Here is a 576,716-nt window from a genome sequence, read left to right as displayed (position 1 = left end):
TTGCAGAAAAAGTCCACAGACGTCTCAAAGCAGGACTCCTGTAGCCTTGCCAGACATGCAAGAAGTAAACAGACTCATTACCATAAATTTAAAAATGTACTATAAGTAAAAAATATCAAAGCATCCGATAGTCTGAAAATTAAATACCTTACTCAGTCTTCTACCATCTGGACACCTGTGGCTTGAATTAAGCTTTTAATTCTAAATGAATAGTTGTCAAAGAGATGAATGTTTCTAGGGCCTGCACCGCGTGCCCCGACTCCCTGCCGTGAGGACCGGGCTCGCGTGCTCTGGGCCCGGCCCTGCTGGATGTCTGTGTTCCGGGGTTTACAGCGTCCCAGGGCTGGAGGACGACTCGTGGCCTGGGTCGTGCCTCGCTCCCTCTTGGACACTCACCTGGAGACGCCCTGGCCTGACCTGGCCACGACGGGGCCTGAAACGGAAGGCGTCTGCGCAGGAGAATCCTGTCTGCCCTGCACAAAATTATGAGAAAGAAGAAAGTCAGCTCTATTTCTTGTCTTATTATTTTGTTGAGCCCTTCCCCGTTTTACCATTTGCCTAGGGGGGCAGAGCCACCACCTGGGAACTTGGAAAAAGACCGGAGTCTTTTCCTGGGTGCATTAGTTTGCTGTGACTTCCTAACAGATCCCTCCAAACTTGGTGGCTTACAAAACATTCCTTCACGGTTCTGGAGGCCCCAAGCCCCCAGCCGTGGTGCTGGCAGGACCCTGCTGCGGCCACGCTCTCGGGAGCCCTCCCGCGCCGCTTCCAGCTCTGCTGCAGGCCGCGCTCCTCGGCTTGCGGCTGCTTCGCCCGCCGTCTCCTCCATCTTCAGGCGGCTGCCCTTGCTCTCTGTGCCCCTTTGTGTCACTTAGAAGACACTGCTTGTTGGGTTTAGGGCCCATGGAATGATACAAGGTGACCTCACCTGGAGATTCTCATCACTTCCGGGAAGACCCCTTTTCCACATGGTTCCAGGGCTTAGGCTGTGGATGCATCTTTGTTGGGGGGCGGGGCTACCATTCAACCCACCACATGGGAATTTGAGGAATTTTTCCTCAGCTTTCACTCTCCTGTAGGAGACAGGAGGCCCCGAAGGCAAAGTCAACTGGATTCTCCCTTACCCAAAAATGAACAAACGGAAACAAAAGCTAAGTGAATCTGTTTTCTTTCACGACGCTGTCAGTTTTCAAAGAAATATCAAAAACTAGAGTAACGGGAAGTGGAGGTGGCTCAAGCGATTGGGCTCCCACCTACCACACAGGAGGCTTGGCTCCTGGTGCCTCCTGAAGAAGACGGCAAGCTGGAGCGATGGGCAGGCATGGCAAGCTGACGCAATGAGATAATGCAAGAAGAAAAATAGAATGAGAGACACAACAAAGCAGGGAACAGAGGTTCCCATTGCCTCCTAAAGAAGACAAAGAGCTGGCATGAGGGGCAGGCACAGCAAGCTGATGCAACAAAATGATGCAAAAAGAGACACAAGAAGAAAAATACGAGAGATACAACAAAGCAGGGAACGGAGAGTCCCAGTGCCTGCCGCCTCCTAAAGAAGATGAGCAAGATAGCGAGCTGATTGATGGGCAGGTGCAGCGAGCTGATGCAACAGTATGATGCAATGAGAGACTCAAGAAGAAAAACATAATGAGGGACTGGAGGTGGCTCAAGCAATTAGGGTGCCTCCCTTCCACGTTGGAGGTCCGGGGTTTGGTTCCTGGTGCTTCCTAAAGAAGCAAGGAAGAGGAACAGACACAGCAATTGCAAACAACTAGGGGGTGGGGAGAAATAATTAAAATAAATCTTTTTTAAAAAGCTAGAGTAAAGAAGAAAAGTGCATCCATGGCTCAGAAGCATTTGAACTAGCTTTGACTATTTCCCTGGAAGGAAACCCTGCCCCAGGGCTCTGGCAGGCTCTGGCAGGCTCTGGCAGGCTCTGGCAGTCCCTGCTTATCACCTGGCTACTGGGGCCAGGCTGCTGCTTGAACTCAAGAGAAGGAGTGACAACTCGAAGCCACTCTTGGGTTGTGAGGAGGTCAGAGAATTGAGATGCCAGGACTTTGTGTGTTGAAAGCTCCTGGGGTTATTCCAATTCTCAGGGTGGAGAGGAAAAGTGAGGTATGTATGGCCAAGCCTTGAATGAATCAAGGTGCACGACCAGGCAGTTAAACATTTAGGAAAGGTGGGCCTGGGAGGTAGTTGCAAGGGTTGGTACCGTCTCGCTGAATGTGGACTTGACCTCACACTTGTAGACCGCTGTTTCTTTGTGCAGAAAATAATCTGAAAGCTAACGGCATCATCTTAGAGCTCACGGCATCATCTTAGAGCTCATTTGTCCAGCTCCCAAATAAAAGTACGTTGTTTTTGGCTTAGCTTTCAGGCAAATGCAAACTGAAAGAGATAAGATAATTGCCCTACCTTCTCAACGTCCATACTTCAGAGAATAATGTCAGAGTCTAAGGACACTTAAATGCGATCATTAGCTTGACTAGGCCACCTTCTATTCTGAGTTAGCTGGTTGTTTTGCCTATGCACTGCTTGGTCTCAGAATTGAGCTCATGTACAGGAAAGCAGGTAGCCTGGGATTGGGGAAGAAAATATATTGTTCTAAGATTCTCAAGCATTTTCGTTAGAAGATAACCCTTATGGCAGATGCTGGAGAAGTTGACATCTCCCTGCCAATATCTTCATCCTTTTTCTTGCTGGGAACTTGGGCCCAGAAAGCTACTAGACTCTCTCATGTGAATGCACCCATATTGGTCATGCTCGTACTTGACCTATAATCATATTGCCCCAGACAGGCTTGGAGCCAGAAGTGAGAATTGTTCAAATCAGTGGTTGGTGAACTATGGCCCACAGGTCAAATGTGGCCCACCATCTGTTTCTGTAAATGAAGTTTTTTTGGAACACAACTTTGGCAGTTTTATTCATATTATTTATGAGTTCCAAAAAGAGAGATTGATTATGTTTGTAAACTGGTCTGTTCTTCTGGACATGACACCCCTTTGATTATATTAAATTCAGAGGTTTCACCTTTACTTTATTAAATCAAGATTAGGGCTTTGATTTGACCACAACATTAGGGCATGCAGGGTTGAATCCTTGCCCCCTTGGTGGCTGTGTAAATGGACCCTCAACCGAGAACACAGAAGTAGATACATGGAGAACAAAGAGGAAGAGAGACAGCTCCATAGACACGGCAGAGGCCCTGGGAAGAGAGATGAGCCTGATAGTCTACAGCTGACCTAGTGGAGAGACCAGAGCAGCTGAGCCTGGGAAGAAATCAACCCTCCAGCGTACAGCTGAGGTTGGAAGAAGCTGGGTCCATGGAACCTTAAGAGGAAGAGGAAGGCTGAACCCTCACAGACATCGCCCGCCATCTTGCTTCAGCACGTAACATCAGGGTTTGGTGAGAAATGACCTCTTGTGGTACCTTGAGTTGGACTCTTCAGGGCCTGGTAACTGTAAGCTTCTACCCCAAATAAATACTCTTTATAAAAGCCATACGATTTCTGGTACTTTGCCTCAGCAGCCCTCTGGCTGACGAATACAGCAGCTGTACTCCTTTGTTACCTGTTGTCTATGCGGCTATCATGCTGCATTGACAGAATTGAGTAGTTACAACCAAGATCGTGTGGCCTGCGAAGCTGAAACTATTTACTATCTTGTCCTTTACATAAAAAGCTTGCCCACTCCTGGATTAGATTCAAGATGTGGCATTGTAGGAGGATCTGTCAGAGAGTGAGCTCACTGGGCAGAGCAGAAACCAGGTAATCTGTGGCTCATTCAAGGGGGCGTGGATGACCAGGTGTCTAACTTCTGGTCATGTATTTCCAATCCCCTTGATCAAGGTCTCAGACCTGAGAAAAGCCCTGCTGCTCCCACACTTCATCCACGAAGAGGAGAGCTGATGGGCGTTCTTTAGGAGTTCCTGTTAGCAGGGCAGCTGGCGCAAAGCTCCTCCCCTGTGGGGGTCACCGTCCTACAACTTTCCCATTCCACACACACCCAGAAGGACTGAGCGCAGCCCTGTTAGAGACCCTGTGCTTGTCTCCTCCACCTCTTTCTCTATACTAGGGCATTCAGGCCGCATTTATCTGGAGGAGAAGAATGTCCATCTCCTAGAGAGGGAGGCACGCCTGATGGGGAACACAGAGCTAAGCCACAGGGTCTCGGCACTAAAATCAGGACCTGATTGTACTAAAGGGACTTCTCAGATGTACTCAAGGGACCAGATCCTGGGTCTTACTCCACACCAAGGCTCTTCTGACTCGATCCCTTGCTTCATCAGTAGGGACGAGGAGGCCCATCTGTTCCCTGAAGAATAGACCATCCTATCCTCAGCTCCCTCCTGCAAACAGCAGATACTCAAGGCTGTTTCCAGAGATCAAGGTCTGGAAACAGTTACTATAAAGTCACACCAGTTTTATCTTGGGCAAGATTTGTCCCCTATTAAGATGCAGTGGGTCCTTCCAGGGAGTTTTCTTGGGTGATGTTATATATACCTGACTCTCTCCAAGCTCCAGTAGATTTGACCTGAAATTCTTGGGTCTTTTTTTAAAGATTTATTTTATTTATTTCTATTCCCCCACTCACCCGCCATTGTCTTCTCTCTCTTGTGTCCATTCATCTTGTGTTTTTCTGTGTCCACTTGCATTCTTGGCGGCACCAGGAATCTGTGTCTCTTTTTGTGGTGTCATCTTGCTGGGCCAGCTCTCCGTGTGTGTGGCGCCACTCCTGGGAAGGTTGCGATTTTTCTGTGTGGGGCAGCTCTCTTTGCAGGGTGCACTCCTTGCGTGTGGGGCTCCCCTACACGGGGGACACCTCTGCATGGCATGGCACTCCTTGCGCGTGGCAGCACTGCACGTGGGTCAGCTCACCACATGGGCCAGGAGGCCCTGGGTTCAAACCCTGAACCTCCTATATGGTAGGTGGAAGCTCTATCAGTTGAGCCACATCTGCTTCCTGGGTCTTTTTTCACAAAGCAAAACATACCCATTTCTTTTCAGATGTGCTTTCCTCAGGTATGTAGTCTATCTTGCCCCTTCTATGCACAAATAAGGGTGAGCTTCTTTGAACTTTATTGAGCACTTATGCTTGACTATGTCCTGCTCAGGACCTGAGCTGCTCAGGCTGGTAGGAGGTAGAGAAGCTAGGTAGTGTGATGCTACAGTTCTGAACTTGTGCTGACGGCTCACGGAATTCTGCTTAGAGTGAATGCTTCAGTCTTGACTTCTCCAGGACCAGGACCTTCCCTGTCTTGTTCATGCCTTCAGGTAGGACTTTTACCTCTAAGAGTAAAGGTTGCTCCATTTGGTTCTTTCTTCTTTATATCCATTCTTGAGTAACTTCATGTGAGAAGGCTCCTGGAACTCCTGAGCTTCAGCTAAAAAGGCTCACAGCTGTCTGGGTGTTACTCATAAACAGTTCATAACTGATGATCCTCCTCGATGGGTCCCTGTGTGGTTGTTCATCTCAGGTCTTCTCCTTCCACAAAGGACAGTATCTACCACTCATGCCAACCAGATGTGTCCTAGATGGAAAAAGTCTGGGAATGATCGCCAACCACTATTCTTTCTAGAAAAACCAGCCTTGCTGTTTGTGGGTGACAAACACCTTCATTCTCTGTTCTATCCTTGATCCTTCTCTCCCCAGACAGGATAGCAAGGCTCCTTCGAGACCTGGTGAGCAGTGAGGTGCAGTGCCTGGACTCATGGGCAGGCAAAGCTGGAAATATGGATGAGAACAGAGTGATCCTGGGGGATGGTGGAGTGGTGGTGCTCATCGCTCGGCCTGTTACATGGATTTTAGTTGCTTTATGCAGACCTGCTCTGTGTCCCCATGTTCTTATTTCTAGGTTTTCCCTGAAGGTTCTTTGCAGCAGAGCAACCCAGCCTCATGCTGCGTGGAACGGAACGTGATTGATAAAGACTGTATGGAAAAGTCCTTCTGTTCTAGTATTGGCTCTTCTCAGGCAGCTACTGTTAGGGACTCTTTTTCTGTGCCAGCGATACTTGGGGTGGAGAGGTACAAAACAGTGGGTCCCCTCTTCTCAGCCCACTGAACTCATTGTGCTGCCCTACTGCTTCTCTGATGGGTTATCTGTCAGCCAACCTCAACCCTTGATGGAACCATTGCATCAGCCTTGGAGCACTTACCCTCCCAGGTCTAAGATGGGGGCGTCTGCCTGCCTTCCCGGACTCCCCACATCACGGAGCTGTTGTTTGTAGCTGGCATCTTTGCCTAAGCCAGTGGAGAGACTGGGTCTTGGCTGCTGGGTTGTAGACTGGCTCGTGGAAAACCTCTCCTGGCTGTCAAGAATCTTTGGCTAACAAGCCCCGGTTCAGCTCCTGAATGCTAGGTGGCCTCTTCGGGTGCTGGGGGAGGCCTCAGAGTCGGACGCCACCGTCCTTGCCTCTCGCCTTCTGCTCTGAAGCTGTGTGGATGTGCTGGGCAGTTCAGCCTCAGGACCGAGACCACACACGGCCTTCCCGCACAAGTTCCTAGTCTCTCTCTTTTTTCGGACAGACGCCCCTGGGGAAGAGGCTTTTCACGCTAGGAGACTCTGAGTCTGGCCGAATAAAGACAGTCTGTGAGTGGAATCTCCACTGGTGGTTCCACAGGGAACCACCAGATAGCTCAAGTGATGAAAGGTTTTCTTCAGAGGTGGCTTTGAAGGAGCTCCAGCCCTGCCTTGCCCACCCCAGGGCCTGCCAGGATGCCGGTTTTCACTTTCATTGTGGGCTGTGGGTTTTCAACCTGGGAGAGGGACCTGGGAGAGGGCATGGGGCTAGGGAGGCTGGGTCCCCACACAACTCGCTCTTCTTACAGGGCTTCGACTGTCTTTCTTGAGTAAATGCTCCCTACATTGCTGGTTAATTTCCTGTTCTGAAAATACTAATTCTACCCTTTTTGCCAATGTTCCCATTCCTTTCGTGGAGGAGAGAATTTTCCTACGTCCTGACTCTGCCATTTCGCTGATGTCACTCCTACCCCTGAAATTTGAGCTTTACGAAAAGTGCAAATAGATTGATTCAATGTAACAATTAATTATTAACAAACTGTAGTTTCTCCTCTGGCCAATAAGATTCCAATGGAAGAACATCCTGTGGGTATTTTAGGTCAATTGCCCAGTACATTTTATCACTGATACTAGTATTATCATAGATGTTTATGAAAAATCAAATTTGTTTTAGTAATTATACCAAATAGCAGTTACATTATGCATTTGACTAAGATCTTTACAAAATAAATCAGTCTGAATTACAATAGTTCATGTAACGAATATTATCATCGATGGGGGATATATAAATGGGTAAGTCTCATTTAATTCTGGATTGCAAGTGTCATATGTCAGTCTTCATTTAAAGATTTTGCTGACACAGGGTCCCAATGTGCTTTATCTTTAAATAATGCTCATCTTTCCCCAAATAGTAAAATCCAAGTCAAGTTTAATAGGTTTCTAATTCTAAGTGCACTCGGTACATGGGCCATTTGATTATGCTTGATGTCTTGGCATTGGGGAAGGACCCCCACAAATTCCCATAGGTTAGGGGCACAACAATCCCATAAATTCATTCCCTGCCAGGATCCCAGACCATTTACCTTGTGCTGTTTTGGCTTCACGTACGCAATATGCGTGTCAGCCTATCTCGGGTCAGGGTACAGGCTCTTCACTGTCTTCGCGCCTAGCCTGTTAAGTGTCCCCTGATGCTCTTTCTTTAACTTCTCCAAGGCTTTAGTGTCTGTCCAGATTGTTTGCCTCCCTTTATCTTCTTCCTGAGATAACATCCCACCTAGGGTCTGATAGTCAATAAGGTTTCTCCTCAATATGTATCTCTTCTTTAAAGGCAAGTTTGGCTTGTTCTAGGATTCTTATGACTGTGCCAATCTCCCCCACGACTTTTAAAGAACATTTTGGACTATGTTGGTTTATCCATCAAATGTGTTGTTGCCATAACTTATTTCCTGGGTATAGTTTGAATATATATTTTGGCCCCCAAAATGTTGAGTTTCTCAGAATAATGTGATATGGGTCGTAGTCGGCACAAAATACAAATTTTAAGTATGTAAGAAACTCCCATAGATGCCCTTGGCTATCAGCAGTAGTTCTATGAGGCAACGAAGTCATCTGCACTGAAATTGGTTTCTTTCTGGGAATCTTTATCTTGATTATTGCCCTCCATTCACAAAACATGGGTAATAGGCTGTAAGGCACAAAATACTATGACGAATTGGTCACAAAGTAGATACCTCATATCTGGATATTTTTCTCAATCATCAACAGGTAAATAATTATACAGTGATTCATGCTCCTGTTATTGAGCAAAGTCTTTACGCATTTGGGAGACAACGGTTCACCTCTGTCACCTACTAAAGGGGGCCCTCTCTAATAGATTCTCTGGAGGTAAAACTTAGGAAAGCTGGAGTGGGAGTAGAGCGGGAATGGGAACGAAAGCCTTTAGGCTGTTACACAGGACGGACACCTGTGAAAGGAGAAAGCGTGAGTCTTAGATGGCCCAGCCTGCTGTGCGGATCTGAGGAGTAATTTGCTGCCTCACCAGGGAGCTCCAGAGCAAAGATCCTGCCTTAGATGCTGGGTTGAAATGGCCAGGTCCCAGCACCCCTATCGTGATCAGTGCCTGCCTGGAGCCGCCCAGGAAGAATGTGGCTTCAGTTTAAATGCTGTGGGGGACCCTGAAGGCATTGCAAGCAGAGGCTGTTACTGATGGTACTTCCTGCAGTGGCTTCTCTCTGTACCTATAAGTATGTTATTTACATATGTAAACAGTTTAATTCAAGTATTAATATAATGGATGTAAAATAAACTGTACCTATTTAAGGTATACCTTTGATGATATTTTAAATATATATACATACATCCAAGGAATCACAATCAAGATAATGAACATTTCCATCATTCCCAAATGTTCTCTCATGTCCCTTGGTAATCTCTCCTTCCCACCCCTCCCACCCCCAGCAGGACACCAATGATCAACTTTATGTCACTATAACTTAGTTTGCATTGTTTTGCATTTTATATAAATGGAATCATATGGTATGTATTCTTTTTTGGTCTGTCTTCGTCCACTACATAATTATTTTGAGATTTATCTACTCTATGTTGTTTATATCGATTTATCATGTATCCCAGTAATGTCCTTTCAGAGCTTTTCTCCTCCATTATTAGATCCTGTCCAGGATTGTGTATTGCATTTAATTGCCACTGTCTCTTTAGCTGCTCTTTTATTAGAAAATGGTGGAAATATATATACAGCACAAGTTTTCACAACTCATCCCTTCCAAAGCTTACCAGGCAGTAGGATCAATCACATTCTCTAAGTGCTATCCTCACCACCATCCATTAACTGAACTTTCCTATCACTCAAACAGAAACCCTATACTCATTTTGCATTAACTCCCCATTGTCCCTCTCCACACTACCTGTGCCACCTCCCCCTGGCCCTGGTAACCTCTGCTCTACTTTCTGTCTTTACGTTTTTCCATATTCTAGCTACTTAATATAAGTGGAATCATACAATACCTGTCCCTTGGTGTCTGACTTACTTCACTCAATATGATGTCTTTAAGGTTCATCCATGTAGTGACAAATATCAGAGTTTAATTCTTTTTTTAAGGCTAAGTAATATTCCCTTATGTGTATATACCCTATTTTGTTTATACAATCATCTGCTGATGGACATTTGAGTTGCTTTCACCTTTTGGCAATTGTGGATAATGCTGATGTGAACATTGGTGTATAATTATATGTCTGAGTCCCTGCTTTCAATTCATTAGAAGTGGAGTTGCCTGGTCATATGGGAGTTCTATATTTAACTTTTTGAGGAATCACCAGTTTTCCATAACAGCAGCACTGCTGTGTGTATGAGAGTTTCCATTTCTCCACATCCTCTCCAACATTTGTTATTTTCCATTTTTAAAAAAATAGTAGACAGTCTCCTCTCTGTAAGCCAAACTCAGCATAAAATCACAATATCTCTCCCCTGGTGTGGGACATGACTCCAGGGACTAGCCTCCCTGGCACTGATGGATTACTAAGCACCAGCTAGTAATGCATCTGGAAATAGACCTCGACCAAAAGAGGAAAATGGTAAATACAAGTGATTTTTTATGGTTAAGTGATTTCAAAGTGAGTTGGGAGGTCATTCCAGAGGTTATGCTTATGCAAGTCTTATCAGGATCTCTTTGATTGCCACAGTAAACAGTACTTCCAATAGCAGGGTTCCTGAGGGCTCTAGAGCCATCTAGAAACTGTAAGTAGGGCAGACAACTCAGGAATTCAGGTCCCTGTCAGTGGGCCTTACTTTGGAATTTATGCCTCCCAGTGTAACAGAATTAGACTCATTAACAGGTTTTCTACACATGGCTCCTCTGACCCTTTTATTTGAACATATAATTAGCAATATACTTGATAAATATATGTCCCAGAGACTTAAATCTTTGGTCTGTCCATGTGCCAGTTGAGCCCTGAATTTCAGCAGAGTTGCAAAGCCTGCTTTCCCATTCATTGGTCTCACCCAGGACAACTAACAAGGAGATAACAATGGGCAATGCCCATCTCAAGGAACAGAGAGTGTCTGCAACTATAAGCAAGATAGTTCCAACCATCTGCCCCAAGAGATATAAGCTCCCTCTCAATTAGAAGCAGACTGGACATCACCATCTCCAAATCCTCAAGACTGGGAAGTGAACAATGGGCTACAATAGACTTATTATTCTACTATAGACTTATTATTCTAGTAATGGAAGAACTCTTATCATTGATGTAAAGGAAGTGGTGACTAGAAGTTCTGGGGGATGGGAAAGGGAAGAATAGGTGCAACATGGGGGCATTTTCAGGACATTGGTTTGTTCTTCATGACATTGCAGTGATGGATACAGGCCATTGTATATTTTGTATAAAGTTGTGTGGGACAGAGTGTAAACTGTAATGTAAACTGTGTCCATGGTTAGTAGCAATGCTTCAATATGGGTTCATTAATCGTAAGGAATGTACCACACTAATGAAGGATGTTAATGTGGGAAAGTGTGGGAGGGTGAGGAAGTGGGGCATATGGGAACCCCTTATATTTTTGATGTAACATTTATGTAATCCAAAACATCTCTAAAAATAAAAAAATTAATTAAAAACATAAAATATAAAAATAAAATAAAATAGTAGCCACTCTACTGGGTATGAAATGGTATCTCATTGTGATTTTGACTTGGATTTCTCTAATCACTAACGATTTTGAGCATCGTTTCATATACTTATGGCCATTGGTATATTGTCTTTGGAGAAATGTCTGTTCAAGTCCTTTGTCATTTTTAAATTGAGTTGTTTGTCTTTTTGTTATTGAGTTTTAGGAGTTCTTTATATAGTCTGGATATTAAACCCTCTTCAGACATGGTTTTCAAACATTTTCTCTGAATTTTTTGGTTGTCTTTCTACTTTCTTAATAATGACCTTAGCCACACAAAAGTTTTTAATTTCGATGATGTCTGGCATATCTATTTTTTCTTTTGTTGCTTGTGCTTTTGGTATAAAGTCTAAGAATCCGTTATATAATACAATGTCCTGCAGATATTTCCCCATGTTTTCTTCTAAGAGTTTTAGTTTTAGCTGCTATATTTAGGTAGTTGATCCATTTTGTGCTAATTTTTGTATACGGTGTGAGTAGAGGTCCAGTTTCATACTTTTGCATGTGGATTTCCAGGTTTTGTGCACTAATTATTGAAGAGACTATTTTCTCCCCATTGAGTAGACTTGGCACCTTTTTCAAAAAATCAGTTGTCCATATTCTATTTCTATTTCTGTGCTCTGATTTCTATTCCATTGTTCTATATGTCTATACTTGTACCAGTATGACACTATTTTTAGTACTGTAGTTTTGCAGTAAGTTTTGAAAATGGCAAGTGTGAGTCCACCAACTTTGTTCTTTTTTTTTTTTTTAAGACTTATTTATTTATTTCTCTCCCCTTCCCCTCCGACCCCGGTTGTCTGTTTTCTGTGTCTATTTGCTGCGTTTTCTTTGTCAGCGGCACAGGAATCTGTGTTTCTTTTTGTTGTGACATCTTGTGTCAGCTCTCCGTGTGTGCGGCACCATTCCTGGGCAGGTTGTACTTTCTTTGGCGCCGGGCGGCTCTCCTTATGGGGTGCACTCCCTTCACGTGGGGCTCCGCTACGTGGGGGACACCCCTGCGTGGCACTGCACTCCTTGCGCGCATCAGCACTGCACATGGGACAGCTGCACATGGGTCAAGGAGGCTTGGGGTTTGAACCGCGGACCTCCCATGTGGTAGATGGACGCCCTAACCACTGGGCCAAGTCTGCTGCCAACTTTATTCTTTTTAAAGATGATTTTGGTTATACAGTGTCCTTGCCCTTCCATCTGAATATGATGATTAGCTTTTCCATTTTTGTGAAGAAGCCTACTAAAGTTTTCATTGTGATTGAGTTACAGCTGTAAATCGCTTTGGGTAGTATTGACATGTTAATGATATTGTCTTCTGACCCATGAGCACTGAATATCTTTACATTCATTTAGATCTTCTTTAATTTCTTTCAGTAATGATTTGTAGTTTTTGGCAGACAAGTTTTTTATGTTATTTGTTAAATTTATTCCTAGATGTTTTATTCTTTTAGCTGCTATTGTAAATAGAATTGTTTTACTGATTTAATTTTTAGATTGCTCACAGTTGTTGTATAGAAACACCAATGATTTTTTTGGGTTAAATTTAATTAGAGAAGTTGTGGGTTTACAGAAAAATCATGATAAAATATAGGATTCCCGTATAGTACCCCACCACCAATACCTTGCATTGGTTTGGAAAATTTGTTACAATTGATTACAGCACTTTTTTGTAATTGTACTTTTTTTTTTTAAACAGTAGCTACCTTTGTTACAATTGATGAAAGATTATTAAAAATAGTACTATTAACTATCATCCATATTTTATATTAGGGTTATTTTATCTCCATACCCCCTTATTATTAAAACCTTGTATCAGCTCATACATGCATTTGTTATAATTCATGTAAGGGCATTCTTATACTTGTACTAGTAACTGTATTCTGTCATCTACACTAGGGTTCACTGTGTCATACGGCCCTAGGTTTTATCTTTAATTTTCGTTCTAGTAACACATGCGACCTAAAGTTTCCCCTTTTAACCACATTTACCTATATAATTCAGTGCTGTTAATTACACTTACAATAACAAGCTACCATCACCACCATCCATTTCCAAACCTTTAGAATCAACCTGAATAGAATTCTGTATAAATTAAGCATCAGGTCCCCATTCTCTAAGCCCAATCTATCCCCTGGTAGCATATAGTATAGATTCTAACTCTGTGTTTTCTTATTATAATTTGTTCATATCAGTGAGAGCATACAATATTTCCCCTTCTGTGTCTGGCATATTTCACTCAGCATAACGTCCTCAAGTTTCATCCATGTTGTTGTATGAATGAGGACTTTATTCCTTTTGACAGCTGAGTAATATTCCATCATATGCATGCATCACATTTTATTTATCCATTCGTTGGTTTATGGATACTTGGGTTGCTTCCATCTTTTGGCTATTGTGAATAATGCTGCTGTGAACATTGGAGTGCAAATATCTGTTTGAGTCCCTGCTTTTAATTGTCTTTGGTATATACCTTGTAGCAGGATTGCCAGGTCATATGGTAATTCTATACTTAGTTTCTTGAGGAACTGCCACAGTGCCTTCCACTGCAGCTTTCCACATTCCCACCAGCAATGAATGAGTGTTCCTATTTCTCCACATCCTCTCCAACACTTGTACTTTTCTGTTTTTTAAATAATTGCTATTCTGGTGCTGTGAAATGATATCTCATTATGGTTTTGATTTGTATTTCCCTAATAGTTATGTTGAGCATCTTTTCACGTGCATTTTTGTCATTTGTATATATCCACTTTGGTGAAATGTCTATTCAAGACTTTTGACCATTAAAAAAAAATTTTTTTTTGGTTTGTCTTTTGATTGTTGAGTTGTAGGATATCTTTATATATTCTGGCTATTAAATCCTTATTGAATATGTGGTTTCCAAATATTTTCTCCCTTCGAGGAGGTTGTCTTTTTACTTTAGTGACAAAATCCTTAGATGCGCAAACATTTTTAATTTTGAGGAGATCCCAACTATCAAATTTTTCTTCCATTGCTTGAGCTCTGGTTGTAAAGTGTGTTAAGTTCAAGAGACCATTCCCTAACCCAAGAACCTGAATATGCTTGCCTACATTTTCTCCTAGGAATTTTATAGTCCTGCTTCTTATATTTAAGTCTTTGATACTATTCGAGTTAATTTTTGTATGAAAGTGTGAGATAAGGGTCCTCTTTCATTCTTTTTCATATGAATATTCAGTTCTCCCAGCACCATTTGTTGAAGAGGCTATTCTTTCCTTCATTGAGTGGACTTGGCAGCCTTGTCAAAAATTAATTGGCCAAAACTGTGTGGGTCTATTTCTGAACTCTCAATTCAATTCCACTGGGCAATATATCTATCCTGTGCCAATACCAGGCTGTTTGACCATTGTAGCTATGTAATATGCTTTAAAATCTGGAAATGTGTTTTCTCCAGATTAGTTCTTCTTTTTCAAAATGTTTTTGGTTATGTAGAGCTCCATAAATTTCCAAATAAATTTGATACTTGGCTTTTCCATTTCTGCAAAGTAGGCTATTGGAATTTTGATTGGGATTTCATTAAATCTTTCATTTTGTATATTGACACCTTAATGATATTTAATCTTCCAATCCATGAACACAGGAATATCCTTCCATTTATTTAGGTCTACTTTGACTTCTTTTAGCAATGTTTTGTAGTTTTCTGTGTACCTGTCTTTTACATCCTTGGTTAAGTTCATTCCTAGATATTTGATTCTTTTGGTTGCTATTATAAATGGAATTTCTTCTTTATTTCCCCCTTAGCTTGCTCATTACTAGTGTATAGAAACACTAATGACTTTTACATGTTGATCTTATACCTTGCCACCTTGCTGAATTCATTTATTAGATCTAGCAGCTTTGTTGTGGATTTTTCAGATATATCTATAAATAGGATCATGTCATATGCAAATAGAGAAAGTTTTACTTCTTCTTTTCCAATTTGGATGCCTTTTATTTCTTGTTCTTGCCTGATTGCTTCGGCTAGAACTTTCAGTACAATGTTGAGTAACAGTGGTGACAGTGGGCATCCCTGTCCTTCTCTAGATTTAGAGGGAAACCTTTCAGTCTTTCATCATTGAGTATGATGTTAGCTGTGGGTTTTTTCATATATGGCCTGTATCATGTTGAGGAAGTTTCCTTATAATCCTATTTTTCTAAGTGTTTTTATTAAGAAAGGATGCTGGACTTTATCAAAGGCCTTTTCTGTATCAGTAGAGAAGATCATGTGTTTGACCCCTTCACTTTGTTAATGTGGTGTATTACATTAATTGATGTTCTTGTGGTAGATCACCCTTGCATCTCTGGGATAAAACCCATTATATCATGGTATATAATTCTTTCAATGTACTGTTGGATTTGATTTGCAAGTATTTTAATGAGGATATTTGCATCTACATTCATAAGGGAAATTAGTCTATAATTTTATTTTCTTGTAGTATCTTTATCTGCCTTTGCTATTAGGGTGATATTGACATCACAGAATAATTTAGGTAGTGCCCCCTCCTCTTCAATTTTTTTGATAGAGTTTGAGCAGGATTGGTATTAATTCTTCTTGGAATGATTTGTAGAATCATCTGGTCCTGGGCTTTTCTTTGTTAGGAGGTTTTTGACGACTGATTCTGTGTCTTTACTTGTAATTGGTCTTTTGATGTCTTCTATTTCTTTTAGAGTCAGTATAGGTTGTTTGTATATTTCTAGGAATTTGTCCATTTCATCTATATTTTCTGATTTGTTGGCATAGAATTGTTCATAGCATCCTCTTATGATCCTTTTTATTTCTGATTTTATTTGTGTCTTCTTTTCTTTGTCAGTCTAGCTGTTTGTCAATGTATTTGATCCTTTCAAAGAGCAAACTTTTGCTTTTGTTAATTCTTTCTATTGTTTTTTTTCTCAATTTAATTTATTTATACTCTAATCTTTGTTATTTCCTTCTGCTTGCTTTGGGATTAGTTGCTGTTCTTTTTATACTGCATCCAGGTGTGCACATAGGTCTTTGATTTTTCCTCTTAGAAACACCAGTGATTTTTGTATGTTAATTTTGTACACTGCCACTTTGATGAATTTGTTTATCATCCCTAGTACCTTTCTGTATATTATTCTGGATTTTCTATATATAATATTATGTCATCATCACTTGGGTGATTATCAGATGATCATATGTTTTTTCTCTTCATTCTATTATTGTGGTATATTACATTGACTGATTTTCTTATGTTGAACCACCCTTGCATTCCTGGGATAAATCCCACTTGATCATAATATATAATCCTTTTTAAAAAAATTAATTAATTTATTTCTCTCCCCTTCCCGCCCCCACCCCGGTTGTCTGTTGTCTGTGTCTATTTGCTGTGTCCTTCTTTGTCCACTTCTGCTGTTGTCAGCAGCACAGGAATCTGTGTTTCTTTTTGTTGCGTTATCTTGCTGTGTCAGCTCTCTGTGTGGGTGGTGCCATTCTTAGGCAGGCTATACTTTCTTTCGCGCTGGGCGGCTCTCCTTATGGGGCATACTCCTTGCACGTGGGGCTCCCCTATGCAGGCGAACCTGTGTGGCACGGCACTTCTTGGGCACGGCAGCACTGTGCATGGGCCAGCTGCACACGGGTCAAGGAGGCCTGGGGTTTGAACTGCGGACCTCCCATGTGGTAGATGGACGCCCTAACCACTGGGCCAAGTCCGCTTCCCTATGTAATCCTTTTGATGTGCTGATGGATTTGGCTTGCTCACATTTTGTTGAGGATTTTTGCATCTTTATTCAAAGGAATATTGATTATAGACACTTTAGTTGTATTTTCTGATTTGTCCTTTTCTATATTGACTTTTGAATACAATCTTTAATTTTGATACAATTCAATCAATGAACTTTTCTTTTTATGATTTGTGCTATTTGTGCCTTGGTTAGAAAATTCATTTTTAGGATTTCTAACTTTAATTTTTACTGACTTTTTGTTTTCTTATTATTAATTTCTATTATTTATATGTTATTTCCATTACACCAAATACCCTAAATACTGAAAGTCATTTTTCAGGTTATTCTAATTTTAATTCATCTGGATTATATTTATTTGATTATTGACTGGGTTAACCTTTAGAGGGACGTTTTCCCTTGTCTCTTTATTCTGCCATCTCTGCCTAGGAGTTGACAAGTAACTAACCTATGACTCCAGTCCAGAATCAGGTCTTATAGCTTAACATAGAAATTACCAATCCATGCCAATTATTGGGGAAATTGAGGCTTCAGTCAGTAAATGACTAAGTTTAGCTTCTAGATGCTGGACTGAGTGTGACTTCTTTCCTTCCTAGGCATATATTTTTATGCAGTATCTTTTTATATGACTTAAGGGAGCTCTGCTTCAGCTCCTGGGACATAGTGTACCTTGTTTTGTCCCCCCTATCTCATGTGGAAAACCTTGATTTCTCAGCTTGGCCAGTGTTACACATCTGTGAATTTATGGGCTTTGAAAATCACAAAATCCCTATATCCAAATGGCTAAAAGAAATTAAATTGGCCATTGGCTTAATGTCCCCAACAATTAATGTGACCATAAGGAGGCAGCAACCTTTAAGAACAGCGAAGTTCTTTTCATTTCTTTTCTGGCATGGTATAACACACTACATTTACCAACACCTAATGTAGGCTGTCCATTTTACTCACTTCTATGTTGCTTGAGTTCTCTGATTTTGTCTTCCCAAATACTGCCACTTTGCTTTGACCATTTCCCTTGAGATGGCCAGAATATAGTCTCATCTCCTTGTGGTCTTCTCTTCACTTTGACCTAAAATCTTTGTGGACATGTGTTCAAATCTTTCAATGCATACTCTAGTCTGAGGAACTAGTGACTCTAAGACAAAATAAATTCTGCTTTCATGGAACTCTGACTAATGGGGAAGCAGAAGACCTTGAACAAACACAATTCTTTTTTTTTTTTTTTTGGTAACACTATTCATTGCTTTATTTCATCACTAGGAAATTACCATGCTTAGTTATTTTGCAACCCCAAAAAACAGCCCCATAACAAATTTATTTCACAGTAATAGTAGCCTATTTTCTTTTCTTTTTAATTTATTTTTTTTCAAATTCTACTCAATTTATTCATTTTTTAAAAAGATATTACATTAAAAAAATATGAGGTCCCCATTCGCCCCCACCGCCCCCACCCCACCACTCCCCCCCCCAATAACACTCTCCCCCATCATCACGTCACATCCATTACATCTGGTGAGCACATCTCCAGGCATCGCTGCACCCCATGTCCCGTGTTCCACACCATAGCCCACACTTTCCCACGTTCCATCCAGTGGGCTATGGGAAGACATACAACAACCGGTAATTGTCCCTGGGGCACCACCTAGGACAACTCCAAGTCTCGAGAATGCCTCCACATCTCTTCTCTTCCTCCCCTTCCCCGCACCCAGCAGCCACCATGTCCACTTTTTCCATGCCAATGCCACATTTTCTCGATTATTAACCACAATAGTTCATGAATAGAATATCATTAAGTCCACTCTGATCCTTACTGTATTCCTCCTTCCTGTGGACCTTGGCTTGGTTGTGTCCATTCCACATCTATGTCAAGAGGGGGTTTAGATTCCATATGGATATTGGATGCAATCCTCCTGCTTTCAGTTGTAGGCACTCTTGGCTCCATGGTGTGGTGGTTGACATTCTTCTACTCCATGTTAGCTGAGTGGAGTAAGTCCAATAAATCAGAGTGTAGGAGCTGAAGTCTGTTGAGGTCAGGGCCTGGCTATCATATTGTCAGTCCAGAGATTCAAATCCCCTAGATATATCTTAAGCCCCAGACTAACTACAATTCCAGTAAAGTAGCATGAAAGTCTTGTGAAAAGAGATCCCATCTGAGTCCAGCTCCATCACGCAGAAACACCAGCTCCAAAGAAGGGCCAACTGACATGGCAGTGAACCCCATCTGCCATGACCATAGAACCTGTGGGTCTCTTTAGCCCTCAAAAGGACCAATACCTGGGGTTGTATCTACTTTATCTGTCTCTGAGACTCTGCTCTGGTGCAAACACAATTCTTAGTGAGTAGTGAGAGCAGGATGTGTAGAGAACACCTGGAAGGATTGTATTGTCTTACCTTGGAGTGATGGCAGGAAAACTGTAGGCATCCAGGAAAGAATTTCCAAAAGGAAACACTTGCTTATTCAAAGGCAAAAGCTAAATGATGAATAAGAGTTAGCTTTGGGCATTGGTGGTAAAGTAAAATGTTATTTGAAGGGCAGAATCAGAACTTCAGCATCCACAGTCAGCATTGGAAATACAACAAATACTGCATACATGTCATATTCAGCTTCTACTGAGCTAGCTGCTTCAACAGAGATGATATCAAGCTTTGTGATGATCAGTGACAGGTAACTTCATACAGACTTCTACATTTCAAGTCACTACCTCTTGGTGGGAATGGGAAATTGTTTTTGGAAGAGAGGGGAAAAAGGTTGTGGACACCATACATAGATCAGAACCACCAAGTTCATTTTTGGATAAACAGCCCTTTCAGGTAACCTTTCCAAGCTTTTTAAGCAAATTCTAGTGAGAGACAAGGGAAATGAGCTGGGTTTGGATTGAATGTGTTTGGGGCAGGGGACTCTTATGAGAGTAAGCTAAAGATTTTTGAGACACACTTGGTATTGGAGTAAGAAACTCACCTTTACCTTGCTGAGAATGTTCTTGAGCTGCACAAGGTCCTCTTTCGCAGATATAACCCTTCAAAATTTACATGCAATTGTATCAATTTTGGTGACCTGGATTGGACTCCATCAGATATGGTGATGCAGAATGCTCTTTCCTCAGGGTTTGTCTTCTCTCTTTTAAGTCACTTGTTGGGTAGCTTGGGTCTGTCTTAAGGTAGGTAGGGGCTATCCCTGTGTTTATCTAGTCACTAGATTTTGAGGACCTTACTGGAGTAAACGTCCTGAACCTTAAGCCAAGACATTTAAAAAATAAATGCACTCCCCTGAGGGATAGCAGCACAAAGCCCACTCTGTCTTTGCTCATCTGGTGGAACAGACATAGAATGTGGACCCCAGGTATCATCTTCTCGTGTCCAGCAGGCTGAGAATTAGGCATTCCTCAGGGCCTCCAGCCTGCCTCCTTCCTACCTCCAGTTCAGTAACTTGTCCCCTCCTGGAATATGCAGATGGCAATCCCCAAGGGGAGTTGTAAGCAGCTGGTAATGCTTATTATTATTATTTTTTAAAGATTTATTTATTTTTCTCTCCTTCCCTCCCACCCCGGTTGTCTGTTCTCTGTGTCTCTTTGCTGTGTCTTCTTTGTCCGCTTCTGTTGTTGTCAGCGGCACCGGGAATCTGTGTCTCTTTTTGTTGCATCATCTTGTTGTGTCAGCTCTCCGTGTATGTGGCACCATTCCTGGGCAGGCTGCACTTTCTTTTCGCGCTGGGCGGCTCTCCTTACGGGGTGCACTCCTTGCTCGTGGGGCTCCCCTACGCGGGGGACACCCCTGCATGACACGGCACTCCTTGCGTGCATCAGCACTGCGCGTGGGCCAGCTGCACATGGGTCAAGGAGGCCCGGGGTTTGAACCATGGACCTCCCATGTGGTAGACGGACGCCCTAACCGCTGGGCCAAGTCCGCCGCTGATAATGCATATTAACTAGGACGAGGCAACCTTCAGTTTTCGGTTGAATCTACCCTTTAAACTCAAAACAGCTATGGAATGAATCCTTTGTGAATCTACCCGCTGCTCTGGTTAGCCTTACATAATCTATTTTTCCATTTACTAGGCATGTTGAATGTGCAGAAACAAGTAGTTGTAACAAGGAGGTAGGATAACGGGGAGAGGAGAGGCTCCCTATTGTGGAACTAGATCAAGGGTGCTTGCATTCCTGGACTGTGTGTATAGCGCCCAGGTTCCATTTTGATTTCCTCTGAAGACGTCTCTCTGGTCACGGGCTCTGAAAGCGGCTTTTGATAAGCTGCTGTGTGGTGCTGGAGGGAAGTGGATCCTGGAGATCAAGGCTTGTCTATCACTGAAGTCACATGATGTCACTGGTGAGGCTACGGGGCCCAGAATCTATGGACGGCTGAATGACAGCATCTTGCTTATATCTCAAGCTCATACAATGTTGCCTTTCATGGTCTGTCCTCCATATATGAGGGCAAGCCTGAGGTTAGGGATTGACACCCCCGCCTCCCTTTGTCTGGGAGTAAGCTGCAGCCTCCACTGTGCACTTGTGATGCTGGAAATGAGATCACGTACAAGGTACATGAGCACAAAGTCTGTGACTAGGGTGTAAACTTGCTTTACAAGTCTCGAATATCTGCCAAACTGAGCCTTCTGACAACTTACTGTCAGTATTTCCCATACCCTCTGGCTTGGGTGCTTTTTCTGACTGGACAGCTGGTAGACCTTTCAGCGGCTAAAATCAGGGTGCAGATGGTTTATGCCCAAGGAGAACATCTCTTGGTGACTGGGCTCTCTGGACTGCACAGCAAGACTGGAGGACAACACCCACTGGGACTGGAGATGCCCAGCTCCTGAGAGAGGGTCTCAGACATCAGACCTGGGAAAAGGGTGTCAGAAACCATGGTTCTGCATCCCTTTTCCCTTCTCCATCCCATCGCTCCGCATCCCAGGATATGCCTCTGACCTTTGAGGAGACATTGAATGAGTCACTTCACGGGAGAGCTGTGAACTTGTTAGCACAGCAGTTGGGGGCTCTGCTCACCTCCCACCCAAGAAACACCTGTCCTTCTCGGCTTCTCATCACTCACTTTCCTATTTCCCACAGACTGGATGCAGCCCCCTTCAGGTTCCAGGGCCCCTCAGCTTTTTATCCCCTTTGGTTTCATGTGGGGCTGTCAGGTCCTTGTCTCCTGAAGGGGAGGAACCCCCATGTAATGAAGAAGTGCTGCCTGACAGCCAGCAGGAGTGGCGGCCACACTGTCCATCGAGTCATGGCCGAGGCCAAGCTTCTGATGTTTCCTCGCTGTACCGAGTTATTCTGGAGGTCTCAGGCTGGGTTGGGGCAGAAGTTTTGGCTCTTGTTCCACTCCAGGGCTCGCTGTTCCTTTGCCTTGACTTCTGCCACAGGCACTGGGATAGGCCTATCCTTGAGGAACAGGCCCCCTTGTCCTCAGCTATCCCAAGGCTAACGGCAGGCATCCTGTTCGAGGGGCCGGGGCCTGGTCACATCAGCCGCTGTCTTCGCCCTGATTGTGGGCCCCATCTGTCTCCTGATTCTGAGTGTGTTATAGACCAGCGATGTCGACCAGACTCAGACTCTGAATAAAGTTCCAATTGAGAGCTTTATTAGCCGCGCGGTGACTGCCTCCTCCTACGCAGAGGGGAGAGCAGCCCCGAGTCGCGGGGGGAGTTTGCTTATATAGGCCTTTAGGTTCAGGGCGGGGGGCAATGCTCAGCAAGCAAGCACGTGCAGAAGCAGGTGTTTGCGGTGAATCAAGCGCTGGGAATTCTATCAGGGGAGACAAGCGGTCGGGGAGTTCTTGTTATTTACAAGGGTCTGGGTCAGGTTGGTCTTTTGGCAGGGGCTGACGACACTTTCTACAGGAGGAGGCCTTGAGATAAGGTTTTACAGTCGAGCAAGCTTGTTACAGAAGCGAGATGTAGGGGGTTAGGGGGCTGTGGAATTTTCCTCTTGGGTAGGGGTGGCCACAGGCTCCTACTTCTCCACAAGTGAACGCGTCATTACCAGGGCATCTTCCTGAGCTGCCCACCTTGGAGACAGGCAACCACATTTGCGCTTCTGTGTGTTTCTGACCTCCTCAGATGCCCATGGATTTGGTCTGAAGAATTCTGGAACCGTGTTTTCAAGACGCATCGCACGCAGTGGCGATTAGCGGGATTGCCCAGGTAAAGGGTCGGTTATAACCCACACACAGTGAGGGATCCCCGGCCTTTGTGGGTGGGTGTGTGGAGCACTTGCCCTGTGCCAGGTTTCTTTCTAGACCTGAGGACCGAGCGACTAGAGTGAAATTTCTGTGGAGGAGTCGCAGAACGCTGCCTCGTGTGCGGCACTCCCACACCTCTTCTGGGACCACTCCCTTCCCAGCTTGTTAAAATCACCCCCTCAGCTTGCATTCATGCCCTGGAGAGTGGGGTCAGCTGCTCAGGCAGCTTTATTCTGTGAATTGAACCCTGAGCAGCCTCGTGTGAGGAGATTCTGAGTGACTTTCCTGTCAGGATGGTTCTCTGGCATACATCTGCCTTTAGCCTGACAAGACTCAGCTCCCGGAGCTCACAGCCACCTGGTCTTCCCCATAAATAGATTGTTGTGACTGGCTCAAGCTTTATGCTTGGCCTCACAAGCCAGGGAAATGGCGTCCCGGCCTCCCGGCCTGGGCCTCTGCTGAGTCCCTTTGTGGCGTTCCCCTGTAGGTTTCCCCCCACAGTTTGTCTCTCAGGTCTTATTTTCTGCGGGGGGAAATGCTAGCAATGGTTGACCCTGTGGCTCTCTCTGACAAAAAACCGGCCTTGGCATTTGGGGGCGATGCTGCTCAGCCATGTTGGCCCCTCTGTTTGGAAAGCACAACGAGGAACCTGACTGGAGGCTCAACCTCCAGCACCAGCCTCCGAGGCAGTGGCCACGAGGGGGCTGGGAGCAGAGGATGCAGGGCAGGCGCTTGTCCAGGGAAGTGCTGAGGTGCTGCGGCACCCACTTTCCAGGAAGTTGGCTTTGGAATGATTTAGGCACAGTTATTCCTATTATGTAGGTGAGGATGAGGCTGAAGGGTAAATAATCCCTCCCAATTGTACAACTAGTACATAACTCAGCGAATATTAATTTTCACGTATAAATGCCTACTAGAGGCGTTTAGATCGTCTCATCACGTCCCAAATGAATCCTCTAGAGTCCTGGGTCCTGACCCCACTGAAACTCCAGGAGAGCCTGGATAGGGGGTAAGTGTGCCTCAGCTCACGTTAGCTCCGGGCACGAGGTGGCGCGCCCTGGACAGGCGTGATGCAGGCTGGCCCCAGGGAGTGGCCTGGGCTTCTTCTCCTGGTTGGAAAACAGCCCACACTCTCTGCGAATAAAACCTTTCAAGGTCATCTCAGGATCAGGGTCTCTAATGACTAAGGCCTGAGGAGCGGGCTGTGATCTCCCTGTCCCCTGAGGGCTTGTTCTGGAGACTCTAAGTGAGAGCAGCCTGGCCCACTCTCCCCGTGTGGGGTTCTCGGGTGGAGGCGCCCGGGGCAGCCAGGCACTGCTTCCATCCCACCCCACCTGCTCCCCGGAGCGGCTGCTGTTAAACTCAAGAGGCACTGCCCAGGGATTTTTTTTTTTTTAAGATTTATTTATTTATTTTTAATGCCCCCCCCCCCGCCCCGTTGTCTGTTCTCTGTGTCTATTTGCTGCGTCTTGTTTCTTTGTCCGCTTCTGTTGTCGTCAGCGGCACGGGAAGTGTGGGCGGCGCCATTCCTGGGCAGGCTGCACTTTCTTTCGCGCTGGGCGGCTCTCCTTATGGGCGCACTCCTTGCGCGTGGGGCTCCCCTATGCGGGGGACACCCCTGAGTGGCATGGCGCTCCTTGCCCGCATCAGCACTGTGCATGGGCCAGCTGCACACGGGTCAAGGAGGCCCGGGGTTTGAACCGTGGACCTCCCATGTGGTAGACGGATGCCCTAACCACTGGGCCAAGTCCGTTTCCCATGCTCATGGATTCTTGACTCCAAAACCTGTCCCAGGACTTCTAAGCCTTGCTTGTTGAACAACAGCATCCCCCATCCTCCCTGGTGGAGGGCAGGGCTATTGTCCCATCAAGCCCATCATTTTAAAGAAAAGGCACTCAGGGGTGGTGAGCTCTGGGACCTGCCTCATGGCGTGGAACACTTTCTGCTGCTGATCGGGGGTGTGGGGGAGAGAGCTCTGATCTGGCTATTCTGAGGCCCCCTCCTGTTCTGCCTTTCTGCCCCCCACCCCCTTCTTTCTCCTGGAACACTCTCCTCCTGAATGCCTAAGATCCCTTGGCCTCAGCTGCCTTCAGCCTGGCAGGAGAGACTCGCCTTGTGACCCTGGGCCACACCTGCCCCTTGTTCTAAGGGAACGGTTTATCCTGGGTGGGGCGGTGAGTGGTTAATTATGGCTTTCCATATAAAACATGAATTTTGGTTATAATGTATATATAAAACTGTTTTTACAAAATATAAATATACTAGAGAGAAGGAAAAAGAATAGCAGCTATGTACATCAGGTGAGGTATAGAGAGATTGAGAGGTGATAAGTTTTGTTGTTTTTGTCTAGTATTATTATTGGAATAATGAAAATGCTCTGGGAGTGATTAGGGTGATGAATTCACGTTGGAGATTTGGACCCGAAGGGTATTGGGAATGAAAGAAAGAGAAAAAGGGGGAAGGAATGAGCGAGAGAGCTGGGATAGGGGGTCTGTGAATAATAACTCCTCAGACAACTTTATTGTCACGGGGCTCTCTATAAACCCCAGTCTACGTGAAAACAAGCAGCAACACACAGCCTATGTGACAACAAGCAACAGCACACAGCCTACGTGACAACAAGCAGCAACACACAGCCTACGTGACAACAAGCAGCAACATGCAGTTAACTATCAGCATTACCCATAGTCTAAGGAATTTAAAAAAATCTTATCTCAAGGTACAAAGTCTAAGTGTTCTATTCACTACAAAAGGTATGTGCTCATCTTTTCTTTCAGCCTTTAACAGCTTCATCCCATTTGCTGGGAATTCTTAATTACCGCATTCCTTAGGGTGCAAGCATAGTGTGTTAGTTTTTAGCTTTCCTTCTAGTAACATGCATGACTTTAGACTTTCCTTTTCAACCATTGTCATACCCATCCAATAGCACTGTTAGTTACAAATGCAATACTATGCCTTAACAATTTCTTCTTTGGACAGGATTTTTTAAAACAATGCTTCCAAAATTTGTTACACTGCCTTTTATCTGTTATTTTATTTTTTGAAGTTGAGATAGTTCATTTAAAAAATTACACAAAATTGAAATTAAAAAATTCAAAAAATTTGAATTTCAAAATTAAATTGAAACATGATCAGATCTTAAGAATTCTATTTCCAAGAATATTCAATGACATGTGAAATACATAATATAGCAAGTGGAAAGAGATAACATTGTGAATGCAATGTGATATTTTAACTTATATGGTAATAATATGTATTTGTATATTCATGATATATGTTGTGTATCTATATATTCAATTCTTTAAATTATTTCTCTTTCCAGGGGAAAAAAAAATTATGGCTTTCCAGAGTCGGCGGGGTTTGAGGATACTTTGTTGCTCTAGCCCTCTCCAGACCTGAAGCCCTACAGAGAGCAGTTTCTCCAGCTACAGGGGACAGAGGGGCCTGTGTGTTTCCCCCACTCCAATGTGGCATCTGGAGACTCTTCTCTCAGCTGGGTTGATCCATCTCGTGTGCCAGGAGCCACGCTGGGGCTGAGGGTTCTGCCAGAGGGAGAGAATCGCCGGCACAGGGGCTGTGGCTGAGGGACGCAGTGGCAGCTGAGGGAGCAGAGGTGTCTCTTGGGTAGAACTTACTCAGGTTGGACCTCTCTGTGGTCCTAGCCCTCCCCTGCCTGGTTCACATTATCCCAAAGGCAGAACTTCCCCTGTGCCCTCCTGACAGGGAGCGTTATGGTGGGAAATGGGGAAGGGTCTCGTGGGGTGGGGAGAGACGATTCAGGGTTTGGGTGGGTGGTACTCAGATGAGTCCACAGGGGCTGAGAAGAGCATGGGCTCCTATCCCAAGAGAGCTTGGGAATTAGGAATTTTCAGACAAGGGTTTTTCTGTGACTGGCATTAGAAATGATTACTCTCTATGAGTGGAAAACTATTTTGGTTTGAAATGTCAAGAGTCATCCTTATTTATTACTTGGGAAGGACCTCAAATATAGGAAAAGGGACTCTCTGTACTCTTCAACACATCCCTCTTCTGCTTGGACTGTTGATGGAGGATTCCCCTTGGAATATCCTGGAGCAGAGGGGTGCTGGTGAGAGATGTAGAACCTGAGGGCTTACAAATGGCCTTTTCCTTCTGAAGTCAGGGAGAAGTTTGGGGATAAACCCAGTGGTGCACCCAGCTAAGCCATCTCCATGGGCACAGGTAGAAACTGGGGATTATCAACAGGGACCCTGACAACTGATTATGGTTGGAGGAACTGTGAGCACAGGCGAGGGGGACAACTACTTCTCCACACCTGACTAGGAATGATCTAGTGACCACATCTTCAAAACTTCTAATTAGAGAGCAGAGTATGAGATGTCAAGGTCCATGGCATATACTCAGAAGTTACATCAAGTCACTAGCAAAGGGAAGCGGACTTGGCCCAGTGGTTAGGGCGTCCGTCTACCATATGGGAGGTCCGCGGTTCAAACCCCGGGCCTCCTTGACCCGTGTGGAGCTGGCCCATGCACAGTGCTGATGCGATCAAGGAGTGCTGTGCCACACAGGGGTGTCCCCTGCGCGTAGGGGACCCCCACGCGCAAGGAGTGCGCCCCGTAAGGAGAGCTGCCCAGCGCGAAAGAAAGTGCAGCCTGTCCAGGAATGGCACCGCACACACAGAGAGCTGACACGGCAAGATGACGCAAGAAAAAGAAACACAGATTCCCATGCCGCTGACAACAACAGAAGCGGACAAAAGAACAACACGCAGCGAATGGACACAGAAAACAGACAACTGGGGTGGGGAGGGGGGAAGGGGAGAGAAATAAATAAAAAAAATAAATCTTAAAAAAAAAAATCACTAGCAAAGTCAACCGCCACCTGGAAGGAACTGGACTACCAGCCCCAGTAAAAGTAGCGTCGTACTTCATGACTTTGAGGACATACCTTGAGAGAAATTTAGGGAGGTGGGACCTTAGAAAGGTATGTATTGAACCATAGGGAATTGTCAGTATTTAGCCGTTTTGATCTATGAAAATGACAATTTCCCAGAGTTTGGTCAAATATATTCCTTTTGAACATCCAGAATCTATGCTTGTACACATAGAGCCCTTGACTGGTAAGCCGGGAAGCTTGGGTAAGCATCAGACAACTCGTACAGGCCTTATATTCTTTTCTGGGAACTGGTGACCACGACCTTTAAGGCTGATTCTGTTTGCCACCTGAGAAAGGAAGGAGGAGCTACCCTAGGTCTCCCTAATTCCTGAAACATCTGGCCCCACACTCTGCATGGATTTTCTTTTGCAAGGCCACAGCCGACCGGAAGTCTGATTGCTTATGGGATTCCCCTGCTGCTCGTGGACCGCCCCGTCTTGTGCAGGAACGATGCTGCCGTGTGTCTCTGCGATGCTCTCATACTGCCACTCCCACTCCCCTGCGCAGCCTGCATACCTATTAGTTTCCTGGTTTTATCCAATCCTTTTATTCCCATAATCTCAGAACATATTTAGCACAAACACCTTCTCCAGACTTCAGCCACAACTTGGCTCTTGCTAGCGGGCTCGCGGTGTCACGGTGCCCCTGGAAGCCACAGAGCCTTGGAGCCTGGAGGGGGATTCCAGTCCAAGGGTGGTTTGGCCTGGGATTGCATCACAGGTGGGAGAATACTTGTTTTTTTCCTTTGCAGCCCCTAGCTTGTCTTGTGTCCTTCCTGATTCCTGTGTTCTCCTTAGGAGCTTGTTTTGGTAATAGAAAGGCAGCCTGAGTGTGCAGTTTTACAACGGGTTGGAACCAAGGTAGGAGCTCCCCTCGTTCCTGCAGGGTGGTCTCTGACGCGTATCTAGACTCAGTACCCCTTCACTCTTCACCAATGAGGCTGGGGGCTTGATGACACATATGCAAACATTAAAGAATGATCCTGTGATCAGAGTCCATACCAGCAGGCCATTAGAGGCCAGGAACAGGCTGGGGGCATCTCCGTGCAATGCGTCCATTCTCTGTGACAGGACGCCGCTGCTAGAGCCTGGTACTTAGGAACACACAAACGCACACGCTGTAGGGGCTTGGCTTTCTGCTTGAAGGTCGGCAGTGGGAATTCCACCTCCATGAGGTCTCTCTCTTCAGGGCTCAGCAGAGGCTGCTCTTTGCTTTCCAGTTGAGCCCTGTGGGGCAGTCTCTTGGCCTTCCAGGGGCTGAGGCTTGACAAGGTTTGGTTCTCTCCCATAGGGTCCTTTGCCGTGAGTGCCTCGAGCTGTAAATCTGATTCCTGAGAGATGGTCCAGCAGAGATATTTAACCTGAGCTTTGGGTTTGGTTGAATAACACGCACTATATCAAAACCTAGACTCGTTGAAAAGGCCTAGAGTCTCATACCATGTGGTTACATTCAATAGTTTTCTGAGAATGTGTGTTGGGAGATGAGGCAACATTAACTTGCTATCAAATATCCCTTCAGTAGTCAGAGAACCTGGATTTTATTTAGGGCAACAATACGTTGTCGCATAATAACAAATCCAGTCTTAGGTAAGGAGAGACATGTTTGAAAGGATTATTACAAGGCAGGGGTGTGGCGTAAGGGCCAATTGCCATAGGTGAAGGGGGACTACTGCAGTAGAGAGAATATTCTGACCATGAGATCTGCAAGCATTTCCAGAGTGAGGAAGAAAGTGAAGCAGGCTAGTAAGATAGGGAATCAATAGATGGATCTGGAACCTGGTAGGGAGTCCACGTGGACATCAGTAACCCCAAGATGGCTGCTGGAGGACCCCCACCCCCAGGATTCTGCTATTCAGAACAAAGACTTCTTCTGGAAGCCAGGTGGAGCCCCGATATTCCCTAGGGACTTTTATCATTGGCCCTCATGGGGGATTGATGGGTGGGGTAATCAATCAAAACAGCAAACAGCTGGCACCCTCCCCTGCCAGTAGCAAAGGGGTGGAATAATTAACAGTTCAAAAAGCCAAGGGAAGCAGACTTGGCCCAGTGGTTAGGGCGTCCGCCTACCACATGGGAGGTCCGCGGTTCAAACCCCGGGCCTCCTTGACCCATGTGGAGCTGGCCCATGCGCAGTGCTGATGCGCACAAGGAGTGCCGTGCCACGCAGGGGTGCCCCCTGTGTAGGGGAGCCCCATGCGCAAGGAGTGCGCCCCGTAAGGAGAGCCGCCCAGTGCAAAAGAAAGTGCAGCCTGCCCAGGAATGTTGCCGCACACACGGAGAGCTGACACAACAAGATGACGCAACAAAAAGAGACACAGATTCCTGTTCTGCTGACAACAGAAGCTGACAAAGACGATGCAGCAAATAGACACAGAGAACAGACAACTGGGGCTGGGGGTGGGGGGGGGGGTGAGAAATTAAATAAATCTTAAAAAAAAAAAAAAGCCAAGTGCAGCCTGAACGAGCACTCTCGCTCTCTTGCCTCTGGACCCGTCCTGCCCTCTGTGTGCCGCTGTCACCATTTTTCCTCTGCCAATGTGGCCACACAAGTAAACCTGGGGATTTATAACCTATAAAGAGGAACTGTAGCCTGTAAATCAGTCCTCTTTATCCCTTTTCAGCCCCTTCCTCTCTACCTGGGACCCCTGATCTGTTATTTTCTCCCATTTCTCGTCCTTTCCTGCCTGAATAAATTACTGGCCTAGCTTTCCCAGCATTCTCTTGAACTTCATTTCTGCAGCACAGCCAAGAACCTCAATAGAATCGGGTAACAAAAGGGCTTTTCTTTCATAGGGAGGTATAAGCAAGGCTAGAAAGCTCCAGGTGTGGGCAAGTGATGTGAGGGTGAGTGACCAGACAGCAGGTCAGAGACCCTTCCAGCCTGAGCTCAGTCTACCCTCCAGAGTGGCCCTCAAGCGGAAGTTGCATGCTGGCTTGGGCCGAGGCTGGATCACAGCTCAGGAGTTGGGGGAAGAAAAGAAGCATTACTACCGTTTGGTTAACAAGCATATTGTTCCGATTGATCAACTGATCATTTATGAGGCAAAGCACAGGAGTCGGGAGGGCCTGACTGTGCGCCTGCCTTGTTCTCGGTAAACAGGGCCGTGCTCTCTGCAGGGGCTGCTGCAAGGAACAAAGCGTGGGGGCCTCTTGAACCTGGAGGTCACAGGACCCATTGACGACACCCACAAAGCCTGGACTTCCCGTTCTTGCTGCTGGACGTGGACCTGTGACGAGGTCCTCCCCAAGGAGAAGGCACCTGGCGGTCTGTTTATGAATCTCTTCGCGGGAGCTGACACAGAGGGGGGGAGTGTGTTTCTCCTCCTTCCTTCTACCTGCCTGGGCGCTGCCATGGTGACGCTCTGTAACCACCTTGGGCCGAGCCACTTCGGGACTGGAGGCCGCAGGCTGAGAAGGTGTGCAGAGCAGGAAAACAGAAGCAGCCTTGGTCCCTGAGGAGCCATCCAGTCCTCCTTACCTCACTTCTTCTTTTGCATGAGAGAATAAACCCTTATTTTACACAATTGTCATTTTTAGATTTTTCATTATGCAAATAATTGGAAGCATTGTTGGTGCATAAGGTATTGGTCTACTATCCAAGAGCATGAGTCCAGGGACCGGATGAGAAACTCCCTGGGTGCCAGCTGGGTCTGAATCCACCACCCACCCCTCTGCCCGTCGTCTCTGTAACGCAGCAACAGGTTTTCCAAGGCCCCAGGAATCCACGTTCATGAGCTGTCTCCCTCTTATCTCTGCATTTTCCCTACTTTTACCAATATATCTCAAAGAATTATTTAACATTCACCAACAATTGTACATACCTTATGCCTAATGGAAAAGCAGGAGATATCATCCAGATCATCACCACCTGGCTTTACTGCCTCTACAGGTAGGTCACACAGTGACACAGGTAAACAAAGGCTGCACACCTGGATGTGTCTGCTCCCAGTGCACCTGCAGGGGGTGTGACCTGGCTGCTCAGTCTTAAGTATTGTATCACCCACCTCTCCTGGGCTCCAGCCTTACTCATTTTACTTCTATTGTCCCCCCCTTTTTTTTTCTCTCTTACACAAACCACTAATCCATTAACTGGCTTTCCAGTCCTGGCATCCCAGTGAATGACGGTGAATCACCATGAACACATTTATTTTGTAGATGACAGTTATCTATTACAGGAGAGCATTTCAAGGGCCAGAGAATAAATGAATCACTCAGCTACTTTAGTGTATGTCCTGGCTCCCGCAGTTTCGCTGGGAATACCTTACATCCTTATGGTAGAAATGGTTCTTCTGATCAAGGCTGCCAGGGCTGGTCTACGTAGGTCAGAAGAGCTTGTCTGTGGCAACACTGCATCTGGGAGGATCTTTCTCAGAAGCTGCATAGAACACACTTCCCCCAAGACTGATCAGAGCAGGGACTTGCAGCTCTGTGACAAGCCCCAGTGGAGACTGGTTTGAGCATAGGGCCCACTGGTGAAGTTGGGGTAACTTGATTTTGACATTCCTACTGTTGGAAGTGGGGAGCCCATTTAATGATCAGAATCTTCCGCCAGCATCTCTGATCTACAGAGAACAACCACTACAATACCTCAGAGGTGCTGGCGAGCTCCTTCTCTACGTCTTGATGGAGCGATGCCTCCTTTATAGGGTGGAGTTGAGGGTAGGTGGGGATGGACTGGTTCCTACACGACGAACCTACTCCAGGATTGCTATCGTGTGAAGTCCTTAGCTGACAAATTATTCGCTTATAATATAGAGGCCAGTATCTAACTTTTTATTTAGTTCAGGCACCTTCACATTTCCATTTCCATCAATTAGCTGAGAAGCCAGAAAGCAACTCCCAGTTGCATCAGCTTTTAGAGTTGAATCCATAATTTGATAATTATACCTAGATCACTAAATAAATCTTGAGCTAAAGCTTAGTACTTGGCTTGGTCTAGCAGTCTCACATTTTCCAATCCAGTTCCACTCATCTTTCCCATATTTTGCCAACTTCAAGTAGCAATATTTTGCAATTGTTTTGGCAGATGGGTTTTCCTTTATGACCTTCTCAGACCAGCTGAAGCTTCCTCCACTGCCACCATGTGGTAGATGTAGAGATGTCTCAGGTCATGCTGCTTGTATGAATACACTGCCCTGGTGGGGAAGTGCAGGACGCAGCCTTCAGGTGCCAGGGAAGAAAGCAGCCTCACCTAAGGTCCTGCCCTTGCTGGAGAAGCCCCCACCCAGGGACCTCACGGGGCGGGGTCAAAAGGCCTGGTGGCCTGAAGCAGGACGACTCTGGGGCGCAATCTCACTCTTGAGCTCTCCTGTTTGTCTTGAAGATTTGTCGGGCTTGCATCACAGTTTGACTTCTCTTCCTTCCTGATCCTTCTTCCACCCCCTTCCCTTCATGTATGTATTGATTCCTTAAAAATATCTTGACTCCCAAACTTGGTCTCAGAGTTAGCTTGTAGAGAAGCCAACACACAACACTTGGTACCAGAAGTGGCATGGAGTGAGAAAGTAGGTGACGGGTTTGGGAGCTGGGTCACTCACTGCCCAGCTGGTGGTGAGGATCCCATTGCTGCTAGGAGGAGCAGCACCTCTGACCGTTGCTGGTGGTGTGCTGTGATGGCTTACCAGAGGAAGGGAGAGCAGCACTGCGTGCAGTGCTCAGGTGATTTGAAACATGTAATAGAGAATGTATAAGAATGCTGAGCTCTATGGCTTCTGCTGAGTCGTTAAGTTAGGAAAAGATAATGAAAGGGCAGTTGGCACTCAGGTGTGAAAGCAAAGGGCTTCTTTAAATGTGCTTAAAGAACTTTTACCTCTTGAGGAGAAGGCAGACCAAGCCAAGGATCCAATAGTCCTGCTGACAGGTCAAAGATGATTAAATGCCTGTGCTGGTTTGGAATGTGTATACCCCAGTTCTCGGAGAGGGTGGGGCCTGTGCCTCAGCATTCACGGAGAGTCCGGCCACCACCCCAATGATCAGAGAGGGTGGAGCCTTCACCCCAATGTTCAGCCTCTGCACAAGCACTTGGAAAGGATGGAACCGTGGCTCCATCAGGCCCACGGGACAAAGCATCGCTCTAGAGATGACTCTTGGACCTTGAAATCTAACGGAGTTTGCCAGGCTGGGTTTCAGAATTGTTCATCCCCATTTTCCTTCCAATTTATCCCTTTTGGAATGGAAATGTTCTTCCTTTGTATATTGGCAGCAGGTAACAGTTCTCTAGGTGTCACAGGTCCACAGACAGAGGGGAATTATGCCCCAGGACAAACCATATCCATAACCCATTTTGATGTGGCTTTGTACTTAGCATTGTTTCTGAACATATAATGAATATATTTGCAGGTAGAAAGATCATGGCTAGAGAGTGGAGTGTGGTGGTCTGAAGCTGGATACCCCAGAAAAGCATGGTCTTAAACTTAATCCATTCCTGTGAGTGTGAACCCGTTGGAAGTGGGACCTTTCTATGAGGTCGTTTCAGTTGAGGTGTGGCCCAGTCAGGATGGGTCTTAATCCTATTACTCGAGTCCGTTATAAGACAATGGAATTTAGACAGAGAAAAAGCCACCAAGGGAGGAGCTAGAAGCTGAACATCAACAGAACCTGGAAGAGAAATGAGAGACCAGCGGATGCTGTCATGTACCTTGCCATGTGGCAGACTAAGGACCAAGGATGTCCAGCAGCCAGCCCAGAACACACCAGTCTTCAGGGAGAAAGTGTCGCCTTGAGGATGCCTTAGACTTCTCCTTACCTTCAAAACCATGGCCAAATAAATTCCTGTTTATGCCAGACCATTGCATGGCATTTGCTTGAGCAGGCAAGGAAGCTAAAACAACACCAATAAATGCAGATGTTATAACCAGTTCAGGGCCCTGGTTGAAAGAATCTGGGATGAGGGCATCTGGGTGGATACGCCCTGAATTATGGCTCCCCAGACTTCTCTAAAACGTCTGCACCTGGTCACCTTCCTAGTAAGAGCCAGTACTTACTTGTGCTGAAAGACAATGCACTGGCATTTCTCCTGCAAAGTAACTTGTGCCCCTTCAGGACCTGCTCCCCACCTCTCCTCCTGGCCAGGAGATCTAGAATTTTGATTAAGTTAAACAGCATAATACAGCTTGAGAGGTGCTGAAAACCATAGGAATAGAACTCTATACCAAAAAGCTGCAGGAGTATCCCAGAGGAGTTGGGGGAGTGGGCCTGGAACTGGATTCCAAGGGGACTTGACAATGGGGCCAGCATGTATAATTACGAAAAAGTTTACTCACTTGGTACTGCTATTCTTAGATAAAGGAGTCAAGACCCTGGCAAGGACAGCAGGAGGGCAAACTTGTTATTAGGATGGGTTTTAGAAGCATGGTAAACAAAATGGCTCAAGTCAAGTGAAGCTGAAATGCTATGATTTTGTGGTAGGCAGTAGAGGGAGGGACTTAAAGGCTCTGGGAACTAGGTATGACATAATATGTATGACTGGAAAACCCATTTGATGACTATGTTCTTTGGGAAGGCCCAGAGGACAGATTTACAAAGGCCTTATGAAAGAGAAAACACATTTGTGAGAAAGGCACCAACATTAGTACATTTCGATAGCGGCTTTCTTTGTAGGAGAGGCAATTATAGAACTTGGCTCCCTAATAGCAATAGAGATGATAGGACTTTAAAAAAAGAGGCCAGGTGGTGGCACTTACCCACCAGAGCCAGAGAGTTGCAATTATAGCAGGCAAGGATGGCATGGCAGGCAAGAAGCTTGGCTGGCAGAAAATTATGAAGATGATCAATAAAACATGGCAGCCAATGAGGAAACTACTCAATTTTTACCAGAAAAATAAATGAAGGAAGGATGACTTGGAAGCTGAGAAAAGTTGCCCCAATTAAAAAATAAACCACAATCGCTTGTCCAATATCCAGACCTGAGCAGTTTTCAGACTCAGAACACATTGAAGAGGTGGCTGGGTCCCCAGGAAGGGACTTTGCAGCACCATGAGGTGCCAAAGGGGGCCTACGGCCATTTCAGGAAATGAACACTGGGGAAAGTAGAATACCCAAAAAATCTGAGGACTATAGAACAGAGCTTCATGGAAGAGGGATGTCAGGGAATAAATGGGATCCTGGCCAAATTACAGCTTAAAATGGATCCAGTGGATCCATGCACAAACCCAGTGGTCGTTTCCCCAGTTTCAAATGTATAAGTGGTACTGCTATACTTGGCAGTTGATAGAAACCCACACTGGCATATTTATTGGTCTGTTGGGTAAGAGTTATCCTTACCGGAAAGTTTTTGAAACTGTCCTGCCCAATATCAGCCAAGGTAGTAAATAAAAAAAATCACCTTCTGGTGGCAAGAGGCAGGAAATTAGTACCTCTAAACGATGCAGCAGTGGTTCAACTATCATATCTCCATTTAATTTACCACTCTGGCCCCTACAGAAAAAAAATGGATCCTGGAGAATAATTGTAGATTACTGCAAGTTTACCTAGTTACTAGCCCCATGTCCGCTGCCATGTCAGATATAGAAGCATAGTAATATGGCTTCTATCCCAATCAGAAAGGAAGATCAGAAACACTTCACATGGAATGGGCAAAAATATACGTGAATGGGATTGCTACAGGGCGATTTTAACTTGCCCTCTCATAGTCATACAATAGCTCCAAGAGATCTGGAGCATCTTGGCTACCTGCACAACATACTGATATGTTACATTGATGACAACATTGATAACAGGGGATGATAAATAAAATATAGTAGGCCCACCTGGAGGTGCCTTGTGCTAAGCCTCACGCCAGCACAGCCAAAATTCTAAGTTTCTCTTCCCTGTAAATGCCCAGCTCACCCAGAAAACAGAGTTTAAACCAGTCAATCAGCTATCGTCAACTCCCTATTCTTATTCCAGCTAACCTCATTACTAAGCAACGTTTGAGCTAATATTAGGAAATGTAGTCTGCCTTAACCAACAAAGATTTCCTCCCAATATACTCCCTTGTTCTGTCTAAAAATCCCACTGCTCTCTTTGTTCAGAGGAATTCCTTTCTTTGTTGTAGTTATTGGAATTTCTCCAATTGTATTGAAAATTCATATATATATATTTTTTACTGAATTTCAATAAAACTCTCTGAGCTCTAACCAAATTTTGTTCAAATTTTTAGTTAACTTATTTTGGTAACCACGAAGGACCTCAAGGGAAACTGCTGATGACTTTGAAAACGAACTCAAAGACAGGTGCAGCATCCGCTAGAACCCACTGCATTTCCTGTCCTCACGTTTTGGCAGTCATCAGGGGGTTACCTGTGGGTTCCCAGCTCCCTCACCTTGCATTTGAGCTCTCCCGCATCACTGAGGTCCTGCCCAGGGGCTACCAGCTGGTTATTTTCCCGGGTGTGTCCCTTATAAGGTCCCTGAGCCCTTACCCTTTGGTGTTGCCCACAGCATTTGCTGCTGGTTATGGGATCCCTAAATTCTAAGGGCTCTCCAGCTGGCAGCCTGGCATCTTCTATGCCTAAGAATTATGGGCATGGAGTTGTGCCTATTGATCTAAAGGGCAGAAGATCACTAAGGCCTTTATGATTTTAGGATTAGAATTACAGTGGCCTTTATGGGGATCTTCTCAGCTAAATAAGATTATTCATCTTCGAAGTGCACTTGAAAACTCTGGCTTACTTCAATTGGTATGCTGAGTCATCAAACAAAACAAAACAAAACCCAACAACAAACAAACAACCTTCCAGACTCTACAATAGCTTCCTTCAAGGAAGCCTCGAAAAAAAGTGAATGAGAAATGAGAGACTCAAATCCGTAATGCCGACAAACATTCCCTCGCACCTCTCCTACGCAGCTGCTCCTTCTCTTTGCCCCCCTTTGCTGACCACCCCCTCTGTATGAACACGCTAACAAGCACCCTACCTTCTGGATGAGGAAGTTAAACAGCTGCCTTTTAAAGTTAGACTCCTTGAGGTCACGTGAGAACCATCACGAATAACTTTCTCTCCATGGGTAAAGACTGAATTACCATTACCAAGGAATTGCCCAAGCCACCGAAGGTCCTCAAACATTCTATGAGGAATTTAAAACAAGTGCAGGAGTCTATGACCCAGGCTGCCAGATCTTTTTCAATTACTTCACTTGATAGTTGGCCCAAGGGAAGCTAAAAAACGGATGCAGGAGGCAGGCTGGCTACAGTCTGGAGAAGATATTCAAACACCCAAATCGCCACAGCACTGTCTGCCCCGGGGGCATGAAAAAGTTCTAAAACTTGGAGCTGATTCCCTAAAAGCCATTCCTAAACTTTTCCCAGCAGGCGCTGATTGATGGATCAATCATTCAAACCTGCAAACAAAGCAAATGCTGACTTGGTGGTAGATTTTAAAACTCGATTTAAGCTCCCTTTCCTAAAACACTCAGGGTTTAAAGAAAGAACTGCCAATACCCAGCCTGCACTGGGGGCTCTATTTGTAAATGGCCTATCCCTGAAATAGAGGGATTTATAAAAGAGCAATGAACAGGGTGGGAGGCAACAGATTCAGCGGAACTTAACATGAGGCCTGAACGTTTTGAGAGAACTTTAGAAATAGATAAAAACTAGAAAACTGCCACACTTACATCTTTTCAATTTAAACAATGACAACGACCCAGGCCTAGACAGACTAACTGAGGATTTCAAACAAACTGCAATTTTAAGTCCGGAAATAGAATGCCCAAACAATGGTCTAGAAATAGGTACCTAATTTGCAACTAACCAGGCCTTGGAAAAATGAAAAAACTTTCTACTGGGGCAGAAAGGAAACCCTCTTCCACGTTGTTGCGGTTCCAGGGACCTCGGTGGCCTGTTCCCCATCAGCCCTTTAAATCAGGGGCTCTTCACCTTTTTCGTTCCACGGACCCCTCTGCCAGTCAGGTAAAATCCACAGACCCCTTACGAAGTCCATACTTGACTGTGCATTATTAAATAAGTATATCCCACCTGTACCAACACGTCCCCACAAGAATGTTCTTTTGAATTCCATCCAAGCTCACCGGCCCCCTGGTGTAGAACCCCTGCTTTAAATGCACAAGGTGAAACGGAGCTAAAAATTAACGGGGAAACATGTCGGGTTCCTGCTGATACTTGAGCCTCTCTTTCAACTCTGCAACCTCAAACTGTTAAAACCACAGATCTTTTGGCATCAAAAGCAAATTACGATAGTGGGAGTTAGCAATACAGCTCAGCGGGAGGATTTACCCCAACCGCCCCCCATGTCCTTCGGCCTTTTTACTGAAAACATTCCTTTCTGCTTGCTGACACTGACCCATAAATCTTCTGGGAAGAGACCTGCTGTCAAAACGAGAGGTGCAATCTGCCCCTCCCAGAGGCAGAACTGTCTAGGATTTCCTGAAGACACTGAGGCGACCTTAACTGCCTTTTGCCTGTGTTATTAGATGTTGGGATGAGACAACTGCTCGCAACACCCCTGGCCTATCTGCTGTACCAGCACCTCCATGGGCCACACCCTGCACCGACTTGGGGAGAACACCAAGCGCCCAATCTTCAATCTTCAAGCTCTGGTGGACACACCCCAGCCCAGCCCAAACTTCAACATCCACCTAAACTGGAGGCCACTGCTGGCCCAAGGCCAGTCGTTAAAGACTTCATACCTGAAGGGCTAACTATCCCCCGTACTAGTCCTTGTAACACTCCTACTTTACCTGTGAAGAAACCTAATGGTCACGGGTGGCACTTATGTCAAGATAGAAGAGCTTAACAGATTAGTCATTCCCCCGCTTTCCTACAGGTCCAAACCCAAATACCCAGTTAGCCCTGGCTCTAAATGGTTTACAGCTGTGGATCTACACTCTGCTTTCTCCAGCATTCCAGGAGATGCAGATAGTCAGTATCCACCTGCTGCCATGTGGCATCATCCGCGATACACCTGACAGTCACGCCTCAAGTGCCACGTCAGGACCTGAGCGCCAGCAATTCTCCAATGTGGGGGCTCTTCACCCTTTTGTTCCACGGACCCCTTGGCCAATCAGGTGAAAATCGCAGACCCCATATTAAGTCCACACTATACTATGTATTTAATAAATACATCACACCCGCACCAACATGTCCCCACAAGAATAATGAGTTTTTGAATTTTCAATTCAAGCTCATGGACACCCTGAAAATTTTCCATGGGTCCCTTGGGTGTTCATGGACCCTGGTTTAAGAACCCCTGCTCGAATGGCTCCATCTACCACAACACGTGGACGGTTCATTGCTCTGCTCCTCCACTGAAAAGAATGCCTTAAGAGGTACTATTTACTCCAACAGCTGGCTCCAAGGAGACTTAAGGTCTCTAAGGAAAATCTACAGCTTACTCAAGAGATAGTCCACCACTTGGGTCCTGATTTAAATGGTGAGGAAATTCATCTGTCACCCAAAAGAATAAGACTGAACCATGTATTCCCTAAGCCCACAACAAAAAGACAATTAAGGGGATTTTGGGGCTGGCAGATTATTATTGACTCTGGGTTCCAATTTTTTTTTTTTATTGGCATCACTTCTTTATGAACTAACTAGAGCCAGTACACCTGAACCTTTACTTTGAACTGATGCTCATGAGCAGGCCGTTAAACAACTTAAGAAGGCCTTTGATTAGCTGATTGACTTTCTATGCAATCCTTTGACTCTCACCTGCTCATTTAAGTCTAAAAGAGAGGCAATACCCTTAACCCTGCCACCATACTGCCTTGGCCAGATGAAGGGGATGCTCATAGCTCAGAGCTGTGATAATTACCTCACAGTTAGTGACTCCCTGTCCTGATTTACAAGAAATACCACTTCATAACCTTGACCTTATTCTCTTTATTGATGGATCCTGTATCTGAGGAAGTAAAGGAAAATTTCATGCTGGATATGCAGTCACAACCCAATGTGAACTAACTGAATGAGGTAACTTACCTTACTTTACCTTGGCCCAACAAGCAGAGCCATACACTCTTACTAGAGCTTGTATATTGTCTTCTCAAAAAAGAGTTAACATTTATACTGATAGCCGATATGCTTCGAGTTGTTCATGATCTTGGAATGGTATGGAAATGGAGGAGTTTCCTTACTTCAACTAGATCCCCTATAAAGAGTGGATAACTAGTCAGACTTACTGCCTTCTGACTTTCTCAACCTATCACTCTTATTGAAACTGAGACTCATACTAAAATCTGAACCAGAATACCAAGAAAATGCTAGTCTAGCAGATTTCCATGCAGACACAGTGGCAACAAACCACCTTCAGATGTCTTCACTAGATGGTCTCTTAAACACATCAATTCCTAATTTTAATCAAATGTGCTTAGAGCACCTGAGGGTAAAACAAGCCTAGGCCCAATGGCCAAAGAACCAACTTGGCCAGATGAAGAATGGATTTTCAATTCCAGTAAACTTTTTGGGGAGAGTAAGAATGGTGGTTTAGTACTTTCTGAATCTTTAAAGAGTAAGTCCTTAAAACTCTACATTCCTTCTCTCACCATAAATGCCAACAGAATTATTCAAATACATAAATAGTGGTGGGAAAATTTTCATAAGACTGCTACCCACGTTTACAATAAATACATAGTTTGTCAACAGCACAATTTGGGAACAGCCATCCCAGTTACTAGGACTATCCACTGCCACCCTCTGGCGCTTTGTGCATTTGCAACTAGACTTCATTCAACTCCGTCAGCATGAGCTATGGCTATGTCTAGGTCTTTATCTGTTTGTTCCCAGGATGGACAGAGGCCTGTCCTCATTGTAAGGCAGGTAGATGTTGTAACCGTCACTACAGAAACTTTTAGAAAGTACATTCCCTGCCTGAAGAATGCCTTCAACTATTTCTAGTGATCAAGGAATCATTTTACTGGGTAGGTCGTTCAAGTTTTACATAAGATTCTCCAAACAAGTTGACATTTCCTTGTCCTTACCTCTCAATCCTCTGGAAGGTGGAGAGAACAAATGGCATGCTAAAATTTAAACTGGATTACCTTGGCCTAAAATTCTTCCACTGGCCATAAGGTGTGGCCATTCGAAGCACACCTTTTGGGAAACAAACTTTCTCCCTATGCAATCATCACTACAAGCCTTATGTCAATTAGCCTCCATCTTGATAACCCAGCAGGATTTAGCCCCAGCAAGAGATAACTCAATATTGCAAATCTCTAATGACTTATGCAAAAGATTATCTCCATCAGATGAGGGGCATGTTTCCAGATCCTTATCTCCCCCAGACTCCTCCTACCCTAACTTCTGGCCTGGAAGTGTCATCAGTGCAAATCAGTCCTTGCACCATGCTGGAAGGGCCTTACCAGCTGCTCTTAATTTCTGATGCTGCAGTCAGACTAGAAGGGATTGAACCTTGGTTAACATCTCACAACTTAAAAGGGCTCCACCTTTCAACAATTGGACCTGTGACCAACCAGAGACTTACAAATGAAATTTACTAGGACTAGAAGTAGGTGGCTTCACGTGGTACACAGCTTTTACCCAATATCGTGGACTAAGATCCCACAAATTCTACATCGCTGTCCTATTTCTTATCATTTAAATCTTTACAGTTATTGTTGCATTTCTATTGTTTCCACACCCCTTTTGCACACTTTTCCATCTTGTTTAGAAAATTCTACCATGAAAAATGTTTAAACTCTTCGTGCTTGTCTCTTTTTTTCTTCTTGCCATGGCCTAGAAAAATACTGCTATCATTTGTTTTTCCCAGGCCATTGCAAAAAGGAGGACTCTAACTAATTGTTGGTTCTTTTATCACAAACCACAATTTGTACATGATGCCAGAGACCCAATTGTTTTGCTCTTGACCAATTATTCTCAGGTCCCAAGTGCCACCTTTAAAAATTTTAATGTGAACCATACATTAATGAAAATCGAGGAGCAGATGTAGCTCAAGTGGTTGAGCATCTGCTTCCCATGTATGAGGTCCTGGGTTCAATCTTTGGTACCTCCTAAAAAAAAAAGTCCCAAAATCAATAGCAAAGAATTTAATTTCAAACAAACTAAGCATTACACCAGTATGTGATAGTCTTAAAATTTCTACCAGTAGGTGGCAACAAAATCTTAAATATTACTGGTAATAGGAGATTAAATAATTCACAGAAGATAAATAACATATTTAACCCATAGATTAAATTCAGGCTCACCCATATGATTTTCCTGCACCAAGACTTTTCCTTTTATGTCCACTTAAAAACCACAGAAGTCATTAATTTTATGATTTTAAAATATATAGACTCTTTAGAATACACCTTTAATAATAAAATCAAGCTAAGTTATAGATACTATTTCTGAATTTATGACAATTCATACATGGCCTATATGCCAGTGTTATTGATTCCTAAGATTTAATATACCGTCTTTGAATGATTAGGCCCTTACTCTGATGGGACAACATCTAAAAGCAGGTGCTTTACCCAACCAATTAAAAACATCTTAGTAACTTTTGTAACCCCTGCTAATTTTTGTAGCTGGACACCTATATAACTTGAGAAGCTTACATATATGATACAGTTGTTAAATTCTATTGCTTCCTGCTATAACGTATAGTATGAATTAAGCATGTGTACATGTATGCAAAAAGGAAGCTAATGAAAAGATTAGTTTCTTCAAACAGTCTACAATTTAACATAATTCTTTGGTTAGATTTGTTTTAAATAATGAGGCTAATAAAAGCTATCAAGGAGCTCATCATACTTTGATACACTTAATAAAAACCAGGAAGACCTGGAAATTGCTTTGCCCAGAGATTCTCAGACATTACTGTCTATTAGAATTGCCTGGAAGCTTTTAAAACTCCCACTGTCCAGGCCACACCTGTACCAATTCAATGAGAAGCTGAGTGTGAGAGCCAGGCCTTAGTAATTTTTAAAGCTCCTCAGGTGATTCTAATGTGATGCTAGCGATGAGGCCAGTGAAACAGATCAGTGCTTCTTCAAGTTGAATGTTCTAGGGGAACTTGTTACTGTACTGGTTTTCATTCAGTAGATTTGGGGTGGAGTTTGCGATCCTGCATTTCTAACATGCTGCCTACCGGGTGATGGCGCTGCTGGTTGGGGGGCACTCATCGAAAAGCAGGAGCTCTTTCCGGCTGCAGTTCTCAAAATTTTGTCTGCATCAGAATCACTTGGGAAAATTGGGTGAAAGATAGATTAAGCCTCTAGTCTACCTCAATGAGCCTGAACCATAGTATTCCTTATTAGTTTTCCATGTGATGCTGATTCGCTGCAAAGTTTGAGAATCACTGCTTGAATATATAACCAGAATTCCTGTATCTGAGCATCCTAAAGATTACTACTTGTAAAATTAGTTTCTCTGGTAGTAACTTCAAACTTGGCTGGCAAGAGGATGAGCCTGGTTTGATGCTCTTTGCACCGGTTGCAATGCTTTTCAGCCATCTCCAGCTGTAGAAACTCTATCCAGCACTAATGACAATTTCCTTAGGAATCTCTCTGATAATTGTCTTAAATGGATTTGATCTCTCCTCCAGCTTTACACGATGCCCTTGGCGCCAGTAGGATCCTCCCAACACCCCAGTGTCAAAAATTAAAGCCAGAGGTTAAATTTTTCATTTTTATGTGTATCTTCCTTTACTCTGAAAGTTTCATGAATAAGATTTGATTCCTGTCCGCATCTTTGTCTTTGATACTTGAATGTATAATTACCCGCAGAAGAAATGGGGTAAATAAGCATTCTGCCCAGGAAAGTGGTAATCCTTGACCTTGGCTGCAGCCTGTTCCTGTGCCCCTTGAACCTGGGTGATGCGGGTCTTTCTTATCACCATATCCACTATGCCTGGCTTATAGTAGATGTTCACACATTGCCCTTGGCCCAGTGAATGATATGAGTAGAAAGAAAGATGAAGACGCTATATGCTGTGATAAGGATTTGAGGGTTGATCTTGTCAGCATTAGGTGATACAATTTTTCTATAGGGAAATGGTGTGATTTTAAAAAAAAAGAGCAGGGAGGATGGACTGGAGTGGGAAGAGACAGAAGTCAGAGAGTCCCATTAGGAGGATGCCATAAGAGTCAAGTTTAGACATCAGGATATGAAACACAATTTAGTTACCACATTATTGAGTACTTTCTACCTACCAAGAACAATGCTAACTACTTTACATGAATTACCTCTTATCTTCATAAATATGCTACAATGTAGATAGTCCTCTTTTATAAATGATGACATCTAAACTCCAAGAGGTTAGGTAACTTGCCAAAAATCATACAGGAAAACTAGAAGTTGAACCCAAGACTGTCCAACTCCTAAATCTTCCACTGCAATAATAGATGAGGATGAAGACAAGAGGGCAGGTTCTGGAGACACTTTATTTTGGACAGGGTGGCCTCAGTGGGATTACTGATTCAGGCTTTTGAAAACCAGGACAAGACAGGAAGAAATAATATGATGTCATCACCACCATGACTATTTGCTTTTTGGTTTTACCACTTTGATTACAAATGCAATTATATGGTGAAGGCTGATGGGATTTAACTGCTCAAGATCTACAAACTGCTAGAAGGAAAGACCCAAGAGAAACACAGAAAATCAGCAGTTGTACATGTTTCTAGCTTGTCTCTCTCCTCCCGCCCCCATCTTTTTCTGGCTCCCTTACTGTGTTTTTCTGGTGCTTTGTGCACATTAAAGAATGAAGGAGAGTAGCTGGAAAAAGAGCTTCTGCTAATATTGGTGTGGGAGGTGGGTGTAGAGATCATCTTTTGTGACTCCTCCAATTACCTTTACCTATCAAATGTAGTGTTTTTATAAAAATTTAATCAATAATTATATGGAACAGCATGTTTTCAAATCAAGTTAGAGCTGCAATTTGAAAGATCAATAATAGGACTTTTGTTCATATTGCATAAAATTGTAAAAGCTCTCCACCTCCACTCTACTTGCACAGTCCAACTCAATTTAGTCCTATTAAAATGGGAGAAGGCATGATATAATTCTAGATAAGAATACAATCTGATTTCTAAGACTACAGTCTGGCTCTCACTTAAAAGCACTACTGCACTTGGGTGGTTTCTTTGTGCTCCTGTACAATGGAGCCACAAATGATTTCCTAGGTTTTCTTGACATTGTATTGTACTTATGCACATCAAATTGCTTCAGTCTGTATAGTACCAGAAACTCAGCAAAGCCACTGAAACTAACAATAGGAAGAAATGGTTTGTGCTACTCAATCCTTTCCAATGTGCTTAATTTTTCATTACTTTAATTTTAAAAAGTATTTTTTTTATTCTGATCGATCTTAGGAAATATGTAAAAGCATGGAGGAAAAAGTCCTCTATAATCTTGTCACTCAGTGCCAACCACTGGTAACATTTTCTAGGTCACTTTGGAGCACAAATACATATGCATGTCCTCACCCCAATTTTGTAATACAATATGTATTTCTTGATTTTGTAATTGACACCATGTATGAAGGGATTAAAAGAAGCTGGAAAGAAGGTATGCTGAACAATCCCCCAAGTACAGGGGCAATGACCAGTGAAGAAGGATAGTCCATTGACGGGCCCTTGAAACTGACGACTATGCTTATGAGCCTTTTGTTCTTGAAATTTCAACTTAGCCTGGTGTGGCAGGGTGCCTAAGAGTTACCTCCTGAGAGCCTCTGTGTTGTTCAAATGTGACCACTCTCTAAGTCAACTCAGCATGTAATGCATTACCCTCCCCACAGCATGGGGCATGATGCCCAGAGATGAACCTCCCTGGCACCAAGGGATTACTACCAAGCACAAATTGGTGATGCAACTGGAAAAAAACCCTGAATAAAAAGGAGAAATGGTAAAACAAATGAGTTTATATGGCTAGGAAACTTCAAAACGAGTCAGGAGGTCATCAGAGAGGTAATGCTTATGCACATCTCAGCAGGATCTCATAGACGGCCAAAGGAGATGTTACCTCAAATAGTGGGGTTCCTGAGAGCTATGGAGACATGCAGGTCTTATGGTCATGGCAAGTAGCTCTGGAGTTTGGTGCCTTGCCAGTGGGCACTACTTTGGAGTTTGTATTTCTGTGTGTGACAGAGTTGGACTCAGATGAGACTTCTCTGCACATGCCTCTTCTGTCTCTTTTATTGAACCTATAATTGGTGCTGGAGTTGGTAGGTGTATGTCCATGAGACTTGAATTTCTGAGCTTTCCATGTGTCAGCTGGGCCCTGAGCCTCAGTGGAATTGCAACACCTACTCTCCAGTTCATTGGACTCACCCAGGACAGCTAACAAGGAGGTGAGGATGGACAACCACCACACCAAGGAACTGAGAAAGTCTACAACTACAGCAGGAGAGTCCCATCTATTAGCCTATGGGACTGAATCCCCCTCTCAACTAGACATGGCGAGTGCATCACCATCCCAGAATCCTCAGGATTGGGAAATAAAATATGGACTGGAGTGGATTTACTGGTATTCTACTATAGACTTATTGTGATTCTAGTGATGGAAGAAATTATATCATTGATGTGGAGACAGGGGCCACTGGAGATGCTGAAGGCAGGGAGAGGGAAAAAGAGGTGTAATATGGGGACATTTTCAGGACCATTGGAATTGTCCTGAATGACACTGCAAAGACAGGACATTATATATCCTGCCACAACCTACAGAATGGAGTGGGAGAGAATGTAAACTATAATGTAGACTATAATCCATGCTTAGAGGCAATGCTCCAAATTGGGTTCATCCATTGCAATGAATGTACCACGCTAATGAAAGAAGTTGTTAATGTGGGAAAAGTGGGAGGTGCGGGGAGTGGGGTATATGGGAATCCTCTACATTTATTTTAATGTAACATTTTATTTAATCTATGTGTCTTTTAAAAATAAATAAAAAATACATTAAAAAAAGAAAGAAGGTATGCTGAGATGGATTTGCTGTGTGAGGGAGGTCAGAAGATCCATGAGAGGGCTGCATTCCAGAGGAGCTCCCGGGACACGCCATTCACCAAGTCCTTGATGATGCACTGGTCATCACTAAAAAGTGACGTGCGGCTCCACTCTGCAGGTTGGGACTGATGGTAGGAAACGTGGCCACAGAGTTAGGCAGTTCAGTAACCACCGCGGTGGGGAGCTGGCCCGTTGTGGGGAGGCCGAAGGGAACCTCTGAAACTGCATATTCTCCCTCTACCCCCCACTTTCTACCAAGATAGTGAATAAAAAGAAAGTTACAGCTCACGTTTTAAAGGAAATGGTGAGAATTAGCACCACCCAGAAGGATCAAGAAAGCAGGGGTGGTGGGCCCCTCCAGAGCTGTTTGCTTCACCAGTAGCTCTCCTGCCGAAGCCAGGTGGACCTACGAGAAGGATGCAGATGACTCCAACAAGCTCAGCTAAGCACAGCCCTGGCTGCGGCTGCTGGGCTGCGTGTGGGATCCTGGCTAGAAGAGGTTTGTAAGGCCTCAGGTACATAGTATGCAGCCATGGATTGTGGAACATGTGCTTTTTCTGTCCTTATCAGAAAAGAAGACCAGAAACTGCCTTCGTGTGGAAAGGGCAAAAACACGAGTTCGCCCCAGAGCTCGCTGTCATATCATGCAGTCAGAAGAGCTCTGGGCCGTCCAAACATCCCACAGAACAGCACACTGGTGACACCGTGTCCATAAAGTCCGTCGGGCAACGTGTGCTTAGCACGCCACGGTCAGAAACTTGCATTCCGGAGCATGGGAGGTAAGGCGTTAAAGAGGCAGTCAGCTGCCACGTAGAGGGTTTCGTGCCAGGGCTCAGGATCACTGGGGGCGTCTGCTCCAAGGTGAAGGGTAACTTGCTACCTCCTGCATCCCTAGCAGGCCGGGGGACGCACACCAGCTGTCAGGCTTCTCAGGGCTCTGGAAGCAACGCAGTCCCCATCGAGGGAGCGTGCTCTGGACCATCTGCCCGGTGACACGGAAAGCTGTCGGCCATGAAGGCTGTGGAAGGACATGTCTGCGCTCCGCCCTCCTTCCTAGGCCACAGAACCCGGCTGACCCTGTGCTGCCGGAGGCGTCAGGCGTGGGAAAAGATGTGCCTAGGGGTCACGGCCAGCCCCCGTGGGAGAGCCGCGATGCAGACCCCTGGGCGGACGGAGCAGGGCCAGGCCATCTGCCGCAGACCCTGAGGGCATGGAGACACAGCTCCTGCTGTGAACTGCGCCCTGGCCAAGAAGGGACCCTTGCCCATTAGGCACCAAGGGCACAAAGAGTTTGAGAGGGGTGCCATCCCCAGGGTGAGTGAGATGGTGGAAGACGGAAAAAATAACTAGGGGATAGTTAACTCCCCAAATTCCTCATTTTTCTAGCAAAGGAAACCAAGGCCTCAGGAGAGGGGAAATCGCTTGCTTAAAGAAGACAGGGTGTCTCTTGATCCCATCCCTCATGACTGGTGTCATCCCTCCACTGAACTTCTATTGACAATCCAACTGTTTACGTTGTTTCTTAATTTGGGGATGACGATGAAACAGCTCGAGACGTCCGTGATTGTAAAGTGTATTTTACTTGGATGAAAAGGGATGATGTGGCCTTCCTGGAGGAAAGCACAGCTGCAATTTGTGCTGCGTTGCCCTTTGTTATGATATAAAGTTCATTTGTTCTCTGAGTTCCAAAGGGCAGTGACCCAAGGCCAGAAAAGATGAACATATTTAGCATTGTCCTAAAAATAGAAAGAAATCTCATTCGTATTTTGAAGATCAAAATAATATCTATTGCGTTTCAGTCCATGCTAATGATTAAATAGTTGACCACAAAAATCTAGCTCTTTATAATGAACAGATTTAATGGTAGAGTCATAGAATTTTAGATTGATTCTTTTACAGGGTTTTTATTATTTATATCAGTGATTCTCCTTTTTAGGGTTTAGATACACGGTGTATATCTTAAAATTTTGGGCCCTCTTCTCCTGAGATATGCAGATGTTCACACTTTTACTATGCGTGTGTGCATGCATTTTTAAAAACCACCTCACAGACAGATGAAATTCATTCATACATTCTCCATTTCGGCTTCCAAAAATACCTGATGCATTTTTTATTTTGTAAAAAAATCAGTGGAAAATACTTGAGAGGCTTTTAAGAAGCAATAATTAACATATAAGCACTCTTTAACTTAAACCATGAAATAACATTTATGCTTCTTTACCAATCTGGTATAGAAGAAAATATATGGGAATAAAAGCCAGAATCAGTGGGTCCTGCAAATAATTAACTTTTGGGTCTTGATCTTATCACTTAATCCCTTTGGGTCCTGGTTTCTTGTCAGTAAATTGAAAAGATAGATTTGTGGAGCTAAAGGGCATGTTGGGAATCGAGATGAAATACCTAGAACAGGAGACTTCTCATTATTATTTTAGAATACCTCCAAAATGTCAACTCTCAATTTACAATAGCATTTGACAACATTCACCAACGTTTCTAACCCAGAAATTCTGCTGGACATAGAAATTATCCTTTAGCCAAGGGGACAAAGCGAATACATAAAATATTGGAGGACCCAAGCAGTTGGGCTCCCGTCTACCATATAGGAGGGCCAGGGTTTGATGCCCCAGCCCTCCTGGTGAAGGCAAGCTGGCCCCCACAGCGAGCTGGCCCACCCGGCGGGCCAGCCCACCCGGGAATGCCACCCTGTGCCGGAGTGCCCCTCCTGCGCAGTAGTGCCGCCCTGTGCAGGAGTGCAGGCTGATGCTGAGAGCTGGTGCAGCAAGATGACGCAACAAGAGACACAGAGGAGAGACAATAAGAGACGCAGCAGGACAGGGAGCTGAGGTGGCGAGAGAGAAGGATTGCCTCTCTCCCATTCTGGAAGGTCCCGGGATCACTCAGAGCCACCTAATGAGAATAGAAGCAGACACAGGAAGAACGCACAGTGAATGGACACAGAGAGCAGACAATGGGAGGGGGCTGGTGGTGGTGGTGGAGAGAAATAAATAAATCTTTAAATTAAAAAGGAAAAGACTGGAGAGTGATGGTTTGCTAGACTGTGCGTGCACTCGGTTCCCTCCTAAGGGCAGGTGGAGTCCCAGGCGCTTTCCTAAGCTCCAGCCGCCCATGGGGCAGCTCCGGATGAGGCCAGGTGCTGGTCCCCGAGTCTGCCCCTCCGCGCAGCTGACCCACCTCTTCCGGGGCGAGGTGGGCGCGTGTGCGCAGGTGTGGCTTTGATGGTGCTGATCCTTGAGGCCCCTTGAAGAGGACCAGGCTTTGAGGAGGCTGCGGGAGGCCCTGGACTTCCTGGGACTGGAAGAGCTCCGCGGATTTCTGCAGGCACTTGGGCAGCGTCATCCGGGACCCGGGGCTTCCGCCCGCGCTCCTGGGAGGTGCGTTCACCGCCTCCCGCTGCCTCTGGTCGCCAAGCAGTGCCTGCACCCGGGCTCTTGCTGAAGGCCCTGTCACCTGCGTGAGGACGCGGCTGGCCCTCTGCAGAGCACCGTCCCTGGGCTGCGTGGCGAGCTGGGGCCCCTGCTGCACCTGCTGCACCTGCTGCACCTGCTCCCCTGTAGAAGGCGGGGACTTCCTGCCGAGCCAGCGGGGAGGGCGCGGCTGCCCAGGCCCTGCTGCTCGGACGTGCTCCAAGTGCATTAAACAGAGAGTAGCAGCAACAAGACGTCTTTCTTTTCTCTTTATGGCGGTCCTTATCAGAGTCACAAAAATAAAGGGACAACCTCTTTCATCAGTGTGGCACGTTCATTGCATTTGATGAGTACATTTTGGAGCACTGCTGCACAGCATGGATTATAATATATGTTGTAGTTTACACTCTCTCCCAGTCCATTCAGTGGTTATGGCAGGATATGTAATGTCCAGCATCTGTCCCTGGAGGGGTGGGGGGTGGGGAGTGGGGTAAATGGGAGACTCTCATTTTTTTTTTTTTTTAAAGATTTATTTATTTATTTATTTAATTTCCCCCCCTCCCCTGGTTGTCTGTTCTTGGTGTCTATTTGCTGCGTCGTTTCTTTTTCCGCTTCTGTTGTCATCAGCGGCAGTGGAAGTGTGGGCGGCGCCATTCCTGGGCAGGCTGCACTTTCTTTTCACGCTGGGCGGCTCTCCTCACGGGCGCACTCCTTGCGCGTGGGGCTCCCGCACGCGGGGGACACCCTTGCGTGGCACGGCACTCCTTGCGCGCATCAGCACTGCGCATGGCCAGCTCCACACGGGTCAAGGAGGCCCGGGGTTTGAACCGCGGACCTCCCACATGGTAGACTGATGCCCTAACCACTGGGCCAAAGTCCGTTTCCTCTCATATTTTTAATGTAACATTTTGTGTGATCCATGTATTTAAAAAAAAAAAAAAGAAAAATAAGTTAAAAAAAAAATAGGCCAGAAAGCAAGAGACTCCTGCCTGGATTTCACATTAAAAAAAAATGTATATATATGTATATGATATTGAAATCTTAATATGAAAATAATATAAAATATATCATTAATAATTTTCATTAACATATTAATTAAATGTTGAAATGGCAAAAAAAAATAAAGGGAGTACATTTTTGACATTATATTTTCGTATCCTGATCCTATCATTGTTTTTTGAAAAATTGTTTCACAGGGGATTCGTATTAGTGTAATTTTGTATTTGTACATTGATTTTTAACTATATATCCTATTTCTTTTTTCTAGCTCCATATGGAACATTTTTATGAAATTACCTAAAGTATACTTATGGGAAATACTGATAGTCACTGCTTTAACTAAAATTCACAATGGGAATATTAATGCTCTTGTCAGGAGTTTTAAACACCATTATTTCAAATATCAAATAAAAAAATGGCAAGGGCTTGGCAAAGGTACATTAAAAATATAAAGACATTTTTAAGCTCTTCTTTCTGTAGGCCCTCAGCTCTTTGTTCACATTCTGTAATACCATTTAAAAAATTATGTTAGTTTTCTCTGAGTCTCCTCCACTAGAATGCAAGCCCCAAGGGGGCAGGGGGTGACCTGTGTTCTCAGCCCTTGGCACAGTCACTGCCTGTGTAGGGATGGATGGATGGATGGATGGATGGATGGATGGATGGATTAAAATGAAGGATATGGAAGGTAAGTGGATTACAGAAAACAAGAACAATAAGAGAATTCATATGCTTAACAATAGTAACTGTTAGAGAAACTTATTAAGATGTACGCAAATATATGCTGCCTTGCCTACTGCATATTTTTACAGCAAATAAATGAATATTTCAATAAATGATTGATTTAAGACCACTTAGTTTGCAAGATACAAAGATCCACTTGAATCATGTTCAGGATAAGAATGTTTATTGTCAGAATACCTAGTTGTAAACTTCCAAATATCTAAAAGGAGGAGTTATATATCTTTCAACTTGAAATTTAGAAATGACCAAGAAAATGAAGTCACAAGCTGTAGATGTTATAATGTATTTGACCAACTATTACTCCAAACCCACCATTATTTATTGTTCATTCTTGAACAACTAATTAAAATTCTTGAGCTTCTCTTTTCTCACCTAGAGAATATTTGTATCTTCCAGTAACTGTAAAGTTGAAATGAGAACTTTCATTAATTAAAAAAAAAAAACCCAAAAACTCAGTGACTTGCTATTGTAGGAGCTCCACTATAAAATTAATTTCCATTTTAATTCCTCTACTTGAGAAATGAGAATAATTTTAATTTGTTTGTGCAACATTATCTGATTTGATGCTCATGATAATAAATTATATGAATGGATTGTTGAAACTTCATAGGGCTTTTCAAGTACTTGTTTGGTACTGATATTAAGCACTCAAGGTGCTAAGCAAAAAGATACTTTCAGAAGTATTCTTTTTTAAAATTTTTAAATCATGACAAGTCAAGGATATAAATTCACTTGTGCACTCAAAAGTGATGATTAAATTAGATTACATGCAAACACAAAAATAAAACACAATATATAGTCAAATATTTAAGACAAATCATTAATGGACTTTAATTTAAAAATAGATGAGATATGGCCATTTAATTTTGTAGGCATTTCCGTAACAGCTTCACTTAGTTTTTGATTTCTCAATAGGAAGTTGTCTTTCATCACTTACTTCAAAACAAACTGAAAATTCCATTTCCAATAGTTTTTATAAATAGCTTTATAATTGTTTCCAGCCTATATTTCTAAAAAGGGCCCAGTAAAATTATGTGTATAATTTCCCATGCCTTTCGAGTTTGTACAAAATGTACAATGTTTAATGAGAAGGAGAGTGCCTAGAATGAAAACGTTAACCCCGGAAAGAATCTCATCCTTTAGAGGTCTTTTTCCAACTTCTCACCATTATAGCCAAGGAATCTGAGGCTCCAGCATGGTTTGAGTAATTTAACCCACACTACACAGCAGTTAGTGGAAAATGTGGAACTAGAGCAAGCTGGTAGGATCCAGTTCTGAGGCCGACTTTACACAGAGGAGAAACACCGTCGTTGTAGCCCTGGAGCTGTCAGAAGCGGGCCTGGACTGTACCCCACATGAAGCGCCAGCACCTGCGCACCTGCCCTGAGCCTTGCGGTTTCCATGCCGTGAACACCTGCACTAGCCAGCCTTGATGCAGAACATGGACGGGCACCCCAACCAAAGAACATTCCTTACTGGGCGGAGTCTAGGAGCATTGTGATACTTGTCCTCTCAGGAACTATTGTCTACTGGACATAGAGTAAAAACAAAATCCCACACATGTATTTGGTCATCCGTTCTCCCTAAGGAAGTATTGTGTCTAGTAGCACCCTAACAGTCAAGGAGTTTCTTTCAATAAAATGATGTGACTTTAAAAATTAATCAGTTTCTACCCACCCTAGGATATTTTCATGGAAAAAGTGATTTTGTTTGTGAAATACAGTTATCAGTGTTTTGTGGGCTATTTTCCATGAATAAACTCAGGTGGTTTTTCTTACTGTTTGTGGACTATGTGGGAGCTTACCATCTTGAGGTTATTCATCCAAACAATTTATCTGTATGTGGAAATAAAATTAACTTTTATAAAGTTCTCAAAAGTCTTTGGTATATTTTATGGACAATAAAAATAATCCTTATAACTATTTTAAAATATTGAAGAAATTTAAACTCAAACTTTGCTTTTCTTATCACAAAATCTATATATGTTTATTATAAAAACGTGGACAAGTAAAAATGTTAAATAATTATTAGCTTCTAGATAGTAGGATTACAGATCATTAGTATGGTGTTTACTTATGATATTTCATACGTTCATAAATATTCACTTTCTTCAAAAGAATAATTTAGAACATATTGTTCTGAACATGTTTTTTAAATGTAATGCTATATCTTGACTATCTTTCTATGCCAATTAAAAATTCTTCTACAATCTTTAAATGTTAACACTGGTGTACCACAGGTTTAAAAAGATTATTAGACATTTAGATTGTTTTCAGTGTTTTAAAAATAAATCCTGCCCTGATGAATATCCATGTTGCTAAATGTTTGAAGATACATTCATGTTGATTTCCCTTAGGATAAATTCCAAGAAATGGATTTTCTGGGTCAACGAGAATATACTTCTTAGAAGCTTTTGATTTATACAGCCAAATTGCCCTCCAGAAATGTTATAATGTGAACTTTCTTTAAACAAAACCATATGAAATATGTCCTTTTATGTGGCCTGGATGGTGGTTTTGTTTAATAAAAAACACCAACAGGAACTTTCCATATGAAAGTGGAAAGAAAGGAAGAAAAAAGACGATGGTCACAGAGCAAGGCCTGGAAAGATTTTTTTTTCAGTATCAAGCCAAGATCTACTCTTACAGTTTGGAGTAGATCTTCTTTAGCAGACTAGGTAAACTGTCATGACAGTTGAGAGTTGGCTTGCCTGTCCCAAGCCTCATTATCTCATGGCCCTCATTCTTTCTACTTTTATTTGTACTCCCAATCTCTCCATTTAGATATTCTTTCATCTGTAGGTGACACCAGTGACATTTGGCTGGTTGTCCTCTGAAGGTTTCTTTCCAATGAGAAGTTCATGATCTAGTTCAGGATATAGATCAGTGGCAGTAAAAGCTCACCTGGTACCTTGGCACAGACTGTGGATTTCACCCACGTCCTACAGCTGAACAGTTCATCTTCCTGTGCCTGAGGTGGGGTGCCTCTGGGTCCTGATACCACCTGTATTTTGAAAGAGTTATTTTTTGAATCCTGTAAAACAGATTTTTAAAAAATTATACATATATAAATATTTTATATATATATTACTGTATCAGAACATGGGAGGCATCTCTCTTCTCCATCACAAAAAAGCATTCATTTTAGAGCGATATCATAAAATAGTCACTTTTTATTCTTGAAGCCTCCTGTTAGTTCTCTGAATAAGGCCCCCAGCACGATCAGCTCTCACTTAGCAGCGTGATTACAGTGTAAAGTCTCAGGCCCCATCCCATGCCCAGAGAATCAGAAGCTCTGGGGTTGAACGGGTCTAGCATACTGAGGCTTAACAAGCCCTCCGGGTGATTCTGATGTAAGGTGAAGTTGGAAAACTACGGACCTAAGATGATATTCTGCTGTTCTTAAGAGCTTTCTTGGTTAAGTCAGGATTATTTTGGAAAAATGTAATTTAATAGTAGGAAGGGCTCCTCCTTCATCTGTCCATATAGTTGAATTAGTTTTTGTTGTACACACAGTCTCAAAGATAACTTTAAAATATGTGTTGGATCAACAACTCCCTGGAAAATAATAGGAAAATCGTCTCTTCCTCGTGTTTCTAAGGATCCGTTTGCTGTTATATTTTCCATTCAGCTGAGTACAGCTGAAAGGATGCTTCCTGTCACTCCTTTTTATTTTCCCCAGGGGTTAGATGTACCTTCCCTGCCAGATTTCTGGTTGCTGTGAGTAAAACCTTTGTCATCATCGTTCATTCAATTGCTTTCCCTTGTAAAAACATACAGACTCATGAGAAAAACTGGCCCATTACTTTGCTCAAAAGTATTATCCAATTAAGACAGGCGCATGCTTCTTGTTTTTGTTTTTGATTTGTGAGAGTATCTTTATTGGGTTAAAAAACAAGGTTAAGTATCCCTTGGAAAAGAAAATTAGCTGCTTACATTTATAGGTGCTATGTAGTTTAAAGGTTGTGAGGATAAAAAAAGTCAATGTATGTGGAGCATAAAATACACGTGGCTGCTGGTCTTCACTCGTGATAAGAAAAACCAACTGTCCAATGAGAACGAGGACTTCCTTCATCAGGCACCTTCCCTAACCAGGAGTTTTCTGGGGATGACCACAGACTCAGATACGGGAAGGTGTAGCTTTGGGCGACAGGCTGTGCAGTCCAGCTAAGTGAGTCAGACTCCAAGGGACTACTTGTTGCTTGGACTTCACCGGGTCATGGACCGCTCTGGCAGGGTAGAGCCACTCCTCCATCCTTGGGTACCATGAGGGACCACGGCTGCTTGAAGAAGGGCACGTGGGAAGAAGGAAAAGAAACCTTGAGGATTGCAGAAAGACCATTTCACTGTTCAAGCCTCCCCAGGATGTTTTGTAATAAACTCATTTCCAGTGAGTTTATTAGATCCTTGACTTTTGTATTTTTTAGCTGTGAAAAAATGCAACTAGAGCTTGTTCCTTTTAAATCATTCTGCTCTAAATAACCTGTGCCAGTTACATAAAACTCTAGGATGTGATTTGGGTAATGATCTATTGGAATTTTGCTGACCTGGAGAAAAGAGAATGACAATGAATATTAAATAAACACCTGTTAAATCTCTGGCACATTGTGTATATCATCAGGTAATCGTTAGAACTGCCCTTTGGGCTAAACAATGAAATCCCCAACCTAAAGATGAAGACATGGTATTTAAGAGACGTGTTAACTTGCCACAGTCAGGTGCTAGAAGGAGGTAGGATTAGTTATCCTCTCCGAGCCTCTATAATTGGGCAGCTGCGGGGTTGTTGTAAGAATTGAATGTGGCGATGAACGTAAAGACCTGAAGACCACGCACCACAGTCCTCTGTTGCTGTCCTTATTCTCCTCAGGGTGAGGCAGAAGCGGGACTTGCTAATTCTTGATGTGTATGCTGAGTGCACATCACTGAAATATCACAGGAAACTTGCTCAAGAACGTGGACCGCTCTAGTATTTAAGAAAGGTTTTGCTTCAGGTGTAGTGCTTTATTTTATTTTTAAAAAAGATTTATTTTACTTATTTATTTCTCCCCACCCCTTGTTGTTTTTCACTCGCTGGGTTTGTTCGTCTTCCTTGTCTCTTTAGGAGGCACCAGGAGCTGAACCTGAGACCTCTGATGTTGGAGGGAGGTGCCTAATTGCTTAAGCCACCTCCATTCCCTGCTTTGTTGTCTCCCGCTATGTTCTTTTCTTCTTGTGTCTCTTGCTGCATCATCTAGTTGCATCAGCTCGCTGTGCCTGCCCGTTGCACCAACTCGCTGTCTTCTTTAGGAGGCACCAGGATCCGAACCAGTGACCTCCCGTGTGGTAGGCAGGAGCCCACTCACCTGAGCCACATCTGTTTCCCTTTATTTTTATTTTAAGCAGAGGATGAGTCATAAATGTAAGTTGGGCTTTGATATGTAATGAGCCTAGGAGTTGTTCACAGCCTTGGAGAACATCCAATAAGGTTGCCATTGGCCAGCACTCACGTTATCGTCTTGGCTCCTCAATTTCAAACACACTTCTTCCTGGGCTTTAGTCACTCAGAACTTTCTTGGAACATCAACACATGCCAGTCTTTTCAGCCAGCCCAGTCATCTGAGTCCCACCTTCAACCTGAAGCCAGGCATTGAGGCAGTGGTTGGAGGCAAATATCTAAATATTGACAGGTGTAGGTGTGGGTTTAGGTATTGGTGATACGTGTAAATATCTTCCCAACAAGTTTTCACACCTTTATCTCTTTTTGTTTTTCTTCTTTATTTTCTTTCAAATGTTACATTAAAAAAAATGAGGTCCCCATAACCTTTGTCTCTTAAAAAATTTGTTTTCCTTTTTTATTTTCTTTTAAATGTTACATTAAAAAAATATGAGGTCCCCACATACCCCCACCCCCCTACCCCACTCCTCCCTCATCAACAACCTCTTCCATCATGGTGGCACATTCACTGCACCTGGTGAATGCATTTTGGAGCACTACTGCACCACATGGACAGTGGTCTACATTGTAGTCTACACTCTCCCCCAGTCCACCCAGTGGGCCATGGCAGGACACACAATGTCCAGCAGCTGTCCCTGCAGCACCACCCAGGACAACTACAAATCCTGAAAATGCCCCCACATCATATCTCTTCTTCCCTCTCCCTACCATCAGCAGCTACTATGGCCACTTTCTCCACATCAATGCTACAATTTCTTCTATTGCTAATCACAGTAGTTCCCCAGCAGAACACCAGTAAGTCCACTCTAATCTATACTCTATTCCTCGATCCTGTGGACCCTGGGATGGTGATGTCCACTCCACCTCTACATCAAGAGGGGGCTTAGATTCCACATGGATGATGGATGCAATTCTCCTGCTTGCAGTTGTAGGCACTCTAGGCTCCCTGGTGTGGTGGTTGATCTTCTTCACCTCCCCATTAGCTGACCAGGGTAAATCCAATAAACCAGAGGGTAGGAGTTGCAAGTCTGCTGAGGCTCAGGGCCTGGCTGTCACATGGACAGTCCAGAGATTCAGGTCTCCTGAGTATACACCAACCCAAATGCCAACCACAGGTCCGGTAAAAATAACAGAAGAGGCATGTGTAGAAAGGTCATATCTGAGTCCAACTCCATCACACTCTTAAACCTATATTATGTCACTATTTATTGTTGGTGTGAGAAGTTACCTTATAGGGTGCATTAGAAGTGTTGGAGTCTGAAAAAAAATGGACATTGTGTTTTCTTCTGAAAGGTGAGTGCCAAAATGAGCATTTTTGTTCTTATTGATTTCTAGATGCAACCCTTTCTATCGAGTAATGAATAAGTGATGAATGTATAGACTCTAACGTATTTTTGGGGCATTATGACATAGCTGCAATCTCTTAGCATTGTCCCAGGGTGGTGCCTGGCACAGAGCAGCGGCTCAGGAGCTTCTCCCTTCTGCCTCCTGTGGTTGTTCGATATTATTCATGAATTCCAAAAAGAGGTTTTGTTTCTGTTTGTAAACTGGTCTGCTCCTCTGGGTATGATATCCCTTTGATTGTATTAGGAGGTTTCACTTTTACTTTATTAAATCAAGATTAGGGCTTTGATTCAGGGTGTGCATTCCTACCCCCCTTGATGGGCTATATAAATGGACATTCACACAGCAGTTGATACACAGAAGAGCACAGAGGAAGAGAGACAGCTCCATAGATGTGACAGAGGCCCTGGGAAGAGAGATGAGCCATTCGTGGGATAGTTTACAGCTGGCCTTGTGAAGAGACCAGAGCAGCAGAGCCCAGAAAGAAATGAGCTCCGGGAAGAGAGGCTAGCCTTATGCCAGTCTACAGCTGAGATGGGAAGAAGCTGGGATCATGGAGCCTTAAGAGGAAGAGGAAGACTGAACCCTTGAAGATGTTGGCTGCCATCTTGCTTCAACACATGGTAACAGAGTTTGGTGAGGAAGTAACTTTCAGCTGAGCTCTTTCTGGCCTTGTAACTGTAAGCTTCCATCCCAAATAAATACCTTTTATAAAAGCCAACAGATTTCTGGTACTTTTTTTTTTTTTAAGATTTATTTATTTATTTAATTCCCCCCCCTCCCCTGGTTGTCTGTTCTCTGTGTCTATTTGCTGTGTCTTGTTTCTTTTGTCCACTTCTGTTGTCGTCAGCAGCACGGGAAGTGTGGGCGGCGCCATTCCTGGGCAGGCTGTACCTTTCGCACTGGGTGGCTCTCCTTACGGGGCGCACTCCTTGCGTGTGGGACTCCCCTAAGCGGGGGACACCCCTGCGTGGCAGGGCACTCCTTGCACGCATCAGCACTGCGCGTGGGCCAGCTCCACACAGGTCAAGGAGGCCCAGGGTTTGAACCGCGGACCTCCCATGTGGTAGACGGATGCCCTAATCACTGGGCCAAGTCCGTTTCCCTTAAGATTTATTTTATTTTTTTCTCTCCCCTTCCCACGCCCCTGCCCCAGTTGTTTGTTCTCTGTGTCCATTTGCTGCGTGTTCTTTTTTTTTTTTTTTGTCTGCTTCTGTTGTTGTCAGCGGCACGGGAATCTGTGTTTCTTTTTGTTGCGTCATCTTGCTGCATCAACTCTCCGTGTGTACGGTGCCATTCCTGGGCAGGCTGCACCCTCCTTCGCACTGGGCGGCTCTCCTTCCGGGTGCACTCCTTGTGCGTGGGGCTCCCCTACGCGGGGGACACCCCTGCGTGGCGTGGCACTCCTTACGCCCATCAGCACTGCGCATGGGCCAGCTCCGCACGGGTCAAGGAGGCCCGGAGTTTGAACCGCAGACCTCCCATGTGGTAGGTGGACGCCCTATCCACTGAGCCAAGTCTGCTTCCCTCTGGTACTTTTCATTGGCACCTCTTTGGCTGACTAATACACCTCCCTTCCTTTCCCAGGGGGAAGGGGCTCCCTCCTGCTCTGACTGCTCCTGCATGTGTTGGACATGCTGAAAACTTGTTGATTTATAGATTGTTGAAACTGTGAAAGAAAATATTTTTGCATTATAAATTGCTCAAATGAGAATTGGAAGAGCCTAAAGCCTTGCAGAACCTAAAGAAAAACTATTTCAAGTCTAAGTTTTGGCAACCTAGATATTTGGATAACTATTTTGCATGTGAGGTTTTGGCCAAAAACTAATCCCATAAATTCATGAGATTTCTGCAGTTATATTAGTCATTTTGGGGGCTGTGGGAATAAAATGTTTTGCCCAACTCCCATCTTTAATTCATTTTCGTGATCTTTTTATATTTTCTCCTGAGAAAACTATGCTAAAGGCATCCCATGCACAAGCATGGACATATAAACTAAATATATTTATAAATTATGGTGCATAACTTAATATATATATATTAAATATATACTAACTATGTAAAAACTAGACTTAATTGTATTATATATATATATATAAATTAAATGGGTAAAAGAGGATTTCAGTTCTCAGCTTATCTCTTTCCTCTTACATTTTATTATAAGCTGCCAGGAGAAGCCAGGCTCCACCTTCTGCAGTTAGCTTGGATATCTCTTCTGTTAAATATCCAAGTTCATGGCTTACAAATTCTACTTTCAGTCTGACATCAGAACACAAATTTTCCAAGTTCTTTGACACTTTATGACAAGGATCACCTTTCTTTCAGTTTCCAATAGTGTTTTCATCCTTTCCTTCTAAAGCCTCATTGGAGGTACCTTTATTTATTTTTAAAGATTTATTTTATTTACTTTATTTTTCCCTCCATCCCCCAGATGGGTCTCTCTTCTGTCTGCTCATTGTTTACTCACCTTCTCCAGGAGGCACTGGGAACCAAACCCAGGACCTCCCATGTGGAAGGCGGGAGCCCAAGGGGTTGAGCCACAGCCGTTTCCCTGGAGGTGCCTTTAATGACAGTATTTCTACCGACTGTCTCTTCAAAGCCATGTAGAATTTTACTATCAAGCATTTCACAATTCTTCTAGCCTCTACCTATTACCCAATTCTAAAGCCTTTTCCATATTTTTAGGTATTTGTCATAGCAGCACTCTATTTTTCAGTACCAAAAACTGTTTTAGTTTCCTGGCTGCTAAAACAAATATCATACAATGGGTTGGCTTAAACCCTGGGAATTTACTGGTTATGGTTTCAGAGGCTAGAAGGCTTACTTCCTCCCCTGGTCAGTATCTTCGCCAGCCAGCAGTCTTTGGAGTTTCTTGACTTTTTTGTCACATGGCAATATACGTGGAGGCATCTTCCTTCTCTTCTGTATTCCGTGGACTTCTGGCTTCTCCCCATGGCTTCTCTCTCCATCTTGTTTTCACTCTTCTCATAAAGGACTCCGGTAATCCAGATTAAAGCCCAAACTGATTCAGGGGGACCACACGTTACCTGAAGTAACACCTTGAAGAGATCCTCTTTACAAAGGTCCACATCCACCAGAAGGTGGGCCAAGACCAAGAAGATGTCCCATCTGGAGAACACAACTCAACCCACCCTCAGGCGTGTTTGAAGAATTAATATTGAGAGAATTGCTAAAATTTTATGATAGAAGCAGAGCCATATAATGAATGATTCAGAATAATTTTGCCTGTCCTAAAATAACAAGGTCAGGATTAATAAATTTATTTCATGAAATCCACGAAGTGTTCTGTGGGACAGGGTAATGTTTACATGTTATGCTTCTTCCAATGACAAACTGTTATAAATCTTATTTCATATCTCCAATGTTCTGCAAGTTAAGCTTTTGATATCTTTGTTAATAGAGATGTTCTCATCCTTTGAACTCCAAGTCTTCCCACGACCCGACAGGCTCGGATGCCTCTGCACCAACCACTCTTCCCTCCCCCTCCTCAACTATCAAAACAAACTAACAGTTTGGCATTCTGCATTTTATTACGCTTCTTCAGTCCCCCACTGATGAAGCAGATATCTTGAAATGGCTGGCTGGCAAAGGCAAATCTCCCACTGCCCTGTGAATTCCATCTCCCGCCCTTTCTGGAAGTTAGTATTATTGATTACCGATCCGTTTCCTGTATCTTCAATCTCTTCCTATGTAGAGGCTCTTTGCCGTCACCATTTTATACACTCAAATGTCTTCCATGGTAGAAACAATAATCTCCTAACCCATGTTCTCCTCTAGATACTGCCCTCTCTTCTCTTTAAATCATATTTAAAATTTCCTCCCTGCACCTCCCCTCCCCTCATGTTCATTCACTGCAATCTAATTTTTGTCCCCTGTCTGAAACTGCTTACTCGAAATGACTCTTGCCAAGTCACCTGTAAACTGTTAAATGGAATGAACACTTAAATCTTATTTTACCTGATGTGAGGTCCTTTTTCCTGTTTGCCTCTGAGAGTCTCCTCTTGACATCTGGGAGACCATTTTTTCCTGTTCTTCATCTGACTTTGATGGGGACTCCTTGCCAGGCCCCCTTTTTTTCTAAGATTTATTTTTTATTTATTTTTCTCCCCTTCCCCACCTTCCCCCCCCCCCCCCATGCCCCAGTTGTCTGATCTCTGTGTCCATTTACTCTGTGTTCTTCTGTGTCCACTTGTATTCTTGTCAGCGGCACCTGGAATCTGTGTCTCTTTTTGTTGTGTCATCTTGCTGGGCCAGCCCTCCAAGTGTGCAGCGCCGTTCCTGGGCAGGCTGCACTTTCTTTCACACTGGGCGGCTCTCCTTACGGAGCGCACCCCTTGCGCATGGGGCTCCCCTACATGGGGGACACCCCTGTGTGGCAGGCACTCCTTGCGCACATCGGCACTGCACGTGGGCCAGCTCACCACATGGTTCAGGAGGCCGGGGGTTTGAACCCTGGACCTCCCATGTGGTAGGCGGACACCCTATCCTTTGGGCCAAATCTGCTTTCCCCCAGGCTCTTTTATTTTCTACCCAGTCCCTAAACCTTGGTCCCCTGGGTTCCACAGAGATTTCTAAGGGTTTTATCCTTAGATTTTCCCTCTTCTGCTCTATGTGCTTTTCCTGACAGGTTTCATCCTATGTGTTCAATTAGAATCTAGAAGCAGATGGTTAAGAGCTTGAACTCTGGATTAGATAATTTGGGTCCAAATATTAACTCTATGAAATTGGGAAAGTTATTTAATGTCCTGTGCTTCAGTTCCTTTATTTGCAAGATAAAGATTGAAAGACAATATAGTGGAGAGGGTGGGGCAGTGGTGGAGCACCTGCTTTGCATGTTCACAGTCCAGGATTCCCTCCCTGGTACCTCCTAAAAAAAAAAGACAATACCCATTAAGTGCTTTGAACTGCTCCTGGCTCCGTGTGAGCACATTTGCTCGGAGCTGATCCTAATTCATCCTCTCAGGACCCATCCTGCTGTGGGAAATGCCTCCCTCCATCCTGCCACTCAGTTTTATAAGGAAGCCAAGTCTATGTGCATTTTTGGAATATTTTGAAACCACTAACCCAGGGGTTTATGGTCTGTGGAAAGATTTCAGAGGGTCTGTGAGCTTAAATAAAAAAAAAAAAATAAACCTATTATTTTTATTTCCTCTGACCTCTAACTGAAACCTAGCATTTCCTTCATTTATGAATGTATGCAATAAGTAATGTACAGTAGTATTTATTTCATGTCACATTACAGTGGTTGCAAATCTTGAAAAATCACTTACACTTATCCATACTTCAAAATTATGGTAGTTGTTGGGTCTGATGCTAGATCCCATGTGATCACAGTCCTGATGTACTATTGTGAGATACAGTTGGCCAACTATCTGACAACACAGAAGAACTAACAAACAGAAGGAGAGCTCCCAAGCGGCGTCTTCGATCTTTTGAAGTGTAGGGGTGCCATTTTACAAGGATAAATCATAGTGTTGGCCCAAGTTATAGACACTGAAATTTTCATTCCACAGTTATAATCAATGTAACTATAATGAAACATAAAAAATACAAAGCAAAAACTATAACCTCACAAAACAAAACACGCCTGAAATACATAACACATTCAACACGTGCTGCGTGACCATTAGCGATTTCGACTGAGCCACTTGTGTTGAAAATTTGTTAACTGTGACATCAGCTGCATTTTTAGATAAGTAATTATATCAAAGAAACACAGTATGATGTTATAATTAATAACCAAAACATGAAAATGACAGGTCGAAATTGTCTTCTGTAACAAACACAAAGACACCTGTACATTGTATCCAGACAACACGGCCACCTTTGTTGTGTAGAGAAAATGCGTGTACTTTTCCACCAGCTTGGGAAATCTGTCTGTGTTGGTGGGGTGTGATATATTTATTAAATAGTACACAGTAGAGTGTGGAAATAGTATGATTTTTATTTTGATGTCGCGTGTCTTGAGGACAGTGCAAAAAGTTTGGTAAGGATGGTGGAAATGGTTTTACGACTCCGTGGGAAAACTGAAATAAATATTTGCTGAAAAGGACCATTTGTGCAGATGTTGAAACGTGTTAGATTATCAGGTATTGAAATTATGGGATAGTTGTGTAAGGTAATTTTGAATAATTCTAAAATTCAATTTAAAGACATGCCAATGTTGAGCGTCATAGAGCTACCTGCTGCTCCATTCCAGAAGGGCTTGTGGTTTTCACCTGCCTGGCCAAGGGGTCGTGGAACAAAGAAGGCGAGGCAGCCCCGTGCTGCACAGAAGTGCGGGATGGTGTCAGGCCCTGGCCTGGGAGCCGGAAGGCTGAGCTCTGAGTCCTGGTTCCGCCGTCTACTAGTCATGCGACTTTAGCCAACACTCATCTCCCTGAGCCTTGGTTCCCACAACTGAAAACTGAGGCTCTCTGCCTAAGAGTGCACATGAAAATTTCAGAGTGCAAAATTATAAAGCACTCCACAATTATGGGATAGAGCTAAACTGCTTTATTTGCCATTTCCTTTACCCTCTCAATGATCTAAATTTTGGTATTGCCACAAAATGAGTTGACAGTTTTATGGCTCATTTAACTGTGCTGATGTAGCTTCCTGTCCTCATTCAATCTGGGCTCCTGTTTCCAAGCCCTTAATTGTCTACTCCAGTGGTTTTGGGGTTTTTATTCCAAAGGTCAGAACTTCTTTACCCCCTCCCCCTCCCTTCCTCCTCCCCCTCCCCTTCCCCCTCCCCTTTTCTCCCTCTCTCCCCCTCCCCCTCGCCCTGCTGTTTTTGCTGTCTGTGTCCATTCACTGTGTGATATTCTATCTCTCTTTCTCTTTTGATCTTCTCCTCTCACCTTTCTCCTCTAGGACTCACCTGGATTCGATCTTGGGGACCTCCGATAAGGAGAGAGGTTCCCTGTCGATTGCACCACCTCAGTTCCTGGTTTCTGCTGCGCTTCACCTTGATTCTCCTCTTTGTCTCTCTTTCGTTGTGTCATCATCTTGCTTTGTGACTCACTCGTGTGGGCACTGGCTCACTAGATGGGCACTCGGCTTGATGTGTGGGCACTTGGCTCACCACGCTGGCAGTGGCTTGCCATGCGGGCCTGGCTCACCATACGGGCACCTGGCTCACCATGCATGCACTTGGCTTGCCACGTGGGGCACTAGTGCGGGCACTCGGCTCACCGCTTAGGCAATGGCTTGCTGTGCGGGCAGTGGCTCACCACATGGGCACTCACATGGGCACGTGGTTCACCATGTGGGCACTTGTACAGGCAACTCAGCTCACCACACAGGCACTGGCTCACCACACGGGCACTGGCTCACCACACGGGCACTCGGCCCGCCATGCAGGCACTCGTGCAGGCACTCTGCTCACCGCATGGGTACCTGGCTAGCCACGTGGGCACCCACGTGGGCACTTGGCTCGCCGTGTGGGCACTCAGCTCACCACGTGGGCACTGCCTCACTGCACAGGCACGCTTTCTCTTCTTCTTTTTCACCAGGAGGCCCCAGGAATTGGACCCAGGTCCTCCCATATGGTAGGCGGAGGCCTTACCACTTGAGCCACATCAGAACTTCTTATAGAAATGCTTTTTCTTTCCAAATGGCACATTCAGAGAAAAATCCAAATACTAACCCTCCTTAGAGAGGAGCAAATAAAAAAAAGCAAACATCTATGAGCTGCAAGAGTTGCTTCATGGTTCCAGTATAATACTTTAAGATAAGAAGAAAAATTGACATGAAAAATAAGGCAGGCTAGCTATCGAAGCAAGCAGGTTTTTGGTGAACACATTCAGCTTTAAGAGGACAATATTGACTGATGAGTTCCCAGCTGGTGTCCAAGCCAACCGTGCTACCTGAATTGGCACTGAGGACATGCTCGGAGTCGTTACAGATTTGGATTGTACATGACTGCCAATTTTTTGTGCTATGTATAATCAGCTAAATGAGTGAAATCTGAAATGCACTTAACAAATGCAGCTTTAACCAAGAGAAAGATTTTGCCAGCACTGACTAAGATTTATCTCTGATGGTTTTCTGTCTGTTAAAGTGGGAAGTATATAATTCTCTATCAATTTAGACTCTCAATGTTCTCTAGCGGAGTGTAAATTGAGGATACAGTATTAATTTAGCATCTACAACTTGCTAGCAAGGGAAGTTTTGCGTAATGTATTTCATGTTCAAGTTTTTTTTTTTGATGCAAGAATAATGCCATGAACTTTAAGTGGGTCACAGTTTTCTTCCATCTTTTCTTTAACTTGTAATTTACCAAAATAGAGGGATATTTTGAAAAGATCACGAAATTAATTTTTTTTCCTTTTAATCACACATTTATAATGTCTTGATTGCAGGAAGTCTCTCTTGTTCTTTCCCCAGCTGGAAGTGATTTCTCCCACTCACTTTTATTTTTAGACCTCTTCTGTGGCATGGGCCACTTCCTGTTTTAGCTTACACATTAGAATACTTATATATGTTTCATTTTAGCAGCCTTGGGAAAGGTGCTTTACATACTGTATTGCCAGTGTCTTGACAAGAGTAAGTGCTCAAAAATGTAATGTATAAATAAATCAGTAAATGCCTACAACAGCAACAAGAAAACCTGGAGGTCTTGAGGGAACCGGTGGCAGGTATTCTTGATTGGGGTACAAGAGCCAGCTTTGCCCTTTTCTGACTGCCAAGGAGTTTCAGAACTGGTTTGATATTAGGCAGCACGTTTACTCTCTCTGAGCCTCAGCTTTTTCATGTGTAAAAATGATACGAAGCCCTAAGTTAGGAAATATATTTAAAGGAGTTTTGTGAACTACAAACTGCTATATAAATACAAGAAATCAAAGCATTATCTGAAGGGGCATATGGAGCTCTGGCTAATTCCCACATTTAACTGAATTGGAACCCTGCAGGAGAAACTTATGAGCCCCGTGTAAGCACATGGAAAAATGCCTGCTCTCTTACGGGTGCCTGATACATATCTGGTGCGCTTGGGAAAAATAAGAGAATTAAGGCTTATTAGATAAAAAAATAAGAAAATTTTATTTTAAAAATTTGCCTTTCAGAATGGTTGTCTGTATTTTGGAGATTTACTGTAATAATGTCAGAAAAAGGAATGGGCTTTGAGGTCAGCCTGCTGGGGTTTCAACTTTTACTGATTATCTGATCTTGGGAAATTATCCCCATTTTGCAGATAAAGAAACTGAAACCAAGAGAGATCGTTATTGGCATTTACTTTAGGGATCGTTAGGGAACCAAATGAAGTAATGTATGTAGAGCACTTCGTTCAGGGCCTACATCTTAAGAAGCACTGAACAGATGTTAGATGATGGCGACACTGCCGGCATTCCTAGTTGGTTACAGGTAAGCATGCGCTGGTTAATTTCCTGCCGGGCACTGCTTTCATTACCAGGCCATACTTTGTCTTACATACCATCTCAATTATTATGAACAGTGATATTTTAAAATCCAAATATTTTAAACTGGTTTATGGCTTATTTAAAAGGCTTCTGATTGAAAAGAACACTTTCTATGTGCTGAATATTTTTTATGTGTTGGGGACACAAAGGTGAATAATTCATGGTTTCTGTTCTCAAGGAGTTTACAGACTTTTGAAGGAAAAAGACAATAGCAGGGGGAGTGGATGTGGCTCAAGCAGTTGAGCACCTGCCTCCCACATGGGAGGCCCTGGGTTCGGTTTCTGATGACTTCTAAAGAAAAACAAACAGAAAATGAGCAAAGAAAATGAGCAGACAATGAGCAAACAGACAAGGGAGTCAACGCAGGAGAGCCAATAAGGCTCAGTGGTTAAGTGCTGGCCTCCCACATATGAGGTCCCAGGTCCAATCCCTGCTCCCAGTACCTCAACAACAACAACAAAACAACAAACCCACAAAAAGACAGCAGTTAATCTTGCAGAAACTTTTCTATTAATGTTATTCAATTATTTGCTTTGATTTTTAACCTTAACTTCCATATAACCTTGGAAAAGTAGACTCTTGTACAGGTGAACCTTTATTGTGGTGTTTGGTCCCAAACGCTATAGTAAAGTGAATATTGCAATAAAGCAAGTCACATGATTTTTTTTTTTTTGGTTTCCCAGTGCATATAAACTTTATGTTTTGCACTGCACTATAGTCTATTAAGCGTGCAATAGCATTATGTCTAAAAATCAAAGTACATTCCTTAGTAAAAAAATACTTTATTGCCAAAAAATGCTCACACTCTTCTGAGCTTCAGGGAGCCGTCATCTTTTGCTGCAGGAGGGTGCTGCCCCAACACTGCCAGCTGCGCAGGGCGGTGGTGGCTGAAGGGTGGGGGCCTGTGGCAAGTCCTTGAAATAAGACAACAATGAAATTCACCGCATTGACTGATTCTTCCTTTCCTGCAAGATGTCTCTGTAGCATGTAATGCTGTTTGACAGCATTTTACCCACAGTAGAATGTCTTTTTAAATTGGAGTTAATCCTTTCAAATGCTGGTGTGGCTATAACTGAGTTTATGTGATATTCTAAGTCTTTTGTTGTCATTTCAACAATTTCACAGCATCTTCACCAGGAGTAGATTCCATCTCAAGAAACCACTTTCATTGCTCATCTATGAGAAGCATCTCCTCGTGGTTCAAGTTTTGTCATGAGGTTGTAGCAATTCAGTCACCTCTTCAGCCTCCACTTCTAGTTCTAGTTCTCTTGCTGTTTGAACCACATTTGCAGTTACTATCACCACTTAAAGTCATCCATGAGCGCTGGAATCAGCACCTTCCAAACTCCTGTTAGTGTTGAGATTTTGACCTCTTCCCATGAATCATGTATGTTCTTAATGGCATCTAGAATGACAAGTCCTTTCTAGAAGGTTTTCAATTTACTTTGCTCAGATCCATCAGTAGAATCACTATGTATGGCAGCTATAGCCTTATGAAATATATTTCACACCTAAGAAGACTTGAAAGTGAAAATGACAGCTGGATCTAATGGACTGCAGAATGGATGTTGTGCAGCAGGCATGAAAACAACACCAATCTCATATCTACATCAGGGTTCTTGGGGGACCAGGTGGATTTTCAACGAGCAGTCATATTTTAAAAGAAATCTTTTCCCTGAGCAGTTAGTTTTCAGCAGTGGGCTTGAAATATTCAGGAACCCATGTTGTAAACAGCTGTGTGATTATCCAGGCTTGGTTTTTTCATTTAGAGAGCACAGGAAAAGTAGATTCAGCATAATTCTAGGATTTTTGGAATAGTAAATGAACACTGGCTTCAATTGGAAGTCACCAGCTGCATTAGCCCCTGGCAAGAGAGTCGGCCTGTCCTTTGAAGCTTTGAGGCCAGGCACTGACTTCTCTTCTTTAGCTGTGAAAGCCCTAGATGGCATCTTCTCCCAATGTAAGGCTGTCTTATCTGCATTTAAAATCTGTTGTTTAGTGTAACCATCTCCATCAATTATCTTAGCTAGATCTTCTGGAGAACTTGCTCCAGCTTCTGCCTCAGCACTTACTGCTCCACCTACGACCTCTATGTTATGGAGATGATTTCTCTCCTTACGCCTCATGAACCAACTTCTGCTAGCTTCAAACCTTTCTTCTGCAGCTTCCTCACCTCTCAGCCTACACAGAACTGAAGAGAATTAGGGCTCTATTCTGGATTAGGTTTTGGCTTAAGGAAAAGATGTAGCTGGTTTGATCTTCTATTCAGACCACTCAAACTTTTTCTGTATCAGCAACAAGGCTGTTTTACTTCTTCTTCTTCTTCTTTTAAAGTCATTCATGTGTTCACTGGAGTTGCACTTTTAATTTCTTCAAGAACTTGTCCTTTGCATTCACAACTTGGCTAAGTGTTTGGCACAAGAGGCCTAGCTCTCAGCCTGTCTCTGCTTCTGACATGCCTTTCTCACTAAGCTTAATCATTTCTAGCTTTTGATTTAAACTGAGGGATGTACAACTCTTCCTTTCACTTGAACTTTCAAGAGGCCATTGTAGGATTATTACGTGGCCCACTTTCAATACTGTTTTGTCTTAGGGAATAGGGAGGGCTGAGGAGAGGAGAGAGATAGGGAATGGCTGGCTGGTGGAGCAGTCAGAACTTACACAATCACAATATTTATTGATAAATTTTGCTGTCTTATACGAACATAGTTTGTGGCACCCCAAAACAGTTAAAAGAGTAATATCAAAGATTACTGGTCCCAGCTCATCATAGAAGACGTAATAATTAAATAAAAGGTCTGAAATATTGGGAGAATTACCAAAATGTGACACAGAGACTTGAAGTGAGCACATGCTGTTGGAAAAATGGTGCCGATAGACTTGCTAGAAGCAGGATCACCACAGATCTTCAACTTGTGAAAGATGCCATATCTGTGAAACACCATAAAGCAAAGAGCAATAAAACAAGGAACACCTGCATATAATATATAACAACAATCAACTTTCACTGAGTGCTCTCTGTGTGCCAAATGTGTTTACGTACCCAGAAGAGAGATACTATTAATGTAACAATGGAAAGTGAATTTGGCCCTGGTTTCAGAACGAGCTGATGAGTGCAGGATAGAGAGAAGTAGAAAGTTCTTCCTTCAATTCAACGGCACACTAAGAGCCACTTATGAGCACATCCATTCATGGGATCAGTTAGCACACTTTTATTTGAAAGTGACCCCAAACCCAGCGCTCACTGGCTTAAGCCAAAAAAACCAAAACCATAACAAAAAAGGAAATTTGTTGGCTAGCTCAAAGGAAAACTACAGGTGCAGCATAATCCAAGGGCTCACAGTATGTCATTGAGAGCTAATTTCTCTCATCTCTCATTTCTGCTTTCCAACTTACTGCCTTTCTTCTGTTTCAAAGACTACCAGGGAGGCTGCAGAAGAGCCATCAGCGGCTCTGACCCAGATGCTCGCGGGTCTAGGTTGATAGAAAAGGGAGCTCTCGTCAGGCAGGGTTGAGGTGCTGAAGAGTCAGTCCTGGGTATTTATTCTTCCCCTGGACAGGGGTCCTTCCCCTGAGCCACACGGTGGGGTGGGGCAGAGGAGGGCCCTGGAGGAAAATAATGAGCACTCTTGCCAGAAGAAGGTTCAGCAGGTGCCACAACAGACGCCCATCAGAGGGGAGGTGCTTACACTGAGGCCGAGGGAAGACTCTACGGTGTAAGTTCTGTCCCGAAGGAGAACTTCTATTAGGCGACCAGGAATGACTCCTTTAACTTTGAAGTCTGAGACTATGATTAATAGGATGGTGCTTGTAAGTGGATTTCTATAAGAACAACAGAAAAACGAAATCATTTAAAATCATAGCAAGAGTGTGGCAGACTTTAATAATCTACTCTAAAGATGATCAAATCCCACTACAAACATGATGGGGAAATTTCCTTTCCGAGACTTCTTTCATTAAAAGAAACAGCAGACACTAGTTTATCCTAAGAAATCAGTTGTGATGATCATGCTAGTTATTGTTGACTCGTAGCCTTTTGGTGATGCACGCTGTATCAGGAATGAAGCAGTATGTACTTGTTGATTGATCTCAACTAGAAGCTGTTGAAACTAGACGCAAGAAAGGTCAGGAAAATGAACATAGTCAATAACCAGTTAGCCACACTATTTGTAAGGAAAGGTGGCATGATAGTCCAAAGAGCTGAATAAACAAATAATGTGTATTGCTTTTAGAGTGTTTTTGGCATTTGTAATTAAATATGCCTCTTCACAGTAATTAATAACTTTGCTCGACTTGTTTTCCAATGCTATCCATGCTGCCATCTTCTTCTTAATACTATGTTAGGAATGAAATATAATACATTTCATACTGATGCAGGAAATCATCCTGATATCAAGTTTGAGCTCTCTAAACTTCAGGGAGACCATGATTATTATTTAAATGTCCTTTCTTCCATGTCTTGGTATATTAAAGGTGAAAACAGAAAAATCTGGGCTATGTAATGACATTCTTAGATGATCAGAACAAGTGACAATTATTAGGGGGTAAAAACAGCCCACACTCACAGAAGTAATGCTTCTTATAGTTTTTTGGAAACTCCCAAGTCACCACATGGAATCCAGAAGGACTAGATACTTGTTTAGTCAATTATGTGAAGATCTGTGGTGGTATCTTACAGGCCATGAACCAAAGGAGTAGCTGTAGAAGAAAGAACAATTCCCAGAGGTAGAACTAAAAATATCAGGCAATTACTGAATGTGGGACATGAGAGAAGGGAGAAGAATTCAGGATGATGTCAAATTTTCTGGCATAAATGATTGGGGAATGGTTGTATAATGGAAGGAGTTAAGGAATACAATAGGAGGTATAGTTTTAAGGCTCCTACACCTATTCATATAATGAAGTTCAGATATATATAATCTTTGTTTCTAGTGACTGTGGATTATCCACACAACAATATGTAGCATGCCATTTAATGTATGGTATAGATCTGAACCTCTGGAAGGAGGACTGGGCTGTAGGGGTCCCATGCTGACACATTTTTCCAGCTTGAGGATCCATCCTCCAGCGCTATAATTTTTGGCTGATAGCTCAGATCTTCTCCTTCTCCAGAGAATCGCCCTTGACTGAAAGAAATCATCTTGCCAAGGACACTATTCCACCTCCACCTGAGGCAGTTATGGCCAGTGACTACCTCATGTGAGGACACAAAATAGTGACCCTCTTGGCTCAGGTGAGACCAACTCTGTGGTGCAATTTGTGCTTCTCAACATCCCATAGCATCAGACTGAGGCTAGTCTTCTACTGAAACCATATTCTTGCTTGAATTTTTCCCCTCTTGACCTACTCTATTTACTTTATTCTCCTTTCCCTGAAACCCTCTCTCAATAAGTAATTTGGACAAAGATCTTTAATATTAAGATAGTAAGAAGTCCCTAAGTTTGGGATTCTGAAGCTGGAGCAGTTAACAGCTTGATGGCCATGAGGATACTGTCACTGGTGGTAGAGTATTGATATTTCTTGGCATGTGCTAGCTGTGCTATTGCTAATGCTTATATTACCAAACTGAGATGGATTACATGTAGAAGGGGAAGAACAAATAGTGCTGTGTTTTAGCACTGGTCAGGTATGGGGTAATAGTAACTAAAAGGAATGTGGAAATGGATGGTTGTAACTAAGCACCTGTGATTCATTGAAAAAAAGAAATGACAATCTCAGATCTATAAGTCAATAATTGAAAGCAAAGCATTAGATTCAGAAGGCCTCCAAGACAGCCTTTAAAGAGACTTTTATCTCCTGTAGTCAGAGGAGACATGCAGATGAAGATCAGGCATGGAGTGGTAGAACTTCATAGGAGGTTGAAGTCACTGCCTAGGCAAGTATCTTACACCAAGGCCAGCCTTGCTAGGGAAGAAGTGGGACCCTGTGGCTTGGAGGGGGTATCTGGGTAGATGCATTTAGACTGGGCCTTCAGAAGAGATCTACTACCCTTTATTGGAAGACAGAGGGTGTATTAGTCAAGGTTCTCTAAGGAAATAGAACTGATATTATATAATTATGAGATTTTTCTAAGAATTGTCTCATGCAACTCTGGGAATGGGTAAGTTCAAATTCTCTAGGACAAGCTACAAGCTGGGAACTCCAGTGCAGGTTTTCAATAAATCCTACAGAGAAGCTGGCTGGCTGAAGGAAATTCTCCCTTCTGACTGCTGAAATGATCACTTCTCCTTTTATGACCTTCAGCTGATTGGATGAGACTTCTCTCATTATTGAAGGCAATCTCCTCAGTTGATTGTAGATGTAATCAGCCAAGATGAATCAACTTACTGATGATTTAAATTCTTAAAAGATCCTCATAGTAACAATCAGGTCAGTGCTTACTTGACCAAACAACTGGATACCATAACCTGGCCAAGTTGACACATGGACTTAACCATCACAGAGGGTCTGTCTCCCCCTTTCTTAAAGACTATGCAGAGAACTCAAAGCTGCAGTTCTTGCTACTTATTTTGGGCTCCTTATGCCAGCTGACTAGCAAGCCAAGAAAGAAGATACCATACTGGCAGCAAAATCGACCTTGTGATCATGAGAAGGAAGATGACTGCAATATTATGTGGGCAAAGAGAAATATATTTATAATTTGGGTCATCCACTGAGGTGTCAAGGTACTTTCATGCCCACTTGTATCTGGTAATGGGCAAGTACCACAACCATAGACTGATAGGTGCATTGTAACTTTTAATTATCATTATTTTTGAAATAATAGGAAAAGATTATTAAATAAAGAATTGCTTTATTGATACAAAAATACACATAAACTACAACAGAGCACTATGGCATTTAAATATCTAAGTCACAGCAAAGAAGATGAAGTTCTAGGCAAACCTACTAAGAAGCCACCAAGTTCAGTAGAAATGCTGGACAAAGGAGAGGGAAATCTAGAATGAGAAGGAGATGATGAGTATCATTGATGGTGTTGGGACCAATTTCAGCTGCTGGGGCTGTAGTTCATGCCACTGAACTCTCTTGTAAGTTTTCCCAGAAATGTGGCAAATCAGAATCCTGGAGAGGTTGTGCCTAGACGGAGAGACCTTAGTAGGAGCAGCACTTGTTGCTAAGCATTGCAGGATTGGGGAGTAGTGGATGTGTTGGTGCCTTGTCTGGATCTCCATTACCATTTGTGATGCCGATCTCCCAGCAGCAGCTGTGAGTGTTCATTAACTCATAGCTGCCAACTTTTCTGGGGACTGATCTCTGGGCTTTCAAGATCTTACTTATCCAGGAGATTATACAGCACCCTCACCCCCTAGCAGATCAAAATCAATGTTTGAATGACCTGTGGGTACAAAGATGTCCAATCTCCTCCCTTAAGGAGAGACCAAATCTGTGGTGCAGTTTGCATTCCAGAGCTTCCCTGTAGGATCAAACTAAAGGTTGTCTCCAGATAGGACCAGGTTTGATTGGCTATGCTACCCCCTCTTCTCTTACCTCCCTTCTACTGAGAACATCCTTCAATAAATAATTTTAACAGAGATCCTCATCTTAGGCTGTTTCTAGGGAATCCAACCTAAGACAGGAGTAAAGAGCATAATGTTAGTATCTGAAATGTGTGCTAATGAGATCACCAAGTGCAGAGGGAGAACAACTCTGGAGAATAATAATAATAAAAGTGTGGGAATAGAAAGAAAAAACAAGATGCTGAGAAGCAGGAAATAAACCAAGAGAGTTTCATAGAAACAAACAAACAAAAATTGTGTTTAAAGGCAGAAAAAGCAGTTATACCATCAAGTGGGTAGGAACCTGTAGCAGATGCTGGTAGTTCCCCCACTGGATTTTCTGTGTGCCTTTTCATGCTGGAGTTTTGCCCTTGGACAACTGGAGTGGCCTTGCTACTGTTCCTGGTAGTTACCCCAATGCCTGACTGTTGGGGTGTGCTATGAAAGCCTGACCCTGTGCTTCAGGGTGGAACGTTACTGTGCAGGACCATCCATCTTCCAGAGCTTCTGGCTCTTGTGGGATCTAGCAGAAACAGGTCATCTGAAGTGACATCCTTGCTTGACTTTTTCCACTTTCCAACCCTAGTTCCCTCACTTCCTTGTGGGATCCTCCTGAGCTTGGGATCCTTAGAATCCAGCCTGAATTGGGGACCCTGGTCCTAGTGATTTGTTAAGGGATTGCTAAGAGTTCAAGTAAGATAAATATCAGTGTTAGAATTTGAAAGCTAGGAGGTAACTAGCGAATTTAGGGCAAAAGTCAGATTAGAGTAGATAGAGGAATAAATGAGAAGTGAGTTACAGAAGTCAATGGATTTAGACAAATATCTCAAGCATTTAGTTAAAACTTTGTAGGGCCATAGGAGTAGACAGATTTGGGAATAGTTTCAAAAGAGGTACATGTTTATGTGTTTCTGTGTGTGAACGAACATGCATGGAAGTGTTTAAGTGTTTTAAGATTCTTGAACATTTTATTGTTGAGAGAAAATAGCAAATGGAAAAAGAGAAGTTGAAGATCTAGGAGAAGAGGGGACCCAGGATTGCTGATTGATGAGCACCTGTGTGCATCTCATAGCATGTATGTGATTAAAAACCACAAACTTGGAATAAAGAATGAATGGAGAAATATTTTATTTTTATGTCTAGTAAAAGTGCTTGCAGTGTAGAGTCTCAAGTATTCAGACACATCCAAATCTCCTGAATAGATAATAATGATAATTTTTCTGTAAAATGGATTAATAGAAGCTTAAAGATAATAGGTTGCTGATTGCCTGACATGTGCCATGTAAAATTATATTTATCATTGCAGGGTATCAGATGTAATGCTATGGAAAGTAATATGTGTGATTTTAGGAGTTTATCAAGTTTTAAAAGGAGACTGATATGCAACCAAATTGGAACAGATAAAGGAAACAAAAATCTGGAAAGGGAAAAAAAATGACTAAATGAGAATTTTAATGTTTTAACTTCAATTAATATAAACCCTTAAAGACTAAATATGGTAGGGGCTACTAAAAAGTTTAGACAATGAGTTCTACTTCAAAAATATTAGCATTTTTAATAAAATTCTTATTGTATACTCTAAATCCTTTTCTTAAAGTCTAAAAGTTATTTATAGCAGCTCAGTTTCATCAAGTAAATATCTCTCTCATTTTTTTCATTTGTAATTACCTACTCTCCATTGATGACTATTCATTTATTTTTCATTTTTTCCTTGTTTTTAAAGGAATCCATACTCTTAGCTCTGGGAATCCGGGAACTTTCCCCTATCTGTAGTTTTTTCTGTTGGCCAGATTCAGGAACTCTGCAAATTGACCGTTCCTCTTTGTATCCAGCTTCTCCTTTTTGGTACAATCAATGCAAGTAAATATTTGGGTATAGGCTTCAAGACCAAGGGTTTAGTAACATCGTACAGTTTGTAGTGCGGCAGGAATTATTAACTTCATGAGGATCCCTTTTCTTAATCTTTATACCCCTGTTGTCGATTCATTTCATTTTCTCCTTAGTATTTCCATTATATTTTATTTACAGAAGCAAGTGTAAGGAGTTACAAGGCATCAGGTTCACAAGCTTCTGGCAACAGTTTGACCTGAAACATAAATTCTCTACTTTGCTTTGCAGGTCAGCTGATTCAGATTATTAGGCCCCAGGGGCTTAGTCATTTTAAAGATCACATGCCACCCAGTGAGAATGTCCTCTGTCCAGCAGGACTTTCTTTTTCCTTTTTCGGCTACCATCTTATAATACAGAGGTGACTCAGTGTTTGCCCAGATTGGAGATGAGCTTTCTAGGATAGGTTTGATAATCATTTTGTTAAAACCTTTAAAATAAAAATAACAATTAGTGAGTATGAACCTGTGAAAAGGTATCCCATTGTTATAGTTTTAGCCACAAAGTTTTTTTTTTGCTAAATGTATTTACTTTCTGTGTTGTTACCAGGGACAGCTAATGCACCACGACCTACTCTGTGGATCTTTTCTAAATCTCTTGATATTCGAAAATCATCATTAGTTATCTTCAAGATAACTGTAGGGGCAAAAAATTTCCATGTGCTAAAAAGAAATTCATGGGAGGCTCCAATGAGTACAAAACACAATGGCAGGAATTCTAAGTTCTCAGTTTGCAAGAAAATCAGATGTATCTCTGCTGTTATTCAAAATATTAATGAATACCAATCTGGTCAAACTCTTCCAAAAAATTGAAGTGGAGGGAACATTACCTAATTAATGCCAACATTAACCTAATACCAAAGCTACATAAAGATGCCACAAGGAAAGAAAACTATAGACAAATCTCTCTAATGAACATAGATGCAAAAATCCACAACAAAATACTTGCTAAGCATATACAACAACACATCAAATGAATTGCACACCATGATTAAGTGGGTTTTATCCTAGTATGTGTCACAGTTTGCGATTATTTTTGTGACTTCCAAAAAAGAGAAGGATTATGTTTGTAAACTGGTTGGTTCCTCTGGGTGTGATTCTCTTTGACTGTATCAAATTCACCTGAGATGTCTTTGATTAAGTTACCTGTTAAGAGTAGGGTTTTGATTTGACCATGTCAGTAGGGCGTGACTCAGAGTTGAGTCCCTACCCCCTTGGTGGGCTGGTATAAATGGACACTCCTCAAGAAGACACACAGAAGAGGAGAGAACTTGGTCATTTTGGTCCTGTCATGTAACAGAAAGGAGAGGGCTCAAACAGTTAAAGCCCCGGGAGGAGAGATGAGCCCTTTGCCTGATAGTTTGCAGCTGAAGAGAACAGAGCAGCTGAGAAGGCCAGAGAGAATAGGCAGAGATCAGCTGCCATCTTGCTTCAACATGTGGCAACTGGCTTTAGGGAGAAGAAGCCTTGAGTTGGGTTCTTCAGGGCCATAACTGTGAGCTTTTACCTTAAATAAATACCCTGTATAAAAGCCAACAGATTTTTGGTACTTTGCATCAGTACCCCTTTGGTTGTATTTGACTAATACAGTATGCAAGGATGGTTTAATATAAGAAAATCAATCAATGTAATATACCACATGAGCATATCAAAAAGAAAAAAACCACATGATCATCTCTATTGATTCAGAAAAGGCATTTGACAAAATATAGCATCCTTTCTTAATTAAAACATTTCAAAAGATAAATAGAAGGAAACTTCCTCAAAACGAGAAAGGGTTATGTGGCAGTTTGATATTATTTATGAATTCCAAAGAGAGATAGAGTCTATGTTTATAAACTGGTCTGTTCCTCTGAACATGAAAACCCTTTGATTTAATTAGATTCAGCTGAGACATCTGATTAAATTATGTTAAGAGTAGGGCTTTGATTGAACCATATCATTAGAGTATGACTCAGCATTGAGTCCCAGCCCCCTTGGTGGGCTGATAAAACAGACTCTCACATGAAAGTAGACACCACACAGAGAAGAAGAACACAGTGGAAGACAGACAGTTCATTAGACATGGCAGTGGCCGCAGGAAGAAAGATGATCCTGATAGTCTACGGGTGACCTTGTGAATAGAACAGAGAAGCTGAGCCTGGAAAGAACCAGCCCCAGAGAGAGAGAGATGAGCCTTATGCAGACTATGGCTGAGATTGGTGGAAACTGGGATCATGGAGCCTTAAGAAGAAGAAGGAAGTCTCACAGACCTCACCCACCATCTTGCTTCAACACGTGGCCAATGACTTTGGGTGAGAAAGTACCTTTTATGGTACCTTGAGTTGGATTCTTTAGGGCCTGTGACTGTAAGCTTCTACCTCAAATAAATACCCTTTATAAAAGCCAACAGAGTTCTGGTACTTTGCATCAGCACCCCTTTGACTGATTAATACAGGTATATATGAAAAACCCACAACTAACATCATACTCAATGGTGAAAGGCTAAAGGCATTCTCTCTAAGATTTGTAATAAAACAATGATGCCCACTGTCACATCTCTTATCTAACATTGTATTAGAAGTACTTGCTTGAGAACTTGGGCAAGAAAAAGAAATAAAAGGAGTCCAAATTGGAAAGGAAGAAGTAAACATTTCACTGTTTGCAGATAACATGATATGTAGAAAATCAACATGAAAAAGTTAGTACCATTTCTGTATACTAATAATCTGAGGAGAAAATAAAGAAAAAATTCCTTTTATAATAGCAACTAAAAGCATCAAGTATCTAGGAATAAACTTAGCTAAGAATATAAAGGAATTGTATACAGAAAACTATTCAACATAGCTAAAAGAAATCAAAGAAGACCTAAATAAATGGAAGAATAGTCCAGTTCATGGATTGGAAGACTAAAATCATTAAGATGTCAATTGTACCTAAATTGATTTGCATATTCAATGTAATCACAAATTTCTAGCATTTTTAATGGAAATTGAAAAGCCAATTAACAAATTCATTTGGAAGGGTAATGGTGCCTGAATAGCCAAAAACATCTTGAAAAGGAAAAATGAAGCTGGAGGAATTATGCTACCTGACTTTAAAGCATACTACAAAGCTACAGTGGTCAAAACTGCCTGGTATTGGCACAAGGAGAACCATACAGACCAATGGAACTTAATTAAGAGTTCAGATATCGCCCCATGCATATAGGCCAACTGATTTTCAACAAGGCCGCTGAGCCCACTCTACTGAGACAGAACAGTCTTTTCAACAAATGGTGCTGAAAGAACTGGATATCCACATCCAAAAGAATGAAGGAAGATCATCATTTCATGCCCTATACAAAAATTAACTGAAGATGGTTCAAAGACTTAAAAATAAGAGACATGACCATAAAGCTCCCAGAAAATAAAGTAGGGAAACATCTATGAGATCTTATAGCAGAAAATGATTTCATAAACTTTACACCCAAAGTATGAGCAATAAAAGAAAAAATAGATAAATGGGACCTTCTCAAAATTAAAAACTTTTGTGCTTCAAAGGGAGTTTATCTTGGGGAACAGGATAGCTCAGTGGTTGAGTGCCTGCTTCCCATGTATGAGGTCCTGGGTTCAATCTCTGGTGCTTCCTAAAAAACAAAACAAAAGCAAAGCAAAACAAAACAAAAAAGGAGTTTTTCAAGAAAGTGAATAAGGTAGCATACTCAATGGGAGAAAATATTTGGAAACTGCATATTGATAAGGGTCTATTATCTAGCATACAGAAAGAAATCCTACAGCTCAATAATAAAAGGGCAAGCAATCCATTTAAAAGATTTGTCTATACACTTTTCCAAAGACAAAGTACAAATGGCTAAAAAACACATGAAAAGATGCTTACCATCACTAGCTATTAAAGAACCGCAAATAAAAACTACAATGAGATATCGTTTTATACCTATTAGATTGGTTGCTATTAAAAAAACAGGGGAGCAGATGTAGCTCAAGTGGTTGAGCACCTGCTTCCCATTTAAGAGGTTCCAGGTTTGATCCATGGTATCTCCTAAAAGCAAACAAACAAATGAAAAAAGCCAACTCTCATTAGGGAGCAGACATAACAGTGATTGAGCACCTGCTTCCCAAATATGAGGTCCTGGGTTCAATCTCCAGTACCTCCTAAAAAAAACCCTCAGAACATAAAAATGTTAGAGAGAATGTGGAGGAATAGGAACACTCATGAACTGCTGGTGGGAATACAGAAGGTGCAACTACTGTGAAGAGGTTTGGTGGGAATATAGAATGGTGCAACAACTGTGAAGAGTTTTGGTGGTACCTCAGGAAATGAAGTATAGAATTGCCATACAATTCAGTAATCCCACTATTAGGAATATATCCAGAAGAACTGATATATTCTTGCAAACCAATGTTCATTGTGGCATTATTCACAATTTCCAAAAGTTGGAAAAACCCAAGTGTTCATCAATAGATGACTGGATAAACAAAATGTGGTATATATGTATGATAGAATATTACTTAGCTGTAAGAAGAAATGAAGTATTGATACATGTGACAATATGGATGAACCTCAAAGACCTTACATTGAAGTGAAGTAAGACAGTAACTAAAGGATAAATATTGCATGATCTCGCTGATATGAAGTAAGAATATTTAGCAGATACAAGGAGACAGAGTTTAGAAGATAGGTTACTAGGAGTTAGAAAGGGAGTAGAGAGTGGTAAGCATATGCTGAATCTGGGCAGAATCTATAAGGCAGATGGTGGCAGTTTGGGAATGGATGGGGGTGAGGGTTGTGCAGCAAAATGAGGGGGTTGATGGTACTGGAGTGCGGGTGGGAGTGGTAAGTGGGGTGGGTTGGGTAATCCATGGAACTCTGGGGATGGGTAGATGAAGGAACAGGTGAATGTATGGCTTGGTTAACTCTGGGCAGGCCATGTACTGTGGTTGAGAACACAATGGTGCGAATGCTCTTGTGGGACCTATGGCAGGGGAGTGTCACTGGTTCAGGGGGTTGGTGGTGGGATGTGTTTGGGAGTGCACTTGGTTATGCTGCTATGGAAAATGAATGTGTTTATGTGGTCATTGGGTGTTTTCTTAGTGAGTGGAGACCCATAAAATAACCAACAAAATATTAAACTTCCATCCTGGGGAGTCCTGCTACTTTTCTAAATAGAGTGACTAAAGTCTCTGGAGAATATAGACACTGCCTAATAAAAGAAAGCAAACCAATATGCCAACCCTTCAATAGTAATGCTTGTATTTATGAACCTTATTCTTGTAAAAGTGAAACTTAGCCTAATAACAACTAATGCCTAAGAGTTAATTCATGAAAACCCCTTGTTACTTAAATGTGGCCTCTCTCTAAGCCAAACTCAGCAGATAAACCTTCCCTATGATGTGGGACATGGCTTCCAGGAATGAGCCTCCCTGGGATTTTTTTTCTTTTTTTTCTCTCTAATGAATATATTCTTCCATTTATTTAGGTCTTTTTTGATTTCCTTGAACAGTGTTATGTAGTTTTCTGTGTATAGGTCTTTTACATCTTTAGTTAAATTTATTCCTAGGTATTTGATTTTTTAATTTACTATTGTAAATGGTATTTGTTTCTCCTTTTTAAATTTTATTTTATTTATTCACTTTTTAAAAAATATTACATTAAAAAAATATGAGGCCCCATTCACCCCCACCGCCCCCACCCCACCTCCCTGGGATTATTACCAAGAGCTAACGAGTGATGCATTTGGAAAAGACTTTGACCAAATGGGAAAACATTAAATAGAAAAGAATTTTATGGCTAAGAGATTTCAAAATGAGTCAGGAGGTCATTTCAGAGGTTACATGTATGCATATCTCAGGCAGATCTCACTTACTAACATAGTAAACAAAACTTCATATAGGGTGGTCCTGAGGGCTCTGAAGTGTCCAGACATGATAGGCAAGACACAGCCTCATAAAATTAGCACCATATAGGTGGGCCTTACTCCAGAATATTTGATAACCTGTTTTCCCAATATAACAGAGTTATAATTTCATTTATAATTTCCCTACTCATGATTCTTCTATGCCTTTTATTTGAACCTATAAATAGACTATACCTGTTAAATATATGTCCCAGAGTCTTAAATCTTTGGTCTGTTCACATGCTGATTGGGTCCTAAATCTCAGCAGAGTTGCAGCCAACACCTACTCTACAGTTCATCGGACAGCCCGGGACAACTAACAAAATGATGATGGACAACTTCCACCCTATAAAACAAAGAGTATCTACAACTGCAGATACTCTAGCTAAGATCTAAGCGCCTTCCTAATCTGAAGCAGAATGAGTAACATCATCCACAAAGTCTAAAAATTGAGAAATGAACATATAGGAATACAACCATGGACCAAAACAGAATTACTGTTGTAGTACTGGAAGAACTTGCAACATTGATATAAAGATAGTGGTTACCAGAGGTTCTGAGGGGAGGGGGAGGGAAGAATAGGTGGAACGTAGGGCATTTTTAGGGCATTGGAATTGTTCTGCATGATATTGCAATGGTGATACAAGCTATTATGCATTTTGTACAAACCTATAAAACTGTACCATGCAAAGTGTAAACCATTAGTAAACTATAGACCTTGACTAGTAGCAATGCTTCAATATTGGTTTATCAATTGTAACAAATTTACCACACTGATGTAAGATGTTATTAAAAGGGGAAATGTGGGAGGGGAAGTGGGTAGGTTATATGTGAATCCCGTATACTTTTTTAAATGAAATTTTTATTGTCTTTTTTTAAAAAGATACATATATCATGCAAAATGTTACATTAAAAAACATAAGAGGTTCCCATATACCCCACTCCCCACCCCACCCCATTCCTCCCACATTAATATCCTCTTTCATCAGCGTGGCACGTTCATTGCATTTGATGAATACATTTTGGAGCACTGCCACACTGCATGGATTATAGTTTACATTGTAGTTTATATTCTTCCCCCAGTCCATTCAGTGGGTTATGGCAGGAGAAATAATGTCCTGCATCTGTCCCTGCAATATCATTTAGGACAACTCCAAGTTCTAGAAATGTCCCAATATCATTCCACTTCTTCCCTCTCCCTGCCCTCAGCAATTCCCATGGCCACTGTCTCCACATCAGTGATACAATTTCTTCCATTGCTAGAGTCACAATAGTTCTATAGTAGAATGAAAGTGTACAGTCTAAACTATAAACCATAATGTAAACGATATGGAACCATAGTTAGTACCTATGTTTCAATATCTGTACATCAGCTGTAGCAAATAAAACATACGCATGTAAAAAGATCATTGCTGGGGAAGGGGGAAAAGGGTTTGATGTTGGATATATGGGAGTCCCCTATATTGGATATGTGACTTACTGTGATCTAAAACTTTTTTGAAGACATAAAAAAAAAGAAAAGGACGTAGACACTGAGAAAGGAAGAGATTACCTTGCCACTGTACATACAGGGCAATACCTATTACAGTGATGAAAGACAAAATGTCAAAAACAAAGTTTTAAGGTATTTTTCATTTTTTAATACCCCAACTTAAGTTTTACTTTAGTTTAGTTTTTCTAAATTATTATGTATTCTATTTCTAATCTTTAAACCTATCATAACTATTTCATTTTCCTACTAATTGAATTTGGCAATATATTTGGCTTCATGTTTGAAGAAGTTTTGGATCACAGAAGGATTCAACTATGGCAGGCTAGGAGCACTGGGGTGGGATGTCATTGATGGGGGATGCATGGGTGGGAAAGAGTTCTCCAGGGCATGCCTATAGGGTATATAAATATGTTTGGATGTTCGTTGGGTATTGTCATAGTAAGTAGAGTTAGACACAACAACTGAGGGGGTGCTGAGTTCCCACATGAGGGAGCTATGTTGCATTCCCCAGTGGAACAGCAACAATCCCCCAAGTGCAATAGTGAAGACCAGTGAAGAAGGATGGTCCAATGATGGGCCCTTGATACTAATCACTATGCTTATGAACTTGTGTGCTTGAAATTTCATCTAGGCCTAGAGCTGCAGGATACCTAAGAGTTACCTCCTGAGAGCCTCCATGTTGCTCAAATATGGCCACTCTCTAAGCCAAACTCAGCATGTGAATGCATTACCTTCCCCCCAGTGTGGGACATGACTCCTGGGGATGAACCTCTCTGGCACCAAGGGCTTATTACCTGATGCAACTAGAAAATGACCTTGAATAAAAGGGGGAAATGGTAAAGACAAATGAGTTTATGTGGCTAAGAGACTTCAAAATGAATCGGGAGGTCATCAGAGGGGTCATGCTTGCTCAGAACCCCTTGCTCAGGGGCTGGTGTATACTCAGGAGAGTTGACTCTTTGGACTGTCCATTTGCAAGCTGGGCCCTGAACCTCAGCAATGTTGCAACACCTACTCTCCAATTTGTTGGACTTACCTAGGTTGGGAAACAGAGAGGTGAGGATGGTCAATCACCACACCAGGGAACCAAAAAAGTCTACAATTGCAAGCAGGAGAATCACATCCAACAGCCATGTGGGTCTTAGCCCCCTCTCAATTTAGAGGTGGAGTGGACATTGCCATCCCAGGGTCCTCAGGATGGAGGAGTAAAGTATGGATTAGAGTGGACTACCTGGTATTCTACTATAGAACTTGTGACCCTAAACTTTTGATGTAATTTTTCTGTAATCTAAAACTTCTCCAAAAATAAAATATATTTTAAAAAGAAAAAAAAATTAATGCTAAGGTATATTAAAACTTGAATATAATTTAGGCAGATATGGTTACCAAGTAGCCAAGAAGAAGATATAATAATTTATGCTAAACCTGTTTCTCTTTTTTACCCCTTCCTCTGCCCCATCCTCACCCCACTCTTTTCCTTATCATTTGTACTCTGACTGGAACCAGCTATGAAGTCTCTGATATTAAGATGAATAAATGCTGTCCCTCATCTTTAGAGACTTAGAGTATGAGATGGGTGGAGACAAGGATTATGTAAATAACCACAGGACTTCATGTTAAATGCTTTGAAAGCAGTAAACATAAGGTGCTATAGATTGAGGAAGAAGGTATTAGAGAAGAGAAATTAAACCCAGCTGAGGTTTAGAGGCAACACTGAACTCACTTTCAGCATTATCCTTCTGAATTGACAACCGTGCCATTCACATAGTCTTCCAAACTCTAAATCTGGGATCTTTGACTCCTTCAAAACTTCCACCGTATGACCAATGAATCAACACAGCTTGCTGATCTATCTCCTTTAGGATACAGGTCTCTTCTCTCCATTGCTTCTCTCCCTACTTTTAAAAACCCAATGGGATAAACTATACAGCAAGTAACATGTGTTAATTTAGGAGTTTGCCAATTATTTAAAGGAGACTGATATATACCCAAATTGGGATGGATTTGACTTCACTCAGTGAAAATCATTCTGCACAAATCATGATGTGCCCTGGATTAGAAGGCCCTGCCTCCTTCCTCCTTCCCCTGGTTAGGCTTTCCTCCTCCCATGAGAGTATTACTTGGAGGGAGGGACCGTAATGAGTGAGTGACTGAGCTGAGCCTATAAGAACGACTGTTGAGTGAAAGTGGGTGGAAGCATGGAAGGGTATTGAGGAATTTGGCAAGTTTAGAAGTTTATTGTGGTTCAGTTGCTAAGAATCTGAAGAATAAGAGTGGCCATGTTTGGAGAATTACAAGTAGGTCAGTGTAGTAGGAGTCTAGGTTGGGGAATTGGCAGAAGTGAAATTGGAGAGATAGGTGGGAATAGAAGTTTCAATCATTTTCACCACACCAAACATTCTGACTTTCCTTTATTTAAAGTTTCCCCCATTATCTTCAATTGTGTTTTTCAAACTTGGGTAATAAAAAAATTCCTTTTCAGACAAAGTAATATTTTTATATTTCTCAAATATGTATAGCCATAAAACTAGTTATAATCCTCTCATGGTTAAGCTCCTAGAAGACTATCAAAAACAAATTTATAAATTAAATATTAATAAAAACAAAACTTGGACTTCCGGCAAGATGGTGGTGGCTGAGTGAGCTTGCCTTGCCGTCTCTCCTGGGAAGAGGCAGCTGGGCACCGCTGGAGGTTCTCCGGGACCAGGCTTTTTCAGGATTTTTTCAGGGCAGGAAGTGTCTGGACATCAATTTGGTGGGAAGGTAACGGAAAGGACTGGTCTATAAGATATAATTTGGGACTTTTCAGGAGGGGGAGGCAAGATGGCGGCTGAGTGAACTTCCCGGTTACTAGCTCCTGGGGGGAATCGGCTGGGAGGCGTCGGAGACTCTTTGGGACCGGCTGTCTCGGGATTTTTCCTGGTCCGGAGGTGTCTGGACATCGATTTGGAGGGAAGGTAACAGAGAGGATCCATCTGTGAAATATACACGGAGATCCCAGCTACGTGTGGAGGACTCCCTCCTTGGGTAGGCGGAGCCGAGGCAGCTAGCACCGCGGCGGGTGGCGGGCGGGAGAGCCGAGCCGCGCTGTGCCGCGGCGGGCGAAGGAGACAAGCCCAGACGAGCCTAGCCGTGCCGCGGCGGGCGGCGGGCGGGAGAGCCGAGCCGCGCTGCGCCGCGGCGGCGGGCGGTGGGCGGGGAAGCCGAGTCCGGCCGAGTCCGGCCGAGCCCGGCTGAGCCGCAGCGGGCGGGGGGGCCAAGCCCAGCCACGCCGCGCCGGGCGGCGGGCGGGAAAGCCGAGCTCAGCCGAGCCCAGCCGAGCCGCAGCGGGCGGCGGGCGGGGGACTGGAGCCCAGTTGAGCCCAGCCGAGCCTGGCGGCGGGGTTTCTGTTCTTTGTTTTGTTTTGTTTTTTTATTTTTTTTTATTTTTTATTTTTTTGTTGTTGTTGTTCTTGTTGTTCTTTTTTTTTTTTTTTCAATCCTCTCTTTCTTGTCCCCAATATTCTTCTTATACTATTTTACCTTAACAATACAATAGGTCCTACAGGAAATACCTCACATTTGCTGGGTTTCCTCACCCTCCACTGCCTCATTTCTCTGTGAATAGATTTAGCCTATCTACACTATCCCCTTTCCCCTACAACTTGATATCCTCCACCATCTGCTATCTCTCCTATATTCCATCTCCCTTTCTTTGATCCACAAAGTGTCTAACTCTTAATTTCTAATACCTTTGTTTAGTTTTCCATCTGGTATTCGTCCCTGAAACTATTACCTTTCTTTTCTCTTTCCCTCTCTCACGAAAACAATAGCCTCTTAGTACGTACCACATTCCTCCCATATTCAGTCGTCTACCTCATTATAGGTACTTTCCTACTACTATAACTCTACACAATTTACATGATCTAACCCCCATCCTCCCAGAACTCATATTGTTGCTTTGTAAACATATATCACCAATACTACTTCACACTTTTTCCTTCCTTACACAATTGACTTTCCCCAGCACTAATACTTTCCTTTAAAGTGAGCTTAACTAGCAATAAGAAATTGGAATAAGAAGAACAAAGTGACAAAGAGAAGATATAACACTTACGCAAAAACAACAGCTAATTACTCTCCAAGACTAGACAAAGAAGCTAAGGAACTGATTAAACCCGTCAAGAAAAAATGTTGACAAGACAGCAACAAAAATCTACAAACCAAACCAGTAATCAGGAAAACATGGCTGAATCCAATCAACAAACTGAAAATCAGGAAGGGGGGCAGGACTTCGCACAAGCAATGAAAGATCTCAGAACATTTATCACCGACAAATTTGATGAAGTAATGAAAGAGGTTAACAGTGTGAAGACAACACTTGGAGGGGAAATTGCAGACATGCGCAAAAAAATAACAGATATGATGGAAATGAACACCACAATTCAAGAAATCAAAAATACACTTGCAGCAAATATCAGCAGACTAGAAGAGGCAGAGCAGAGAATTAGTGATGTGGAAGACAGTGCATTGGAAATCAAACAGATAGTAGAAGTGGTCAATAAAAAGGTAGAAAAAATCCAGATAGGACTTAGGGACCTGAATGATAACGCAAAACGCTCAAACATACGTATTATAGGCATTCCAGAAGGAGAAGAGAAGGGAAAGGGGTCAGAAGGAGTGTTGCAGGAAATAATGAATGAAAACTTCCGAAATCTACTGAAAGAGACAGATGTACATATCCAAGAAGCACAGCACACTCCACTGGTCATAAACCCCAACAGGCCCACCCCAAGACATATACTTGTCAAATTATCCAATGCTCAAGACAAAGAAAAAATTCTAAAAGCAGCAAGAGAAAAGAAAACCATCACATACAAGGGAAACGCCATAAGATTAAGTGCTGATTTCTCATCTGAAACGATGGAGGCAAGAAGGCAGTGGTATGATATAGTCAAGGTACTAAAGGAAAAAAATCTCCAACCAAGAATACTCTATCCAGCTAAACTAGCATTCAAAAATGATGGAGAGTTCAAAATATTCACAGATAAACAGAAACTGAAAGAGTATATCAACAGGAAACCTTCCCTTCAAGAAATTCTTAAGGGAATTCTGCAGGAAGAAAGGAAAAAACAGGACAGTCAGAGATGGAGGAGAGTGTAAAAGCAACAAGAAAGACAAAAATAGAAGGGGAAAATAAAATAATACAAACAAAATATAACAAACACAAATCCAACCAAAATATGGCTACCATAAATAACTCTCTAAACGTAATAACACTGAATGTCAACGGATTAAACTCACCTATCAAAAGATTCAGACTGGGACACTGGATAAGGAAATACGACCCATCTATATGCTGCCTACAAGAGACACATCTTAGACCCAGAGACTCATGGAGGTTGAAAGTGAATGGCTGGAAAACAATCATACAAGCAAACAACAACCAAAAAAAGGCAGGAGTAGCTATATTAATATCAGACAAAATAGACTTTAAATGCGAAACAATTGTGAGAGACAAAGAAGGATACTATATTTTAGTGAAAGGGACAATTTGTCAAGAAGTTCGAACAATCATAAATATTTATGCTCCTAACAAGGGCGCCTCTAAATATGTGAGGCAAACGCTGGAAAAACTAAGTGAAAGAATAGATGCATCTACAATTATAGTGGGGGATTTTAATACACCACTATCAACTCTGGACAGAACATCTCAAAAGAGAATCACTAAAGAAACAAAACATTTGAACAGTATATTAGAAGAGCTGGATCTAATAGACATATATAGATCATTACACCCAAACACAGCAGGATATACATTTTTCTCAAGCGCACATGGAACATTCTCCAAGATTGACCATATGCTAGGCCACAAAGAAAGGCTTAATGAATTCAGAAAGATCGAAATCATACAAAACAATATCTCTGACCACAGTGGAGTCAAGCTGGAAATTTGCAAGGGACAGAGACCCAGACTTCACACGACAATTTGGAAATTAAACAGCACACTCTTAGAAAAACAGTGGGTCAAAGAGGAAATCTCAAAAGAAATCAATGACTACCTTGAAACAAATGATAATGGTAACACAACATACCAAAATTTATGGGATGCAGCAAAAGCGGTACTGAGAGGGAAATTTATAGCCATAAATTCATATATCAAAAAAGAAGAAAGAGCAGAAATTGAAGAATTAACCGCACATTTGAAGGAATTAGAAAAACAACAACAAAGTAACCCAACAGGAAGAAGAAGGAAGGAAATAACAAAGATAAGAGCAGAACTAAATGAAATAGAAAATAAGAAAGCACTTGAAAAAATAAACAAGACCAAGAGCTGGTTTTTTGAGAAGATCAACAAAATTGACAAACCTTTAGCGAGACTAACAAAGAAAAAAAGAGAAAAGATGCAAATACACAAAATAAGAAATGAGAAAGGTGATATCACCACTGACCCCACAGAAATAAAGACTATCATAAGAGGATACTTTGAAAAACTATATTCCAACAAAAATGACAATTCAGAGGAAATGGACAGATTCCTAGAAATACATAAGCAGCCCATACTGACGAAAGAAGAAATTGATGATCTTAACAAACCAATCACAAGCAAAGAGATAGAATCAGTCATTAAAAATCTCCCAACTAAGAAGAGCCCAGGGCCAGACGGCTTCACAGGTGAATTCTACAAAACATTCTGGAAAGAACTAACACCAATCCTGTTGAAATTATTCCAAAAAATCGAAACAGAAGGAACACTGCCTAATTCCTTCTATGATGCCAACATTACCCTAGTACCAAAGCCAAACAAAGACACCACAAGAAAGGAAAATTACAGACCAATTTCTCTAATGAACCTAGATGCAAAAATACTTAACAAAATACTTGCTAATCGTATTCAACAACACATTAAACGAATTATACACCATGACCAAGTGGGATTTATCCCAGGTATGCAAGGATGGTTCAACATAAGAAAATCAATCAATGTAATACACCATATAAACAGATTGAGAGAAAAAAACCACATGATTATATCTATAGATGCAGAAAAGGCATTTGACAAAATACAGCACCCCTTCCTGATAAAAACACTCCAAAAGATCGGAATACAAGGAAACTTTTTGAATATGATAAAGAGTATATATGAAAAACCTAAAGCCAACATTGTTTACAATGGCGAAGTCCTGAAATCCTTCCCTCTAAAATCAGGAACAAGACAAGGATGCCCATTGTCTCCGCTCCTATTTAACATTGTCTTGGAAGTACTGGCTCGAGCACTGAGACAAGAACCAGATATAAAAGGCATTCAAATTGGAAGGGAAGAAGTCAAAATTTCATTATTTGCAGATGACATGATCCTATATATAGAAAACCCTGAGAGATCTTCAACAAAGCTCCTAGAACTCATAAATGAGTTTAGCAAAGTCGCAGGTTATAAGATCAATGCGCAAAAATCAGTAGCATTTCTATACACCAATAATGAGCAAGATCAGGAGGAAATCAAGAAACAAATACCATTCACAATAGTAAATAAAAAAATCAAATACTTAGGAATAAATTTAACTAAAGAGGTAAAAAACTTATACATCGAGAACTATACAAGATTGTTCAAGGAAATCAAAGAAGACCTAAATAAATGGAAGACTATTCCCTGTTCATGGATAGGAAGACTGAATATTATTAAGATGTCTATCCTACCAAAACTGATCTACACGTTCAATGCAATCCCAATAAAAATCAACACAGCCTTCTTTAAGGAACTAGAAAAACTAACTATGAAATTTATTTGGAATAAAAAGAGGCCCCGAATAGCCAAAGACATATTGAAAAAGAAAAACGAAATAGGAGGAATCACACTTCCTGACTTCAAAACATACTACAAAGCTACAGTAGTGAAAACAGCATGGTACTGGCATAAGGAGAGACACACAGACCAATGGAATCGAATTGAAAGTTCAGATATAGAACCTCATGTATATAGCCATATAATATTCGATAAAGCCACCAAACCCTCTCAACTGGGAGAGAATGGCCTATTCAACAAATGGTGCCTGGAGAACTGGATAGCCATATGTAGAAGAATGAAAGAGGATTACCATCTCACACCTTATACAAAGATCAACTCTAGATGGATCAAAGACCTAAATATAAGAGTCAAGACCATAAAGACCTTAGAAAGCAGTGTAGGGAAACATCTACAGGACCTTGTAATAGGAAATGGCTTCATGAATATCACACCAAAAGCACGAGCAGCAAAAGAACAAATAGATAAATGGGACTACCTCAAAATTAAAGCCTTCTGCACCTCAAAGGAGTTTGTCAATAAAGTAAAAAGGGAACCCACACAATGGGAGAAAATATTTGGCAACCATATATCTGATAAGAGACTTATAACTTGCATATATAAAGAACTCATATATCTCGAAAACAAAAAGATAAACAACCCATTTAAAAAATGGGAAAAAGATTTAAACAGACACTTCTCCAAAGAAGAAATACAAATGGCTAAAAAGCACATGAAAAAATGCTCCAAATCCCTAGCTATCAGGGAAATGCAAATCAAAACTACAATGAGATACCATCTTACTCCCATAAGATTGGCAGCCATGAAAAAAACAGTAGAATACAAATGCTGGAGAGGATGTGAAGAAAGGGGAACACTCATCCATTGCTGGTGGCAATGCAGAAGGATCCAACCATTCTGGAGGACAGTTTGGCAGTTTCTCAAAAAATTATCCATAGATTTGCCATATGACCCAGCAATACCACTGCTGGGTATGTACCCATCAGATCTGAAAATAAGGACACAAACCGATATATGTACACCAATGTTCATAGCAGCATTGTTCACCATCGCCAAAAGTTGGAATCAATCCAAAAGTCCATCAACAGATGAGTGGATCAATAAAATGTGGTATATACACACAATGGAATACTACTCAGCTGTAAGAACCAATGCACTACAATCGCACGTGATAACATGGATGAACCTTGAGAATCTTATGTTAAGTGAAGCAACCCAGGCATTGAAGGACAAATACTATATGACCTCAATGATATGAAATAAGTTAACTGCCTCAGAGAGCTAGAGTCTGGAAAAGTGGCTTACTGGAAATCGGGGGGTGGAGGAAGGATGTGAGTTAATGTCTGTAGGGGTGGAATCTGTGATGAGCTGGGGGTAAGTATGAGCACAAAGAAGGGACAAAATGGGGGCAAGGGGTTACCTTCGGGTGGGGTTTTCTGGGCTTGAGGGGGGCTGGGGATGGGAAGATTGGTAATATGGTCCAAGAAATAGGTGGGAGGGAGGGGCAACATACAAACATGGGAGAGTGCCAGAAGTTCGTTGAGAACTAAATGTTGAGTAAAACGTATCAAAGTATAAATAGGAGGGTCACCTGGTTAGGACGCTCAGGGGGTATGGTCTGATGCGGGACGGACTCCGGAGGGAATAGCTGAAGGCTCATTTTGCCAAGGTGGGTTCTACCATTGGGTGGGGTGGACCCATATCCTGGGGAAGACTAATGCCGTCGAATAGAGAGAACTGTATCTCTCGTGAGAAAGGACGGCTCCCAGGGCATTAGATTGGCAGGCGTTGTGGGCCCTAAGGGGAGGGGAAAATGGACGTGCAATGGATAGAACAAAGGTAAATAAGGGGGCAAAAGAGGAGTTATGTGAGAGTACACGAGGATGAATATAAAACAGCTAATATTACACCAAAAACATATAGGGGACGACAGACTAATAATGAAAACCATAAGACAAAACATAGGATAACTAAAAAATTTAGAAAACTGTACAACCTAAAGTATGGACCACATAGTAAGCACAAATGTTACCTTGTTTGAAAACTATAGTTTCGGAATCTGTACATCAGTTTCAGGAAATATGATATGAATAAGTTAAAAGATTATTGCTGTGGAAGGGAAAAGGTTTTATGGTGGATCTGGGGAAATACTGTATATTGTATATATGAATTTTGGTGATCTAAGACTCTTCTGAAGCTGACATTATGTTGGGATTCACTTTACGGGAAGTTTTGGATCACAGAGTGGTTCAACAATGGCAGCGGAGGAATACTGATATGGGATGTTATTGACAGGATATATATGGTTGACAGGGAGTTATACAGGGCATATGCCCAGGGTATATGGTAATGTCTATATATACTCATAGTGGAAACAATTAAAAACAACAGCTGGGGGGGTACTGGGCTCCTGGCCGGGGAGTCACTGTTGTGGGCCCTGGGAGAGCAGCGGCAATCCTCCAGGTGCAACGGCAAGAACCAGGAAGGAAGGAGGGCCCAACAGTGGGCTCTTGATACTAATGGCTACACTTTTGAGCCTATGCACCTGCAATAAGAACAAGGCCTAGAGTAGCATTGTGCCTGGGGGTTTCCTCCTGACAGCCTTCATGTTACTCAAATGTGGCCACTCTCACAGCCAAACTCAGCGTGTAGATGTGATGCATTCCCCCCAGCGTGGGACACGACACCCGGGGATGAGCCTCCCTGGCACCGAGGGATCACTACCACATACCAGCTGAAGAAGCAACTAGAAAATGACCTTGAATTAAAGATTCAATGCGGAACAGCAGAATATACCTGTCTACATATAATAACATGACTTCGGGAAGCGGTTTGACCTAATGTAAGGGGGAAATGGAAAGGAGAAATGAGATTATAAGGCTGTGAGTCTCTAAAAAAGAGTCTGGAGGTTGTCAGAAGGAATACCCCTATGTACAACTGAACAGAGTCTAAGAGACAGATAAGGTAGATACAACCCCAGGTATTGGTTCTTTTGAGGGATAAAGAGACCCATGGGTTCTATGGTCATGGCAGAAGGGTTCACTGCCATGACAGATGGCCCTTCTTTGGAGCTGGTGTTTCTGCGTGATGGAAATGGACTCAGAGGGGATCTCTTTTCACAAGACTTGCATGCTACTTTATTGGAATTGTAGTTGGTGCTGAGTTTAAGATATATGTAGGGGATTTGAATCTCTGGACTGATAATATGACACCCAGGCCCAGAGCCTCAACAGACTTCAGCTCCTACACTTTGACTTATTGGACTTACTCCACTCAGCTAACATGGAGTTGAAGAAGGTCAACCACCACAGCATGGAGCCTAGAGTGTCTACAACTAGAAGCGGGAAGAGTGCATCCAGTACCCATGTGGAATCTAAGCCCTCACTTGACATAGGTGTGCAATGGACACAACCAATCCAATGTCCACAGAGGAAATGTGAAATGGGTGTGGGAACGGTAGCCATGGGGGCTGCTGGGTGTGGGGAACGGGAGGAAGAGATGAGATGTGGAGGCGTTTTCGGGACGTGGAGTTGTCCTGGATAGTGCTTCACGGACAATTACGGGACACTGTAGATCCCCCCAGGGCCCACTGGATGGAACGTGAGAGAGTCTGGGCTATGATGTGGACCATTGACTATGGGGTGCAGTGATGCTCAGAGATGAACTTACCAGGTGCAATGGATGTATCACGATGATGGGAGAGAGTGTTGCTGTGGGGGGAGTGGGGGGCGGGGGCGGTGGGGTTGAATGGGACCTCATATATATATTTTAATGTAATTAAAAAATAATAATAATAAATAAATATTAAAAAAATAAATAAATAAAAAAATAAAAATGATCATTTAGAATTAAAAAAAAAAACAAAACTTATAAAAATTATATTAGTAATAGGAATTTAATGCAATAGGTAGTGGTTGGTAAATTAAATTGCTAGTTTGAGTCTAATAATATAAAGACGTATCTGCTGGCATTTATATGTATACATAGGTATGTTTGTATATATGAACATACGCATGTACATATGTGTGTATACATTCTTTTCTTTTGACCCTGATGGGCCTTCTGTGGAGTCCACCATCATTATCTGTGAAATTAATATCCTCTTTAGCTAGGCTTTGACTACTGATTCATTATTTTGATGTGCCAATAAGTTTCATAGTGCCTAGCAAAAAAGCAAACAAAAATGAAAATTTAAAAAACCAGGATTTAATCTAAGTATCTTCATTTTAAAAAAAGTATTTTTAAAAAAATCAGTAATAATGGTAATTGCCATTTTTAAAAGATTTATTAATTCCCCTCCCCCACCATAGTCTGCTCTCTGTGTCCATTCACTGTGTGTTCTTCTTTGTCTGCTTATCTTCCCATTAGGCAGCACCAGGAACTTCTGGAGTAGGACTGAGGCACTCAATCTCTTGTGCCACCTCAGCTTCCTGATCTGCTGCTTCTCTTATTGTTTCTCCTCTGTGTCTCTTTTTGTTGTGTCATTTTGCTGTGCCACCTCTCCACTTCTGCGCTGGCCAGAACTCCACTTGAGCCAGCACCCCACTCAGGCCAGTTTGCTATATGGGCCAGCTCTCTATGTGGGCCAGCTCGCCTTCACCAGGAGGCCCCAGGAATGGAACCCTGGACCTCCCATATGGTGGATGGGAGCCCAGTCTCTTGAGCCACATCTGCTTCCCAGTAATTGCCATTTAAAGAACATTTCCACCTGCATATTCACTACTGTACTATCAGTTGTTTGGAATAAGACTGGATCTGCACAAGCAACTGCTCTAAATGATTATGGTATAACTTCAGTTCAGGTACCTTTGGGTTCAGAAACCTCTACTATCATGAGCCATGTGGGACCTCAATTCCTCCAAAACTTTTCTCTAACTGGATCACCGTGAAAACTTTGTCCATTTCCTGTAACATAATTTAGTCTTTACTTTGTGCCGACTCACCAATTATATATTAAGCCTGACAATGTTTTTTCATTAGACCATAACTAAATCATTACTATGATATTGAATGCTATTTTTCCATGATACTAAAGACTCAATCTATTAATAAGTTTAGCTAAAAAGTTTTTCAGTATGAAATGTCTCACAGCAACAGAATTATTTTAGAAATTAAGAAAAATATTTTGTGAAAATGATGACAGTAGAAAAATTAGTTTGTCGTTACTCTTTGTTTCTCAAACTAGGTTTTAAGCATTTTGAGATTTGAGATACTGCTTTATCCAGTTTTGATCATTCAATCATGCAACAGGTATGTATGGAATGCCAACTATTCACAGATTTGTAGTATAGCAATGTCATCCTCAAACGATGCTGACGATGGATGGTCTGGAGGTTGGGCAGCAAGACTGAGAGTTTTGAGAGTTTCTAAGACCACCAACCCAATGAGGGCAGGATGACATCTGAACTAAGGCAAGTCCGTGAGGAGAGATTGCGGGAAGCAAAATTAACAGAATTTCGCCTAAGTTTGAGGCCCCTCATTCTTCCATTCCACAGTTCACTGGAGGAGATGTCATTTAGCGAGAGTAAACCCACGAGAGAACTTGAGGGGGAGGAGTGAATTCAGTTTAGCTTCTTGGAGGGGCCAAGGGGACATTAAAGTGGAGATATTTTGCTCTAGAATCTGCTATGTATAGACCCATAAGGAGGAGGGGAGATGCCAGCTCCGTTTCCTTATTCTTAGGATGAAGTGCAGATCTGAAAAGGTATCATACTCAGTTTGTTCACAAACTTTAGCTCTTTGGAAGTGTACACCCTTAATGTACGGATGTCTTCTATTTGCCTTCCAGACATGCAACTGCCTAACACATCTTTTGGAGAGGAGACAACCTGTGGTCTCAGAATTCATTAGCACAGATTTGGCGGCTGAAACCAGAGGCGCAGTGTATACCTGGGGAGTATATAGTAAGAAGAGAGAGATTTAGAAATGAAACTCTGGGAACTCCATTTTTTAAATGAAAACTTTTTTCATCATACTTTTTTTTTTTAGTAAAAAATTGGGAAGTTAGGGAAAGGTAGAAAAATTACCTAGATGTCTGCTACTCAAGCACAACTGCTTTAAAATGCTTACGTCCAGATCCTTCTCACTTGTTTTTCACATGTAAAGTTTGTTTTTGAATTCCATTTGGAATATGGATAATAACATATAAGAGCCGGGTGCAGGAAGAGACTGCCAGAAGGAAATCGGAAGGAAGTGGAAGCAGAAGCCAAAGAGTTGGGACAGGACACGACTGTGGAGGCTGAGGAAAGAAAGCATTTTTATTGTCAATACTGTCAAAATAAGACTACGATTAAAACACTTCCATCTGATCATTAGGAGGCCTTCAGGGTTCTTAGGTAGAGCAGTTAGATGGAAAATATGACTGTAAGGTTCAGTTTAAATTTAGAGTGAGTTAAATCTGCAGGCCACTGTGATTAAACTGTGTCTTCATAAATCACAGGAAAATCAAAACCAACTAAAGCCCTACTGAAGAAGACAAATGGCAAAGAAGTAGAAAAGACAAACAAACTACAAGTTTCTGCCAAAAAAAAATCTGAACTCCCCTGCCTCAAATAATCCACAATCCAGTGAGCCATTTCATGCCTCTCTGGACCCAGCTTTTCCAGAAACTATCTTAAGTCTCTGCACACATTCTCATAGGGGTAACAGCCCAAGACTCTTACTCATTTCATTACCATAGTGATTCTGAAGGCGAGATCTGGGGCTCCTTCCGTTAATCTATAAATCACAAAAACATGAATAGTGTTTTTCATGTAAAATCAAACTCTCAGATTAAAAAAAGTAATAATGTGAAATTTTAAGATGTATGGGCACACAGGAATTTCATTACAAAAGCATCAATCTGTGGGGCTTTTGAGTCTATTCTCCAATGTGTAAATAAGATTAATTTCATAATTTAGTTATCTCTTTGAATTAAAAAGCCTTTGATAACTAGTTAAGACAAACAGCATTTCTTTACTTCCTTAACTCTCTCCTTAAGGGAGTACTAATTTCTTCTTTCCTTGTAGAAAAAAAAGTCAAGGAAACTTTTTAAAGTGAGCAAAACTTTACATATTTTAATCACATTCCCCCAAAGATGAATGAACTCCTTTAATTGCTTTTTTAATATATTCTAAATAGTTTATTTCAATAATGATATTGAAGTTAATTGAATAAAAACACTTTCCAGGCCTTCTATGTGCCCAGTATAGTGTTAAGTACCATAACAAAACATAGAAGAGTAGCATGTCATCCTTTCTGTCCTCACAGAGCTGTGTTAGGGATTTCGATAGCCCCATCTTTTGTCAAATATTTTCATTTTTTTAAATAAAGATTTATTCATTCATTCATTGATTCATTCATTTATTTCTCTCCCCTTCCCCGCCCTTCCCAGTTGTCTGTTCTCTGTGCCCATTCGCTGTGTATTCTTCTTTGTCCACTTGTATTCTTGTCAGCGGCATGGGAATCTGAGTTTCTTTTTGTTGCGTCATCTTGCTGTGTCAGCTCTCCGTATGTGTGGCGCCATTCCAGGGCAGACTGATGCTTTTTCGCGCTGGGCGGCTCTCCTTACGGGGCACACTCCTTGCGCGTGGGGCTCCCCTACATGGGGGACACCCCTGCATGGCAGGGCACTCCTCGCGCGCATCACCACTGCGCATGGGCCAGCTCCACACGGGTCAAGGAGGCCCGGGGTTTAAACCGCGGACCTCCCATGTGGTAGGCAGACGCCCTATCTGTTGGGCCAAATCTGCTTCCCTTATTTTTATTATTTACCTTTTTTCAAGTTTTAACTTTCATGCCACAAGCCAATGTATACTTTGTAACAATAATTTACTGAAACAATGAGTTGGTTTAAATATGAATAAAAAATTAAAAGGGAGCTGACTTGCTAAGGAAAAAACAGTAATCCAGTCTTAAATACCAACAAAAGGAAGGCACTAGAGGAAATATAATTCAATGACACCCCTCAGAAGAACAGAGCTTGCAAACTGTCATTTGCTTTTAACTTTATAATTGGACTTAGTTATAAGCAAACATAATTGCAAAAGAGCAGAGCAGAAGAGGCTACACCAGTTGCTAATATGTCAGTTGTTCACGGTCCCCGTCTCCTTTTCCTCCCAGCCACCTCCCCTGGACCCAAAATGATGCTCCTAACAGAATTACGTATGTACCTAAACTAAAGAAGTCGAGTTATAAATATCAGTGATTTTTAATAACTTACAAAAGTACAAATAATAAAATATTTTAAAAATTAGCTTTTGTTTATGAGCTCAGTTAAGACTGCTTATTAAACACTGATGAGAAAATTCCCACAACTATTGGTATTACATTCAGGCTCTTCCCCCCAATGTATTATGACTGGATAGAGTTTGATGCTCTGAAATGGCTGGAGCCACATAGCTGAGGACAACTTCAGCTGGCTGTGGGTCAGTTGATCATGCTGCAGATAAACATGGAGCACCTGCCATGTAAGAGGGGTGGTTACAAGTAATAATAATAACAACAGCAGCGACACTATGGAGGGCTTGCTACGTGCTGGCACTGTTCTAAGGACTTTTTGACTGTGCACATTTTAACTGGGCCACAGAGACAATAACTAAGACTTCTTTGGGGAGCAGGGGGAGGGAAGAGGTGTTCCTAGGGAGATTCTCGTCAGTGCTAGATTGGTGCCCACGGGTAGAATACCTCAGTGTTCCACATCTACCAGGAAGGGAGTGTGTTTCTGCTGTCTCCTGATCACTCTGACTGGCATGGTGTGTGTGTGTGTGTGTATGTGTGTGTGTGTGTATGTGTGTATGTGTGTGCGTTGACAGTGCGGGGAGTGGGGTAGACAGGCAGTCTCTCTGTGCCCCAGACACCACCTTGACCACCTTTCAGTAAAGAAAATACTCCTACAACCCTAAGGAAGCAGTTCTGTACTTGAGGTCTCAGGTCCTTCAGGTACAACATCAAGTGTGGGGCTGCCTTACCTCTCTACACTCAACAAGAATTCAAGGGTTTCCTATGTGAAATCTCTCTTTTTATGAATGTTATATCTCCCCTGCACTGTTTTAGTGCCAATACCGCTTTAATCCTTTACCCTGTGCCTACCCCCATATATTGGTCATGCTCCAACTCAGATATCATCAAATTCCAGATCCATTCTTTTGCCTTATAAATTGCAAAATCTCAGATACTATTAGAACGTGGAAGATAGCAGAGCAGAGAGCTTAAATACAGTCCTTTCACAAAAACAATTATTAGAAAGGCAGGAACTGTCTAAAACAAATATTTTGAAACTTCAGAGGCCAGAAGAACACTGTACAGCATTCAGGGAAGAGCAGAAGGAACAAGCTGATACATTTATGGTAAAGAACAGTAAATTACTCTCCTTGATGGTGGCTACCAGTGCCCATGCCCCACTCTTACAGGAGGCCACTGTGGGGTGCAGTCCCTGGTTGGCTGCTGGTGACAGAAAGAGACTTAAAAGTCTTCTTTCCCAAGAACAGAGATGGGCATGGCTGATCACTGATCATGATTTTGATTAGTCATTTCAGATCACTGGGTGCCTGGCTCTGAGGGCAGCTATTGCTTCAACCCATCCAGGACAAGAGTGACAGCAGCCATTTCTTTCAACCTGCCCTGGCCAGGGGCAGGGGCAGTGGAGACGTAAAGATGCTGTGCTTCCTCAGGGTTGTGAGGACAGTTAGCTGGAGGGCTGTGTTTGCTGGGCAGGCCAGGAGAGCTCAGCTTTGGGGAGCCACTGGAGAAGCCCTTGGTACCCTTCCTGATCCCCTCTCCAGGGCACTTTGGAGCCAGACTGCACCCCCTTGTGGGTCCCTGAACCCGTTACAGCTGGGAAAGACTGACTTGGGAAAGTTCTCTCTGTTGTGCCCTCCTCCTGGAATTTGCCCTCCAGGAAAAAGCTGCTTGAGGAAACAAAAGAAGTATGGAAAACTATAGAGGGCATCCAGGGAGCGGGGAAAGCGGGCGCAGCAAGATGGTACAACAAAGGGAGACAAGCAGACACAGAAGAAAGCACAGCGAATGGACACAGAGAGCAGGCAGCAAGCAAACAGCAAGGTGGGGGGGGGGGGGATAAATAAATAAAATGAATCTTAAAAAAATACAAACTATAGAGGTGGACGGGGACATTTGGGGGCAAAGGCCTGATGGCTTCAAGCAACTGGGAGAGGGAGGTCAGGCTTCTGGGAAACAGAGAGGACAAGCAAAATTCCTGTGTGTAGGGAAACTCCAAGACAACTAACAAGCAAAGTCCTAGACCAAACAGAGGCCAGGAAAGACGGGAAAGCCTGCACACTGCGCTCGCCTCGGGAAGGCCTTCCTCACAGGAGGGCGGAAACGCAAGGAAATCTCTGGCTAGTCACCAGCTGCTTACAAAACCAAGAAACATGCATCTCAGGGGGAAATTCCAGAATTAATATTAAAATTAACAGTGTGCAAAGGAAAGAGTACAAGACAAAGAAAGAAGAAATGATGGCCCATCCAATGGAATAGGATAAAAATCCAGAAAACAACAACAAAGACAATGAGAACGTGGATGTACCATGAAAAACCTTTAAAAAAAAGATCTTAAAAATGCTCAAGGAGATGAAGGAAAATACAGAGAAAGTACTAAAGGATATCAGGAAAGCAATGAACAAGTGATATGAGAATTTTAGTAAAGTCATAGAAATTTTATTTTAATTTTTTTAAAAATGTATTTTAATTTTTTTAAGACAGAAATTTTTAAAAGGAAACAAACAGAACTACTGGAGTTGAAGAGCAAAATAACTCAAATGAAAAATGCCCAGGAGGGTTTCAGGAATGGACTGGAGTTGGCAGAAGAAAAAATAGTGTACATGAAGACAAGACGCTTGAAATGAGCCAACTCAGGAGCAGAAAGATAAAAGAAATGGAAAAACCAAAAATAGTCTTATATACCTCTGGGACACCATCAAGCACACTAATATATTCATTATGGGAGTCTTAGAAGAAGAAAGTGAAAAAGGTACAGAAGGAACATTCAAAGAAATGCTGACAAAGAACTCCCCAAACTTAGCAAAAGGCAGGACTATGCCACTATTAGAGGCACTATTTACTGTGGCAGTCAATGAGATACTGCGAGATGTGCACAAGTGCAACCTTTGCAACGACCTCCCCCCACACCAACTCACCAGGAAACCTCCCAGCCGTTAAAACTCACTTGCATTTACCCTTTGACCCTTTTGGCCAAGGACACCCCCCTACAGGTGCATTGCCAGTTCGGCCAAGAATTTTATATCTGGTGAGACTTTCTTTAAAAAATGAGGGGAAGCTTAAGACATTCTCAGATGAACAAAAGCTGAGGGACTTCCTCACCACTGGATCTGCCTTATAAAGGCAATTCTACCAAACATTCCAAGAAGACTTAATTCCAGTTCTGCTCAAACTTTACAAAAAGTTGAAGAGAGGGGTACATTTCCTAATTCATTCAACGAGGTCAACATCACCCTCATACCAAAGCCAGATTAAGATACCACAGAAAAAGAAAACTACAGACAAATATTTCTGTGAATATAAATGCAAAATCCTCAACAAAATGCTAGCAAACCAAATCCAACAGTATATTAAAAGAATTACACACCATGGCCAAGTGGGATTTATCCCTATTATGATTCAACATAAGAAAATCCATTAATATACTACATTAAGAAAATGAATGAAAGAACCACCTGATCTTCTCTATTGGTGCTGAAAAGGTATTTGGCAAAGTCCATCATCTCTTGATAAAAACAGAACACTAAGAATAGAAGGAAACATCTTCACCATGATAAAGGTCATACATGAAAAGCCCACAGCTAACATCCTACTGAATGATGAAAGACTGAAAGCCTTCCCTCGAAGATCAGGAACCAGACAAGGGTGGGCACTGTCACCACTGTTTCCACATTGTACTACTTGGAAGTTCTTTCCAGACCAATTAGGCAAGAAAAAGAAATAAAAAGAAACCAAATTAGAAAGGAAGAAGCAAAACTTTCCCTATTTGCAAATATCACGATCCTATATGCAAAAAAATCCTGAAAAATCCACAAGAAAGCTTCTAGAGCTAATAAATGAATTCAGCAAAGTGGCGGGGTACAAGATCAATGCCCCAAAATCAGTAGTGTTTCTGTATATAAACAATGAGCAATTGGAAGAAAAAAATCAAGAATAGAATTCCATTCACAATAGAAAATAAAATAATCAAATATCCAACCAAGGATGTAAAGGAATGGTACCTAGAAAACTACAAAACATTCTTAAAAGAAATTTGAAAAAACCTCAGTAAATTGAAGGACATTCTGTGTTCATGGATTGGAAGACTAAATATATATAATATATATATATTTTATATATATTTTATATTTTAAAATATATATATATATTTTAAAAGATACTTAGATTACATAAATTTTACATAGAATGTTAGGGAATTCCCATATGTTCCGTTCCTCAAAGCTCCCACATTTTCCCACATTGGCAACATCTTTCATTTCTTTCATTTTCAATTGATAAACACATTTTGGAGCATTGCCACTAAACATAGATTATTTATTACATTGTAGTTTACGCTCTCTCCCACTCAACTCTGTAGGTTATGGCAGGATATATAATGGCCTGTATCTGTTGTAATGTCATGCAAGATGATTCCCAAGTCCCGAAAATGCCCCTGTATTACACATGTTTTCCCATCTCCCTACCCCGAGAACCTCCAGTGGCCACTGCCTCCACATCAGTTATATTGCTTCCATTGCTAGAATCACAATAAGCCTATAGTAAAATACTAGTAAGTCTAATATAGTCCACAGTTCGTTCTCCAGTTCTGAGGACTCTGTGATGGTGATGCCCACTCCACCTTTAATTGAGGGGGGCTTTGATCCCAGATAGCCATAAATCTTGTTAAGATGTCAAAACTACTCAAAGCAGTTTATAGCCTAGATGCAATTCCAACAAAATTCTCAAAATTCCAACTACCTTCTCTGCAAAAATGGAAAACACCAATCATTAAATCTGTGTGGAAATGTAAGAGGCTCTGAATAGATAAAACCATCTTGAAAAAGAAGAATGAAGTTAGAAGACTTACACTTCTCAATATTAAGACTTATTACAAATCCACAGTAATCAAAACAGATGGTAATGGCATAAGAACAGATATATAGGCCAATTAAATCAAACTGAGAGCTTAGTAATCGATCTTCACATTTATGGCCAGCTGATTTTTTATGAGATGGTAAGGACCACTCAATTGGGAAAGAACCGTCTCTTCATCAAATGGTGGTGGGAAAGCTTGATCTCCATATGCAGAAAAAAAAAGAGGACTCCTACCTCTCACCACACACAAAAATCAACACAAAATGGGATCAAAGGCCTAAATATAATAGCTGTAACTATCAAAATCCTAGAAGAAAACATAAACAAGCATCTTCAGGATCTTGTGTTAGGCATCGGTTTCTTAGACCCGAAGCACAAGTAACAAAAAAAAAAAAATTAGATAAATGGAACCTCATCAAAATTACTTTTTTGTATCAAAGGACTTTATCATTAAAGTAAAATGACAACTTACACAATGGGAAAAATATTTGGAAACCACATATCCAATAAAGTTTTAATATCCAGAATATAAAAAGACATCTTTTGACTTGATAACAAAAAGGCAAACAACCCAATTAAAAAATGGGCAAATGACTTTAATAGACCTCTCTCCAAAGATATACAAATGGTCAGATAGCACATGAAAAGATGCTCAACATCATTAGCCATCAATGTGAATCAAAACCAAAATGAGATACCATTTCATACCCATTAGAATGAATGCAGTTTAAAAAACAGAAAATAACAAGTATTGGAGAGGATGTGGAGAAATAGGAACACTGATTCATTGCTGGTAGAAATGAAAAATGATGCAGCCACTGTGGAAGACAGTTCAGCAGTTCCTCAGAAAACTAAGTATACAACTACCATACGAACCAGGAATCTCAGGTATATACCTAAAAGAACTGAAAGCAGGGGCTCCAACAGATATTTGCACACCAGTGTTCACAGCATTACTCACAATTGCTAAAAGACAGAAGCAAACAAAGTGTTCATCAACCAATGAATGGATAAACAAAATGTGGTATATTCATATAATAGAATATTCTTCATCTGTAAAAAGGAATGAAGTCCTGATACATGGGACAACATGGATGAACCTTGAAGAAATCATGTTGAGTGAAATAAGCCAGACACAAAAGGACAAATATTGTATGACTTCACTGAATTGAAACAATTAGAATAAGGAAACTCAAAGAGTCAGAATCTAGAATATAGGTTACCGGGGGTTGGGGTGGATAAAGGGAATAGGAAGTTAAGGCTTAAAATATATAGGGTTCCTATTTGGAATAGTAGAAATGTTTGGGTAATGGATGGTCGTGATGATAGCAATTATCAGCAGTGAAATATAAATCTGAATATGATTAAAAAGGGAAATGTTAGATTGTATATATGGTAATAAAAATAAAATTCCATGGAACTACACTACAAAAGGGATCCCTAAGTTAAACCATGGCCTTTAATTAATAGTATAATTATAAAAATGTGTTATCCTCAATCATAACAAATGTTCCACACCAAAGCAAAGTGTTAGTGGTGGGGTGGTGTATTAGTCAGCCAAAGGGGTGCTGATGCAAAGTACCAGAAGTCTGTTGGTTTTTATTAATATAAAGTATATTTATTTGGGGCAAAAGCTTACAACTGCAAGGCCCTAAAGAGTCTAACTCAAGTTTCATAAGAAGTACTTTTTCACCAAAGTCAGCTGCCATGTGCTGAAGCAAGATGGTGGGTGATCTCTTCCTGGTCTCTCCTTCCTTCTTCCTCTCAAGGTTCCATGGGCCTCACTTCTTCCAATCTCAGCTCTCAGCTGGTATAGGGCTCATCTCTCAGGGCTTCCTGTATAGTCTAGCACAGGGCTTGTTTCTTTCCAGTCTTCCACACCTGCTCAGCTGCTCAGCTGCAAACTGTCAGGCAAATTGCTCCACTCTCCAGGATCAAAACTGACAAAGTTCTCTCTTCCTCTTGAGTGAATACCTGTTTATATCCACCACCAAGTGTGTGTGTGTTGGGGGACCAAGTCATGCCCTACTGATGTGGTCGAATCAAAGGCCCTAAGCTGATCAAATCAAGTCAACGTAAAACCTTTGAATTTAATACAATCAAAGGGTATCACACCCAGAGGAACAGATCAGTTTACAAACATAATCCTTCTCTTTTTGGGGTTCATAAATGATCTCAAACTGCCACAGTTGTTGTATGAAAAATCTTGTATTTTAGGAATGAATTTTCTGTTAACCCACAAATTCTCTAATAGAAAAAGAAAAGAAAAAATAAGGCAAAATCCCAGATGTCTGTTACAGCTATTCAAAGGCATTCCTGCTAGGTAGGAGCCAGCAGGGAGCAAGGACTGCTCAAGGGCCTTCTACTGCAAGTTGCATTTTCTCCCTCCTCCACCTCCCAGTCATTCATTCATTGAACATATTTTTGAGCATCTTCCATGTGCTCGTGGAAATGTTCTAGGTTTGTGACTAGAGAAATGAACAAACTGGCACAGTCACTGTTCTCATGGAGTATGCATTCTAGTGAAGTTTAAAAACAAAATCAGATCCATCTCACAACAAAAGGCCTCAGTAGGACTGCCTAAAAGATTTGCAATCTTCCAGTTTAAATTTTACCTTCTTATGCTATGAGGATATTTGTTGCCTCCAGATCATGGGCTACATTACACAAAAGGCTTCTTCCATTTGGCAGTGTAGAGAGAGGGGGACATTCTCATTTTGTCTCCCTGGACTGGGGTATGGGTAGGGGTAGATATGGGAAGGGAACACCAGTACAAACATCTCCTTTCCCTGAGATGGCTCCCTCTTCTGTCTGTGCTCCTTGTCTTTGCTCACTGCGTTTGCTCTTTGTCTCTGCTCGTTGTGTCTGCTCCTTGTGTGTGCTCATTAATCTGCTTGTCTTCTTTAGGAAGCAGTGGAACTGAACCCGGGACCTCCATTGTGGGAGGTGGGTGCCCAACTGCTTGAATCACATCTGCTCCCAAGCACCAGGGCAGAATAATGAGACTTGTTGACCAAGACAATTGTGGCTACAGCCTGAAGGATGAATTAGAAGAGGGAGAGATACTGAGGACACTGAGGGTGGAATTAAGCCCAGGTAATCCATGACTCTAAGGGAGTTATACTGCTTTAAATGCAGCTAAGCCTGGGCCTACCTGGGTGGCCTGTCCACGTCTAGGAATCTATTGTTTCCTTCAGTGCCCACAAAAGATCAAAGGAGATGGTGATGCGACAGGAGCAACCCTCCCGGGTAAGGCACAGGCTCTGAGCAGAGGCAGCCTGTTTGGAAGCCTGACTCGGCCCTGAGAAGCTTTGTGACTTTGAGCAAGTTGTTTATCCTCTCAATGCATCACAAACGGTGACAAAAATCATAGTCATCTCCTAGGCTTGTTGTGTGGCTTAAATGAGTTAATTCATGTAAAGAGCACATAGAAAGCCTGACGTAACTGTTAGTTTTTTATTGTTATGTGTATGGAGTAGAGGAATTCCCCGGCTGGAACTTTCTGCCTCAGAGGGAGCGTTGCTGCCCCCACACACTGTTACCCTTGACACAGGGTTCATGTTGAAAGGACAGTTGTTGAGGTTATTCATTGCCCATGACTGAAGAATAAAACAAAAACAAAAGAACATTTGTGAGGCTTGATAATTTTCCCAAAATATCTTGCTCCAATATACTTTTCTTGCTCCAATATGCTTTTCTAATTGTTGTTTGTTTATTTTCTTCCAAAAATGTTTGGAAACATTTCAGTCATTTGAAGGAAAATTGGGAAGTTATTTGTTTCCTCAGATCCAGGTATGTGAGTTCAAATGCCTGGAATTTTTAATTGGCTGAATTGGTAGTATGAACTTGCCTATTTGTAATAAGCTTTGATTCAATATTCATCATTTTGCTATTTTATTTTTTAGAAGGTAGTGGAAGTTGAAAAAATATTAAAAATTGCATAGACTTCTGACCAAGGCAGTTGCGAATTGAGCGATGGCCTGAGAGCCAAGCCCTCGGCAGGCCTGTTTGCTGCGACCACACCTGTGTGTGTTTGGAATCATCTTCCGAGTCTACCATTGAGAGAGGAAAAAAGGTGAAATGTTTAAACAGTGCTTTTGCCTTCAAGGGCATTCGGCCTTTAAGGGCTACAATCACCCTATCACTTAAGAATTTTAGGTGTTTGCTACTCTCCAGTTCATTGGACTTGCCCAGGACAACTAACAAGTAGGTGAGGATTGACAACCGCCGTACCAAGGAATGGAGGGAGACTACAGCTGCAAGCAAGAGCGTCCTATCCATGGGCTGAACGGGATCTAAGCCCCCTCTCAATTAGAGGTGCAGTGGGCATCACCATCCCAGATTCCTCAGGACTGGGGAATGAACTATGGACTCAAGTGGACGTCCTGGTATTCTACTATAGACTTCCTGTGATTCTAGCAATGGAAGAAATTACAACACTAATGTGGCGGCAGTGGCCACTGGAGGCTCTGGGGGCAGGGAGAGAGAAAAACAGGTGAAATACAGGGGCTCTTTCGGGACTTGGGAATCATCCTGAATGACATTGCAACAACAGAATACAGGCCATTTTATATCTTCCCATAACATGCAGAATTGTGTAGGAGACAGTGTAAACTACAAGGTGAACTATGGCCCATGCTCAGCGGCAATGCCCCAGGATGCGTTTATCAATTGCAATGAATGCGCCACACTAACGAAGGATGCTGTGTATGTGGGAGGGTGTGGGAGGTAGTGTGGGGAGTGGGACATCTGGGAATCCCTATATTTTTTGTAACATTTATGTACTCTAAGTATCTTTTTAAAAATTAAAAACATTTTTTAAAAAAAAATTTTAGGTGTTCATGTCATTTTATTATAAACAAAAATAAATTTTGGAAATAAGTGCTCTAGAAGTTGCGACGAGAGAGGAGTGTAATTGGGAGTGTTTCCTGTACCTCATCAAGGAGGGGGATCTTGACTGGAATCTAGGTTCTAGAGTAGGGGTTCTTAACCAGGGGCCCGTGAGCTTGAGTTGAAATTCAGAACAACATTATTCTTGTGGGGATGTGTTGGTGCAGGTGTGATAGATTTATTAAATAACACACAGTGTAGTGTGGACTTAGTAAGGGGTCCATGGTTTCCACCTGATGGGCAAAGGGGTCCATGGCACAAAAAAGGTGAAGAGCCCTGATCTAGAAGGATGACTAAAAGGATTCAGTGAGAGCGAGGCAGCTCACAGCTCAGGTCCCGCTGCTTCTCCTCGTGGCTGCCAACGAGGGGCAGCGTGCAGATGTTCTGACCAAGTGCAGTGGGACAACGGGCTCTCCACCTTCCTCAGAACCTCATCGGGATTTTGTTCCAGGAAAGTGGTGCGATTTTGACCCTGGAATAGGGGCCAGCCCGCAGTGAGAGAATAGTGTAGAAGAGGTAGCAACTCTTCCGTGAAACTTGGCTCCTCGGCCGTGCACCATTTTTCATGTACATCCCTATACACATGCTTAAATCTGTTTTCTATCAGTAACGATGGGCAAGAAAGCCTCGTGTGGTCTCAGCTAGTGGGTGGTCATACTTTTCTTCTGTTCACTTCCTTTTACAAATTCCTGTGAGTTGAAAATAAAATTTTAAAAATTTATCAGTTTCTGCAAAAGGTTAGAGGTGGTTTAAACTTTGAGATGTAACCAGTAGATACTTAGGATTTAATGCATTTATCTATTTTCTGTTTATTGAATAGACAGAGTATTTACGATGTATTGGGCACAGTCCTAAGTGCTTCAAAATATTAACTCATTAATGGCTAGTTTTAAAACGCAGTGCCTGAAACAGAGCCCCCAGTTCCTGGAATAGTGCTCGGCGCTCCAGTACTAAACAGATATTTGCTTAATGATCAGATGGTAAGTTTTCCATCACTGACTTCATTTCACTGTGCAGATTTCCACTGTCTAGATTTCCCTCGATTTTACAATTTTTTAAAAAGAGAAGTTGTAGGTTTACAGAAAGACCCTGCAGAAAAGACAGATTTTCCCATTTTTAATAGTTTGCATTAGAATGGTAACTTTGTTGCAATGAATGAGAGTATTATCATTGTATATTAACTGTTGTCCACAGTTTACATGAGGGTTCACTGTGTTGCACAGTCCTAAGGTTGTTTTTAAAATTTTTGTTCTAGAAACATATATTCCACCTAAAATTTTCCCTTTTAACCACGATCGGATACACAATTCCGTGGTGTTAATGTTACGATACTTACTGCTTCGGTTTGGGTTCTCTGGAAAGCAGAGCCTGGGATTAGACTAGGGAGCAGGTAGTTTAACTGGAGGGGGCCCAGGCAGCAGGAGTGAAGGGGCAGGAGGGGTGGAGTCGGGAGGAGGAAGGCCGGGGCCCTGGGGAGCTGCTGAAGCTGTGGCCACGCCGGCAGCTCGCTCAGGACCGCTGAGAAGCATAGGCGCCTGCCAGGAGCGGGGGCGGCCGGGGCGCTCCTCCAGCTCTGGTTCCCGACTGCACCTGCTCCTGGGCCTCTAATTCCCACATGCTCCCGCCTGGGCTTGTGCACGGGCCGAGCTCGCTCCTTTGGCTTTGATAAGGCCCTGAAGGAGACATGCAAAGAGATGCAGTGCTTGAGATGGGCTGTCACCTTGCTTGGGCCAGTCCATCTCAACTGCAGCGGGAACCAGGAGGGGCTGTGGGGACCAAAGGAGGGACAGTAAAAGAATCTGCTACAGCCGATGAGTGCAATTTTAATTTAGTAAACAAAACTAGTAAATGATGATCAAAAGGACTACCATAAATTAAATGGGCAAATAGAGTTGTTACAATGGAGTCATTAAATATCTAGAAGTCAGTTCATTTTCAGGAATGATATCATTGACTCAGTGGATTGTGGAAATATTTATAATAGACACAATATGTACAAACTGTCCACCCTTAGGACATGAAACCAGCTGCCTCTTGTCATTTCCACCCAGCCCTCACGCTTGAGCTCTTCAGTTTCTGACTGACTCGTCTCAAGTGTTTGTGTTTACTGAACAGCAATTCAAACATTTCCATAAATGGTTTTTGTTCTCTAGAAAAATATTTTTCTTTCATCATCATCAGTGGTGGGTACTGTGATTGCCTAAAGTTTCATGGGAAGGGCTCTGACTGCTTTATACTCTGATCTCATCAGTGGGACCGTGACCCACCTGGTGTTTGTAATGGGGCACGTTCTTGGAAATCAGTCATTGGACATGGAGTTACAAAAAGAAAACGAACACATGTCTTCATCAAGGCGCCTATCAATGGAGAAACAAAGCTGCATTTATTTTTTTGAAGCATTAACTGCATTTCATTTATTTTTAATCACAGAGTATGCTCTCTGAAGTTAATAAATGGAAAATAACAAATTTTGCAGTAGAAAGCTCCCTGAGGGTATCTCCTACCCTTCTTAGTAATACCCTGAATTTCAGAAGCTGGGCATGATGGGAAACATGGAGGATGGTGGTACTTCATCTCAGATAACAGGAGTGGGGATAAAAGTTGGGGATACTAATCAGGGGGGACAATTGGGAATAAGGTTGCTATAAATCAGGACCTAGCATTCTTTTTTTTTTTTTTAAGATTTATTTTTATTTACTTCTCTCCCCTCCCCCTCCCCCAGTTGTCTGTTCTCTGTGTCCATTTTTGCTGTGTGTTCTTTGTCCGCTTCTGTTGTTGTCAGCGGCACGGGAATCTGTGTCTTTTTTTGTTGTGTCATCTTGCTGCGTCAGCTCTCCGTGTGGGCGGCACCATTCCTGGGCAGGCTGCTTTCGCGCTGGGCAGCTTTCCTTACGGGCGCACTCCTTGCGTGTGGGGCTCCCCTATGCGGGGGACACCCCTGCATGGCAGAGCACTCCTTGTGTGCATCAGCACTGCGCATGGGCCAGCTCCACACGGGTCAAGGAGGCCCGGGGTTTGAACTGCGGACCTCCCATGTGGTAGACGGATGCCCTAACCACTGGGCCAAAGTCCGCTTCCCTAGGACCTAGCGTTCTTGAGGGCGATTTGGGATCTGGCATGCTCCTGAAAGTGGATGTGTTATCCCACCACGTGTGAGGGCATGCAGGCCTTCTGCCATCTCCCTGTCCTGGGAATCTTTGCAGGTTTGTACCTATGGACTATAAAGACTAGAAGAGGAGCTGGAATGGACATCTTCTCTCCAAGAGCAAGACGGATCTTGGTTTGCAGTATTTCTAGTGGAGCAGACTCATCCAGAGATGTGATATTATCCTGGTAGAATTTAGAGCATTTTCTTGATCAAGAATCATGGCCTTTTAGGACCAGATAACCCAAAAGGAGAGAGAAACATCTTAGTCCACCCCTGAGGGATAAAGCCAAGAGTTAATCTTTTGCCAATGTCTACTTTCTCTCATTGAGATGCCCAGGATCGAACTGTGCTCCCCAAACTTGCAATTTTAGACCCAGCGTGTCCCAGGAGATGATGGAGGCCGCCAGTCCCAACCCTCCTTCCCTCATCTCACACAGCTGGCCCTTCCTCAACTCTCTCCTCCCCTCGCTTGCTTCTTGGCTTAAGGAAGGCTTACTGATGCTTATAGTTCCCTGCAGTAGCCTGCCTTTTCCTTGTGATCTCAGAAACCAGAGACCCCTAACTTATCAGATGTTTTGCTTGTTTTGTTCTCTAAAATAAAAACAACAGCTCTTGTTCCTTTCTAGTTGGAATTTTCTTTCCTTAACACACATATATAACTGCTTTCCTTGAACAGAAAATTTTGCATCCAAAGACTAAAGTGACCCAGGTATGAAAATGCTGCTTTTGAGAAAGGAGTGACAATATTGCCCAGGTACTTACAATCTTTGGCCCACTTCAGCCCTGTCCCTCTTTTTTTTTTTTTTTGGAGGTACCAGGGATTGAACCTGGGACCTCACACCTGGGAGGCAGGTACTCAACCACCCGCTCCCCCTGTCCCAGTCTGGGGTCATTTTTCAGAGGGCCTATCTCTGGATAAGCCTCCCTCTGAAGCTGAAACTCAGTAGCCTTTGGTGGAGGGGTTTGGCTCACCTGTAGAATGTCTCTTGCATGAATCCCGGTCCTGAGAGCCCCAATCAGGAGTACCCGTAAGGTGTTTTTAGTACACACTGATGAGAGAAACACTTGTAATTAAAACGATGAAGAAAATGTACAACATAGTTAAAATGACCAGCCTGACCCTCGGTCTCTGACGGGCACTTCTCCATATGCCTTCATCCTGCTTCATCCTATTTTTATGAAACATAAAACAAAAGCAGCAATAAGAGTATTTATAGAATGCTTATTATTTTTCAGACACTATGTTGAATGCCTTTTATATGGTATTTAATTATCAAAATAATCCTATGAATTGGACTATTTCATCCCCATCTGTAACCTAAGAGTTTTTTCTTTCCTGAAGTCACTCAGCTAGTAAGGTGGCAGAACTTGAACTTAGTTCTGACATCAAAGCCCAAGTTCTAAGACATAGAATATGTATGGTGATTAAGCCAATTCACTTGCGAAAACATTTATTGAGTGCCTGTGGTATACAATTCTTGGTGCTAGATGATAAAGAACTCAAGAAGTGGCAAAGACCCCTTCCCTCAAAGAGTTACCAGTCTATCAAGACATCTTGATGTAAAAGAAAGTGGAATTAAATAATATCTAAATACAATTAAGGACTGGTTTCAGAGCTGTGGAGTGATTACTTCTGACTGGAGTTAATTAGGAAAGCTTCATGAAGCAATTTCCTTAGAACTGGAATTCGAATTAGTAAAAATGTAAAAGCGTGAGAATGGCCTTTAAAGGACAGAGTGCTCTGATGTGGCAGAAGCAAAGGGAGTGCGTGGGAGATGATGTCATGTGCTGGTAAAGCAGTTCTCCCGGAAAAAAAAAAAGCCCTGATTTGTAGCATTTGCCAGTTTCCATGGACGCCTTCAGGAGAAAAGATTAGGTGAATGGATGTAGCATACTCATTCTAAATAAAACACCCCAAATAGTATAAACTCCACACATGCATGCATGATAGAATAATACTTATAATTAATTCATATACAGAAATAAAAATATTGTCAAAATTGTCCTTTTTTGCAGTAAATGCTTTTTATTTTATAGTTAATTATAAAATCATTTCAAACGTGTAGAGACTGTAGAACAGAAATTCATGTATCCACCACCTAGATTATAAAAATGTATCAGAGCCCTTGTTAAAATTTCATAAAATAAAATGGAAGCAGAGTTTCTCATCCCCTCAGGGTTTGTTTTCTCCCTTCCCAGACGTAACCACAACTTAAAATTAGTGTATACTTTTCCTTCCCATGTTTTTCACTTTTCAATATTATTTTTGATAAGTATGCTTTGAATCCAGCTAGTACGATGGGAATCATAGATGGATCTGGAACCTGGCACGAAGTCCACGTGGACGTCAGTAGCCCCAGATGGCTGCTGGAGGACACCCCCCGCACCCACCAAAATGCTGCCACTCAGAACAAGATTTCCTCTGGAAGCCAGGAGCCCTGGATATTCCTCAAGGGCTTTGTAATTGGGCCCTCCTGGGGAATTGATGGGGGGGGGGAGGGGCATAAACAATCAAACAGCAAACAGCTGGGACCCCTCCCCTGCCATTAGCAAAGGGGCGGAATAATTAATACTTTAAAAAGCAGGTGCAAGGCCTGAGCTCGCTCTCCCACCTTTGGACCTGGACTCTGGCCGTCCGCTCCCCTGCTTGGATCACTGCACAAGTAAAACTGGGGATTTGTAACCTATCATGGGGAATTGTAGGCTGTAAGTCAGCCCGCTTTATCACTTTTCAGCCCCTTCCTCTCTGCCTGCGACCCCTGCTCTATTTTCTCCCATTTCTCTTCCCTCTCTCCTGAATAATATATTACTGGCCTAACTCACCCAATGTGCTCTTGAAAGTCGTTTTTCCAGCACAGTCAAGAACCTAGACAAAATCCGGTAATACCTTTTTTTTTGGTCTTTTTTTTTTTTAATGTTAAATTCAAAAAATATGAGGTCCCCTTTGTAAGCAAAACGTTATATAATGTTGCTTTCTGTTTTTCGAATAGGCATGAATTGAATCATATTGAACTTGTATTTTTAACCTGCTTTGATCACCTAATATTGTCAATATTTTTACCAACATGTGTGAATCTTCTTTCTTCCTCCTTTCTCCTCCCTCCCTCCCTTCCTTCTTCCAAATACCTGGGCTTCTGTTCCCTCAAAAAGCCGTGCTTTGTCCGTTCCCCTTCTCGGCTGGGCCCTCTCGAGCCCGTCATTGTCCTTTTCTGCCCTGCTCTGCCCGGTCAGGGAGGCTGACTTCTAAGAACGTGTCACCTTGCGTCTTAGTTTACCTGAGACGTGGTGGTCACAGCACCGCAACTGGTGGGGCTTACGCAACGAGCATTGCGGGTTTCAGAGGCCAGACGTCCAAATGAAGGCGCCGGCAAGTCCACGCTCTCCCCTGCGGGTGGCGCTCTGGTGGGGTTGCTGGGAAACCCCGGGGGTCCTGGGCTTCTCTTTCTCTCCTTTCCTGGCTTACAGGAATTCCCAGTTCTCTTCGTCAAGAAGTCCTACCTACAATGGGTTCACGCCCACAGGAATGTGGGTTAGGATTAAGAAGCAGCCTCTGCTGGGACACAGAATTGAGTCCACTACACCCGGGTTCCTCTGCTCAGCAAGTGGGAGGCACCGGCTGGAGAGAAAAGTGGAGAACCAGATAGAAATTATGATATTTTCCTACTCTCTTCAATCCCCGAGAGGCCATAGATTTGTTCATTATTGACCATTGCCTGAATAACTTATTTCACTGGCGATTATAAAATGGTGATTTTTTTTTTGTTTCTAATTCTTGCATTCCTTTTACATTTATCAGTTGATTTTTTTTTTCTGTGAAGGGAAAAAAGGTTAGATTGAAAAAAACTGAAATGAATTTGATCTTTCAATTAATGTTTTATACTTTGTTAAATAACATTTTAAGTCTTTGTTCTTTAACTCATGAGGTCAAGATAAGTTAACTTTGGATGTTAAATTATTCGGATCATAACTTAAATGGGTTTAATCTTTGAACTTTAATTCTTCTCTGGTATTTTATAATGGAAGAGTTTACATTAAACTTAAATCCCTTGTTGGCATTGCAAGAATTTTGTCATTGGAGTATCTGCTTATTGTTAATGAATCTTATTCCAGAAATTTAGCAGGGAAATTTGGAATGGGAAATAAAATGACTGAATTTAAGCTATGAGAACAGTGTATAGTTAATATAAGGTTTTGATTCATTTCGGAGCGTTTGCTGGGTCTGCAGGAGGTGGTGGGCATCTAAACTACCACCAGCAGTCTTGGGTATTCTGGGGAAAACATTTCTCTAAAGATGGGAACAGGACTGCTAATCTGTGGTCCCAATTTTCCATAGATGATTTATACCCAGCATGTTAAGATACAGGTCAGCAGTGAGACTCGTTACTGCTCCTTATGATTCTTCTTTAAAAAAATTTTTTTTTCATTATTTTTAAAAGAGCTTTAGATGACATAAATGTCACATAAAAAATATAGGGGATTCCCACATACCCCACCCTCTCCCCCTCCCACACTTTCCCCCATTAACATCTTTCATTAGTGTGGTACATTTGTTATTATTGATGAACACATATTGATTGAAACATTGCTACTAAGCATGGTCTATAGTTTACATTATGGTTTACACTTTGCACCACACAAATTTATAGGTTTTGATAAAATGTATGATCATTTATATGCCATTGCAATATTATGTGGAATGATTTCAATGTCTCAAAAAGGCCCCGTGTTACACCTATTCTTCCATCTCCCTACCCTCAGAAACTCTGGTAACCACTGCCTTTGTATCAATATAACAAGTTCTTCCATTGCTAGAATAATAATGAGTCTATTTTAGTCCATAGTTGCATTCCCCCCTGAGGATTTTGGGATGGTGATGTTCATTTTGCTTCCAGTTGAGATGGAACTTAGATCCAATCGGGCATATGGGTCATGTTTGCCGTTGCAGATACTCTCTGGTTCTTGGGATGGGTGTTGTCCATTATCATCCTTTTGTTAGTCATCCTGGGTGAGTCTGATGAACTGGAGTGTGGGTATTGGCTGCAACTCTGCTTAGATTCAGGGCTCACCAGGCATATGAAGATTTAGGTCTCTTGGACATGTATTTAATGGGTATAGTGCTAATTATAAGTTCAAATAAATGAGGCAGAAGAATCATGTGTAGGAAAATTATAAATGAGTCTAACTCTGATACATTAGGGGAAATGGGTTATCATATATTCCAAGGTAAGGTCCACTGATGGAGTGCTGAATTCCTGAGATTGTTTGCTGTGCCTATAGTGTCTAAATGTCTCCAGAGCCCCAGGAGCACCCCTACTTGAAGCACTGTTTACTTTGTCAAACTGTGAGATCCTCCTGAGATGTGCATAAGTGTAATGTCTGGAATGACCTCCATACTCACTTTGAAATCTCCTAGCCACAAAAACTCATTTGCATTTAATATTTCCCCCTTTTGGTCCATGTCTTTCTCCAAATGCATCATTAGTTGGTGCTTGGTAATAATCCCTCAGTGCCAGGGAGGCTCATCCCCGGAAGTCATGTCCCACCTCAGCAGAACATAGTGAATCTATATGCTGAGTTTGGCTTAGAGAGAGGCCACATCTGACCAAGGAGGCCCTCAGGAGGCAACTCTTAGGCAACATATATTACTAGGCCAAGTTTCAATTTCGTAAGAACAAGGTTCATAAGTACAAGCATCAATATTAAGGACCTGGTACATTGGTCTGCCCTCATTCCTCGTGCTTCTTGAGGAGTGAATTCCCAAGAGTTAAACCCTAACTCTTCCAGCTGACTCATCTGAAATGAACACACAACCAGGAGAGGGCCCCAGAATATTCTCTCTCTAGAGCCAGACAGTTCCCCAAAAGGAAGGCTTTGATGAGCATTACTCATCATTCAGATTAAAATGTTTTTGTTTGTTTGCTTGCTTGCTTTTGATTTTATTTTGTTTTTTTTTTTGTTTTTTTTTTTTTTTTTGCAAGAAAAGTAAAGGACCGAGAGAGTTCAGGAGGGTATTTTGATTTCCAAAGTCAGACTCCTAAATCTCTCTCTATTAGTTCTGAACTTAGGTTTTTTAAATTGGCTTATGAAAGCCAATAAAAACAAAACAAACATGTTTTCTTTGAGGCATGATATTGTAGGTTCTCTTCTCTTTCCTTTTTATTTGTCATAAAATGTTTTAGTAATCATAAAATGGTGTCATTAAAAATGTCATAGCATATTATTGAGAAAGATGAGGAGCTCCATTTTGCACATATTAATTTGAGATGACCAGAAGCCATCTGCCTGGAAGTGGATATACAGATCTGGAGGCCATGAGACAACTGGGGAGTGGAGACATTGATTTGGAGGCCATTTACACATAGGGCAAGTTGTGGGTACAGATGAGCTTCCTAGAGCCAATGTTTTGAGTAGAAGTTTGGGATACTTACAAACACAGCACTGAAGGATTGGCAGGAGAGGAGGAACCTGAAATTTGTGTTGCCTTAATGTTTCTAAATCAGTTGCAGCAACAGATCGCCATTAACCTGCCAATCACAGGTCCTAGCTGGAACATCTGGCAGATTTTCAATATTTGATGTTTTAGGAGTCTAGGAAATCTTTTAATGAGAAAAAAAAAAGGAATTCAAAGTCAACATGGCATTAATAATAGAGAGATTGAGATTCAGCATGAAATTCAGTTGGGAGTTCTCAAAACTTTCCAGCACAAAAGGAAAACATTCCTCTGAAAACTGTAGGCTCTCTCTGCAGAATTAGTGGGCTCATCACTTTTCATGTTTTCTTCCCATATAGTACTATTCCTTTGACTTTCTTTGTAAAGTAAGATGATGTTGCATCTCAGCAGCACAGTATATAACAATCTCTATAAGATATCAGGACCTAGTTAGCAACAGAAAAGGACAAACTAGAAAAGGTCCAGGCTAGGATGGTGACTGAATGTGAAAAGGTTACTGGAATCTAGCTCACAAGGGAGAAGCAAACACAGAGTGTGCTCAAGTCCTTTATATTTCTTCCCCACTGCCTGGAGTGTGCTTTCCTCTGATCTCGTCAAGAGCGGATCTGAGGAGTGTGCACAGTAGGCTCTAGCTTACCTTGTCAGTGCTCTTATTGCCTTAGTACCTACAATTTTCTTACACAGATAACTTGTTTCTGCAAGATCCTGCAACTCTCTCCAAGCACTTTCTTTGGCTATAGAATCAGAGCAGGCAGAAAATGTTGGCAAATTAACTCCTCTGGGAGTATCTCTCAACCAATGATGGACAGGATTTGGAGGATGCATACCCATATTTCTCACTCTTGGGTAAGATATGTCTGAAGCATATTTACAAAGACCACCCAAAGTGGGATTAGGTTCACAGAGGCCACCACTCAGGACTGCAGTTGTGTGATCTCCCTTCACTTCCTGTCTCACCTCTCCACTCATTGCTAGAGCTTCCTAGGATTACTTCTCAAATAAACTTGCATTCACCTTGTTTTAGGGTCTGTTTCTGGGGGAACCTAGGACAGATTGGTTAAATTGGAGTGAAAAGATATTTCCTTAGAAGAGAGGTTGAACCCTAGTGGACAGACTCAGTGAATATAAAAGAAAAATATGAAAACTTGAAGGCCAAGGTGCTCCTTGAAGCATAAAAAGAAGTGGTGGCCCGAATTGACAAAGAAGATGGTAGAAGAAGAAAATGAAAGGCTCAGAGAGGAGGGGATGCTAGAATGGAAGTGCTATATATGTCCAGAAAACAAACCAAATGATTATGTACCATGGAAAGGTCTAGAGGATACACCAGGCATCAAGGTCTTAAGGAATGCTCTGGAAAGAGGAGCACTGTAAGGGCACACATGAAATTATATTTGGTGCCTCATCATCCTGGCTGGCTTAATGTAAGCTTCCCTTTGAGCAAGCACCTGTTAGCACTTCCCTGGGCGTAATGGCAACTAGCAGGTCCTGTACCTCCATGTGGTTCAGATGGTAAGAGCCATCCTTAACATCTCACAATGGCCCTCTCTGATCTTTGCATGGCATAATTCACTAGCAAGGCCTATGTCTCCATATGGCTTGGATGATTAGAAGCTGCCCTCATCTTCTTCAATGGCCCTTGTAGCTTCTGCTTTTCCTTTTTATAGTCTGAAACTTTCAATCCCCAAATCCATGGGAAAGCCCTACCCCTTCCCCCCGGGTCACAATAAAGGCAAGAGCCTGGACCCACATGTGCTTCTCCCCTTCTCCATGGATCCTCCCTTGCAGGAACCCCGGTCAGATAAGCTCCACCCCTCCACCACACTCATTTTCCCCTCTCCCCATCCAGGCCTTTGATCTGACAAAGCTGTCCACTCATGCATTCCTGACTCGGTGTCTGTGCTTGTGACTCATCATGCAAAGAATTTTCACGCAGCATCTAAAACAGGTGCAGCATGACAAAGAAGTTCAGAGTGGCTCTCTCCATACTCAGAGCTGATGGTGGGCGAGGCTATTGCATTCTACACTCACTGGTCCCCACAGGGATGTTAGCCCCCACTGTCATTTTGGTCACTATCTTCCTTTACATTTCTGCTTGCTTGAGTCTCTCTTGAGACCACCTCATAGCACTTTACAAAGTGCAACTGATTTTATTGGTGCTTTCAAGTAGAGCCATAAGCTCAGTAGGCATGTGGTGTGATTTCCAAGTTGTTTCAGAGGTCATTTATCAAATGTTTTGCCATTACCTAACATGGGTTTCCAGCCATCCAGCCTGCTTCTTTTCCCAGACTTACACAGCAACTATTACCCAAGTTGGGTACTGGCAAATGAAAAATTCAAAAAAAATATGACACTAGACAGTGGCTGGAGTTGTAAGAAAACCAAACGTCAATATTTCAGTGGCTTAACAGAATATGCCATAGTTGGATGAATGGCCTTCCACGTGTTTGAGGGACCTGGTTCTTCCCACTTGGTGCCTCATATGCTATCAGCTCAGAGGCCGTCCCTGGATGCTTGAATCCAGCCAGGAGATGAGGGAGAAGGAGCATGTAGACAATCACTGAGAGGTATAAATGCCAGGCTTGAAAATGATTACATTACTTTTGTCCCCTGGTCAATGGCCAGAACTTGGACATGTCTCTACCCTCAACCTTGTAACTTCAAGGGGGCTGGAAAATACAATTAGTCCTGTGTCCAGGAAGAGGGTACTGAAGAGCACTCCCATAGTTAGTATTAGACACAACGAGTGTGCACTATTTATCATTTAACCGAATTAATGTTTGTCTCACCCATTAGCAGGTAAGCACCATGAAAGCAGGGACGTGGCTGCTTCCTCAGTATCTAGAACAGTGCCTGGTACTGAGGTACTCAACCAGCATTTGCAGAATGAAAGCTCTAATGAGTGAAGGAGTGAGCGAATGAATGAGTGCATGAATGAATGAAGAATCAATCAACCAATCCATGTTAGCAAAGTAGGAAAAATCATGTCCAAGAAGGAAGCAGAAAGCACTGAAATTCACAGGGAAATTTAAGGTCAACGTTGACAAGTTTAACTAGAGACAGGCATAAATCCTAGGGCAGGTGTTTTTTTGGTTCGGTAGTGATGGAGGCAATATTTAGAAGGCCCTCTGAAATATACACTTTTCTGAGGGCAAAGTCTCAGGAAATATGCTGTGGTCATGCCTTGAATATCACGACTTATAGCCTTTCTTTTTAAAAATCTGTTTTTTTTTTTAAATATTGGAAAGGGATATTGGGAACATTTTTAGCTTAGAAAGTCATTATGTTTTATGTATATTATTTAATTTTTTTACTCTGAAACCTTAAAAGTGAATGTATTTTTAAGATCACCCTTGTGAATTTTGAAGATTTAAAGTATCGCTGTTTTGAAGTTAATGTGCTATTGAACAATATTTCTTTGAATTGATTTATACACACTTTCACATTACCTCTGACCCACTATGGACTTACCTAAGGTGCATTAGACTGCACTCAAGGCTTGAGTTTGGGAGAGAGAAAATTTTGTTCAAAATTGGTATTTTATCATGGAAGAATTTGATTGCTAAAGGAACAGTTTAGTGGAAAATGCCAGAAAGATGGAGGCTGACATTCAGGCCCTGCCACTGCTCGTTCGGGCCCTTGGCCATCGTATTTATCTTCTCCTGGCCTCTTTTCTTCTATCACTAGTAAAATGAGAAAAATAACCCTTATGCTAGCACTATTGTGAGCATTGAATGGGACTAGAGGTGCAAAAAATTGAGCAGTGTCTGACACATTTCTAGCTTTCAAAAAAGGAAAACAAAGCTGGGTTTGGCCTCTTTGTCCTCTGCATAGAGATTAGTCATTTGGGGTGGCCCAGCATTGCCTTCAGTAGAGAATGTGGCACTGTTTTGTCATGCCAGATGAAAAGAGCACATGGGCTACTGATTGTTTCCTCTGATCAATTCTTTCATAAATCCTACCCATTATGCAGCAGTTACCATTTCCTCTTTCTGCTTTCCTATAAGTGAAGCAAGAATTTAAAGACAATGCAAAACACTTTTAAGACAAAATCTTAGATTTTTATGAGTTTGTTCCCTATCTTTTGAAGTTGTCTTTCTCACAACCAATTCAACAATTTTACACTCAATTTTATTGAGTTCTACCAAAGGAGTAAGGAGGATTTTCAGAGATATAATTTTCTTTTCACACCCTTATTTCTTCAGTTTTACATAATTTTCAATTCAGACACATAGTAATTATACAATAAATACAATGGGCTAAGTATTTGGGGAAGAAATCCTCCTTTTGTTTGGGACAGAAGGGCAGGCACACAGCAGGGTTTGTCGACACACAGCTGGCATGAATAAGTTTTCAAGCAGGAGAGCAAACTTTTGATTAGTCCAGTGAGTCAGTTAAGCAGCTGCTGATTAAAAGAGTTTATGCAAACTGCATTACAGACTACTACATGGCTTTCTCGTTCAGAAAATATAAAGTGAATCTAAATATGAAACGTGGCTACTTTCGTGCAATTTTAAACATTGGGAACAAAACTGTAAATTAACATCAGTCATCCAGATGTTTCAGTTTGTAAAGACTTCATTATAAGGATTGAATATTTCAGTTTTCAACTGAATGATCTTATTTTTTGAATGTGCCATTCATTTTAGGCACTCAACATATTCTTTTTCAGTTTTTGAAGGTGATCTCAATGAAGGTTTATCATAGTTTTCTGATTTTAAACAGCTGTACGACTTTGGGATTTTATTCATAAAACGACTAGATTGCATGGTAAATAAAACACTGTGTGACGTGCATGTGGGCTGGGCAAGAGTCTCAGATGCAACATGATTAACAGTGTACAGAGCATATGAAAAAGAAGGATGCTTGATGAAAAGAGGAAAACAATGACCCACATTGCTCAAATGTATGTTCAAAAGACATGGTTGTTTCAATGAAAGAAGTTTAGTGATGGTAACCTTCATGGTATAAACAAGGCGAAAAGAAAGTAGAATGTATTTTGAAAGATATAGAAGACTTAAAATGGACCCTGATTGTATCCATGTAGAACCTTCTGGTCAACCAGAATATCTGTCAGATGGCTAAGCCAGACAGTGAGAAGCAAGGTGAAGGCAGCAAAAAGTGAGAAGTGTACACAAGTTGCTTCAGCCGGCAGCCGGCGGTTCCACTGACCTGACTGTTTCCCGATTGAAGTCTCAGGTTTGGAGAGTGGTGGGCTTAGCCGACAGAGCCTGTCCTAGGGCTATTTGCCCTCCAGACTCGGGTTTATGTTGCTGTATTTTTTCCTTCTTGCCCTTTGAGATTAGCAACATATTCAAAAGAAGGGGCAGGATCTTGTATAGCAGCAGAGTTCTGTAGGGTATAATGCCCAGAATTTTGGAGAAAGCCTGAAAAGGTCTTTGGAACATAGAAAATGGCAACAGACCAGATGTCTAATTAGAATACACACATATAGCTCAGCTTCTACTTAATGAAAACAACTGAGTCTGTTTTTTTTTTTTGTTTCAGCCTTTTTCTTCAAATGTTCTCTAGCATCTTTTTCCTCAGGGTTCCTCTATGAATGCCAATGTAATATGTTTTCCTATTTATCTTTCATTTCACATTGTCATAATTCAACTATCATCAGACAACAAAATATTCCTAGTATTAACCTTACTATAATCATTCGTTCTCACAAAATGGCAATATAGTTGGCAGGGATAAAACAAATTGAGTTCAATGTTGCTAAATTTGAAATAATGCAAACTTTCAAAAGCTCTAAGGTAACTTTACTGTGACTTTTGATATGGAATCTGATTATGTCTTTTACATGTTACTTTTATAGATTTTTGACAGTGTGTGATTAAATATTAGTGAGATTGTTTGTTTAGAAAGAGAGTGAAAAGATATATTTAAAACATTTAGGCTTTGCTTAAATATTAACTGTAGGGCCATAGTACTTTGACCTAAAAAAATCTCCTTAGGATTTCAGATGAATTAATAAGCTAAATAGTAAAGTGTCCTTAAAATAATCCAAATAATATAATAGTGTATATTCATTTGATATGAGTGGTAGAGAGGGTCTCTCTGAGACAAGAAAGAAAACAAAGAAAAAGATTGAATTAACTACATAAAATTAAATATTTCTATTCATAAAAAACATAATATTTATAAATTAGGAAAAGGACAATTTATAACAAAAACTAAGCTAAGTATTTAAGGCATTCTTACAAGGAAAGAAAAAAAATCTTTGAACACCTCACTATAAAGTGTTCAGAATTGTAATTCTACTTTACTAATAATTGAAGTAATAGAACTTTAAATAGTGTTAACATATTTAATTGAATTAGCATAACATTTAAGAAATTATAATTCTCAGTCCTGGGAATATGAAGTGAGACTTGTGCTCTTAGGAACTGCTTGGATCAGCATATATTAGTACAAACTTTCAGAAGGGCAATATACTGACATGTTTCAAAATCTTAAAGATATGTCACCAAGATAATGAAACAAATGTGACTAGATTCTTTTATGTTTCACCTGTTAAACATTTCTGTTCCACTTGGAAAGAACTATTACATTCTGTAAAGTCTGATCAGAGAAAGGAAACTGCAATTAGAAATAATGTAAGCTGAACATTTGTTGCAATGAGATTTCTCTTTTTCTTTTATTATTTTTTTTTAAAAACTGGCTACTTGTTTAAAACCTAACTTGATTTAATTTAAAAAAATGTTTTTTATTTTTTAAAAAGATATTAAGATTACATAAATGTTATTAAACATACAGGGGACTCCCATATGCCCTGCTCCCCACACTGCGCACACTTACTCACATTAACAACCTCCTTCATTAGCATGGTACATTCATTGCAATTGATGAACACATTTTGAAGCACTGCCACTAGGCATGGATTATAGTTTACATTGTAGTTTACACTCTCTCCCACACAATTCTGTAGGTTATGGCAAGAGATATAATGGCCTGCATCTGTCATTGAAATGTCATTCAGGACAATTCCCAAGTCCCAAAAATGCCCCCATATTACTCAGAACCTCCAGTGACCACTGCCTCCACATCAATGATAAAAGTACTTACATTGGTAGAATCACAGTAAGTCTATAGTAGAATACCGTAAGTCCACTCTGGTCCATAGTTCATTCCAGGATTCTGGGATGGTGATGCCCACTCCACCTCTAATTGAGAGGGGACTTTGATCCCATTCAGCTGATGGATGGATTATCTTGCTTGCAGTTGTAAACTCTTTCAGTTCCTTGGTATGGTGGTTGTCCATCATTACCTCCTTCTTAGTTGTCCTGGGTGAGTCCAATGAACTGGACAGTAGGTGTTGCAACTCTTTTGAGACTCAGGGCCCAATTGGCACATGGACAACTCAAAGATTCAGGTCTCTTGGATGTACATCTATCAACTCCAGCACCAACTATAGATTCAAATAGAAGGGACAGAAGAGCCATGCATAGGGAAACCACAACTGAGTCCAATTCTGTCACACTGGGGAGCACAAACCCCAAAGTAGGGCTCATTGTAAGGCACCAAACTCATGAATGATCTGCCCTGACCATAGCACCTGGGGTTCTTCAGAGCCCTCAGGAGCACCACTGTTTGGGGTAGTGTCTAGTTTGGCAGTCAATGAGATCCTGCTGAGACGTGCATAAGCATAACCTCTGAAGTGACCTTCTGGCTAACTTTGAAGTCTCTTAGCCATATAAACTCATTTGTCTTTACCTTTTCTCCATTTTGGTCAAGGTCTTTTTCCAGGTGCATTGCTAGTTGGTGGCAGGGAGGTTCATCTCTGGGAGTCATGTCCCATGCTGGGGGGAAGTTATTGTATTTATATATATGGTGAGTTCAGTAAAGACTAACTTTAGAATCCAAGAACAAATAGCTTCAGTCATTAAAATATTCAGAGGACTGTGACCGTACTTAATTCCCCATTTAGGAAGTTGTGCTTAAGTTTGGCTTTTACAATGGTAATTATTAACTTAGAAGCTTACAATTCTGAGGCTGAGAAAAATGCCCAGTAAGTATTGTTTTCCACCCAAAAAGCAATTGCCAGTGGTCCTGGACTCCTCTATGACATGGCAAGGCACATGATGGCATTTGCTGGTCTCGCTCTTCTCTTCTGGGTTTCATTGCTTTCAGCTTCTGGCTTCTGTGGCTGTCTCCCTCCCTTTGTCTGAATTTCATTTTCTTTAAAAAGGGCTCTAGTAAGAAGATTAAGCTCTACCCTGGGACATGCTTTACTAAGTAACCTAATCAAAAGACCCTATTTACAGTGAGTTTATAGCTTTAAGAACATGATTTTCTGGGATCCAAATAACTTCAAACCATCCCATATAGTCACATTTTTTGTACTATCAGACTGCTAATGTAATAATTTTATAAGGAATGTTTCTCAGTTGTACCAGGCAGAAGTTTAATTTTAGTTAAGAAGGAGTATATGGGGGAGGAGGGAGGAGCAGCCAGAATAGACAAGAGAGGATGCCAAGGAAATGTTTCCTTTGCTCTATAGTTTCAAAATGGCTTGCACCCTGTCTCAGTGGCAGAAGGTATGAAAAAACTCAGGAAAATAATTAAATATATGGATTTAGTGATCCACTTCAATATATTGTTGATATATGCATAATCTATTCATGGAGGGAAATCATTTATTTTAATAAAAAGGCAAATAACATTTTATTTTTATGTGTGTTTCCGCTGAAATATAATGGAGACAATATTCTATTATTAGTACATAAAGGGCCTTTGATATTTTTTATCCTGACATATTTTTACAGTCCTATACCTAAAATATTTCTTTGTGTAGACTGATAAGTTATTGATATTGATGAATTAGAATGAGCAACTAACAGCTAGCAGATGAGAAAGCAATAGGGATTAAAATGGAACTCTTCTTTGGGTGTGAGAACTCCATTTTATTTTTTATTTCAAGTAAAATAATTATATCAGCTTTGATGCCATGCAGTTACTGATTCATCTGGTTGCTGAGGATGTACCCTTTGAAATCAGTATGCTTTGAGAGTTCTTGCATTTCCAAAAATTTGGAGTGTGAGACTTTTGCTTAAAAGGACTTTTTGTTCTTATGAGCAACTCTGGTCAACAAAGAGGAAGCCGATAACTCAGAGTTTAGTCTCTTGTGGGAGGAAGGTCATGGAGACAGCACAGCACAGCATATTATCTCCTGTAGTTGTGTTACATCATTTTGTCATTAGATGTATGTGGAATAAAAGTTCTTTCTTATTTGATGGGTATGAGCAGCCAATGAACTATAGCTCTCAAATGCATTCACAATTCCCTTAATTACAATAACATTTACAAATTTCTATGAAGATATGTCATATCATTTTTGCGTTCCTGTCTCTGATGCAGTTTCAAATACACTTGGTATTCTCATTTCAGGCAATAATTAATTGCATTATCTGGACTCCTAAGGCCTTCAATTTATAATTTTTTTTAATTTGGGGAAAAATATATGTACATATTATTTTAATTAGAAAAATAGTTTACAGAAAAATCTTGTAAGAATACAGCATTCCCATATTCCTCCCTGTTTATTAACACTTTATATTAGTGTGGTTCCTTTGTTACAATTAACAAAAGACTATCAAAATTGTACTATTAACTATAGTCCATAGTTTACATTAGGGTGTATTTTTTCCCCAACTAAATATTAACTAGGTAGTTAATAAAGAAAGATGATTTTTATAATTATACTATTAACTATATCTCTTGATTTACACTAGGTTTCACTGATACATAGTTATATGTTTTAATCTTTTTTTTTGTTTCATTTATTTATTTATTTATTTATTTATTTATTTATTTATTTATTTATTTATTTATTTATTTATTTATTTCTCTCCCCTTCCCCCCACCCCCGCCCTGGTTGTCTGTTCTCTGTGTCTATTTGCTGCATGTTCTTTGTCCGCTTCTGTTGTTGTCAGCGGCACGGGAATCTGTGTTTCTTGTTGTTGCATCATCTTGTTGTGTCAGCTCTCTGTGTGTGCGATGCCATTCTTGGGCAGACTGCACTTCCTTTCACACTGGGTGGCTCCCCTTACGGGGTACACTCCTTGCACGTGGGGCTCCCCTGTGCAGGGACACTCCTGCATGGCACGGCACTCCTTGTGCGCATCAGCACTGCGCATGGGCCAGCTCCACATGGGTCAAGGAGGCCCGGGGTTTGAACCATGGACCTCCCAAGTGGTAGATGGATGCCCTAACCACTGGGTCAAGTTCACCGCCATATGTTTTGTTCTTTACTTTTATTCCAGTAAAATATATATAACCTAAAACTTCTCCTTTTTAACCACATTAACATACATAATTCAGTACTGTTAATTATACTTACGATAATGTGATGTCATCATCACCATCCATTTCCAAAACTTTACTATGAACATAGATGGAAATTCTCTACAATTTAAGCATTAACTCCTCATTATCTATTCCAAACCCAGCCCCTGGTAATCTATATTAGAGATTCCAACTCAATGAATTTGCTTATTAGTATTAGTTCATATCAGTGAGATCCCTTCTGTGACTGGCACAATGTCTTCAAGCTTTATGCATATTGTTGCTATGCATCAGGACTTATTTCCTTTTTTTACAGCTGAATAATATTCTATTGTACATACCACATTTTGTTTATCCATTCATTTGTCAATGGACTCATGGGTTGTTTCCATCTTTTGGCAATTGTGAATAAGGCTGCTATGAACATAGTGTGCAAATATCTGTTCGAATCCCTTCTTTCATTTCTTTTGGGTATATATCTAGTAGGATTGCCAGGTCATATGGTAATTCTATACTTAGCTTTCTGAAGAACTGCCGAACTTGTCTTCCATAGGTCCTGCACCATTTTATATTCCATCAGCAATGAAGGAGTGTTATATTTATCTACATCCTCTCCAACACTTGTAATTTTCTGTTTTTTTTTTTTAATAGTGGCCATTCTAGGGGGTGTTAAATGGCATCTCATCATAGTTTTGATTTGCATTTCCCTAACAGCTAGTGATGTTGATACATCTTTTCATGTGCACATTAGACATTTGTATATCTTCTTGAGAGAAATGTCTATTCAAATCTTCTGTTCATTTTAAAAAATTAGATTGTTTGTCTTTATATTGTTGAGTTGTCCAGTTTCTTTATATATTCTGGACATTAAACCCTTGTCAGATATGTAATTCCCAAATGCCTTTTCCCAGTAAATAGGATTTTCTTTTCACTTTCATGATGAAGTCTTTTGATGCACAAAAGTTTTAAATTCTTTTTGTCTTTATTTATTTTTTTAATATTACATTAAAAAAATATGAGGTCCCCATATACCCCCCACCCCCCTCACCCCACTCCTCCCCCCATAACAACAATCTCCTCCATCATCATGAGACATTCATTGCATTTGGTGACTACATCTCTGAGCACCTCATGGTCAATGATCCACATCATAGTCCACACTCTCCCACAGTCCACCCAGTGGGCCAAGGGAGGGAATACAATGTCCAGTAACTGTCCCTGCAGCACCACCCAGGACAACTCCAAGTCCCAAAATGCCCCCACATCTCATCTCTTCCTCGCGCTTCCTACCCCCAGCAGCCACCATGGCCACTTTCTCCACACCAATGTCACATTTTCTTCGATTACTAATCACAATAGTTCATGAATAGAATATCAGTAAGTCCACTCTAATCCATACTCTATTCCTCATCCTATGGACCTTGGAATGGTTGTGTCCACTCCACATCTCTGTCAAGAGGGGGCTTAGATTTCACATGAATGCTGGATGCAATTCTCCTGCTTTCAGTTGTAGGCACTCTTGGCTCCCTGGTGTGGTGGTTGACCTTCTTCACCTCCATGTTAGCTGAGTGGGGTAAGTCCAATAAACCAGAGTGTAGGAGCTGAAGTCTGTTGAGGCTCAGGGCCTGGCTATCACATGGTCAATCCAAAGATCAGGTCCCCTGGGTATACATTAAACCCCAGCACCAAATACAGTTCTGGTAAAAGTAACAGGAGAGGCTTGTGAACAAAGATCACATCTGAGTCCAGGTCCATCACACAGAAACACAAACTTCAAAGTAGGGCCAACTGACATGGCACTGAACTCCATCTGCCATGACCATAGAACCTGTGGGTCTCTGTAGCCCTCAGAAGAACCAATACCTGGGGTTGTATCTACTTTATCTGTCTCTGGGACTCTGCTGAGGTGTGCATAAGGGCAACCCCTCTTATAACCTCCCAGTTCTTTTTGGAGACTCAAAACCATATAAACTCATTTGTCCTTTCCATTTCCCCCTTTGATTCAGGTCAAAAAGCCTTTTTAACTCCTGGTATTATATGTAGATTGAGATATTCTGCTGGTTTGAGCTGACTCTTTTATTCAAGGTCATTTTCTAGTTACATCATCAGCTGGTACTTGGTAGTAATCCCTCGGCGCCAGGGAGGCTCATCCCTGGGAGTCATGTCCCACACGGGGGGGAAGGCAACACATTTACATGCTGAGTTTGACTTTGAGACTGGCCACATTTGAGCAACACGGAGGCTCTCAGGAGGTAACTCTTAGGCACCCTGAAGCTCTAGGCCTTATTCTTATTTCAGGTGCTTCAGGTGCACAGGCTCACAAGCATAGTCATTAGTATCAAGGGCTCATTGTTGGACCTTTATTCTTTTTTGGTTTTTGCCATTGCACTTGGGGGATTGTTGCTGTTCCTTTAGGGACTGTGATAGAGCTCCCCTGGCTAGGAACTCAGCAATCCCTCAGTTGTTGTTTTTAATTGTATCCACTATGAAAATATCCAAACATTTTTATGTACCCTGGATATATGCCCTGTAGAACTCCCTGCCAACCAGTGTCCCCTGTCAAGAACATCCCACACCGGTATTCCTCCCCTGCCATTGTTGAACCTCTCTGTGATCCAAAACTTCTTCAAAGTGACGTCTAAAATATTGTCAGGTTCCATTAATAGTAAAATGGAATATAGTGATGAGTTTAAAGGTTAGATATAGAATACATATTAATTTAGAAAAATTAAGGTAAAAATAAATTGGGGTATCAAAAAATTTAAAAATGCAAAAGCTTTGTTTAGATGTTTTGCCTTCCATCACTGCAATAAGTATTGCCCTGTATGCAAATTGGCAAGGCAACTCTTCCCGTCTTTTCCTCAGTATCTATGTCCTATCTTTTTCTTTTCTTTTTTCTAATTATTATGCTTATCTTCACAAAAGTTTTAGATCACAGTAATTCATATATACAGTATACAGTACTCCCACATATCCAGCATAAAACCCTTTTCCCTTCCACAATAATAATCTTTTTACATATTCATACTGTATTTACTGAAACTGATGTACAAATATTGAGACAATAGCTTTCAAACAAGGTAACATTTGTGTTTATATTGTGGTTTGTATTTTAGATGATACAATTTTCTAAATTTTTAGTTATCTTATATTTTACATTATGATTTACATTTTAGCCTATCAGCCCCTATATATTTTTGGTGTAATTTTACATGTCTTATATCCATCCTTGCATACTCTTGTGGAACACTTCTATTGCCCACACAGTTACATTGGTTCCATTTATTCAATACCTCTTTCTCCCTCCCCTTAGGGCCCACAGTGATAGTCAATCTTCATTGCTTGAAGGGCCATGTTCAGAGATACTTGCAACAGTGTTGAGGGCTTGACATGCTCAACTGCCCTAATGCACTGGGAGCCACCATTTCTCTCGAGAGATACAATTCCCTCTATTTAAGAGCATCAGTCCTCCCCAGGATGTGGGTTTACCTTCACTCTCATTATATGGGTTCCTATCCAATGATATAACCCACTATGGCAAAATGAGCATTCACATATTCCCTAGGAGCCTGTCCTGCATCAGATTATCCCCTTTAAGCATCTTAAACAGGTAAACTTCCTTATTACATTTTTGAAAAAGTTTTCTCAGCATTATACTCTCAACCAAATAACTGACAATCTCCTATGTTCATATGTTGCCCCACCCTCCCCCAATTTCTTGGGCAATATTACCCATCCTCCCATCCCTAGCCCCCCTCAAGCCCACAAAGCCCCACCCAAAGGTAACCTTATGCCCCCATTTTATCCCTTCCTTGTACAAATACTTACCTCCTGCTTCTCATAAGTTGTTTTTTTTTACTAATTCCTCCAAATGTGCAGTTAGTTCTTCAATTTTTGCTCTTTCTTCTTTTTTGATGTATTAATTTATGGCTATAAATTTCCCTCTCAGTACTGCTTTTGCTGCATCCCATAAGTTTTGGTATGTTGTGTTATTTTCATTAGTTTCAAGGTAGTTATTAATTTCTTTTGAGATTTCCTCTTTGACCCACTGTTTTTCTAAGTGTGTGCTGCTTAATTTCCTTATCTTGGTGTGAAATCTGGGCCTCTGGCCCTTGCAGATTTCCAGCTTCACTCTACTGTGGTCAGAGATATTATTTTGTATGATTTCAATCTTTCTGAATTCATTGAGCCTTTCTTTGTGGCCTAGCACATGGTTTATCTTGGAGAATGATCCATGTGCACTTGAGAAAAATGTATATCCTGCTGTATTCAGGTATAATGATCTGTATATGTCTATTAGGTCCAGCTCCTCTAATATACTCTTCCAAGTTTTTGTTTTTTTATTGATTCTCTTTTGAGATGTTCTGTCCAAAGTTGATAGTGGTGTATTAAAGTCTCCCACTATAATTGTAGAGGCATCTATTCTTTCACTTAGTTTTTCCAGTGTTTGCCTCACATATTTGGAGGTGCCCATGTTAGGAGCATAAATATTTATGATTGTTTGTTCTTCTTGAAAGATTATCCCTTTCACTAATATGTAGTATTCTTCTTTGTCTCTCACAAGTGTTTCACATTTAAAGTCTATTTTGTCTGATATTAGTATAACTACTCCTGCCTTTTTTTTTTTTTTTTTTGTTATTGTTTGCTTATGAGATTGTTTTCCAGCCATTCACTTTCAACCTCCATGAATCCCTGGGTCTAAGATGTGTTCTTGTAGACAGCATATAGATGGGTCATATTTCCTTATCCAATCTTCCAGTCTCAATCTTTTGACAGGTAAGTTTAATCCATTGACATTCAGTGTTATTACTTTCAAGGAATTATTTATGTTAGCCATATTTTGTTTGGATTTGTGTTTGTCATATTTTGTTTGTTTTTTCACTTCTCTATTTGTCTTTTTTGTCACTCTTACACTTTCCTCCAACTCTGCCTCTCGTTTTTTTCTTTCTTCCTGCAGAACTTCCTTTAGCATTTCTTGAAGGGCAGGGTTCTTGTTGGCATACTCTTTTAATTTCTGTTTATCTGTGAATATTTTGAACTATCATTTTTTAAAAAAATTTATTTATTTATTATTCTCCCCTCCCCCAGTTGTTCTCTGTGTCTATTTGCTGCATCTTCTTCTTTGTCTGCTTCTGTTGTTGTCAGCGGCAAGGGAATCTGTATTTCTTTTTGTTGCATCATCTTGTTGTGTCAGCTCTCCGTGTGGGTGGCACCATTCTTAGGCAGGCTGCACTTTCTTTCGCACTGGGCAGCTCTCCTTACAGTGCACACTCCTTGTGCATGGGGCTCCCCTATGCAGGGGACACCCCTGCGAGGCGTAGCACTCCTTGCGTGCATCAGCACTGTGCATGGGCCAGCTCCACGTGGGTCAAGGAGGTATGGGGTTTGAACTGCGGACCTCCCATGTGGTAGATGGATGCCCTAACCACTGGGCCAAGTGTGCTTCCCTCTCCATCATTTTTGAATGCTAGTTTAGCTGGGTAGAGTATTCTTGGTTGGAATTTTTTTTCTTTTAGTACCTTGACTATATCATATCACTTCCTTCTTTCTTCCATGGTTTCAGACGAGAAATCAGCACTTAATCTTATGGAGCCTCCCTTGTATGTGATGGTTCTCTTTTCTCTTGCTGCTTTTAGAATTTTCTCTTCGTCTTGAGCATTGGATAATTTGACAAGTATATGTCTTGGGGTGGGCCTGTTGGGATTGATGGTGTTTCGGGTACGTTGTGCTTCCTGGACATGTACATCCATCTCTCTCAGTAGATTTGGGAAGTTTTCAGCCATTATTTCTTCCAACACCCCTTTGGTCCCCTTTCCCTTTTCTTTTTCTGGGATGCCTATAATATGTATGTTTGTTTGTTTTGCATTGTCATTCAGGTCCCTAAGTCCTAGCTGGATTTTTTCTATCTTTTTATTGATCAGTTCTACTATCTGTTTGATTTCAGATGTACTGTCTTCCACGTCACTAATTCTCTCCTCTGCCTCTTCTAATCTGCTGCTATTTGCTGAGAGTATATTTTTGATTTCTTGAACTGTGGTGTTCATCACCATCATATCTGTTATCTTTTTGTGTATGTCTGCAATTTTCTCTCCAAGTGTTTTCTTCATATTGTTAATCTCTTCCTTTACTTCATTAAGTTGGTCTTTAATATATGTTTTGAGATCTTTAATTACTTGTCCAATGTTCTGCTCCCCTTCCTGGTTTTTAGTCTGTTCATTGGATTCAGCCATGTTTTCCTGATTATTGATTTGGTTTGTAGTTTTTTGTTGCTGTCTGGTCATCATTTTATCTTGATGGGTTTAATCTGTTCCTTAGCTTCTTTGTCTAGTCTTGGGGATTAATTAGTTGTTGTTCATGTGTAAGTGTTATGTCTTCTCTTTGTCACTTTGTTCTTCTTACTCTATTTTCTTGTTGCTGGCTAAGTTCACTTTGAAGGAAAATACTAGGGCCAGGGAAAGCAAAATTAGTAAGAAAAGAAAATGTATAAAGTAGTATTGGTAATAAATGTTAACAGAGCAACAATGTGAGATCTGGGAGAATGGATATTAGACTCATGTAAGTTGTGTAGAGTTATAGCAGTAAGTAGAGTACCTATAATGAGACAGTCAACTGAATATGGGAAGGAATATAGTATGAATTAAAAGGCCAGTGTTTTCATGAGAGAGGGAAAGAGAAAAGAAAGACAATAATATCAAGAGTGGATAAAAGATAGAAAACAGAACAAAGGTATTAGAAATAAAAAGTCAGGCAATTTGGGGGCCAAAGAAAGGGAGGTGGAATGTAAGAGAAACAGTAGTGATGGAGGATAGAAAGATGTGGGGGAAAGGGGATGGTGTAGGTGGCCAAAATCAATACACACAGAAAAGAGGAAATGGAGGATGAGGAAACACAGCAACTGTGAAGCGCTCCCTGCAGCAGCACCTATTATATAAAGAAAAGAAAAGAAAAGAAAAGAAGAAGAAAAAGCAAGAAAAGAAAGAGAGAAGAAAAAAATGGGGGGCAAAGAAAAAGGGGGGAAACAAGCAAGAAAAAGAAAAATAGAAAAAAAAAACTAAAATGAAAAAGGACCTTGGGGAATAAAATGGGAGAAAAGACCAGGAGACAATGCAATATTAGCAACCAAGACAAAATAAATAAATAAATAAAAAGAACCAATGTTTTAAGCTAGGAATCCTTTTTGCAGTAAATAATACACTTCAGGATCTGACCTTCCCCCTTTCTCCTTTCCTCACTTCTCTCTTTCCCAGGGCAGCAGGAAAACTGCCTGAGAGGTCCGGTAGGAGATTCAAGTAGGTCCTTGTTGAACCAACTCAACACAGAAGACTATGACTCTTTATTTTCAGCGTGAGATCACCTACACCTCAGCAGAAACCCCAAATATGCTACTGGAAGCTTGGATAGCACCTCCTACAGTCCCTCCCCCTTAGGTGTGCTAGGGAGGTCTAATTGATTTTCTGACTTCACCTTCTCCCAGACCAAGTTTCCTATCCCAGGACGTTTAGGTAAATTGGGCTTTCTCAGCAGATTCACCTCTCCTTTCTTCCTAGACTCTCCCCAAGTCAGCTGGTACATTCCTCCAAGTTCAAGGAGAGAGAAAAAAAAAACAAAAAGCAAAACAAACAAACAAACAAAAAAACCAACAGCACAAATGCCAAGGGCTAGGGTAATCAAAGACCTCAGATGGACCTCAGGGCGCGGTGGATTCGGGGATGGGAAGTCTGTGATATTGCAGACTCAAGGTGTGTGAGTCTCTGGAGCGTGGGCCACCAGGGTTTAGGGGACACAGACCTGGGAACCACACATCCGGTTAACACAGGGCCTGGGAGCACCGCAGCACAACACAACCTTCAGGGGTCCCTGCAGCTGGGTGCCAGCCCTAGGGGGAGGGGTCCCGCCTGCAACCTCTGACCTCTGTGTCAGAAACCCAAAATTCCACCTCTCACAAGAATCTCTTCTGCCACCGTCCCACCAAATCGACGTCTAGACACCTCTTGCCCTGCAAGCCCCCGAATCAGCCCACTCAGGGTTTGGGAACCCCCACACAACAAAGATCCCAGGGGTTGCTGCCACCCAGCTGCCAACCCCAGGGGGAGGTGCTCCACCCAGAACCTCTGACCTCCATGTCACAAACCCAAAATTCCACGTCTTGCAAGAATCTCCTCCATCACTGTCTCACCAAATCGACTTCCAGACACCTCCCACCCTGCAAGCCCCCGAAACAGCCTGCTCAGGGCTTGGGAACCCCCCACACAGCAAAGCCTCCAGGAATCACCACCACTGGGCTGCCAGCCCCAGGGGGAAGAGTCCCACCCTCAACCCCGACCTCCGTGAAAGAGACCCAAAATTCCACGTCTTGCAAGAATCTCCTCTGTCACTGTCCCACCAAATCAACGTCCAGACACCTCCTGCTCTGCAAGCACCTGAAACAGCCCAGTCCAGCAGGACTCTGACCCTACTCAGCCGCTTCTTTGCAGGAGAGATTATGAGGTGCACTCACTCAGATGCCATCTTAGCCCACCTCCAAAAGTTTTAGATTTTGATTAAGTCCCATTATCTATTTTTTTCATTTGTTGCTTGTTGTTTGGCTTCCCTACAATTTTTTTCTAGGAGTTTTAAACTCCTGGTTCTGATATTTGGGTCTTTGATCCATTTTGAGTTTATTTTCATATATGATATGAGATAGGGTTCCTCCTTTATTCTTTCACATGTGGAGATCCAGTTTCCCAGTACCAATTGTTGAAGAGACTATTCTTTCCCAATAGAGTGGACTTGGCAGCCCTGTCAAAAATTAATTGTCCATAGATGTACAAGTGTATTTCTGAACTCTTAATTCTATTCCGTTGATTGATATAGCTATCCACTGTAGATTTTTAACAAGCTCTAAAGTCAGTAAGTGTGATTTCTCCAACTAGGTCCTTTTTCAAGATATTTTTGGCTATTTGGCATCCCTTATCCTACCAAATAAATTTCATCATTAGTTTTTCCATTTCTGCAAAGTAGGCTGTTGGAATTTTTACTGGGATTGCATTGAATCTATAAATCATTTTGGGTAGAATTGACATCTTAATAATATTTAGCCTTCCAATCCATGAGCATGGAATGTCCTTCATTTTATTTAGATCTTCTTTGATTTCCTTTAGCAAAGTTTTGGAGTTTTCCATTTATAAGTACTTTACATTCTTGGTTAATTTTATTCCTAGGTAATTGATTCTTTTAGTTGCTATTGAAAATCTTCCTCAAATTGCTCATTTCTAGTGTTTAAAAGCACACTGATTTTGGGGTGTTGATCCTGAACCTTGTCACTCAGGTGAATTCATTTATTAGCTTTGGTATCTTTGTTGCAGATTTTTTGGGACTTTCTATACATATAAGATCATGCCATCCACATATAGTGAAAGTTTTATTTCTTCCTTTCCAATTTGAATGCCTTAAAAAAATCTTTTTGCTGCCTAACTTCTTTAACTAGAACTTCCAGTACAATGTTTAATAACAGTGATGACAGCAGGCATCCCTGTCTTCCAGATGTTAGAGGGAAAGTTTCCAGTCTTTAACCATTAGTGTAATGTTAGTTGTGGGTTTTTCATATCTACACTTTGTACGTGTTTTAGTCAAGAAAGGATGTTGGATTTTGTCAAATGCCCTTTCTGCATCAGTGGAGAAGATCATGTGGTTTTTGCCCTTCATTTTATTAAGGTGGTGTATTACATTACTTGATTTCCTTATGTTAAATGACCCTTGTATGCCTTGGATAAAAATCACATTTGATCATGGTGTATAATTCTCTTAATAAGCTGTTGGATTCAATTTGCTGGTATTTTGTTGAGGATATTTACATCTATATTTATTAAAGAAGTTGGTTTGTACTTTTCTTTTCTTATAGTATCTTTACCTGGCTTTGATATGAGGGTGATGGCCTCATAAGATGAATTGGGTAGAGTTCCCTTCAATTAAATTTTTTGAAAGGGTTTGAGCAGGATTGGTATTAATTCTTCTTGGGATGATTGGTAGAAATCACTTTGTAAGCTACCTGGTCCTGGGCTTTTCTTTTTGGGGAGTTTTTTTCCCCAGTACCTTTTACATGGGAAGCAGGCACTCAAACTAGTGAGCGACACCTACTTTGGGAGGTTTCTGATAAGTGATTCAGTCACTTTACTTGAAATTGATTGGTTGAAAGCCTCTATTTCAGTGCAGGTTGTTCATGTGTTTCTAGGAATTTATCCATTTCATCTATGTTGTCTGATTTGTTGGCATACAGTTGTTCATAGTACCCTTTTATGATTCTTTTTATTTATATGGGATTGGTAGTAATGCACCCCCTCTTATTTTTTATTTTATTTATTTATTTTTATTTTATTAATTTTTTCCTCTTCTTCCCTCCCTGCCTCCCTCCCTCCCTCTCTCTCTCTTTTCTTGTCAATCTAGCTAAGGGTATGTCAGTTTTATTGATCTTTTTAAAGAACAAAACTTCGGTTTTTGTTAATCTTTTCAAAGAACCAACTGTTGTTTTTAAATTCTCAATTTCATTTATTTCTGCTCTAATGTTTATTTTCTTTCCTTCTCCTTGTTTTGGGTTTAATTTGCTGTTCGTTTTTTAGTTCCTACAGGTATGCAATTAGTTCTTTGATTTTAGCCTTTTCTTCTTTTTTTCAAGTAACTGTTTAGGGCTTTAGATTTTCCTCTTTATACTGCCTTCACTGCATCCCACAAGTTTTCATTCATCTGTTTTCCCTTTTAATTTCTTCTTTGACCCACTGATTGTTTAAGTGTGTTAATTATCTTCCTCATACTTGTGGATTTTACAACTCTCTGCCCAGTATTGATTTCCAGCTTCATTCATTATTGTCAGAGAAGATGCTTTGTATAATTTCATTCTTCTTAAATTCATTGGGACCTATTTTGTGACTCAACATGTGGTCTATCCTGGTTAACATTCCATGTGCATGTCAAAATAATGTATATCCTGCTGTATTGGGGTGCAATATAACTGTTACGTCTATTTCATTCATCATATTATTCAAATTCTCTGTTTCCTTATTAATCCTCTGTCTAGATGTTCTATCTATTAATAAGAGAGTTGTATTGAAGTCTCTAACTATTATTGTGAGGTGTCTATTTCTACCTTCAATTTTGCCAGTGTTTGCCTCATATATTTTGGGGCACCATGGTTAGATGCCTAAAATTTATGAATGTCATTCCCTTTTGGTGTATTGCTCCATTATTAATATATAGTGTCCTTCTTTGTCTCTTATAACAGTTATGCATTTAAATTCTATTTCGTGTGGTATTAGTATAGCAACCTCTTTTTTGGCTACTATTTGCAGGGAATATCTTTCACCATTCTTTCACTTTCTACCTATTTGTGTCTTTGGGTCTTAGGTGAGTCTCTTGTAAACTACATATCATTGGATCATGCTTTTTTTCTCATCTGCCTCTTTGATTGTGGAGTTTAATCCATTAACATTGAGTATTATTGTTGTAAAGACAGTACTTACTTCAGCCATTTATCCCTTGGGTTTTATGTGTCATATCTTTTATTTTCTTGCCTCTCTTTTCCTTTATTTTCTGTATAGTTGATCTTTTGTGATGTATCTGACTGACCCCTTTCTCATTTCTGTTTTTACATATTTTTTTATAATACTTTCTTTGTGGTTATCCTGGAGTGTATATTACAAAACTTACATGTATAATCTATTAATTTGAAAAGATACAAGCTTAGCTTTGATAGCATACACTTTATCTACCTTCATATTCCTCTGTTTTTCCTCTTTATGCTGTTTTTGTCCCATATTACCTCTTTATATTTTTTGTGTCCATTATTAGGAAATATGCCTTTTACTTGTTCAATTGTATTCTGACTCTTATAAGAATTAAAGAGTAGAGTTATATATTGAGTACTATTGGGTTTTACATCTACCCTTTTAGTTCCCCTGAGTACCTTCATTTCTTCACACTACTTCAGGACACTCTTTTTTGTATTTTCCTTTCAACCTGTAGAACTCCCTTTTGTAATTCTTGTAGGGCATGTCTTTTGTTGATGAATTCTCCTAGTTTATGTTTATCTGTGAATATTTACTACTCTTTCATTTTTAAAGGATGGTTTGCCAGATAAAGAATTTTTGGCTGGGAATTTTCCTCTTTCAGTAACTTGAATGTATCATACCACTGCCTTCACCTCCAAAGTTTCTGATGAGAAATCAGAACTTATTCTTATTGAGGATCTCTTGTATGTGATGAATCACTTTTCTCATGCTGCTTTCAGAATTCTCTCTTTATCTTTGGCATTTAATAATCTGATTAGTTTGTGTCTCAGAGTAGGTCTACTAGGATTTATTCTGTTTTGGGTACGCTGTACTTCTTTTATATGTATATTTTATATCTTCTGTAAGAATTGGGGAATTTTTGTCATTATTTCCTCAAGTATTCTTTATGTCCCTTTTCTCTTTTCTTCTTCTGGGACACCCATGACATATATGTTTTTGTGGGCTTTGTACTGGCATTCAAATCCCTAATATACTTCTCAATTTTTTCTGTTTTCTTTATCTGTTCTTCTGACTGTATGATTTCAATTGTCCTGTCATCTAGCTTCCTGATTCTTTCTTCTCTATGTTCAAATTTGCTGTTATATGCTTCTAGTGTATATTTTAAATTCTATTATTGTGTCTTTTAACCCCATAATTTCTGTTATTCTTTTTATACTTTCAAATTCTTCTTTATGCTTGCACACAGTCTTCTTAAAATCCTTTAGCTCTATATCCATATTTTCCTTCATCTCCTTGAATCGATTTAGATTTGTTTGAACATCTTTGATTAGTTGTTCCAAAATCTATTTCTCTGAATTTTTCATTTGTTCCCTTTACTGAACCATATCTCCCTGTTTCTTAGTATGCCTTGCAATTTTTTGCTGATGTCTGACCATCTGATTATCTTGATGAGTTAAAGTCCCCTTTCTGCCTCTTGTCTAGGGTTTTATTGTTGATTGAATTTGTGTTAAGGCTTTTATTTGAAGCTTGGTCCAACTTATTCTAGATATTTAGAATAGCCCATGTTTACCTGTTCAGATTTTCTCAGATCTTCTTCATCTGATTCTTGCCCTGGATATGTGGTATAATTTTTAAGATTGCACTTTTTGTGCAATTGTTTTACCTCCAGAAGAGCGCTCCATTTCCTCGTTCCTTCTCTGGGGATCTTAATTTGTTCTGTTTGTTTTTGTGCACAATATTCTTCTCGGCTCCTATGATTTGTTTAAATACTCTCTCCTTTCCTTAGGTTTTTCAGATCTGGGACCTATCCTGTCTTATAGAAGTTCAGTTTCCCTCCCTCTCCTGCCTTTTTTTTTCCTCTGTGAGGCTTTTCTGCTTCTGGTTTCTTCCACATTTGTGTATCTTGTACTGGGGACCCAGAAAGGTGATCAATCCAGAAAAGTCCGTTTTGCATGTAGTTGGTCCATCCAAGAGGAATTTGCATGGCTCTTGCCAACAGTTCTGCCATGGTCCCCCTCTTTCTCCCTCCAACTTCTGGGGGTCCTTTTGTATGCAACATGCCTCAGCAGCTTGTATTCTACTCTGGGACTCCGAGGACTCAAGTTCCTATGCTTAGATATCTTTGGGATTCTAATTTGCTGATGTGAGTGATTCTATATTCTGTATCCATGGCAGGAGGCCCTGGGTTGTGCTGTTTCTGTGTGACTCTCAAGCTTTGTGGGACTGAGTAAGGGGGAGGGTTTTGGCCTTGGGGTTGAGGACAGAAATTTCCTACCTGATCTTGGAGATTTTTCTTCTTCTTAGGTTCAACATTTGTGGAGTCCTTCTCCAATCTCTATCATCCTTCAGTCTTCTAAGCAAGTGGGATTTGTCCTTTCAATTTTTATTGTAAGGGAAATTTTTCCAGAGGCTATCTTACATTGCTATGTTTATGAGTTCACTCTCTACTTAGTTTGTTGATGGAAAATCACTGACTTCCTCAGTTCTTTCTTGTTGTCATTGCTTCCAGACTTTTGATATTTACTGCCCCTGACCCTACTGAGATATTTCAAATCCTTATGCCTGCCCCAGGACCTTGTCATCTATTCCACTATCAGATGATTATAATACTTACTTCATGGGTCCCTTTATTTTCTTTGTCCTATCTTAATATAATTTGATTTCCTATATAAAGGGAAGGAATTGTTTAGCCATCTATGTTTTATACCTAATGTGGTAGCTTGGAGTTATGTACCCCAGAAAACATGTTCTTAATCTTAATCTATTCCTGTGGGTGTGAACTCATTGTAAACAAGCAATATGGTATCAAATAATTTATTTATAAATTTCCCTTTTGAGGAAATTTTGGGAAGATGGTGTTGGAGTAGATAGGCAGGGCCCAACTCTCTCACAAAAACAGCAGAGGAAGGGCAAACCTTTCCAAGGGACCTGGTTTGGGGATCTGCAAACCAGAGATTGCAGCTCATCCCTTAGGAGAATGAGGGGCAGAGAAAAGGAAGAAGTCAAACAAAAACCATGAGTTAATAAAACCTGAACCAGTAATGGCACCCATTCCCCATCCTCAAGGCAAACAGCCTGGATAAAACCCAAGGCTCACTGTAGCCAGCTGAGAGGGGAGCAGACGTCTCTCTCCCTGGTAAAAAGAGGGTGCATCAGAGGGTGGAGAGTGGTTTTTCTTTAGTGAATTTGGCCAGTAGAGATGCTTTGAATTTCAGCTCTCACCAGACCAGAATCACAAGCAAGCAGAGGTTGAAAGAGACACCTCTGTGGAAAGAGTCACTGATGATCACCATCTGCTGGCCAGCCAGGAAACTCCAAGGAGAAAAGCTGCTTTTAGGTATCTCTCATCCCAAGTGCTTGGGAGTGGGTCTGTGCTCTAGCCCTATTTTGATAACTTAAACTGGGCAATTTCAAAGACTTAGAATAAGTTGAACAAAAAAATCAAAGAAAACCCATGCAACAAAACCACTAGGCAAGAGAAAGAAATTGGCCACCGGAGTAAATTCATCAACATATTCAGATGACTAGACATTAGCAAAAAATTACAAGCCATACTAAATAATAGGAAGAGATGACCCAGTCAAAGGAACAAACCAAAAATCTGGATCGGACAAGGCTGTCAAGACCACTCAGCTGCCCTTATTAAGAAAACTAATAAATGATAATTACAAAAATCTAAATCAACTAATAACTGATAATCACACAAATCTTCTAAATCAACTATTAGATGATAATCACACAAATCTCCTAATTCAGTTGAAGGAAAATTGTATTAAAGTAAAGGATATTAAAAAGACACTTAGTGAGCATAAAGAGCAATTTACAAGCCTGCAAAGGAAAGAAACAGAGATTATGGGGCATGAAAGACACAATGGATCGGATTAAAAATACATTAGAGTTGGGGAGCAGCTGTAGCTCAGTGGTTGAGCGCCTGCTTCCCATGTACAAGGTCCTGGGTTCAATCTCTGGTACTTCCTAAAAAAAAATTAGAGGCATCCAATAGCAGATTTGAATTGGTGGAGGACAGAATTAGTGAAATCAAGGACAGAATATCTGAATTTGAAAAGACAGAAGAACAGAGAAAATAGATCAGTGTCTCAGGGAATTGAGTGACAACATGAAACACATGAACATATGCATTACTGGTGTCCTATAAGGGGAAGAGAACAGAAAGGGGGCAGAAATAACATTTGTGTAAATAATGACCCAAAACTTCCCAATCTTTATGAAAGACATAAGTATACATATGCAAGAAGGACAATACACTCCAAAGAGAATAAGTTGAATAGACCTACTTTGAGCCACCTCCTATTCAGAATGATAAACACCATAGATAAAGAATTCTGAAAACAGCAAGAGAAAAGCAATGCATCACATAAAAGGGGACCTCAATAAGACTAAGTGTCAATTTCTTATTAGAAACTATAGGGGTGAGAAAAAAGCAGTATGATGTATTTAAGATACTGAAAGAGAAAAACTGCCAGTCAAGAATTCTTGATATGGCAAAACAGTCCTTCAAAAATGAGGGTGAGTTTTAATTCTTGGTAAACAAACAAAAACTGAGAGAGTATGTTATATGGGCTATACTTAGTAGTAATATTTTGACAATGCTCGTTCATGGTTTGTAAAAAAAGTTTCACAATAATGTAGGGTGTTGGTGATGGATGATGTATGGGAGCCCTGGTTGTTTTGTAAGTTCACAACAGTTACTTTACACTTATTGTTTATGGATGTTCATGTCTGAATGATATACTTTAATAAAATGTTATTAAAATAAACAATTTTTCTTTTGGTGTGTAAATAACAGGTTTCTATTATTTTTTAATTGAGAACAATTCTGTGGTGAACATCCTTATCCACACATTTTTGTTAAAATTTTTGTGACTCTGGGGTAGAGAAAATATTTGAATTGTTGGATCAAAGCATTTGTATTTTGAAATTTTCATATTAATTACCTTTAATCAGTACTCCTACCATGTCCAGTAATATGGATGTATTACTTTACACTCTTACAAATCCTATTTTAGACTGTGTGTTACCCCCACATCTTTTTTTTAAAGATTTATTTATGTACTTCATTTATTTATTCATTTTTATTTATCCCCTGCCTCCCCCAGATGGTTCTCTCATCTGTCTGCTCATTGTTTGCTTGCCTTCTCCAGGAGGCACAGGAACCGAACCCAGGACCTCCACAAGGGAGGTGAGTGCCCAACGGCCTGAGCCACATCTGCTCCCCATGGGTTTCGGTGTCTGCTGGTCTATGGCATCTGCTTGTTGTGGCAGGGTGCAGCGTCTAGCTTGTAGCGGCAGGTGCAGTGTCTGGCTTGTGGCAGATGTGTCATCTAGCTCTTTGAGGTGGGTGCAGTGTGCAGCTCATCTAGCTCATCATGGCAGGTGTGGCGTCTAGTTCATCTAGCTTGGTGTGGTGGGTGCGGCGACTAGCTCATTGAGGTGGGTGCGGCATCTATCTTGTGGCGGATGTGGCATCTAGCTCGTGGTGGCAGGTGCGGTGTCTGCTCCTCCTGTTTAGGAAGTACCAGGACCTCCCATGTGGTAGGTGGACACCCAACTGGTTGAACCACATTTGCTTCCCAATCACCCCACATCTTTACCCACTCTGGTTATCATCAGATTCCTTACTTTTTACCAGTTGGATGGTGGAGAAAAATATCATTTCAAAACTACATATTTTGATTAGTACTGAAGGTAGGTATGTTTTCATCTGTTTATTGTCTATTTGGGTTGGTTTTTTTTTTTTTTTGGTGACTTTCCTGTTCCTATTTCTTGTTCATTTTAATATATTTTTATTTATTCATAAAAAGTTCCTTTTTATTGTGAAATTGACTTATTCTTTTGCTATTTTAAGCCCCTTTTTATTATGAAATGTAACATATAAACACACAGAAAAATTCTTATCAACTCACCACTGAAGTAAACAAACATCTAGCCACCCAGGTAAAAAAAAATTTTTTTGAAAATTAAAAAAGTATTTCTTCCTGCTTCTTTAGCGATTGCATTGAGCAGGTTAATTCAGATCAACTCCTTTGCTATAGCCAGCAGCAGAAGTATCACTCATTGTTTTCTGAATGGTTTTATGTATTTCCTTAGGAAGGGTGATAGTTTTAATTGTCAGAGCTACAGAACCTATGGTGAAACTTTTATCGGTTTAGCCCATTTCGTCTTTCTAAGGCACAGCTAACATTTGGTTTGCCTTCCTCCCCCCTCTCTGGAAAGGGTAAAAACCAAGCCTCTAGTCACAGAGGAGGGGTTTATATCCTGGAGGACGAGAACATCAGGTCAGTCTCTCTCTGAAAGTCTAAAAGAAACAAATATAGGAGGGCAGACGGCATACCAAGAGAAGGATAATATTTGAGGCCCCTTTTCAGTTTTATTCTGAGGCCCTTGGAGTCTATGAGAACGCAGGATTGCTATGATGATTTTCCTTTTTGTTTGAGCTAGTTCAGGTTGGGTCTCTGTGACATGGAACAGGGAGAGTCATAATGAATACAGAATCCCTCCCCAATTTTGAGAAAGACAGATTGTATTATTTTCTTCCAATAAAGAGCTTGGACTTAAATTTCTAGGGAAGGCATAAGCAGACCACTGAATAAGAAGTTGTGTGCAGACAGATGCATTGATCTCATGCTTCATACCTCTTTTTGTTTTCAGAGTCCATAGTTCAGGAGAGTTAGAAGAGGACTAGGGGATAGAATAACAGGCAGACGAAAGGATAAGAATTTGGTAAGAGTTGCCAAAAATACTGGATAGAATGCATAGAAGGATTTTAAATCTCAGCTACCATGTTTTCCTGCTCTAGATGTCCTGTTAGTTCTTTTTTAAAAAATTTCCCATCATTTTTTAGCAGGTCAGTGGTTGCTGGAGTCAGGAGTGGGAATGGGGGTTGATCACAAACAGGCACTTTTTAGGGTGGTGAAAGTATTCCAAAACTGCATTTTGGTGATGGTTCCTCAACTGGGTAAATTTATTAACAATCCTTGATGTGTATACTTAGGAGTACATTGTATGGCATGTGAGTTTCACCACCCTAAGGCTGTCTAAAGAAGGAATTCGGGTGATGGTGGCTGAAGAATGGGGTAGAGTGAGGGGAGATGAGAATGCAGAGAGCGCGTTTGCCTGCTTGGGTCTCCAAAAGGAGCCCCCTTCCCAGGAGCCCCCAGCCCACCAGCACGCAGCGACCACAGCCAAGCAGGAATGAGCTTCTGGCATTTTCGGGCAGAGCGAGCTGAGCTGGCTTCCTCCTTAAGAGCCCCTCAGCCGGGCGGCATGGACGAAGCCCCAGACTTTCCCGGGTGCTCCCTGTGGAGGACCCGGAAGGGAGCTGAGGGAGCAGCCCTGGCGTCTCTGTGGGAGCTGCCCTGGCGTCTCCGTGGGGAGCAGCCCTGGCGTCTCCGGGGAGCAGCCCTGTCGTCTCCGTGGGGAGCAGCCCTGGCGTCTCTGGGGGGAGCAGCCATGTTGTCTCTGTGGGGAGCAGCCCTGGCGTCTCCGGGGGGAGCAGCCCTGGCGTCTCTGGGGGGAGCAGCCCGGGCGTCTCCGTGGGGGCAGCCATGTTGTCTCCGTGGGGAGCAGCCCTGGCGTCTCCGTGGGGAGCAGCCCTGGTGTCTCCGTGGGGAGTAGCCATGTTGTCTCTGTGGGGAGCAGCCCTGGCGTCTCCGGGGGGGCAGCCATGTTGTCTCCGTGGGGAGCAGCCCTGGCGTCTCCGTGGGGAGTAGCCATGTTGTGGCTGTGGGGAGTAGCCATGTTGTCTCTGGGGGGAGCAGCCATGGCGTCTCTGGGGGGAGCAGCCCGGGCGTCTCCGTGGGGGCAGCCATGTTGTCTCCGTGGGGAGCAGCCCTGGCGTCTCCGTGGGGAGCAGCCCTGGTGTCTCCGTGGGGAGTAGCCATGTTGTCTCTGTGGGGAGCAGCCCTGGCGTCTCCGGGGGGAGCAGCCCTGGCGTCTCCGGGGGGAGCAGCCATGTTGTCTCTGTGGGGAGTAGCCATGTTGTCTCTGTGGGGAGCAGCCATGGCGTCTCTGTGCGGAGGGCGCGGCGACCTGAGGCAGAGGCTCCGCGTGCTCGGCCTGAGGCAGCGGCCAGATGCGGAAGCCGGGGAGATCCGGGGAGATCCGGAGGGCCCGACTCAGGAGCCGAGGTGGGTGGCGAGGACCCCCAGGCCGCCAGTGTCGCCAGCTGACCTGCCATTCTGGAAGCAGACGGAGCCACGGCGGAAGCTGCCAGCCCTGGAGCCCCCGTCGTGCCACAGCCCCTGCCCCTTCCGCCCACCTGGCCTCCGCCAGCGGGAAAGGACCCGGCCCCCGGCCTCCTGGCAGACGTGAGCTTCGCCCCCGTTTCCAAGCGCCCCTTTAGGGAGGACAACCCTGAGAGGGAGCGTGAACGCCGAATTAGCCAAATCCTTTCCTGAAAGGGGATATTGAATCTAGAAAGATCATTTTGAACCAGGAGAGAGTGATTCGCCTCTAATTGGCATTTTACAGCTCTGCCCCCAGCCGCCCCCAGCCGTATGCTGGAACGGGCGCTTGGCAGAAAGCTTCGCGCGTTTGGAGAGAAGTGGAGACATTGGCTTTTGTTGTGCAGCTGAGCAGTGGTGCGTAAAGTTCAGCACGTCGCTGCCTCCACTGCAGTCCTGTCTCCAACCCAAACCAGCCTTTCCCTCGGGGGAAGCTATCAAGTAATATGTGCGTGAACAGGAAAAAGAGAAAGATGTTCTGTTTCTTTTAAATGAGAAAGTTGCATGGCTCTGCGTGGATATTTATAGCATGCTTGTTTTGTCGATATCTCTCTATATTTCATCTCTTAAAAGAGACCATCAGAGCTGGTTAGGATGACCTGGGTTTTCTGTAGTGTGGGAAGGCTTCTGTTCCTTCCAGTTTTAGCCAAGGTGGTCAACTCTCTGTTCTGGAAATGTCATTCTCTTTCCTAAATATCTTTAAGACTTATTTTTATTGTTGTTACTGCTTTATATCCTCCTCCTCTCTACCTAGTCCAAATGCTTCTCTTTAAAAAAAATTTTTTTTTACTAGGCCCAGTTTGTACTCCCTCCCCCATGATTTCTTTTTCAGGCACTTTAAATCATATAATTTTCCTACTCCTCTGGACTCGAAAAGCACTTAAATGTGGCAGCTCATTTGGCCCCTCAGAATGATAATTTAACTGTATTTTATATGTTGATCTAAAATCTCTTTCAACTAGGTTGTAAGCCCCACAGTCTAGTTTTGAACCCATAGCCAACTGGATACATCCCCCCATGCCTGATGGATTGTTTTTTATCAGTCAAATCTGAATTTCTGCACTGCTCTTTCAGTTATTAGCTGTAGGACCTGAGAAAACAGCTCCTCTTAGCCTCAGTTTCCTCATGGAGTTATTGTGAAAACTAGGAAGATTATTCATGTACAGTGTTTAGCTTGGTGTCTATATAATTCCTACCACACAAACATTCGATAAATTGCTGTGATCTCTGGACAAAGATTCTTGAGGACAAGTGTGGGACTTTGAGGCTTTTGTGGACCCAGAAAAGATTGTGTCTTTCGAGCTCCCCCGTTCCTGTGGGTGTGACCCTATTGTAGTGGGACTTTCTTTTGATTAGGTTTCAGCAAAAAAAAAAAAAAAAAAATGAGGACCTCTTCCTGGTGTCCTTTATAAATGAGACGAATATTGAGAGATACACTGGGAGGAAAGACACAGGAGCTGAGAGGAAAACTCCCAGAAGCTGCGAGAGAAAGCCCTGAAGGCCAGAAGCTGCCATCGGCGAGAGCCCCGGGAGGGAGGGACGGCTCTGCGGCTGTGCCCTGCTGGTGACCATGTCCCGGATAGCCAGCAGCAGGTCTGCAGGGAGCGAGGCACCTGCGGCCTGGACGTGCCCGTTCCCTCAGCCTCAGGGGACACTGAGGTTAATCACTGCATTGTAAAAGCCAACCCATTTCTGGCATACTGCTAAACTCTGCTCCTTATGGGCTGTACCTTCCTGTACCTGGTCAGCTACCCCTCGCCCCCTGCGCTGCAGCCTCCGCCAGGGCCACCACCTCCCCCTGAGTGACTGCCGAGCCTCCTGGCGGCCGAGTCTCTTGTTTCCCGCCTGCGGTCTCCACGCAGAGGCCACGGTGACTGGTGAGGAGCCCCGCGGAGGCTGAAGCCCTCTTTCACTTTGGATAAAGGTCAGGGTCCTTTCAAAGGCTGCCCCCAACACTAACTCCCTGACTCCTGTCCCCCCACTTGCCCCCTGGGTCGCTCAGTTCTGACCACAACGACCTCCTGCTGCCTGTGGTGTCACCAGAACGCATCCTCCAGGGCCCACGCGCTTTCACCTCCGTGAGTAGCTGCCCCTACTTACCAGGTATCTGCTGCGAGGCCACCTGATCAGCGAGACCTTGCCTCCCTCGACGACAGAAAGCAGGCTCGCCGCCTTTCCTCGCACTCCCCTCTCCCTTATTTGCCCTTATTTTTCTCCACAACACTTGTCATTCTCTGATGTGCTTTATTTTCATCCATTAATTAGCTTTCTGCCTCCTTCCCCTGGAAGGTCAGCGCCATGGGGGAAAGGCTTGTTTTGTTCACTTCTCCATTCCCAATGCCTAAAAGAGGGCCTGGCATAGTGCATAAGACAATAATACATTAATGCACGTGTTAGTAATGGATTGTACTTAATACTATATGTTGAAAAGTCACCTGATGTACAATAGAAATGATGATGAGCTATTTCAATACACAAGTTTATGCTATAGCCTCCGAAGTTTCAGCGTATTTTTAACTTGGTTAATTCTAATATTCTGTGGATTTGGGCTATGCCATTATACCATTTTTTGGTGAATATATTGCTATTCACTGTGTGGAGATCATGGGGTTTCTGTTTTGCCCCCAATCAGATACTGCTCTGTAACTATTGGAGTTCATTTCTAGTACAGTTGCTAGTTTTTCTGGATGAAATACAGGATATTCAGTCAAATTTGAATTTCAGATAAATAAAAAATATTTGAAGATCAGCATGTCCCAAATATTGCATGGAACAGACTTATACTAAAAAAAAAAAGAGATTCAAATTTAACCGGACATCTGTATTTTATTTGTCAACCCTTATTACTAGCACAAATTTCCTGCCTGTTCGTTTTACAGTTCTGAATGTTTTTACCTTTTCCTAATCAAAAGCAGGGTTCATTAGCCAGGCCACCTCAACCTATGCTTTGCTCTTGATCTATTTAACCACTAGAGGGTTTATTTCACTTTTGTTTTTGGCTATTTGTGGAAAGTAAAGCCAAACAATATTTAAGAATGATTAAATAAGAGCCCTTCTTTTCACCTGACCTCAATAAAACAGAGTATAGAGTGCACAGAGTTCAATGAGCACGTCACTTCGTGAGGGGACTTTGAATGACTAATTGCCCTCTGCATTGGAATTAGTCACTTGTTTCCACCAGCTATTAACTCAGCCTCATGATACAGCATATCGTCTGGAGAGGAGTGTGCCACAGGGCTGCGTGTACGGGGGAAACAGATGACAAAGGCTGGGTTTGTTTGGCTCGTCTAATTACCCATTTGGTGAGGATAGTTTTGGAATTTCCAGTGGCCAGCATGACTGGGTTTAGGGTTTGATTTGAAACCTGCGTGGCTCGTGTGGGATGCCTAGCATCTTAGTTCTCGGGTATGATATAGTTTCAGGCTGTGTGTATCGTCCACTGGGACCCCAATACAACTTCTTGTGCGTGAGTGAAGGCTCCGTAGGTTACTTTTCATTTTGGCTGTACAATTATAGTGAGCATTCTGCTGAAAAAATGTGCAAAAAATGTGTAGTGTTCTTTGATAAATTTCATTTTTAAGTTTTACTATTCCTTGGCTAATCAATTTTAATCTATTTTTTAATCTGATTTTTATACCAGACTGAGGCATCACCAATTGTGCATGAGTCGCTTTATCTGACCAGGCCTTGCACTTCATCCAAAATGCCTTGAGATGTGGGCTGCTGGGTTTCAACGACCATTCGACTCCACGAGCAGAGCTTAAGTCTCTTATGTCCCGTGCTGCTTTCGTAGTTCTTCTATTTCGTACGTAAACTATTCCTAGTTTTGGCTTCCTAAAGGTAAGTTGAGTTCTGGGGAAATTGCATTCTTAGCATTATTAGCCCTAAGTGAAGGGCAAACATTTATAAAGAAGGTAAATGTTAAAAGAACAAGCAGGGTGCTTAGATTAAATAGTATTTGGTTTGCCTGTTCTCTTACCTTTCAAATTCTCCTCACTCAGAGGCGCCGTGTGAAACAGAAACATCCATTATTATGTACACATTGTGTTAGCTAGAGAGAAAATGTACCTCTTGGAGAATGTCAAGTACCCAGAGTTCATGTCCTCAAGGCTATTTTTTCCCATCTAACATAACAATAGTAAGAGTCATAATAATAAGTATAGTTACTTTTTTTAGCACTATGTGCTACACAATTGCAATTCATGGAGAATTGTAATCATGTTGTTTAAGTTTCTCCACTAGAATGTAAGCTATTCAGGAGCTAGCTCAGACAGTCTAAGCCAAGTATCTCCCTCCTATTTCCTCAGTAGTGGAGAATAAATACGGAAGACTACATCTTTACTTAAAATGTTAGAAGAAAATATTATTTATTGGAATATTCATAGTATCTAGTCAACTTTTACCATATTTTAAATTATTTTTTTCCCTTTTAAGTATATTTGTTATATGCTAAAGAATAAATATATATCTATCTCTATCTTGTAGCATAATGATACTAATAATGACCCCTATCCAAATCAGGTCTTCTCTCATTACCAATAACGTTTCCCCACCTGTGCATTCCTTACTGCACCCATTGCCCAGCCTCCTCCCCCCACAGGTACGGATGATTCTGAAATTTGTGCTTTTCATTCTATCACCTTTACTCTATATTTTATTATATATGTATGCACATCTAAATAATATACTGTTTAGTTTTGCTTGTTTTTGAGCTTTATAAAATTTATCATATTATGTGCAGTCTGCAGAAACTTGCTTTTTTCACTCACCATTTCGCTTCTAAGATCCATCTATGTTATATCCAGCTGTAATTTGTTAATACTGTATAATATTCCAACCTTCTCTTGTTGATAGCTTGCAAGGCTTGCTTTCCACCTTTTTGCCACTATAGAAAGCACTTTTAGGAACATTCTTAGACAAGGATTCTTGACCATGTGCTAGAATTTCCTTCAGCCATATACTTAAAATAAGACTTGCTGGGGTGAATTAAATGTGATTTTTCAAGTTGAAATACAATACCAAATGGTTTTAAGAAAGCAATCATCTTATTTCTTGAATGAACCAGAACCAAGAATCCAAAATTAAACGAATTCTCACTACTTGCATTGTTCAGTGTCATGTCCCAGAGAAGAATATCTTGTTAAAAAGCAGATTCTAGTTAAGAGATCATCTTACCAATCAGATCTGAGTGTTCCTGATGACAGTTTGTGGTCTACAAAGGGTACTTTTTGGGCAAGGTCTATGAATGATGTTTCTATAAACTAAAAGTCTAAACTCTGGTGATTGCACAAATACAGAAAGTTATAATTAGAATAGACCTAAGATTTCGTAATTCCCAAGAGCTGCTCTTCATATAAATCTCCTTGATAGCAGAAGCATTATTCTGAGAAAATAACATGGTAGCAGTATTTTCACTCCTTCTGCTGATGTGGAGAACAATTTGAAAAGGGATGAACTGAACGTGCCTCATTAGCTGTTCCCAGGGCTACTTATTTTTTCTTCCTGATTTTTCCTTCTCAAGATTCTAGGCTGCTCTATTCTTACATTGCAAAAAATACAAAGAAATCTCAGTTGGGTGTAATTGATTGCTAAGAGAGTATTTTATCCACATATCTCTCATAATTACCTACATATGGTCATTTCTTTTCTAGGAATCTTAATACATCTGCTACATATTGAAATATTGACTGGAGACGATTCCATGTGTTTTAAGTACACTTTCACTTGACTTAAAAAGTATTCTGATCCATTTGGCAGATTGCTTCCAAATGGTTCCAATTGTAATCCAAATTCTTAAATTGCCAATACTATTCAGATTCAGACAAAAAACTATATAAGGGTATAAAAGTTACCACAAAATAGACCTACTATGTAAGAAACTATTGGTGATGAGCTTGCTTCCTCAAGTGCTATGTGTTTATATTTCTGAATTGATCAAATTATTTGTCTTTTTTTTTTAAATTTAGGTCATTAAATTTTATACTCCCATCGCTGGAAAAGTTAGTGAGCTAAATGAATGACAATTAATCCAGTCTGCAAACTCATGCTAATTGAGCACATACTAATGTACAAAAATAATGTCCTGCAAATAGAAGAGAACACAGCTTGAGCCTGCCCTGTGTAGCAGGGGATGAAATTGATAGTGTGATAAGTAATGAACTCCATGGGGTAGAGCACTGAATGCTAAATGGAAACTAATGGTTTTTGAGGAGGGAGTGATCCCTTGAGCTACTTATTTCTGTCTGCATTAGAAATATAAATTTAAGAGTCAAAGACTTCTTTTACTCTATAGTTGTCTGTTTTGAATCACTAGTTGCTAACATTAAATCTATTCACTGAAGTCAGATGTAAATTTTTAATTAGTAGAAACATTTTATGCTTTGGGTCATACTTTTAACACTTAGTAACTGCTCAATTAACATTAATTTGATAAAATATCATAAAAATTTTAAAGTTATTATGAAAATAAATATAATATATATTAAACAATAATTGTGCATAATATCCAGTGCCAGAATAAATGGGCAAAACCCAACCAATGTGTGTAAACTTTGCTTATATAATAAGGCGTTTAGACTGTTGAGTCTAGTTTCTCCAATAAAATTTTCGCTATAGCCTTGTTCAAGATATTTTATTATAAATTAGATTCTCTAAAATAATATTGTAGATGAGAATTTAAAGTCATGCAGATTATGAGACATCAGACTGTTTCACTTGAGTAGGTATTGAATTTTCCTTAAAATAGTTTGGTGCATTTCCACTTAGCAGCAGAGCTATAATTTAACTTTGTCCTAGGCTTGAAACTCATAGCTATATACAGTCATGACTGATTTATTCTGAATTTCTTATTATATTTGTGAGCAAAATGGAAGATGATAAACTAAAAGATAAATAAGAAATACATGCCTTCCTGTTCTTACAAAGATTTGCTTCATATTTTCCCAGGGAAATCACTGAGCCAAAGAGGAAATAGTCACTCATTCATTACATATAAACACCAGTATTCATTGGAGATCATAAATCATGGTGAATCGTGATAATTACTACTTTACATTTGAAAGGTCTTTGTAGTTTGTAAAATGGGTTTCATGTCGATTATCTCACTCACCTCTCCCATAACAGGTAAGGAAACTGAGGCTCAATGGGTTACGACTTCCCCAATATTTCATGATTAATAACTTGCCGTTGTCCTCTCAGTGTTGGACTTACCTTAATATTATTTCTTCCAATCTTTTTTATAGGCGATATGTATTTTTACTTAATTGTAAACATAGTATATATGAAGGTTACATAAAAGTTTATATTTTATTTTTAAAATTTATATATTCATGTTGACATTTAGATATTTTTAGATTTTTATTGATAATATATATGTAATCTAAATTTTCCTTTTTCAACCACTTTCAGATATATAACTCAGTGGTGATAATTTCATTCGCAGTGTTGTCCTACCGTCACAGGCATCCATCACCAAAACTTTTCCATTTCCTCAAACAGAAACTCTGTACCAATCAAGCATTAACTGCCCATTCCCACACTACCCCTGTAACCTAGTGTATTAGCCAGCCAAAGGGGTACAGATGCAAAATACCAGAAATCGGTTGGTTTTTGTAAAGGGTATTTATTTGGGGCAGGAGCTTACAGATACCAGGTCATAAAGCATAAATTACTTTCCTCACCAAAGTCTATTTTCACGTGTTGGAGCAAGATGGCTGCCAATGTCTGCAACGATTCAGACTTCCTGGGTTCCTCCCTTCCAGGGTCTTGCTTCTCTCTGGGTTCAGGGTTCTTCTCTTCCCAGGGCTTGCTTCTTCCTGGGCTCAGGGTTCCTCTCTTCCTGGGGCTGGCTTCTCTTTCCTCTGTGAGCTTACTTCCCAGGGCTCCAGCTTAAGGCTTCAGCATCAAACTCCAACATCAAAACTCCAACATCAAAACCCCCCAACTCTGTCTTTTGCTATGCCTTTTATCGATGAGTCCCCATCCACCAAGGGGCAGGGACTCAATGCCCAAATGACATGGCCCAATCAAAGCCTTAATCAAAACTTAATCACACCCAGGTACAGACCAGGTTACAAACATAATCCAATATCTGTTTTTGGAATTCATAACCATATCAAACTGCTACACTTATATTCTACTTTCTGACTCTATTATGCATATTCTAATTATTTCATATAAGTGAAGCCATTTAGCTTTTACAAATATTATCCTAAATATCTGTGTACTATTTTATTGAAAAGATGTGAATATTTACTCCATTTATTCATTCAAAATATTTATTAAGGCCTTATTTAAATAATGCCAGGCACCAGGCCATAAGGGTACAGCACTGAACTGGGAAGATTTGTCACTGTCAGAACTTTATTTTTAGATACTGTTTTCTAAAATGTGATAAACATGGGAAAAAACCACATGTAGTGTTCATAATAATTTTTTAATATAAGTAATAAGAGGAGCATTGCTTTTCAAATAGGTTTTAAATATTTACATAGCCTCTGTGTGTATAATAAAGCCTAACTTTCCCAGCATTTTACACACATATGTGTTCTTGCATGTGCAGTGAGTGTTGAATTTTGCTAATTTGCTAGATGATAAGTGGTATTTTATTATTAATGCGTTTATAAGATTTTATAACTAATGAAAATATTTTATTGTAACTTATAAATATATCATTTTCTCTTGTGTGAAATATCTGTTGATGTCTTAACCCTTTGGGTTCTGAAGTTTAAAGTTCAAAAGAGAGAGACATAGCGCCGATTATAGAGAATCTGTGTTTTCCTTACTAATTTCACCACCTTTTTCATATATTAACTTACACATACACTTAGGCATGTCTTAGTTATGTGTGGTAGCATACATTTTTAAGTCACATTATATTTAAATGCAGTTAACCACTGATACAGCATATGACCCTTATTACTTTCTATTCAAAATGTTATGAGATTTGATTTACCACTTCAAATCTTCTAGTAAAGCTTTATAATTTTCTTCATAAAGGCCCTATGTGTGTCTTGCTAAAATTTATTCTAAGAATTACATTCATATGCATAGACACATGTATTGTTTATCACTGTTGTTTGATAATATTAATGGATTCAGTTCCTTTATGATACCTAAGTAATTATTGGTAATATGTCAGAAATGTACAGATTTTTGCCTTTGTTTTCTTACTGGGAAACTTACTGAAGACTCATTTTTTTTCTTTTTCTTTTTCTTTTTCTTTTTGGTTAAATCTATTTATTTTCCAAGGTAATAATACCATCAGAAATTCACAGTGTTTTCTCCTAGTCTTCAATAGTCAGAGGTCTGTTTTACTTTCTTTTCTTTCTTTGGCTAAAATTCAAGGAGAGTTTTCCCTTCCAAATAGGATGTAAGTAACTCATGGTATTCAAATATCTGTGAGAAAACAACTAGTAAAGATGAATTACAAAATAAATGAAGGCACCATGTTGATGCTGAGGCTGTGAGGACTAGAAGAGAATCCCAGAGAGTGAGGTGATGTTCGCCTGCTGGTTTATCCCGGGAGGTTTTGCCATTTTTAGGTACCGGGCAAGAGACCTGGAAGAGGGATGCTACTTGGTGTAGACAAACCATAGATATTTAGTGGTCTCGTGGGACTAGAGGCACGAAAGTGAAGACTGAGGAGCCTAAACCATAGCTAGTTTTTGCCTAAAAACTTTTGCTGAATTTTGAAACTGCATGTGGTAGGAGGAAATAGGATCTATTTTCCTCTGGAGAGTAAGAGTGTATATTGACAAATTAAAGAGAAGTTTTTCAGAATTTAAATCCATTTAACTTTGCTATCCTGGAATTTTCCAAGCTTATTTGTTTAAGGCATTCTTTATTCATAACAACAACAATCCACCATGGGGCAGCGGACTTGGCCCAGTGGTTAGGGCATCCGTCTATCACATGGGAGGTCCACAGTTCAAACCCTGGGCCTCCTTGACCCGTGTGCAGCTGGCCCATGTGCAGTGCTGATGTGCGCAAGGAGTGCCCTGCCATGCAGGGGTGTTCCCTGCGTAGGGGAGCCCCACGTGCAAGGAATACGCCCTGCAAAGAGAGCCGCCCAGCGTGAAAGGAAGTGCAGCCTGCCCAGGAATGGCGCCGCACACATGGAGAGCTGACACAGCAAGATGACGCAACAAAAAGAAACACGGATTCCCATGCTGCTGACAACAACGGAAGCGGACAAAGAAGATGCAGCAAATAGACAAAGAGAACAGACAACCGGGGTGGAGGGGAGAGGGGAGAGAAATAAATAAATAAAAATAAATCTTTAAAAAATAAATAAATAAAAAATAAAAAAAAACACAATCCACCAAACACAGTTTGGGAAATGCGGAACTAGAATATTGTTCAGAACATCATGTTAAACCCAGACAAATGCTGACTGACAACCAAATGTCTGAATATAATCTCAAAACAAAACTGATCTATTGAGTCTCATCAATTTATTTTTTAACACAGAGAGTAGAAAAACAGATAATAACGTTCTCAAAAGAAAGGTATAATTTATTAAATGAGAATCCCATATGTTTTGAAAATACAAGTACATTTATTTATGTTTTGTAATGAAGAACATTAATATCAAAGACAAGAAATAAAATTTGATGCTTTTTCTACATAATTTCAATTAATGTTCCATAGATTTGAATAAATGAATTTCTTGGAGAATAAATAGAAGGAACAAGCTAGTAAGAGTCACGTATTTGTCTCAAAATATGTTAAAATATTGTAAAATGGCATTAAGTTACATTAATTTAGTCAGTTCTAAAAAAATGCATGGGTATATGACAGATATGAAGCAAAAATCCAATGGCAACAAAATTTTATAGGAAAATGAGATAAAATTTAAAGTAAATAATTTAAATAGAACCAAGCAATGCATCAAAATAGACTTTGGAAATACAAGAACAATACCCCAAAATAAGTTGCATTTCTATATACTAGCAACAAACAATATAAAAATGGAATTAAGTGCGGCGGCTTGCTCGGTCAGTGACGGTGGGGTCTGGCTGCGGACGAGGGGTCGGTCCAGCTTTGGACGAGGGGTCGGTCCGGCTTGGGACGAGGAGTCGGTCCGGCTTGGGACGAGGGATGGGTCCGGCTTGGGACGAGGGATCGGTCTGGCAGCAGACGAAGGGTCGGTCTCACAGGGGTTGCGCGATTCGGCTGACGGGGTCGCCCGGCGAAGCCGGCGACGAAGGGGTCGCCCGGAGAAGCAGGCGATGAACTGGGGACAAGGGAGGCCAGGCCCTTGTCGGGGGCTCTCAGGACTGGAGGGCGCACTGCAGAAGAACTATCGCGGAGACGAGGTAAACACGCAGGTCCAACTTTATTGAGGAAGTGGCTACAGTTTTATAGGGGCTGGGGAAGGCTGATTGGTCGAAGTTATGCCGTGTTCTGATTGGCTGCCGCAAGCAGTTACTGGGAGAAAGGTCAGTGGGAGGTACTGGAAGGGGGTGGTTAGGGATTGACTGTTGCTGTTGCTGGGGGAAGTGGCAGGGTTTAGGGATTGGTGGCTGCTGTTGCTGGGGTGGAGGGCAGACTTGAGTTTCCCGCCTTGTGCCTGGCTGTTGCTGCTGTCGGGGGTGGGTGGGAAAAAGGCAGACTGGAATTTTCCGCCCCGCGCCTGCGCAGGGAGAAAGAAGAAGAAGGGTGTTGCCTCATAAGGCATCGTGTGGCGCTATCCGGGAGGAGGGGTGGCCGCGGAAGCATGGCTGCCGAGAAGGGGAGACCCGAGGGCACTCTGCGCCCATGCCGAGCTTCCTTCAGGGGTGGCGGTGAGTCCGACCAGCCACCCTATTATGAGGGCAGCAGCTTGGAATTAGGCCTACTGCGGCTGCTCCCCCGCCAGGCCAGCAAACCACACTTCAGCCCGAGGGGTGACTACAATAACGAAAACAATTCTATGCAAATTAGCACCAAAACAAACAAAATACTGAGAAATGTATTTCACAAAAGAAGTGGGATACCTTTATACTGAAATCTACAAAACATGCCTGAGATAGATTAAGGAAGATCTAAATAAATAGAGACAGCCACGTGTGTTTATATATTAGAAGATACAATATTGTTAGGATGGCAGTTCTCCCATATTTGATCTATAGATTTGACCTAATCCTTATCAAAATACTTTTTTGGCTCTTGTTGAAATTGACAAGCTGATCCTAAAATGTATATGGAAATTCAAAGAACTTAGATTAGCCAAAACCATAGAGAAAATGAAAAATTGAAAGACTTTATAGACACTGTGGTCTCAGGATAGGCATTTAGATCAATAGAATGGAATAGAAAATCCAGAAATGAACATTTATATTTAAATGGAGAAAGGACAGTCTTTTCAACAAAAGGTACTCAAGAATTAAATAACCATGTGTGGAAACCAATACAAAAACCAGCTTAGACCCCACATCGCATCATACACAAAAATTAACTTGTAATTGATCATAGACCTAAATATAAGAGCTAAAACTATGAAACTTGTAGAAGAAAACCTAGGAGAAAAATTTTTGTGACCTTGGGATATGCAGATTTCTTAGATATGACTACAAAAGCATCATCCATAAGAACAATTGATAAATTGGATCTCATCAAAATTAAAACTTTGCTCTTTAAAGGACAATTAAGGGAAATGGACTTGGCCCAGTGGTTAGGGCGTCCGTCTACCACATGGGAGGTCCACGGTTCAAACCCCGGGCCTCCTTGACCTGTGTGGAGCTGGCCCATGCGCAGTGCTGATGCGCGCAAGGAGTGCCGCCCCACGCAGGGGTGTCCCCTGCGTAGGGGAGCCCCACGCACAAGGAGTGCACCCATAAGGAGAGCCGCCCAGCGTGAAAGAAAGTGCAGCCTGCCCAGGAATGGCGCCGCCCACACTTCCCATGTTGCTGACGACAACAGAAGCGGACAAAGAAACAAGACACAGCAAATAGACACAGAGAACAGACAACGGGGGCAGAGGGGGGAATTAAATAAATAAATAAAATCTTTAAAAAATAAAAATAAAAAATAAAAGACAAGAAAATGAAAAGACACAGTCAACTAGAATATATTTGGAAAATATATATCTGAAAAAGGATTTATATCGAGAATATATAAAGAACTCTTGCAAATGGATAATAAGACAACCCAATTAAATCAAAATTTTTAAGTGGGCAAAAGATTTGAATGAATATTTTACCAAGGAGATAGGTGAATGACTAATAAGTTCATCATTAGTCACTAGGGAAATGCAAATTAAACCACAATGAGATACAACTTCATATCCACCAGAATGACTATATTAAAAAACTAGGAATACCAACTGGAAACCTTATATAATACTAGGGGTAATGTAAAACAGTACAGCTACTTTTGAAAACAGTTTGGCAATTTCTTTCAAAAGTTGAACAAAAGTTGACCATAGGATTTAGCAATTCTACTCCTAGGTATCGGTGCAAGAGTAATGAAAACACATGTCCCCAAAAGACTTATCTGCCAATGTTTTTAGCTCCAAGCTGGACACACACAAAACTCTATCCACTAGTGAATGGAGTGTGGTATATCCATTTAGCTGCAGGCTACTCAGCAATGAAAAGGAACAAACTACTGTTACATGCTACTGCAATGGATGGACCCTCAAAATAATTATGCTAAGTGAAGGAGTCAGATGAAAAAGACTTTATGTTGTGTGATTCCCTTTATATGACATCTCTAGAAAAGCATGTGATTGAGACAGAAAGCAAGTCAGGGGTTGCCTAGGGGTTAGAATAGGGATTGATTGCAAACAGGCCCAAGGGAACTTTTTTGGGGTGAGAAGGTTAAAAACTGCACTGTGGTGCTAATTGCACAATTCTATAAATTTGCAAAAGATCATTGAACTCTACATTTGTACCAGGCCAATTTTGTGGCATGTAAATTATTCCTGAGTAAAGATGTTAAAACAATAACAAAAAAATAAACTTTGGAAGTCAGATATATCTTTAGAGTAAAAACTATTACAAATGTAAGACATAAATCTCACTAATGGACTATTCAATATTTGCGTAACTGGGCTAATCTCTTCAATTCTTGAAGATTATTTGGATAAAAACCTGTATTTTATCAATGAAGAAACTAAATTTTATTCTTGTAGAGGTCCGATTCTGAGCTTTCTAATCTACCCTGTTCAATTTCTCTGTCCTTGTGCTGTTTCAATTACCATAGCTTCAAAATGAGTCCTAATAACTTTTAGAGCAAGACCCAGAAGATTGCACAGAGCAGGCTACACGTTAAAAAATTAAAAGCAGCTTAAACAGTATACTTCCAAAGAATATATACATGATCAAATGATATTGAGAACTAAAATAAAGACTGAGTATCAATAGTTTCAGAAAAGTTGCAAGCAGCAGAGGGATGAAATGGCATGGAGGCAAATGGAATTGTTGTTCCAGTTCTCCTATTGGATGGTGGATTCATTAACTTACTATGTTAATGAAAAATAAGCAAGCAAATGCATGAGTACAAAAATAAAAGGAAAATAATTTTCTTTTCTGAAAGATATTAACATATGTAAGATATTGTGGAAGTCATAATATTGTAAAGGAAATAGACAATATACACAAATTATACATGAATACTTACTAATATTTAAGTATAAAACAGATGAATTTAGAATTTACACAGAACTTTCACATATATTATCATTTCATATGATTACCCTAATAATGCCATAAGGTAGGCAAAATATGTACCAAAATCCTAGCTTTCTTGATAATCAGAATTTTGATGGGTTAAGTGATTTATTCAAATTAGCACAACCAGAAAATAAGGGAACTTGATTCAAACACTAAACTTTAGGTTCCCAGGTTCTTTTCACTGTAGCTGCCATCTCTAAAAATATAGATGATTAAAGAGGCACCTGTTTTATGAAAATAAAAAGGCTAAGTGTTAAAATGAAACACATATATCATTTTATACTCCCTTGCATATACTGTTTTCTTTGGTTCCTACTTTATGGATTTGGATGAGCTGAACTTACTAAAAAATGTTTGGAATTGATTTTACTTGCAATGTGTTTTTCTTTGCCTTTTAAAGTCTAAAATTTGCTCTGGATAGAGTTACTAATCAACTGATTGACGGACTTCCTTTTTTAAAAATATAAAACACGGTTTGGTTAAAGGGATATCAAGGGCAATTTTTTCCCAGGACATTTGAACTAGTTTAGGGTAGATGCTTTTTATTCGCCATCGTTGTGAATGTTCAGTTCAGAAGGATACAGAGGACTTGAAAACAAATGAAGAATTTAAACTGTAGTCCCCTGGTCCCGAGTGGTCAACGGTCTGGGAGCAGAGGGGTCACTGCAGGTATTGTGGCTTCATCACCAGGTTTATACTGACAGATTGCTAATTTATGGACAGTGCTCCTGCACTCTTCAGTTCCTTATAGCACTGCTGGATCTATTCATACTCCTAGGATAGGGCTGCGGACTGAGTCCCAGAGGAGATGGTTTCTTGGCAAGTTATGCTTGGGAGACTTTTCTGTGATACCAGAGCAATTTGGGAAGAGATCTGGGTTTGGAGAGTTCACCTGTGTTAAATTCTTTAATAATACAATAGCTTCAGGATGGATTTAACTTTAAAAAGAAGTTCAACTCCATCACACTCAGGACCACAAACTCCAAAGTAGGGCCAACTGACATGGCACTGAACTCCAGAGCCATCTGCCATGATGGTAGAACCTGTGGGTCTCTGTAGCCCACAAGAGAACCAGTACCTGGACTTCTATCTACTTTGGCTGTCCCTGGGACCCTGCTGAGGCGTACATAAGCACTACCCATCTGATGACCTCCCAACTCTTTTTTGGAGATGGATAGCCATATAAACTCATTTGTCCTTTCCATTTCCCCCTATTACCCAAAGTCATAAAGCAGTTTTTAACACCTGATATTACGTGTAGGCTGAGATATTCTGCTGGTCTGAGTTGACCCTTTTATTCAAGGTCTTTTTCTAGTTACATCATCAGTTGGTGCTTGGTAGTAATCCCTCGATGCCAGGGAGGCTCATCCCTGGGAGTTATGTCCCATGCTGGGTTGGGGAGGTAATGCATTTACATGCTGAGTTTGGCTTACAGAGTGGCCATATTTGAGCATCCCAGGGTCCACAAGCTGGAGGAATAGAGTATGGATTCTACTATGGAACTATTGTGATTAGTAATGATAGAAACTGTAGTATTGACGTGGAGAAAGTGGCCACGGTAGCTGCTGAGGGTAGGGAGAGGGAAGAAGAGATATGATGTGGGGGCATTTTCAGGACTTGGAGTTGTCCTGGGTGGTACTGCAGGGACAGATGCTGGACATTGTATGTCCTGCCATGGCCCACTGGGTGGACTGAGGGAGAGTGTAAACTTCAGTGTAAATCACTATCCATGTGGTGCAGCAGTTCCAAAATGTATTCACCAAATGCAATGAATGTGCCACGATGATGAAAGAGGTTGTTGATGGGAGGAGTGGGTTGAGAGGGGTGGGGGTATATAGGGACCTCATATTTTTTTAATGTAACATTTAAAATAAAATAAATAAGGAAAAAAATAAAAAAAAAATTTAAAAATTTAAAAAAAGAAGTTCAAATTTCCCCAAATCTTAACAACAATTTAAAATACTGCATATTTCCATTTTTCTATCTATTTATGTTTATACAAGTCATTCTCTGCTTCTTTCCTCTGGAGAGGAATTGAGATACAGCTATATATATATATATCTAACCTTTTCTATGTTCTACAAAAAAAAAAAGCCAGTTTTTTTTCAGACTAAATATATGTTCATATTTATAAACATTTTCCATATTACTCATAGAAACAAATCTTCCTAAAATTTACATACTGAATACCATAAAATTCAATTCTAACGAAGATTTCCCTGTCCTCCTAAATAAAAATGTCTGTGATTGAGGTATCACTTTAACATATGCCAATATGACACATGTGCAAAACAAGCCAGCAATCTAGCCTAAACATTCTTATCAGCACAGCACCATCTCTGTGAGACTAATAGGCTGGAGTAGACTTATCTTTATAAAAAGGGAAGATATACTTCAATTGTTAAAAAAACAAAGCAGGCAGGGGCTAGAAACTGCATTTCATAAAACAGTGAAACTGTGTTATAAATATTTTTATCATGTCCCTGCAGACACCATTCATTAAAAAGCACTAAGACCAACAAAGCAGTTTCACCTCCTATAAAATTAAAAAAAAAAAAACCACCCCTAGATTTACTAAACAAATAAAAAAGCCAACTCACGGGAGCCCAAGTGGCTCAGTGGTTGAGCACTGGCTTCCCACATTTGAGGTCCCGGGTCAATCCTTGGCCCAGGTACCTCAGAAAAAAAAAAAAAAAGTGAAGAATTTCACTCTTTATACATTATACATTAGTATATAAAGCTATTAAGTATTTCAGTGTCAAGAGCAAGGCATCATCCCTTACTTAGCTTCATCCCTTGATTAATGTGATTGGGCAGTGCCAATGAATGAACCACTAGGTGGATCACCTGCACTGACTGTAGTAAAGTCATTTTACTGTCAACTTATGACATAATAACTTAGCCAAACACACACACAAATACCAAAAATCATGTGTTTTTCATGTACAAAGATCCATAAGTGAATTATGACTGCCAAGTGATTCAATACTTCTTAGTCATATAGTGTGCTAAAAATGTATCTCCAGAGGGATAATATGAAAAAATGTCTATATGGAAAAGGCTGTGCTTTCTTGCAAAGCATAATAGCAAATTCCAAAGACAAATAATTTTTGAAAACATGTTTTTAAATGTAATGGCAAAATCTCAGTTCCTTTGGAGATTTCAGAACACTTAAGAGTAAAAGAATGCTTTTCCTTTTGTCCCTTCTTTTTTCCTTTCCGTGATGTTTACCTTTTTTTTAAAGATTTATTTATCCCCGCCCCCCCCACCCAGTTGTCTGTTCTCTGTGTCTATTCACTGCATGTTCTTCTTTGTCCGCTTCTGTTGTTGTCAGCAGCATGGTAATCTGTGTTTCTTTTTGTTACATCATCTTGTTGTGTCAGCTCTCTGTGTATGTGGTGCCATTCCTGGGCAGGCTGCACTTTCTTCGCGCTGGGCGGCTCTCCTTACAGGGCTCACTCCTTGCGCGTGGGGCTCCCCTACACGGGGACACCCCTGCGTGACACGGCACTCCTTGCGCACATCAGCACTGCGCATGGGCCAGCTCCACATGGGTCAAGGAGGCCCGGGGTTTGAACCGCGGACCTCCCATGTGGTAGACGGATGCCCTACCCACTGGGCCAAGTCTGCTTCCCATGTTTACCTTTTTTGACATGCTCTTTTTTCTTTTCTTTCTTCTGATATTTTTGTTTCTTTTGTTTTGAAATGTCCTTATCAGGGGAAATGGATAAGAACTTTTCCTTTTTTTTAAATTTGATTTTCTCTTAGTTTTTTTTTTCCTTTTTTCTTCTCCTCTTCATTTATTCTTTTTTCTTGTAATGCCTGCAATTTATTCAGTTTTTCATTTTCTTCATCACTATCTTCACTGCTTATGCTGCTAATATCCAAAACGATGTCCCTTTTGGGGTGTCCTTGGAGAAAATTGTGGCACTCAGAAGTCACGTGCCCAGGTTGCCACGTCTTTTGCCTTCTGCTCTGACACTGTCCTTGTTTAACCTTGGGCTGCCGGCGCAGGGCAAGAAGCTTCGCTGGAGTGGTAGGCTCTGGAGAGAGCGGCAGGGACAGTCCTCAGCCAGGCGGCCTCTGGAAGCTAGCTTTCATTGCACATAACATACCGGAAATCACTGAGACATTTTTGCTTTTTTACTGCTATAAGCTTAGTGGTTACTTTATAACTTGTTTTTTCCAAATAATACAACTGTTACAAAAAGTGCAAGTGCCTTTTGCGTCCATTTTCTAGTCTTACCTTATTTGAAATTAAGATTGAGAAGTTAAGATATGCTCAGAAGCACATAGCTAGCTGTGACAGTTAGGACTAGAAGTCGGATCAAGGCCCACCTTGTGCTTTCCACTCTTTCATAATTCAGATTTGACAGACCCTTTAACAACACAGGACGCTGGCGTCGTCTTCTCGTGTTCCACCATTATTGATGGTGGATGGTCATGGAAGTGGAAGAGCTGGTGAAGGGGACTCAGTAAAAACATGCATAGGTTTTCAGCATTTTATTTTAAATCAAATCTGTAAATGCTCATTTTTTGCTAATCTTTTGAGGTAGGTGCTTGGTAGTTTCTCGTGGTGTGGGCCCACAGATGGGTTACCTGTGATTTTTCTTGCCTAAGCCATACCAGTGGTACAGCGTTTACTCTTTCCAGTTCCAGATTCTTTAGGTTATGACTGTTGAATCTGAGTGCTACATCCTTCTAGATTTTTATTATCCCCTCCTTTTTCTTTAACATTGTTCTCAGCTCTCCCCGTTCAAGCAAGTTTACTTTCTCCTGCCTCCCTTCCCTCCCCTGCCCTGACCTCCCCTCCCCTCCCTCCCCCTCCCTTGACCCTCCCTCCCCTGACCTCCCCTCCCCTCCCCTGACCTCCCCTCCCCTCCCCTGACCTCCCCTCCCCTCCCCTGACTCTCCCTTCCCTCTTTCTTTCCTTCTTTCTTTTAACTGACTAGCCTTTCCGGAGCCTTTGCAAAACCTTCCATTTAGTTCATAGAAACAACAGACCTCTTGTTTTCCTGCTCCCATTTCATCTATTTACATATTAGTTAATTAAATGACAGGATAACAATAATAAATGCAACTGTCAGAGCGGGCTCGGGAAGCATGACAGACTCTTGGTAAACATGACTTGACCACTGGGAGCGGGGAAGCCGGCATCCCAGAGAGCAGCCACCTAAGGCAAGCACTCAGCGCCTGCGGGAACCAGCAGGATGTTTACAGAGGGCCAGGAGGGCCCATTTAGAGGGCTTTTACTGAACATTATCATTACCTAATCAGCAAAACACACTATTATTAGAGTAGCTTCTTTACATTTTTCAGATGATAAAAAAATCATGTTTTGGAAAAGATTAAAGAGGAAAAATAAAGCTGCCACTCCAGGATTACATCATTATTGAGACTGATGTGGTCTCTTCTAGTCTTTTTGTTTTTATTTTTATTTATAGAATTAGGATTCTATTGGACATATGTTTTATGCATTGTATTTTTATAGTCACTTAATGATTTACACAATGAGTATTTCCCTCATTAGATATTCCTTCAAAATGTACATTTTTAATGATATCACAGGATTCCCTCTTATGAATACACTAAATTTATTCAATTGATTGCATATTATTGTAAGTTTAATTATTGAAAAGTTTTTCCCTCCCCTTTGAAAGGAGAAATAGTATACTAGAATAAATAAAAACATGGTCTTTACAGTCAAGACTAATTTAGTGCATAGCATATAGCATGTGCCTGAAGTTTTAGAGTTCAGCATCTGTCAGTGCAACTCCTATTCCTCATCCTTCTTCATGTATCCTGGCTGTACTTGCCCACTTTGTTTGCTTATTTTCAAAGTGAACTTACAATAACTTTATCTAGTTTGCCCAACCATATACTTTGGGCAGTGACTGCATTTGCATTACTCTTATACAGTAAATTAATTTGACAAGCAAGAGTACATTATCAGAGGTCTTACATCAGTCTTATCATCAAGGACATGTTTTATCTTTCCATCTATTTAGGTTTTGTTTTGTGTTCCTCCATTAAGTTCTGATGTTTCCTTGATATAGGCTAAACATATTTCTTCTTTACTTAATTTCTGGGCATTTACTGTGGTTATTTTAAAGAGAACCTTTTCATTACTGTTATCTTCTGATTTGCTAGATTATAAGCAGTTGAATCCTGTTCTTAGTCTGAAGACTTTATTAGTTAATTCCTTGGGCTTTTAAGGTTTATTTAACACAATTGGTCATTTTAATTGAATGTGGCCTAATAAAAAGCCCAAGAACAGAAAAAAAAGAGTTCGAACCAAGCAAGTCTGACAAAGACACTCTTCCCTGAAATGAGTAAATTTTTCCCCAGATAATCAAAAGATGACTATATTTTCATAGTCATCTTACAGTTTCTTAGTCACATTGAACATGACTACTGAGAGATTGTAACAGTAGATCTCAACACTGTTGGACCAATGTTCTCTCTTTTATGATCAATATTTGTAAAAACCCCCTTTAGTCCAAAATATATACATACATAATTACAACTTTTTTTTACCATATAGGATTCCCATATATTATAATTATAAATTTTTAAAAAATCTGTTTAAGTTAAAAAGCATCTATTTCAATATTTAGGCAGAACTGCACAAGAGTTAATGAAGTAGGCAGATTCTTGTATCTGCTTTTAAAATTGAAGAGAATTTAAAAGAATAAAAAAATCAGAAGCCAAGCTAAAGAGAAGTTTGGAGAAATGGAAGAGCATAGATAAGGGACAAGAATAAAAATTATGGTTAATAACTGACCATAGAGACAGTTTGAAAAAATGGAAATGGGCAGAAACTAAGTACAAACATCTTGTGCACACCATTATAAACAGTCCCTTTAAATTCACCTCAACTTGCCCAATTTGCGAGTGCCATGTGTTTCTTGCTGGAACACTAATTAATACTGTAACTGGTATTCAAAGTGGCTCTATGAAACAAAACTTCCAGATGGATCCTGGGAGTGGGTTGTGCACATATTTAAGGAGAGAGGGAAAATCTTCCCGACTAGGGAAATAAGGCATGTAATGCATGCAGATAATGATATTGTGATCACTTCAGTTCTCATCAGGGTTTAGGGCTAAGTTCCATAATAATGCTCATCACTTTACTGAGATTAATTTTATTCCTTGCATCTTAAGAAGACACTCATTAGCTTTTCAAATATATATGAAAGATGCATATCATGCCATCCTATTTTCATTTTCAATATTTAATATTTCATAGTATGGATGAAAACATAAACAATAGTGTTAAACAGAAAACAAACTTTGTAAACATTTTCCTTAGAGAACTATCTTACATCCATCTGTAAGAATAAGACATTGAGACTTTTCTTCATTTTCATTGCACAAGCTAAGAGGCTACCCTTAATAAATTGTGTTAATAGCACTGAAAACAGTATTCACAGATCTGTGGAGCCTTCCACTGAGACTCTTAGCAGCCAAATGTGGTTAACGATAATGCAATGAATTTCTAAAATACCCAGTGCTGTTTTCTTAAGTTGGCTTACAAATCTGTGTAGCTAAATATTGCTGCTGCTTCATCTGCTCTAATGTATAGGCATTAGAAACATTTTTTTTTCCAGTGGAGTAATTATAAGAGTTTCATGCATCTAATTTTGACAGCTCCTTTGTATCCATCGTCAGTAATTTTGAAAATAGCATTTCCTCAACAAGTTCTTCATTCCTTAGCAAAAATAATGTGTGAGTAGTAAGCTTTCTTACTGCACAGAACATGCTAATCCTGTTGCATTTAAAATTCATTTCCTCCAGTTCCTTTTCAGTTGCTTTTCTAAAAAATATATTTTTATTAGAGAGATTGTGAACCCACAAAACAATCATGAACATGTATGGAATTCCCATATAACATTCCTCCACCAACACACTACATTGTTGTGAAACATTGGTTAAAGATTATGAGATAATATCATAAGACTATTACCACTAACTATAGTCTATAGCATACATTTGGTAAATTTTTTCCATTCCTTCCTATTAACAAAGTATATCTTCAGCATTGATACTAGAATATTACAGTAGTGGTGTTAACTTAAGTTCATAGGTTACATTATTTGTATTTTTTCCATACTTCTCCACATTTTTACCACCTTGCAATTGTGATGTACATTTGTTCTAGTTCATAGAAGGACATTCTTGTATTTGTACCATTAACCACAATCCTCATCTACCTCTGGGTTCACTGAGTTATACAGTCCCTAGATTATTCTCTAGCTTTCTTTCAGTTGACATTTACATCCCTAGACTACCCTTTGCAGCCCATTTTCAGTTGCTTTTCTGATAACTTTATATAATAATTGATTTTTCTTGAAATGTTGTCATCATTGTTCAGTGACATAGAATTTTTCTCCATCAATGTACTAATAACTCTCAAAAAAACTGGTATGGTCAATATTTTGACACCATCATGAAAGTAAAATGGCAACATTGAGTAATAGTTCAGGTGGTAAGCCATGTGATGCTGGGACCTGATTACTAAAAACCAATACTGCCATTTTATTTTCATGATAAAGTCCTTTAAGATGCAAAAGTTTGTACTTTTGATGGCGTCCCATTTATACATTTTTGTTGTTGCTTGTGCTTTGGGTGTAAAGTCTAAGAAACCATAGCCAAACACAAAGTCCTGAAGATACTTCCCTGTGTTTTCTTCTAGGAATTTGATAGTTTTGGCTCTTATTTAGGTATTTGATCCATTTCTAGTTGATTTTTGTATAAGGTGTGAGGTAGGGGTCCTCTTCTTATTAAATTTTTTTTTTTTTTTTTTGGCAAATGGAGTTCCTAGGAGTCATATAAATCTTGAGCTCACATCCCATATCCATTTAACTATTAAATCCTATCAGAAGTCTTTTGCAGGGGCAGAGGGATACTATTGGGTGGGGTTTTGCAGGCTTGAAGAGGGCTTGGGTTGGGAGGATGGGTCAGATGGTCCATGGAATTGGGGGGAGGCTTTGGGGGGAGTGGGTGTCAGGTATGTGGTTGAAACATATAATGTTGAGAAAACTCTTTAGAAAATATAGTAAGAAAGGGTTATTTGTTTAAGATGCTTGATGGGGGGCATCTGGCACAGGGTGAACCTGGGGCAGGCTTCTAGGGAGTGTGTGAGTGCTGATCTTGTCATAGTGTGTTATATCATTGGGTGGAGACCCATGCAATGAGTGGGAAGGTTTTGTACCCCCATTCTGCGGAGGCCTGATGTTCTCAAACAGAGGGAAGGATGTCTCTCGAGAGTGTTGGTGGCTCTCAACTGGGGAGGACAGTCTAGTGTATCAAGCCCTCAGCATTGTTGCAAGTATCTATGAATCTTGTCTTTCAAGCAGGGAAACTTGGTTGTCACTGTGGGCCCCAAAGGGAGGGGGAGAGAGGAATAGAATAGTTGGAAGAGGAGGTAAGTGGGGGGCAATGGAACTGTTCTGCATGATCCAGCAATGATGGATACAGGCCATGTTAACTTTCATCAAAAATTTATTAAAGTGTATAGTCTAAAATGTAAACCATAATGTAACTAAAAATTTAGAAAAGTGTACAGACTAAAATATACACCATAATGTAAAACAAAATGGAACCATGGTTAGTAGCTATGTTTCAATATCTGTATATAAGCTGTAGCAAATATAACGTACACATGTAAAAAGATCATTACTGGGGAAGCGGTAAAGGGTTTTGATGTTGGGTATATGGGAATACCCTATATGTGACTTTACTGTGATCTAAAACTTTTTCAAAGACAAAATTAAAAATAAATTAAAAAAAAGGATGTAGACACTGAGGAAGGAATGGAAGAGATTGCCTTGACACTACATACAGGGCAACACCTATTACAGTGATGAATGGCAAAACATCAAAAACAAATTTTTATGGTATTTTTCATTTTTTAATACCCCAATTTATTTTTTACTTTATTTTAGTTTTTCTAAATTAGTATGTATTCTATTTCTAATCTTTAAACCTATCATGACTATTTCATTTTCCTACTAATTGAATTTGGCCATATATTTGGCTTCATTTTTAAGAAGTTTTGGATCACAGAGGGGTTCAGTTATGGCAGGGGAGGAGCACTGGTGTGGGGTGTCATTGATGGGGGACACATGGTTGGGAGGGAGTTCTCCAGGGCATGTATATAGGGTATATAAAAATGTTTGGATATTTGTTGGGTATTGTCGTAGTAGGTAGAGTTACACACAACAACTGAGGGAGTGCTGAGTTCTTAGCCAGGGTAGCTCTGTCACATTCCCCAATAGAACAGCAAGAATCCCCCAAGTGCAAGGGCAAAGACCAGCGAAGAAGGATGGTTCATTGATGGGCCCTTGATACTGATGACTATGCTTATGAGCCAGTGTGCTTGAAATTTCAACTAGACCTAGAGCTTCAGGGTGCCTAAGAGTTATCTCCTGAGAGCCTCCATGTTGCTCAAATGTGGCCACCCTCTAAGCCAAACTCAGCATGTAAATGCATTACCTTCCCCCTAGCATGGGACATGACTCCCAGGGATGAGCCTCCCTGGTGCCAAGGGATTACTACCAATCACAAGCTGGTGATGCAACTAGAAAAAGATCTTGAATAAAAGGGGGAAGTGGTAAAGACAAATGCGTTTATTTGGATAAGAGACTTCAGAATGAGTCAGGAGGTCATCAGAGGGGTTGTGCTTATGCGTATCTCAGCAGGATCCCAGAGACAGCCAAAGTATATACAACCCCAGGTACTGGTGCTCCTGAGGGCTATGGAGGCACACAGATTCTATGGTCATGGCAGATGGCTCTGGAGTTCAGTGCCTTTCCAGTGGGCTCTACTTTGGAATTTGTGCTCCTGAGTGTGATGGAGTTGGACTCAGATATGACCTTTCTGCACATGTCTCTTCTGTCACTTTTATTGAACCTGTGGTTGGCACTGAGGTTGGTGTATACTCAGGAGACTTGAATCTTTGGACTGGCCATGTGCCTCAGCAGAGTTGCAACACCTACTCTCCAGTTCATTGAACTTACCCAGGTCAACTAACAGGGAGGTGAAGATGGCCAACCACCACACCAGGGAACTGAGAGTGTCTACAACTGCAAGCAGGAGAATCCCATCCATCAACCATGTGGGATCTAAGCCCCCTCTCAATTTACCATCCCAGGGTCCACTGGATGGAGGAATAAAATATAAATTAGTGTGGACTTACTGGTATTCTAGTACAGAACAATTGTGATTCTAGCAATGGAAGAAATTGCATCATTGATGTGGAGACAGTGGCAATGGGAGTTGCTGAGGACAGGGAGAGGGAACATGTGTGATTTGGGGGCATTTTCAGGACTTGGATTTGTCCTGAATTATATTGCAAGGACAGATGTAGGACATTATACATCCTGCCATAACCCACTGAATGGACTGGGGGAGAGTGTAAACTACAATGTAAACTATAATCCATGCAGTATAGCAGTGCTTCAAATGTATTTACCCAATGCAATGAACATGCCACAATGATGAAAGAGGTTGTTTATGTGGGAGGAGTGGGGAGTGGGGTGGGGTGTGGGGTATATTGAAACCTCTTTTATTTTTTAATGTAACATTTTTTGTGATCTATGTATCTTTAAAAAAAAGACAATTAAATAAAAATTTAAAAGTTTAAAAAAAGTCCTTCCGAGCTGTCCAGTTTTATCCAACTTTAATCTCAGTGCTTTAATAATCATGGTGCTCAGTAAATAACAGTGATTGTTTGCAGGAAATGCACTAGGTTTTTTAAAAAAATAATTCATTTTTTTTCTTCCCTTACCTTCCACTCCCCTCCCTTCCCCTCCCCTCCCCACCCCTCCCCTTCATCTTCCCCCTACTCTCTTCCCCTCCCCCCAGCCTGCTGTTTTTGCTCTCTATGTCCATTTGCTGTGTGATCTTCTGTATCTATTTCTCTTTTTTGTTTTCTCTTCTCATCATTCTCCTCTAGGATTCACTGGGATTCGATCCTTGGGACCTCTGATGTGGAGAGGGAACCTGTCAGTTGTGCCACTTCAGTTCCTGGTCTCTGTTGTGCTTCACCTTGGCTCTCCCCTTCATCTCACTTTTGTTGCATTGTCATCTTGCTATGTGATTCACTCACTTACTTACGCAGACACTCAGCTCACTACGTGGGCACTCACATGGGCACTCGGCTTGTTATACAGATACTCACACAGGTACTCAGCTCACCATGTGGGTTCTTTTCTTGCCACACAGGCACCCACATGGGCACGCAGCTCGCTGTGTGGGCACTCAGCTCACCGCATGGCCACTTGGCTCATTGCGCAGGCACTCAGCGCACCATGTGAGCACTGGCTTGCTGCATAGGCACACTTTCTCTTCTTCTTTTTCACCAGGAGACCCAGGGATCCAACCCAGTTCCTCCCATATGGTAGGCGGAGGCCTTATCACTTGAGCCACATCCGCTTCACTCTAGGCTTTTTACATACATTTTAATTTAATCCTTAAAAAGCACTGGAGGAAAGTAACATTATTCTAATCTTATCTATGAATAAACTAAGGCACAGTAAGGTAAATTAATTCCCCCAAAGCCACTTAGCTGGAGAGGGATGTTTTCAGCTTTGTCATCAATTCCAACCATGAGAATTGTCAAAGGCAATTAGTTTCCCTGACTCCTACATGTCTTTCCTCTAATCACACCTTGTAATCAATTTTTCTAAACTACAAATCTGATTGTGTGACAACCATCCTTTAAATTCTTAAGTGTCCCTGTATTGCATGATACAACCCAGACTCAGTGGCTTCAGCATGCGAGGCAATTTAAGAGGTAACCTCGGTAGCTCCATCATGTGCCACTTCACTCCAGTCATGGAAACAACCGGTAGTTCTCTAAACATCATCACACTTCATTCCTTAGTGCCTTTTAATGTGCTTTTTGTTCTATCTGGGACACCTTGTCCACCCTCTCTGCCTCACCAGTCCCTTCAGGGCTCGTTCATTTCACCTTCTGCAAGAAGCCATCCCTAATAACCTTGTCTTTTCTTTAGGTGCCTTCATTTTCCCTCATGACACCCTGAGCATGCCTCCATTTTAGAATCTACAACATTACTTGGTTTGGTTTCCCCCTAAAAGCAGACCCTGGGACAAGAGCAAATAGTTTGGGATGTGCATGGAACACTGGCAGGGGAGTGGGGAGGCGATGCAGGAAAGGGGAAGCAGACAATAAAGAGTATGGGCCAGTGGAACTTAAATCCTCCAAGGAAAGAAACTTCTGGAAAATGATGTAAAACACACATATCAGAATTAAACCACCAACACAGGTCAGTCCCTGGCTGACAGTGTCAATCTCAGATTCTTCATGCAAAGCAGACTTGTGTGGTTTTGGGCAAAGCAATCAGGCTCAGAGATGCAGGGATATGGTTAGGAGTTCAGGTCAGGCAGTTGGAAGTCATTTGGAGTAATTTGAAGGGGAACAGATTGCCTACTGACAGGTCTGCGACACTAGGCCTTTTATTCACGTGTCTGCCTCTGCACTAGTCCATAATAAGAGCAAGAACCTTATATTTACCTCTACTTTCCCAGCCCCTAGGCATTGGCTAGTGCAGGATAGATTACTCATTAAAATTTTTGGGTGAAAGAATGAATAATGTGAAGCCTGTGGGAAGAGCAAGTAGACACTAAACTGCAGGTGTAGAGAAATAAGAGACCAAACCTTTTCCTTGGAGGGTGGGGTGGTGAACATCTTTGATATTAGAAGGTGTTTTTCACTGGCTTAGCTTTTGGGTTTCCTCCTTGGTCTGGAAGACTCAATGAAAATATATCTTAAAACAGCCATCTTGTCCATTTATTCATTTCATCCACTAAATATTGATTTAGCCAATATTCTGTACCAGGAACAAAGCAAGATTTAACAGGAACCCTTTCAGAGTTGTCTGTCTACTGGGCAGAGTTCTTGTATTGTCATTCTGGGTGCAAGGAATTTGTGAATACCTGAAAGTAGGTGCTAAAGTATTTGAGTGCATATATTTGTAGTTTTAAGAGAAATAGGATCTACAGCTTAGATCAGGAAAGGTTAAGAACTACTACTATTCTTCTAAAGTGTTTTTTTTTTTTTAATTTCATGTCATGTTTCTTTCATGTATTACAATTCACCTGCTGAAGAGGTTTAAATGGAAATCTTGCTTGCATAATACTACTGAGCAGCTCTTTATTGTTTATCAGACTCTCTCAGGATCATACTGTATTTGATCATTGCAATAACCCTGCGAGATAGAAAGAGCAGGTGGTGTGAGGAAAGTGAATTTCAAGGACAGGGAACCATTTGCTCCAGGTCATTCATCTAGTAACCAGCAACCTTTGTTCTAAGTTTTCTGAGTCCAAATTCAGTGCTTTTTTCATATATTATTACACAGAAGAAGGTCTTTATTAACCAATTAACATTCAGGCATAAAGAGGTACATGTATAACTAAGAAACACTTCCTGTCCAATTAATATTGGTAACATTCTCTAGCGACTTAAGATTTATGTTTCCGCTTATATTTTAAAGACCCTACCATGACATGAGCTTTTACTGCTGTGGCACAAGAATGAGTCCAGAATCTCTTTGTATGTTTAGAAAATCTCTTTATTATCTATCTCCTGACTTATTTCTAATTACTTTCTCTCACAACACATTAAACTTTAAACACACTGGACAGTTCCCAAACAGGACGTCATTATGTTTCATCCTGCTTTAACTCCTGCTGTTCCTTCAGACTAGAATGACTTTGCTCTTCTTGGCATAATCAGTGAATCCAAGAAGAACTCCAGTGTCAGGTCTTTTCTAGTTTTCCCTCATCACCCTGGGCAGAAATAATTGCTTGCTCAGTATATCCCCAGAACACATTGTGGGAATGTGTCATCGCTCTTATCACATTGTCTTAAGTTGTTTATATACCTCATTCCTAGTTACACTCAATTCTTGGGGGCAGTGACCATGCCTGATTCATCTTCGTATTCTCAGTGCTTACCTCCATGCCTACCATGTCATAGTGATGGATGTAGGACGACCAAATTCTTGAAAGTGACTTGTTTCTCTCCCTGTTGTTAGGATACAAAGGAATGAATTGTATGTAAATTAGAAGGTAATGAGGTGAAACCCTCTCTTGGAGCCAAATTCCACTTTTGGTGGTCAAGAATATCCTGTTGAAGCAATGAAGTATGAAAACCAGCTTCAGCCGGTTGGTGGGACCTGCGCAGAAGCAGCCCCTTGCTGTCCTCACTTCATCTTGCTTAATTAACATAGTAAAATTCCCACCCAGGGGTAGAGTTATCCACCCCTTTTTTGATCATGCAATGTATGTGCAAGTGTGATTTCCTGAACATACTTATCATACAATTATATAACTAGCTATGTGTGTTCATCCATATGCATAAAAACTAATGCATAATCAAAGCAAATGCTAAGTAGTAATTTAGGTGTCTAAGCAAGAGTAAAACCACAGCACAGGGAGCCAGGTCTGCGTTGCTTTAGACTGACCTTGGCAAAGAAAATAAGTGTGTTTGCCTAACTCTCATGTTGAAGTTTTCTTCATGCCATCTCTGGTTATCCATAAAGGCCCTTCTTTGAGGCATAACAATAGGACTTCAATGATGTCTGCCAAATTAAAAGACTATTCACTGCACTTATTATAAACTGTTGTAATGTTTGACCTTTCAGTCCCTGGTAACTCTAACTTAATCTTATTTAAAGACAGATTGTATTTGCTTTGCATTTCTTCCTGAAAAAACTATCAGTTTTGAGTGTTTTTATAAATAAATAATTTGATTTATTAATTGAATTTTTCCTTTTAAGAGGAGAAAAATTTAGAACATTCATGTTTTAATTTGCCAAAGGGCTGCCAATACAAAGTACCAGAAATGTGTTGGTTTTTATAAAGGGTATTTATTTGGGGTAAAAGCTTTCAGTTCCAAGGCTGTGAAAAGTCCAACTCAAGGTACCATAAGAGGGTCTTTCTCACCCCAGTCTGCTGCCACATGGCGAAGCAAGATGGCTGCCCATCTCTGTCTGGTCTCTGCCTTCTCCTCCAGGCTGTACCATCGTCTCCCAGACCTCAGCTAAGGACAAACAGCCATAGAGCTTGTCTCTTCCTGGGCCTCTTCTCCCAGGCTTGGCTGCTCCAATTTCTTCCTGATTTTAGCTGCAAGCTATCAGGCAAATGGCTCAACTCTCTGCAGGGCCTCAGCTGCTTGAGCCTCTCTTTTCTGTCACATGGCAGGATGGAAAGTGGTAGAGCTCTCTTTTCTGGTATGTCTCCATTTTTTATTGGACCCAGCAAGAGGGCGGAGACTCAACAAGTCACGCCTCACTGACGTAGTTCAATCAAACAAAGGCCTCACACCCACAGAAGTCGACCAGCCCAGGAACACAATTGTCTTTTTTTGGGATTCTTGAAATAATTTCAAACTGCCATAATTCATTTCAACTTTTTACTCAGATTGTGCTTAAAATTTATACATTGAAAAATTGATTAGCTCACTGCGATCTTGGAAAATAAACTCCCTATCTTTAGAGTTTCCTTAACATCAATGCTTGATATTTTACAGATGTCATTATAATATTTCATAATTCCTCAAAATTTATCCCTCCCATCTGACTAAATATAGATTGGAAATCGCTTTCCTTGATATTAATTGCAGATTTTCTGAAAGTAGGTTCAAATTTTTTCTAAATCATTTTGTTTTTGTCTCATTGTTGAAATTTTACTTATGTGTCTTTTATCAGTTCTCTTTTCACATTAAGTTTAATAAACCAGGAACATCTTGAATGCCTCTACAGTGAAAATATAATTATCTCATTAAATATTTTTATTTTGAAGAATAAAAACTGTTGGACAAAGATGATCAGAGAAAAAAACTGGCCTATTAAACCATAATTTTACTCGTGAAATAGTGAACCAAGCTTTGTCAGGTACAACCGGGAAAACAAGTTATTCTTAAGCATTTAAAACAAAGGAATGGAGCAAAGTATTAGATAAACAGGTGTGTGACTGAGAAATTCTAGAAGAGATGGTGAGAAAACTATGAAATTAGTAACAGCAGGAGCTGCTCTCACTCCTGGGCTGGAGGGACAAAAGAAGGAGCCATGTTATGGAAGTCCAGAGATGTTGGCACTCTGGCAGCCTGTCTACTGGGAGCTGGAGCTACAGGGTGGACATAAACTGAGGCAGAGAGGGGAAAAAAGAAACACTCTGATTTCTCCTTTCTTCTTACCCTATGAACTCCTGACAGTGCCTCCCAGTGTCCAAATCCAGTTGGAAGCCTGGGAAATAGAGCCTGGAGGGGTGATCTCTGCAATGCAAAATAGAAAAGGGGAAGGTAGAGGAATGGATGTAACAACAACAACAAAAGCAGGAAGCTGAAATGGAACTCAGAAAAGAAGGAAGGACCAGGAGATGCCACCATGTGCCTTGCCATATGACAGAGGAGCCATGGATTGCCAGCAGCCAGCCCCAGAATGTCAGATGAAGATAGCTTTACCTTGATGATGCCTTGATTTGGACTTTTTCCCTTCCTCACACCATGTGTGGATAAATTCCCATTGTTTAAGACAACCCATTTTGTGGTATTTGCAGCAGTATCCTCAGAAATTAAAACAGATGTGTTGCTCTTTTTTTCAATTTCAATTGCATTTTACTTTTCATTCTATTATGTGAAAGTGGTGGTACTTATAGTGGTATTAACAAGGGCCTATGTGTGCATTTTTACATGTATTATTATATAATGTTCGATACTTAAAAAGGAATATGTCTAATATGCTTGTAAGTTTTGAAGAATAATAAAATGAACATTCCTGAAGCCACCACCTTATGAGGTACATTATCCCAGTCAGACTACTCATGTGCTTCCTCCAGATTCCAAACCATGGGTTTACTCCCCATATAACTACTCTCCAGAGTGTTGTGTTGAAAATATGTGCTTTAAAAAGGTATTTTACCACATATGCATGTATCCTTAACAATATATAATTCAGTTTTTAAAAAAAGTTTTATTGTGGTGACATACATATAGAACAAAATTTAATTTTCCATTTTAACCACTTAAGTGTACAATTCAGTGGTGTTAATTACATTCACAGTGTTGAGAAGCCGTGACTGCTGTGCATTACCAGAACTTTTTCATCATTGCAAACAGAAACTTCGTGCTGGTTAAGTGATAACTCCCTATATCTCCCTACTTCTGGATGCCGGTAACCTTGAATCTACTTTCTGTCTCTATAAATTTGCTTATTCTATATATTTCATATAAGTGTAATCACACAATATTTGCCTCTTGTGTCTTGCTTATTCCACTCAACATACTGTTTTCAAAGTTCATCCATGTTGTAGTATACATCAAAACTTCATTCCTTTCATGGCTGAATAATATTTCATTGTATATACATAAAACACATTTGCTTATCCATTCATCTGTTGATGGACATGGGTTTTTTTCTCTTTTTGGCTATTGTGAATAACCAATGAATATTAGTGTATAAGTATCTGTTCCAATCCTTGTTTCAATTTTTAGGGTATATACCTAGAAATGATATTGCCAGGTCACATGGTAATTCCATGTTTTAACTTTTTGAGGAAGCACCATCTATTTTCTACAGCAGGTTCAGTTTGCTTTTGAGCTTTGTAAAGTGGCATCATGTTATTCACAGTCTTCTGTGACTTTCCATTTTATATCACATTTACTTTCTCTAAGATTCATCTATATTGTGACATATAGCTATCATTTCTCTACTTTCGTTGTACAATAATCCATTGTATGAGTATACCATATTTTATTTTCCAGTCTCCTGCATTTGGACATGTAGGTAATTTTTGTGTTCACTTATGTGTTGATTTTATGATCAGAACATTCTGTACGTCTACTGCTGTACATGTGCAAGCCTTTCTCTATTAAGGGAGAGGAACTGCTGGGTATGTGCTTATTCATGTTTACATGAAAATTCCAATTTTTTCCAAAGTAGTTTAATCAAATTATTAGGGATGAAGAGGGACTTTACATGAAACCTATTATTGCTGATGATAATATTGTTACCCCAGCTTTACTTGATTCAGTTTTTGATGGTGTACATCTCCATCATTTTACATTCAATGTTTCCATGTTATGTTTTCAACACAGGTCTTGTAAAGTACATATAGCTGGATTTTAAACAATCCAATCTGATGGTCTCTACTTTTAACTGTGGTATGAGTCAGCCAAAGGGGTGCTGATGCAAAGTACCAGAAATCTGTTGGCTTTTATAAAGGGTATTTGTTTGGGGGTAGAAACTTATAGTTATAAGGCCCTAAAGAGTCCAACTCAAGGTACCATAAGAGGTACTTTCTCACCCAAAGTCATTTGCCACATTTTGAAGCAAAATGGCAGGCAATGTCTGTAAGGGCTCAGCCTTCCTTCTTTCTTTTAAGGCTCCACAGTCCCAGCTTCTTCTAATCTCAGCTGTAGGCGTAAGGCTCGTCTCTCTCCATGGGGCTCATTTCTTTCCAAGCTCAGCTGCTCTGTTCTGTTTACAAGATTACCTGTAGACTGTCAGGCTCACCTCTCTTCCGGGGGCCACTGCCATGTCTGAGGAGCTGTCTCTCTTCCTCTCTGTTCTGCTTCTCTGGGTCTGTTTCTCTGTGTGTCTATTTCTGTGTGAGAGGCTGTTTTGTCAGCCCATCAAGGGACTGGGACTCAACACTGAGTTGCACTCACATGACATGGTTGAATCAAAGTCCGAATCTTAACGTAATTTAATCAGACATCTCAGCTGAATCTAATAAAATCAAAGGGTATTACACCCAGAGAAACAAACCATTTTACAAACATAATCTCTTTTTTGGCATTCATAAATAATCTCAAACTGCCACACTGGTGAATTCAGATAATTTTCATTTATTATTTTAATTGATACATTAAAGTTATTTTCTATCATTTTATTTTGTACTCTTTACTTTTCCTCCGTTTTCTCATGATTTGTCTTTTCTTGCCTTCCCTTAAATTGGTTGAGTATATATAATACATATGATACTTTAGAATAGTTAATCCAATAATGACTCTACTGACTTAAGGGTAATTTTTGCCCAATATATTTTTTTAAGATTTCTTTTTTATTTATTTCTCTACCCTCTCACCCCCCCCAAGTTTTCTGCTTTCTGTGTCCATTTGCTGTGTTTTCTTCTGTGTCTGCTTGTATTCTTGTCAGTGGCATGGGGAATCTGTGTCTCTTTTTGTTGCATCATCTTGCTTTGTCAACTCTGTGTGTGTGGTACCACTCCTGAGCAGGCTGAGCTTTTTGTGCACTGGGTGGCTCTCCTTATGGGGCGCACTCCTTGTGGTGGGGCTCCCCTATGGGGGGGACACCCCTGTGTGGCATGGCACTCCTTGAGTGTGCATCAGCACTGTGCATGGCTCAGCTCACTGCACAGGCCAGGAGGCCCTGGGTTTGAACCCTGGACTTCCCATGTGGTAGGCAGATGCTCTATCCATTGAGCCAAATCCGCTTCCCTGCCCAATATTTTAGTACTTTCATTTTCTCTATAAATCTGCCTATTATTTTATAAAGATAATATTTATTTAGAATTATCCATATCTTCACCAATTTCTTTTAACTCAGATATTCCTTATTGTGTAATTTCCTTTCTTGGGGAATATATAGTCTAGAGTCAAATTTAGTGAAAGTCTGTTAACAAACCTGGACCTTTTTATTTTTCTTAGAGAGCCAGTTTTCCAGCATACCATGGTATGCTTGCTCTGTGTTCTCCTGCCTGCATCTGTGGCTCCCATGATTCATCCATGTCATTCTGTAAAAGTCCTAGGCACTATCTCTTTAAATATTGCTTCTACTGCCATCTCTCTATTATTTCTTTCAGGATTTTGAGGCAATTTTGCCTATCCTTCATGTCTTAAAGTCTCTTTCATGACTTCATTCTCCTGGTTTTTCTGGGTAATTTCTTTTTCCATGTATCCATTTGGATTTAAAAAATTTAGAGAAGTTGTGGGTTTACAGAAAAATCATGTAAAAAACACAGTGAACCCATACACTTCCCTATTGTTGACACTTTGCAATAGTGTGGTACCTTTGTTACAATTCATGAAAGAATATTAAAATTGTACTATTAACTACAGCTTACATTATGTGTATTTTTTTCCCATATGCCATCATATTATTAACATCTTGTATTAGTGTGGTACATTTGTTATAATCCAGGAAAGAACATTTTTGTAATTCCACTATTAATGATAGTCCATTGTCTAAAATAGAATCAACTGTGTTATACAGTCTTATGTTTTATCTTTTAATTTTTATTCTATTAACATATATATGACCTAAAATTTCCCCTTTAGAGCACATTCACAGATATAATTTAGTGCTGTTAATTACATTCCCAATAATGTGCTACCATCATCATCCATGTCTAAACCATAACAATCAACCTAAATTGAAATTCTGTACTAATTAAGCATTAACTCCCCATTACCTACCTCCGTCCCAGTCCCTGGTAACTTACATTGGAGATTCTGATTCTATGAGTTTACTTAATAGAATTAGTTTGTATCAGTGAGTTCATGTATTTGTCATTTTGTGACTGGCCTTTTTCATTCAACATGATGTCTTCAAGTTTCATCCATATTGTTGCATGTAGCATAGCAGGACTTCACTCCTTCTTACAGCTGAGTAATATTCCATTGTATGTATATTCCACACTTTGTTTATGCATCCATCATTGCTGGACATGGGTTGCTTCTATCTTTTAGTAAGTGTGAATAATGCTGCTATGAACATTGGTGTGCAAATATCTGTTTGAATCTGTGCTGCCAATTATTTTGGGTATATACCTAGTAGGGGGATTGCTAGGCCATATGGTAATTCTATACTTGGCTTTGTGAGGAACTGCCAGTCTTCCATAGCAGCTGTACCACTTTACATTCCCACTGGCAATCAGTCACCTTTCCTATTTCTCCGCATCCTTTCCAACTGTAATTTTCTGTTTTGTTTTTTTTTAAATAGTAGCTATTCTAGTGGATGTGAAATGGTATCTTGTTGTGGTTTTAGTTTGCATTTCCCTAATAGCTAGTCATGTTGAGCATCTTTTCATGTGCTTTTAAACTATTTGTATATCTTTTTGGGAGAAATTCCTATTCAAGTCTTTTGCCCGTTTTTGAAAAATGGGTTTTGTCTTTTTGTTGAGTTGTAGGATTTTTTTTTATATTCTGGATACTAAATTTATCAGATACATGATTTTCAAATATTTTCTCCCATTGAATAGGTTGTCTTTTCAATTTCTTGAGAAAGCCCTTTGATGCACCAAATTTTTTAGTTTTAATGAGGTTCTATTATCTATTTTTTCTTTTGTCATATGTGCTTTGGCTGTAAAGTCTAAGAAACCATTGTCTAACAGAAAGAGATAGGGTCCTCTTCAATTCTTTTGCATGTGGATATCCAGTTCTCCCAGCACCATTTGTTAAAGAGACTATTTTTCCCCATTGAGTATACCTGTCAAAAATCTATTGGCCATAGATGTATTGGTCTATTTCTGAACTCTCGATTTGATTCAATACTTCTATCCTTATGCTAGTAACATGCTGTTTTGACCACTGTAGCTTTGCAATAAAATGTAAAGTTAGGAAATATGAGTCCTCCAACATTTTTCAAGATGTTTTTTGGCTGTTCAGGGCCCTTTACCCTTCCTAATAAATTTGATACTAGGCTTTTCCATTTCTGCAAAGTAGGCTGTTAGAATTTTGATTGGGATTGCTTTGAATCTGTAAATCATTTTGGGTAGGATTGACATGTTAATGACATTTAGTCTCCCAAACCATGAACATGGATTGCCTTCCTTTTATTTAGATCTTCTTTGAATTCTTTTAGCAATATTTTTTAGTTTTCAGTGGACAAGACCTTTACATCCTTGGTTAAATTTATTCCTAGATATTTGATTCTTTTAGTTGCTATTGTAATGGAATTTTTTTCTTGATTTCCTCCTTAGATTGCTTATTACTACTTTATAGGAACACCGTTGATTTTTGTATGTTTATCTTGTATCCCACCACTTTGCTGAATTTATTAGCTCTAGTGGCTTTGTTGTAGTTTTGGGGACATTTTGTATACAAGGTCATGTCATCTACAAATAATGAAAGTTTTGCTTCTTCCTTTCCAATTTGGATGCCTTTTATTTCTTTTTCTTGCCAAACTGTTCTGACCAGAACTTCCAGCACAATGTTGGATAATAGTGGTGACAGTTGGCTTACTTGTCTTGTTCCAGGTCTTGGAGGGAAACATTTTGGTCTTTCACCATTGAATATGATGTTAAATATGGATTTTTCATATATACCATTTATGATGTTGAGGAAGTATCCGTCTATTTCATTTGTCTAAGAGTTTTTATCAAGAAAAGACGCTGGATTTTGTCAAATGCTTACTCCCTACCCCAACAATTGAGAGTATATGTGGTTTTATCCTTCATTTTGTTAATGTGGTATATTACATTAATTGATTTCGTTATGTTGGAGCTCCCTTGCATACCTAGCATAAAACCCACTTAATAATGGTGTGTAATTCTTTTAATGTGCTGTTGGATTAAATTTGTATTTATTTTTTGAGGAATTTTCCATCTCTATTCATAAGAGAAATTGGTCAGTAATTTTCTTTTCTTGTAATATCTATATATGCCTTTGGTATTAGGGTGATGTTGACCTCATAGAATGAGTTAAATAGTATTTCCTCCCCTGTTCAATTTTTTAGAAGAGCACAGGATTGGTATTAATTTTTCCTGGAATGTGTGATAGAAATAACCTGTTAAGCCATCTGTTCCTGAGCTTTTCTTTTTTTGGGAGGTTAATCATGAGTGATTTGATCTCTTTACTTATAATTGATTTGTTGAAATCTGTTTCTTCTAGAGTCAGTGCAGGTTATTTGTGTGTTTCTAGGACTTTGTCCATTTCATCTAGGTTGTTTAATTTGTTGGCATACAGAAATGCATAGTATCCTCTTATGATCCTTGTTATTTCTGTTGCGTCAGGGGTAATGTTCCCCTTCCATTTCTGATTTAATTTATTTGCCTCTTTGCTCTTTATTTTTGCCAGTCTACCTAAAGTTTAGTCAATTTTATTGATCTTCTCAAAGAACCAACTTTTGATTTTGTTGATTCTTTCTATTGTTTTTTAATTCCCAATTTCATTTATTTCTTCTCTTGTTTTTGCTTTTACTTTCCTTCTGCTTACTTTGGCTTTAGTATGCTCTTCATTTTCTAGTTCCCCAGGTATGCAGTTAGGTCTTTGATTTTAGCTCATTCTTCTTCTATAATATAAGCAGATTTTTTCAGCTCTTCATCTGATTCTTGCCCTGAATATGTGGCACAATTTTTAAGATTGCGCTTTTGTGCCATTGTTTCACCTCTAGGAGAAAACTTCCTTTCCTCTGCTCCTTCTCTGGTAATCTCAATCTATTTGTTTCTGTGCAGAATTTTCTCCCTAGCTCCTATGATTTGTTTAAATTCTCCCACTCACTCAGTGCCCCTCTCTCCTTAGATTTTTTTTCAGTTCTAGGACGCATCCCATCTTACAGAAGTTCAGTTCAGCCCTCCCCTGCCTTTTGTTTCTATGGAGCTCTTCTGCCTCTGGCTTCTTCCCCATTAGGGGGTGTCCCTCCCTGGGTAGCCAGGTGGGTCAATCCAGAAAGGTGGGTCATTCCAGAAAATTCTATTTTGCATGTAAGTGGCCCAGCCCCCAGGAACTGGAGTGATGTGCGCACCTCTAGCCAACAGTTCTGCTGTGGTCTCACTCTCTCCTTTCTTCCCTTTTAGGGTCCCTTTGAATGCACCGTGACTTAGTGGCTTGTGCTGGCTCTGGGTCTCTGCAGACGTGAGTTCCTGTGCATGGGCATGCTTACCCCTTGGGTACAGGAAGAAACTAATATAAATAATCCTCTTTGGAGGAAAGCACCACAATTTATACTCTCAGAATTCCATTTCCATGAATTAAGTTCACATTTTTTCAATTAAAACATCTCCATCAAAATGACTAATTATAAGAAGAAAAAGCCACGATTAGTAAGAGTTGCAAAAACAAAGAAATAATTAGGTTATCAGTGATACAGACACTGGAATTATTAGACACAGACCCCACTTGTTTAGAACTCTGGAGGATGAGGGACTGGAGAAGGACCCCACCAACGCTTAGGACACATTTCCCCTCTCCTGAAGTCTGCAGACCCCCACTTGAGGTTCAGCTCTCCAACATTGCAGAGTCCATGGCTTGGTTCTCCAGTGCCAGGGATCCTGTAAAGGCAAGGTGATTTGCTTCTAAGAGAAATCTGACCTTCAAGTCCCTAGAGCTATCTGTTCTGATTTGAGTCAACTTCTTATTATGGTATTTCTTGTTCTTATTACTAATGTTATTAACTCATGAAGCTATCCTTTACCAACTTGTTGGTATGCTATAAATTAAAGTGTTTTTTTGTTTTAAGTTACACTGAATCTAATTTTATTTGTAGCAATGAAAATAAAACCCTTTGGATGATCTAATCTGCCCTTTTGCTGGAAGAAATCTCCAGAGCATCTTTAGACAAAATAATCTTCTATTTTTTGCTTCAAAATATATCATCCCTTGCATTTTTTTTCCTCCTTTCTTTCTCTTTTCAAACCACCTTATACTTCTTCCACTGGTGATAGCAATAGAAAAGAGTTCCAGAAAATATTGACAATAGTACGCAATGTAAATCTTCTGTCATCCATTATTTGTTAGCACTTGAATATATCTGTCTTCCCACAAAATTAATAAACTGTCATTTATAACTGTTATGAATATTATAAGAAGGACTTGCTATCAAGCATCCTGCTCCCTGGTTTTCACCTATTGAGAAAATTTTACCTCGTTCTGAGTTCATAAGGCACACCTCATGCCATTAGAAGGTTTTCTATACACTGTGGTTCACTTAAGACTAGGCACTCACTAGCAGGCATTATTCACAGATTTAAAATTTACAAGCAGAATCAATAACCTGATAAAAACATTACTGCCTATATGCAGTTAATAATTTTTCAGAGTTGAAACAAATGAAAAACTTAAGTTGAATAGAGAAATTGCTTTTAAAATGGAGTTTTCAGTAGATTCCTCCAAGTCATCTCTTGACTAAAGCAAATTTAAAGCTTCATAGCCATAAACTTTCCCAGGAAGTGAGATTACTTCATTGCCTTTCATATAAATTAAGGCAGTATTTTTCTCATGGGCTTCTGATAAAAATGCTGTCACTACACACAGGCAAACAGCTCTTGAAACTCACACAGGCTAACGGACTAGGGGAATAACTACTCTTATAGCCACTCATCGTTTAATGCCCCATCCACTGCTCGGATAAGGAGGATTCAAGGATGGTGGAAGGAGAACTGTGCAAGGAGAGGGGCAACTTGAACAAAACTGTACCAAGTAGCTCTCATCATTGGAAGATTGTTTATTTAAACGTCAGGGAAACTGAGGTAGCAGGTCATCAGTGGCCAGGCCTGGATGCCTAAAGACATGCGCCACCCCCACCCTGTGTGCAACAACAGAACGCCGCCTACCAGGGACGGCAACCTGCTATCTGACCTTGCTTGTGTCATTTCCCAGAGCCCTTTGTCCCAGAGTTTATCTGCTACCAACACTAAGACCTGAAGGGTTTGAGAGAAGTAATGGTTAATCATGTTTCAATCTCCTTTTACCCTTGTAAAGACTCTGGGGAGAAAGACAAAGGTGTGAGACAGGGCGAGATTAAAGTTTTTACTTCAGTTTTGGGAAAAACAGATTTGATACTGGGTTTTAGGGGAGTCCCAATTTGCTTCCTGAAAACCTCCCTGCAGTTTGGCTGCCAACCTGATGGAGAGTTGGACAGCGGAAGGCAGACAACACTGGTCAGAAGTGGACTAGACTTTGAATCTACCTTCTAAGAGCCAGCTGGACTCTAACCTGCTGCTGACACAGAGGCAGGGCAGGCCACCACTTCCTCAAAGCAGGCAGACAACCGGGGTAGAGGAAGGCAGAGGGCTGAGGGGGCGAGAGGGAGCGCCAGAGAGGGAGGGCAGACTGAAGGGGGGGATCTGAGGACCGAGCTTTGTGCACTCACTCTTGTCTCCCAATATGACTTATTCAGTAAGTCTCTCTCTTCCTTGAGCGAAAGCTATAGAAAGCACAGGAGTTCTCCTTTAGCAGAAAGCTGCTCACAGTAATGCGAAGACAGGAGAGTAGCTGCCTCTAACTGTCCCTGCCATTCACCACATTGTATCAAAACACTGCTGTATCTTTACCCACATTGTATTTCTGCCCAGAACTGTCTTTCTCCCTTCTTTACTGCAACATCTACTTCTTTACTTTCATCACTTCCCCTGACCTCTTATCACCAACTCCTCTTATCATCAGCTTCTTGCCCCATCCAACTCGGGGTTACATATTCGCAGCACTTTTTATGCTGGATCACAGCTGCATGCCTACTGGTTTGTATTCCTCACTACTTTTCTGTGCTTTCCCCAAGATTGGGAGTTCAGTAAGGACTAAAATCAGGTTTATCTAGTTTACCGTTGTACCCATGTTACCTACCATAATGCTGGTACATGATGGGGGACCAAGAAACGTTATTGAAATGGAACCTGAAATTGGATGTCATGCTGTTTTTGTCTTCTTGGCATGACATAACTTACATTGATATTACATATGACAAATGATTTCATCTTATGCTGTTAAAGCTATGTAAGAATATCCAATACTTTCTGGTGGTATGATCTTGGAAAAGTTATTTAATCTTACTAAAACTCTGTCCCCTCTACTTGTATATAGATAAAAAACAGTATTGTTCTATATAAGAAAACTATTTTGAAGATTAAATGAAATAGGGATAAGGCTATGAAGCACAAAACCAGTTTTTGACCCATAATAAGATACAATAGAATAATTAACACTTTTTATTATAACATTGCCAGATGATCCTGAAGTAATGATTTCTCTTTATTCATGACATTATCATTTATAGAAGGAACCTATAAAATCATTAACAAAGGAGACTTTTCTAAGTTCTCTCACTGCTTCTACCATTCTGAGCTTTACATTTGAAGCACAATTCCAAGGATAACTGTATATCCTTAGTTTGGTAAATATAGCAGCACTGGTTTCTTTGATAAATTGTTGCCAGCGTATTTTATCAAAACTTGGAGAAATAACACCAAATGACCTATCATATTCTCCACCTGATCCCCCAGAAACTGTGAGCTCATGGAAAGTTTAGTTCCCTACCTCCTTCTATCATACCTGCCAGCTAAATTCAGTCCTAGGGGAAAAGTCACTGTTGACTTGTTTTTCTACTTCAAGACTGCCATTTGTCCCCAGGAATTCATAAATCCAAGCCAATTATGATCTGAACTAAATTTATACTCATTAATCTCAGTTACAAAACAACCTCATTCATTTTAATGTGGTGTCCTGTAACTTTTAGATATGCTTCCCAGGTTCTCCATTTTGTGGACAACCTCCTTTCCCACTATGCTGAGAAGATTTTGATTCCTCAATTTCCCTTCTTCTCTTACTAAAACATGTGTTCCTTTACCTATATTTTCTTACACCCTTTTACCACCTTCCCCTGTATATTTAAATATTTCAAATGCTATCAGTGCTACTTAACGATATTTTATTTGTATGGTCCCCAACCCATACCTTTTTATATATTCAGTCATTTTTCATTCATTCACTTATTTAAAAATATAGAGATCTTTAGCCAACCATTCTGCCAGTTAAGTAGAACTTCAAGGGCTTACAGACAAACTGGCCATATTCAATTCAATTATTATAAGTAATTAATTATTACAATTTAGCTTGGTAAGCACTATAATGAAGATTAATGAAGTGTTATGACAGCCCAAAGTGGAGTGAGCCCATTGAGCTTGTATAGAAATGGCCAGGAAGAAGAATTTCTGGATGAGCTGACCTTGAAAGGGAAGTTCTAAAGAATAAGTAGGCAGGAAGCAGACTTGGCCCAGTAGATAGGGCGTCCGTCTACCACATGGGAGGTCCGCGGTTCAAACCCTGGGCCTCCTTGACCCGTGTGGAGCTGGCCCGTGCACAGTGCTGATGCATGCAAGGAGAGCCCTATCACGCAGGGGTGTCCCCTGTGTAGGGGAGCCCCATGCTCAAGGAGTGTGCCCCATAAGGAGAGCTGCCCAGTGTGAAAGAAACAGATTCCTGTGCCACTGACAACAATAGAAGCCAACAAAAACAAAAACATGCAGCAAATGGACACAGAGAACAGATAACTGTGGGGGGAAGAAATAAATAAAATAAAAAAATCTTTGAAAAAAAAAAAAACAAGTAGGTGCTAACCAGGTGAAATGAGCAGGGAGAAGAAGGATATGACAGGTAGGAGAACAGAGTATGGAAAGGTAAGCAGTTGTTCAACAGTATAATGAACTATGAGATAATGAAGAGCCAATCCAAAAACCATTAACACTATTCTGGAAGCTTCTTCCTGCCTTGGTTTGCTTCCTTCCTCTCTGGCCCCTTCTCTGTTCTTTTCTGTTGTTTGTTTGTTTGTTCGTTTCCTGCTTCTCCCCTGCCTCTCAAAGTTGGCATGTCCTATGGATCAATTCTTGGTTCTCTACTCTTCTCCTTTTATACTCACTCACTTGATGATCTCATTCATTTTCACACTTTAAATATTATCTGTATAACCATAAGTCTCAAATTCATATCCTTCAGCCTGACATCTTTCTACTGAGCTCTGGATTCATGCTCAGCTGCCTACCCACCAACTGCACTTTGATGTCCAATAGGTCTGTCAAATTGTACGTGTCCAAATTGAATTGCTGCCACACACCCATGCCTATTTTATCCATAGTATTCTACATCCTAATTATGACAATTCCTTTCTTAAAGTTTTTCCAAGTCAGAAACTTGTGATCAGCCTTAATCTTTGATTACTTTTATTATCTCACATAATAAAATTTGGGAAATTTGGGAAATTCTTTTGAGCAACCTTCAAAATACCATTTTCCATCACTTCCTTAGCTTTCATGTTGTTTTGAGCCAATATAATTTCTTGCCTAATATGGTTGGCTGAATAAGGGCTCCCAACAATAGCCATGCCCTAATTTCTGGAACCTGTGAACGTTAACCCTGACAAAAGGGACTTTGCAGGTGCAATTACAAGTTAAAGCTCTTGAGATGATGAGAGTATTCTGAATTATGTATTGCCCTAAATGCAATCCCAAGTGTCTCTATAAGAGGAAGACAGGTGGAGATTTTATTACAGAAGAAGGCCATGTGACTGCTGAAGCAAGATGCTACATTCCTGGCTTTGAATGGAGGAAGAGGCCAGGAGTCGAGGACTGGAGGGGATGCAGTTCTTGAAGCTGGAAAAGGTAAGGAAACAGATTCTGCCTCGAGCTTCCACGGAGAGAAGCTGGTCCTGCCAGCACCTGGATTGTGGCCCAGTGAAACTGGCTTCCGACTTCTGACCTCCAGAATCGTTAGGAAATAAACGTGTGCTGTTTGAAGCCACCGGGTATGGGGCAACTTGTTACAGCAGCCATAGGACGCTAATATATCCACTTCACTGCAGTCACCTCCCCAGTGGCCCTTCTCTCTCCACCCAGCTCGTTACTGTCTGTTCCTTTCAAAATTGAAGTTTAGACAAATTAGCCCTCTGCAACACATTCCTGTTCTTTCAGAGCAGAAGGCAAAATCCTTGGAATACCTACAGGACTTGTGATAATCTTTCACTCTCTTACCTCGCCCAACCTTCTTATTTCCAGTCTGGTCATGCAGTTTCCCTCTACTTAGGATACTCAGGCACATTCCGCTAGGGCTTTGGCTGAGGCTGTTCCTTCAGCCTGGATAGGTTTTCCCCAGCTAGCTGCACGGCTGGCTCTTTCATGTCCTTTAAATGCTTGCTCAGGCTCACCTTCTCCATGGGCCCCCTCTGACCACTTATTTCACATAGTAACTCCCCATTCTCATCTCTAACACTTTAACTCTCATTTTTTTTGTTCTCCCCCACCCCACCCCCCGCAGCGCTTATCACCTTTGAACATACTACAGAATTTACTCATTTCTAATACTGATTATTTATCATTTGTCTGCCCCAATACAGTGGTAAGTTTCTTAAGGTCAAGAACCTTTTTTCCTGTTCTTTTCCAAGAATGTTTTCACAAGTACCTAGGGTAGTCCATGGCAAAGAATAGGTTCTGAATATTTATTGGACGGTGGTGGGAGTGTAAATTGATGCAACCACCTTGGGAAACAATCTGGCAATATTTACTAAAGTTAAAGATGGGCATACCTTATGATAAAGAATTTCGTTCCCCAAAATCTAAGAAAGAAGTAAATCTCACACATATACACCTGGACAAGGAATTATGCAAAATACTGTTTATAACAGCAAGCAAAATTTGCAAGAGCAAAAAAAAGAAAGCACCTAATATCCTTTAACAAGAGATGGATAAATGAGTATTTATCTAATATTATATTACCTTGCAGTGAAAATGTAATATATTTTCCTTTGTATCTTTTTATATATCTTGAATATTCATAATGCATTTTAAGAGTGAGAAAGACCTCCACTTCTTTAGCTAGTCAAATATCCTATATGCCCAGGCAGGATACCATATTTACACTTATTTTTTCCCCTGCAAGTTAAGAACATGGTCCCATAGAGCAAGTGTCAGGCTCCACCCCAAGGGAGAGATGTTAAGACTGCTGTGGCACCCACCGCGAGATAGAGCCAACCAGGAGGTGTGAGCTACTTTATCCACTCCACTCTCTCGTGTTGGAGCAACACATTTTGGTGGTTGTTTGGGATGTACTGGAACACCACGCCAAATTAGGAAGAAGATTCTGGAAAATCATTTTAAACTTGTTATAACAGTGAAATACAAGGTTCAAGTGAAATATGTTTATTCACATACATTTTTATATCTTTAAAAATATAATGAATCACATTTCTTAAGTCAGGGTAGAACATTCTCCCCATTTTTCTTAGGTCGACTCGAAAGCTAGTATGTTTTTGTAGTCAACATGACTAAAGAAAAACCAGAATGTGGAGGAAGGAAAGTGGTATTTTAGTGTTCACTAGTTGTTGTTTTTTAAAAGGATGTATTTGTTTATTTCTGCCTGCCCTCCACCCCTTTGTTTTGTGCTCGCTGCTTGCTCTCTGTGTCTGTTCTTTGTGTGCTGGTCTTCTTTTCCAAGAGGCACTGGGAACCAAACTGGGGCCTCCCATGTGGGAGGGAGGTGCCCAATGGCTTGAGAAATCTCCACTCCCTGCTCGTTGTTTCTCTCATTATATTTCCTTGTGTCTCTTCCTTGTGTCACTTGTTGCATCAGCTCACTGTGCCAGCCCATCATGCCAGCTCGCTGTGTTGCTCGTCTTCTTTAGGAAGCCCTGGGGACCAAACCTGGGGCCTGCCATGTGGTAGGTGGGTGCCCAACTGCTTGAGCCACATCCGTTTCCCTAGTTTTTATAATCTTATACTTAAATGGCAACTGCCCTTAGTTTTATCCAGGGAAGCTATTTCCGTACTTTTGTACATATGGTTTATTTGGAGGCATTTCATGATTTCTAACAAATAAATGCAGTGAATCATAGAATGCTGCAAATGTATTTCTCTGGAATGCATACTAAAAGAAAACAAGGACTGTGATGAATGACAAGAACTTGACCAAAGTATGGAGTTCTTAGAATTCTCTCCCTCTTGATCTCTTTCCCTCCAATAAATACAAATATTGTGTTAAGAATCTATATCACTCACTCAGACTCTTCACTGAGATATTAGAAATGTTAAAACTGCTGCTAATTCATTATGTTTGACATATTAAACATAAAACTTTTAACACATTAAATTGAAATCCTTAAGACAGTGAATTGAGAAGCTTTGTGGGAGTAGATCGAAGGCAATTATTTTTCAAAATTTTCTTTTGGATGAGAAAAATCACTGCCCAGAAGAAATTCTTAGGAGGTGAGCTTAGTTAACTTGGCTTTGCTGACAACCTCTTTCCACTTCCCTAGTAAGTGACCTCGGCTTGAGAAGACTTGACCACCTGTTCTGCATACCTGTTACAAGGCCCCACTTCACCTTATTAACGCAGCCAGCTTGCTTTGACGGGAGTCCCAGGTTTCATTGCTGCAGACGATCCTGCCTCTGTACCAGCTGGCCTGTGATTTCTAAAACACTGTGTTAGAATTCCTAGTTACAAGTCCTAGCTCCTTTGACCCCTTTGTCTGCCCTGCTTGGATTCATTTACTTCAGTTTGGGGCTTTTTGCTACACCTGCCTTGAAGACCACAAGAACTGAAGACAGTGAAATCTGCTGTGTGTAGTCTTGGCATCGAGCAATATTCCTAGGATGCTTCCAATAACAGAGACCAGAATCTCTTCTGGAGTATACAGCCATACACTATCTAGCAGAAGGGGAAATCCAAGGGTAGAGCAGGCTGATGGTTGATTCCATGAGGTCTTCAAAAACTCAACTCTTTTGTTCCTCTGCTGTGCACTTTTTGGTGATGCCTTATGATCAGGCTGGTACTGAGTTATTGGTAGCAACTCCAGACATCATTTCCAGGCATAAGCATATCCCAAAGATGAGGAGAATTATTTATTGTTTGGTTTTCTGTAGAAAGAACGGGAACTTTTTTCAAAGGACTTCCCACCTCCCCCTTCCACCAGCACATTTCCCCTCCCATGTCATTGGCCAGAACTGAGTTACATTCCTACCCTAAACCATGCGTTGCTGGCTGTTAATCCAATGAGGCACCCATTGACCAGTTAATGAGGTCCACTTCCTCTGAATCAAATGGTGATTTGGGGGAGGGCAGATACCTCGACATTTGGATTTTATTGGGAAAGAAGGAGGATACATGCTGTTGGTAGGCAGCCAGCAGCATCTGCCATGTGACTGTGCATCACTTATCACTGTGTCATGTGTAGAAAAAGCCTGTGTTATAGAATCAGGTAGATCTACATTCAAGCTCTGAATACACCTTGGACTGTCCAGGTGAGCTTGATCAAATAACTTGTCCTTGATGTTTTTTCTTCTTTAAAGTGGATAACCCTCTTTCAGGGTTATTGAAATGGAGTCATGTGAACATACTCCACCACCAACCTCCAACCATAATCTCAAAAGGTTTACAGAGTTCCTAGCCTCAGTACTTCTCAATGTATTTCCCCTCCATTTCCTTTACCCTCCAACACCCACTCCCTGGAAAAAGCACTTAAAAATCTACAAATTATATCCATTGCTTTTTTCACAACCATCTTGCTGGAGAAGCCCAATAGCAACGCTCTTTCTGTTGTGCTATAGAGCATCCCATTTCATTTCCTTTCTATTGAGTATGGAAGTGTTTATTGTGTTAGAGTGTTATAAAATTTTTATTTATGAAATGAAATATGTATGGTTACATAATCTGCCTAGCACAAAGACAGTACCATGCTATTCAGAAGAAGGAAACTGTAAATTAGACAAAAGGGTGACAGCCAGATAAACTAGACATAACATTTGTGTTGACTTGTCAGAAAATCTGACAGACAGGTACAGAACCACTTCACTGCCAGGAAATCTCATCTGACCTGGTTTCAAACAATGTTTTGAATTGAAACTGGTTTCAGGCCAATAATACCTGAATTGGAATTGAGTGGTAGCTCTTGAATCAAATCCCACTCCAATTTACCATTGCAAATGAGTTTGGTGATTCTCTTTAAAATATTGATAAGTTTGATTTCATTGGGTGAAATGATATAAAATATATGTATATGGTGAGTTATGAGGGTAGATTTCCTGAGATTAAAAGCTGTGTTACTTGTGTTGGTGAGTTCACTAACTGTTGATTCAAAAATTTCTAGGAAATACATCTTGAGAATGTTACTTCCTCTTCTCTCCCAGACTACTTTTTTTTTTTTAATTAGAGAAGTTGTGAGCTTACAAAACCATTTTGCATAACATGAAAAATCCCCATACTTCACCCCTCCATCAACACCTTGCATTGTTGTAGAACATTTGTTACAGATTATGAGAGAACATCATCAAAATACTTCTGCTAACTATGGTCCATAGCTTACATTTGGTGTATTTTTTTTTATAAAGCCTCCTATTAACACCATGAATTAATATTGTACAGTTGTTGCAGTTCATGAGAGGGTATTCTTATATTTGCACTATTAACGACAGTCCATCTTCCACCAAATGGTTCACTGTGTTATATAGTCCCATGACCCAGGCTACAATTTTTACCTCTTTACTCTAGGGCAGCCAAACATTCAGGAAAAGAAAAAGCTGACATTTCCTTCTACCTGCTGTTAGGAATATGGGGGTCTCAAGACTATGAAGAGAAGCATCTTCCCTATAGGCCTTATGTAGGGTAACCCTGGAAGAGTGGGAAGGCAGCTTATTGAGCTCTAGCTGGCTCTTAACAGCTACCACCTTTCTGGAGCCTGAAATAAAGAGCCTCATACTCTAGTCCTAAAATGTCCCCTGGGACTTCCCTTACATGCCATGGGTAGTGGGTGAATGGTGGTCCCCCAAAAGATATGTCCATGTCCTCAACTGCTGAAATCTGTGAATGTGACCTTATTTGAGAAAAAGGGTCTTTACTTATATAATTAAGAATTTCAAGGTAAATTCATCCTAGACTCTCTGAACAGAGGGCCTCTAAATCCAATGACAAATATTTGTATAAAAGACAAAAGAAGAGACACACAGGACAAGGCCAAGTGAAGGCAGAGATTCGAGTTATACAGTCACAAGTCAAGGAACATGTGGAGCCACCAAGGTGGTCATGGCAAGGAAGGATTTTCCCATTCTCCAGAGGGAGCTCTGCCCTGCTCACACCTTGATTTCAGACTCAAGTCTCCAGAACTGTGAAAGAACACATTTCTGGTTCAAGTTACCAAGGGCTCCTAGGAAACTAAGACCCCATTCTCTGAACTCCTTCTCTTATCTCATTTTCCCATCTTTTGACCTGCTGCCCCTCTTTGCTGAGCCCACTCGGATCGACAACCTGGTTGGATATTCTGCCTGGCTTTCCCTTCCAGGTTCTCTTAATGATGCTATTTCACTTCCTGATTCTCTTAATAATGCCTGCTACCTGGTGCTGCTTTCACTTTGGCTGGGCTGGAGAGTCATGCAAAGGTACCCCAAAACCAGGGTCCATCAGCTTCCCCAGAGGCCAGCCCTAAACCCAGGCCCAGCCTCTGTGTTCCTAGTTTGTCATGATGGCGGGACTGGACATCTCAATAAATCATGGATGTGGTGTTGAATATAGATTCTTATCCTAACTCTACTATTTCCTGTGTGATTTGGGTCAAGTCATACCCCTTCTATAAGCCTAGACTTCCTCATCTGTAATGATCTGATTCACCTTCCTGGGTGGGCTTTATGGATAGCGGCAAATATTGTGCTCATTTAGTCCTAAAAGTGATATGAAATTAGAAGGTATAATATTATTTGACTCTTAGAATAAGGGCAAAGTAACGCCTAAATACATTCATCAATTCCCTGTTATTATATTAAAATACAGGAGGAAAACCTTGTTATTAAAACAACTCTATTGTGAGTATAATGTCCTTACTGCTTGAACATCCATAATTTTATGTGTCAACATGTATTACATGCAGTTCTTTCTCTGTATGAATGAATAGAATGTAGAAGGGGAAAAAGTCATTTTAATGTATAGTATAGTTTGGTCATGAATCAACAATATATAAGCTGGAGCCAAAACACCTGAAGGTGACACCTTTCCATCTGTTTCCATCACAAAAGACTCCTTTGTTTCATCCATGAGAAGAATTACCCCCAGCTCAGGAGATAAAAGGCAAATGGTTCTAAGCTAGTAGGAGACTCCAGTCTATATAACAGCACTCGGACTTTGGAGGACATTTTCTCCTTGTCCTTGAGTCAGGTTCCGGTCACATGTTTATGAGCACTACAGTTTGCCTGGCACTGTGGATGTGGAGACATGGCTCCTGCCTTCGAGGCTCTGGAGTTTAGCAGAAAGTTAAATTTTATGTTCTAAAATAGAGGGATGCATGTGGGAAACAGATTTTTGGTAGGTGGCAATGACACAGAGGGATGAAAAGCTCAAAAACAGCGCAGAGGCATGAACTGACTCAGGTCTGAGGAAGAAAGAGCTGGGGGTGTTTAGACCCAGGCTTTCAGAAGGCACGTAGAAATGCCTGGGGCGAGGGGAACAGCCAGGGCCCACTGGAGAAAGAGCCGAAGTTGTGTAGGAGAGGACGGCGTCTAGAGGGACCTGTCTGTTGACTGGACAAACACAAGTGTATTGCCCAGTAATTCAAAAGTCACATTATCTCATACTGTATATGCTTAGACCTGTTTCTGGGGTCTTAGGAAGTTGACCTTCTATTGATACCTAGCATGAAGAGATAGGGTAGCCTAATGGTTAAGGATGAGGCCCATAGAGTCAGACTGCTCAGCTCTGTCTTTTGGACTTTCATGAACCGGAGCAAGTAACTCTACCTTTCTCTGCCTCAGTTTTCTCATGATCAACATGATAGACACTTCAAAAATTGGTGAACTCTAAGATATAGTGATATGAATGGTCCAAAATTCAGCACAGAAAGAGGAAGGACTGAAAAGAAATGAACAGAGAATTATTAAGCAGTGGGACAATTTTAAGCCATCTAATACGCACATAATTGGAGTCCCCCAGGAAAGGAGAGATTGGGGATGAAGGCTGAAAAAAATTGGCAGAAATAATCTCTGAAAGTTTTTCAAAACTGATGTAAACTAGAAACCATATATCCATTTTTAAAAAAATTTATTTCTTTCCCCTTTCCCTCCCCCAGTTGTGTGCTCTCTGTGTCAATTCGCTGTGTGTTCTTCTGTGACCACTTCTATCCTTATCAGCGGCACTGGGAATCTGTTTCTTTTTGTTGCATCATCTTGTTGTGTCAGCTCTCTGTGTGTGCAGTGCCATTCTTGGGCAGGCTGCACTTTCTTTCGCGCTGGGCAGCTCTCCTTACAGGGTGCACTCCTTGCGCATGGGGTTCCCCTACGCGGGGGACACCCCTGCATGGCAGGGCACTCCTCGTGTGCATCAGCACTGTGCATGGCCCAACTCCACACGGGTCAAGGAGGCCCGGAGTTTGAACTGCGGACCTCCCATGTGGTAGGCGGATGCCCTATCCATTGAGCCAAGTCCACTTCCCTAAACCCATGTATCCAAAACCTCAACAAACCCTAAGCACAAAAAATATGAAGATAACTGTACAGAGGTACATCATAATCAAATGGTGGCTTAAAATGAGTAAAAAAGAGAAAATCTTTAAAGTAGCTGGGGGGAAAAAAGACACATTATGAAAAGATGGCAAAGATAAGAATGAGAGCTGATTACTTGTCAGAAAGAATGCAAGCCAGAACACAGCAGATTAACATTTTTAAAACTCTGAGAAAAAGAAAAGCCTGTCAAGCTAGAATTCTATACCCAGCTGAAATACCTTCCAAAAATTAAGGCAAAATAAAGGCTTTTTCAGCTAGAAGATTTTAATACCAGCAGACTTGCACTACAAGAAATGCTAGAGTTAGTCCTTCAGGAAAATTAAAAATGACACTAGATGGTAATTTGGATGTATATACAAGTGTGAAAAGCACTGGGAATTAAAATGATGCCAGATGGTAATTTGGACCTATATACAGGTGTAAAGAGCACTAATACATGAGTAAATAAAAGAGACTTTTTTTTAATTAAAAAAAAATCTCTTTCAAAGATAATTGACTGTTTAAAGCAAACTAATAGCAAGGTATTGAGGGATTTATGCCATATGTAAAAGTAAAATATATGCCAACAATAGCACAAAGGCCAGGATTGGTGAAATGGAAGTAAACTGCCATAAGTTTCCTACCTTCTAGATAAAGTGGTACAATATGACTTGAAGATAGACCGTGATGAGTTAAAGGTGTATACTGTTAGCTCTAACACAACCAGTGGGGGAAATAGTTATCTAGTAAGTCATAAAGGAGATAAAATGGAATTTATTAGTTTTCTATCGCTGCATAACAAATGACCACAAATCCAGTGACAACGCACAGCTTCTGTGGATCCGGGATCTGGCCATGGCTTATCTCGATGCTTTGCTCAGGGTCTCGCATGATTGAAATCAAGGAGTGACTGTGTGGCATTCTCATCAGGAACTCAGACTAAGGAAGGATCTGCATCCAGGCTCGCCAGGGGGTTGGCAGGACTATTTCCTTGCAGTTGTCTGAGTCTGCATGACTGGCATCCTCGTTTCCTTGTTGGGGGGTGCCAGGGACCACTCTCAACACTTGAAGCCATGCTTGGGCCCTTGCCATGCGTCCTTCTTTCACCCATGGCAGCGTCCTTCTTCAAGGCCAGTAGCTCCCAGTCTCTCTCCAGGGAAGACCTGGCCCTCTTCTACAGGGCTCACCTGATTTGACCAGGCCCATTCAGGGTAAATCTCCCTTGCAACTAATTCAAAGTCAGCTGATTAGGGAGCACGGTAGTTTAATTCATGAGTAAACTTGGCTAGGTTATGATGTCTAGTTATTGGGTCAAGCAAGCATTGGCCTGAGGGTATTTTGTGGCTCTAACTCTTTAGTCAATTGATGGCATCTGTGGCTGATTAATCTACAATCAAGGAAGGAGGCTGACTTCAGTAAAGAGAGCAGTCTCCTCACCCCATCAGTTAAAGGCCTTAAAGGGAGAACTGATGAATCCAGCGGTCAAAAAGGAGAATTTCTGTCTCTACCTCAGCCAGCTTCTCCTGGGGAATTCATCATCACCATCATTGGTGTTCCCAACTTTTGGCTTCTCCACAGGAATTCACCAGGTTTCCACCTTGTGGCCTGCCCTATGAAATTCAGACTTGCACAGACAGTTGTATGTGCTAAATCCTCTAACAAAACTATTGATACACATATATGTATACACATACACACATATATATACATATACAGTTATCCCTTCCCCATCTCACGGTTAGGGGTGCAGGACCCCTGCAATACAGAAATACCGTGTAAGTTTTTAGGCCCTCCATTAGTACCTGAGAAGTCTGAGTTTTTCCTCTCCCTGCAGAGGACCAGGAACTTTGGCCAGCCCCTCCACTTCCCCAAGCTCTGAAAGTAAAGGGTTGATCTTTCTTTTTGACCACTTCTGTTACCTCCTGCCCAAGGGTGGCTGACTTCACTGATGCATCCTCCTTCCCTTCCCCCATAACTCTTCCTTCCTTTTCCCCTTACTTGGACTTTTCTTCTAATGTACCACATTTTTAAAAAAAGATTTATTTATTTATTTATTCCCCCCCCCCCAGTTGTCTGCTCTCTGTGTCCATTTGCTCTGTGTTCTTCTGTGACCATTTTTATCCTTATCAGCGGCACTGGGAATCTGTGTTTCTTTTTGTTGCGTCATCTTGCTGTGTCAGCTCTTGGTGTGTGCGGCGCCATTCCTGGGCAGGGTGCACTTTCTTTCGTGCTGGGTGGCTCTCCTTACGGGGTACACTCCTTGCATGTAGGGCTCCCCTACGTGGGGGACACCCCTGCATGGCACGGCACTCCTTGTGCGCATCAGCACTGAGCTTGGGCCAGCTCCACACGGGTCTAGGAGGCCTGGGGTTTGAACTGTGGACCTCCCATGTGGTAGGCGGACGCCCTATTCATTGGACCAAGTCTGCTTCCCTCCCACATTTTTATTTTGCACTGGGCTCCACAAATTACATTCCTGAAAGATGAGGAATTGGAGACAGTGACTATGGACATCCCTTTTAAGTAATTTTACCGTAAATGGGATAAAAAAAACGGAGCCAGGAGAAGGATGTGGGGTCAGGGAGGGTTTACAAATTTAAGATGGTTGCTTTCCAGTCTTGTGCTCGCTGCATAACAACAGAAGGTCACGGCTGACCCAGAGCCTGTTCTCCCTATGGCCGGGTGTCCCACATGTGGTTTTGGCTGGGCTGGCAGCCTGACTGCACGGGAGCCCTTTGCAGGAGACATGCCTCTGCTTCCCTGACTCACCTCTTTATTTCTCCAGTGGTCTGGGGGATGCAGGAAGGATCAAATCCTTATGAAGTCAAACTCCAGTGTATCTTCTTAATCTTCCAAGCCTCCTGGCACTCTGAACTTAAACAAAAGAGCAATTTTCCAGGCTTTGTTCTTCACGAAGCCTTGCTCTTTTAGAAGCATTTGAAAGTTGATTTTATCATATTTTGTTCTAGCATTTTCCCAGGCATACCAGTTGGGCTGACTCAGGGTCAGAGCCATTTGTTACTGTCCTCAGGAAAGGCGTGCTGCTGGCATTCTGCATGGCAGGCATTTCTCCCATCTTTCATAGTCACTGGAGATGAATTTCGCTGTGAAGGTCTCACCACACTTAACAAATGACCATCCAAAGAGCTGTGCTTGAGCAGCCAAACGTCCCAACCCACCCTTCCACCAAGGAGGCAAAACACACACACACTTGCACATACACAGGCATGCACCCGCCTTGGCCCTGTTTTGTTATCTATCTTTGACCACTAGAAGTTAGAAACTTTCAGAAATCCCTGAGTAAATGTTACTAAAACTATTAACTGGAAAGGAAAAACTTCCAATCTTTCAAACCTCTTTAATACTTATAATAATTGTTCAACGTGGAGCAGTTTACTCTTTCATGTCTCAATTTCAAATCCTCAGCGTATTTCATGTTAGCAATCTCACTAAAAGTGAGGTAAAATGCTGTCACCTAATATTTGAGAATGTCCCATTTACAGAGGACTCTCTTTCCTCTCCCTTTAATTTCCAGCTCTCATTGCCTTCTCTTTCTAGAAGGCTGGGAGGCAACAAGGGCAGAAGGATGAAGGAATGGACAGGTGGATGGAGGGGCTGGTCTCAAGAAAAATGAAATAGGCTTTTCATTGATTTGCTAATTTGTTGATTGCCTGTTATATATAGTGATGCGAGGACAGAAAATGTAATTATTGCAATCAAGGTGCTTTTGTTTAGGGAGATGGGTAAACAATTTCCTGTTCAGGAAATTGCAGTATATTGTGGGAGGTGACATGTAAGTGCAGGAAGGTCACATAAGGGGGTTAGTGGGAGGGAAGGACACAGAACTTTAAAAACACTCTGGGAGCTTCGAAATCTTCTGTAAGTGTAAGGAATTATTAAAAAGTGGGTGTGCCCCTGTGGAGCGAGGTGCTGTACAGGGCGTTGCTGGGAACACAGGCTGGGGCACAGCAGGCGCTTCCAGCAAATGGCCTCGTTTTTCCAGGGCACAGCGGGTCCAAACGAGCAGAGGAAGTGGGGCCAGTGGCGCCGGTCTCCCCGGGCCAAACGTCCAGCCAGGGTGGGCAGGCCCCAGGAAGGGGAGCGCCTGGACTGCTGGGCCTGGACCAGGGGGTCCTGCCACTGGGCCAGCGCAGGTGCCAGGCAAGCTTTGCTCCAGTCCCCGTCCAGAGAGGCAGCTGCGGCTGGGGTCCCCGGTTGGGGGTTTGCCCCTCAGGCATCCCTGTCCCCAGGCACGCACTGGAAACACACTGAAGGAGCTGCGCCCAAAGAACAGGGCGGGGAGGCGAGGGCTGGGAGCTGGGCGCTGAGCACGTGCGTCGCCCCCTGAGCCCCAGCACAGGTGTGAATTTAGGGGATGTCCAACCCGAGATGCACGTCTTCTGATGTCCCCATTCCTTGCCAGGTATCCTTAGCCTTGAATATTCTCGTGGCGCTCAGACTCTTCTCCTAGTTTAACTTCTGCACTTCTCATCTCCTTCCTTCCTACATGCCCATCAAAACCACCCTGTTTCTGTTTTATTTCTTCAGAGTCCTGCTCTTTGTTCTGAACTGAGCAAAAATGTCCTAAATGATATTGCAGGGTCAGATGCTGGACTTTGTATATCCTGCCATAACCCACTGAACGGACTGGGGGAGTGTGAACTACAGGGTAAACTATTATCCTCGTGGTGCAGCAGTGCTCCAGAATGTGTTCACCGAGTGCGATGAGTGTGCCACAGTGATGGGGAGGTTGTTGGTGTGGGGGGCTGGGGGGTATATGGGAACCTCATGTTTTTTAATGTAACTTTTTTTCTGTGATGTATTTATCTTCAAAAAAGTAAAATTTACAAAAATGATGGGGTGGGGGGTGGGGAGTAGGGTATGGGAACCTCTTAAGTTTTTTGTTTTTTAAATGTTTTTCAATGTAATGTTCTTTGTGATCTATTAACTGTAATAAAAAAAGTGTAAAAAAAAGTGTAAAAAAATACTGAATGGAAAATAAAACAACTAAAAAAACATTCCCAACACATTCGTATGTTATCCAACTCAGACAAGATAATTACAAAATCTTAACTATGAATCCTAAAAGACATTTTCTCCTCCCAGTGTTCACCAGAAATTCAACCTTAACAGAGACAATTCCAGGCATTTTGGTATGGAAATGTGGCACACTAAAAAAAAAAAAAAGAACCTGGGGCCAATTAATATACGCTGTGGAAGCATATACAATTTATAATAATTCCTTACATTTATAGATTTTGAAATTTCCAAAGTGTTCTCAGCTACATTTCATCACTTAAATCTCGCAACAGGTCAATGGGAAAAAATAACTTTTATTCCTCTCCTTTTGCAGATGAGGAAATAGATATTGGGAGCTCAATCAGTATCTACTTATGATTTTCAAACCTAGTGTTCTTCTAAGACATTTTTTTTGAGTAGGCAAGGAAATAATTAAGACACAAGAAAAACTATAATTGAACTTGGTTATGCTGCATAAAAGAATTTAAGGGCACACCATAGGGTAGGCAAGGGAGTAAAGAGTTTATTAAGAAACAAGAAAACTAGAAATGAGGTAAGGACACACCCGACCCTGGTGCAGGCATGCTGCAGGGTGAGATGCCCCTCTTCTAGATATTTTTTGCTGCCTCTCTGAACGTTTTACTCCCCAAAGACAAGGTTTTAAAAGTATTTGGACATGCATTTGATTCTTTTTAATTCCTGCCCCCCCCCACCCCTTGTGGCTTTCTGTGTGCTGTCTGCTCTCTGTGTCCATTTGCTGTGCATTCTTCTGTGTCTGTATATATTTTATTTATCCACCCCCCTCCCTTGCGGCTTGCTTGCTGTCTGCTCTCTGTGTCCATTCATTGTGCACTCTTCTGTGTTTTTGCTTGTCTCCCTTTTTGTTGCGTCACCTTCCTGAGTCTGCTCTCCGTGGTGCTTGCGGGCTGGGTGGCACTCCATGGCGCCCGGGCCGGTGGCTCTCCACAGCATGCGGGCGAGCCCGCCTTCACAAGGAGGCCCCGGGACGCGAACCCAGGGCCTCCCATATGGTAGACGGGAGCCCAACTGATTGAGCCACAGCCGCTTCCCCATGCATTTGATTTTGAAGGGAGGGAAAGGGAGGGGTTCGTCATCAAATCCTTGAAATGACTTAATTTTCAAACCTTTCGCCATTCCGGCTTGTCTTTTCTGACTAGGTTGTGCTGTGTTGGTAGCTGTTTCCTGATGGTTAGGAGGGGCCTTTGTGGCTCACATGCAGATCCTTGCCTGGATTTGGCCCCTAACAGGCTAGGAATGCCTCTGAAGCATCCTTTCTCTCACCTAGAACCATCCTGTGATCAGCTAAAACCACAAGTCACTTTCACAGAATCCTGCCGGCCAAGCCAGGTGTCCCTCATCCCATCATTTTACCAATGATGGATTGAACCTAGAAGCAGTATTTTCCATTTATCTCTGTGCTTTCTTATTATGTAAAAACCTGCAGGGAAACTTGATTTATTGGGAAATAAATCTGCATTTGTGACATCCCTAGTTCCTAATATTCCTTGAAGCAGTGTTTTGAAGGAGGGAGGGAGGGAGAGAAAGAAGGCGGGATGGGAGGGAGAGAGGAAGGAAGGAAGAAAAGGAGGAAGGAAGGAAGGAAGGTGATGTCATGTAAGAACAGCAGTTCAGGTAAAGGGGGGGCTTGGGCCAGGTGAGGGAAGATGCCCTTCTCTAAGGGTGCTGCCAGAAGGAAGCTGTTAATGTAGTCCATAGACTTCCTTTATTCACCTTCCCAGTAGCATGCCAGAGGTAAGAGACTGCAGTGGATGAAAATGGATGATGACAGAAATTCCTTTGTCATGCTGAAGCTTGACTTAATAAATTAGAAAGAAAAGCACCAGCTGGAGAGGCACCTGTAGCTTGCTAAGTCTAAGATCTATAAAGCAGTGTGGTGTTTTTATCAGACGGGTAAACTTAGTAATGCCTGTACAAAGGATTCACGCTGCTGTTCGGTGATCTTTGATCAGGATAGAATAGCTTTAGCTTTGAAAGAGAAAATTAACACAAAGTAGGGTGAATATATTATTCATATCTATAAAAAGAACAGATCAAAGTAGAAAAATTCAGCAATTTGGGTACTAATCTCTAAAGAAGCTATTTTTGATCAAACTAGCCCACTCTAATCTCTCTCTTCTTTTAACCTGCATTATAGATTTCAGCATTTTGTTTATAGTTCCTTTTGTTAATCTTATTTGCCCTTAGATATTTACTTTGAAGTGTCCAATACTTTTTATGAATACCTGATAATATCTAGCAGAGTATTACATAAAGAAGTTCAGAAGTTCTTTTAATTAAAATGGATTGAAAATTTTGTCTAAAGGACTTCCTTCAAAAAAAATCAAAATAATGTTTCATCTTCTTTCTTATACAAGGAAATGATTTCAAATAAAGCTATTTGAAGAATTGTCTTCAGTCACCTGATCTTATTTATAACATGTTACATGTAGTGAAACCTCTTTGAACTAGTATTGCTATTCCAAATAATGAATAACTAGAAAAGATGCTATTCCTATTAATTTGTCCTGTTGTTCTTTAATTAAAGTGTTTATAATTTAAATCTACTTAACTCTAAATGTGTCTTATTGTCTATTCCCCTGAATTCCCATCAGTTCATTTTGTGGAAATATCTTTTTGGGTGGTCAACGTTACTGTCAGGCCATGGGCACTTCAGTAAAACTGTCTCCTTTCCCCAAATGGAATATTGTCCTCAAGTTACAACACATGAAGAGTTATTGCATTTCATAGTGATAAAGAAATCGTGGTTTGAATGGTCATAGTTTCTCTTAAAATAAGAAAAAATTGTTTTAAAGATTTATTTATTTCTCCTCTTTCTCTCCCCCCCCCCCCCCCCCATTATCTGCTCTCTGTGTCCATTCACTGTGTGTTTGTGGGAGAAGATGGACCCAAGGGTATCGGGAATGAAAGATAAAGAAAGACTGGGTTCAGGGGATCTGCGAGCATTGAAGCCTCAAGCTCATCAGACAAGTTTATTAATCTCGGGGGCTTCTTTATATACCCCAAGCAGTTGTGAGAACCAGCGACTATTTCTACCTAACTATTCCCATTACCTCATTCTAAATAACACAGTGCGCAGTGGATAAGATAGTTACTAAAACTCATAATGTTCTATTATATTATTAAAACAAATATACTCATTAATCTTGTTGCCCAGGTTACTTGAAATATCAAGTCTGGGTTCTGCTGGAATGTTATGTTTCCCAGAGAGATTAGCCACCTGCACGTACATCTCCAGGGACAGCATGACCCAGTGGTCAGAAAGTAACTTGCTTCCATGGAAACAACATGCCTTTGTTTCCCACATGTGTTCCTCTGTGTCTGCTTGTATTCTTATTAGGTGACTCTGGGAACCAATCCTGGGACCTTCCAGAGTGGGAGAGAGGCAATCATTCTCTTGCACCACTTCAGCTTCCTGGTCTGCTGCATCTCTTATTGCCTCTCTTCTCTGTCTCTTTTTGTTGCGTCATCTTGCTGTGTCAGCTGTCCGCATGGGCCAGCTCTCTGCATGGGGCAGCACTCCATGTGGGCCAGCTTGCCACACAGGCCGGCTTGCCCTCACCAGAAGGCCCTGGGCATTGAACCCTGGACCTCCTATATGGTAGACGGGAGCCCAATTGCTTGAGCCACATCCGTTTCTCAAAATGAGAAAATTTGATCAGTTGTATTTAATCATCATACTGATACTTCAAATGTATGAGAAAAGTCCATTTTAGGAAAGTAATATTTCTGTGTTTGGACATTTACATTTTTCATATCTGTATGGAAATAGAAGTTCAAAAGGATTTAGAACTAAATCCAAGTGGATAACTATATAAATATTTTAAATGACAACTTGGAAGCATTGAAAGGAAGAGTTGGGGTATCCAAAAAATATAATGAACTCGGTCATTTATTTTTCAATATTATCTTGTTAAATAATTATCATTGCTTTGCTCTCAAAATGTTTTTCTGTCCTAAGAGAAAGAAAAATATCATCTGTACAATGTACATCATGGATTGTACCACATAGAATGTAAACATTTTAAGTGTCTCTCCATTAGGCAACATTTCTTTTTAAGACTAATTTATATTGTGAGTTGAAGCATATGTTCATTTTTGTTTTTTCCCTCCACTCCAGAACTTGTGAGCCATTCTACCTTTCCTGGAAGAATGAGCATGATCTTTTTTTTTTCTTAAAAGCCTTTATCAATTAAGATTTAACAATTAACTATTTTCATTAATATAGATAATTGCTTAATTAATAAAAAAATTAAAATACCAAAAAGTTATAATATACTCAAGCTTAGGAAATGGAAGTAATCTAGGTCAAAATATGTGCGGATTATAAGTTATACTGCATTAGAAATTCAGAAGCATGCTGAAAGGTAGTATTGGTAGTATTAATCTTATATAAAATTATGTTGATGTGAAGCAAGCAGTGCCTAATTCAGTCGGCCAAGTTCTTCTCCCTATACTTCCTACTACACCGACTTCCTCTGCAGATAGAAAATGTTAATGACTCATACCCTGACTAATAACTAAAGATGATGGTCATCCTATTGCCAGCATATGGAAGAATTTCCCACTAACCACAAAGCTTATGGAACAGAATTAAGATTTATAATTGCTGGCCGAAGTAGTTTTCCATTCAGATATTTTATTTCCAAAGAGTCTTATGGGGGAAGAGGACTTGACCCAGTGGTTAGGGCATCTGCTTACCACATGGGAGGTCCGGGTTCAAACCCCGGGCCTCCTTGACCCATGTGGAGCTGGACCACGTGCAGTGCTGATGCACGCAAGGAGTGCCGTGCCATGCAGGGGTGTCTCCACATAGGGGAGCCCCACACGCAAGGAGTGTGCCCCGTAAGGAAAGCCGCCCAGCGTGAAAGAAAGTGCAGCCTGCCCAAGAATGGCACCGCACACACGGAGAGCTGACACAACAAGATGATGCAACAACAAGAAACACAGATTCCTGTGCTGCTGACAACAACAGAAGCAGACAAAGAACATGCAGCAAATAGACACAGAGAACAGACAACTGGGGCGGCGGGGGGTGTGGGGGAGAGAAGGGGAGAGAAATAAATAAATAAATAAATCTTTAAAAAAGAAACACACACAAAAGAAAGAGTCTCATGGAATATTTAAGGATCACAATACCAGTTTTTGTAGTTAGTTGTTTTTGGCACAGGAGGGATGGAGGAAGGGGCAAAGATGGCCGTATGCTATACATTTGAGGTAAGCTGCTGGCTAATAAAAATGCCTGAATGGGGGGGAAAATTAAATATGGGTAATTAAGTTGCTTGTCAAAGATTTTAGTTGTATTAGATTGACAGCGAGTGCATCCCATATTTCATTCTAACTGAAACACAGTAGGAGTAATTGTCATACTTAGAACTTTTTCTTCTTGGAAAAAAATTAAATGCCTTAAATCAAATACATGCTGTATTAGTCAGCCAAAGGGGTACTGATGCAAAGTACCAAAAATCTATTGGCTTTTATAAAGGGTATTTATTTGGGTAGGAGCAAAGCATACGTGGCTTTGCTCTCCAAAGTCTGTTGCCACGAGTTGGTGCAAGATGGCGGGTTCAGCCGTCCTCCTCCTCCCAAGCATCCATGGTCCCAGCGTCTTCCAGTCTCAGCCACAGACTGGGACAAGTCTTGTCTCTCTTCCAGGGCAGGTTTCCCTCTGGGCTCAACTGCTCTGGTCTCTCTACAAGGTCAGTTCTATACTACCAGGCTTTCCCTTCCCAGGACCTCTGCTGTGTCTATGGAGCTGTCTCTATTCCTGTTTTCTTCTCCTGTGTGCTTACTTCCCCGGGCTCCAGCATTAAAAATTCCAACCTCTATTCTGCCCTGTGGTTTTCACGTCCTACTGACGTGACCCAATCAACGCCTTAGTCATAATTTAATCAAGTAAAAGTGAAACCTCTGAATCCAATATAATTTAATATGCCCAGAAGGACAGAACAGTTCACAAACATAATCCAATATATCTTCTTGGAATTCATAAACAATATCAAACTGCTATGCATACCCTCATCATTCTCCTCCCCTGTCTCCACCCTCTAAGAAGAATATCACTTGTGGGAAAACATTGGCTCACAGGAAGCTTTATTTTATGGGGTTTGTTCACTGTTTATTACCCAAACGGAAGTGAATGACACATTCTAATTCTTTCTATGACATTTATGTTATCCAATTATTAAGACAAGAGCAATTATGTTAGATATAATATAATGCATTGGTTTGGGGTGGTATTGTTAGAAGCTATCAGTGTTTATTAGGTCACCTGCTAATTTTCAAAACCACTGAATAATAGTTAAGGGCTTATCAGATTGGATTATTCATATTTGAGAAATCAAAGGATATGCTTGATCTTCTGTTTTCCTTGAGAGAAGTGCTTATTTAATTTGAATGTTATACACTGAATTTCATAATTGCTTTCATGATTTTTCTCTCTGAAGAATCTGAGATTTTACAACAATGTTAATTAATGACAGTACCTTGCAGTTCTGTGATACCCTTTTGTGTGGGAATCTCAATGTTTACTTAACCTCCTGGCAGAGGGATGAATCTGTGATGTTTTCTTTTCTGCTTCTACCTTTTGAAATATAAAAAGTGCATTAATTTCAAACACCTACTTTGTCCACACTTTATTTGGGTGGAACAAAAGCAGGGCCCCACTCAGCTGTGGTTCTCACGGAGACTGAATGGCCCTAAATACAGTTCTGTCTAAATGTGCAGGTGTCAGGGAAGGGTGAAAGAGAAATGGCAGTTAGTAAGCAAGCAAAAGCATTTGGCAAACTTCTTATGGGTAAAGAGGGTCTTTTTAATGTCTATCTGATGTATTTCATATAATAGGCGATTCCACGTAACTGTGAACTCCACATGTGTACAACCTGCTGGCTAGTGAAGTCATAAATTTGTAAGCTAAGATGAATAACAGTCATAGAAAATTTTGAGACCCACAGATGAATCTGTGAATCCAGATCCCTTATATTAGTTATCTGTTGCTGCATAACCAATTTCCACCAACTTAGTGGCTTAAGAGAACACATATTTAATGTTTCATGGCGTCAGAAGTCTGTGTGCACTTAGCAGGATCCTCTACTTGGGATCCCAAGGCTTAGCCCGGCTGCTTTCTCATCTGATGGAAAGAATCCCCTTCCAAGCTCACTTGGGGAGTTGGCAGATTTAATTTTCTTGTGGTGTGGGGCTGAGGACCCTGGCCTCTTGCTGACTGTTGGCTGGAGGTTGCCCTTAGCTCCTAGAGGTAACCCTTAGCTCCTGCCAGACGGGCCTTCCACCAGAGCCACGCACTTGTATCTGTCTAGCGGAATCTGCCAAGCCCTGTTTTAGTAGCACAGCATAATCACAGGAGTGCCATCACTTCACTTGTGCCATTTTCTTTTAGTTAGAAGAAAGTGACAGGTCTTGCCCACACTTGGGGGGGTGGGGGTGGGATCTTCAAGGGTGTAGGGTCCAGAAGGTGGGGATTGTCCGCCTTCCTCCTTGGCATGTCACTACCACCTGAGAGTAGGGAAAGTTGCATATAATGGAAAAGTCAAGGTAGCAGTGACTAAAGCAAAGAGAACTTTATTTTACTTTCATGTAAAAAAGGAAAAAAAGATCAGTCTAGGGGAAGGCACCTGTTCATCTGGGACACTCACTCTTTTCTGATGCCCCATGCGAGTCTTAGGGTTTTTAGTCTCATGTCACGTCGTGGTCCCCTGTGGCTGTTTGCACTTCTAGCCATCATCAGCAGAGAGAAGGAAGGGGGGATGGAGACAGAGTCATCCCAGCTGAAGGCACCCGCAGCCTGTCCGCGTATCCCGCAACACTCCTTTACATCACTGTGGCCAGATCTTAATCACAAACAGCTGAGGGTTATGGCTAGTTGCATTACACACGGCTTAGGGAGTGTGGTAGGCTGAATTATGTACCCCAGAAAAAAATCATGGCCCTTCCTGTGGGTGTGAAGCCATTGGATGAGGACCTCTGGAGGATGTTATTGTAGATGTGAAGGTGTGGCCGGCTGAGTCAGGCCGGCTCTTAATTCCACTATAAAAGGATTTGGACAGAGAAAGCTACAAGAAGGGCCAGAACCCAGAAGTCACTGAAGCCGGGAAGAGAAAGGAGAGGACCTTCCACATGATGGGTCCCGAGGATGGCTGGCCAGCCAGGACGCCACTGACTGTGGGTGGGAGCAGGCCTGCCGGCCTCTGCATTGGTGAGCCAAGAAATTCCTGTAGTTTAAGCCCAAAGCAGGTTGTGGTATTTGTCCTGACAGCCTGGAAACAGAGACAGGAAGCTGAGAAATGAGGTTTTTAACTGCGGTTACTGTTGAGCCAAGTAAAACCAGAGACGTTTTCCTAAGGAAGAGAAGAAGAAGAGCTACTGGACGGCAAATCGCTGTCTCTGCCCTGCGGGAGCTGCGAGTCCTTCCAGCCCTGCTCTGACTAAACGCGGACCCTCGCTGTCCAGTCCTGCCCTTCTTATGGAAACCGCCCCTGGGTCTGCCCCCGCCCACTCCAAAACAGAAAATACATTGAATCCTGCCTGTGCCGGCCCAGGAGTCTCTACCTTGCAGACACACGCTGATTTTTCCATTCTGGCCAGAGTTCCTGCACTGGTACCATGTCCAGGGACTCATTCAGTGGTACTTGGGCTGAGCCTTGTTTCCACTCGTTCCACCCTTCATCCCTAACCCTTCCACCCCAAACTCTTGGGTGGGCATCGTGGCCCAGCGCCTGCTTCCCTCCTGCTTGGGGATATATCACACACCCTAGAAGCCCCATCATGGAGCTCTGGCTCCATTTCAGGATATCAGATCACTCCACCTGGCATCTCCAATGGGGCAGGTCCTTTCTCTGTCCCCCTACTCCTGGTTGCCATGGTTAGCTTGGGGCACTGGCTGTTCTAGCCAGTGCCTGCCGTGTCTCATCTGTGCCCAGTGTATACTCTGTCTATGCTCAGCCTCAGTCTGCCACTTTGAACAGTTATCCAGCCCATGCTACAGGTAGAAGAGCCGGTAATACATGGGTAAGTGCAGAATAGGGATGTTGGGAATATTCGAACTGGACTTAATTAGTACTGTATTTTACAAGGAGATTCTTTGGTCTAACTGACACAGTTGCCCTTACATACCCAAGGTATGCCCAGAGAATATTCTAGTACAAGTCTCAGATCATTTAGGTCTCAGACAATGGGTCTTATGACTTAACTTTTTCAATGCCAAAGGAGTTTGGGTGGGACTGTGGTCAGTGGTGAAATATATGGGGGCCTGTTTAGGACGTTGAGCCGGGACCAGGTAAGCCAGAATTCTGCTGAGCTGCCTGGGGCTTCTGCTACTGCCTTTATATTTGTTAAAACTTCCCTTCTTTTTGCACAGCCATCACTGTTCTTGGAGATTCTAGAAATGCTTACTCTCCTGGAATTATACTTGTTTGTCAGATGACCGCCTCACCCTCCAAGCTCATCTCTCTGCCCAGGTGTCTGACCCACCTTGAACCCCAGGTTTCCAGGATGAGAATTCAAGCATAATGGTCAATATTATCACCCTCTCATCTCAAAAAGAAAAAAAACCTCTGTTTTTTCATTCATATTGCCAATATTACTTAAGACTTTGTGCAAGAACTTGTTCTTGGCATTTGGGTTATAGTGCTTGAGAGAATGTCTTTACCCTCATGTTGCTTAAAATCTAGAGGAAGGGACAGATAAAAGAACAAGTAAATTAATGGGCAAACTTACAAAAAATCAAATAATGATAAATGCCTTGTAGAAAATTAAACTCTTGCTAGAGCGAGTGACTTGATGAGTACTTAGGTTTAAATGACTCTGAAGAGATACCAAGATCTAAAAAATAAGAAAAGACCACTATGCATTGATAAATGTAGGGTTCTCAACTTCATCATTATTGACATTTGGACCAGATAATCTTCATTTTGGGGGTTTATCCTATACACTGTAAACTATATAGTAGCATTACTAGTCTCTACCTACTAGAAGCCAGTAGCACCTTCCCAGTTGTAACAATCAAAAATGTCTCCAGATATTGCCAAATATTCCTCTCCCGGTTGTCTTTTGTGGACCTCAGAAAATTATATTCTTAAGCTAACCCATTCCTGTGCCCGTAAATGCAGTGTAGATGGGAACTTCTGATTAGAATCAGTTAAGGTACATTTGGTTAGATCGCTTGATTAGATCCCTGTAGGGCCTTTGATTGAACCCAGGTTGGGTCTCTACCCTTTTTCTGGGGTCTTTCATAGACTGGGAAATGGAAGCAGAAACACAGAAAGAAAGACAGCCACCATTTTGACCCTGCTTTGAGAGAAAGATACCTGCAATCACAGAGAGACAAAGAGCCCCTGGAGGCTGAGAGAGGTCCCAGAGGCCAGAGGCTGGAATCAGCAGAGCACAGAGATGGTGGAAAGAGGGCTCCGAGAAGCTAGGCCCATGAGCAAAGCTGAAGAGACAAGCCCTGCCATGTGCTTGACCGCCCATAGCTGGGCCTTGGGAGAAAGTGGTCTGGAGGAGAACCCAGATGGAGAGTGGCCATCTTGCCTCCAAAATGGCAGGAACCCAGGATCCGGCAGTGGCCAGGCTTGGGTGAGAAAGTATCTCCAGTGATGCCTTGATTTGGACATTTTTGCAGCCTCAGAACTGTAAGCTTTTACCCTAATAAATCCCCATTATAAAAAGTCAACACATTTCTGGTAGTTTTGCATCAATAGCCTTAGCAGATTAAAACAATCCCCTTGTGGGGGTTGGCGGTGGCAGGCAAAATTCCCATTGTTTGAGAACAACCCAATTAAGGAGAAGAGAATTCCTACTAAAGAGAACAACTAGAAAAAAGGTACATCAATGTTTTTGAGGAGCAGAAAGGAGAGTGGTATGTCCATAACACAGATGTCTGGGGAAGAATGATACCCAGTACAGTTAGAGGTGTAGGCAAGGGCCGTGTCCTGAAGGGGCTGCAAGCCAAAGTAAGGATGTGGGGTTTTTAGTCTAGGTCTACTGGTAAGCCCTTGGCAATTTCAGGTAGTGATGAGATAGAATCAGATTTATATTTTTTAAAAGATTATTTTTTGCTGTTGTATAGAAATTTAATTATAGGGAGAGGAGAAGTGGCTGCTAGATTCAATGATGACTTGCGCCTAGGCAGTGGCAGTGAAGACAGAGAGAATATGGATTTGAGATTTTTTGTGGAGGTAGTGTAGTCAGGAATTACTTGTGGAGTGGATGTGGAGGGAAGAGGAAATAAGTTAGGACTCATGATAACTCTTAGAGTTTTTGTCTGATCAATTTGGGAATAGTGATATCTTTTACTGATGTGGGGAAGCCCAATGAGCAATTTCAGGAGGAAAACTTATGAATTCTCTTCTGCCCGTGTTAAGTTTGAGATGGCTATTAGACCCCAGAGTGGAGATAAGATGTTGAATGTATGAGTCTGTGGAAAGATCAGAGAGATGAAACTCATTATCTTTTAAATGCTCTTTAAAGCGATGAGACCAAAGGACACTGTATAAATAGGGAAAAGACAAAAATCCAGCATTAAACATTGAATACTGAGATGTTTAGGAATTAACTAAGGAGGAGCTGGCAAAAGAGTCGTGAAGGAACTGCCCTGAGATAGGAGGGCTACCAAGAAAGTGTGTCACAGAAGGCAGGAGGGTGGAGGGAAAGTGCTCTTACCCCAAGGCTTTAACTTAAGCTCCTCGTTGACCTGAGACAACCTGCTCTTCCCTAGACTGCTGAAATTGCAGTCTGTGGAATGAGTCTGCTTGGGATCAGATCCTGGCACTACCACTAACTAGTTGCTGAACTTGCAAAGCTTATTTAATTTCCTTGCACCTCAGATTTTCTTCTATAAAATGGGAATAATCATATCCCCTACATTATGGAGTTGTTCTAAACTTCAATGTGACCAGGCATGTAAAATGCTTACCATCAGTTCCTGGCATATAATAGGTGTTTCAAAAATGTTAGTTTTATCATCGTTATTATTGTTTGGGCTCAAATTTCTAGGCATGAAATGTATCTTAAGGATAGAGGAAACCTTCAATATCATAGTGGGAGTAAAATTGCTGTAATTTATCTGAAAGGCTTTATGTCAAAATCCTTCAAAGGCCTTAAAAATGTCTATCCTTTGACACAACAATTTCACTTCCAGGAACTGATAAAAAGAATGCAAAATACAAGAATGCTCATCTTAATATCATTCAAAGTAAACACACATAAGAGGGAATGCAACTATGACTATTCTAGCAATGGAAGAACTTGTATCATTGATATAGAGGCAGTGGCCACCAGAGGTTCTGAGGGGAGGGAGAAGGAAGAATAGGTGGAACCTGGGGTACTTTGGGGACATTGGAATTGTCCTGAATGACCATGCAATGACAGATACAGGCCATTATACATTTTGTCAAACCTATAAAAGTGGGCGTTACAAAGTAAACCATAATGTAAACTACAGTCCACAGTTAGTAGCAGTGCTTCAATATGTGTTCACCAATTGTAACAAATGTACCACACCAACGGAAGATGTTAATGGGGTATATGGGAATCCCTATATTTCTGATGTAGCATTTATGTAATCTAGATCTTCTTTAAAAATAAAAGGTTAACTCAAAAAAAACCAAACCCCCCAAAACAAATATCATTCAAAGAACCAAAAAATGTAATAAGATCGATAATCATCACTAGAGGATATTGCTAATGTAACGTTCAATCTGTCCATTCAAAAGACTGCCACTAAAAATAATGATAGCTGTGCATTTGGGTAAAGAGGAAAAATGCTGGTCCATTTTGTGTGTTTCTGTGTCTTTGTGTATATATAAGTTTATACAGCAAACTGTTTACGATGAATGTCTCAGGGTGGTGAGGAAAAGGTGATCGCTAACATTTTTCCACTTATACTTCTATGTGTTTTTGAAATTTTTTGGCACTGTATAAGAAAAGAAAAACAATGGAGGTCTTTTTAAAAATAGAGTACCCGGATTACAGTCAGACCTCCAGCAGCTCCCCTCTCCAGGCAGGTGGATCGTCCTTGGCCATGACACAGAGGCACTGCTCTTCTCGCTAACCTTTTCCTTTTTTTTGCAACAGTATTAAGTACTGCGCAAGACTAGATTTATTTTACATCCATCTGAGCAGGGATGGGGCCCTGTGTGGCTTGTAGTTGCAGGGAAAAAGAACATGAGACAGGCTAACGAGAGAAGAAAGAAACAGACCCCTAAGGGTATGTTTGCTTGTCACTGGGCTATAAATTCTTTCCCCAATTACTCCTCTTCTGCCAGCTGCGCTGGGTGACCTGGTGCAGTGCCCAGGAAACCTTCCTAGTTCAGTGAATTGTGGTGAAGCAACAATTCATCCATGCCGAAGCATTCACATGTTTCCAAAGAGTACGATGCAAGTTCAAATACAGTATGAATTCTGTATGGTGCTCATCTCTTTCTTTGTATGTACACATATTAAAAGCTGATGCAATTGAGTTAACACAGATTAATTATGAAAACATAGGGTACCATGCTGATTCTGAAAGAAGGAATCAAACATGTTATTATATGACCACATTTATCTTATTTTTCCATTTTATTATACTCCAGTTCTTGAGACGCAGTAAGTACCAAATAAATACTGTTTTTATTATAGACCTTCACTGAGGTTAATCATTTAAAAATTATATCGACTATGCTTAAAATATAAGAATTTTTTAAAAAGGTTTTCCTAATTGATAAGAAAATTGTCTATTTGTTTTTAATAAAGATATTAGTTTCCTGTTTTCTTTGTGTGAAATATGTAGTTATTACGAATAAACTATTCAATAGTTTTCATGTACATTAATTTCAAATTTAATCTTTAACCAACAGGTAAATAATATAATTAGCATATGTATAATACAATATAGTTTATAGTTTATCCATGATCTCACTTGCTTCTCATAGGAGGTTAAACAAGGATTTATTTACTCAATTTTATCGTGGTGAATATTCAGTTACAAGGAAGCTAAATATTTTGTTCTGTGTCACGTAAGCAGCTGGGAGCTGGGACTCAGCGCTATACCCTCTTAATTGAGAGCCTAGTCTCTTTTTGTAAACTAGAACATAATCTATTCCAGTTTTGAAAGAAAGGTAAACAAATTTTAATTCTTTCAATAAATGAACAGATTCGTTTCTATGCGCTTTAGAATCTCCTTACTGCTCAATGTTACATCAAAAGGCCTACGTAAGAATGGCCCTTAGAAATTATTCTGTCTAGCTCTGGTTCCAGAAGTGTCAGAGTAGCTTGTTCCAGGAATTTGAAGTGACAAAAGTAGTGAGAAATTGTAAAGGATATAACCCTTAAGAGAGGAAACCCTTACTGGGTGAGGCACTTTAACATGGATTTTTCTCTGTGAGCTAGGCACAGAACAACTGGAAACAAGCAGAAAGCTGTTGACTTACTGGCTTGATGTGTGAGAGACAGAGTGGAGGGTGCTAGGGAGATTGGAAATGGAGTGAGGAAATATCCTGGCAAGGAGAGAGCCAGAGAAAGAGGAGCCCCAAATCTGTCTATAAATCCCCTCAAATCCTTGGCCAATGCTGGAAAAGCCGACACATGGGGGGAGCTCAGGCAGAAAGCAACAAGTACATGTTGAAAGCGATTTCAATTACTGCCCTTCATAGGGGAGCTAGATTTTGGATTTTGAGTCCCGCCATGTTGGAGGGGCTTGGTAAACTGTGTATTCACAGAAACCCTGAAATTGGAGTAAAGACTGTGTCCAGAGTCTAAAGGAGTCACCCTAGAGCTAAGGATCAAACATAAGAGACTTATTCCAAAAAGTAGGAAACCAGGCTCTACAAGTTCAGTGGGATCCACCAATAATTTAACTTCTGTTACAACTAAAATCAACACCCCTCAGAGGACTGATAACAGAATCCAGAGTCTCTACAGAATATTCACATTGTCCAGGATATGTTAAAAATCAGGAGATATGCACAGAAAGAGGAACTGTGACCCATACTCAAGAGAAAATTGAGTCTGTGGAAGCCGATGCTAAGATGACTCAGATGTTGGAACTAGCAGACAAGAATTTTAAAGCAGCTATTATAACTTCTGAAATTGGCAATTACCCATTTATTGTGTCCAAGCTCCAAATCGACTCTTCTTTGTCCTGTTTTTATCTTGGAGCCAGATCCTGCGAACATTTCTCCTTTACTAGCTAGCACGGTATTAGGCTTGTTAGTAGGATGGGCTGAAGTGGCACCAAGGAGGAAGAGGCTTCTCTTCGTGGTTTTCATGTGCTTTGCACTTTTTACAACTCTGGCTTCTGCAGAGTACAAGAGCAAGTGTAATGTGTGGTACCGGGAGGGGGACTTCCCAGGAAGTTTTAGCAGCAGCTCATCAGGAGCTTCCTGTAGCTGCTATTATTATACAGCCTGAAATAATCAGGACCTTTCCTGCCATCCCGAGGGTCATTGTCACTCCCTCTCCAACAACACCTGAATCAGCCTGGGGGAGGGGGTGGTGATTATTCCATGTTTGTTCATCCTTGGTTCCTCTGCCTCACCCTAAAGGCCGTGGAAGCTCCTGTATTTGCCAATTATATATCCTTTAGCGTTCTCTTTATCTTTTAGTTAAGCCCCTGGCACAAGTTAATACTTCTTTATATTACATTTATTTCAGTTCAGATTGCCGGTGTGTTTCCTATCTTCCGACTGGAACCTGACTGACAGTTGTAAACTACGTTCATAATGGATAAATGAATAGGAAATTTCAGCAGATATATTTTAACAAGAAAACTACCTGAAATATAAAATAATATCTAAAATAAAACTCATGGCATGGGCTTAACAGCAGATTGGACATGACTAAAGAACAAATCTGAATTTGAGGATTAGGTAATACCTATGTATCTTTTTGAAGAATTGAGAGGAGAGTGATTTTAAAAATAAGTAAAGAGGTTGGGGACCTGTTGGGAAAATGTCTTAAAATCTAATATACCTGTACTTGTAGTTATCAGAAGGAGAGGAGAGAAAGAGAAGATTTGAAAGAAAAAGTATTTTTTAAAATAATGGCTAAAAATGTCCAAACTTGGGAAAAGATATAAATTTATAGATTCAAGAAGTTAACCCAATCCATAAAAGGTAAGTATAAATAATACCAGCTTTGAGCACTGTGTTAGATTACGTTATTTATTCCAGTTTAGGTATGTTCTTAGCCTCATTCCTGTGGGCGTGAGCCATTAGGAGAGGGCTCTTCCTAAAGGTGTTATTTTCGTTAAGGTGTGGCCCAGCCGAATGAGCCTTCACCCACACTACCCGAGCCCGTTAAAGCAGAAGCAATTCCAACCGAGAAAAACCCTGGGGAGGAGCTGGAAGCCTGGAGTCACCAGAGCTGGAAAGAGAAAGGAGCAAATGTCACCACGTGACATGGGCAGGGCACAAGTCGAAGAGCTCCAAGGATTGCTGGCAGCCAGAACCAGAAAGTTAGGGACTTTGGGGAGAAAGAGCACCTTATTGTCACCTCAGGTTTGGACTTCTCCAAGCTTTAAAACCATGAGCCAATAAATTCCCATTGTTTAAAATAACCCCCAAAATTAGTGGTTTGAAAAAATGGACAACTATTCCAAGGACCACAGGATGGAGGAATAGAGTATGGGTTAGAGTGGACTTACGGATATTCTATTCACGAACTATTGTGATTAGTAATCGAAGAAAATGTGGCATTGGTGTGGAGAAAGTGGCCATGGTGGCTGCTGGGGGTAGGGAGTGGGAGGAAGAGATGTGATGTGGCGGTGTTCTTGGGACTTGGAGTTGTCCTAGGTGGTGCTGCGGGGACAGTTACCGGACATTGTATGTCCTCCCATGGCCCACTGGGTGGACTGTGGGAGAGTGTGGGCTGTGGTGTAGACCATTGACCATGAGGTGCAGCGATGCTCAGAGATGTATTCACCAAATGCAATGAATATCTCTTGATGATGGATGAAGTTGTTGTTATGCGGGGAGGAGTGGGGTAAAGGGTGTGGGGGGATATATGGGAACCTCATATTTTTTGAATGTAACATTAAAAAGATAAAGACAAAAAAAACGGATATGTATTATCTAACAGTTTCTGTGGGTCAGGATTCTGGATGTGACCTTCCTGGGTGCCTCTGCCTCAGGTTTTGTCATGAGGTTACAGTCTAACAGTTGACCAGGATGGCAGTTATCTCCAAACTTGACTGAGGCCCAAGGATTCACTTCCAAGATCACACATGTGGTTGGTGGCCTCAGTTTCTCACTGGCTCCCTGCCACATGAACCTCTGCATAACATGGCAGCTAGATTCCCCCAGAGTCAATGATCCAAGAGAGAGCAAGAGAGGATGTGTGAAAGAGCTGCAAAGACGGAAGTCACAGCCTCGGAGCTCATGCCGTTGCTTCTGCCACATCCTATTCATCAGAAGCAAGTAACGAGGTCCTGCCTACACTCAAGAGGAGGGAATTACTGGGGTTGTGAATACCAGGAGGTGGGGATCATCGGAGGCCATTGCAGAGGCTGCCCACTACACCCATCCTTTCATCAGGGACAGGTACTGTTCTTTAGGGAATAGGTGGCCATGAGTATTGCTTAGTTGGGTGCGTCATGGACACACAGTTGTGCTCTAGTTAAAGGTATCAGTAATGGTGATTAAGTGCCACCTCTGAAATGAATCCTATGATATGCACCACTATAGAGTTGTCACAGTTCAAATGTTATTATACCTCTGGAAATACATTGAAATTATGGGCCTAATCAAATTTAGCCAGAAACTATCTTGTGCCATCTAAACTGTCCTACCAAAATAGATCTTCAAAAGTTTCAAAATGTATATAGAGGTTATTTTTACAAGTTGTCATTACAATAGTTTTATAAACAGAAGCTGTAAAAATACCTCTCAGAATATAAACAACTTAGAATATCTTGAATACATACACAGTTCACATGCCTTATCCTAACTGTAAATATTAATAAAGGCAATGCTAATTCTACATTTTTGGGTAACAAAATCAAAGTTCTATGCTGGTATCAGCTTAATAGGTACTATTTCAGTGTCAGCAACTTAGGTCCCAAATACGTTATCTAAAGTAAATACCTATATCCTGTTAATTTCATAGTTAATGTCTGGTAATATGTTTATCAAGAGGTTAGATTATACATGTAATGAGACATGTTGCAGTTTACAGTAAGCTGATAAAATTTGGAGTAAGTGAGGGCAAATACTAAGGATCCCTGAGAGGGGGACAACATTCAGAAATACAGCACAAGCAGGTCATCACAAATTCAGCCATGGACATCCAAGGTTGGGGTGGTAAACCTGGATGAATGAGGAATGGTTTCTGAAGTTGTGTGTGGAGTGTTGGACATGTCAGTGTCTGGTACCAACTTGGATCATTCAGTGAGAGAAAACCAGTCTGTGTCAACAGATGAGATCCAGCCCTAGTTTTCCTGCAGCCTCACTAATGATTCTTTTCAGTCTCATTTGCTGACGCCTTCTTTTGGGCCTGAACTCTTACTATTGTATGTTCCAGTGCTGAGCCCTGAGTTCAATTCCCCTCTTTACCTCTAGAGTTTATATATTATCAAATTTCATTACTTTAAATATCAGTATATTCTAATAACTTCCAAATTAAACCCCCATATCTGACAACTGTCCTAAATTTCAGGCTTGTGTGTCTAACAGCATATTCAAAATCCCTACTTGTGTGTTTAGTAGGAGTCTCAAGTGTAAATGGCCCACATGAAACTCTTAATTTTTCCTTCGCTAAAATCTATTCCTCCTCCAGGCTTCCCATCTTAGTAAATGACATCATTAATCCAATCCATCAAGCCAAAAAAAAAACAACCCAGAAAACCCTTTGGAGTTTTCCTAACTTCTCATATCTGATTTATAAGTTAGTCATATTGGTTTTATCTCAAGTATCACCCATAGACCTGGGCAAGTGGGCAACTCCTGCCCTTGGCCCATGTCTCAGAGGACCCTATTGAAAGAATTTGCCTGGAATATGTTCTAAGTCACTCTCCAGTACCTGGGAGAAGCCTGGGCTGGCAGCGCCCCCCAGACAGGGTGTTTCAAGCCTGGACTTCGCTGTCTAGGGGTGGGGTCGCAGCTTCTCTCCTTTGGGGCATTCTCCACTCCTTTTACTCTCAACACATGTGGGCTCACTGGGTTGCTCCCAGAAGCTCTGGAACTTGCCCCTGTGGAGTCATCCTGAGGCCCCATGACTTCACTCTGATTCCAGCAGGCCTCCACCAAGTCCAGCCTAGCAAGTGAAGATCACCTCTGGTCTTGAGACTGGACCACCAGAATTGTGCTGGCACACTGATTTGAGGTGATTCCCATCCAGGTTGGACACAGGACAAGTTCAGGGCTTGCTGTGGGCTTGTGCATTGGCACTCGCTGTGTGTTCTGACCAAGGTGCTTCCTCCAGGCTTTTGCACATGAGGATAACATGAGTAGCAGCAGCTCTCTTTGCCCACAGGGTCCCACTGCTGGAACCCAGAGAAATCACCCATCCTCCACACCTCTGTGTTCATGTCAGGGTCCTCCAGGGTGGCTGTGCTCATTGCTTCCTAGGGCCTTCAGGACTCTTGCTGCACAAAGCCAACAGTTGATGCCCTCTCTTGCCTCTGATTGTGCACTCCCTGATTGGATTTAAATCATGCTGGATGAGATAGAATCTTTACTTGTGCAAATAGGACCACTTTTGTATATATAGCCTGATATGTGACTTGTCTTTTCACTTTCTTTATATTTTCTTTTGATGAACTGAAGTTATTAAATTTAATGTAATAGAATATATCAAATTTTAATTTAAAGTTAATTCTTTTTCTGTCTTCTCAGAAATATTTATCTATTTTCAAAGTCATGAGGATATCCTTTTGTTTACCTCCAAAAGCCTTACAGTTTTATCTTTAACATTTAGATCTATAGTCCTTCTGGAAACATGACTTTCATGTTTTATGTGGAGAAGGAGTCCAGGAGTCAAGATTCCTATTATTTTTATATGGATATACAATTGACTCAACATTTATTGAAAAGAACATTCCCATTCCATTATTCTGCAGTGCTGTTCACGTCATAAAGCCACCACACATTTGTGTACGTCTGTGCTTCAGTGAGGGGTGATGCAGGGTGGGTCTTAGTCCTCCTGCTGGACTCCTTTATAAATGGAGGGCTGAAAGCAGAGACCTACAGAAAAAGGCGTCAGAGATGAAGAAACCCCGAGAGGCTGAGAGAGAGGTCCTAGAGGCTGGAGGCTGGAATCAGCAGAGCATAGAGGCTCAGAGGGACGAGGCTCAGAGGAGAGGGGAGAGAGCTGCCTTGTGCTTGATCGCCCACAGCTGTGCTCAAGGAGGAAGGAAGCGCGAGCCGTTTGCCTGATTGCACACAGCTGAGCTGGGGGTAATCTAAGCCTGGAGTAGAAACCTAGAGTAGAGACGCAGCCCTGAGAACCGCCATTGTGTCTTGCCAGGTGGAAGGGTCCAGGATCACATGCAGCTGACCATCAGTGAGACAGCATCTCCTGGTGATGCCTTGATTTGGACAGTGTCACAGCCTCAGACCTGTAAACTTTTCTATTTTTTTTTTTGTCTTTTTAAAAAATTGTATTGAGTTACCATATTTAAAATTAAAATCTTCCATTTTAAATATCTTTAAGTATACAATTCAGTGTTATTAATTACATTCACAGTGTTGTGCCATTGTCATAAAAAAAACTGTAAGCTGTTGACCTAATAAATTCCTATTATAAAAACCAGCCCATTTCTGATATAATGCTTCCAAAGCTTTTAGTAAAATAAAGGTCTGTTTCTGGTTTCTCCAATCCACTTCTTTGGTCTAATTCTCTATCTTAACATCAATACCATACTGCCTTAACTACAGTAGCTTTTTAATAAGTCTTGATACATGGGTGTTTAAGTTCTCTAACTTTGATATGCTGCTTCCAAGATTGTAGTTATCATTGGCATTTTTGTATAAAGTTTAGAATTAACTTGTCAATTTCTTCAAAATAACCTGCTGTGATTTTTATTGAGATTGCATCTAAGGTATAGATCAGTTTGGAGAGGATAATTCTCTCAACAATATTGGCTCTTCAAATCCATGATCATGTTCTATTTATAGATTCATCCAAGTAATTTTTAAAAAATAATGCTTTTTAGTTTTTAGTGGGGCCATCTTGCACTCTTTTGTTAGATTTATTCATAGATAATTGATATTTTAATACTCTTTTTAATGGCTCCATTTTCTTTTCTAATCATTTATTGATATTGTACAAATTATGATTTTTATGTAAACATTGCATCTAACAACCTTGCTAAAGTTACTTTTTACATTTAATAAGCTTATATTTTGGATTGTATATATATAAAATCATGTCCTATGAGAATAATCATGGATTTTTCCTATCTTCATAACTTTTATTTGTTTTAATTTTTGTAATCTTTTTGCATTTTTGCATTGGCTAGGACTTTCAGTACAATAATGAATAAAAGTGGTAATGACAAACATTCTTGTCTAATTCCTGGTATAATTTGGAAGATTTTAATGCTGCATATTAAACATGACTTTGTTACTGGTTTACATGGATTAAGAATGTTCCTTTCTGTTTCTAGTTTGCTAAGAGTTTTAAATCATGAAGAGGTGCTGAAATTTATCAATGTTGTTTTTCTTCACTTCATTTGAGATTATTATATGATTTTTCTCCCTTATTATTTTAATGTGGTGAAATGCACAGACTGGTTTCTGACCAATCGTGCACTACTAAAATAGATCTAATTTGGGCGTGTTGTTACTCTTTTGTTGAATTTAATTTGCTAATATTTATTTAGAAGTTTTGCATCCATGATTCTTTATAACAGTGGTTTATGACTTCCTTTCCTTTTCTGTTATGTTGGTATTATTTCTTCCTTAAATTTTGGGGGGTAATTAACTGTTGAAGACATCGGGGTCAAAATTTTCTTTGCAGTAAGATTTGTAGTTAATTCAACATTGTTAATAGCTATAGAATTATTTAGATTTTTCTATTTCTTCCTGAGTCAAATATTGAAAATTGTACTTTTCAGAAGATTTGTCTATTTAGTTAAACTTTTCATTTTTTGGTATTATATATTTTTAAAAATAATCTCATATTATTATTATTTTTTAGGAGGTACTGGGGATTGAACCCAGGACCTTGTGCATGGGAAGCAGGCGCTCAACCACTGAGCTACATCTGCTCCCTAGTGAAAGGTGGTTTTTTTCATTTGCTTGTTTGTTTTTAGGAGGTATGGGGGATGAACCTGAGACCTCTTACGTGGGAAGTAGGTGCTCAACCACTTGAGCTACATCTGTCCTGTATTATTTTTTCATATCTTTAGGATCTATTGGGATGGCCCCTTTTTGCAATGTTTTTTTTTTTTTTTTAAAAGATTTATTTATTTAATTTCCCCCCCTCCCCTGGTTGTCTGTTCTTGGTGTCTATTTGCTGCGTCTTGTTTCTTTGTCCGCTTCTGTTGTCGTCAGCGGCACAGGAAGTGTGGGCGGCGCCATTCCTGGGCAGGCTGCTCTTTCTTTTCACGCTGGGCGGCTTTCCTCATGGGCGCACTCCTTGCGCGTGGGGCTCCCCCACGCGGGGGACACCCTTGCGTGGCGGGGCACTCCTTGCGCGCATCAGCACTGCGCATGGCCAGCTCCACACGGGTCGAGGAGGCCTGGGGTTTGAACCACGGACCTCCCATGTGGTAGACGGACGCCCTAACCACTGGGCCAAAGTCCGTTTCCCTGCAATGTTGATATTGGTAATTTGTGTTTTGTTTTGCTTTTTTTTTTTCATGGAGGTTTATTGATTTTAGTGTTCTTTTTAAAATTTGGCTTCATTGATGTTTGTTTTCTATTTCATTAAGTTCTTATTTTATCATTTTCTCTTTTTTAAATAATTTATTTATTTGAGTTTATTTTACAGTTTTCCTTCTCTCTTCTTGAGATGAATAATTAGATCATGGATGTTTAGTCTTTCTTCTTGTCTTGAAGGCTGTAAAACTTCCTTTAAGCACAGCTTTAGCTGAATTTCATGAGTGTTTCTATTGTCTTTTTTTTATTAGTTATCAGCTCCTTCTTACTTTTTTTACATGCCTGTTTATTTTTGATTGAATAACAATCGTTGTGTACAAGAAATCTTAGCGAACACTTGAGGCTCTGCATAATGGTATGTTCATCGGGAAGGTCTCACTTTTTTTCCTAACAAGCAGACACAAGCCACTTTACTTCAGCCAGGGAAGGAGCTGATATGAGGCAGGAATTTAGATTTAGAGATGTCTTGGGTTAGTTCCACTTCACTCTTACTCCTGTGGATAGTAGTCCTTTTTGGGTCTCCACTGAAAGCCAAAGTTCTTCACCACAGTCCCCGCCACCCAGCCACCAAGCCCTGAACTCTAACGCTATTTCCCCTGCACAATGTGACTATTGAAAGCTCTGCCAGACCTGTTAGTCTCTCAGCTGCCATTTGTGAATTGTCAAAATGCTTGGAGGAAACATCAGCCCAGTATGTCTGATTTATCTCCTTGCTAACCTGGTCTTTGGTATTGTGGCCACTCAGCTTTGGTTGCTTTGTCAATACTCTTATGCTTACACAAATAAACATTTAAATTTAAAATATTTATCCATCTTTGTTAACTGTCCTTATATGTAAGGTTGGTTTTGTGTATTAGTCAGGTTTCTTTAAGGAAATAGAACTGGCAGGAGATATCTGTAAATACTATGAGATTTTTATAAAAATTATTTCACGCAGTTGTGGGGATGGGCAAGTCCAAATTCCATAGGGCAGGCCAAAACCTGGGAACTCCAAAGAAGTTTTTTTCTATTAATTCCTCAGGAGAAGGTGGCTAGCTGAAGAAATTCTCTCTTCTGACTGCGGAAATCCTTCTCTCTCCTTTTAAAGCCTTCAACTGATTGACTGAGACACTCTCATCACAGAAGGCAATTTCCTCAGCTGATTGTAGATGTAATCTGCCGAAGATACAATCAAGTTACTGATGATTTAAGTCACGAAATGCCCTCACAGTAGCAATCAGGCCAGTGCTTGCTTGACAAATCAAATAGATACCATAACCTGGCCAAGTTGACACAGGAACTTAACCATCACAGTCTGATACGAGCTTATATTCCATTATCCAAAACAGAATTCACTGCCATCCTTCTACAGAACAGCCAAAATAATGTTGACAAATCATGAATCTGATCAGATCACTTTTCTATTTAAGACCCTTTGAAGGCTTTTCAGGGCAGTTAGACTAAAAACCAAACTCCTTACCACAATTGGCAAGGCTTCACCTGATCTGACCCTGCCTACCATACAAGCTTATCTGCTGCTCTTCCTTTTTAACTACGCTCCATCCACCCTGTTCTCAAGCACTCCAAACTCCTACCTGCCTTGGGATCTTTGGTTCCTTTTGCCTTGAACACTTCTACCACAGAGAGCCACATGGATGATACCTTCGTATTACCCAGGACCCCATTCAAAAGACATGTCTTTGAGGTGTGATGTGGGGGCATTTTTGGGACTTGGAGTTGTCCTGAATAATATTGCAGGGACAGATGCTGGACATGATATATCCTGCCATAAACCACTGGGTGGACTGGGGGTGAGTGTAAACTCCAATGTAAACTAAAACCCATGTGGTGCAGCAGTGCTCCAAAATGTATTCACCAAATGCAATGAATGTACCACAATGATGAAAGAGGTTGTTGATGTGGGAGGAATGGGGTGGGGTGGGGAGTGGGGTATATGGGAACCTCTTATATTTTTTAATGTAACATTTTGTGTGATCTATGTATCTTTTTTTAAAAAAAGACAAAAAAAAAAAGCTGAAAAAAAACAAAACAAAAAAAATCTCTTCAGTAAGGCCCTTCCCTGACCAATCAAGACTGCCGGTGTAGCATAGCTCAAGGGGAAAATATTCACATTATAGTTGACATTGGTTGGGCATTGCACAGGTGGTGCAACTTTATGCTCCTCCCATTTTGTTTCCCCCATCACTCTGGAGCACAGAACCTTATCACTGTTTGCAGTGATGTGACTTTTTCATTACTTACAGAATCTGTCCTTGCACGCTGTTACTCTCCACTACAAGGCAGGAACCTCCTCTCTGTTGTTCACGGCTGTATCTGCTGTATCCACAGGTTTAGCACAGAACCTGGAGCAGTTTTGTATTTGATACATATCCGTGGAATCAGAGTGATGGTAGCAGTGTCTCCATGCAGATCAACAAATGTGTCCCCAGGTTTTGTTTACTCTGTTCCTATAAAAGGTCCAGTGTCTCACAGTGACTTCTTCTACCAGATACCAGGTGCTTAATAAATATTCATTGAATAAAATTACAGTAGAAGACACAGTCATTAAGGTGGTCTGGTGTTGGCGCAAGGATAGATAAAAGATCAGTGGGGAGAAGAGACTCCAGGGACAGAACACACAAAAGCAGACCCTTAACTTGGGAAGGATCTCAAGGTAATTAACAGCAAAGTGAAGGTTTTAGCAATAAATGGTACTGGAGAAACTGGACATTCATATGGGAAAAAGTAATCACTTACTAGCTAATTTACACCACATATAAAAATTAATTTGAGATGGGTCACAGGCCTAAATGTGAAAGCTAAAGCTATAAAGCTTCTAGAAAAAAACACATAGGAGAATAGGTTTAAGACCTGAGGTATACAAAGATTTCTTAAACAGGAAACCAAAAGCACTATCCATAAGAGAAAAAAAAGATAAATCATCTAAAGTAAAATCTGCTCATCAAAAGACGCCGTAAGAAAGAGAAAAGGCAAGCCACAAACTGGGAGAAGATATTCATAATGACGTGGGTCTTGTATCTAGAATATATAAAGAAAAAGAAATGCAACCCTATTTTTAAAAAATAATTCTACCCCTCCCCAAAATGGCTCCCTTTTCTGTCTGCTCGTGTCTGCTCATTGTGTCTGCTTGTTGTCTACTTGTCTTCTTTAGGAGGTGAACCTGGGATCTCCCATGCGGGAGGGGGGTGCCCAACTGCTTGAGCCACATCTTCTCCTCCACAACCCTATCTTTTAAATATAAGCAAAATACTTTAAAAGGCACTTTGCAAAAGAAGATATCCAAAATGCTGATAAGCAGATAGAAAGGTGTTCAAAATCATTACTCATCAGAGAAATGCAAATTAAAACCACATTACTACATTGGCACACTCCCACCTGAATGACTAAAATGTATATGACGAACGCTAAGAATACAGAGGAACAGAAACTTTAGAAAATAGCCCTGAATTGGAAACAGCTTTAGCCGTTCACCAACGGAAGAATGGATAATGGTGTGGAAGTGTACAAACAACTGATGCATGCAACACCATGGAACAATCGCAAACCAGTATGTGGAGTGAAAGAAGCCCAAGAATACATAGTATATGATTCCTTTTATAGACAAAGGTCAAGTAGACAAAACTGATCTGTTGGAGTTTTTGATTGGGAAGGGATGTAAGGGAATGATAGAAATGTTCTGTATTTTTATTGAGATCATGGTTACATGGGTAAATACATAAGAAAAATTCATTCAACTATACAATTCAAATTTGTGCATTTTACTGAATGTAAATTACAGTTCATTAACAATTAAACAAAAAAGAAATGTATGCATTAAATGAAAACCATAAGTTATTTCATTCATAGAAAGTTAAGTATTGAACAAAGGCTGTAGTAAATTTTTCCTTAAGCCCTATTCATTTCAGTTGATCTTCAGACGTGCATTTATCCTGCATATTGTTTTAGAACAGAAATTACTGAGGTTAAAGAACCAACCCCAATTTCTATTCAGTATTTTAAGCCAAGAGTTTAGATGTTTTTTAGCTGGAGAAAGAAGTAAACTATGATTTCCACCTTACACACAACAGAAATTGCCCTATTATCAGACGATTGCAAACAGACTGTATTATCCTATGGACAGCAGTTATGAATTAAAGTAAGAGCCTGATGGCCTTCCCTTCTGGTCTCATGAGATAAACAGCTTAACATCTCAAATAAGTGACACGCATGCTTATCTCTCATAGCAAAAATGGAGCGTTTTTATAAACCATTCTTTTTATATTTCACAGTCTTCTCTTTATGGTTTCCAATTCTGTCATTTCCTTTCCCACTGTGTCACTCATATTTACCGCCTACTTCTCAATTCCTAGGGCCACACCGTAATTCAAGACCTTAACATTTCTCATGGAGAGTGAAGATGGAATAATAAAGAAGCATGATGACACTCTCCCCAGATTATAATTTGATTCTACTTTGAATAAGGACACCCACAGGTCAGGAGGTTATTCAGCTTACCTAATTAAGCATATAGTATGACACATAATATTAAGATTAAATCCTTTCCTTACTTTATTCCTCATCTTCACATATATCCTTCTTTTAGCCTCTATAACGTTGTTGTCTGGCTTTTTTCTCTACCATTGTCCTCCCCTCAATATACAATCCAAGGTGATGAGGTCTGTAGCAGTTTGATATGGTTATAAATTCCAAAAATAGATATTGATTATGTTTGTAATCTGATCTGTACAGGGGCCTGATTGAGTTATGATTAGGGCCTTAAATGGGTCACGTCATTAGAGCCTTGAGTCCCTGCCCCTTGGTGGGTGGGGACTCAGAGATAAAAGGCCTGGCAAAGGACAGAGTTGGGGGTTTCTGATGTTGGAGTTTTGATGTTGGAGTTTGATGCTGAAGACTTAAGCTGGAGCTCCAGGAAGTAAGCTCACAGAGAAAAGAGAAGCCAGCCCCAGGAAGAGGAACCCTGAGCCCAGGAAGAAGCAAGACCTGGGTAGAGAGGAACCCTGAACCCAGAGAGAAGCAAGACCCTGGAAGGGAGGAACCCAGGAAGCCTGAACCCTCACAGACGTTGGCAGCCATCTTGCTCCAACAAGTGAAAATAGACTTTGGTGAGGGAAGTAACTTATGCTTTATGGCCTGGTATCTGTAAGCTTCTACCCCAAATAAATACCCTTTATAAAAACCAACCATTTTCTGGTATTTTGCATCAGCATCCCTTTGGCTGACTACTACAAGGTCATACTGCATTTTCCAGGGCTGACTTTCGTTAGACCTTCCTGCATTTGTGTGGTTTTCTCCTGACCTTGTTATGTAATAATTGCTGATCTGGCTAGTGCTGTTTGCCTCTCCATGTCTGCTCTACCACTACCATTGTGCCCCTGGAGGCCTTGGGTCCTAAGAGGTTGACATCTTGAGATTGCATCACTCATTCTCCCTCACTCCCTAGCTTCTGGTTGGATTTGCAGGTGACTCTTATTGGCCAGATTTTGGCAAGTAGAAGAGGGAGTATTTATTTCCATGGTTTTGTGGTTGCTGTGTTCCTCCATCTAAGGCCATCACTATTGTCAAGTGGCCGCTCTTCCATGCCTCTAGTTTTTGCTAAGTTCTGTTACCAGCTCTTTCCCCTTACCCTTACAGCTCAAGTAAGTGTTAAGGGCACCAACTTTCTCTTGTCCATCATAGGTTCCTGAACTGGTGCACAGCTTTTAAAATAATCTATTCATAAAACTCTCTTGCTTTCCTCTTTAGGTGGGCCATCTGTTTTCCCCCAAAACCTTGACTGCTTTGCCTGTTTAATGAAAAATAAATGAGACTTGAATATGTGACCTTCTTAGAGGACATGGATTATTTTCCTCAATTTTTAAATTAACTTATCTCTTCTGCACTTCTGGAGAGTACACCTAGAGAGTGAAGCAGCAGCCTGCCAGCCTCTTGAAACTCTGTGTAGCATCCTATTAAATTGTGATATATTCAACCTGTGACTTTGGGTTCCAGATTCCTTGGAGATTTGAATCACAGGACTATGGAGTCAGAACCAAAAGGGCCTTTAACAATTCTCTAATATAAAACTGATTTCAGCTATATTCACTGGAACTTGTAGGCTGCAGGATATATGGAGAAGCTGCATCTTATGTCATTCTTTCCCATGTCCTTTCTAGTCCATGGCACTGCTTATCCAGATCCATGTGTCTTATAATAAGTCTGTAGCAGGAGAGAGGCAAAGAGCTGTAGCTCTACAACCAAGCAATAATGAGATGAAGCTTGATTTGGAGCCGAAAGAACTCCTGAATCCTAGCTTGGCCTCTTAAGAAAGATGCAAGCTTGGGCAAGACAACCACTCGTTGGAGCACTAGCTTTCTCATCAAGAAAAGAAGGTGATAAAACCAACATTTATGTAGAGGTTGGTATGTTCCAGATACTGGTCTCCATTTTCAGACAGTAACTCGTTTAATCCTCCCTATTAGCTCCCCTGTTTTACAGGTGGACTAGTCATTGAACCGGTCTGTGCCTCAGTCTCCCAGGGCTACACAGCTAGTAAATGCTCAGGCCTGGCGTCAAGCCAGAGTCCACATGGCTAATATCCACACGTGATGATGTTTGGTCTCGGATTCAGGCAGTAATAGAAAGGGCTGGGATTATTTCTACTCTGTTGGAGAGAAGAAGTCAATACATCTCATTAGTTTTTCACTATCATGGCCCCCTCAAGTCTCCCCAGATTGGGCACATTTTCAACCCATTCAAATTACAATGATTAGCCTTGGAAGCAGAAGGACAGAAAAGAGAGGGAATAAACAGTAGCGCATGGTTGTGTAGAGTGGTTGGAATTAGGAACAAAAATATGTAATAAGGTGTGCAGAAAATTAAAAGAAATAGTGACACTGTTTTCCCCACAGAAATTACTTATACACTTGCCTAAAAATTGAGTCATACACACGATGAAAATAAGAAATTCTTACCACTATCATGGATGTTTGGAATGGCAGAGAAGACTAGAATCTCTATCTCTAAGCTCCTCTCATGGTTCTGCTTCTTAAACAAATAGCAATATATGCTAAAATAACCATCGATATAGAAGGCATGAAAGGCTGTGAAGAGATACATTCTTACTTTTCTATCTAGCCTTTAAGATTAAATTCATGAGATTATCATGCTCAAATGCATGAGCTCTCTGAATTTCTACAATTTACGAGATCCTAGGATTTCCACAAACTTGGAGTGGAGAATTTATTCTTGATGTCAGCTGGGGATCTGGGATTACCATTAGCATGAGGACCCAGTAGGACTCCTCTTGGAAGGAATGGTACGTGGACTGTGACATGTAAGGTCAAACTTCTGGACCTAAATATTATGGAAATGTAACAATAGCTCACATTTATGAAATGCTTACTAGGCACGGAGCAACTGCTTTGCATTAATTGTGTCTTTAATTATGACCAGCTAAACAAACAGATATTTCATTCCAGACTCTGGAGATTATACCACATTTGAGTATATAACTCTATTTTGTGACATTTGACCCCTTCAGTTGACAGCTGTCAAGAGGATGAGAGAACAAAATGGGAATATAAAAGACATCTCTAGAGCTTATTCACTGGGAACATTTTATTTCTCTAATTAAATCAGTCACCTGAAACAATGTCCATAAATTAAATTTATTTGTGGTGAACTGATACTATTAGGAGTTCATTTCAGTAAATATTGACTATCTGCTGTGTGTAAGGCACTGTTCTATAGGGACAGAAAGATGAACAAGACAAAGCTTGTACTCTCAAGGAACTTACAAACATGGACCTGAACAAAGTAACCACACAAACATAAGGTGTCACCTACATCTCCATACTGCAGTACCTGAAGGGCCCTTGGAAACCATCCAAGCCATCCAGTTTGCTTTATGCATGAGACCAACTCTAGCTGTACATGGAGCCCAAGTCTTGTGGCTGCATGGGGTTCCTCCTCGCTTAGGAGGAGTGAAAGTTAAATGAGGCCCCATCCCGTGTGTTAGGGGACTTGTGTATCTCGCCCAACCCCTGCAATTTGGCAGAGGTTTAAATATCCATGGCCCCTTTCCATTCCAGCTTCCTGTTTCTAAGACCTTTGGTCTTAATCAAGCCTCACCCCCTGTGACTGTCCTGTCGGCTCACCTCTGAGCTCACCAAGACGTGGAGTCCATCCCTTGCCTGTGACGTCCCCAAGGCCTCACCCCAAAGGCAGTCAGCAGTTTTGAGGGTAAGGGAAAATAAACTGTACACACAAAACCACATAAAATTTAATATTAAACGTCCTGGTTCATAAATGTCACTTGGACTTTCCCTACAGGATGAATTATATATGAGAAATAGCATAATTAGCCAAGCTTTGAAGAACACCAAATTGCTTGCCACTCCCCTTACATACACACGGCTCATCCAGCCACAGCAGGGTCCTGAGCCAGCTCAGACGATTGTGGATTTGGCTAAATTGAGGATGCAAAAATGAGTCCTGTGGATAAAACTTAGAAAGATGGTTTGGGGAAAAACAATGGAGAACTAGCCAAATTTAATTTGCATTGAATTCAGTAGCCAGAGAGGAACCTGGGAAGGTTTTAAAGCAGTTGAGTGTCATAATCAAACCTGGGCCGTAGGAAGATTAATATGGGAATAGTGGGTGTGATGGATTGCAGTAGGGAAAAGATGACCATGTCCCTCTACAAGGGGAAATGCCACTTGGACTGCTGTTCAAAGGTGACTTTCAGTTGCCAGCCTTGCAGAAGCAGCTCACATCCAATATCTGGTCTAGGCCTGGGCATCTTGGCCAGCGTGGGGCAACTCCAAGGTCAGTCTAGCTTCAGAGCTCCCACTGCAGTGAGCAGGTAGGCTGAGGCTGTAGCCAGACCTTATGGCAGTCTTACTTCACTGTCTGCCAACTAATGCTTCTTCCTCTCGCTTTCACAAGTGTTGATCCCAGGGGCACTCTTTAATATTCTTCTGCCTAAACGCCATCTCAGATTTCACTAAGGCCAAGTCCATGTGACTGCAAAAGTAACACAGCCTAGTCCATTCAAAGCATATGTGAAAACATGAATGAAAGAAAGAATGAATGGATCAATGAAGAAATCAGTGAATGAATCAACGAGTGAACAGATGTTCTAAGTCTGTTGATAGTCTCATGAATAGAGTGGGTCCAGAATACTAGCTCTTCTGTTTGTAGGGCTCTGGTAATAACCCAGAGACGCTGAAGGGTGTCTTTGTTGTCACATCCGACTGTGCTGCACTTGGATATACAAAGACTGTGATGAGGGAAGCAGTGCAGAGCATTTTTAATGGGCTATTTGCTATTCTACAATTACAAGTCCCATGAATGCTAATCAGAGATTTGAGATACCCTAAATAGGTAAAACGTACCCAACTGACTGACAGCTGGGATACATTAAATAGCCCTTTGTTTCCCATTTAAAACACTAAATTTATAAAAGGGTACGCTGAACCCTCACCTCACTAAATCCCAAATGGTTGTAACTTTGAACCAGAAAAGAATTTTTTTATAATCGACAGTTTGATTTTATGAGCTAGTAAAACTAAAGAGGATAAAAAGAACTTACAGTAAATTAGCTTGTTCTGTTGTAATTTGTTTCTTTCTACTAAAGGTTGAGAGCAAATAAAACTGGATTAATTTTGAATATTGTTAGTTGGGTATTGGATAGTTGACTTCCTTATATTTTTAAGAAAAGACAGGCTGGGGGATGGCCTAATTTCTGTGCAGTTGCAGGCAGATTCCTGAGTATGTCTGTTTTAGCTTCCTTGGCTGGCAAACAAATGCCATGCAATGGGTTGTCTTAAACGATGGGAATTTATTTGCTCATGGTTTTGAGGATAAGAAAAAGTCCAAATCAAATCAAAGCATCATCAAGGCAATGCTTTCTCCCTGAAGACTGAGATACTCTGGGGCTGGCTGCTAGCGACTCTTGGTCCTTAACTTGTCACACGGCAAGGCACATGGTGGCATCTCCTGGCCTCTCCCTTCTCTTCAGGGTTCTGCTGATGTTCGGTGTCTGGCTGCTCCTTCTGGCTCTTTGTCTCTGTCTAAATATCATTCTGCTTATAAAGGAATCCAGTAATAGCACTGAGACCCATCCACACCTTAACTGAAGCAACCTCCTCCAAAGGTCGTGCTTCCAATGGCTTCACACCCACAGGAACGGACCAGGTTTAAGACAACGGTTTTCTGGGTATTTACAGCTCCAAACCACCACCATGCCTGTGGTCCAGACATCATAGCCCTTACCCACTAAAACACATCTCCAAAGAAAATTCATTATTGCTTAACATATTATCCTTATCAAGGAAATTTTTATTGAGTACTAACCATGTATCAAATGCCATGCTAAGTAAGGGGTATTTAAGGTTGTGAAGGAATAAAGTAACCCAGGAACACACAGAGGAAGAAGGAGAAGATAAGGGAGGGAAAAATGGGAGGACTAGAAGAAAGGAATTTTTGATGGTGTCCATATTCCTGAGGCTTAAAATAACATAAGAAATGAAAAGCATCCACTGAATTTAGTATCCTGAACTTCATAAGTAACTTTTTTCAGAAAGTTTACAAACTACAGGGTAAGGTCCAGAAGGTGTTGGGTTTATATCAAGGGACAGAAGTGGACACAGCAAGTTCTGGGTATCTTTCAAGAAACTTGATGTGAAGTGAAGAAATATACAGGGTGATACCTGGGAGGGAAGAGTCAAAACCGGGGAAGAAGGTTTTTCAAATGTGAGAGAAATGATTTTATTTGCTGAGAGGAAAGAGCTACTAGAGAGTAAAATGAGGAAAGTACAGGACAGAGAAGAGAAAAGTGATGAAGTGAGGTCACCAAGGAGGCAGCTTGGGACAGAACTTTGAGGAAAGGGTTGGTACCAGGGTTGGACAACCACCATACAAATAGCAATAATGGTAACTAATAAGTATTGATCACAATGTTCCATTCGTGCCTAAGCACTGTTTATGTTATTCAATCTTTCCCCCAAAATGTTGTTAGATGTCTATACTAATTACCCAATCTTCATGGCTAGGAAATTAAGACCCAAAGAGGTATACTGTAGATACAGACGAGTTTATAGGTGGTGAAAGAAATTGAGGTCTTTACTACTTGTGAACCTCGGTTTGGCCATGTAAAATAGAAGGTGTGGAAATCTGAGGATAAAGAAGAAGCTGATAAAGTAAAGGACTGGAGTTGAATTGTGAAGGTTGGAAGTAGTTGTGGCAGGGTTGGGACTGAAATTTAACTTGAAATCACAGAAGGCTTCCTGAGCAGCTCTGAGGAAGCAGCTGAAGTTCAAAACCATGGATTTTCACTGGCTCCAACTGATTCAGCTGTGATATTTTCTCCAGCAGCACTTGGCTGTTAAGAGCAGAAGAGATGGACACTTGACAATGGCACCAGAATCACAGCCCTTCTCTGCACCTCTAAGAGCTTCCACTCTCCTAGGGATATCGGTGTCCACATAATGGCCCATAGAATAAATGCACCATCATCCAAGTACCTTGACCCTCTCAACTCCAAGGACCTCTCCCTGAACTCCATTTCATCTGCTTACTCCATGGCCAGTTCCTGAACCTTATCATGAAACTTAGTCACACAATAGATACTTTGGGACCTCATTAAGACTTCCAATAACAAGAATTCTCCATCTTTACCAAGTCTGTCAGATTCTTCACATCCACCCCTGACCCCAAGATTTATCATCTTAGTTGTTCATTGATATTGTCCAAACTGGGGCCTCCCAATGTCCTTGTACATGCTCCTTCTCTGTCCAGTATGGACTTTTCCTACTTCCTTTGCCTCGTCAAATCTGCCCCATATTCTAAGCTAAGCTTAAGGTCAGCTCCTCTAGGAAGCCCTTTCTGGTCCGCTCATCCCTAAACTTTTTAAAGCTATGTGTCCCCCATGTGTTCCCTCCCATAGAACCCCATGGATGACCACTGACATCTGGCAAAGCAATTGTTGATATTTTATGGTCTCACACACAACTGAATCATGATGCCCTTGAAGCAGGGATTGTGTTTATGTACTTGAAAATAATAAAATTCTGAATGCAGATATACATTCATTATGAAAGGATTTAATGAGACTAGGCTAATGTACTAATTTTCACTAACCTACACTAGCACTCAGAAGTCTTAATGCTGTATTTATCCTCTTATTTATGATTTCTTAGACAGTGATGCATTACATGCCGTTCCTGAGATAGGATCTCAAGCTTAACGTGAGGGATGTTAGGAATGAACTGACAATTTTACTATACTTCAAGGAAAACATTAAAGAAAGGGAATAATCCTTAGATTCCAAAGCTTCGTGCTAAATTTTACACCGAAATAGAAATGAACTATGAGACTCAGTCCCGGCCCACTTCATTCCCTGCATTCTTTCTGTCTTGGTATTGCTCACTTGATACAGAACTCTGTTTTTGTTAATTTGCTATTTTAAAATGGTGATATAGCAGTTAGTCTTTAAATGTTAAACTTTTACTGGTTGAAGAGTTACATAGCATTTTAAGACTGAAGTAACAGAATGAGAATAACAATCTAGAATAAAGTTTTAAGAAGGTTAGAATTGCATCATTTAAATCTGGATGTGCATGATGAAGCCAGCAGATATTCCTCTACTTTCCCCTCCTAATGGTTTATAAGATACAGTACCATTTTCTATTCCAAGCCACGGGCTTAGTTAACATGCTATTCTAGGCTGGGGGCTTAGTTAACATGCTCCTCCACATAGCTTAAAGCTTGCCTCCTCCAGAAAACCTTACCTGACTCCCAGTTAAATTGAATTCCCTTCTTTGGAGATCCCTTAGTTCCCCAATGCATTACTTTTATCTATTATAGCATGCAGGGCTCTGGATTTAATTTTCAGTCTGTTTAACAATCTCCTGCCTAGACTGTGAGCTCCTTTAGGCCACACACCATGTCTTATTTGGTTTTGCATCCCCAGTTTCTAACGGAGAGCGTGGCACATAGTAACTGCTGAATAAATATGGATGACTGATGGATGGATGGAATGATTGAGTACTACATACCACATCTCTGCTTTTTCCCCTCCTGTAATGCAGGGAATCTTTTGGAGCTGGAGAGGGGGAATATAGGAATTGTCTTGTTAAGAGTGTCTCCTTTTTCCCTCACCATCACTTATTTTCCATGTTTATATTTTCCATACATAGTAGAGTTCCTTAGCAATAGCCCCACCTCTCAACTCCACCTTGCAAAGGATGGTGAATCCAGCAATCTATGTACAGAGCTCGCAGAGAAATTGCCCTTTGGCCACAAGAACAATCCAGTCCTAATGTCGATGAGCTGCCGCAGATGTCACCTAGAGAGAAGGCCATTGGCTCTACACCTATCTTTCTGTCTTCTCTCTTCTCGCTGGGCCACTGCCATCCTCAAATAAAGGAGGAGGAAGAGAACTAGCATCCTGTTGTCTGTTACATTCCAGGCCTTATTCCAAGCACTTTATCTTACATTTTCTCATCTCACCATCACACAGTACTACACTGTAGGTATCTCTAAACTTTATGGACAAGGACGCTGGAGTCAGCTACAATAATTCAAAGCAGTGTGGCCTTCTGAAAGGGGCACAAATTTTTGATCAAGTATTTGCCCAACTATTTGCCAAGATAACACCTTGAGCAAATCACTTACCCTCTTGAATCCTTACTTTTTAATCTGTGAGTGAGGATAATAAATACCTCCCTTACAGAGTGGTTGTCAGTGTTAAAGGTAACATAAAGCATCTAGCACAGTGCGAGCCACGTAGTGTTGCTAAGCAGAACTACATTAGAATACAAGCTTATTGACAGTGGTATATCTTTCTAGTCAATAGTCAAGCCAATACCACTCTCCAAAATCCATGTCCCTACTCCTCTACAATTTCCACTGACCTCACCAAACACACCATGACCAATCTCCCGTTGATGGCTATGATTGGTGGGTTCCTTGTAGTGGGAAGTAGAGAGAATTTAGAATCTGAAGACATTTGAGTCTCACCTCTGGCATTTATCAACCTGGTTTTGAGCAACTAATTTATCTTCTACAAGTTTCTACTCATGTGTAAGATGGTGATAGTACAAACATTGATCTTCAATATGATAAAGATCCAATGAGATATGGGAAGCGGATTTGGCCCAGTGGTTAGGGCATCCGTCTACCACTTGGGAGGTCCGCGGTTCAAACCCTGGGCCTCCTTTACCCGAGTGGAGCTGGCCCACGCACAGTGCTGATGTGCGCAAGGAATGCTATGCCATGCAGGGGCGTCCCCGTGCAGGGGAGCCCCACGCACAAGGAGTGCGCCCCGTAAAGAGAGCCGCCCAGCGCGAAAGAAAGTGCAGCCTGCCCAGGAATGGCGCTGCACACACGGAGAGCTGACACAGCAAGATGACACAACAGAAAGAGACACAGATTCCCGTGCCGCTGACAACAGCAGAAGCGGACAAAGAACATGCAGCAAATAGACACAGAGAACAGATAACTGGGGTGGGGGGGGAGAAGGGGAGAGAAATAAATAAATAAATAAATCTTAAAAAAAAAAAGATCCAGTGAGATAATTTGTGTAAAATAATTAATGTAATAATGTTTTGAAGTCTTCCACCAACATTCTTACTACTACCACTACTAGTTCTATATCTAGTACTAGTAATTCTATAATATGCCAAGAATATTCTATATGCTTTCACTCAAATCTCATAAAACCCCTTGGTATAATTACCTTTATTTCCCATATTTTGCAGAAGAAGAAATGAAAGCTTAGGGAGTTTAAATAATACTCCCAAGTTAGCACAGCTATTAAGCAGTAGAGTTGGAATTTGAGCATAAATCTTCACACTCCACAACCTGAACGTGATACTTCATTGCTTCTATTGGTAGAGAAAGGCACTACAAATTAGTTTGCCAGAAATGAGATGCAACATGATGGCAGAGGATAATTTTATCATGTGATAGAATATTTATGATCCTAAGTAGGCATTTGGGAATTTTCTCAAGAATTCAAATGGAAATTACTTCCATCTGTGGGTAGATACAAATGAGCATCCCATCATCACTCCTCCTGGAAGGAGCAAAAATGCACTGCTGAGGGAAGCTGTCCCACAGAGTAGTAAAGGCTTGGGTGTCGACAGAGCTGGAGTTGGGTGCTGGAGAGAGTTTCCACTTTGATCAGACACAAACGATCTGGAAACCAGTGTTACCATCTTGTGGCTTTAGCAAGCCATCAATCTGTATCTCATTTCCCTCCTCTATAAAATGGGAAAGATTCTACACCAACAACTTCAGTCACCTTCTACTATAAACAGTGACTCATAAGCCAGATTTCCAACAAATTAACCAGAAAGCCAGGGCAAGTCTACAGGTCCTCACCAGATACCATCAAAATACTCACACATCAGTGTTGACCAAATATTTGATTTACTACAACATCCAAATTTGATAAAAATTTGATGCCAACATCCAAATTGACCAGGGGCTGCTTTCAAGAAAGGCTGGAAAGCCAACCCGAAGGGGAAAACACAGTCTCAAGCATGGAGAGAGCTGAGGGATCTGATTCCAGAGCATCACTGGCTTCTAAGGAAGCCCCACAAGTGTGGTATACTTGAGGAACGCCATGATTGTACTCCATCTGCTGGGATGAGGCATTGTTTGACAAGTTTCCTTGTGCTTTTGTGTGTGTGTGCTGTGTGTATCATTTTTAGCTCACCAACACTTTAGTACCTATTAACCCAAATCAGTCTATTGCATGAACTTGCTGCTAACTCTCAGAGGAAGTGGAGGAGAGCAGGCCTTTTGAGAAGGCACCTTCCGAGTACATGATGGTCAGGCTTATTCCCTCCTGAGTCACGGTTCCAGGCCACCAACAGGCCTTCCTACAGGGGAGGCGTGCTCGGCAACAAGGCCTTCAGATAGTTCTGGTCCTTGAGGCAGAGGAGTTTCATAATTTTTCAGCAGCTTCCTTGTTGCTTAAAGCTGAAGAAAATGCGCTCGTTGCTTCTTGCTGGTCAGCACTGGTCTCCTAAGTATTTCTGTCCTCAGGAGTCGGGTTCCCAGAGCCTTCAAAGTGGAGGACAAAGTCCAGCAGCATTTTCCCAGAAGGCACTGCTTCCCCCACACGTCGGCTCACTCCCACATGTAAGGCGTGCGAGTCGAGGATGGGAGCAGTACATGTACTTAGAGAACGGCTCGGATGCCATGGAAAGGAATATTGGACACTAAGGTCAGCGTGTGATTGCCCAGAAAATGACAAGGGCATCTGCGCTTAAGAGCAATCCTTTCGTGCCTGCAGCAGGCCATGGGAACCGTGCCCTGCACTAATCTCCCATCCTCCCCTTCTGTGCCTTGTTCCCACGTCCTGAGTCCTTAGAATCGTGTGAACCAGTAGAGCCCCAGTATTGCAATAAAACTCCAAACCACAAAATTCACAGCCCACCTGCATATCTGAGTCTGACCTAGCCCGCCCTCTACAACTGGCTGAACACTGAGCATGCTCAGTGAAATGCCCACATTTCAGGATGAGATTATGGTCTGGATGGATGAGTGAAGTCCTCCGGCCATGCAGAATTCCATCTCTCCAAATCCGGAAGGGCACAGAGTGGACCATACACACTCATGGAATTCAGTAAGGCACAAGTTTTCTTTTGAAAGCCGTCCCTCGTTTATTAGCTTTCTTATACTGATCTCTTGGAATTAACTTACTTGAAACACGGGCAAGAAATACACACTTTTCTGAAGACTCTGTAGGGGACAAGGAGGAGATTTACATCACAATCTCATAGTCAATGATTTGGAAGACCAGGCATAGCAATGGACTTTTTTCCAGTTCTTTCTTAGCCGGGGGCGCTGGGGCTACAGGGGAGCATTTTCTCTCATTCCTTCAGGTAGCATCCCTGACACTTCACTGAAGCTGGCTCCCTTTGCCCCAGATTTTCCCTCTGGGAATTTGAAATCCTCCAGCCCTCTTGGAGGATTCCTTTCCCATCTCAAGCAACTTATAAGCAGTTTGCCAACAGAGGCTGACCTCGTTCATGAAGAGTTCGTACAAGCGCTCCCAAGAGCCAAACAGCACTGATGTTTACTACGTAAGCTGGAGAAAATTTTTTGTTATGTGAGTGTATAGCAACATCAGACTATAGAGCAAAGAACATTTGAAATATTAAAAGATTCAAAATAAAAATAAACCACAGACTTCCAATCCTTATAGAGATTTATCTAGAAACAGCACTCTGTACTCCTCTGTGCAATGAAAGGTTAATTATATTCAATAATTGAAAAAGAATTTTATAATTTAGTTTATGGTATCAGAACAATTTATCAGTAATAGTGATTCTGAAAAGGGAAAATAATATTAGCTCGTGATTCATTTTCTGGAAGGTTTAGTTGCAGTTGAGTATGCTCTCAGAAAGAAGGCACACGATTAAGATTAGGCTGCTTTGGTCCTGGAATCACCTTACATGTGGTCATTTAAATGATTTACAAGAGATTTATACTTTATCAGTCAGAGGCCAGCTGGGAAAAGAGAAATCACTCTAGCTCTTTCAATTAGAGTGGATTTAAAGTAAGAAATTGGTTACGCGGGGATAGAAATGCTAAAAAGTTAGTAGAAGGTGGCGAGGCAACCTAAAGATAAGCAATGGCAGGAAACCAACTGGAGGGGTGATGCCAGATTCTAGAAGCCAGGAAGGCTGGGAATCGTTAGATAAGACCTGGAACACAGCTTGGTAAGATCTTGAGCCATGGCAAAGGGGTGACTGCTGCTAGAGACTCTAAGAAACAGAAAGAAAGAGGAGGGAAAGAAGTACCTGGTTTCTTCCTTCCTTCTGCCTCCTAAACCTGCACTGGAGGTGCCAATTACCCAACTTAACCACAAGGCCAGGAGGAAGAGCTTCTGGGAAATGCAGTATTCTGTGATACAGAAAAGGAAGGAAGGAAGGAAGGGAGGGAGGGAAAGAAAGAAAGAAATAGAGAAAAAGAAAGAAAGAAAGAAAGAAATAGAGAAAAAGAAAGAAAGAAAGAAGGAAAGAAAGAAAGGAAGGAAGGAAGGAGAGAAGGGAGGGAAGAAGGAAAGAAAAAGAAAGAAAAATAGAACAGAGAAAGGAAGGAAGGAAGGAAAGAAGGAAAGAAGGAAGGAAGGAATGAAGGAAGGAAGGAAGGAAGGAAGGAAGGAAGGAAGGAAGGAAGAAAGGAAGGAAGGGAGGAAGGGAGGAAGGGAGGAAGGAAGGAAGGGAGGAAAAGGGAGGAAGGAGGGAAGAGAACTGAGAGCAAACAGACCATTGGCCTGCATAGATGCTGTTTTATTAATTCATATTTGATCTAGTAAGAGGTTAATAAGACATAAATTTAGTGAAAAGCATTTAGAGGGAACCTGGTCATAAATTGTCCCCCTTACCCTTCACCACTCTATCAAACTCTTCAACATACCCATCCTCACTCTCTTACTTCTTTTCTCTGCGAAAGCCTGTCCTTTCTAAATCCCAACTCATAAATCTGTATTTGCTCAGGATATCATCCTGCCATGGTTATGCTCCATCGGCCACTCCATGTGTCTTCCTCTAACTCCCTCCCTACCTCTCCCCCTTCTCAGCCAAGATTCCCTAAAAAGAAGTGTATGCATGAGTGGATTTTTACTCATCTATTCACATTAATCTAGTTGGTGCCCTCTAGTCCTTAAATCGGAAAAGGTTTCCAATAACTCACATCTTACCAAATTGCATGGGGCTTTTTCTTACAGAACATTTCTTCTGAATGAACTCTTTTGACCTTTCTCCCTCCTTCAAATTCCTTCTTCGCTTATTTCTGTGAGATTAGTTCCTCTAAAAATTCCCCTTTCTTCTTAAATGGGACAGGGCTACAGTTATGACCTTGAGGGGAACAAGGACAAGGCCAGGTGAGAAAGAGCAGACAACTTTGTGGGAAAGGGGCAGATGGGGGGAGGCCCCAGCGTCCGCTATAACCTCCCCGGCTGATGTCCCTGTTTTATGCCAATAATTATGAGATTCCTGGTAAAATCGCCACGTGTCTCTTGAGAAGGAAAGGAAACCCAGAAGCAGTTCACTGGTCTCCAGCCCAGCCTTGGGCCCCTCCAAGCCGGCTGCCACAGGCGAGTTGTCCTTGTCATCCGATGGGGCTACGCTGGGCATGCTCTCACCCCCTCCAGGGGCTGGAAAGAGTCTTGCGGAGTTTCATGCCAAAGAGTAAACTAAGTCCTCAGTGTGAGCTCAGTGACTAATAAATAGCCCCTCCATGGAGGGCTGCTCTGCCCCGTCTTTTGGGTGCAGGATTCCTCTCCCTTTGCTCGGTCCTTGCCCTCCGCCAGGCACCTAGCGCTGTGCCCAAGCCTGCGGGCTGAGCTGGCACTCCTCTCTCATCCTGCCCAGCTCGGTTTCTTCGGGCTCGGAGCTGTGTTCAGTCTTCATGGCTCAGCTCAGAAAGCTCACCCAGGATGCGTCTTCACCGTCCGGTTGCCATCCGGTTGCCATCTTCGCTCCTGGTCAGACCTTGGTCTTGTTTGGACTTGGAGGCGTTGCCACTTGAGGGGATCCCTTCCCCAGGATCATCCGGTTCCACCGCTGGGAGCACCCCTGCTAAATCTTCCCGTGCCAGGTGGGGTGAGAGAAGTCGAATGCCAACGGGGAGGGCATGCCCATGAAGATGCCTTCCTGTGGCCTGGCACTTCTTAGACTAGTACGTGAGTCCAGCAGCCTCCCTGGGCCTCCACCTGTGCTACGGAGGAGACAGTGGAAAGGACACGCAGGGACCCTGGCTCTGAGTAGCGCGTGGCCTGATTGAATGAATAGGTGGAACACAAGGAGACCTGGCCCCAAAGCGCTGCCGCCAACCGTGTGCTTTCAGGCTAAGATTAAGCGGTTTCCTTACTTATAACAAAACACACATCCCAGCACATGCCCTGGGATTATTGTAAGGCTCAAAGGAGACAATGAATGTAAACTACTCAGCGGGTGCTGGACCCATTTTTAAGCACTGCATCAATAAGGCCTAAGCACCTTGAGCACTCAAACCAGGACATTTACTGCAGGTGAATAGTCATTCAGGTGTTAGAAACCTGCAGATACCACAGGGGAGGGGAGGGGATGCTGCCCAGGGGCCGCTACCCTGCTCGCTGGAGGCTGGGGGAGTGGGGGGCTGGAACCCGGGGGGCCCCCGAGTGACAGGCGCCTCCTGGCCTGGGGCAGGAGCCAGGGCCCCCGAGGAGCTGGTGCTGCTGCCGCAGGCGGCACCCTCAGCCCCGAGGAACGGGGAGAAGCCCCCTTGGCTTCTCCTTCCTTCCTGTCCCCCAGTTTCCCATTAGCTGGATCAGGCTGGAAGCCTGGGAAGCGGGGGGCGGCAGGGGGAAGGTCTCTCTTCCCTCCTGGCCCCCATCCCGCCATCCCCTGGCACTAAAAGCCCCTTTGGGGAAGGTGGGAGGAAGGTTCACGGCGCACGGCCCACGCGGCGCTGGCTCCACCCTGGGTGGGTGTGGGTGTACCGGGCGGGGCTGGATGGGGTCAGCAGGGAGTGCACTCAACAGAGGGTGGCCGTTGTTGGGGCGTGAGGGCCAAGGAGGGCCCCAGGGGACAGTAAGGCTAGGCTGGTGGGGAGGGGTCCCTTCATGAAACAGGCGGAAGGAACAGGCGCTGGGGAGCCCGTGTTGGTTACTGAGTGAGAGCAGCGACAGCCCGGCACAGGGTCCCAGCCAGTGCCTTAGGAGCACTGATTGTTTCCAGAGCTAAAGAAATCAGGTGTTTGAGCTTTCAATGATGGCTGTTGTTAGTGGCTCTACCTGCTGGTCCATCTGGGTGGTAAGAAGGGAAACCCCTCCTTCCCGGGGGGATGACACGTGACTGTGCAGGAGACCTTCTTTCAAGGGCTTTCGTGGTTTAGTCATAATTTTAATACCCTTGCCTTTACCCAGCAAATGTAGAACAGGATTAGTGATCCTTCCCGGTCGGAAGATGACAGAGTTTTGTATACAACTGCTTTGAAATTTTACAGTACCAAGAAGCTCACTGGACTTCTTGGTGAATTTAGATGCTTCTGTGTAGTGTAATACTGGCTATCTCACACTGCAGATCAGGACGCAGGAAAACCTGTTGGTGCTTTTTTTCCATGCAGCAGATTAGTAGTGGGTCAGGTTCAGACTCGAGTTCCCCTGGTGCCGTGAAGACTGCTTGCTGATTGTCCTGCCCGCGATGGCACACGGCACTGCAGCAAGCAGGCACTGCGGCCGGGGGGCTCGGCCAGGCCTGAGGGTCTCCCCCAGCCCCCGGGACACCAGCTGTCCTGGCGGGGCCCGCTCACCGCTGCGCAGCCCTGGGCTCCCCCGCGCTGGGTGAGTCCTGCCTTCCCCGCCAGGACTGAGCCCGGCGCCTGGCACACCGCGGAGGACGCGGGCATGCGGGCCAGCTCGCTGTCCTGACATGAACCACAGAAGATTGTGACCAACGGGGCCACACCGCCAGCCTCTTTGGGTTTCCCCGATGAATTGTCCGAAAGGGACCTGGAGAAGCGCGTGAGCCCGGGGCACCCTGCCCTACCCCTGGCCGTGGCCGCCCGCTCGAAGGGCCGCGGGCTCAGCTGCTCTGGAGATCTGCCCTCCCACTCCTAAGGTGCTGCCAGGCCTTCCAGAGCACGGGAAGGGAGCAGCCGTGGGTCTGAAGCGAGCACCAGTGGGCACGCCTGCAGGGCCCCTGTCACCCAGTCGTTCATCTGCTGGGAACCTGCTTGCCAGGCTCTGGGTGGGGCTGGGCACTGGGCTGCTTCCCTCGTGCCAATGGGGAGGCCTCGTGCCTCCATGGCTCTGGGGGTGACTGCCAGGCAGCGACTGGGGTCCTGCAGCTGCCCAGCCAGGTGGGCCAGCCCGCCAGGGGCCTTCGGCAGGGACTTTCCTTCCTGTATCCCCCCTGGCTCCAAGCGCTCCTGCGGCTTCCTCTGAAACATGCCTCACTCCCCGCCCTTCTCTGTGTGCCGCCTGGCACCCTGGGCCTGCAGGCTCTCCTGCCCCCACGCCTGCCTCCCGCAGGGGTTTCCTGATCAGCTCGTCAGTCCTGCCATCGCCGCACGGGCCTGCTCGGCTAGTTCTCCTTAGCCGCGCTCAACCTTGACACGGTTAGAACTGTGGTCACCAGCCTTAGGATTTCAAAGAGCATTTCCACCTGGCTCCAAAGATAAAACTAAACAGTAGTTTTACTTTTTTATTTAACATGCTTCATGCAATGCTTTGAAAGTAAGACGGGCATCTTTCAGAATATAGGATATTGCATACAGTTAATGCTGGAAGTTTCACATGGAGCATTAAATATTGTCCTTATTTTCTGCTTTTAGCTGGGATCGTTAAAATTTTCATTACAGATCCACATTCAGGAATGCTAAATATACATCTCCTCCAACATATTTGGAGCCACAGTTCAACGAGTACTTGAGGAAGGAGGGGGAAAGGATAGGGTAGGGGATGGAAATAAGTTCTCCCGTAAGTTCTTCTGAATTACTCTTTGCTCTCTCCCCCTACTCCCTTCTCCTCCCTAGGGAAACGCCCATAGTGCCACTCACTGCTCATGCTGCGAGACTTCCTGGGCACACATACCCTGCCCAGCTTATCAAAAAATAAGCTTACCTTATTTTTTGAGGTGAAAAACCATGGAGAGACCACGTGTGCCAGAGCATGGGCTTTGGGCCCAGGCAACTGTGCATTAGAGATCCCAGGTCTGCTGCTTAACTGTCTGACAAATTCAGGCAACTATCTTAAAGTACCGATATTAAAGTGCTTAGTACAATATCATCCCTGATATAGCAAAATTACTCAATAATTGGTACCTATCATTTCATAATTTTATTTTAGGAAATGAGAACAGGAACGAAAAAGATGAAACCGTTGTTCCAAAAGTTGTTTGTAGGTTCTTAGTCGAGAACAAAATAGAATTAAAGGTCCTAAGTCACCTTCCCTATTTCCTTTCTCTTGACCCATTGTGACGCTGCTCCTTTCACGTCTGGCGGCACAGAGCAGAAAGCAATGCCCCCTCATCCAGACGTAGAGAATGGCTTCCGGATTTTTCTTAACGTCTATGTGCTCTGACTTTTTTATGGGATATGTCATCTAAAGTCCTCCCTCAGCTATTAAGTCCATGTCTGTGAGGAGGCGAGCTGAGGACAGGAGCGGCAGGTGCAGGAGGCAGGGCTCAGAGGACGAGCGGAGAACGTCCAGTAAATCCTCCCAGGGCGCCTCAGAGGAAGCAGGTCCTGCCTCAGCGCAAGAGTAAAGGTCACCCTTGCTTGTTTTTGCTGCTTCGGGGAGAGAAGAGGCAGCTCTAAATATATTCCATGGCTTAAATCAGAATGAAGTCGAGCCTGTCTGGGCTACCTGACGGCTGCCCTTTCTCATTTCCCCTGGACTCCAAACAGGGTCCATCTGGGCGAACGTTTCACCCCGACTGAGAAAACAGGCCGTGGACGTAAGAAACTCGGCGACCCGGGGAGCAGCCTGAGTTACGAGCGCGCATCTGCAGGGCGTGTGGCCTCGCGTGGGTAAATAGCACCTGCAAATGCTCGTCAGACAAGCGCGCCCTGAGCCAGCGCTATGCAAAGTTAAAATCTGCGACTATGTGGACTTGGATACAAAATCTGAGTGAATTTCGGGACCCTGAAACATACCACCGAATTTCTATTTTAAATTCTGTTTTTTAAATATAACTTACCAAGCACTGGTTTGTCCGGGAGCTGGTTTGAGACACTTAGATGCCAGTGTATCTCTTCAAATGTGCGTGTCTCTGCAAGTGTCACGGCGCCTGCCGGGGAGCGGAGGGTGGCGGGGGCAGTGGACAACCTCAGGAGCCGAGCTGGGGTGAAGGCTGCGGGGGACGGCTGCCCAGGCCAGAGCCGGAGCCCACGCCGGTGCCTCCAGGCTTCTGGAACTCTCCAGCTGCTTTGGATGAAAAGTGGGCGCTTAGGCCTGGTTTAGGCCAGGAAGAACGCACGTAAAAGACCACGCCAAGGAGAGGAACAGAATGCTGAACGGTTTTGAACACCGCACGGAAGGGCCAGTGCTTATTTATTTATTTAAATTTTTACATTTTTTATTATCTTTTTTAAAAAGATACATGGGTCATACAAAATGTTACACTAAAAAAATATGAGATGGGAAGTGGACTTGGCCCAGTGGTTAGGGCGCCATCTACCACATGGGAGGTCCGCGGTTCAAACCCCGGGCCTCCTTGACCCGTGTGCAGCTGGCCCATGTGCAGTGCTGATGCGTGCAAGGAGTGCCCTGCCACGCAGGGGTGTCCCCCTGCGTAGGGGAGCCCCATGCGCAAGGAGTGCGCCCCGTAAGGAGAGCCGCCCAGCGCGAAAGAAAGTGCAGCCTGCCCAGGAATGGTGCTGCACACATGGAGAGCTGACACAGAAAGATGACAAAACAGAAACACAGATTCCCATGCCACTGACAAAACAGGAGCGGACAAAGAACATGCAGCAAATAGACACAGAGAACAGACAACTGGGGCGGGGAGAGAAATAAATAAATCTTCAATATATAAGAGAAAAAAATAAAAAAATAGATGCAAAAAATATATATATATAAGATACCTCACTGCCCACACCCCCCACTCCTCCCATGTCGACAACCTCTTTCATTAGTGGGGTACGTTCGTTGCAGTCGAGGAGTACATTTTGGAGCGCTGCTGCACAGCGGGGGGAGAGGAAGGTTGCGAGTCAACGTGAGCAAGTGCTTTTCAAGCCTCCAAGGACGTCGTGGGGGAAGCAGGATGGCTTTAGAGAACGTCTGTGATGGGTCTAGCGCTGCCCGGCAGGGTGCCCCCTGGTGACTTCAAGGCGTCATTGCAGCGTCCTCTCCGTCCCCACTGACCTGTCCCCGACGAGGCCGAGAGCCTCACCAGGCTTCCAGGCGCGCCTTGCAGGCGGCGCGAGCGAGCCATGCTCAGCTGGAATCGGAGCTCTCACTATTATGCTCAAATTCAGGTATGCAGAGAATGGATAAGCAAAACCTAAGATAGACTACACAATGAAAATCTGCTAGAGAGTTCCTGAGAGAGTTCTGTGCTAGCAAAATGGGAACTTAAGGCAGTTATCCAGGTAGGTTAAACCACTGAATTTCCTCTTGCAACAGGTAATGGAAAATAATATTCTAAAAAATATTTTTTGAAAGTTGATTCCATTATCTGTTTTATATTGCCCAAATAGGCTTAAGGTTAGAAATGCGCTGCAGAAAGCATTCTTAGCTCAAACCATTTTAAAGTTACAAGGGGTCTTAGAAATCAAATTATTCAACATCGTCCTTTTGCAGTGGAGGGAAAAAGGCCTAAAAGGATGAGTAAACACGAGCAGTTCGTCTGTTTTAAAGTATTTTTATGGTTTACTATGTGCCAGACCTGTGCACCAGATAGTGACACGGCCAGGAAAGAAGCGGTTATTCTCTGCCCTAACATGGTGACCTCACCATGGAGCCCTAGGTTCTGAGTAGACCGGGGAGCCCCCAAATCCTCTGGTTACCTCATCTCCGTAAGAGGAAAATGGTTCTTAGTAGTTCCGTTATGCCTAAAGAAGCAGGTAATTGAAATCAATCCTTCCGGCTATAGCCATCTGGACCAAGCTGAAGGAAACCTGCCCCAGGTGGTCACAGTCAGTAGGAAGTGCCCTGGCATGACCACATTTGACCTTTGGCAATAACAGATGCTAGGACGGAGAAAGAGAATGTGTGTTCCTTAAGCTTTCCTGCCCAGTTAGGAGAGCAGGAGGCCCACATTGACTTAATAGCAAATGAGGCGATTCCCTGAGATCCCTGCATTCCTGATCTCCCTGCAAGGAATCCACGGGTGAAGCCTACTTGGTGCAGACACTGCCCTGTGTCAGGGACTGGGGGCTGTGAGGGCTTCTTCAGTGCGGTCGGGGGGAAGGCACAGACTGAAGGGCAGGCAGAGAGCATGAGGTTGACGAAGGAAAAAGAAGGCAGATGTAACACGTTCAATTTTGAGCCTTGGTAAGGAGTTGGATTTTACCTTGTCAAAGAATGACAGATTACTGTCCAGCCCCAAAAGACCTCTCAACCAAACCTAATGCAACATACAACTTGAAATTGTCCTTGGATTTCTGTAATACATTAACTGTCACTGATTGCATACGGAAAAAGATTTCCATCAAATATAAAATTAAGACGAAAAGAAAAAGTACATTTCAAGTGGCAAAATGTTAGAGAGGTAAATAGATTTTGGTAATTCTCATGATCTCCTCAAACCCAGCAACTGCCTTTGGGATCCAGCTTCAGATTTTCATTAAGAATGCATACTAAGTTTTATCAGTGTAGCTATGAGAATTTTGGGGAAAAATTTCAGGGGAAAAACAATATAGTAGTAGGTTAAATTCAAATATTATCAAATAAGCTTAATTTATGACAAGTAAAATATCTTCTGTCTACAGCAGTCAGTGGAGCTGTACTTAGCACAGAGTCAAAGATGTGGAGTAAGGCGTCCAAACCACCGCTTGGATGATTACCTTTTAAATCCTCACTTTAATTCCCTCTGATGGAAAATGCATATATACTAACTTTTGCCATTCCCTGCCTTCTCAGAATAATGAGGAAACAGGTAGTTTAGGAGCTGGTCTTCAGAGACCTAAATTTCTCATTTGAATACTTGGGCTTCCCCTGGCTTCTTGGCTCTGCGGGCTTCCAGCTTCTGGCTGTTTCCTGGGACGTTCTCTTTCTCTGTGGCCTTCCTTGTAAGACTTCAGTAAGAGGATGAAGACGCTCCTGATTGAATCCACACCTTAACTGAAGTAAACTCATCAAAAGGTCCCATGGCATGTCAATGTTTTTTCCTGGGGCACAAAGCTCCACGCCACTAGGAGGTCATAGTAGTTTTTCAAACTGTGTGCTTCATGGGATAATCCCTATAGTCCTTGAGAAAAGTACCACAAAAGTTAAGTCCCTGTTCAAGGGTTCCCTTTTGGATACCTTCTAGAACTTAGCTGCGCTAAGTTGTGTTATTTGCTCCATATTTTTCTCCGAGAGTAAATCCTCCTTCAGATTTCCACAGCGTGAATCCCCTTCCTATAATCACAGCAGCTGCTTGGGCTTTGGAATCCACCAGCCACTCCCCATGCAGGAAACTTGCTAACTAAAGTGGAGGACACAGAACTCTTCAGGGGGGCCATCCTAGGTTAGAAAAACATTATGTGGGGAAAGTGATGAAAGGGGAAAGCAGAATAGCCCAGGTGTGCTGGTTGCTTAAGCTCAACTTCAAGCACTTTAGAAGCCTCACTGCCATATGTTCACACACAGGTTGAAATAATTTCTCCTTTCCTTCTGTTCATGAGAAGAGAAGGCAATGTGAGGATATACCGTCGTCGTGTTGACCTGACCTCCAGGAAATGAGGGGATGGGGTGATTCTACATTTTATGGAAAAACAGAAGTTTCCCTGATTTTCCTAGTTTCTGAAAGACTGTTCAGCTCAGGATACTGTTGTAGTTTGAACCATGTTCTTAAACTTACTCCATTCCTGTGGGTGTCAACCTACTGTAAGTAGGACCTTTTGATGAGGTTATTTCAGTTAAAGTGCGACCCATCCCAATCAGGGTGAGTCTCAATACTGTTCCTGAAATCCTGTATAGCCAGAGTGAAATCCAGACAGAGAAAGCAAGCCAGGTGAAGCGAGAAGTTGAAGGTCAGTGGAACCTGGAGAGAAGGGAGAAGCCAGGAGAGGCCGCCATGTCATTTCCAGGTGTCAGAGATGCCAAGCACCAAGGATCACCAGCAGCCAGCCCCAGATGCCAGTCTTTGGGAAGAAATCACTGCCTTGATGACCCCTTGAGTTAGAATTTTTTCTAGCCTCAAAACTGTGAGCTAATAAATTCTCATTGTTTAAGCCAACCCTTTGCGTGATATTTGCTTGAACAGCCAGGAAACCAAAGACACATACCGAAAGTGAAAGGCATTGTTCTTATGTAGGAGTTTTATGAGAAATAGAGATTTTCAGTTTGGACAGTACACAGGAAGAGATAGAATTTTCAGGAAAAGAAGGGAGATTCTTTTTAAGGGAAGATAGGTTTTCCTGGGAGCCAGGCAGTCTCTTTTCTCTGTACATACTGCTTCAAATTCTCTGTTCTGATAACATTGAGCCCTTGAGGTTTCCTGAAACTTCCATGCTGCCTTTTGCAGTCAGGCTGTTTTCTCCTCTTGGAACATGCCTGCCCTCTCCTCTAACTCCTAGTGATACCAGTCTTCTGATGTCAGAGGCTATGGATGTCTCCTCAGATGCTGGAGACAAATTAAGTCCCTATCCCACATGCCCCCATATCACTTTGTGTTTACCTTTCTCACAGGACATGGATCTTCCCCAAAAGACAATAAACAACCTGGAGTTTCCTAACATTGGCGCCACATAAATGGGTCACTATTATGTTCTGGTGCCTCTAATAGCTCCAGGCACCAAGTGGAACTCAATGAATTTTTTTTTTTTAATTGAAGAAGTAAGGTTGGCTGAAAACAACCTGGATTGGATTCAGAACAGTGATCAAAGATATCTAGAAAAATAAAATTAAAAAGAATTTTCTCCCAAACGGAATAAACCAGATTTTTTATCTAACTTACAGATGTTTGATTTACTCATAGAGTTGATATTCTTATCTATTTCTCCTGCTTGTAGTAAGGAGCAGAAGTTACCCTAGAGAGGATTGACTGGAAGAAATGTTGTGCTATAAAAATAAATTTTCCACCTTTCTATTTTCACTATGACTGACAGAAACTGAGTTATCTTTGGAACATAAAACCTTTTAAAATATATTTCAGGACTATCTCAGTATCATTCAGCTGGGAAAAAACAAATTTTCTCTATCCATATTTCCCTCCAATTCCCACGGGCTTACTAGGGCAGAATCACAGACTAAAATAGCTTAGTCTAATTTAGTCTCAGTTAGGCCAGCTATTTCTCCTGTTGTACATATTTGTTTTTTTACAACATCCAATCATTCCATTATTAGCTACTGTGAAAGCATCTATGTGGTATGAGCAAGAGTGATGTGCTTATTGAGTCACTTCCTTGAAAGTAATTCTCAGAATCCAACTTTTATTGAGCATCTATGCTTTGTCTCTCCAATTGCCTTTTATTACACACAATTACATTAGAGCCATAAATCCTTTGCCATCTGCATAATTATTGACAACACATTCAGCTGTGCAAGTGAGCACATTCTCAACACTTAAATATTTTGGTTGGAATGGAAGAAAATTTGGTAGTCTTATATATTTTCCTTTCTTTAAATTCTGGGTTGCGTAGGGCAGAATACATTGAGAATTAGAGTCCAGATGTCCTGGCGGCTTTACCTATGTGCATTTTGCAACAGTCGAGACACCTCACTTTCTTCGTTGCACACTGCGATCATCATTTACCAAGGCTTCGTCCATGCTTATGCTTCTTACTCAGTATATCTTAAAGTTCATCCTTCAATGTTCAAGTTCTCCAAAATATGTCTATCCTCCCTGTTTTTCCATATGACTTCTTAGGAACGCTCAGTTTGTGATGATCTCAGAGTGAGATAGCTGGAAAAAATAAAACCAAACACGGTTATAGCACATTAAGTACTCTCTTCACTAAGTTTTAAGTAACTATATTCAGTCAGCAACTTCAAACACCCACCTCCCTCCATCATCCCCACCCCCGACATGTCAGGTTTGGGTCGATTTCTATTTCGTGAAATTAATAGAATGAAGTGGTTGAATCAATAAGGCATATTTTTGGTACAGCAAATAATCCTGGAACACCAGTCTCTGCCAAGCACTGTCTATTCCAGGCTCTAGGAATGCAGTGAAGGCAAAGTCCCTACAGGCCTTGATCTTATATTCCAAGGAGGAAAGACCACGAGTGATATCTGTGTGTCAAGAGGTGATAAGTGCTATGTGGAAAATTGGGAAAACTGGGAGAGTGTGATGGCTTGCGTTTCTTTTTTTTGTGGATACCCTATTTTATCTTGGTTATTCAGGAAAGGCTTCTCTGATGAAGTAACCATCGGGCAGACACAAGAAGAAAGGGAAGGAGTCATTTGTGCACATATCCACAGAAGGATCACCCCAGATCGAGACCGATTTCCCAGGTTCTGCTTCATCTCTGAAATTATGAAATGTATTTTTATTAGTAAGATAGGATGGGTCGTACCAATGAATATCAGTGGATTAGCATGATAAAGGTTTATTTTTCACTTATGCATATGTGAAAGATCCTTTCATTTGAAAATGAAGCCAATTGTTTAACCTCCTCCTGTGAAAGAGTCTCTGTGGAAAAGAATGTCAGAGGAAGAGGAATTTATGGCCAGGCTTCTAAGTGGTAGATAGGATTCCACCTCTAACCCACTGATCCCTGTTCTTGCTGCATAAAAACCTACCTCAAAACTTGATGGCATCAAACCACCATTTTGTTACTCACAGACTCTCTGGACCAGGAATTCAGAAAGAGCACACCAGGGATAACTTATCTTTGCTTCATAGTGTCTGGAGTCATTACGTCTCACCAGCTAAGGCTGAGGGCTGAAGTCATGAGTATCTCATGCGTATGCCTGGCTTTGGGAGACGGCTTGAAGTGGGCAGCTCAGGTGGGACTTTCCATCAGAATGGCCCTTCCATATGGTTTGGGCTCTTCCCAGCATGGGGCCCTGAGGCTTTTGGGTGTCTTACACAGTAGCTCCAAAGGCAAGTGTAGCAAGAGAACCTTGCCTTGGAAGTTACATACGGCTTCTGCTGCGTTCTTTTGGTTACAAGTGAGTCTCCAAAGCTGACCCAGATTCAGAAAGAGGGGAAACAGACCCGGCCTCTCAACGGGAAGAGTGTCAGTCAATGCATGGGGATGTTTTAGGACCCCTTACACCAGATACATGGCCCCAACCTGACTACAAGAGCCCAGGGGGAAGAAAACCAAGCAGGGTTTAGTGAACATATCACAAGCAGGCGTAGCAGTACTTTTATTAGCATTCATTTTAAAAACTATGGTAATCTCTCTTACGAGTTCTTCTTTGACTAGCAGCCTATCTGGAAGCAATATTTATTAACTAAAAAAATGTCCGTATAGTAGAAGACTACTTTTTCCTTATATTAAAAAATATAATTTCTAAAATAATTGGATTGTAGTCAGAAAACAGACTTGGCATGAATTCAGTCCTTTGAAACTTGATGATTCTTACCTTAATGCTTCAAACAGGCTTTCATTTTAATATTCCAGATGTTCCTATAAAGAAGTACATTCTGAAGTTTGTCTCATGCAGAGGTTGGCAAACTTTATAAAGAGCCAAAGAGTAAATATTTTAGGCCTTGAGGCTAAATATGGTCTCTGTAGCAGATTTTCCTTCTTATTTTTTCTTTTTATGCAACTCTTTAAAGATATAAAGCCCATTCTTAGCTTATGCATTGCGTAAAAGTGGGCCACAGGCAGAATTTGTTCTGTGGGCTGCCTGGTCTACAGCATTGACTGTTAGGTCACGTTTGCCACTTGTGTTGTTCAAATGTTTTATTACTTTATTGATTTTGGCAGGATTTTCTTTACCTATCAAATATGAAAAGATTTCATTAAAACCTTTCTCTGAGGTGGTAAGTCTATTTCTCCTTGTATGCCTGTTAATTTTTGCTTTATATATATTGAATGCATATAAAGTTAGAATTGTTACATAAGAAATTTGTTTAATATCAGCTATGTGTCCATGAATATCTGATATTATATTCAAAATCACTTATGAGGGGACTATATATTATTTAAAAAAAAAAAAAAGCTACAATGCATTCCACATCAATGACAAACCCTCCTCCAAGCAATTTCCTAAAATGTTACTAAAACTCAGTACACCACTTATATGTAACTACTTACATGTTAGGATGCAAAAACACTTGAAAGATGACTTCCTAATCACCAATTAATTTGTTTTTTAACCAATACTTACTTTTTATAATGTAACATAGTCTCTGTAAGCACCAGTAATATCCCAGATAAACATTCTCTTTGTTGAACTCTGTATGTTTTTCAAAACATCCACTTTTATAGCAAAAAAAGAATGCTCCTGACCAATATCACTCATTAATGCTGGTGCAAAATCCTAAATAAAATATTAACAAGGAACTCCAGTACCACATTCAGAAATAATAATGATCAAGTGGGATTTATTCTGGGACTGCAAGGATGGTTCAATATTAAGAAATCCATTCATATAGTAGACCATAGTAAGAAACCTAAGGAAAAAAACATGTTATCTCCATAGTTGCGGGGGGAAAAAAAACAACTCAAGAACACAGGAGTTGATGGATACTCCTTTAACACATGTAACACCACACACACCTAATCTACACTACTAGTTTACATTTTTTATTGTACCAGTGTTATTAGCCAATGTAATTAGATAATACAAAACAAGTAGCGTGATAGGAATTTGGAAAAATTCAGAAAAGCTACCTCTATTTGCAAATAAGAAAACCCTAGAGAATCAATGATAAAATTAATGGAAACAATAGGAGTTCAATAAGAAAACAAGACATAAAAATAACATATGGAAATTAATAGCCTTCCTATGCAAAAAGTAAGAAAATTTTATAGAAGATAAAACTATATTTACAATAGAAAGAAAAAATTTAAACTTATGAATGTGCTTATCAAGAAAAATGCAGATCTATATAAAGAAAACTTTCTAACAATCCTGAAAAGCACAAAAATAAATTTGAGCAAATTAAAAAGGCATCCTGGGAATGGACTTGGCCCAATGGATAGGGTGACTGCCTACCACATGGGAGGTCCACGGTTCAAACCCTGGGCCTCCTTGACTGGTGTGGAGCTGGCCCACGTGCAGTGCTGATGTGTGCAAGGAGTGCCGTGCCACGCAGGGGTGTCCCCCGTGTAGGGGAGCCTCACGCGCAAGGAGTGTGCCCCATAAGGAGAGCCACCCAGCGTGAAAGAAAGTGCAGCCTGCCCAAGAGTGGTGTTGCACACACGGAGAGCTGATGCAGCGAGATGATGCAACAAAAAGAAATACAGATTCCTGGTGCCGCTGATAAGGATAGAAGCGGTCACAGAGGAACACACAGTGAATGGACACAGAAAGCAGACAACTGGGTGGGGGGCGGGGGAAAGGGGAGAGACGTAAATAAAAAAAAATAAAAATATTAAAAGGCATCCTTTGTATTTGGATGGGATGACTCAACATCACAAAGATGTCAGTTTTGCTTAAAACAATTTATAATTTTAATCTAATCCCTATGAAAACACCAACAAAGCATTTTTTTTTCTGAAGTTAGAAAAGGTGATACCAAAGTTCATAAGGAAAAATAAGTACACAAGAATAGCTGGGAAAACACAGAAAAGGGAGCAGGTTTACAATATATTAAGGTATACTATAAATTAAAACTGTGTGGAACTCACAAGTGAGTAAATGATGGAATAGAATAGTAAGTCCAGAAATAGATCCAAGTAAACATGGAAACTTAATATATGATATGGATGGCATTTCAAAACATTGGGACAAAGGTGACATTTTGAATAAATGGTGCTGGGGTAAGTGGACAGACATTTGGAAGATAAAATCAAATCCATCCTTTACAACATATACAAGAATAAACTCCAAATGGATCAGATATACAGCCATGCAAATACTAGAAGGAAACCTGGGTAAATTCCTTCATACCCTGGCTGTAGGGAAAGTAATCGAACTATGACTCAAGAATCCAGATTCCCTAAAAGAAAAGATTGCTAAATTTGACTACATTAAATCGACAAATAATATTGCATGACCAAAAAAAACACCATTGACAAATTAAAAAATATGACGAAGTGGGAGCAAATATTTCCATTATCACAAATTAGATAATATGGCCAATGTTCAATTTCCCTGTCACAACTACTTAATTTTGTAAAGGAGCTTGAGAGCAGCCATGGATAATTTGTAAAAGGATGTACATGCCTGTGTTCCAGTGGAATTTCATTATCAAATAAAGGCCAGATTTTGCCTATAGGCCATAGTTTGCCAACCCCTAGTCTACATAAGGGGGACTCTGCATCTATCAAAATGAAAAAAAAAGATTGAAGAAGATCTCTATAGTCTGACATGGAGAGATTTTTCCAAGGCCAGATCAACAGAGACAAATGCATGTCTATTTGAGTATCAAAGTAACAATGGCTATAATAGATAAAGACCATTTGAATAAAGGACACACCCTGGAGTTCATGCTGATAATAAATGAATGGAGAAGGAAAAGCTCTTTTTTACACTAGAATGCAAATTAATGGAAATAGATGGAATGAAACCTGCAGATCAGCTTGAGATCTGCAACTTGCTATCAAATGGACTAGAAAAAAATAAAATGACATCTGTGTAGAGAGATGATGATATAGCAAATGTGGCACATAAGTAAAAAATTTAACAGTTGGTGAATTTGGGTAAAGGGTATATCTGCTTTACCCAAATTCTACTTTCTTATAACTTTTCTGCAAGTTTTTCTTTGAAATAATTTCAAAATAAAAACTTGAAAAGGAAAGGTTACACACCAAACATTTCACAATCCTGTCACACCAAGAGGTTCTCAATAAACCTGCCTATATCTCAGAAAAATCTACTTGTGATTTTTCATGACCTAAAGGTATTTGAAATGCAACTCAATTAACTGCACATAATTTCATTTAAAATGTTTTCAATTTTCAGGGTTGTTTTTAATATTAATTTATCCCTTAGAAATACTGTTTAAAGAAAATGTTATAAGGAGAGCTGTATAACTTCCATAAAATTTGGGTATTTGAAAACCCAGAAAAATAAAACTGATGAATCGTTAATCTGGGGAATGAGCGCTGTGTATTATAAATATGTTTTCCTAACACATTAAATATTTTATCTCTGTCACAGAAATTAGTAACCAGAAGTGATTAGAGTGATTCTCTAACTAAAAACAACAATAACAATTCTCTAAAAAAAAAAAAAAACACCACCACCTCAAACGCATGGCATTTACTCAGCTGTCAGGTTATGACTGATGAGGAACTCCTAATCAGAGGCTAGAAAGTGGGCATCTGTGCTATGTGGTGTTACATGGTGGGAAAAAATGGCCCAAACTGTCACCTTCAATTACTTGGAAGACACTAAATGGATCTAATAAGCTTCCTTTTGTAAGGAAGGGTGGGAAAAAATGAATGTTCTTAGCAATGTTGGCCGGCTGCATTTGGCAATTTATTATAAGAACAAGTTGAGCTCTGAAGACTATCAGATGATTTGCAGGCAAAATTGAAAGAGAGTAGAGTCCCACAAGTCAGAAACCTATAAAGATTGAAGAGGTCACCACTTTTTATCCCCAAATAGAATCGTGAAATTATTTGAGCTACAGTGGCCTCTCAATCTCAGCCTTACATCATGGGTCAAATAAAAGGTGTGACCATTATGCTTATTATTTATTATTTTTAATTTATTTTTAAGGAAGTTTTAGATTACATGTATGTTACATTGAAAATATACGGGATTCTCATTTACCCCATTCTCTCCCCCTCCCACAGTTTTCCCCGCTAACAACATCTTTCATTAGTATGGTACATTTGTTATGATTGTTGAACACAAATTAAGCATTGCTATTAACCATGGTCTATAGTTTACATTATGGTTTATACTTCGGACTGCACCACTTTATGGGTTATGACAAAATGTATAATGGCCTGTATCCACTATTGCAGTGTCATGCAGGACAATTCCAATGTCCCCAAAATGCCCTGTATTACACCTATTCTTCCCTCTCCCTCCCCTCATAACCCCTGGTGGCCATTGCCTTTATGTCAGTGTTACAAGTTCTTCCATTACTAGAATAATAATATGTCTACTTTAGTGCATAGTTGCGTTCCCCCCTTATGTTTGTTCATTTTGTTTGGGGATGGTGATGCCCACTCTGCTTGCAATTGAGGGGGGGCTTAGATCCCATGGGGCAGTTAGATGGAACTGTCTTCCTTGCAGCTGAAGACACAGTCTGTTTTTTTGGGATGAGCATTGCCCATCATCATCCTTTTGCTAGTTGTCCTGGGTGTGTCCAATGAACTGGAGAGTAAGTATTTGCTACAATTCTCCTGAGATTCAGGGCTCAACCAGCATATGAACAGCTGGAAGATGTAAGTTTCTGGGAAAACTATTTGATGGGTATGGTGCTAATGATAGGTTCAAATAAAAGGAACATAAGAGCCATGTGTAGGAAAATTATAAATGAGCCTAACTCTGATACACTAGGGTGATAGGTTATCCAAGGTAATATATTCCAAGGTAAGCCCAGCTGACAGGGTACCATATTCCTGGGATTTTTTGCCCTGACTATAGTGTCTAGATGTCACTAGAGCCCTTAGGAGCACTCCTGCTTGAAGCACTGTTTACTGTGGCAGTCAGTGAGATCCTCCTTAGACGAGCATAAGTGTAACCTCTGGAATGAGCTCCTTACTCACTTTAAAATCTCCTAACATACAAACCCAAGTTTTATCTCTCGCTTTTGGTCTAGGTCTTTTTCCAAATGCATCACTAGTTTGCTGTGGCAGTTTGAGATTATTTATGAATTCCAAAGAGAGAGATTATGTTTGTAAACTGGTCTGTTCCTTTGGGCACGATACTCTTTGATTGTATTAGATTTAGCTGAGATGTCTTTGATTAAATTATTTTGAGATTAGGGCTTTGATTTGACTACATTAGTAGGCTGTAACTCAGTTTAAGTCCCTGCCCCTTTGGTGGGCTATATAAATGAAGACACACAGAAGGTGGCACAGGAAGAAAGAGAGCTCCATAGACGTGGCAGAGGAGAGAACTTTGAGCCTGTGACCCTGGGAGGAGAGATGAGCCATTTGCCTGAGAGTTTGCTGCTAAAGAGAACAAAGCAGCTGACCTGAGGAAGCCTGGAAAGAAACAAACTCTATGCCAGCCCACAGCTGAGATAAGAAGAAGCTGGGCCCATCGAGGTTTAAGAGGAAGAAGGAAGGAGAGACCAGGCCTGCCGTCTTACTTCAACATGTGGCAACTGACTTGGGTGAGAAAGTACCTCTTCTGGTACCTTGAGTTGGACTCTTTAGGGCTTTGTAACCATAAGCTTTTACCCCAAATAAATACCCTTTGTAAAAGCCAAGAGATTTCTGGTACTTTGCACCAGCACTCCTTTGGCTGACTAATTCTTTGGTGCTTGATAATAATCCCTCGGTGCCACAGAGGCTCATCCCCTGGAATCATGTCCCACACCAGCAATATATGAATGGTGTGGTGGTGCAGGGCGGGGGGGGGGGGGGGGGGGGGGGAGGGGGTTGTGAGTTTATATACTAAGTTTGGCTTAGAGAGATGCAACATTTGAGCAATGAGGAGGCTTTCAGGAGGAAACTCTTAGGCAATATATACTAGGCTAAGTTTCAACTTCATAAGAACAAGGCTCATAAGTACAAGCATCAATATCAAGGGCCTGGTGTATTGGTCTCTCTTCCTTTACTAGGCACTGCCCATGCACTCTACGGATTGGGATTCTTACTACTCTATTGGAGGACATATCAGGACTCCCCAAGAAGGGAATTTAATATTCATATGCTTACTTTTAAAATTTTGATTGGATTAAGGTGGCACCCAGTAAATCCTTTCAATGGAAGGAATTGGCTGAAGGAGTAAAGCTCTCAAGGAAGCCTGATATGCCTAATATGTCTTCATTTGTAAGAAAGAAAGAGGCATGGTAATGAGGAGGCAATGAAATATAGAAAGCCTAAGAAGTATGATTTGAAAAAAATATGTGTACAATTGTTAGCACATAAAATTGATTGGGATCACAAACAGAAATTTTCTAATTTTTGAGAAGAGTGTTCTGCCAAAGGAACCATGAGACTGGGCTAAAATATCTGATTTTTTAAAATATTAAAATGACCTTTGGACCCCCAACTTGTGTGGGTAGGAATCAGGCAGAGATAGCTGTTTAATCCAAAAAGAGGGCACATTCTCCAATGATCAATTTAGATGTGACCAAGGAGGATAATGGAAAAAGAATAAATTTCAAGACGCAGAGCCAAAGGGCACAAAGAAGAGTGGTCAACCTTACAGATAAGACTACAGCTCTTCACCATCAGAAAATGAATTTGGAGTTTAATGCTATAACTGGTTATGACTTTTTGGTTCTCTTGAGAATTAATGTGTTTTATACTTGAAAGAGAAAGTGAGTCTAATATTTGTGGGTGTCTATGATTGTAATTGATGCTGTTCAACAAATACTGAAGGGTTTTTGACTCCTGGGTACATAGTAGGACTATACTTCCTGGCCCCCTGGTGTTGGGTGGGAGTATGTACCTGGTTCAATGAAATAGATGGTGAATGGAAGTGATGACACTTTGACCTAGAGACTTTAATTACCAATTTGAAACTTCCAGAGATCATTTCCCCTTTGTCACAGTGATGGCAGTGCTCCAAACAGTGGTGATTCCATCAGTATCTGTGCTGGAGTAAATGACAGAGCCCCAATCTGAACCAGAAAAGATACATAGTCTATGCAAGAAATCCACGTTTATTGAATTAAACCACTGAAATTTTTTTTAATTTTTAAATTTTTTGAAATTTTTTTACCACAGCACAATCTTCATTTGTAAACTATTTTTCTTTTATGGTAATCTGTCCTTGTACTGTCTGCTCTTAGGATTTTTAATGGTCTGATGTACCCTTTCACTATGATAGGTCCAGGTGTAGATTTGTTCATTCTACTTCTTGGCAATCACTAGGTTTTATAATCCAGGGATTATCATCCAAATGTTTTGGAAATTCTCAGCCAATTATCTCTTCAAATATTGACTCTACTCCACTCTCTCTCTTCTTATTCTGGGATTCCACTTAAACATTTGTTAGATTGTCTCAATGTATCCTCTAGGTTTCTTATTCTCTCATCTATTTTCCCATCTCTATGAATGGAAGTGATACTTGACCTATGCCTTACTCTGGATGATATTTTTTGACCTTTGATATTAATTCTCTGTTCAATTATGTCTAATATGCTTTTAAGCTCATCTATTGAAATCTTAATTTTGGTTATTGCATTATTGAATTTTATTTTAGATATTTTTTACATTTTCAAGGTAACCGTTTATAGTTTACTATGCTGCTGCAAATTTTAAGCTTGACTTTATCTCCATGAACATAGGAAAGGTAGTTATTTTCAGGCTATCAGTGAATTCCATTATTAGGAATCCTTAAAGCTTCGTTCCTGTTATCTGGTTTTTTGTTTATTTTTTATCTTGTTTCTATTTTCTTGTTTCATGGGTTTCATCATCTGTGATTATTTGCTGAATGTTTTATTTTAAAAATTATTTGCACAGATGATTTGAAGCCCAGGATGATATTTTCTCCCTCCTGTGAGGATTTTAATGTCCTTCTTTGGAGTGACTATAGGTCAAAAGGCACCAAAGATTTTCCAGGCTACCCAAATGACCCACTTGATTACAGACAATGTCTCCATTTCAAGGTGCCTTGGGTAGGGACAGAGGTCCCGAGGGAATGGTTCCCCAGTCCCCACCCATCTGAACCTGGTACTCCGGCTTTTCCCCAACTCTGGAAAGCTCTAACTTTCCTGCCTTCTCGAATGCCCCAAAGGAATAAAGCTGCTCAGGTGGGAGGTGCTGAGTCAACCCCCTGAGCACGAGGTTCTGATTTTGACAGGTCTGTTCTCATTATCTTGCTTGGATTTTGATACTTTTAAGAGGATTTTTAAAAAATTTAGTCCAGTTTCTTTTAGTTGCCTAAGGTGGAAAAGTAGTACAAATTACCTGGCCTGCTATGTACATTTTTGAATTGCCTAATCATGTTCACTGCTCTTTTTATTGTGGTATTGGACTTTTTCTTGGTTGATTTGTAAGACCACTTCCTATATTAAAAATAAACCTTTACCTTTAAAAAACATTGCAGGTAGTCTTCCCAGGTTACAGTTTAAAACTTAAATATAATCTTTTTGACAAATGTAAGTTTTTGTTTTGATTAGTCAATTCTATATTTTTTTTTAATAGTTTCAGTTTTTGGTGAATGTTTAGAATGGGTTAATTCACCTGAAGATTATGTATATACTTATATATCATTTGTATTTATCTCTAGTAAGTTTTATAGTTTCTTGAATTACATCCAGTCTCTTAATTCATTTCATCAATTTTGGCAGAGGTATGAAGTAGAAATCTTTTACTCAATTCTTTTTATTCAATATTTCATTTCCCTCACTGAATTGAGGTGTTCTTTATTGTGTCATAAAATCTTTCTTACATATGGTTCTTTACTAACATTTTCTATTTCTTCATATGTCTATTTTGTGAGTACCAATCTATTTTATTTATTGTAGTTTTACCAAATTATTTAATATTTTCTAGAGCAAATTCATTGCTTTTCATTTTTGGAATTTTCTTGCTTTTGTCACATTTATTCTTAGGAAAAAAAAGTGAAGAAAACTTATCCCTAGATGGAAAGACAATCTAGAAAATATTAAATTCTATCTAAATTAATCTATAAATTTAATACAACTATTAATAAGATGTATTGTGGAATTTGCTATAAGTCTTTGATTCAATTTTCAATTAAGACTTAGTAAAGCTTTATAATTTTCTTTAAATAGGTCTTACAATTCTTTGTTAAATTTATTTCTTTTTATAGCTTTTATTATATTTTGACTGGCTATTGTTAGTATGTAGGAATACTATGAAATCTTCTATATTTACCTTTAGAATCTTACATCTCAATTCTAATACTTTTCCATTAAAAATTCATATTTCGAGTAGACAATTTTATCATCTGTAAACTGATAGGTTTATATTCTCCTTTCTGAGTTTTTCCTCTTATTGTTCATGTTTTTATTTAAATTATTATAGGCGTTCTTAGCTACTGAAATAATGATAGTAACTTCTATATCTTATTCCTGACAGTAATGGAAACATCCTTTGTATATGTTTCCTACAAGTGCTTGCGAGACACCCATCCGATAATGTTTTAGAACTTGGGACAACATCTGGAGAAGCTCGAATTAAAGCCAAACTTAAAATTCTTTTAATTTTTCTATTTAGTTCCGATATTTAATAACATTATACTTTCAGTTGTAGAAGAGATAGTAAATGTAATTATTCCAACCCCTTTACTTCAAAAATTAAGAAAATGAAGTTCAAAGCTCTAGTAATGCCTGCTCATTTTTCACTTCAACCGGAATTTACGGAAGTTCTTCATTCATATGGAGGATCAGCCGTTTGAAGCTTCTAAGGCGTTTTCGGTTTTTATCACTGTGGATTCTCCATGTTTGAGGAGCGAGGGCTGAGGTTTCCACATGTAACTTGTGGGGAGGAATCTGTGATTAAACTACTATTTGTAGGCACTGGTCAGCTAACACCAGTGCATCCCAGCCGTTTCCCATCAGCAGCTATGTCCACAAACTGCGCTGCCCTAATCCTGCCCGTGGCTCGCCGTGCTCCGTGGGCTCTTCTTGGGCCATCGGTCACCCTGAAACATTTCCTGTCTTGGTTCTCTGATGCCCATCTCAATTTCTTTTTCTTTCTCCTTGGACTCCTAGCTGAGGCCTTCTGAAGGGCAATCCTTTTTCTTTACTCATTTTTGCTCTTGTTGACATTTACAAAATACTGTGTTAGGATAATTATACTTTTTTTTTTGTTTTTGGTTAAAAATCAATCAGTCAGACAGATGTTTATAGTCAGGCAAATATCCTCTATTTATATATTTATTTATGTTTTTAAAAAGGTGCCAGAGATTGAACCTAGGACCTCGTACATGGGAAGCAGGTGCTCTGTAATTCTCTCCCTCGAAACACAGACACACAGCCCACCTTCATTCTAATTTCTTGGCTTAACAATGGAGTGCTCTTTTTATGTTTTAATACCATAAACGTACTGAGTATACATACATAATATAAAATTGCATAGCACTTTTTTTTTTAACTTTGTGAGAACTCCAATTTCTCTATTCACCCAACATGTTTGTAATTTGTGCACCACTGTTCGTTCTTCTTTCACTCAACATCCCTCATTACCCCAGGTCCACTTAACGCTTCTGTACTTGATTAAGAAATACATGAATTGGTTGGAGGTGGTCTCATTCTTTTCTTGTTTCGCCATGTTTCGCCAATGTAACTGAAGAGATAAAATTTTCATAGATAAGCATAGAATGCAAGAGGTTAGCCACTGAGGAGTCCTCAGTAATTATACATCAATTTACTGATGAAGAAACACAAGCAGAGAGAGATTATATGTCCTCCCTGAAATCCCACAGCTTCGTGTAGGAGATGGCTGGAAGCAGATCACAGGCTTTTAGGCTTCCAGTCTAATGCTCTTTCCACTTCACACCATAAGCTCTTTCAGAATCTTCTAGTTCTTTCTACACAACCTACCCCCTTGGAAACTCCATAAATGCCCCTGGGATTTATTGACCCAGTATTAACTATACTGCAAATAATAGAGAAAATCATGTCTTATCTTGCAGAATGATAAGTTGATGTTATAAATTTACAGTAATATTTGCAGTGTGAAGACTGTTACCTGAGAATGAAAAAGTGTTATGAAAAAAGGCCCTATGAACTCAACTCTAACAACAAAGTAAACTGTCTCAATTTTTGTTTTTTAAGTTAAAGTCTAACACTTCAACTAACACCTCAGGGCTTTCTAACTTTGCTTTGACTCATAGAATTTGGGTCTAGTAGTAAACATTTGAATATTACTTTCCCCACTAAGTTGTTTCCCATGTGTGGTAATTCTAAAGAAATTACCTTGGCACCATTTAAATTAAACACATATTTACTAATCCACTCAAGCAGCAAAGTGGTTGATTACTTACAGGTAGAAGTTACAATAATAAGCAAATTTCAAGCAGAGTATCTTATTAGTATATATGATTACTAGAAAAAAGTGAGAATATTTAATCCTGGCTCCACATGTTAAGATTCTTAAATCAGGAATAACAGACTTCAGAATGGTTGAGGTTAGTCGTTCAGGGCAAACGTTCTTTTAGTGGGCAAGAACGTGTTCTTAGTTTTTCTATACGTCACCATCAACTCATTCATTGCCCACATCTGTACCAAATACAGAAGCAGATCCTGGGGTTACAGTGGCTTCTGCTCTCTCAGAGCTTTAGTTCTTAGTGCTCCGGTGAAGGAAAGGGCTTCTACATTTGGAGACAGCAAAGGCTGTGATGGCCTTTCCTCTTTACCCAGCTGATTTGCTTTTTTTTTTCTTTTTTTCCTTCTTTATTTTTTTAAAAATGTTACATTCAAAAAATATGCGGCCCCATATACCCCACCCCCCTCACCCCACTCCTCCCACATCAACAACCTCTTTCATCATCCGGGCACATCCATTGCATTTGGTGAATACATTTTGGAGCACTGCTGCTCTCCCAACATCCATTTCAGGGCCCACCTGTTGGTGGGCAGCAACGGTGGCTGCATGGACAGAATTGCAGCCTGTCTGGCTTTCTTCAAGGCAGGTGTGATGGTTCTTTTTGGGGCCAGTTCCTTTCCATGCATCTCTCAACTAGTACGTCCTTGGAGAGGCCTCTTCTAATCCCCTCCTCTGAAGTACTCAATCCCCGTATTATCACATTTCACCTGTTTTCCTTTCAGTGCAGCCTTCCTCTCTAGCTGGCGTCTTCTGTTTCTAGTTTCAGCTGACAGTGCCTTATCTGGTTTGTTCACCTCTGAATCCTGCAACAGAGGTTGGCACACAGCTGACATTCATTGTCTATTTGTGTGAATGAATGATTTCCTAACTGGCTACTGCTTTCCATATTTACTACAGATCCTGTGTTAATCCTTGCTGAGAAATTAGTCCTTCTCTACATGCAGATTAATCCGAATTTAATTTAGGACACATCTGAGAAGTTATCCCAGCCTTCGTGTCATCAGAAGCAGGGTGATGCAAGGAAACTTTTCCTCCCAGATAAGCAGGCCCTGGGCCTCTTTCTTCGTATCACAGGAAAATGCTTGCCCTTTTTGTTGGCTCACTCTAGAACTGGAAACATCTGGACCTCTAGAGAACGCCGCGCATTTGGGCGTAGGAATAATTTTGGAGTTGGGAAAGGGGAAAGAAATGCCCTGGGAAAGTGAGGGCGAGCCTGGAGAAAGTCAGGAGAGGCACGCGTCCCCGTACCAAGCAGGTGTCCCGGTGTCAACAGTCTCGGGGCCGCTTCCTAGAAAGTCCTGCTCCTAGTGGTTTCCGAAGCAGCCGCCTCGGGAGGCAGTGGGGCCAGAAGCAGGGTCGGCTGAGCCTCGCGTCTGTCCGCCCAGGTCCCGAGCGCTGGGGCTGCAGGACAGGCGCGGGCTGCTCGGAGAGGCCCGCTCCGAGCCCCTGGGAGGTGGGGACCGTGACGGAGGCGGCGGGGGGAGCGGCGGGCGGCGCGGTTGACATGGTAACTTGCTCTGCGCCTCGCCCGCTGCGCGCCCGGCCCCGCCGCCGCCTCTGCTCGCCCCGAGCCCCGGCCGCCTGCTCGCGGGGCCCCAGGGCCCGTGCGCCCCCCGCCGCGGCGCCCTTCCCGCCATGAACCCGAGCCCGGCCCCGGGAGCCCGGCGGGGCCCCCCGCGCGCAGCGGCCGCGGCGCGGCGCAACGAGAGCCGGGACTATCTGCTCATGGACTCGGAGCTGGGCGACGAGGGCTGCGCGGCGCTGCCCGCCTACGGCTACTACCCCTGCCTGTGAGTGCCCGGGCGCGGGGGGCACGGCTGCCTCTGCCCCCGCTGACTGCCAGGCAGGGGTGCCCACGCGAGGGGTGGCGGCGCGGGGCGCCCGGCCGTCCCTTCCCCGGGCCGCGAGGGGACCCGGGCACCGTTCCGCCTTTGCGCCCCGCGACTCTTAGCCCAGGTGGAGGGAGGGGGCTAGGGCTCCGGGGGGAACCCGGCCGGCTCGGGGAGGGGGGGTCCCGGAAGCTCGGCACCCGCGGCCGCGCGCTGCCTGCCCGAGCCCTGCGGGGGTGCGCGCCGGGGGCCCCGCAAAGTTCCCAGGTGGGCGTGGGGGGCCTGGCCCGTGGTCCCCGCTAGGGGGGAGGGAGGGACACGGCCGCTCCGGGGGCGCGATGCAGCGGGACACCCGGGAACTGGGGACGGGAGTCACAGTGGCGAGGAGAGACCCCCGAGCCACCGGGAGAGGTGACCGAGAGGGCGAAGGCGCGCCGCGTCCCCGAAGGCGTTCCGGGCCCTCGGCGGCTGGCCGGGCTGGGGGTCAAGTCTCCGCCCTTGGCCGCCGCCGCGCGCGGGTTCCGGGCCGCAGGTCTCGGCTCTGGAGCAGCTGCAGGGAAGGGGCTCCCGCCCCCGGGCGCTTGGCACCCCCTGGGGAGCGAGGGGCGCGCCCGGAAGCCCTCGCCGCCGCTGCCCGCTCCGGGGCTCGCTCCGGGAAGAGCTAAGCCCCGGGAGATGGCGCATCTACTTCTTTACCCCAAGATAAGAGAAAAATAGTTGGAACTGGGTGCAGCCATGCCTGTGCCGGGGAACTTGAAAGCATTTACTCTAAGCTTAATCCCTTTCCCCACTTTCTTTTGGGTAAATTGAAATGTACTTCACATAGTCTTACCATAACTTTTTCCCTTTTAAATTGTAAAATTCCATGTTTTGGGGGTATATTCGCAGTTAGGCAACCGGCGTCACTAATTCCAAACGCTTTCGTCTCTCCCAAAAGGAATCCTGTATCTGACATAAGTTAGGAAGTATTTCTATGTCCCACGGAACGGAGCTTCTACAACTTTAGTAGGCACGTGAGCCCCCGAGGAGCTCGTGGAAGCGCAGTTGAGGAGTGCGCGCTGCCCCGCTTCTGCGTCTCCAGCCATCTGGCTGCGGAGCAGGGGACGCTCGGAGTAGCAAGGAGAGAGATGACAGGAAACAAAGAATAGAAAAATAAGGCAGCCCTGGTTGGTCTGAACTCCTGTTTTCAAATTTGCTTTGTCAGAGAGTATATGTTTAAAATGTAGGTGGGATTTTGTTGTCTACTAAGTCTGAGGGTTATATATTTGGGAAAGTTACCCGTTGGCTAAATTAAGCAACTTTTAAAAGCCATCCCATTTTGTTGTCCTTCTTGTTTTAGACTGTTCATTTCTTTTTCACTTTTATCACCCAATCACTCCAGAGTCTTACGTGGGATAAATGATTTGATTAAAAAACATGTGGTTATATATTACTTAGTGAAAGAGACTAAAAAAGTAATAATTCCAAGTTGGCCTGGGAACTTCCCCGTTGCTTTCTTCAAATGTGGCTTGTTGCTTGATTTATCTAGTTCCTTACCTTATATACTATTTAGAGCATCCCCGTGTCATGTTAGCTGGAACCTAACACATCTAAGTAAGTGTTCTATCCCAGAGTTATTGTTTACTTCTCTGAGTCTATTATCTCCAAAAGGTTCTATAGTTATATTTCATCCACTGTTTTCTCTGGCAAGGTTTTCTTTTCCAGTTTAATAATCAACTAATTAAAACATTTTAATCAGTAAATAATACTTCATACCTATGATGAGAAAGAGCTAAAGAAAATTACTTTCCTCTGGTAAAGAGTACAGATCTTTCCATATGCTTTTAACATTGTAACTTAAACAATTTCATATCTTTTTCCAGAGTGGGAGGTGTTTTATTTGTGAAAATGGCAATCACTGGTACACTTCAGGCATGTGTAGTGCCATTTTCTTAAATTATTGAGATTTTCTCTTACAAATCCCGAATTTTTGCAAATTGCCATTTCTGTGGGATAAATTATATGACTCAAAAATTCTTTTTCACAGTTCACTTATATAGAAAGTCTTTATACATATTTTGGAAGATTTTACTGTTGAAAATGTGGTAAATTATCTTGTTTGAGAGCTATGACATATTCTTAGGCTTTAGTGTAGGTAGTAACATTTCTAAATGATGTTTAAAAGAAAGTTTCAGATTTTCTCTTTTTTCCAATTCCCAATTGGAAACCAATTAATACACTTTATTATGATCAATTTACAATGGTGATTAGCAAGAAGTGATTCATATCCTGCCACAGTCCCAGGAGGTATATCAGAAAGTTCTTTTAGAACTTTGAAAATACGTTTCTCGTCCATCATTTCTAAACATGGGAAAGAATCTTGGACCTAAATAATGTCAGAGATTTCTAAATTCTCAAGATCTGAAAAACAGTTCAACTAAACTTTCTGCTTGGGAAGGACTAATTGATTAAATAATTATGAGTAATGAAATGGTAAACTACTTGTAAACTAAAGCTCTGGCACACAGTAGACTGAGATCATCTAAAAACCTTATGGCTAAAAAATCTAAGAATACTGGATAAAATATTACCTATTTTTGTTCTGGGGAGTTATGGGTCTTGGTAGCCAAGGATCTTGGAGTCAAAAGAAGTTAAAACCTTGGTCCCAGATCAAACAGAGAGTTGAAACTAAGACATCCCTGTACCCCGCATGAAACCAGGACCTTTTTCATTTTAATGAAAAGTTAGACTAGAAAAATAGGCCCACCAGCTCAGAAGGAGAAAATGAAACTTTATTAGTATGAGGAAATGCAACCTTCCCCTAAGTATTTTGTTCCTTGGGCTAGTGCGCCAGGTAACTTTAAAAAAAAAACATTTTTTTTTTTTTTAAATACCTATCTGATGTAGAAATCATTGAGCTGAAGAATACCGCTGGGGCTCCTAAAAGTGTAAACCTAAGTCCTTTCTGAAAGAATAGTACCAACCATCTAGACAGCCAAGGATTTTTGTGAAAAAACCAAGTCCTGCTAAAGATGAGTTTACTATAATAAAAGACAAAAAACACAAGGAAATAGCAAACCATGAATTAGAGCCAGCAAATGATACAAACCACGAGTAAGTCAGCATAAAACATTCTAGAAGTATTGGAATCTTAAGAACTCCAAATAGTATAGCAACATGGAGAATATAAAATACGTGTAAAATGTTGATAATATAAAAAAAGAAACCAAACCCTAAGAAAACAAGATTTATTAAAATTACTGAAAATGGAAACTACAATTATTGAAATAAAAGACTCAGCAGATTAGACATAATATACTTGAGGATAATACTTAGAATGCTGGAGTACAGAGACGTAAAAAGACGAAAAATATGAAACAATTAGGAGTCATGGAATAGTAAGGCAGGACTTCCAGAAGGAGGGAAATACAGAAAATGAGGGAGGCAATATCTGAATATATAATGGGAGATGATTTTCCAGAAATTATGAATTCTAATTTTTAAGAAATACAAGTATTAGTATAATACAGAAAAATAAACCCATTTTAAAACAGATACTGAAATTCCAGAACGCCAAAGACAAGAGGAAATACTAAAAATGAACCAAAATATAAGGAATTTGAACCAATACATTTGATATATGCTATATAATGTGTACCTTGTAAGTACTGAGGCTTTACTTTTACATAAAAAGCATTGTTTATTCTGTAGGTGTTAACACAGTGTTTTATGCAAATCAGTGCTTGATTGCTGATAAAATCTCTTTAAAAGTGGATAGGACAAAGCAAAAGGGTGTTCTTAGAATCACAATTGTAGAAAACCCCAGAGATATCCTTAATTCTTTCCCCTGTTTCACACAATAAAAACAGAAACAATAAAACTGACAAATCATTTTTTTATGGGTCATGGATTTCTTAAAAAATTGATCGACTTCAGGTGGGTTTTGGATATCCTGAAACCCATTCCTGAGCTTCGTGACCCAGACTTAGAACCTGTGATTTAAGAGAGTTAATCTAATGGTGTAGACCACAGACAAAGAAAATTAACCGAACAGTCTTTTTTCCTGAACATACTTACGTATAAATAAGGGAATGCAAAGTTCAGACTGAAGGTTAGAGTATTTTTTTTTCTGACTTCATGTGCTGACAGTATACTACTCTTTTTTAATTGAAGCTAGAGTATGGAATCAGAGCTATGAATCATATTACATTTTCATATGCTTGTTACTTCTCCCTTGTTCTTTATCTCCATATAGCTGGGATATATGTCTATTTAAGCATCCGTTACACCTCTTTACATTTATTTTCCCTACTAGATTGTAAGCCTTCAGAAAGGGGACTATCTTTTGAGGAGGGGCTATCTTAGAATACCAGAGAGAAGGTACTAATTAATGTGTTCCAACACAAGGACATGATCCTTTTTTCTTTTTTTTTAACTTTATTTTTAATTTTATTTTAACTTTATATTTTAACTTTATTTTATTTTTAGATTATAGAAAAGTTACATCAGAAATTTAGGGGAATCCTACATACCCCTCCTTCCCTCCACACTTTCTCCTGTTAATAACATCTTGCATAAGTGTGGTGCATTTGTTGTAACTGATAAAACAAATATTGAAGCACTGCTACTAACTGTGGCCTATAGTTTACATTTATGGTTTCCACTTTGTACCTCACAATTTTATGGGTTTTGACAAAATGTGTAATGGCCTAAATCCACCATGGTAATATCATGCAGAACAGTTCTAGCATCCCGAATGGCCCATGTTGCACCTATTCTTCCCTCTTCCTCTCCTCAGAACCTCAGGTGACCACTGGCTTTATATCAGTGTGACAAGTTCTTCCATTACTAGAGTAATAGTAAGTCTGCTTTGGTCCATGTGTACACTCCCAGCCTTATGTCTGTTCATTCCTTAGTCTTAAGGATTTGGGGATGGTGATGCCCACTCTGCTTCCGACTGAGAGGGGCTTAGATCCCCTGCGGCAGATGGATGGAATTGTTTGGTTGGCAATTGCAGACACTCTCTGTTCCTTGAGATGGCATTGTCCATCATCATCCCCTTGTTACTTGTCCTGGGTGAGTCTGATGAACTGGAGAGCAGATGTTGGCTGCAACTCTGCTTAGATTCAGGACTCAACATGAACAGACCAAAGATTAAAGTCCCCGGGACATCTATTTAACGGATATTGTGCTAATTATAGGTTCAAATAAAAGAGCCATGTGCAGGGAAATTATAAATGAGTCTATCTTTGTTATATTGTTAGATATATATGTTGGAGATAGGTTAACATATATTCCAAGGTGAGGCTTACCAACAGGGTGCTGATATCCTGGGGATCTTTTTTTTTTTTCTTGATATTTATGCTAATAAAGAATAAAGCAAAGTTTGATCCTTTAATAATAGCGACAGACTTTTAAAAAATAAAATTAAAATTTTATAATAAAATAGTGTCTAAGTTAGGCAGCAGAGTGAATCCCGACATAGAAGCCATCTATCTAGGTTTTATATTCCAGCTGCTTGTTTGTTGATACTCGCGTCTTCTGGGGATTCTCTCACTAGACACTGCTGCCACCACCATGCTGCTGTGCTTTTGGCTCTCTAGCCCCAGGTTCTTTTCTTACAATTCTCTAGGCACACCTGTGTCTTTATCAGAACCAGTTAAAAACCTGGAGATAGCCAGAGAAGTAACATACAGAGAGAAACTTCATGTCTGGCTGTAATTGCTCCTCCAGGCCTCCCCTTTTCCCCCTCCCTCCCAGATCGTTCCGTCCTGTTTGCGTGTTGTTTTTGCTCGTTGTTTGTTTTTTCTTTAGGAGGCACTGGGAACCGAACCTGGGACTCCCATGTGGAAAGCAGGCACTCAACTGCTTGAGACACATCTGTTCCCTGCTCGTTTGTTTTTGCTCATTGTCTGCTCATTGTTTGTTTGTCTTCTCCAGGAGGTACAGGGCCCGAACTTGGAATCTCCTGTGTGGTAGGCGGGTGCTCAACTGTGCGAGCCCCTCCCCAACTTCCAGTTCTTCTATGGCGCCTCCTAAGGTCTAAGCCCTGCCTCGCCCCAAGTCTTTCTGGAGCTGGCAGGGCGTGTTCTTCCTTCCCTCCTCACACCATCGCCTAACCCAGGCAGAGGAAGTTTGTTCCACTTTTTCTCCTAGGGTCACCCTTTCAAACGCCCTTTCTTTTCCTGGGATCTCCTCCTCCCCTGCATAATTGGTGTTAGGAGTGCCCACTCCCTTAGGGAAAGCCCCCACCCTTTATGCGGAGCTGTGGCCTCACCAGAGGCTCACGTCTGCAACAGGAGGACAGCAGCAGGGTCGGGGATTTCCAAGGAAAAGCAACAGCTCGTTTCCTTACAAAAACGTTTGATAAATGCACGTATGCATTGATAGAGAGTCCAGAGAGAATCTGAACATGAGTGTGGGCCTTATAAATAGGGTCTAAAACTATCAAAGACCCGGATCTTGGTTAAGGGTTTGCAGTTTGGGCATTGCTCCTTGGGGAAAAGCAACTGCAAAAATCACCGTGGGATCCCTCTGCCCTGCTCCATTTGGGAATCATCTCCCCCGGCCACTTCGATTACTGGTGGGTCCCTTGTAAGGGACTGTTCTGGAAGTCTGTGTTCTGCGACGTGTGAAGGAACCACATGCTTTGTTTCAAAACCTCCCCAGTCGTGCACTAATCGACATCTGGTAAAAACTTACCATGGAACCCTCTTCGAGGAGGTTGCCGTGTTAGGTTGTGGCCTTAGTTATTGCCAGATGTGCTTAAATGGCAACATTTATTCTATAACAATGTTTACCTGTAGGAATATTGCATAATTTTTTCTCTAGACAGTTATGTTCCTTGAGTTATGAGAAGTAACTGCATAAGAAAATTCATCTTTGCCTGTTAGTAAAAATCATAAAAGGAAAACATCTTCTTGATACCATTCTTGTGTTTCTCTTTTTCATACAAAATGCTAAATATAATTGGATCCAGTTGGATACAGTTACATTTCTGATTGCTCTTTGTTTAGGAATCTTATTCTGGCTTTAAACACATGGTAAAGTGCTCATCTATATGCCAAATTTCAATTAAACTTTGGCATCTAAAATTTGGTATATTGTTCAAGACTCTAAGCCATTGGGATTGATTAAATCACATTTCTTCTAGAATGCCTATTTGTTTAGAGCAGTGTATCAAAAGGAGCGTTAGAGATACCCAAATCACATATATTTTGGGGGCATATTAATTCAGGTAACTCAGACGGGACAAAGATGAGAAGTGATGTGAACTAGAATTAATTGCATTCCAGTGCACTTTGCTGGTTCTCTCATAATCCAAAATATATATGATGTGGGAAGACTAACATTTTTGAAATACCTACTCTGTAGCACATCCTTTTCCAGTTGTCTTAGAAATGTCACTTCCTCCTCAGAGCAGCCATGTCCGGTGGCTATTTTTCATGTCAATTTTATAAATGACACATGCTAAAAGTCCGAAATGTTAACCTTCGGAAGGTTACTTGGCCAGTAAGGTGTTGTCAAGTGGGCAGACATCTCAGGAAGTGCAGCCCAGAACACCCGGACAGAAGGGCAGGCTGTTGCACATTCCCTGCTCTTCAGCGTCCCTTGAAATCCTGCTGAGGTCTGGCACAGCTGCGTGCGCTGTAGGATGTGCTCTTGCATTGCTCGCTCATCGCTCCTGCCGCTCTTCTCTTTCATAGGTACGTGGACGCCACAGGCTGGCCATGACCCATTGGACCCAGGTGTCTTGTGCTGGGCTCATTTTATCTAAGTCCTGTTTTGGGTGCAGGGAGAAGCCTGGAAGGAAAGATGATGAGTAGCAGTCCTAAGTGTGTTCAACAACCCCCAGCTTCTCTTCTCTTGAATCTTAACCATCTCTGAATTCCACTTCTCCATTCACTAATTCATTCTTCTATTTAATCATTCATTTCAGTGGGCCTCGTGGGATTATGTCCAGTAATAATAAAAATAGCTAACATTTATCACGACTTCTAAGTGCTTTATAAGTATTGATTCATTTAATCCTCATGTTAAACCTACAAAGTATGTTCTGTAAAAACATCATAGGTTTATAATCCCCATTTTACTGATAACTCTTCTTTGTGGTGGTATTTATTTGTTAACTAACTGGTCAAAAGTTACACAGCTAGTAACTGGCAGAGGTGAGAGAAAAGAAAGGAAGGAGCAGAAGATTCAGTTATCTTCTCAACAGTGAAACTTTTTTTTAAACTGCCAGCCTTCATCTCCAAAGGAAGATCCATGGACTAAAGCCAAGAGGTCTGTAGATCATTTACTAATTTTATCAAACAGTCCATACACTGATCATATCTCCTTGAAGATTGCAAGAGATAAAACTTTAATTTCTCTCTATCGTATGGATAGAATGACTTCTATAAATGCAGTTTGTATCAGAGAAACTGACCTGATTCAGATGTGAAACTGGAGATTTCATTGCAGAATTTACATAATTTTTAGAGCATTTTACCTGGAAATCATCTGAAGGTACACATAGCCAGAAATCAATTGCGATATATATAGTCAGGTTAAGACTGAGTCTTCAAGACCAATCTCACATTTCATTTACAGCAGGTCTGATTTGCAGCATGGAGAGAACTTTATCCTGACACAGAACCCTCTCATAAAACTGGGAAGAGTTTTCCTCATGGGAATTACTAATAAATTGTGGCAAATTCAAATTATGTGACCCAAGAAAAAAATTTTCTTAAGTCTTAATCCTTCCATGTGAGTGTGAACCCATTATAAACAGGACCTTTGAAGATGGTACTTGTTACGGTGTGCCCAGACTAAATGAGGGTGGGCGTCAGTCCACTATGGCTGACATCCTTAAAGCAAAGGAAATTGGATTTGGAAGGGAGAAGCTACTTGGGAAGCTGGAATTTACAAGTCAACAGAACCAAAAAGAGAAAGGAGAAGATATCGCCAAGCGCTGGAAGAGCCAAGGACTGGAGGCAGCCAGTCCCAGGATGCCACGGCCTTCAGGAGATAGCATCATCTTGCTGACACCTTGATTTTGGACTTCTGGCCTCAAAACTGTGAGCCAATAAATTCCCATTGGTAAGCCAATCCATTGTATGGTATTTGTTTTAGCAGCTGAGAAAATATGATGCAAATAAGGCTAGTTTCAAAATTCTTTTAGGCATTTACACTCTTATCAATGACACTTTGTTTTTTTAAATTAATTAATTAATTTTTTCCCATATACCCCACTCCCCACCCTCACCAAATCATTTTTGTAAATTGTATTTTTTGAAGATATTTACATCACATAAAAAATGTTACATTAAAAAATATAAGAGGTTCCCGTGTACTCCCCACCCTTCCACCCCACTCCTCCCACACCAACAACCTCCCCCATCACTGTGGCACACTCATTGCCCTTGTTGAACACATTTTGGAGCATTGCTGCATTAAACGGATAATAGTTTACCCTGTAGTTCACACTCTCCCCTAGTCCATTCAATGGGTTATGGCAGGATATATAAAGTCCAGCATCTGACCCTGCAATATCATTTAGGACAACTCAGAATCCCAAAAATGCCCCCACATCACATCTCTTCTACCCTCTTCCTGCCCTCAGCAACTACTGTGGACACTTTCTCCACCTCGATGCTAAAATTTCTTCTATTACTAGTCACAATAGTTTTGTAGTAGAATATCCGTAAGTCCACTCTTGTCCTTATTTTATTCCTCCATCCTGTGGACCCTGGGATGGTGACGTCATCAGTGTTAGCCGTCTTGAGCCAGGATTTTGCACTGAGTAGCTTGAAGGATGCCAGCGGTAGCTACGAAAGGCTGATCCCTGGGCAGAGAGAATCCCTGCTACCACCCAGGGCAGTGGTTTCTCCAGGAACCCTTCTCTTGGAGCGCCATTGAAGGCTGGACACTGGTCCTTCCTGAGAGATTCATTGATTTCTTCCAACAAATAATTGTTAAGCTTCATCCATGTCCTAGGGACCGTGTTTGGGAAGAGTGAACACCACATTTCATTGAGTCTAAACTTAAATCATCTGAAACCTGCCCTATTTTATATACGTTTGACAAACAAGCATCCAGAAAAGGTAGCAATTAAACTTGATCTTTGATTTTTTTTCATATCTATTGTAATAGCACTTTTTACATATTAGATATAGATTTGCATCATGTGTCACTCCTATGCACATATAAAAGGAAAATATAAAAAAAATACATTCAAAGTATTCCTAGAGCTCCTTCCCATTCAGGGAATAGGCTGTCCTGAATCTCCTTTTAATCCACAATCTTCAGTGTTCATTCATTTTTCACACAAAAAGAACACTGGTGTCGCAGTGTTTCTTTAAAGAATCCAACGAATCCATGATAGATTGAAAAGCTTCGGGGGTAGGTGATTACACTGGATTTGCAATTATATTAAGCTGGCCTATTTTGACTGATAGTTCCAGAATGCTGCTATACAAATCTGCTTCACCGTTGCCCAAGTACTCCACACCTCCTCTCCCCGATTCAAACATAAACACACACAGAGATAGACACACACATTTATTTCTTAGGTTTGAAAGAAGTGCTTCACTACTTTCTCCAGGATTTACTTTTAAGGCACTGTCTTCAATTCTGAAACTTTGGGTGCCGTTGTTTATAATGCTTGTACATGCCCTGGCAAATGTGTCATTGTAACAGCTGGCAACTGGCAGCCATTGGGAGATCCAATTCCAGAGAAGATAAAATAGAAAAGAGAGTTTTAGATCAATGCAAAACGGTGTGCAATGTTCCAGAGTTAGAGTAATGGGAGAGAAGATGAGACATGAACGATTACAAGGTAAACAAAATTCTTTACGATCTGTCTAGAATTTAAGAGGCCCAGACTTTATTGTCTAGCTGACTTTAAAACCCTGGTAAGGCCACAACAGTCTTCTGCCTATTTACATTAGCTTATGTAATTCTCACAGCAAACCTGTGTGATAGGTGATGTTCCTGTTTGTAATTGAGGAAACCGATGTTCAGAAAGGTAAAATAGCTTGCCCAAGAACTTGTAATTCTCAAGTCTCTGAGCCAGTATTTGAGCTCAGATTTTGTTTTGTTGGTTAGTTGGTTGGTTTTTTACACTTAGTATTCTGTACTGCTTCCCCTCGAGTAGAAAGAAAACTTCATGAGGACAGGGATCTAGTCTGTAAATAGTGACGAGCATTTGGTAGGAATTCCAAACATTTGTAGGCTGAATGAATCAGTGTCTCCCTTAAAGATAGTGATTCAACAAATTGAACTTTGTCTAAAATTGGGCTTCATAAGGTATCCACACTTTGCCTTTAGGATTCTATGTTTTCATATTGGTCTTTTCAGAGATGTTGCAATGTTAGAGTCTTATATTCTTGCAGTTCAGGTTATTTGATGGCTTTTACCAGCTTTTTGGTACCAGCTTTTTGGTACTTATATGCTAAAAGACATTTGTTCAGTATTTTTTAAATCTTACAAATTATGAATATAAAAAATTTCTTTTTATGTAATATTAATAGAATACGTATGGGGATTTATCTTATTTGCTGTTTTTAAAAAACAACTCAATTTTATTGATGCATATTAATAAAGCATGCAATTCATCCAAAATGTATAATCAGTGTTGTTTGGTATAATCACGTAGTTATGCATTCATCACTTCAATCATTATTAGAGCGTTTTCATTATTTCAGTAATAATAAACAAAAAACAAAGGAACAAACAAAATTCCTCACCTCTCCATCTCTCTATGCTTCCCCCACTGTACAGAGCTGCTGTTTCTGGCAATTCTATCCAGTGTATAATCAACAGCTTTTTGTATAATCACAATGTTGTACATTCATCATCTCAAAAAGTTTAGAACAATTTCATTATTTCTAAAAGAAAGACTCTACACCCCTTAGCATTCCTTCCTTAGACCTACATAACCACTAACCTCATTTCATCTTTATAAATTGATGTATTATTCCATTTATATAGAAAATGTAAGTACTCTGTTCACTTAGTATGATTTTTTTTGGTCTGATATTAACATTTTGTAGTATTAACTCACATTTGTTCGGCTTCAAAGAAAAATGATTTTATAAATGCAATTCTACCTATATTCGTATTTCACATAATATATTTAGTTCATAATAGGGCAGTCATACAGTATTTTTCCTCTTGTGTCTGGCTTGCTTCACTCAACATAATGTCCGCCAGGTTCATCCATGTTGTTGTCCTATGTTTCATGACTTCATTTCTTCTAACTGCTGTATAATATTCCATCGTGTGTGTACTCCACAATTTGCTTATTCATCCATCAGTTGATGGACACCCAGGTGGTTTCTAACTTTTGACTATCCTGAATAGCATTGCTGTGAATTGGTGTGCAGATGTCTATTCATGTCACAGCTTTCAGTTCTGGGTATAAACCTAGCAATGGTATTGCAAGGACTCATGGTAAGTCTATATTTAACTTCTTTAGGAAATGCCAAACAGTTCTCACAGTGGCTGCATCATTCTACATTTCCCCCAACAGTGAATTTGCATTCCTCTTTCTCCACATTCTCTCTAACATATACAGTTTTTTAAAGTTTTTAATAGCAGCCAGTCTGACAGGTGTGAAATAATATCTCATTGTGGTTTTGATTTGCATTTCCCTAATTGCTAGTGATGTTGAACATTTTTTCATGTGTTTCTTTGCCATTTGTATTTCTTCTTTGGACAGTTGTCTTTTCAAGTCTTTTGCCCATTTTTTAATCATATACTTTTAACTTTTTGTTCAGTTGTATGATCTCCTTATATATCATGGATATTAAACCATTATCGAATATATGATTGCCAAATATTTCCTCCGATTGAGTTGGCTGCCTTTTCACCCTTTTGAGAAAATCCTTTGAGGTGTAAAAGTGTTGAATTTTGAGGAGGACCCATTTGTCTATTTTTTCTTTCGTTGCTTATGCTTTAGGCATAAAGTTTAAGAAACTACTGCCTACCACCATATCTTAAAGATGTTTTCCTACATTCTCTTCTAGGAGTTTTATGGTTGTTGTTTTTATGCTTAGGTCCTTGATTCATTTTGAGGTAATTTTTGTATATGGTGTGAGATAGGGATCTTTTCTCTTTCTTTTGGATATAGCTATCCAGTTCTCCCAGCAACATTTATTGAAAAGAATGCTCTGACCCAGCTGGGTGGGCTTAACAGCCTTGTCAAAAATTGCATGACAAAAAAAGAAAAATCACTTGACTGTAGATGTGAGGGTCTATTATTGAATTCTCAATTAGGTTCCATTCATCAGTCTGTCTTTATGCCAGTACCACACTGTTTTTTACCACTGTAGCTAAGTAGTATGCATTAAAATCAGGAAGTGAGACCTCCAACTTTGTCCTTCTTTTTTAGACAGTTTTGGCTATTCAGGACCCCTCTTCCAAATAAATTAAATTATTGGCTTTTCAATTTCTGCAAAAAAAAAAAAAAGGCTATTGGGATTTTATTGGGATTCCATTGACTCTATAAATCAATTTGAGTAAAATTGACATCTTAATGATATTTAGTCTTCCAATCCATGAACATGGAATATCCTTCTTGTGTTTTTATTTAAGTCGTCTTTGGTTTCTTTTAGCAGTGTTTTGTAGGTTTCTGAATATAGGTCCTTTATGTCCTTGGTTAAGTTCATTCCTAAATATTTGGTTGTTTTACTTGCTATTATAAATGGATTTTTTTTTCTGATTTCCTCCTAAGATTGCACACCAATAGTATATAGAAACACATAATTTTTGCATATTAACTTTATCCCACCACTTTTGCTGAACTCATCTATTAATTCTAGTAGCTTTTTTTTGTGGATTTTTCTGGATTTTCTATATATAGGATCATGTCATTAGCAAATAGTGAAAGTTTTACTTCTTCCTTTCCTATTTAGGTGCCCTTTATTTCTTTGTCTAGCCTAATTGTCCTAGCTATAACTTCTAGTACAATATTGAATAATAATAGTGACAGTGGGCATCCTTGTCTTATTCCTGATCTCAGTGGGAAAGCTTTCAATCTTTCACCGTTGAGTACAATGGTAGCTGTAGGTTTTTCATATATGCACTTTACCATATTGAGAAAGCATCCTTCTATTTCTATCTTTTGAAGTGTTTTTATCAAGAAAGGGTGCTGTATTTTGTCAAATGCCTTTTCTGCATCAATCGAGAGGATCATGTGATTTTTTTTCAGTGTATTGGTGTGGTTGATAACACTAATTGATTTTCTTCTGTTGAATCACCCTTGCATACCTGGAATAAAACCCACTTGATTGTGGTGTATAATTCTTTTAATGTGCTTTTGGATTCTGTTTGCAAGTATTTTGTTGAGGATTTTTGCATCTATAGTCATTAGAGATATTAGTCTATAGTTTTCTTTTTTTGTAATGTCTTTATCTGGTTTTAGTATTAGGGTAATATTGGCCTCATAGAATCAGCTTAGTAGCATTTTTTTCTGTTCACATGTTTTGAAAAGCTTGAGCAAGATTGGTATTTGTCCATTTTTGAATGATTGGTAAAATTCACTTGTGAAGCCATCTGGTTCCAGGCTGTTCATCTTTGGGAGGTTTTTGATGATGTTTCAGTCTCTTCACTTGTGATTGGTTTGTTGAGGTCCTCTATCTTCTAAGTCAGTGTAGATGGTGTATGTATTTCCAGGAATTTGTCCATCTCACATACATTTTCTAGTTTTTTGGTATACAGTCATTCATAGTATCTTTTTATGATCCCTCTTATTTCTACAGGGTCAGTGGTAATGTGTCCCCTCTTATTTCTGATTTTATTTATTTGTGTCTTCTGTCTTTTTTACTTTGCCAGTCTAGCTAAGGGTTTGTCAATTTTGTTGATCTTCTCCAAAAACCTGCTTTTGGTTTTGTTGATTTGTTGATTCTATTGTTTTTTGTTTTTTTTTTTTGTTCCTGATTTCATTTATTGCTGCTCTGATCTTTACTATTTCTTTCTTTTGCATTGGTTTGGGATTAGTTTGCTGTTTTTTTTTTTTTTCTAATTTTTCCAGATGTGCAGTTAGATTACCAATTTTAGCTCTTCTTTTTTAATGTAAGCATTGAGAGCTATAAATTTCTCTCTCAGCACTGCCTTTGTGGTGTTCCATAGGTTTGATATGGTTTCTTCTCATTTTCATTCATCTCAATATAATTGCTGAATTCTCTTGCAATTTCTTCTTTGACCCACTGATTGTTTAGGAGTATATTGTTTAATCTCCATATATTTATGAATTTACCCTTTTTCTGTCCATTATTGATTTCCAGCTTCATTCCATTATGATAAGAGAAAGTGTTTTGTATAATTTCAGTCTTTTTAAGTTTATTGAGACTTGTCTTGTGACCCAACATGTGGTCTATCTTGGAGAAGGATCCAAGAGCTCTTGAAAATAAAGTATATCCTGCTGTTTTGGGGTGCAGTGCTCTATAGATATCTGTTAGGAGTTCTTTGTTTCTTTACTCTTTGTCCCGATACTCTATCCAATACTGAGATGGTATATTGAAGTCTACAACTTTTATTGTAGAGACATCTATTTCTCCCTTCTGTTTTGCCAGTGCGTACCTCATGTATCTTGGCACTGAGATTAGGTGCATACATATTTAGAATAGTTATTTTTTCTTGTTGAATTGCCCCTTTGATTAATATATAATGATCTTTATCCCTTATAACAGTTTTGCATTTAAAATCTATTTTGTCTAATATTAGTATTGCTATTAGTATATATTAGTATAGCTCTTTTTTGGTTACTGTATGCATGGAATATCATTTTCCAGCCTTTCACTTTTAACCTAGTTGTGGCCTTACATCTGAGGAGAGTCTCTTGTAGACAATGTATAGATGGCTTATATTTTTAAATCCATTTTATCAGTCTGTGTCTTTGATTGGGGAGTTCAAGCCATTAACATTCAATGTTATAACTCTAAAGGCATTACTTTATCCACTTTGACCTTTGGCTTTCTGTTGTCATATCATACTATAGTCCATCTTTTTACCCTTTCTAATATTCTTCATTTCTACATTCTTCTCCAAGTCTCTTGCTCTTGTTTTTTCCTTTCAGGCTGCAGCACTACTTTTAGTATCTCTTGTAATTCTAGTCTTTTGGTAACATATTCTATCATATTTTGCTTGTCTGTGAAGACTTTGAAGTCCCCTTCATTTCTGAAGGACAGCTTCGCCAGATACAGAATTCTTGGCTGGCAGTTTTTCTCTTTCAATACCTCAAATACATCATACCACTTTCTTCTCTTCTCCATGGTTTCTGAGAGAGATTGGTAACTAATGTTATTGTATTGAGTTCCTTTTGTATGTGATACTTTTCTTTTGCTGCTTTCAAATCTTCTCTTTATCTCTGATATTTGCCATTCTTAATAGTAGGTGTCTTGGGGTGGGTCTATTTGTGTTTATTCTGTTTGGGATGCATTGTCCTTCTTTGATATTGATATTGATGGTTTTCATAAGGGTAGGTAAGTTTTCAGTCGTTATTTCCTCAAATATTCTTTCTGCCCCTTTTCTGTGTTCTTCTTTTTGGGACACCAATAATACGTATGTTTTTGTGGTTCATGTTGTCATTCAATTCCCTGAGACCCTGTTAAACATTTTCCATTCTCTTTCTGTTCTCCTATCTTTTATAGTTCAGATGTTCTGTCTTTGAAATCACTAATTCTGTCTTCAAGCATTTTTAATCTCTCTTATGTGCCTCTATGTGTATTCTATGTGTAATTCTGGCCACCATGGAGGAAGATGTCTGCTGCCCTCTCAGTCAGCTGCAATGAGCCAGGGGCTTCACCTCCACTGAATATCTTGGGGGTGGGGGAAGGGAGCACCTTCCTGGCAGCCGGGAGGTTTCATAACTCACAGTTTGTCATTTTGGCTTCTTTGTCCCTCTGTTTCTCACCCTCCTGGGAGTTCAGAAGCACTGTCCTGGTCTGCTGAACCCCATAGCAGGTCCCTCAGGCAGCTTTTGGCTCTTTCTCCATTGTTTTTGGGAGAGAGCTGAGTCTTATCTGCCTAATCTTATACCATGTTCTTATTAGCTATTATTAAAGTGGCAACTGGAAAGGTGCTTGAAAATTTAGTTTTAGTTGAAAGAATTTATGAAAACTTCCTGAGCCCAAAGCTCACTATATTCAAGAATATCTTAAAGGCTTAAATGAAATATCTAACTTAAAATCAAGAAAGTGAGAAGAGAATCATCTAAAAGTTTCAGATTATTTAATTATTGATAATGGAACTTTGATTTGGATCAAGATGTGCCTGGGCAAAACTTATAGTCAAAGTCATTTGGTAGATTTTTATTTTAGCCTGCCTTCTAGAAATTTGAACAATTATTTTCAAATTGGACCACTACTCTGCTTATGTCCAGAGTGGCTTAGAAATTACTCCCTATTCCCACCTCTTACCCACAAATGTCATTTATGCTCACTAGAAAATCATAGTGAGGCATTACCAAAGGAATAGTGTTGTACATTAAACATGTACTGCAGATGATGTGGATTAAAAATATCTTAATGACTTCAAAATCTGGCTATCTATCAGAATCATGTGGATGATTTTTAAAAATATAGATTAAGCTTTATCAGAGTCCAAATGAATCAGAATTTTGGGGGTAGGGCCTAGGAATCATATTTTTTAAAAAAATTCCCCAGGTGATTCTCTGTAGCTATAATAGTTTTGTAAACCTATTGTTTTAGCTGTTTTAGATTCACTGTGAAAACCATAGTTAGACCTAACTGTAATTAAGAAATTCACTATTCTGTTTTCATCTAAGAACATGAATGAGATTTAAAAATTCCTTTTTCTAACTGGGACCCAAAGGCCATATATTACCAGAGAAACTGGGAAATAGTATGCTTTATTTCAGCAAATGTTCATGAAATACGTATTATATACAAGGTGCTGTTCTTGATATATTTTAGGAGAATGAATGATGAGTTTGTTTTGTTTGACAAGAGATCAAGAGAGTAATGTATTCTATGAGAAACTATATTAAACAATTACCTTTCTACTATATTTCTTAAAATATATAGTAATTTCATATTTAAGCTAGGGGGTAAAAATATTTGTTTGAATCTCATTTTTATCTAATGTTAACCTTCTCTATTTGTAATTTTCAAATTCTCTAATTTCAGAAAATATGGAGGAAGTTTGTCTTAAGTCATCTAAGATTTTCTGGGGTAAAATTTCCAAAAGAGTGAAAATTCTGCTACTACCCAAACTTATTATAACTTCAGTGAGTTTCTTTTTTGGACTATAATTCAGTTAGGGAAGAATACCTTTTCAAAATTATGACTCCAACAATGTAGTTGACTAGATAATCTTGGAAGTCATCCTATTATGAAAAAATTAGATTCTGGATAAAATGTCATTTATATTTCTGTTCTTTAGCAGTAAGGGAAATCTCCACCCAAGCTCCAAATGTACATATGACAAATACATACAGATCATAGGCTGAGATAAGAGCAGCAGTGAGGTCTCTTCAAAGGCTAAGTTCCTTAAATTAGGTGCTTTATCAGCTCTGTTGACTCTACCTTCAACCTGGTCCCCTATATTCTCTAAAAATTGATGATCATCAGTTGTGCATATTTATTTCCTCTTAAATACACAAGGAAATAGCCATCTTGATTGAGAGTCAGTAGAAACAACAACAAAAAGATACTAAATTCCCAAGGATGTCACTATAAGGATTAAAGATAAAGAAAATAAAATAACTTTATATGAATTGTTTAAAAAATAAAAAATGAAATCCCCAAAATGAACAAGCAGAACAATAAAAAATGAGCAAGCACAATATAAAAATACAACAAATACAACTTTATGTATAAAAAATGAAATTGTTGAAATTTAAAAAATAATGTATCAGTTATTTGTAGAAGATTTAAAACTGAGAAAGAATTAGAAAACTGGAAGATAAATACCAAGAATCTTCTTAGAATACAGCACAGAGAGATAAATGTAAAATATGAGAGAAGTTAATAAATATGGAGGTTAGCATTTGATTATATGTAATCAAAACCCCATAAGCACACACACACACACACACACACACACACAAAAGAATGTAGTTGAGAATATAATTGGAAATATAATGGCTGAGTATTTTCCGGAATTGATGAAAGGCATGGAACTACAGACAGAGGAGGTACAACACATACCAAACAGGATAAATAAAGAGAAATATATATCTAGATACAAGGAACTGAAACTGCATTACTCCATATTCATTAAAAAGATTTTATAAGTACCCAGAGAGAAAAATGCAAATCATCTACCAAGGAAAGACAACTTTCTTTCAGTAAGGTTGTCAGCAGTGGAGTAAAGTCTGAGGTATGAAAGGAATGATGTACAGTGAAACTAATAAACATATAAATCTAAACCTTCTCCTATAATAATAACATCTAATTTGTGGATTAGAAAGGAAGACAGAACTAAAATAATCAATGATATCATGTAAGCTGAGAGGAAGTTATTAGATATAAAATGTTATAAAATCCTTTCTTGCTCCAGAAGTAGTAACACTTTATGCATTATAAAATTTCAAGGTAGACTATATGAGAATAGAAATAGATAAATATTCAGATCAGTGAAGAGAAAATAAAGAGAAGAAAACAAAGAACAGGAGTAGAGAAAGCAAGCAAGATAAGATAAACCTAGAAAAAAAACCAGCATAAATTCAAAACAAAAAAATAAGTCCAGAAATAAACCAGATATATCAGTTAAGACAATAAATGTAAGTGGTCCATACTCCCTCAAGAAAAAGGCAGAGATTTACAAAATGATTTTTTTCTTAATCCAACTATTTTTTATTCAAATGTGAGACATATCTAAAACACAAGGATAAGGAAAGATTGAACATAAAGAGGGGGACAAAGACATATTTGGCAAACAGGTTGATATACTAATATCAGAACAAAAAAGGCTTTAAAACCAAAATCATTAATAGAGAAGTAGAGGGTCACTACAAAATAAAGAGGTATAATTCATCTTGCAGATATATTTAGTGCCTGCCAATTTGGGGCAGTCTCTAAATTAAAAAAATTTATTATTTCTTCCTGACCTCAGTCCTAGAATGTTTCTAGGGTAAGTCCCTTTTCAAATAAAATGCTCTGAAGTTCTTTCTTTCTCTATTTCTTTTTTACCCTTCTCATTATATAAAAATATTTATTTCTGTAAAACCTGAAATTCTAGAGCGTCTTAAATTTCATCTCACAAATTCCACACATTTTTGACTTCAGAGTTCAGACATTCTGACCCATCAATCAAAACTTCACATATTTTGGTCTGCAATAGTTTATTTTTATTTAATAATTATTGGAAACTCATCTGTTTAAAGAGATGAATGGGGAGACATATCATGCATTGATTAAAAGAGGCTTTGTTTGAAATTTGGGACATTTATTTAATATCCTACCAGGGAAATGGTAGGAATGGTGAGAGTTTCTTTAGTAAAGTGAGAGAAGGGAGACTGAAATGAGATGTGGAAAAGGAGTCTAGTGTGATTACTTGGCTACATGGTCTACACAAGCATTCTGGGGGAAATCAGTTTAAGGAAAGGATACACATGAAAGTAGAGAACTTGAAAATAGATTCCAGTAAAATTATTTCTATTCTCATACCTATTTAAAACACTTCCTGTAACCAAGGGGTCTGGGTATTACATTTCTTTCCCATTAGATTCTTTTCCTGGACCAAAAAAATAGACAAGCTTATTAGAGTCTTTCAATATGTACAAGAACACTCTGCATTTCTATCGCTTCATGCTAGCAACGTAATTATATATATCATATTTACATATTTACCCTCAGGCTATCTTTTCCTGACTCTAAATGTGCAAATAGAAACTGGAACAAATGAGGAAAATGGTTATGTAGAACTCGCTGGAACATCCCTAGGCCACCCAGCCTGCCCTGCCCTTTGCTCTGCTTCCTTCCGTGTCTTCACTGCTGCCTCACACTGTGCTGTTTACCCAGTTTTGCCAGACGTCTCAGTCCCTCTTCCTATCTTGCCCTTCTATTTTCTACTCCCTCCAGCTTCATTTCCAGATTTTCTCCTCCTCATCATTTCCACCCCATTCATCCTAGACTAAAAATTCATTAATTCAACAAATATACTGCTAACACCTATTATGCAGCAAGCCCTGCATTAGGATCAGTCACTTAAAAAGGTGAGTGCCACGCTGATAGCCTTGGCTTTGGAATTTAGGTTCTAGTCAGGAAGGCAGACAACAAACAGCTCTCATGTACTATAAGGTTTTTCTACCTGACATCTACTCACCCTTCAAGTCTGCTTAAACTTCATTTTCCAAAGACAGCAGCCCTGCCTCAGCCAGGCACACATCTGAACAGCCAGATGCAGCATCTGGCCATGTCGTAGAGCTTCCGGTCCAGAGTCAACCCTCCTTCAAGGTTTAATGACCGCCTGACTCAACACGTTCTGTCCTTACTCCATTCTCTCGAGTCTGTTGTTATCAGTGGCTATTACAGCACCATCCAGTAGAACTTTCTGAAGTGGTAGAAATGTTCTGTTTCCAGTCTGTCTAACATGGCAGCCACTGTTCTGAGCACTGGAAAGGCAGCTAGAGTAACTGAATTTTTAACTCTATTTAATTTTAATTAATTTGATTTAGATTGTTACATGTGGCCAGGGGCTGCTGTATTGGACAGCACAGTTCTAATACCTTTACACAGATTAGTTTTCCAGATTCCTGGCAGAGTCAACATTAATAAAGAGCATACTATGTGCCAGGCACTGCTCTAAGCATATTATACATATTAACTCATTTAATCCTTATTACAACCCTGTGAGGTGGGTGCTATTGTTATCTTCATTTTACAGAGTAGTAAATGAAGGCCCAGCCACATGAAGTAACTTTCCCAAAGTCACATAGGTAATTGGCGGAGCTGGGATTCGAACCCAAGCAGTTTAACTTCAGGGTCTATACTCTTGCCCCCTACTCTATAATCTCTTGGATCTGGTCTTTTTAAGACCCACTTTCCAATATTACAGTTCAGAGGGGTCAGAAACAAGGACAAAGGCACTTTTCCTACAGTGCTTCAGCCTACAGCAATCCATGGCTAACCATGTATACACATAGCTCAATATTTTATTATGCAAATGAGGAATTTTTCTTTGAATATCTGTGAGGTAAAATTTAAGTCACTTGGTTCTAGAATTTGCGGCTTACAGAAAAAAACATTTTTATATAATGAGAAGAATAAAAAGGAAACAGAATAGAGAAAGAAAGAACTCTAAAGCATTTTATTTGCAAAGGGACTTACCCTGGAAATGTTCTAGACTGAGGTCAGGAAGAAATAATAAGCGTCTGGAATTTAGGGACTGCCCCAAATTGGCAGATACTAAATACACAACTGTCGTATGTGGAAGAGAAAGGGGGTGGGATTTTTGGATTAAATATAACCTGACCTCTACCTTCTATATCCAGCCAGGGTAGCTTCCCTCCCTGTAGTCTGATGTCCATCAGACCAGATGGGAGCAGAAGGATAAAAAGGATGAGAACCACTGCTCCCCAGCCTGCTCGAGACTTCATGGGACGATAAAAGAGTGGGGAGTGGGGAAGGAAGATTCTGAGTAAAAGAATGTCAGTGTAAAGCTCATGCATACAATTTCTGAGTGTGCATCCTGACTTAAATGAAAGGGTTACTTTACAAAAGTCTTATGAGCCTGTAACGTATCAGAAACAACAAATTAGAAGGGGGAGGCACTGTTTGAGACTACTTACTTTTCAGAGCTGTCAATTTGCCTAATACCTCTATACCAAAAAAAAAGAACCGCTCAAACAGAATATTATTAATATAAGGAGAAAAGTCCCATAAGCCTCAGATTTACTTACAGCTCTGATACATTATTGATAACATTGGTATAATGGTTGACATTCATAATAGTACTGAGTCATTAAAAGAGTTAAATTGGGCATTCTGAAACTAATTTAAGAAACCCAAGGTGTATGTGGTGTGTCTTAGAATGCTTTTAAATCCAAACTAGTTAGCTAAAGTGTTCAAGCTTTAAGGAAGGCTAATTAACGTGAATGAGAGGTAATGTTCTGTTGTGTGGATTAAACTGGTTTGGCAACAATCACGTATCATCTGAGGCCCTACCATGGAACAACTCAGTATACTGGCTTCTACAGTTTGATATTGTTGCCTTTTCCTGCATCATCTCCCCCCACCTTTTTCCTTGATCTTTCTGCTCTAACAGTTCATGTACTGATGCTTCTGACTGCTGAGATGCTCTGCACTCCTCCCTCTGTCTCTATTACTTTTCTTTTTAATCATGCACACCCCTTCAGAGAATCCTCTCCCTCCAAACCTCCCCCTGCATTCCAGCAGGAGATGCTTCCACTCGGGGCTGCTCTGAGCAGACCCCTGCCGTTGTCCTGACCACACTGCAGTATAAGGATTCATTCTGTGCCTGTCACGAGAGACTTTGGGGTATCTGAGGACAAGGGCGGGGGCTTAACTGACCTGTTGGTTGTAGAGCAGTGCATCAGACGGGGTATCTGAAACTGTCTGAAGAGTGGAGGGATGGCAACTCAAATGTCTAGGCAAGGAACGTAAACAGTAAAGCAAGTCCGATGAAGAATGGAGTGCTGGGGCCGCAGTGCTCTCGAGAGGATGCCCTGTGTACCAATGACACTCTCCACTTAGCGCTGGCCAGTTGTTGCCCTGAGGCACTAGAGTCTAGTGTGCCTAATTCTCTTTGATTAAAAAAAAAAAAAAAAAGGTAAAGTTTTATTTGTGAAATGTTCTAATTTTTAAAATACCAAAAAGCCCAAAAGGACTAACACTCAGTCTGCCAATTTCCAAAGATTTAAAATGAATTAAAGATCAGTTGCCATGAAACTCTTAATTAGAGATTGGACAAATTTTGCTCCCTCCCCAAGATGCCATTCTATTGATTTTAAAAAATGTAATCATCTTGGTATCACATGGGTTTTCTTCTTGATTTTCAGCTTGGGCCGAAGGATGTTACTTTTCCACAAGGTGGCCAGCCGATGCTTTAAAAAAGAACTGTAAAAATAAAAGGCAGATTGAATTGATAATAGAAGCTTTCACTTTATAGAGAAATAAATCCTGAAAAATCACTACACTGAAAATCCTTCCAGATTACCAAGAAATTCTGTTAACTCTCTGTAAAGAGATAAAAAGTTCATATACTTAGAGGTATGCACATGATACGTAATGATAATTTTAGTCTGTTAGGATCTATAGTGATAACTTCAGGGAAAACCACTCCTTAAGGAATAGCTGGGATAGTGCTCCTCAAAGTTTCATAAATAAAATTTTATTGTAGAATTTTTAACATATTCCCAAAAGCAGGAAAAAAGTGACTGGTTCTCATAGAAGTCGGGTACGGTGCCCCGTAAGCCCCAGTATTCACTGACCTCTCTTTTACGTTGAAAAGTCTCTACCTTATTCCATAAAGTGCCCATGATCATCCGGAAATACAATTGTTTTCCACTACCCCTTCTTCCACAATTAAGTAATATGTTTACCCATGACTTTGCTTGCCCTTAGCAGGGGTACCCAGACTGCATGGAAAAAGCTGATGACTCAAAGCAGTGACTGTGAGCGTGAAATAGTAGAGTGGCTCTTAAGAAAAAAAACCAAAAACATAAAAAAAACCCTGAAGGGGAAGGCAAGAAAGAAAAAAAGAGCCGTTCTCTTTTGCAAGTATCTCCTTTTTTTTGGTAGGGCTTGGTGTCTGGAAACATAACCAATATTAAGTAATTTTTGTAGAGAGAATGACATTTGGGTCCATTTATTCTTCTAGAACTAACTAGGGAGGCCAAAGGAGACATGAATAAAAGAGAGGAACTTTTTAATGCATATGTGGTAGAATATCTTCTAATACTTAGTGAACCTGACATGAAGTATACTAGGATCACACCAGGTGAGCTGCCTGGGGAGAAGGGAAGTTGGAAACTATTAGGAAAATGATCTAAGTGGATCCTGGAAGTATTGGTCAGCGGTCCAGATGATAACGTCCAAAGCCTGAGCCTGATGCTGCTTGGTTCAGGCAAACGCCCTCATCTGAGAGGGTCTATCGGGTGGTGGGCAAGGCGGCAGGGGCTGAGGGCAGCGGGGCTTTGGAGTCAGCCTGTGGTGCCTGGTGTCACGTTAACTATTTTTATCGAGTTAGGAATGGGACACACGTTAAGATGGAGAGTCAGGGAGAACGTGAAGCACACACGGGTGCCCTCCAAAGCTGGCAGCAGGCAGGCAGATGGGGATGGGCTACAGGAAGCAAGTGCGGCCCAGGGAGGCATTCGGGTCCTGCTTAGGCTGTTTCCGTTCTCAGCTTGGCCGGCGGGCACACCTGAGCGGGTCAGGCCCAGCTCAGGCTGAAGGACTGGAGCACCAGCTCCTGAGTCACGCGGGGAAGGAAGGAACTGCCGCTGCCTCTTCGCGATTACGCTTCACCACGCGGCCACTATCTACTGCCCGCTCACACCCGACTTCCTGAATTTCTGCACCCCTGGCTTTCAAGAAGCTTGTGTTTTCACATTAGCTCAGTACAGCATAGTTTCTTTTCCATTTTCAGGGAGAAGAATGGTTTCTTTTTTTCAGGTATTTTCTCTTCATTTCCACCACTTGAAACAGAACACCCACGTTTTATAAAGTCCAGCAACGTTGTAGCTGTCATTCAAATTCACGCCATATCAATAATTCACACATATGTTGTTCTAGACATGGCCCAGAACCTAGAATTAAACCTGATCCTCATCCGCTGGGGTAAGATGTGGACCCAATGCCAATAGAAAAATAATGTGAGAAATAAGCAGATTTTGAAACATTTGTAATACTAATTAAAAATTGAATGAAAAAATTTAGGTGACCTGATAGCTGTAACTAAGTTTCTTTTAGAACTTGTCAGAGCATCCACCAGTGCTCTTTCTGTGGGTACCAGAATGGACTAACTAAAGCTTTATTGTTTGGCCCAAATGTTTCCTGGACTATTTTGGTTCTTGACATATAAACTATTGAGACAGAAGGTGATGAAAAATATTTAGAGCCAAGTAATTCTGGATGATTAGGAAAATCTGCCTCATGTGGCTCGGATGTTACTATATTTTTCAAATATAGGTCATAGAATGTTTCACATATGGGTTATGCTAATTCCTCTTCACCGTCTATTTATCTTGTGTCCTTTTGCCAGGGGTGACCTACTGCATGATGGAAAATGTGCACGGAATGGGCCCTGCTTCATTAGTTAAAAGCATAACCTTCTAGGAAATAATTTCTAAGTTACAAATAAATTACATCACCTTATTGGGGTCGAGAACTGTGAAGGGTCTGAGAGTTCACCTCACCTGCCTGTCACAGGGTCATAGATGCTGCTAGAGGCACAAAGCTCCCAGTGAAGGACAGTTTATGATCACACTGTGGCAGGAGCCTTTGTTCCCAGTTCCCAGGGAAGCCTCAGTTCCCAGGAGGAGCCACAGAAGGACCAGGTAACACCTGCTCGCTCAGTGGGCTGTTACAGGGCAGCCGAGAGACCCCAAAACCTTCATTTTGGGCAGTAACCCTGACAGCCCTACGCCCTGGCAGGAGATGCTACCAGACACCCTTGAAAATACAGTTTTGAGCAAAGGGCGTCGATGTCTCGTACACAAGGCATGTAGAAACACAAGACCCAAGACAAACTGTCTTGTAGTAGCTGGGCTTGTTTGATTATTCATTAATTGGTAGAGATAATTTATTGGGAAAAAAGTTGATTTAAAAATTATTTAGAACGACAAAAAATTACAGATTTTTAACTGTATGAGGAAGCAATGAAAAGCAGTTTAACTTAGGTTTGAAACTGATATATCAGTTTTCTAACTGTTATTTTTTGTGAAAGTAATTTAAATAAAATTACTCATGTAAAGAAAAGAAATTATGCCCCAAAAAGAAAAAAAATAGTTTTAAATGGACAAATGTAGGATACTTTTGGCTTTCCTTTTGAGAGACTATTTATAAAAATATTCTTTTATTAAAATTTTTCATTCTAGATTATTCATAAATAGTTTATTCTTTAATGCTTTAAAATAGATCATGCATAATGAGTGTCAATTCATGATATTTATTCCTTCTAATTCACTTAGGAGTTTGAATGAATGTATTTACTGATTAAATGCTAAATACTCATTTCCAGGAAGTTTGAAATTGAACTATTTATTTATAGAAGTGTGGTTGACTTGAAAATATGCTCTTATATGGAAAAACTGTTTTCTGATTACTAGAGTAATGAAGCATCTTCTCAAGCCAACTAGACTGTAGACACTGACTACTTTGTGCTAAACAATTAGGTATTGGTAGTCATTTGAGGGCTCTTGTGCTCTTCCTGGAAATTGCTGTTTCAATATTGATTAATGCAGCATTAAAGTTGTTTCTTTTTAAAATGGTTCAATTTCTTTTAAATATTACAGTATGAGAAAATATGGAAACACTCATATCCCACAACAATACTAGGTGAACCCAATGAGCACATAATTAAACATATATATTATTTTTAAAATAAATTTAAATACATCAATCAATGTTGGGAATTAAGAAATGCTACATTTGATGAGACATACTTTTTTGCCATTGGAATTGAGTGTTTATTTTTGCTGTTTCAAAATACTATACTGTTTTGGGGGCTTATGAAAATTATTACTGTTAGTGACACAAATATCCTAATAATGGTAACAAAAGTCAAATTAAATAGGCAAAAAGTAACAATATACCTGACGTCTAACAAATTAAATTGCTTTTCTCTCACTTACCTTTCTGTGCACATCCATATAAAAGCATGGTTTTATATCATAGCTTGCATCTCTGTATCATTTTAATTTAATTCAATGTAACATCTGTTTTTTTTTTTCTCATGTGTGATATGCATTCTTCATAGAAATCATGTTGAAGGCCACGTAAAATCCCATGAAAAATTTGAGGAATTATTTTATGGTTACTAATTTTCTTACTGATGGAAATGTATTAGTTCTAAATTTTTGGTCTCATAATAATGCAATAAATATCCTAAATAGCTTTTTATCCTTTAGATTTTTTAAAACTAAATCTCAAGGAGGAAAATTTCTAACATGCAAAAGCTTAATATGAATATATTCATGGTTTTGGACCATATTATTAAATTTCTTTCCAAAAAAGATTTTTCTAATTTATGTGCCTTCAGCAAAAAGAAATGATATGAATTTCACTTCATTATTGTGTGCTTATGGTGATATCATTCTTTATAAAATACCTTATGTTGGTTTCGATTTGCATTTATTTGATTATTTTTAGGTGAATATTTTCCTTTTTTTTTTTTTTTAGAGAAGTTGAGGGCTTACAGAAAAATCACAGAGAAAATACAGAGATTCCATATACCAACCCATTATTAATACTTTGCATTAGTATGGTACATTTGTTACTGATAAAAGAATATTTTTATAATTATGCTATTAAATATAGTCCATGGTTTACATTAGGATTTACTGTTTGTGCTGTACAGTACTATGTTTGATTGTTTTAAAACTTTTATTTTAGTAACACATATGCAGTCTAAAATTTCCCATTTTAATGGCATTCAAATATACAATTCAGGGGTGTTAAGTACATTGGGCTACCATTACCACCATCCATTACCAAAACTTTCCCATCAACCCCAACAGAAATTCTGTGAAATTTAAGGATTAACTCCCCATCCCCTCCTCCCACCCCAGCTCCTGGTAAACTGAGTTCTAGATTCTGACTCTGAGTTTGCTTATTCTTCTTCTTTCTTATGAGTTAGAGCAAACAACGTTTGTCCTTTTGTGTCTGGCTCATTTTACTCAACATAATGTTTTCAGGGTTCATTCATGTTGTTGCATGTGCCAAAACCCCATTCCTTTTCATGGTTGAACAATATTCCCTTGTATGTATGTTTTAATTTGCTAAAGGCTGCCAAGGCAATATATGAGAAATGGGTTGGCTTTTACAATGGGAATTTATTAGCTTAAAAGCTTACTATTCTGAGGCTGAGAAAAAGGTCCAAATCAAGGCATCAGGCAAAGCTCTCCCCATGAAGACATGGGTGTGGGTGGTCTTGGACTCCTCTGTCACAGTCTACTTGCCCCTGTCTTCTCCTCTGGCTCCATTGTTTTCAGCTTCTGGCTTCCTCCTGCTTTCTTTCTGCTCCTGTGGCTTTCTCTTTCCTGGGTTCCATTGATGTAAGCTTTTGGAGGTTTCTCTCTGTCCCTGCAACTCCACCAATTCCAGTTTATAAAGTACTCCAGTAAGAGGATTAAGACTCACCCTGGGCTATGCCTTACTGGGGTAATCTAATCAAATGTCCCTTAACTGAATCTAATCTAAACAGGTGACATTATGTTCTCATCTACAGGAATGGACCAATTTAAGAATATAATTTTCTGGGGTCCACAAAAGACTCAAATTACCACAATGTACATATCACATTTGTTTATCCATTCATTGTTTGATGGACATTTGATTTGGTTCCTTGTTCTGGCAATTGTGAATAATACCACTGTGAATATCGGTACACAAATATCTGTTTGAGTCTCTGATTTCAATTCTTTTTGGTATATACCTAGAAGTGGGATTACAGGATCATATGGTAATTCTATACTTAACTTTTTGAGGAACTGCCAAACTTTATTCCACAGTGGCCTTATCATTTTACATTCCCACCAACAGTAAATGAGTGTTCCTATTTCTCCACATCCTCTCTTGTAATTTTATGGTTTTTTTCCAATAGTAGCCACTCTGGTGGGTGTGAAATTAGTAAATTTATTTTATATTGTGTGAATTATATTTCCATGAACTTGGCACATCTATTAGAATTCCAGTATTTTTCTCACAGTTTTATGTAAGCTGTTTTCAAAATATAGAGCAAAATTAATGCTTTTCAAAATTAATCCTTTGTTATTTATTCAATATCATTTTTTCTATTTGCCATTTTCTTGAAAATATTTTATTATAAACATTCAAAATTCTTATTGTGTTCTCTATCTCATCAAAGCTTATAATTACAATATAAGATATAAATATTGAATTATCTTTTTTGTTTTTTTGGAGTTTTTCATTTACTTTATTCATGTAAAATGTTTTTCTATATGGCATAATATGAGGTATGGCTCTAAGTATTTTTCTGCATAGCTGAATAATTATTTGAAAATAATTTCAGTAAAGAATTTATTTTATGAAGTGTCATTTTTTAATCAAACTATTGAATAAGTCAAATGTGTTTCTGGGCTTTGATTCAATTTACCTAATATAGCCATTTAATTCTATGTTTACTTTTTAATCACACTTTATAATCAATTCCTCCTAGTAGTAGGCCTTTGCCATGATCTGAAACACCATCTTTTTACAAAGCCTGATTGTCTCTAAAAGAAACTTGGCCATGAAAAAAAAAATCAGAATATATGGTAATGTGTAAAGGGAACATTTTAATCACTCTGCAACAGCCCCACCCTCATTATTACTCTTCCCAGAGTGGTCTACTGATATTTTCTTGCATCTCCTTTCAGAAAATGTCTAGGCATATGCAGTCCTGTATGTATGTATTCTTTTTATACAGCAGCATTATACTTTTCTGCACCATGATTATTTTCACTCAATATTATGTATATTTTGTAGAATCTTGGATTTTTAACAAGTGTGGTGGTTTGGAGCTCTGTGCCTCAGAAAAACATGTTCTTAAACTCATTCCATTCCTGTGGGTATGAATCTATTGTAAGTAGGACCCTTTGATGAGGTTACTTCAGCTGAGGTGTGGCCCAGCTTAATCAGGATGGGTCTTAATCCTATTTCTGAAGTCTCTTATGTGCAAAGTGAATTTCAGATAGAAAAAGAGAAAGCCATGGAAAGCAAGCAGCTCAAGTTCAACAGAAACTGAAGGAGAAGGAGAGGCCAGGAGAAGCAACCACATACATTGCAAGTGACAGAGGACCCAAGGACCAAGGATCACCAGCAGTCAGCCCAGAATGCAAGGCTTTGGGAGTAAGCATCACCTTGAAGATGCCTTGATTTGGACTTCTCCCAGCCTCAAAACCATGAGCTAGTAAATGCCCATTATTTAAGCCAACTCACTGCATGACATTTGCTTTGGCAGCCAGAAAACAAAACAAAGATTATAGATTTATTCCATTCTCTTTTTTTTTAATTAGAGAAGTTGTGGGTTTATAGAACAATCATGCATAAAATACAGGATTCCCATATGTTTTCTTATCACCATCACTTTGCATTGTTGTGGAATATTTGTTGCAATTGGTGACAGCATGTTTCTAACATCTTACTATTATTTTTAAATAGTAGATGCCCTTATTACAATTGATGAAAGATTATTAACTATCATCCTTAGTTTACTTTGGGTGTACTTGTCCCCATGTACCACCCTATTATTAATATAACCACCTTGTATTACTGTCATACACTAGTTATAATTATGAAAGGACATTCTTATACTTGTCCTATTAACTGTAGTCCATTGTCTATAACAGGTTTCACCATTATACAGTCCTATTCCATTCTTTTCTCCCCCAAAGAAAAACAATTTTATTAATACATATTAATAAAGCATAAATCCATCCACAGTGTACAATTAGTGGTATTTGGTATAATCACATAGTTACGCATTCATCCCTTCAATCATTTTAGAGCATTTTCATTATTTCAATAATTATAATAAAAATAAAAAACTCATTACCCCTCAGTCTCTCTGTGCTTCCCCTGCTGTACGTAGCTATTATTCTGTTTCCATATCTCTATTTTATTTGTATTTGTATTTGTATTTGTAAAAAGTCTTACATATGCAATATCATCCATATGTATAGTTTACATGAGGTTTCCCTATGTTATACAATCCCATGTTACCTTTTTTAGTTTTGCTCTGGTAATATACATGTCCTTAGACTTACCCTTTCAACCACTGTCATTCCCATGTAATAGCTCTGTTAATTATAAACACTATAATGTGCTTTCACTATTTCTATTCTTTTTAATAACTGCATTATATTCACATCTTTCACAGTATGAGAATAAGTTTTAAAATATTTTAATGGTTATTTTATCTCAGTCTTTTTATAGACTGGAATTATTGTTTCTTTTATGACTGCAACATGTTCTGCAGAGGAAAGGATATGGGCTGTCACACAGAATTGGATTATCTTGGTTAAGTGGTTTATCCTTGGTCAAGTTGCTGAACATCTTTAAACATCACCTTCATCTGTGATAAAAGTATAATGACTATTTTCTTGGACTATTGGAAAGTCGACATGAAATGGTGAGTTTTAAATGCCTAATATATAGAAAAAGAACAGAAGGAAGGAGAGAGCTAATATTCCAGTGACCCTGCTCTGAAGTGATGAAGTGCACTTGAATTATGGTTGGTTGTTATAGGAAGCCTATTTTAGCCCAGTTACTGAGAGCATAACTTCATTGTATGTGGCAAAATGTCCATGCTTTAAACATTCTTCAGGAATCTTAAAATCGTAATTAGCATTTCCTAGAGACTAGTTATAGGTGGGAAATAAATGTGAATATATTTGAATATAGCCTATCTGTTGACATAGCAGGCACATTTTGGTGTCAGGATGGGCTAGTCTCATTTTATTGACCCTCAGTTTGCTACGTGTTTCTCAGTGTGGGGAGCTAGTAACTAGGAGGAGAGAGGCAGCAGACTGGGGGCATAGTGCCTACTGGGAAGCAAAGGAGAAAAGCCCGAGTGCACCCGTTCCATTTTCCACACCTCTTTTTTAGTTCTTTTAATACCCTTGAAATTTGCAGTTGCTTTCTTGATCTCCTCCTACCTTGAGGCTGATACTAGATCCATCACTTTTCTATTTCCTTGGAACTCTCTTTATTACCCCATTCATGAAATGGAGCCAGCTGACAGTCACAGGCAAAACCAATATGGAGGCCAACGGGGCCAGCTCTATATGGCACCGGGGATGCTGCAAGGGTAAATAGGTCAGAGAAAGTTAATGTCTATGCTTAGGAGCTGATATGAAAATTAAAGTCAGTATCAGTAGAACAAGGCAAATGGAGAGACATAGCAGCTAAAGAAAGAAAAATATTAGTAAAGACCTCTACTATCGGCTTAATTTTTTAAGCAATGGGGAAAACCTTCTCCCAAGCTGTTAGCGAAACGATAAGAAATATTTGGGGGCTGAAGCTAGATGAACGCTTTATCCAACTGATTGGTTTTCCTCAGGATACTCCATGACGTGGTTGATACAGTAGTGGCTTAGCAGTGAAAAGACCAGGCTCACTGATGAAATGTTCCTCAGGCGACTTATTTTATGGATTCCAAAACAGAAGCTGAGTGTGCCATATGAACATGATTCATTTTGTTCCTTTCAAATGTGGTGGTAATAGGGATTCTTACACATGACATTTAAGTGTCTAAAGGCTAATATGGACCTATTTCTCATTCAGAACCATAACTCTTATGGGAACCACCTATTTACAGGGCTAGGTGATCTTCAGGAATCAAACCCGACAAATTCCTGAGATGCTATTTCACAAAGCAGAGTTCCACATGTAGCAGACTACTCATTCTCCCACCCCATTCTCGGAAAAGTTCAAAATCTATCAATTACTTTGAAGACCATGTTATCCTAGTGGGGCTGGGCATTGCTGTGTAGGACTCAGACAACCAATAATTTGTCTTCCCTTTAAACATTGTACTTTTAAAATCTAAATAACATGTCATTTATTGAACATAACTATATGTGGTCATTGGATACGTGGTAATTGATAGCAAGAATTTAAAAATAAAAAAATTAACTATTTTAAATATCATTTGTATTTTAAGAGTCTTAATTCTAGTAATAATTGCTATTCTGCTTAATAATATTTTTCTTGAATATTATTTACATACAGTAAAATTTGCCTGCCTTAAGCATACAGTTTTATAACTCTTAACAAATGTATGCAGTAATGAAACCACAGCCAAATTAAGACATTGAGCATTTTTATCACCCCCAAACTTCCCTTTTATTGCTAGCCTCCACCCTTCAGTACTCCTTGATCTATTTTCTGCTCCAGTAGTTTTGCTTTTCCTAGAATGGCATAGAAATGGAATCATAATTACTTATCATCTCTGGCATCTTGAGCTCCACAGAATGTTTTGAGATTTATCCCTGTCGTTGCATGTCTCAGTAGTTCTCATTCATTTTTGTTGAGAAGTATTTCATTGGATGGATATACCATCATGTGTTTATTCATTTACCAGCTAGTGGAAATTTGCATTGTTCCCTGGTTTTTGCTATTGTGAATAAAGCTGCTTTGAACATTTGCATATAGATCTTTGTGTAAACATGTTTTCATTTATCCGGGATAAATACCGAAGGATGGGATTGCTGAGTCATAGGATAAGGGTAGGGTTAATTGTACACAAAACTGTCAAAGTGATTTTCAAAGTGGCTATACCATTTTACATTCCCACCAGCAGTGCGTGATTTCTAAGTGCTCACCACATTTCCCAAATCATAGTATTCCCAGTCTTCTAAATTAGCCATTTGATGATTAAAGATTTTAAGTATCTGTTCATGTACTTATTAGTCATTTGTATGTTTACTTTGTCGAAGCATCTTTTCAAATCTTTTGCTCACTTTTGGAGTTGTCATCTTCTTATTGAGTGGTAAGAGTTCTTTGTATATTGTGGATACAAGTTCTTTAATAGATATGTGTTTTGTAAGTATTTTCTATCTATAATTTGTCTTCACATTTTCCTACATGTCTATCAAAGATTAGAAGTTTTAATTTTTGATAAAGTTGTTTTAGTTTTTCATGGTTCATGCTTTTTGTATCTTATCTAAGAAATCTTTGCCTAACCTAAAGTCACAAGGATTTTTTCATATGATTTAGCTCTTATGTTTAGGTATATAGACCATGAGTAGCATTTCAATCTATTTAGGTTTGTCTTTCATTTCCAGGTTTTATTGCTTATAATTATATGTATTTCACACTTGCTAACCATAATGGTAGCTTACTTAAATATAGCTGTAAATATGTGTTCAAAAAATTTTTAGACCCGTTATATTCCTGGCATTCACAATGGCAAAATACTTTCTGCTTTTTAGTAGACATTGTACTCTTTAGCATTCATTTGTGTTTTTCTGAATAGTGTAGCTTTTCAGAATACATAATAAAAGTTTTAAATTTGAGATAATGTATTAGTCAGCCAAAGGGGTGCTAATGCAAAATACCAGAAATCGGTTGGTTTTTATAAAGGGTATTTATTTGGGGTAGGAGCTTACAGATACCAGGCCATAAAGCATAAGTTACTTCCCTCACCAAAGTCTATTTCTATGTGTTGGAGCAAGATGGCTGCCAACATCTGCAAGGGTTCAGGCTTCCTGGGTTCCTCCCTCCCAGGGTCTGTCTTCTCTTTGGGTTCAAGTTTCCTGTCTTCCTGGGGCTACTGCTTTTTCCTCTGTGAGCTTACATTCCAGGGCTCCAGTTTAAGGCTTCAGCATCAGACTCCAACATCGAAACTCCAACATCAAAACCCCTTAGCTCTGTCCTTTACCATACCTTTTATCTGTGAGTGCCCACCCAACAAAAGGTGGGGACTCAATGCCCTACTGGTGCAAGAGGTTTACATCATTACTTAATCAAGTAAACCTATGAATCTAATACAATCTAATATGCCCAGAGGAAAAGATCAGTTTACAGACATAATCCAAAATTTCTTTTTGGAATTCATCAGTAATATATCAAACTGCTACACTGATAACAAACAACTCATTTTGTGTACAAAGCTTAATGCAGGGGCTATTTTTTTCTAAGAATCAGCTGAGTTGACAGTCACTTTTTTAGTGATTATCACCTGTTTGAAATCAGTTATCTTGACAAGACAAACTTACAAAACTACCTTAACAGAACTAGGTCTGTCCCAGGAAGAAGTGATTTTAGATTTTCATTTAAGGGCACTATCTTCATCAGTGGGGTGAGTGATCAGTTTACATTTTTCCAGTCATGAGGAGTTAATTGACACTGATTTATGACTGATTACAGAATTATTTATTACCTATTTAGATGGATGTTCCAGGAAGGTGCCCAAAAGATGCTGTACTTCTATTTGACCCTGAATCCCAGTTCATTATACCCTTGAAATTATAATCATCAACATTCTATAGATCAAGCCACAATAAATAAACTCAACACAATTGTTTCTAATTTCAAAAATTGTCTTTCAGTTCTTTTAAAGATTAAGGATCTCCCTTCTCTTTCTTTTTAAAAAATGATTTATTTTTCTTTATTTATCTCTCCCCCCACCCCTGATGGTTTTCTCATCTCTCTGATCATTGTTTGTTCGCCTTTTCCAGGAGGCACCAGGAACCGAACCTGGGGCCTCCCACATGAAAGGCAAGTGCCCAACTGTTTGAACCACATCTGCTTGCCTCTCCCTTCTCTCTTTTTTTTTTTTTTAAAGATTTTTATTTATTTCTCTCCCCTTCTCCGCCCCCCATTATCTGCTCTCTCTGTCCATTCATTGCGTGTTCTTCTGTGTCTGCTTGCATCCTTGTCAGTGACACTGGGAATCTGTGTCTCTTTTTGTTGTGTCATCTTGCTGCATCAGCTCTCCATGTGTACAGCGCCACTCCTGGGCAGGCTGTGCTTTTTTTTTCATGTGGGGCAGCTCTCCTTGCCAGGCACACTCCTTGCACATGGGGCTCCCCTATGCAGGGGACACCCCTGAGTGGCACAGCACTCCTTGCACACATCAGCACTGCACATGGGCCAGCTCACCACATGGGTCAGGAGGCCCTGGGTTTGAACCCGGGACCTCCTGTATGGTAAGTGGACGCTCTATCAAGTTGGGTCAACTCTGCTTCCCTCCCTTCTCTTTTTTAAAATTTATTTTTATTTTTATTTTTATTTTTCTCTCCCTTTCCCCGCCCTCCCCCTGCCCAGGTATCTGCTTTTTGTGTCCATTTATTGTGTGTTCTTCTGTGTCTGCTTATATTCTTGTCAGCAGCACTGTGAATCTGTGTCTTTTTGTTACATCATCTTGCTGTGTCTGCTCTCCGTGTGTACAGTGCCACTCCTGGGCAGGCTGCACTTTTTTCGTCCTGGACGGTTCTCCTTACAGGGCACGCTCGTTGTGCGTGGGGCTCCCCTACATGGGGGACACCTCTGCATGGCACAGCACTCCTTAGGCGCATCAGCACTGCTCATCACACGGGTCAGGAGGCCTTGGGTTTGAACCCTGGACCTCCCATGTGGTAGGGGGACGCTCTATCAGTTGAGCCAAATCTGCTTCCCTCCCTTCTCCTTTGATAGAGAATACACCAGTCGCCCTTCCAGTGTCGTCTGATATCTGACAACTGAGGATCCCAATCTGAATTGTCCTAGTGTTGCCTGGTATTTCCAGATACTCCTGACTTCTGGACACAACTATTTTTCAAGATAATAGAAACTGCATGGGTGGTTCCTGGTTGGAGGAACTCTGCTGGAGGTCCTCCCACTAACTGCTCGAGATCATGTTGCACTCCCCAGTGCTAAGCATGCTGCATTTTTGCACCCTCTGAGCTTTAGTTCTAGAAGGAATTATTAAGAATACTAATAAGGTAACACAGGTTTTCTCCAGAACCGAGTCACTGTTAGAAAAGGCATCCTCCGGCCCAGCAGTAGGCGTGCGTTGAGGCTGGGACCGACACTGCCCTGGAGAATTCCCTCACCGTGTCCTCTCCACGCAGCCTGCCCCCGCTCTAAGCTTTCTGTCTCATAGAAACTGTAAGAGATTATTTAGGGAGAAGCTATGCTTTGTTCAAAGCATCATGACTCCCCAACCCTCTTGGCCAAAGACCTCACGTAATTGGATGACGGAAAGCCAGCAAGCTGAGTGGTCGTGAAAAGTTCTGACGTGTTTTACCATAGAAAAAAATAAAAGGGCTGCTGCCATCAAAAGGACATGTCTCTGGAGTTAGGACAACTAAAGATTCCTTTAGCCTCCCAGAAGTTCCAGCCATATTTCCTTACTTGTGGGCATAAATATATTTTCATGTTAATTAATAAAACATATTTGTGGGGGGTCATAGTTCTCACATCCTGGGTCTGTTAGACCATGGTGATTTGTGTACCCGACTTTGTTTCCCCATCCACGAAGCAATATTCAAAAGATCGTTTTAAGGTTTGGAGAGTTACATATATAAAGGGCTTTATAGTTTAAGTTTCTTTGTGTAGGTTGTATCATGTGATCTCCCCACTTGCAGTGTTACCCAGTAGGGCACATGTCTTTATCATCAATCCACAGAAGGGGCACAAAGACTCAGAAAAGAAAATGACTCGACAGAAGTCACCGGTGTTGGTCAGACTAGGAATAGGGCTGAAATATTTTGATTCCTAGCTCCACTTTCTTTAGAGTATATACTGAAGGCAAATTCTTTAGCTATTTTAGAAAAAAAGAGAAATGATTATAGCTGGACTATTTGGACTCTTCAGATCAGATGTATTTTTGATCGTAAGTTCTGTGTATACATTTCCTCTACCATCTTTACACTGATGAACTACCTCTGGCATCTGAATTATCTCCAGTTGCCTTGGATGGGTTGTTCACTCCATCCAAGCATGCGTGATAAATATGGGCATATAAACTGCATATATGCATATGATAAAAATATTTCTTTACATATATGAAGAATAGCATGTTTTTCCTTTTCTCCATCACTTGACAAATAATAAAAATTTAAAAGACAACTGCTGTGAATACCCAGGTTTACTTAGGCCTCCAGTGGCTCCTTCTACGCTGCACCAGTTTTTGGTTCAGCATCTGCTCATGTCCTTCCCACCACAGCTGAGAGCAGAGGCCTTGGTGCATCTTCTTGAGTCTACTCCTTGGTGTTGCCTCATTCCCCCACTGCTGATAATCTTCTCAGCATTTCCTCAAGAACAGGAAGTTTTAACACGTTGCTCAGTGCTAAGAGGAGCTAAAGAAGTTTGGACAATGTTTTTATCTTCTTTATATAGCTCACTCAATTCCTTGCTGTATTTTGACACAACTGGAGGTTTTAAAAATGATTTAATATTTATAATTAATCACAAGAACAAAAAAGAAGCTATCCCATTGAGACCTCTGCAGTCGACTCCAAATGGCTGTCACCCCCATCACCCTCTAATTCCTCAGCATTACTGCACCTAGATGTAGCACAGATGTACCACACTTCCCAAACACCCAAATTCACAAACAGATGTCCTAGGGTTAAACATATTCTTACATAACTGTCTATACAGAGAAACTTATTACTATGTTTCTTTACAAGGGAAGCTGTCATTAGGAGACTGATACATGGCCTGATTTTTAAGCATAATATTTACAAGAAAATTTTTTAAAAATGCTAGATTAGGCCCAGGATTCTCAGAAGGTGGTAATAGCAGAAGAGGCATACTTTTGAAATCTCTCCAACTACACACAAATAGGGCAACTATTTAGCAAAATAGGGCAACTATTTAGCAAAATAAACTGATGGACAGCAAAGCTGGTGATAAGGTATCCCCATAACTTGCACAATATCAGGCTGATGGGCGAACCAGCAACCACCCGAGCTCTGATTGGTGTCATTGTCCGGGCTGCAGAGAGCCCAGGGACGCTCAGAGCAGCGTCTGAGAATAGGTTAGTGGCCCTCAACCCATGTGTGTTTTCTGGAAAGCACAGGCCAGTTTAGAACAACAGCTAAAAGGGAGAGGGATTGGCTCACTTTACTTGCAGAGTGCAAGGGGTTCATGGAAAATTCCAAACACAAGAGTCTAGTCCCTAGGTAGCAGCTTAGCCTCTGGAATCTCAAAATTGAGCCATTAGGGCTCCTTTCTAGCATGAGGTCTCATAATGAGGAGAAATAACTGGAAGCGTGGTCAAAATTGAACATAATAAAGGATGACAGAGCAGAAGGGAAGAGAAGGCTCACATAAAAGTGGATATAAACTTTTTTTTTTTTGCTGCTGTAATTACCACAAACTTAGTGGCTTAAAACAACACACATTTATTATCTCGCAGCCCTTGAGGTTAGACGTCTAGGTAGGCTGTGCTGGTTTCTCTGTTCTGAGTCTCATAAGGTCTAGGCTCTTATTGGGGAAACTGGGAAGAATCTACTTCCAGACTGAGTGAGGTTGTAGGAAGTAATCACCTCTTTGTGATAGTAGGATTGAGGTCCCATCTCCTTGCTGGCCGTTCCAGCTGCTGGACTCGGCCCATGTTCTCTGACTTGTGGCTCTCTTCGTCTTCTAGGTCAGCATTTTAGATTGAGCCCTTCTCACACCTCAAATCTCTCTGACCTCCCTTTCTGCCTGGAGAAAGTTCTTTGCTTTTAAGGGCTCATGTGGTTAGATTGGGTTTACCCAGATAAACCAGAATAAGCTCCCTAGATTTTATTTAAAGGTCCATAATCTTATTACATCTGCAGAGTTCTTGTTGCCATGTAACAATGAACTATTCACAGAGTTCCAGGGGTGAGGACACAAACATCTTTGGGGGACATTCAACCAATCATAGTGGGCGAGGAGCACAGAGCTGGGAAATCTCAGGAAGCAAGCTACTATACAAAAATGACAGAAGAGGGAGCTCTATGACGTTAGAAAACTTATCCTGAGCTCTGCCTCTTTATAAAAGTTCCAGGAACTTCATTTTACATAAAAAATAAAAAGGCAATGGAAAAACATAGACATTGACTTAAAAACAACAACAAGCTAACAGCAGTAATCAGAATAACAAAAATTAAGAGGTAACTTAGAAAGGAAAAGGGGGAAAAAGGAGGGAAACTCATTTAACATGAGAGAATAAACATAATGCAGAATATCTGAAGAGAGACAGAATGTGAAAAAGGACAATATTAAAAACCAGAACTAAAGAAAGAGAATTTATAAAAGGATTAGAGTAAATACTGACAATGGTCAAAGAAGATTCAACATTAAAGTAATTGGTTTTTTCTGGAAAAAGTAAAAAAGGGAACAAAACAAAATACAACTGATAGAAAACCTCACATGCGTGTATGTATATATGCATATATATACATATAGACATATAGATATAACTTGAAACTATGTAATGAAAGCTCACTGGATACCCAAGAATATCAATCCAAACTGAACGACACCAGGATATATTCTAGCAAAATTACTGTTCCTGAAAGAAAAAATAATAATTTGGCAGCTAGGAAAATCAAGCAAGTGATTTATAAGGGCAAGAAAATTATACTCTCAGGTTTTTCTTTTATTCCAGAAGTTATACAATTACAACAAAATCATGCAGAAAATATAGAGTTCACATATACCCTTCTGCACACATACAGTTTCCCTATAATTAAAACTTTGCATAGTGTAGTACCTTTGTTTAAACTGATGAAACATTATTATAATTTTACTATTAACTATAGTCCATAGTTTAAATCAGGGTTCACTGCTTGTGTCATATAGCCCTGTAATTTTTCTTTTAAAATTTATTCTAGTAACATATATAAATAACTTAAAATTTTCCCTTTTAGCCATATTCATATATTTAATTCAGTGACATTAGCCTACATGTACAGTGTTCTGCTCCCATCACTACCATCCATTACCAAGTAGAAAATCGAGGGAATGCGTTAATTCCCCACTTAATACCATCATTCTGAATCTGGTGAACTGTATTGTAGTTCCTCTCTATGAATTTGCTTATACTAATTATATCAGATCAATATTTGACTTATTTTCCTCAACATAATATCATTAAAGTTCATCCATGTTGTTACATATATCAGAACTTCATATCTTTTTGTGGCTGAATAATATTCCAATATACCACATTTTGTTTATCCATTCATCTGTTGTTGGATGCTTGGGTTGTTTCCATCCTTTGGCAACTGTTAATAATATCACTATGGACGTCAAAATGCAAATATCTGTGTTCTTGCTGCCAGTTCTTTTGAGTATGTACCTAGAAGTGGGTTGGCTGGGTTACATGGTAATTCTGGACGTAAGTTTCTAAGGAATGCATCATTTCCCAATGTAGCGGCATCATTTGCATTCCCACCAACGATGAACGAGCATTCTTATTACTCTAAAACCTCACCAACATTTGTAATTTTCTGTTTTTAAAAAAATAGTAGCCATTCCAGAGGGTACGAAATGGTTATAATGCTAATGATGCTGAGCATCTTTTCATGTCCTTTTTAGTCATTTGTATATTTTCTATGGAGAAATGTCTGTTGAAGTCTTTTGCTTATGTTTTAATTGAGTTGTCTTTATGTTGAGTTGTAGGATTACTTCACATATTGTTGTATTAACACTTGTCAGATATGTGGTCTCAAAATATTTTCTCATGTTCTATAGGTTGCCTTTTTTACTTTCATGATGAAGGTTTTTGATCCACAAAAGTTTTCAATTTTGATGAGTTCCCCTTTATCCATTATTTTTTCTTTTCTTGTGTGTGCTTTTGGTGTAAAAATCTATGAAACCATTACCTAACCCAAGGTCCTGAAGGTGTTTCCCTATTGCTGTTTTTTCCTATAAGCTTTATAGGTTTGGTTCTTATATTTACATCTTTTATCCATTTTGAGTTAATTTTTGTTTGTGGTGTAAAGTCTGGATCTGCCTTCATTCTTTTGCATATGGCAATCCAATTTTCCCAAATCCATTTGTTGAAAGAACTATTCTTTCCCCATTGAGTGGTCTTAGAAGCCTTGTCAAAAATCAATTGACCATAGATATGAGGGTTTATTTCTGAACTCAATTCCTTTTGTCTATGTAGCTATTCTTTTGCCAGTACCATGCTATTTTGATTACTGTAGCTTTGTAATAACTTGTAAAATCAGAAAGTGTGAATATTCCAATATTCTTATTTTTCAAGATATTTTTGGCTGTTCAGGGCCTCTTACCCTTCCATTTAAATTTGATGTTTTCCTTTTCCAACTCTGTAAAAAGGGCTGTTGGGAATTTTGATAGGGGTTGCCTTGATTCTGTTAACTACTTGGGTAGAATTAAGATCTTAACAATATTTAATCTTTATAAGTATATGTTAGGTCTAGTTGGTTTATAGCATCATTCAATTCTTCTATTTCTTTACTGATCTTCTGTATAGATGTTATATCCTCTATTGAAAGTGGTGTGTTGAAGTCTCCTACTGCTAATATAGGAACATCGATTTCTCTCTTCAAATCTGCCAATATTTTCTTCATATATTTTGGGGCTCTACCATTAGGTGCATATAGATTTATAGTTGTTATATCTTCTTGTTGACCCCTTTATTTTATTTAAACTTCAAGTCTGTCTTATCTGATAATAGTATAGTTACCCCATCTCTTTGTTTATTATTTGTATGGTACATTTTTTACCCATATTCAAGTTCTTTGTGTCTTTGAATCTCAGGTGGGTCTCGTATAAGCATGGATCATGTGTATTTTTGTTGTTGTTTTGTCCATTCTGCCAATCTCTGCCTTTTGACTGGAGTGTTTAATTTATTCTTATTTAACGTAGATACTGACAATGCCAGACTTCCTTCTATCATTTTGCTATTTTGCCTTTGTAAGTATTTTAGTTTCCCTGCTGCTATAATAAATACCACACAAAGGGTTGAATTAACAACAGGAATTTATTGGCTCATGGTTCAGAGTCTAGAAGGCTAGTTTCCTCCTGGGGTCAGTATCTTCTGACTTGCCAGCAATTTTGGAGCTACTTAGCTTCTCTGTCATATAGCAAAACACACGAGGTGTCTTCTTTCTCTTCTGGATTCCACTGACTTCCAGCTTCTGACTGTTTCCATGGTTTCTCTTACCATTTGACTTTCACTCTGCTTATAAAAGACTTCAGCAATCTGGATTAAAGCCCTATAGGATTCAGTGGGGCCACACCTTAACTGTAGTAACATCTTGAAGAGATATTATTTACAATGGAGCCACACTCACCAGTATACAGAACAAGACCAAGAACATGTCCAAACCGAGGTAAACAATTCAATCCACAATAATCAGTCACATACATTTTTGTACTTCATTTTTTCTGTTAATGCTTACTTTCAAATTTATTTAATTTTTATAGTGTATTATTTTGAGTTCCTTCTCATTTCTTTCTGTGTATATTTTGTTTGTGGTTACCATAGGACTTAAATTTAACTTCTTAAAAAAAAAAAGATTATTTATTTATTTCCCTCCTTCCCCTCCTTCTACCCTGCTGATTTTGCTGTGTTGTCTTCTCATTTTCTTTTCTCTAGGATCCATCGGGATTTGATCCTGGAGACCTCTGATAGGGAGAGAGTTTCTCTGTGAATCGTTTCACCTCCATTCCTGGTTTCTGCTGTGCTTCACCTTGACTATCCCCTTGTCTCTCTTTTGATGCATCATCATCTTGCTGCATGACTCACTTGCACGGGGCACTGGTTCACCATACAGGCACTCACATGGGCACAGGCTTGCTGCACGGGCATGCTTTCTCTTCTTCTTTTTCACCAGGAGGTCCCAAGGATTGAACCCAGGTCCTCCCATATGGTAGGCAGAAGCTCTATCAGTTCAGCCAAATCCACTTCCCAAATTTAACATTTCCCTAGTAGCTAATGGTGTTGAATATTATTTCATGTGTTTTTTTCATACATTTGTACTTCTTCTTTAGAAAAATGTCTATTCAGGGCCTTTGCCCATATTGTAATTTGGGTCATTGTCTTTCTGTTGTTCAGTTGAAGGATCTCTTTATATAGCACGGATATTAGACCCTGGTCAGATGTGTTATTTCCAAGTATTTTCTCCCATTGTGTAGGCTGCCTTTTTACCCTCTTCACAAAGTCCTTTGAGGTACAGAAGTGTTCAATTTTGAGGAATTCCCTTTTATCTATTTTTTCTTTCATTGCTTGTGCTTTTGGTGTAAGGTTTAAAAGACCCCCATCTACTTCAAGATCTTGAAGATATTTCCCTCATTACCTTCTTGTAGTTTTATGTTCATAGCATTTATATTTAGGTCTTTGATCCATTTTGAGTTCATTTTTGTATAGGGAGTGAGATAGGGGTCCTCCTTCATTCTTTTGGTTATGGATATCCAGTTCTCCCAGCACCATTTGTGGAAGATACTCTTCTGTCTCAGTAAAGTGGACTTGGTAGGCTTGTCAAAAATCAGTTGACCATAGAGTTGTGAGAGTCTATTTCTGAACTCTCATTCGATTCCATTGATCAATCTTTATGCCAATACCATGGTTTTTTTTGACCATTATAGCATTATAATGCATTTCAAGGTCAGGAAACATGAGCCCTCCAACTTTGCTCTTCTATTTTTAGGATGTTTTTGGCTATTCAGTATCCTTTTCCCTTTCCAGTAAATTTGGTAACTGACTTTTCTGTTGTTAGATTTTTAATAGAGATGCTTTGAATCAATAAATCAGTTTGGGTAGAATTGATAAGTTCACAATATTTAGTCTTCCAAACCAGGAACAAGGAATGCCCTTCCATTTGCTTAGGTCTTCTCTGATTTCTTTAGTAATGTATTGTAGTTTTCCAAAAACAGATGTTTTAAATTCCTGATTAAATTAATTCCTAGATATTTGACTCTTTCAATATTTTAAATTGTTGCTATTGTAATTGGACTTTTTCTTTATTTCATCCCTATCTTGCTCATTACTAGTATATAGAAACACTACTGATATTTGCCTTTTGATCTTGTATCCTGCCACTTTGGTGAACTCAGTTGGAATTTTCTAAATATAGGATCAGGTCATCTGCGAATAGTGAGAGTATGACTTCCTCTTTTCCAATTTGGTTGCCTTTTCTTTTACTTGCCTAATTGCCCTAGATAGAACTTCTAGCACAATGCTGAATAACAGTGGTGACACTGGGCATCATTATCTTGTTCTCTATCTTAAAGGAAAAGTTGTCAATTTGTCCTCAGTGAGTACTATGTGTTGCCTGTGGGATTTTCACATGTGTCTTTTATCATGTTGAGGAATTTTCCTTCTGTTCCTTTCTTTTGACCTATTTTTATCAAGAAAGGATGCTGGATTTTGTCAAATGCCTTTTCTGCACCAGTCAAGATGATGATGTGTTTTTCCCGTTTCGATTTTTAAATGTGGTGTGTTATATGAATTTATTTTCTTATTTTGAATCACTCTTACATACCAGGAATAAAACTCATGTAATCATGGGGCATACTTTTTAAAAATTATGCTGTTGAATTAGATTTACAAGTATTTTGTTGAGAATTTTTGCATCTATATTCATTGGAGAGATTAGTCTCTAATTTTCTTTTCTCTTATCTTTATCTGGCTTTGGTGTTAGGATGATATTGATTCATAAATTGTGTTGGGTAATTTTGCTTCCCTTTCAATGTTTTGGAAGAGTTTAAACAGGATTTGTATTAATTATTCTAGAAATGTTTGGTAGAATTTACCTGCAAAGCTATCTGGTGCTGGGCTTTACTTTGTTGGAAGATTTTTAATGACTCATTCAAACTCTTTATTTGTGATTGGTTTATTGACTTCCTTTATTTCTTATAGAGTCCATGTAGGTTGTTTGTGCATTTCCATGTATTGTCTGTTTCATCTAGGTTGTCTAATTTGTTGGCATACAGTTTCTCATAATATCCTCTTATGATTCTTTTTATTTCTGTGGGATCAGTTGCAATGACCCCCTTTCATGCCTGATTTCATTTATTTATATCTCATCTCTTTTTTCTTTGTTATTCTAGCTAAGGGTTGTCTCTTTTATCAATCTTCTCAAAGATCCAACTTTTGTTTTTGTTGATTTTCTCTTTTTTGTTCTGGATTTCGTTGATGTCTGCTTTAATCTTCGTTCTTTCTTCCTTTCTGTTAGCTTTGGAATTGGTTTGCTGTACTTTTTCTAGTTTCTCCCAGTGTTCAATTAGGTCTTTGATTTTAGCTCTTTATTCCTTTTTAATATAGGCATTGAGGACTATAAATTTCCCTTTCAGCACTGCCTTTGCTGTATCTTATAAGTTTTGATAAGTTGTGTTCTCATTTTCATTCATCTCAAGGTATCTACTAATTTCTCTCACAGTTTCTTCTTCGACACACTGGTTGTTTAGAAGTGTGTTGTTTAGCCTCCATATATTTGTAAGTTTCCCCCTTTCCTGCCTATTATTGATTTCCAAATTCATTTCTTTATAATCAGAGCAGGTGCTTTGTATAATTTCAATCTTCTTAAATTTATTGAGAACTCTTTTATGACCCAACATGCAGTCTATCCTGAGGAAAGATCCCTGAGCACTTGAGAAGACTGTATAACCTGCTGGTTTGGAGTACAGTGTTCTATATATGCCTGCCAGGTCCAGCTCATGTATCATATTGTTCGAGTTCTCTGCTACCTTGGTGATCTTCTTTTAGTTGTTCTATCTCTTTTTTTTTTTTTTTTTTTTACATTTTTTTAAATTGATTTTGTAATAATATTACATTAAAAATATATATGTGAGGTCCCATTCAACCCCACCCCCCCCACCCCACCTCTCCCCCCCCCCCCAGCAACACTCGTTCCCATCATCATGACACATCCATTGGATTTGGTAAGTACATCTTTGGTCACCTCTGCACCTCATAGTTGTTCTATCTCTTGATATGAGTGGCATGTTGAAGTCTCCAACTATTATTGTAGAGGCTTCTATTTCTCCTTTTAGTTTTGTCAGATTTTGTGTCACGTATTTTGGGGAACCCTGATTAAGTGCATAGATATTTATGACTTATTTCTTCCTGGTAGATTGTCCTTTTTATCAATATATAATAACCTTCTGCATCTCTTATAACTTTTTCCCATTTAAAGTCTGTCTTGTCTGACAGCAGTATAGCTAGCCTGCTCTCTTTTGGTTACTGTTTGTGTAAAATATCTTTCTCCAACTTTTCACTTTCAGTCTATTTGCATCCTCGGGTCTGAGGTCAGCCTCCTGCAGATGGCATATTGATGACTCATGTTTTTTTCATCCGTTTTGTCAACCTATGTCTTTTGATTGGGGAATTTAATACAATAACACTCAGTGTTATTACTGTAAAGACATTACATACTGCAACCATTTTATCCTTTGGATTTCATATGTCACATCTTATTTTTGTCTATCTTTTTATACTTTTGATTACCCTGTCTGAAAGTCTTTACTTCTACACTCTCTTCTAAGCCTCTCTTTCCTATCATTTCTTTTCTGGCTGCAGAACTCCTTTTAGTGTTTACTGAAGAGCCAGAGTCTTATTTCTCTTAATTTCTGTATATCTGTGAATATTTTAAATTCACTGTCATATTTGAAGGACAGTTTTGCTGGATAAAGAATTCTTGGCTGGTAATTTTTTCTTTCTGTACCTTACTTATACCACTTCCTTCTTGCCTCCATGGTTTCTGAAGAGAAATCTGCACTAAATCTTATGGGGCATAACTTGTGGGTGTTGTTTTGTTTCTCCCTTGTGACTTTCAGAATTTTCTCCTTATCTCTGGCATTTATCTTTCTAAATAGTATGTGTCTGGAATAGTTCTATTTGGATTATTCTGATTAGCCCACTGTGTTTCCTGGACACCTATATTTATGTTTTTCATGAGAGTTGGGGAATTTTTGGCCATTATTTACTTGAATAATCTTTCAGTCCCTTTTCCTTTCTCATCTCCTTCTGAAGATTCTATAACATGTATGTTGATACACTTTATAATATCATTCAACTCCCCAAGACCCTGCTGAATTTTTTCCATTATTTTCTCTGATCTTCTTTTAAAATTCAACTCTTCTATTCTGTCACTGATTCTTTCTTCTGTGATTTCAAATCTGCTATTGTACTCTTCTGTTATATTTTTACTCTCACTTGTTTCTTTCATTCCCATAAACTGTTATTTTTCTATTCAAGTTTTCAAATTCTTTGTTGTGCTCACCCACTGTCTTTTATTTCTTTAGCCATGTTGTCCTTCAACTCAATGATTTGATTTAGGCGATTTTTATGAATATCATTGATTATTATTTTTTTTTAAAGGGGAATTTTTTCTTTTTTTTTCTTAAGATTTATTTATTTCTCTCCCTTCCCCCCCTCCCCACCCCGGTTGTCTGTTCTCTGTGTCTATTTGCTGCGTCTTCTTTGTCTGCTTCTGTTGTTGTCAGCGACACGGGAATCTGTGTTTCTTTTTGTTGCGTCATCTTGCTGTGTCAGCTCTCCGTGTGTGTGGCACCATTCCTGGGCAGGCTGCACTTTCTTTCACTCTGGGCAGCTCTCCTTCTGGGGCGTGCTCCTTGCGGTGGGGCTCCCCTATGCGGGGACACCCCTGTGTGGTGTGGCACTCCTTGCACGCATCAGCATTGCGCATGGGCCAGCCCCACACGGGTCAAGGAGGCCCAGTGTTTGAACTGCGGACCTCCCATGTGGTAGGCGGATGCCCTAACCACTGGGCCAAGTCCGCCACCATCATTGATTATTAAGTCCTGTGTCTTATCTGGAGCTTTGATTCATTCCTAAACCATATCTTCCTTTTTAAAGTATGGCTTGTAATTTTTTGCTGATGTTTAGGCATCTAATTATGATTGTGTGTTTACTCTGATTGTCAGTTTCTCTCTCTTGCTCAAGGATTTACTGTTAAGTAGCTGTATGCTACCATTGATTTTTGATTCTTGGTTCAACTTGCTCTAGACCTTTAGGATTGCCCCTGTTTAATTGCTCAAACCAGGGGTAAGAACCCATTAGTGGGCTGCAGGCCAGTTTCAAAGGACCTTGGAAAGGATGTAGTAAAGGTGCCAGATTTCCTCTTTTATTATTTTTCCTTTCTTTGCATGCACTTTCCTGGTCTGCCAGCAGATGGTGCTTTTCAGCAGACCTTGCAATTCAGACTCCAGACACTAGCAGGGTATGCCTTCACTGTAACCCCACCCAGGTGGGCAGTACAGAAGCAATATCCCTGAGGGTGGGCTGAGCCTCAAAACAAACCTTCTCAGAAGCTGCTCTCCTCCCCTGGCCAGTGCACCCTCCCTCCCTTTGTACCACCAGCTACAAGTCCTAGGCAGTAGGGAGGGTGTTTTAGAAGGTAGATTATCTTAACTCCTACCAGGTCTCTGGGCAAACAATGTCATAGCCCTGCTTTGCTTGGAAATGTGCAATCCTTGGGAAGCAGCAGACCAAGTTCACTGGCCAAAATCTGAATATTTCCAGCCAGCCTTTGGCCCATCTCTCTTCTGGATGCTTTCTAGCTTCCTGTTGTCTTATGCCCTAAAACAGTTTTCTGGGCAGTTTTGTCTGCCCTCTAGCTATTTTTCTGAGAAAGAAGTGATCCCTCTGCCTCTCTGTTCCTTCATCTTCCTGGAAGTCCCACACATGGCTTTTTTTTTTTTTTTAGCAATTTTTAAAAATTGTCTTAAAAAAAAAAGATATATAGATTACAAAAAATGTTACATTAAAAAATATAAGACGTTCCCATATACCCCATACCCCCCAACCCACCCCCCCCACTCCTCCCATATCAACAACCTCTTTCATCATTGTGACACATTCATTGCATTTGGTGAATACATTTTGGAGCACTGTTACACTGCATGGATTATAGTTTATACTCTCCCCCAGTCCATTCAGTGGGTTATGGCAGGAGGTATAACATCTTGCATCTGTCCTTGCAATATCATTCAGGACAACTCCAAGTCCTGAAAATGCCCCATATTACACCTCTTCTTCCTCTCCCTGCCCACAGCAACTCCTGTGGCCACTGTCTCTACATCAGTGACACAATTTTTTCCATTTCTTAGAGTCACAATAGTTCTAGAGTAGAATACCAGTAAGTTCACTCTAATCCATATTTTATTCCTTCATCCTATGGACCCTGGCATGGTGATGTGCACTCCACCTCTAAATCAAGAGGGGGCTTAGAGCCCACATGACTGATGGATGTGATTCTCCTGTTGGCAGTTGTAGACACTCTCGGTTCCCTGGTGAGGTAGTTGACCAGCCTCGCCTCCCCATCAACTGACCTGGGTAAGTCCAATGAACCAGAGAGTAGGTGTTAAAACTCTGTTGAGGCTTAGGGCCCAGCTGACATTACCATTTCCCCCTTTTATTCAAGGTGTTTTTCTAGTTGCATCACCAGCTGGTGATTGGTAGTAATCCCTTGGCACCAAGGAGGCTCATCCCTGGGAGTCATGTCCCACACTGGGGGGAAGGTAATGCATTTACATGTGAGTTTGGCTTAGAGGGTGACCGTATTTGAGCAACACGAAGGCCCTCAAGAGGTAACTCTTAGGCATCCTGCAGCTCTAGGCCTAGTTGAAATTTCGAATGCACAGGCTCATAAGCATAGTCATCAGTAAAAGGACCCATCATTGGACCATCCTTTTTCACTGGTCTTTGTCCTTGCACTTGGGGGTTTGTTGCTATTCCATTGAGGAATGTTCCCGGATGGGAACTCAGCACTCTCAGTTGTCATGTGTAACTCTACCTACTATGACAGTTTACCTAACGAATATCTGAACATATTTATATGCCCTGTATATGTGCCCTGGAGAACTCTGTCCCACCCATGCATTCCCCATCAATGACACCCCACACCAGTGCTCCTCCCCTGCCATAGTTGAACCCCTCTGTGACCCAAAACTTCTTCAAAAATGAAGACTAATATATCGCCAAATTCAGTTAGTAGGAAAATGAAATAGTAATTATAGGTTTAAAGATTAGAAATAGAATACAAAATAATTTAGAAAAAGACCTTGAATAAAAGGGGGAAATAGTAAAGACAAATGAGTTTATATGTCTAAGAGACTTCAAAATGAGTTGGGAGGTCATCAGAGGGGTCATGCTTATGCATATCTCAGCAGGATCCCAGAGACCACCAAAGTAGATACAACTTCAGGTAGTGGTGCTCCTAAGGGCTATGGAGGCACACAGGTTCTACAGTCATGGCAGATGGCTCTGGAGTTCAGTGCCTTGCCAGTGGGCCCTACTTTGGAATTTGTGCTTCTGAGTGTAATGGAGTTGCACTCAGATGTGACCTCTCTATGTATGCCTCTTCTGTCATTTTTACTGAACCAGTGGTTGGCGCTGGGGTTGGTATATGCTCAGGAGACTGAATCTCTGAACTGTTCATGTGCCAGCTGGGCCCTGAGCCTCAGCAGCATTGCAGGACCTACTCTCTGGTTTGTTGGACTTGCTCAGGTCAGCTAACAGGGAGATGAGGTTGGTTAACCACCACACTAGGAAACCGAGAGTGTCTACAACTGTAAGCAGGAGAATTGCATCCATCAGCCATGTGGGCTCTAAGCCCCCTCTTGATTTAGATAAGGAGTGGATATCGCCATTCCAGGGTCAAGAGGATAGAGGAATAAAATATGGATTAGAGTGAACTTACTGGTATTCTACTCTAGAACTATTGTGACTCTAGAAATAGAAGAAATTGTGTCATTGATGTGGAGAAAGTGACCATGGGAGTTGCTGAGGGCAGGGATAGGAAAGAAGAGGTGTGTTATGGGGGGCATTTTCGGGACTTGGAGTTGTCCTGAATGATATTGCAGGGACAGATGCAGGATGTTCTATATCCTGCCATAACCCACTGAATGGACTGGGGGAGAGCATAAACTACAATGTAATCTGTAATCCATGTGGTGCAGCAGTGCTCCAAAATGTATTCACCAAATGCAATGAATGTGCCATAATGATGAAAAAGGTTGTTGATATGGGAGGAGTGGGGATGAGGTGGGGAGTGGGGTATATGGGAACTCCTTATATTTTTTCATGTTACTTCTTGTGTGTCATGTATCTTTAAAAAAAGGCAATAAAATTTGATAAAAAAAGATAATAGTAATGGGTAATCTGTGGAGGAAGTCAGGAAAATAATTCCATTTACAATAGCAAGTAAAAGAATCAACTATTGAGGAGTAAACTTAACCAACAATATAGAGCACTTCTATTCGGAAAACTGCAATGCATTGTTAAAACAAATTTTAAAAAGACCTAAGTAATTGGAAGAACATTCCATGCTCATGTATTGGAAGACTAAACATCAATAAGATGTCAGTTCTACTCAAATTGATATACAGATTCAATGCAGTCCTGATAAAAATTCCACAAGCATTTTTTAAATAAGTGGAAAACACTGTTATCAAATTTATTTGGAAGAGTAAGGGGTCCTGAATAGCCAGAAGCATCTTAAAAGGAAAAGCAAAGTTGGTGGGCTCTCACTTCCAGACTTTAACTCATATTACCTGGCTACACTGGTAAAAACAGCATGGTACATTGTAAAGACTGACACATAGACAAATGGAACCAAACTGATAGTTCAGAAATAGACCCTTATGTCTATGGTGACGTGAATTTTGACAAGCCTATCAAACCCACCCAGCTTGGGCAGGACAGTCCATTCAACAAATGGTGCTGAGAGAACTGGATATCCATAGCCAAAAGAAAGAGGACCTTAGTCTCACACCTTATACAAAAATTTACTCAAAGTGGATCAGAAACCTAAATATAAAATCAAGAACCATAAAACTTCTAGAAGACAATGTCAGAAAACTTCTTCAAGACCTGTTGGTAGGTGGTGGATTCTTAAAGGATATAAGAGCAGGACTAAGATGGACTACTGATGTTTAATGTATGTAGAAGTTTTAATTAACTTTACTCTAAAAGTGTGGAAATGTATAGAGTCAATAGTAACACATTATAATGAGTAACAACTGGTTTATAAATGGGAATTTGGCTGGAAAGGGTAGTCTGGGGATTAAATGTCAATTGATGGAAAGCTAGGGAATAATCTAGGGACTGAATAACACAGTGAACCCAGAGGTGGATGAGAATTTTGGTTGATGGTACAGATGCAAGAGTGTCCTTTGTGAGCTAGAGCAGATGTACATCACTATTGCAGGGTGGTGGGAACGTGGAGAAACATGGGAAAAATACAACTGGAATGACCTAGTTGTATTGTGGTTAACAGTAATAATGTAATATTCATGTATCTATGCCAAAGATGTACTGTGTTGATAATAGGGGAGTATGAAAATACTGTGCCAATGTATGCTATGGACCATGGTAACTGGTAATAGTCTGATGATGATATCTCATAATTTTAACAAATATCCCACCACGGTTTGGTGTGGTGATAGAGGGGTGTTGTATGGGAATGCTCCATGTGTGCATGCTTGTTTTATAAGTTCACAATTTATGTAATAAAAATATATTTTAAAAATAAATAATAGGGTAGTTTGGGGAAAAATACACTAAATGTAAGATACAGATTGTAGCAGTTTGATGTTATTGATGAATTTCAAAAAGAAATATTGGGTTATGTTTGTAAACTGATCCTTTCCTCTGGGCATATTAGATTATATCGCATTCATAGGTTTACTTGATTAAGTAATTATGTAAACCTCTTGTGACAGTAGGGCATTGAATCCCCACCCTTTGGTGGGTGGGACTCACAGATAAAAGGCATGGCAAAGGACAGAGTCAAGGGCTCTTAGTGTTGGAGTTTTGATGTTGGAGTTCGATGCTGGTCTTAAGCTGGAGCCCCAGGGAGAGAGAGAGAACCATTCCCCTGATAGTCTACAACTGACCTTGTGTAGAGAGGCAAAGTCTAGAGAGCCCCATAGTCTACAGCTGACCTTGTGGAGGAAACAGAGGGGCTGGGCTTAGAGGAACCCAGGAAGCTTGAACCCTGGCAGAAGTAGCAGTGATGTGGAGAGGGTGGCCATGGTGGCTGCTGATGGTCAGCAGCCATCTTGCTCCAACATGTGAAAATAGGCTTTGGTGAGGGAAGTAACTTACGCTTTATGGCCTGGTATCTGTAAGCTCCTACCACAAATAAATACCCTTTATAAAAACCAACTGATTTCTAGTATTTTGCATCAGCACCCCTTTGTCTGACTAATACACAAATTATAGTTAGTAGTAAGACTCTGATGATATTCTTTCATAATTTGTAACAAATATCTGGCAACAATGCAAGGTGTTGGTGGTGGGTTGGTGTATGGGACCCCTGTATGATGTTATGCATGTTTGCTTTGTAAGTTCACAACTTTTATGCTACGCTTACTGTTTATATATGCATATGTATAAATGATATAAAAATAATAACAACAACAGGGTTGGTTGGGGGAAATTAGAACAAGTGTAAGATACTTTGGTTAGTAGTGATATTTTGAGGATGCTCTTTTATCATTAGTTAAAAATGTTTCACAACAATGCAAGATATTGGTGGTGTGGTAAGGTGTGGGAGCCCTGTGTGATGTTTTATGTTTTGTACATTCACAGCTATTATTATACCCTTATTGTTTATATATGTTTATGCCTGAGTGATATACTTTAATGTTTTACAAATGAAAAAAATTGAAAAAAACCTCTCTCCATTACTCTAATCTTTACTTTATTAAAAACAAATGTGAAAACAAAACAAAAGAAAAAAGTGTGATATAATCTACTCTATATTTACAGGAATATCATTTATAGTATATTTTCACATTCCACAGCCATTAAGTTGGTTCTCCACTTTTTGTTATTAATTTTTTTCCAGGCAAGTCATTTCATTTATCTGCAAAATATTTCAATCTTTCCATCCTAACTTCTAAATAAAAATAAAAGCTAATTAACTAGACCCTCTAATCAGCAATGCTTTTATTCTGTGTTTTTAAGACTAGATGTGGCATTATGAAAAACCTTGCTGGTCTTTGTCCCCAGTTCTTGAATCTTTGGAGTGCTTTTTGTTACTCTTGGTGGCCCTGGGACCAGGCCTGAGGGTGTTAATGATGACAGGGTGGGGCCCAGCTGCATCTGCTTCTTAGATGGGAGGGCTGGCCACACCGTAAGGACCAGCATTGTGATTAGGGGACGGGGCTTTGAGCCATATCCTATTAGCCCCCTTTCTGACCTCTGGAAGGGGCAGGAGGCTGCAGATTGAGCTCAACCCCTTGGCTATGGATTTGATCAGGCGTGCCTATGTGATGGGGCCAGGACACTTGAAGTACCAAAAAGCTTCCACGATTGAGGAAGTACATCTCTGCTGTGCAGGGGAGTGACTTGTGACATTCTAAGTGTCTCTTCCTTTGGCTTTTTCTTATTTATATCTTTTTACTATAGTAAAAGTGTTACCGGATGGCTGTGGGTGCTGGGCTCCTAGGTTCTTGGCTTAAGTCGCATAAAATAATTTAAGGACATGCCATAGGGTAGGCAAAGGAGTAAAGAGTTTATAAGAAACAAGAAAATGAGAAAAGTACAAGGTCTGAGGCATGGACCACAGGCACACTGCAGGGTGACTGGTGCGTGTGGGCCCTGGGTGGGGCTTTTTTTTTTTTAAAGATTTATTTTATTTATTTCTCTCCCTTTGCCTCCCCACCTCTGCCATTGTCTGCTCTCTGTGTCCATTCGCTGTGTGTACTTCTGCATCAACTTGCATTATCCAGCGGAACTGGGAAACTGTGTCTCTTTTTTTGTTGCCTCATCTTGTTGTGTCAGCTCTCCATGTGTGCAGCACCACTCCTGGGTGGGCTGTGCTTTTTTCATGCAGGGCAGCTCTCCTTGCAGGATGCACTCCTTGTGCGTGGGGCTCCCCTATGTGTGGGACACCCCTGAGTGGCACAGCACTCCTTGTGCACATCAGCACTGCATGTGGGCCAGCTTACCACATGGGGATCGAACCCTGGACCCTCCATGTGGTAGGCTGATGCTCTTATCAGTTGAGCTACATCTGCTTCCATGGTCGGGGCTTTTTAAAGTCTGCTGTTCTGATTGGTTGCCCCACCTGTCATTTCTCAGGGGGCCAAAGGTGAGGCCTTTTGAGGATATCTGAGGCTTTCCCTTGACCTTGAATAGGATTCTTATTCCAAGTGGGATTCTTGTGACCACGATCTCGCTGTGTCTTTCTGGTAGCCTTCTTCTCAGGAGGTTTTCCAGGTGGGGTCTTACGGCCATGATGTCTGTTGGTCATGTGGTCTGTCGGCCATGTTGTCTGCTTGGCCGCTGCCCTCCTACTTTTCACTATACTAACCTGCCTCAAAACTGTAATTGTGAATATATCACTTCCAATGAGTTCTATGAGTTGTTCTAGTGAATTATTGAATCTGAGGGTCACCCCTGAATTTGTAGCCAGTTGGTCAGACGTGCAGATGGCCTAGGACCCTGACCTGTGACTGGTGTCTGAAGAGCATTCTTGAGAGGACAATCTGAACAGTGGAGAGTGGCTATAGCAGTTTGATATGGTTATGAATTCCAAAAATAGGTATTGGATTATGTTTGTAATCCGATCTGTACCTGGGCATGATTGAGTTATGATTAGGGTGTTGAGTCCCCACCCACCACAGATAAAAGGCATGACAAAGAACAGAGTTGGGGTTTCTGATGTTGGAGTTTTGATGTAGGAGTTTGATGCTGATGCCTTAAGCTGGAGCCGTGGGAAGTCAGCACACAGAGGAAAGAGAAGCCAGCCCCAGGAAGAGAGGAACCCAGGAAACCCTCACAGCACTTGGCAGCCATCTTGCTCCAAATAGATTTGGTGAAGGGAGTAACTTATGCTTTATGGCCTTGTATCTGTAAGCCCCTACCCCAAATAAATACCCTTTATAAAAACCAACCAATTTCTGGTAATTTGGGTCAGCACCCCTTTGGCTGACTAATACAGTGGCCGAAGTCCAGGTAGGTAGAGTCAATATTGCATTGAGTTATTGTAGTCTTTGCAATTGGTGTCAGAAGTTACTAAAGTTGCTGATTGAACTTTTGTGACCATTAAACTAGGCTAACCACAAAGCAGAAAAAGTTTATCATCAGGGCTCTTACTAACTTGTAAGCAAAATTACTAAGGAATATCCCGAAGCCTGCCAGTTTTTTACATTGTCTATATTTGAATAATAACTATTCAGAATAATGACCCTATAGTCTTCTGAAGTCCTGAGTCATAAAAATCATGGATTCAATTACCTTGGCACAAGGTAGACAAATATTGTCTACAAACACTTTCAATAACAAAGGTTAAAAAAAAAACTAAAGTGAAATAAATGATTGGCTAGAAACTAAGTTAACTGTAAAAATAAATGAGCTAGAATATGTTACACCTGAGCATTCCAGAAATTTTTGAACTCGTCTTTCATGTTGTTATGCATTTCTTAATTGCTTTGGTTTCCCAAATTATTGTTATGTGTTTATTTTCTCACATAAATCTTCCATCTATGTGTAAAGTGTGCATGGTTTCCAATGGGCATATATCTCTTAAACTTTTTTTTTTAGTTTCTGAAAAATCATATTGGGTTAAAAAGACACTTAGCTGTGACGCAGGTGTGTTAAAGAGATTTGAGTTATCTCATGCCAAATGAACCATTATTTCTAAATGTGTATCAATTGTTATTTAATCTGTCCTTCAACTAGATTAGGAATGTATAGAGCTATTGATTTTTGCCTTTAGTGTTATTTAGCTACCTGTATTTTGAACTTTTTTGACACTATCAAAATTTAACTCTAGATGAATTTGTTTATTTTAGGACCATGTGTTTTAAATAACTTTATACTAAATCCTAGAGTTATATTGTTTTTGTTTTAAGGATTTATTTTATGTATTTATCTGCCCCCTTCCCCCCCCCCCCATTGTTTACTCTCTGTGTCTGTTTGCTGTCTGCCCTCTGTGTCTGTTTGCCATGTACTCTCTGTGTCTGTTTGTCTTCTCTTTAGGAGGCACCAGGAACTGAACCCGGGACTTCCCATGTGGGAGAGAGATGCTCAATCAACTGAGCTGCCTCAGCTCCCTGGTTTGTTGTGTCTCTCATTGTCTTTCCTCTTTGTGTCTCTTTTGTTGTGTCATCTTGTTGTGTCAGCTTGTTGCACCTGCCCACCTTCTCCAGGAGGCACTGTGAACCGAACCTGTGACCTCCCATGTGATAGGTAGAAGCCCAATCACTTGAGCCACATCCACTTCTCCTGTTATATCGTATTCTGATAAACTGAGTAAGGCAGTAGTAACACAGATTACATATGTAGTCAAGGGGAGTTGGTGCCAGTGGAGGATCAAACTTTAAGGAAGGCTGGGAACCGAGGGAGCTTGCTGTCTGCTGAGCCTTATTATGGAAGAAGAAATGGAGGCTTTCAGATCAGCATGGATAGCATCAAGGAACCCAGCAAGACTGGAGGGGGTGGTGAGTGGTGACCCGCTGGAAGTCAATATGCTTTGGAGCTCTTGGTTGCCTGAGTGAGTCTGCAATACAGAGAAGTAGCTGGTCCTTGATGTTGGGCTGAAGTTTTAAGGTCTGGAAGGGAACTGAGTTCTAGTCAGAGAGGTACTTAGAATAAATGATCAGGAAGCCCATTCTTATAAACTGAGATAACATAAAGGAGCAGCAAAAACTTAAATTCAGGGTTAATGCCAAGGACTAAATATGGTGAGACTCTGTTATGACTCACTGAACTTGACACTTGTGTTCCACATGGGACTTGAGACCTATTACTCTTACTGATATCCTTCTCATCCCGATCACCTCCTAAAGAATGAGTCCCATCCAGCATTCATTTTTATTATTCTCAGGCCCATTTCTCTAAGTGCTTCTTCTACCCCAGTCTTCTTCATTGGTGGCTCTCCAAGGAACTGTTCAACTTCTAGCCATGCAGTTCAACCAGCAAAGTTAGGCTGTGGACCGGTGAAGTCAGGTGCTGTGATCACTACTTTGAGGAGAGCCTCAGAGCCGATGCTGGCTTAACAGTGAGTACTTGGGGCAACTGAGAAGAAGAATCTGAGCTTTCCGTGTAACTTAACACTGCTCTTGAAAGTCCAATGTGCTCTCCTTCCTTGCCCCAACCTGCTGAAGCCATCACCAAGTAACAGTGGTAGGAGGGTGCCTTCCTCTGTCCTCCACCTTGTCACACTGCTGGCTGCTCGTGGCTCATTCTTTAACCCCCCTAAAGCATCATTCTTGTCAGCCCAGTGATGTTGGCTGAGAGGTGGGACCACACTTCTAATTAGCGCTCCTCTTTTTCAGGGATTGATAAACTTTCTACATCACCTACTCACCTGAAACACCCCTTGGACAGTCGTGGACCGCAGAGCTTGCAGTTTGTGTTCTTAGGACACGACGCAGTGGTCCTGAAGCAAACCTGCCCTAGGTTAGGGCTTAGTAAACCCCAGCGAATCCATTTTTACCCTTGTACGCTTTTCGAGTGAGAAGATCTACTTCAGGTTTGCCTCAATAATTTATAAAGCAAAGTAAGACTTCTTCAGAGGTAGTGGGAGATTGCCTTTTGGGCATCAGAGGTGCATTTTGGTTGGTTTCCCATTTTTTTCTAACAGCCAAACCAAATTCCTCTTTTACAGTATAATTAAAATCATACATCAGGAGCAGATGTAGGCTGCATGGAGCCTAAATCTTATATAATTTTAGGGGCCTTGTTGAAAAATGAAAGAATTCAAAATGAGGAATACAGACTTGCTAGAGTTCATCTTAGGGTGTTGGAAGGGACCTGTGAGTGTGAGAGGCTCTGAAGTCTGAGCTTCCTAGCTTCAGCATGTGGGCCCCTGGGCCCAGCTCTGCTGTGTTGCTACTTGATCTTCTGGCCACTGCTTTTGCTTGAGCACCATGCAGAAATGGTCTGACTTTGGTCCTTGTCCATACAAGTAAGCGAGTCTCTATTTGAGGACATACTTTGTCTCATCTCCAACCAGCCCTGATCCGGCTGACCAGCTCATCCCTGCTGTGGCTAAAGTAGGCAGAGAGGAGCCGAGGAGAACACTTAGGACATGGGCATCAAAATTTGCCTGATATGGTCTGAACTGCAGTGGGAGCAGATAGAATGGGAAGAATCGAGTATGAACTTGATTGTTTGTAGGGTGAAAAAAAAGGAAAACATACTATATAACATCAGTACTGAATGACTGGGAGTGGGAGGGATGGATGTGGAAGAGTTGTTGATTTGGGCCTTAATGTTTTGAGATAGGTTGAAATATGGCAGGCAGTAAAATTGTGTTAAATAGAAAAAGCCTCAAATCATGGCCACTTCACTCATCATTTGCATGGAACTTGGGAACATAATTGACAATCTTCCCTAAGTACAACCAAGAAGATATTTTTAGAATCAAGATATTTCAACAAAATACTTAGAGAAAATGTTATACAAGCTATTCCTCCACACTGCCAGCCTTTCATATTTGGAAAAAGTAGCACTGATGTCTACCACGATAAGAGGCAATGCACGAATGAGGTGAAGAGTACCCACTTTGGGGCCAGACTTCCTGAGCTCAAATCCCAGCTCGGCCCCTTAGGAGCTGTGTTCCTCGGTTCTCCCATCCGACAAATGGAGATAGTAATAGTGTGTACCTCATAGGGCTCCTCTGAGGATTAATTGAGTTGACATTTATAAAATAGGGCTTAGAATTGCACTGGGCACATACATACTAAGCATTATATTAGTATTTGATAAATAAATAAATGCTTCACAGGTCCTTCCTGATTCTCAGTTCATCCAACATTGAGTGTTGTTCTATTTTGCCTTCAGATGATTCTGCATTAAGGCAAACAATTTTAAAACACCATGTATGTCAGAGGACCTAGCTAAAGGCAGAAGACTGCTCAGTGCTCACTCATGCTTTCTCCAGCCTTATTTAACTCCTTGGAACTCTGGTTCCCTCAGGAGTATGCTCCAGAGGCAGGGGCTCGCGGGCTGGGCATCGTTGAGCCTGGATTTTCCATTTCCTCCACGTCTCTCCATCCCTCCTAGTTATCAGACCATCTGTGTGTCATCCTGCTCCCATCCTCAGAAGGTATCAAGTCATAAACGCCTCTAAGACTTCCTGAGCTTTCTAGGCTTTTAGTGATGATTAAAGCTTATCCCAGCTGTTTGATCTGAAAACTTCTGTGTCACAACATGAAGTCCTGTGGACCAACAAGTCTTGTATTTAAAATACATGGGAATTCCTTAGAAAATACATTCATTATTCCTGACTTTCAGCAGAAACCCATTTCCTCATTAAAAGGAGGAAAATGGAGCTTGTCCACGGTTCATGCCTCCTGCCAGCTAATATGTCTGTTCCCTCATTAGCTGGAATTTTCCTTGGTAAATGGCTTGGAAAGAATCATTAATATGCTCATAATTTCAGATGCCAATTGGCTTTTAATATTTTTAGAAAATTATTCCCTCCTCCCTTAGTTTGCCACAGGGTTGCTGATATAATGTACCAGAAATAGGTTGGTGTTGTGGGAAACTGGCTTACCTGTTCCCTATTTGTTGTGCGTGTCCCCAATTGTTGTAAACGTTGAGGTGCTGATGAGGAACAGCTGCTTTGGAGTTCCTAATAAATATGTGGAAACTAGGTTTGAGGCTCTCAGTTCCAGAAGCTGTGAGCCCCCTGGGCCCATCTTTATCTCCTCTCTTTTGTCTCTCTCACTGTCCTTTATTTTGTAAAGTTCTGCGTTGCCTTTCCTTCCAGCCAACCCATTGTGAGCTGATTGCAGCGAGTTGGCTTTTATACTGGGGATCTTATTTAGGGTAAAAGCTTACAGTTCTGAGACTGTGAAACGTCCAAATCTAGGCACCATCAGAGAGGCTTTCTCACCACAGTCAGCTACTGTAGATCCCGGCTCCTGCCACGTGGCGCTGGCTGTGGTAGATCCATCATCTCTCTCTGGGCCTCTTGGGGCTTCTCTCCTTGAGCTCAGCTGGGGATGAGCCTGGAGTTCTTTCTCTCACAGGGCCAGATCGGAATGGTGGCACCTGCTTTTCCTTGGTCTCTGTGTCTTGATTTATATCAGACTCAGCAAGGGGGCAGAGACTCAACCTGAGTAATGCTCACTGACGTCCAATCAGAAGGGGCTCACACCCAAAGGAATGGCTAGTTCAAAAACATAGCCTTTCTCTTTTGGGGATTCCCAAAAGAACTTCAAACTATCACGCCTTCTATGTACTCTTAAATCAATTTAGCTTTCCAGAAAACATTTAAAAACCTTGCAGTCTCAACATTCTGTTTGGTGCAAAGAATTTTTATTGGCATCCTTATGTATCACCTCACACTCCTCAGCATGTTTGTTATTTTCCAATATGTATAAGCTAAGAAGGCATGGCAAATGCAATATAAGGTCCTATGTATCCCCTCTCACCCCAGATTTCTATGATAAAAGAAAACAGACTACATCAGAGAAGCAGTAACAACAACAATAATAAAAGTAGTAATAATAATGGCATTTAGTGAGTATTTAGTATGTGCCAGGTGCTGAGCTAAGGAGCCCTTTATAGTGTGCTACCTTGTTTAATATTGCCAATAATCCTCTAAGGTAATATCTGTAGCTTACAGCTAATTTTAACCAAAATATTTCATAACAAGATCATATTATTAGCACCGTATTGTATACATATTTTTTAAAATGATTTATATATTTCTCCTACCCCTCCCCCCCATTGTCTGCTCACTCTGTCCATTTGTTGTGTGTTCTTCTGTGTCTACTTGCATCCTCATTAGGAGACTCTGGGAACTGATCCTTGGACCTTCCCAAGTGGGGAAGAGAGGCAATCACTCTCTTGCGCCACCTCAGCTTCCTATTCTGCTGTGTCTTCTTATTTTCTCTCCTCTGTGTCTCTGGTTGTGTCATCTTGCTGCACCATCTTTCTGCGTCTGCTGGTACTCCTGCATGGGGTGGCATTCCCACGTGGGCTGGCACTCTGTGTGGGCCAGCTTGCCTTCACCAGGAGGCCCTGGGCATGGAACCCTGAACCTCCTATATGGTAGATGGGAGCCTAACTGCTTGAGCCACATCCGTTTCCCTACATATTGCTTTTTGTTGTTGTTGTTGTTTTTAAACATTTATTTTCTCTCCCCTTCTCCCCCACCCCTGTAGTCTGCTCTCTTGTGTCCCTTCACTGTGTGTTCTTCTGTGTCTGCTTGCGTTCTCGGCTGCACTGGGGATCTGTGTCTCTTTTTGTTGTGTCATCTTGCTGCATCAGCTCTGTGTGTGTGTGGTGCCACTCCTGGGTGGGCTGTGCTTTTTACATGCAGGGGCCTCTCCTTGTGGGGTGCACTCCTGGTGCATGGGGTTCCTCTACATAGGGGACACCCCTGCATGGCCTGGCACTCCTTGTGTACGGCAGCACTGCTTGTGGGCCAGCTCGCCACACAGGCCAGGAGGCCCTGGGTTTGAACCCTGGACCTTCAATATGGTAAGCAGATGCTCTATCAGTTGAGCCACATCTGCTTCCCTATATTGCTTTTTGGTCCACTTTTTTTTTAATAGGTCACATAGGGTAGATACCTTTCCATGTTAGTCAATATCTCAAGATCTAACAATTGAATAATACTCCATTGGTCTGAATTTTTCCTTTTCCATCATATCATGCTTTAAGATAATAAACAATATACCATTTGAATAGATAGGTATAAATATTGCTGTAGACATGGTTAGATACAGCCATGTTATACTCTATCACATTCCAGAAAAGATTTGAGGTGGCAGGAATTTAAACAAAGAACTAATAAAAATACATAAAGGGGTAGTAACTATTCAATTACTTAATTTTAAATCATGTTTTTTTGCAAATAAATAATTTCATGAAGTTGATTAATACATTTCAAAATAAGCACATTTTTCTTGTAAAACCTACAAAGAATCCATGAAACATATCAACTCATACACACACTATATCATAAATACATTTAAGTTCCTGTACTTAATTTGCAGTATGGGACTTGGTCATCAAAAAAACCATAAATTATGAGATCGACATTGAAATGCTACATCATAGCTCAAAAAGGTGTTTCATGTTGGAGCTGCTATTTTCTGCCCATCCTTATCTCTCCCTCTTCCGTTGGACTTGACCCTCAAGGGGCTAAGCCATCTTGCCTTCCAGAACGTATTATGGTCTCACCTCCTGCCCTTTGGCCATATAGTTCCTCTTTGGGGAATGTTCTCTTCACCTCATCCAATCTTTGCTTCCTGAATTCTTACCCTTCAGGCCTCAGGTGAGAGCTGATCATCCAAACCAGAATCATGGCTGTCATCCGAGTCTCTTCCCTCCACCTTCTCGTTTCCTTCCAAACCACCCCCACAGCCAGGCATCCCTGCTGTGGCTATTTTAATTTTTTTCTACTTAGTAAAACAAACCCACAAGGTTCGTCTTCTTATTTCTCTTTCACAGTTGGCAAAACGGAGGCAAAGAAAAGATTAAGTTATTTATTTAAAGTCACACAGTTAATAAGTCACAAAGCGGGGATTAAAAACAAAATTCTATCTGACTTGGGTAAAGCCATAATGTTCTACCACACTGCCTTTCCAAGGCAGGGGATATGCTCATGAACACTGCATGTTTGTTCCAAAATTATTACTTTGAGACGTTTAACCTCATTTTGCTTAATTGGTTCTTCAATGGTTATACAAAAATCAATGGTTAATATAAATGGGTTCTACACTTTTGAACATTTTCAACTCTTCAATAAATCCTTATGATTTCTACTTAAAACCAAAGCTTTTTAAGTGAGGCAGTGAAACTTGATCATTGTATATACTTCTAAAGCATAGAAAGTGGTAAATAATTGGAAAGTGAATGAAGCAGGTGTTTTCATTTTGTATTAAGGAAAACTAAATTATGTAAAGTATTGCAGGCACATTCTAGGAAATTCATAAAATAATGATCCAAAATAAGTGGAAAATAAAATCACCTATAATTATGCCACTTATAGATAACAACTGTAATATTTTGTTGTCTCCTGTTTATATATAAAGATTGTATGTACAGTATACACATGATATATATATATATACACAGAAAATTATAATCTAATTCTTTTCTAAATCTCCTTTATTTTCACTAATATACAATGAACATCTTTTCATAACATTGTGAAAAATTTAACTTTCCTTTCAAATTTCAGAATTTACCAATTTATGGAGAGAGTGGAGCTTAGGTCTTTTTACCCTTAGGTTTCAAGGTTTATTTAAGTCACAAATGTAATTCATGACCGAAAGGGTCTACAATCCCAAATTTGTAGAAGTAAGACTACAGTGAAGATAAAAACTGGTATAAATATGAAGAATTACAAATAGAGACAGAAAGTAGAGTAGACGTTATGGGTGAATGGGGTGGAAAGGGAGTGTTTGTTTATCAAAATAAAAATGAAGCTGAATGAGAGACTGCTTTTAAATTGTAGGAATGCTCACCAGCCAATTGGATGGCAGCAGCTGCCTCCCTTTGATACCCTGTGCTGGCTTTGGCAAGGACAGAGCCTATTCCTCTAAGAAAGATGTCTCCCAAATAAACAGCCATTATGATTTTAAAACCAGAAAGGAAACACAAGGGCAAGAAGAGTAAGAGAGGAAAATAGGTTTTATTGAAATGTTATGGTAGGGGGAACAGAAAGTTTCTCATGGAATCATCATATCCACTCTTAATCTTTTTCTGCAGTAATAGAAAATCTTTAAGCAACTCCATTTCTACTCACGTTCTTTGCCTTAAATGATCACTGTAAGTAGAGTAGAATATTTGAGTAAAAATTGGCTATATATTTTATCTTAAATGTAGAATCACTGAAAGGACTTAGGAGTTTTCGATTTGTTCTATTCAATTTCAGCCAACAATAAGTATCTGTTAAGCTAGAACTCTAACTTAAGGGCAAAACAAAGCATTTTTGTTTTTTTTTACTTTCCACAGTAGATTGAAATTGTTTGATCCAGAGTTACTCTCCAAAATCCAGTGGAATCGGTCTTGTTTCTGCTACTACTGACTTAAAATATTTCATAAGAAAGACAAAAGAACAGAAGATTCTATGTAGTTGGAGACCGTGGCAGCTACCCAGCTGGCTGACTTCTAATATATCTTGGAAACAATACAGAACCAGAAGGGGAAATAAAACTATGTCCACAGCATAATTGGAAGATATAGAATGGCCAAACTTCAAAGTAAATGTAAGGAGGAAGATAAAACCTCTAAATCCTGTTGCAGAATTTCTCATACTCCTGGCCCCTGCCCTCCCCAGACCTACTTTGAGGCAAGTAAAGATCCACCAAGAAAGACTGCAGTGAAGAGAAAGAAACTAGTGACAGGCCTCAGAAAGAGTAAAATCAATTCCAAGTCTGAAGAATACCTAAAAGGAACGCTGGTAGACACAGGAAGGACAACAGGGCAGGGACTTGAGGAACGCACCTGAGTTGAAAGGGCAGGCTCCGAAATGCATAATTCTGGGAGAGAGGCAAAATGAAGTGAGACATGCCCTGGTGCTAAATTAGGTGTGAAGGAGAAAAGGACCAAAGGGGGAAATTCTTTGTCCTGTAACACAAATGATAACCAAAAAATTGGAGGACACGCAAACCCATCCCCTGTTCCCAAGAATCCGCTAACAAAAGTATCTGAACTTTACAATACTGACAGAAGAGGGTGCCATTGAACTAGGAATCTTGAACAATGCGAAAAGGGACAGAAAAGTTCCAGCTGTGCCACATCCTCACCAAAGCATGGTATGATCATTCTTTCTAAGTTTAGCCATTCTAATAGGTGTGTAAAGGTAATTATTTCATGGAGGTTATAATACGTATTTATTTAACGGCTAATAATGTTGTGAATCTTTTCCTGTGTTCATTTGACATGCATGTATATTCTTTGATGACGTGTCTGTCAAATCTTTGTTCCATTTTAATTGGATTCTTTATTTTATTGAATTCTCTATTGCCATTTTTCTTGGATTCTTATTGAACTTTCATAGTTTCTTATATATTCTGGATATAAATCCTTTGTCAAGTATATGATTTGCAAACACTTTTTCCCTTCTCTGTGGTTTATCTTTTAATTTTCTTAACAGTCTTTGAAAGAAAAAGTACTTCATTTTGATGAAGTCCAATTTACCATTTTTAAAAAATTATCCTTTTGGTGTTGTTTCTAAAAACTTTTCCCTAATCCATGTTGTTAAATTTATAGGCATAAAGTAGTCCATAATATTCTCTTACTGTCTGCCTAATAACTATAGCACCTGTAGTGATGTCATCTCTCTCATTCCTGATATTGGTAATTTGTGTTTGCTGACTTTTATGGTCCTAATCAAATCTGATAAAGCTTTATCAATTTTACTGGTCTTCTCAAAGAATTCTTGCAATATTGGCATGGGAGCTATACCAGAGGTAGGCAAGCCAGGTCATAACTGCATGCTTTCATCTATTCAACAGATATTTACAAGAACCTTCCAGGTGCAGACACTGTTCTTGGCACTGGGAATACATTGAGAAAAACAATCCATGCCTTTATGGAAACTACATTCCTGTGAGACAGATAATAAACAAGATAAATAAGTAAAACATACAGATAGTAGTGATATGTGATAAGATGAAAAAAGAAAAACTGGAGATTTGAAATGTTGAAGATTGGGATTTTAATTTTGAATAGTAGTTAGGGAAGGCCTCAATGAGAAGGTGACTTTCAAGTAAAGAGCTGAAGGAGCTGGAGGATTAGGGGTGATGCACCCTCAGATTTCAGGGGAAGAGCTTCCAGGCAGAGGTCGAGCAAGCAAATGCAAAAGCATGAGCAAGCTCGTCCATGGAGAAGGAGCAGGTGGTCAGTGTGGGGGAGTCAGAGGAGATGATTCAGAGCACCAAAGCAGGATTAGGTTGTCCTGGACCTTGTAGGTCATTCTGGGACAGGAAGCCTTTGTAGGGTTTTGAGATGAGAGGTAACATGGTCTAAGTAATGTTTTAAAAGAATTGCTCCAATTACTTTGGTAAGAATAGACTTTCATGGGGGATAGGGAAGAAGAAGCAGGGTTGTAGAGAGGCAAGGAAAGCAGGATGGAGAGTCCTGCGGTAAATCTAGATGATATGGCTAGACTAGGGTGTTAGCAAGAGGTGCTCAGATTGTGGATACATTTTGAAGTACAGTTCAGGATTCTGAGGTACAGACAGGATTGCCTGAATAAATAATTTGGGGATATGAAATAAAGAAGCCAAGGACAAACCAAGCTTTTTCTCCCTGAGCATCTAGAAGCTTGGAGTATGATGAACTGAGATGGGGGACAAGATGGGAGAATCATGCCTGGATTTGGGTTATTCAGCTTAGTCTCTATCCTCAAATCTCTTGAAACTGAAGGCAAATATTCTATTTATTTAAAATAAGCAGAATCAAATATTGTAATCTATGAAAGGGTCCTTAGAGATTACTCCATAAGCAAGGAAATGGTGCCTTTGTTCAAGTTGAACTGTTATTAAGCATCTGGCTGACCCAATTGTCTAGGTGCCATGGAACATCACATGAGCAGATAGAGATATATTCTGGGCTTCAGCCAAGAGCTGAAGAATATTGACTGAACTAACCTTTTGGCCTAAGCCAATTCTTCCTGGCCACAATCTAAATTTTATCTGGCCACAATCTAAATAGGAGTAAAATCAATCCCAGCTATGGGAATAACTAGGAAACAAAATGTTTGTTAAATTTGTTCATCATAAGAAAAATCCCTCTTAGCAGGACTAGAAATTAATTTCTTTTAAACAGTGATATATTTTAAGGTAATAGCATCTTGGGGAGAAAATGAGTCAAAAGGTTGGGGTTATAAGTAACTCTTTAACATCAGACAACTTTGGGCATTAGTTTCCTTTTGTAGAAAGGAATTATATAATTTTAAAAAATAATGTTTATACATCTCCTTTTCTGGAAAGACTTAAAGCACATGCTCAAAGTGAGAAAGTTGAAAGAGGTGATTTCTGAGGGCCCTTCTGAGATGTGTCATCTGTGGTTCTACCCTAATTCCTTTGGGAGTGAAGTGTGAGTGATGCAGAGATGTATCCCATGAATTCAGACATTTAAGTAACTTTCACTCAGTGACCAATGGCGTTGGTAGGATGGCCTTAGTCTGCCGGCTGCTATGACAAAGACCACACAATGGGGTGGCTTACACACCAGGAATGTATTGCCTTGTGGTTTTGGAGCCTACGAGTCATCACCCAGGCCTGGCGGGGCTTGCTCTCTCCCGGAATCTGTAGCGCTCTGGCAACCCTCTGTCACAAGAGCTCTCTTTCCTGTGTCTGCTCTTCTGGCTTCTTCTCACTGACTAGCTGCATCCAGATTGCCCGTTGCTAATGACTCCCATCAAATGGATCAAACCCACACTGATTCCATTTGAATCTTTGAAGACCTTATTCACAGACGAGTCTACACCACAGGAACTGGGGTTAGGACTAAAACATGTCTCTTGGGGACATGATTCAATCCACATGGATGCAATCTTGGGTAGGCATTCTCAATTTGAAATTTACTAGCATAGCAATACAATGTAAATGATTTGAGTAATCTCTGTAGGGACTGAAGAAGTTCATATTTACTGTAAGAAGGGCTGAGTAAAAATAACTTTCCTGTGGAGAAGTAGAACCTTCCTTTTTTGTTCCTTCAATATCAAAGCACCCAGAAATTAGGCAGAAAAGCAGTCAACCAGATTGGCTTCCTGTTGCATAACCAAAGCAATGGATTCAGTGGTTTCATGGAGTTTTTATTTTCCTTTTCACCGTACTTTAGGGAAGTTCATGTAAATTTATAGCTCAAGTCAGCTTGACAATCCCACAGTCCAAGGCTTTTGGCATAACTCGATATAACTCACTGTGCTTTTCTTTTTCAAACCAATTTAATAAAATGGAGACAAAAGAGGAGGTGAGGCAAAAGACCATGGTGGACCATCTTCTAAAAGTAACATAGAATAGTAGGAAGAGGGTAAGTTCTCTTGGCGCTCTGCGGTGGTTTTCCTATGACCTACTTCTCAGCAGCAGAGGGTGGAGGGCAGCAGATGCCCAGCCAGGCCTCCTGCCAGACGGCCCGGCAGCCGTCGCCGCTTCCCGAGACTCGCTCGTGGTCAGATGTGACCCGCCCTTGGGACCTCGTGTGAACTCAGGGAAGCCGGCGTCGCGGGATGAGCCGCACACTCTGCTCTGTTTGTGTTAAGGAGCCTGCCTTCCGTAGTCGGACAGTGGCCATGCTGCCCTTTCATTACACTCCTGGGTCTGTGCTTAATATTCCACTAGAGAAAAAGAATGTATATTGGCTAAGACCATTTTTGGGAGAGCTGTTTTGTTTTTTGTTTTTTTTAATAGACTGATGAACAAAAAGCCAGATAATTACTTGTTGGCTTGTGGGCAGGAGTAGTAATTCAAAAGGGGAGGACAGAGGTCTTCAAATTTATCAGTGATCTAATTCTTCTAATTCTTAGACTAAAGGGTGGCTAGGTAAATGGTGTTGAGTTTATTAATCTTAAAATTACTGCCCTCTTTAGCATGCCTGTATTTCTCAATAATAAAAATTAGATTTAAAAAATGAAATATGGCATCCGAAAACCTAAGTTTGAAATCTTGCTTTACTGTTTATTTTCAGCCTAACTTAAGGATCTCTGGGCATTTTTTCATGTGTGACTTGGAAGTAATGAAACCAACCTTACCTAGCTGCTGTGAAAATTAAATAAAATAATTACTATAAAGTGATTGGCACACAGCAAACCTTTAGTAACTGTTAGTTCCTATCTTCCCAGTTCTATTTAAATTAATTTAATAAAAATATTTGTTCATAACAGTTCATCCAATAGTTTTATTTATAAAGTTAAGAAAATATGGATAAATATATGGTGAAGTTATAATTTTTGTTGTTGTTGGAGAAGTTGTGAGCTTACAAAACAATCATGCATAATGAGTAGAATTCCCTACCCCTCCATCAACACTTGTGTTGTTGTGGAACATTTGTTACAAATTATGAAAGAACATCATCAAAATATTACTGCTAACTATGATCCATAGCTTACAAGTGGTGTATTTTTTCCATGAACTACCCTATTATTAACATCATATATTAGCAGGGTACATTTATTGTAGTTCACGAGAGAACACTCCTTTTTGTGCTGTTAACCACAGTCCATCTTCCACCACATGGTTCACTGAGTCACACAGTCCCATGCCTTGGTGTACACTCAGCAGCTCCTAGTTTGGTCACAGAGCTGTGCTGTCATCAGCTCAGTCAGTTTTAGAACATTTTCCTTACTCCAATAGCAAAAATCCTATACCCCCGTTATCGAGCCTCTACATTGATATAGTACCTTTTCTGCCATTGATGCAAGAGTATACAATATTGCTATTAGCTACAGCCCATCAGTTACATTAATTGAAATTTTCCATGTATTACCATATTCTTAACACCTTGTAATAGTGACAAGAATTTGTTTTAGGTCATAGAAGAACATTCTTATATTTGTACTATTAACAATAATCCTTATCCTCCACCGAGTTCACTATGCTGGACAGACCCTAGATTATTTTCTAGCTTTCTTTCAATTGACATTTATGTCTCTAGATTGTCCCTTTCAGCCACAATCACATTTATAAGTCAGCAGTGTTAGTTATACTAACTATAATGTTATCATCAACTCTATCCAGTTCCACACATTTACAATCAACCTAATTAAAAATTGTACACACATTAAGCATTGGTATAAGAGAAGACAGTTGCCCCATGTCTTAAGGGCACAAGCCCATTTAAAAGAGGGCAGAGTGGTTTATTGAAAGACCTTAGTCTTGTCAAGCGAGTAGGTAAAAAAATGGCTGATTTTCTTGGTCCTGGGACCATTTTTACATTCAGATATACCATTCTTTTATTCCCACAGATTCTCAATCTCAAAACTGCCATACTGGTTTTTTAGATTCTGTCTTCCAGTAGACGGAATCCTGAATGAATAGACTACCATTTTGTGGGGCAGTGAGGCAAATGCAGCTTCACCCACAGTGTGGTCCCCACGCCGTCCCCTCAGCTGCCCGGGTAGTTCAGGGGCATAATTAACAGGCACACTTAGTGGATCAACACAGAACACCTGTCTTTCCACAATTTAATTCTCTGGTGGCAAAGGTGGTATAATATATATAGTATGGTTTATACACATGTTGTTATTGATGATAAATTCTAACTATATCATAAAAGAATACTCTCGACATGGAATAAGACAGTTTGGAAAACTCTTAAAAGTGTGACAGAACAAGGTGCTCTCCATTTTTCTTTCCATCCCCTTCTCTTTCTATTGTTTATTCATTTGTGGATTCAAAAAACATTTTGTGCCTGGCCCTCTGCTTGGCAATGGAATGTGAACAGCTCAGGTTTTAAGAACACATGGACGCAAGAAAGGTATATACAATCAGGGATGAAAATAGAAGAATGGATCACATTTTAAGAGCAGTGTCAACAAGGCTAAAGCACAAAATATGCTGAAGATTAAAAAATATTACTAAGGCAACGAAAATGCTCTTTTCACCATGTTGATGTTCAGAGCAAGAAGAAAAACAAGGAAGTTTGTTTTGGGCAGATGGTGCAAACTTAATCAGATGACACTAGGGAAAGAGAAGCTATTGCTGCTTAGCTTCTATCATCTTTGCTAAGCAGAACATCTTCAAACTGGGAGGCATCAAACAATTATGAGTAAGAGGGATTTGAAATTCATAATAGATGAGGTGCCAAATTACCTTGAGCTGAATTCCACAAATCACCACTTTTGCAGTAACCATGCAAAGTAATTACCACCTCTGGTTTTATAGCGAAGGAAACTGAGGCTCAGTGAGGAGAGAGTGGTGGCAGAGTCAGGCTGGCCATAAATCCCATCTCTCTCCAAAGCTATGTTCTTCCCAATATTTTGCATGGTTCTCCAGAGTTGTCTCAGGTCTAGTCCCCCAAGGACTCAGCTCTAAGCTCCCCTAAATTTTTTTTTTAATATACTTTTAAACTTTTTTAAAGATACTTAGATTACATAAATGTTACATAAAAAGTATAGGGGATTCCCATATGCCCCACTCCCTACCCTTCCCACTTTTTCCGACATTAACAACATCTTTCATTAGTGTGGTACATTTGTTACAATTGATGAACGCATTTTGGGGCATTGCTACTAAGCGTAGATTATAGTTTACATTGTGGTTTACACTCTCACACAATTTTGTAAATTATGACAAGATATTTAATGACCTGTACCTGTCATTGCAATGTTGTTCCAGACAATTCCCAAGTCCTGAAAATGCCCCTTATTACACCTGTTTTTCCCTCTCCCTCCCCTCAGAACTTCCAGTGGCCACCGCCTCCACATCAGTGATAAAAGTTCTTCCATTGCTAGAATCACAATAAGTTTATAGTAGAATACCAGTAAGTCCACTCTAGTCTATCATTCCTTCCCTAGTCCTGAGGATTTTGGAATGGCGATGCCCACTCTGCCTCTAATTGAGAGGGGGCTTAGATCCCCTGGAGCAGGTGGATGGAACTGTCTTGCTTGTAGTTGCAAATTCTCTCTGTTCCTTGGGATGGTTGTTGTCCATCATCATCTCCTTGTTAGTTGTCCTGTATGAGTCCGATGAGCCTAAGTTCAGGACCTTGAATCAAACTCCCTGGGCTGGAGACCTGAGTTCTGAAGTGTGTGTCTCCTGAATTAGAATCCTGCGCTTTTACAGTGGTACCTAATCATTTAGCTTTCGGCCCCAAGGTGTGCACCCTGTGAACAAAGACACCCAGGCCCCAGCTTCTAACCTTGAATCCTAGACCTCCCCCAAACTGGGCCAGGAACCAGAAATCCCCTTGGGGTAGGCACCCCTTTACGCTGCAGCCTGCTAGGTATCTGCTGACCTGTACAAGTGCGCTCCTCTTGGCCTGGGGGCTGCGGCTCCTCATCCACTCTCCCTGCCTCCCTTGTTCTTGGACATCCCCACGCAAGGCTCCCTGACCCTCGGCTGGCTGGTAGCCCTCGCTGTCCTTTACGGGGCACACCATGCCGCTTTAACGTTCACCAGCCTGTATTCCTTGTTTATGTCCCTCTTTCCTGCTGTGCTGTGTCTTTCATGGCTCTATTCCTCTTGTGCCTAGCACAGTGCCTGAGACACATTGCTGCAGATGTTCAGTAAATATGTGAGCTGATGAATGAATGAATGGGCGGTAGGCATGAGGTTTGAGACTGGTGTCTAAAATCATCCCCCACCAGCAAATAAAGGCATTCCGCGTGGCTGGTTTCTAAATCAATGCGAACAGTGCTCTGCACAGCCCGCTCGCTTCCCTTCCACCTACACTCTCCTGTCCGTGCCAGGTCAGAGGGGCCTCCTGCTGCGCTCGTGGCGGGGCGGAGGGCGCGCCCAGCCCGGCTCTTCAGGGCTGCTGCCGGGCCCAGCTGCTCGCGCCTGCGCTGGCCTGGTCATCTCCAATTCCTGACGTCACGTTGTCCTTGGAGTCAGAGTGCATCGTCCTAAGATGGACAAATCTTGGTGACAGGCTCATTTTGTTAAGCTCCTGGTCTGTCTGAGACTGAAGAGGAGTGTCTTTATAGGAGGGAAAAATAAGCCCAAAAAGGTAGGAACGGGTGACGCATCCGTGGCTCAAAATAAAAAGTTCTACACGTCGTGCTTTCCCCTGCAGGTGCTCTCATCAGCAGTCCCTGCCGGAGTTCATCACGGCCAAGCCAGGGTTGCTGACAGAGGTGGTGCCGGGCGTCGGCATCTTGGCCCCCAGGCCCACTCTCGGCCCTCTGCACCCTCTCTTCCGCCTGGGGGGTGGCGGCCTGTGTGGACGCCACCTTGGTCCCCAGGCTTTGGGCTGGGTTCAGCCTGTGGGGGGTGCCTCCCGATGTCAGAGGGCACTGGTTCCCCCCGCTGTCCCCTCCAGGTCAGGGCCCCTGCCAGGTGGCCGTCGCCACACGGCTCTGTTTAAGTGCTGGTAACTGCTCCGCCCGGGGCCTTGGGGTGCTGCGCTGCGCCCCGTGTTGGGTCTTCTAGCACGCTTTCCTAGACTCCCCTTATTCCCGTCCTCGGCTGACCCGATCTGATGGGCTTTTGTCCTGCCTGGACTCTGTCTCACACAGAGGTTCTTTGTGGAACGGGAAAATACGCCGGTGCGATGCACAGGACCCACGGCAGCTGCTGGAAGCAGGAGCAAAGGGTTCAGGCCTCTTCCTGTGATGAGATGGTTGAAATACATTTTGCTTGAATTTCACATAAGCTTTTTAATATTCTCAAGTGTTCTCTATCAAAATAAACCAAAATAAATGCCTGCGCCCAAAACTCTACCTAAAAAGTCTCAAAAAAGGAAGGCGTGGGGAAGTGGACTTGGCCCAGTGGATAGGGAGTCCGTCTACCACATGGGAGGTCCGCGGTTCAAACCCCGGGCCTCCTTGACCCATGTGGAGCTGGCCCATGCGCAGTGCTGATGCGCGCAAGGAGTGCCGTGCCACGCAGGGGTGTCCCCCGTGTAGGGGAGCCCCACGCGCAAGGAGTGCGCCGGTAAGGAGAGCCGCCCAGCGCGAAGGAAAGTGCAGCCTGCCCAGGAATGGCACTGCACACATGGAGAGCTGACACAGCAAGATGACGCAACAAAAAGAAACACAGATTCCCTTGCTGCTGATAAGGATAGAAGCAGTCACAGAAGAACTCACAGCGAATGGACACAGAGAGCAGACAACTGGGGGCGGGGGAGAGAAATAAATAAGATTAAAAAAAATAATATTAAAAAAAGGAAGGCATGGCACGTGAAATAAATTAAGCTGCAAATTGGAGGCTGAAAAGGAACAACTACATTTCAGACATAGATGTTTTATTAATAGTCAACTTTTATAACCATGCCATTATTTACTCCTGTTTTCATTTTCTTACACAGATAAGATTCTATGTTATACAAATGAGATGCCAATTGATGACAAAAATAAAAATATGTGATGTTCACAGGATATGTTTTCAGCCACACATTTGCTGGCTCCCAACAAAAAAGTGACAAACAGTTCAGGCCTCTGTCATCTCCCCATAGAAACAGGATGGTTGTGTTTGTAATGTGACTGATCAAACAAAGTCGGTATTTGATGAAGTGAGAGGAGTCTAAGGGGAAAAGTGAAGCAACTGGAATCAATTAAGAATCGCTACCTAGAGAACTGTCTGGAAGTTAGAGGGATTTGGTATTGTTTGGTGAGGATGGGTGGTTGCGCTCTAATCACAGCATCACGGATGGTGGCGGGAAGTGGGGAGGTGAGAAACTATTAGCGCTGCCTTAAGGAAAGGAAAATCTCCGCTTCTGGATCCCAGGGGAGACATTAAAAAGTATGCCTTTCAACTTCTCTTATTTCCTTTTGAACTTCACGTTAATGGAAACATAAAATACGATGTAATATGCCAGCGTATGACGTATTCGCTGTGGTTCAACTTCTGTGTTTTGTTACTTCTTGTTTGCTTGGTTTGTAGTAATTTGCTGTCAGGTTAGTAGGAATCAGGCTGGTACTGACCTTGGCGGCGTAGGAGGGAGGGATTCAGGCACTCCACAGTTATCCACGGAGGGCTTGCAGTGTGCTGCTCTGCTAAGCACCGGGAATTCACTGGTAAATAAGGACAGTCCTTGCCCTCGGGACCAGGAAAAACCACTCTGACGCCCCTTTCTCAACCTTGTAGGAGGGGCTGGGTTATGCGGCCAGAGGTTAAGTAGACAGGGTGGAAAGAGTCTCATTATAAAATTGGAATAAAACTACTTTTATCATTTACCCTCTTAAAGTAGTCTGCAAACTTGCTAGTTATGTTGATTGTTAACCTCTAAGTACCGAAATCGAATTCTCCCTCTGGCTGATTGTGCATTTAATAAAATGAATATTCTGGAATACCCTCTATTTCCAATTCCCAGGTTGGTCTAGCTCTCTCAGGCTCCTCCCTAATGCCTGGTACAGTTACGTCCATTTACATTTTTATGCTTTTGGCTTTAATAGAATTGTGTTTTAGCTCAAATATCCTCAGCATTTTTTTTTAAAGCAAAATATAAAAGTGAAGCTGGATACTTAATAAAGAACTTAATTTGTATAGGAGTGGTTTATTTGATAAAAGTCTATCTTATTCGAACAGGAAGTAGAGGAAATTGCTGCACATGCTCTGGAGTCAGCCACACAGTCCATTTTGCTCAGAAGCTAATTTACGTTGCTGGCATTTAATAGAGATGGATTATTCCATCGTTTACTCTCTGAGCAACAAACACTATTTCACCAGTGATGAGATTCAGGAAAACGAGGTATGTAAAAGCTGTTGATTTTCATGAGCAAATCAGGGCAGTGGCTAATTACCCTCTTTTCTAGAACCTGTGTTTCTATATTGTGATAAAACAAATTTTAAAAATACAGATACGCAACTGTATGCTACTAAACTTTCAGCCATGCTAAATGCGGCTAAATGGATGAAGAAAATATCTTTATAAATATTTTCTTAAATAGAAGAGCTAACTTTGCAAAGTGTACCTCGGAGCTGAAATGAAAATATCTTTCCTTAACATGGTGCCGTGCACTGAATTGTTCCTCTTCTCAATAGATAAATTTTCTAGGTTACATTGGCAATTAATGCATGATTCTAGAAAATAGCCTTGAAAATCCATTCTCATAGAAGTAATATAATCTAGCAACACTTAGTGTCTTTCTTGAGAGATTTTGAATATTTGTTATTTAAAAAGTGAACATGTTTTGTTTCTGGATTTGAAAGTCAGAGATTAAGCAACTTCGCCTGTGACAAAATGATATGCCTAAAGCCTTTTGTGCGTCTCTGGACTGCAGTTTGGGGAGACAAGGAGAAAAGCAGAGCATGCCTTTTGTTCTGTCAACAGCCTCCAGCTTTCATTTTATCTTTGCATGGATGCTGACTTCGTTGTGCATGCATTTGTTGTCTTCCCGAAGCAATCTTGAACGTGGATATAAACATCTGTATCTGGTTTTTCTGTTGACAGAATGCTGAAGAGATTACGATGATCTGTGCCTTTTATAAAAAATATAGCTGCAATTTATGTCACTGTATGCGATTAATAATTTGTAGTCCCAGCAACTGAGACCAGAAATGCTCTACAACTAAGAAAACTATTTTCTATGGAAATGTCTTTCCTGTTCTCTAAAAGGATGGGATAATAGGTATGAAAGCCATAAAAGTTTCGAAGGAAATATGACATAGATTTAGGATTAATAACTTGCCAGGGTGGAATTTTCCATTATTCAAATAAATGGGCATATGTATAGTAATTGGAGATTTTTAAATTTTAGAATTAAAGATTTCACCACTCAGATTTATTTTATCTCTATGTAAATCGCATTATTATATGAATATATAAAGCTTTAGGAACCAGATTAAAAATTGAGATTTAAGTAAAGTTACGGATCGTAATTTTTCTTTCTATAAAAAGACAAAAATCACTTGCATTAATTACCAACAGTCCTCATCTTTTTCATAGGTCTTCTAATTTAATAACAACTGAAAAATGACAAAGCCAATGTGCTTTGTTCAAATATGTGCATATATCATGGTTGTGAAAAGCTGAAAACCAAATCTCAGTGCTTTCCACATTCTTAATTTCAGTTGACTCTGGAAGTGACCCGGGAGACAGGCTGGAATAATCATTTCTCCCACTTCTTTGGGTGAAAAAGGAAATAGGAGTCTTGGTCTTTTGGTTCTTCATACTATTTTGTGTAGATTTTGTATCATTTTTCTCAGTTACACATCAGAATTTTTCTTGCAAGTTCTCAGTTTCTAGTACTTTAATGTCTTATAAATCCCTGATCCTAGTTCGTGCTCCGTCAATTTTACAATTCTTTTTCCCAGTGCATTCACAATGTTCAACAGACACTTTCCTGCCCCCCTAATCTTTGGACTTCTGTCTACAATGGAAACTAAGAAAAATAAATAAACAGAGGAAGCAAGAGAGGAAGTGACAGGCTGACGAGGTTACTAGAAGCCAGAAAAGTGACAGAGAGAAGAAGGGAGGGGGGTTAAGAATTTCAGAAGGAAGATGGATGATTTTACATGGAACCATCCAAGAGACTTCTAGTCCCTTCTGCTTCACCTATACTGTTAACTCAGAAATAACTCGCTCTTTTGGAAACCCACCCTTAACACATGAAACATGTTTTGTCAAAACCAACATTAGTCTGAGTTTAATTCGGGTGAGGCGAAATTGCACTCTCTAAGAAAAGACATTAGAAGAAATTTATATTTTAAAAAATTGGACAAGAGTATTTATCAAAGATTGCCAGCTATTTTGAGGAAAAATTCTTCTTATAAAATATAGATACCAAAGCAAACAAAGATAAAAAAGCAACTTAAGAGTAAGTTCTCTGAAGTATTCTGACATGTGCAGAGCCTTTTAAAATTATATTCCCTGAGAGATAGGAAAAGATATTGCCACTTGGAAAGAAGAAAAAGTGTTATCAAAAGAAACATTTGAAGAAGAAAATGGTGCTCTTAGAAATTAAGAACAGAATAACAGAAAAATTTCAATATATGCGTGAGGATAAAATTGATGAAACCACCCAGAATGTAATTCAAAAAAACAAATAATTGGAAAATAGAGAAAAGATAAGAAAAGTGAAGGTCAACCCCAGGAAAATAAATTATCAGAGACATAGGCAAAACTATTTTTCAGAACTGAAGGACACTTTTTCCCCAGATTTAGAAAGAACTTAATGCCCAGAATGGTGGAGGGAGGAAGACTCTCCAATAAACAATCATGTCATCTTAAGACACCCACAAAACAAATATCCAGAGGCGAAATCACATCATATTTCTCAACAGCACATGCGAACACTGGAATCCAAGAGAGAAAGGCCTTCAGAATGATTGGCAACCCAGCATTCTCTGCCCATCCACACTATCAGTTAAATTTGGAGGTAGCTCGGAGTTATTTTCAGACAAGCAACAGCTCAAGAAATTTAGTTCCCATTCATGCTTTCTCAAGTAGCTACTGGAAGATTTGCTGAACAGGGGAATAAACTAAGAAAGGAGGCCTGGGATACAGAAAACAAGGAACCCAACACAGAAGCAAAGTACAGGCAACCCTAGGAATGATGCTAAAAGGAAGATTCCAAGACAACATATGTGTATTAAATCTAGACAGCTGCCAGTCCAGATCGGCAGTTCAGAAGGCTGTAGGAGAGAGTCTGTGAGAGGTTGAAAGTGAAGACAGAAACGAAAGCCAAAACATAATATGTTGAATGTATTGAAAGAAGTTTTACAGAATTGAAGGAGAAGAGAGTTTGTGTTGAACTGGTGATAAATACAAAGAGTATTTAGCAAATAATAAAGAGAATTTTTAAATACTGGGTTTCAGAATATAGGGAGCCTGTACTAGAAAATACACTGTAGTATACTGTTAGTGATGATTAGCCTTTTCATTGTCATAAACAGTGAATGTTTATCTCACAAAAACATGACTAAATTGGAATAATGAAGGACCATGAAGTATGTTTGCGTGTGTCCACGTTGGTTGTATATGGAAGTGCCAAGGTGTGGGGATTGTAAAATGAGCTAAACTCTCAACTTTCATAGTAGGAAGTCCATAGACAATGCAAAACCTAGAAATCAAGAAATAGCAACATAACCAAGTTATACAGATGGAAGGATTTGAATTATAAAATAACCAGGTAAAAGAGTTTTGGAATTTATTGTCTCTGGTATCAGGAAATAGGGGAAACGAGGGGCAAGGAACTGCTGTGTTTTGTAACAAGCCTTGGAAAGAGTGTTTAAATGATGTGCATGCATAACTTTGAATACAAATAAAAATGGAATTGAAAATAAGAGAATAACTGTACAGGACAAAATAATTGTAGAAATCATTTCCTTATTTAATAAAAATCACATAAACATTAAAGACCCATATGAGAAATTATTCACAGAAGTGTTGTATATCTGGCTGTTGGTCCTTCACATCATTTTTTTTTTAATTTGCAAAGATGTCTCTTTAATAAATCATTTGATTGGTGCTGATGAGGCTTTGGATGCTAAAGGAGTCACTGATGGATGGAAATCTATGAAAAATATTTATGAAATTGATAGCATATTCTTCAGGTTCTGGGAGAACCATAATCTATTTCTGTGTTGCTAAAATTGTCCTCACTTTTCTTTTTATTGCTGGACATCACACTGCACAGACAATATTGCTTGGAGATTTGGTGTCAAGATAGTTAAAGGCTAGTGGGGAAAGAGATTTGGGTTTTCTAGGCTGGGCTACATTGGGGTGGAAAATGGCTTTGGGATGTTTGGACCCGTTGAAGTTCTCTTCAGATGGGGAAGTTTGTGACAGTCTTTAGAGAGGCGTGACTCTCAGGACATTTATAAAGAGTGGAAACCATCCTCACCTAACTCATCTTTTCCCTTCTCTTTCGATTCCCCCATAACTTAGTCCATCCCCTGTTCTGCAAAATCTTGCCATTTTTGTGTTTCCAGGAAGTAACAGTGGATAAGGCTTGAACCTCTAATTAAAGGAGAGATGTTCAAGCTCTCGATGCCCTTGGTGTATGAAGTTCTGAACTAACAAAAAAGAAACCCAGCATAGCATTTTGATTGGGGGAGGGATAGCTTCCCTTCCATAACCAAAGGCCAGCCACTGCTTCAACCACAGTCTCCGTCACAGGGCATCCCTTCCTACCTGGTTTCCAGTGATTTTTGGAACAGCTCCTAGCACAGTCCATGCATGTATCAGGCACCCTTGAAGTAACATCCCTGTTAATGGCACCTGTGCTCTAGCATCTAGCCCATCCCTCTGCTGGGGAGAGCTTTCCACCTGGATCCCCCCTTCCCCCCTCTTCCAGAGCGCCCTCTCGCCTGACTCCTGCTCATCTTGCCATGTTCAGCATGTCTCTTTCTCCCAGAAGCTAGGTTATACGCTTTTGCTCCAGGCTTATCATAACACCCAAATTGTTGAGGAAAAGGCATTGTGCCACGTGCCCATTTCTTCCCCTTGACTATAAGATTTGTAAGAGCAGAAAAGTTTCTCTGTTTTTCACGTGGACTTTCCCAGGGCCTGATACAGAGCCTGGCTGTACCATAGGAGGAGCTTGATAAGCCTGTGTTGGCTGGAATGGATTTGCAGTCACCGTCATGCTTTTCACCTGTTCAAGCTCTGTGTTATATCAGTGTTAAAGGGTAACTGAGCACGGGTAAGAGAGTTAGCCCTCCTTAGGTCTATACCATCGGCATTTGGGGACCTGCTATTAATCTCTTGGTGAATGGCCCAGAAAGATGATAGGAATTGCCAGAGTCCCCACTTCCCACTGGTGTGTTAAAACCTGCAAAGTTCTTGGCTTTCTTAAGGGAGAAGTTTTTGGACTCCACGAGCAAACAAATGCATCTTCATTTTGTAATATAGTTGCTCTAGGGACGACGAGAGAAGCGTCTACTAGACCCGAGGGCTGCATTAGACAAATGGCCGGGTGTTTGGCACACTGAAATGCTCCTAATCTGATTTGTTCCCACTCTTTCTCTGTCATTCCAGCCGGGGCGCCGACAGCAGGCTGACCCACCGGCGGCAGACGCTTCTCCGTGAGAAGGGGAGAAGGTTGGCGAGCCGGGGCCCGGCCTACATGTTCAGTGACCGCTCCACCAGCTTGTCGATCGAAGAGGAGCGCTTTTTAGATGCGGCCGAGTATGGCAACGTCCCCGTGGTGCGGAAGATGCTGGAAGAGTGCCTGTCCCTCAACGTCAACTGCGTGGATTACATGGGCCAGAACGCCCTGCAGCTGGCCGTGGCCAACGAGCATCTGGAAATTACGGAACTGCTCCTCAAGAAGGAAAACCTCTCCCGGGTGGGGGACGCGCTGCTTCTGGCCATCAGTAAGGGCTACGTGCGGATCGTGGAGGCCATTCTCAACCACCCAGCGTTTGCTGAAGGCAAGAGGTTAGCAACCAGCCCCAGCCAGTCCGAGCTCCAGCAGGATGACTTTTATGCCTACGATGAGGACGGGACACGGTTCTCCCACGACGTGACTCCCATCATTCTGGCCGCCCACTGCCAGGAGTACGAAATTGTGCACACTCTGCTGCGGAAGGGTGCCCGGATCGAGCGACCCCATGATTATTTCTGCAAGTGCAGCGAATGCAACCAGAAGCAGAAGCTGGACTCTTTCAGCCACTCCAGGTCCAGGATTAACGCCTACAAAGGCCTGGCAAGCCCCGCTTACCTGTCCCTATCGAGTGAAGACCCGGTCATGACGGCGTTGGAACTGAGCAACGAGCTGGCCGTGCTGGCCAACATCGAGAAGGAGTTCAAGGTGGGTTGTCAACAGCAGACGGGCACCTCACCTGTTCCAGCAGGTGTGTCTGCACGCTTCTGCTCTCTGCCCAGCACCGTACTAGTTCCTGTGGGCACTAGGTAGCTTCAGTGTTGTTTATTATAATGATTTGTATTAAAGTTGTAGTTGCTATCACTAGTGACAAGCTACTATCTTCCAGACATTTTACATTTATCATGCCTAATGCTTACCATGACCTTGATGTAAAGGTATAAGACTGTTAATTCCTTTTCAGGTGGAGAAATGGAGGCATAGAAAGGTTAGGTAAGGCCCGAGATCCAACAGCTGGTAGAGGATAAAGCTGGGATCAGAATCCAGGCAGGCTTCACTCTAAAACCAAAGCTCTTTCTGTCCTAAAACACAGCTTCTCGAGACAGCACTCAGCGACAGGCGCTGCTGAGGTCAGAAAGGAGGACAGACACAAGGAAATCACATTTCAACCCGAAAGACAGACACGTGCGTATAAATAAGTACGGCACAGAGCAAAAGGAAGCAGCTTCCAGAGGGAGCAACGAGCGATGTGCTGTAGGAGCTCAGAGAAAGCATCTCGGGTTTCAGGAAGCGACTGTCAGGTGGCACATGCGCTGGGTCTGGCAGAACGGGGAGGGGTTTGGGAGGCAGAGAAAGAAGGAAAGGATTTTAGGTGAAGGGAACAGCAAAAGCAAAGGATTGCAGGCTTGAAAGAAGTTGGCACGTAGAGGGAATCTGGGGCAGTGTCTTAGGAAGGGGGGCGCCGTGAGGCTGGCGCTGGCGCTGGCCCGTCGCACATTTTATGCTCCTTTGGAGAGGCCGGAGGCGCAGGTTCCACGCCCTCCCGCTGGCCCTTCCCGTCGGCCCGTCACGTCCACCGGGCGTTGGTGTGTGTGATGGGCTTCTCTCCTTACTAAACCTTTAACAAGCTGCTTGGACTCGGGTCCCATTCATCCGGACGTGGTTTTGAAACTGATTATTGGGTTTATTTCCCCTGTGTTACGTGGTGGGACAGCTCGGCCCCTCGTTGCACCCTGCCACGGTCAGGGACAGGACACGGTGGCGTCCCTGGGCCTGTCACACGGCCACCTCCCCTGAGTCCTGGCCTGGGGAGGGAGGACACGGCAGATGGCTGTGGCGCCCTGCACCCACGCGTCTCACCGCTGCTCTGCTCCCGGGCGGGTAGCTGCTTTTCCTCCAGGAACCCAGGCGACGCGTTCAGGGCAAGCAGGTGCTCCTTCCCACCCTGTCTCAGCTTTTTCCCTTTTCACTTTACTCCCAAAGGTCAGTGTTTTGGCGAATATTTCCCCATTCGAGTTAAAGCAATTTCTTTGAAATCTGATTAATATTGACTGTTTTGAAATTTATATTTAAACGTCATGGAATTTCATTATCCAGGGTGTCAGCATTCTAGTTCTTTTGTTATATCTTTATTTTTTTCTAAAACTATGTAAAACAAGTTATTCATTAGAAAACAAGATTAGCAAACATATATTGTAAAGTAACAGCAGCTTGACACAGTTCGGGTAGGCTGGTTTAAGATAAATGTGTTATCAAGATGCGTTTGTTATATCTTTATTTGTACACTTTCTCTAAACCACTGAAGAATACGATACCCTTTATTTGCTCATTTGCTTACATCTTTGAGATCCTTTATTGACCACATATTTTATTGGGGAAGGTTGAGAATGAGGATGGAGATGGAGTGCAAGAACAACGCAATACATCAGCAGTTCTGCCCTTGGCTAGCTAGAAGATCCGTTTGAAGAAATTCTGGTCCAAGGCCTAACCTCAGGAGCGGAAGGCAGGCAAGAGGCTCAGAAGTGGGAAAGATCACCTTTACCCAGAGTGTACGCTCTTCATCGTCTGTAAATACGTTACAAGACAGAGGCCCCCGAGGCTTGAGGGGGTCAGGTCTGCACGCGCCTTCATTTGTTCATTGCACACTTCTTTTCTGCCAGTGCAGGTGTGAGCTTTACATGGACCGGGCGTTTTCCCTCCGTTCTCTCTTGCCCTACATTGTTCCACTGTCTCTGGCAGTTGTCTTTAGCCACCAGACAGGGTTGCCTCTTCTTGATGTCCTGTTTTGTGAAGGTTCAAGGGCAAAGAAAATCTCTCTAAAAAGATAAACCTCTTTGGCAGTAATTTTAGTGTATTTTAAAAATTATTGTCGAAAATCAGTGAACTGAGAAAGAGGACAGCGCTTTGAAAAACGTTTCAAGTAGCGTACCTCAGGACTCACAAACGAGCAGTGTTTCCAGTGAGGTACCTGACCCAGGGGGCCTGTACTGCACGAGGAGGAAGGCTCCTACCTGGCTTCTTATTTTGAAAAAATGCAAAACAGCGTGTTTTCTTCCCACCAGATGTCAAGAATTAAAGCAAATAAACGTTCTGTCCTCGGGGACTGGTTTGGTCCTGGGAGGTGAGAACTGCCTCATTCCGGTGTGAGCTGCCCTTGGCTTTGTGGTAACCCCCCGGGGAAGCCACAGCCGCCTCCCACCCTGGGGCGGTGATGATAAACCCCCCCACTTCATCCCAGCCTCGGGTCCCCAAAGGCGGGGTCTGGCAGGACGGGAGGAGTTAGGAGCAGGGAGGTGAGCTTTCCTTCTAGGTCCGCTGGGTCCTCCCTGCAAAGATAACTTTCAACAAGTATTCATAGAGAATTTAGAAGAATGATGGTCTGAAAATTAAGAAAATCTCAAATTCCAACCCTAATTCCGCCACCAAGAGAGAAGCACGGATACGCTGGGAGCATGCTGCAGCTCGTCCTTCCTGTCTCTTTTCAGTCATCGAGCACCTTCGAATCTCAGGAGACAGGCTCAGGGGCTGCTCTGACTCCAGGGACCTGGCGATGCTATTGGCCACAGAAAGGATCTAATCTCTGGATCTTTTAAATACTGACATTTAAAAATAAAACTTAAACCACTCCTTCAATTGTGTCCAGGGAACTATAAATGTTAAAATGATTTGATGTCTACCATTACCTATTTTTAAAATAAATGAACAATTTATTCTTTAACCTTTAGAATATATACATTTTTCCTTCATCTCCTTGAACTTGTATTTGCATTCCAATTTCTTCCAAAAAATTTGATTCCTAATATAATGGTAGTCATTTTGCTATTTTTCTGGTTAAGTCTCCAATGATCACCATATGCTACTTATTTTATATACACAGCACACCATATACACACACACACACACAGATTTTAGAATTTTTAAATTTCCAGTGATTATAAAGCTCTAATTATTCAAAGATACTGGAAAAATTACCAATACTGCTAAAACTAGTAGATTTGCTCCAAACTACAAAAACTGAACACAGTTGCTTAAAATAATATAGTATATACAAGTTTTGAAAATTAAGTTTTAAATGTATGATGTAAAACTTTTATAGGAATGCATTTTTTAGTGACATTAACCATGTTCACACTTTTCCTGTGAATTTCAGAAAGAAAAAGGAATATACTGCTAAAGACTCACTGGGGTGGCAGTCAGCATTTTATTTTAGTTTTTATTAATAGGACTATAAATTATTAAAGATTTCATGGAATAAAATTAGATGAGGGTTGACTGTAATTGGAATAAATATTTCATATGATTTGATAACTCCCTTATTGAATTACACACTGACTCTGAAAGTGATCATGGAAGAGTTTTATCCATGGGTTTTAGTGAATGTCTGGTGAAAATTTTACATCCTGGAAACCATTCCAGTCACATCTAAAGCAGTCATCCTCACTACTTTTTCTGCTTTGCCCATTTGAAATGGTTTTTTTGAGCTAATGGTACAGTCTGAGGATGACTATTAAGAATAGTTAATAGTATTCAAAAGAATCACTTCTGTCTCAATATGTGAAAAAGTGATTTTTAGTACTCAGTCTTTCTTGCTAGTGATGCTTTCTTTGCTCTGCTTTCACTGGCTCTCACTCAACAACCCCAGGTGCTGGTTCTCCTGAGGGCTGCGGAGACCCACAGGGATGTGATCATGGCAGATGGCTCTGGAGCTCAGGACCATGTCAGTGGGCCCTACTTTGGGATTTGTGTCCCTGAGTATTATGGGGTTGGACTCAGATGTGACCTCTCTACACGTGCCTCTTCTGTCACTTTTACTGAACGTGTGGTTGGTGCTAGCATTGGTGTATACTCCGGAGACCTGAATCTCTGGACTGTCCATGTGCCAGCTGGGCCCTGAGCCTCAGCAGACTTGCAGCTCCTACTCTCCAGTTCATTGACCTTACCCAAGTCAGCTAACAGGGAGGTGAAGATGGTCCTCACCACACCAGGGAACTGCGAGTACCTACAACTGCAAGCAGGAGAATCACATCCATCATCCATGTGGAATCTCAGCCCCCTCTCAATAGAGAGGTGGGATGGACATCACCATCACAAGAGGGATTCATTTTTTGACTGTTGTTGAGTGGAAGAGACAAACTACATTAAACAAAAATTATCATTGCCCCCACCACCATTTTCCACCATACTCCACCAAACATCTAAATTCAGAGAATCCCAATGTGGGCCAACATCTGCATTTCTATCACTAAACTTTACTCTCAACGGAAATGTGGAGTAAGGCAGAGACGTACAGGAAGCCCACGGGGTTCATGGTGCCTGGATTAATTGTAAAGAGGGGATTTTCCAGCATCCAGTACTTAGGCAGATAAGAGCAGGGACATCCTTTTTTTTATAAAGGGACAAAAGACATATCCCACGGAAAACAGTTTTAGGAAAGTTGAAGATGTGTAAATTGATTCCTTTAAAGCTAACGATGTTCTATGGTCTTCTGGAAAGAATGAAGACTCCGAGAACTCCCCTTCCATGGAGCGTAATTCCTGATTCTCTCCTTGACTCAAGATAAGAGCCGATATGGGAGAACACTCTTAAAGACAGATGATCAGTAGGAATGGCAGTCTTGTGATCAAATACATGCCCCCAAATCCTTAATATTCTTTTAACTGATAAACTTATAATTCTGAGGACATGAAAGTGTTCAAATCTAGGCGTCATCTAGGTATCATAGTCCCTGAGCTGCAGCTGTTGGAGTTCGGGCACATGGCGGGCTTTGCCAGACTCTGCCTGTTCCTCCAGCCCTGCCTGCTCCTCCAGGCTCTGCCTGCTTCTCCACCCCTGCCTGCTTCTCCACCCCTGCCTGCTCCTTCACCCCTGCCTGCTCCTCCACCTCTGCCTGCTCCTCTAGCCCTACCTGCTCCTCTGCACCCTGCCTGCTCTTCCAGCCCTGCCTGCTCCTCCAGGCTCTGCCTGCTCCTCCACCTCTCCTCTACCCACTCCTCTACCCCTGCCTGCTCCTCCGGGCTCCATTGCCTTCAGCTTTAGGCTGCTCCTGCTGTGGCTCTCTCCAGGGTTCTGTTGATTTCAGCTTTGTGCTCTTGTGCTTTCTCTCCCAGCTTCTGTGGGTTCCTCTCTGAGCTCCTGGTCTTTTCTCTCTGTGTCGGTGCCTTCTTCTCTTCATATAACTCTAGTTTATAAAGGACTCTGGTGAGAGGATTAAGGCCCCTGGGTCATGTCCCAGGCAGTGGTCTAATCCAAAGGGAGGATCCTGAACTGCATTGACCTCAGGATTCATGTCCACAGGCATGGGTTAGCTTAAGACATAATTATCTGGGGTCCCCAAGACTGAAACCACTACACTGTATCAATCTGCTTTTGTGATTTGGGAGAGATTATTTTACCTAACTGAGCAAGATTATTATAAAGGTTAAATGAGGTAATATAAATCACTATAACATAGGGAACTCCAGCTAATTGCTTTCCTTGGTTAGCATTGCATTATAAATGGTCTTATTTCAGGGTGCAAGAATAAAGAGGAAGGCAATATTTGAAAGACTTGAATGAAAATGTGAATAAATGCTGTAAATCAGGATGGCATGAGCGGATGGTATTTCAGTATGACCTGCACTCATTAAATCATAATACTAAGTCATCAGTGATAAACTACAACAATGAAAACATTTTCATTATCTTTTTTCTAAAGAGAAGAATCAAGATTTGCAGACTTTTTATTTATATCTCACTTATTGACCCTATCTTTGGCACATAAAGTTCCTCAATAAATATTTGTGAAATAGATGCTTTTCTCTGGCACCTCTCCAAATGCTCTATGTTTCAAAATTTACTGAGCCCCTACAGAGCCTTCTAAAGATCTATCAAATTTATTTTATGCTTCCAGCTGATGATGTTATGAACATAAAAGTTAGGATGGATACTATGTACTATGATCATGTTGTAGGAAAAATTGATTATTTTGTATTTCTCCTGAGTCAACAGCTGAATTTAACGCAGTCATGCTGCTTTTTGATAATTTAGATCAGGGGTTCTTAAACTTTTTTGTTCCACGGACCCCTTTGCCAGTCAGGTGAAATGAAGACTACTGTAATTTATTTATTGCATACTTGTATAAGTGAAGGAAATGTTAGATTTCAGTTAGAGAGCAGAGAAAATAAAGATAAGTTGATTTTTTTCAGTTCAAGCTCATGGATTCCTTGAACTCTTTTGTCTGTGGACCCCTGGTTAAGAACCCCTGACTTAGATTATGTTTTTGGTAAATTTCCCTTCTTAGGGCATAGAGAAAATCTCTATGGTGCTAAGATATTTCAGAGAACACTCAGTAGAACAATAATTAAAAGATGTTAAAAGAACAGTATAACTGAAAATAGACTTTTTCTCTTGTTTACAAACTTTCAGGTCAATGCAAATGTCTGCATAGAAGAGTAAACTTCAGTACTTATGCGTTGTGTTTTTTTGCTTTGTTTTCCCCTAGAATGACTACAAAAAACTGTCGATGCAGTGCAAGGATTTTGTTGTTGGACTCCTTGACCTGTGCAGAAATACGGAAGAAGTAGAGGCCATTCTGAATGGGGACGTGGAAATGTGCCGTAATGGTGGCGATCACGGTCGTCCAAACCTCAGCCGTTTAAAGCTTGCCATTAAATATGAACTAAAAAAAGTAAGGTCGGGCATGAAGCCGGGTTGACATTATTTCAGTTTTTATTGGTGCAAAGTAAGGAAATGTTGGCATGGTTAGACTGAGCTGCGCTTTTCTAATTAACTGTAAGACTACACAATACTCTCTCTAAAAAAAATCCCTAGACGTGAGGGATTTAACCTCACAGTACAATAAAGACCAGTCTCTAAAATCTTGACTTATTTATATAGAACATAGTAGTGATTGCCACTTTTCCTGACTTAAATAATGAAATGGCAATGACTTCAAACACCCAAATTCTAAGGCAGTTGTTTCGTGGAAGAAAATTTTTGTATAAGTCCCAACTCCATTCTCATTTTTTGATATATTCCAGTTTGAGACCAGTGCCCTCGGTTCATTCTTTAATACCTTTGAATAGTTCCTCCCACTGTGTATTTGTGGAATGTTTTAACCACAGTTACTCTCCATGCAGTGCCCGCAGTTGGCTGCTTTCTTAGGTTATGTAAGATTACTTTAAAAAACAGTTTTAAAGACTCATTTTTAATAATAAAAAATAATACATGCCTATGGTTAATTTTCAATCAGTATAGACATGCCCTCTTTTCATATCCCCAATTTCTAATCAGGAATAACACAATCATATGCTTCTCTTAACAAATTTATGTCTTGGATATCTTCACATCAGTTGATTAACATCCAGTTTATCTTTTCAATGGCTGCATTGTTATATCGTTATATTCTTCTAATCGTATAATTATTTAAGGATGCTTATTGTTTTCTTTGATTTTTGTTATTACACCATGCTGAAATAAGCATCCTTGATTATATGGCTAACATGCATGAGTTTTATCTGTAGACCAAATTCCCAGATGTGGTATTAATAGGGAAAATGTTAATATATTAATTTTGATGCATTTGCTATGTTTTCTTTAAAAAAAGATGCACCTGTTTACACACACACACCCAATCTACAAAGGGTATTTTCAAACTTTTTAGTTTTTACCATTCTGGTAAGATAAAAAGTTAAATCTTTTTTTTTATTATTTTGACATTAATTATCATTAAAAATCATTTGTGGTTCCTTTATAGAAACAATTATTTTAATCTATTTTACCAATTTTTATTTTGCATGACTGCTTTCTATATATTAAAAAAACTTAGCACTCTGACATATGCAAAGTTTATTTGTAAAAATATGTGAGAATAAAAATTCTGAAGAAGTGTTAAGACTAAAATTTTATTATAATGTTTTCTTAATTGAGCTTATGGTACAGGAATAAAAAGGAATATCACTAGAGCAGAATAGACAGATCATAAATTTATATCCATCGGGGGATTTGGTATAAAATAAGTAAGGTGGTTCAGGTCAGTGCAGATGGTATATATTAAAAAAACGGTACTTAGGCATCAGGGCTAGCAGGATCTTTATATCACTCCAAGATGGAGGGGAAAAAAAGCATAAAAGTACTCGGCTAAAACATTAGTGAATCTTTATAATATTAAATTTCAAACATTTTTCTATGATTTCAAAGAAAGCCCATTAACCATAAAGGAAAAATTTGATGAATTGGGATCTTCTAATTTATTTAAAACATTTTAGAACTTCCTGCCATCTTGTTTGATGCCCATTAATCAATTTCTTTAATTCTACCAATATTTTTTCCAAGGGAAAGCATAGAACTAAATATCAGAACACAGGAAGATGGTTCATCCAAAACTTTCTTTAATCGAGCTGTCAAATGTTTTGTCACCTCCCTGCTAGTTCGTAGCTCATCCAAACTGCCAGCAGCAGCTTCTCTCCATCTGGTACGAGAACCTCCCCGGCTTACGGCAGCAGACGATGGCGGTCAAGTTCCTCGTGGTGCTCGCCGTTGCCATTGGCCTGCCCTTCCTGGCTCTCGTTTACTGGTTTGCTCCATGCAGCAAGGTAAGTCTTAAACCCTGACCTCTTTTTCCTAATAAAAGGATGTCTAGTTTGATAGGCCAGAGCAGGGACATTTCTGTTTCCATATTAAAATTTTCAGGGAAATCAAAACTAAGTGTAAATCTTTACTATTTTTACTATTATAAAAATAATAACATATTTGCTATAAGAAAGAGAAGAAATGAGAAGATGGAAAGAAGAGAAAAGTCACCTGAAATATCATCCCTATTAATGTGTGAAAGAAAACTTTAGCACTATGTTAGTCTATTTCCTTCTAGTCCTCTCTCTAGGCATACAGATATATTTTAAAAAATTTTTTTTCACTTACTACCATGTACTGTTCTTTAGTGTTAGAATTTTGTAAAAGTGGTATTTATTACTTTAAAACCGTCAAAAACAAAAAAGTGTTTCCATTTTGGAAAAAAAGTCAAGAACACTTAATTTATTTTCTTTACATGAACAATAAGTGTATAGTAATAGTTGTGAACTTACAAAACAAACACATATAACATCATACAGGACTCTCATAATTCACCCCACCACGAACACCTTACATTGTTGTTAAACCTTTTTAACTAATGATTAAAGAGCATTGTCAAAATATTACTACTAACCAAAGTATTTTCCCCCTACCTTCCCTATTATTATAATCTTTATGTCATTTATGTATGAACATACATAAACAAGTGTATAGTAAAAGTTGTGAACTTACAAAGCAAACATGCATAACATCATACAGGGGTCCCATACATCAACCCTCCACCAACACCTTGCATTGTTGTGAGACATTTGTTGCATATTATGAAAGAATATTGTCAAAATCTTACTACTAATTATACTCCTTATCTTACATTTGGTGTGTTTTTCCCCAACCCACCCTATTCTCTGGGCATTTTTACACATATGTTTTCTATGTTTCAATGAGGTCCTGCTATGCATTGAGCAGATATTTCCAATAACATCTAAAAATTGAACACTTTTCCTCTCATTTCCCCGGCAAAATTTGAGATAGAAGTTTTCATTTGGCATTTATTTTAGCTAGCATGATCAATCATACCTTACGTAAAGGACAATCATGTAAATGCTAATGTCATACTAATTTCTGTGAAAAATATTTATTTTAGGGATGGACTACATTGGAACCTTACAGCAAAAATAGCCTGTTTTCTAAGCAAAATCTGTCTGCTCAGGCTTTGGTGAAGATAGTAGGTTCAAATGGATCTGGACTTTCATCAGCATGGTAGAACAAGTTTGAGAAATGCTGACCCATCTTTGTATTAACAGGCACAGACTTTTGTCTGCCCTGCATTGCCAAAAATCTTACCCTTCATGTTCTTGGAGCTACATGCCTGGGTCTGCTTCAGGCAGACTGAACTATTTCTGAAGTTGTGTGGCTACAACGGCTGCTGGGCCACTTGTGTGCTGTGTAGAAATACCACTCGGATCACCTGCTGTTCTTGAACATGGGTGTGGTTCATTGTCAAACATTTGTAACACACAAGTGCAAGCACACATGCCGCCATTACCAGCGCGCCGTCTTCTTGGGACTTGGTCGTGTATTTGGTGTGTTAGCCAAATGGGAACCCTTTTAAGTAGCTTCTGCTGGAGAGCTGGTGCAAAGCCCTTTCCATAATGGGAGCTTCATAACTACTTCTAGGAAATTGGGCAGTTTTTCATGATGAGAAAAAATATTTTCATAGATGTTTTTTCCTTTAAATATGTCAGGCCAAAAATCTCTGTCATATAATAAAATATAAATGGGAAAACGAAATAGTGAGATTTTCTAGAAATAGAAATAGCATAGATTTTCTTCTAAAAACTAAAATTTTTCTTTTTTTCCTGGGAATGACAAATTTCACTTTGAAAAAAAGTACTAAATTTTCTTTACTAGAACATAGGCTATTTCTAAATTTTCCTTACTAGAACATAGTCTTTTTGTTCTGACTCTACTCACATTTCCTGAGTCTTTAGAGATTCAAGTTGAATTAAAAGAATAAAAATTTCTGAGTTTTTGCTGTTGTCACTCTGTCATAAGTTAAATTATAACATTTTTTCCTTTCAATAGCCAACAAATTCAAAAGGATAATGCATTTTAGAGTGTCCGGTGCTTTGATAGAGACTATTTGACAGTCATTAGAGTTAACATTTTAAAAGTTTTGACCGAATCCTAATTAACCTTATTTCCTTCACTATTTCATTTTTCCCGCCCATGTTTTTATTTGGCATCTGTTTCCCATCCTCATTTATGATCACTGAGGTAAATAATCACATTAAAAGGACACTGTCAAGGTATTTTTCTCTCAAGTCTAAAAGATATTTTTATTGACTGCTGTTTTTATCCTTTGAAGCACAATGATAAAATCTATACTACAGTTTTTCCATTGACTAATGCACATATACTATACATTATTAACATGTTACAGAATTGGTTGTTGTTTTTTTGTAATGGAGATTTTCCAAGTGAAATTGAAGATTTTATTTAAAACATTGTTTTAAAGATTTTTAACATTTCCATTAATCCATGAAAATCAAGTCAGATTAAATGTACTTTGACATAGTCCCTGTTTGTTTTTAAAGTTGGTTTTTCGTCTCAAGTCTGTTCTCTTCCCCTTGCAGAAGCTTTTTTGGGGGCTTTCTTTTTTTCCACTGTAACCCAAATATCAATTTTATGATAATTCCAATAAAAATAGGCCATTCCGTGATTTCAAATCATATTAATTTAAGATAGCCCTCATCCTTTTCCATTTATATGGAAGTTACATATTTGGTCATCAATCAATACTTGAAAAGAGTATGATGTGTAATATTTAATATTGCTAATATTAAATTTTTAACTGTTTACATAGTTTCAGTTTTTCTTTATTGCTAATCCTCCATAATGTGCCAAATACATCAATTGTTAAATTTGTTTAAGTTTCATTCATTGCAGTTATTTTACTTCCCTGATCATATAGATGACAAATTTTGCTAAAATGGATAACTCCCTTTAATTTCAAACATCCATGGAGAAGTCCCAAAATCTCCCTATTACGACTTTTCAAAAAAATTAAAGAGAAACACAACTGTCAATTATTTGTAATAAAAAATAAAGACAATGAGGATCCAAAAACAGGAAACCACTTTAGTTTCCTGCCAACCAACTTTTTGTTTGTTTTAACTGCAACTTTTAATAAGCAGCAAAAATGCCTTGTTTGGTCCTGAATAAAATAAAGGAATACATTGCCTGAAGGCCGTTAGCCCAGGGAAGAAGGAGGGTACCCAGATTAGATGCAGTGCCCTGACTGGAGGAACATTGTCGGGTGCATCCTCGACATTTAAACTCAAGTTCCAGAGTTATCGGACTCGTGGAAATCTAATGTGGTTAGCTTTATTTTCTACCCTTTTTAATGTCCCCAACATTTTCTCTTCCTTTGCTTATCTTACTTTGCCTCCTACCTTACTTCGTGCTCTCTTGTATTTTTAGTGTCCTTGAAGGCTGCTCTTTAGTTTTTCTGGAATAAGGCTAGCCATAAATAAGTTTTCCATGGATTTCACTACTAATAGTCATTACCCCAATCTCAGTTTCCCAAAAAGCAAATAAATTGAGATTTTAAAAATTAAATATTTATAGTAATAGCTTTTCCCATGAGGAAGATATTGAAACTTGCAATAGATTTTCATTTGTTCTAATACATGATTAAAATAAATCATATATAGCACAGTATAGAATTAAAATTGTGTAGTTGTACACCATGAGAAAGTAACTAAAGCCACATTAATGTGACTCCCCCCCCATTATTAGAGGAGTTATAGGTTTACAGAACAATCACACATAAAATACAGGATTCCCACTCACCATCCCATCAGCAACACCTTGCATAGAACATTTGTTAGAATTGATGATATCACATTTTTATGACTGTACTATTAATTAAAGTCCATGGTTTAACTTAGGGTTCACTGTGTAGTATAGTTCCTTGGATTTAAAAAAAAATTTATTCTGTTATTATATATACAATCTAACATTTCCCCTTTTAATCATATTCAGATATATACTTCAGTGCTATTAATTGCATTCACAATGTTGAGCTACCTCCATCCATTACCAAAACATTTCCATCATTCCACATGGGAACCCTGTACATTTTAAGCCTTAAGTTCCCATTCCCTCTTCCCACCCCACCCCCTGGGAAACTATATTCTAGATTCTGATGTTATGAGTTTGATTATTCTAATTGTTTCAAATCAGTGAGATCATATAATATTTGCTCTTTTGTGTCTAGTTTATTTCACTCAACATGATATCTTCAAGGTTCATCCATGTTGTCACATGTATTAGGACATCATTCTTTTTTATGGCTGAATATTGTTCCATTTTTATATGTGCCACATATTATATATCCATTCATTGGTTGAGGAACCCTTGGGTTGCTTCCATCTTTTGGCAATTGTGAGTAATGCTGCTATGACTATCAGTGTGACAATATCTGTTCAAGTCCCTGCTTTCAATTCTTTTGGGTTTATACCTAGTAGTGGGATTGCTAGGTCATATGGTAATTATATACTTAGGTTTCTGAGGAACCACCAAACTCTCTTCCTTCATGGTGCGCCATTTTAAGTTATCACCAGCAATGAATGAGTATCCCTGTTTCTCACATCCTCTCCAACACTTATCATTTTCTGTTTGCTTTTTTCCCCAATAGCAGCTATTCTAATGGGTCTGAAATGGTAACTCATTGTGGTTTTGATTTTCATTTCCTGATGGTTAATGATGTTGAGTGTCTTTTTATGTGCTTTTTGGCCATTTGTATATCTTTTTTGGAGAGATATCTGGTCAAGTCTTTTGGCCTACTTTTAATTGGGGTGTTTATCTTTTTGTTATTAAATTGAAGGATTTCTTTATATATTCTGGAAACTAAACCTTTATTGGATATGTGTTGTATTAGGGTTCTCTAGGAAACAGGACTGATGGGATAACTGTGAATGTTAGGAGATTTTATAAGAGTTTCTCACGTGACTTTGGGAATACATGAGTCCAAATTCCATAGGACAGGCTGCATTCTGGGAACCCCAATGAAGGTTTGCGATAAATTTCCCAGGAGAAGCTGGCTGGCTGAAATGGGAATTCTCTTCTAACTACTGAAAATAGTCACTTCTCCTTTCAAGGTTTTCAACAGATTGGATGAGATGTCTCTCATTGCTGAAGGCAGTCTCCCATTTGATTGTAGATGTAATCAGCCATAGATGCAATCAGCTGCCTAATGATTTAAATCTACAAAATGTTCTGCTGGTAACAATTAGGCCAGTGCTGGCTTGACCAAACAGGGGGGCACAGTCACCCAGCCAAGCTGACGCATGAGCCCAGCCATCATGTGTGGTTTCCAAATATTTTCTCTCATTGTGTGGGTTGTTCATTTTACTTTCATGAAAAAGCACATTATAGAATCAAAGTGTGTAGGTTGTATACCACGGAAATAGAAATTAAAGCCACATTTTTAATTTTTTAACTGTTTATTTTTCAAGGACAAAAGGCAGCTACAGATCACTGGTGATAGAAGTAGAAAATCAAACATACTTCGTCTCCCAATTGTCTTAATTTTATCTTCATACGATTTTTTGAGAGTTTTGTCCAAACCACATCTAAAAAACAAGCAAATGGTACTCTTCAAATCAATATATTGAACATTCTTACAGAAGTGTTGTTTTTAGGAATCATTTTCCCAGCAGATTTTTACGAAGTGACTTTAGATTGGTTCCATACACACCGAACTAGATAGATCCATTGGCTTAAAACCCTTGATCAATTATGTTTAACCTGGAAAAAGGTGTGTGTGTGTATCTACATATCTTGCCTGGGCCTAAGATTCTAAATACGAAGAGTAAAGGGACTGAGCTATATTCTAGCTCTAAATTTTATGATTAAAAAAAAATTAGCCCAATAAAGCTTATAGGCACAGAGAACATTGATTTCATTCCTTCCTTTGGAGCATTTAGCTTTTTCAAGTCTTAGAAAAGAAACTCCTTTTCTCTAAGAATTTACACATGTATGCACTTTTATGGAAAGGTTTGAAATTGTTTTGTAAATTAAGTAGAAGTGTAACGGAGTGATTACAAGCATTAACTCTGGAACAAGAATGCCTGGGATCAAATTCCAGCTCCAGCACACATGAGCTTTGTGACCTTGAACACGTTTCTTGACCTCACTTTCTCAGTTTCTCCATCTATAAAAGGCACATTTTAGTGGCACCGACTTCTCTGGATTCTTGTAATAGTTGCATTATTCACCCGAGTAAAGCACTTAGCACAGTAATTGGCAAACACTGAATGTCGGTGGTGGTATTAGTAATTTATAAATTGTCTGTAAGAAACTCACTGGAAAGCTGTTGAAACAGTGCACACCTCCTGAGCTTTGCTTCCCATTCCTGGGGACTCACAGAAGCCCCGAGACACGTGGACGCACACCCTGCCTCTGCCCGGGCCACGGTGCATGCATTTCCAACTGAAATGAGTCCTGGGCTGGAGGCACAGCAGCTTTCATGGTTCCCCTGTTTTATATAATGAATCTGATTTGACTATAATTTAGGAAATTGATGCATATTCACTTAGCTCATTAGGGAATGGGGCTGGAACCTGAATCTAAAAGGTCGGACTTTCAGTCCAGTGTCATGCCAGAATGTTGTCCCAGAGCACTCTGGGCAGTGCCCAGCGGCCGCGTCCTCACCCGCACATTCTCTTCTCGCTGCTCCTGACTTTTACTCCCTTTATAAGTCCCTAGTTCAGGCCTCTGTCAGCTGAGACCTGAACTGCCCCCATGAAAATTAAATATGCATTAGGCTATAACAAATGTACCCCACCAATGAAAGATGTTCACATGGGACAGCGTGGGAGGGGCTGGGGTGGGGCACCTGGGAATCCCCTATATCTTTTATGTAACGTTTACATGATCTAAAGCTTCTTTAAGAATTAAAAAAAAATTTTTTTTATATGCAAAAGGACAACAGGGAAGGGAATAATTAAGCAAGGCTTTGTACACTGCCAAGTAGAACGAGTTTACTATTTTCATTGCTGCTCCATCAGTACTTCATGTCCAGGAAAGTATTTTGCTTTCTACAAATCATGCTGACACTCTCCTCTGCGTTGTAGTTTATGGACTTAAACATCAGGAAATAGAAAAGGTAAGGTTACTTTAGTAGTTAATCAAGAATGTCAGCATATGTAGATGGGGAAGGTGACTGAGATTTTCTGACAGCCTAAAGCATCGTCTAGCATTGATTATGTAAATACGCACAATTACTTTAGAATGTGGGAGTACTCGTGTTTGTGGGTCTGTGTGTTTTTGCAAAGTGTACAGAACAAAGTTAAGGTTTCCTTTCTGGATGTGTTACGGCAGATGGGGAAGACGATGCGCGGACCGTTCATGAAGTTTGTGGCGCACGCGGCCTCCTTCACCATTTTCCTGGGGCTGCTGGTCATGAATGCAGCTGACCGATTTGAAGGCACCAAACTCCTTCCCAATGAAACCAGCACAGACCACGCGAAGCAGCTGTTCAGGATGAAAACGTCCTGCTTCTCGTGGATGGAGATGCTCATCATATCCTGGGTGATAGGTAAAGGCGCGTTTTTCTGTCATTTCTCTTTGCAGCCTTAGCAGTTGGACAGAATGACACCGATTCCTTCACATGTCATTTACGCACATGTGTGCGGCATGACAAAATGGGCTACGCACGACATTTTTTTGTCCTTAAAGCACAGTTGTCCTGTGCTCATTGTTAGTGCCGTAGTATTTCACTTGCCATGGGCTTTTTGTATTTCCAAGAAAAACTCAGGGAGAAAACCAACAGGATGGTATTAATCAAACTGTACCAATGACGAAAGCTGTCATTCAGGCTTTGGAAGAACTGTGACTTCAAGCTTAGAAACAACCACACAGTCTCTTAGTGAGATTTAATAGGAACTGAAGCTATTAGACAAATTTATTGAATATTTATCACATATTAGGAATCGTTCACGACATTTTACAGCTATCGAATCATGTAATTTCTCTGTGCCTCACTTTTCTAATCTGTAACATCTGTAATAACATCTACCTCTCAGGATATAGGTGAAGATTAAGTAATTTTAGATCTCCAAACTGGTAAGTGAAAGAGAAGCGTTCACTGTATGTCTTTAGAGTGAGTCATACCACACTTTGTCTTAGACTCAACCACACATCTGCCTTGTTAAATATACAAATGAGAATGCTGTTTGAATTGGATATGAATGAGTAACTTCAGTAGTTGTGAAAGTGCCTTCGTAAGATAATGAGGAAACTGAGAAGAAAGAGAATTAGTCCCTGAACTTCAAGTAGTTAAAGCAGGGGGCAGGTCAATAAGTGATTCAATAGTTGAAATCCAGTGTGACAACTACTATAATTGAGAAATTGTTATGAGAACCCACAGATTGGGCATCTAAATGAGCAAGGTGGAAGAGACAGAGAAGACAGATATACCCTCAATCTGAGACTTTAAAGGGAAAGAAAGATATAGGTTGTGTATTTTACTGGAATAAAAAACAAAAAACAAAACAGTGGCCTATACAACACAAACAGTGAAACTTAATGTAAACTTTGGACTACAGTCAATAATAAAATTATCATATCCTTTCATCATTTGTAACAAAGGCACCACACTAATCCAAGCAATAGGGAAAACTGCATGTGAAGAGGGTATATGGGAATTCTGTTTGTCCTATATGATTTTTCTCTAAACCTAGAAGTTATCTAATTTTTAAAAAGCTAACCAGACAGACTGCTTGGGATGTGGGTAAGGGGATAAGGACACCACAAGGCATCGAAACGTTAGATGCCAAGATATGGAATTAGGACCTGAGCCTGGCGCACTCATAATGTGAGTTAGGCACAGCAGGAGCACAGGTGCGTTTGTAGATACGGGCGATGGGAGCCAAGCGTGGTGAAATGGTCCGTGAACAAGCTTAAGCTGTTGGCAATGTGATCAGATGACTTTTCAGAAAGGCCACAGTGGTTGTGAAGTCGAAGAGGCTTAGTGGAGGAGTTGCCAGCAGGTGGAGAGGCGATTGAAGTGATTTATTCAATAGAAGTGAGAAGGATGAGGGTCTGAACTTAGCAGATGGGGGAAAGGAAGACACTGGAGATCATCTTCAAAGATGAACCCCAAAGCACTTGGTGATAAGGGAGAGGAAGGGGGCTGTGGATCCTGGCTTCTTACTTACTGGGGAGGTGACTGCATTTCCCTCAAGGGGAGGATATAGAAGGAAGAGCAAGCTTGGGCCGAGAAGGAAGAAAAGCTGCTAATTGTGCCTGCAGTGTGATTGACTTTGAAGTACCCATGGGACTACCAGGTGAAGATGGCTCCTAAGTAATGGAAAACGCAGCCCCAGGAAGAAGTCTGGCCGTAGATACAGTTTCAGCAGTCCTCAGGTCCCCAAAGGCCGGGAGCTCTGACTATATGTGAAATGTCCTACGGGGGAAATAAGGAGACAGTAAAGAGCAAAGAGCACAAGGAATATTCATACCAAACTTCCAGTATTCCACAGGCTTGGTTTCTCCCCACCCTCACCCCCTGCCCTCTCAGCGATCTGGAAAAGTGTCTACAGTCAGGATTTATCACTTCTAGGGCAGGGGATGTCTTCTTGGCTTCTCCACTTCACACTGGGGGATGATCATTGAAACACTGTGAAGTCCTAAACACGTTAGCATTTTCAACAGATGTGGGTAACTCAACAGAAATTCAGAGGTATTCAAAACATGAGTCACTTCATTTCCTGGACATGTGTCAAGAAAAAACGTGGATAGTGATTTAAAATGTGAATTGCCTCATGAAGATATTGATAAACCTTAGTTATGCTCAGAAAAGGACTTTGATTTTATACTGTTTTTTCTAATTTATCTTATACAATAAAACTATAACAAATAAATTATATTTCACCTCTAGGATCTGATTTAAAACAACAATAAACCATTAGGATTGTTGCCATTGGGCAATACTGTTATCATGTTAGATTAAAGACCTATGAGTTACAGTTTATTTTTTATGGGTTAATATATACAAAGCTCATAATACAGTGCTTGGCACATAGGAAGTGTTCAGTAAATTTCAGATAATTATAATAATTATTAAAAGTTCACTTTTATAGAGAAGTAGTATTTTCTATTGAAGATGTATTAAAGAAGACATGACTTTTACAGGACCATGAAATGAAACATTGAAAAAATTAAACTTCAGATAAAGGAATTAGATATTAATAATTTTCATTTTATTCTTTATCATGATTCACTGTCTTCAAACTGATAAAATATTTAATATAAACTTTAGAAAAATTCCCCTTTTCATTTGAAAACCTAAACCAATGATGTTAATCTTCAATTTTAGGCATAAAAATATTTCCTTTGGAACTTTACTGACCCACTAACCTTTGTATTTGTCTTCGGAGATTCTCTAAGTGGTTATTTAAAGGGAAGACAGCAACTTAGAGCAGATGGCTGGTGCTTTTATAACATATGTTAGACTTTTGGTTCAGTTAGTGACACTAGTATTTCTTTTTCCTTTTTGGAGTTAATCTTGAAAGAAAATTATTGTACCTTCTGGAAATCATAATAAGAAATGGTCTTACTTGGCCCAGATGCTGGTTATGTTATGCTGGCTTTCGGAAAAAGACTCACGTGTTGGTTACAGAAAGCAAACTGATCTAATTTTTAGTTGGCAAAGTTGAAGGGCTGAATGACGGAATTGATAGTGGAAGAGATCTTGAGAAGGCAGAACGGTGCCCAGACCAAAGAAAGGGGCAGCAGGAACACGGGTAGCCGTGCTGGGTGATAGCACTTCGTGTAAAAAGGGCCTGGGAGACTTCGAACTGAATGCCCAGTGTGAGCTGCCGAGAAGGCAAGTAGATCCGGGGTTGACTTGCACACAGGGTGAGCACTGAGATGTGGGCTGCAGGGACTCTGCTCTTTCCTCTGCCCGGGCCACCTCTGGAGGACAGGGCACGGCTGTGTGTGTCGTGCCAGCCCCTGTGGAAAGGCACTTGAGAGGGGGTGGAGGGTGGGTGCAGCCTGACCCGGAGGGGCCCTCTTTATAGGAGCTCATGCAAGGGAGGCGTCCTGCAGCTTACACTTCATCAGCTTCTCTGTCACCTTGTTCTCTCTCTGGTGGAGAATAGATTCAGTGGGCACAGAAGTGCTTCTTGGTTTTGAAATTTAACGGCGGGGAGTTGGCAGCTTCTCTACTGCTCGAGAGGGCAGAACTAGGACCTGTGGATCCCCCAGGAAGGGGACGTTCAACTTGGGATTGCCAACGATTGGAGATGGGAAGCGCCTCAGGTCGAGGCACGGTGGCCAGAGGCCGAGCCCCGGGGAGGGCGTCCCTGCCACCTGCCGGGGCAGCTGGACGAGAGCGGGAGCGCAAGCGGTGCGGGCAGCACCCCGGGTCTCCCAGTGGAGATAGTCTTCAGGCAGAAGAGTCCCCTGGCACGGCTTTAGTTTTTAAGCTTCAGGAAGATATAATTTGTACCAAGATTTCTACTTCTGAGAGAGAGAGAGGAAAAGAAGACAAGGGGAGGAGGAGAGGAAGAGCTTGTTTGAAGTCCAGACTCACGGCTTTAAAGGTTTCTTTAATCGGTCGACTTCAGTTACTCTGAACTCTCCTTGTTTCCTGTTGAGGGGCTGGCAGAACCCCAGAAACCACGAAAGAACCCACAGTCAGTGTATTTTCACCTCCGATCATCGTCGTGGTGTGTGCTGTGTGGACACACGCAGCAGGTCCTGTTTTAAATGTGATCCGCTGAAGCATATTTCCCTTCGGCTGGAAAGAATGCAAGATAAGAAATGACACGGCCTTGAAGAGCACGGCATCCTCTGTGCTGCACGGAGGGCCGGCGGAGGAAAGCACACCCGACGCTCTCGGGAAGCAGGGCTGGTACTTTCTTAATCTCCACAGGGCTCCACAGCCTTCCCATCTGCATCAGTTTGATATGGTTATGAATACATATTGGATTATGTTTGTAATCTGATCTGTACCTGAGCCTGATTTAGTTAAGATTAGGGCTTTAATTGGGCCATGTCATTAGAGCATTGAGTCTCAGCCCCTTGGTGGGTGGGGATTCACAGATAAAAGGGCATGGCAGAGGACAGAGTTGTGGGATTCTGATGTTGGAGTTTTGATGTTGGAGTTTGATGCTGAAGCCTTAAGCTGGAGCCCTGGGAAGTAAGCTCCCAGAGGAAAGAGAAGCCAGCCCCAGGAAGAGAGGAACCTTGAACCCATAGTAAAGCAAGGCCCAGGAACACAGGAACCCAGGAAGCCTGAACCCTTGCAGACGTCAGCAGCCATCTTACTCCAAATAGATTTTGGTAAGGGAAGTAACTTATGCTTTATGGCCTGGTATCTGTGAACTCCTACCCCAAATAAATACCCTTTATAAAAACCAACCAATTTCTGGTATTTTGCATCAGCACCCCTTTGGCTGACTAATACACCATCCGAGGCAGGTGCCAGGATAAGGCTTCATAATGAGTGCCATGAGAATTTGGGGTATACAATTGCCGAGAAGGGGAGAAAATTAATTTCGAGGGGACTAGAAAGGGCTTTGTGATGAAGATAGCATTTGACCAGTTATTGGGCTTTGGGTTATATTTCTCTGGGTAGCTCTAGGAGGCGCAGGTTGGCAGAGAGTAGGGCATCTTCAAGGTGATGGGAGGAGAAGACCTTTTTAATAAAGTAACAGTCTTCAAGTTAAGACAAACGATATGTGGCAATCAGAAATTCAAAGATGGTAAGTTCTCAATAAATATTAGTCATTTTTCCCAAGTGCCAGGTACAGTGATGTATACTTTACATATTAGTTAAGTTCCATAATAACCCCATCAAGTAAGTACAAAGTATTATCATCCCCAGTTTACAAATTAAGATTTAGAAAGTTAAAATAACTTGCCAAAGATTACAAAGCTAGCAAGCAGAGGAACCAGGTCTCAAACTAACGCCAGCTGACCTCAAAACCTGTGTTGTTGTTTTTTTTTAAGATTTATCTTATTTATTTCTCTCCCCTTCCCCCACCCCGTTGTCTGCTCTCTATGTCCATTTGCTGTGTGTTCTTCTGTGTCTGCTTACATTATCAGGTGGCAGTGGGAAGCTGCATCTCTTTTTTGTTGCATCATCTTGCGGCATCAGCTCTCCATGTGTGTGCGCCACTCCTGGGCAGGCTGCACTTTCTTCACGCAGGCGGCTCTCCTTGTGCATGTGGCACCCCTACACGGGGGCGCCCCTTGTGGCACGGCACTCCTTGCACACAGCAGCACTGTGTGTGGGCCAGCTCACCACACGGGTCAGGAGGCTCTGGGTGTCAAACCCTGGGCCCTCCATATGGTAGGCAGACACTCTATCAGTTGAGCCACATTCACTTCCCAGAAAACCTGCAGTTTTTAAAGACTGCACTAAATTTTAGAAAGAACACATATTATTAATCATTCCATCAGCAAGAGACTCCTGCTCTTATGTTCCTGTAATTCCTTCTCTTTTATTATGTTTGTTTTAAACATAAAGTCATAGAATATACGTATTAGTCAGGGTGGCTACTCCCCTTTTGAGAAGCAGCTTTTGGCCTGCTACTGGGCCTTAGTAGAGAACCCTAACACAATATATAATATTGTTAGCTCTTACTCCACATCATGAACTTTCTCCAGCATGTGTTAGTCCAGCTCCTCCAGGAAGCAGATGCCAAAATGAGATTAAACATGCATTGGTTGTTTTAAAGAGAAATTCTTGTGACAGAAAATGGGGAGAGAGCCAAGGAAGGCTATGAGAGCCATCAGCCTGGAACACAAGAGCGGAGGAGAGAGGGAAGGAGGGGTAGACAGAAACTTCTTAGATCATCATGTACTCTAAGGAAGTTCAGCAAGGGATCAGGAAATCCTGGAGCCAAAGTCAGCCATCAGGGAGCAGACGTGGCTCAAGCAGTTGAGCTCCCACCTCCCACTTGGGAGCTACCAGCTTTGGTTCCTGGTGCCTCCTGAGAAAACAAAAACAACAAAATGAACAGAAAAGCCAACTCAGGGAAGCCAGTGTGGCTCAGTGGTTGAGCACCGGCTTCCCACATACAAGGTCCAGGGTTCAATCCCCTGCCCTGGGTACCTCAAAAAAAAGAGGAGGAACAATTATCAAAGGAATCCCTAACACCTTGGAATGGGCAACCCCCTGGGCTTGGGCTGGAACCAACTTGTGGCAGCATGGCCTTGGGGCAAAGGCAACAATGGTTTTCAGAGCAAGGTAGCTGAAGCCCAAGTCCATTTACATTCCTGTAGCCAGAAGTCTGTGAGGCACGTTTTCATGGCTTTTATACCATGTTAATGAATAAAAGCTCTTATTAAAAGGCTGCATAATAGTCCATCTATGAAGTCCCATGATTTCTTCTATTTTGGTGTGTATGTGTATTGATTATTTTAAAGACAACTATAATGAACATCTTTTAAATAGATTTTTTATGTCTAAAATTAATGGTTAACAGGATTTTTTTTAAGCTCTTAATGAACTTTTTCAAATTGATTTTATGAAAAACACTGATTTTGCTGGGCTGTGGATTTGGGCAGATGTGGGAATTATGGAAGGATTTTGAATGTCAGGCCAAGACCTTTCAAATTTGTTTCACTGAAGAGTTTGAAATGAAATCGAATTTATATTTTAACTCCTTTCCAATGCAGGGATGATATGGGCTGAATGCAAAGAAATTTGGACTCAAGGCCCCAAGGAATACTTGTTTGAGTTGTGGAATATGCTTGATTTTGGAATGCTAGCCATCTTCGCAGCATCATTCATTGCAAGGTTCATGGCATTTTGGCATGCTTCCAAAGCACAGAGCATCGTTGACGCCAACGACACCTTGAAGGACTTGACAAAGGTCACGCTGGGGGACAATGTGAAATACTACAACTTGGGTGAGTTTTGGCACTCAGCCACCATGAAGCAGGAAGCGCATAGAACTTCCCTGGGAAAGCCCATGCTCAGCGGCAGCTAGGTTCCTCTCCAATTCTCATAAAACCGTTGCTTGGTTTCCAGTTTCTTAAGAATATCTGTGCCTAAATAAGCACGCTTTCTGGCTCTTTGATTTCTCCACCAGCTGGAAAGCTCTCTTCATCCCAGGGAACCCCTCACTTTATCTTTCGGATCGATTGGCTGACTGCCAAACTACACAGAAAATCCCTGTCTTCGGTCTATTAAAAATCATTCACATTTGAGTATCATTTCCATCCAAGACATATAAACTTTAACAGCAAGGAAATTGTAGTTGGAGACTCTGAGAGGGCGCCAATTAATTACACCACTCTTTCTTACCCAAGCTTTGAACTAGTAGAGAAATAAAGCAGTTAGCTTAAAGGCCAGATGATCACCTCTAACACTGACGAAGTTCAAGTTGGATGAGGGCTCTGGGTCTCTTAGCCGAGGGGCTCCCTAATACTGAACCCCAGAGTGAGAGGCGTACCCTTCAATGACCAGACAGTGGTGGGCCTGGGGGGTCCCCCACAGGGAGGGCAGGGCCAGCCGGTGCCTGGCCATGGGTGGGCCGGCCCACGTGTGCCCAGGTACCCGATGGAGCACCCTGAAGTTGCCCCACCTGCCCAGGAGGAAAACGACTGCGGGGTGGAAATAGGTTTGGTTATCCACTCACAGACTTTCCCTCCTTGTAGAATCCTGGTGTAGGGCAAATAGATTCCCTCTGCATACTTGTTTTAAATCGTCGGGTAAGAAGCCAGTAGCAACGGACCCTGTAATGGTTTGTTGGCTGTATTACTTCAGGGTTCCTTTTTATCATTAATTTTTAGTATTTTAATGTTTAATAAAATTTAAAAACTATACAAAGTTAAAAAAATTCAAAGCTGTCTACCTATATACAGTACTTACTTATATCCCGAGAAATATAAAAAGGAAACTGCCATTACTAGTATCTTGTTAGCCTTTCCTAATTCCACCTCTCAGCAAATAAGCAAATACAAATTTATAATCTTATTTTCCCCCTTTCTTACAAACTGTTTTGCATCTTTCCTCATAATGGTTCCTTAATTGGGTTTCAGATGACTTGACATAAGGCCAGAAAATTCATAAATGAATTTTCACTGCAATTTGTAATAAAAATGGACTTGCTTAGTGACCCATAAAAATTACTTCTAGCTAAGTTTAAATGGCTATAGGTATTCCGCAAGCACGAAATTACATGAGTCGCCTTTCTCTTTCATTTAGTTGAAGATTACATAGCGAAAGTTACCATTTATTATGTGCCTTTCACTTTCTAAATGCTGAACATATGTTGCTATGTTTAATTTTAACAGTAGATTGGTAGGGAAGGTATTATCTCATTTTAAAAATGGGAAAATGAAGCTGCAAGGGTAAATAACTTGTGCAAACTAGAATTTTTACAGGTATTTTCCTGGTCCCTGGTCTAAGCTTCTAACAATTATTCTGTACCCTCCTGGAAAACTGCCAGCAAGCCAAGGGGGTCTTCTGAATATATTCAGAAGTTTAGATATGCCTGACACTTCAGAAGCCCTTACGTTCAGAGCCTTCTATTTGGGAACGGGATTGTTAACGTAATTATATTTCTTTCCAAGAAAAGATGTTCTAAGTCTACAGCTTCAAGAAACCCACCCAAATCTTGTGTTTCTTTTTCCCTAGCCAGGATAAAGTGGGACCCCTCTGATCCTCAAATTATATCTGAAGGTCTTTACGCCATTGCTGTGGTTTTAAGTTTCTCCAGAATAGCGTATATTTTACCAGCGAATGAAAGCTTTGGACCTCTGCAAATATCACTTGGAAGAACAGTGAAAGACATCTTTAAGTTCATGGTCATATTTATCATGGTGTTTGTGGCCTTTATGATTGGGATGTTCAACCTCTACTCCTACTACATTGGTGCAAAGCAAAACGAAGCCTTCACAACGTATGTGCTCTCAGGTCTCTTGCTGATGGTGTGTGCAGATTAAATTAAATGCTAGTGTAACATGGTCGTGTATGTCCATGGGGTAATGTTGAGCTGCAGGCTTCCTCTCTAGATCCTCTTCTGCAAAATGTAAGGATTTTAAAATGAGTTGGAAGAACTCTAAAACATAGGTCCCTTCCTAATACGGAATAAGAATAGCTAACTTCTTTCGAGGTAGGTATTGTGATAAATACCTCACATGTGTTATGGGGTTATCCTTGTCTGACAAAAAGAAGAAAGTGAACTTTGGAATCGTTGAGGAATTTGCTGAATGTTGCCCAGCTAGCACGTGGGAGAACCAGGACCCGTGCCCCTGTCCACTGACTCCAGCGCCTGTGCTCTTAGCCCTGTGTCCCCCCGGCTTCCAGGAGATCCCTGGGGCACTGGCTAAGAGAACAGCCGCTTCCCGGGTCCACCATCCTGGGTTCATCACCGAGAAGGTCCAAGCCGTCAACAGGGACACAAGTTTTGACTTATGGTCACCACGGACACATCTGTGTTTATAAAGGTTTTATAAACATTAGGCCTTCAGTGTTACAGTGAGAAGCAGCGATGGAAGCATAACCTGTTGTTTCCCACATTCCTCTAAAGCGAGATTTGTCAAAAAATAAAACCACCTTGTTACACAAATGAGTTCAGCTTTAGTCAATGATTATGCCCAAAGCATTGAAATTCCTAAGACATATCAGCGATTTGGGCTGTGTGTATGTTGTCATTTTTCCTTAAGACACATACTATTATTAACTCTTCATTAGATATGAGTGGAAGTATAAAGGAACAATGAAAACTGAAAAAGACTCTAATAAATTGTGTTATTTAAGTAATAGTCCTAATACTTCTGTTGTCAAAACTATGGATTATTTAAATGTTAGTACCCTCGGCAATGAAGTTCTGTTAATGGCACTGACTGAATGCTCATGTGCCAGATACGGAGCCATGTGCCTCCAAACCCATTTTAGAGAGAAGAAAAAGGTTGAGAAGAAAAGAATTTTCTCAGGGATACTTAAACGAATTTGCAGACCCCAAATCATCTCAATTTTATTATGACACTGTTGTCTTTATTTATACACTTTCTGATTTCCTTTCTCGCTTTTATTTTTCCCCAGAGTTGAAGAGAGTTTTAAGACACTGTTCTGGGCCATATTTGGACTTTCTGAAGTGAAATCCGTGGTCATCAACTATAATCACAAATTCATTGAAAACACCGGTTATGTGCTCTATGGCGTCTATAATGTTACAATGGTCATTGTTTTGCTAAATATGTTAATTGCGATGATCAACAGCTCCTTCCAGGAGATTGAGGTATACCTGTAGTCTGTGCCACATGTTTCAGCTATCCCAGGACCACCTTGGCAGCGGGCAGGGAAGCCTGGACTGCTTTACCCATTTGGTTCTTTCCCTGTTTATATATTTGTTGAACCAGTATCTAGAAAGTTTGAACTCTTTTTCTTCCAAATGCAACTTCTCTGTGGTGGGGGAGCCAGGGAGAAGCAGCAGAGATGCTGTCTGATACGTCATTGTTTTCAGAAAACTTAAAAAATGACGTATCAGCATGAATTTGTTTTATATAAAAATTTTATTTACGAATCACTATTCCCCAAATCTTTCTTGAACACAGTTCAAAATTGAGCATTGTACAAATCGAGAGTGATATTCTAAATATTTATTCCAGAAATCTTGGTCTGTATCCCAAATTAATCTAATGAGTGATCTGCTGTAGAATAAAAGAATAATTCCTCAGGTTTTTCTAAAAGGAGGAAAATACATTTATCTCTTTCACTGTCTTTATAAACACATGCAAGTTTTGAAATCTGTAGTCCTGTTAGCCTGGTGAAATTATGTAATTCAGGAAAGTATGAACACTAACATTTTGAAAAAAATCATGGAGCAGTTTTTGGGTCTGAGAATGCAGTGATTGTGACTTCTATTTATTCCCACAGTATTAGGAGCATCTCGGTAATTCTGTTTGTGCATGCTCTTGCTGAATTCCCCTATGTATTTTGTATAGGATGATGCTGATGTGGAGTGGAAATTTGCAAGGGCCAAACTTTGGTTTTCCTACTTTGAGGAGGGGAGAACACTTCCTGTTCCTTTCAACCTGGTGCCAAGTCCAAAGTCCCTGTTTTATCTCTTACTGAAGCTTAAAAAGTGGATTTCTGAACTGTTCCAGGGACATAAAAAAGGTTTCCAGGAGGACACAGAGATGAACAAGGTAATTTGACTTGATAATTTAGAACATGGTTTTAAAATGCCGCCGCCACCGTGTGAGAAGAGGCAGCGCAGGAAGTCGTGTCTGCCCACTCCAAGTGCGGTCGTTTCGTACGGTCCCTCTGCTCGGCGCAAACTTGATGGGAAAGGCACATCCGAGTCAAGTGTGCGGGCTGCAGCATCTCATGCAGGACACCAAAGCTTTGCTGCAGCGAGGGAAGCCAGAGCAGAAGTAGCTTTGGGGTTCTGGGGATGGCAAACAATTTGTCTAGACAGTTAGGAAGAAGGCTTGCCTCCTGTTGATTGGACGGAAATTTGTCCGTCTTGTAGGGCCAGGTGGGCTTTAGTTTTATTGAGTCAAAGGTAATGAACTTGGTCTTGATTGGCTGAGACAGCCGCCTCCGTGGGGATTTCGAGAGAGAAAACTCCAGAGAGCGGGCTGTCTGGACTCAGAGGGTCCCCAGGCCTTTCTCTTTACCATTTTATCAATTTCCCCCCTTTTTGTTAGCCTCTTGTGTTTCATCACAGATTTCACTGGCTAGCTGGAGTTTGAGATTTTTGTCCCATCCATGCTGGTATCCTCAGTTGGTGGAGGTATGGTAGCACTTAAGTGTAGAGGGAGCCCACAAAGGCTGAGGGGGATGACGGTGATTAAGAGGATAGCAAGTGCCCCATAGGACTCCCCTGAGCCGAGAGCCCCGTGACCCTGGACCTCAGACCTCTCAGAGTGGGGAGGTCGGTCAGCCAATTTGGGCTACTTGTCTGGGACGGTCTTCTGTTGCCACTCCCTCTTGGTAAACCTCCTCTTGACTGTTACTTACAAATTCACAACACGGGTCTCCTCTCGTGCACACACCTCCTTGAGCAGCCAGAATGCAGGTGAAGGCTCATTGCTTTTGTAGCGTCATTTTGCGAAGTGCCAACACTTCGTCACTGGTGAGCTGATGGCCGGCCCCAGGTGAGAGATAGATTTCACCAACTCCAAGGCTGCCTCTTCTAATACCATGTGCAGTGTGATCAGGGGAGCAGAGCACCCCATGAGTTGAGCCTGGGTTATGGGTTTTTCTGTGATCCAGTGAGGGCTCTCTCTGGTCTGGCAGAAGTCTCTTCACAAGTTTTTGCAGTAAGGGAAAGGTCTAAGAGCCCTCCTGTTGCTAATTTTTCCTTTAGGAAGCTAATCATAAAGAGCAGTTTGGGGGAAGAGCCTAAGCTTATATATAGCAGGAACTAACCCAATTTACCAGGTAGTACTTTCTAGGTCTTGTGTCCACATACAAAATAGTGTCCTAGAAGAGCTTAGTAAGGGCATCCATTTCCTTTAGGACAGGGATTTTTAACCATTTTGCCCCATGGACTCCTTAGTAAGTCCACACTATACTGTCTGTTATTTAATAAATATATCCCACCCGCAGCAACACGTCCCCACAAGAATGTTTTTTAAATTCAAGCTCACTGACCCCTTGTGAAGAACCCCTGCTTTAGGGACTGGGGCACTGGCATGTAGAGCCAATTGGGTATAAACTCCAAAAGGAGAATCGTAGCCACCTTCATCTTCATGGTTATCTTATTATCTTAGTCCCATTTAACCAACAGTTTCTGTTGCTTGAACTTTCAGCAAGGTACTAGAAATTTGTACCTTGAGAGGAATAAGTTCTTCTGCTCTTAAAGTCCTGGGGCACTTGGAGAAAAATGGTGTCTCTAAGGGGGTCAGGCCCTTCCCATGTGCTCCTGGCTCCTGAAAGTAAAAATTCTCGCCATAGAGAAACTTGCATCTGTCTGGTTTCTAGTAAAAACACTACATCCCTGGGTTAGAGGCTACACTGTAAACCAGCTTCTGGGTGCTCTTAAGGTACAGCCCAGAATCATTCCACAAACGAGAGCTATTGGATTGGGTATCTGCCTTTTCCTGTCAGGGCCAAGTCTACAAGTATAAGGCAGTGGTTATTAGGGGAATACTGGTTTTAGGACGACAGGCAGTGACTCTGGTTTCATCTTCTGTATGGTGTTCTAGAAGGACAAATGAATTATGTTCAAGGTATGATGAGTACATAGAGAAGAAATAAGGTAAAGAGGAGACAAAAGAAGATCCTGGTGAAGGTAGGGTATTACTGTGGATGGGAGAATAAGCTTAGGAAATTCAGGTGTGTCCTGATCCGAGCTCTTGGGTAGAAGCTGTCTACTCAGATGCCGTCTGCTTGTGGAATCCCTGCGTCACTTTTAGCTTGAGAATCACAATGGGAGCAACCTCTCAAGAGCTTGCCGCAGGTTTTAGTTGTGAGAGAGTCACAGGGTCACTTCCCTGTGGTTTTACTGCCTTCTCTTCTAGGTTCTAAAGCAGTCTGTCCTGATACCTCTTCCAGAACATCGAGTCTGGGCTGAAAGTCAGTCATCAGTAGAGGGCGCTTCAGGAAGGGCAGCTGGGATCTGTGAATGGCGGACCCGGGTACATGCGATTAGAACCCTTCATAGTTAGGGACTTCAAACAGGCCAGTAAAGTAGGAGAAATGAGAAGCCTCGTGGGGCTTCCTGCTGTGACTTCATGGGGGGTGAGCTGGTGTTTTATCGAGAGAGGGATTCAAATAATTTCGGTGATGTAAGTTTTAAGGGACCATTTTTTCTTTCTACCTTTCATTAATACAGTTCTGGTAATTTGGAAGCCTCTCTCACTTGAGCGAGTAGCAGGATTTCCCCAGAAAGAGCAACTGAGGGCAGTAGCCTTGTGACAGAAAAAGCCTCTATCCATCCAGAACATAGACATACGATAATAAGGACACATTCAAATCCCATAGAGGGATGGAGCTATATAAAGTCTATTTGAAGATGTCCAAAAGGGCCCTGTTGGTCAAGGTGTGTGACACTGTCCCTCCTTTATAGTTTTACGGGGGTTATGTTAGTGGACAAGTAGAATGTAATTTATATACTCGTCTTGCTTCTCTCTTTATTTTTTCTTTTTTCGCTAAAGCTCTGACCTTTCGTTGGTTACAAGGACTTTCAGAGAAGCAACAGAATAAAGCAATGTAACAGACAAGGAAATTTGGTTGCTTTTGTGGCATGTAGCATTTTTTAAAAAACAATGAAATTATGACCGATAACACTGTACTGTTTTCTACTATCATGTAGATGGTTATCAGGACATATCATGACAGTAAGAACATTGTCAAGTCTTTAGGCAATTAATATCATCTCTAAATATTTATATGAATAACATTTTACTCATACAAATAATCCTCACATCCCTTTTAATTTGACAATACTTCCCATGCAACTCATATCAAATGAACCTGTTTCTAGCACTTCCTTTTTTATACGGTGAAAGAATAAACCCTTTTTGAGATTTTTTCCAGAGGACCCCTGGAAAATCACAAACAATTTGAAATAAAAAGATATCCTTTAGTGTTTGATTTTGAGAAGGCACAAAGCTAAAAGTTGTTCAGGAGGTTTGAACACTTGACTAATTAGGATCAAAGGTCACTGATAAACACTAATTGGTTACCTACTTAACCAAAGTAACTTTAAAAGATTTTAAAAATAAATGACATGATTGCAAAAAAGGAAATAAATTTAGAAGACTTGTACTCTTAAACAATAAAGGAAGATAAGGTCAATCTAAATATCAATGAGGATTTTATTCTGATACAGCATAGAATCTTTTTTTCTTCTAGGCAGGTTACTCAGATGGTTAAGAAAAATTTTGATAATCTCTCACTGAGAACAGAGAAATAATCCAAGAAAATTTCATCATTTTAATAGAGGGAAAACCGAATTCTAGTTTTTTATGAATATGTTGTTTGAAATGAAACTCTTTTAAACAGTCTTGACCATGTCAAATAAAATTCACTTCTACAAATCTTCTACAACTTTTTACATCCATTTAGGTTCTGTCCTACACTTTCCTATCATTCCTTCTGAAACACCCAGAAAAATTATTTTAGGCACAATTACTCTTTTTCCTTAACAAAAACCCACCCTGCATACCTTATGTACTTAATTTACAAAGAAACAATAACTCTTGAAATAAAGTTTGTCAGAACAATACTCAATTTGGTTAAATAAAAATTTATATTTTTCATTATTAAAATGCTAGCATATTTGATCAGCAAACCTGTATAAATTTAGGAAGAACATACCCTGGTAAAATAAAATTGAATGCTTGTACTTAACACTGATAGCTCAAAAGACATAGCTCTTTTTATTTAACTAATATTAAATTAGTCCTGTTTGCCAAAGGCTTACTAGATTATGTGCATTTGAATTTTTAAAACATTTGGATTTAATTCTATGAATACTTGTTTTTACAGTTTCTTTATATTCTGTAACTTTAGGAATATTAGTTTATATATAAGCATCTATTTATCCTTAAGCAATTTGAATAGAGCTCTTTTATGAATTTTTATTTAATTTGCTATTACCATCCAGAGGTCAAAAAACAAACATGAAACAAACTGAAAGATAGAAATAGAGAGATTGTAGCCTCAATAAATTTTTTTTCAGTCATGAGTCAGACATAAAAACACAGAAACACAAAACTCATTTATATAAAAGAACTGGCTTTATCTCCTTGCTCCACTCATATTTTTATCAGACTTTTTGTTCTTGGCCTATGGGACAAGTTGAGATTTAATTACCAGGCAAAAGTAAATGTGCTTCAAATGGCTAATTCCTGAGACATTGGGCTTCAAAGAGAAAGAGTTTATTGCCAGCACGTAGCAAGGAGATCAGATGCCTAGTGGTCTAAAATTTGTCTTCCCAAATCTGAGGAGTTTAGGGTTTTAATTGGATTCGAACAGGGGAGGGTAGAGTAGTTACCATCATATTCGCAAGTATACACAAGGGTGAGTCTAGTTTAGATAAACCATAAACCAGGGTGACCAGCCTAGGGAGTTCCAGTAACGTCAGGTATTAACTCTTGGCTTATTCTATACCATGCTGGAAAAAGTAAGAAAAGGCATCTATGTAATGATTCAGTAATCATAGCATTTGTTCATTTTTAACTCTTAGTTATAACTCCCCCCTTTTGTTTGTTCCTTCCTGTATTAGTCAGCCAAAGGGCTGCAGATTCAAACTACCAGAAATCTGTTGGCTTTTATAAAGGCTATTTGTCTGGGGTAAAAGCTTACAGTTACAAGGCCCTAAAGAGTCCAACTCAAGGTTACTTCCTTACCAACTCTGTTGCTACGTTGTGAAACAAGATGGCGGGTGACATCTGCAAGCCTTCAGCCTTCCTCTTCTCTCTTAAAGCTCCGTGGGTCCATCTGTAGGCTGGTATAGGGCTCGTCTCTCTTCCTGGGGTTAAGTGTTGCTCTGTTCTCTTCAGCTGCAAACTATCAGGCACATGGCTCATCTCTCTCAGTGGCCCCAGGATCCAAGTTCTCTCCTCTTCTGGGTCTATGGAGCTCTCTTCCTCTGTATCTTTTTCTGTGTTCTCCTTGAGTGAGCTTCCGTTCATACAGCCCACCAAGGGGGCAGGGACTCAACCCTGCACATCCTAGTGATGTGGTCGAGTCAAATCCCTGATCTTAACATAATCAAGTGAACATAAAACCTTTGAATTTAATACAAAGGGTATCACGCCCAGAGGAACAGACACGTTTACAAACATAATCAATATCTCTTTTTGGAATTCATAAATAGTATCAAACTGCTGTACTTCCCAAATCTTGGGGATACCTGGATGGCAACTGCTCTGACCTTTTCATGTTGAGAAGGGGCTTTGAGCCTAGGGGGTGGGGGAATGGAACTTCTTAAAGATTGTAGTTGTACATATTCCTTAACTTCAGGGTTTAGCTGGTGTATGAATGTTTTCTCAGTAATCCTGTTTTGACAAGGCTGGGATAAGAGATAAATATGCTTGTAATAGTTGAATTAAACCATGGTCCCTGTTCCTGCATGAGGCCAGCTAAATAAATCAAATACACCAAAGGGGGGGGGGTGTAGAACTAGCGTCTATTGCATTAATTTGACTTTTCATATGTTCTAATAATGTAGTTACATTAGATTCATCAGGTATATAAGTACAACCTTCAGTTTTTATCATAGCACATGTCCCTCCTTGTGAAGCTGTCAAAATATCTAAAGCCATTTGGTTTTGTAGTACTGCTTGACACATTAGTCATTTCTGTATTTAAGAAAGGTATACTGTTAAGGCTGTCATTTAAAGCCAGTTGTGTTAACTTTATCAAGGTTCTATCCTAACTTTGGCATCCTCTATGCCTAATGATGGTAGCAATATAGCCACTAGGTGATTGTACCAACGAGATACTGATCGGGCCCATCAATCTTTTAATAAAGACAGATTTGCTCCTGATGATAAAGTTTCATGACTACCTCTGGAGCCCAGGGAAATCCTGAAGTATATATGCCTATCCAACTTGGGGGCAACCCCATTAAGTCGGTGCTGCATAAACATTGAGTTCTGTTTGGAGCAACCCAGCAAACCTCAGGTCTACTAATCTGTCCACACCAGTCACTTTGTTGTAATACTGTGGTTTGAAGACATTGTTCTGGAGGCATCCATTCCATTTTTCTTGCATTAAAGGGATTATGTTGCTGAGAGAGGCTTTGTTGTCCCACCATAGGCAGTGTTAGCCATACCATGCCAGTCCAAAGTTGCAAATGCCCCTCTTTTTTTCTAATAGATGTTCAGCCTTATTGACTAAATGGTTTACATATTGAATGGCTCTTCTCTATTGTCATACTATAAGAAAAATAAATTCAATGTCCTGGGGTTTCCACATTAATTGGCCATTTCTTTGGATCTGCATTAGGTATATCTATTGTATCTGGGTCCCTTTCTGTTTTTGCATCATTTTGATTAACTTTCTTAGTTCTTTCCAGTCAGTTCTCTGGAAGGGGCTGTCCATCAAGGTAATGAGGAAACACTAGATACAGATAATTGGCAACATACCCAACAATCTGATCATTTCATAGATTTGTATAAAAGTGTGCCCATGGCAAAAAAAAATTAGTGTTTGACAATATGTCAGTTCCTTGGGTGTGGCAGGAGCGGTCTGAGCCTGGCCGAGGGACGGGCGGCCGTGGGCCAGGCGACTCTTCCCGGAGGCGAGGGCGAGGCGGGAGACTTGGCGGAGTCTCCGGCGGAGGCGTGCAAGGTGTGGAGGGCGGCGGGGATGAAGGAGACGAGACACACACTTGTGGAGCTGTAACAGAGCCGTTTATTCAGGAATGTACAGAGGTTATATAGGGCTGTGGCGGGGGCGGGCAGGGTTCTTGCTGGGATGCCGTATAAGGCGTGCGGGGGAGACTTTCGATGAGGATCGGTAAGGAGCAACACGGAACTGCCAGGAGGGGGGGTACGGGAAGGGGCGGGAATGGCGTCACAGCGAGGGGAGGCGGGAAGAGGAGGGGGAAGGGGGAGTGGGGGAGCCGACCGGATGTTGCCTTTTGGCGGGAACAGTGGGCGTAGCCTAGGTGACTGGGCGGGCTTTGGAGCCGCATACCAACGGCCCGAGGACGTGGCATCCGTACTGGCCGCCTCGTAGTGGGCCTGGGCGGGCTGAGGGCTTGCGCCCTTACCAGCCCTTCCCTTGACCACTGGCTCCAGGTTACGCGTCTACCTTCCGCCAGGGCTGGCCCCTACTGAGGAGGAGGCTATCCCACATTTCCCCCTGGTTTTTTAATTAAAAGAACTGGGGGCTCCCCCTATAAAGAAAGGGGCAGGGTAGGGCGGAGAGGGGGGGGGGAAGGGTATAGGGAAGAGTCGGGTAGGGACTGTGTGGGGAGGGGGGTAGATGGACAGCTGATTGGGCTCGATTGGAGGGTGGCGAGAGTCTCTGGATGAAAACAAGTAAGGCAAAAAGTATGAAGTTATTGAGCGGCTGGGGGACAGCAGACAGTTCTGAAGTCATATGGCGGTTGTCTGGACGTCAGGACAGTAGGAGGGTTTAGTTCTTCTCTTCAGACGTGTGGGACGGGGCTGGGCAGGGGGGCCGTCTTCTGTAGCGAGTCGCTGGTACTGGATGCGCACGTAGGATGTGAAGACTGCATTTGCTTGGTCCTTGGCGAGCTGGATGATTTTTCTGACGGCCCAGGGACCTATAGTGAGGGCTAGGATGATTATGATTAGTGGACCCAGAAAGGGGAGGAGGTATGGAAGGAGGGTATGAAAGACTCCAGAAAAGTAGTTAGCTGCTTCGTGCTCTCTTTGGCGTCGCTCTAATCCTTCTCGGACCTTTCTTAGACTGTCCTCGGCGAGGCCCGTAGAGTTGGCATATATACAGCATTCTTCCCCAAGGGCGGCACAGAGGCCTCCCTCCTTGAGGAGAAGAAGGTCAAGGCCCCGGCGGTTCTGGAGGACTACCTCGGAAAGGGAGTTAAGAGAGTTTTTAAGATGGGAGATAGCTGTTTGGAGATGGGGGATGTCTTCATCGACAGCTTGTCTGAGGGAGGAAAGAGAAGAGGATTGCGTGGCGAGGGCGGCGACTCCTGTGCCTGCTCCGGCGAGACCTAGAAGGGTAGCAACAGTGAGGACAGTGATGGGCTCTCTTTTTTGCAGGTGAATGGGGAGATTTTGACCTTGCAAGCAGGAGAAGAACTCTTCGTTAGGATGGAAAAGTACTCGAGGGGCGAGAAGAATGAGCAGACAGGTTTCATTGGTGGCGTTGAGGGTGGCGACGTTGAGGCAGGGGGTTAATCCTGTGGATGTGCAAAGCCATTGGGAGGTGTTATGGGGGATTAAGAATTTGGCGGAAGCGCCAGGAGAGGAGTAGTTGGAGCAAGCTTTTAGGGGGGGATGGGAACCTTGGCGAGAATGAATGCAGCGCCCTGTGGAAGAAACGGATTGAAAGGTTAAGGGGACAGAGGAGGTGTTCCAGTTGCATTTTGCTGGATTCTGTTCAGAGGATTCACTGAAAGTGAGGTTAGTGGCAACAGGCTCGTACAGAGGAAGAGAGGGGGAGAGACAAAGCCAGCAGCTCGCAGTGAGGTCGGGGTGGGAGGTGTTCAGAGAGGTGTACGAGGCTTTGATTAGGTTGATGAGAGGGCTGGAATACCGAGTAGGGGGTAGGTGAAGCTTGAGGTTATGGGAGCTAGGGGAGACAGTTGTGAGAGAGGTGCCGGGCGAAGGAGAGGGCGAGGCAGAGCGGGGCGGAGAGAAGGGTTGTGCCTGTGGAGGATTGAGAACTTTATTTTGGCCAATGCTGCTTGCGATGGGGGTGGTGGGGTGTCTCTTCTGTATGGAGAAGAGGCTACCCCAATCATAGCCTTCCATGTAGAGGCGGATGCCATATGTGCGGCCACTAAGCCAGTTGTCCTCATTGGGGTTTTTAACTGTAAGGGTTATTTTGCGCCAATTTTGGTTTGTCCATGCTACTTGGAGGTGCTGATCTCTGTTGGGAGCTTTAGACCATCCGTAGGCTATTGTTTCGCACCCCCAGGAGGGGCAATAAAAATGCGAGGGGTCAGCACAGCCCCTGCCTGTGGAAGGACAGATGTAAAAGCCAGAAACGAGGTTGGATTGGCATTGATTACTTAGCCAATTATTGTCTAGATCTGCGAATAGAAAGAGATTACATATACGCACAGTAAGGGAAGGAGCGCCTGCTGTTATATTGAAGGCTAAGATTTTGTCTGGGCTGAAGGTTTTGAGTGTCCAATTGTAAGGTTGATGGGCGGGGTTGGCTTGACCTGTGGTAGCAAGAGAGAGGAGGAGGACAAGGAGGGGACTAGGGAGGGTGAGGGGGGTTGAGATGGGGGGTGTAGGGTTCTGGCTTGCCGGTATAGCTGCAGGAGGTTTGCAACTTCTGTTGCAGTGGGGTCTTCCGTTGGACAGGGAGGGTCGTGCAGGGTGACCTGGGTTACTCGGCGGATCAGGCTACGGAGTTGACGGCGTTCCTTCCGTTTCAAGCGAGGCTGTTGCTGGGGCGCAATTGGCGTTTCAGGTTGGGTTTGAGCCGGCTGTGGTGGGGGGGCTGGTGGAGGGATGCTGTGCCGGGCTTAATGCATCCTTGCCCTCAATCGGCGGCGCTCGCGTCGAGACAGACTGCTCAGCGGTGGCTGGTCGGACATTCCGCCCTGGGATCCAGATGGGGTGGGAGGCATTTTCTGGAAAAACACAAGAAAACCCTCTCCCTTGGGTGAGGAGGGGGCTGGGCCCCTTCCAGCTATTAGTTTCGGGGTCCTTTCAATAGACCATTGGGGCCTGGGTGGGCCAGTATGATGGCCCCCAATGTCTATGTAGGGGCGAGAGCCCTTTTTGTTAAATGTTAAGAGGTTTAGATGTATAAGGGCCGCGGTAACCAGGTCCCCCGGGGATGCTTGGGGGAGCATTGCCCTTTCTTTTTCTATTTGTGTTTGTAATTGGCGGTGCTGACTTTCAACGATGGCTTGCCCCTGAGGGTTGTAGGGGATGCCGAAGTGATGGGTGATGTTGTATAGCCGAAGAAAGGCAGCAAAGGAGGCACTGCGATAGGCAGGCCCATTGTCTGTTTTTATGTCCCAGGGAACTCCCATGAAGAGAATTCCTTGTCTTAAGGCTTTGACACAATGTTTGGCTGTTTCCCCAGCAAGGGGGACTGCATAGCACATGGCTGAGAAAGTGTCAATCATCACATGCACGTATTTGAGACGCCCAAAGGAGGGAACGTGTGTGACATCCATTTGCCATCTGGAGTTGGGCTTTAGGCCTCGCGGGTTGACCCCTTGAGGTTTAGGGGGCCAAGTGGCACGAAGAGCGCGCAGACAGCGCAATTGCGGACTAAGTGTTTGCAGGTGTTTAGAGGGAGTCCACACAGATGATGCAGAGATGTGGCTGAGAAGTGAAATTTGGAATGTAGCAGCTTGGCCTGGTTGATAGTGTCTCCCAGGGGGGCTGCCGAGATGGCCAGTACTGCTTGGTCATTTTGGGCTGAAACTGCTTGGTCTACTATATTATTGCTATTAGCTAAGGGCCCAGGGAGGCCCGAGTGACTACGGATGTGGCTAATGAACCAAGGATCCTGTCGGTGTTCTAAGATGCTCTGGAGGCCAGCAAGTGCTTTATCAATGGCTGAGTTCCCAGGAAAGAAGGTGGAAAAGGCTAGGACTCGGCAGACCTGATAGGTGTAAAGGCTGTCTGTGAAGATGTTTACCGGGTGGTCGCGGTGGTCTGCGAGCGCACAGGAGACTGCTAGGATCTCACCTACTTGGACAGAATGGAGGTTGACATATCCGGTCAGGCAGGGTTCGACGGCATTGGGGAGGTAGGAGAGGGTGGCAAACCGGGTTTTAGAGGCGTCTGTAAAGACGGTGATTGCCCCGGGGATGGGTGCAGAGGAGGGGAAGGGATGGAAGGGGCTGCGGAAGGGGAGCTTAGCCAGCCCTTGCAGCAGCCGGTGGCTAGGATAATGACAGCTGAACTCACCATGAAACCCTTCTAAAAGGATTTGCATGTCTGGGTTATCCCGTATGAGCAGGCTTGTTTGTCCGGCGTCTAGGGGCCAGACAATCTTTTTTGGTTGTGCCCCGAAGACATGGATAGCCAATGTCACTAGATCTGAAGCCAGGCTGATCCAGAGCCGCACTGCAGGGCAGATTTTTCTTAATCGGCTCTTGGCGGGATGCGCCCAGAGCAGGGGGCCATCTTGCCACAGGCAGCCCATGGGGGTCCTGGGCGTGGGGAGGACAAGTGCTATAAGATGGCTCTCTCTAGTACTAATTCTATGGAGGCAGCAGGTGGCGAGTGCCTTGTTGACGGCGGCTATGGCTTCCTTTGCCTCCTGGGTGAGTTTAATGCACCGGGAGACTGCTTGCGGCGGGGCTTCGGGGACACTTAATAGTGCAAAGAGTGGTTGGAGCTGTACGGTGGTAATGGGCAGCGCGGAGCGGAGCCAGTTAATTTGACTGCAGAGCTGTTGAAGTTCCATCAGAGTGACCCGGCCAGGGATGTCTAACTGGGGGGCGGATGGGGAAATGGTCTTATCAATAGTGAATCCCAAGAAGGTTAGGGGTGGTGTCATTTGGACTTTATCTGGTTGAACGGAAAGGCCTATATCAGCTAAGTTAGTTGTCAGGTCAGCAAGGATCTGAGGAAGAGCAGAGGCGTCTTCAGAGGCTACTAATATGTCATCCATGTAATGAATGAGCATAGCCTGCTCCCGTAGGGGGGCCACTGCATGGTTGACATACATCTGGCAGATAGCCGGACTGTTTTGCATCCCTTGCGGGAGGACCTTCCATTGGAACCTGCTGGCTGCGCCTGCATGATTGGGGACAGGAACAGTAAAGGCAAAGTGAGGGCGGTCCCGCTCATGTAATGGGATGGAAAAGAAGCAGTCTTTTATATCAATAGTGGCCACATGATAATGAACTGGAATGGCCATTGGATGGGGGAGTCCCGGTTGTGGGGAGCCCATAGGAAGAATATGCTTATAAATTTCTCTCAGATCATGGAGGAGTCTAAATTTCCCTGTGGACTTCTTTTGAATGACAAATACTGGTGAATTATAGGGGCTGGTAGAGGGTTCAATGTGGCCAGCGCTCAATTGTTCCTGAACGAGGGCGTGGAGCGCTGCTAGCTTATGTGTCGGGAGGGGCCACTGCTCCACCCATATGGGTTCCTCGGTATCCCACTGCAGAGGAACGGGTGCTGGAGGTGTTAAGCGAGCAGTGGCGTATATCATTGGGGGGGCTGCGTGGTAAGCACTGCCCCAGAGGCGGCGAGGATATCGCGGCCCCATAAGATTTGGTCTATGGTATGGAGGAATAATGGGCAGAAGGCGCCTGATCGGCCGTCTTCATCTTCCCATGTGAGGGGTCTCATAGCTTGTAATGAGGGAGAGGTGCCGGTGGCCCCGATTACCGAGGGGCCATCTAGGACCTGCCAAGGCATAGCCAGTTGGGTGGGCATGCAGGAGACCTCTGCCCCCGAATCAAGTGTACCTGTATACCATTGCCCCTCGATCTTTAATTTCTGAGTGGGCCTTTGTGGGGTAATGGGGACAGTCCATAAAAGCGTTTTGGGTGGCTCCCCCGGCGGGCCTGCAGGAGTGGCTTGGCTCTCATTTGCAGAGCCTGGTTCGGGAGGGGGCTCCGAGGGTGCCTCATTGGTCTGGATGATTCCTTTGGAAATAGTGTGCCAGCGATAAGGGCAATGCCAGTCTCTACAAGGAAACTGGGGGCAGTGGCCATTAATGACCCATGGAAAGGCATCTGAGTGAACTTTGTAGCGGGTGCCTCTTAGGGACGGGGCTGAGGCATGCCCCTTTGGAAGTTTAAAGGCTTGTTGGCCGGTTGTCCAGAGGGCATGGAACGGGGGGTGGATTGGCAGTCACGTGCCCAATGAAACCCCTTACCACAGCGAGGGCAGGGGGTAGTTGGTGGGCGGCCTCCTCGTGGCAAGGGCCGAGGGGGAGGCTTGCCCCTCAACAGCTGACTGGGGCCCTCTGGTGGCGGGGCCTTGTGAGGGCACTCTCGAGCAAAGTGCCCGGTTTCGCCACAGCGGAAGCAGCCGGCGGTAGCCGCTAGTGCTGCAGTGACAGCCCCGGAAACCGCATTAGCGAGGGCTGTGGCGGATGGGTCGAGGCCGCTACAGGCAAGGACCCAGTCATGGATACCCTTGTCTCGCACTGGAAGGATGGCTTGTTTACATATTGGATTGCCCCTTCTAGGATTAACTCGTGCGCCAATGCCAATTGCGCCTGGGGGTCATGAACCTTGCGGGAGCAGGTGTCCTCGACCCTTGAGACAAAGGTGGCAAATGGCTCGTCCCGGCCTTGGGTTAACTTTGCAAACTCTTCGGGTTTGCTAGCCGAGCAGTTGCGGAAGGCTCGCAAGGTGACGTCTCGAAGAATTGGCCAGAAGTCAGCCGGGACCTGCTGGTAAGCGGTCGCCTGGACAAAGTCACCTGTACCCGTATAGGCATCAGGAGGGTGGAGGATTCCCGTGGCTGCGTTCTGAGAGATTTGCCTCTCTGCCTCTGCTTGGAAGTGGGCGCGCCAATCGACAAATTGCCCGGGGTTTAATATGGCCCGGGCGAGGGAGGTCCAATCTTGGGGGAGACAGAGGTCCATGCCGATGTCCTGCATGAGCTGGATGGCATAGGGACTACCCAATCCGTCCTCCCTGACAGCTTTCTGGAGCTGTTTAACTGTTTCGGAATCGATTGGGTACCAGTCGTAGGGGCGATTAGCGGTAGGGGCAATATTCAAGGGAAAACAGCTGAGAGAGGGAGGCCCGCGAGAGGGAGGGATGTTGGAGGCAAGCTGGAAACGGGGGGAGGGCGTGGGTGCAGAGTGAGGGGGCCCGGTCCATTGACTTGCCGCTGGGGCTTGTGATCCCAGCGATCACAAGATGGCGGCGCAGAGGGCGCGGCCGAGGCGTAAGATGGCGGACAGGCCCCGCCCTCAGAAAGGGAGGGGTAGAGTGCGCGCGCCTGGGGGTGTGGTGGGGAAGTGACATCATGGTCGGGGTAGTTCTCCTTTTTGGCGCCCTTTTTGGCCGAAGGAGAAGGAGGAAGTGCGCCATCTTGATGAGGTCTCGTGTTGTCTTGTCTAGGCAGGTGGAGTTCGAGCGCATTGTTAAGTTGCTCGACTAGAGACTCTGTATCTGAAGGGGGGTCTGAGTCAAAATCATTGTCCTCCATGGCCGCTTGGGCCGATAGGGCCTCCTTTGATTTACTGGGGCCCCTATCTGGGGGACGAGAGCCCTGTAGGCAGGAGCGAATGGTTATTAGGGTGGGCAGCATGCCGGGAGGGAACCGCTTCCCTTCATGCTCCATGGCGGAGGCGACCCGATCGATTAAGCGATCATACGTGATAGGGTCCCAGAGGTGGCAAGTGGAAAGCCATGGATTAAAAGGCAAGAGAAGGTCCCAATAAACTTGCAGTTGTCGAACGGAGACCTTACAGCGGTGAGTATCTAAAAGTCCCGCCAAGGCACGGACCTGAGGCGCTTGCCGGGCAGATAGCCGGTTGCCCATGATATTGCCCTAGAGGGTGAAAAAGGCTAGAAGGGCCGAGACTACAAGGCTAAGAGAGGCGAGGAGAGCAAAGAACAATACTCTTTGGCGACAGGACCAATCCGAGGGAGCGAGTTCAGCAAGACACCAAGCGCCGATTAGAGGGACGATTATACAGACAACAACACCGAAGACACGAAGAGGTAGCGGGGAATTGTGCAGTAGAACAGGTGGGGGAGAAACAAGCTGGGGCGTAGGAGTCATGAAAGTGAGGCTCTCTGAATTGGGCGTGTGGGGAGAGGCGGCCCCAGGATGGGGGCCGCAAAGGGCGAGGAGAGGCGGCCCTGGAGTGGGGGCGGCGAAGGAGGGGCCCTTACCTTGCAGGCGAAAGGAGAGGGGAAGTGGAGAGGCGTCCGGGAGAGCAGACTCTGGGCTGGACCGCTGCGCGAGGGCGAAGATTCCTCACACGGGGCACCAGTTGTGGCAGCGGCGGTCTGAGCCTGGCCGAGGGACGGGCGGCCGTGGGCCAGGCGGTTCTTCCCAGAGGCGAGGGCGAGGCGGGAGACTTGGCCGAGTCTCCGGCGGAGGCGTGCAAGGTGTGGAGGGCGGCGGGGAGGAAGGAGACGAGACACACACTTGTGGAGCTGTAACAGAGCCGTTTATTGGGGAATGTACAGAGGTTATATAGGGCTGTGGCGGGGGCGGGCAGAGTTCTGGCTGGGATGCCGTATAAGGCATGCTGGGGAGACTTTCGATGAGGATTGGTAAGGAGCAACACGGAACTGCCAGGAGGGGGGGTACGGGAAGGGGCGGGAATGGCGTCACAGCGAGGGAAGGCGGGAAGAGGAGGGGGAAGGGGGAGTGGGGGAGCCGTCCGGATGTTGCCTTTTGGCGGGAACAGTGGGCGTAGCCTAGGTGACTGGGCGGGCTTTGGAGCCGCATACCAACGGCCCGAGGACGTGGCATCCGTACTGGCCGCCTCGTAGTGGGCCTGGGCGGGCTGAGGGCTTGCGCCCGTACCAGCCCTTCCCTTGACCACTGGCTCCAGGTTACGCGTCTACCTTCCGCCAGGGCTGGCCCCTACTGAGGAGGAGGCTATCCCACACTTGGGCTATACCATAGCAAGGATAAAAACAAGGATATAAGTCCAGAAATACATGTTGGGAAGAGTCTAATAATTTTATCCAGTAATTAGCTATTGGCTACATGTAAAAGTATTGTACTCTTTAGGCAACGTATGTCTGTTAAAGTTTTGGATGTACTTATCATTTCTTACCTGTTCTCCTGAAGATGTATTTTAAATCTTCTAGAAGTTCACACTGATATCTGTCTTTGGAAAGTTCATCAGCTTCCTCTCCTCCTTCACAATCTCTGGCAGTTTGTTCATGGGTGTTGGTTCTGTGAAGGAATCTGGGAGAGAAGGACTAGTTATCCTAACATGGCGGATCCATGGTTTCACTCCAATCAATTTGACAGAGAGTGAGTAGTTATTGAAACTTCATGGGGACCTTCCCACTTAGGTTCCAACTGGTCTATTGCATGCAGACTTCCCCATTTCCTTAAAAGACCTCTGTCCCCAGGCTTACAATGACGTAGGGGACATCTGTAGGAAAAGTCACTTGAGGCATAATGGCAAATTGCCTCTAATATGACTGAAACACTTTTTAGTTTCTAATTCTTGGACTTGTTCGGTCCTGATAAATATACCCCCTTGCTTTAGGAATGTCTCACATGGACCTCTTTAAATGGGCTCAAAATGGAGCCTGCTTCTGGGGCTGCACTTACCTGCATCAAAGCCACTGGGGATAACTTGTCGCATGAAAGATGAGTCTCCTGACAGAGTTTAGCTGCTGTTTTCTTCAGAATGTGACTAATAATTTCTGTTTTCTCGGTAGATTGTAGTCTCCAAGATGCAAGTAATTTCCAATGAACGTTCACCGCTCCTGACAGTTCCTGTGAAATTTTTGAGGGACCCCCTCCCCCCCAGTTAAAACTGTGTATTGAAAATAGAGTCCAAACCATGGGGCTGATTTCCTTCAAGAGCACTAGGTTACCTCTGAGACTTGCGCCGTCCTGTATGGAAAGGCTTCTACCCATCCTGTAAATGTATCTACAAATCAAGATGATTTTTATAATTTCCACATGCTTTTGGCATAACAGTAAAGTCTATTTGCCAGTCCTCCTCTGATGGTACTTTAACTCCTTTTACCGGGGATGGAGGCCTGGGGTTTTGTTTTTTTTAGCACAAGTTAAACAATTTCGTGTTATTTCATGAATAGCTTTTTGCATTTTAGGTCCTATCCTTTAGCTCGTCAATCGCTGATACATGGCATCTCTACCATAATGAAGGCTTTGATGGAAATAAGTAAAAACTCTGTCCACTAACTGTTCAGGAATAAGGATCACTCTGTCTTTATTATAACTCCATCCTCCCTCAGTTCCTCTAAATGGAAGGTTTGATTGAGAACTGGTATCTGTTTCTTTTAAGGAAAAGCCCCACTTCTGCTCTCAATAAATCATGAGCTGAATACTCAAGATAAAAAATTTTTAGTCTTATATCCGATATCAGAGAAAATACTATTGATGACGGTGAAGGTTTTAATTTGGCTGCTGCTTTTGCTTCTAAATCTGCTGTTTTGGTTACCTTCAGTAGAGCCTATTTCTCCTTTCTGATGACTGTAACAATGTATTATGGCAACTTCTTTGGACAACATTGCTGCTTCTAAGACTAGGATTATGTCTAATTTCCTTTTACCAGATGTTAAGAGTCCTCCTTCCTTCCAGATGGTTCCATGAGCGCGAGCTCTATTAAAAGCATACTTCAATATGTTTATTCGCTGTTCCCTTCCCAGCCGTAAAGCCCTGGTGTGTGCATTAAGGCTGCCCGCTGTGCGGATGTACCTGGTGTGAGGGCCTCACTCTCCAGCTTGTAGAGTTAGCACTGCATAACCAGCTTTTTGAGGTCCTTGGTCAGCGTATGTCTCAACGTTTGGATGCTCTGAAGTTTGGTCAACTAAATCTGGATGGCCGGAATAAACTTCAATCATTAGTATACAATCATGCTCAGGTTCCCCCTTTCCACTTGGTAGTAAAGGAACCAGATTTAAACTAGAAGAAGCTTTTGGGTGAGTTTGGGTTATCTTGCAGAGTAGCCTGATATTCACCTCATTGTCCAGCAGTGAGTCAATATTCGCCTTTCTGTTCTAACAAGGGCAGGACACGGTGAGGCACATGCACAGTGGTGGGTTGTCCTACGTGGATTTTCCGCTTATCTGAGAATGTCCCAGGTGGCTGCTACAGCCCTGAGGTACACTGACCAACCTTGGGTAGTGTCCAATTGTCTAGAAAAATAGCCTACTGATGCCTGGCATTTCCTAAATTTTTTTTTTTTAAGATTTATTTATCCCTCTGCCCCCTTGCCCCATTGTTTGTCCTCACTGTCTGCTCTCTGTGTCCATTCACTGTGTCCTCTCTGTGTCTGCTTGTCTTCTCTTTAGGAGGCACCAGGAACCAAAACTGGGACCTCCCATGTGGGAGAGAGGCACTCAGTAGCTTGAGCCACCTCAGCTCCCTACTTTGTTTTTGTTGTCTCATTGTGTTTCTTCTGTGTCTCCTTGTTGTGTCATCTTGCCATGCCAGCCCATCATGCCAGCTTGCTGTCTTGCTCATCTTCTCCAGGAGGCACCAGGAACTGTACTGGGACCTCCCATGTAGTAGGCAGGAGTTCAGTCGCTTGAGCCACATCCGCTTCCCTGGTGTTTCCTAATTTTGGAATAAGTACCCTTCATCCAATTCCTTGCCTTTCAGGTAGGAAAAGGTGAAAATACTTTCTCAGGTCCAGGAACCCTAAAAGTTGCCTTTTTATTTTCTGGAAGACATTTTTACATTCTGTCGTCCAATCTAGAGTTTCCTGCTTGGACCCACTCAGGGGTTTAATATAAGGGTTCAGCTATGAGTCCAAAATTATGCCTCCAAATTCTACAGAATCCTGCCATTCCAAGAGTCCTCAAAGCTGCCTCCTTGTAAATGGCTCTGCCACTCGGGTAAAGTTTCCCTCCAATCTGGCAATAGATTTCTCTGTCCTATGGATAGTTCAAAGCCTAACTATTTCACTGAGGTTTGTGAAATTTGAGCCTTGCTCTTTGAGACTTCAGAACCTCGGTCTGGCAAGAAATTCAGTTTGGATGGTGTTCTTCTCTGGTAATTTTCTGGTTTGGCAATTAAGATAACATCTGCATTCGGTAATAATACTCCTTCTTGTAAGTGTAATTCCTTTAAATCTGTAACTAACACTTATCCAAATAATATGGGAGCATTCTTAAAACCTCGTGGAAGAACAGTCCACCAGTACTGTTGTATGTGTGTGATGGGGTCTTCCCAGTCAAAAGCAAAATGTTCTTGAGATCCTGGGAAAAGGAGAAGCAGTAAAATCATCTTTTAAATCAAAGACCATGAACCAACGGTGACCTCTCCCGATAATGTAGTGAGTGGAGTAGATTGCAACTACTGGGTGGATGTCTTCTGCAGGTTGATTAACAGCTGGGAGATATTGCCCAAACTAGTGTTCACATAGGGTGCCAGTAATATTGGAGTGGTATATGGAGATTGACAGGTCGTATTAACTGATGCTTCCCAAACGTCTGCATTAAGGGAGAAGTTCCTTCTCCACATTCTAGTTTGAGTATTGTTTAATATCAGGTACAGTAGCTGGATTTTGGAGTTTCACTGGAATCAGTTTCACCATTTGTGCACCTTCAGGTTTTCCATTAGCCCACACCTGATTTTACAGCTTTGGGGATTTCTTCTGGGATAGGCCTGATCTGCTCCTCTTCCTCAGCCAGCAGCGGTGCATGGCCTGGAGGCCCTTCCGTCAACAAGCAGAATGGAGAAAAGGTTATCTGGGCATTTAATTTGATTAGCAGGTCTCTTCCCAGCATTGGAACTGGACATTAGGGTACATAGAGAAAACTGTGCTTTAAATTTCTGGTTCCAGTCTGACAGTCTAGCAGCTGTAAAAATGGCTTATTTACACTTTACTCCCGTTATAGTAACTGATTGGCTAGAAATCACATTAGGTTTTTAAAATACCGAGTAAACAATCAGTAATTGTTTCCCACCCGTATTGCTACCCGAGGCTCTTGGTGGGACATCAGCTGGCCTGAAGCCTAAATCCGTCTCCCTGAATTTGAGGAGCGCAGGGTTTTTATGGGTTTCAGCAGGGGGTGGTGGCAAGGCTACCATCACAATGGCCAGTACACACAAGGGAGGGACCAGCTTGGCAAAGTTCAGTTACTACAGGTATTACCTTTTGGCTTGTTCTATAATATACTGGAAATATAAGAAAAAGCATCTATCTTACTACTCAATAATCATAATCATTTGTGAAATCTTAACTCTTGGTTACAATTATTGCTTTACTATGAGGGCGAAGGCTTTCCCATCGTCATCTGTGGAGGAGACTTTTCCAATTTCCTTTTAATCTTATAGAAACTTTGTCCTTTCTGACTCTCAGTGCAGCTTGGGAGTCGCACCGAGGCAGCATGCCAAGGTCCCTCCGGCCAGGGATGTCGATGATAGAGCCCCTCCCAGCAGTGAGTCAGACCCCACACAGGTGCAGGGGCCCAGGTCCACATAGACCCAAGCCGCTGAGTCATGCTGCATGCAAAGGGGCCCCCAAGGAGGAAAAAAGGAGGGAGAGCGAGACCATGGCAGAACTGTTGGCTAGGAGTACGCACATCACTCCAGTTCCTGGGGGCTGGGCCACCTACATGCAAAATAGAATTTTCTGGAATGACCCACTTTTCTGGATTGACCCGCCTGGTGCCCCAAGGGGGGACACCCTAGTGGGGAAGAAGCTAGAGGTAGAAAAACCCCACAGAAACAAAAGGCAGGGGAGGGCTGAACTGAACTTCTGTAAGATGGGATGGGTCCTAGAACTGAAAAATTCTAAGGAGAGAGGGGCACTGAGTGAGTGGAAGAATTTAAACATCATAGGAGCTGGGGAGAAAATTCTACACACAGAAAAACAGAAGGATCAAGATTTCTGGAGAAGGAACAAATGAAAAGCTTTCTCCTGGAGGTGAAACAATCGCAGAAAAAGTGCAATCTTAAAAATTGTGCCACATATTCAGGGCAAGAATCAGATGAAGAACTGAAAAAATTTTACATTAGAAAGAAGAAAGAGCTAAAATCAAAGACCTAGGTGCACACCTGGGGGAACTAGAAAACGAACAGCAAACTAAAGCCAAAGCAAGCAGAAGGAAAGAAGTAACAAAGACTAGAGCAGAAATAAATGAAATTGAGGCTATAAAAAGCAATAAGATTAACAAAACCAAAAATTCTTTGAGAAGATTAATAAAATTGACACTCCGCTCAACTGACCAAAAAGAGAGAAGATGCAAATAAGTAACATTAGAAATGGGGGGTGGGGGGCATTACTCTTAACCCCAAAGAAATAAGAAGGATCACAAGAGGATATTATGGACAATTGTATGCCAACAGATTAAACGCTCGGGATGAAATGGGCAAATTTCTAGAAACATGCAACCTACACTGACTCTACAAGAAATAGATCTCAACAAAACAATTACAAGTAAAGAGATTGAAATCACTCATCAATAACCTCCCAAAAAAGAAAAGTCCAGGACCTGATGGCTTCACAGGTGAATTCTACCTAATATTCCAATAAGAATTATTACCAATCCTGCTCAAACTCCTCCAAAAAATTGAAAAGGAGGGAATACTACTTACCACATTTTATGAAGCCAATATCACATTAATACCCAAGTCAGAAAAAGATGTTACAAGAAAATAAAATTATAGACCAATTTCTCTTATGAATATCAACAAAATACTTGCAAAAATCAAATCCAACAGCACAATAAAAGAATTATATACCACTGTCAAGTGGATTTTATCCTAGGTATGCAAGGGTGGTCCAGCACAAGGAAATTAATTAGTGTAATATACCAGATTAACAGAATTAAGGACAAAACATCATATCAATTGATGCAAAAGTATTTGACAAAATCTAACATTCTTCATAAAAACACTTGGAAAAATAGGGTTAGAAGGAAACTTTCTCAACATGGTAAAGTACATGTATTAGTCAGCCAAAGAGGTACTGATGCAAAATACAAGAAATAGGTTGGTTTTTATAAAGGGTATTATTTGGGATAGGAGCTTACAGATACCAGGCCATAAAGCATAAGTTACTTCCCTCACAAAAGTCTATTTGGAGCAAGATGGCTGCCGACAACTGTGAGGGTTCAGGTTTCCTGGGTTCTTACATTCCTGGGGCTTGCTTTTCTCTGGATTCAAGGTTCCTACCTTCCTGGAGCTTGCTTCTCTTTCCTCTGTGTGCTTACTCCCTGGGGCTCCAGTTTAAGTCTTCAGCATCAAACTCCAACATCAAAACTCCAACTTCAGAAACCCTCAACTCTGTTCTTTGCCATGACTTCTATCTGTGAGTCTTTATCCACAAAGGGGTGGGGACTCAACGCCCTAATCACAACTCAATCATGCCCAGGTACAGATCATATTACAAACATAATCCAGTATTTCTTTTTGGAATTCATCAATAATATCAAACTGCTACAGTACATATATGAAAAACCCACAGCGAACATCATACTCAGTGGTGAAAGACCAAAAGCTTTCCCACTGAGATTGGAAACAAGACAAGGATGCCCACTGTCATCACGGTTATTTAATAATGTGCTAGAGGGAAACGGACTTTGGCCCAGTGGTTAGGGCGTCCGTCTACCATATGGGAGGTCCGCAGTTCAAACCCCGGGCCTCCTTGACCCGTGTGGAGCTGGCCCATGCGCAGTGCTGATGCGCGCAAGGAGTGCCGTGCCACGCAAGGGTGTCCCCCACGTAGGGGAGCCCCACGCACAAGGAGTGCACCCATAAGGAGAGCCGCCCAGCGCAAAGGAGGGAGCAGCCTGCCGAGGAATGGTGCCGTCCACACTTCCCATGCAGCTGACGACAACAGAAGCGGACAAAGAAACAAGATGCAGCAAATAGAAACCAAGAACAGACAACCAGGGGAGGGGGAGAAATTAAATAAATAAATCTTAAAAAAAAAAAATAATGTGCTAGAAGTTTTAGCTAAGACAATTAGGCAAGAGACAGAAATAAAAGACATCCAAATAGGAAAGCAAAAAGTAAAACTTTCACTTTTTGCTGATGATATGGTCCTATATTTAGAAATCCTGAAAAATCCACCACAAAGCTTCTTGAACTAATAGGTGACTCTGGCAAAGTAACAGGAAACAAAATGAACATGCAAAAATCAGTTCCGTTTCTAAACACTACTAATGAGCAATCTGAAGAGGAAGTTAGAAAAAATTCCATTTACAATAGGGACTGAAAGAATCAATAAACTTAACCAAGGATATAAAGAACCTGTATTCAGAAAACTACAAAACACTGTTAAAAAAAATCAAAGAAGACCTAAACAAATGAAAGGACGTTCTGTGTTCGTGGATTGGACAGCTAAACATTGTGAAGATACCAATTCTACTCAAAACTCCTTTGTAGATTCAACACAATCCCAATTAAAATTCCAACAGCCTACTTTACAGAAATAGGAAAGTCAGTACCTGGAAAGAGGTATTGAATAGCCAAAAACATCCTAAAAAAGAGGAGTGAAGTCAGAGGACTCATGCTTCCTGACCTTGAAGTGTATTATAAAGCTAAAGTGCCCAAAACAGCATAGAATTGGCATAAAGATAAACATGCTGATCAATGGAATCAAATTGAGAATTCAGAAATAGACCCTTACCTCTATGGTCATCTGATTTTTGATAAGCCTACACATCCACTTTATTGGGATAGAACAGTCTGTCTTCAACAAATGGTCGTGGGAGAACTGGATTCTTATAATCAAAAGTATGAAAGAGGACCACTAACCAGGAATCAACTCAAAACCGATCAAATACCTAAACCTAAAAGCCAGGACTGTAAAACTACTAGAAGATAATACAGGGAAACATCGTCAAATGCTTGTAGTAGGTGGGGAAGTGTCTCTTAAAACTTAACTCCCAAAGAACAAGCAACAAAAGAAAAAAAATAGTTAAATCAGACCTCTTCAAAATTAAACACTTTGCACCTCAAAGAACTTTGCAAAGAAGGTAAAAAGGCAGCCTAATCTACTGGAGAATATATTTGGAAAATACGTATCTGATAAGGGTTTAATATCTATGATATATAAAGATATCCTATAACTCAACAATAAAAAGACAGTGAACTGATTACAATATGGGCAAGACTTGAAGAGACATTTTTCTAAAGAAGAAATACAAATGGCAAAAAAACAAATATGAAAAAGTGTTCAGCATCGCTAGCTACTACAGAAATGCAAATCAACCCTACAAAAGATATCATTTCATACCTACTAGAATGGCCACTATTAAAAAAAAACAGGGAAACGGACTTTGGCCCAGTGGTTAGGGCGTCCGTCTACCATATGGGAGGTCCGCGGTTCAAGCCCCGGGCCTCCTTGACCCGTGTGGAGCTGGCCCATGCGCAGTGCTGATGCGCGCAAGGAGTGCCGTGCCACGCAGGGGTGTCCCCCGCGTGGGGCAGCCCCGCGCACAGGGGGTGCACCCGTGAGGAGAGCCGCCCAGCGTGAAAAGAAAGAGCAGCCTGCCCAGGAATGGCGCCGCCCACACTTCCCGTGCCGCTGACGACAACAGAAGCGGACAAAGAATAAAGAAACGAGAAGCAGCAGAAAGACACAGAAAGCAGACAACCAGGGAGGGGAGGGGAATTAAATAAATAAAAATAAATCTTTATTAAAAAAAAAAAAACCAAAAAAAAAAAAAACGAGAAAACTACTAGTGTTGGAGAGGATGTGGAGAGATAGGAGTGCTTATTCACTGTTGATGGGAACACAGAATAGTGCAGCCACTGTGGAGGACTGTTTGGTGGTTTCTAAGGAAGTCAAATATAGATCAGCCATGTGAACTGGCAATACCACTACTAGGTACGTACCCGGGAGAACCGAGAGCAGTGACATAGCGGCATTATTCACAATTGCCAAAAGATAGAAACAGCCCAGGTATCCATCAATTGATGGATAAACAAATTGTGGTGTATACACACAATGGAATATTACTCAGCTGTAAGAAGACATGAGGCAGGAAGCATATGACAACTTGGATGAACCTGGAGGACATTATGCTGAATGAAGCAAGACAGACACAAAAGGACATTTATACCATTTCGCTATTATGAAGTGGATAAAATGAGCAAACTCATAGAATTAACAGCTAGAATAAAAGTCACTGGAAAATAGAATGAGGTTAGAGAATAGAAGGCTGAGGTTTAATCTGTGCAGAATTGGTAAAAATGTTGTTTTTAAAGTATGGAAATGGGTAGAAATAGTGAAAGCACATCATATTGTTTCTAACCTAGCAGTGCTAATATATGGGAATAATGGTTGAAATGGAAAGTCAAAAGTCATGCATATCACTAGATGGAAAGCTAAAAAATGAAACATGGGAATGTATAGCATAGTGAACATATAGTGAAAAATGAGTATGGTTAATAATGCATGTGTGGTTAATAGTGCATATATAAGAATATTTTTCTCTGAAACAGAACAAAAGTAAATGTTGCAAGTGTTAATATCAGGGTGATATTTGGGCAAAAATACAACCAAAGCCAGTTCTGGACAGTAGTGTATAGTAATATATCAATACCTTTCCATCAATGGTAAAAGAGGAAGTATGCTAAGTGAGTGAAACTGGACAAAAAGAGCTACATGTAGTTCGCCCCCATTATACAAAATGTTAATATAAATAAATTATAGAGGCAGAAATAGATTAGCAGTTATGTAGGAGAAGGGTGGATTGAAAGGGGACTAATAAGGGGTAAACATTTTTTGCTTTTCATTTTTCTTCTTTTTCCTTTGTTGTAGTAGAGGTGGAGTGGGCCTCACGATCCCAGAATCCTCAAGATTGGGGAATAAAATATGGACTAGAGTGGACCTCCTGATATTCTAGTATAGACTTATTGATATTCTAACAATGGAAGAAATTATATCATTGATGTGGAGACAGCAGCCACTGGAGGTACTGAAGGCAGGGAGAGGGTAAAACAGGTGTAATATGGGGGCATTTTTGGGATTGTCCTGAATGACATAGCAAGTGTTTTTAACAAGGGGTCTATTAGTTTAAATTAAAAAAAAACCAACATTATTCTTGTGGGGATGTGTTGGCACAGGTATGGTATATTTATTAAGTAAACACAGTATAGTGTGGACTTAGTAAGGGATCCGTGGGACAAAAAAGGTTGAGAATCCCTGTAGTAGAGTAATGAAATGCTGTAACATTGACTGAAGTGATAGAAGCACAACTCTGTAATGATACCAAATGCCACTGATCGCACACTTTATATTGATTGTATGGCAAATGCTGGACGGCTGCCTTAGGGATTCCTGTACTGGGTGGGCAGTTGGGCCATACAATTGTAAAGGTTCCTTGAAATTCTGAGACTTTATCATTTAATAAAAGGGAGACATGAGATTTTCCACTTCTTGCACTTCTTAAATACAGGCACACCTCAGAGAGATTGCAGGTCTAGTTCCAGACCACTGCAATAAAGTGACTTTTGCAATAAAGAGTCACACAAATTGGTTTCTCAGTGCATATGAAAGTTATGTGTCCAATGTGCAATAGATTTTGCCAGAGCTTTTGGGTAATCAGGTGCATTGTCAATAAGCAGACATATTTTGAAAGGAATCTTTTTCTGAGCAGTACGTCTCAACAAAGGTCTTAAATATTCAGTCAACTATATTGTAAAAAGACGCTGTCGTCTAGGCTTTGTGGTTCCATTTCTAGAGCACAGGCAGGGTAGATTAGCATGATTCTCAAGGGCCCTCGCACTTTCCAAATGGTAAACGAGCACTGGCTTCAACTGCAAGTCACCAGCTCATTAGCCCCTAACGAGAGTCAGCTGGTCCTCTGAAGCTGGGCATCGGCTTCTCCTCTCGGACTAGGAATCTCCTTCCAGTAGAAGGCTGTTTCATCCACACTGAAAATCTGTTCTTTAATCTAGTCCCCTCCACCCCCGTGCTTAGCTAGATCTTCTGGATCACCTGTGGCAGCTTCTACGTCAGCGCTTGCTGCTCCACCTTGCAGTGTTATGTGATAGAGACGGCTTCTTTCCTTAAACCTCATGAACCAACCTCTAATAGCTTCAGACTCTTCTGCAGCTTCCTTACCAATCGCAGCCTTTCTGAAATTGGAGAGAGTTGGGGCCTTGCTTTGGCTTAGCTCTGGCTTACGGGAATGTGGTAGCTGGTTTGAGCTTATATCTAGACCACTAAAACTTCCGCCCTGTGGGCAATCAGGCTGTTTCACTTTCTCTTTCACGTGTTCACTTTTTAATTTCTTCAAGATCTTTTCCTTTGCATTCACGACTCGGCTAAGTTTCCAGCACAAGGCTGTCGGCCTATTTCAGCTTCTGCACTAGGCTTAGTCATTTCTAGCTTTTGATTTAAAGTGAGAGGTGTGCAACTCTTCCTTTCATTTAAACAGTCAAAGGCCATTTTAGGGTTATTAACTGGCCTACTTTCAATCTATTGTTGTGTCTCAGGGAATAGGGAGGCCTGAGGAGAGGGGGAGAGGTGGGGGGAGAGTCCATCAGTGAAGCGGTCAGAACAGGCCACTTGTTGATTGTGTTTGCTGTCTTATATGGGGGTACGTGTGATGCCCCAAAACAATTACAGTAGTAGCAGCGCAGATCACTGGTCAGAGCACCAAAACATATATAATAATCAAAATGTTTAAAATATTGCGAGAATTACCAAAATGTGACAGAGATAGGAAGCAAGCCATGTTGCTGGAAAAATGGCACTGACGGACTTGCTCAATGCAAGATTGCCACCAACCTCCCATTTGTAAAAATTGCAATATCTGCAAAGCACAATAAAGCAAGGTATGCCTAGAGTAATGAATCCTCTGAGTTCTGTTTTTCTCAACTGTAATATGGGAATAAAAGTTATACCTGCATCATGAAGATAGAATGAAATAAATATGTGTAAGTGCTTTGAGAATTCTAAAGCCCTCTTTAAATGTGGTTATAATTTTGCATAGGGATTTTGGAAAAATATACTATCTATGGCATTCTCCTAGATGTATAACTTATAGAACCCAGTGGGTTGAATGGCAAAATTTCCCTCCCTTTGCTTATTATAATTAAGTGTGTAGTTTACTGACCTGATTAGAACTGCAACTTGAGAGAATTCAGTGTCCAAAAGAAACATCCATGTGCTTGCCAAAGGGAGAGCCCAAAAAGAATGTTTCTCTCATTAAAACTTGCTGGGGAATTAGACCAGACAGCTTTTAAAATACGGAAGGAAGAGACACCAGAGAAATTGGTTTTGTTATTCCAAATGCTATGCAATTGTACTCATTTTACTACCCTTAAAAGAGAAATGAAGGAAAAATTTGGGATTTTAGGAAGTATAAAGACCTTTCAAAATTATTACTTGATAAAAAACAGGTAAGATAATGTTTGAAAATATGAAGTCATATATATCATCGGGCTTATTGAAAAGGACAAGTGCTCAGAAGCAAATTCAAGAACTAGATAATAGACACTTTAAAGGATTTAAGTATTTTAATGACTCTCAAAGAATCTGTTAATAAAAGGTGGAAATAAGCACATGTCCAATTACTCAGCAAAAATAATTATGTATTTAAGACATATTACACACATTTGTGGCAGCTCTGGGTTATAGAATATAGGGATAGTGACATTTCAAAAGTAAAAATTAAAACAAGGTAGGAGCCAGTTAGAGATCCAAAGGAGGGTACGTACGAGCAACTTTGCAGAGCTCAGGGGGAGTGCGCACACATCGTGCCGGGCCTCCGTATTTGACCCTAATGCAGAGCTGCTGAACAGATCACTCTAGGATTATGGGCCATTGTCATTGGCACTGTTCGTAAGGAACAATTTGCCCATTGTCAATGACACTGTTCCGTAAGGAACAATTTGCCCATTGTCAATGACACTGTTCCGTAAGGAACAATTTGCCCATTGTCAATGGCACTGTTTGTAAGGAACAATTTGCCCTAGAGATGTGTTAGCTCCCTAATGTGGAGTAGCAAAATCCTCAATGATGAGATCGTTTTTTTCCTTCTTTGTAGCATACACTCAGTAGGGGCACAATAAATGCTTGTTGCTAAAGGGAAGTTATAAATGAATGAATAAGGAAGAGGGCAATGCATCTGGTAGGATTTGCGTTCAGCTGACCATAATAAACACCCACATCCCACGGTTTACCCAAGACGGTGGGTCCCCACCCTGTCCCCCTCTTAACAAGTGGCCCAGAGTCAGGTGGTCCAGGACTGCTAACAGGGATGCGGCTGTGATCCTCCTGGGTTTCTGTCCTCATCAGATGCAAGATGGTGGATTTATCCTGAGCCATCACATCCCCTTTTCAGGAATGCAGGAGGAATAAGGGCAAAGGAAAAATGGCACGTGCTGGCTAAACCCGCCTTCACACTCTGAAGCGCCTCCCAGCAGTTTCTAACACTGGCCATAACTGTTTCATCACCACCTCCTGTGCCACAAATTCCAAGGAGTAGGTGCATTCGTTTGGAACCTGGATGGATTATCTCTCCCGGCAAAATAGGAGTAGAGGACGCGCAAGTCCTCCGTGACGTTCAGCCTCCCGGCTGCTTTGCTGACGCTCTGCCACAAGTACATCAGCCATTTTCCATTTCAGGTCAGAAGACAAAGAAGGTAAAGCTTTAGGGAGAGAAACCCTGGAACATGAGCCCGACTAAGATTCGGGGATCTGACCAGGAAGACCCTCCAAAGAGCAATGCCGCAGGGCCAGGCAGGCTACAGCGGGAGGTGGATGGATGGGGACCTGTGTTGAAGCTGTGAGGCCTGCGTAGACTGGGGCCCCACCCAGGAATGCGGCAGTAGGGCCTGATAATAAAATGGCTAGGGTTCAAGAGCATAACTTCTGCTTTCCCAAGACTGTCATCATACAACTGGCCTTTCCAAGACAGTGATCATACAAGGGTCATTTCAAATGGCCGGAATCTGCTATTCAGATAGGTTTTGTTGGGCTATCCCAGGACTTTCAAATCTCTGAATGCCTTTGAGGGGAGCCACGCTCCCTGGTTCACCGATGGACTTGCCATTCACTATGGTCTCACACTTAGGCTGTTAAAACTACTTGCCAGGATCTTAAAAATATTTGTGTGTGACCTATGGGCTAATGGGTAAAGTGAGAGCATCTAAAAATGGTATGAATATGGGACAATTATGACATGAAAAGCCATACCATAAAGCAACAAGGGAGATTTTGCTCAAGACAAGACAGTATGGAGTTAGGAGTTTAGTGCAGGGGTCACCCTTAGCCTGGTTTTGTACAGCTTGAGAGTTGTTATTATTTTACCTTTTTAAAGGGTTGTGAAAATAGAAGAGAAAGAACAATGGATGGTACAGATCACATATGTTCTACAAAGCCTAAAATATTTATTTTCTTGCTCTTCATAAAAAAAAAAAGTATAACATCTCTGGTCTAGTGTATCATGAGTAGCATATTTAGGAAATCAGAGAAATTAAATTCAAATATTTTATAAGAAGTTTCTCAATGTAATGTATGTTGGGTGCAAGTTTGACTTAGAATTCTAAGATTCTTATTTATAGAATAAGAATAGTTTTAATATTCAAGGGTCATTGTGGATATTAAATTAGTTAATACATATCAAGATCTTATATTAGTGCTTAGCACACAGCTAATATATACTGTAGTATATATTATTTTTTTGTTATTATGAAGGAGGAAGAGTAAATACAACCACACAATTTAGTGGTTATGCTAATACACTGAAATCAGAAAAATAATACTAGTTCTAAAAGCTGTAGAGAAAGAATGCAAACAAAATGAAAGAATGAGTCCAGTGAAGAATATAAATGGCTATATCTGGAAAAAGATAATTTGAAATAAATGAAGAAGTGGAAAAACTATAACATTACTGGGAAAAGTAATGCCAGAGTAAATGTGAAAGTCAGCATACATTAATTGCAAAATGGCGATGAAATTAGCATTTGTCGGGTATGTGTGGCAGCAGGACACACATGCTAATCCTCTTAATTTTCCTACTGCCTTCCAGGGCTGGACTTGGACATATTTCTGGTCTTCTCAAGCCTCAGTTTCTTCACTTGTAGCTACTACAGCCTCAAAGGATTGATAATTAAATGAAATAAAACACATAGAAGGCACTTGGTAGAAAGTACATTTTAGCCACTTTCTTCCATCCCTTGGTGGGACCCCATTTGTTATGATATGTTCACCATTCCCCAAACCAAGAAATGGCAAATGACCTGATAAAGCCGTGAGCTCCTGAAGGGCAGAGCCCATGCCTTCGTTCATCCATATCCCTAGTTCTTCCATCTTATCAGAACCCACAGGTGTCTAGGGAATGAAAAGATTCACGGATGGATAGCAGGACAGATGAAGGGACAGAAGGATAAAGGGGGAAAGTTATTGAAAAACTGTGCATGGCCTGTCTCCAGAAAATACTCATCTCAAAAGATTTTATAATTTGATAAGTCATTTCAACAGATTCTGTTATTTATGTGAGTTAAATTATCTTAACATTTCAGGTAAGAAAATGAGTGAGGTGAAATGACTTTGTGATTTCCTTATTAAGTAGATATATTCATAATTGAATCCAGCTATCCTGGATGGTCCATTGCTTGGTCCCAGTCAGTTGTAAAATGTGTACCCAGTAATATACACTTAATAGTTTCATAAGGTGTCAAAGTTTAAATGATATAGTCCATGTTACAAGTGTAACTTCGTTCTGTGTATTTTAAGTATGACAGTGCTTAAAGGAAAAAAAGACTGGCGTTTCCGCGAGTAATAGCGTCGCGGGTATAACTATGGTGCCCATTCGCCTTGCGTCTTAATTGGTAATGTGGTCTACAGTGTTTTCTGACCGATAAGGGATTAAGAAGGATTAGGCTCAAGAGTAACAATTTCTTTCTATAAAACCTAAATACACATAACAGCACAGATAGCTTGGGGTTGGTGTATGCAAACTGTTGATTTTTAATTATATAAGTAGGTCTCTATAGATCATAGACACATTATTTTAGCATTTTGTCCTGACTTAAGTATAAAGCAGAGTTTTATTTTGTTTAACCTAGGTCTAGAACTCTGCCATCTGGCCTTTAATTAGGACCACTGCTGCGTCAGTGTCACCAAGGCCAGTTCCCCAGATGATCTCGTCCAAATTCCCAATCCTCTCCCTCAGATCTACTGAGGCAAAATCTCTGGTAGTACACCCTAGAAATGTGTTTTTCAAAAGCACTTTAGGAAATTGTGATACTCCTCTGGGCATAGGAATGACTGAATATTTCATTCACTGAATGACTTGGGGGTGTCAGTAAGAAACAATATTCAGTAAAGTACCCTGAGAATAAATAGACTAGCTAAAAACTAACCTAAAGCCACACATGGATGTTCATCCTTCTGTATGGTAATAGCTTTTGTGACATAACACAGTGTGTGTCAGGCTACATATTCTACACACCTTATCTATTTAGTCCTCACATTAGCTCCACGAAGTGAGTAGTATTAACTTCCCTGTTTTGTGCTTGGGAAACCTGAGGGTTCTAGAGGTTAAATGACGGGTCCCCACTCCCCTTTCAGGCACACGACAGAGGCAGAATTCAAATCCCTGTGTACCCGATCCCAAAGCGAGGGGCTGGCAAGCGCTGCAGGACACAGCTGCCTATCTGCCTCCTCCTACTGCGTACACTGCCTGAGCTTCACAGACCCCGGCTCTGTGCTTGGCCTCAGGCATTAGTGCTTGTGGGAAGTGAGGGACTCCCAGAACTGTTGTTAGGTATGACTATTTAAGAAACTCCAGAGACAGAAGGTCCCTGGTCGTTCTTTATAAACAAGTGTTCGGTGTCACTCTCTCTGCTCCTACAATGAGGCTACAAGTGAGACATGCTGATTCCAAACTACTAGGACATCAAAAGGAGAAAACAAAACATGGAAAATGTGGTGGAAGGTATATATATACACACACATATACCTTTAAAAAGTTGAGTAAATCCCACGGAGGAATCTCTTGATAAGAAAGGTGTTCTTGGACAGGAGGACAGTGGGTGGTTTAGGCAGCATGAGAAGGCAGATTTACATATTAGGAACAAAGCTTTTGTCCAGTCCTTCCTGCTTTCACTCCAGCAGCTCTCCCATTCCACCCCTATCCCATTACACATGCCAGCAAATCTAAAACACCCAAATCCCTCAGGTTTAAATTCATATTGCAAGTTGAGTTCCCTTGTACGTGCAAAAGTGTTAGAGATATGCGTTTTCAGTCTTTTCAGGAGCTGTGCATGGCAGCAATTCTCTATGTAATTTTCTGCCACCAAGTGGTAATAATGCTTCCTTGCATCACTGGACGGTTCTCCTTACATACCGTCACTTTGTACTATTGAATTTTCAAAAATTATCAAATACCAACTATGTAGTAGACACTGATTAGAAGTTTTTCCTGGAAAAAATCTTATATTCGAATGCAAAATTTGGTATTTCAGGTTTGGAACGAAACTGGGCACATCAACATGTTCCCAATGATTTTACAGCTCTGTAGTCATATGCCATCTAATTAGGCCCGTGGTTCTCACATAGCTGTGAGTTGTCCCCCCTGGGGGAATCTGGTAAGTCTGCAGATGGTTTTGGTTGTCATACGTGAACGGGGTTGGGAGAAGGGTGCTCCTTGGCACACAGCGGGTAGAGGCCAGGTATGCTGCTAAACATTCTGCAGTGCAGCCCCCGAGGTGCACAGGGCTGCGTGTGAGACGCGCTGGGCTCCCTCCATGGACTGGGAGCTGAGTGTTGGGCTGCAACGTTGTGAACAGACTGTAGCTGTGATCAGCGGGGCCACAAGGTCAACACGCTGCCAAATCCATGGCCGTACACATTCCCACATAACGGAACATCGGGTTCTGGCTTTCCCGGCACTGTGACTTCTGGGCTATCCAGTCTGGTGGCTTGGAAGGCATCTGCCTCGTGCCTTGGAACCCGTTTCCCATGCTTCAGCTTTCTTTGTACAATATAGTTGAACTGCCCTCAACTGGTCCACTAACCCAGGTAGCAAGATACCTTGGATAGCAAGGTGACTAGAAACTAAAAAGTCCGTCAGTGACTGAAAAGCGCTCCTTCCCAGTTCATGTCAATTTCATTTTACCTTCCTTCCTTCCCAACCTTTTAAAAATTTTTTTTTAATTTTTATATTTTAAAAAGCTTTAGGTTATATAAATGTTATATAAAAAGTATAGGAGATTCCTATATGCCCCACTCCTTCCCCTCACACTTTCGCACTACCCTCATTGGGTGTGGTCCATTTGTTACAATTGATGAACTCATATCGAAGCATTGCTGCTAACCGTGGGCTCTGGTTTACATTATAGTTCACACTCTATCCTGCACAGTTTTGTAGGTTATGACAAAATATAAAATGGCCTGTATCTATCATCACAATGTCATGCAGGACCATTCCAGTGTCCCCCAAATGTCTCCATGTTACACCTGTTCTCCCCCCTCCTTCCCCTCAGAACCTCTGGTGGCCACTGTCTTTATATCAATGATAAAAGTTCTTCCATTGCCAAATAACAGTAAGTCTATAATAGAATAATAATAAGCTGAGGTGAACATAGACAAAACACATGCAACCAAACGAGGAAATTACAGGATTATCAGTTGTTATGTGTGCAGTGAAGTAAATGAAAGAACTAGCTTCTCAATCTTAATAAAGAAAATCCATTTTACACAGGATGGGCAGGGAAAGCCTCCCTGAGAAACTAAAATCCAAGTATGAGAGCAAGCCAGCCAGGAAAAGAATATTTTAAGAAGTGGGAACAGCCAACACAAAGCTCTTAAATTAGAAGAGAGGGGGGCATTTTGTGATGATGGCAGCATAGGAAACTCAACCAGTCTCTCCACCAAAACACTATTAAATAGTCAGAAACTGCCCAAATCAACTCGAGAGTCCAGTAGAATACTGTACACCATCCAGGGGAGAACTGGAGGAAGAGGCTGGTAAATTACAGTAAATACCAGGAAATTGCTCTCGCCATGAGATGGTTAATGGTGCCCACCCCCCACTCTTGCGGCAGGCGGCAAGTGGGTCCAGCCCCTGGCATAGCTTGCTAGTGCCAGAAAGGGACATAGGAATCCACTTCCCCAGGGTCAGGTGTGAGCACGTGGCACCAGCTGCTGATCATGGCTTCTGATGAGTGACTTCAGGTCGCTGGAGGCATGTCTCTGAGGGTGGCCATTGTTCCAGTAGACCCTGGACAAAGGTGGTGGAAGAAACTTAAAGATGCTCTGCTCCTCAGAGCTGCAGGGGCAGGTGAAGGGCTGCATTTTCTGGGCAGGTCAAGAAAGTCCTTGGGAAGCTGACGAAGCAGCCTCTGGCACTCTTTCCGACCCCTTCCCCAGGGCATTTTGGGATCATCTCTGCCCCCCTTTGTGGGGCCCTGGCCTTTTTCTGGCTGGGAAAGAGTTACTTGGGAAACACCACTCCAGCCTGCACCCTTCCCAGAATTGGTCCTCCTGTCAAAAGCAGCATAAGACAGTGAAAGTATAAAAGAAACAATTGGAGTAGGAGGCCAGGGGCGAAGAATTACCAGCTTTAAACACTCAGGAGAGGGATCTGGCCTGTCTCCTGGGAAGTAGAGCAGACAATTCCTGTGAATGGGAACTCCGAAGCAGCTAGCAAGCAGAAGCACAGGACCAGACACAGGACCAGGAGGGGCGAGGAGAAGCCTGCACTTCACATTCACCTTGGGCAAGCCTTCCTGATAGGAGGGCAAACACTCTGTCATCACAAGCTGGTTACAAGGTTTGGAAATGGCTCAGGAGTAAGCCCAGAGATAACACTTTAAAAAATTAAAATGTACAGTTTACCAAAGAAACAGACATATAAAGAATACTTCACTCAGCAGTAAGAGAATATACATTCTTCTCTAGTACACAAGGACCATTCTCCAAGACAGACCATATTTTAGGTCATCAAACAAGTCTTAATAAATTAAAAAATATTGAAGTCATACAATATATCTTCTCTGGCTACAATGGAATGAAGCTAGAAATCCAAATGTAGAGGATAAAGGTTCAGAAAACCAATAAAGGAAACCATACTTTGAACATAGTAATCAAAGACACACATGAGTGCTCGTTCACTCGCTCTCTTCATTGCATTTATAAAGGACTCCAGTGAGAGAATTAGGACCCATCCTGAATGACGTGGTTCACACGGTAGCTGAAGTAGCCTTGTCAAAAAGTCCTACTTACCATGGGTCCTCACCCACAGGAATGGATTCAATTTAACATGCCTTTCTAGTGTACATCCAGCTTCAAATCACCAGAGTATGTAACTTCTTACTTCTAACAAGTACGAAAATGGAAATGCATAAAGTAATGATGGTTTTGAATATACAGTGTACAAAGATATAATTTGTAATGTATAAAAAAGTGGTGGGATGGAGGGGTATAGGAAAAGTGAATGTGTAGGCTATTGAAATCAAGTTGGAATCAAACCAAATATGATATATATTTAAATTTTAGCCCCATGGTAATCAGAAGGGAATACATGAAAAATATTTCCAGATATAAAAGAGAAAGCTCTCAATTTAGTATAGAACAAAAGAAATAAATATAAATATAGGCATTAACACATGAATTGAGGGAGAAAAATGATATGACTTACAAACACTAAATTGCAAAATGGCAGAAGAAAGTCCTGGATCATCAGTAGTGACTTTAAATGAAAATGGGTTAAACTCTCCAGTCAAATTGCAGAGATTGGCAAAATGGAAAAAAAGCATCATCCAACTATATCCTGTCTGCAAGAGACCCATATTAAATTTAAAAACTTAAGGAAATTGAAAGAGAAAGGATGGAAAAAAATACATCATGCAAGTAGTAACCAAAAGAGAGCTGGTGTAGCTATACTCATATCAGATAAAAATAGACTAAGTCAAAAACAGTGATGAGGGACCAAGATAGCCTATATTTATATGATGAAAAAAGAGTCAATTTGATGAGACAGCTTGACAATTATATATGCAACTAACAGCAGACAACCAAAATATATGAAGCTAATACTGACAGATTTAAGGGAGAAATTGACAGTCCTATATTAATAATATGAATTTAAGATATCACTTTCAATAATGAATAGAACATCAAGACAGAAGATCAATAAGGAAAAACAAGACTTGAACAATGCTATAACCAACTAGACCTAACAGACATTTACAGAACTCTTCACCCAAAAGTAACAGAATATACATTCTTCTCTAGTGTACATGGATCATTCTCCAGGATAGACCATACCTTAGGTCACCAAATTAGTCACAATAAATTCAGAAACATTGAAATCACACAATGTATTTTCTTCAACCACAATGAACTGAAGCTAGAAATAATTAACAGGGACTGGGAAAAATCATAAATATGTGGAAATTAAGCAATGTATTCTTAAACAATTGGTTAAAGAGATCACAAGGAAAATTAGGAAATATCCTGAGGGAAATAAAAATGTAAGTACAGAATACCAAATGTTATGGGATGCAGCAAAGACTGTCGAGAGGGCAACTTATAGCTCTAAATGCTTACATTTAAAAAGAAGAAAGATGTCAAATCAGAGATTTAACTTCAAAACTGGAAGAACCAGAAAAAGAGCAAACTGAATCCAGAGCAAGCAGAAAGAAGAAAAAGTGGAGATAAATGAAATAGAAAACAAAAAATAAAGAGAATCAAAACCAAAAGTTCATTCTTTGAAAAAAAATTGGTAAAATTGACAAACCTTTGGCTGGACTGATGAAGAAGAAAGGAGAGAGGGCACAGATAACTAAAGTCAGATATGAAAAGGGGACACTACTATCGACCTCCCTGAAATAAAAAGGTCTTTATGAGGATACTATTAACAACTATAGACCAACAAGTGAGGTAACCCAGACGAAACGGACAAATTCTTAGGAATACACAAAATACCTACACTGAATAAAGAGGATCTCAACCATAACCAGTAGAGATTGAATTAGTAATCAGAAACTTCCCAACAGAGAAAAGCTGAGGGTCAGACGCCATCACAGGGGAATTTTACCAAATATCCCAAGATGAATTAACACCAATCCTGTGCAAAATTCTCAAAAAAATTGAAGAGTAGGGAACACTCCCTAATTCATTCTACAAGGCCAATATCATCCTAACAGCAAAACTGTATAAAAATATCACAAGAAAGGAAAAGTACAGACCAATATCTCTTATGAATAGAGATGCAAAAATTCTCAACAAAGTGCTAGCAAACTGAATCCAACAGCATATTAAAAGAATTATACACTATGATCAAGAGGGATTTACCCTGTTTTTGGAAGAGTAGTTGAACATCAGAAAACCAATTAATATAATACACCACATTAAAAGAATGAAAGAAAACCATATGATCATCTCAATTGACACATAAAAGGCATTTGATGAAATCCAGCAACGCTTCTTAATAAGAACACATAGAAAACCAGGAATAGAAGGGTGCTTCCTCCACATGATAAAGAGCATATATGAAAAACCCACAGCTAATGTTGTACTCGATGGAGTACAAGGAAAGCTTTCCTTCTAAGATCTGGAACAAGACAAGGATGAGTACTGTTACCACTGTAATTCAACATTGTACTGGAAGTTCTAGCTAGAGCAATGGAACAAGAAAAAATAAAAGGCATTTGAATTGGGAAGAAAGTAAAACCTTCTCTATTTGCAGATAACATGATCCTATATACAGTAAATCCTGAAAAGTCCATAACAAAGCTCCTAGAGCTAATAAATGAATTCAGCAAAGTGATGGGGTATAAGATCAACACCCAAAACTCAGTAGTGTTTCTATACACAAGCAATGAACAATCAGAAGTAGAAATCAAGAAAAAAATTCCCATTTATAACAACAACTAAATGAATCAAATATGTAGGAATAAGTCTAATCAAGGATGTAAAGGACGTGTACTAAGACAACTACAAAACATTGCTAAAAGAAATCAAAGAAGACTGAATTAAATGTAAAGACATTCCATATTCATGGATTGGAAGAATAAATATTGTTAAGATGTCAATTCTGTGAAAAGGAATTTACAGATTCAATATAATCTCAATAAGAATTCCAACTACCTTCATTATAGAAATGGAAAAGCCAATTGTCAAATTTATATGTAAGTGTAAAGTACCTCAAATAGGCAGAGCCATCTTGCAAAAGAAGAACAAAATTGTGGACTTACTCTTCCTGATCTTAATATTTTTTACAAAGCCACAATAAGCAAAACGGTATGTTACTGGCACAAGGACAGACACACAGACCAATGGAATCAGATTGAAAGCTCAGAAACCTACCCTCACATTTATGACCAACTGATTTTTGACAAGGGGACAAAGACCCTTCAATTGGGAAAGAATCATCTCTTCAACAAATGGTGCTGAGAAAACTGATCTCCATTTGCAAAAGACTGGTGGAACACCTCTACATCATGTCTTATACAAAAATTAACTCAAAATGAATCAAAGACCTAAATATAAGAGCCAGAACTATCAAACACCTAGAAGAAAACATAGGGGATCATCTTCAGGATCTTGTGTTAGGCAATGATTTCTTAGGCTTTAAACCCAAAGCACAAGCAACAAAATTAAAAATAGGTAAATGGGACTTCATCAACATTAAACATTTCTATTCCTCAAAGGACTTTGTCACAGAAGTGAAGTAACAACTTACACAATGGGAAAAAATATTTGGAAACCACATATATGAAAAAGGTTTAATATCTAGAACATATAAAGAAATCTTTCACCTTAACAACAAAAAAGACAAACAACCCAATATAAAAATGGGCAAAAGACTTGAATAGTCACCTCTCCAAAGAAGATATACAAATGGCCAGAAAGCACATGAAAAATACTCAACGTCTTCAGCCATCACACAGCTACAAATTGAGATACATTTCACACCCACTAGAATGGCTACTATTAAAAAAAAAAACCAGAACATTCCAAGTATTGGAGAGGATGTGAAGAAATAGAAACAATCGTCCATTGCTGGTGGCAATGTAAAATTGTATCACCACATTGGGAAAGTTTGGTAAATCCTCTATATAAAATTACCATGTATCCTGGGAATTGTGCTGCTAGGTAATGCAATTCCTAGCATATAATTGAAAGTAGTGACTCAAATAGATATTTGTACACCAATTTTCATAGTGGCATCTTTCACAATTGCCAAAAAGATGGAAGCAATCTAAGTGTCCATCAAACAATGAATGGATTAACAAAATGTGGTATATACACTCAATGGATTAACCATGAAAAGAAATGAAGTTCCAATACATGCAACAATCTAGATGAACCCTGAAGATATCATGTTGAGTGAAATAAACCAAACAGAAAAGGACAGATATTGAATGTTCTCACTAATATGAAATAATTAGAATAAGCAAACACACAGAGTCAGAATCTAAAATAAAGTTTACCAGGGGATAGGGAGTGCGGAGTTAAAATGTATAGAATTCCTATTTGCAACAATGGACATTTTTGGAGAATGAATGGTAGCGATAGTAACACAACAATGGGAATGTAATTAACAGCATTGAAATATACCTGAATGTGGTTAAAAGGGGAAATGTTATGTTGTATCTATAGCAGAAGAAAAAAAATTAAATCTGTGGGACTGCATTCCATAAATACTAAAACCTAATTTAAACCATAGAATATAGGTAATAGTACAACCATAAAAACATACTTGCATCAATTGTAACAAATATAACACATCAATGCAAGATGTTAATGGGGTATTATATGGGAATCCTGTATTTCATGCAGGAATGGTCTGTAAACCCACTTCTCAAAAAATTAGGAAAAAAGCAAATGAAATACAAAACAGAGGTAGCACATTAATAAAATAATAGGTTTTTGAAAAATCATTTTCTCCTAGCAGTAGGCTGTGGAGCCATCTTAACTGGAAATGATTGGTCCATCTCAGTCTTAAGGACCACAAATTAGCCTTCAAAAAAATCCCAAAGCAGCATAATTTATTTTCCTATTTCCATAAGCACCTTTTATATGTACTAATGGCTTCTAATGAAATATTAGAGATACCAGATATCCAATTAACTATTTGCAATCACAAGACCATGAATAGCTGGAAAATTAAAGACGTAATCCTCAAATTGTGCCCTTGCCTGGACCCTGTCCTTCTGATTATGAACATGTCCTCATCTTCTAGCTTCCTCATAACACCTGGGGGTGGGTGTGAGCTGAACCTGGTCCTCATTTTTAATGATGTTCTTAAAATCATTAAATCATCATAAATCATCATTTGACAGCCATGCTTCCTGTTATGGTATTAAAAATTTATGTTGACGTTTGCATACATTTCATGAGTTTATAAATTCGTAAAGCTTGAAGGTCTATGAAGGTCAAGAAGACCATTCCTTTCCTTATCAGAAAAGATTATGGAAATTGTAAGCCCCTTGCCTTGTGTACTCAGCTAGTTTGTGGCAGAGACAGATTTTACTCAGGCCCCTTGGAATTTTTTGTTTTTAAAGAAGTCAGTCTGATGCCATTTGGTTAATTTGATGAGTTGTATAATTTGATCCCAATGATATTTAAAGTCAAAATAAGTAAAAACATATGGATATTTTGGTGATATTTTCAGAGGGGTTAAAGAAAAAGGGAAATAGCTACATGAAAAAGAAGTGATGATATTTACAATTTTAAAAAGATGTTTTTTATGATTTTTAAAATAATCAATATTTTAAATATCATATATTGTTTTTATGGGTCTCATCAGCCTTGCCGTATTTTCCTATTATAACTCAGCTAGACCACAATTGTTTAGGTTCTTACTGAATCCCCATAGCCTGGCCCAGGTGCTTACTTATAGAGGACACTCAGTGCACACGTGTTAGATGGATGAAAGTTCTAATGAGCTGTTTTATTTCAGGACATGGCCATTTAACATGAAGGTATTGAAGTTAAGGCTCATATTTTAATTGAACCTTATTGAGCCTACTTATGGCATCTTATATGGGATTAGGAAATACATGTAATTACTGTCATTGAAGAGAGTCTTGAAATTTTCTTCTGGAAGACTGTTGCATTTCCCAATTATTAAATACTCTCCAGAGACATTTGCACCAAAAACATACAAATTAAGTGCTATTCTAATTTGCTTAGGTTCTCCTACTTCATTCTTTTTAATATCTAATTTTTTTTCCTTTAGAAAAATGCATTAAACAGTTTTTAAAACATCCTCTCAGAATGTTAATATGGAACATTATGTCCTTTATTGCACATTGCAGAAATTCTTAATTTGTTGTTATTTGCCTATTCAGGCAAACGTATTAGGAAAGAATTGTCTCAGTGGGATCCTGTTCATACCGTAAAATTCAAATGGATAAACCAGTGTTTTCTTGGCACCCTAAATTCTGTCCTACAATAAACTCTCTCTCTGGTGCTTCTTCAGAATCCCCTTCTCACCCTGCAGCAGGTGGGATGCTGGGGCCAGTCATGCTTGTCTCTTGATCTTCTTTTTTTTTTTTTAAAGATTTGTTTTATTTATTTAATTCCCCTCCCCTCGTCCCGGTTGTCTGTTCTCTGTGTCTATTTGCTGCGTCTTGTTTCTTTGTCCGCTTCTGTTGTTGTCAGCTGCACAGGAAGTGTGGGCGGAGCCCAGGAGCTGCACTTTCTTTCACACTGGGCGGCTTTCCTTACGGGGCGCACTCACGAGGTGCACTTCTTGCGCATGGGGCTCCCCTACGCGGGGGACGCCCCTGCGTGGGGGCACTCCTTGCGCGCATCAGCACTGTGCATGGGCCAGCTCCACACGGGTCAGGAGGCCTGGGGTTTGAACCGCGGACCTCCCACGTGGTAGACGGACGCCCTAACCACTGCGCCAAGTCCGTTTCCCTCTTGATCTTCTGAACTCACCATCGCTTCCCCAGCTGGGAAGTTACAGGAAGTTATGGGAAGGTGAAAGCAGGGCTCTTATGACATGATCAATGGCTAAAAAAATGTCAAAGGATACTCTTCAGGCAACCTCGAATAACCAAGTGGCAGTAAAATAGCACTGTATATTTGGATATGTTTTAATATGAGATTATTACATCATAGGTGATATTTTTCAATAATATAATAATCTAGTTGTATTATTTGAAAGAAAATTAAGAATCAGTTTCTAATTCTTCTTAAATTACAGCTTGGACAGAATAAGCAATCAAGGATACGGAGCTCGGAAGATTTCCAATTAAATAGTTTCAATAATCCTCCAAGACAGTATCTGGTAAGCATGAATTTTTAAAGAAACAGGCTAGTTACTTGTAATATTTATATCCTCAAATTGCATAATTTAAATGAAAATGAATTATTAGGATTTTTTCCTGGATATCAAAATAATGCATAAATTCAACAAGTATTTAACTATCAGGTACCACTTTCTAGGCTGGAGATACAAAATAAACAAAATAGATGAACTCTTTGGCATTATAGAGGTGAGAGCTTATGTGTTTATTGTAAAAAGTCTAATCCTACAAAAATATATAAAAGGAAAAGCACCTCAAATTCCACTATAAAGAAATACATTGTTTACTTTTGGTGAACATTCTGCCAGATGATATATGTGTGTGTGTAATTTTATACTTATTTAATAGTATTGTATAAATGTACATGTAAACTCACACATGCATTTTTGTTGTTTGTGCTCTTGATTCCACAATATATATATTCATATCATTTGTTACATATACTATTCCTTTGTATAACTATGTAATTCATTAAAAATAACACTTATGGATGGGAATTTAGGGAATTACTATTTTTTCCACTATGAATACACTTGTCCATCTACCCAGTTATCTCCTTAGAATATGTCCTTAGAAGTGGAGTTTTACTATCCACCATTTAATTTGAGGTGTGGGTAGTAAGTTTTGGTTTAGCTGTATGTACACCCCGTAAATTCCAGACAGGTGCTGCGCTTCCTCCTTAACATGGAAAGTATATGGTAAAAGCACATGCACATACTAGAAGCCCAGATACTGGAGAAGTGTTCTTACAATGAAACTGGCCACTGCTAAATTAATAGCAATTAAATATAAAACTAAGAAGGCTACATCCTTTGAGGAAGGAAGACACAAAAACGAGCATACATTTGCTTGAGTTCCCATCTCCACGCGCCATTTGTACATCTCTATCCTGCCCAACTGAAAGGCCATGTCTTACTTGAATTCTTTTCAAATAAAATACATGCAGTGGGCATAAAGGAGTAGGTATTTGCTCCAAAATGATTCTTTTCTCAAGAATTAACTTTCTGGGTCATCAGCCTAGATGATGTATCTCTTTGAAAAGAAAAACAAAGTTGGGGACAGCATAGCTCCCAGGCTGCTAAGTCATCATCGTCATGGATAAGCCATCACTTCCCAAGGGCTTGCCAAAAGGAAGACGACTTGGGAACTTTTCCCAAGTGAGAGGTTTGTCATAAAATAAAAATGGTGATGCTTTTCTCCTTTCTCTGTCTAGAAAATAATGAAGAGGCTCATTAAAAGATATGTTCTGAAAGCCCAAATCGATAAGGAGAGTGATGAAGTGAATGAAGGTGAGTTGAGTGCAAAGACAAGTGGGCTCTGAGAGTGAGCTAGGATACCGGGCTTGAGCCGAAGCTGGAGGGGCGGGCGTGGGAAGGTTGAGCTTCAAGGGGAGGAGAACGGAATCTCAGTATCTATGCTGTTAAATACTGGGGAACAGGCTTAGTTGTCCACAGGTGGGGACAGATACCACTCACTCGATAAATCACTATTTTTTCTTTTTGGGGGGAAGCTTTGAGAGAGGAGGGTGTGGTTGGAAATGGCAAAGGAGAGGCTACCCCAAACCCTGCAACCATCACCACCATTTCCATTTAACTTATTGTAGGAAGACCTCTGTTATAATTTTGCTATAATCTCGTCATTTATTAAAATACTTAGAAAATTAAAACCTGCTTCATTAGGAAGATATTTCCTTTGAAAGCTTTCAAAATACAGATGTATATGAAATGTGGACTAATTTAAACTATCCAAGAATCACTAGTTTCTCTGTATTGTGTGTTTACAATGAGTTTCTTATCACTCTTATTTTTCAAAGGGGAACTGAAAGAAATTAAACAGGATATCTCAAGCCTCCGATATGAACTCCTTGAAGAAAAATCTCAGAATACAGAAGACCTAGCAGAACTTATTAGAAAACTTGGGGAGAAACTATCAACGGAACCAAATCAAGAGGAAAGCAATAGATAATGCAAAGACTTCCTTAGATATTCTTATTTATTTGTCCACTTGAAGCCATATTATTTTCCAGTTTATTTTTTTAAGTGCCAGTATTCCTTCCCCTTAAACAAGAAAAAGTTGAAAAGATAACTTGGGTCATCCTACCATACTAAACCCTAATAATATTGTGGGCGATGTAATTTCACTGTTCAGGCTGAAGTTGGAAGAGGAAGATGAAAAATATGCCGACTTGCTTGGTGCTTGTTTTATAAACTGCCTTACTGTGTATGGTTGCTGTGATGATACAACTCCTTGTAGCGTCTGCCCGGGCATTGTCCCTGCTGGTGGTAGGCAGATGCACACCACTTCCTGTGTGGTCCTCCTCACAGGTAGTTTCAGCACCTAAGTCTGCTCCGGGGACCCCCTGCTGGGGACTGTGGACCCTGGTATCTGGAAAAACTAGTCTATGGCCATTGAGAGAAAACTGTTTAATCATCACCTTTCTTGCTTAGCTCCAAAGAATATGATTGATAGTGTCTGAGAAATGGGCTTAAATTTTTCCTAAATTTTCTGATTCATCTCTTTGACAACATTACATTTAACAGTGAAAAAGGGCTCCTCACTTAACCCTGAAAGCTTGGTCAGTTGTGTGTGTGTGTGCACGCGTGCATTAAATGGCTGCCCTTTTCCTTTTGCATCTACTTTAGACACTCTAGAGCCCTTATAATTTTTTATTGTGACTGAAATTACCAGCCAAATAACTTTGTTAAAGAAACAAAGCCACAGACAATGCAGTTATTTGGTCTAATTATAGCACAATTTGTGCCATCTCTGAAAGCATTTATTGGTGAATTCCCACATTTGGCTATTAAACATAAAGGAAAAAAGTAATGTGAGAACTTGTATGTTCTACCCTTCTCCCAAAACACTTAAAAATAGAGATTTACATTCCTGAGCATTCGCCAAGAAGCTGATATTACTTGATGTGAGGTAATATTTGAAACATCTAAAAAATAGAAACAAAAGTTCATCAACTACCCAAAGACTATTGATATTTATATGATGCTGGACAGTAACTGGAAGTGCTGTTTTAAATCCAATGAAAGGAGGCATCAGATGCAAATTTTTAACTTCATTTTTAAAGATAAAATGGTCACAGAAAATATATGCAGCCCCAACTTGGACTTTAGTTAAAAGTCAAAGAACCTTTTGGTAACCAGATCAGAAATTACAGGTGAAATTTTTTATTCAGTGATATTGTATCTGTGGGTATTACTTATTGAGAGGTTTGTTTTCAGAATCTTTGTGGGAATATTTGAATGCGAAGTTGTAAAGATCAATCTCATACCAAATGCACTATCGAAGAATTAAAATAATCTAACATTCACAAGGTTTATATGTTATGCCATGCAAGAAATTTGCCTTTCTACCAAAGATCACTTTGACAGCAAGTGGGCTTGCCTCCAGAAGACTCTAGAGATAATATTTAGATTCCTTGGTGTCTTTTAGGTTGGATTGGCTTGGCAAGATGTGCAGTTTTGGAAAGTGCAGCAAGCATGGCTGTGAGTCCCCAGTAAAAGGCACTTCCCTCCAGATGGCACTTATTGCTCAAAATCACTATGGCCTGAAGTTGGGGGATTTTCCTCAAAGTTCAGTTAAAGTGGCACCTCTTCTAATCTGACCTTATACGGAAGATGAAGAGAAACCAAAATACTTTAAGGTTTTAAAAATTCCACCAAAAGCTTAAACAGGGCGTTTGGTGCAAGGATGGTCTTAGCACTCTCAGAGTCTCAAGGCCACTGGCTTTCAATCCTCTGGTCATGTCACCTTAAACTTTGAGAAGGCGATGAAGTGGACATGTATCTCTTCAAATCTCTGTCTGGTTCTCCCCTCCCATCTGATGCTGATGCCTCTGGAGGTTTATGTTCTGTGAAGACAGAGCTCTCAGCTCTGCCCAGCTCTGCCCACTGCTCACAGTAGAACCATCACCACCAGTGAACAAAACTGAAGCATCCACATAAATGTTTTTACAAACACTTCCCCTGGATAAATTCAATGATCTATTCACAAGTCACAAAAATTGTTTTGGAATTGTTTCCAGGGATTTTTGTACTACGAATTAAATGTCAGAGACCTTGGTCAACTATGGTAGTTTTTTTTTTTTTTAAGTTAGTACCATTTGATGGATAATATATTTGTCTAGTAAAAGTGGATCTTTGGGCTATTCACTCATGTTTTTCAAACTCTGATGAAAATGACAAATAACCAACTTATTCACTGATGGAGATGATTATACCTATTAAGGAGATCACATATTCAGAGTAGAATGCTTCCTAATTATGTTACCTGGAACACCAAAAACAAGGAGAAGTATTAGACTACACAGAATCTAAGAATTTTTCACTTTTCTTCTTCTCTAATGTTCATTTTGCCAGCCATAAAATGTCTGTCATTGTCCTCTGATAAACTGTAGAAAGAGTATGTAAAAGGTGGCTGGACAGGCATATATCATCTGGGAAATGCACAGAAAATCATGACTTTTTGACTAAATGATGAGAGAAAACCTTGATGATGACATTCAGGAAGTGAATCTTGACCCTCACTGCCCTGCATTCCTGGTACTCCTCCTTGCCCAGGACAATAGGCTCTCACAGCACCATAAGAACAATCTAATAAATTAAGTTTACTTATTGTCATATCTTGGGCTAAAAGAACTAAGGCAATGCTTTGCTTTTGCCTTAACCTTTTCAATATTCTGTGATTCAGCCATCTGACATTTACTCTTCACTCTTCTTCAGAAAATGGACTATTCCTCAGAATTATTGGAAAAGGTCAGGTATTACAATTTTTTTTTGGTATTTTACAAGATGTTAACATTTTGCCATGTTGCTTCTGTTAATATGTAGTATATATGTGTGTGTACATATATATGTACGCAGTCTCCCTAATATAACTATATATGTACATGTATGTTTATGATCAAAAACATTTTTCAAAGGAAAGCTGTGAGCTTAGGGGGAAAACCATGCTTTTCTGGCCTCTATATAGTGGTTACCTCTTCAGCAGAGTTCTTTTTAGCCTTTTGGTCAGAGTATAAGATTTAAAGCCAAAATGTGGACTTAAAGCCCAGCTCAGACTATTGCCAGCTGTGCATTCTTTATCAAGTTTCTTAACCTTTCTGAGCCTCATTATCCCAATTCTACAAACTAAGAAACATCTCTTACATAGAGTTTTTGTGAGGATAAAGAGTTAATACACTGTACTTGGCACACAGTAAGCATTCAATTAATGTTAGTAATTGTAGACAAAGGATGCAACTCCAAAGTTCCTTTTCCACCGTCCCTGAAATGACCTCCTCTTAAACCTCTTAAAAACTAATGGAAATTGGGTTTTATCCCCTCTTTCTCTGACCAACTGGTACACAGTGTCTGGAGCATTATGCTGCGAAGGATTCTGAGTCCCCATTTGGAATAAGAGAAAATGACATAAAGACGATTACCACCACTTGCCATGGCCATGGGAAGTTGATGCTTATGCCACATATTACCATCTCTGAAAGAGATGAACCACACTTGAACAATATTTGTGAAAATTTCAAGACACTACTTTTGAATCGTTTCGTATCATTTTACAACAATATCATGAGGTGGTTTGGGGCAGGTACCCTATTAGATCCAGTGCTTAAAATTTGCCTTTAAAACCTATGGTGTTCATTGTGCTATTGCCAATAGCAGAGCTACAACCAGAATGCAAATGGCAACTCTAAAAGTAACAGACCTAATTAACACATGCTTGGGTCCATGAGGCCTATTTCTAGTCTCTTCATCCTAGATTAGCAAAGCAAAGCTTGAGAGGTCCTTCGGCATTCAAAAGTAGAAAATGAAGCCTGAACAAATTGGCTCTGCCACAGCTGTGGCTTCGTCTTATTTCTTAGAGGATACACCAGCCCCACAGAAGAAAGTCTTGACCTTGTGTGGTCCTGGGAGTTTCCTCACTGATTCCCACCTTCCTCTGGGATGGGAAGCAACTTGACTCATTCACTTCATACTTTTGCTTAATGAGAAAGTTATATTTTGGCTCAAGAAGTAGTTAGTAGGTAAAAATTAATCACATGCCAGCTTTTCTCTTTAATTCATTCATGGGTCTGGTCTATTAGGTTGCCTCAAAGCTGTGATGCGATTGCCTCTCATGATGGACTAATGGGAGTCCTTACCCCTGGCTTGTCAGTTCATTTGGCATTTAGCATTACTAATGAGCAGGACGCAAAGAGCACTCTGTTTGTGCTGCTGCCCCACACTGTCCATTCTGGGACCTAATTCCCTTTCCCCACAAATCCCCAGAACAGTGAAGGCTGATCCTGGGAGTATGTTTAAGCTTCTCTCTTAAACTATTGCTATCTAGCTAATTTTTAAAAAACACTTAACATTAAAAAGAACATAAATCCTACAGAATTTCAAAATTAATTTGGTGGTTCTAGTGGAGGGGTAAAATACTGAACGTAAGTAACTTCTGGGAAACCTTGTGTTTTGAAAGTAAGATTGCTGGTTTCCAATTATGATACTTCATTTTATATACCAAATACCTAGGCCATTCAGAGTTTAATAACTGATAAGACCATATTTTATTACCCTTCTCAGTTTCATGCAGAAGCTGGAAAAAAAGAGCCAAGCTTCATCAGTAAGAAAGGCTCGGCACGTGGAACAGTGACGAGCACGCCTGCCTCTCTCGACTTCTGTCTGGCCACCCCTAGGACGAGACAGAAGTCCTGAAATATTGTTTGTAGTTGGTAAAAGCTTTGAATACGTCACAGGAGCAGCTCTCCCCAAGCACTCAGGGTTGAGGTGGTGGCATTGTAGGGACGTAATGGCTTTCCCAACAACTCCTTAATGCCCATGTGAGAGAAGCTACACGTTAATTGTAACCTCCCTGTGGTCACTTTTAACCCAACGAGATGATCTGCTTCATCCCACTCTTCCTCAAAGCAGAGGCCAGGCCTGCAGCCTTCTGGTATTTTACAATGTCATGAGAAGTGCAAAAATATTCATCCCACACACAGGATCGTGAAATTAAAAGAACAGTCCTCAGCATGCTTTGACTTGTGCTGACAAGTGGAGTACCTGATGCCACTCTCATTCTACGGCCTTTTAAGCACCTCCATGCCTAGCTGAGCTCAGGGGCTTTCTTGGTGAAATGGGTGGTTAATTCAACAACTTCACTTAAATTTGAGTATGAATTAGGGCACAGCACCTGCCTTCAAGGACTTCCCAGCTGAACAGAGGGATGAGCCACGCCGTCTGGTAAATGGCGTGAAGTGTGTCCGGGGAGGTTGCATTTCAGGTCAGAGGAAGCTTCTGGAGAACCTGCACTTAGGCCGAAGAATGGTTACTCCTGTCCCTTTGGGAAAACGGTGTCAGAAACGTGTCTGCCGTTTGGTAGACTGTTTGTCTTCCTCTGCCCTGTCTAATTAGAGTCCCCAAAGGAGACCCTGGAATGAGGATTCAGGCGCCAGTGATCTATGGAGAAAGCGCTCCCAGGAACAACTGATGAAGAGGCCAGGGAAGGAGAAAAGGTCATCAAGTAGGAAACTGCAGGAGAAATCCAAGTGATGTCACCTCAGCCCTGCAGGGGCATGATCGGGCCGTGCCCCTGAGCTGGCTGCACGCCCCTGTGTGGGAGTCGCTGCAGGGGTGCCCTGGAGAATGTCTACTCCCCTGGAGGATGTCCGCTCCCCTGGAGGATCCACTCCCCTGGAGGATGTCCGCTCCTCTGGAGATTGTCCACTCCCCTAGAGGATGTCCGCTCCCCTGGAGGATGTCCGCTCCCCTGGAGGATGTCCGCTCCCCTGGAGATTGTCCGCTCCCCTGGAGATTGTCTGCTCCCCTGGAGGATGTCCGCTTCCCTGGAGGATGTCTGCTCCCCTGGAGGATGTCTGCTCCCCTGGAGGATGTCCGCTCCCCTGGAGGACCCACTCCCCTGCAGGATGTCCGCTCCCCTGGAGGATGTCCTCTCCCCTGGAGGATCCACTCCCCTGGAGGATGTCTGCTCCCCTGGAGATTGTCCACTCCCCTGGAGATTGTCCACTCCCCTAGAGGATGTCTGCTCCCCTGGAGGATGTCCCCTCCCAGCGCATCCTGAGGCTCCGGGAGCCTGAGGGCGGTCCTCCAGAGGGAGCCCAGAGTGGGCGTTGGGAGCTGAAGGACGCAGAGCCCTGGAGGGGTCGGCGGGGGTCCGGGGGAGCTCGGGCGTGTGCACCCCATGGCCGTCAGCGTGGAGGAGGGCATCCTCCGTAAGCACAGAGCATCGGGAGGTGAGGTGTCGCTTCTGCTTTTGAGGCTGCAGAGGAGGTGGGCAGGGGCCTCCCGAAATCAAGGCGCCCCTGGGTCCCCTGGGTTAAGCCGGGTAAAGTCTGGTCCCTGTTTCCGGAGAGGCCGTTTCTACAGGTGGCAGCCGACTGAGCCCCCGATACCCTGGGCCACACTCCTGCTCGTGAGGCACCCGGCTTCCAAATTCTCCCCCAGTTATCGCTCCTCTAGATGGAGGGATAACGTGTGCCCTTAAGAGGCACTTAAACGAAGACCCTGCATTCACTACGACATGAGCCGGCAGGCATTCGTGGGACCTCTAAAGAACGAGCTGGGGAAGCGGACTTGCCCAGTGGGTAGGGCGTCCGTCTACCACATGGGAGGTCCACGGTTCAAACCCCGGGCCTCCCTGACCCATGTGGAGCTGGCCCATGCGCAGTGCTGATGCGCGCAAGGAGTGCCCTGCCACGCAGGGGTGTCCCCATGTAGGAGAGCCCCACGCGCAAGGAGTGCACCCGTAAGGAGAGCCACCCAGCGCGAAAGAAAGTGCAGCCTGCCTAAGAATGGCACCACACACACGGAGAGCTGACACAGCAAGATGATGCAACAAAAAGAAACACCGATTATCGGTGCCGCTGATAAGGACAGAAGCAGTCACAGAAGAACACACAGTGAATAGACACAGAGAGCAGACAACTGGGGGGGAGGGGTGAGAAATGTAAAATTTAATTTAATTTAAAAATTAAAAAAAAAAAATGAGCTGCATAACTGGTAACTTGAGATGAGGCTGGGTCTAAGGAAAGATCCAGAACATAGGCTTATTCTGGTAGGCCGCTGTATAGACAAGCCCCCTCCCCAGTGTCCCTGGCCTGAAGGAGGGGCTGCGGGAACAGCACTGGGGGCTGTTTCCCCAGTCTGGCCTTCTCAACACTCAAGCACCTGCTGCCACCCCCAGAAAGACTTGCCCTGATGCCAGGAGCCCCCCTAGCCCAAGGAGCTATTTCACAGGTGCTTCCAGAGAGTCTGGTCCGCACTGGATGCTCCAAAATCATCTGAATGGACATGTGCGTTGAATGAATCCTCTGGTTAGTGACCATCGCAGCCCCCGGGGACTTGTGGCAGTGCCCTGGGAGGAAAGTGGGACAGGCACGGCAGAGGAGACCCTGAGGCCTTGCTGGCGACACTCAGTGGGTCTCACTGACCTTCACCGGCATCTGGACCTGGGATAGGTCACGGCCCTCTAAGGCTTGGGGGGCACCTGCTCTCAGGACATAGCTCTCTAACCACAGACCCAGGTAGGGCACACAAACCAGCTGGACTGGGCTCTTCTAGCTCCCACAGCGCCTGGGTGTTGGCCAACCCACAGGGGACCCTAACCAGACCCCGAGGTCACAGTGGGCCCCCACCCCAGGCAGCCTGGCCACGGCCTCCAGGTAGGAAGCGGCCCTGGCTGGCTGCAATGGCCTGTGGGCCTGGAGAAGGGCACCTAGCTTCAGAGACAGGTTTGGAGAGACCCCCCCTCGCTGCCACCTACTTCCTCCCGCATGAGCCACTCTTGAACCCCGCCGAGGCCCACCGTGTCCCCCATCTCTTTGACCAGGCCTATTTCTTGAGGTCCTCGTAAGAAGTAAGAAAATGCACATCCAGCACTTTGGGCACTCTTGGTTTTTTTGGTCAAGAAATGGGCAAATAAAATGCCCCTGCATCCCACCCAGCTCGATTCTGAACACGTCAGATGCTGCCATGCCTGAAAGAGATTCCCAGAAAGACCCAGGAAGACCAGCTAAGACCTGAGCAGGGGTTGGGGGGGACCCCAAAACCTCGACAAGGCCGTCACACCCAGGCTTTTCTGCAGCCCTTGGTTAGTCTGGATGTGGCCTAGGCTTTGCCTCCAAACTCCACCCCGGGCTGGCCTTCCACCCAGGGCTCTCACTGCCGGGGACGCGGTTCACCAAGAGCGTCCTTCTCTGACCTGACCAGGCTCCTGCGCGCTTGGCCCTGGGCTCCCCAATCTCATCCCTGTCCCTCCAAGTCCCTTGGGTGCTGTACCCATCGTTTCCACCACAGACCAGCACATGCAGGCACCCCAGTGCCCACTGATGAGAACTGCCAGCCTGCACCCATGGGTGGACCCCTTGGGCCAGGATCTAGGACTCAGGAGTTTCTCTGCCCACCAAAGACATGGGGCCAGCCCGACATCCATGCGTTGTAAGGCAACACACATGCAGTGCTCAGGGGTCGAGGCAGTTGTAGGTGGCGAAGAAGGCCGGGAAAGAGTGCGGGCTTCTCCTGGAGCAGGTGTTCAGGAAGGGGACAGGAAGGACACAGAGGGCTCAAAGGGGATGTGTGTCCATCATCCATGTGGAATCTAAGCCCCTCTTGATGTAGAGGGGGATTGGACATCACTATCCCAGGGTCCACAGGATGGAGGAATAGAGTATGGATTAGAGTGGACTTACTGGTGTTCTGCTGGGGAACTATTGTGATTAGAAAGGGGAGATATTGCAGTAGTGATGTGGAGAGGGTGGCCACGGTGGCTGCTGATGCTTGGGAGAAGGAAGAAGAGATATGGTGTGGGGGCATTTTCAGGATTTGGAGTTGTCCTGCGTGATGCTGCAGGGATGGATGCTGGACGTTGTGTGTCCTGTCCTGGCACACTGGGTGGACTGGGGGAGAGTGAGGACTACAATGTGGGCCACTGTCCATGTGCTGCAGTGGTGCTCCAGAATGTATTCGCCAGGTGCAGTGGATGTGCCACAATGATGGAAGAATTTGTTGATGTGGGAGGGGTGGCGTGGGTGGGGTGGGGTGGAGGTTATATGGGGACCTCATATTTTTTGAATGTAACATTTAAAAGAAAATTTTTAAAAAAGACAAAAAAAGACAAGGAAAAAAACCACAAAAGGGATGTGTGCTGCGAAGGAAAACAAGACAGGTGAGAGAGCTCTGCTTTTAAGTAGGGTTCAGAAGAGTTCTCAGGAGCAGAGGCCTGAAGGAGGGAAGGAGTGGGGAAAGCCAAGCAAGTATCTGGGCGGAACATTCTAGGCAGGTGAGCGTGAGCAGGGGCCCCCAGGCAGGTGCAGGGGTGGTGTGTTTGGGAATAGTGAGGACAGAGTGGGATTGGAACAGAGCAGAGGGGGTGAGCGGGGGTCAGGGGGTGAGCAGGGGGGCTGGGGGCGAGTGGGGGCGAGGCTGGAGGGGAGCAGTGGGATGGGGCGGGGGAGCTCAGAAGCAGCACGAGCTGGCCAGGCGGCCGCAGGAAGCCACAGCAGGGTCTTGGACCCCACAGCAGCCTGTTCTCCGCCGCCTGTCGAGGGCCGGTTCTTACCTTCCTTTCTCATCACCCTACTTGTATTAACCAGGGTTCTCTAGGGAAACAACCTACAGGAGAGCCCTGTAAACACGACAAGATTGTATCAAGTTGTCTCACGTGGCCGGGGGATGCGGAAGTCCATGTTTCCCAGGCTGGCTGCGAGCTGGGTGTGCGGGGAAGGTTTTCCGTGAGCAACCAGGAGGAGCCGGCGGCAGCAGGCGGGACAGTCCCCCTTCTGCCCGCCGAAAGCCGCTGGGCTCCTTTAAAGCCTCCACCCGCGTGGCTGAGCCCACTCTCGTTGCTGAAGGCAGTCTCCCCAGCTGATGGCAGCTGGAATCGGCCATCGTGCAACCAGCGCACTGATGATTTAAGTCTGAGCGTCCTCACAGTAACAGTCAGGCCAGTGCTCACTTGACCAAACAGCGGGCACTATCGTCTGGCCAAGTTGACCCATGAGCCTGGCCATCCCACGACCAACACTCCCAGAAAGGCAGTTTGGAGTGGAGGTGGTGCCGCCGAAACAGCTGGGTAGAATTTCCCTGCAGAGTGCACTGCCCTTTACCCCGGACACACTCAGGAGCTGAAGAGGCTCCGTCAGGCCAGAGCACAGCAGCGCTCTGAGCTGCCCCTCATTTCTGCTAGCCTACAGCAGACTCCCTCTCCCCCTTCCCCCCACCCTGTCTTCACGTTGACCCAACAGGCTCTTTTGCATCTAGATTGCCACGAAACCGGCACCAACCTTGGGGTATCTAAAGTGGACTTGGCCCAGTGGCTAGGGCGTCCGTCTACCACATGGGAGGTCCACAGTTCAAACCCCAGGCCTCCTTGACCCGTGTGCAGCTGGCCCATGCGCAGTGAAGCTGGCCCACGCGCAGTGCTGATGTGTGCAAGGAGTGCTGTGCCATGCAAGGGTGCCTTCCACGCAGGGGAGCCCCACATGCAAGGAGTGCGCCCCTTAAGGCGAGCCGCCCAGCGCAAAAGAAAGTGCAGCCTGCCCAGGAATGGTGCCACACACACGAAGAGCTGACACAGCAAGATGACGCAACAAAAAGAAACACAGGTTTCCATGCCACTGACAACAACAGAAGTGGACAAAAGAACACGCAGCAAATGGACACAGAGAACAGACAACTGGGGGGGTAGGGAGGGAGAGAAATAAATAAAAAATAAATCTTTAAAAATAAATAAATAAATAAATAAATACCTATGAGAAATTGGTGCTGACACAGTTACCAGGTTGCCCGGCGGGTGCTTAACCAGAAGCTTCCATGCTTCCCACTCCACCCATTTCTGCCAAGAAATGGCAATTAAAACAGCATAGTGCTTGCCTCAGAAATTACAGGCCAAGAGAATTGATTTAAAAAGAAGAAGAAATGAAGAATCTCTTCTTTTTCTTCAAAATCTGACTGACTGGAGTCAGCGTTTCAGGGCAAAAGAAGAGTGCTTTGTAACTGAAACCAGCAGGGCCAGCAGAAGCCATGCTCCCAGTCGCTCCGCGGCAGAGAGGAGCAGCGCGTGCCGTGCTTCAGCCGGCTGGGCCGCCTCCCAGCGTGGAGTGGCTGGCCAAGAGCAGCGTGGGCTCCAGCCTCTGGAGCAATCTGCCAGGCGGCCCTGTGACTAGGTCACTTGTGTGACTTCCTAGCGCTGCTCATAACTGTGGAGTCTGAATGGGGCCCTGAAGACTGTCTCAACAGTGGATGCGTTATGGCCTTGGCTTGTGCACAGCCACATGCAGTTATTCTGCCACATTATCTTCCCTCCCCCAATGATGGGACTGGGCTGTGATACTTGAGTTTTGCAAGTAAACGTATTCAAATATAACATGCAGCCATCTACGAATAATAATTTCTAAATGATAAAAATCCTTATAATTTGTAGAAGATTTAGTAATATAAGTCAGCAATAGCTATCATTTATTATGTGTACATAAATGCTAGATTCTGTGCTAGGTCAACAATCTGCAATATTTCATGTCATCTTCACGACAACCTGTGAAGTAGATACTATTCTGGCAGAGATGAGAACATTCAAGCACAGATCAAGGAATTTGCCCAAAGCCACAGAGCTAGTGAGCGGTAGAATCAGGATTTGAACACAGCTGTGTTTGAAACTACACTAATGTGAAAGGAATACAGCAAAAGGCAGTTCACACACGTGGTGTGGTTGCTGGGGTTGCTTTCACGGCTGGAGGGCGGGAGCTCCATGTTTAGTGGTGACACCTGCATTGAATTTTCAGCTCCCACTTCAGTTCCCTCTTTGAGAAGAAAAACAACTCACCCCACATATTATCACAGCCATGGAGAAAGCTGGTCCCTCGGGACTGTGACAGCCAGCGGTTTACACGTGCTCAGGTCTCAAAGAGATGCCCCACTTTGCACTGCCATGTCCAGAGTTAATAAAAGCAAAATAGCTTTTTGGTTGGTTTCATAAGGCCCCCAAGCAAGAAACAGACACAAAGGATGGTCTTCTCTGGTGAGACCCTTAGTTTTGCTGAATCGTCTTCTATTCTCTGCATCATGTGGGTTAAAACAATCACCAGCTCTTTAGAAAGCACTCGGAGCCTGAGACATGCAACTGAACAAAGGTGTGTGTGTCTCTGTGTGTGTGCATATACACAGAAGGCTCTGATAAATGCATAGAGCAAGTTTTCTTTAATTCTCCTAGCAGAGAATTTACCTCATAATGCTTTATGAAGATGACTAAAGGATTTGTTAAGAATCACTGAACCACTCTAGTTCTTTTATATGTTTGGACTGTTTAGAACCCATCTGACTATTCTTAAAGTACAATTTCTGATCACCAGAGTAAGAGCAAAATGGGTGAGCTTACAGGATGCTAATTTAATGGGCCCTCTTTTTCTCTGGGTGTACTTTGTCATATTTCAGTTTATTTTCTCCAGAGTCCACATGTTAAGACTTAGAGAAAAGAAGTGGCAACCATTTTCTTGCTTGAGACCAGGATTCTTATCCCAGCTCTTTTAATGCCAAGGCCAGAACTTTTTGTGCAGAAGCATATAATAGTAGAAGAAGAGACTGTCTCCAAGAGGAAGAGAGCTGAAGCAATCACCAGACTCAGGTCAAGCTGCTCCTGCCTAGGAGCAGGGAAGTTAGGTAAGAACAAACTGTCTTTCAGGCAGCCGGGCAAGGGCACCTGGGCGCAGGCGGGCCGCGAGAGGGCGCTCTTGCCCCTTCCTGGAGATGCGGACGTGCCCTCCCGGAGTCCGCCTCCCTCGCCCCAGGGAGAGAGGGCCACAAACTCCGGTGGTTAAAAGACCCCTGTGCCTGCTTTTCCTGAGATTTAGGAGATCCATGCGGAAGTTTTCCTATAAGCTAAGGGGGAGCTGAGTTTTATGTATAAAGATAACTTGGAAACATTGTCTTCGAAAAGATTTTTAAAATTCCCTAGATATAAAATGTTAGGAAATGACTGAATGAGACCCCAATGGAAAAACAATAACTCGTGCTGCTTCTCTTGGAAGAGCTGGTTTCTTCTTTTAGGCTGAGAGGATGAGTCTATAAACAAGCAGTTTGGCCCAGTTCTGACAGAAGAATCAGGGTTTAAACTTTGAGATAACCGTGTCCCAAACCACCACCGCCACCACTTCCACGTTCTCCTCCCACCTCCTCACTGGGCAGGGGACTAGAGCAGCAGCGGGGGGGCTGCAGTCCACAGTGAGCGCCTAATAGATACCGGATGAGGGAAAGAACGAATGGATGGCATCTCCACTTAACGACCCCCAGCAGCAACGGGGCGACCACTAGCTCCCCCGCTCCCCAGCTCCCCGTGGTTTTCAGCTGGCTCCTGCTGGAGGTCAAGCACAGCCCACGGTCAGCTCTGTCCTGTCCCTGCCAGGCTTGTGGTCACAGACTCACACTCCCGGCCGACGCTTCATAAACACGCGGCGGATTGAGTGCGTAGGTGCAAAGTCTAATTAGGAGTAATGGATGAAGCAGAGCCGTGGCAAGCTGGGCATGGGACAGTTTGAGGGGAAGACATTAATGACACAATTTGCTTGCATGTGATCACCCCCACCAGCGGCCGTGGCTGTCCCCTGCCTTAATTAACGCAGAAAAAGAAATCGGCCCAGAGGCCTTCCCGCAGAGGTGCGGGGAGGATGAGCCAGGAAGGGGAAAGCACAGCAAAAGATGCCCTACTGCCTGTTCCACATCCAGGTTCATCGACTGTTGAGAAGCAGCAAGAACGGCTTGTGCTCTTCTAGGTGGCATGAGCACTGCAATTTGTGACAGCTATAGGTCATGCATCTATTTTTCTGTCTGACAAGGACAAGGAGCAGCTGGCGACCGGGACAAACCCCGATTGGCTCGTTCGGGCTGTGACTGTGGCGCACAGCGCCTCGGCTCTCAGTCTGAGCTGTGAAGGAGGCAGGGCGCGCAGCCAGCGTTTGAGAGTCTGTGCAAACCTCACCCGGGCTAGCGGCTCTCCGGCTGCAGGTGGGAAAATGAAATTGAGTGCTTCTAAGCAGTCTTTCCTTCGTGTCCTTCTGAGAATAACAAGAAGGTAGGCTGTACACCTCTCCGTCTTTCCCCTCTCTGCTCCCCCCGTGGACACCTGCAAATCAATCAAGTCTAGCAAGCGTCGGTTGAGTTCATTAAGGGTCTGACACTGCGAGATGAACAGGACATGCTCCTCTGCACTCGCTTCATGCAGAAGATGGACCTGTCACCAAACGGGGTGGCAGTTGTGACCACAGAGCCCCGCACAAGAGCTCAGATGCAGTACAGATGAGGGAGATGCTCTCTGGCTGTAGGATGAGAGGAAGCGGAGAACATGCCCCAGCTCATGGAGAGGAGAGCCCCGTAGGGAGGCACATGGCTTTCCAGCAACCATCCCAGCTTGCCCCGCCTGGAGCCTGCCTGCACGAGAGGGACTGGTGAAAGGACTGGTCTCCCACACTTAGGCCGGCATTCCTCCCAGCACCCTGCCTGCCAGGTCACGGGGCAGCGCCCCTACTCTGCCCAGCCCTGGGCCGCCCCCCTCTGCCTCCAGGAGGGGGCCCTCCCCGGCCCCATTATGACCTGAGGGCCCGGGAGTCGAATTTCATTTCCTTATTTTTTTCCCCTACAGAATTATGTGATCTTCCATTTATTTCCTTTGCACATAAAAAGAAAATGCTGGGAAATGGATTCGAGGAGTGTCCTTGTCCCGGGAGGCCGGCAGTGCCGACGCGTCCCTTAGGAGGGGACCGGCGAAGCTGCAGGTGGGTGCCCGGTGAGAGAGGGCACCCAGATCGGCAGGGCCCGGGCTCCCTGGAGCTGTCCTGAACGCGCCCTCTCTTCTGACCCCACTCCTCCATCCCTTCTTCACTGCCCCCTGCCAGCCTGCTCTATGCAGACCCTCTCCCCGCCTGCCTGGGACAGGCCAGTCTCGTCTACACGGCCACCTCTCCAGGAAAAAATAAAACAAACCACAAAACAGCCAGGAGGAAAGTCAGGGCGTCCCACCCCTCCAGGAGGGCCGAGCGGCTCACTCGAGGCGGGGGATAGGGCAGAAAGAGCCCAGCAGCGACAGGGAGGCCTGCTTTATCCCAGAAGTGAGCTCCTGCTTGGGGATAAATCCCAACGGTCCTCTGAGGGGGCAGGGAGTGAGGAGGACACGAGTGACCGTTGAGACAATGCCTCGGTGTCGCGTGGAGGAAACCTGCAGAGCCTTTTTAGGATGCTGCACGTGGGACCCCAGAGTCCCAGGGAGGCGGCAGGGCCCCTACTCGTCCGCTCGGGCCCTGGGGCTGGTCTTGGCCCCCCAGCCATGGGATGTTTCAAAACTGAAGGATGCCCACTTGAGCCCGAGCCTGAGGGCCACGAGAGAGCCAGCGGCCAGTGCTGCAAGCCCGAGGCCGGCACCTGCCGGCTCAGCGGGGGTGCGGGCTGCCCTCCCTGCTTCTGCCGGCCGTGCCCAGCTCTGTGACTCGAGCCCTGCAGGCCAGGGTTCCCCCTCGCCCACAGCTCACTCCGCGGATCCTGCAGGGGTGGCCGACTACGGCGGAGGACGAGCCACAGGTCTGGCCAGGAGCTGGCACTGAGGAGGCCTTGCTCATGGGGTCAGCCTGCACCCCAGGCTGTCTGGGAACATGTTGGAGGCACCATATTCCACCCCAGCGAGAACCGATGTGGCCCACGAACCAGGTGACAGTGAAGGCTGTCAGCTTTGAGAGAGGCCCCCAGTGCCAGGGGACTGCAGCAGATCCAGGCTGCATCGGCGTGTATTCCACTCGACACTGGCTCAAGCCCTGCAGCCAGCACCCTGCGCATTGGCCATGCATTCCACCCGACACTGGCTCAAGCCCTGCAGCCAGCACCCTGCGCATTGGCCATGCAATCCACCCGACACTGGCTCAAGCCCTGCAGCCAGCACCCTGCGCATTGGCCATGCAATCCACCCGACACTGGCTCAAGCCCTGCAGCCAGCACCCTGCGCATTGGCCATGCAATCCACCCGACACTGGCTCAAGCCCTGCAGCCAGCACCCTGCGCATTGGCCATGCAATCCACCCGACACTGGCTCAAGCCCTGCAGCCAGCACCCTGTGCATTGGCCATGCAATCCTCCTGACACTGGTAGTGCCGTTTGGCCAGTGATGGAAAAAGATTCAGTGCAGCTTGTGGGGGGGTGACACTGCTGAGCCTTAGCCTTGCAGAGCAAGGCAAGGCCTTCTACAGGGGGCAGTAACATAGCTCTTGGGAAACAATTCCTGGTGAGTTTCTAGGCCCTGGTAGAGATGGAACCCTTGGCCATGGGGCACCAAGCGACCGTGCATCCAAAACTGCCCGCTGTGATCTGGGTTCCAACAGACCTACCAAGCCGTAAAGCCCCTGTAAGACGTGGGCTCCTTTAACACACAGCCTGGGCCACAGTGCCGCCCCTGGCCTGACCAAAGCCTCCTGGGCATGTGCTGCAGTTGGCGCCTCCGCCCCCAGCCACCCTTCTTCCTTCTCCCTCCCGGGGCCTGTATCCACCTGCCTCTCAGCTGCCGGGCCTGGAGGGTGAGCGCGAAAGGAGATACCACCTGTTGGCTTTAATTTTCTCCACGAAGGTGGAGACCAGGGAAACTTCTTCTTGCCAACCCCCTCTCTACCTCTGTTATGGGTTGAGTTTCATGTCCCCCCCTCCAAAGTATCTCCCAATCCTAACTCCTGTTCCTATGAATGTGACCCTATTGGAAGACATGATTAGTGAAGATGAGGCCAAACTGGGCTAGGGTCAGCCCTAACCCAGTATGACTCGTGTCCTTAGAAGAAGGGGAGACTGGACCCAGTCAGACAGACACGGGGGAGCGCCCTGGGACAACGGAGGCGAGCCAGAATCCCAGGGGTTGCCGGGAAACCATGGGAGGCCAGCAGAGAGGCACGGGACAGATTCGTCCCAGGCACATTGGGGCAGCATGGCCCTACTGATACCTTGATTTCAGACTTCTCCCTCCGGACAGTCACTTCCCGTCGTGTCAGGAGACCCAGTGTGGTCCTTTGCTGCTGAAGCCCCAGGAAGGCATGAGAGCCTCCTAAACCTTCGCCGTGACTTCCGCCACTCGCCTGTTCCCAACACGTAAGCCAAATCCTTGATAATGCTGCACGGATTTCACAAACAAACTTCCTTTTGTCTAGGGGGACCATATAATTTGTCATCCAAACCAAGATGCCTTGGAGAGTGAAATTAATTGGGCTGAGCCACAGACTCATTCATAATCATTCTTTCACTTGTCCGGGCCCCTTAAGTTTCTCCATGGCCTCAGGGCCTCGCATATCTGTCACATACTAAGTATTCTGTGAACTGTTCATCAATTCATTCAACACATATTTATCCCCAAATAGCATTGGAGAAATGCTTACTTATTTTCTGGATGTTGCTACTTAGAAATAAAAGTTATAAAAATTATCTAGATGTAAAAATGGCTAAGGACATAAAGAGATTTGAATAAAAAAGACCACAAGTCTTGATTTTCATTAAAAGGACCATGGTGAATGCGTGGCTGGAAATTCTAATAACTCACCTGGTGTGGGGTGACATTGGGGTGGCCATTTTCCACTGAAAAAGACTATTAGATCAGACTTATGATCCTGTTCACCGAGGATGTAGAAAACATCTTTTAGTCTACCCATGCTTGATAAAAGCACAATCCCATAGGAATGAATTTGAAGTGAATTCTGGGACTTTAAAAGCATACCAGAAAGTATATAATGACAAAGCACATTGAATCCAGTAGACTGAGATTCTACCACAATCTCAAACTGGAGTCAAACTTCCTAAATATTCAAACTGTGTTTTTTTCCAAATTTTCAAAACCGAAAGCCTTTTCTGACTATTCCAGAATGAGCTGCATGACTTTTCATGTGGGACCTCTACACATTATAGAAAAATGATTGCATTTTAGTCAGTCTCCCCTCATTGCAGTATGAATTTCCAAAAGATAGCAATTACGTCTTAATTTTATGTCTTCATGGATAGTGTATGGCACATAACCAATGTTTAATAAATATTGAGTAAATGGAAATCTGCATTCACTACTCCTGAAAAAAAATCTTTGGATTGTCAAAAGAATGGATGGATTGAAAGAGGATAGAGTTTAAACATATTTCTATTCTTTTAATTGAACTCATGTTACTGTCAATTTAAGCTTATCTTCCATGATTTACCCACTCAATTTCTTCTTCTTGTTCAGGTTTTCTCTACCTCAGCCCTATGGACATCTTGTACCAAAAAATTCTTTGCTGTGATGATTTCCTGTGCACTAAAAGACATTTAGCAGCATCGTTTGCCTCCATCCACTAGATGCCAGCAGAACACTCCTTGTGATCACCAAAATTGTCTCCAGACAAGCCTAAGTGTGCCACCTGCGGCAAGATGCCCCAGGCTGAGAAGCTCTGCTTTTGTCTGTGTGTGATTTTGCAGTACAGAGGGATAAGGAAAACAACAAAACCCTTGACGAAGACAGGTCAGTTGACATGCACAAAGTTTCATGGCTAAAAGGTAAGAGCCGGAACCCAATCCTTAGCACATAACAAGTCTTGGGAAGCTCTTGTTGAATCTGAATGCTGATGCAGGATAGCTTTGGAAAGACATTGTAATTTAGCTAAACCTAACTGGCTGCGTGAGGTACTGCTTTAGTGGTGACTTTCAAGGGCTAGTATCGCTACTTCTCATTTTACTCAGGTGCCCCACTCCAGTTGCTGCCATTAGTAACACATGCAGAAAATCAAAACTGCCTGCTGGTGTGCCCAGATAAACCTCCTGCAGACAGGGCGGGAGAGAGTCCAGTTAGTAATTTAAGCTTTCATTATAGCTCACAATGTCTACAATAACATGACTTCAAAAACGGAAGTTGTATTTTCTTTTGTTTCCCCTCAGAAATAAAATACGACTCTCAGGATAGTCTTCATCTTTAAAACAATTCCCAAAGGGGGGATTGTACTATTTACATCAACATAGAGTGTGGGTGATGCGGCAGGGTGAAGGGCAGGCTGTAACGTCCTATCTCATCGTCTGAGAGTCCTTCATTTCTTTATCACGTGTTACCTTTTATTTCAAAATAGAAATGAGAGCCCTAATTATTTTTAATTGAATTGTTTGCTTTAGTCAAACTTTAATTCAGGCACCATCTTACTAAACTTTCAATTGCTTTTGATATAAATGGAGCTTCATTGTCAATAAAGTTAACATTTGACAAGTCATTATAGAACCTAAATACATTATGCCTCTCAGAATGCTTTAGCCATTTTTAGTTTTGACTATGATTTAAGATGGCATTCAGAAGAGGAATTAAACTTGATCCTATATATATGGTTGTTGAGAAGTCCCTGAAGAAGATACTGAGTAATTAAACAAGGAAATGCCCGACTCCAGATTTCACCTTTCAGAATCTCTCTCTTCATCTCAAAACCAAATGTTTGCATTTAGTCAAATCTTAGACCAGGAAAAGTTTAAAAGAAATGCACACGGATGCAGCATAGCATTTGCTAGAAGCAAGAACACAAAACAACCTCCCAAACTAGATATACAGCCTGAGTGGCAGATTCTGCCCCATTTCCGGGGCCAGCCTGGGACGGGAAGGGTCACGATGCCCTGGAGATGAGGTCTCCACGGCCTCCCGTTTTGCTGTGGGAGAAAGGAAGAATAAAGAGCTGCTCTCCCCTCCTTCCAGGCAGGGGCAGCTCATCCCTTGGCAAGGCTGCTGCATTCCTGGTTGGCAAGCAGCCCACACAGGGTCTTGAAGTCCTAACACTCTTGAACTTTCCTGTGAATTTGAGCCGTGGTTGAGCTAGTATTTGAGACAGGAGCTGACCATGGGCTCGAGTCACTCCCCACTCCTGGGCAGGTAGCACCCAAGCCGTCAGACCGCGACCCTCCACCACAGCTCGCCCCCTCCCTGCCTCTCCCCGTCCTCCCTCCCTGCCTCCGCGTGGGTGCCTTAGGGACCTTCCACCCTCTGCCCCTCTGCGCCTCGCCCCTGCTCCAGGCGCCCCTTCCCTGGTCCCCGCCCCCTGCCTGCCCACTGCCATGACATCTTGCTTCTCATGGCAGCCTTTTCCAAGGAGCCCAGTCTCCTTGCTTTTGTACTTGGTTGAGGATTTACTCTTTGCAGAGAAAATATTTATTTAAGCATTTTCAAAGGAACTTCCAGAGGGCCTGGCCTGCTTCGGGAATATCTCTTTCTTAGCAGGCAGCGGGAATCCAACATCTTGCTTTTGCAGCCGTCAGTATGGGAAGTTGTGCTCTTCTTGATCTACGCTTAGAGACAAAATGAGGGGCATTCTCCCTTGGAAATGCAGCTTCGGTGAACAACAGCAGAGTGCTTGCCAGTGTTTTCTGCAACAAGAACCCAGACGTCTGTCCCAGGCAGCCCGGGAGAGGGCGCGGCGCTCTTGCCCGTGGCTGGCCTCGGCTAGTGACTGCGGCAGGACTGCCCTCCTGCAGCTGAAATGAGCTGGAGAGAAGGAGACACCTGGAGGTAGCCAAGTGGTCCTCGTTAATCTCCACCGATAATGTTTAAGAGCCTCACACTCTTAAGAGAGCGACAACTGGTATCGTTATTTCCACGAAAGCAGAGCGTCGATAAGAAACTTGCCCCTGGTCTGCCGGCTGAGTGGAAGGAGGCACAATTTGGAAGGAGCGCTGTCGGGTCCCAAAGCCTGTGCTCTCCACCACCAGGTTCTCCTGCCCCCAACTAACAGGAGTCGCTACTTCCCCTTCCTCTAAGTCCCTCGTTTCACCCATACAAAGCGTAGAGCAACGCCTGCCCCAGAGGACTTTGTGGAAATAAATAGATAATGGCTGTGGATGTGGAAACACCGAGATGTTTAGGGTATGTTCCTGTTATCCCAGGATGTGGAAGCGGTCGAGCTAATGGTAATACCGTGGAGTGGACTCCCAGAGACGCCTGTGGTAACCGAATAGAGAAGAACTCCAACGGGTATGTCTGTGTCCTGGTCTTTTTAGAAATCCTAGTTGGGTTGCATAATTGAGTTTAAAGCAAGACACTTTGACATGGACTTTGGCAGCATGGAGCAATAGTTTGTCACTCTGATCCTCCGCGAGGGATAAACAGAGGAGAGGAAAGCATCTGGCAAGCTTATCGTGCACAACCGCATGACGAAAATGAACTTGCAGCTGCAGAGGCAGTTTGCATTCTCAGAAGGAACCAAAACTTATGCTATTTAAAACCCTTTCAAGAAACTGGATACTGCCAGTGAGTCTTCAAATGCACTAGAAATATAGGGAAGTAAGATGGCAAAATGGAGGGGTTGGAAAGGAATGAGGGCTGGCCCTTGGGAAGTGCCCCCAAATCTACCAGCACAAAGAGTGAATGCCCAGGATTCTGTTCTTACAGCGACTTGCTTGGCCTAAGGATCGTCCTCTTCCTGCCCCTCCCTTTTAAAATGGAAACCTTTCTGGAGGAGAGCACCAGGAGTCTACTTGTATGAGATAATTTCTTCATTTTCTCAGATCATTTTCCCGAAAGCTATCTGGTAATAGAAATGGACATTTTTTTCTAAGTCAAACATACCTGACTTTTTCTCAAATAAGTCACTTTCTAGTTTTTTGATTATAAGCAAGCTGCACAAGTACTCTTAATCCCAATTATTCTTCTTACAGCACAGTAAAAATTATCCCTACCCTGTAAGCTATTCCAAGTAATTCTCACCACAAACTCTAGGGAACGCATGTGGAACGAGGCTTGCTTCATAGGAAGCACTTCATAAATTGTCTTCTCCCCTACTTTGTTCTCCATCATCGCTCAATTCCAATGACGGTGAAGAAGAAAGGAAAGCGGGGTGCTAAATTGGCTATTAACTTAGTAATAGTCATGTAAGTTACACCCAGACTTAAGCAGCATCTTATTGCTCTGGCTACGCGGGTTCTCTTGGCATCTTACCACACTGGAGGGGCTTCACTGGGAGTAGTTGGTGCTTCTTCAACCACGGACGGCGTGATGTCCGTGCCCGGCTTTCTATTACAGGGGTGAATGAGGCAGTGTGCCTTCCTTCAGAAAGATCACAGTCTTGGTACAGTCATTACTGAAATTGCAGCTTTCACACTGGCTATACAAGGTTTCCTGCTTGTTTGGTTTTCTGGAAATAATAATCAGCAGATAGAGTCTGACCAAACCACTTTTCCCTCAAGCTGTTCAGGCTCAAGTTCCTCACGCCCCACAACGCAGAATTCTGGAGCCTCAACAAAGGACGCCTGCAACCGATGAAAAAGAGATAGAGCTCTTTCCTGAGGCAAATGCCAGCTTCTCCCGCTGACACCAGCTCCCTGCTTCTCTCTGCCTCATGCTGTGATGGAGCGCCCCCCTGTCAGAGCGAGTCCACAAACCCTGCCCCTCGGCTTCCACGGCAAGATGGCAGCCGGGCCATTGCCAGGACCGAGAGCCTCAACTCTTGAAAACCTGCCCACCATCTGCAGTGGAAGACATACAGTTAGGTGGATGGTGCTTCAGAAACAGCAGTAAGCAAGACACAGCCTGTGGTACACATAGCTCACATTCTAGTGAAAGGGAGGGGACAACGAATAAACAAGTAAACATTAGAACCTGGAATTATTTCCTTTAAGTCACTCAAGAAATTAGAAGGGGCTGGGAAGGAAAACAGTGGGGAAGACATTTTCTAGAAAGGGCAGTCAGGAAAAGTGGTAATTCAGCCTAAAAAGAGCAAGCAGATGAAGTTGGAGAAAGGGAAATCCCAGTGGAGGAGCCAGTGGGTTCAAGGTTTGGAGGAAGGAAGGAGCTTGAAGAGTTTAGAGGAAACCCTAAGAGAATTGGGTAGTCTGAGACAACAGCGTTTGGGGAAAGAAGCTGAGAGGTGATTTGGGAATGGATGCTAGGGAGACACAAATGTGCTGTTCAGCCCGCCTTCATTTCCCAGGCAGCTATAACAAACACCACACAACAGGCTGGCTTAAACAACAAGAATTTATTGGCTCCTAGTTTCAGAGACCAGAAGTCCCAAAGGCCATGCTTCTCTCCATGCTTGCCGCAATCCCTGGGTTCTTTGGCTGATACCTCTACCTCTTGTCACATGGAGAGCTCTCTCTCTTTGTGTTTGCTTTTCAAGGATCTGCCAACTTCCATCTTTGAGCTCCTCTGGCTTTTTATAAGGCCTCCAGTAATGTGGATTGAGGGCAATCCTTGTTCACTTGGGCCATCTCTTAAGTAACAAAAACATCTTCCAAAGGTCCTATTTATAAATGGGTCCACACCCACAGGAATGTGGATTAGGATTATGAACCTGTCTTTGTTGAGGTTCGTCGCTGAATCTACCACACAGCCCTCTTCCCCTTCTTCCTTGCATAGATGACATGACATGTCTTCCAAGACCCTCTGGCCAGGGCATCATTTCTCCTGCCTTTAAATTGGGCTATAAAAGTGTATTGTCAGGATTCTCGAGGGAAACAGAACAGACAGGAGGTATCTGTAAATAGTATGAGATTTTATAAAATTGTCTCATGACTGTGGGGTTGCAAAAGTCCAAATTCCACAGGGGAGGCTGCAAACCACGGGCTCCAATGAACATCCTTGAGATGCTGCTGTCTGAAGCAGAGATGGGAATTCTCTCCCTGAATGATGAAACCACTTCCCCTTTTAAGGCCTTCCACTGATTGGATGAGACATCATTCGCTGCTGACAGCCATGTCCTCAGCAGATTGTAGATGTAACCAGCCATCTACGCAGTTAACTCACTGGTGATTAAAGTCCATGAAATGTCCTTGTATTACACTTAGCCCAGTGCTTGCTTGATTTGATGCATTCTCCTAACCATCACAAAAGGGGAAAAGACTCCTGTTGTATCAGCTTCTCCTGAAAATGCCAGAGTGGGGTCAGCATGATATAAGCTGTCTTGGCTCCTACTCACCTCCCAGAAGGACCCCACTTTAAGGGGAGAACATCCTTTCTCTATCACCAAAACCTGGGACCCAATCCCTTGAAGATGCTACTCTTCCTGGCCAGCTCACTAGGGCTTCATCTCAACTGACCCTACCCTTGGGAAATAAGTGATGCTACTGGAATCTCGTAGTGTTAGAAAACTATTCACCTGGATGGCTTAAAAGGAACGTTGGAGTCTAATTTATTAGGACGAGAGTTTTAAGGACCATTTCTGTAAGACTGTTAAAGGTACCAAGCTGCCCCTCTCCTGTTCCTAAAGTTCGTTCTTTCCTTGTGTCCAGGTGCCCCAAATCCCCCATCTACTCTGTGGTCTCTGCTATGAGACCAAATCTCACTGGGGAATTTTCAATAGTCTGCAATCATTGCTTTCAATTCTCATTCCCCAACAGAGAGAGATGATTCAGCTATGGTTGGTAGGGGTGGGAGTGGGGAGTTCACTCATTAAAATGTAGAGCGCTCACATGCACATGACTGAGTTTCAACCTAATAACTACCCCTCAAATTTCCCTTTTTAGAGAATAGTCCAAATAAAATAATAATTCTCTTATGTTAGAATTCTAGAAAAAGAAAGTTTGACTTTGTGTGTGTTAAACTTAGCTGGGTTAATCAAAAATTGAGAACGACTGATGAGACTTCCAGAACACAGCTAAGTTTTGGTCCCACTCTCTTATTTCATAATCAACTGATGCAAATTTAGATTAAACATTCCTTTTTAGTGAAAAAGGAGTTAATGAAATAATAAATTTTAAGCTAAATGCCTAGCTCGTGTCTAGGAAATAACCAGGCATACTGGGATGACCAAGGTAAACTTGATTTTGGAAAGCTCTTTAAGCATTAGACGATGTGAGCCATCACCTCACTATCTTGTATGACCCTGTGAAAGTATTTTTTCCCCTCTGGGTCTTTTTCCTCACTAGTAAAATGAAGGAATTGAACTCCATCATTTAGATATTTGGCGACTATAGGAATTTCTGATCTGTATTACTTGTAAGTTCATGAAATACACAAATACAAAAAAAATACGCTGCTAAAAAAAATTACCCTTGCTAGATCATATCAGCTTCTTTTGCTAAAAAATCAATCATGCCGTAGATACTTGTCTTAATCATGCCATCTTCTGAGAGATAACCAAATGAAAATGCTATTGTTCTAAAATTTATGATTGTTCTACTAAAGAATGTCTGAACTTTATGCCAACAAGGGAAATGCTATTTTTAAAAGGATAGCAGTATAAAAAGCATAGCCCAAGCTGTAATCATAAAATTAACAAATGTATCATTTTGAATTTTTGTATTTTACGTTTGCTTTCCATTTGAAAGACAAACTACCAGACCAGTTCCTCCCATTTTTACAACATGAGATTCCTTGTGCTGTGGAGTGCAGTTAAGACCACATTTAGCAGAAGTTGGACAGAGTTTCCTCAGGGCCCTGCCCACAGCACAGCACCGGCAGGCCCACAGAACAGCTCTAACTTCATTCAAGGCTCTCTGTAGAGCTGGCAGAGCAGAATGACCCCAAAATAAAATTGAGTCTGGATTTTGACCAGATTAGATTTCTGATGACAATGAAAAAGAAGGTTGGGAACGGCTGCAAAAAGCAGCAGCTCTTTCCTTAAATTTGCTATTTCATCTTTTCCTTTTAGCAGTCCATCAGTATCCTCTTCCCAGGCTTTTTCATTTATGAAACTTTGTTTCCATTTGATTTGAAGCTCTGTTGCATCCCAGAGTCTTCCTTATATTTCTTTTGATTCTCTGCCTTAATGTCCTTTCAAATTTTACAGTTTTGCCATTTTCTCTTAAGGAAAATTATGTTCCAGTTTCCCAGGGAAATCTCTTTTCTCTATCTTTGAATTCTCAGAGTCTGAGCATCTCTTGAACACGTGGGACATTCATCACTATGAAATACGTCCTTAATTCCTGAAATTCAAGCGGTTGGTCTAAGGAAATAGGCCAAAAATCAAGCTGAAAGGTAATCATTTATGCATTTTAAGTATGCACTAAATTTTTCCTGCATGAAGCTATCATGCTTCTTATTGCCCTTTTCTCTGTTCTTTATATAAACAGTAGTATTCCTAATCTCTCTGTGGAAATTGGACACTGACCTAAAAAACACTCCTACATTTAACTACTTAGGGTTTTTAAAGGGAGGGGAAAAGTCGTGCTCTCTCTCATTTCTTCTGGTGGCTAAGTCTGTTTAGATACATCTCTGAAAGGACTCACTGTCAAACAGGGCCCCTTTCTCTCAGTTTAAGTATTCAACAAACAGCTATTCTCAGCAACACACTTGTAATCCTGACTATGTACCCTGTAATGTACTAAGTGCTTCACTAGAACCTCATTTAATACCCACAAAAGACCTTTTTAAGTAGGTAGTATTTTCTTCATGCTATGGTTAAGGAAAACGAGGCTCAGAGAGGTTAAGTAATCTGCCAGATGTCACACAGACAGCAATAGAGTTAAAAACTAAGCCAGCTTCCTCCTGACAGCCTTCATGTTACTCAAATGTGGCCATATGTGGCCAGTCTCGAAGCCAAACTCAGCATGTAGATGCAGTGCATTCCCCCCAGCGTGGGACATGACACCCGGGGATGAGCCTCCCTGGCATCGAGGGATCACTACCAAATACCAGCTGAAGATGCAACTAGAAAATGACCTTGAATTAAAGGTTCAATGCGGATCAGCAGAATATCCCTGTCTACATATAATAACATGACTTTAAAATGCTGTTTGACCTAATGTAAGGGGGAAATGGAAAGGAGAAATGAGTTTATATGGCTACGAGTCTCTAAAAAAGAGTCTGGAGGTTGTCAGAAGGATTCCCCTTATGCACACCTGAGCAGAGTCTCAGAGACAGATAAAGTAGATACAACCTCAGGTATTGGTTCTTTTGAGGGATAAAGAGGCCCGAGGGTTCTATGGTCATGGCAGATGGGGTTCACTGCCATATCAGATGGCCCTTCTTTGGAGCTGGTGTTTCTGCATGATGGAACTGGACTCAGATGGGATCTCTTTTCACAAGACTTTCATGATATTTTACTGGAATTGTAGTTGGTATTGGGGTTTAAGATATATTTAGGGGATTTGAATCTCTGGACTGACAATATTATAGCCAGGCCCTGAGCCTCAACAGACTTCAGCTCCTACACTCTGATTTATTGGACTTACCCCACTCAGCTAACATGGAGTTGAAGAAGGTCAACCACCACACCATGGAGCCTAGAGTGCCTACAACTGAAAGCAGGAGGATTGCATCCAGTATCCATGTGGAATCTAAGCCCCCACTTGACATAGATGTGCAATGGACACAACCAATCCAATGTCCACAGAGAAAATGTGGCATTGGTATGGGAAGGGTCGCCATGGTGGCTGCTGGGTGCGGGGAATGGGAGGAAGAGATGAGAGGGGGAGGCGTTTTCGGGACTTGGAGTTGTCCTGGGTGGTGCTTCACGGACAACTACGGAACATTGTAGATCCCCCCAGGGCCCACTGGATGGAACGTGGGAGAGTGTGGGCTATGATGTGGACCATTGACTATGGGGTGCAGCGATGCCCAGAGATGTACTTACCAGGTGCAATGGATGTGTCATGATGACGGGAGACAGTGTTGCTGTGGGGGGACTGGGGGGTGGGGGCGGTGGGGTTGAATGGGACCTCATGTTTTTGAATGTAATATTTTTTTTTAAAAATGAATTAAATAAAAAAATTTAAAAAAAGGAAAAACAAAAAACAAAAAAACTAAGCCAGCAAGACCTCAAAACTTGTGTTTTGCGTTGTGTTACATGATTGTCTTCGAGGTCTGTAGTCTAAGGATATTCAGAATCACAAGGAGATAAGTGCATGTTGACTCCAGGGGACTAAGATTAAATGGATTTAAGTTTCCCCCTCGCCCCTAATGTCCCATTATAGCCCTGAGGCTTTTCCCATCTAACTGAACTCAGTTCTTCATTCCTAAATCAGATCCAAGGCAGATACTTCAGTTCTGTCTTTGTTCATCTCAACCTTTTCTGGCTCAGAATAGAATTAAGCCTGTTTTCAACAAGTGAGTGTTTGCTGCACTGTTCTCTTCCTTATTGGTAGACAGTTGATATTTCAATTAGGATGAGAATCAAACTGGCCGAACAAGAAGGAAAATTATTATCTCACCAAATGGGAAATCCAGAAGTAGGGTGGGCTCCAGGACCAAGCCAACAGAGTCATGGAAGGAAACAGGTTCCTGGAACCTCTCCTGTCCATCGCCCAGCAGTGGCAGCAGTTCTCGGAGTCATCTTCAGAAATAACAGGATCAATGCAACTTTGTAGGAGGTGGATGGGAATCTCGTCATTGACTGGGGTGGGATGGTATTGGACAGGCAAGAACAATGTCTACTTTGACTTGCAGAAACAAAAAAATGCCTCCATATATATGACTTTGCAACAATGCTTTTGGGTGGAATTCCACCAATGTAGGAATGGAGGCTCAGAGCTTGTAAGTTGGCTGCCCATGGCAAACTGCTAACACAGCGAACTAAGACCTGAGAGGGCATGTTCTTGCCCCTACAAAGCAATCAGCATGGATTAGTAGCTAGGGATAGAATTGTCCCATTTATTTCCAGACGTAACCCCTAAATCCAAATTCTTTCTTTGACCCTATGGCCAGAGTGAATCACATCCTTTATTGGCTAATTTCTGTAACAGTGGTTCCCATCCCTGGATGCTCATAAAAGACAAAACAAGAATGAAAATAAAAATCACTAGGCAGCTTTCTAAAAATACTGGGGCCCATGCCTCATATCCTAAGTACTAAATAAAAATCTTTGTAAATGGGGCCTAGGATTTTTTTTAAAGCATCCCCAATGATTAATATGCAATCAAGATTTAGAATCATAGTCCTAGAAAATAAAATCCAAGCTTCTCTACTTAAAACATCTGATGCACCACAACCTGGCCTGTGCTTCATAGCTCACCAACGAGCTGCTTAGTTCTCCAGTCTTGAGGGTTTTTACGGCAACAATCCCAAACCGATTCTGAACTCCTGAGGGCACCAGGCTGTTCTGTGATTCAGAGCCTTTGCAAATCTGTGTCCTGTGCCTGCAATGCTCCTCCAACACTGCCTACCCCTCACCACAGCCGCTTGTTGAGCTCCAGTTCAGCCCTTCAGCCACAGTTTAGATAGAACATCTGGGACATCTGTCTGGATTCCTCCTCAATAAACAGAGAGACTCACTCTTTCTACTGTGTTTCCTCATTTTTCTTTTACAAGACCGAGCATACTACTGAATCACGTACCAAGCACCGGTAAAATGAGCAGCCCCTAACGAGCTCTTACTGCACAGGGACAGCACACCATTTATTTTGGTGTTCTCAGCACCTTGCACAATGCCCACCACTGAGGAAACTCTTCATTAGTGTTGCTTGAATTCATTTCTTTTGCTCTTTTTCTCGATTTCAGGAAAACATTTCCCTTTTAATTAGTATTGTACTTCCAAGAGGCTTCTTCTCTTCCAGGTGTTCTTCTTACAAAAAAACCTAGAGCAGTGGGCCTATTTATTTCATTTATAACCCACCTTTGGATAGTCCTAAGGTTTCTCTCACCATTTATCACTCTATCTTAGCAGTAGAATTTTCTACTAACTTATTTTCTGATAGCTGCACTACAGCAAATGAAAAAGAATCACTCTTTGCCTTGGAAGAAAAATCAGTCTGTTGCCAATAATTAGATAAAAGTCCACTGTGTTCTTGTCAATCACATTTCGGGTTAGAAAATCCAATAGTCATTTTGCATTTAAGCCGTGCAAGAACATGCCTGTCTGAGTATTTTGCAATAGTTTTTGTCACACACCACTGAAAGTGGTAATCTGATTAATGGATAGTCTGAAAAGAAAGTGAACATTGCCACAGATGCCCCTAGATTTAAAATGTGTATGGAGAGATAAGCGGATTTTTCATACTCTTCCTAGCTTTGACAAGAAGACTATAAAACAGGGGGAAGGGTCAGTATGCAATCCCAAATGAGAGGATTTGTAAAGCGGGGAGTCCAGAGGAAAGACAGCAGAAGACTAATGGCAGGGAGGTTTGCTTGTGAAACACAGGTTCAACTCCTCACTAAGGAAGGCTGAAGAAGTCTGTGTTACATAACCCAGAACTTGGACATTTACTCACATGTTCCCCTTAGAATGATCAGCACATGTGGAGAAGGAGAAGGGAGGTCCAGGGGTGGTGATGGGAAAAGCTCGGGTCTGCGCACCACTACAGGAAGGAAGCGTGGGCTCAGTACCACGTTAAATAACAGTTTTAGTTTCCTTATTGCTAAAGCAAATGCCATGCAATGGGGTGACTTAAACAATGGGAATTTATTGGCTCCTCATTTCGAGGCTAGGAAAAGTTCAAATCAAGGTACCTAAAAGGCTGTACTTTCTTCCCAAGGACTATGCCATTCTGGGGCTGGTCCTGGGCTCCTCCGCCATGTGCACTGCCATGGCGGCCTCTCTTGGCCTCTCCCTTTTCTTCTGGGTTCCGCTGACCCTCAGTTTCTTGCTTCCCAGGGCTTTCTCCCTCTCTGTCTGAATTTCATTTTGCTTATAAAGGAATATGACAAAAGCCCGTAATAGGATTAAGACGCATCCTGACTGAGGGCGCCACACCTTCACTGAAGCAACCTCATCAACAGGCCCTACTTACAAGAGGTCCTCACTTGCCCACAGGAATGAATTACGTTTCAGAACATGTTTTTCTGGGATATATAGCTCCAAACTATATATCCATAACTATTCTCCATCAGGCCTTTCATTTTAACAAGAGTCAAGCCTGCCTACTGAATCATCTAAATCCTTCGTTTAGGTCATTGACAGCCATATTACCATCTGATACAGAATCCTGCTTTTTCTTTACCATATTTTATCTTCATGTATTGCTCAAATCTGAAGTTATTTTATCTATTGAATTGCTTACTTTATTGTCTCCCCAAGCCCCACTGAAATAAGTGAAAATATTTTGTCTATTTTGTTTACCTTGTATTCTCATGAGTTAAAATATTGCCTGACACATTTTGTGACACAAGATATGTGTTCAATACATGTATACATATATTTACTTATGTTTTAATGATTGAATGGCTTTGATGAGATTTCCAAAACTGTGACCAATGTTTGGGTATAGCTGATAGTGACTTCCAAAGCAAAAAGAAGGCAGGTGTAGAGAAAAAAAAAACTGATGAAGAGTAAAATCATCAATGAGAGAGAGAGAGAAAAAAACAAACAGAAAACAAATGGGCTGAGAATGTCTTTCCTGCTACAGTCAGGAGTTAAAGAAAGGTAATCCAGAAGGGTCAAATGGATACAATGCCTCAAGATTCAGTGACCAGAAAAATGCACTACAGATTAGTAAGGGAGTCAACATCCTTTTAGCATAATATCAAATAAAAATTAGTCTAACAGAGGGGACATGTGCCTCATAGGTAGACCATGAAAACGCTATTGGCAGATTCATCTTTTACTGTTTTCCAAATTTTTGGGTGCATTTAGGCCAGCAGACATATTAAAACAATAAAGTACCATCTGGATACAAGATTACTTTAAAGTCTTCCTTTGCTGCTGCAGCCTCAGGACTATACACTACAGCCCTAGTGTATAGTGAAGAATTAACCTTACTTAAAGAGATATCTAGACTTTGCCTTCATCTGCTGGAAGGTGATCTCTAGACCTCTGTAGCATCCTAACTGATAGGAGCATACTTGTTTGCCTGGGGGCTTTGGCTACCAAACAGCCTCACAATGTGATTTATGATAAGGGGTCAGGGTCACAGGGAGGAACTGATGATTAAAGGAATTAGAGCATCTCCAGGAGGGTTGAAGACTAAAGACCAGCCACAGGGCAGCAAGGGCTTGGGCAAGCTTCCCTGGTTGGCAATATTCGGTGCATATTGTCACACATGTTGGCTGGGAGGAAATAATGCTTTCCATAACTCCACAGGGAGAAAATGACCAGAAACTTTGCATTGGAGCCCCTTTCAGAACTTACATTATACAACTCTTCCTCTGGCTGGTTCTGATTTGTATTGTTTGCTGTAATCATGAGCACAGCACTTTCATGAGTTCTGCAAGTCATTCTAGCAAACTATTGAACTTCAGTGTGGTGGTAAGAACCCCTGGCCAGCTAATTAGAAGTTGGGGTGGCCCTGCAGCTGGTATCTGAAATGAGGGCAGTTCTGTAGAGACTGTTCCCCCAGGCTTTGTAGTTGGACCCTAACTTATTGCACTTAACCAGCAGCAGAAGGGCACAGTTAAAGCTGTGACAAAGAGCTACCAAAACATGAGCAACTGAGAAAGGACGCCAGCCTGAGAATGGAAATGATGGTCCCCAGAAGGGGTCTTATGCATTAGCAAGGCCGAGCAGATCTCCATGAGGGGACCCTTAGAAGGTCTGCACCGTGACAGCAGATTTAATTCAATGCTTGGGAAGAATTTTGCTACTTTAAAAGTGCCACAAATTGCTACTTTAAAATTGCCAGCCTTTTAGCCCTCAATCTTTGGATGATTTTGATTCCATCCCTGTTGAACTGCAATAATAAAGTTTGAGTCACTTTCAAGGTTCTTGGTGAAAAAAGGGAAGTAAATTACCCCCTCCAGCTCACCGTAATACCTGCAATCACTGGCGAGCAAAAGGCTTCACTAGTGAGGGCAAAAGGCTGGTGCAAAGAGGCCCTCAGTGTCCTCACCCAGGTCAAGTAAGGCTGATCGGTAATGTCATTAAGATGGCTACATAAGACAGATCCCAAAAAGTCTCCCCTCAGAAACAACTAATAAAAGGACAACCCCCCCCCCCCCTTGCTTGGAACTCTGGAGGACAGCAGAGACTGGAGAAGGACTCCACAAATGCTGAAGCCAAAGGGAAAACAACAAAAAAGAAGGTAGGAGATCTGTGATATGGACCTGCTGGTCTAGACCCCTTACCCTCTGTTGTAGTCTTCTAAATGCTGTCAATGCAAAATACCAGAAATGGGCAGGCTTTTAAAATGGGAATTTATTAGAGTAAAACCTTCCAGTTCCAAGGCAATGGGAATGTCCAAATCAAGGCCTCATCAGAGATGTGTCTCCTGCTCTGCTGATTCCAGCCTCCGGCCTCTCCCTCAGCCTCTGGGGCTTTCTCTGTGTTTCTGTGCCTGCAGGCAATCCTGAAGTTCTCTCTCACGGGACAGGGTGAAAGCGGCAGCTTTTCCTATCCCCTCCCCACAGTATATATAGGGCTCCAGTATAGGATTAAGACCCACCCTGCACCCAGCACTCTAATCAAAGGTCCTTAACCAAAGGTCTAATCAGACGTGATCTGATCAAAACGTCCCTTAACTGAATCTAATCAAAAGGCCCCATCCACAATGGGTTTACATGAACAGGAGTGGGTTAGCTTAAGAACATAATTTTCTGGGGTCCACAAACAACTCAAACCAGGACACCCTCCTTGGTCCCACCCAGCTTAAGAGTTGCACAGTGGCAGCACTCTGGCATGAGTATCTCCCGTTGTGATTGCAGACCACAGAGCCAGCACAGCACTGACTTAGAACCCCATGCATATCCAGCACATGGTCAGAGGCCACAAAGCCCCAGGGCAGAACCTGGTGAGCACCATCCATACAAAAAGGCCCCCAGGAAATGAGAGACCTGCGCCAGAACTGCTGGCAAGGGGTGCTCACATCCAACCTGTCTCTAACTGCTGGAGCACCCAAACAGTAAAGTAGGCATTTTTGGAATGTTGAGCCCATCTGGCATCCTGGGTGGGATACCCTAATGTGAGAGTTAGCAGAGGCAGAAAAGCATCACAGAAAAAAGAAAAATTGAACTGCTGTAAGGCAGGATATGGCCCAGGACTGAAGAGTGTAGAAAAAAGGGGACACTGGGTGAGTTGAGCAAATCACAGGAGCTGGGGAGAAAAACCTGCACTAAAACAAACAGAATGTCTCTGGACTCCTTGAGAAGAAACAGAGGAAAGGAAGGCTTTCCCTGGAGTTGAAAAAAAAAAACACACATAAAAGGCAATCTTAAATGTTGCATTGCATGTCCAGGGCAAGAAACAGGTATAGAAGACCTGGGAAAACCTGAATAAACAAAGGCTGTTCAGTATAAGCTGGATCAAGCATTGGAGAAGAACCTTACCATGTAACCAAAGTACAATGAAAACCTCGTCAAGAGGGAGAAAGTAACTTTCAGAGTTGGAACATCAACATAATCAGATGCCTAGATATTGGCAAAAAATTACAAGCCATACTAAGAAACAGGAAGATATGGCTAAGTCAAGAGAACAAATTAAAACTTCAAGGGGACACAGAGTTTGGAACAACTAATCAGAGAAGTTCAAACAAATCTCTTAAATCATTTCAAGGAATTGAAGGAAAATATGAATAGAAATAAACAAACATATGGATATAGAACTAAAGGACATTAAGAAGATAATGTGTGAGCAAAAATAAAATTTAAAAAGTGTAAAAAAGAAACAAAACATAAGTTATGGGGGTGAAAAATACAATATTAAAAGACATAGATATCTGTGTCCAAGAAGCACAACATACTCCCATCCAAATAAATCCAAATAGACCTACTCTAAGACACTTACTAATCAGAATGTCAAATGTCAAATGTAAAGAGAAAATGCTGAGAGCAGCAAGAGAAAAGTGATGAAATCACATGCAAGGACTGCCTAATAAGATTAAGTCTGATTTCTCATCAGAAACCTTAGAAGCAAGATAGCAGTGGTATGATACATTTATGGTACGGAAAGAAAAAAACTGACAACCAAAAATTCTTTATCCAGAAAAAATGTCCTTCAAAAATGAGGAATAATTTAAAATATTCACAGATGAACAGAAACTGAGAGAGTTAATCAACAAAAGACCTGCCCTACAATAATTGCTAAAGGGAGTCCTTCAATTTGAAAGGAAGATAGGTGAGAGTGGCTTGGAGTAGTATGAAGAAGTGAAGATCTCAGTAAAGGTAACTAAATGGGTAAATATGAAACTAAATAGTACTGTATCCTCAATACATAACTATACTTTTTAAATTATTATGACAATTCGAATACAATTGAATAAGACATAATCATATTTCCTGATAAAGAACATGCAAAATATAAACAGGTAATGTAGCACAAAAACAACATAAAGATGGGAAATGGAAGGATATGGGAAAAGAGAACATGTATGCTCTTGAAGTTAAGTTGGTATCTTTTCAAACAAATAGGTTATAGACTTAGGTTGTACAATACAAACCTCAGGGTAACCATAAAGAAAGTATTTTTAAAATATACAGAGATGGAAAGGAGAAGTAGATCAACCAGATACATCATAAAAGATCAACTGTACACAAAAGGAGGCTGCAATAAAAGGAAAGAGAGAGGCAAAATAAGATATAAGGTGTATAAAACACAAATGACAAAGTGGCTAGACTAAGTCCTGACTTTATAGTAATAACATTAAATGTTAATGGAATAAATTCCCCAAACTAAATATCCCCATTTTGGCAGAATGTATAAAAAGCATGATCCAACTATACTCTTTACAAATGGGGTGAAAGTGAAAAGATGGAAAAGATAATCCATGCAAATAGTAAAAAGAGAGCTTGGGAAGTTATACCAATATCAGACAAAATAGACTTTAAGTCAAAGGCTGTTACAAGAGACAAAGAAGAACACTCTCTATTAATAAAAGGGTCAATCCACCAAGAAAAAATAACAACCATAAATATTTATGCCCTTAACCATGATGCCCCCAAATACCATAAGGCACACACTAGCAAAACTGAAGGGAAAAACAGATACCTCTACGATAATAACTTGAGATATCAATATACCACTTTCATCAATAGATAGAACATCTAGAGAGAAGAATAATAAGGAAAGAGAACTTGAATAATATGATAAATGAACTAGACTGAACAGACAGATACAGAGCACTGCACCCCAAAATGGTAGGATACACATTCTTCCCAAGCACACACTGTTTTAATTTTGCTGGCTGCTCAAACACCCTGCAATGGGTTGGCTTAAACAATGGGAAACTATTGGCTCATAGTTTTGAGGCTAGGAAAAATCCAAATCAAGGCATCATCAATATGATATTTTTTCCCCAAAGACTGGCATTCTGGGGCTGGCTACCAGTGATCCTTGGTCCTGGGCTCCTCTGTCACATGAGTGCACATGGCAGCCTCTCCTGGCCTTTTCCTTCTCTTTGGTGTTCTGTTTAGCTTCAGCTTCTTGCTTCCCATGGATTACTCTCTCGGTAGTCTGGATTTCATTGTGCTTAAAAAGGACTCCAGTAATAGGATTAAGACCAATTCTGATTGAATTGGGCCACACCTTAACTTAATGGAACTTCTTCAAAATATCCTGCCTATAACGGGTTCAACACTAACACACAGGAATAAAGTAAGTTTAAGAACATGTTTTTCTGAAGTATATAGCTCTAAACCACCGCACCTGCAGGGTGTTCTCCTAGAAAGGTCATAAGTTAGGTCACAAAACAAGACTAAATAAATGTTTAAAAGGCTGAAATTATGCAAGGTTTTTCTCTGACCACATGGAATGAAGCTGGAAATCAACTACAGGTAGAGAACCTGAAACCCACAAATATATGGAAGTTAAATAACACACTCTTAAATAACCAATAGGTCAGGGGTTCTTAAATTTTTTTGTTCCATGGACTCCTTTGTTAGTCAGGTGAAAACCACTGATCCCTTACTAAGTCCACATTATACTGTGGATTATTTAATAAATATATCACACCCACACCAACATGAACCCACAAAAATAATGTTTCTTTGAATTTCAATTCAAGCTCAAAGGCCACTGGTTAAGAATGGGTCAGAGAAGAAATCACAAGGGAAATCAGTAGGTATCTTGAGATCAACGAAAATGAGACAACACATATCAAAACTTATGGGATGCAGTAAAAGCACTTCTCAGAAGTTTATTTATAGCTGTAAATGCTTACATTTTTAAAAGAAGAAAGAGCTTAAAACAAAGATCTAACTGCACATCTGGAGGAACCAGAAAAAGAAATAACAAATTAAACCAAGCAGGAGGGAAAAAATAAAGATTAGAGAAGAACTAATTAAAATAGAAAATAAAAAACAATGGGTGGGAAGTGGGGGTATATGGGAACCTCTTATATTTGTGTGATTTATGTATCTTTAAAAAAAAGATAATTTTAAAAATATAGGGAATTTCCTATACTCCACCCCAAAAAAAACCAAACAGACAATAGAATCAACAATACCAAAAGTTGTTTCTTTGAAAAGATCAATAAAATTGACAAAACTTTAGCTAGACTGACAAAGGCAAAATGAGAGAATGCAGTTAAATAAAATCAGAAATGAAAGGGGGTACATTATGCCTGACCTCATAGAAATAAAAAGGACCATAACAGGATACTACTAACAACTGTAGGCAACAAATTAGGCAACCTAGATGAAATGGACAAGTTCCTAGAAACACACAACTTACACTGACTCTAGAAGAAATAGAAGATTTCAACAGACCCAGTAAAGAAATTGAAATAGTCATCAAAAACCTCTCAACACATTAGAAGTGTTCTGCATGATATTGCATTAACAGATATAGGCCATTTTAAATTTCATCAAAACCCATAAAAGTGCAATCCAAAATGAAAATCATAATGTGACCATGGTTAGTTGCACAGCTTCAATATTTGTACATTAATTGTAACAAAGGTACTATCCACATGTAAAATGTTATTAATAGGGGAGAGTGGAAAAGGGGGAGAATATGGGGTATATGAGAATCCCCTATATTTTCCATAATCTTTTCTGTAACCTAAAGCTTCTTTGAAGATGAAATGGAAAAAATAAGATGCTGGGGGAATATATGGAAGAAATTGTTACTGTACATACAAGACAATAGATCTGACAGCGATGAAAGACACAATGTCTAAAATTTTTTAATATTATTTCAATTAAAATTTTTTTTGCATTTTATTTGTTATTTTTAAATGATTATTATTTCATTTTCTTATTAATTTTACTCGGTTATTTTGTTGGCTTCAGTTTTGGAGAGGTTTTGGATCACAGAAGGGCCACAGTCGTGGCAGGAGAGAATCACTGGTGTGGGGTGTTGTTGATGGGGGGTAATTGGGGAGGGATGCACCTAGGGCATGCCTCTAAGACATATGAATATGTTCAAATATTCATGGGGCATTGTCTTGATGGATGGAGACTCACACAATAACTGAAAGAATATTGAATTACCATCCTGGGACGTCCTTCTACATTCTCTAACAGAATGACAAGAATTCCCCAAATGCAAGGGCCTAGTGAAGGAAGACAGACCACTACACCAGGCTCTTGATATTGATGACTGTACTTATGAAACTTTTCTTGTGAAACTGAAACTTAGCCTAGTATTATATATTGCCTAAGAGTTACCCCCCGAAAACCTCCTTGTTGCTCAAATATGGCCTCTCTCAAAGCCAAACTCCTCATATAAACACACTACTTTCCCCTGGGATGGGACATGACTCCTAGGGATTAGCCTCCTTGGCACTGAGGGATTGTTACCAAGCACTAACTAGCAATGCAATTGGTTAAAGATCTTGACCGAAAGGGGGAAAGGGTAAAGACAAATGAGTTTTTATGGTTTAAGAGACTTCAAAGTCAGTTGGGAGGTCATTCTAGAGGTTATGCTTATGCATATTTCAGCAGGATCTCATTGACTGCCAAAGTAAATATTGCCTCAAATAGTGGGGCTCCTGAGAATTCTGGAGACATCCAGACACTGTGGGCTGGGCTGACAAGCTCAGGAATTTAGCACTCTGTCAGTGGGTCTTACTCTGGAATTTATGCTCCACTGTGTAACATACTTAGACTCATTTACAGTTTCCTTACACATGGCTCTTCTGCCCTTTATATGAACACATAATTAGCACCATACTTGTTAAACATATGTCACAGAGACTTAAATCTTTGGTCCATTCATGTATCAGTTGAGTCCTGATTCTCAGCAGACTTGCAACATTACTCTCTATTTCAATGGATTCACACAGGACAACTAACATGGAGATGATGGACAACACCCATCCTAAGGAACAGAGAGTGTCTGCAACTGAAAGCAAGATAGTTCCATCCATCTGCCCCATGGGAACTAGGCCCTGTCTTAATTAGAAATAGAGTGGGCATCACCATCCCCAAATCCTCAAATAGGGCAATGAACAATGGACTATGTAGTAGTTTAATATTGCTTATGAATTCCAAAAATAGATAATGGATTATGTTTCTAAACTGGTCTTTTCCTCTGGGCATATTAGATTGTATTAACTTCAGAAGTTTCACTTTTACTTCATTAAATTATGATTAGGGCTTTGACTGGGCCATGTCAGTAGGACATTGAGTCCCTGCTCCCTCAGTGTGTGGGGATTCATAGAGAAAATGACATAGCAGAGGAGAGAGTTAGTGTTCGATGCTGGACTCCCAGGGAGTAAACACACAGAAGAAGAACACAGAGGAATAGAGACCATTCCATAGACACAGCAGAGGCCCCAGGAAGAAAGAGAGCAAGCCTGATAGTCTATGCTGACCTTGTGGAGAGAACAGAGCAGCTGAGCCTGGAGAGAAATGAGCCCTTGGAAAGAGATGAGACTTATCCCAACCTACAGCTAATATTGGAAGAAGCTGGGACCATAGAGCCTTAAGGGGAAGAGGAAGGTTGAACCCTTGTAGACTTCCGCAGTCATCTTACTCCACCATGTGGCAACAGACTTTGGTGAGGGAAGTAATTTACACTTTATGACCCAGTAACTATAAGCGTCTACCCCAAATAAATATCCTTTTTAAAACCCAACAGAATTCTGGTATTTTGCATCAGCATCCCTTTGGCTAACTAATACAGACTGAAATACACATTACTATTCTATTATAGACTTATTGTTATTCTGGCAGTGGAAGAACATTTATCATTGATATAAAGGCAGTGCCTACCAGAGGTTCTGAGGGAAGGGAGGGGGAAAAATAGTTGTAATATGGGGGCATTTTCAGGACATTGGAATTGTCCTCATGACATTGCACTGACAGATACAGACCATTATATATTTTGTCATAACCCACAAAATTGTACAAGATAGAGGGTAAACTATAATGTAAACTATAGTCCACTGTAGTGGTTTCATATTGTTTATAAATTCCAAAAATAGATGTTGATTATGTTTGTAAACTGGTCTGCTCCTCTGGGCATATTAGATTATATTGGATTCAGAGGTTCCACTTTTACTTGGTTAAATAATGATTAAGGCTTTGACTGGGCCACATCAGTAGGATGTTGAGTTCCTGCCTCCTTGGTGGGTGGGGACTCGCAGAGAAACTACACCACAGAGAAGGGAGGTTGGAGTTTTGAGCTGGAGCCTGAGAAATAAGCACACAGAGGAGCGGATATGTTAGACATGGCAAAATGCTAGAATAGAAGGAAACTTCTTCAGATGATAAAGGGTATATATGAAAAACCCTGTGCTAATATTATATTCAGTGATGACGGGCTGAAAGCTTACCCTTAAAGATCTGGAACAAAACAAGAATGCTCATTGTCATCACTGTTACTCAACATTGTATTGAAAGTTCTAGCCAGAGCAACTAGGTGAAAAAAAAAATTAAAGGCATTCAAAATGGAAAAGAAGAAGTAAAACTTATACTATTTTCATACAACAGAACCATATATATATAGAGAAACTCTTTATATATAAGGTGGGGCTACAATATCAGCACCCTAAAATCAGTAGTGTTTCTATACAGTCTGAGGAAGAAATTAAGAATAAAAAATTCCATTAACAATTGCAAATAAAAGAATCAAATATATAGGAATAAATTTAACAAAGGATATATCAGACTTACATGCAAAAAACTACAAAGCATTGCTAAAGGAAATCAAAGAAAACCTAAATAAATGGAAGGACATTCCATACTCATGGATTGGAAGGCTAAATATCAATTGCAATTCTAGCTAATCCACATATATATCAATTCTGCCAAAACTGTTTTACAGATTCAATGCAATATAAATCAAAATTCAAACAACCTAGTAGAAGTATTTCAATATTTGTTCAGTTGTAAAAAATGTACCACACTAATGTAAGATGCTATTAACAGGGAAAAGGGTTGGAGGGGAGAGGGTAGGGTATATGGGAATCCCCTATACTCTTGATATAACTTTTATGTAATCTGAAATTTCTCTAAAATAAAGTTTATTATATGAAAAAATTCCAAAAACCTTCTTTGTAGAAATTGAAAAGCCAATCATCAAATTTATTTTGAAGGGTAAGGGTTCCAAATAGTCAAACCCATCTTAAAAGAGAAGAATGCAGTTGGAGGACTCAGTCTTCCTGAATTTAAAATGTATTACAAAGCTAAAGTGGTCTAAACAGCATGGTAGGTGTTTTTCCAAATCAAAATGGGGAAGCATTAAATACAAAAGAGTTTATAGCTAAGAGATTTCAACGTGAGCCAGGAGGTCATTCCAGAGGTTATGCTATGCACGTCCCGGGAAGTAAATAGTGCCTCACGTGGGGGTGCTCCCCAGGGCTCTAGAGATGCCTGGACACTGTAGGCAAGGCACACAACCCCATGAAATCAGCACCCCATTGGTGGATCTTACCTTGGAATATGTGATAATCTGTTTCCCCAATAAAACAGAGACTCATTTATAATTTCCCTACTCATGATTCTTCTGCCCCTTATATTTGAATCTATAATTAGCACTATGCCCATCAAATGTATGTCCCAGAGACGTAAATCTTCCATCTGTTCATATGCTGGTTGAGCCCTGAATCTCAGCAGAGTTGGGGCCAACACCTCCTCTCCAGTTCTTTGGATTCACCCGGGACAACTAACAAAATGATGATGATGGACAAGCCCATCCCAAAAAACAAAGAGTATCTACACTGGCAAGCAAAGCAGTTCCTTCCATCTGCCCCATAAGATCTAAGCCCCCTCCCAATCTGAAGCAGAGTGAGCAAACATCATCCCCAAATCCTCAAGACCGAGGAGTGAACAAATGCAAGGGGAAATGCAACCATGGGCCAAAGGAGACTTAATTGTTGTAATGCAACATTATATAAAGACAGTAGTTACCAAAGGTTCTGGGGGGTGGGGGGAAATAGGTGGAACACAGGGCACTTTTAGGGCATTGGGATTGTTCTGCATGATATTGCAATGGCAGATACAGGCCACTATACATTTTGTCAAAGCCTATGAAACTGTAGAGCACGAAGTGTAAACCACAATGTAAACTATAGACCTTGGCTAGTAGCAATGCTTCAATATTGCTTCATCAATTGTAACAATTGTACCACACTAATGTAAGATACTTTTCAAAGGAGAAAATGTAGAAGGGGGAGGGGTAGGCTATATGTGCATCCCCTATACTTTTTTTGAGGTACTGGGGCCAGGGATTGAATCTGGGACCTCTTCTGTGGGAAGCCAGCACTCAACCACTGAGCCACATTGTCTTCCCTAAGTTGGTTTTTTCATTTGTTTTCCTTGTTGTTTGTCCTTTCGTTTTTTCGGGAGGCACCAGGAAGCTGACCCTCCAGGAAGCTGACCTGGGACTTCCCATGTAGGAGATGGGAGCTCAACTGCTTGAGCCACATCTGCTCCCTCCCTTATACTGTAAAAAATATTTATTTATTTATTTACTTTACTTTTCCTTATCCATCCCCTCCTTCCCCCAGATGGTTTGCTCATCTGTATGCTCGCCTTCTCCAGGAGGCACCAGGAACCAAACCTGAGACCTTCCACATGAGAGGGGAGCACACAATGGACTGAGCCACATATGATCTTGGTGGGCAGGCTGTGGTGTCCACTGGCCCATGGCCTCTGCTTGTTGTGGTAGGGGCAGAGCCCAGCTCTGTGGCATCCAGTGCTGTTGTGGTGGAAGGAAGTATCTGTTTATCTTCTTTGAGGAACCAGAACCGAAACCCAGGCTCTCCCATGTGATAGGTGGGTACCCAAGGGGTTGAGCCACATCTGCTTCCTTCCCCCTATACTTTTGATGTGTCTTTCTTAATAATCCAAAATGTCTCTAGAAATAAAGTTTATTATATAAGAAAAAAAACAGCATGATAGTAGCACAAAGCCAAATATATAGACCAACAGAATCAAATGGAGAGTTCAGAAATAGACCATCACATCTATGTCCATGTAGCAGTTTGATATTATTTATGAATTCCAAAAAAGATATTTGGTTATATTTGTAAACTGGTCTGTTACTCTGGGCATGATACTCTTTGATTGCATTAGATTCAGCTGAGATGTCTTTGATTAAATTATGTTGCAATCATAATTGGTTATTATAATGACATGGTTATTCAGCCATGTCATTAGAGTGTGACTCAGTGTTGACTGCCCACCCCATTGGTGGGCTGATAATCAGACTCTCACACAGAAGGAGACAAACAGGAGAAAAACATAGAGGAGCGGAGACAGCTCCATAGACACAGCAGAGGCCCTGGGGAGAGAAATGAGCCTGATAGACTATAGCTGCAGTTGAGCCCAGAGAAAAACGAGCCCCAGGAAGACAGACAAGCCTTATGCTAGCCCACAGATGAGACTGGAAGAAGCTGGGACCACAGAGCCTTAAGAGGAAGAGGAAGCCTGAACCTTTGCAGAGAATGGCAGCCATCTTGCTCCAACATGTGGCAATAGACTTTGGAGTGAAGTAACTTACTCCTTATGGCCTTGTAACTGTAAGCTTCTACCTCAAATAAATACCCTTTACAAGAGTCAATAGATTTCTGGTACCTTGCATCAGCACCCTTTTGGCTGACTAATATAGGCCAAATGATTTTTGACAAGACTGCCAAGTCCACTCAATTGAGCAATAATAGTCCCTTCAACAGATGGTGCTGGGAGAACTGGATAGCCATTAACAAAAGAATGAAAGGGGACACCTATCTCATCCCATACACAAAAGTTAACTCAAAATACATCAAAGACCTAAATATAAGAACCAGGACTGTAAAGCTCCTAGAAGAAAATACAGGGAAGCATATTCTGGACCTCGTGTTATGCTATGATTTCTTAGACCAAAAGCACAAGTAACAAGAACAAAAATAGACAGATGGGAACTCATCAAAATTTAAAAACATGTGCATCAAAGGATTTCATCAAGAAAATAAAACAACAACCTATAGAATAAGAGAAAATATTTGGATACCATATCTGATAAGGGTTTTAATTTCCAAAATACATAAAAACCCTACAACTCAACAACAAACAGGCAAAAAAAAAACCCTAAAAAATTATCAAAAGACTTAAACAGATATTTCTCCAAAGAAGCCATACAAATGACTAAAAATCACGTTAAAAAAATGCCAGCATCATTAGCCACCAGGGAAATGCAAATCAAAACCAGAATGAGATACCACTGCACACCCACTAGAATGACTACTATTTAAAAAACAGAAAATTATAAGTATTGGGGAGGATGTGGGAAAATTGGAATACTCATTCACTGTTGGAAATGTAAAATGGTGCAGTCCCATGGAAAATAGTTTGTTTCCTTAGAATGTTAAGTATGGAATTACCATATGACCCAGAAATCCCACTTCTATATACTTCTAAGTATATACTCAAAAGAATTGAAAACAAGGACTCAAACAGATATTCGTATACCAACGTTCACAGGAGCATTATTCACAATTGCCAAAAGATGGAAACAACCCAAATGCCCATCAACATATGTATGGATAAGCAAAATGTGGTATATTCATACACTGGACTATTATGCAGTCATGAAAAGGAAAGAGATCTGATACACGCAACCACATGGATGAGCCTTGAAGATGTTGAGTGAAGTAAGCCAGACACTAAAGGACAAATATTGTATGACTTCAATGATTTGAGATAATTAGATTAAGCAGAACCACAGAGTCAGAATCTATAATAAAAGTTACCAGGGGATAGGGTAGGGAAAGGGAATGGGAATTTAAGGCTTAAAATGTAAAGTGTTCCTACTTGGAAAGATGGAAATGTTTTGGTAATGGATGGTGGTGATGGTATGATATGAAATAATTAGAATAAGCAAATTCATATATTCAGAAATTTAAATACAGGTTAGCAGGGGCTAGGAAGGGCTAGGGATGAGGTGTTAAATCTTAACTGGTACAGAATTTCTGTTATTTCTGTTGGGACTGATGGAAAAGGCATGACAATGGATGATGATGGCTGCAAAACATTGTGAATGTAATTAGCACCACTGAATTCTACATCTGAATGTAGCTAAAGGGGGAAATTTTATGTATTGGATATATGTTACTAAAATAAAACAATAAATTGAAAAGGTGGAATACAATGTCTTGACACTCCCTAGAGGAGTTTGCTGGGGCACGCAAATTAGGTCTGCCACAAGCCATGGTCAAGTTCTAATCCCCAGTCCTGCAGATGTGAACTCATTTGTAAATGAGTAAATGGATTCCTTGAAGATCCTGTTAGTAGCACATATGGGATCATACAGAACAAGGGCAGGCTTTGATTCATATGGTATATAAGCAGAGGAATCCAGAGGAGACAGAAGGACATGGATACCATGGGATGAAGTGAGAGATTAACTGCCACAGAGCTCAGAGAAAGTATGGCCTGCCCATACATTGACCGATGGCCTCCAAAATACAGAGACAATAAATTCCCATTGTTTAAGCCAACCTGTGTATGGTATTCGTTAAAGCAATCCTGGGAAACTGGAGAGTTGTTTTCTGATGGGGAGAAAGGACTGGTGGGATGAGTGGGGGGTGTCAGAGCAATAACCAGTGTAGACAATGCCAATTATCCTGAAAAATTTATTGCCTGACCCAATCATCTAAAACATGGCTTTGAAAGTATGCATTTGGGGGAGTTAATGCTTAGAGTATATAGAGTTTCTTTTTGAGGTGATGGAAAAGTTTTGGTAATAGATGGTAGTGACAGTAGCTCAACACTGTGAAAGTGATTAACAGCAATGAGTTGTATACTTGAAAGAGGTTAAAGGAGGAAATGTTATGTTGTTATGCTGTACATATGTCACCGCAATAAAATTCTAAATATACATATTCTACCATTTCCTTTAGGTATAAGCAGATACAATGAACTGCATATTTCAGTTTGCAATTTAACGTATTTTGACATCTGAATAAACCTGTGACCATCTTGACAATCAAGAAAGCAAGTCCCATTCTCCCCAGAAGTTCCTATACGAGCCACTGTAATCTAACCTCCCCTCCTCCCCCAATCACGCCTGGGAGACCATGATCTGCTTTTTGCCATTGTAGATGAGTTTGCTTTTTAGAATTTTAAATAAATTTTAATCGTATGATTCTTAAAAAGTAAGGCTGATTTTCCTGGTTTTAACTCTCCTTTGGGAAGAGGCAAAAGGCCAAAGTAGCACAAACAAAAAGGCAAAGGCTCATGGCACACAGAGAAAGAGAAGTGTATCCCAATTTCACAATTCCACTATTAAAAGTAGCTTGAAAGCGGTGAAAGGAAAACATATCAGTCATAATTACGTGTATCAATATAAAATGTAAGGAAAACAATTTTTAAGTTATACAAAATATTAGGAACAGGACCTGGTCGTACGTTATCATATAACTCACCATGATCAAGTAAGGCTTATTTCAGAAAAGCAAAACTGATTCAACACTGAGGCCCAGGGCAGGGAAGGCTCCTCCTCTAGACACGTTATGTCAGCCATAGCCTCTCCTCCGGGCACCCAGCTGCCTCGCTCCCTCATCCTTCTCTCAGGCACGCTTCACGAGAGTTCTCAGGGATTGCATTGATAAAAGGTAGGTTGGCTGTGAAGCCAGAAAATTGCAAGGCCACCCTCTTGGGATAGAAGACAAACAACTACATACTGTTTAAAACCTAAATTCTTCAAATAAATTTTAAAGAAAAATCTGTCATCAAAATTGATCTGGGAGTTATCAGAAAATGATAATTGACTTATGATATTTTCAAGTCCTTTCACTGCTTTGAATGATTCTCTCTAATCCTAGATTTTTGAAAAGTCCTACATTTTTGGGTCAAGATGGCATATTAGACATAAAATTCCACAAACCAGGAAAATAGGAAAATGTAATAAAACTACAACAAATGCATAAAATAGGAAAAGTTTCTCCAAGCAGAAGAGTATGTGAGGGATTCCTGAAAAAAAAAGAAGAAAAGAAAATGAAAGCAATATATACTGGCAAAATAGGTACTCATAGACCAACATATGTGGGAAAAGACTAAGCTTGGAGTTTTTCCAAAAATCACTACCTTTTCCATGGTCACACCAACAGACATAATGAACAGAAGAGACACCTTGAGCAATGGTCAGGAGGATGAGTTTGTTGGCTTCGTGACATGAGCTGAGCAATGGGTGGTGGCACTGCTGGGTCACAGGCTGTACCTCAGTACTGAAGTAGGAGGGCTGTAGATAGCCTGTGTCCCCAGAGAGGCAGAGACCACACTCCCATGGAAGTCAAGGTGATGGGACAGCACACGTGGTGGCACATCTTGCACCTCATCCACGATCACATAACTAGCAGCTACTATAGGGAACACTGGTTTCTTCAATTCAGGGATGAACTCAAAATCAAAATCAGCAACCATTTAAGTGAGGCATGCAAGGAAATGTAATAAGAACAGTTTGGCAACAACAGAAGTCAAAAGGATAACGTGACATGAGATGACACTGGATATTGAGGAAACTAGATCAGGCAGAGTTTTGTAAGCCAAGCTGACCTTTTTATTTTATCCTAGGGGAAACAGAAATCCACTAACGTGTTTCAGCTTTGCTGAAACATGACAAAATTTTTTAAAAAGTCATATGGCTTCTAGGATAAAATAGTTTGAAGGGACTTTCCATTTCCAGTTATGGCAGATTTAGCAACCAAACCAAATTTCCCACTGAAAACAATTAGAAATGCTAAATAAAATAAAAAAGCCATCAGTGAAGTGGATAGAACACCGAGATCAAAAATCCTTATAAAGGTGGGAACGCAGATAGATAAAAGGGGCACAGAAACCAGCTTTTGGCCCAGGTTCAGCCAAACACGGTGAACTTGAGCTTGGCTTTTCATGCTTCCGGGGTACCGGCAAAAGGAGACATAGTGCAAGAAAAGGAAGGCAACAAGAGAACTTCCATCATAAATCTGGTATCCCAAAAGGTACGTCCTGAGTATTAGGGTGAATTAGAAACAAATTCATCATATCTAATCCCTCTTTTTTCCAGGGAAACTGTCCATTTCAACCATGGCAATAAGCAAAGGGGAAAACACTGCTGTGAAGTGTGACATCATCCGGCTGGCTCCCTCGTGGATTTGCTGGTCAAGTTTAAACAGCCTGTGAAAAGCAGAAGACTTTAGGTGGTGATTTCAGCCTAATAGGGTGCCACACTGGTTGTGCCTCTCACTGACTGAGATATAAAGCAAATCTGCAGTGAACAAAATCATCTCTATCCTAAGCTTCAAAGAATTCCCACAAATAAGTCTACAGGGAAAATGAGCCACTCAAAATAGTAAAATAAAATAAATCACTAAACACCAAATAAAACAAGGCTTCATAAACAGAAACAACAAACAGCTGAAACAACTGCTGAAGCAAACAGCAGAAACAACAAACAGCAAGGTAGTGAAAAAACAGATTAAGAATAAATACAGGGGAAAGGAAACTAAAATGACCTAGGAAAAAAAGTAGCCAATATACATTCAAGAAACACTTACCCTACAATAAAATTTTAAATAGTCAATGATTGGTTTTAACAACAACTTTGACACAACTAAAGACTTTATGAACTAGAAAATATGTCAGGAAAGGATAACTACAAAGCAGAAAAGAGCCAAATGTATGGAAAATATGAGAGTGAAGATACATAGAAGATAGAATAAGCAAGTCCAACATTTATTAATTCAGACTCCCTGAAAAGAATAAAGCAGAAGGTAGTATTTGAGACAATAATTGCTGAGAATTTTCCAAATCTAATGAAAGACACTCTTTCATAAATCCAAAAAGCTAAATGACTCCTAAGCAGGATAAAAATCAATCCATATTTAGACATAGTGAAAGTCTGAACACCAAAGATAGCGATAATATATTAAAATCACCTAATGAGAAAAGTTTCTTTCCAAGGAGAATAGTTAAATTTCTAGCTGGCATATCAAGAGCAACAATGGAAGCGAAGCTATGGTGGCATAAAATCCTTAGTGTGTCGAAAGAAAACTGTCAACCTGGAATATTTTATCAGAGGCTTCTAGTAATTGCAAACCAGCCTGTTAAAGATCAATACTTCTTTCAAAAACAAAAATAAAGATGGAACAAAATACAAAACAAAACAAAAATGTGTTTGAAGGCATCAGAGACCTACCCCGGCAGCAAGGGATCAAGGCACCAGGCAAAGGTAAGTGACCTTGACATTCATTGTCACTTTTCTCACTGCGGCATTAGCTGACTTGCAAGCAGGTGCTGTAAGATTCCAGAATCTGAGCAGAGCTTTCGGCAGTCTTATGGAGCTGGAGGACAGAGATAAAAATAGAGATTAGTTCCAGCAAGGAGTTGGGGAGAACATCCCAACATTGTCAGTTGGGACTACCAAAGGGGAACACTTGAGGTATAAGGATGAATTAGAAATAAATACAAAACGCTTTAATGTTTGATTAAATTTAAATGCTCTGCCCCATGCTAACTGCTTGTTGTAATCAAAGTCAATCTTAACTGAAGGAAGATACCTCCACACACACACACACACACACAAAGAGAATTAGTCATCAGGGAAATGCAAATTAAAACCATAATGAGGGAAGCAGACTTGGCCCAGTGGATAGGGCATCCATCTACCACATGGGAGGTCAGCAGTTCAAACCCCGGGCCTCCTTGACCCGTGTGGAGCTGGCCCATGTGCAGTGCTGATGCACAAGGAGTGCTGCACCACGCAGGGGTGTCCCCCGCGTAGGGTAGCCCCATGCACAGGGAGTGCGCCCCATTAGGAGAGTCACCCAGCGCAAAAGAAATTTCAGCCTGCCCAGGAATGACACCACACACATGGAAAGCTGACACAACAAGATGACGCAACAATAAGAAACACAGATTCCCATGCCACTGACAACAACAGAAGCGGACAAAGAACACACAACAAATAGACACAGAGAACAGACAACCAGGGTGGGGGGGGGAATGGGAGAGAAATAAATAAAATAAATCTTAAAAAAAAAAAACCATAATGAGATACAAATACATACCCATTAGAATGCCAAAAAATGAAAGAAATCGACAATTCCAAGCGTTGGCAAGAACTTGGAACTCTCATATGCTGTTGGTAGAAGTGCAAATGGGTGCAAATATTTTTGGAAAACTGTTTGGCAGAATCTATTAAATTATAGAACACACTCATAATTTTTGCCCAAGCATTTTCACTCCTAGAATATAATGAACATAAAGAAATCAGTATATGTAAACAGAGACATGTATATTATGCAGTATTATTTGTAATAGCTCTAAATCAGAACAATCCAAATGTCCATCAGCAGTAGACTAGATAATTTGTATCATATTCATTCAATGGAATACTATAAAAAAAGAAAATTACCAATTTTCCAGAGTCTTTTGTGGACTCCAGAAAATTATGTTCTTGAATTTAACCTACTGTGACCCTTTGATTAGATTATATCTGTTAAGGGCCATTTGATTATATTACTCCAGTAGGCCATGTTCCATGGACGGTCTTTATCCTTTTACTGGAATCCTTTACAAACAGAGGAATAAAAAGAAACCCCAAGAGGCTGAGAGAGAAGTCCAGAGGCCAGAAGCTGGGATCAGTGGAACCCAGAGGCATGGCATAAGGCCCCTGAGAGACAGAGAGAGAAGGCCCATGGAGAGTAAGAAGCTGAAAGCAGTGGGTCCTGGAGAAGTCTGGGACTGGCAGAGCTGCCATTGTGCCCAGCCACATCTGGGATCACCAGCAGTCAACCTTTAGGGCAGAGCATAGCCTTATGCCTTGAGTTGGACATTTTTTCCAGCCTTGGAACTGTAAGCTTATAAGCTAATAAATCCCCATTGTAAAAGCCAACCCATTTCTAGTATATTGCATTGGAAGCATTTAGCAAACAAAAACAACATGCAACATGGATGAATCTCACCTACATAATATTGAACAAAAGAAAGCAGAAACCAAAGAACTTATACTATATAAAATTATTTATGTAAAATTTGAAAACAAGCAACACTAATCTATGTTGTTAGATGTCAGGATAGAAGTTGCCTCTGGGAAGAGAGGAGCAGAGTAGGGCCCCTGGGAATGGATTAAAAAAAGAACCGTATGGCAATATATTAGGCCCTATTTTTAAAGAAGTTTTAGATCACAGAGAAGTTCAGCTATGGCAGGGGAAGAGCACTGGTGTGGGGTGTCATTGATGGGGGATGCATGGGTGGGAGGGAGTTCTCCAGGGCATGCATATAGGGTATATAGATATGTTCAGATGTTTGTTAGTTACTGTCAGAGTGGATAGAGTAACACATGACAACTGAGGGAGTGCTAAATTCCCATTCCAGGGAGCTCTGTTGCATTCCCCAGTGGAACGGCAACAATCCCCAAGTGCAAGGATGAAGACCAGTGAAGACGGATGGTCCAATGATGGGTCCTTGATACTATACTTATGAGCATTTGTGCTTGAAATTTCAACTAGGCCTAGAACTGCAGGGCACCTAAGAGTTACCTCCTGAGAGCCTCCACATTGCTCAAATGTGGCCACCCTCTAAGCCAAACTCAGCATGTAAATACATTACCTTCTCCCCAGCATGGGACATGACTCCCAGGGATGAGCCTCCCTAGTGCCAAGGGATTGCTACCATCACCAGCTGGTGATGCAATTAGAAAACGACCTTAAATGAAAGGGGGAAATGGTAAAGAAAAATGAGTTTATATGGCTAAGAGACTTCAAAATGAGTCAGGAGGTCATCAGAGGGGTCATGCTTACACATGTCTCAGCAAGATCCCAGGGACAGCCAAAGTAGATACAACCCCAGGTACTGGTTCTACGGAGACACACAGGTTCTATGGTCATGACAGATGGCTCTGGAGTTCAGTGCCTTGCCAGTGGGCCCTACTTTAGAATTTGTGCTCCTGATTGTGATAGAGTTGGACTCAGATGTGACTTCTCTACACATGCCTCTTCTGTCACTTTTACTGAACCTGTGATTGGCACTGGGATTTGTGTATGCTCAGGAGACTTGAATCTCTGGATTGTCCATGTGCCAGCTGGGCCCTGAGCCTCAGCAGAGTTGCAACACCTACTCTGCAGTTTGCTGGACATACCCAGGTTAGCTGACAGGGAGGTGAGAATGGTCAACCACCACTCCAGTGCACCAAGAGAGTCCACAACTGCAAGCAGGAGAATCACATCCATCAATGATGTGGGGTCTAAGGCCCCTCTCAATTTAGAGATGGAGTCAACAATGCTATCCCAGGGTCCATGAGATGGAGGAATATAATATGGTTTGGAGTGGACTTGCTGGTATTCTACTATAGAATAGTTCTGTCTCTAGCAATGGAAGAAATTGTATCATTGATGTGGGGACAGTAGCCATGAGAGTTGCTGAGGGCAGCAAGAGGGAGGAAGAGGTGTGATATGGGGCATTTTTGGGAGTTGAAGTTTTCCTGAATTGTACTGCAGGGACAGATGCAGGACATTGTATATCCTGCCATAACCCACTGGATGAACTGGGGGAGAGTGTGAACCACAGTGTAAACTATGGTCCATGTGGTGTGGCAGTTGCTCCAGGGTGTATTCACCAAATGCAATGAATGTGCCTTACTGAGGAAAGGGGATGTTGATGTGGGAGGAGCGGGGATGGGATGGGGAAATGGGGTATATGGGAATCTTTTATGTTTTTTAACATAATGTTTTATGTGATCTATTTATCTATTAAAAAAAGACAATAAAAAAAGAATTACAATATCATGAGAAAAAAAGATGCAAGGAGGAATAAAGATCAAATAAACTATTAAATATATAGATAAATGTAAACAAACATTGTCAGTATATAATAATAATAATAATACCTCATCTTGTTTTAAAAAGAGAAGGAAAAAACCACACTGAGAAATAACATATAATCTGAGAGTGGGGATAAATGGAATTGAAATTTTCTGATTTCTTTAATGTTTAGGAAACAAGAAGGACATTGATTAACTTTAGATTTTGAAAAGTTAAGATGCATGTAATAATATCTAGCCTAGAATTTTAAAGAGAAAAATAGGTGTAAAACTTCCAAACAGGTAGAGAAAAAAATAAATGGAAGATAAACCATCCCATTAATCCAAAGGAAAACAAGTGAGGAGAGGAAATGACACATAGAAAAGGCAGAAAAAATAGCATAAAATTATATGGTAAATATAAAAATATATAAGCAATAAAATAATTATGAATAAATTAAATTCTACAATTAAAAAATAAAAATAGATTAAATAATACAAATAGAAAATCAAAACCAAGGAACAAGTTCTATATATGAAACATGTTTAAAGATAAGGGTACAGAGCAGTTAAAAATAAAAGGATAGAAAATGTATTTTAAGTCAAATATTAACCAAAAGAATGTTTTTGAAAAATTATGTAAAAATTTGATAGACTTTGAAGTAAAGGTATTAACAGAAATGAGGAGGATAGCTTCATAAAAATTGTAAGTGCAATTTACCAAGAATTAAATATTTTTAAAATGTTCGGACTTCAAATAAAGTGTAAGATTTTTAACACATATTTATTTCCCCTTGCTCTGTGAATTTTTGCTTTTATGTGTTGAGGATATAATTGTGTATTTGGTTAAACAACTGGTAGATTAAACGGATGTATAAATCGGTAAGGTAGAGAAGATTTAAATAAAACAGTAGACTAAATTTAGTGGACACACGTGTAGAACACTGTACCATGACTCAACAGGATTGTGTTGTCATTGTTTTGTCTAGCCTACACAGAAAATGAACAAAAATAGAACACAGAATAGACAAAAAATCAAGACAATGGATTTCAAAGAAAAGCAATCATAGGGTTTTTTCTCCAACATCAGCCAGACAAACTCTGAATGTTCGGAAATTAAGAAACATACACCAAGTAATGCACGTGTACATGTACAGAGGAAATCGTGACAAAAATTGGAAAATATTTAGAACTTAATAAACACTACATATGAAAACTTGTGGGATGCAGCTAAAGCTATTGAGATAATTTTGCAATCTTAAAAGCTTATATCAGAAAAAGTTAGAAAAATAACAGCAAAATGAGGCAAGAAAATGGCAGAAAAGAATAAAAGTGGGTATGGGGGAGCCAGATAAAGACCAGTGAAGTGTTCAGGTGGAAAGAGGCTATTTAGTGGTAACTGTGGAGATGGAGAAAACAAAACCATTTCAAGATATAATATGGGAGAGGGAAAAAAGTTCTGCCAGTCAATTGATAGAGGAGAGTGAAGGGAAGGGAGATTTTAAGGCTTAGTCCCAAGGGCTCGTCTTAAAATTCCTTTCTACTGGCAACTGATGAATGACTTGGCCAAGTGTAGGAAATGGAAGTGAAGAGAACTATCATTTCTTGAATGCAAACTTAGCCAGCACTGTACCATTTTACCTATTAGGTTTTCTTAATTCTCACAGTAGCTCTCTGAGGTACATCCATTAATATTCCCATTTGAGCTCAGGCTTCAGGTCAGTTAGCTAGCCCCAAACCATGTAGCTTATATGAACTGAGATTGAAATTTAGGTCTTGGATTTAAAAGTGCATATGCTTTCCAAATTTTGTTTCAGATATGTTAAATATGAGTAGTCAGAAAAACACAAATAAGCTGTCTGTTCAAAAGAAAAATAGCCAAATAGAAGAAAAAGATACATTCCAAGTAGCATAATGTCACCAGCATGTTACTGAATTGCAGCTGTAATCTTTTTTCACATGATTTGCTCTATTTCCTATGATAATACAGGTATGCTTCCTTCCCTAATAATGACGATGATGCAGGTAAAAGAGCAGGAACTTGGGAAATGTCATTCTTACAATCTATAAACCCTGGTTTCAATGTGCTCTTCCTGGTGGTTTACCAATCACTTGCAGAATTGATCACAATCCCATGAAGGCTGAAATAAATGAATCAAATCCAAACCCAGTGTCCTTAGAAGTGCCCCATAGCAGAAACATGGCTGATAGTCACTGCTTATAAATCACACTCTCACTTTCACTGAGGTAACACAAGGCTCAACAAAGAGCAGTCTATCCTCTTAACCAAAAAACCCTGAAGGATAAACTGTATCAGAAGAGGAAAACAGGAATTGTTCAGGGGGATTTGCTATGGATAATAACTTTACATGAATAATTGCTTTTTCCATGAACTCTTTCATGCCTGTCTAATCATATACAATGAGGTAATGAACAAAGAGAAATGCATTATTCTGCCATGTTAATTTTGGACAGCAAAATTGCCTCATCTGTCTTGAAGAATGCTTATTCACACCTTGGTGCTCTTTCACAGTCAAACCACAAAGGCTATTAGAGTAAAACTGAAAGTGCAAAAGAAAAAAGATGACTTAAAAAGTCATTTCTATAAATATGTCATTTTTCAGAGTATATTATATCAAGCTAAAGGCCCAGAAACTTAGAGTAAATTCTCAAATAGGGATTAAAACAAAGCTATGTTCCATTACAAGAGGATGCCTCCTCTATACACTAAAAATGGAGGGTGATAGGGGTTAATTATGAGGAGACAGAAAACATGTGATTCTTATTTGACAATGAAGGCAAATGAGAAATTGAGTCTTTCATATATGAAAACTATACAGCAGGGATTATAGGAAAATATCATAAGGGAGAATGGGCATGGATATTGTTTTTAAAAAGTGAGTATTCAAGTTGTCTATGTTTTCTCTATCCCACTTGATTTTCTTATTTTTCTCTGGGACAAATTCACCCTTCAGAAAACTTGATACCAACAAAATCGTAGTGTTCTGGGTACTGCCTCACATGACATCAGGATTATCATGCCATACATAGGTCAAGAGAGTCAGGGGAGGAACAGTGGACTGTGAGTTCAAAGACTTAAGTCAAAGTTCTAGCATTACGCCTGAGGATGATACTCTGCATTGCTTATCAACAGCCATTCTGCCTACTTCTGCTCTTCCACACTCCCATATTTTAGCTACTAATATTTAATATCCTTATTATAAAATGAAATACAACTTAGTTTGCATTTAATAGCTGTGCTCATTAATTCATTTGCTAAAAATGTTTAAGCATCCACTATAGGCTGGTGGATAAGCTTTGCAATACAGTACCCATCCTCACATAGCTAGGTATAGCTATGACTATATTTTTGTGTGCCTTTATAAATATAGAGCTTGATATTTTTGGCTTCTGTCAAAACTAAATCTCTACCTTTTTAATTGGGAAGTTTAGGCCACTTATATTTTTTGAGATTACTGATATATTGTGATGTTTTCAGTACTTTTTGATATGAACACATCTTACTTTGTGCTTTCCATTTATCAGTACCCTTTTGCCAAAGACCAATAAGATCATACCTGTAGTTGAAAAACATGGGTTTTTTTGCTTATTGCAAAAACAATGACCACAAACCATAGGGAATGCTGAGGCATCTTGATTAGGAGACTTGGGACCATATTAGGCGGTTTTGAGGAGAGTTCAAGGAAGTGTGAATTTGCTCTAGTTTGATGTCAGGAAGCAATTTTTTGGTTGGGCATCTTAATAAATCTTATCTAGAAATAGAGAAGATAAAAGTGAGGCTAAATACATAATTGTAAAAAAAGCAGCAGTCATTCATATTAGTCAAGATGAAGATATCTGGTCATATTTATGGTTTAGATAATGTTCATGATTTTGTTGGTGTTCAGTCTTGACCTACTGTGGTCACAGAGTAGACTTGTTTGAATTGTGAATGGAAGGCCAACTCCTAGCAATGCCAAGGCCAGATGGTGCCAGTCCCTAGCTGTTGGCCAACTACTTTTCTCTTTCTCACATTTGTAGTGTTTTCTGTTTGTTTGTTTGTTTTTTAAAATGAGAAAATACTTTTTTTTTTTAAGATTTATTATCCCCCTTCACCTCATCCAGTCCTGCTGTTTTTGCTGTCTGTGATGTTTTTTCTTCTCATTTTCTCTTCTCTAGGATTCACCAGGATTTGATCCTGGAGACCTCTGAAGGGGAGAGAGGATCCCTGTCAATCACACCACCTCAGTTCCTGGTTTCTGCTGTGCTTCAGCTTGACTCTCCCCTTGTCTCTCTTTTGATGCATTATCATCTTGCTGCATGACTCACTTGCGCGGGACACTGGCTCACCACACAGGCACTCACTCACTGTGCAGGCACTCACTTGCCACATGGGCACTCACTTGCCATGCGGGCTTGCTTTCTCTTCTTTTTCACCAGGAGGCCCCAGGGATCGAACCCAGATCCTCCTATATGGTAGGCAGAAGCTCTACCACTTGAGCTACATTCCCTTCTCTGTTTGTTTTTAAATCTCATTTATTGGTTCTTTTTTCAATTGCTTGAGTTGGTTGTTGATGTTTGTTTATGTATTTTATTAGCCCATTTTCATTATCTCTACTGTTTAGAAGTTGTATATGCTATTTCTATTCTTTCAGTGTTGACATGTAAAATTTTACCATGCATATTTTTAAAAGTCAATCAATACTTTAAATCTCCTGAACAGTACACTGGAGTTATATCACATTTTTCTAGTCATGCTTTTCAAATTTCATTTCATTTGTTGTAGGAGGTTCCAGGAATTGAACCTGGGACCTTGTACATGGGAGTCAGGTGCACAACCACTGAATTACATCTATTCCCCTCCATTTTTCTTTAGTTTTTAAGTTCATTATTTTTAACTCCATGAAATAGAATTTGTAACTCCATTAGTGTTATTTATACTTATATTTGCTAACTATATCTGTTTCACCTAAGACCCTCCTAATAGGGTTATTTTCTTTCTTTCTTAATAGAATTTTTAAAATTGAGATATACTTCTTGTAACATAAAATTCACCATTTAAAAGGGTACATTTCAGTGTTTTTATAGTTGAATCATGTTTTTTTAATAATTCATTCTGCCTTATCTGCCTTTTAGCTGGAAAGTTTAATGCAACTATATTTAATGTTTTTACTGATAATGTAGGATTTATGTCTGCCATTTTTCTATTTGTTTTCTAGATGTCTTATGTCATTTTTGCTCCTCAATTACTCTATTGCTGCCCTCTTTTGTGTTAGATATTTTCTAGTGTAGCATTTTAATTCACCTGTAATTTATTTTACTGCACATTTTTAGTTAATTTCTAAGCAATTGCCCTGAAGATTCAGTTAACATCTTAATTTATAACAATTTAGTTCTGATTAATACCAATTTTACTTCAATAGTATACAACAAATTTGCACCTATATATCTCCATTGGCTCAATGTTTATTCTATTATTGCCACAGATTACATCTTTATAAACTGTGCGACCATCAACATAGATTTATAATTATTGCTTTTTGCTTATGTCTTTTTTTTTTTTAAAAGATTTATTTATTTATTTAATTCCCCCCCAACCCGGTTGTCTGTTCTCTGTGTCTATTTGCTGTGTCTTGTTTCTTTGTCGACTTCTGTTGTCGTCAGCGTCACGGGAAGTGTGGGCGGTGCCATTCCTGGGCAGGCTGCATTTTCCTTCGCACTGGGCGGCTCTCCCTACGGGCGCACTCCTTGCGTGTGGGGCTCCCCTATGCGGGGGACACCCCTGTGTGGCGGGGCACTCCCTGCGCGCATCAGCACTGCGCATGGGCCATCTCCACACGGGTCAAGGAGGCCCGGGGTTTGAACCGTGGACCTCCCATGTGGTAGACGGACGCCCTAACCACTGGGCCACGTCCGTTTCCCTATGCCTATGTCTTTTAAATCAGACAGAAATAAAGTAATTATAAACAAAAATACTTTTATATGGTCATCTGTATTTACTTACATAGTTATATTTCTTAGTGTTATTTCTTCACATGGGCATTAGTTACCATCTAATGTCCTTTCATTTAAGTCTGAAAGTCTCCATTTAGCATTTGTTTTAAAGTAGGTCTGTTAGCAACCAACCCTTTCAGTTTTTGTTTTTCAGGGAATATCTTAATTTCTCCTTCATCATTGAAGGATCATTTTGCCAGGTATAGAGTCCTTGTCTAAATGGGTTTTTTTCTTCTATCACTTTAAATATGTCACCCCACAGCCTTCTGGACTCCGGAAGAAAAACTGGCTGTTAATCTTATTGAGGATCCCTTATGTGTGTTAAGTTGTTTCTCTCCCACTGCTTTCAGGACTCTCTCTTTGTCTATAGCTTGTGATAGTTTATCATGTGCCTGGGTATGTTTCTTTGATTTTATCCTACTTGGAGTTTATTGAGCTTCTTGGATATGCGGACTAATATTTTGTAGGTTTTTTTTCTTTTTTCTTTAGACAAATGTTTTTCATAAAATTTGAGAAGATTTCTGCCATTATTTTTCAATTATTCTTTCTGCCTCTTCTGCTGGCTCTCTTTCTCCTGGGACTCTAATCATATGTTAGTTTGCTTGATGGAATCCCCAAGATTTCTAAGTCCTTGTTCATTTTTCTTCATTCTTTCTCATTTCTGACCCTCAGACTGTATAATTTCAGCAAGCCTATCTTCATGTTTACTGATTCTTTCTTCTGCCTGCTCAAAGCTGCTATTGAACCCTTTAATAGAGTATAGTGGATTTTTATTGTACTTTCAACTTCAAAGTTTCTATTCAGCACCTTTTTTTGTAATTTCTATCATTTTATTGATAATCTCAATTTAGAGACACAGTCCTTATACTTTCCTTGAGTTCCTTAGGCATATTTTCCTTTAGCTTATTGAACATATTTACAATAGCTGATTCATAATTTTTGTCTAGAAAATCCAATACCACAGGCAAAGTTTCTATTGATTTCTTGTTTTTCTGAACCTGGGCCTCCCTTCCTCCCTTCCTCCCTTTTCTTTTCTTTTCTTTTCTTTTCTTTTCTTTTCTTTTCTTTCTTTCTTTCTTTCTTTCTTTCTTTCTTTCTTTCTTTCTTTCTTTCTTTCTTCTTTCTTTCTTTCTTTCTTTCTTTCTTTCTTTCTTTCTTTCTTTCTTTCTTTCTTTCTTTCTTTCTTTCTTTCTTTCTTTCTTTCTTTCTTTCTTTCTTTCTTTCTTTCATCTTTCTTTTTTTTTGCATGCCTTCCACCTTTTTTTTGAAAAGTGGACATTGTGAATATTACATAGTAATTTCAGAAATCAGATTCTCTCCCCTCTCCAGCATTTGTTGTTGCTATAGAAAATGTAATTGTTGTTTTAGTGACTTCTCTGAAATAATTCTGTAAAGAGTGTGTTCTCTGTCATTTGTGATCCTTGAAGCCTCTGTTCCATTAACTTAGACTAGCTAATGATTGGACAGAGATTTTTCTTAAATACCTAGGTCCAAACAAATCTGATTTTGCTATGGGGCACTTCATGTGTGTTGGAACATGTTGGAACACTCAGGCAGTTTACAACTCTTCCTTAGCTTTCACTTCCTGCTTCCAGAAACCCTCTAGGTGAGCAGGTGGCGAAATCTCAGGGCCTTCTCAGGTCTTTTTCTCCTAGACTCCTAGTATTATGTTAGAGCTTTTGAAAGCTCTTAAGGTCATCTCATTCCCTAGCCTTTCCTCCCAAGATTTTTGCTAGTCTATTGTTTGCTCCAACTGTTATCTATCACCTCAGGCAACAGAAACCTAAGATATTAGCCTGTTAATGTTTTCAACAAATGCCTCCTGAGAAGCAGTTTTGGCAGTAAACCAATTTTAAGTTAGACAAAATAAAGAAAAGCCTTTTGAGCTGGTTTTCCATGGAGCCACCAGACAGGTCAAAACACATAATTAATTATAATTCCTTACGAATGAGATAATTTCTGCTCTCTTTAATACCAGTAAAGTAGGCTGCAATTTTCACATCTACTGCTGAGCTTGGGAGGGTGAAATGGGACTGGGGTAAGTTAAAATACCACAAAGTTCACTGTTCTTACTGAGAATCAGTCATTTTCTGAATAAACATTTTCTGCATTGCCACAGGCCTTTGGTTAATTTCTAGAGTTTAGCCTAACCAATAAACAAACTGAAATCAGGGGTGAGTCCCAAGTGGCCAATTGGGGTAATATACTTGTAGTGAAATTTCTTGGTTTTGGTCACCCAGAATCAATTTGTCCTATTTTGGATAACAGTATCTTAAATTTTCTTCATAAAACCTCATCAGTGGTGCTCTCAGTTCTTCAGAAAAACACCTACAACTCCAGGGAATAGTCCTGATGATCATAAATTAACTAACACATTGTATTCAACTGGCCATTGTTAAGGGATAGACACAGAGTCAACAAGACACAATGAGACTTTTGCTCCTTCCCATGGGGATTTAAGCTAAGAAGAGTAAGGTCTGATGTCCCTGCCTTCATCTTGTAACAGAGGAATAAGTTACAAGATGGAAAGAAACCTAGTCCTGATGCCATTGTTAGAGCATGGTCCAGATTTTCCTGACTTATCCCTAAATCATTTGGATATATATGTTAATAAATTTCTCTTTTGTTGCTTTAAGCCAGTTTGTGTTGGTTTTCTTATAGCTAAAAGCAATTTAAGACATTAGTATTATAGTATATATATTAGGGTCACCAGATCTTGCAAATAAAATTGCAGGTTGCCCAGTTAAATTTGAAAAACAGCTGTCCTTTTAAATTTTATTTTTAAAAGTTGAATATATGATATTTAGGGTACATTGACAAATTTAATACAGGATGCATGCAAAAATAATTAAACATAGGGCATGTCCTACATATACAGGACACCTAACTTCCCTAGAAAAATATTCTAAGTTGGAGGCTCTGTGTATAACAGGTTAAAAGATGATGAATATGATCTTAAGTGGGGAAAAAGTCATGTCAGTGTCCTACAGAAATCATATCAGAACAGGAGGAGGATGTGAAGTATGGAGATGTACCCTGGGTGACTGCTCTTCTGGTGACCCTAAGGAGGCTGTTCCTTATCACAGTCCTGGCCTTTATCTTTTGGAGGTTTAGAGGGACTTTTTTCTGATTGGGAAATTGAGGAAAAGCAACCAGACATGCGTGGTTCCCCTGCTTTCTCCTCGTGGGCTGAGTTACATACAAAGAGCACACAGTGTGTTCAGCTCCCTTGGGACTCAGCCCTCGAGGGATAAGGCTGGTCTAGCCCAGCATATGTCTGATGAATTTGCGGGTTCAGTATCAGCAGTCACGTTACTAACACTTCTAAAACCATGTTCTAAAGTCTAGCAGTGGTATTTTGGTTTTTATCTGCTGTGTTTTACTTTCCAAGTCATTTCAGAGCACAGATACAAAAGAAGGGTGCTATTTCTCATGGGCTCCCTGAGTGGGCACCTGCTACAAGTCTGTCAGGCTGCCAGGCAGACAACACCATGGTTACTCAGCGAGAGAAGAGCGCTCTTCATTACTTAACAGATGCCCACTTTAATTCCACTGATATAAATGTTATCATGAGAAAGCTGCTGAGCTAGAGATGGCTATATAATTATCTTTATATCTTTAGAAAGATGCTGTAGAAAATGAAATCTGCTCTATAAATCAAGGTCTAAACACAATTCTCAATTTTCAGAAACATCACACAAGTGTGGTTTTTGTTTTTTGTTTTCTGGTTTTGTCTTACAAGAATAAAGGACTATTTCATTACAAAGCTATTGGCTGTTAAGTATCTTTCAAATGTCATAAGTTGGCATTGTGGATTTTGTTAAAAGCTTAGTAAATATAATTGTTCACCACATATCCATCTTGTTCTTTTCCAGGCTTCCTTTAAGTCAATGCCTTTGATTAAACTGATGTCAAAATGATTCCTGCAGTTTTTGAAGTACCTTTCTTTTGTAACTTAATACTCACCCATTATATTATTATAGAATACATGCATAGAAACTCCCACATACATGCACATTAAAATCAGCATCTCTGATATTTTAGAATTAGATATGCCAATACATCTTCTATCGAATAAACTTTGATACAGTATTTATCAGATACAATGGTGTACTATATTCTAATATACAATTGAGGCACCATGGTCTCTTTGATAAGAGCCCAGAAACCTGGACTGGGTGAGCACTTCCCATGGTTCAGATGGAGGTGGTCTCAGGACACTTAACCTCTTAAGTGTCTAAACTTTGAACTAAACTTAAGTTCAAAACACGTGTACTTCACCTTCAGCTCTAACACTTACTAGTTATGTACCCTCGGACAAGTAACTTAATGAGCTTGAACTTCACATTTGGCACATAGCATTACGTCATTGTAGGGATACTATGGATTCAATAGAATTTAATATGCATGTCCATATCTATCTATCTATATCTCTCTGTATATATGTGATAATGCATATAAAGCTCAACACGGAGCGTGGCTCTTGGTACTAAGTGACCTGTTAAGTCATTATTTCCATCAGCTTAACTTAATGCTCACAAGATATGCTAGTGATAAGCCTGACTCACCCAAATTTAGGCTTCTTCTATTCACCAATCTCTCCTCAAAAGTTATGTTTTATATATTTAAAATCTATAAAAAAGCAAAAGAACTATACTGATTGCTGTTATGCTGTACTGCCATCCTCAACTTTCATTGTTTTTTTCCAATCGGGCCTTCTAAATTTCCATAGCAGTAGTTTGCCACATGTAGAAACAGGAGGATATCAAGCATTTGATTTGGGTGTTTTCACCCAACCAGAAAACTCTTTTCCCTTCCAAAAAATAATGAAATCTTTTCATGACTGCAAACTCATTTTAAAACTCAATTTTCCCATGTGAAACATTCACTCTTTGACTCTTATATAATTCTATAAGACTTTTCATTCTTTCCTACACTGTAGTGAACTGGACTTTTCTATCTGACTCTCCCTATATTTCAATCTTAGGCTGAGACCTCTTTGGAACCAGTGTAAATCCTGATCTAATCCCTTACCAAGTAATCTTAACTGACTTTTCCTCCTCTCCATCTGAATTTTCCATTTGAAGAATAGAAATGACAACACATAGTATGAACCAAAAGAATATTAAAATACATAAATTACATTTAAAAATACATTATTCTCCAACAAAGTTCCCATGAAAAGGCCTAATTTCTATCTTATCTAATCTCTCCTTTTACCATATCGACTAAGTTTGTAATGATGTGATGTTGGAATAATTTACCTTGATCATTTCTGTATCTGATATTTTTTAAATTAACCTTTTTTATTTTTAAAGCAGCTTTAGATTATATAAATGCTACATTAAAAATATAAGGGATTCCCATATGCCCCACTCCCTTCCCCTCCCACACTTTCACACATCAACAACATCCCTCCATTAGTGTGGTGCATTTGTTACAATTGATGAACACATTGAAGCATTGCTGCTAACCATGGACTACCTTTACATTATAGTTTGCACTCTGTCCCCCACAACTTTGTAGGTTATGACAATGGCCTATAGCTGTCACTGCAGTGTCATAAAGGACAACTCCAATGTCCCCCAAATGCTCCCATATTACACCTATTCTTCCCTCTCTCATCTCTCAGAACTTCTGGTTGTCACTGCTTTTAAATCAATGATAAGAGTTCTTGATAGCTGATTTAAATGACTTTAGTGAACAATTTATGGAGTGATAACTCCATAACTTCTCTAGAAAATGAACTATTCAAATCAAAGAAAAAAGTACATAAAAATATATTAGCTCCAAAATGAAATTTATTGTCATCTCTTTGCCACTTTAAAAGTTTTAATACTATTTTTGCTTTTCAAAGTAAAAATTCAGATAATGAAATCTGAATCCCAAAATGAGTTGTAGTGAATTAAAATAAAATAGGGGCAGAGAATTGTGGGAAGATGATGGAGTAGGAAGCTCTAGGAATCAAAGTGTACCAATACATACATTAAGGAAGTGCTAGAGGGAGAAAAAGGAGAGAGAGGCAGAAAATATACTCAAATAAATAATGACAGGAAACTTCCCAAGCTTAACAAAAAGACATGAATATGCACATCTGAAAATACCAGAGAACCAAAAACAGGATAAACTCAAAGAAAATACGCTCAGACTTGTAGCAGCCAAACTTCAAATGCCAAGGATAAGGAGAGAGTTCTTAAAGCTGCAGAAGAAAATCAATATGTCATATACAAGGGAGTCCCAAGAAGATTAAGGGCCAATTGCTCATCAAAAACCACATAGGCAAGAAGGCAGTGTGATTAAATATTTAGAGTGTTGGAAAAAAATTACCAACTGAGAATTTTCTATCCAGCAAGACTGTCTCTCAAAATAAAAGAGATTAACACATCCCCTGATAAACAAAAGCTGTGAAAGTTTGTCACCACTAGATATGCCCTACAGTTAGTGTTAAAGGGTGATCATCAGACTGAAAGAAAAGGACATTAGGCAGTAAGTCAAAGTACCAGGAACAAGTAAAGACCTTCTGTATAAGTAACCATAAAAATAACAACAATGCCAGTACTTTTGTATCGTATTTTTGGTATGTAATGCCACTTTTAACTTTCTACAAGATCAAAATGTAAACTCATAAAAAGAACTTAAAGTCTGTGACTTGGGCCATAAAATGTATAAAGATATAACCATTAACAAGTACAATGAAAAGGTGGGGGAACAATAGGAACAATGCATGTGTATGTTACTGAAGTTAAGTTGGTATCAGATATAAATGATTGTTATAGATTTAGGACATTAGATTTGATCCCCACAGTAACAACAAGAAAATATATAAAAAATATTTTAAAAATGAGAAGGGACAAGAAATGATACAATACAAAAAATCAAATATGAAAGTAGGGCTTAATGGAAGAATAGGAACAAAGAAAGCTGTAAGACTTACAAAGACCCTGTGGCAAAATGGCAGAAGAAAGTTCTGCAATATCAGTAGTTTGATAAAGGAAAATACAGAGAAAGAACTAAAGGATATCAGGAAAACAATGGATGAACAATATGAGAGTCTTAGAAAAGAGATAGAAATTTCAAAAAAGGAACCAAACAGAACTAACAGAATTGAAAACCACAATAACTAAAATGAAAAATGCCCATGAGGGTTTCCAGAGCAGATTGGAGCTGGCAGAAGAAAAAATCCATGAACTTGAAGAAAAGACACTTGTAATGAGACAGACTGAGGGGCAGAAAGAAAAAAAGAAATACTAAAAGTGAAAATAGTCTAAAACACCTCTGGGACACCATCAAGCACACCAATATACACATTATGGGAGTCCCAGAAGGAGAAGAAAGAGAGAAAAGGGAAGGAGGAATATTCAAAAATTAATGACAAAGAATCTTCCAAACTTAGTAAAAGATGTAAATATGAACATCCAAGAAGTCCAGAGAACAACAAACATGATTAACATGAAAAAATATATACCATCAAAGGGGTGCTGATGCAAAGGACCAGAAATCTGTTGGCTTTTATAAAGGGTATTTATTTGGGGTAGATGCTTACAGTCACAAGGCCATAAAGCTTAAGTTACTTCCCTCACCAAAGTCTGTTGCCACATGTTGGAACAAGATGGCTGCCATTCTCTGCGAGGGTTCCCAGGTCCTTCTGTTCTCAGCTATAGATTGGCATAAGGCTTGTCTCTCTTCCCAGGGCTCATTTCTTTATGGGCTCAGCTGCTGTGTTCTCTTCACAAGGCCATTTGTAAACAATCAGGCTCATCACTCTTCTTGGGGCTGCAGGATCCTGTCTAATGACCTGTGTCTCTTCTTCTGAGTTCTCCTTCTCCCTAAATTTACTTCTGTGAGAGTGTCCATCAACCAAGGCAGTAGAGACTCAAAGTCTTACTGAAGTGGATGAATCAAAGCCCCAATCTTAATTTAGTCAAGTAAAAGTGAAACCTCTGAATCGAATACAATCCAATATGCCCAGAGGAACAGACCAGTTTACAAACATAACCCAATATCTATTTTTGGAATTAACAAATAACATCAAACAGCCACACCATCATATATTGATCACACTAGCAAATGAAAAGGACAAGGAGAGGGTTTTGAAAGCATCAAGAAAAAAGCAACATGTTAGATACAAGGGAGCCCCAATTAGATCAAGGACTGATTTCTCATAAGAAACCATGAAGGCAAGAAGGCATTGGGTTGAAATAATTAAGGTGCTGAAAGAAAACAACTGCCAACCAGAATTTTATATTCAGCAATACTTTATTTCAAAAATCAGGGAGCAATTAAGGCATTCTCAGATAAACAAAAATTGATGGAGTTCATCACCATTAGACCTATCTTATAAACAAAGCTAAAGGGAATTCTTAAGACTGAACAGAAAAGACACTGACAGTGGTTGAAGTCAGCATAAAGAACTAAAGACCTGTGGTAAAAATAACCATTTGGGTAAATGCCAGTGTTATCATAGTGCATTGTTTGGTATGTAACTCCATTTACTTCCTACAGGTGCTAAAATGCAAATGCATAGAAAGCAATGATAAATCTAGGTTTTTGGACATACAATGTAAAATGATACAAGTAGTAACAAGTACAAAAAATCATGGTGAGATAGAGGGGTACAGGAAAACTATCTGTGTATGCTACTGAAGTTAAGTTGGTATCAAACCAAATATGATTGTTATATTTTAAGTTTTAAGTCCATAGTAACCACAAGGAAAATAGATGAAAATATATCCAGATAGAAATGAGAAGGTACTCAAAATGGTATAACACAAAAAATGAACTGAATATAAAAGTAGACATTAACAAAAGAGACAATAAAAGGTGTAAGATGTACAAAGTCTAAACAGAAAAATGGCAGATGAAAGCCCTGTTTTATGTAGTGACTTTAAATGTAAGTAGATTAAACTCTGTAGTCAAAAGGCAGAGATTGGCAGAATAGATAATAAAGCATGCCAACTCTATATGTTATCTTCAAGAAACTCACTTTAAATTCAACGATACAAGTAGGTTGAAAGTGAAAAGATGGTAAAAAATATATACCATGCAAGTAGTAACCAAAAGAGAGCTGGGGTGGTTATACTAATATTAGATAAAATAGACTTTAAGTCAAAAAGAGTTATGAGCAACTAAGACGGTCATTATAAACTCTTAAAGGGGACAATTCATCAGGAAGATATAACAATTATAAATATATACATGCACCTAACAGAAGAGCCCCAAAATATATGAACCAAATATTGACAGACTTGAAGAGAGACACTGGCACTTCTACATTAATAGTAGGAGAATTTAACACACCACTCTCACTAATGAACAGAACATCTAGTCAGAAGATCAATAAGAGTGTACAGAACTTGAATGATACACTAAACAAACTAGACCTAACAACATATATATTGAACACTGCACCCAACAAAAATAGAATAAACATTGTTCTCGAGTGCACATGTATCAATCTTCATATCAGTGTGTTTGGTTCCAAGGTGAGTCTCTTGAAAATAACATGTATTGGATCATGCTTTATATCCATTCCTCCAATCTGTGACTTTTGATTGGTCAGTTTAACCCATTTACTTTCAGTTTAATTAAACTTACTAAGAAGGACATACTTCAGCCATTTTGTCCTTCATTCTTATGTGCCTTTTTTCTCCCTTTTTCCTTTATTGCAGCCTTCTTTTGTGTATAATTGATCTTTTATGATTGATTCCTTTCTCATTTCTGTTTCAGTATATATTTTAAATGCTTTTCTGTGTATGTGGTTACTCTGGGGTTTGTATTAAAAAGGTAAGTCCATAACCTACCTATTTGAAAAGATATCCATTTAACTTTAAGAGCAACACAATCTTGGCTCCTATACACCTTCATTTCCCCTATTTATGTTTATCACACATTATCACTTTATATTTTGCTTATCAATAACATGGAAATATGTTTCTTATTAATTGTACCCTAAATCTTATAGGAAAGAGTAGAGTTACATAATGAGGATACAGTCTTATTGGGTTTTGCATTTACCCATTTAATTACCTTTACTGGAGATATTCATTTATTCACACTACTCCAATAGGCTAGTCTTACTACCATGTCCTGTTATTTCCTTTCAATATTAAGAATTCCCTTTAGCATTTCTTGTAAGAAAGAGGTGATGAATTACCTCAGGTTTCATTATCCATGAATGTCTTAAATTATACCTCATTTTTTAAAGGAAGTTTTTGGCAGGTAAAGAATTTTGGGTTGGTAGGTTTTCCTCTTTCAGTACTTAAATATGTCATACCACTGCCTCCTTGCCTCCAAAGTTTATGGTGAGAAATCATGCACTTAGTCTTATTGAGGATCCCTGTATGTGACAAATTGCTTTTCTCTTTCTGCTATCATATTTCTCCCTTTATCTTTGATATTTGACATTTTGATTAGTATGTGTCTTGAAGTAGGTCTATTTGGGTTTATCCTGTTTAGAGTTCATTGTGCTTCTTGGAAATACATATTTATACCTTTTGTAAGAGTTGGAAATTTTTCAGTCATTATTCCCTCAAATATTCTTTCTGCCCCTTTCCCTTCTCCTTTCTTTCTGGGGACCCCTAATGTATACATTGCTATGCTTCATGTTGCCTTGGGCACTGCTCACCTTTTTCATTATTTTCTCTATCTGTTCCTCCAACTGTATGAGCTAGATTGTCTTGTCTTCTAGTTTTCTGGTTCTTTCCTCTATCTGTTCAAATCTACTGTTGAATGCCTCTAAGTGTCCTTTTAATCCCCATTATTGCATTTTTAGCCCCTAAGTCCTCCTTTTTATACCAGTTGTGTTCCTTTTTACACCAGTGCTTTCTGTTCACACAATGTCTTCTTTATCACCTTCAGTTCTATATCCAAATTTATTTTATTTCTATCAGTATTTTCCTTTAGCTTCTTGAATTGATTTAGATTTGACCAATTTAACTATTTATAGAACTGGAGGCAACACCACTCAGAGAAGAATCTATAAATTGCTTACAAATAGAATTTGACTGTAGACCCTTGTGGGATATGACTCAAGGACAAAAATACAAGTGATTTTTTTCCTTTAAGCAGAATTTTTGCTTCCTGTCCCTGTAACTTTGTACTCTGCTGACTTGGAAGTCTTGGTTTCCAATGGAGAAAGGCTTTGACCAGGGGATACAGCAAGTGTGTCACTGAATTGGAAATTAAGACTGCCACCTGACCATTTGGACTCCTCATAGCAATGAAACAATAGACACAGAAAAGATTACTCTATAGTAATCTAGTAAAAGATTACTCAGAGACACAGGGTTGTTGTTATAAAACTGAAGCAGGGAAGGCTCTCTAGAGTGAATCTTAGAGCTTATGTGAACAACAGTAAAAGCTCATGGAAAACTACAGGCACTTGTGGTCATTTTAAAGTATGTACACAAATCCTTTGATAAACCTCCTTCAAAAAAGTAGAGCCTAATTCCCCTCTCAGTTAGTTTGGGCTGTACTTAGTGACACACTTCTAACAAATAGAGTGTGGTAGAAGTGATGGTGTGAGACTTCTGAGACTGTGTAATAAAAGGCATTGGGGCTTCTTTCTTGCTCTTGGACCACTTGCTCTGGGGAAAATCGTCTGACATGACAGCCTTATAACAGCCCATGTACCAAGCTACTGTGTGCTCTTGCCAAGAGCCTGCAAGGAACTAAAGCCTTCTGCCAAAAGCCACATGATTGTACCTTCTTGGAAGTGGATCCTCCGGCCCCAGGCAAGCCTTTAGATGACTGCAGTCCCAACTGATAACTTGGTTCCAACTTCATGAGAGACCCTGAACCTGAATCATCCAGCTAAGCTTGACCCAAAGAAACTGTGAGGTAATCAATATTTGTTCTTGTCTCCAAAGCCATTAAGCTTTGGGGAAATTCATTATGTAGGAATTGATAACTATTACAGCAAACAAAACAAAACAAAAAGCAAACAAAATAGGACTAAGAAGTACATAAATAAGGCTTGAATCACCCTGCCAAGTCAAAAATTCTGACCAAGACCCTGGCTAAAGGCAAGGAGTACATAAAATGGAGAGTGGAAGAAGAGCATAACTAGCACAAATATCTTGTGTCTAGTTATGGAAATAAGGACGGTGGCAGTCATGCATGTTATTACTCCTTACTTTCTCATTGTTTCTCTGTGTACATATGGATGACTTTTTCTTTCTCCTCCTTCCTATTATGACTTTGTACAAGTTTTGGTGGTGGTGGTGAACTTTGCAATTTAATCTTTAAGGAACAAATAGGACAACGAATTTGAAAATAATTAGCATAGTCCATAAATAGTGTACCCTCTATACCTGAGCTGGACACTTTAGACATTGGACTTTGTACTCCTCATTGGGAGGAGATGGTGAGAACAATATTGTTTATAAAAATCATGTTAGGTAGAAGCAGAGTTCTTTTGTGTTTTTTAAAGAAAGTTTAAATATGTATAGAAGGGTATTGATGGATATTGAGGAGTCAAAAGTTTCGACTGTACCAGATATTAAACTATAGTCTTTCAGTTTCGAACCCACCCTTCTATACTCTTTGTGAGGCCAGGGCTAGAATTTTGGAAACTCTTTATTTCCTTTGGCAAGTGGCTCCCCATCAAGCCCTGATAACAGAGGACACTAGAGGAAACCTCGAAGACCATGAAAGAAGAAGAGATGTTTTCTTCCCGTCCTTATTTCACTTCCTCTTCCTAGTAGCATCACTCAGGCAAAACTTACTCCACCAGCAACAGTTGACTCCGTAGCAGCAGCTGAATCCATTTGCTAAGTCAGAGCATTCACAAAACAGCCTCATGGTGCTCCCTCAAGGACCCCACACAGCGCTCCCTCCTCAGAGGGCTGAGAGCCAGCCCTCTGTGCTCAGGCCCCAGAGCAGTGCTCCCTGCTCGGAGGTCCATGTCTCTTCTGTCATCTGAGTTAGTGGTAGGGACCTCCCTCTTGCTGGACCCTGACTGATTCATGCCATTTCCTTTGGACGATGGCAGGGAACCCACTCAGTGTTGTGGAAAACTAACAGAGGGAAGAATCCTTGTAAAAGTGTTCCTCAGAGCAGCCTTTCTTAACTGTGTTCTGTTAAAAAATTAGGCCCAACAGAAAAGTATTAGAGTGGCTGCTTTCTTGGTTCTCCCAGGGAAGGTAGATAGCTGGTACCACTCTACACACCGAGGAGAAAAGTATTAATTACATACCCTGCACACCTAGGGCTTGAGGACTTTGCTCTCCCACAGAACCTGTGAGCATGGCTTCCTCAGAGTAACCAGAGAGCTGGGGAAAGTTTCTCATTATAGCACTAATCAGCTAATAAATTAAGGAGGGATGATAGAATGAAAATATCACCATTTTGCAACCCCAAATGAAATAATGGGTGTAAGCAATGATCATCAGTGGTTCAACAGTACAAAACTGAATGACCAGCCATCATGTACCTTTTGATGAAGTACACAATGCCACCTGTAGCAGTTTGACATAGTTATGAATTCCAAAAACAGATATTGGATTATGTTTGTAAACTGATCTGAACCTGGGTATGATTAAGTTATGATTAGGGCTTTAATTGGGCCACATCATTAGGGAGTTGAGTCCCAACCCCTCAGTGGGTGGGGACTTATGGATAAAAGGCATGGCAAAGACAGTTGGGGGATTTTGATATTGGAGTTTTGATGTTGGAGTTTGATGCTGAAGCCTTAAGCTGGAGCCCCAGGAAGTAAGCTCACAAAGGAAAGAGAAGCAAGCCCCAGGAAGAGAGGAACCCTGAGCCCGAAAGAAGCAAGCCCTGGGAAAAGGGGAACCCTGAACCCAGAGAGAAGTCCCTGGAAGGGAGCCCAGAAAGTCTGAACCCTCAAAGACGTCGGCAGCCATCTTGCTCCAACACGTGAAAATAGACTTTGGTGAGGGAAGTAACTGATCCTTTATGGCCTGGTATCTGTAAGCTTCTATCCCAAATAAATACCCTTTATAAAAACCAACTGATTTCTGGTATTTTGCATCAGTACCCCGCTGGCTGACTAATACAGCCTGCCTGCCATGTACAAGGTCCCAGGTTTGGTCCCTGGTTCCTCCTAAAAAATAAACCAAACAAAACAAACGAAAAACCTACTCTCTTTGGAGTGTGAATATAGCTGAGTGTTAGAGTGCCTGCTTCCCATGTATGAGGTCCTGGGTTCAGTCCCCGGTACTGCCTAAAAAAAAACAAAACTAAACTAATATACCTCCTATGAAATAGCACTATCAAAAAATCACACTGAAGTAGATGAAGGTTACATATCTAAGTACCATTTACGGGAATTTCAGAGGTTAGAGTAACATATTAAATGACAGCACGGATATGCAATTAACAAAATCCAGCAAGTGAGAGCCCTACAGGCCTATAACCTGTGTGTTATTCAAGAACAACAATATCATCATCAACAACAACAAAATAAAAAGGCAGGTGAGGGGAAATTTAAGAGACTAAAGAGATAGATTAAGACATGCAAAGGAGGTCCTTAGTAAAATCCTCACTTAAACAAGCAACAGAAAACATTTCGAAGATATTTGATATTAAGGAATTGTCTCTCTTGATGTGTGTGAGTTGGAATTGCTCTTACGTTTTGTTAAAAACAAAATCTCCCTCTTAAAATTACAGAATAAAATATGTACAAATGAAATGCTAAGCTGCCAGCGATATGCTTCCCAGTGGCCAGAGACAGGAGGAAGATGTGGGGATATAGATGGAGAATGATTGACCAGGACTTGGCAATTGTTGAAGCTCATTGAGGAGAGCATGAGGGAGTTTCATTATATTATTCTTTCCCTGTTGGGACATCATAAAAGTTAAAGGAAATCCATCTCTACCTCCTAGATGGTCCAACCCTCGGTTCTGGTGTGAGTCAGGCCATGACAGAGGCACACCTGCTGGCATCAGGAGGCGACTTGCAGGGCTGCTGACAAATGGCACGTGAGGAGCCCAGCAGCCATCCCAGCAACCACCCACTTAGGGGCTAATTCTCTCAGGTTCTTTGTAATCCATTCAAACAGCCTCAAAAATGACTCACATTTATTTATATAAATAAGTCAGTCACAGTAAAAAAAAATCCACCATGTCTTATGAGGGACTCTAAATCCATTTTAGTTACCAGGAGTTCCAGTTTGTTTCCTTCCATTATTTTTTCAAATTAAATTATACATCTCTCTATTTCAGATTACATTACAAATTTGGTTCTATTTGTGAGTTACCACAAGGAAAGAAATGGAAGCCCACAGTTGAATACAAAATTTCCTTGGCTTGATGCAATAGTTAGCCTTGTACAGTGAATGAGGAAAAAAGTGAAGGGCAAATTCATATTAATTCTCTTTTCAGGAGGAATTTAGATTCCAGGCAAAAGGCAACTAAACTAAGGCAGAAACCCTCCATAGGAGCACCTGGCAAGGCTGCATTCTGATAAACATGATGTTTGTAAACTCATGCAGACATGTGCATGGACGTGTGCGTACTGCACGTTTTCAGATGAGCTCTCAAGATAAAATGGAAAATCCCCAGGTACCAAAATCAAAGCATAAACTGGAGAACTCAGTGGAAATCCGAAGCCATTGTAAGCCCTGGCCGTGTGTGCGTGTGTGTAAGTGGGGTGATAATCATACAGGTTGCTGCTACAGAAGTAATTGGGTCTGTCACAAAGGGCAGCCCTGGAACTGAGACTTTGCACAAGGCTGGGATCCTCAAATGGCTGAGCCCTTGGTGGAGAGAAGATGAGAGAAGATGCCCGCAGCCGCCACCTGAGGTTCATGCTGATGCATCAGGCCGGATGGGCAGGTCTCTGACTCCGGGTCCACCGCTCCCTCTCCATGTGCGGCAGTCCCAGCCTTGCGCTCCATCCTTTCTTTAGGAAGGACCTTAGGAGTAGGCGAACCCCTATGGCTCCAGCCTTTTCTCCATGAGGTGCAAGTCCTGTTAATGAATTAGATTAGATGGTGCACAGCTGGGCTTTAGGACCTGGTCTCAGAAGAAAAGGGAGGGTATTAGGTCAGGATACAGGTACGTCTGTGGATGGAGAGAGGTGCAGCAGCACATGGTACCCACAGGGCAGGGAGGTGAGCAGGGCAGGGACCCCTGCCCTGGGCCTCAACTCCAGCAGCCTGGCTGAGTCCAGAGCAGCGGCTGGAAGTCAGGGCTCAGCAGCTACTTCTGGAGTAGTCCCTCTAGTTGTCAATAATAATCATTCTTGTTAGAGTCAACATTTGTTCATTACATGCCAGGTGCTGCAAGTTTCATGCACAGCATTTCATTGTACCCCCTGAAAATAGCATTGTGGATATTATGTGCTCATTTTACAGATGCTGAAACCAAAACTCACTAGATGAAGGCGACTTTGCCCAAGTACCAACAGCCAGGAAGTGGAGGAGCCGGCACTGGAAGCCAGATCGGGCTCACTCAGATGTCCAGACGCTTTTCCCTATCTCTTGCTTCTTACAGCCCTGAGGTTATTTGGCTAAGGCCACCATCTAAAATATAAATAATATGAAAGAAATGTACATTTAACACGTGAAAGCTGAGCTGCAGTTCCCCTCCCGCATCCCACCCCCTGCCACACACACACACACACACACATCAATTCTGCTTCACCCACATCCTTCCTCACCTCAGCTGATGGAACTCCATGATTTTAGTTGCTGAAGCCAAAAGCCTTGGAATTGTTTTTGGCTGCCCTTTTCACTCACACTCCACAAACAATCCGACAAGGAAACCAAGGTGACTCCACCTTCAACAGATTGATATATACAGAATCTGACCACTTCTCACTACTTCTGCCACCACCCTGGCCTGAATTACTTGAATTTTTCATCAGAACGTCCAAACAATGGAGTGAGCCTTTTAAAAAGCAGGTCAGTGCATGTTATTCCTGGGTTTAAACCCATCCAAAGCCTATGGTCTGCTCAGCGCCCTACCTGTGCCCCGTACCACAGGGCTTGGAAAGTAATAAATTACACGAGTTGCCTGAAACCTAGAGCCTCCAGAATTACGGCTGAAACTAGAACCCAATTCAGTGGGAAAGCAGCAGGATGCTAAGTTTCAGGTTCTTACATCCTATTTAAACACCAACAGTTTATCCATTTTAATTCATAATGGAAAAAGTTTAGGGGAAGACTGTTTCCATTACCAAAATGAAAGTTGTCCAAGGCAACGATGAGCTCTTCTAAAACTAGGGTCTTCGTAAGGTCTTTGTTACCGAATGAGCCATTTCTCCTCCAGATGGCCGAGTGTCCAGCACCGTGGCTCCCTGAGCCCACACTGCTTGCTGCCCATTAACGCCCATCGAGTTGGGAGTCTACCGCCGGTCTCCACCGTGCTGCACCCAGCGAGTCCTTAGGACAATCCTCTGATGGGACACACATTTATAAATAGAATGAATGATGAAAGCATTAGTTCAATCACATCTTCCTACCCCTCAGGCTCCCCAGCATCTTCTTCATAGCATTTCTCTTTTAAAAATGTCCCTTTCCTCTCCTCCCCTTCCACTCCTACACACCTGTGAAATAAACTCTGTTCACCACTTCCTCCTCAGGAGAACAAACATGAATCACCTCTTATGCGTTGGGTCTGGCTCCACGTGCTTTTTAGAAATCTCTGGTAGATGCTGAAATGGGAGTCCCCTAGTTACCACTGCATAGCATGAAACTCCCTTTCCAGGGGCAGCCCTAGCTGCAATTTCTCCTACCCAGAGTAAGTGTGAAAAGACTAGGTAAATCTATGGTTAGCTTTTTGAGAAACCGCCAAACTGTCCTCCAGAATGGTTGGATCCTTCTGCATTCCCACCAGCAGTGGATGAGTGTTCCCCTTTCTTCACATCCTCTCCAGCATCTGTATTCTTCTGTTTTTTTCATAGTTGCCAATCTTATGGGAGTAAGATGGTATCTCATTGTAGTTTTGATTTGCATTTCCCTGATAGCTAGAGATTTGGAGCATTTTTTCATGTGCTTTTTAGCCATTTGTATTTCTTCTTTGGAGAAGTGTCTGTTTAAATCTTTTTCCCATTTTTTAAATGGGTTGTTTATCTTTTTATTTTCAAGATATATGAGTTCTTTATATATGCAAGTTATAAGTTTCTTATCAGATATATGGTTGCCAAATATTTTCGCCCACTGTGTAGGCTCCCTTTTTACTTTCTTAACAAACTCCTTTGAGGTGCAGAAGGCTTTAATTTTGAGGAAGTCCCATTTATCTATTAGTTCTTTTGCTGCTCGTGCTTTTGGTGTGATATTCATGAAGCCATTTTCTATTACAAGGTCCTGTAGATGTTTCCCTACACTGCTTTCCAAGGTTTTTATGGTCTTGGCTCTTATATTTAGGTCTTTGATCCATCTTGAGTTGATCTTTGTATAAGGTGTGAGATGGTAATCCTCTTTCATTCTTCTACATATGGATATCCAGTTCTCCAGGCACCATTTGTTGAATAGGCCACTCTCTCCCAGTTGAGAGGGTTTGGTGGCTTTATCGAATATTATATGGCTATATAAGTGAGGTTCTATATCAGAGCTTTCAATTCGATTCCATTGGTCTGTGTGTCTCTCCTTATGCCAATACCATGCTGTTTTCACTACTGTAGCTTTGTAGTATGTTTTGAAGTCAGGTAGTGTGATTCCTCCAATTTCGTTTTTCTTTTTCAGTATGTCTTTGGCTATTCGGGGTCTCTTTCCTTTCCAAATAAATTTCATAGTTAGTTTTTCTAGTTCCTTAAAGAAGGCTGTGTGGATTTTTATTGGGATTGCATTGAATGTGTAGATCAGTTTTGGTAGGATAGACATCTTGATAATATTCAGTCTTCCTATCCATGAACAAGGAATATTCTTCCATTTATTTAGGTCTTCTTTAATTTCCTTGAACAGTCTTGTATAGTTCTCGGTGTATAAGTTTTTTACCTCTTTAGTTAAATTTATTCCTAAGTATTTGATTTTTTAATTTTCTATTGAAACTGGACCCAGGGGGGATCTCTTTTCATAAGACTATCATGCTACTTTACTGGAATTGTAGTTGGTATTGGGGTTTAAGATATATTTAGGGGATTGAATCTTTTTACTGACAATATGATAGCCAGGCCCTGAGCCTCAACAGACTCCAGCTCCTACAATCTGAATTATTGGACTCACCTCACTCAGCTAAGATGGAGTTGAAGAAGGACAACCACCACACCATGGAGCCTAGAGTGCCTACAACTGAAAGCAGGAGGATTGCATCCAGCATCCATGTGGAATCTGAGCCTCCTCTTGACATAGAGGTGCATCGGACACAACCAATCCAAGGACCTCAGAGAAAAGGTGGCATTGGAGTGGGAAAAGTGGACATGGTGGCTGATGGGTATGGGGAATGGCAGGAAGAGATGAGATGTGGAGGCGCCTTTGGGACTTGGAGTTGCCCTGGATGGTGCTTCAGGGGCAATCACCGGACATTGTAAATCCTCCCAGGGCCCACTGGATGCAATGGGGGAGAGTGTGGGCCATGATGTGGACCAATGACCATGAGGTGCAGAGATACCCAGAGATGTACTTACCAAATGCAATGGATGTGTCATGATGATGGGAGTGAGTGTTGCTGGGGGGGAGGGGGGGGGGGAGGGGTGCGGTGGGGGTGGTGGGGTCGAATGGGACCTCATATTTTTTTAATGTAATATTTTTACAAAATCAATTAAAAAAAAAAAAGACTAGGTAAGGCTCTCAGGCAAACAGCCGTTGCCCTTTGGCACTATTTCAAACCTGCCTATTGCTCTGCTTGATTCTAAAGGGGCTTCAGTTGACCGCCTTTGTGCTTGTGGGCAGTGGTTTTATTAGTGGACCTCACCAACATGATATCGTTTTTGGTTGTGGCAAAAAGTAGGGTGTGAATGGACCACCCTATTTACATGTTCATAACCTCAAAAACCCTGCATTAAAATAATGACACTCCTCAACAAGTCATTCTTACGGTTTTTAAAAAGTAATATAACAACTACTCTTTTCAGTTCCGTTTTGAGTTAAAAGTCTGTTGTATGCTCTGCGTCATGTCTCACTCCAGAGTTATGTTTTGAAGTTATTCCTTCTTTCTCATTTCATGGGTGGGTAGGGAGAGCAAATCATTTGTTCAAAGTCACAGAACAAACGAGATCCACAATCCCCCACCTGATATAAAAACACACAAGGCCATTTGGGAAGTTCTGCGTAACAATGAGTCAGTGGGGAAACGCAGAGGCAGAAGCCTGAAAGCTCTCCTTGCTCTAAGGTCTTTGATTGGATGCGGCATTTTCCACAGCGAAAAAGGCTGCTCTTGAATTCTTAAAAGGTTACATTATGGGACACTGTGAAACAAAACATCTCCTAGGCTGTCTCAGTCCCTAACAAGCACTCATGTTCAAGAGGGAAGTTTGATTTTCATTTCACTTAAGGGATTTGGTTCAGAAATTGGAAAATAGAATATCCTCAACTCAGGGCTCCTTTCATCTTTTGAAATGTAAGATAGAAAACAAAATTTTAAAAAACCTTTCAGTAACGTAGGAATAGTACCTAGGGAGGTTATTTAGAGGCATAGGACACGAGTCCTGGTGGCTTGAAAGAGACTTGCCATGGGAAGAGGCCTAAGGAACAAACTCTAGGCATTAGTGACCACTCACTCGTGGTCCTTTCAGGACATGGAGGAATACGGAAGACGTTGTGGACAAAGACCCAGAGGAGCTGATGTCTGTCACCAAATCTGCCAGCCCCTAGCTACAAGACTTTGAGTCATGTAACTCTCTGAGCCTCGGTTTACTTACTTGTGAAACAAGAGGTTCCTTTACGGTGTTAAAGTTCTAAAACTCTGCTCTTTTATTTCAACAAACCGATGACTCTGGACGTGTCATTGCATCCTTTACCCACAACCCCCAGACAACCACGTGTTCTCCATGTAGAGAAAGCTCATACTTCTGGACAAATGTAGTTCTGGCTTTTGGTTCCCTGGCTTTGGGGAGAGTTCCCCCACCTTGTAAAGTCAGAATAATCATTTCACAAGTCTAACGTCTTTCTCTGAATTACATACAGCATGTCATAATTCCAAGAGCGCACATTTATTGAGGGTTTACTCTGTCCCAAGCAAGTTTCCAAGTGTCTTATGTGGTTAACGTTTGATTCTTTCAACAACCATAAGAGGGAAGTTTACTATTAACATACCATTTTGCAGATAAGGACACTGAGGCACAGAGCCCACATTATAAATGCTCTACGTTTCTGCCTCTTCCCATAGGACTGTTGAAAACAAGCTGCCCTTGCTGCCCCCAGGATAAATTTGAATTCCTAACAAAACGGGCAAAGCCCTTCATGAACAAAGTTCATGCTTAACAGCTTCATTTCTAGTTACATTCCGTCCCAACATTCAATTGCAGTGTATGAACGTATTGCAGCCTGCCTGAAATGCAGCCTGAAAATGTCATGGACCCTCTTTCCTGCCTCTCTACCTTTCCTCTCTAAATGCCAGAGTTGAGAAACCTCTTTCAGGAAACTGACTTGGGTAGTTGTCCCTTCTTGTGCTTCTATATATTCTTTACTACTTCTATTGAAGCATGCCTTACAGGATATTAAGATTACCTGTTCTATGTCTCTCTCTACCCTAAGGATTTTTCAGGATGGAGATTACATGTTCCAAGAGCCTAATGCATTCTGGTGCTATATGTTGAATGAATGGAAAGAAAGAAACACAGTTTCCTTTTTCTTCCACCCGTCCCACATTCCCAATACTGTGAGGTTACTTCCAAGGTGACCTAGATTCCCTAGTTCCCTGCCTCACGGTTTACCTTCATTCCTTCCCCGTTAACATGTAGCATTCTCTGATGGCTCTGTCAGAGTCATGGGCCCTCCTGTGGATCTACTTGCCCCTCTGTCTAACAGTGGCTCACATCTCCTCCGTGCCACATTTACCACCAATATCATTTGTCAAAGGAATGGCTAACGGCATTCCTACATGTGCTATGCCCAGAGGTAGGTGTATTTCTGGTCAAGACCTATGACCAACGAGTCTGCCTGCCTCATCACTGCATCGGCCCCTGTTACAGCATTATGTCACTTTTGACTTTCAGAAATGTCAAGGATTTGATGTTCTGACAATTAGGTTGGTCACTGCTATTCCTGGGGATAATGTAGGAACATATCTCTAATTCAAAGAAAGGTTATTTTACTAATTAGACATTTTGGCTTGGCATTTCCAGATTTTGGAAAACAATTCTGAGATTATTATGAGTTTTTTCTTAACACTCCACCTTGTCCATGGGTGTTTCTTGTAAAGACACAATGTTGACAATTCCATCCCGACCAAATAATATGAAAAAGATTTGTCATCAGAAAACTAAATTGTTTCTCCCCAAGAGAAAAAGCATAAAAGTTGTTGGGAAGAAAATTCTTCATGTCACAGCTGGGACCATGCCCATTTAAATACCAGGGCTCCCTGACACTTTGTGCCTCTCCTGTTGACATTTCCTTGGGCTTAAGGTTTGAGGTGTTTGGGTTGTAAACACAGGAGCAGAACAGGATGTGACTGCAGCAGCCAATGGCGTATGTTGCTGATTTGAACCATTTTAAGGCCCCCTAAGTCTTCAAATAGTGTTTATAGGACATTGTTTGCTGAAGAAAGCAAGTTGCCAATCAGGGGGCCGGAAGCAGCATGGCTCTAGTCTGGGGAGCGCTCCCACAAGCCGGGGAAGCACAGGTTGTCTAGAGGTGTGTTCTGCAGCAAAAACGTAAGTAAGTCCCCCTGGGTTTGGTGGCAATAAATCTGCTTCTGAGATATCGAGATACGGGCTGGGTGTGCAAAGTTTAGTTCTGCGTGGAGGGTAATTTCTTTGGTGGTAACAAGAGTATAAGGATTATTGCAGAAACTACAGCTTAAGGCAAACAAACTTCTTAGCCCAAGTGTCACATTAACATAGACAGGCTCAATCTTTAAATTCTATGCGATTATCTTCTTTGGAGTTGAGATGATTTGTGCTCTTAGAAACTTGGAAATAACCTAACACAAACAAATGAGCAAGTCTGAGTGACAGTCTCCCGCCATCCACTTCTCACCTGAGCAGGGGTAGAAGGGAATTCTTAGTGCACCAAGGAATTCTTCTCTTTTGTCCCTTCAGTTTGGGGAGCAGCAGCAAATTGCTATCAATAATCACACCCTTGTACTTTACACAGAACGTTTATATCCATCCCCTGAGGTCAGGCAGGGGAGTTGTTCCTATTCTAAGTTAGGAAACTGACTACAAGAAAGTTAAATGTCAGCCGAATCCATAAAGCTGAAGAGCAGTGAAGTGATGACCAGGACCTGGCCTCCACGCTCAGGAGCCAGCACTTGTCCCAGCAGCCCATGCTCCCCTATTCTACTTATGAGACCCTCCTATATGCAACCATCCAGGGAGTAACAAGCATGTATTAGATCTCAATAAATACCTGTGCAATGAATGAGTGGCTGTTATAAGGTGGGAAGAGGAACTTACTATGTGTCCAAGGCATTGAAAGGCACCTAACACAGAACCTCATTGAATCCCAACTCCCCAAGAAGCAGTTTCTATTAGCATCCTCCTCTTACAGGAACAAATGATGAATTTTTGAGATGCTTAAATATGTACCTTATTGAGATATTATTATGAGCCAGGCATTGTGCAAATTGGTTTATATAACTGTTCCATTTGATCCTCATGACAATCTTATTTGGTACAGGAACTATTAAATTTTTTCCTGTTTTACAGAAAGCTAAGGCATAGAATAAACAGCTTGTCCAGAGACATACAGAGCCCTGCGTTCAAACGCTGGGGTTGTGAAGCTTCACCAGCGCAGAGGTTGCACCTCTGCTGCTGCGTGTGCCGGGGACACAGCCTGCGAGGACAGGAGCCAGCATTTACGCTCCACCTAGACTTCGGTTCCGTCTAGAGCACACTGCCTCCTGGGCACCGACATGCGCCTTTCAGGACAGCGGTAAAGAAACAATGAACCTGGCCAAAGCCTTCGTTCTCACAGCAAACGCTCTATATCAGTCAGGTACTGAGTATCAATAAAACAAAATTTCAAAGCCAGTTCTGCAGGCATTCTCTAAATGAAAAGAAGCCACACAGCCTTGCTTTCCTGGAATCGTGGTCATCTGATTATGGTCAAAACCACGCTCTTGCAGAGACTCCAAATCCTGCTGATATACATTTAATTCATTCGGGTGTATAGGCAAGAATCCCACACGTCCTGGGCTTGTTTTGCAGATAAGACTCAGAGGAAAGCAAGGTCCTGACAAAGGAGAAGATCAAGCTCTGAAGAGCTCTGTGTAAATTACCATGAGTCCCTTCCTCTAGTAGACAGGAACATCTAAAACAGTGAGACACCAACATTTTGGAGTTGAGAATTCCAAAACATCTATGCCTCCCTCCTGTCACAGGCAAAATGTATGCAAGTTTTCTAAATTTAGACCAAATTTTATGTTAAGATCTTTTTGAAAATTTAATGACACTACCTGAGAGAGCTGAGCCATGTGGCTAAACCAGAATTTGGAATCACTGGTTGAATGCTACCAAAACCCCAGCCATATAATTTCAATAAGAAATGAATCACAGGGAAATTGATTTGTAGAAGCAAATACCAAAAGTATCAGTCCACAAGTAAAGATGATTCCATCAGTATTTAGTCAAATAGAGGAGGCTGGATAGGTCCACAAAAGCTATAATGTAATTCAATTCTGCAAACATTTATTAAGAATCTCTTTATGCCCAGTATTATATGGATTCTGTCTTTGATACAATGATGAATAACATACAGTTCCTGCAATCTTAGAACTTACGACGTAGGGGAGGAAACGAACACACGTGGAATCCCAGCCGAGGCAGAGCAGTATGTAAAGATGTAAATAACATGCCACGAGAGTACTGGAGCTGGAAGAGATCAGTGCTAGAGAGGAAAATCTAGACGGGACCCTCAACTTAACGGAGATGATATTAGAGATGCGCCTCTGACCCACCCACAGAGCAAAGGGGAAACTCTAGGTGCTCATCAGCAATGCTGTCTGCCTTCACCCTACTTCAGCAGCCCGAAGCTTCTGGCACTGTTAGCCACCCTGTCCTCCTTCCCCCAGTTTCTCCCCTCATTTCCCCCTTCCTCTCTCCTATTCTTTCCTGCAGGGTCCTAGCAGCTCCACCTTCTGTGCGCTGTTGTTTTCTGAGTCACAGCTGCGTATGTGTAACCATCTATTGGACATCTCCACTGCATTATAAACCCTATTTGGTTTCTTCCAAATGAGCTTCTCCTGAAATCCCTGTCTTGTGAATGGCACCACAGTCTGCTGAGGGACTGGGGTCCAAAAGCCATTGCGTGGGGCACATTGTAAACCATAACGCACAGGACAGACCATGGTTAGCAGAAGGCTTCAGCATGTGTTCATCAACTGCAACAAAGCTCCCGCACCGAGGAAAGACGTTGTTCATGGGGGGGGGGGGGGGGAATATGGGAATCCCCTATGTTTTTGATGTACATTTATGGAATCTAAAGCTCCTTTACAAATAAATTATATATATATTAGGGGAAAAGAAGGCCCCAGGCTCTCTCCCTCATTCCTCCTTCGGGAAGCCAGCGAGCGCTACGGGGTACCGCTCGGCTCCACCCTCTTTGCAGTCCACACAGCCTTAGTTCAGGCCCCATTACCCTGTGCCTGGCAGTGGTCTTTTTGCACCCAAGTTTTCCTCAACTATCTTCTTGCTGCAGAGTAAGCCTTCTAGATTTAATACGACTGCCTTATCTAATGTTTATCCTCAAAGTTTTATGAAACTACTGAAGGACTTCATATGCCGGGAGACTCTGCACGTGAGACTTCTGCCCTCTGCTTCTGGTCAAGCCCCCTCCTTCATGCCCTGCTTCTGATTCCCCTTCCAATCACACCAGCTTGTACCCAGGGATCCAAATCACTGTGCCCTTGTGGCTACCAACACAGTTTTGCCTAGGATTTTCTTCTGTCCTCTCATATAGTTATTCAGCCATCAAAGTTCAACTCAACTGTAATTTTAGTCCTTAATTGCTGATAGTTCCACCTGTATGAGCTTTCTCAGCTCCCATAGAACTAATGCAGACTTTTGCCAAAATTCTTTTTCATTTACATGCCTTCCCTACTCACTACACTAATGCTTTTTTTAAAAAATTTCTCCCCCCTCTCCCCCGCCCCCAGTTGTCTGCTCTCTGTGTCCATTCGCTGTGTGTTCTTCTGTGACCGCTTCTATCCTTATCAGCGGCACCGGGAATCTGTGTTTTCTTTTTTTGTTCTGTCATCTTGTTGTGTCAGCTCTCCATGTGTGTGGCAGCATTCCTGGGCAGGCTGCACTTTCTTTCGCACTGGGTGGCTCTCCTTACAGGGCACACTCCTTGTGCGTGGGTCTCCCCTACATGGGGGACACCCCTGCGTGGCATGGCACTCCTTGCGCGCATCAGCACTGTACGTGGGCCAGCTCCACACGGGTCAAGGAGGCCCAGGGTTTGAACCGCAGACCTCCCATGTGGTAGGTAGATGCCCTATCCATTGGGCCAAGTCCGCTTTTTGACCTCCATAAAGGAAGAGACTATTAATAACTATACAAGCAAGGTGTATTCAGTAAAAACAGTAGAGGTAAAATCTGAGGCTCAGTTAATGCTTCCTAATAATGATGAAAATATAAACTGGAGGCCTCATAAACATAACCACCTGTTAGAAAACTATTGGAACCATGGAGTCTAAGACATGATCTCTGGCTGCTCACCCTCCACCTGCCTGCTTTCAGCACCTTCAACTGAAAATTAAGTGGACTGCTCTGTGTGTAGCAGTTTGGTATTATTTATGAATTCCAAAATAGAGTCCCCGCCCCCTTAGTGGGTGGGGACTCACAGAGAAAATGACAAGGCAGAGGAGTTAGTTGGAGTTTTAATGCTGGAGCCCCGGGAAGTAAACACACAGAGAAGCAGATACGTGAGGAAAGAGAGAAGGCTCCATTAGACATGGCAGAGGCCCTGGGAAGAGAGACAAGGCATTCACCTGATAATTTACAGCTGGCCTTGTGAACAGAGGAGTGTGGCTGAGCCCAGAGAGAAGCAAGCCATAGGAGAAAGATGGGACTTATCCCAGCCTACAGCTGATATTGGAAGAAGTTGGGAACATGGAGCCTTAAACAGAAGAGGAAGCCTGAACCCTTGTAGACATTGGCAGCCATCTTGCTCCAATACATGGCAATAGACTTTAGTGAGGGAAGTAGCTTACACTTTATGGCTTGGTAACTGTAAGCTTCTACCCCAAATAAATACCCTTTATAAAAGCCAACAGATTTCTGGTACTTTGCATCAGCATCCCTTTGGCTGAATCATACACTGTGTAATTAAGTAATGATGGAATTCAGAATTTATCACAAGTTTAACATTAGGTAGGGTGCATTGCTCCATCCTAAATATCTGACTCAAGGTATGAGTTTTCATGTGTTTCACTAGTAATCCATGCATGTATGGTTATCCCCAAAATTAATTCTTACTTTTCCAAAAGAGGTGGGAAATAATAAGTTACAATAGTTGTTGCAATAGCATATGTTAAAACAGTTAACTATAGTGGCATTAGAGTTCAAGAAATGCACCCGAACTAGTTTTTCTCTCCTCCCTATACCTTTGAAGGTTGTTTCTTAATTATCCTTTCTTAGGAGTAGTAAACAATCAAAATGAGTCATTCACAATCTTGAATACACTTTAACACCTCCCTTCCTTTGCCAGCTTAAATTCCACATAGTAAACATATACTTTAAGTACATTGCAGTCACAGTAGTTGATAGCATGGACTTTGGAGTTAGATAAATTGGGATTCAAATTCTTCATCCACCACTTTTAGTTGTGGTTGTTGGTATTTTGGACAAATTATTATGAATATTAGGGTTTTGAGAAATTAAATTAAATTTTACAAAATGGTATCCTCTAGATTATTATTTCAGTAAGTATATTTTACACATTAAATCAGAAAGTCATTTTATGGAGTTGGAGTTGACTTTGCAGGAAAAATTTCCTTTCATGATCCCTAATTGCAAGTAATGAGTGTGATACCATGGCAGCCCAGATATAAGAATTCCAAGTAATCACTTTAAAATGATATAAATTGCAAATGTGTGATCTAGTGATTGTTCTTTAAAGAATCCCAAAAAATATTTACTGGGTGATTGGCTGAATTTAAAAGGAAAATATGACAATTATATTAATGATACATTGAATACAGAAAGGCTTTCCAAGGATTTGCACATGAGATCGCTGGTTCACACACCTCTCAGTTTACTACCAGAAAATTTGTAATGATCATTTCACAGTTATGAGAGATGAGGTGCAAAAAAGTTTTTGTCACATAAGTTATTAGAATTACATGTTTGAATGAAACATGGATCTAGAACAGCACCATTAAAATAGAGAATTCAGCTACTTTTCTGCTAATAATAAGAACCCTATTCTAATCATCACTATGTAACAGTCAACACTTGTTAAATTTCATGTCAATTATTGACTATTGAGTATAAAATTTAATTTTTGTTTATTACATAAAGAAAATACACAGTAACTGATAATTATGGAGATAGGTGAGTTTTTTGCAATGCTCACTAATTCCACAGCAAGGTCTGAAGAAGATGACTGTAATGCCATCTATGTTTATGTTTCAATTTACTTAGAACATGACATGTGTTATTGCAAACTGGCAGCCTCAAGTTTGAGAAGGTACCCAGGAAAATTCTGGACTGATTTTGGACCAATTTAGTTTTCTTTACAACACTTGTCAACTTTAACCTTGGGTTGTCACATATGCATTACTAACATCACTCAGATTCGACAATTTTGTGTTGTCTGATATATTTTCCCTTGGTTTAACCAAGTGTCCAGACTTGGCCTCTGGTCTATGAGAACCCATCACGCAACGGCTGAGGCTAAAGGATGAGTCCAGCCGGTTGTATTATGTAGCGCTTAAACCAGATCTCCCCTTCCACAGCTGATGGGACAAGGGTTGGGCATCCAACATAGCCAGTGCAAAACAGTGAACCAAGAGGCCCATGAACATCAGAAATATCCAAGGAAGGAGGCGGTGGAAGCCGAAGGAAACAAGCCAATGATATAAAAAGAGGAGGGCGAGGCCAGGCTGGCTGCATACCAACGAAGGTCATGAGGCCACAGAAATTATGAGGAGACTGGATGGTAGAGAGAGAACAACAGAATGAAGGTACAGAAAGAAGGCAGGGCTTCAAGTGAGAGCCCGCACACCCAGCAGAGCAAAGGAGAGGTGCGGCTCTGAAGTCCCCATCCTCTTCCAGCCTACACAGCTCTTCACATCAGCCTCCATTTTTGTCAGGTGGCTGGAGGGAGTCTTTGATTAAAATAGCCTCTGCTGTGTCTCCCCAGCATCTGAACGTAAAATCCATGAATGGCACGACGGTCGCCCACAGTGTCCCATCCACAGGGCTTCCCTGAATCCTTCCTTTTTAGCTCCCAGGAGAACAATGACCTGGGGCTACAGAACAATGGACATGCCCTGGCAACATGTGGTTAGGATTAGAGAGAACTCTTTCCCACAAAGGAGCAACAATTTTAATGATGGAGAAAGAGCAGGAAAACAACAACAACATGTGATCCACAGTAATAAATAAGTTCTGAATGTTTTGGGAGGGAATCTCAGCATGTCAGAGGCCACCAATCGGCCCCCAATATCCACTCCCCCCGCCCTTTTTCTACTAACAGAACCCTGATTGGGTATAGAACAGCCATGCCCCCAGCTAAAATGTGACATTTCCCAATCTGCCTTTCAGCTATATGTGGCCAGATGATCCTGTTTTGACCAGAGAAACAAAAGCAGAAGTTTTAGGGTGGGACCTGAAGAGGATTCTTATAGGGAGGATAGACATCTAGAGCATACACCTTATTTCCTCTTCAGCCTTTCTTCCAGTTTCCTGCCCAGAATGAAGATGTGATGGATCTTGGGCCATAAGGTGGTGGAGAGTTCAAGCCTCACCAAAGGACTAGTGAAGCAGATAGACAGAAGCAGTCTAACTGCCCTGAGAGGCCCACCTTGGGCCTTCCACATGAGAGGAAAAGAGCTTCTATTTTATGTAAATTACCTTCATTTTGGATGCTCTATTAGGTGGAGCTAAACTTAATCCCATCTGATCTAGTCAGAAGGTACTAATCTGATATATTCAGTGTGGGGCTAGCTGAGGAGTTTTTTTGAAGAAGTTAGAACTTGAGCTGTGATTTTTAAATACTCACTTTCATGTGATAAAAAACTAGACTGGCTGACATTTTCAGGCCTGCCGGGACAGAACTTCTAGGTTCCAAGACAGGAAGTGTGAGAGAGATTTTGAGAAAGCCTTGGCCATTCAGTTCTTTCAAATGACACTAAAACAGTTAGTAGGTCATCGGGTGACTCAAGAGAGAACTGGCCGCAGCCTAACCCCAAGTCTGTCTGGGCATTTCCAGCATGGCCTGGCCAGCAGAAGGGAGAGGAGAGGAAAGGAAAGGCATTTCTTTCATTTCATAATTGTTGGGGAAATTTCACCTGTTGTATGTTCTTGAACTTAAAGCCAAAATTTACAATTTTTCCTAGACCGTAAGTCAAATTTCATACCAGTTGCTTCCACTCACCACTGCGGGATCTCAATTTTTCTTGAGTCCTTGGAGGTATTTCATAAATGCTTAAAAACAATCTGGCCCTCTTCTGTGCACTACCTGCAGGACACCTCTGACACTTCCACACCTTGGCCATTCTGGAATCCTTGGGTTGCCAATGCTGCATGGCGTTTTGGGCTGCAGTCTATAAAACACTGGTGCACACACAGGGATGCTTTCATAACCTTCCAACTTCAAAGTCTGAGCAATGCAGCTTTTTCTATTTTTAATTATGGGTCCTCGTCTCACTGGAATCTAGACCCAGCTCTGTGGCACGGTGAAAGAGAAAGTTCCACTCTACCCTGCTACTCTCTGTTCTGGCACCTAATGCTTTTATTTATTAAAGCAAATACCAGGGATGAATTATCTCCTAGGACATTTCTTAAGTAGACAGACCTTTGTTGTTGGGCCACACGATCAGTCACCAAAAAGCATGAGTCCTTACCAAGGTCTCTAGTTTATGACTAATCTGAGATTTCTGATTCACAAGCATTATTTCTCTTCATATTCATTACTCTGAGATGCCCATACTAGTGCCAAGGTTAGTCCAAAAGCTTCATCTCAACACCTGCTTCCTTTTAGATAAGGGAAGCAGGTGAGAGAGGACAGGTGTTCCTGCTCTTGGGCCACTCAATGAACACTGTGCTCGATTAGCCACAGTGTAGAAAACAAAGAAAGGGGGAGAAGAGGGAAATCGTCAGGCTGGCAGGGAAGCCCATCCCGGCTGACCGACGGCCCAGCCCAGGACTGGATGGACATGGGCAGGCTAAATCCTCTGGGCAGTGCAGGAGGGTGAGAGCCAGGACGCGGTCCCAGGGACATCCGCGCAGGAGCAAGAAGGGCTGTGCACTCACAGCAGTTCCACGCTGACCACTCCCTCCAGTCCGGCTTCCATCTTCCGCAGGGCCATGTATCATGACCTTGTGGTTGGAACTCTGAACACACAACAGACGCATCAATCAGGACAGGCTCCAGGCCCATCCCCTCCGGCTCATCTACTGGACAAACCAGGAAACACTTGTCCTGCAGATCAGCTCTGCTCTCCACATGACTCCTTTTTACACAGTGAGGAAATTACAGCCACTACAGAGTAATGTTGGGGAGAAGGAGCCAGGCGCACAGATCCAAAGATTTCTCCTGCATCTGTCCCTGTCACTTTTACAAATCCCAGTGATTTTATCACAGTCAAAAACTAGTGAGCCTTATCTAACCTAAATATTTCTGAGTCTGTGGTAGAAATTGCATGTGAGTCTAGTGGATGGATTGGATGGCCTCATCCCTGTGAAAATACTAAGATCTCTTTTCTATGGATGAAAAGAACCACACCCAGCCCCATCCAGCTCCCTGGGCTCACATGGGGAAGATGCAGCAGCTCCCCTGAAGCACACAGCTGGCCCTCTCTTCCTGTTCTTTGGTCCACCTGCTGCGTTGGGGAACCAGCTCGGCATGGGCTCTGAAGCAACCCGAAAGCACCTTGGTAATGTTGCTCCAGGCCCCTCACCTCCTCCTCCCTAGGCTGTCCTCGTGATACCAAGGTGTGGGATGTGGTGGGACCTCATGTGTCCCCCATGCATAACCAGGAGAAAGAAGCTCCTGCACTACAGAACAAACCCGAACGCTGGGAAGCAGGAGCTTGCAGATAATCCTTTACTTTGCTCCCCACCAATGGCTGTTGAGAGATGCAGTTTCTGTGGCTTCTCAAGAACCATCTTTTAGGTCAAGCATTCTTTCTTCTTTCCTGCCTCACCTCCTCCAGGGTAAGGGGAGATGCATTATGATAAGATTAGAATACCTCCTCACAGGTCATTTGGAAGTCACTCTCACCAAGAATAGTTGGCATAAATCATGCTGCAGTATGTCACGAATTCTATTAAGTTCAAGAAAACATGTTATAATGACAAGGCCAGACTTAAGAGTGTTGATGAGCAGGTGTCTGAAAGAAAAAAATGGTAGAATTCTATAGTCTGTTAATGCTAGGTCTGCTCTTATAGTTCAATCCCTTCATTTTAGAAATGAGGAAACTATTGCAAGGGAAGTTAAGTGGCCTCTCTTGGGTCACGCAGCCAGTTGGTGGACTGTGTGGAATCAAGAGTCTGGGTGGGACCCGGGCCCCTTGCTCTCCATACTGTGTTTCTTACGGCACTCGTAATGCTGGGCCCGAGCAGGGACATCAACCTTCTGTCCGCTTGGCAGTTTTGGCACACAGGCCAGGATGCAGTCATCAGAGCCCCAGAGGCTGATGAAAAATATCCCCTCGGGAGCCAACTCGGCATTCTCTGTTCTCCCACATCTTCTTTTGTTTTTGTTGTTAATCAGTTCTCACAGCTGCCTTCATTCCAGGAAAGACAACCATGATTATTGGACATAAATATTAAATTAACCGAATAACTCCATATCCAAAGCAAATTATTTTGAATCAGTTACCAAGAGCCCAATATCTCTGGGTAAATGGACAGATAAAATATTGTTTCTTGAACTGGCGAGCCAGTAGACAAGACTTCAGAGCATGAAATGCAGCAACATTTAAGCGTCTTCCCAAAACGCAAGCCAGGCACCATTTCAGGTGGCTTTCTTCTCCTCTTTGGTTCCAATCCACGCATGACGAGTTTGCTCCAAAATTCATGTCACTTCAATTCGACAACCATCTGCTGAGGGTCCACTCTATAAAAAGAGATGAGCTGCTGGACACCTGGCATCCCATTGAGAACCTGCTCAAGCCCTTCCTCATCCAGTCTTCCCCAGATACTGCAGGTATCTCCTTTTCCTGAGCGTCAACAGCACTTAACAAAACCACCTATTATAATGGGGAAAATAGATGAGTATACCTTTCTCTCTCTTTGAAATAAAGATCAAGCTATACAAGGGCTGTGGAGATGTATGTTTTGTTCACTGCCGTAGTCCCTGGCGTCTAGCAAGGTGCACATTTAATAAATATGCTGCCTCAATGGTTGAAGTCACTGCTCCTTAGGGTAGTCAGCTTGTCCTGATTTGCCTGGGACTGTCTCGGTCTTAGCAGCCAACTGTCCCCGCATCCCAGGAAACCTCCCAGGCCTGGGAAAACCAGGGTGGTTGGTTATTCAGCTGTAAGAGCACAGAAGCCGGCCAACTTATGAAAGCCTTGTCGTCTAAAATTACGCACCCTCGCAAGCTGTCGGATATGTAGTAAGTAGGAAACACGCATTTATCCATCCTGATTGTCCCATCTAGATACAATCTAACTGAAATTGTTTTGAAAGAGATTGTTTTCCCAGACTATTCCCAAGAATCTACTTATATGACCCCATATGACCGGGCTTATCTTAGAGGATCTTTTCTCTGGCAAAAGTAAATTTGTCTGACATTAAAATCTGACTCACAGAGATGGTCAAAAACCAGGGCAGTGCAGTGGGAAGAGGAGAGCATAGTGACCCAGCGAGTTGCTGTGAGGGCCAGGAAGGCCGCACAACTCCAGAGTGAGGAGAACAATTTCCCTTAGTCACTAGAAAGGACCACGTCTTGGAGCTCTTCTCTGCTGCAGTAGAACTGGAGACCCACTTTTTATCCTGAAGGTGTGGCAACACAAATGCAGGAGGCATTCTTCATTAGTTCAAGTTTTATATTAACTTGTTTGATCCAATTTTACTTTTATGTCTCATATAAGCAATGGCATACACATATTTTAATTGCATTAAAATATGAAAGTATACAAGGTAAACAATTTCAAGTCGAGTTCCTGCTACATGCCAAATCTTAACAAATGATTTAGTGTGCATTTATTGTTTTTCTTGTGCAATTTACACGTTATATATAAGTATATAATTTATCCATAAACAGAATCACTTTTCTGCATTTGCTTCTTCTACACAACAATATATATCTCAGAGCTTCCTATTATTGTCAATATAGATTTCTCTCATTTTTTTTAATAGCTAAATAGTATACTAGCCTATGGATATAAGAATTTATTTACCATTTTTCTAACTGATGAACATTTAGGCTGCTTCTAAGTGTTAGTTATCACTATTAATTCTGCAATATTAATGTATTGAATATTGCAGGTTTTGTTACTTTATTGAAAGGTGTGTGGACTTTAAACTTGATATATTCAATTAGTGGTTTTTTAGTTGGCATGTTTTTTTAGAGGGCAATTTGGCAGAGCATCTGCTAGTTCATCACATCCTTACCAACGCTGAACAATATTAATTTTAAAACTATTTGCCAATATGACAGGAAAACATATCATTCTCATTTAAATTTTACTTTCCTTGACAATTAGATGAATTCATTAATTCAAAAAAGCTCTTTTCTGAGTACTTAAGTGTATGCAAGGCCAACTCTAGTGCTGGGGATATAATAGTAAGTGACACAGACTGGCTCCCCGCCCTCGGGGAGCTTATGGTCTAATCCAGGGAAACAGACAATACACGAATAATCAAACATAATGTGTCAGGTGTTTGCAAATTCTGTGAGTCAAATTAAAGTAGGAAAAGGAGGATAGGAGAAACTTGAGCACATGATGTTTTATATAAGGTGGTTATGGAAGGTACATCCGACAAGAAAACTTGAAAGCAGAGACCTGAACAAGTGAGAGAGTACTGGCCCACGTGGATATTTGTAGGAACTGGGAGCAGGAATTGGAAAAGCAATTAGTCAGAAGCACACTTGGCATAGACAAGCTTCTTGGCTATTTGTTATTTCTTTGAATTACTGGTTCAGACACTTTTTCTGTTTTCCCACCAGGTTATTTCTTGTAATTATAAATACGCAGGAACTCCATGTATTTTGGGTACTCATCCTCCATTCTTTATCAATGTTGTTAATATCGTACTTGGTTAAGAATTCCGTCTACAGTGCTTGCTTTGTTGCTCTTGTGAATAGTGGTTTTAAAGTTTTGTGTCTTGTGTAAGGAGGTTTTCCCCAGCACAAGTCACTCTCTTTTTTCCTGTGAATATAGAGGCCCCAATTAGTCCAGGCTGGGACTTACTTCTGAATGATCTCCTGACCCTTTGGTATTCCCAAAGGGGCTCTTTGACTTACAGCCGTGGACTCAAGAATCAACACACTGCCAGTCCTAAGTCATGCATCGGCTCCATGAACCCCACAGCTATACATATACACACAGAGTCTTTTATTTCTTTCAAGAGATAAAGAAATGACATTCTGATGGATTTACTGGGATTCAGAGATATCCCCAAGCAGATGTATTTCTAGTCTCTGCTCTGGGTGGCTACAAAAATGGCTTAGTAAACAGGTATAAATTCTTCCCCTTAGATGCCTAAGATTCCAGGGTAGTATCTGATGGGGGATTACAGAGTGCTCTAAGGAAGTTATCCCTCAGACCTTTGCAGGGCAGATGACAGACTAGAATCCTGGGTTGAATACACACTCTCCAAGGTATATTCCAGATCTGGCACACATAAGCTTTGAAATAAACCCTTAGGGCAGTGGTTCTCAGATCTGGCCAAGCATCAGAATTACCTGCAGAGCTTTCTGAAAATGCAAACCTCAAACCAAGAAATTCTAATTCACTAGATCTGCTTGAGCCCTGGGAATGTTTTCTAAGCCTCATGGGCATTTCTGGTACCCAGCCATTCTTGAGATGCCTGAGTGTAAACATTAAGCTCACAACATACTGACTATTTTGCCAGTTCCCAATCCATGTCCAATGAGTCTGGAATATTTTAAAATTTGTTCTATTTGAAAACAACTTTGGAGCATTTGAATATTATGAGCCATTTAATCATCTTTTGTAAGAATTCTGACTGGCAAACATCATAGGAAATTGAGTATATATGCTTTTGGTCATTCAATTTTGTGATAGTGAAACACTAAAGAGTGCCCCTCAAAGAAATAAGGGCCTCTTGTATCAGCACACCTCTAGAGTGCCCCCATTTTGTAGGTTGTTGTGGCTTTGTTGAATAAGAGCATTTTCACTTGAGTTTGTTGTATGTCTTCTATTTTGTTATCTCTTCAGAAATAAGAATTATTTCTACTCTTTTCCATCATAACATCCAATAAGGTCAAGAACAATTAAGGAAGAAGAATGATAGTTTATAAATATATATTATCTGACTACATGTCCCAGAAATCAGGAAACTGAATAAATCACTATTACTTTTTTAAGAGTTTGTTGTCTAAACAGCATCATTAAGTTCTCAATGTACTATCCATAAAGGAGGCTGTCTTATTAATTAATAATCATCATAAAATACATCAACTCTAAGGTAAATAAAATAACTTCCTTGTCTTGTGTAAAATCGTAAGCCATAAAGATAGCCAACTGGTACATTTACAAAAAACAGATACATATGGAAACTGAAATATCAGAACACGTAAATAAAGTGATTTCTTTCTGAATTTGCGGGGGTGGGGCAGACATGGGAGATGCGTGGAGGCCAGTTCCCAGCAGCCTTCTCTGTTTTTATGACCCTACAAAATCATCATAGGAGTATGTCATTCCAACCCCAATCACAGGACAGAAAAATTCCCTCCCTCGCCCTAAGCTCCACAACTGCAAAGCCAAGTTTATGATTCTCTCAGGAATCCATGATTCACATTGGAAGAAAGAGGCCAGAACACTATCAGGTCTTCTCAGGGCCACACTGAGTCAGTTCACATTTTCAGACCTCCATCTGAGAAACTGTTTCACTAAATTCATCCCGTGGGCCGTCAGATGCTTTATATTTCAGACCACCCGGGTTCCTACTTACCTCTCCGGCCTCAGTTTCTCTTCAGCCCCCTCTGGTAATATGAGAATGACATCCCAGCATGAGCACCCATGCTTTCTTCTCTCCCGCAACTTCTCACACAAGGACTTTGCATTTGTACTACTTAGCTCTGGGCACCACTCTGTGGTCAAGATATTGGAGATAAAGGAAGAAGCTAGGAAGGGCTACCATTACATACATGAGAAAGAACCAGGGACTTGTGCTCCCGACATTATGCCTTCTACTGACACTGGCTGCAATGGGTAGAAAAGAGAGCAGGCCCCTTTCCACAAGGGGTATGGGGGTCAGGGGCAACTCTCTGGTGTGGTTTATGCTCCAGAACTCTCCCCAGTGGATCAGGCAAAGGCCACATCTCACCTGAGACCAGATCCCTGCTTTGTTACGCAGCCTCCCCTTCCAGCTTCTTCCTGAAGGATAATGTCCAGTGACTCACAGGCACCATGTACCTGAAAACCTGCCTTAGGCTCTGCTTCATGGGAACTCAACCACAGACCATGGCTAACAGGGGCCTTTAGGAATTTTGCTCTGGATTGTGTGACTGACTTAATTTTCAAGCTTTATGGTCAACTGGCATTGTTTCTTCTGACTCTATCACAGCATGAAGGTCACTCGTAAGGCAAATGCACAACGGCCCAGATGGTTCCCACTACAATGAACTTCCCTGAATTCCATCAGTCGCCTTGCCCTTTCTCTTCTTCAGACCTTTTTACACGCTGTTCCCAATATCTAGAACACTTCACCTTATTGCTTCTCAAGAAAACTCCAATTTATTCTCAGCTTAGGTTCTTCCGAGAGGCTCTCCCAGATATCCTCACCTCCCCAGTCTCGTTGGGTGTCTCTCAGGTGCTCCCCCCTAATCCTCCATACACTCTTCAGCCAGAGCAGGCTCTCAGCTCAGGACGAGTTGATATGGGATGAGTCTATCTTGGTCATGCCTGGATCCCCGGATCTAGCAGCATGCCTGGCACACGTTAGGGATTCAATTCTAAATCCTAAATGAAAAACCAAGTGAATGCATAAGTGCAAACCAGGTGGAAGCTGTAGGAGGGTGTCATTGTTTATTATTTGATAACTAGGGAGGGCTTGGGTATGACATAGGCTTGAAGCAATTTCTATTAAGTAGACAACTGAACTCTGTCCCATCTTTAGCCCTCTCAAAGTTGTTCTCTGCCATTTTTCAAACACATTTTTTTGTTTTGTTTCATAAGCTTGTTTGCTTTACAGGGGCACTCCAGGTTCATTGGGAAAGACTGAATTACAATCGCTAGACTGTCACTTTTTTAAAAATTTAGTATCTCTTACCTGCCTATGATCATTCCACAAACATTTGCTGGACATCTGTTTTGTAACAGGCACTTTAATAGTCCTTAGGGAGTCAGAGATGAAAATGACGCAGTTGCGTCCCTCAAGGAGGTCACAGTATAACAGTGGGGAAAAAAGAGCCAGAAAATACCAGTGAGACCACAAGTAGCACATGTCCTATGTTCCAAAATGAAGAGAGGTCGTTCCTGTCCCACCTCCGCCTCTTCCTTCCAGCTCCATCCTAACTTTCTTTGCTCTTTTCCTCAGAATTGTGAGCCCCACTCCCATTTAAGTCATGTCCTTGCACTGCCGGAAGGTGACACAGCAAAACGTGAAGAGGAGTGTCTCTGCACAGGAGACCTGGGAGAGCTTTACTCTCTTCTTTATAGTTTTAGGTGCTTTAAACAGTTTTTACAGTAGGTAGAGGCCCCGTAAAGATGGGAGCTTGTCCTGGACAGGTTAACTCTCCCTCCTTAGTGCCCAAGTCCATGACCAGAAGCAATGCTGAGGGAGTTGCCACTTCTGGGGGTCCCTATTTTTGCCCAAGGCCAAAAGTCATGCTGTCCCAGTTCTCCTGGGGCTGAAATCGTGTCATGTAGAGAATTTTTTCCAGTTTTCTTAGAACTTAATCTGCCACACACTGAAATCTTTCCATCAGGTCACTTTCTGTCACTCGCTCATATTTGTCCACATATTTTGCGAGGATGGGCCATGGGCCATAGCTCTCTTATAGAATAGGTTATATTCATAGTGTCACTACCATGTAGGTCACAAAAAGCATTTTTCCCCTTAATTGATCTTTTTCCTTATTACAGCCCTTTGAAATCTCTCAATTCTGGAGACAGAAATTAAATGTTTCTAGGGTCAATGATATTTGAAATAGCAATGGATACCAATGAAACATGTAAGTTTGCACCTGGAGACTCAGCAATGTGGCATTGGAAGTACAATATTCATCTGGCTTTTGCCAGCCTGTTGATTGAGATTGACTCTTTGATCTTTTTTTATGAACCCTGGGATTTGAAGGTATAGAAATTCCTGGGTCTACTGATTGGCCTTTAGGTAACTTATATTAAGTTTCCTAAACTCCCTGGATGAGAAATACACTCCTATCCTTCTCCTATTCCAAGTTATTACTTTTTGATGTAAGTAACATAATATTACTAAAATATCAATTGTTTCTTTTGGCCCTCATGTGCTTTTGTTGTGAAAATCTGCCAATTTTCTCTCATAATCTGCTTTATCTCACATCCTCATATTGTCAGTCTTTTCTGGAAAAATGTTCAAAGAAGTTTCAGCCTTATTAAAGCTAATTTTCTCATTTTTAATTTTATCATAAATTAGTATCTTTTCCAGAACATTAGAGCTAGAAAGAATTTTGCAGATCATCTTGCCCAGGTTTCTGAAGACACTAAAATATAAGAAGTTATCCAATGGAATCAAAAGTTGAACTGACACTTCATATAGCCCTCCACCCACTCTTTAGGGCACAGAGCACGTATTCGAGGCCCTGAGAAGCTGCCTTCAGATTTCATATTGGTTAGAAAAGTAGAGCTCATTAAATGAAAGGGAAGCTAGTCTATCATCATTTTTATAAATAAATTTGTGATACAGTCACGCATACATATTCTCTCACACACACACACACAACCACAACCACACACCCCATACACACTTTTTCTCATAGATTTCTTCAGCTCCTATGCCAGTGCAATATCACATGCTCATTAATGGACCAGGAGGAGAGGACATCAAGGAAACTTGGGGCAAGATTTAGGAAAAGCCAAAATTGAAGGATATGGAAAAGCAGAAGGTAATAAATTGAATAGAGGTTATGAAGCAAGTAGACTACGGGATTGAAATAGAGACGATGCCTTCCAAAGCTCCTGCTCTTTCCTCAGAAACTGCTATTAGGTGCCATAAATTGTTAGCTTATTACAAAGCAGATTTAGATGGAATTACTTCTTAATCGATGACTTTTCTCTGGATTGTGATTTTAGGAGAAGGCTCTTACGGTGGGGTTATCTATTTTCATTAGGGTTTGGGGTCCCCAAAGGTTTAAGGTAACGATAGAGTGAAGGTCTTCTTAAAGTTTTACTTGGAAACTCACAAGTTTTAGTTGACCTCCTTTTCCTTTCAACCAAGTGCACAGCTGTAGCACAAACATTCCCCGTGTGCCCAAGTGTATAAAGTCTCTATGACCTCAAAATCATCGCTAGTTTTATGGCCTACCTCATTACACTAGCATTTCCTAAATATTTAAACATGCTTTTCAGTGCCTGGTTGGGATCTTCTCTGCTCTCATTACCCAAGTCCATGTTCCTTAACTGCCGCATCTGTGCAATGGTGAGAATATTATACACTCCACAGGATTATTATAGGGATTAAACAAATTGATATTTGTAAAGCACTTACAACCATTCCTGGAACAGAATAAGTGCTACACACCTATCTATTTAACAAACAAGTAAATAAACTGTACCTTGAGTCATTCTTCCCTTCCTTGGTTTTCTCCAGTTACATTGGTTCCCTTTAGTTCCCTGAATAGCTAGTTCTCTCCTCAACACCTCTGCCCAAGTTAATTTTTCTTCAATGAATTCTCATCTCCCACCTCTCATCCTGGTTACCTCCCAGTCATTCTTAAGTCCCCAGTTTAAACAGGGAAGCTTTCCTTGACACCCCACCCTCCAGACTAAGTCAAGTCCCCCCATTGCATATTCTCACATCACTCTCTTCTTTTCCTTTCTAAGACTTAACACAATTATAATTTTTTTGTTTTTTGTTTTTTGTTTTGCTTAATTCTCATGTACCTGGCCAGCCTAGATGGTCCAGGATGCCAGCACTAAGACTGTATTTAGGCTGTTCTAACCCCAGCATCTAGCACAGTATGTAGCACATGATAGTTTCCCAATAAATATTTGTTGAATGAAGGAATGGATGAGCAAAGGATACCCCCAACTTTCCACATATGTAGACAGTCTTGTTCCTTTGTGATTCTTATATACTATGGAGTAAAATGGCAGTGCAGTCTTGTCAGTTTATGAAAGACAGATATGCCAAAGCCGAGCTTTAGACCCTCAGTTTGAGTGGCTTTGTGTAAAGTCACTATCTGTTCAAAGATGCCGAAGAATGATGAACAAAACACAGTGTTACTTTCCTTCAAGTAACACTGCTTGTCATAGTCAAAGTCTTCAAACGAGCCCATTCTGCCTATAAGATGTTTGCTTATTGATGACGAGGTGAATAACCCTTCCCACGTGGGTGGGCTTTGCCTGGGGTCTTCAACTAGCTGAACCCCTTTTCCAGATGCGGGGCTGCAGAACCGCAAGCAGAGGGTGGTGTGCACTTGGCATCCAGTGGCAATGCTTGTGTAAGCCTGAATTGTAGTCCACTGAAAGAGTTTACTTTCCTTTTAACCATTTTAAAATTAAAAAGAAATCTGTTTCCAAGGGAACAGTGTAGTTAAAGCACAACTGATGGAGGAGCAAAAAACAAGTATCCTTTTTTTAAAAAAGCATCCCTTCATTTGTTTGCTTGCTTGGATAGCTCCGAAACATCTCAGCCTTGGATTGGGTGATTTATGAAAGGATCAGCTCGACTGTGAGCCAAGCACACTCCTTGTAGCAAGCCAGGGATATAACCACTTTCATGGCAGCAGGGTGTCTTGACATTATAAAGTAAATTACCTCCTCTTGGATACCAAGTGGTACCAGGAAAAAGTAATTTACCTTCTTTAGGTTACACGCCCCCAGAGGATAAAGCACTCACCTAGATGAGCAAATTGCCTTTTCCTTATCATTATGAAATGCCATCTTGACACTGTGTTCTCTTTGTCTGGGTCTATGAGAGGGCTGGCTTTTATCATTCATTTTTATGCCCTTCTCCCTTTACAGTGTATAGCTAGAAAAAGAACTTAGTGACAAAATGAGGAGTCCAGTTTCCACTGAAAACCCAAGGTCACAACTCAAAGGAGTAATATTGAGTTGTGTCCCTAAAACAGAATGCTTCTCTACAAGAGACAAAGTGCATTTCTGGAAGTGAAACAGACCAGCAAGGCACAAACCTATTCAATGGGACTGATTTGAAGCCACATAGGAGCAGCCAGATACTACATATTCTAAATGGTGTTTCTTACAATTCCTTGAGAAAACTACCTAGAGATACTTTACTACTACTCTCCAAACTTTGCAGTGCTGACCCTGGACTTTCATTTGGCATTTGATGGCTCTGTAGTCCCTTAGTGAGAATGGAGGCAGTGACCTCTCAGGTAGCCCATGAGTTCTTTTCAGTCATGAATCCACAATGTTATGTCCTCAAAAATTCAATTTCATAAATTATCCTTTGTCATCTCCCAAGAATTAATGTAACCGCCCACCTCCCAAATGACTCACTCTTTTCCTCTGCAGAGACAGGTGTGCCATGGATTTGACTGCATCAAAACAAGCACTCACTAAGGATAGAATGTTTACAGAATTAAAGGCAGGAGAGAACATGAGACATACATCAAGATGGGCAGCTGTAAAAATACACAAGGGTGTCCTGACCCATCCTGAAGAATTAGCTTCAAAAAGGCAGTGATTGTTATGGTTTGTTTTATTTTGGTTTTCTGGGAACGCTGCTATATTAGTTGAGAGCCTTCATATGTACAAGTATTATTTTGGTAATATGATTTTTGTCCCTAAACTTGATTTATTTTAAATAATGCCTTGGTTTGCAATCATGGAAAATTATTTTTTAAACAGTAACAAATATAGCATTTAAAATTTAAAATGCTTCTTAACTAATAACATCTTAAATGAATAGGAATCCTTTGGAAGAACACCAAATTAAGGGGGAAATAGTGTGAAGTCATTCAGTGGTATGAAGTAAGCAGTAAAAAAACAGAGCACCTTCAATGTAATCCAGAGGACTGATCACTTCCCCTTGGATCACCCAGGTAAAGAAAGCAACACAGATTTAGAAAGGATCTTAGAAGTCATCTTGTCAAAGTCACAATTACAGATAGCACCCTCTGCTCTTGTTAGATTCCTATTTGGCAATCAGTTCAGTCTCCATTTAACCCTATCAACACAGTTATGTGGCTAGTGAGTTTTAGACTCCTCAGTAGAGTACTTGTAATATCAGACATAGAAGGTCAATGGAGAGAGAAAGGGAGAGAGAGAGGTAGGGAAGTGGGAGGGAGGGCGAGGATGAAAGGGAGAGGGACAGGGAGAAAGTATATTCCAAAGACAGACATTTAAAATTTTAAAAAGGGTGGACTTGAAAGTATATACCCTTCTGGGATGAGCAATGGCCAGAACACAATCTTCAAAACCCTGGTGTAGAGCAGGCAATATTTATTTGGGGCCAGGGCCCTCCTCATGCCTAAGCATGACCTAATAATTTCTGCATGTCTTTCTTGAATTTCCGTCTTCATCCCTTTTTGAACTTCTATTTCAATTTTAAAATTACTATGCATTACATAAAAAGCATATTTGCCTCTCCTTTCCCCTGGTATAGCTGGAATTTTAAGTATTTGTTCATCTATTAATTTATTAAGTCAAACATTTACAAGGTGAATATTATCTCCAGGTAATTGTATTAGACAGTGGGATTGCTGTATTGGAGAGGACACAGTTATTATTCCATCATATAAAAGTCTACAGACAAAATATTAAATTGTGAATATACAAATTAGTAAAGTGCAAAAAAGGAGGTACTCAACTATTTTTAAAGATATTCTCAGTTGACAAAGATGAACAGTAAAAGGGTAGGAGGCTCCTGCTTCAAGATAAGATGGAATAATAGGGACTAATTTTCCTGCTTGTCTGAAATACTAAGAAACTGGGCAAGAGACATGAAGCAATGGTGCCAAGCATTCAACATCAGGTAACAAAGGATGGAGTGACCCTACAGAGTCTGCAGATGATTACTTTGAGATAGTTTTTAGGCTGTAATAAGGGGAACAGTATACCAGGCAGAGCCTAATGGACTCCCGGAGTTGAGGAGAAGGAACTGAAGAGTCTCCTCAGTTCCATCTAGTCCAAGATGGCTAGAGTTCACAGGACAGACTACAGGAGAGGAGAAAGTTGCAGAGAGAAAGAACTCTAGAGGTCTGTAGAGAGCATCCCTTGAACATTCAGCAGAATATTAATAAGTGCATGTATGTTGGGAAATTACCCAAGGTGGCAGGAAAAGAACATCAAAAGATTAAGAAGTAACAGTGCTCAGCACTCACACAGGGGCAAGGAGAGCTCTGTTCTCACAAGCCAGACTGGAAATCCTCCTAATTTATGGGGTATTGGGTAAAGCATCAGCAGTGTCTTACCTCCATAATGGGGAAAAGTTAGTACTAGATAAATTATGCTCTGATCCTACCTAAAATTTTTGAAAGTAAGACCAAAAGGATTAATATGTTTCCACATAGCCCAACTGCATCCCAAAGCAAAGCTCAAGAAAATACGCAGGAATAAATTTTTAAAAAATCAGCACCCAAAGGTCAAATTCATAATGTTGGATATGCAATCAAAATTGACATGAATGCAAAGAAATAGAAAATAAAAATCATAAAGAAGAGAAAATTAATCAATCAAAACAAGCTGTAACTGATACATATATTAGAAGTAGCAGACCAGGACATTAAAAGAATCCTCATAAAGTATTTCACATGTTCAAGAAGTTAAGCAGAAACATAGTAAAAATATAAATGAGACTTAAGCTTCTAAAGATTAAAGTTACAATATTTGGGATGGAAAATAAACTGGATGGAAATAATTACATATTAGGAATGGCAGAAGAAAGGATTAATAAATTTGAATACAGGAGTAGAAATGATCACAAATTAAATACAAGGAGAAAAAAGAATACAAAAAGAATACCAATACCCCAGTAATTATAAGAAAACTTCTAGTAGTCTAAAAATATGCAGTTGCTCTCCCTGAAGTGGAGGGGCACAGAAAAAATATTCAAAGAAATAATGGAAAATTTTTCCATATTTGATGAAAACTATAAGAAGCTCCAAGATCCAGAAACACAGTAAAAACTACACCAAGGCATATCACAAATTTCTCAAAACTAGTTATATAGAGAAAATCTTAATACCAGTCATAGATTAAAAACAAACAAACAGAAACAGACTTGTTATGTACAAAGGAAAAAAATACAAATGACAGCAGAATTTTTGCTGTAAACAATACAAACAAGAAGACACTGGAAAAACAAATGTAATGAAAGAAACTATTTTTAAATCCAAATTCTCTATCCATCAGAGAACATCTTTTAAAAACAGAGGTAAAATAAAGACTGTTTTTGATATTAAAAGAGAAAAATAATAAATATCTAGCAGACCCACACTAGAAGAAATGTTAAAGTAAGTCCATAAGGGAAAAGAAACATGAAATCAACTGGAAATATGCATTTACATAAAAGAAGGAAAAGACAGGGAAATGGTCAGATAAATAAACAGTATATTTATTTCTTGTATTTAAATCTCTTTAGAATACAAATAAGTGAGATGGATTTCTCTTTTTGGAAAGATGGAGTAGCCATTCTTTTTTTCATTCCTCTCACTAAACACAGCTAAAAACTCTGGAGATTATATATAAAACAAACCTAAGAAGACTCTGAAACATGTAGAGAAGGCAGCAAGATGTGGTAACAATAGAAGCCTAGTGGGAAACCTGAAATTTCAACCCACCCAGCATTGCTAATGAACCCTTCCACCCTCCTACTCCCAGGTCATCAAAAGTTGAATAGGGAATTTGGACTTTCAAATTCACTTGGATCCTCATAGGGCCCACTAGATGGAATGGAGGAGAGTGGGGGCCATGATGTGGACCATTGTCTATAAGGTGCAGAGGTGCCCAAAGATGTACTTACCAAATCCAATGGATGTGTCATGATGATGGAAACGAGTGTTGTTGGGGGGGGAGAGGGGGGTGGGGGGGGTGGGGATGAATGGGACCTCACATATATATTTTTAATGTAACATTATTACAAAGTCAATAAAAAAAATTAATTAAAAAATAAAAATAAAAAATAAAAAAAAACAAAAAACAAATTCACTTGGTAATAAGAAGGTAGGAACCCCCATTCCCACCCAGAGGAATGGCAAAGGTGGCCTATTAAAACAGACAATTTAAATAAGCTCCTGAATCTTATCACATAATATCCAAAATGTCCAGGTTACAACTAAAAAGTGATAATATTAAGAATCAAGAAAATCTTAACTTGAATGAGATAAGACAATCGATAAACACAAATGCTGAGATGGTACATATGTTAGAATTATATAAGTGTTTTAAAGCAGCCATCACAAAAGATCTTCAGCAAACATTGTAAGCATGCGTGAAACATATGGAAAAGTAAAAAGTTTCAGCAGAGAAACAGAACATCTCAGGAAATAAATGGAAGATACAAAGAAGAATCATTTAGAAGTTTTAGAACTAAAATAAAGTCTCAATGGATGAACGCAACAACAGAACAGAAAGAACATAAGAAAAAAATCACAATAGAAGACAGATTAACAGAATTTATACTTGGCAACAGAACAAAAATAACCTGTAAAAAAAAATGAACAGAGTTTCAGGGGTCTGGGGGACAATAATAAAATATCTAACATTCGTATCATCAGAATCCCCAGAAAGAGGGTAAGACTGTAAAAAGTAAAAAAGAAATATTAACTAAAAAATCCTCCAATATTGCCAAAATACAAAAACTTACAGATTCAAGACACTGAGCAAATTCCAAACTGGCTACACTCAAAGAAATGTACACCAAGATACATCATAGTCAGATTTCTGAAAACTAAAAATGAAGGAAAAAATAGTAAAAGCACAGAAAGAAAAATGATACCTTACCTAAAGGGAAAAATCAATCTGAAATACAGAAAGAAAGTGGCATTACATTTTCCAAGTGGTGAAAGAAAAAAATGTCAACCCAGAATTCCATGTTCAGTGAAAATATCCATCAGAAATCAAGACATTATCAGATGAAGAAAAACTAAGAGAATTTGTTGTCAGAATATGTACCACAGAAGAATGGTTAAAGGAAATTCTTTAAACAGAATGGAAATAATAAAACAAGGAATCTTGAAACCTCAGGAAGAAAGAAATAACAATGGAAAAAGTAAAAATATGGTAATACAGTAGATTTCCTTTTTCTTTCTCAGGTTTCTAAATAATGTTTGCAGTTGATGCAAAAATTTTAACATCAACTCTTGTGGTTCTCAGAGTATAAGTGTTTAAGACAATTATATTATAAACAGAGTAGGATAAAGGGACATAAAAGGAGGTATGGTTTCTATACTTCACTGAACTGGAAAAAAATGGTGAAACCAGTAGACTCTGATAAGTTATGTATACATAATGTAATACCTAGAACAATTGCTAAAAAATATACAAAGAAATACATTGAAAAATACACAGGTATATTCAATTCAACCAGAAGAAGGCAGAAAAAAACAGAAACAAAATAAAGAAAACAGACAGAACAAAAAAATAAAATGGCAGACTTGACTCCTAACATATTAATAATCACATTAAACGTAAATGGTCTAAACAAACCAATTAAAAAATAGAGATGGCAGGGTGGATAAAAAACATGATCCAACTATATGCTATCTACAAACAGTTCATTTCAAATATAATAGCACAGTAGACTGAAAGTAAAAGAATAGAAAAAGGCATACAATACAAACATTAATCCAAAACCAGGGTTAGGTCAATTGAATGTGAATATGACACTGGCTTTATAGAACAGATTTATAAATGTTTTCACTGTTGATTAAACATTCTCTCCTTAAGTTAATTACTAGTTAAGTCCTTAGGGAATAATTCATTGTTGTATACTTATGTACCAACCCCCAATCAAGGATTCCACTGTCATCCTTTCAGATAATTTCAGATAACATCAGCTACTATAGTAATTTAACTGTCTTGTGATCAACACATGGTTTCTTAATTCCCTTCAAATTTTCCTCAAGGCCCTTGTCTAAGATGTAGGCCAGAGATTGTGTTTTCTGGCAGGAATATCAAAGATAGACTACACCAGAAAAAATTGACCAGGGTTCCTAGAATAGCTGACAGGGAAACAAGAGCAGACACCTGACTGTACCAGGTGACTACCACTCAGGACTTCTAGGACTATATGGTCTGGAAAGAGTTAAGATCATGAACTGAACCAAGGCTGTTGGAATGAGCTGAACTGAATCATGATGTTCAGGAGGTGTAAACAGGTATCATTAAACAAAACTAACACAGATGAGGGAAGTATGATTGTACTTATTTGCCTTTGAATAGTGTGATATAATATATGATGTTTTATTTTATTATGAGCAGAACATAAATCCCCTTTGTATGCCTTAAAATAGATAACTGACAAATTAAATAAAATATTAAAGTATATTCTAGAACCTATACATACATAAAATAAAATGTATGACAACAATTGTATAAAGGCTTGGAAGGGAGAAATGTAAGTAAATTACTAAAAATACTAAAGAGCATATATAAAGTGATATAAATAATTGAAAGTAGACAGTAGTAAGATATGAACACCATAAAAACTAAAGTAACAACTACAATAGCAAAATAAAGAATTATACCAAATAATCCAATAAAGGACACAAATGGAAATTTTAAAATTATCCAATGAATCCAAAAGAAGAGGAAAGAGGCAATGAAAATAGATGGGAAAATATAAAACAAATAATAATATACCTACAGTTGATCATATCAATAATCACATTCAATGTTAATGTCTAAACAAACCACTTAAAGGTAGATATTTATAGACTGGACTTAAAAAACAAGACACTACTATGTGCTGCTTTTAAGAAATGAACATCAAATATAAAGGCATTGCCAACTAACTTGACAATAACTGTTATTTATATAACATTCCATCCACCAATGGCAGAATATATAATCTTTTCAACTGCACATGAAACATTTACCAAGATAACAATATTATGAGCTATAAAACAAGTTCACATAATTTAAAAATAAAAGTCATGCCATGAATATTCTCAGACTGAAAGAGAATTAAATATCAACAACAGAAAAATCTCTGGAAAGGCCCAAATAGTTGGAAACTAAAGAACACAATTACAAATAAGATATAGATCAAACAGGAAATTTTAAAGATAAAATGAAAAGTATATTGAAGCTAACAAAATGAAAATATAATGTATCAAAATTTGTGAAATGCTGCTAAAGCCATACTTAATAGGAATTTGTAGTACCAGATGGCTATATATGAAATGAGAAAAGGTCTCAAATCAATGACCTCATCTTTCACCATAAAAGAGTAGAAGAAGAAAAACAAACAAAACACAAAGTAAGCAAGAGAAAGAAAATAGTCAGGATTAGTGGAGAAACCAATAAAATCCTAATGGTCAACCAATATGGTGGCATAAGATGTCCCAGGGTGCCTTTTTCCTAAGAATCTTTGAACAACTAGGAAAAACTGGCTGGGCCATCTTTCTAGGTTGAGTCCCCACCCCCCTGCTGGGTCTGATATAAATGGACTCACATAGACAGACACAGAAAGAAAAAGCTCTGCCTTTTTTGATCCTGCCATATGACAGAAAGGAGAAAGCTCAAACAACTGAGCCCCAGGGAGAGATGAACCATTTGCCTGATAGCTGAAATTGGGAAGAGGGTGGAACTCCTGAGACTGATACAGGAGGCCCAGAAAGAGATAAGCCCTAGGCCAGCTTGCAGCTGAAATCGGGGAGAAAGCAGAGCAGCTGAGCCTGAAAGAGGATGCTCTGAGGGGAAGGCAGAGACCAGGCAAAGATCACCTGCCATCTTGTTTCAACATGTGGCAGATGACTTTGGTTAGAAAGCATCTCTTATGGTGCCTCAAGTTGGACTTTTCACAGCCTTGGAACTGTAAGCTCTTATCCCAAATAATAACCCTTATAAATGTCATCAGCTTTCTGTTACTGTGTATAGGCAGACCTTTGTTAGACCAATACAAACAGCTAAAGCAGTATACGAAATAATGAAGTCAAAGGAGCATGGGGCAAAGGATTACCTGCTTTAAGTCACATAATAGAGCACCAGGGAGGGAGAGAAAAATCCGTTTCAGAAGGAATGGAGGGGCCATTTGAGTTCCTGTAAATGGGGAACTCCTAAGGCCATGAGCAAGCACAAGCCCAGGCAAAGATGCAGGCTAGAAAAGGAGAGGAGCCTGAAGTTCTCGGGCTGATCTTCTTGATAGGAGGGCTAAACTGTGATGATCATCAACTAATGCACTGCAGATTTTTGAAGAATGTGAAAGTTGGTTTCTTTGTTTTGTTTTGTTTTTACATTGGTTTGTTTTTCTTAACTCCTGACACTTAAGGAATACTCTATCACTAGCTGATACAAACTTAAGGAAAAGACAGCTCAGGGACCAAATCTATAAGCAATGTTAAAGAGTGTTTTAGAGTAAAAGGTAAGGACACTGGGCAGTAAACAGCAGGTTAAAGAAAAAAAGACCTTCACGAAAAGTAACAGTATGGGTAATTATAAATGCCAGTATTATTGTGTTGTATTTTTTGGTATGTAATTCCTTGTTTTACTTCTTGCAGTTTCTGAATGCAATTGCATAAAAAATAATTATAAATCTATGGTTTGGGATATAAAATGTATAATGATATAATTTGTAGCAAGTACACAAAAAGATTGAGGGGGGGATGTAGGAAGAGAGTATGTGAATGCAATTGAAGTTAACTTGGTATTAAATCCAACATCATTTTTATAAATTTAAGATATTAAATTTATGGCACATGGTAATCAGCAAGAAAAGATATGAAAAACACATAAAGAAATGAAAAGAGTCTCAATATAATACACAAAATCAAATAAATATGAAAATAGGCATTAACAGACAAATTGAGGGACAAAATGATTTAAGGCTTAGAAAGACCAAATAGCAAAATGTCAGAATAAAGTCCGCATTTTCAGTACTTATTTTAAATGTCAATGAATTAAACTCTCCAATCAAAAGGCAGAGTTTGACAGAATGGATAAAAAAGCATGACACAACTATATGCTGTTTACAAGAGACACCTTAAATTCAAAGAAACAACTAGACTGAAAGTGAAAGCTTAGAAAAAATAAATACCATGCAAATATTAAACAGAAGAGACTGGGGTGGTTATACTAAAATCAGATAAAACAAACTAACTAGGTTGCTTGTCTTTTTATCATTGAGTTGAATGATCTCCTTATATAACAAGGATATCAAATCCTTATCAGATATATGGTTTCCAAATATTTTCTCCCATTGAGTAGGCTTCCTTTTTACTTTCTTGATAAACTCTTTTGAAGAACAAAACTTTGTAATTTGAGGATGTTCCATTTATCTATTTTTTCTTTCATTGCTTATGCTTTGGGTGTACGATTTATGAAACCACCACCTACGACAAGATCTTGAAGATGTTTCCCTACATTTTCTTCTTGGAGTTTTATGGTGTAGCTTTTATATTTAGGTCCTTGGTCAATTTTCAGCTAATTTTTATATAAGGTGTGAAATAAGGACCCTCATTCTTTCTTTTGGATATGGAGATCCAGTTCTCCCAGCACCATTTGTTGAATAGATGTTTCTGGCTCAGCTGGGTAGGCTTGAAAACTTTGTCAAAAAACACTTGGCCATATAGGGGAGCAGAAGTCACTCTGGTTGAGTGCCTGCTTCTCATGTATGAAGTCCTGGGTTCAATCCCTGGTACCTCCAAAAAAAAAAAATCACTTGACCATAAATGTAAGGATCTATTTCTGAACTTTCAGTTCAATTCCATTGATCAGCATGTCTATTTTTATACCACTACCATGATGTTTTTACTACTGTTGCTAAGTATTTTCCAAAGAGGAAATGCAAATGGCCAAAAAGCACATGAAAAAAGGTTCAACATCACTAGCTATTATGGAAATGCAAATCAAAACTACTATGAGATACCATTTCACACATTATAGAATGGACAGTATTAAAAGAAAAGAGAAAAGAAAACTACAAGTGCTAGAGAGGATGTGGAGAAATAGGAAAACTCCTTCACTCTTGGTGGGACTGTAGAATGGTGCAGTCATTGTGGAAGTCAGTTTGGCAGTTTCTCAAAAAGCCAAATATAGAACTGCCGTATGATCCAGCAATTCTGTTACTAGGAAAATATTCAAAAGAACTGAAAGCAAGGACATAAACTGACATTTTCACACTGATGTTCACCCAGTTATCCATCAACCGAGGAATGGATAAACAAAATGGGTGTATACATACAACGGAATACTATTCAGTTGTAAGAAGAAATGAAACTGGGATGCATTTGAGAACATGGATGCATGTTGATGTTTCCAGAAAAGATCATGTTATTGGAATTAATCCACGCTTTCTCATGAAAAGTTGGTTGCTCGCAGATACTGGAGTCCTGCCATGTGGAGAGGCAGATAGAGACCTGCCAGTTTCTTTCTATTTTCTCCTCGAGCTCAACTGTGGGCAATTAGGCATCTCTCCCTGGGCCCCGTCTCCTTGAGCTTCTTGGGGCGTCTGTGTCTTTATGCAATGTTGGCCAACCTGCAGTCCTCTCTCTCACGTGGCAGGGTCAAAATGGCAGTGCTCCCTTTCTCTGTGTCTCTTCTTCTCTCTCTGTGGTTTCTCAGTTTATATAAGACCCAGAAAGAGGGCAGAGACCCAACCAGCATCATGCTTTGCTAACAGAGTCCACTCAAAGGCCCTGAAGCAATCTAATCAAAATTGATCTCATCAAAGGTCCCTAACTAAATCTAACCAAAAGGTCCTATCTACATTGCATTTACAGGCACAGGAATGGGTTAGCTTAAGAACATAATTTTCTGGTGTCCCCCAAAAAACAAACCAGAACAGACATTAGTGGGACATATGAAAAATTTGAATATAGACTGTGAGTCTTATATTAATGTTCAATTTGTTGAACTTGATAACTGCACTTAAAGTGGTCACATAAATGAATATCCTTGTTCTTAGGAAATGTACATGGCAGCATTAAATGTTAGAGAAGCAAAATGCATACAACCTACACTCAGAAAATGGATGGCTAAATAGAGGGAGGTAGATGAATGGATAGAATGATGCAGGAAATGCTGAAATTGGTGAACCTATGTATCTGGGGGATGAGGGTATGGTGGAGTTCGCTGTGGTTTTGTATTATGTTTGTAACTGCCCAGTAAGTTTGATATTTCAAATAAAAAGTTAAAAACAAAAACCCAGCAGGTTCATTTGATAGAAGCTAATGAATTAATTCTAGAATTCGTATGAAAAAGCAAAGCACCATTATAGTCTAAATAACTTTGAAAAAGAAAAATTTGCAGGATCAGTAGTATATGATTTCAAGACTTCTTATAAAACTCCAATAATCAAGACACTGTGGAATTGACATGAGATAGAAAAGTAGATCTATTCGAACTGAGTAGAAATATCCTTATATACATATTGATTATGATTTTAAAAATAAAGATGCAAAGACAATTCAGTGGAAATAGTCTTTCCAATAAATGATGTGGGAAAAACTGGATATCTTTATATAAAAAACAAAAACACTTTGGTCCATTACTTTCACCAAACACAAAAATTTACTCAAAATAGATCATAGTCCTAAATATAAAATTATAAAACTTCTAGAAGAAAACATAGTAGAAAATGTTTGCGGTTAGATAAAACTTGAGTTTGCCAAAGATTTCTTAGATATGATATTAAAAGATCAGTAAAAGAAAAAATGATAAATTGAATCATATCAAATTTTAAATCCTTTGTTCCATAAAAGATACTGTTAAGAGAATGAAAAAAGAAATCACAGACTGGGAGAAAACATTTGCAAATCATGTATCTGATAAAGGACTTATATCTAGAGCATACAAAGAGCTCTTAAAAGCCAATAAGAAGAAACACATACCACTCAATAATAAATGGGCAAATATTTGTACAGACATTGCCAAAGAAGATGGCAAATAACATGGAAGATACTCATTATCCATTAGAGAAATTCAAATTCAAAACACAATGTGAGGTCACTACATACCTATTAGAATGTCTATACTTTAAAAGAACGCCTATACTCCTACCTACGATCCAGCCAAGAGAAATGAAAGCACAATTTCGTGAAAAGAATTGTACATGTCCATCATTAAGTGAATGAATAAACCAATTGTAGTGTTTCCACCAAAAGGAATACTACTCATAAACAAATAGGAGTGAAACATTAATACATCAGTAAGTTTCAAAGGAATTATACTGAGTGAAGAAAGCAGAAGAGGAAAAAATACATATTGTATGACTCCATTTATATAAACTCTTAAAACTGTAAACTAATCTCTAGTCATCTCTAGTGTTTGCCTAGAGATGGGGCACAGAGTGGAAAGGGAGGGGCAACTCCTAAGGCCACAAGGAAACCTTTTGGAGGGGCGGCCGTGCTCCTTATCTTCTTTGTGGTTTCAAAGATGTAGCTATCTGTCAAAACTTATCAAACTGAAAGCTTTAAATAAATGCAGTGTACTGTGTGTCTATTATTCCTCAATGAAGGCGTAAAAGAAGTTAAGAAAGAGAAAGATGTTTAAAATTGTTGAAGTTGGATGTTATAAACTTAGGTTTGAGTCCTAGCTCCCCTACTTAATAGCAAGTGAATTGGGCATGTCCCAAAACCTCTGTTTCCTTATTTTATAAAACAGTAATAATACCTTTCATCTCATAGGGTGGTTGTTGGACTAAATGAGATAATACATGAAAAAGCACTTTTGTAAACTAAACACACACCATAAATATAATGTCTCTCTGTATATATACAGTGGCTATATATATCTTGCATATGTAGTTAAATGTTATGTTTTATATTACTGTAGTAATATTAAAGATCTTAACCCATTTTAATTCATAATCTTTCTCAAATATTATGACTGCTTAATATTTTACCAAAAACATTATCTTTTGAGTTTGGTATTTACAATCAACCAATACATTTGAATAAATTAATTCTCTTTTTTTTAAAATTTCTCTCCCTCCCCCTCCCCCCAGTTGTCTGTTCTCTGTGTCTATTTGCTGTGTGTTCTTAGTCCACTTCTGTTGTTGTCAACGGTACAGGAATCTGTGTTTCTTTTTTTGTTGCGTCATCTTGTGTCAACTCTCCGTGTGTGCAGTGCCATTCCTGAGCAGGCTGCACTTTCTTTCACGCTGGGTGGCTCTCCTTACGGGGTGCACTCCTTGCGCGTGGGGCTCCCCTACACAGGGGACACCCCTGCGTGGCAGGGTACTCCTTGCGCGCATCAGCACTGTGCATGGGCCAGCTCTACACGGGTCAAGGAGGCCCAGGGTTTGAACTGTGGACCCTCCCATGTGGGAAAGTCCACTTCCCTAAATTAATTCTTAATTCAGTTTTCAAAGATAAATACAGTAAAAACTGATTTTCTTCCCAGAAAGTTACACACATACATATCTCACATATTATTTGGGGGATTCATGACTCTTTGTAGCCCATCGATTTAGAGGCTATCAACCTCAGGGGTTCAGGACCCCAGTATTAAAATATGGTTTCAAGGTATATCCAATGTCTAGCTAACCAAACTTTCTGTCTCAAAAAGAAATCTCTACAACATTTTAATTAACGGTCTTTCTGCTTCTGTACGGACACCTCCGGTGTCAGAATATTCAAGCAATGCTGAATAATATTAAGAAACGAGTGCTTTAGGATCACCACAGACATTGTCATGGAAAACAACCCAGCAGTGGAGCTAAGAAGGCGGGATCTGGAATCTGACTTCCTGGGCTCAAATCTTGACATCTACCATATCGAATGTTCCAAGCCCCTCCACCAACACAGGGTACTCTGAAGGCCACAGTTAAAGATTATTCAGGTTATCTTAAATATGTTCAAAAAGCATCTAAGGAAGAAAAGATGAAAACAGGCACAGAAATATTAAGTTCACCAGCTATCGCTACTTTGAGATTAAAAAAAAAACCAAACTCCTCCCATACTTAGGCAGCTCCTTATTCCCTACCTGTGATGTAGAGTTGCTTTCTCCTCCTCTTAAAACTCGGTGCCAGATCAGCCAGGTGCCGGGAGAAGTTCTGCTTCTAACCCTTCGAGATGTTCCAAGGCATCCGTCAACAACAACATCAGAAGAATACTGTCCTCCCCAAGGAAAGAGTGGGTGAATAAAACAGTCTCCCTCTTCTTGTATTTATAAATACTAAACAAGGGATAAACAGGGCATCATAGACCATGTTCAGTGAACGGGGGCCCTCATTTCACCAGGCACAAGCTGTGGTTGGTGCCATCTTGGTGTCCCTCAATGTTTGTGAGCGTCCAAGTCACACTGACCCATGTTTGAACCCCTAGTTCTTTTTTTTTAAAGATTTCTTTTTTATTTATTTCTCTCCTATCCCCCCTCTGCCCTCGCCACCCTGTGTCCATTCACTGTGTGTTCTTCTGTGTCCGCTTGTATTCTTGTCAGCAGCACCAGGAATCTGTGTCTCTTTTTGTTGCATCATCTTGCTGCGTCAGCTCTCCATGTACGGCGTCACTCCTGGGCATGCTGCACTTTATTTTTTTGCGTGAGGTAGCTCCCCTTGTGGGGTGAACTCCTTGAGCGTGGGGCTCCCCTACACAAAAAGACCCCTGTGTAGCACGGCACCCCTTGCGCGCATCAGCACTGCACGTGGGCCAGCTCACCACACGGGTCAGGAGGCCCGGGGTTTGAACCCTGGACCTCCTGTATGGTAGGTGGATGCTCTATCAGTTGAGCCAAATCTGCTTCCCTGAATCCCTAGTTCTTGAAACTAGTTGTTTAATCTGGGGCAATTTAATAATCCTCTTTTCAAATGTTGATTGGGAATAACAACAAAACCTGCCTGGCAGGGTTTTTATAGGGAGCAAATGAGACTATAAATGTAAAATAATTATCACAGAGTACATCCTCAATAAAAGGGAGCCACTTTTATCATTTCAACTGCACGTGTTATGGGCATCACAAGACCTATCAAAGACAACTGAAGTTAACTTTTCTTCAAACTGCTGTTTTCAATTTAATAACATGAGGCAAATAACTTTGAATATTTAGATAAGTAATTTTGAACTGGCTTTAATTGTCACCAACGATGTTGTAAGAAAATAGCTTTGAATATTTGATTCCAATTCTAGATTAAATATCTTTTAACTATTCTATGAAACTATAGTAAACATTTCCTCAAAAGGTATTAGAAGGCACCAGGTTAACTGGTTTGTATGCAGACCTTAAGATATGTTTCTCCAACCTCTTATTTGAATAGTATCTATGATTATAAGATAAGTATAAAGGACATACCTGTGCCATGTGGAAGTATTTATCTGTGAGAACCAGGATCTTTCCAAACTGTGAGCCAAATAAAATACAGAATTAAGTACAGCACATTGCTCAGACTGATGTAAAACTAGCAAAACTCCTAACACAAAATATTTGGATTCATCAAAAAACCCTTATTCTTCTCATTGACTGATTTTACAATATACTAAATATAATTTGAATTATGTTTATAATTCTGACTTTAGAAAAATATAATTAGCAATTATTTGCAGGAAAAGGGGTTTTATTTCTGTAACAAAATTTAAAGTTACTGCTGTAGGGTACAGAAATGACATTACCTACTCATTTTTTAACCCCATTGAGGAATTCGGTTGATATGATAAAAATAAATGCATATATGTAAATCTAAGCCATAGAATCATATTCATAAAATATCATTCTTTTGGATTTGTCAAAACTGAGGAACTATAAAAGGAAAAACTTGAGGCTGAGAAAAGAAATTAAACACCTGAGTTTAGACAAATGATGAGTTAGAAACCTTAGTGGAGATGTAGACAGGTTTCACTGAAGAGAAGAATTACCTTGATCCAAATAGGGAGAGCTGCAGCTGAATTCCCTGGGTGAGCGGCAGTGAAGTAAAAGGCCTGAGGGCTGCTGGAGATGCGGGGCTGGGGAAGACTTCTAGCTCTACAGCCATGGACGAAGCCAGCAGCCGACTGTCTAGCAGCGGAGAACTCAGTTACTATGTATGCTGTTATCGTTGACAATGATGACTTTATCTATCATGTGTCAATAAACGAGGGACACTGTGTCTACTGTGGGAAACAAAACAAACACACCGATTATGGGCACTTGCTGAATAGTGAAATCAGGGAGGAAAAAGAACTGGGAGAAAAGGAAGAGGAGCGGAAGGAAATTTTCCTCTCCTGAATGCCTGCAGGTCAGGGTTTACCAGGCTTATTGACATGCAGCTTTCACAAAACCTTCCCAACAGGGGCTGATACTATGTTCTGATGAGAAAACTGAAGTTCTGAAATATTAAATATGTACATTAATTCCACCCAGATTCCCTGCCAAGCATGCACCAGAATTGTGCTCATCTCTGCGGATATAAAGATCACGATGCCTTCACTCAAGGAGCTTGCTGTACAGATGGTGACAGTCATAGCTACATGACTTACCCAAGGTCATCAGATTAGCCAGCAAAGAAGGGTTTTGGATGCTGGTTCTCCTCCTAGTAACACTAGAGTTCTTTGCGCCGTGGGAAACCATCATCCAAACAGGGGGCTCAAGGACCCGCCATTCCCCACAATGTCCTCCCCAGTCCAGATGGGGGCCAGGTCCAGGGGTGTATTTCTCTGTGTTTCCTGAGCCTGGTTTTGCAAGCCTTGCTTGGGTACCACCAAACCACTAAAGAAAACAGTATGAGTTGCTTAGATACTTCCTTTAACAAATAAATACAGCCAAAAATTATAACTGGAACATATTTTGAGATATTGCCTTACATGTTATTTTGGTCTCTATGAATCTTCCCCTTCCTTTACTCATGTCAGTGGGTGGTTCATTGCCTTAGGGAAAGGTAGGACGAAACAGAAAGACCCACATGTTTTTTGACTTTTGTTTCTCTAAAGAGAAAAGAGGGGTATACACACATGCAAATATTTTGCGAGGGGGATATTTTTTCTCAACCCAACCCCATCCCTTGACTAGAATGATAATTTCATTGTCTGCACATTTTGGAATAGAGTGAGGCCTTTTACATTGAGCCCAAATGAAAAAAGATGACAAGTTGTACAAAAACTGTGAATGCAGTAAATTTGGTGTAACTTGGATAAACATCTTCCTGGCAGCGGCACCTCAACTTGGAGGGCTTATAATTTTACCAGGTAATACCTAATTATGGACTCCTACAGCATTAGGTAGATCATTGTTTACTACTGATGGGATGCTCAAGATTGATGAACCAAATGGAAAATATGCTTCAGTATTTATAGAACCAAGAGCTAAAATTTAAATATCCTCACAGGAAAATGCCTCTGATTCAAAGCTTTCCTCAAAAGGAACAAGTTCACAATCCAACTGACCAGCTAGAGTCTCCAGCTATAGCCATCCTCGGTCTCCTTTGGACACTCCAATTGGTCGACATCTGCTTCCTGTGTGTCATGTGGGGCTGCCTCACGGCTGCTCCTGCCAGGTGGACACCAACATCTACACCCCAGGAGCCACCTCCAGATGCACCCTTCACTTCCTGCCTCGTGCAGTATGCTAAAAATGAGAAAAGTTAAAGTTATTTTGTCTCTCAAGGTCAAAGTGGCCTGATATTTTATATTTGGCTGAAGTAAGTGGTTTGGGTATAGCAATGGTGACCCAAACAGCCAATGGTCCAGTGTTATATAGGGCTCATCTCTTTATTAAAAGCAAGGTGTTAAATATATAGTCAAAGGTAGGTTAAAATCTATGTCCCATCAGAATGTTCTAGTAAATAAACTCACAAATCAGAAGCTGTCTTCTATCCTAACTTATGCTGCAGCTTGCGGTTTGGAAGATGTGGCCACCATCGCCTCTCCCGGGTGAGCACCACCGGGCCGCCTGTTCCCCCAACGCCGGCGCCCCAGGACCCAGGACCACTGTGCTCTCTTTTGTACCTTTGCACGTGCTCTGCCCTTTCTTTGGAGCACCCTCCTTTCCTTTCCTCTTCTGCCTCTTGAACACATTTCAAGGCGGTGTTCTTTCCATTATTCTTACCAACACTTTGTGTAGTCCTCTATCATAGCACTCACGTTATCGCTCTAATTTTCATATCTGTCCAAACACTTGAAAGTGGGTTTATGTAAATGAATCCCTCAGGAATGACAGTGTCACTTTCATTGCTGAGTAACTCTAAATTACTTATTTTAAATGAGAAAGTATTCTTTGGTGAGGGCACACTGGTCTGAACACCTCAATTGATGCTAATTTGTGGTGTTTATGTATTTCACCTGATTGAGGGGGGAAGAAAGTAAAGAATATATCTCGGATTTCGTAATTATTCCTGGGGGTAGAACCTTGCAATTGCAACTGCTGGACTTAAAAATGCCTTTTAATAGCACCAGAATAGTTAGTTGCATGAAGACCACAAATACATAGCTACAGAATGAATGCTGGAAATTGTCCTTATACTATAAGAGAGGAAGGTGGGGGAAGAGAGAGAGGCAGGGAAGTGCCTTATTACTTTTAAAGGTTTGCTTCAAGTACTACATTAAGAAATATATTTTACTAAGAAGCTTCTTGTTTCTTTTCATATTTATGCATATTAGTGGACATAACAGGTAAGTGACTGAAGAATATTGATCATATCTCTGGGTAGATTTCTCTTCTACTTTATTCTTTCTATAAAGAATATTAAAAAGGTTAAAATTTCTAACTTATGCATGAATTTCCCCCCTCCAAAAATACTGTATCTCAATATGTAAATAATTATACACTCTGAAAAACTGAGTTAGGTGACTGAAAAAAGCTCCATTGAGGACAAAAATTCTGTAAAATATACATGCGGCAAGAATGAATAAAATTTGATCAGTTAAATGTAAAAAGGGCAAAAAAAGATTACCATATAATTTACCGCTTAAACAACAATGATTTTGGGAATAGAAGAGAAACCAGAAATTAGTAAATGGGAAACAAGTAAAAGCCATCAGTGTCTCAAGCAAACCAAGATACATGGTCACCCAAGGTATATATGGCATTTTTTAAAATTTTCTTTTTTGAGGACTATGACCATGTATCATGTATTTTTGTATCCCCTTATAGGTAGTATTTATATACTTGAATTAATAAAGAATAAACTAATTAATCAAACCCTATTATAGAGAAATGAGTTATGACCCCAAAAAAGAAACACCAGAATTTCATACACTCACACCAGTTTTTTAGAACTAGTCAACACAAATACAATGTTTTTGTTTGTTTGTTTGTTTGTTGAGGTAGTGAGGGCCAAGGACTAAACCAAGAACTTTGTATGTGGGAAGCTGGCGCTCAACCACCGACCCACTTAGGCTTCTCTGAGTTGTTTTATGTTTGTTTGTTTTGCTCGTTGGTGTTGTTTTTCAGTAGGCACCAGGAATGGAACCCAGGACCTCCCACGTAGGAGGTGGGAGCTACATCTGCTCCTACAATATGTTTTGATGTCATTTTTGGCCCTTAAAGAATATTTGTAAATTTGAGTAGTTACTGAGGAGTCGTTGATCAGATGTAACAATAAATGAGAAAAGCAAGGAAACCATGCGCAGGAGACAATTTACCTACCAATAGCACGGTCAAGACGACATGAACCATATTAAAGTTCCTTTTATATATTGAGTAAATTTACAAGGAATAATGAGGCATTTACTTTTGGTGCCTAATTTAGCATAACTGGGCCAAAAAAAGAATCTATGTTATTTATTACCCTTGCGCCTACAGATATAGATAAAAGATGCCAAGGCTTCAAATGGTAAGAGAGAATTTAGACTGGGAAAAAGTAAGGTTGGAAATGTTTAAAGTTCAGAATAATAGGAATAGGACAGTACTAAGAGGAAATTAAAACTCAGAAAATATGGAACAGACAGGGCCTGTAGCTAAGGAAAGGGCAGAGTGTAGTTGACAGGTGGAAGAAGGTAAATAAGTCAGTGTTTAGAAAAGTGAAGATTAAGTTAATGAAATGGGACTTAGCTGGCAACTGCAAGTTCTCCCATGTGAGAAATATGTCCAGCTCCAAAAACACCAGGGTTTAGTGTTATGCTCTCCAGTCAATTCATTAATTTATTAATTAGAATTGTTAAGAGGCATTTGGACTTCAGTTTTTGGTCTGTTCATATGCAGGTTGAGCCCTGAATCTCAGCAGAGTTGCAGCCAACACCTACACTCCAGGTCATTGGACCCACTCAGGACAATTAACAAAAGGATGATGATGGACAACGACCATCCCAAAAAACAAAGTATCCACAACTGGAATCTACTCCATGGAATCTACAATCCTCTCAAGCAGAAACAGAGTGGGCATCACTAACCCAAAATCCTAAAGATTGTGGGAACAACCATAAAGGGGGAATACAACTATTGGCCAAAGTAGACTTATTATTATTCTAGCAATGGAAGAACTTGTATCATTGATATAAGGGCAGTGGCCACCAGAGGTTCTGAGGGGAGGGGGAAAGGAAGAATAGGTGTAACATGTGCATTTTGGGGACATTGGAATGACACTGCAATGATAGAAACAGGCCATTATACATCTGCCAAAACCTATAAAATTGTCCAGTACAGACTATAAACCATAATGTAAACTATAGACCATGGTGAGTAGCAATGTTTCAATATGTGTTCATCAATTATAGCAAATGTACCACACTAATGAGATATGTTGTTAATGGGGGAAAATATGTGTGGGGGGGATAGGGTATATGGAAATCCCCTTATATTTGATGTAATATTTATGTAATAGAAATTAATTAATTAATTAATAAGAGAAAATCTTGAGACCAGCCAGGAAACGAAAAATCTATAGTAAGTATTTGGGAATTATTATATAAATGATAGCTGACTTAGCATCAAAATTTTAGTATTGAAATATCATCTTAAAGTGCTGTGGGTGGGAATGAAGTGTTGGGAACTGTCAAGTCAGAATTATATTCAGTGAAACTATTCTCTAAATTTTTAAGGCAAAAAAAGACATCCTCAGATAAATAAGAGTATACTTATACCAACAGATCTGTGCTACAAGAAATGCTAAATTAAATTCTTCAGGCTGAAGGGAAATGACACAAGATGGAAATTCACAACTAAAGTAGGCATAAAGAACTTGGAATTGATAAACATATTGGTAAAAATAAATGATTTTTTTCTCTTAATTATTTTAAAATATATAATCCATAAAGAAAAAACTATAGCGTGTATTATAGTGTTTATAATGTACATACATGTATTATATATGACAAAAAATACCAAAAAAGGATGGGGGAATGGGGTAAATGATAAAACACTGCTGCAAGTTTCTTACAGTTCGCAAAAAGTGGTACAATATTAAATCTAAGTAGAATGTGAGAATTTATTTATTTATTTTTTACTCTTTTTTTTAAAATTAAAATTATTTATTTATTTTTAAAAATTACATTAAAAAAATATGAGGTCCCAATCAACCCCACCGCCCCCACCCCCCACTCCCCCCACAGCAACACTCTCTCCCATCATTGTGACACAGAATGTGATAATTTAAAGATGATATTCTAATCCCTAGAGCAACCACTAAAAATAATAAAAAGAGAAATAATTAAAAATTCAGTAGAAAAAATCAAAATCAAATGCCAAAAAAAAAAAGGTAAAAAGGAAAAGATGAGAAATACTCAAGTCAAAAGATTATGGAAAGGAGAAACAAAGGAAGAACAAACAGTTTGGAAAATAGAAAACAAATAGCAAAATGGTAAACCTAAACTCAACCACATCAGCAGAGTTTGTCAGAATGGATTTAAAAACTTGTGAGTTATACACTGTCTAAAAGAGACAAATTGGAAATACCAGATAGCTTAAAAGTTAAAGGCAGAAAAAGGCTACGTCATACAGCCAGTAAACAAGGATAGGAAAGCTGGAGCGGCAATATTAATGTCAGCGCCTTCGCAAGACAAAAAAATAAGACAAAGACGTCAATTCATCAGAAAAATTGAACTTTCATACCTTGGTACATGTCAAATAACTGCGTGTCAAAAGGCATGAAGCAAAGACTGAAAGACATAAAATAAAAAAGATAAGCCTATAGTCATAGCTGAAGATCTTAACACCAGACAAAAATATCAAATAAGAATCCAGAAGATCTGAACATTTCAAACTACTCTGACCTAATAGACATTTATAGAAAACTGCAGCCAACAACTGCAGAATATACAATATTTTCAAGTGCAAATGGGATCTTCCTCAAGAGACCTTATAATGAACCATAAAAGAAGTCTTTATGATAGTTAAATGAAATTCTACAGACTATACACTATGAGGAAAACACAAAAGATGGCAAGCGGAAGGAAGTCTAGAAAAGGCCCCCAAATATTTCGAATGTAAGCCATGAAAGTAGATAATGAATTTTAAATGGAAACAATAAACCCATTAACCAGTCCATAGACCACATTTTATCACTGGTCTAGAGGGCACAGATTTGTGGAGATTTTTCTTCCTTTATTAACTAATGTTTCCCACATGGCTACAAGAGTGACCGGCACATTGTATTAATAAATATTTATGTAACTGCTTGAGTGGTAAAATTTTATGAAGAAAAGAGGATGTGGGCCCCAAAGCAAAATTTTCTTTATGATTTTGTCCCAAGCCAGCCCCATCATTAACATTTAAACAATGTTGGAAAGGATGGGAACAATCCTAACCACAGCCTGGACATGCGGCCAAGGCTATGATCATGGGGCCTCAGCTCGCTCAATGGCTCCATCCCTTCTCCTCCTTCTCTAAAAGATTTACTCGCTGCAAATAGCCAGGCCCTGACTTTTGTGGGCCCTCTTGCCTTCCTGGGCCCCTTCCTCCATAAAACAATATTAAAAATTATATTTTATGACAGTGTCGGTATAATGACAAATATAACCCAGCCTGGAATTTTTAGGATATACTAATTAATATTTCTTTTTCTTCTGATTGTAAAAGATATTAAAATTGTTTTAATTTTGGTGGGCTAACAGTATCATGGGCCCTAGAAACTGTTCCTCTGTGCCTAATGGATAAGTTGGCCCTGAAGGTAAGCGTCTCTTCCCGAATTGGTTTTGCTTTTTAATATTTTCCCTGCCCTCTCAACTTCCCTACCTTCTTCTTTTTTATCTTTTTAATACTTTATTTTTATGATTACTAGTTTTATCTTTTTCCCTACCATCCTAAGTCATCCTTTTGAACAGCGGTTATGTGTACTTTGGATTCTATACCTGGAATCCAAACCTGTTTTATAATTTTCTGACGGAAAATTTCCTTTCTTTGGCAGACAACATTTTAATTCATCTCTCTGAGAGTAGTCAGCCTGTTACCATTTCCCTTCCTCTCTGCAGAGCGCGGCTTGACCAGGAGATTCTATTGAATTAAGAGAGCAGCTTAATATGCTCTCGGCGTCTGAAGGAGAGCAGGGCTAATATGTTCCCTTGTCCCCTGCTCCCACCCTGCCTTTCGCTTCCTTATACTTTGCCCGCCTGTTCCTCGTAACCTCCCTGTATTATGGCCCTTCTCAGCAGCAGTTTGTGCTGCTGCCTCCCTCCGCCCCTCCTCCCAGCCACTGTTATCTTCCCCCTCCCAGCCGATCGCTGTTCTCCCCGCCTCATTTCAACCGCCCTCATCCCGTATCCGCCCCGGCACAACCTCGGAAACAACCCCCTCTGCCATCAATGGCTTACGTCATAAACCGCAGGTCCGCCCTTGCCTCTGCAGCCAATCCTCAGCTGCCCCGCGGACATGCCCCTCCCACAACCTCCCCGCCTCCATGACACTATAAAACCCCATGTACTTCCCGAATAAAATCAGACCTGCGCATAGACCTCGTCTCCGTGGTTTTTCCTCCATCGAACCGCGCGTCCCCCAAGCCTTGAGCTGCCCGCTGCCGCCCCGGTCCGGCTGTGGCGTAGGCCCGATCCCCGGCAGCGACTCGCCTGCAGCAACCTGCCTGCAGCGCCGCAGCGGAGGCCAACAGGTGGCGCCCGAACAGGGACCCCAGCTACGGCCCCTTGTCTGGCCAGCCCGCTGCTGACCCCTCGCACGGGACCCATCGCCGTCCTCCCGTGCCGCCGCTCAAGGTAGGGACTCTCCGGCATTGCTCCCTTCACCCCCCTCCTGAGCCCTCTGCCGCGATGGGGGCCTCCCTCTCATCCCGTCAGGTTCCTCAAGTCCGCCTGCTCGCTGCCCTCTTAGAGACTCACCACGTGAAGGTCTCTCTCCGTCAGCTACAGCGGTATTGGGACCTTCTCCTACCCTTTAACCCTTGGCTCGTCACCTGTGCTCTCTGGAGCCCAGAGACCTACGAACGTTTAATTCAGCGGGTGACGTCCGCTATGGAGCACGATCGCAAGCAGTTTCCCCCCGGCCTTATCCCGACCCTCGTCGCTATCCGCGCCTGTCTCCAAGGTGTGCCCTCCCCTGCCTCCGCTCTCGCCTGTGAGCCTAGCCACCCTCTCACCTGCGATCCTGATGGAGACGACGATGCTCGTTCTCTGTCCGCCCAGCTAGAGGCCGCGCTCGAACTGGATCCCCCCACAGCCTCCGATCCGGACCCCAGCCAACATGGCGACCCCCCGCCTTCTCCCCCCCACCGCGTCCTGCAAACAATGCCAACATGGCACACCTCCTCCTTCTTCTTCCTCGGCGCCCTCTTCCCGCCTTTACCCACCTCTTCCTGTCTCGTCGCCATCCGGTCCTGTCCCGGATGCCTGCCGATCGCCATTTTCGGCTAAACCAGCAGAGCCTCCGGTGCCATCTTGGCCTGTACCTGGAAATGACGTGGCCACTCCTCCATCTTGGCCCGAGGCCAGAAGTGATGTCAGGCGTGACGTCACCGTGCCGCCATCTTGGCCAATCAGGAACACCGTTGCCGCCGCGCCCTCCTGGCCGGCGCCCGGTGGCACCGCCAATGCCTCACCTCCATGGCCCGCCTCACCTCCCGCCTGCCCCAGCAATAGCGGGAACGTCATGAATCCTCCTCCGCCAGCGTACGACACCGCCTTTCTCACCTCCCCCACTCCGCCTCTGGCTCAGATGTTCCCCCTCAATCCCGCTCGCACTCCGCAGAGCCCACAAGCGTGGGTGCCCTTTTCTCCCAAAGACATCCAAATGCTCCGCAACGCGATAAAAGAGGATGGCCTTGCCAGCCCTCATGCCCAAGACCTTCTCGAGCGTATGACCATCCCTCGCTGCATCCCTTACGATTGGATCTCTCTAGCCCGAGCGGTTCTCTCCCCCGGGCAATTCATTGACTGGCGAGCCCATCTCGGTGTCCTGATCGACAATCAGATTGCCGACAATGCTCGTCAGGGTGTGCATTACCCTGCAAACGCATTTCTCGGGTTCGGCCCTTACGGCGATCCCAGCGCCTACACTGCCACCCCGCCTGGGTTTTTCATCCAGCTCCGTGACTGTGTTTTTCGAGCCTTCCGTTCGTGCGCCGTGGCCGCCCCAGAGCCCCTCGTGAAGCTTTTCCAAAAACCCGAGGAGCCGTTTAATGAGTTCGTAGCTCGTGTGCAGGCCGCTGCAGAGAGGCGAGTTGTCGGCAATGCAGCCCGCGAGTCCTTCGTTAAGGACATCCTGCAGGAGGGGGCTAACCCAGCTTGCAAAGCCATCATTCGTCCCCTTCGTGACAAGCTGCTCCAAGACTGGGTCCTCGCATGCTCCGGAGTTTCTGGGCAAGCATCTGCGCTTGCAGCGGCTATTGTCGCGGCAGTCCAAACAACCAACACCTGCTTCCGCTGCGGCGAATTGGGCCACTTCGCTCGGGAGTGCCCCAACCTTCCAGCTCCGCCGCAACCCGTAGTCCAGCCTATGGTGCCACCACCGCGCCCTGTTCCTGCCGCCCGGCCGCCCTCCACCCCCTGCCCGCGCTGTGGAAAAGGGTATCATTGGGCTCGCGATTGCCGTGTTCCGAGACAGCCTTTAAACGGGCAGCGGGGCAAGCCTCAGCCCCGCCACCAAGAGGCTCCAATCGCCCCGCGCCAGCCCCGCCCGTAGGCATCCACTGGTCCGTTCCCATGTCGCCCGCTTCGCAGCCGCGCCTCACCATCAAGGTCAATGGAAAGTGGATGGACGGCCTTCTTGACACCCGCGCCGAAATCTCCTGCATCCCACTCTCCCAAGCTCGTGACTTCCCACTCACAGCCGGACCCGTCATCGTAGGCGCCACAGGCCAGTCCTCCTCGCAACAGGCGGCTGAAGATCTTGCCTGGCATGACACCGATGGACGGTCAGGGTTCTTCCGTCCCCTGGTTCTCAGGGATATCAAGCAAGTCCTTTGGGGGCGCGACATTCTTCACCAGTCAGGCGCCGTTCTTTTTACTTCGCAGCCATCGCTGCCCCCCCAATAGTTTTGGCCGTTGCTCGCGTTCGACCTCTAGCACCCGTTCCTCTGCAATGGGACACAGAGGAACCCATTTGGGTGGAGCAATGGCCTATGACTGCCCCAAAACTAGCTATTCTTCAGGACCTCGTGGAAGAGCAGCTCCGTGCTGGCCATGTTGAGCCCTCCACCAGTCCATACAATACTCCCATTTTTTTCATCATCAAAAAATCTGGCAAGCCACGCCTCCTCCACGACCTGCGAGAGGTTAACAAGCACATCAAACCCATGGGCTCTCCTCAGCCCGGCATGCCTCACCCATCAGCCTTCCCGCGAGATTGGTATGTGGCAGTCCTCGACATCAAGGACTGCTTCTTCTCTATCCCCCTGCATCCGGATGACCGCCCACGGTTCGCCTTTACTGTTCCCCAGCCCAACCACCACCGGCCTGCCAAACGGTATCAGTGGAAAGTCCTCCCCCAGGGCATGAAGAACAGCCCTGCCATCTGCCAGCTGTTTGTGGCTACTGCTATTGAGCCCTTAACCTCCGAGGCCACTATCGTACATTACATGGATGACATCCTTGTAGCCCATCCGAGCGAGCCAAAACTACAAGCTATAGTTGCCAGTCTTCTCTCCAATCTGAAAGATATCGGTCTTCAGATCAACATAGAGAAAGCCGTTTTCCACCCACCGTTTCAATTTTTGGGCTTTGAAATCTCGGAAACGGTCACGCCCATGGCGCCGCTTATAAACGTCCCCAAAACCATGACGCTCCATGATCTCCAACAGCTTTGTGGCCAGCTTAACTGGCTGCGCCCGTCGCTGCCAGTCACCACACATCAGCTGCAGCCTCTGTTCCAGCTCCTTCAGACCACTGGCCCACCATCACAGGCACCCACAAAGAGGGTCACACTGTCGTATGAAGCAGAGTGCGCCCTGAGCTGTGTCAACTCTGCCCTAATGGACTGCTTGCTCCAGCGAATAGACCCAGACAAGCCATTTGCAGGACTTGTCCTTCCCACCCGTGGGACCCCCACTGGCCTCATCTGGCAGGACGGTCCACTCCTGTGGGTCCATTTAGCCAAAAGCAAGCTTCGCAAAATCACCCCCCAATCCGTCCTGTTCGCGCAGCTCGCCATCGCCCTTGTTGAGCGCTCCACCCACCATTACGGGCGTCATCCAGATGTCATCATTTGGCCCCTTACAACTCAGCAGGTCACTCACTTGCTAAAGGACTCCATAGATATGCAGGCACTGTTCCTCCTATTCTCCGGCCCATTCGATAATCACTTCCCCCAGCACCGCCTCATACAAGGCCTCAGCACGCTCCCCGTCGCAGCTCCTGACCATTTCCCGTTCCCGTCCTCCAAGCCACTCCCCAACGCCGCCATCGCCTTCACTGACGCCTCCAAGCACTGCCTTGCTATAGTCCTCTACAAGCCAAACTCCACACAACCCCTCTGCCACACCCGCCGACATAGCAGCTCTGTCCAAGTGGCCAAATTGAAAGCCGTCACTCTGGCTCTCCAATACCTCCAGGACCAGCCAGTAAATATCTTCACGGACAGTCTCTACTGCCTGCAGGTCTCTCGTATCCTTGCCTTTGCGGCCTTCCTGCCGCCTGCTAGCATCGGCAACCGGGACATCAACCTGGCCTTAGCTGACCTTCAACTCCTCTTAGAGAGGCGGCGACAACCCTGGTTCATTGCCCATGTTAGGAGCCACTCAGGCCTCCCAGGCCCCTTGGCTCACGGCAACCATCTCGCTGACCAGGCCGCCCAAGATGCTTCCATCAATGCCCTCAGCCCCGCAGCTGCCGTAGGAGACATTATCAACCAGGCAAAGACCTTGCATGCGCGCTTCCATCTTGGTGCGCCCGCCCTCCATCGACTCCTCCCAGAACTTCCCATCGAGACATGCAAACATCTGGTGCGTGCGTGCCGCTCCTGCGCACCTTTGCTGCCCCTGGGGCCACTCCAGCCCCAGGGTGTCAACCCGCGCGGATTGCGGCCCAACTCTAGATGGCAATTAGATGTCACACATGTCGCTTCCTTTGGCCGATGGAAGTTCCTTCATGTTGCCATTGATACGTTTTCGCACCTCTGCTACGCCGTCGCCCTCCCGGGAGAGTCTGCCAAGTATGCCACTCAAGCGCTTCGGGAAGCCATCCTCTTCATGGGAGTCCCCTGGGACATAAAGACAGATAATGGCCCCGCCTACCGCAGCGCCGCCTTTGCCGAGTTTGTGAAGCTCTACAACATCACCCACCACTTCGGCATCGCATACAACCCGCAAGGCCAAGGACTTGTTGAAAGAATTCACCAAACCCTCAAGATCCTCGTCCAGAAGACTAGAGAGACTCAACCTCGTCTCACCCCGCGTGAAACAGTCACGCAGGTGCTCATCCAGCACAACCTGATGACCTTTGACTCTGAGGGGCTTTCGCCCGTCCACAAGCACTGGGGGCCCTCTTACCGGCCCACTCCGGCCCCTCTCGTCCTCTGGCGTGACCCGCTCACTAGCAAGTGGACCGGACCAGCGCCCCTTCTCACCCAAGGGCGAGGATTTGCCTGCGTCTTCCCGGAATCTGCACCCCAGCCTGTCTGGATCCCTGCTCGTCTTGTTAAGCCCTTCACTCCACACGGCCCTGCCGACCTTCCACCTCCCGACCCCCTTCCCCCTGATGATTCCCCCCTGCCATAATGATGGCCCCTCTCCGCACCTCACCCCCCCCGTGAGGTTTTTCTCCTCTTGTCATTGCAGATGACGCCTCCAGTCGCCCAGTCGAGCCCGCCTGAGTCTGCCCCTCCTGCACCATCACCCGCAGGGACCACGCCAGCTCTCTCCCGCCGCGAGCGACGTCGACGTCGTCTTCTTGTCCGCCGCTTGAGCCGTCTCTCCCTCGAAGATGCCTCCATCGAGCAGCAAATTCTCCAGCTTCTCCGTCGTGCTCGCGCCTCCCCTGCCCCGCGCCCTCCTACACCCCCCTCCTACACCTTCTCATCATTATGCTCTCCTTAGCCTCCTCAGCCCAGGCCACGCCCCTTTGGGCCGCCCTTCTTCAACCGCCTGGTTTCCTCTTTCTCTCCCCTCACTCCCCCACCTTCCCCACCATGTACTCCCCCAACTGCGACTTCCTCCCAGAAAGCTGCGACCCCCTCGCCCTTCCTGTCTCCTCGTCGTTGCCAAATGTCTCCATCCCTATTCCCCTCGACGCCTTGCAGTTCGTCACCAACCTTTCCCTGTGCGTAAACCCCCGCAATAACTCGTGCCTTTTTCTCACCAACGCCACTCTTCTTGACCTCTCCCCCACCTCCCCCCTCAACGTCAACTCCTCCTTCAACGCCTCCGCTCTCAATGTCACAGGTCCCTGGCTTTTCCCCACCAACTCCGCCCCCATGCCCAGTTCCCACCCCTTCATGCGACCCCTCGTCCAGCCCTGCCACGCCGACACCCTGCCGGCCCGCCTTCCCACTTTCCCTTGGACCCCCTGCCTCTACCCCACGCCGCGCATTGGTGGCCTCTTCCACGGAGCCCCCTGCAACATCTCCGACCCCCACAACCTTACCCCCTGCTATGCAAACCCCTTCCAAGTTTCCCCCCTGGTCCCCCGCACGTTTAGCGTCATGTCCCTGTGCAACCCCCACACCTGCTTCGATCTCCGCGCCCTTACCTGCCACCCCAATTGCCTTGTCTCCCACGCCAACGTCTCGGTTATCACCCATACTGTCTCCTCGCCTACAACCCCTCCCCCCAACGTCACCTTCACCTCCACCCCGTTCGTTCGACACCCTTACTATTTCCTTTTATGCCCCCCTCCTTCCGAATCCACCCTCACCAACTGCAGCCTCGCAAACCACTGGAACTCTTCCTTCCCTTCCGCCTTTCTGGTGATGCAGCCCCGCGTTGTGTGGCTCCCCGTTGACTCCCCCGACTGGGTTGCCCCCCAGCTGGTAGATCTCCCCCTTTCTCGCCACCCCCGAGATTTTGGCATCACAGCCGCCATTACTGCTGCCGTCCTCGCATCCCTCGCAGCCGCCACCACCACGGCGGCGGCCCTTGCCGTCTCTTCTGGCGCCACCTCCGCCGTCATCAACGCATCCACAGCAGCAGCCCTTGCCCTCGGCGACCAAAGCAACATCAACTACCTTCACCACCAAGCCTTATTCAACCTACAGCAGCAAATCGACCTGCTCGCCGCTGACGTTGCCGCCCTCTACGACATAGCCACCACCACCTGTGATGCCCGTTGGCCCCTCTCTAGCTTCTGCTTAACCCCCCACCCCGTCAACTCGTCGGTGACCGCCCGCCTTGCACTACGCCAATGGATGTTTTCCTCTTACAACACCTCCTTCCTCAACTACACCCACTCCCTCCAGCAACACATCCTCACCCTCGAATCCATCAAGCCCCCAACCCTCTCAGCTTCCCTCCTTAGAGACGTGCTCCAAAAATTCCTCTCCCTTTTCCAACCCTCCAGCCTCCTCCTCTACGCCTTCCTTTTCCTCCTTCTCCTCCTCCTCCTAGGCCTCGCCTGCTGTATCCGCAAGTCCGTTCGCCAGCACCGAGAGCGGCAAAGGCTCTTGGCCACAGCTGTCCTAGTCCTCTCCCAAAGCCATCCCCTTCCCGAGGAGGCCCGGCACGCCCAGGTGTGGCTCACGGAGGTGGCAGGAGGCGGCCATCGATAGGGCCCATCGTGGTCGCCTCGAGCTGCGGGTACGGGTTCTCTGCCCTCCGCATGGGGAATCGGGCGTTTCAGCCGCCCTCCCCTCTGCTCACGCCCCCCTCGTGCCCCCACGCCCCCTGCCGGTAGCCCCTCCTCGTTCCTTTTTCTCCTATTTCCCCTCCTCTCACCCCCCTCATCTTTCCTCCCTACAAAATGTCAATCCCACAAAACCTGTGCGTTCTTATTTTTGAAAGAGGGAGCAATTGTCCCCTGCTCCCACTCTGCCTTTCGCTTCCTTATACTTTGCCCGCCTGTTCCTCGTAACCTCCCTGTATTATGGCCCTTCTCAGCAGCAGTTTGTGCTGCTGCCTCCCTCCGCCCCTCCTCCCAGCCACTGTTATCTTCCCCCTCCCAGCCGATCACTGTTCTCCCCGCCTCATTTCAACCGCCCTCATCCCGTATCCGCCCCGGCACAACCTCGGAAACAACCCCCTCTGCCATCAATGGCTTACGTCATAAACCGCAGGTCCGCCCTTGCCTCTGCAGCCAATCCTCAGCTGCCCCGCGGACATGCCCCTCCCACCACCTCCCCGCCTCCATGACACTATAAAACCCCATGTACTTCCCGAATAAAATCAGACCTGCGCATAGACCTCGTCTCCGTGGTTTTTCCTCCATTGAACCGCGCGTCCCCCAAGCCTTGAGCCGCCCGCTGCCGCCCCGGTCCGGCCGTGGCGTAGGCCCGATCCCCGGCAGCGACTCGCCTGCAGCAACCTGCCTGCAGCGCCGCAGCGGAGGCCAACATTCCCTGTACCTTTACCTAATACAAATGAAAAGCCTGCTCTTTCTCCTGTAGCCCTGAAATGAATTTAAAAAGAAATATGAGCAGGGAAACGGACTTTGGCCCAGTGGTTAGGGCGTCCGTCTACCACATGGGAGGTCCGCGGTTCAAGCCCCGGGCCTCCTTGACCCGTGTGGAGCTGGCCCATGCGCAGTGCTGATGCGCGCAAGGAGTGCCCTGCCACACAGGGGTGTCCCCCGCGTAGGGGAGCCCCACGCACAAGGAGTGCACCCATAGGGAGAGCCGCCCAGTGCGAAGGAGGGAGCAGCCTGCCGAGGAATGGTGCCACCCACACTTCCCGTGCCGCTGATGACAACAGAAGCGGACAAAGAAACAAGACGCAGCAAAAAGACATAGAAAACAGACAACCGGGGGAGGCGAGGGGAATTAAATAAAAAAATAAAAAATAAATAAATAAATAACTAAATATGAGCAGTCATCTTTTCTCACATTAAGAAAAGGCACATCAGGGAGTCCAGTAATTTTAGAAAATGTTAACATGTCTTACCTTTTTCTAGTTCTAAGACCACAGAGCACTGAAGTTGACCATTACTCCAGGAGAAGCGTATGCTAAAATCATTCCGTTCAATATATGTATTTGAGGACATACTATATGCTGTCGTAGTCACTGGGGATAGAAGAACCGACTAAAGCCCTCTTTCTATCCTTGATGAACTTGAAGTCTAGAAGAGGAGACAATTATAGCAATAGATAATGTCAAAAATGTGGTAAAATCAAAAGCCAAGACCAAAAACAAACAAACAAAAAACCATGCGGCAAAGGCTATGACAGGGAAATGCACAGAGGATGAGGGTGTAGTCAAAGAGAGGAGTTCGGAGACCATCCCCCACTGCCTCCTCCTCTCGTCTGAGCATTGCCTTAGAGCACATCCACCCCCAGGAAACCAAGACGCCTCTCTGTAAACAGAGCAAACTTCCCAGCCATTGTCCTGCTGGCCATGGGACTTGCCTGGGCCAAGTGACTACGAGCAGAAGTGACTCTGCCAACCCCGAGGAGAAGCTTTAAAGTCCACTTGACCTTTTGTACTTCTTCCCTCCACACAACTCTGAGTATGAGAAAAATACTTGTTAAAAGCCACTGAGATTTTTTTTAGCTATGGCAAATGCTGACGAATACAATTAAGTTTGACAATCTCGGTTTATCACAGGCTTTCTGTATGACCAAGCCCTACACCTGGATTTAAGGGGTAGGCAGTGTACTATTTAATTGCCGGTAATACACCGACTGGGAAAATAGACTGAAAAATCATGATGGTACATCATGCTTCTTTAAAAAGATCCAAAACATCCTAATTCAAAAAAATAGATGGATAAAGTCTGATTTGGTGAGGTTCTGGTTAAATCTGTACACCCAGACATTCCTGATGGCATTGCAATTTGGTACTAAGCTTTCAGGGAAGAAATCATAAGAACTATTAAATGTTTCTGTTGTGGCCCAGTAACCTCACTCTTGGTAATATGTTCTAAGGAAATAACTTTTAAAAAATGAGGAAAATCATCTCAGCCAAGGATCTTTCTTTCCACAATTACCCATAATAGTATAAAATTATAAAATTATACATAACTACAGACAATAATCAGAACATATTAGGCAAGGTACAGTAAATCAGCTTTATGAAACGTTATGAAATATTAAATTTGTATTTATGAACATAGGATAGCAATGGGGCAAAGATTTGTGAAATACTGTTAAAAAGAACAAGCTATATTGGAATGCACACTATGATTGCTACTATAAAAGATGTACGCATAAAATGAAAATCAGAAGAAGTCCATAATATTCCTTTATCCTAATCCAGCTATTTTCAATATTTTTTAATGTCTCTGAGATGAGGCTGAGAAAGACAAAACCAATATATTATAGCAAAGAGGCAAAACTCTCATGCCAGAAATCTTTCTAGAACCATGTTTAAGTACCTCATTACTAAAAAGTCTCTAAAATCTTGGTTGTGAATTTACAAAGCTGTCTTTGTTTATTCTAATCAGCAGTCTAGTCTAGAGTCTGCACACTTGCTCATTATGAGAAAATCAGTTTATTCTATGTCAGAGCTGGTGGTTGCATATCATAGTTAACTAGGGCTGGGGTGAATGCACATCAGAGTGTTTTTTAAAAATACTGATTCCTGTCCCTGCCATCCAAACCTGCTGCATCAAAATCCCTAGGGTTGGATACAAGGCATCCGTATTTTTAAAACTCTTCCCCAGTTGTGGCTGAAAAGGGTAGTCTAGGGATGTAAATGTCAACTGAAAGAAAGCTAGAGAATAATCTAGGGACTGAAGAATACAGTGAACCCAGAGGTGGAGGAGAAGTGTAGTTAATAGTCAAATACAAGATTGTCCTTCTGTGAACTAGAATGGAAGTACATCACTATTGCAGGGTGGTGGGAACAAGAAGAAGCACAGGAAAAATACAATTAATGTAACCTATGGACTATAGTTAACAGCAATATTGTAATATTCTCGCATGATGCCAAAGATGTACTGTTTTAATAATAGGGGGGTTTGGGAAAAATATGCCAGATATACGCTATGGACCATAGCCAGTGGTAAGAGTCTGCTGATCTTATCTCATAATCTGTAACAAATGTTGTACAGCAGTGTGGTGTATTGATGACGTGGGTTGTATGGGAATTCTACACTTGTGCATGATCGTTTTGGAAGTTCACAACTTCTGTAATAAAAAAATATTTTAAAAAAAACCTCTTCCCCAGGTGATTCTGAAATGTTCCAGATTTGGGATCCACAAAATACTGCCTTAATCCCTACTCTTGCCTGAATAGAAGAAATGCAAGAATAAAATACCCTGGAAAAAAGTGATTTTGAAGAACATGTGTAAGGAGCCACCAGGCCAAACAGGGGATTACAATTTCTATCCAACTTCTATTTTTACAAAGACCAACCCAACTTTTCAGATTAGCACTTGTCTTTTAGTAAAAAGAGTTAGTTTAGAGCAAATTAAATGATGGGTCAGATAATGGGCAGGTAAGTAGACTGACTTAAAAGAACGCCTCTTTTCAAGTGCATCCCACCTACGCCCCTCTACCTAAGGAAATAGTCCTAGAACCTCACTTAGCAAATGAAAAAAAAAGTTGCTTTGGGTCAACATCAGGATGAGAGTTCTAGTAGGGTGTCCTGACCTCAGATTTGTTTAAGTTTTATTAATAATTTGGATGAGAGCAGGTGGTGGTACATCAAATTTACAGGTGAGAGCAATGAAATAGTGATTCATTGGATGTCACAATATGCAAAAAAAAAATGTTTATGGGCTGGAACAAAGGCTAAATATAAGGAAGTAAAATCTATCGCTAGTAAATGTAAGCCTTTTGCTTGGGTCCAAAAAACATATAGGTACAGAACTAAACAGCATTATTTATTGAAAAAAATTAGGGGTTTTAGTGGATTATAAGCTTAATATAAAAATGAATTGGATGTGGCAAGTGGAGGGATCCTTATGACAGGATTACCAATTGATCCCTTGATGTGGCTACTAAAAATAAAAACTTGACACTGTGTATATGAGTAAGGTGTTCTGAATAAAGGGAGTGATCATCGTGCTTTACAATTTGCTTCTTAGAGACTAGAAAATACAAAATAATGAGCAATGCAGTTTTGAACAATTGGAGTATATATTTTAAAAGATGGAAAACCAAACTAGAAATGTAAGAGAGCATCAAAGAAATTCAGCCATCTATGCAATACTCTAAAAACCAAAATTAATTTAAAAAAGACACGAACAAAAGATCAAATTTTAAAGACAGACTGGCCGTCAGCAGTTTCAGGGTCAGCCTCAGCCACAGAAAGCCCCTTTGTCCAAGGTCAGGGTCCTCCCAGGGCAGCATCTGGTCACTGACTGCGTTTGGGGTATACAGCCTGGACATCTCACTGTGGGGCAATATTCCTTCCAGAGTTCCCTGCTGGATTTATGGGACCTGCACTGCAGGTGTGGACTCCCTTACCCCTCCTAATTTTGTAATCATTGGTCCCTAACAAACATCTTGCACTCCTAACTCTGTGTCGGTGTCTGCTTCTAGAGAACCCAACCTGGTGCACCTCCATGAACAACCATGGTCCCATCACATGGTCCCATCCAAACACAAGGGCAAAAGGGTGTTCAGTTAGTTCTCCCTGTGCCCAGAAGGGGAAATGGGGTATCAGCAAGTGGCACTGATGACTACCACGACATTATGAAGATTATAAAACTCTTGAAAGACATGACGAAGACCTAAATAAATGGGATACCTACCATGTTCATTAATAGGAACATATAAAGATGTCAATTCTCCACAATTTGAAATAGAGATTGAATTTAATTATAATAAATATCCCAAAACATTTCATCATTGAGCATGAAAAGTTGATCCCAAAATTTACATGGAAGAGCGAATAGCCAAAAATCACTGATTCCCCCCAAATGTAAAGGTAGAGATCTCACTCTACCAAATTTAAAACTTGATATAAATATCTAGTGATTGTCTATTCCTGCACCATTACTATGCTTTCTCAAAGCAACTAATGGAACGAAATGGACAGCACACAAGAGAAGAGACTCAAACAGAAATTTAAACGAGGCAGCTTTACAGCTCAGGTGATAAGGTTGGAATATTCAATAACTGATGAGTGTCTGGTTAGTCACACAGAGAAAATATGGTCCTTATATCAAATCAAATAAAAATAAGGTGGATTAAAGATCAAAAGCCTGAGAAAACCAAGGGTTGACAAGATTGTAAGGAGGTGAGAAATCATCACACATTATGGTACCAGTATTATTTGATAATACTATTTTGAGAACAATTTGGCATTATCTTCCATCATTTGTCATCATGCACATGCTGTTAAATCCAGGAACTATTTGCATGGTATTCATAGCAGTACTGCTTATAATGTCAAAAACTAGAAACAAGGACTTCCAGGGAAAATAGCAGAGTAGGGAGCTCCAGGATTCAGTCCTTCCACCGAACAACTATTAAACTGGCAGGAAAAGTCTGAAACAACTATTTCGAAACTCAAGAAGAGCACAGTTCAGCATTCATGGAAGCCCAGGAGGAAGAGATTAATATATTATGGTAAAGAACTGCAAATTGTTCTCTCCCCACAGTGGCTACCAGCACCCGTCCCCCACTCTCACAGCAGGTCGCCATGGGGTACAGTGCCTGGCCAGAAGCTTTTAACAGAAAGGGCCATAAAAGTCCTCTTCCCCAAGAACAGGAGTGTGCACCAGGCTGATCACAGATCACAGCCACTGATTAACTAATTCGGATGGCTGGGTCCAGGCTCTGAGGGCAGCTATTGTTTCATTCTGCCCAGATGGGAGTGGAGGAATGGAGAGGTAAAGATGTCGGGCTTCCTCAAGGCTGTGGGGGGACGTTAGCAGAAAGGCTGCATTTGCTGGGCAGGCCAACTCTGGGGAGCTGTCGGAGATGTTTTTGGTGTCCTACCTGACCCGTTCTATCCTTCATGGGTCCCTGGCCTTGGTTTGTTTGGGAAAGACCAAATTAGGAAAGTCCTCCTGGGGTGACCCTTCTTCCAGAATTGGCTCTTCAGGCAGAAGCAGCATGTGGCAATGCAAGGAGTGTAAAAAGGGAGTGCAGAGGCGGACAGTCTGGGACAAAGGCTTTAGATACCCGGGAAAGGGAGGTTTGTCTCCTGGGAAACAGAAGAGACAATCAAACTCCTGTAAACATGGGAGTTCCAAAACAATGACCAAAAAGCTCAGGACAAGACAGAGGCTCAGTAAAACACGGGAAACCCTGCACATGGCATTTGCCTTGGGCAGACCTTTCTGGTAGGAGAGCTGAACTTCTATAAAATCTCTGACTTATCACCAGCTGTTTAAAAAACCAGGAAACAGATATCCCAGAATATAAATCCCAGAGTTTTAATGAGTTGCAGCAGTGCTCAGAGATGTATTCACCAAGTGCAATGAATGTCTCATGATGATGGAGGAGGTTGTTGTTATGAGGGAAGGAGTGGGGTGAGGGGGGTGGGGGGGTATATGGGAACCTCATATTTTTTTAATGAAACATTAAAAAAATAAATTTAAAAAATATTAAAAAATAAAAAATAAAAATATTTAAAGGTACAGTGTATAACAAAAGAGTACCAGACAAAAATAAAGAAACAGGAAAGGATGGCCCATCTAAAGGAAAAGGATAAAATCCAGAAAGCATCAGTGAAGAACTCAAGACTGTATACATACCAACCAAAGCCTTTTTAAAAATGACCTTAAAAATGCCTAAAGAGATGAAGGAAAGCACAGAGAAAGAACTACAGGATATCAGAAAAACAATGAACGAACAATGTGAGAGTCTAGGTAAAGAGATGGAAATTTCAAGAAGGAACCACACAGAACTAATGGATTTGAAGACAATAACTGAAATGAATAATGCCAGGAGGGTTTCAAAAGCAGCATGAAACTAGCAGAAGAATCAGTGAACTTGAAGACAAGACACTTGAACTGAATCAGACTGAGGAGGAGAAAGAAAAAGGAATATTGAAAGTGAAAATAGCCTAAGACACCTCTGGGACACCATCAAGCACACCAATATTTGCATTATGGAAATCACAGAGGAAAAGAAAAAGAAAAAAGGGCAGAAGGAATAGTCAAAGAAATAATGACAGAGAATTTCCCAAACTTAGCAAAAGACAGGAATATGCACAACCAAGAAGTCCAAACAGGATAAACATGAAGAAAAATACAACCCATCATATACTGATTACACTCTCAAATGCAAAAGATAAGGAGAGAGTTATAGTGGCTGGTGGAAAAAAGCAACACATACATGCAAAGGAAATCCAATTAGATGGAGTGCACATGACTCTTCAGAAACCAGAGAGGCAAGAAGGCAGTGTACTGAAACACTTAAAGTCCTGAAGGAAAAAAACTGCTAGCCAAGAATTTTATATCTGGTGAAACTCTCTTTCAAAAATGAGGGAAAGATTAAGACCCTCTCAGATAAAGAAAAGCTAAGAGAGTTCTTTGTCACTAGACCTTCCCTACAGGCAATGCTAAAGGGAGCTCTTCAGAATGAAAGGAAAAACACTAGACAGTGGTTCAAAGCAGCATAAAGAAATAAAGATCTGTGGTAATGGTAACCATTTGTGTAACTTAAAATGCCAGTATTATTGTGCTGTATTGTTTGGAATGTAACTCTACTTTTTACTTCCTACAGATTCTAAAATGGAAATGCATAAAAAGTAATAAATCTGGGTTTTTGAACATACATTGTACAAAGATGCAAGTGGTAACAAGTAAAAAGAAAAATGTTGGGGACAGAGGAGTATAGGAAAGTTATATGTGCATGCTGCTATTGAAGTTAAGTTGGTATTAAACTTAATATAAATGTTACATATTTAGGATGTTAAAGTTTAACCCAATTAAAAATTGGAAAAGACTTGTATATCTCTAAAGAAGATATACAAATGGCCAGAAAGCATGTGAAAACCTCAGCAGCCATCAGGAAATTGCAAATTAAAACCATAATGAGATACCATTTCACATCCATAAGAACGGCTGCTAGTTAAAAAATGAAAGAAAAAACACAAGTTTTGGAGAGGATGTGGAGAAATGGGAACACTCATTTCTTGCTAGTGGGAATGTCAAATGGTACAGTCTCTGTGGAAGACAATTTGGTGGTTCCTCAGAAAGCTAAGTATAGAACTACCAAATGATCCAGTAATCCCAATACTAGGTATATACCCAAAAGAACTGAAGGCTGGGGTGGAACAGATATTTTCACACCAATGTTCATAGCAAGTTTATTCACAACTGCCAAAATATGGAAACAACTAAAGTATCCACCAACCAATGAATGGATAAACAAAATGTGTTGTACACATACAATGGTTTATTATTCAGCTGTAAAAAGGAATGAAGTCCTGATACATGTGACAACATGGAAGAACTTTGAAGACATGTTGAACTTTGAAAACATTATGTTGAGTGAAATAAACCAGACACAAAAGAACAAGTATTGTCTCAATGTCTCAATGATTTGAAACAACTAGAATAAGTAAACTTACAGAGTCTGAATCTATAATACAGGTTACCAGGGAATGGGGTGAGGATAGGGAATAGGAAGTGAAGGCTTAAAAATTACAGGGTTCCTATTTGGAATCATAGAAATGTTTTGGTAATGGATGGTGGTGATGGTAGCATAATGTTGTAAACACAATAGCACTGAAATATAAATCTAATTATGTTAAAAGGGGAAATGTTAGATTGTATGGATAGTAACATAATAAAAAAAATTTAAATCCTTGGAACTACACAGTGAATGCTAAGTTAGACCATGGACTTAAATTAATAATAAAATTATTTAAATGTTCTATCAGCAGTTGTAACAAATGTTCCTCACCAATGCAGTGTTGGTGAGGTGGTATATGGGAAACCTGTATTTTATGCATGATTGTTCTGTAAACCCACAACTTCTTTAAAAAATAAATAAATAAATCTAGAAACAACCTAAAAACTCATCTAAGAAAATTGAGTAAATTATGCTATACTTATATAACAGAATACTATACATAGATTCTGGCTCTGGCTCTCAGGCCAAATACAGCCTGTTGCCTGTTTCTGTAAATAAAGTGCTGTTAGGATACAGCCACACTCATTTATTTATACATTGTCTTGGCTGCTTTGTGGTACATCAGTAGAGTTGAAGAGTTGCAACAGAGATTGTATGACTTTCAAACCCTAGAGTGGTATTATTTGGCTCTTTATAGAAAATGTTTTCTGACCTCTGCTTTACATCAATAAAATGAAAGAATGAAAAATTCATCAATATGGATAAATCCCAAATCATAACATTCAGTTAAATAAGTGAGTTGCAGAAAAAACATGAATAGTACAATAACAATTATTTAAAGTAAAATTTTTACACAAATATTAAGTATACAAACTTATGTACTAAAATGATAACAAATTAAATGTGTATAATTAATGCAAAATTTAAAAATAATTATCACCCTTTGGGTTAGGGAGAAGGTACAGTGTGGAGTGCCACACACATAGGAGGCTTAAAAGATCTTGATAACATACAGTCAGAAACTAGAATACAGATTACCAGGGGCCCGGGTCAGGAATGGGGAGTTAAAGCTTAACTGGCACAAAATTTCTGTTTGGGGTGATGGAAGAGTTTTGATAATGGGTGATGGTGGTGATAGCATAACATTGTGAATATAATACCAATGGATTATATACTTGAATGTGGCTAAAAGGGGACACTTTAGGTTACATTACTAAAGTAAATATTAAAAACAACATAGGACTTTACAATACAAATAGTGATCCCTAATGTAAATTATGGACTATAGTTAATTGTATGATTATAATAATATTGTTTCATCAATTTTAACAAAGCTATCACACTAATACAAAGTGTTAATAATAGGGAAAACTATGTGTGTTGGTGGGTATATGGGCACTCTACATTTTCCATGTGATTTTTTTATAAACTTGCAACTTCTCTAATTAAAAAAAAATTTATTTTGAAGATATTGATGATGCTTTATTTCTTATGTTGTGCAGTGTGTTTATT

General features: G+C 41.4%; 1 protein-coding gene and 1 long non-coding RNA gene across 2 annotated transcripts; one reads left to right on the top strand and one right to left on the bottom strand.

Moving 5' to 3' along the window:
• The first annotated feature begins 276,541 nt into the window (after positions 1–276,541).
• TRPC6 (transient receptor potential cation channel subfamily C member 6) lies at positions 276,542–434,673 on the top strand. Its single transcript, XM_012521843.3, has 12 exons — positions 276,542–276,701; positions 359,769–360,543; positions 367,316–367,501; positions 369,243–369,407; positions 376,774–376,990; positions 384,088–384,321; positions 386,054–386,318; positions 387,464–387,659; positions 388,366–388,569; positions 431,745–431,828; positions 433,061–433,136; positions 433,661–434,673. Exons 1-12 carry the CDS (start codon positions 276,547–276,549, stop codon positions 433,810–433,812), a joined length of 2,709 nt encoding a protein of 902 aa, XP_012377297.2. The 5' UTR covers positions 276,542–276,546; the 3' UTR covers positions 433,813–434,673.
• On the bottom strand, positions 403,833–551,345 carry LOC139437746 (uncharacterized). Its single transcript, XR_011647614.1, has 6 exons — positions 551,209–551,345; positions 550,649–550,696; positions 549,344–549,472; positions 483,125–483,269; positions 404,732–404,865; positions 403,833–404,099 (listed from the first exon to the last, which is right to left on the bottom strand). It is a non-coding gene; the product is annotated as an uncharacterized lncRNA (long non-coding RNA).
• Between the last annotated feature and the right edge of the window lie 25,371 nt (positions 551,346–576,716).

Source organism: Dasypus novemcinctus, chromosome 27 (genome assembly GCF_030445035.2).
Source record: "Dasypus novemcinctus isolate mDasNov1 chromosome 27, mDasNov1.1.hap2, whole genome shotgun sequence".
Taxonomy (NCBI): Eukaryota; Metazoa; Chordata; class Mammalia; order Cingulata; family Dasypodidae; genus Dasypus; species Dasypus novemcinctus.
The sequence above is the reverse complement of the archived record's forward strand: the minus strand, read 5'-3'. Positions and strand labels throughout refer to the sequence as shown.

Coding starts and splice junctions, on each gene's coding strand:
- TRPC6 (XM_012521843.3), top strand. CDS start 276,547: ATGAACCCGAGCCCGGCCCCGGGAGCCCGGCGGGGCCCCCCGCGCGCA. Junction 369,408..376,773: donor GGTTTGCTCCATGCAGCAAG/GTAAGTCTTAAA, acceptor GTGTTACGGCAG/ATGGGGAAGACGATGCGCGG. Junction 376,991..384,087: donor CATCATATCCTGGGTGATAG/GTAAAGGCGCGT, acceptor TTTCCAATGCAG/GGATGATATGGGCTGAATGC.